Genomic DNA, 576,716 nt, shown 5'->3' with positions numbered 1-576,716 from the left:
TTTCTCCCACCATGAGATGTTTATTGAAGTACATATTTACGTCATTCACGACGGCAAACAATGATTCTCTCTCCCTTCATTTTTCGGTTGGCCCTACTTACAATTCTTTGGATCTGCCCCTGCTGAGACGATCTCGGGGCAGGCTTTGAACTGGCCGGGATCGAACCCGAGGCCTTCGTGTAAGATAGGTTAGACCGCGCAGTTCACGTGAAGAAAGAAAATGTGCAATAATAATTATACCCGATACCGTAAAAAATGGTACAAGGACTGTACGTACAAGTCTGATCAATCGTAAAATGTGAGGAACATAAAATATCATATGCTCATTTTAATACTTTATTAGTGATATTAGTGCCTCATCTACGATTTACTAGGCATATTTAAAAACGTAATTCATGGCTATAGAAATGATAAACATGATATACTGTGTAGTAATGACGGGCTGTCTGAGACGAGATCTTGGCATTTCTCGAGACTAGCGCAGGCAGTATTTCTCGCAAGAGATCTCGAGAGCGTTGTCTCCGCATTGTGTGGCGAGCTGCGTGTCGTAAGCTTACAGGTAGACGAAGCTCAATGTTGTTGTGCCGAGTATGCGAATAGCCAACCACGGGCCTTCTCCATTCCGTAAATACGTGTCAACAAGCGACTAGGTCTTTCATTTCTACCGAGGTCATTTTGACATGGACGGCTACTGTAGGTATCGCTGAGGCGTACATTATTCAAACTCGAGACGGGGAAAGATATGCCTTGGTGTATATGCAATCACCATTACGCATCAATTTAACGTGTAATCTAAAATGCCTGAGTTTGCTACATCGTTATCAGACCCGACATTCAATATCACACTGAACCCTTAACTTACCATTCCATCGTTGGTCGGCCACAGCTGCTGCAGTAGAGCAATATTGAACTCTTAAGTCCTGGGGTCGTTGCGGGAATAATTCGGTCACGACCTTAACCAAACGATGGGGTTCAGAAGAGAGCATAACTACTTGAAATGAGGAGCAAATATGTGCTTACTAACTTTTATTGAATCCATTAATTGTACACAAAAAATGTATTTATACAAATCCTTGACCAAAATTTAATTCTTAATTATTAAATGTTTCAAGCGCAGTCACACTGCATAGCGTTATTTTATTTATTACAATATCGAAGAATTTTCTTCGGAGAAAGTAGGCATCGCATATATTAGTGAACAGCGAAACTGAAAAATAAAGTCTGAAAAATCGGGCACCTATTAATCCAAACGATAACTGAGAATTAATCGACACGATCCGTGTAAAATCTTACCTTCAACAAGTACAACGCCGGATTTCCTCTTAATTAAGGTTATCCACCAGTCAAATAACCTTTCGGATACGGAACACCCGCCGAATGGACCCTTAATCGAACCAAATTGACTATCAGTTGCTTTGGATAGGTTGCGAAATATTATTGGAAAGCATGGTGTTCACTACCAGTTAACAGCAGCATTCACAATTGAAACAAAAATTCCACCATGGATTGTCATTTCATGACACCCTTAAGTTATACAATAATCCCGATGCTAAAACGTGCATCACCCAAACAGCTGTTCAGAAGGAACCAACAACACCACGATTCGCGAGGATCTTACGTTACGTCGTTCTGAAGGAACCAAAACTGTGAAATGCAGGAACACTTATTCATCACGCATTTAGAAGAAATGCCAAACACTGAAGTTGATTAAAGAGTGGTAAATCACTTGAAAAATATCATTATAAAACCGACTTTCAGGTCATAAATGGTTACGTTACGCTTAATAAAATTACAAGTGAAAAATGAAAACCTACAACCTGTTTTCCAGTCAATGGCCGGGTCAGGGATGTAATGAATGAAGCAGATATAGGCTATTAGTAGATGGGGTCGACACTCCCAAAGTTGATTTATTAATGAGTGATAAATGCTATGAAATAAGAATGGAGAGTGTTGCTGGAATGAAAGATGACAGGGAAAACCGGAGTACCAGGAGAAAAACCTGTCCCACCCCCGCTTTGTCCAGCACAAATCTCACATGGAGTGACCGGGATTCGAACCACGGCATCCAGCGGTGAGAGGTCGACGCGCTGCCGTCTGAGCCACGGAGGCTCCAAAATTACAAGTCCACATGGTAAATAAAATAAAATTACGGAATTCTTTCCTTTTTAACAATGACTACCATCACAGATCCATCTACTTATTGTTTGTCCCAACACACTACCTACAAGTTATCAATTGACCACACTCAACTACGTAAAAATGATAGAACGACAAAAATTGAAATAAAATATATTACCGGCTGACGAATCGAACCCACATTCGTAACTCAAGTCTCACACAAATACACTGAGTGTCAGCACACACACTATCAAAGCAAACGGACGTCAGAACGACAAAACAATTAAGTCCGTAAATTAAAATAAAAATACTGAAGTTCATTGAACTCAAACACGCATGGCGAACTGCAGTAAATATTCAATCACTATTAACTCAGTACCCAATATTGGACAGCCCTCGTATGCCGTTAGTGGTTCCATAATGTTAGGTAAACACCTTCCAGCTGGTAAAGGACTGCACGCAAGCTGGCATCAATCTTACTGAGCTAACACTCTTCGCATTGCATACACTACTGTAGACACTACCATCACTCAAGTCACTTCGCAAAAACATCTAATCTAAGACTTGAGTATGTACAGCTGACATCCCAGACCTATCGTCGGGCTTACCTAACGTCTGCACACCATAACACTAACCTCTATGTACACATACCTTCCTAACCCTATCGTTGAGCGTGAACTAGGACGTCTCATCATCAGTATACTCCTAGGATAACATGTGACGTCCTAAATCTATTGTCGAGCGGAAATTGGGTCCTATACGCTTCCTCTAGCATATCAGGCGAAATCGTAACTTCAAACACACTCTTAGATATTTTAGCCGTAAACCTTGTCGAAAATAATAGCACACAATGAACGAATCTTGCCACAAAATGAACGCAAGTTGGGAAATGCAACTAAGTCCCTAACTTGTTACTAAAAACGTGATATTGAAAATAAGTGACGCGTGGCGCGCAATACACAACTCAAACACGATCTCAGCATGCGCAATGAAGTTTGGAAAATTAATAATGACTTCCAACACACGTCTGACACTACTTGACTATCGCCCAACAATAATCATCACCGCCGCAAAAATCCGCACTGTAGTTTTAGGGTGAAGCCCTCAAATCGCCTACCGTCATTTTTCCAAATATTCATATCCATGACTATCCAGTGAAACGAAATTCAATAAATTTACACAGCCAAACATATCGCATTAATAACGTCCAATACCTTATCCCACAATGTTTCCGATTTAATGATAAATTACCGCCTTGTAATTTATGAACTTTACTGATTGGAAACTCATCATTACAGTCAAACAACACCAACCGTGTTTTCAGAATGCTCTTCTATCCTTGAGGTCATATTACTCTAATATTCATTATACTGACTTTACGTAACTAGTCACTTGGATTTTTACTACCAAAAATCGTTTTTTCACTTGGGATCTTAACTTGAAATTTTACTGTGCCTCACACAATAGTCATCTTGAACCAACCTTCTCCAGGTCTCAGTTTTCGGATTGTTATCGGAATATACTACAGCCTGCCACATAAATATCACATTTAATATACAGCTTGTCTCAAAAATTCTTCGCCATCAGCAAATATAGCCTGTCTCAAAAATTAATTCACATCGCCTTCTCACGGCGGCTTTACATAAAATCCATGCTCCCTTTGCCTTCAACATCTATACAACTCTTATCTCAACATATATAAATTCTTCGCCCTCAATCCCTTTTCTCATATTTCAAGACTTTTCAAATCTCAATCCTCTCGTGACAAACAACCTTTATAAAAATATACCTTTTTTAATTTTTACTACAACTTTCGGACCTCAAGAATACAACAACACACCGTGATTTTCCATATCACCGACATACACGATGTCACAAAATTTTACTTCCCATGAATAAAACATAACTTTATCGGATTTCACTGGAATTTTCTAGACACACGCCAACCTTATAGAACATACCTGTTAAATGCACTTCTAACATAGAAAAATTTTATCCCGCAGTAAACATTATTGTCATTATTATTATTATTATTATTATTATATTATTATTATTATTTCGACAAAAAAATTCTGAATTCAAACGATATTCGAAATTAAGACAATCACCACGACTACGTTATCGTTATCACCTTCCCAATTTTACTCAATTTGGACAATATCTCAAAGAAAATTAACACAATATTTAAACTTCGCATTTTATAATTTCTTGACGTGAATTTTACAGCACTGAAGAGTTTCACACGACGACCAGAAATGTAATACCTTCGCCTGATCATTATTAAATACCAACCCGACACACGCATTGAAAATTGGTTGGGACAAACAATGTTCTAACTACAACATTGATACAAAATATTCACAGACCTGCAAATGTAGTCACCATCCTGGATTCTGGCTGCATCTATCCAGCAGATTTCTTTGTCTAGCCTTCCATGGCTAGCTTAGACATCTTCTTATAGATAGATATATAACTTAAATTACACAACACTTTATAACGCACTTTCAAAACGTTTAACAGGCGACGAGCACTCTGCTCAAATGACCACGTCCACTGCGTTCGCAAAACTCTGTTCCCTCTCGCCCTACTAAGGGCCAGGTGTTCCAAGAGATAAGAAACCAGACCTCTCAGCTAACATCCAGACTCTAACAAATATTATACGCACACACGGAATACAGAGAGAAACTCAATTACTTATTCACCCAAATATCTAAATCTTCAAAGTTCCCATTAGCGGCAGTTCAGAAAATTTCCATCATCTTCTACTTTAACAGTATATTGGAACCATAGACACGAATATGTAATAAGTTACTGGGAGAAGAAATCTCCGCACTTTTCTGCTGACGAGTGACGTGGGCTTCGCTGCTCCAACAACCAGACAGAGAATATGAAATATACGAAGGGAGATTTATTTTATACCCTATGGGAGGACGCTACTCACACCATGAAGCTTGATTGCACAATCTGCTAATTCCGCATCCAATAGACCAATTTTCCTGAAATTTGTTCCATAACTTCGGACAGACTTACGATTTATTACCGTGTTAATTTCATATATTTCCCATACTCTCAACAGGCGAAATGAATTATTTCTGCCCGGGCGTTTCGCGGGTTTTCTTCATCCATCGGCCTTGGCACGTGTCGCTAGTTCGGGAGCCGGACGCAAATTCTTCTCTAGGCTTAACTGCATTTATTTTTACCCTGGGGGTTCTGTCTTCACATAGGGTTTAAGAATAATTTAGATTCTTTATTCCTGGATTTACCACGTCGCCAAAAGCTCTCGTTATGAAGAATTTCTTAAATTTGAAAAATTATTCAATGTTCGAAGTCCACCGAAGTGTCCCGGTATTTCACGAGCTTGCGGCTTGCTCGACACGGGGGAGCTCGTTCCCACGAGACAGCCAGACTCTTGGAATAAAACATGGCTGCTCTCAAAAGGTAGTTTGTAGCTGAAATAAATATTTGAAATTAAAATATAATTTTTTCATCGTAGAATTATGGGTTCAATACGACCACTGTTTGTGTTTACAGATATTTTGGTGGCGGAGGAAATCATTCCTTACAATGTTATAGAATATTCGCGTCATACTTACGTACTTCGCTTTTATGACTGTGCAATCAAGCAACAGATAGGGAATCTGCCACCTGGGCGATTGCCCTAAATGCAGATCAGTATTGATTGATTGATTGAATGTTTGTGTGTGTAATTGTACTTTAAGCCTATGTCCGGAACGCAACGTAAGTCGTGGATGTCGGTTATTTTGAAGAGATGCCACATAGCACAGCGGGCTGTGCTGTTCATTCAAAAGGACTAAAATACGTCAGCAAAAATACTTCTGGGGTGATCCGGCACTTAAAGACGCATTACATCAATGAAGGGGAATCGTCACAGGGAATCGTCACAGAACACCTCCGGCCCGGTCTGTATCACAAGAAGCTACCCTGCCAACAATTGAGGTGTACATCCTATCTACAGTTATTAATAAATTATAAAGGTTATTCGGCTAAGATGTCCACCTGAATAACTCGTGAACCATTCAATATACTGACATTCTAATTCTACTTTCTTTAATGGTATTAAGGAGTTCATAGTTCAACATGCAGTACTTTCCTAGGCTTTCGACAAAATTTATCGGCACCCATGATATGCTATCAAGCTTACGCTCGTAGTTACTGGGACGTCGCCCAGATCACAGCACAGGTGAATATGTTTCGAGACCAACCTGTTGTCGGAATTGGAGGAAACCCGTGCATTTTAGATATTGGCAAACACAAGAAGTGGTCATGTGATAATGAATGTGTGGTCTGATAACGATAACGTACACCTACTTGTCGAAAGATTGGAGTGAACTCTGGCATTTTAGATTACATGTTTCACTCACACGTAATGGTGGTTGCATATGCAGCAAGGCACATTCTGCCCAGTCTCATGTTCGAATAATGCACGCCTCTAGTATCCACGTAGGTGTACATCCTATTTACAATTATTCACAAATTGTGCAGGGTAATTCAGCTGAGATGTCTGGCTCAAATAAACCCTGAACTGTTTAAGATACTGACATTCTGGTTTCTCTTTCCTTAATGGTATTAAGAGGTTCATAGTTTAACATGCAGTACTTTTCAAGAATTTTAAGGAATTTAAACACATTTAATAGTGGTGGTAATTGAAACACGGGGTAAAAATTCAGGACACATAAAAACGCCAATTGGATACGAAATATCCAATTCAAGTCTTTCTTGTTGTTACCATATAGATACCGCAAAGGAGGAAAAGTGCAACAGCTAGGCAACTCTCAAAGTTATGGCTTCTGAATCTTCTACGAGAAAGGCTACTATGTAATATAATACCAATTTTAGCACGACGAAAGTCAAGAGTAAACGCACAGATGTTATGGACTAACGTTGGGTACAAAATTCGTCTTCACAGAAAAGCAAGAGGCTGAAATTGAGCGGCATGTTCTACTTCTTGCTAAACTGTACTTCAGCATCCCAACGCGAACAGACAGCTTTTGAAAACGCAAAACTGTAATGATTAAGAGAGGGGTTCCACAGGTCAGTATTATTGGATCTGTATTTTTATTATATATCCAGTATATAAATGATGATTAAGAATTGGAATAACAGATAAGGCTATTTGCAGATGATGTTATGCTGTATAGAATAGTGATGGTCAGTCTGAGACGAGACCACGAGATTTCCAGAGACTAGCGCAGGCACTATTTCTTGCCAGAAACGTCGAGAAATCTCGAGAGCGTTGTCTCCGCATTGTGCGGCGAGCAGCGTGTCGTAAGCCTACAGGTAGACGGAGCTGAATGTTGTTTCTGCCGAGTATGCGAACAGGCAACCACGAGCCTTCTCCATTCCGTATGTGCGTGTCAACAAGCGAGTAGGGCGTTCATTTCTATCGAGGTCTATTTTGACGCACTATAACAATTATAAAGGATACGCATTATGGCATTGTATGCAGCGGTAAGTGCACGAATGAATAAGCAAAGTACAGAAAATGATGACTACTGTACTGTAGGTACCCCTACCTGGATACTAGTGGTGTGCATTATTCAAACTCGAGGCGGGGCATGATGCGTCGTGCTGCATATGCAACCACCATTACGCATCAGTGAAACATGTAATCTAAAATGCCAGAGTTCACTCCAATCTTTCGACAAGTACATCGTTATCAGACCCCACATTCATTATCATATGACCACTTCTTGTGTTTGCCAATATCTTGGTGACGAAGGAAACAATTCCTTACAATGTTATAGACTGTCGGGCTGAGTGGCTCAGACCGTTGAGGCGCGGGCCTTCTGACTCCAACTTGGCAGGTTCGAACCTGGCTCAGTCCGTTGGTATTTGAAGGTGCTCAAACACGTCTGCCTCGTGTCGATAGATTTATCGGCACGTAAAAGAACTCCTGCGGGACAAAATTGCGGCATCGGCGTCTCAGAAAACCTTAAAAGTAGTTAGTGGGACATAAAGCAATTATTATTATTATTATTATTATTATTATTATTATTATTATTATTATTATTATTATTATCATTATTCCGGGGTTATCTGTGGAACACAGATGTGAAAGAAGGTGCGGGCTGGAGTGGGTCTATCTACGAGAGTCAAAGATTAACTTAAAACTTTAAAATAAAGGTTATATTTCTTTTCAGAAATCAAATTTTAACAAACAACACTTCAGGTACAGGTACTGTAGTTACCCGTACAAAATATAAAAGACAAGAAAAACTCAGAAAAGACTACTTACAATTTGAGCTTCAAGCTCATAATTTACCAAGGTTCCAACATCACAATTGTTGCGTTAGACAGGTAGAAAAGGAGAGATATATCCTCAAACACAATTTATTGGAGCACTTTGCTCCAACGGTTACAAGTTACGGCCTTCCAAAGGCACCACACAAATATCTATTACGTACCAGAAAAGAGCTTACCTGCTCTACAAATTCAACCAAAGAGAATGTGCTCCCAACCCTTATAGCCTGATTAAGGCAACCTTTAAATTTACATTAGAGATTAGAGCTTCTTTGCTCAATGGAATTACATGTCTAGGCCTCTCTAGGCACAACCTACAATTTACAACGCATATTAATTACCTTTTAGATTACACAGGGGTATCTAGTACCCGTACTATCTGGAATTCGTGAAGAAGAACAGATTGCATTACTGGCCCAAACACAAACTGTATGGAGGCGTACAGTTGCGCTCCTCGAAATCAGAAAATAAAACCCTACTTCGGCTTGCAGCCCGACGATGCAGAGGCTAATCCCACACTATTGAGGTGAACTAGAAGGACAAATTAATTTATGATTTACAAGAGAAAAACCGTTACAAAATCGTAGTCACCTTAAGATTAACTGAAAGGGAATTCAAGAGGGTGACGCACTCTTTCTTCTCGATTTACAGATCAAGTCCTTAGGACTTACATGAAATTATACATGAGAAAGAAGAAAGTTTACATTTTAGGAATTGACTGTTACATAGTTAAAGATTGGAACTTTCCCCTCGTGTCAGCATGCGGAGATAATTACTTAGATGGAAAAACTGTCGGCCATTAAATTAGCTGATGTTCTGCCTGCCGAAGATTGAGGCCCCCACTTCCTGTCTTAAAACACACATTCACTAAGACGACGATCAGAAAGACAAGTTCATTCGAAAAGGCGTCACTTTTTATACCCGTGAGGAGAGTTCGAGAAGGTTATGGACTAAAACCGGACACACCCACTCATTTTTATTGGTGGATAAAATAGGTACAAGAAGCGTATGATTGGCTGAAAAATAAATACATGAAATTTATGATTGGTTTGAATCCCACGTTGGTGGGATGATTAAGAAGTGTTGAAAACCTTGATCGGGAATTTTAACCTTAATTGGTTAATTTCGCCGGCACGGAAAGTAAGTGTATGTGTCGTCTTCATAATCATTTCATCCTCATCATGACGCGAAGGTCGCCTACGGGAGTCAAATCAAAATACCTGCATCTGGCGAGCCGAACTTGTCCTCGGACACTCCCGACACTAAAAGCCATACGCCATTTCATTTCGTTGAAAACCTTGAAATATCAAAAACGAAGAAAGTCCATTCAGATAAGAAAACCCATAAACACGAAATTTCTTTCAATTACTAGTTGACCCACTTTGCACCTAAGTGCATGACATTAGCTTTTAATAGAGACATGTATGGAAAAAAAGTCCAAAAACTCTTGAAATAGTTGTGGTAAACACCCAAAAACAAAAGAAATCCAGTCAGTTTAGGCAACTTAGAAGTATCATATTAATCTATCACTTTCGTAGTGACATCTGTTGATCAATGTCCCAACTTTCTGTACTAGCTGTCTCAAGTTTTGTATGATAGATAAAGTTCTTCAAGGCGCTTGTTTTAAATACGCGGAGTTAAGGTGTACATTCCGGTACAAATTATTATTATTATTATTATTATTATTATTATTATTATTATTATTATTATTATTATTATTATTATTATTATTCCGAGGTTTTGGTGGATCAGCAGAGGTGAAAGAAGGTGCGGGTTGGAATGGGTCTATCTACAAGTCCGAAAGATGAATTTCAAAATTTAAATAAAGGTTATATTTTCAGCAGATAACAAGATTTAACAATTTTTACCAGGTGAAATAACAAGGAAAATCAGGTACAATGCAACTTTACAAACGAAAGCACAAGTTAAGAGGATATTACAAATTCTGGGCTATGAGCCCCAAAGTCTGAGCTTTCAGCTCACAACCACAAATTACCAAAGGGCAGAAAACCCCTCATTACATGGAACACTTGCTACCAACTTCATATCTCAAGCCTCTCTAAGGCACTTTTACCACAACACCATAAAGAGCTGACCCGCTGTCGATCTTTCGAGCCTATAAAGGCAATAACATACTATTACACTAAACTGACATCAAGGCACAACTTATAAAGAAACAGGGGTATATCGTACCCAATCTACTAAGCCTTAGTGGACAAATACTAGGTTAAATGGCCCAAAACGCAAAAGGGATGGAGGCGTGAATTAGCACTCCTAAATACACATTTTAAAACCAAAGTGGCGTTAGGCCGATTACACAGGGGATAATCCCAAGCTAGGGAGGTGACTCATATGAGAAAACTTTAATACATTAAGGAAGAGAAGAAACGGTTATGAAAACGTAGTCACCTCAACTTCAAAATGAAGGGGAACTCGAGAGGGTAAAGCACTCTCTATCCCCGCTTTACAGTTAAAGAGATTTGTAGTTTTTACATAGACAGAAATGGGATTTACATTTAAAAAGGTTGGTTACATATTAAAGGTTTCGAACCTTCCCCGTGAGTTAAACTGCTGAGCTAGCAAGAAAAGATGTTATATGGCCATTACATTGTTGAAGATCTGTTGCCCGAAGAAAGAGGCGCTTCCCGCCTCCTGCTACATATCCACACGCGAAGCTATATGTTATTGAAGTGGCCCGGAGACAAGAAAATCAACAGTTTTTATACACTCGCGGAAAATTCGAGACCTCTCATGAATGATTAAGACCCGCCCACAAACTTTTATTGGCTAACAGCAAAGGTTACACACAAATCGATGTAGAAACACCTTATTGGTGGGAAATTAATTACAGAAATTTAGAATTGGTTAAATTCAAAACAGGCGGAAAGAAAGCTTAATATTGCCAACACTCAAATGAAAGAACAAAATTTAGTAAAGACAAAACTTATGAATACAAAATATCTCCAAGAAAGTTCATTCCTTCGCACCAGAGTGCATTATCATAGTTCTTTAGTAGAGACATCTGTTAGAGAATGTCCACACTTCTTGATCAACAAAAGCAATTCAAACACACCCAGTGACATCTTCTGATAAACAGTTGAGTTGATTCCGTTTTTAAAGTTCAGAGTTTCTCCTGTAGAGGAGTTTCAATTGGCGCAAGATTTGAACTTGCGTCGTAGAGGTGTACCGCCCGGTACAGCCCTCCCCCCCCCCCCCAAAAGTCCTTCCAAGGGGTGACACAGAGGAATGTTTAAAAAAAATTCCAAAACAAAAGTCCAGGTTTGTTGCTGATTAGTTGAAGAAGAATTTAGAAGAGAAAATACAATTTTTCAGTAGTCGGAGGTCTCTTAAGTCGTTTGATATAGATGGGTGGGACTAGTTTAAGTCCAGCTTTAGAGTTTCTTTGTTGTAGTAGAATTGCGAAACCAAAACCATTAATTAATGGGGGTAATATTTTTCTAAGTCCACCAAAGGTTGATTTGAAGCAAAAATGTATTAATTGCAGATATAGAGTGTCCATGTAACTGTTGAAGTACATTAGCTGCCGATTAATTATGACGGCAAGACCTGCCGCCGCTGCCTGTATCCAGTGGAGGCCGCTCGGACCCCTCAACTACCCTGAGATACCTCTCTCCCGCACTATGAGAGGAGTAGTCGTGAAGCACGCCGCAAATGCAAGGTTTGTTTACAGACCAGAGATGAGCTGGCGTATGGTGCGCCGCACATCAGCCTGTGCCGGGAGGTAGCCTCCGGCGCGCCGTACCCAGAAGAACATCACGGGAGTGGAGTGGGCCCATACCCCACCACAGTGGGGGTAGGGCGACGAACGGCTGCGGGGCGCTGAAACATTAAAAATCTCGGCGGCAGAATTGTTGTTGGAATAAATGCTTTAGGGTACTGTCTTGGTGGTGAGGCTGAGGGGCCAGCGGCGTGGAAACTTTTATTTTTATTGCCACTGGTGTGGTTTAGTAGGAGACGGGAGCTTGGTAATGGCCTTACAGTACAGGGCAGCAGAATAACTCATGGGTAAGGTTTTACATCAAATATTGATTACCATAACAATTAAACAATATTGGGGCAGAAGGCCTCAGAAAAAACCAAAATATAACCTTTACGCCACTGCAACAAATAGATGACAAAGTTAACAATGACCCTACAGGGGTTTAATTTTAGATATATGTACCCTAAAGATCCTCTCGGTGGCTGGATTGCTTACTGACAATGTTACTGGAGTAAGGAAATCCAAAAGTATGCACGGCCCATGAAATCTGGGGGCAAGCTTGCCCGCGGGAACAAAATTATTGACCATAACTTGGTCTCCTACATTTAAATTGGTGGGGCTCCGTCCACGATCATATCTTTCCCTAACCTTTCCATGAGAAATTTTAAGGTTGGCCTTAGCCTTCTTCCAAAGATCTCTAATATTATCTGGATCTATTGTCTCAGGTAGAATATCACTAAGAGACCAAAGGTTAGAGAGCGGCGTGTTGGGAACAAACTTAAACATCAAAGAAGCTGGAGTAAACTTATGGGATTCATGAACCGCCGAATTTAAAGCGAAAGCTAACCAATGCAAGGACGTGTCCCACCTAGAATGATCATCATGATGATAGGCAATAAGGGCCGACCTCAGATTACGATTGACCCGTTCAGCCAGAGATGGTTGAGGATAGTATGCAGAAGTTGTTTCATGTGAGATGGATAGATCAAAACATAATTTACGGAAAAGATTGGAGGTAAAGGCTTTAGCATTATCAGAAACGATATATTGACACGGACCAAAAGAAGCGAAGATGGAATTTAAACAAGAAATAGTGGACTGAGCGGTAGCTTGCTTAGTCGGAAATAACCATAAGAATCTAGTGAAGCCATCTACACACACAAGGATGAACTTGCTGGCATTCCCCCGTTGATTGGGGGAAGGGTCCTACGTAGTCGATGTAAAGGCGTTCCATGGGGCGCGACGCTTGCTGAGAAGACAATAGGCCTAGCTTAGTGGACATGGTGGGTTTCCTAAGCCAACACGATTTACAAGCTTTTACTAATTCACGAATTTCGCCGTCCATACCTTTCCAAATGAACCTCTCTCTGATCTTTTCTCGAGCTTGAAAGATGCCTAAATGCTCCCCTAATGGCGTCTCATGATAGTACTTGAAGATCATGGGCACGAGAACAGCTGGAACCACAACTTTCATCTTCTTATCATGCCCCGACGGGCAACATAAAACACCATTCCTCAATACATAAGGGACGACAAGTTCCCCAGAAGAAAGGGTTTCCATAATAGGAGCCAGCACTGGATCTTGACGTTGATATTTTTCAATATCCCTAAATAACATGGGAGCATCAGTTAGAATGGCATTTACACCAGGCGAGATTGACTCGGGAAGTGAAGAACTGTCTTCCTGTTCAGAGGTCTCTACATCATTGGAAAACATACGGCTTAGTCCGTCCGCTACAACATTTTAAGTACCTCTTATATGCCTAACGTCAAATTGGAAGGCAGAAATTCTGATGGCCCAGCGGGCCATACGACCCGTACGACGCGGCCTAGCTAAGACCCACCGTAAGGCTTGGTTATCTGTTTCCAAGTCAAACTTGACATGTTCCAGATAGAGGCGGAACTTCTCTAATGCAAATAAGACAACCAAACCCTCAAGTTCAAATATGGAATACTTGGCTTCTTGAGCCGATAATGTCCTAGACACATAGGCGATAGGTCGCCTCCCTAGTTCAGTCTCTTGAAGAAGAACTGCAGCCACCGCCGACGATGACGCGTCGGTTTGGGCGATGAATTTCTTCGAGAAATCCTGCATAACAAGGACGGGTGCGTTACAGAGAGCTAATTTGCGGTTTTCGAAAGCGGCTTGTTGAGACGGCCCCCACTCAAATTTGACGCCTTTCCTACGAAGAAAGTTCAAGGGCGCCGCTCTATTAGCGAAGTTAGGAATAAATTTCCTGAAGAAATTCACCATGCCAATGAACCTGGCGATACCATTTATGTCCTTGGGAGGTTTGAAATCACGGATGGCCTGTGTTCTAGAATGATCCACTGCGACACCATCGGGTGACACAATATGCCCTAGGAATGACATGGTAGGTTTAGCGAAGGCAACCTTAGATAACTTCACAGTTAGCCCTGCCTTACGAAGGCGATTAAGGACCTCTTTCAGATGGTCTAGATGTTCTTCAAAGGTCTCCGAAAATACGACGACATCATCCAGATAATGATATAAGTACTCGAATTTGATGTCGGAAAAGACCCTATCTAGCAGTCTCGTAAGCAGAGCTGCTCCCGTGGGAGCCCGAAAGGCACGCGGTTGTACTCATACAAGTTCCAATCCCTGGCAAACGCTGTAAGATGTTTAGATTCTTCCGCTAGAGGTATCTGATTATAAGCCTGATTGAGGTCTCAGATGTTGAAGAACTTAGCTTTCCGAAACCACGAGAAACAAGAATGAAGGTCGGGAAGGGGCACAGATTGTAACACCACCTTCCGATTGAGAGCCCTGTAATCAATCACAGGCCTGAAGCCACCTTGGGGTTTCGGAACTAGAAAAATATGCGAAGAATATGCCGACTTAGAGGGGCGAATAATGCCATCTTTTAGCATCTTATCTATGATTTATTTCAGAGCCTTCATTTTAGGTGGAGATAGACTATAAGGTGGAAAGCGGACAGGAATCGAATCCGTAACCTCGATCTTGTATTCAATAAGGTCAGTAACACCAAGAGTATCAGAGAAAACATCTGGAAACGACTGACACAACTTACGAATACTCTCTGCCTGCTCCTCAGGTAGATGTCTAAGGTATAACAACATCTCATCCTGGGTAGGCGAAACAGATGAACATGATACAGAACTACATCTAAGTGGGGGGATTTTGAAATTACTAGCAAATTTGAAAGTGCACGACTTGCTCTGAAGGTCGAGCACTAGACCAGTGTGGGACATGAAGTCCGCTCCCAATATAATGGGGCAAGACAAGTGCTTAGCCACCAACAGTTTTATTTTCCAAGTGAATTTCAAAATGCGGATTTTGGCATACAGGAAACCTAAAATTACTAATGGAGAGGAGTTTGCCGAAACGCATTGAACCAAAGACGAACAATAACCAGGAAGTTTACAAACAGATTTCAATTTGGAGTACCACTCGGCCGAAATAATGGAACACACACTGCCAGAATCTAATAGAGCTGTTACAGGTTCATCATTCAATTCAATTTTGAGAAATGGGACCGGTGCGGGAGTATCCGCCGCAATCCTAAGACATTCCTTGGGACCTTCAAATGATAAATTAGAGGACGGAGTTTTCCCTAAGATTTGGTCGGATTTAACCGGGGCCGAGCCTGAAGAAGGTGGGTGCGCCGACTCAGCCGATGCCACTAGTCACTTTTGATTATTGGTGATGTTGGAATGTGCACGAGAAGTTGAGCAGGAGGGAGTGCTATTCGAATTTGGGCAATTTTTGGCAATATGGGAGAAAGCGCCGCATTTAAAACAGCCTTGGGGTGACCCTGCTCCATTCCATGTCCCGCTAGATTTAATCAACGGACACTTGTTCCGAAGATGGTCAGGCGACCCGCAAGCATAATATTTACGGGGTGTGACGGGTCGGCGAGGTGGAGGCCGAAAATTACTAGAGGATGGAGGGGGCTCCTTTGCGACCCGTAATGTGTCAGCATATCTAACCCCTTCGGCGGATACAGGCATAGCCTCTAACTCGACAAAAGTATGAGGACGCGACGCAAAGCACAAATATGATATGTATGATGGTGAAATGCCTTCCACAATGGCTTGTACAATTTGATCTTCAGGGAAGTGAAGAGCAAATACCCTAGTATAGAATTTGATATCTTGAATGAAGTCGGCAAGGTTTTCATCCAGACGCTGTACTCGGTAGTAGTACTTTTGAATTAGCGATGACCTAGCTCGGGCCGGAATAAAATTAGCTAACAGATGGGCATGGAAGTCTTCTATGGATGATTGTTCAGCAATTGCCCAAACTATCTTGTCTGAGAGGACACCAATGGAATAAGGGTAAATAATTTGGAGGATTTGACACGGAGAAAGAGAAAAACAAGAGCATGATCCTGAAACTCAACGAAAAATCTTAGAAAGGCAATAACATCACTGGTGGAATTGACGGAGAACTTAGAAATACCTCTGAGCAACATTGCTAAAGGATGGGGCAAACTGCTGAAGCCAGGTGACATAGTAGGTGGAGGCCTAAGTGGCTGAGAAGCTGTTTCAGAAGGTGCATTATTCAACGAGGTACGACGTTCAGATTCGTTTTCTAATTGGGCAGAAGTTTGTTGAACTCCTACAGATTTCCTACTTTCTATTCCCATGGGAGAATGCTCCTCGCTAACTACGTTTACCGTAGCGGGTTGGTCGGTTTTGGGAGGGACTGCCCCAGTTAACAATAGGCTAACCTTACTGGACAATTTGGAAAGGTTTTCGAGAAGAGCACTAGCCTCTTTCCCTTGAATGTCACTCAACTTAAGAGAGAATAGATCACTAACTCTATTGGAAAAATGGTACAATCTAGCTTGTACACGTCTGAGTTGATTAGGTGATGGAACACCCCCTTCAAAAAACTAACTACAGATGCTAGCTAAGTAGCATTATCAGTAATCTTGGAGAGAGCATCGTCAATAACTTTCTCTCCCAAAGTTGGGATGGTAATAGGCAAATCAAGGGAATCTTTAATCTTATTGGTATCTACCGCAAACGTGCCTCCAGATTGAACATTTCTAATTGTTAATTCATAGATCTATTCCTCCTTGCGCAAATAGCCGGGATGGAGGACATCGCGAGGGCCGGACATGATAAAAGAATTTTACAAATTTAGAAAAATCGAAAAATTCCAGCGACGGAGAAAATTGTTAGAATTCGAATTAAAAGCAATGTTTAGCAGTCAAAAGGGGCTAAATTGAGACCCATTCAACCACGCTCTGCTACCACTTGTTCCGAGGTTTTGGTGGATCAGCAGAAGTGAAAGAAGGTGGGAGTTGGAATGGGTCTATCTACAAGTCCGAAAGATGAATTTCAAAATTTAAATAAAGGTTATATTTTCAACAGATAACAAGATTTAACAATTTTTACCAGGTGAAATAACAAGGAAAATCAGGTACAATGCAACTTTACAAACGAAAGCACAAGTTAAGAGAATATTACAAATTCTGGGTTACGAGCTCCAAAGTCTGAGCTCTCAGCTCACAACCACAAATTACCAAAGGGCAGAAAACCCCTCATTACATGGAGCACTTGCTCCCAACTTCACATCACAAGCCTCTCTAAGGCTTTTTTTACCACAACACCATAAAGAGCTGACCCGCTGTCGATCTTTCGAACCTATAAAGGCAACAACAGACTATTACACTAAACTGCCATCAAGGCACAACCTATAAAGAAACAGGGGTAGCTCGTACCCAATCTACTGGGCCTTAGTGGGCAAATACTAGGTTAATTTAAATAGCCCAAAACGCAAAAGGGATGGAGGCGTGAATTAGCACTCCTAAATACACATTTTAAAACCTAAGTGGCGCTATGCCGATTACACAGGGGATAATCCCAAGCTAGGGAGGTGACACATATGAGAAAACTTTAATACATTAAGGAAGAGAAGAAACGGTTATGAAAACGTAGTCACCTCAACTTCAAAATGAAGGGGAACTCGAGAGGGTAAAGCACTCTCTATCCCCGCTTTACAGTTAAAGAGATTTGTAGTTTTTACATAGACAGAAATGGGATTTACATTTTAAAAAGGTTGGTTACATATTAAAGGTTTCGAACCTTCCCCGCGAGTTAAACTGCTGAGCTAGCAAGAAAAGATGTTAAATGGTCATTACCTTGTTGAATATCTGTTGCCACACGCGAAGCTAGATGTTAATGAAGTGGCCCGGAGACAAGAAAATCAACAGTTTTTATACCCTCGCGGAAAATTCGAGACTTTTCATGAATGATTAAAACCCGCCCACAAACTTTTATTGGCTAACAGCAAAGGTTACACACAAATCGATGAAGAAACACCTTATTGGTGGGAAATTAATTACAGAAATTTAGGATTGGTTAAATTCAAAACAGGCGGAAAGAAAGCTTAATATTGCCAACACTCAAATGAAAGAACAAAATTTAGTAAAGACAAAACTTATGAATACAAAATATCTCCAATAAAGTTCATTCCTTCGCACCAGAGTGCATTATCATAGTTCTTTAGTAGAGGCATCTGTTAGAGAATGTCCACACTTCTTGATCAACAAAAGCAATTCAAACACACCCAGTGACATCTTCTGGTAAACAGTTGAGTTGATTCCGTTTTTAAAGTTCAGAGTTTCTCCTGTAGAGGAGTTTCAATTGGCGCAAGATTTGAACTTGCGTCGTAGAGGTTATTATTATTATTATTATTATTATTATTATTATTATTATAGAGTATTCGCATCGTAATTAGATACTTTGGTTTATGACGGTGCAATGTGTAAGTGTGTTTAAATGTACGCGACAATTTTAAGACGATGTTCGAAACGAAACTTAAGTTGTGGATGTCTCTCGTTTTGAGGAGATGCCACATAGCACAGCCCGCTGTGTTGTTTGTTCAAAAGAAGCAAGATACGTCGGCAGAAATACTTCTGGTGTGGTCCGGCACTTAAAAACACATAACATCAATGAAATGGAATCCTCACAAAACACCTCCGGCTCGGCATGTATCACAAGAAGCTAACCTGTCGACAACAATTGCGAGGCATCTAGATAGGTGTACATCTGTACTGTTATTAACAAATTATAAAGCTGCCTCTGTGGACCACTGGTAGAGTGTCGGCCTCCGGATCCCAAGATAGCGGGTTTAAACATGACAGAGGTAGTCGGATTTTTGAAGGGAGGAAAAAACTCCATTCGACACACCATGTCGTACGATGTCGGCATGTAATAGCTATCTGGTGATACATTTGGTGTTTAACCGAAAAAAATAATTAAATCTCAGCCATAGACACAAAAGAGAGTTTCGGTTTACTCGGACTGCCATCTAGTGGACCTAGAGAAAAACGGAACGTCGAAATTGACGAGCAGACAGCCAGATGGCGTCAAATTGAAATGTCTGCACATGGTAGCTGAGGCCATACGATTATTATTATTATTAACAAATTGCAACTTACCAAGAAGTACACAAAACAACACAATGGAATTGCACAAACATCACAAAGAAAACGAACACAATACTTACCGTAAGGGCAGTAGCACAAAATATGAAGCGTGGAGGGCAAAAACATGAAGGGAAAAGGGCAGGATCTTACATTAACGTTGACAGGTTGCCAGATCAATATTACTAAGTACTAAATAACAAACAAGATCAAATTTAAAATAAGGAATATTTACTTAGTAAATAAAATTTGAATATCGGTATAATATAAGAACAGCTAAATATATATTCCTTTTTAAAAAACCGCAGTTAAGACAAAAGGGAGAAACAGTACTTTATAATGAAATTAAATTAAGATGAAACGAAGCTACATTAACATACACTGACTGACAGAGCAAATGCAACACCAAGAAGGAGTGGTCAGAACTTTATGCCAATTGCAGGGTAGACTGACGTCACTGAGGTATGCTCATGATGTGAAATGCGCCGCTGTGCTGCGCACGTAGCGAACGATAAATGGGACACGGCGTTGGCGAATGGCCCACTTCGTACCGTGATTTCTCAGCCGACAGTCATTGTAGAACGTGTTGTCGTGTGCCACAGGACACGTGTATAGCTAAGAATGCCAGACCGAACTCGATAGCTGCAGTCGCTTAAGTGCGGCCAGTATCCAGTAATCGGGAGATAGTGGGTTCGAGCCCCACTGTCGGCAGCCCTGAAGATGGTTTTCCGTGGTTTCCCATTTTCACACCAGGCAAATGCCGGGGCTGTACCTTAATTAAGGCCACGGCCGCTTCCTTCCAATTCCTAGGCCTTTCCTATCCCATCGTCGCCATAAGACATATCTGTGTCGGTGCGACGTAAAACAAATAGCAAAAAAAAAAAAAAAAAAGAATGCCAGGCCGCCGTCAACGGAGGCATTTCCAGCAGACAGACGACTTTACGAGGGGTATGGTGATCGGGCTGAGAAGGGCAGGTTGGTCGCTTCGTCAAATCGCAGCCGATACCCATAGGGATGTGTCCACGGTGCAGCGCCTGTGGCGAAGATGGTTGGCGCAGGGACATGTGGCACGTGCGAGGGGTCCAGGCGCACCCCGAGTGACGTCAGCACGCGAGGATCGGCGCATCCGCCGCCAAGCGGTGGCAGTCCCGCACGCCACGTCAACCGCCATTCTTCACCATGTGCAAGACATCCTGGCTGTTGCAATATCGACCAGAACAATTTCCCGTCGATTGGTTGAAGGAGGCCTGCACTCCCGGCGTCCGCTCAGAAGACTACCATTGACTCCACAGCATAGACGTGCACGCCTGGCATGGTGCCGGGCTAGAGCGACTTGGATGAGGGAATGGCGGAACGTCGTGTTCTCCGATGAGTCACGCTTCTGTTCTGTCAGTGATAGTCACCACAGACGAGTGTGGCGTCGGCGTGGAGAAAGGTCAAATCCGGCAGTAACTGTGGAGCGCCCTACCGCTAGACAACGCGGCATCATGGTTTGAAGCGCTATTGCGTATGATTCCACGTCACCTCTAGTGCGTATTCAAGGCACGTTAAATGCCCACCGCTACGTGCAGCATGTGCTGCGGCCGGTGGCACTCCCGTACCTTCAGGGGCTGCCCAATGCTCTGTTTCAGCAGGATAATGCCCGCCCACACACTGCTCGCATCTCCGAACAGGCTCTACGAGGTGTACAGATGCTTCCGTGGCCAGCGTACTCTCCGGATCTCTCACCAATCGAACACGTGTGGGATCTCATTGAACGCCGTTTGCAAACTCTGCCCCAGCCTCGTACGGACGACCAACTGTGGCAAATGGTTGACAGAGAATGGAGAACCATCCCTCAGGACACCATCCGCACTCTTATTGACTCTGTACCTCGACGTGTTTCTGCGTGCATCGCCGCTCGCGGTGGTCCTACATCCTACTGAGTCGATGCCGTGCGCATTGTGTAACCTGCATATCGGTTTGAAATAAACATCAATTATTCGTCCGTGCCGACTCTGTTTTTTCCCCAACTTTCATCCCTTTCGAACCACTCGTCCTTGGTATTGCATTGTCACTGTCAGTCAGTGTACATACATACATACATACATACATACATACATACATACATACATACATACATACATTATCATTATAGACTGTTATGCCTTTCAGCGTTCAGTCTGCAAGCCTCTGGGAATTTACTAAACGTCGCCACAATCCTCGATTTGCAACTAGTGTCGTGGCCTCATTTAGTTGTATACCTCTTATCTTTCAATCGTTAGAAACAGAGTCTAACCATCGTCGTCTTGGTCTCCCTCTACTTCTCTTAACCTCCATAACAGAGTCCATTATTCTCCTAGGTAACCTATCCTCCTCCATTCGCCTCACATGACCCCACCACCGAAGCCGGTTTATGCGTACAGCTTCATCCATCGAGTTCATTCCTAAATTAGCCTGTATCTCCTCATTCCGAGTTCCCTCCTGCCATTGTTCCCACATGTTTGTACCAGCAATCATTCTTGCTACTTTCATGTCTGTTACTTCTAACTTATGAATAAGATATCCTGAGTCCACCGCTTTCGCTCCCGTAAAGCAGAGTTGGTCTGAAAACAGACCGATGTAAAGATAGTTTCGTCTGGGAGCTGACTTCCTTCTTACAGAATACTGCTGATCACAACTGCGAGCTCACTGCATTAGCTTTGAAAAGAAATGGCGTATGGCTTTTAGTGCCGGGAGTGTCCGAGGACATGTTCGGCTCGCCAGGTGCAGGTCTTTTGATTTAACACCCGTAGGTGACCTGCGCGTCGTGATGAGGATGAAATGATGATGAAGACGACACATACACCCAGCCCTCGTGCCAGCGAAATTAACCAATTAAGGTTAAAATTCCCGACCCTACCAGGAATCGAACCCGGGACCCCTGTGACCAAAAGCCAGCACGCTAACCATTTAGCCATGGAGCCGGAATGCATTAGCTTTACTACACCTTGATTCAATCTCACCTACTATATTTCCATCCTGGGAAAACACACAACCTAAATACTTGAAATTATCGACCTGTTCTAGCTTTGTATCACCAATCTGACATTCAATTCTGTTGAATTTCTTACCTACTGACATCAATTTAGTCTTCGAGAAGCTAATTTTCATACCATGCTCATTGCATCTATTTTCAAGTTCCAAGATGTTAGACTGCAGGCTTTCGGCACAGTCTGCCATTAAGACCAAGTCATCAGCATAGGCCAAACTGCTTACTTCATTTCCACCTAACTGACTCCCTCCCTGCCATTTTATACCTTTCAGCATATGATCCATGTAAACTACAAACAGCAAAGGTGAAAGATTACAGCCTTGTCTAACTCCTGTAAGTACCCTGAACCAAGAACTGATTCTACCATCAATTCTCACTGAAGCCCAATTGTCAACATAAATGCCTTTGATTGATTTTAATAATCTACCTGTAATTCCATAGTCCCCCAGTATAGCGAACATCTTTTCCCTTGGTACCCTGTCATATGCTTTCACTAGATCTACGAAACATAAACACAACTGCCTATTCATCTCGTAGCATTTTTCAATTACCTGGCGCATACTGAAAATCTGATCCTGACAGCCTCTCTGTGGTCTGAAACCACACTGGTTTTCATCCAACTTCCTCTCAACGACTGATCGCACCCTCCCTTCCAAGATGCCAGTGAATACTTTGCCTGGTATACTGATCAATGAGATACCTCGATAGTTGTTGCAGTCCTTCCTGTCCCCTTTCTTATAGATAGGTGCAATTACTGATTTTGTCCAATCTGAAGGTACCTTACCAACACTCCACGCTAATTTTACTACTCTATGAAGCCATTTCATCCCTGCCTTCCCACTATACTTCACCATTTCAGGTCTAATTTCATCTATTCCTGCTGCCTTATGACAATGGAGTTTATTTACTATCCTTTCTACTTCCTCAAGCATAATTTCACCAACATCAATTTCCTCCTCCCCATGAGCTTGGCTGTTTGCAACTCCACCATGATGATTTCCTTTTACATTGAGAAGATGTTCAAAATATTCCCTCCACCTCTCCAGTGATTCCCTGAGATCTTATGAGTTCACCTGAATTACTCAAAACACTGTTCATTTCCTTTTTCTCTCCCTTCCTAAGATTCTTTATTACTGTCCAGAAAGGTTTCCCTGCTGCTTGACCTAGGCTTTCCAGGTTATTACCAAAATCTTCCCATGACTTCTTTTTGGATTCAACAACTATTTGTTTCGCTCTGTTTCTTTCATCTACGTACCAATCCCTGTCTGCCTCGCCCCTTGTTTGGAGCCTTTTCTGATAAGCCTTCTTTTTACGTTTACAGGCTGCTCTCACTTCATCATTCTACCAAGATATTCGCCTTTTCCCATCTTTACACACAGTTGTTCCTAGGCATTCCCTTGCTGTTGCTACTACAGTATCCCTGAATGCCACCCATTCACTTTCTATATCCTGACCCTGCTTACTGTCTACTGTTCGAAACTTCTCACTAATCATATCCACATACTTCTGTCTAATTTCCTCGTCCTGGAGATTTTCTACCCTTATTCGTTTGCAGACAGATTTCACTTTCTCTACCCTGGGCCTAGAGATACTTAGTTCACTACAGATCAGATAGTGGTCTGTATCATCGAAAAATCCCCGAAAAACTCGTACATTTCTAAAAGATTTCCTGAATTCAAAGTCTGTTAAGATATAGTCTGTTATGGATCTGGTACCCCTAGCCTCCCATGTGTAGCGGTGAATAGCCTTATGCTTGAAGAATGTATTCGTAACAGCTAAACCCATACTAGCACAGAAGTCCAGCAAACGCTTCCCATTCCCATTAGCTTCCATATCTTCCCCACATTTACCAATCACCCTTTCGTATCCTTCAGTTCTATTCCCAACTCTCGCATTGAAATCGCCCATTAGCACTATTCTATCCTTGCTGTTGACCCTGACCACGATGTCACTCAATGCTTCATAAAACTTGTCAACTTCATCCTCATCTGCACCCTCACATGGTGAATTCACGGACACAATTCTTGTCCTAATTCCTCCCACTGACAAATCTACCCACATCATTCGCTCATTTACGTGCCTAACCGAAACTATGTTTCGTGCAATGGTATTCCTGATAATGAGCCCTACCCCAGACTCTGCCCTTCCCTTTCTAACACCCGTCAAGTACACTTTATAATCTTCTATCTCTTCCTCCTTATCTCCCCTTACCCGAATATCACTTACTCCTAGCACATCCAGATGCATCCTCTTTGCTGACTCAGCCAGTTCTACCTTCTTTCTTCCATAAGCCCCATTAATATTGATAGCTCCCCATCGAATTCCATTTCGTTCGCCAAGTTGTTTCCAAGGAGTCCCTCGCCTGTCAAATGGGAGTGGGACTCCATTTACATTAACATGGCTTCCTCAAAAATTAAAGTTGGAAAACTCATACCGTAGCAGTTATCCTACCCCCCCCCCCCACCTACAGGGACACACACACACAAGATGGCGGCTATAAGATTTAATACGTATGCTTTCTCCATACGGGCATAACATTGGAAAGCGACTTAAGGGAGCTTGGAGCTGAAATTTGAACAACATGGCGGCTATAAGGCTCAATACTATGATTTATTCATAGGGGCGTAATATCGAAAGGTGACTTCGGGGGCTCAGAGCTGAACTAGGAACAAGACGGTGGCTGCACGAGGGACTAGGGAGATGGTGTAAGGCTTAATACATGTAATTTTTCCATAGGGGGCGTAACATTTAGGAAGCATCTTTGGGGCTGCACCACTATGACTAAACCGAAAAAAGGTCGCGCAGAAAATCGAAAACTAGATTTTTTCTTGGACCGACGGCTAGTGTAACCTAACAACTTAATCCGCTACAGAAAAAAAGGAATGCTGAAAAAGTATTATGAAGCGAACAATATCACGTCTCTGCAGAATTGTTTCTGCAAGCAGCAGAGGTTACTGACCAAGCAAAAATTTTGCAATGTATTTCAACTTTGGCTGTTTGCCCTTCCCTACACCAGCTCGGACATAATTTTACACAATAGGCTTAACCGCATGCTAACCATGCGTTTACCTAACGGTTGCCCATTCCTACACAAGCTTAGCGACTACACATTTTATTAACAGGACTAGAGAGATGGTGTAAGACCTAATGCATATTCTTATAATAGGAACATAACTTTGGAAGGCAAGGACTGCTGGGCAAGATGGCTGCTATACTCTATTCTTACATACCTAACTCTACAGCGCTATCACAGGGCCTCACAACTTGTAATTTACGACCTATTTGTTTTATCAGCTTAACATTCGAGGACGAAGGCAAGGATTCTCAGGCTAGATAGCTGTTATAATGTATTCATATAGATCTACGTAGAGAGCTACATCAGGGGCTTAAACGTTGTAACGTATGACCTATTAGTTTTATCAACCTAGCTTTCGAGAACCGCGGCGAGGACTGCTAGGCAAAATAGATGCTACACTCTAGTAGTAGGGCAGGGCTGGTTCTGGGACAAAGGGTGCTGCGTCAGAATTTCCCAAGAGGTCAGTGACCCCTAGTAGTGCACCTATGCGGGTTCTTACCCGAGGTCATTGACCCCTTGTATAGTAGTTGTGCAATGCCGATTCGCGGATTTTGAATAAGAGTGCGAGCATAACCTCGCAGACGCCAGCTTGGATAGCCTAATATCATTTTTACGACTAGGTGTACTTCCCGGCGTGGATTTTGCATAAGAGAGCATGTCTGACTTCACAGTCGCCATCTTGGAGGGTCCTAACATCAGTTTACGTGCAGATGTCCTTCCCGACGTGGACAGTCACCTTGGAGGGGCCTAAACTCACACGGGCGCGCGGCTGTGAGCTCGCATCCGGGAGATAGGGGGTTCGAATCCCACTGTCGGCAGCCTTGAAGATGGTTTTCCGTGGTTTCCCATTTTCACACCAGGCAAATGCTGGGGCTGTACCTTAATTAAGGCCACGGCCGCTTCCTTCCAACTCCTAGGCCTTTCCTATCCCATCGTCGCCGTAAGACCTATCTGTGTCGGTGCGACGTAAAGCCCTTAGCAAAGATGCCCTTCCCGGCGTCAACAGTCGCCACCTTGGATGGGCCTAACTTAACGATAACGGCTAGGTGACCTCGCCGACGCCATCATGAGTCGTAGGGCAATGGGGATTCACGCGACGCCATTTTAGTAGTAGGGCATTGCGGTTTCGCGTAACAGTGCAAGCCTAACCTCATAGAGGAGCCTCGCCTCACTTTTTAAGCTAGATATCCTTCCCGACGTAATCTTGAGTAGTAGGGCAATGGGGATTCTCGCGACTCCATCTTAAGTAGTAGGACAATGTGGATTCGCGTAAGAGAGCAAGCCTAACCTCACGGAGGAGCCTAACCTCACTTTTACGGCTAGATGCCCTTCCCCACGTCATCTTGAGTATTAGGGCAATGGGGATTCTCGCGACGCCATCTTAAGTAGTTGGGCAATGTGGATTCACGTAAAATAGCAAGCCTAACCTCAAGGAGGCTAACTTCACTTTTACGGCTAGATGCCCTTCCCGACGCCATCTTGCGTAGTAGAGCACTGGGGATTCTCGCGACGCCAACTTGAGTAGTAACGCAATGGGGATTCGTATACGAGAGCACACCTAACCACATTGATGTATCTATCCTCACTTTAACGGCTAGATGCCCTTCCCGACGCCTTTCTGTAAGGGGTCTAACTACACAGGGCACAGTTTTATGGTCAGATGACCTTCCCGTCACTATTTTTGTTGTATGTCCGGCGCTCACTTCTCGCTCCACCAGCCAGCTGCACGCGCGCCTGTGTATCATTCTGCTAGCTTCGACGCGCAGCCCTCAGTGCGCGTGCCTGACCATCGAGTGTACTATAAATAGGAGCTCCCTGTCTGCTCACTCGCCCACTTGCCCCGGTGTCCAGCTCCAGAATACACCCTACGTCGAGCACGGAGGCTACTCCTCTTGAAAATGTGCTTCGACCAGGTGGACTGAATTTCTGGCAGTACGAGGTTTCACCTCTGGTCACCGTTCCCTTACCTGTTTCCGCTGCCTATGTTCCGTAATTCTTTTACAAGCCATTCTCATTCCCTAATTTATGCAAGCTCCCTTAGTTTCGCTAGGTGGAATTTCTTCAATCAATTGAACTTGCTTTTTAGGAATTCAGGCACTTCCACAAACAAGGACTCTCATGAACATTTATGTTAGTGTGCCAGATAGTTCTCGACTATCAAAGTGTCAATTCACAAAGACTATCTTTTCAAGATAGAAGTGTATATAAAGACTGCAAACCTGTACATATTGTATAAAGACAGACTTTTCTCAAGATTCAATATTCCTTTTTGCTTCAAAATAAATTTCAGTTATTTGTGTAAATATTATAAAGTGAAGCAATAAAAGTTGTGTTCTGTAAACTTCAACCTTGGTTACAACACAACTCTATGGCGACGAGGTAAAAACGCAACCACCTACCATTCTTCGACCCCAGTTGCCAACTCTATGGCGACGAGGTAAAACAGCAACTAACTACAACTCTTCAGCCCAGTTGCCAACTCTATAGCGACGAGGTACACACGAAACCAACACTACAATTCAACGGGCCCAGTTGTCAACTCTACGGCGACGTGCTAAACAACAACGACACTCCAACCAGTTCTGACACACAGCTTACCTTACTCTTTCTTGCACGCATCTCGCAATGGCTACTGCGGAACAACTCGCTACGATCTTCCAAGCCTTACAGCAGCAACAACAACAGTTTATGCAACAACAACAGGCAGCATTACTTCAGGCTATTCAAGCTATTTCTGTCTCTACACAGCCATCAGCTATTCCTCCGTTCTCTGCTTTTGACCCGGCTAAGGAAGAATGGTCAGTTTATTTAGCCCGCTTGCAACAGCATTTCATCTGCCATTCTGTCACAGATGATCAACGCCGCCGCGCACTATTTCTTAGTTCGGTTGGCAATGCTACGTGTGACTTACTACGTAAATTAAGTCCAGAAGAACACTTATCTGAGGTACCCTTCACGCAGCTCTTGGCCCGTCTCACGGAACACTATGCCAAAGCTCCTCACATAGTGGCTGCTCGCTATAAATTTTTTCAGAGCAGAAAGCAACCCCATCAGACACATACTGAATGGATAACTGAATTGCGTGGTCTAGCTAAACACTGCCCGTTCATCTGCTCCAAGGACGGTTGTGGTTCATCCTACACTGATTCTCTCATTCGGGACATGATAACTTTACATACTCCTGAAGACAAAATACGTTTTGACGCTGTCAAGCAGAGTAACCCTTCTTTAGAAGACGTCCAGCGTATTGCTACGGTTTATGAGCTTACTACCAAGACTGCCGCAGCCATAGCTTCTCCACACGACGTTGCACAAGTCTCGCCTCAGGCCCGCAAGTCCTCTGCTACAGTGAATCGTACGGATAAGGCGCTCTCCACCAAGCATTCTCGCCAGGTTCCCTCTCGTAATGCTACACGGAAGCCCACTTCTAAAAGCACCTCGAAACTCCTGCCTTCCTGCCGAGGTTGTTTCAAGCCTCATGAACGTCGTGACTGTCGTTTTTTCCAAGCTACTTGTCAACGATGTAATAAAATTGGACACATTCAGACTGTCTGTCAAAGTTCGCTCCGCCCTGCGAAGACTACTGCAGCGCGCCGGAAGCATATACCGCCCCGCCAAGACATGGAAGTTGATCAGATCAATCTTATTATTCCCACAAAGGATTCTCACAAAATCATCATTCCTCTCTCATTCGCTGATCGATCTGTCGATTTTCAATTAGACACTGGATCACCTGTCTCTATTATTAACCTGACTACCTACCACGACTTAGGTTCACCTTCATGCTCTCCAGCTGACATCCAGCTCGTGACATTCAACAAGAAGAAAATTGACATCAAAGGTCAAATTAAGCTTCAGGCTAGTTATAAAGGAATTCAGAAGGCCATTCCTCTTCTCGTAGTTAACAACTACACTGCATCAAACATTATGGGCATGGATCTATTTAACTTATTTGGTTTCCAGATACATGACAACATTAACGTCGTATCTACATTGCATCCTACTTCTGACGTTACCGCTCTCCTAGAGCAGTTTCCTGAAGTCTTCGACTCTCAGCTCGGAACAGCAAAAGACTATACAGCTCACATACAGCTGAAATCCGGAGCTAAGCCTCGCTTCCTCAAAGCACGTCCAGTACCCCTAGCACTTCAAGACCAGGTCACGAAAGAATTAGAAAGATGGATACAAACTGGAATTGTAGTACCAGTTACTTCTAGTCAATGGGCTACTCCACTCGTGATAATCAAGAAACCTGATGGTAATGTTCGACTTTGTGGCGATTTTCGATCTACAGTCAACGCACAACTCGACACCGATATCTTTCCTATTCCACGTCCAGAAGACTTATTCCGTCGTCTCTCTGGTGGACAATTCTTCTCTCGAGTTGATCTTAAAGAAGCATATCTCCAGCTACTTTTAGACGAAGAATCTAAGAAATTTCTCACACTTACCACTCCTCTCGGACTGCTCCAGCTCCAGCGGCTCCCATTCGGTGTTTCATCCTCAGCGGCTATTTTTCAGCGCTATTTGGCTCAACTCACCGCCTCAATTCCCGGTTGTGCTAACTACCTGGATGATATTATTGTTACTGGAAAAGATCATCAGGAACATCTAACCAATCTCCGCCTTCTTCTCCAGAAATTGAAAGACAATGGCCTACGAGCGAATCTCGCTAAATGTACCTTCTTTCAGCCTCAAGTTCACTACCTCGGACATATACTTGATAAGAATGGAATTCGTCCTAGTCTACAGAATGTCTCCGCGATAGTAAACATGCCAGCACCTCAGAACCTCAAGCAGCTTCAGTCCTTCATAGGAAAAGCGAACTATTATAATAAGTTCATTCCACGCTTCGCTACAGTAGCAGCTCCATTAAACGCTCTACGTAAAAAAGGTGTTAAATTTCAGTGGACTCCGCAATGCCAACAGGCATGGAAAACAATCAACAACGCCTTAGTTCAAGCTATACAACTCACTCATTTTCAGCCCGACAAGATCATCACGCTAGCTACTGACGCTTCAGACTACGGTGTCGGTGCAGTTCTCTCCCAGAAGGATCGTCATGGACAAGAACGCCCCATCGCCTTCGCTTCGAAAACACTTAATGACCATCAACGTCGATACTCGCAGATAGAGAAAGAAGCTTTAGCCATCATCTTTGGTATTCGCCGTTTCAATGAATATCTTTATGGCAACCATTTCCTGATCATTACCGATCATAAGCCTCTCGTACACTTATTCCATCCGGGTAATAAGATCCCAGAGAATTCCCTCAGAAAGCTTCAAAGATGGTCCCTGTTCCTTTCTGATTATTCCTATCAGATTGTATATCGAGCCACATCCCAGCATTGTAATGCTGATGCCCTCGCCCGCTTACCCGTTGGTCCTGATACTGCCTTCGATTCTCAAGAATCTGAATGTCTTCAGTTGGACATAGAACTTGAAGATACTGTATCCAATTTTCCTATTGATGCTACCTGCATAGCTAAAGCTACGGATAAGGACAGTACACTTGCTACTGTACGTACTTCCATCCGCAACGGTTGGCCTCTTCAGAGCAAACTTCCTGCCCACCTGGCACCTTATCATCGTATGCAGCATCGTCTCACGACTCGTGCCGGAGTTGTACTACTAGAAGCAGGCACCATCTTCCGAGTGGTTATCCCACTTAGCCTACAGAAACAAGTTCTCGAATTATTACACCAAAGCCATTGGGGTATATCCAGAACAAAGCAACTCGCCCGTCAACACTGCTACTGGCCCGGTATTGATGCCGCCATCGAAAAGCTAATACGTCATTGTGAGCAATGTCAAACGAATCAGAACGCCCCGTCTTCTGATCTTGCTTCATGGCCTCCTGCTACTACTCCATGGGAACGAGTTCACATCGATTTCGCAGGTCCTTTCCTCAATTCCATGTGGTTAATAGTCATCGATTCACTGTCAAACTTTCCATATGTCGTGGATATGCATTCGACTACTACAACCGAAGCTACCATTCGTGCTCTCCAGAAAATCTTTACTACAGAAGGTTTACCACAAGTACTCATTTCAGACAACGGACCTCAATTTACAGCTACTGCTTTTCAGAACTTTTGTACACATAATGGCATTCGTCATATCCTAGCACCACCTTTTCACCCTCAATCTAATGGTGAAGCTGAACGCTTCGTACAAACATTTAAAAGAAGTATGAAGAAAGCTGTCTCTTCAGGCTTAACTAAAGACCAAGCCTTGCTCCAACTCTTAAACAACTACAGAACTCTACCCGGCGCTGATAATATCACTCCTGCACAGAAGCTCCATGGACGCCCTCACAGAACTTTACTTTCTCTGTTACAGCCTCTTCCGGCCCAGCATAAGACCTCACCAACGAAGTTCTCCCTCAACGACAAGGTCTACACCAGGACATTCAAATCCAACCCACTCTGGATACCTGGAGTCATCTGCAGATCTTTGGGTCATCGTCTCTACGAGATACAGACTACGGAGAAACGTATCTGCCGCCATCAAGATCAGATACGTCTGCGCTACCGCCCCTGTCCAGCTATTGATGCTATTGCTAAACCTGATAAATCTATTGCTGAAAGAGCTTTAGATCATTTAATAACAATGGGTTCCTTTCAGGACGAGACAGCGCCACTCCGCCCAGTTCCAGCTCCGGACAATACAACAGAAACATCAGCCGCGCCGCCCCAGCATCGCAGTCGCCGCCAGCGCCGCCGCCGTTTCACGCCGTACCGGCGCATTTAGGAGGGGAGGGTGTTGTATGTCCGGCGCTCACTTCTCGCTCCACCAGCCAGCTGCACGCGCGCCTGTGTATCATTCTGCTAGCTTCGACGCGCAGCCCTCAGTGCGCGTGCCTGACCATCGAGTGTACTATAAATAGGAGCTCCCTGTCTGCTCACTCGCCCACTTGCCCCGGTGTCCAGCTCCAGAATACACCCTACGTCGAGCACGGAGGCTACTCCTCTTGAAAATGTGCTTCGACCAGGTGGACTGAATTTCTGGCAGTACGAGGTTTCACCTCTGGTCACCGTTCCCTTACCTGTTTCCGCTGCCTATGTTCCGTAATTCTTTTACAAGCCATTCTCATTCCCTAATTTATGCAAGCTCCCTTAGTTTCGCTAGGTGGAATTTCTTCAATCAATTGAACTTGCTTTTTAGGAATTCAGGCACTTCCACAAACAAGGACTCTCATGAACATTTATGTTAGTGTGCCAGATAGTTCTCGACTATCAAAGTGTCAATTCACAAAGACTATCTTTTCAAGATAGAAGTGTATATAAAGACTGCAAACCTGTACATATTGTATAAAGACAGACTTTTCTCAAGATTCAATATTCCTTTTTGCTTCAAAATAAATTTCAGTTATTTGTGTAAATATTATAAAGTGAAGCAATAAAAGTTGTGTTCTGTAAACTTCAACCTTGGTTACAACACTTTTGATCTTCCATCTAGAGGGGGAAATAACTTTATGTCTCCATCCGATAGTGACGAACAAGTCTAAACATGCGTAACTAAGACGACGTGATCTTATGCTTAAGGCCTTGCGCCTCCATCCGACAGACTGTCGCCGACGGGACTGAGCATGTGCCATACTAAGATTATTCTGTTTGTATCATGCAGCGATGACGTCGACACGGTTACGCATGTTTAGACTTGTTCGATATCAAGTTTACTCTTTGGTAAACTCAAGCCTTTATGGATGATATGAGTGAGAATTTTTCTTTAGTCTCTGAGATACTGTGATAGAGAGTAAAGTGCTTCATTCTATCATGACAATAACATTAATAGTTGATGTACAAGGCTTCAAATAAACGGCAACAAATTTGTGTTCAAGGAGTAGGCTGTGTTGGATTGGACTGTGTTGTGAGCGCCGAAACTCGTCAGTTTAGTATTTAGCCCACCTTTCCCTTCCTGTTTGCAAACAGACTAAGACGAAAAACAGACTCAATGGATTGAAAAAATTTACGTCTGCAGTGGGAAAAAAGGGAATACCTTATCGCTTTCCATCTTTAATAATGAAAGCACATTTGTCAAGAGCAGATCTTATTTTTGAAAGGGTTGTGAAAAGAAGGAATTGTTGCGTGAGTATCTACCATCATCGTGTGAAATTATCGACATGCATGAATTATGATGTCCATTATTTAAAACTATTTACTAGGAGCATTGTGGAGAAACAATTAAACACTCTTTATGACAGGTGTGCATGCTCTTTGATTGGTTGTGTTGCAGTGCATGCCGGGAGGTGAACAACATATGTAAATTGCAGTGTCGAAATGACGTTAGTGCGAAAGAAATATTTGTAAAGACATCATGTCATTTCTATCTGATACTAAGTGTAACGCAGTTGAAAAGGCAATCATGCATGCATGCAAAAAACTAAACACTTTTACTGAAGAAGAGTTGAATGTATTACCAAAGGCATTTTTGTAAATGTAGCAGCGAATGTTATAAAGAAGATCTGGGATTAGGTGCCTCGTGAGTGGACACAAGATCCTGTTTTGTCAGAGCTTCAAACGTGTAGTTTATATCATGAACAAGTGAGTTTAGCTACGAGACCTTCAGTAAGACAGTGTCGTATATGTCAACTCATTAAACTGTATCACGGACCTAAAACTAACGAGTTGTTATTGCTTATAAACACTTATCATGGCTGCGAAAATAGTAAAAAAGTTATCTCATAAAAAGGTGAAGAAACGTGCCAGGGAAAAGTGGGGAAGCATGCCGGGCATGGGCTCAAAATAAGGTGATTGATCTTCTTCCCTTTGAGCTTTATCCTCCTAGTTACCAGTTCTGCAGCCCTGGAACACGACTTGACGTCCGCTTGGCAAGTGGTGATCCTGGTATTAATATGTTATACGCTGTCTGAAAAGAGTATGACATTGCTTATCGACAAAACAAGCCTGAACTAATACGTGTAGCTGATAAAAATCTGCTTCGTAAAGCTACGCAGCGTGTGTCGTCACCTAGTGCTTCAGTTGCTGAGAAGATAGCAGCATTTGTCGTTGCCGCTGCAATGAAAGGAAAACTGTTAATATGTAGTGGCATTAAACAGTGAAGACAGCAAAATAATCTATGTAAGAAAGAACAAAACAGATTTACTTAAAATAAAATGTATATATACTAAAATAAATACTAATTGCCAAACATATTGCAGGTGTTGATGATTTTTTAAATATTATTCCCATCCTACAGCATGTCCTAAATTATCTAGTAGAAATAATGTTGTCTTGCAAGTTTAATGTTGTCTTATGACGTATAAGAAAGGAGAGGTGGAGGTTCGAGAATAAAAACATATTATTTAAAACACATTCTCTTTATTAATCCATGAATTGAAGTAGTTATAAAACAAAGCCACTTCACGTACAGTTTATTTCCACAACGTCGAATAACACGTTCGATTAAATACTGATCAAGACATTTTGTTTTCTGCAGTTCTTCGATGTAGAATCCTCCTTCAATAGGCTCTCCTATGAGATCGCGAATCAATACGTAACTGGATTAGTAAGCTTAACACTCCTGATACGAAAATGTTCAGTGCTCCAGTTAGAGGTGTATCCTTTTGCAAAGATGGACTTGTGTTTGCTGATGCGAACGAAGTCACCTTTTTTAATGCGATGGTGCCGCGGATCAGCCATTTTGAGTACAAGGTGAATAGCATCTAGGCGTGGTGTATTCCTTGTAACAAGTCGTGGCTTTGTCCCGATAGTGCGGTGTGGTGTATCGTTGTAGGTAGACACAAGTCTAGGTAGATCAATCCAACTATATGAACCTTGTGCTGTAAATTCTCGCCACAATTTTTTTAGTGTACGATTAAAGCGTTCTACAATACTTGAGGTAAGAAGAAAAATCTTTGTTGTAAAACTCTTTACCTTGAACGGTTCAAGAAGCTTTGGGCAGTGTTTCAATTACCCAACAATATGCTTAAATGCGTCTTTGACTTGAGCTGCTGTCTTAGAACGCACAGATTGTGCAAAAGCAAACTTAAGAGTACACATCGATGACAGTAAGTAGATACTTATACCCCTTTTTGCTAGAGGCATATGGAATGATTTCTACTAAGTATGTTTGCCAGAGATCATATTTTCCACGTGTAATAACGCATCTGCGACAGTAGGTGCGACAGGTGGTTTATGTAAATCGTGTGCGATGCTTATCTATACAGGCGAGGTCTTATCTTGACGAGCCATTACGGAATAATACCCACATGTCGTAATTCTCTCCCTACTTGTAGATTTCTTATTCGTGATCTGTTTGACCAGAATCTTGCAATGCTCTTAGAAGTTGTAATCGTTCTACGTGTAAGGGTCATTCCAGTATCTTGTGCCTACATACTGCAACAAAGGCTTGTAGATAACATTAAGACCACGTTCAATTGGATATGACGCAAAACAGCTTAGAAACAAACTCACGATACTTGTGACTCTTATTTGCATTTGCAGCTTCTGTTTTCTTGTAATTACGTCATGTTGCGTTAGTATCAAAATCATTGCGTTATATTTTTAAGATCTTGTAAAATTATATCCTTGTCAGGTGTTCGTGACTAAAGAAGTTCTAAGAGTCCTTTCGTAGGTTTGTAGGTAACACCTTTTACGATAAGTCTGTTGCTATTAATCTTAACATTTGCATTTCCTATCCAGAAACAGTCGTCTTCATAGCGAGTACCGTAGGTTGTGTCAGCTTGTCCTTTAAAGAGTTTTTCTATATAAGCAGAAAACGGATTGCGATACTCAGGCGTGATCATAACCTCTGACAAGGTAGGTAGATCTTGTGTTGATGTAGTACGTGTTTCAGCAATAACAAACAAAGTTACAAACTCAACACGCTTAGATGAAGTATCGTTAAATTATTCTTCCTTATTCTCTTCTTCATCCATATCCTGCTTCTCCTCTTCCTCATCGTGCTTCTCCTCTTCCTCACCCTGCTTCTCTTTTCTTTATGCGTTTCTTGTTTATGCTTCTGTTCTTCATCATCATGCTTTGCACGTTCATGCTTCTCTTTATCATATGATGTTTGCATAGAAACAAAACTTGTAGTAGACTGCGACAATGAAGTAGAATTGAAATGTCCTTCAGTGGTGTAACTAGTTGCGTTTTCAAAAATAAATCAGTGTCGGCTTGAAACGTTAAAGCTCTTTAAATTTCCGTCGAATATTGTTTCGAGCACGGATTATGTTTTGTAATCTCCTTGCCAGATGTTAACATGATGGTGGTTTTTGATTAAGTGGTGACTGTAATTCTGTGTTAATGCATATAGAATTATCGAAAACCATGCGATATCATCCATACTGAACATCACTTTCTTTATCAATAACTAAAAAGCCGTAACAACGTGATGACCAATATGTAGCGTACATACATTTAAAGTCATTGAACGTCAAATCAGTGTTAACACGATCATCATACACAGGGGCATGTTGCGATCATCTTGCCGAGAAAGCACAATAATATTTGCGTTGTCACGTATCAACTGCTTAGGCAAACGAGAATACGATTGACATAAATGGATGCTGTGCCGTAACTCTACCGGCAGGACAACTCAAAGGAGAGTGGGCCAGGGATCTGGATTACTAAACGCAAGGACCAACCCAGAGGTATAATGTCAAGACAAAGTTTCGAACAGTTTGACCAGAACATTTATTTTACACATAATTAAGAACAAACATATTCGGAAGCGTTTGAGTTCTAACATGGTTTAAAGGAAGGTTTTGACCCGTTTCCATCATTCATCCTAGGTAAAACTGAAAGGTAATCCTCTGCTCCCACAAGAGGGCTAACGTGAACACAAACTATTCGACTTGGTACCAGATAAACTTCAAACTTCAAACATATCACTACCAGGCTGCTATGTATACACAGTTCACCAGCTACCTCGGGTACTATAGCAAACGTAAAACATCGCTTCTCGAACTAAACACCCAGAACATTCTGGAACCTTCATATCATTTGCGTGAGCTCTTTCCTTGGCTCCTACCTTGATTAAAAACTAATATCGATAACGTAGGCTCTAGTGGCCACCGATAGCTTATGATACAAGAAACATAGAAATTAAGGGCCATAACACTTCAAGTTCGTTACTCAATAATATCTCTGCTGTGCTCTGTTGTGAGTTCACAAACTAAAGTCGCCAGATACATGGCTTTACGTATCCGTATCCTAGTTCCTAGTTCCTCCCATCATCCTACCAAACATTTAGAAAACCTGAAGATCTTACCTCTCATGCCCCCCCTCACGGTCCTTGGTTCAATGCAAGAGAAGTGCTCTGCACCAAGAGCAGCAGGCGAGTAATTCTGTCCACCGCCCGGGGAGCCGCACAGGCCCGCTGGGAGGGGAAGGACTCAAGACCAACGTCAGCACGCCCCCTCTCTCGGAGAAGCCGGGAGGGGATAAGCGCACGCGAGGGGCATGACAGAAGATCGAGATACCAAAAGAAATCCAAGAACCGGAGAGACGCCCCAGGACGGAACGAATTCCTTGCCCATGGAGCCATAAGTGAGGAACAGGGAGCGAACACATTTATTACAACATCTCAATGGCCAAGACAGACAGAAACACGCACAATTAATTACAATAAATTTCAATGAGCTCACTAGGAGCGCCGCACATTTCAAGTTCGTTAAGGCGGGAGGGAGATGAAACTCACGGTTCAGATGCAATCAACATATTCATGTCACCCCATACTAAAGTATGTTCTGTTGCGACATCGTCAAAGATCATAAGAGAATTGGGAAGCATATCAACCGGTAATGGTACTTGCTTACCATTAATTAAATTAAAAATATTTTATTCCATCTTTAACCAGATCGTTCATTACAATTTGTAGAATAGTATATAGGACTACGAATTTCATTGCATCGGACTAAACCTAACACTTCCCCCACCCCCCAGATTTCACATAATTTTAAGAACCGAACTACGAACGACTGTTCATTAGGCTTAGAGACACGAATTGGAACTCTCTCTATGAATGCACTGAAGTTAATGCTACAGTGGACTACCGAGCTCGATAGCTGCAGTCGCTTAAGTGCGGCCAGTATCCAGTAATCGGGAGATATTAGGTTCGAATCCCACTGTCGGCAGCCCTGAATATGGTTTTCCGTGGTTTCCCATTTTCACACCAGGCAAATGCTGGGGCTGTACCTTAATTAAGGCCACGGCCGCTTCCTTCCCACTCTTAGCCCTTCCCCGTCCCATCGTCGCCATAAGACCTGTCTGTGTCGGTGCGACGTAAAGCAACTAGCTACAGTGGACTGTTTTAGGCAACCTTTGTTCGGCTATAAACGAATCGGTCCCCACGAAAAAACCAGGTAACGGCATAACATACCCCATTTGGCTTACAGATAGCATAATTCGAAAATTGACAGAAAAATAATATTACAGAAAGCGGAAGCACATTATGGAACATTATGATAGTCAATATAAAATTCTGAGCGCTCAAATTAAATCTGAAATTAAGTCCACACACAGAAGATACATTGAGACAGTGGAACAAGGTATCAACAATAACGCTAGATCTTTCTGAGCATACGTTAAAATAGGAGAAAGAATAGTAGGTATTGCAACTGTGCCAACCTATGGCAAGCGTAAGAAAAGAGAAGGAAGTGGTGGACCTATGGGGCTGGACAGAGAAGCACTCGAATTATAGTGTCGACATTTTATTATATAACTGGTTTAAATTTGCCTTGTTTTGATGACAATATTTGCTTCGCACGTTAATCATAAACTCTGTCAGACTCTTTATCCAATATATAATAAGAACACACTCGTATAATATATAATTTACAAATGTCACAGAAAGTAACCTAGGGAACCAGCCCAGGTAATTTAAAAATATAGTTAATACAAGCTTAAAGAGGAGGGTATCCCACTTCATATAATTGCCAATTACCAACAGGTAATTCTAGAAAGAAACGTGTCCAACAATCTAATAAACTATTACACTTTAGGTGAGCACGACATTAAAATAACATCTAAACAGCTCTTTGAACTGCGAAGAAACTCTTCTAGTTTCCAACCGATGCAACTCAATACATACTTTACTTGGCATTACACGAAGGTGCGTAAAACCCTGATATCTCATCAGAGTCCGGCTCCATGGCTAAATGGTTAGCGTGCTGGCCTTTGATCACAGGGGTCCCGGGTTCGATTTCCGGCAGGGTCGGGAATTTTAACCATCACTGGTTAATTTCGCTGGCACGGGTCTGGGTGTATGTGTCGTCTTCATCATCATTTCATTCTCATCATGACGCGCAGGTCGCCTACGGGAGTCAAATCATAAGACCTGCACCTGACGAGCCAAACTTGTCCTCGGACACTCCCGGAACTAAAAGACATACGCCATTTCATTTACCTCATCAGAAGGAACCTCAAATAACATTACCCGTGGCTTTACAATTCATAATCAAGGACTTTACAATTTAAACATCCCCATGCAAGGGGTACAACATGCCTCATCAAACAAACTGCCACGGCAGAAGTGGAAAACAATACAAGAAATAGCGAGCATTAGCTCTACGTAAACGCACCAACTAGACTTTTACAAATGAATGTTACAAATGAGTTTTGCGCAAACCTAACACCTTGATTTCATTCCTTTACTAAAAGGGGTCCAACCACCTCATACCCTTTCTTACTTGGTAAGACATCGGGGTACAAATAAATTTCAACCCCTACCTCCATGTCAGTGGAACCTAGTTCGACCTCCACACGGCACCGGCTCGTAGTGTGTCGCCTTCAAGCACAAGAAGCAGAATTTCTCTCTCAGTTCGGTCAACCGTGTCCTTGCCCAAGGGGCGATGTCACGTGCCAAACGAGTCAACAAAGATTGGATCCCCCGAGAAGGACAGGGGAAGTAGCCTAAAGACATGGAGGCATGAGAAGAGGGGAAACGCTTCCAGAGTGGGAAATATCCACTTCCCCCTGGAGCCATAGTCAATAATCAAAGAATAACACTTTATTAAGGGAAGGAGGGCAGGCTGAAAATGAATACATAAACATGTATACATATACAAGAAAACAGTTACAAATATAAAGTTACACACAACATTAGAGCCTGGTCAAGCTGAATAAAATACAAGGGGCTGGGGAAGACTTCCCACGGCACAGCGACGAAAATAACGTACTAGATACTAAGGATGAAATTGTAGAAAGTTTTGCAGACTACTTCCAATCAGTATATTCCCCGCATAAGGCACAATATCGCACACTTACCGCTCCATCTCCCATTAAAGATACGTTGCATATTAAAAACTTCGCATTAGAAGAGGTTGGAGTAGCACTTAAAAAGCTGAAACCTAAAGCATCTGCAGGACCAGACCAAGTACCACCGTATGTAATAAAAGGTTGTTCAGATGTTCTTAAGCATCCACTTCTATTTATTTATAATTTGATTATTAAAACATCTGTATTTCCATCCGTCTGGAAGTTATCACGAGTGTGCCCCATACTTAAATCAGGGTATCCCACACTAATAAACAACTACCGGTCTATTTCTATTTTATCTGCGATAGCAAAAGTTTTCGAATTTATGTTATTTAATCGACTAACAACATATTTAAGACCTCTTATATCAGACAAACAACATGGTTTCCTTTCACGACATTCCACAGTCACAAACTTGGTTAACTTCACGCAGTGGGTGTCCACAGAACGTGACACGGGTGGACACATGGACGTAGTATTTACAGATTTCGCAAAAGCATTCGATAAAATTAATCACGATGCCCTACTAAGTAAGTTAAACCTGTTCGGTTTCTCGAAACAAGTGTCGCATTTTTCATTTCCTATCTGGGTGATAGGAAGCAGTTCGTTTCTTTCCAGAAACATTCTTCACGGGAATACCCTGCAAATTCAGAAATAATTCAGGGGTCAAATTTAGGCCTTCAGTTTTTCTCGCATTCATCAATGACTTGCCTGAACAAGTGAAATATTCCAGCTGTCTGCTATACGTCGACGATTTCAAAGTGTTCAAAGCCATTGAAAACATAAACAACTGTAAACAGCTTCAGCTAGACATGAAAAGTGTATTGGAGTGGGCGACGGAAAATAAACTGTACTTAAATATAGAAGAATGTATATCTATGTCGTTCACCAGAAGGAAAACTCCCGTCCACTACACTTACAAGCTAGGTGACAGTGATTTACGATCGGTTTGCGAAATGAAAGACCTCGGGATTTTATTCGACCACGAGCTTACATTCAATTCGCATATACTGAAAGTGGTAGCTAAGTCGTACAAGACCCTAGGATTCATTATCAGGAATATAAAACCCTTCAAAAACACACAAACTTGCATTCATCTGTTCAGTACCATAGTAAGACCAAAAGTAGATTATGCCAGCATCGTTTGGAGCCCTAGGTGTCAATCATATGTCTATCGGATTGAAAAATTACAAAAAAGATATTTTAAATACTTAAAATATAAAAAACTGGCTGCTACCCTTTTAAATTTCGGAGTGGAGAGCTTAGAAATTCGCAGACGGAAGGATGCAGTAAAATTTATTTTTAAAGTTGTAAACTATGCTACTGATAATCCTGAATTACTGTCTGTCCTAAATTTCCACGTACCTCACTTCAATTCCAGAAAAAATGAAAAACCAGGACGTGTGCCCATGATAACTCGTCGGTAAACAGGCTCTGTATTATCATCAACAGTGCAATTCAGAAAAATAATGGCCTTGACTTCAGTCTGCCATTGCGTGAGTTTGTAACTGAACTTCATAGCGCAATTGTATGAAGTCCTCAAAATAGGGGAAATTGTAAGGTGAAGTTCTATAATATTATGCTTGTACGTGTAAATGTTTCATTTATTTTATCATTTTACTTTGTCATGTGTTCTTCCACCACATTAACATAAGGTTCTTTAGTTTTTAGAAAATACTTTGATATTTTATTTCAATATTATAGGAGATAATATAAAATTGTACAATATAGTTTAGATGTAAGTTTCACCATGTTAATTGTAGCTTAACTGCAGTAGTTGGCACTGTAATTGGGACACTAAGTCCTGTAGTGTGCAATAAATAAATAAATTAATTAATTAATTAATTGAGTGGCTTTAGGAAAAGGTAAATATTCTCGAAGCGTATAGCATTTAAAAAAGTAATGAGTTTGAGTAAAAGATTTGTCCTCCCACATCCCGATGGGCCAGATATAATACATCGAATAGTGAAGGGAACAACGTTCCATGACGCCCTTTTGTAGATGTACTAGAACTAGGTAAGAGATGTGGCACAATGTCACTAACATTGTGCTTTATAATCTTCATGGTAACTGAATAAAAAAGTAGGCAATAGTAACATATATATATCAAACGAAACAACTGGTAACCGACGGTTTATAATTTGCTCTTGACGAGTCAAGTCGTGTACAGAATGGTGAAGCAACGATATCCAATCGATATGAAGAATAAATCTAAAACTGATGGATGGGAAGATGTTGTAAAGGCTGCACAAAAAGTTATTCGAGGGGAATACAATCCACGGGTAGCTATTACGAAGGCACTGCGCGCAGCAAGAGCGAGAATTTCTCCAAAGTGCAGAGCAAGTTTTTGTAAACGTGCACGAATTATTCCTGTACCAAAACGAGGATTTCTTCTTGCGCTGTTTGCTGGACTAGCAGCTTTAGGGTCTTTGCTGGGTGGTGCTAGGGCTGTAGCAAGAACTGTTAAGGCGGTAGAAGAAGCGAAACAACATTTGAAAGAGAGTAAACTTCATAACAAGACAATAGAGGCATTTGCATTATGAGGCAAAGATGTATACATGAAAGAAACGCCATACAAAAACGGGCTTGGAATCTACATATCTACAAAAAAAGTCTACTGAATGCATTGCCACATAGAGCTCTAACACATTAAGAAGATTTTACGTTTGCTAAACAACTAGGGATTCATTATTTTCGAATTTTGTATATGCGCGATCAACTATCTGCGTGCCCACGTGAACGTGAGAGTGCTGTAATTAACTTAGACAAGAGTCGCGCACCTGGAACTGATTACGTTGCCTACGTAAAACGTAAATCTAAAGTACGGTATTTCGATAGCTATGGAGACTTACCTCCTCCATTTGGGCTCATACGTAATTTCGGAAGCAGTTCAGACATTGTTTACAATAAAACCATCTGCAAAAATTCAATACATGCATCTGCGGACGATTATACCTTACGTTCTTATATCAAACCCCGACAGTAGACAAAAAGCATTAGTGTGCACGTGATGACTAACGGTGAAAGAACATTCTCTGTACGCGGAGAAGGACCTGAAACAACCGTCTAATTTAATCCACCGATCAAACGCGGTTATCAGCCACATAGTCTTGGACTAGTGTCGTTTGAAACCTACAGTAAAATCTATAATATGCGCGGTGGTGTAAACAAGTTCTATTACGATGAGTATGTTCTAACCCTACCATCAGGCAGTCATTCAGTAGACGATATTCATGACTACGTTGAATGTAAGTTAATTGGACATTTTAGAGAAGAGAGTGTTAGTAATCATAATTACAATTTCTCAATTACTGTAAGCAACATCACACATAAAAGTGTTATTGAATCATCATTTAAGATTGACTTCAAATAACAAGCCGATTCGATTGGACTATTGCTTGGATTTTCAGCAAAGGAGGTCGTACCGAACGTACGTTACGAGTCTGCTCAACTTACAACACTCTTCGATGATCATCATGTAAACATCACTTGTAATATTATTACAGATTTGAATAGTAATCAACAACCTTCGCACGACCTGCACGACTTTATTATTACAGAGGAACGTGGATATACTATTCGTGAGAAACCGTCAGTAATTCTTGTGTCTGTAAAACACATTAGTAACATCACTCTTAGGCTTGTAAATAAACATCATCAGCTTATTAATTTATATTGGCACACGTACGTAGCTTACAAACTTCATCTTAAACCAATATGAAAAACATCTATAAAACACGGTGTACATTTTGAAGACATACTACATGTTTGCGAAGACTCATCGAGTTAACAGATAACCATAAGCAGACACTCCAAGATTTAGCATATAAGCTACTACAACAGAATGGAAGAAATGGTAGACATTATGAACACAGTAGAAACTCATAAAGGTGTAGTACGAAGTAAGCTTCATTTTTATCAACCTTTTACGTTTGGATTAAATAACAATGATGAAATTCGCTTTATCATTAATCACCAAGATGTGTACACACTACCACACGAATGTTACCTCTATATAGAAGGACGCCTGGATGATATATATGGAAGTGGACCAAGCAATCTCAACTAGATAATCATGGTCTATCTTTTCTCTTTTCTGAAGCGCGTTATGAAGTAAATAATGTAGAAATAGATCGAAGAATGCTGGTATTACAAGTGCAGATGATCCTTCTTATAGTGATGAAGAAAGTAATCTTTTACGGATGGCAGGATGGCGTCCGAAAGCTAATAACAACTGGATCATCAATCAGGACGGTACTTTTTTGGTATGTTATCATTAAAACATTTCCTCGGCCTTGATGATGACTTTAGACGTATTAAAATCAACGCAAAACAAGAGCCAATTCTGATCCGTGATCGAAGTGATTACAATTCTCTTAAAGCAGCAGAAGCACCAGTCGACTCAAAAATTACTCTTCATCATATATTGTGGAGGATTCCACATGCAACATTATCTGATCGAGAAAATCTTCGATTGTTCAAGACTGTCGAAAATGATACATCATTACCTATTCTTTTTCGAGGTTGGGAGCTGCATGAATATTCTGTTACCACCTAATGCAAACATAGCCGAGCTGTTAAAACATCACGTTTTTCTGAAAAGCCTTTGTATATCATTTGTGGATTTCAAACACAACGTAAATTCAACCATGAAAAAGATAGCTCACAGTATAATCACGGTAAATTAAGAAATATTAGACTATATCTCAACGGAATTACATATCCCTATGAAAACATGGGACATTCATTTTGTGAAAATTACATTTAAGTTGCTCTATGACATTTTGTAAATTCCAATCATCGTATTATCGGAAAGAAGATCGTCCTCTATTTTCGCTTGAAGAATTAAAAAATAAAGCATGGATTGTAGTTATAGACTGCTTTTATCATAAAGAATCTATAAAAGAATCTCCTGTGGGTATTCGTTTAGAATCTAAAACATCTGAAAATATTCCTGCTTACACAACAGCCTATTGTCTCATTATTCATATGAGTGATGTCACTTACCATCCACTAAGGAATATTGTTACAAGACTTTAAATAAGGATAGCCCTTCATCATGATCATTAGTGTGTGCTTCTAAACCGTACACTATGGAACGGAAAGAAGAAAAAGCTACACGGTTACAGATAATCGTTTTGATAACAAACAAAACTGCCAATGTGCACGCTGTTCGCATGTTAATACGCAACATATTTATCTCACACAAGTAAGTGAGGCTATTAAAATGTTCTATAAACATTGAACCTTATATCAGATGCCAAAACATCTGATTCTGTGTTTACCACCAGGACTTTTATCTACGCATGCTGCTCCTTTCGTAAATGCTTTTTGGAAAACCCTACCTCTCCACAGTAAGACGTCAATCGATGTACCTTCATGCAGATGCTGTCGACGATATTACAAGTATCTAAGTGAAAATCACACCGAATGCGGTTGCGATAGACCTAATCCGAAGATTGTAAACTGTACACAGTGTATAGATGAACTTCTCCCCTTCTTTACAGTACCTGATAATGATTCAGAAAGGAACTAAACACCTGGATGGTATCAAGGTAAGAATTGCATCAACTTCTTTACGAAACATAACATGCATAGTATAATATATTTTGAAAAATTAATTTTATAAACAACAAATATATTGTTTAATTTGAATGTTGCAGGGGGCATTGCAATTTTGGAAGCATTTTACCTCTTTATAGTAATATGTTGAGGAGTACAGCAACCTTGTGGGCAGCATAACGAAGACTGTAGTATAACCTGTAGTAGTTTGTTTAATTTTGTAAATAATGGCACAATGCATATTTCATTAACATTAAAATGTTCTTATTGCATTCCCTTTGCCTCCTCGCACCTATCAAATATTTTCATAGTCGTCGCCATTTTATTTTTATGAAAATGTAGGCTGAAGACCTTCTAGTTCTCTTTTTATCACAACCATTGTTCGTCTCTTACCACGCTCCTATCTAACTTCCCTTAGTCATCTCTTGTTCTTTTCGATGTCGACCGCACAGTATCGCCTTGCTTCTGACCACGTACATACAAAAGTTTAAAATTAGCGCCTATGTCATCCGTCAGCAATACATGCATGCATGTGACACCTATCCGAAGGATGGATAACTGATTTTCATTTCTTTAGATAGATAGCGCCCCCCCGCAATCCTACTTTCTCCCACGGCTAATAGACTGCTTGAATAATCCGTTTTACAGTAACTTGCAAACACGTCGTCAGAGTGTACCTCAAGTTTATGTACATGCGCACAAACGATTACTTGTAACATGCTATAACTTGCATAAGAAAGGTAGATTTTAAAGTAAATGCGTTAACATACGTATCCACGTGACACTCACTTCTACTTTTAACAGAGGATCACTTGTGTTATTTTACTACCTCAGTAAGTCGTCGTAAGAGCACACTGTTATGTCTCTAGCGGTATACTTGTTCACAGTAACTCACGAAGACGCCGCGAGAGTGCGCTGACATGTCTCCCCTCCACCCTCTCACACAACTGAGCCAGGATCGAACCAGCAAAGTTTACGACGGAAGGCCAGTGTCTCAACCGTCTGAACCTTTCAGCCTGGCAGAGTAAGGTAGGTGGTGGTATACAATTTCTAATTACTAGATTGTGTGCCCAAAAAGCCTTGATTTAATTCCAATCCTCTCCGCAGTACTCATGCGGCGAGAGGACGAGCTTGGCAGTCACAGCGAGAGGGCGTATGTGCTTCCCGCTGACTCACCATTCCTCGCCAGGCGATCTGTATTTTCCCAGTACTAGTCAGGCAGCTGTACTTGTTGGTACACATTAGAAAGAGCTTTGTCTGAGCTTCAGCACTTCTCAGTGCTCGCTTTCTCTTTCAGGAGTTCTAATATAGGAGGGCCAGGATGACTACGGCGAACAACGGTCCAGGTGAAGACGATGACGCCACAAGAAACTGTGATGGAGTGCGGGTGTTTACTCCGAAGCCTCTTTCTGGGACCTACACCATCGACGGAAGACCTCACGGGACCGGAGACACCGCTGCCCGTGGCGGAGCCGGAGAAGGAGGCGCCGGAGATCGAGGTGGAGAGGGAGCCATACAGGGACGGGTGTGACCCCCCCCAACGGCTTCTTCTTCTCCGAGGGCTACACGGAGCCGGAGTACGACGCGCTGCTCGTCTACTACAGGCCGGAGCACCCTGTACCTTCTGAACAGGGCCTCGTCCTGGACAGAATACGGCGCCCTCTCCACGGATGCAAGAAGATCTCGATGAACATGGCCATGGAGAGCCTTTTACCGGGAGGCCTCATCATCAAGCATAACGACCAGGAGCTGATGCACGGCGTGGAGAACAATCTCTCTTCTCTGTTTCAGGTCGTCCAACTACTAGGGAGGGACGGCGTGGCAGGGACGAACGCCGGCGCCCTCAGGAGGAGGGCCGAGGCGGAGAACAGCTCAGCTACCACTCAGACGGCCAGGAAGGGCCGATGGACGAGGAATAAGGCGGTTAATACCGACTTAGTCCTCCCGTCCACGCTGGAGACCAGGGATGCCACCACGGAGGTGGAGCATGCCGCCCCCTGGCGCCGTGACTGTGCGACCCAGGCCGATCGGCTCAGCACTGCGAAGTGAACGCATGCCGTTCCTACATGGACCCCCTCTGTGAAGTGGACGCAGATCAAGGCCTACCAGGAAGGGCCTGTTACCCGGGCGCAATTTAGGAAAGCGCCCCAGACGGCGGACGGCAGCACAGCAGTGGAGGATGATGCCCCCTGGCGTTCGGAGGCTGCTACCCAGGCCCAGCCTGCCAGCGTATCAGTCGAGGTGCAGACATCGGCGTGCACCCCACAGGACAGGGAACGCAATCGGGTGTCGGCACATACCGACGCCACCGCCGACAGCCAGGAGGAGGAAGACGCCGTCTCTACAACGGGACCACCAGCAACTCCAGGGCTACCAGGCGGGGAAGAGTGCCACCAGGACGAGACATCCTCTCCTGCCGAGAAGATACCCCCACCCCCGGAAAGAAGACGCCGAGCCCGGACCAGGAGGGAGAAGACGACGCCGACCCACCAGAGGAGGACCACCCTGCCGCAACCCTGGACTGCTCCCAGGATAGCAGCTGACCGACGAGCCAATCAGGAGAGGACCTCAGAATGAAGCGGCAATCAGGTGAGACCGAAACGTCACCCTCGGCAGCTCTTGCAGTCTTTCCGCTGCCTCAAGTGGGGCCACCGGCAGGAGAGATGTGGGCTCTTAGTGAAGTGCAACTGTTGAGGGGGTGATCACCACTACATGGCCTGAGTAGTAATTAAAGAGGCGCCGGTGTGCGCCAAATGCGCAGGGGGGCCACCCGCCATTCATCGCAGTTGCCCTGTGTTTCGGGCCATGGCGCGGGCAGAGAGGAAGGGGGCCTGGCGCCATGACCCACCCCCATCCAGGAGGCCCCCACCCCGGTGAGCTTGGCCTCATTCTCCGGGATGGGAGACTGGGTACGAAGAACCCCAAGGAGGTGGCACTGTGCGACAGCCCCTAGTGGTACTTGACGCATGGTTCAGCAACCGGCAAGGCCCACGCTAGTCACGGCAGTGCACAGACGGACTGATCCCCTGATTACTGGAATGGCGAGGTTATGGTTCATGGTTGGTGCATGATGCCCTTTTCTCAACTAATACAAACACCTGGACATATCCAGAAACCACATCCTTTTGCATGTGCTATCAAAATTTGTCAGGTTTTACATGTAGGCTCTTTCACTTTTCTGCCGATGTGGTTTTCCCTGACCTTTAATACCATGCCTTAACACCACCTTACCAACACAAACCTTGCCTGGTAACGCGTCTAACGTGCAAACAGGCAGGTACTCCCGTAGTAACTTTCCCACTCTTCCCCGCTATCCCTTTTCTTCTTAGAAATTAATAGCATGTCGGAAGCAATGAAGATTGTGTCGATTGCCACGCGGGGGAAAGGGCTTCGGCGGCCCCCAGAAAAAAAGTAGTACCCATATCAAGTGATGGCATATAACGCTGTTGATGGTTATTTGCCCCTTGGATGAAGACGTAAGGCCTTGAGCAGACCTCTCGATGCTATTCGACAGGAGAAGGCTATGTGCCACTACCAGGTTTTACCCTCTCCCTTCCTACTATCATATATCAGGTCATTTATTTCATATTACTAACTTCCCTGATGAGGTTGACTCAGGAAAGGTATCCGGTTATAAAAAATCGATCTTGATAGATTCATCTCACCACAAACCCGACACCGTAGAGAAACGAGACAAGGAATGGACATACGTCAGGTTATAACATCATGCACACTTCGCCAACAGTCCGCATTTCAAATTCCCCACGCTGCGACGTCACAACTCTGTCAGGAGAAGGCCTGTGCGTTCGACTATAAAAGATAAGAATTAATTTTAAATCACCCGCGCTTATTACAACACAGCTCGTCACTCCTCCAAGGGGAGATGGGCAAAAAGCCTGTGTATGAGGTTAAGTTGCCGTTCGTGCCTAAGGCTAGGTTAACATACGTGTTAACCACACTTACAAGTCACCTAACAAGTTCGGCTCCTCCAAGGGGAGCCCGCAAATAGCCTTTATGAGGTTCGGTTGGCGTTCCTCGTAGTGAGGTTAGATCAACACGTCTTCATGGCGTCATAACCTCAACTACCAGTCACCTAACAGATTAGACTCCTCCAAGGGGAGCCGATAAAGAGCCTGTGTAAGGCTGGGTTAGCATTCGTGCGCAAGGTTAGGTTAACACGTCATAATGACGTCTTAACTTCATTTTCAGGTCACCTAACCTATTTGTGGCTCCTCCATTGGCGCCCGATCGATTCGGCTTCTCCAAAGGGGTGCGTGACCTTTCCGATTCGGCTCCTCCAAAGTGGCACGTGAGTTTAGCATTGCCCTCGTACGTAAGAGTATGACGTCATAACCTTAACCGGTGGTCAAAACCACTACAGGTTGGCCAGTGAGGTTAGCATTGCCCTTGTTCGTATACGTATGGCGTCATAACATCACCTAGGGGCCAATAGCACCCCAGATCATTCCATGAACAATTAAGCCCCTCCAATGGAGTCTGTGATGTCAGGCTTGCTCTCGTAAGCAATTTTATTACGTTATTCCGCGTCTTAACCTCAATGGTCTGCAACCTAAATAGCCTACTACTCAACTAGGTTTCAATGACCTCGTTCTAGTATCTTTTTTTTATTTGCTTTACGTCGCACCGACACGGATATGTCTTATGGCGGCGATGAGGGAGGAAGGGGCTAGGAGTGGGAAGGAAGCGGCCGTAGCCTTAATTAGGGTACAGCCCCAGCATTTGCCTGGTGTGAAAATGGGAAACCATGGAAAACCATCTTCAGGGCTGCCGACAGTGGGGTTGCAACCCACGATCTCCCGAATACTGGATACTGACCGCACTTAAGCGACTGCAGCTATCGAGCTCGGTGTTCTAGAATCTACATAGGCTTACTACTCAACTAGGGGTCAATTATCTCGTGGGAAAATGCTGACTCAGCACTCATTGTTTTAGAACATACATTGCTCATACTACTGCGAACTCCTGCTGAACTTAATTCTTGCCTCTGTGGTAGCTCTGTAGTTAGGTCTATACGAATAGAGTACAGCAGCCATCTTGCCTAGCAGTCCTTGCCTCGGTTCTCGAAGGTTAGGCTGATAAAACTAATAGGTCATCAGTTACAAGTTGTGGGCCCCTGTGGTTGCTCAATAGTTAGGTCTGTACGAATAGAGTATAGCAGCTATCTTACCTAGCAGTCCATGCCTCGATTCTCGAAAGTTAGGCTGATAAAGCGAATAGGCCATGAGTTACAAGTTGTGAGTCCCTGTGGTAGCTCTGTAGAGTTAGGACTGTGCGAACAGAGTATAGCAGCCATCTTGCCTAGCAGTCCTTGTCTTCCAATGTTACGTCCCTATAAATAAAGTACATGCGTTAGGTTTACACCATCTCCCTAGTCCTATAAGTACAACGTGTAGGCGCTAAGCTCGTGTAGGGATGGGCAACCGTTAGGTTAACGCATGGTCAGCATGTGGTTAAGCCTAGGGTGTAAAGTTATGTACGAGCTGGTGTAGAAAAGGACAATCAGCCAAAGTCGAACTACATTCGCAAAGTTTTGCTTGGTTAATAACCCCTGCTGCTTGCAGAAACAATTCTGCTCAGACGTGACATTGTTCGCTTCATAATACCTTTTCAGCATTCTTTTTTTTCTGTAGTGGATTAAGCTGTTAGGTTACACTAGTCTTCAGTCCGAGAAAAAATCTAGTTTTCGATTTCCTGCGCGACCTTTTTTCGGTTGTCATAGGGGTGCAGCCCCAAAGATGCTTCCTAAATGTTACGCCCCCCCCCCCCAATGAATAAAGTACATGTATTAAGCCTTACACCATCTCCCTAGTTCCACGTGTAGCCCCATCTTGTTCCTAGTTCAGCTCTGAGCCCCAGAAGTCACCTTTCGATATTACGCCCCTATGAATAAAGCATACGTATTGAGCCATATTCGCCATCTTGTTCAAAGTTCAGCTCTAAGCTCCCTTAAGTCGCTTTCCAATGTACGCCCCTATGAATAAAGCATTTGTATTGTCTTATAGCCACCATCTTGTGTGTGTGTGTCCCTGTGGGTGGGGGCGGTAGAATAATTCTTACGGTGATCACCAGATCACCGAACCTTTAGCTGAGTCCTGGCATTCCTTCCACTTACTTGTGTCAGACTCCTCACTTTCATCTATCCTATCCGACCTTCCTTGGTCAACTCTTGTTCTTTTCCGGCCCCGACGCTGTTAGGTTTACGTTTACTGCTGTTTGTGAAACGTATGCAGCTTTTATTGTAGATGTCAGTTGCATTGGTATTAAAACTAGGCTAAACTTCATAATGGACAATTTTCAAGGTTACCTTTCAGCTAGTAATCCCAGTATGATATTATAATGGGAAAAAATGATGCCCCCTATATTATTATAACATATAATTACATTAAATTATTATAGTGGTACAGTACTCATGGGCCGTCTCTGTGGTGTAATGCTTAGCGCGAGTAGCTGCCACCCCCGGAAAGCCGGGTTCGATTTCTGACTCTGCCACGAAATTTGAAAAGTGTAACGAGGGCTGGAACGAGGTCCACTCAGTCTCTGGAGTTCACTAAGTAGAGGAGGGTTCGACTCCCACCTCAGCCATCCTCGAAGTGGTTTTCCGTGTTTTTCCACTTCTCCAGGCAAATGCCGGGATGGTACCTAACTTAAGGCCACGGCTCCTTCGTTCCCTCTTCCTTGCCTATCCCTTCCAACCTTTCCATCCTCCCATGTGCTCCCTGTTCAGCATAGCAGGTGCGGCCACCTGGGCGAGCTACTAGTCCTCCTCCTCAGTTGTATCCCCTAAACCAAAGTCTCGCGCCCTTGAGGCGGTAGAAGTGGGATCCCTTGCTGAGTCCATGGGAAAAACCAACCCTGGAGGGTAAACAGATTAAGAAAGAAAGACAGTAGTCATGTGGGTGCAATGCTTTTAAAAATATGAACAGAATGTGTTTGTAACTTTCTGTAGGTCCCTATCATTTAAAGCATTTCTATCATAAATATTTATGTCCATGGTTTTTATTGTGATTTACGCTTAACCACAACAGCCAAGCAGGGTAACGCTCTCGTTCCGATTTCGAGGCCTATTCGCATGTCACTGTGCGACGATTTCGAACTAACCTACAATCAAATGATCGTGATGCTGGCCTCGTGCCGCAACATGATGAATTGGCGGTATTCGCAGTCTGTGTTTTTTAATGTTTTAAACTTTCGACTAACGGTTTTTAATTCTGCCCCAGTGATTCTAATATTCGTATTTTCTATACTTCAAGAGCCACGCCTTCTTGTTTGTGTGACCGCAGGAAATATGGCGGATGTTCGTTATATTAGCTTCACCCAGGCAGCGCTTCCGCCTCTCTGTTATTCTAGCTCGTTGATACCACTAGTTTAACACAGGAAGGCGCAAATACCAATATTTCTTAAAGTCGCCATAAGAGTGCAGTAGTAGATGCACAATATTCACGGTCAGTGTGGGTGTTGCAATTTTTTATTGATGCTTGTTTGTATACAAAAAACTGAGTTATTTCGTACAACGAGTAAACGTGCCTGTCAACTTCCGTTTGTACAAGTGATATTTTGTATAGAACTGTGAAATAGCCAACGGCCGTAGCCGTGTTGAAACACCGGATCCCGTGAGATCTCCGAAGTTAAGCAACATTGGGCATGGTCAGGAGTTGGATGGGTTGCCACGCGCTGTTGGTGGGGGGTAAGGGAATGGAGGAGCGGAAAGGAACTGGCCACCCTACCGCACGTAAACTCCGGCTTAGGAACACCTCTGCGGAGGTTCGGACCTGCCTTCGGGCAGAATAACCCTTACCTTACCTGTGAAATAAATTAACCATATTATGCTTATAGACATTTTCAAAGTTCTTTTAAAGTGTACTCGTTTTCTTTCGTTTGTGCAAGTCCGTTTTTGTAGAACTGAAACTTCAGATTTTTTCCTCGAAATATTCTATTGTTGTGTACCATTTTGCAAATCTCGTCAAAGTGGTTTACAACCCGTCGAAATACGATTCCATAAAATACCGTCTAGAGGGGAATTGAGAGAAAAGTGGCTCTCGGCTATATCTAGTCAGGGCAGGCAAGCAGGGCCGATGACCTTAGATGTTTGGCCCCTTTAAACAACAAGCATGTATCTAGGGAAGGTCCTAATAAATGATGTACCGAGCTCGATAGCTGCAGTCACTTAAGTGCGGCCAGTATCCATTATTCGGGAGATAGTAGGTTCGAACACCACTGTCGGCAGCCCTGAAAATGGTTTCCCATTTTCACACCAGGCAAATGCTGGGGCTGTACCTTAATCAAGGCAACGGCCGCTTTCTTCCCACTCCTAGCCCTTTACTGTCCCATCGTCGCCATAAGACCTATCTGTGTCGGTGCGACGTAAAGCAACTAGCAAAAAAAAAAGGATGTAGTTTGATATCCCCGGATTACTCTCGCTTCTGTAGCCTTTACACCTTATTTCAGAAAGTGATTAAAGCCGTGGAGGATAGTGGATATCCTATGATAAGAACTGTGGACAATCACCAGAAAAAAAAGGCCTTCATGTTGACATTTTGGACAACCTCAAATATCCAAATGATAATGTTCCAGTCAATCTAGAAACAAAAAATCAAACTCAAATTCGCGGGTTCTTGGGTCGAATTGTTGAAGAGAGGATGGAGTGTGACATTTCTGTGAACAACATCTCCCTACCTAGATCTTCGACACCAATAAATGGAACTGATTATGCATCAGGATAGAGGAAGACTTCGATACCCAAAATCTTGTTTTGTTGCTCTGATGAAGCATCTGCAGGAGGTTGTAGTAGCTGCTGTGCCCTATTGTCAGAAGTTCTTCAAATTTACGACCGTAATACGAGGACTTGCTACTTCTTCCCTTTCAGAATGCATTGCCTGTTCGATCTGCATCCAATGGCTGCTTATACTGCCTACTCATTACAATAGTTTAACATGGCACTGAATGAAACAGTGCGTTTACAAATACCAACGGAAGGCGGCAGCACCAAATGGTACCCGTGCTGTCAGAATGAAATAGCGGAAAATAGGCTAGTACTGTGCCGGCCCCGCGGTGTAGGAGTAGCGTGCGTGCCTCTTACCCGGAAGCCCCGGGTTCGATTCCCGCCCAGGTCAGAGACCTTTACCTGCATCTGAGGGCTGCTTCGAGGTCCACTCAGCCTACGCGATTACAACTGAGGAACTGTACTTCTTTTGAGTGAAAATGATGTATCATACGGACTTGTATTTGTTAGCGGATTGCTTCTCTGAAATATTACGAATATGGACAGAGATCAAAATTAATATAGTCACTTTCACGTAGTACATTAGATAGGTCTACAGGAGCGATGAAGTTTGGAGCAGGTATTTCACCGTTAATAAAGGAAATATTGCAAGCAGAATAATCTGAAGGAAGTTTGCTCTCATATTTGCGACGAAATAGCAGTTTAAGAGCGGCTGCTCTATAATAACGAGAAGGACAGATTCTATGGACTTGTCGAAGCAGAGGGAGTCTATAAAGAAGAAAATGGAATAAACCCTCAAGTCGCCAACAAATTGCTGTGCTTTGTAATTCATGGATTGACGAAGAAATGGACGATTTCGCCTGCCTACTTCATGGTGAAGGCATTACAAGGAAATTAATTTTTCTCCTGGTTCAGCAGGTTTTGAAGGCCGAATTCTACGCTATTCGTCTTGTGACGGACAACCATAGAACAAATACTCCCATGTTCAAAAATATTGGTGACGGAGAATTAAGCCATGTGTGATTCAGCCATGCAACACCATGCAACAGTTTCTGCCAATATGTTGAAGAGATACAAGAAGCTCCAAAGTTCTCAATAATTAAAAAAAAAAAAACTTGCCGAAGAAACACATCAAGCTATTATCCTGTCCGACTCCCTGGCCGAAATGGTCGACGTGTTACTCGTTCGAGTATGGAATGAGCAGGTAGTATAAGCAGCCATCGGGTGCGTGTCGAGCAGGCAGTGCAAAATGTATTATGTTACAGTGTGAGGTATAAGAATATCAGCAAACTAAGTTCTTAAAACATCTATTAACTGATATTGTGTTGGCAAGAATACAAAATGTTAACCGCCCGGTGTATCACTCCGAACCTTGGTCCAGGAAAATTTTTAAATTGTGACATAATGTGGCCAATTGCGACTTCATGCAGGTAATTTTACCGATATTTGATACTACTGATGTAATTTACGAGCTTCAGTGAACATATGACTATAATGTATAGTGTTCTGTAGGCTATCGTCATAACAATGCATTGAGGAACTTTGTGCGTCTATGCCTGTCATCTAGCGGAGAATTTTTGTGCCAGCCTATTCGCAAAAAAGCCTACCATAGAGCAGGCAGTATAGGAGGATCTTTTTTTTGCTAGGGGCTTTACGTCGCACCGACACAGATAGGTCTTATGGCGACGATGGGACAGGAAAGGCCTAGGAGTTGGAAGGAAGCGGCCGTGGCCTTAATTAAGGTACAGCCCCAGCATTTGCCTGGTGTGAAACAGGGAAACTACGGAAAACCATCTTCAGGGCTGCCGATAGTGGGATTCGAACCTACTATCTCCCGGATGCAAGCTCACAGCCGCGCGCCTCTACGCGCACGGCCAACTCGCCCGGCATAGGAGGATCAAGATAGCGGTGAACATGACTGACTCCAACTCTCCGAAAACCTTTGAAGTGTGCTAAACTGATTTTCCATCCCAAGTATTTGAAATCAAAGTTAATTGAACTGCGAGTAACTTTAAGTTATCAGACGTGACGTTACGTTACGCACAGTTAAACGTTCAAAAGCAATGCCGTTGTTCACATTCAACTATTTATTTATTGACTTATTTTATATGGCGTGGCTCAGGCTATGAAGCCCGCTGTTATGACAAACCATCTTACATCTGCCACATTGTACAAACTACAGAGAATTAGTATTCCTAATTACATATAATTAGTTACGAAATTATACTTAAATAATAGTTATAAATAAAAGGCAAATTTCTGAGATTTACTATTAAAAATACTCATTTCTATGTACCATTTATAACATATTTTTAAATACATTCCTACTATGTATGTCTCTTATTACAGCCGGAAGGAAATTCCAGGAGCGTATGATTGCAGGTATAAATGAGTTGCAGTAACCTGTCGTGCGGTAAATTGGGAAGCTCAGTAGGGAAGAGGTTTCTGACCTTGTAGGTATACTGTTTGGGGATGACAAGTATGTAAGATCCACTCCCAGATAACTGTCTGTCTGCACAGACGATGTTGTGGACAAGCGAAACAGAGTGAAGGTTTCTTCTCTCCGCCAACTATAACGATGACAGCTGTTCAAGACAGGGTGATATACGGCAATATCTGGGCATATTTAATACAAAACGGACGCATGTGTTATAAGCACGCTGTTTTTAACCTTACCGTTAAATGTGGTGTTTAAAGTTGTTGTATATTACGTCACCATAATCGAAGATGGGTAGAATTAAGCCTTGAACAAGAAACGTCCTCATATTTAGTGGAAGGAGATCCCGTAAAACGTTTAAGGGAGTGCAAAGAAAAGCATACTCGTTGGAAAAGCTTTGTCGTGTGCTCCGTCCAGTTTAAGTACTTGTAGGCCGCCCCTAGTGGACTTTTAGTGAACTAAAAGCCGTAGATAACTCTTCTTTGCCGAGAGAAAAGCGGCAGAAAAAAATAAAGATGGAGTGAGCTGTTTTTGTACATTTGTGTAGCGATAATTGTGGTGTAAAATAAAAGTGTAGCTAAAGCGGATTCAGTGTGTTGTGTACTTCACTACATAATTGGTGACCCCGACGTGATTAAGTGACGGAAGTGCGCAATAAACATCGCGCAGTGCTTAAGTATAGTGTAAGCGTGAAGAACAATGGATGAAAACAACACAACGGGTACGCCGACGGCAAACGAATCTCATTCAGGACACATGGTGAGTGAAGCTAACAAGGTAAGCATCAAGATCCCGCCTTTCTGGATAGAAAAACCTGAAATATGGGTCTTTCAAGTGGAAGCTCAGTTTTCTATCTCAAGAATTACCCAAGAGGACACTAAATTTAACTACCTCGTGTCTCAGCTCGAACCTAAATATCTCGAAAATATTTGGGACATTATCAAAAGTTCGGAACTGAATAAATATTCCGCGGCTAAAGAACGCCTTCTAAATATCTTCAAGGAAAGCGAAGAAAAACAAATAAAACGGTTGGTAACAGGCCTAGAATTAGGCGATCTGAAACTTAGTCAGCTTTTAAGGAAAATGCAGTCCTTAGCAGGCGTGAATGTTTCCGAAAAAGTGCTTCGTACCTTGTGGCTTGAGAAATTACGGGACTCTATGAAACATGTTCTAATCGTATCTGAAGAAAACTTGGAAAAAAATCGCAATTATGGCCGACAAAATCATTGAAATGAATCCCTGCAGTAAACTTTACAGTGTGGAAAATAGCGGTACTGATGCGTCCGTAAGTAACGACGCTATCACGAAACTCTCGGCACAGATAGCCGCCCTAGAGCAACAGATAGCTTCAATACGCACTTTTAGGCCCCGCAGTCGAAGTTCGAGCCGAAACCAAAGCAAAAAGAAGTACGATCCAAACGGAAAGTACTGTTACTACCACTTCAGATTTGGTAATAAATGCTTCCCTGACAAATGCAAGCCTCCATGCTCGTGGAAAAATTTGGAAAACACCAAACAGTAGTAGAGTTGGCAGCAAGCTCCACTACTGAAAGTAGTAAGAATTGCTGTAAACTCCGTTTATTTGTACGTGACAAAAACACGGGTTTGCACTTCCTAGTGGATAGTGGAGCCGATGTTTCAATAATCCCGTCACTTCCAGTAACAGAAACTGTGACCCAGATTTTAAATTATTTGCAGCTAATGGCACAGATATCCCAACTTATGGACTTATAACACTAAATATTGATTTGGGACTCCGTCGAGAATTCCAATGGCCTTTCATAGTAGCTAAAATTGGCAAGGGCATATTAGGTGCTGATTTTCTGAAGAAGTTCGACTTACTAATAGACCTAAAAAAAAGGAGTTAATTGATGGCGAGACTAAACTCTCTGTCATGGGTGAACTAACAGCCATCACAGCTGATAATGTTGTTAGCACAACGTCAAATGCGCAAAAGTTTGCCATCTCTTATCCAGTTACCCAGATTTAACGAAACCAAATTTACTACCTACTCTAATCAAACACGACATTCAACACTTCATCCCAACTGAAGGCCAACCAGTATATTGCAAGCCCAGGCAGCTGGATCCTCGGAAGCTACACATTGCTAAACAGGAATTCCAGTTTATGCAAAACAGTGGAATTATTCGACCATCAAAGTCGCAATGGGCTAGTCCTCTCCAACTGGTCCTCAAAAAGGATGGAACTTTTCGACCATGCGATGATTACAGACGACTGAACGCACAAACTATCCCAGACCGATATCCGATTCCTCGGATTGAAGATTTTCAACATATTTTGAGGGGTAAGAAAATATTTAGCAAGCTCGACCTCTTCAAGGCATATTTCCAAATCTCTGTAGCAGAGGAAGACAAACCTAAAACCGCTATTATCACTCCGTTTGGGTTGTATGAATTTAACGTGATGCCGTTTGGACTCCGTAATGCACTAAGCACCTTCCAATGTTTCATTAATGAGGTATTTAGAGGCCTAGACTGTATTTTTCCATATCTTGATGACTGCCTAATTGCTTCAGAATCAGTAGAGGAACATCGTGAGCATCTTAAGATTGTGTTTGAGGAGCTACATGAATTTGGCCTCCGAATCAATGTCTCAAAGTCTGTACTTGGTGTAGAGCAAGTGGAATTCTTGGGACACTTAATCACCACGGAAGGCTCCAGACCCTTACCAGATAAAGTGAAAGCGATTGTTGACTACAAACTACCGCAGACAGTTCATGACCTTCGTGTATTCTTAGGTACCGTTAATTTCTACAGACGCTACCTCAAGGATGCAGCAGAAACGCAGTCTCTTGTGCATGCTTATCTGAAAGGTTCTAAGGAGAAAGATAAGCGACATTCAACTGGACACCAGAAGCTATCACAAAATTTGAAAAATGTAAGCAGAACTTGGCAAATGCAGCACTGCTTACATTTCCAGACCCAACATACCAGCTGGCCCTGGCAGTAGATGCAAGTGATTTTGCAGTAGGAAGTGTCCTACAACAGTATGAAGGAAAAGGATGGAAACCTATTGGATTCTTTTCGAAGAAGTTAAGCGATACACAGAGAGCGTATAGCACCTATGACCGTGAACTGTTAGGAATCTACCTCTCTGTCAAGCAGTTCAAACATTTTCTCGAAGGAAGAGACTTCATAATATATACGGACCACAAACCACTCACTTTTGCATTTAATCAGAAAAATGAGAAGGCATCTCCACGGCAGTTGCGACATCTTCAGTATATCTCCCAGTTTACAACAAACATCCAACACATTAGTGGCAAGGACAATATCGTTGCGGATAACCTGTCACGGATTGAATCTATGACTGTCATCGATTACGACACAGTCGCTGAAAGCCAACGTCAAGACAGTGAACTTAAACAACTTCAAGAGGAAAGTCAGTCACTCGTGTTCAAGAGCTACCCACTGCCTTCTGGAAAGTTAGTGGTGTGATCCCTCCACAAACAACATAAGGCCATACATTCCAAAAGAATTTCGCAAACAATTCTTTCTTCAGATCCGCAACATGGCGCATCCAGGGAAAAAGACTATTGTTAGGCTGATGACTTCCAAGTTTATCCGGCCTGGTATCAAGAATGACGTCAGAAAATGGACGCAAGCTTGCATGGGATGTCAAAAAAGCAAAATAACAAGACAAACCAAATCGCCAGTCAGCCATTCTCAAGAACCTGATGAGAGGTTCACATAGACATTGTTGGCCCTCTTTCACCTTCTGATGGCTATTTCTACTGCCTTACATGTATAGATCGCTTCACCAACTGGATGGAAGCAATACCATTGCAAAATATATCAGCAGAGACGGTAGCAAAATCATTTTATGATCATTGGGTGACGAGGTTTGGAGTCCCAGCAAATCTAGTTACTGACCAAGGCCGAGAGTTCGGAAGTCAGCTCTTTAGGAATCTTTCCGAATTGTGTGGTGTGAAGCTTAAACGTACGACACCCTATCATCCGCAGAGCAATGGTAAAGTTGAACGTCTGCATCGAACAATAAAAACTGCTATCAAAGCCCACAACTCTATAAAGTGGACAGACGCCCTTCCGACTGTGTTGCTAGGTCTACGCGCATCGCTCCGGGAGGACTCGACCAGTTCAGTTGCACAAATGGTGTATGGCACGCATATTAGGCGTCCAGGTGAATTTTTTGATAACCCTCCATTTCATACCGAACCAGAAACTTTTGTCTCCAAACTTCAGCAGCACATGCAGCAACTCAGGCGTGTGGAAGTTAAGCACAAAACTTCCCTAACTGTGTTCATCCATAAAGACTTGAGTAAATGTACTCATGTATTTCTGATAATTGATAGAGTGAAAAAACCTTTGCAACCCCCATATGAAGGTCCTTTCCTGGTAACTGCCAAAACTGATAAATATTTCACGGTTACCATAAAAAATAAATATGTGAATGTCTCCATTGATCGCCTGACACCAGCCTACTTCATAGCAGCAGATGATGAAACTTCTACAGCTCGTCATGAAGAACGACCAGGTGTCTTGCAAGGACTCTGCCCCCCTGATGGATCAACCACGGATTCCCAGAACAAACCCGGCAAGGAGAAAGTGGTAACAAAATCACGTAGTGGAAGGACTGTCAGGTTTCCCACTCGCTATTTAGAGGATGTTGTATATATTTAATATTCTTGTGATTATGGTATATTTTGTTTATATTGTCTTTGTGTCGTAACTTGGTTACTGGAGGGGTAGCGGTGTAGGCCGCCCCTAGTGGACTTTGAGTGAACTAAAAACCGTAGATAACTCATATTTGCCGAGAGAAAAGCGGCAGAAAAAAGTAAAGATGGAGTGAGCTGTTTTTGTACATTTGTGTGGCGATAATTGTGGTGTGAAATAAAGTGTAGCTAAAGCGGATTCAGTGTGTTGTGTACTTCACTACATACTTATAAAAAATGAGGCCAAGTAGTGGCGGTGGGTTCTCAGGAGCACATGAGCACGTGAACACCCAGTTTTAATACATCTTTAAGTATTCATGGAATATTTAAAACTTTCCCTCCTTTCGACAATCGATAGAAAGCATTCGACTTATATCGAAGCTCCGTCACACCGACAGTTGTTCGTTTATACTGACCAATACCTCCACAACCGTTCTGGGAATATACTGTGACGTCAGCATCGGGAGGCAAGCTTGAACCTTTTCAGTAATAACACAGCAATGAGTTTGGCCATGTAACGCTGAAATTAGAAGAGTTTTAATTCGTTTAATGGTGCCAATTTCTAATACCGTTGTACGTAATGGTACTAATGTGTTGCGTACTTAACTGTAAGGAGAATTGCGACAGTGATAACGAAGTGCATGCATTAAGTTTTCGAAACGCGAAGTTATGCGGCAGATATGTTTACGTGCAATTCCAAGACAAGACTACAGATTTACTAATAACTCAATGGTGAGTAACTATTATTATTACGTTCTCACACAATCATAATGAGTATAAGCCTATGACGTATTTAAAAGCTGGTGATCTATAGACATATTTACTCTTCAATGATATAAAGTTATGTTAGCTCACAATCATGGGATAAATTATTTCAGCAGTATTATTATTTTTATTACTATACGCATTAAAACAGACCTACCACTTACAAGAGCTGGTGGTGTAGGCCGATTCACTCTGTAAATGCACGAATTTCGCTCACGGTACAGGTATGCCACAGGCATTTCAAAGTCAGTGATATTTTATGGGAAGTAACTGGTACTGATCCTCAGGAAAAACTTAACTACTTCTCTTCCAAGACCATGACTGTCAGAGACTGCAGTGCCGTATATCTTTCCCAACTGCCCATCATATTTATCGTCACATTCTGGCAGGTGAAGAGAAGAACCAGGCAAAAAAGTAGAATAGAAAGAGGAGCAATAAACAGAGCCATTGAAGATAGTACATATCTCATACACAGAATTTCAATCCACAATCTTACACAGCTGAAAAGTACAATAAACATGTTGTTACCTGATGGCTGTTGTACTGTGATGAAGGGAACATAAGTAATTTTTCTGTACGTCGATACATCAAGGCAACCATACTGCATAGCATATGCAACCATCTAATAGGACATGGCCTTTATTCTAAACGGGTTTTATTAAAGTATAAAATATTTCTAATATTTATATGGACAAAATTACTAATACAAATGCGGTATATTCATTACCTACAAAATATCATAGCTGCATTACAACGAATGAGTGTAACAATGTGTAGAAAGATTCAAGAAATAAGTTAATTATAGTCCTAGTTGGTGAACTGAACACCGAGGATGATGTCCCCACAGTTAATTTAATAGTCACAGTTAAAACATTTCTTAGTTCATAAAGGAGTATGTGTATGATTTTCTTGTTATTTGTTCAACCTTCTGTCTGATATCTCCTCATGTTGATAAATTTATGGCCGACCCCGTGGTGAAGGGATATAATGCCTGCCTCTTACCCGGAGGCCCCAGGTTAGATTCCCGGCCAAGTCAGGGATTTTTACCTAGTTCTGAGGGCTAGTTCGAAGTCCACTCAGCCTACGTGATTACATTTGCGAGGTATCTGACGGTGAGATAGAGGCCCCGGTCTAGAAAGCCAAGAATAACGGCCGAGGGGATTTCGTCCTGCCGAACACAAGACACCTTGTAATCTACAGGTCTTCGGGCTGAGCAGGGCCAAGGCCAAGCCCTTCAGGGCTGTTGCGCCGTGCGATTTTTACAAATTTATGAGACAAAGTAGCAATTTAATGTTGCCACATGTCAATACTTTTTTAAAAGAGTAGGGTCCAGTCTGAACGGTAGTCCCATATTAGGACAGAAACTTACATACTTCCTGGAATACATAAAACAAAGTTCAAGGTTTCGAACAGAATGACAAATTGGTAACATCGATGGTAGGTGAAATTCTCATTAAACCACACATCAACTTCAAGGGAGGCTCATGTGCAAATACTACCAGTGATGCTACATCAGCTTAAATGTTAGGCCTATGCTAATATTATACGTACTAGTTTTCTTTTAAGGTCATGCAATGCCTATTTAAATTGAAATATGTTTGTAACATCCTGTTGTGCTGTTAGCAATTCGGCAAAATGCTGTCGTGTTTTACAACTGTTTGCTGTTCATCTTTAATGGCAGAGTCACTAAAATGTAGCAATAACGACAGTATAATTCAATATCATTTAACATTTAAACGCTATTTGTTAGTAAATAAATTATTCCATTGGCAAAACAATATTAAAATCATGTCTGTGTTTAACCATGTTCCGCGTTTCTCTGCATTGCCATCGCCTCCTTAGCGTGACGTCACCACGCTGTTGTTAGGCCTTATTATCTAGGAGGTGTTGGACTGAGACTGCAGCGAACACACTGGATAATGCGCTATTGTGCTGGAGACTGTACGCATGCGCAAAGCAGATGACATGGTTTATGCACTGATATTCACGTTAGCGAGGAGCACGGTAAGGTACGTGCCTTGCCGTCTAGAGCCACCCTCAAACCAGTGGCAGTATTACAGCTGACCACAAGGGTCCGCCACCTCCCCTATTGCGGTTAGCCGCAGCCTTCCAGGAGCTAATATTGCATTACATTACCGGCAGATTTCGCTAGTAATTCTGAATAGGCATTTTCTAGCTCGTTGTGTACAGTTGTTCGTAATCGTGGGAAGAAGTTTGCTTTACCTTGTGATTGGAAAATCTTTTCAAGTGAAATTTATTTGAGTTTTGTGTTCTGCTTCTCGATTTGTATGGTTTGTAACCATGGTATTCTTTGTGTAAGAGGAAATTAATTCAGTTCAGGTAATTTTAACCAGCGAAATATTAACCTATCAGGACCAGACAGACGAGATTTGATTATCGAAAAAAGTTACAAAAACTGACAAACGCGAGTATAAGAGAGAAGTGTACGAAACACGCAAGTGGCTCTGTGGATGTAGATCCAGGAATGCGCTTTTTTGTTTGCCCTGTTTATTGTTCAACAAAGAAGTGTATGGAATTCAGTTGGCTGCACAGACCTTGCTCATTTGAGTACAAAAATAAATAAACATGAAAATTCTCACTCACACAAAAACGCGAGTATTGAATTACCTAGGCTAGTGTTATCTATAATTTCCAAGACGAGAATAATTAACATGTGATACAGTAGAACCCTGATTAACCGAGATAATGTGGAGACTATTGGGGTCAATTCGGAAACAATTGTTTTAAAAAATCGACCGGTAAATGCGGTATACATTATTTCTACGCTCCTCGTCATACCCAGGTGAACTTCGTGCTATTTTAAAACAAAGAATAGTGCTCGCATCCTTCAATGTTCGCAGTGCAGTAAATGTATTATGAATTTTACTTTTGTTCTACACTAGCACGGCGGGCCCCGTGGTGTAGGAGTAGCGCGCCTGCCTCTTACTGCGATACCCCCGGTTCGATTCCCGACCAGGTCAGGGTTTTTACCTGGATTTGAGGGCTGGTTCGAGGTCCACTCAGCCTGCGTGATTACAATTGAGGAGCTGTCTGACGGTGAGATGGCAGCCCCGGTCTAGAAAGCCAAGAATAACGGCTGACGAGATCATCGTGCTGACCATACGACCCCTCATAATCTGCAAGCCACCGGGCTGACTAGCGGTCGCTTGGTAGGCCATGGGGTTTGGTTTTTTTCCTACACTAACACCCAGTTTAACTTCTTTCTATTTAAAAACCAAGAATAATGCTCGCATCCTTCAATATTCGCAGTGCAGGAAAGTTATTATGAATTTTCCTTTTGTTCTACACTAACAGATTAGTCTAGTATACAATTTATCCTCGGTTACAAGGGTTCTAGCATATTATTTGTGAAGAAGGAACCGTACAAGGAACTTTTAGTGAAGTGATTTATGTACCTGTTATGCTGATTTTAGACATGAACAAAAATGTTGTTGTGAACCCCGTAAACTTTTGTCACGAGCCGCCATTGAGGTCAAGGTTCTTTACACTTTCGTTTATTTGTATTGGTGTTGCGTGGAATAGGATTGGAGGACTTTTAACACTTTTCAGTTTAGTATGATTATTTTTGGATTGTCCGACTCGTTGGCTGAATGGTCAGCATACTATCCTTCGGTTCGGAGGGTCCTGGGTTCGATTCCCAGCCGCGTCGGGGATTTTAACCTTCATTGGTTAATTCCAAGTGGCCCGGGGGCTGTGGGTTTGTGCTGTCCCCAACATCCCTGCAATACACATAACACTATCCTCCACCACAATAACACGCAGTTACCCACACATCGCAGATGACGCCCATCCTCATCGGAGGGTCTGCCTTACAAGGATGCACTCGGCTAGAAATAGCCACATGAAATTTAAAAAATTTGGATCCTATTGTGATCGCTTGTGATTTGAATGGATTGACTTTAAGATAATTACTTTCAGTCCAGTCTTTTATATTTTCCAGGTCATCGTTTAGTTTGTTAATGTCTTGTTGGAAGTCTTTCGGCTCGTATATACACTGACTGACAGAGCAAATGCAACACCAAGAAGGAGTGGTCAGAACTTTATGCCAATTGCAGGGTAGACTGACGTCACTGAGGTATGCTCATGATGTGAAATGCGCCGCTGTGCTGCGCACGTAGCGAACGATAAATGGGACACGGCGTTGGCGAATGGGCCACTTCGTACCGTGATTTCTCAGCCGACAGTCATTGTAGAACGTGTTGTCGTGTGCCACAGGACACGTGTATAGCTAAGAATGCCAGGCCGCCGTCAACGGAGGCATTTCCAGCAGACAGACGACTTTACGAGGGGTATGGTGATCGGGCTGAGAAGGGCAGGTTGGTCGCTTCGTCAAATCGCAGCCGATACCCATAGGGATGTGTCCACGGTGCAGCGCCTGTGGCGAAGATGGTTGGCGCAGGGACATGTGGCACGTGCGAGGGGTCCAGGCGCACCCCGAGTGACGTCAGCACGCGAGGATCGGCGCATCCGCCGCCAAGCGGTGGCAGCCCCGCACGCCACGTCAACCGCCATTCTTCAGCATGTGCAAGACACCCTGGCTGTTCCAATATCGACCAGAACAATTTCCCGTCGATTGGTTGAAGGAGGCCTGCACTCCCGGCGTCCGCTCAGAAGACTACCATTGACTCCACAGCATAGACGTGCACGCCTGGCATGGTGCCGGGCTAGAGCGACTTGGATGAGGGAATGGCGGAACGTCGTGTTCTCCGATGAGTCACGCTTCTGTTCTGTCAGTGATAGTCACCGCAGACGAGTGTGGCGTCGGCGTGGAGAAAGGTCAAATCCGGCAGTAACTGTGGAGCGCCCTACCGCTAGACAACGCGGCATCATGGTTTGGGGCGCTATTGCGTATGATTCCACGTCACCTCTAGTGCGTATTCAAGGCACGTTAAATGCCCACCGCTACGTGCAGCATGTGCTGCGGCCGGTGGCACTCCCGTACCTTCAGGGGCTGCCCAATGCTCTGTTCCAGCAGGATAATGCCCGCCCACACACTGCTCGCATCTCCCAACAGGCTCTACGAGGTGTACAGATGCTTCCGTGGCCAGCGTACTCTCCGGATCTCTCACCAATCGAACACGTGTGGGATCTCATTGGACGCCGTTTGCAAACTCTGCCCCAGCCTCGTACGGACGACCAACTGTAGCAAATGGTTGACAGAGAATGGAGAACCATCCCTCAGGACACCATCCGCACTCTTATTGACTCTGTACCTCGACGTGTTTCTGCGTGCATCGCCGCTCGCGGTGGTCCTACATCCTACTGAGTCGATGCCGTGCGCATTGTGTAACCTGCATATCGGTTTGAAATAAACATCAATTATTCTTCCGTGCCGACTCTTTTTTCCCCAACTTTCATCCCTTTCGAACCACTCCTCCTTGGTGTTGCATTTGCTCAGTCAGTCAGTGTATGTACTGTCCGCACACTTTATCTTGATGCATTTGTGTACGGGGTGAGGAGTAAGGAGCGAGCTGTCCCGGTGTCGATAGTGCTGCCTGGTGCTGCCAACTGAATGAAAATGAAATTTGAATTGAATCGAGAATATGATCTATCGATATGAATTTTCTAAACCGTTATCATCTTAAGCCAACAACTATGCCACATACACATTATATAACATTATAAAACATATCTCTCGATGCGAATCTTGTTCCTAGCATGAATTCTATACTTTGACTTTGATGTGTAAACAACAACAGTACTAGTACGTAAAGTTTACGCCAGATGTCGCACAATGATGCTTAAGCGATTCATAGTTTGTGTTGCAAAGGTTGCCAGTATGAATCTCGAAGATCGCCGAGGTCGACCGATTCAGCACTAGGATGTAAATGCACCAAGATAAAGTGTGCGGACAGTATACAGTTGCTCAAAGCGAAACTCGTACAGTGATATAATAACATGTATAATAGTAAATAAAGGAAAACGACATGCATTACATCAACGAAATGAATATTTGATAATACTAGAGAGTATTACCTTCATACAACCCATACTTAGCAATTCATAATTTAGAACAATGCAACAGAAAATTACATTTTGTCGCGATAGAACCATTTTTGTCTCAAAATAAAACTCTTACACTTTCTAACTAAAACATAATCATTGTTTTTTACAGTGGATGTTGGAAATAGAATACGAATCGAAATCATTACTTTATAGGAAACCCTTTATTGTTTATAACGTCCCTCAATCTCCTGGGTATTGATTTCACCAGCTTTTCACAGGCAAGACACGGGAATCTTGTTCCAGTCTTCTAAAATTGCTTTCTTCAAGCCATTCTTGCTTTAGTAGAGTGCTGCTGTACTCTAACTTTAAGGTGAGACCGTAGATGTTCTATTACATTAATATCCGGTAATTGGGGTAGGGTTTTTAATACCTTTTTGGCACTTATAAAGAAGCCAGGTGCGAACTTTCAGAGCCTGGTGTTTGGGATCATTATCCTGATAAACTTTGAATATACTACCAACGCCAGGAGTTTGAGCACAGAGTTGCACATTCTTCTGTAAGATGTTTAAATATACATGTTGGTCCATAAGGTCCATAATGTCCTCTAAATTACCCACCCCACTAGCAGTCATACAGCCCCATATTATGACAGATCCACCACCATGTTTCATAGATGGTCGTAGATTCTTCTCTTGAAGTTCGGTATGTGGCTTACGCCATACATAAGCCTTCCCATCAGACCCAATTTTATATTCGTCAGTGAAAAGAAATGTTTCCCAAAATTCAAAATCCTTTTGGTATCAAATCAAAATCTCTTTATTTGCAAATGTGGTGTCTACCTCGGTGGTAAATGGTACACTAAAATACATTATTGTCAAGCACTAAATTTTAAATTAACAAGAGAAGAAATTTTTTTTCTAGAATACAATAATATACATTTTATGCTAACAATTTTTTTCTATTAAACAAACAGATCACCCTTAATAAATTTATATTGTTTACAAAATTCTACTTATAATATCTCCTATACTTACAAACATAGTCAACTCATATACAGTATGTGGAATTACTTCAAATAAAACTATGCAGCTGGTATAAGATTAAAATTTACATTGCATTTACTTCTTTTTTAACCCATTCTGGAACCTAAATGTGACTCTCTTCCTTCTGTTGACTTCACTAACGAAAGGTTTCTTCCTAGCTACTCAGCCGTTATAATTATGTTTCCGTAACACATTTCTCACTGTTTCAAGATTACATGTCTTTCATAACCACTTTTCAGCCTCTAAAGTCTACTTAGAATCAGATTACTTCGGATTCTTTCTCACCTCATTAAGTATCTGGCGTTCATCCCTATGACTAAAGATTTTTCTGGAACTCTCTCTTGACTTGTTGACGAATACTTTTCGTTCTTTGAAAGGTTTTATGATGTCCTGTACAAGGGAATGCGATATATTTACGACTATAGCTATTTCTTTTACAGATTTACCTTGTCTATGATGGTGGATGATACGTTGACGTTCCTCCAGTGAAGTTTGTTCATTCTGACGTCCCATTGCATTTGTACTGTATCTCGGAATGAAGCACGTCTAACCTGGGCGCAAATCAGATAGGAATAAGGGAGCGAATAGGCTGTGTACTGTTTGTACTGATATCAGCAATGTACTGTACGGGTTTCATTTTGACCTGTTATGCCAACTCACACAAAATATTTATTTAATATTTAATGAATAGTTCCACGTGATCGGTATTTTCAGTACATAATCTGTAATGTCTATGGCATTAGACAATGCATATTTCGTTTCACTTTTCATCATAGTTACCTCAGTGTACAAGTTTCACTTTAAGCCACTGTAGTTGAATGTCATCTGCGTAGAAATGGTATTTTGGTAGGTCATTTAAGTACAGTGAAAATTGCAGTGGCGCTAGAACACTGCCCCGAACTACGCCAACTTCAGTTTGTTGCCAGTGTGATACTTTCGTACCTGCTGACACGCACTGCTGCCGCCCAATTAAATAGGAGTGCAGCCACGCCAGTGCGCTTGAAAAAAAATGTACTCATAGCTTAACTAATAATATTTCCCTGTCCACACAGTCAACTGCTTTACTTACGTCTAAAAGTATAAGGATAGTCACTTGTCCGTTGTCCTTTTCTACTTGAATGTCATTTGTAACCTTTAGTAGTGCTGTGTCCACTATCTCCCGGATTCAAGCTCACAGCTGCGCGCCCCTAACCGCGCCGGTTCCAATGTTTCGAAGAATTGACCAAACATTGGAAGAATTTTTATTTTTTAAGATGTCATGTGTATGGCGTATCTTAGCATTACTCATGGTCTGAGTTGTTGTGTTACGCAATTTTTGTACCTTTCGAATTGTCTGCGCTTGGTTTTTTTATATAATATTTGTGAGCTGCATTTCTTTCCTCCATTTTTGCCCGTATGTCTTGCGTCAGCCAAGGTGATGGTTTTCTTTTCACTGGTGCTGTCCGTATGGGGGCATATTTGTCATAGTCCTAAAAGTAGCTCGTTAAACAAGGTTATTTTGTCGTCAGTGCCATGTACGAGCTGTACGTTGTGCCACGGTGTTATGAGTGCATCCTCAATGAACGACTCTTCGTTTAGGCTTTTGAAGTCTCGATAAGAAATTAATTTAGGCTCATATTTGGGGCATTTCAGTGAGTATGTTGCGTAAAAAAAGTTATGCTCGGAAAGTCCGGGAGCTGGCTATTGTCCATGAATCTGCATATTGCCGAACTGAAGTAAAATACAGTGGCTCACATAATTGAACGTACAACAATCGGGTAGGGATATATTAACGCAAAATATATACTTCTTTCACATTATGTATTGTGAAAAATAAATACATTGCACGACCATCTGGCTACAAAATATAATAACTGTTCAACTCATATACTCACTGGCTATACAGAAACAAACGAAAATGTTTTCCATCGGTCACACAAAATTGAACGTACACCAAAACATTAGTGTGTATAATGATATAATTTCTGCAGATGTCCACATATTCAGTACTTCGTTACACGTCTTTAGATCGCAGCACTGCTTCCAGTCGGTTTGGCACAGACTCCCACGAGTTTCTTCGTAAACGACGGCGAAATCTTGCTCCATTCCTCCTGTAGGACCCCCTTGAGTTGTTCCTTGCTGGTCACTTTACGTGCTTGCACTTTTTTCTCCAAGTGCCACTACAAATTGACAATTAGATTGGGGTCTGGTGATTGTGGGTGTGTTTCCAGTATTTTCGGTACGTTATATATCAACCATAACCGCACATTGTGAGCGGTGTGGTTGAGGTCGTTATCCTGCTGGAAATAGTAGGGGACACCCAGTCCCAGTTTGGCTGCACTTCGTTTGACGTTCTTGTTCACTATAGAAATGTACACAAATGTACAGATCACCCACTCCAGAGGCAGTCATGCAGTCCCATACCATTACCGAACCACCACCATATTTCACTGTCGGACGTACCTTGCCTTCTTCATATGTTGTAATAGGTTGCCGCCACACGTACCGACGGCCATCTGATCCGAAGATGTTAAATTTACTCATCCTTAAAAAGTACAGAGTTCCAGAAGTCATCTGAACAATTCCTGCATTCTTTAGCGAACCTCAGATTTTTCCGCCGTCTCATCTCACGAATCCATGGCTTCTTCCCTGACACTCGTCCATAGAAATTTGCTGATCTTAGTGTCCTTCTAACGGATTCACATGAGACCGATCGATTAATCGTGGACACTACGTCAGATGTCAGTTTCGGGATACTTGCTTGTGGGTCTTTGCGGAGATGTCGGATATCATACGTTTGTCTCTGGCCTGTAACACTGGTTTCCCGTCCTCTTCCTACTTTGTGTATCCGTTCTTCGCGTTTATAGCTGTCTACAATATCTCGGATTGTTGATCGCGGTCTTCCTATTGCATGCGCAATTTCGGCTAAAGATTTACCCTCCTACGTCCATTTCACTATTAGGTGCCGTTCTTGAGAACATCGGGCCAGGTAGGAAGACATCTGGGAGCGCGTGCGCACTTTGGACTATCTCGCGTAGCGTATCCCCTCCTAACAGAGCTCCTGCTACAAGGACAGTGCAGTGCATAAGTTTACACTCAGCTGCCGCGCTCTGCTTTCTAATTTTCCATTGAGTAGTAACTGTGGTTAGTGGTGGTGTACGTTAGGCCTATCTGTGACACTATGGAAGGCGTTAAAAGTAGCTTGCATCGTAAGGTGCTAAAGAGTCAGACTCGTGCAGCAATCTTGAACGTTATAGACTTTATTGGAAAGGGAGGCAATGGAAGAAAAGTTCGTGATAGATGGTAAAAAAAAAAAAGTGCAGGAAAGAGTAGTAGCAGCAGCTGTTGGAGTGTCAGAAAGTGATTTGGTACGGATTAAGAGCGAAAAACGAAAGAATTAGGAAACCCTATGGATAGTCAAACAAAAACAGAATGCGCACAAAGAATATTACTGGACTGGACGACTTTGACGAAGGTGCCGTATGTCGTATTGTTAGCAAATTTAATTCAGATGAAAAATGTTTACCTACAGTTTCAAAAATTCGTGCAAAGTTAGGTAAAGTCTTAAAGTTCAAAGGATCCAATACTAGTGTCAAGCGAATTCTTCGATCATTAGGATATCATCAGAAAAAAAGACTAAGACTAACAAGCGCATCCTAATGGAAATGGAAAAACATGACATAAAATACAAAAGGTTTGTTTATTAAAAAAATGCCCAGTATCGGGCGGAGGATAGTTGTACATGCTGGCGGTGAAATGGGTTTCATCGAGAACTGTCTGCTAATCTGGAAGTCAGGCAGCAGGAGTGGCGACTACCACGATGACATGAATAGTGACTTTTTTTTAAGAGTATGAAATATAACTTCCACCTCGCAGTGTTCTCGTAATTGACTACGCGTCGTATCACAAGAAAGTAGATCGTGCTTCAACCTCCAGCTCACGGAAAGTGACGATGATCTCCTGGCTAGTGAATAGGAACCTTCCACGCCGTGAGACGATGTACAAACACGAGCTTTATGAGCTTATCAAATTGCACAAGCCGGCACACAAAACCTACGTCCTAGCTGAACTCATGGAACAGTACGGACACTCTGTAATTCCACTGCCCCCATATCGCCCTGAATTAAACAGTATTGAAATAATGTGGGCAAAAGTGAAGAACTGGGTAGCTTCTCACAACGTCACCTTCACTATTGACGACGTAGAGAAACTCACTTGACAGAAATTCGTGTCAATATCCGCCGAAGACTGGAACATAAGGGATGGGGAACATTTTAAAGATATTATGGAGTCCTTAGCGGTCCAGCTGGGAGCCGACGACACGTCATCCGGTGAGGACAGAAGTGATGACGGAGGACTCAGTGGAATTGAAGAGATGTAGTGGACATAATAAAACAAGAATGTGCTCATTTTGTGAATAATTATAGTGTCATTATTTTATTACTTATTACTTCTAGTACCATTAAGTTATCTTCGTATACATACGTTGTTACTCAGCATATGTAGTAGACCCTTTATGGTGTTTCCTTTTATGAATTATATTTTGTTTCTGTACCTGAGAACAATTATATAATTATATATGTCATATCGTTAAGTCACATTTCTTATTTTACAACAAAACATTGGCATTAAGGAGCTAGGGACAAACGATCATATAGTCTAACACTGCTTTCTCGCCTTAAAGCAAAAGTACTTATTATTATTATTTCTTTCTTAATCTGCTTACCCTCCAGGGTTTTTCCCTCGGACTCAGCGAGGGATCCCACCTCTACCGCCTCAAGGGCAGTGTCCTGTAGCGTGTGACATTGGGTCGGGGATACAACTGGGGAGAATGACCGGTACCTCGCCCAGGCGGCCTCACCTGCTATGCTGAACAGGGGCCTTGGTGGGGGATGGGAAGGAAGCAGCCCTTGCCTTAAGTTAGGTACCATCCCGGCATTTGTCTGGAGGAGAAGTGGGAAACCACGGAAAACCACTTCCAGGATGGCTGGGGTGGGAATCTAACCCACCTCTACTCAGTTGACCTCCAGGCTGAGTGGACCCCGTTCCAGCCCTCGTACCACTTTTCAAATTTCGTGGCAGAGCCGGGAATCGAACCCCGGCCTCCGGGGGTGGCACCTAATCACGCTAACCACTACACCACAGAGGCGGACATTATTATTATTATTATTATTATTTCGTTTCACCCTCTTTGGGGTATGCCCAGTATTTCTTCATTCTTTCTGATCTTCGTTTCTTCTCGTCTTCCGAGATAATAGATGTGCCTTTTAATGTAGATTTGTTTTGGAACGTTATGTTTTCTTCTTTAGTTATTACTTTAGCTGTTCGACAGAATAGTGATTTTTCTGAAATTTTTAATTCTAACAAGTCTTTTTCAGTTTCTTTAAACCAGTTCGGTTTTGTTTTGAGTGACGGAAGAAGTCAAGATTTGTTCGGTTAATCATAGAGTTCATTCCGAGGAGAAGATGACCGTAAAAATTCATCCTCTTTCTTCGCATAGTATCTGAGAGTTTTCAATTTTCTTGTAGCTTATTATTATTATTATTATAGAGTTATTTTACATGACGTGGCTTAGGTTATGAAGCCTGGTGTTATAGCAAACCATATTCTACACTGTACATTTACAGCGTCGTAAAGTTAATTTTAAATCAAATTATAGTTTAAAAATAAGGACTACGCAGATTGATATACGGAAAGGATTTTGACAGCTAATGTAATAAGAGGTTAAATTATGTTCTAACTCCTTCAATCTATCTGTCATCTGTAACACTTCTAAATGCATTCATTTCGGCTAGGTATGTCTGTTATTTTCAGCCGGAAGGGAATTCCACTAACTGAAAATCTGTGGTGTGTTACATGTCAGTTAATACAAATATTTCGGGTCAACTGTACGTCGCCACAACACTGTGCGAGAAGGGGAAGTCAGCGTTCTCGCTCCCACGGCTCTGCTTTCTCACTCGCACACTTCCCCTCACCGGATGTCTTCCTAGCTGGCCCGATCTCTAGGGCCCCTTCCCGACAGACGCGCAGGTCACCAACACGGCGTCAACTCGAAAGATCTGCACCAGACAATTATTATTATTTGTCAACACAGTAATTTCAAGTGGGGAAACAACTGTTCCTAAAAGCACACTTGTATAAAACTCATCTGCATCAGGTTTCTCTTCCTGCGGAACCTGTTCTTACAAGATGGCGACTGGTCTAGTTAATCTAGATAAAAGTATTGATGATAGCCATGCTGCGTGTGTTCGTAAAGCAAAGTGCACATTTGAACCTAAAACTGTATTATAGTGATCAGTTTCGTCCATGTGCATTATTCATCACTTTCGAAGGCGATTAAGGGCCTAGAAACTCGCGGTGCATCCCTACACGAATCCCTTCAGTTAATTCAAAACACCACTAGTTCTTTAAGGGCCTGTACTACGACAGTCAGATAAAAGTGCGGTATAAATTTATTTGGCAGTTTGGACATTTATTTGGAAGTTCTGTTGAAAACGCGTACTACGACTTTCGTTTATGTGCAATCTGGATAAATATTCTAGAGTATAGCTATGCCGAAGTTGGAGAAGCTGTTAACGCTCTTATCTGGGACGCTACTGTAAAGAATCAAGATGGCTACACATCAAGATGAATCTACATCTGAATGATGCTGTGCGAAATTAAGTTGTTACAATGTAATGTGTGTATATATTTTTAACGTATGTCATGCTTCCTGTCCAGCTATCACAGAATTCTTAAAGATTTCCCAAACTAGCAAGTTGTTGCTACTGACTATATGAGTAGCACACAAGCTGTCAGCAGGAAGCTTCATGGGTAGCCGTGGTCCTTAGGGCGACATAGTTTGCTGCTATGCAGCTTTTTGTGGGTTCGAGTCCCAATAGACTAACATTTTTTTTTTTTACCTTCTAAATGATAGTCGGTAGGGTACTAGAGGTGATAGTACACATTTCCGAATCATTAACATGCGTGTCAAAAGCGTGGACTCTGTTCCAAATCTATCCGCGACGCACATATGGAGTAAAGGTATACGTTGTTCATGGTGATTCGTCCGTCGAACGAGAATGTTAAGGAGGTTATATTTCTTTTACTTCATAACAATTTGCTACAAAAGTATTTACGCTAAAGTGAGATAAATGCTTGCCAGTTACTATTCTCACATTGTATTGGAAAGGAAATAACTACTTATTCAATGAGCAAGTAATAAATTGAATTAATAATAAAATTAATGATCCTACGCTGGACCAGTGGCATTAATCATGAATGGTTTACCTGAACGATGTTGATCCACAAAATATCACTGTAATATTTGTCACAAACGAAAGGTAATGATTGATTTACTCAAATAAAGTCTCAAATCCAAGGTTGATTAAGAAATACCGTCGTTACTAGCAAGAAATATGTATACGTATTTACTGGCTGATTTTTTTTTTTTTTTTTTTTTTGCTAGTTGTTTTGCGTCGCGCCGACACAGATAGGTCCTATGGCGACGATGGGGCAGGGAAGGGCTAGGAGTGGGAAGGAAGCGGCCGTGGCCTTAATTAAGGTACAGCCCCAGCATTTGCCTGGTGTGAAAATGGGAAACCACGGAAAACCATCTTCAGGGCTGCCGACAGTGGGGTTCGATTAAGGTACAGCCCCAGCATTTGCCTGGTGTGCAAATGGGAAACCACGGAAAACCATCTTCAGGGCTGCCGACAGTGGGGTTCGAACCTACTACCTCCCGAATACTGACCGCAATTTACTGGCTGTAAATAGGAGTCCATGGTGTTGCATTCCGCTGCTTGCGCCGTCTTTTGTTTCTTTCTTGAGGTCCAGGGCTGGGAGTGCTATGTCTGCGATTTTTGTTATCTTTGGCCATATGTCTTGCATTCCGCGGCTCGCGCCGTCGTTTTTTTATTTTTTTTTATTTTTCTTGAGGTCCAGAGCTGGCACCAACGAGCTCTCTTTCTAGCGAATGGGAGTGCGGGTAATTTGTTGAAAAATAGCATGATCCCTGGACCAATACATACATATATATGTATGTATATTTTAAAAGGGAAATACCATTATCCCTGGACCAATAAATCGTTTAATGAGTCAGTTAATGCACATGAAGTGACAACCCACCAAATTACATCGAATGAGAAAAATCAATAAAACGACACCAAAGAACTTCCAGTGAGCAAAGACATAACAGACGAGAGTGTTGGACAAACAAAACACTTACGGAAGCGCTGCGACGTAGCAGAAATAGTTGTTGTAAGGCAATAACGTATGTATTCTCTAAAATAAAATATTTCGTATTATTTCTTAATTAACCTGGGATTTGAGACTTTGAGTAAAAGCAATTACTATCTTCCATTTGTGACAAATATTACGGTGATATTTCGTGGATCAACATCATTCACGTAACCATCACGAATATAAACTTTACATTCGCCGTAACGCGCATCCTCGTAAATAGTACTAGAGAAAGAAAGATACATAACCTGAATCTCAACTTTTGCGTCCAGGTTACATTTTCAGTCTTTTCATTTTCTATAAGTTTCAGTTTCGTTATACAGTTAATTAATTTTAACATTTCTTCCTATGTGTATTTTTCAGTCCTAATTCTGCTTTTGACCTGAACTTCCACATTATAACTTAATTAAGTCTGATATTGGATTCTAGTAATACAATTTCAAAAGGAATAGAGCTAAACAAACGAACACACCAGGGAACACGAATACCACCGCGCTAAATTTCACTATATTTTCAGTAACCTTATTACCAACCCAATAAAAGTGTTACAACATCTTTCGCATCACAATACCGTCGTTATAATCCGTTGGTAGTACGCAAGAAAATATTTAACTTCTAGTTTGCAAAACTGCAGGCTACGTATCTGGCTGTTTACCTGACAGTCGTAGTACAGGCCCTAAATAGTGTCCCTGGTGAAACTGGAGGAAAAGTTAGGAGGAAACCCAGTGCGGCATTGGATTGAAACAAAGGACTAAGGAAGATTCAATCCATAAGCAACATAAATGGAATCACGCAGTCTGTGCCAATGCACAAGTATTGCCCAGTTACGTAGGTCGACTTAGAACAATCATTTTCGGCGTATAAATTAATTCTGTCCGACAACAGAAAGTCATTGATCCCTGAAAACTTTGAAAAAAAATCTATGGATAATCTACTGCCATGAATCATTTTGCAAGGAATGAAATGTGTCTTATCAATTTAACACCGAGTTCAAACGAAATAATGCGTTTGGTAAGTGTATTTTGTTTTACTTTTAGTGCATATTTTCAACACTTTTAGTGCATATATGAATGCATATTTTTCGAGTTTTTAGTGCATACAGCTGCTCGCATTCGTCCACGTACGTCGTGTGAGGGCAATGGCCAATAGCAGCAATATCATAAAGAAGTTAACGATAAACAGATAATAGTAGGTTTTATTTGCCATCTGCACATCTGAGAACATAATGTATAGCACTTTAAGCATTGGCATTTGGAAAAAATAAAAGCAATCGCACTGCTTGCAGAAAAGTCACGTTGCGAAAGTATTCGTCCACAGTAAGAACTCAAGGAATGTACGGTCCTTTTCTAAGAATCAGCAGCGCGTCGAACGTCCTTTGGAAGCAATCGCGGCTTGAAGGCTTTTTGGCATGGATGTCACCAGCTTTTCCATCACTTACGGGCCTATTTTGTGCCATTCTTCCATGAAGTATTGCTTCAAAGCTTCCTTATTTATAATACGCTGCTTGCTCAGTTTACATTTTAATTCCGCTCATAAATGCTCTATGTGGTTTAAGTCTGGGGACTGGAGTGGTGTCTGCAGCCATTCCCTAACAACACGAGCAGTGTGCTTAGAGTCATGATCTTGCTGGAAGAAGTACCCACTATGAAGACCTAATTTTGCTACGCTGGGTGATGTGTGTTGCTTTAAAATATTCAAATAGAGCATCTTATCAATCCGTTCAGGTATTATATGGCAGTTACTTACCCCAGCCGCCGACATACACCCCCATACCGTAATGGAACCTCCTCCATATTTTACGGTTGGTTGCAGACTTTGATTTTCGAGCTCAGAGTTCTTCTTTCTCCATACACGTCGCATTCCAGAGCAATCATATAAACAGAATTTGCTCTTCTCAGCACACAACACGTGTTTCCAAAACACCGTAGGCTTCCTAACGTACTCTTTGGCGAATGCCAGCCTCTTCTTACAGTTCACTTCACTCATCCAGGAGCTGCTTCTGTCTTTTACGGCCCTGCAAAACAGGTCTGTAACACACGTCGTACGGTGTTTGTGCTGATGTTCTTCCCATGGAAGGTTTGTACATCTGTTCGAAGCACAGGTCCAGACACATGGGAATTTTGCTGGACGATGCGTATAATGCTTCGCTCTTCTCGTGCTGTCAGCTTTCTTGGCCGCCCAGTTCTTGTTCTGTTGAGTACAATTACACTGGTCCTATATCGCTGAATGAAACTTGCAACTGTATTTTGCGGTATTCCTGTTTTGTCAGCAATTACTCTCTAGTAATCATCAATTTGGTGGAGTTGGATAATTCGTTCGTGCCCAGTAACAGTTGGTTTCCTTATCTTAACCATTGTACTCGGGGCATGCACGAGATGTTCACTCACTGACATTGTCCACAACACTGATTGGCTGAGGTTGGTGATGTGACCGACTTCGTCAATGATGTGATCGTTATACAAGACAGTGCACAAGGTGGACGAATGCGTTGCCATTTCCTACCCCCAACCACACTATTTTTTATTGAACAGTAGTGACCTGCAAGAGGGTATATTCTGCCGTTATTATTTTAAGTATATATTGCATATCCACTGCTTCTTTCTTAACGTACTTTAAGCTTTGCAATGTATTCTTGGTGTTCAATACATAAAAAGGGCAGACGGACGAATACTTATGCGAGCGGCTGTATGAATCCGGGCCCTAACCATCAGTAACAGCGAAGGCATAGTTTCGCTCCTTGAATACAACTTACATTATTATTCCGGACTCCTTGAATTATCATTGCTGACCAAAATTTGGAAATTTATGCATACCTGCCAACTTTTCAAAAGGGCTATCAGTAAAACTCACGCGCGACGAAAATCTAAGGATTTTCGACATACCCCGGCTTGACGAAAATATTAATACTTCTGGGCTACACAATGCAATAATTCATGCTTTAAACAGAATATTTCAATAAAGCCAAATCTACTTAAATCATAGGCCAATGATTTGTAGATGAAAATAACAATCAAGAAGATTAATCAGGTGGCAAATGCAACCTATGACGGCAATACCTGGTTGAACTTACTTCAGAACTGCTGAAACCCCATTTTTGTGTCCTATCATAACAGGAGCATTGTCGGAGCAGAAAGCCACACAGTTTTCAATTGGTATGTTATGAGAATTCAGCTGTGCTAACATCAGGTTACCTATGTTTCGTCCTGTTGAGTCCCCCTCTAACACTGGTATGGATAGCACAGTGCTCACTTTTCCCGCGGAATATCGTAGAATGTAACAACAATAGGATACAACTTGGCATTCGTATCATTGCTTCCACCTGTTGCCAAAAAAAAAAAAAAAAAAAAAAAAAAAAAAAAAAAAAATCAAAAAATAAATAAATAAATAAATAAATAAATAAATAAATAAAAGGTCCATTGTGAAGGCACTTAACAACTTCAGATGATGTTTTTACCATTTTATTTACAATGCATGCCGCTTTTGTGCGACCACAACTGTCTTTCTTTGTAACTTCTGATGTGGGAAACATCATCTTAAATAAAGCACCAGCATGATCAGCCGCATTTAAAGGCACATTGTGTTCCAACAAAAAGGAAGTAAACAGACACTCAGCCCTAATGACGTCACTGTCAACGTTTCCAGACTTGGAATAAAAGGTGTTGATTTTCCTGTTGTCTTCCTTCAATTTAACGTAACTTACGTGTTTACCGCACTTCACACGATTACTTAAATCGTTTCTTCCACCATGTGCAATATTAATATCACACCCACATACCGTACAAAAGGCAATATTTTCTCCTTTTCTTGATTTTAGCATGCACAGAAAATCAACAGAATATGATTCTTTAAATGTCTGGAAGTACTGTTTCTTGTTGGATTTATTCAGATAACTTATAATAGGAATATAGCGTATGAAAATGTCCGAGAGAAAAATGTCTCTAGACCCACTCAAACATCGCAAGGAACCTGGATCACTAAACGTCACATAAAATTACAACAAACACTCAAGGCAGTCAAACACTTTCTTAAAACATGGCAAAACACACAAAGCCTTAAAAGATTAAATGAACACGACGCCAACCTCGTGAATGAAGAATGTGTACAGGGTAAAAAACATACACACGTGGAACGAAAGTAATTGTTGTTCTTTTTCATTTAAGGGGCTTCGCTAATAGCGGTATACCCAATCGTTGGAACGAGTGTAATTAGTCCAAGGAACACAGGAAACTGCGAAGCACGAAGTTATAACACACAACCTCGAACCCCTCATCAAAATATGTCAACCTCAAAAGGCCACCAAAGAACAACAATCACGTGGTCAAATAATACAGGTTAAATCACAAGCGAACGGAGCAGCATAATACTTTGTACAGAAAATTATTAAGGAAAGGGAAAGAGCAGCCTAAATTCTCAGAAATTTCACTTCACAATCCAACGAACGGAGCGGAACAAAGAATTTGCGGAGCAGAGCCTGTCGACACCTAAGATTCACACGGAAGCACTGTTATCCCGGCTTTAAATTCAATTCCAACAACGACACAAACATCACACGATTAAAAATACCAATCATATCAAAGAATGAGTTATCGACTATCGTGGACTTGCCTTCGACCAAGACAGACTATGATATATTGTAGTCGGTCTTGCCAAGACCGAGCGTGCTTCGACCCACGCAAACAATCGATTGTACGGAAGTGGAGCAATTATCTAATGCTAACGTTTCAAATTTTAGTCCGCGAAGTCGTAACATGACACCGTCCATCCGTAAAATGCTGCAATTTCCGTAAATCTTACGGGCAAACCGTATAAGTTGGCAGGTATGTTTATGCTATACAGAGATGTTCATTTACATCACTTGATCAAGTGTCAAAAATAGATTGGGATTTTTACACAAATGCTAAATCCTTTCTATTAATTCATATTTTCTGTTCAATGTAAAGTAGGCCTACAAAGCCCGCCTGGTGGCCATGATCGTTAAAGCGCTGAAGTCTAAACGGTCTGACACCGAGGTTAGCCGGTTCGAGTCCCGTTGGTCGAAAAAAATTTCACTATCAGAATGTCGGCCGGCAGGGTAAGGGAGGTATACAATTTCTAATCACTAGGTTGCGTGCCAAAAGCCTGGATTAAATTCCAAACCTCGCCGCAGTGCTCATACGGAGTGAGAGCATGACGCTGTTGCTTCGTCCGTCGGATGGAGACGTTAAGCCTTGACCAGACCTCTTGGTGCTATTCGACAGGAGTAGGCTATGTGCCGGCACCGGGTTTTACCTTCTCCCTACTATCATATATCACGTCATTCATTTCAACTCATTAACTCCTTTGATGAGATTGACGTCAGGAAGAACATCCGGTCATAAAAACCCGCCACGACAGATTCATCTCGCCTCATACCCGACCCCCGTAGGGAAACGGGACAAGGGTTGGAACACCGTAAAGTAAGCCTACAAAATGAACATGAATTTTCTCGTTAATATTATTTAAAATGTACGATCGTAAAATAGATCATACATAAATCAATGGAAGGACTGATCTACACAATGCCAGATATAATAGCGGCATTCCTACTGACGTTGTAATAGTCCGGATTTTTATGCATTAATAGGTCAATGCAAACTTACTGAAGCGAGCAGCAACAATTATGCTATGGGGTTTGCATAAATATTAGGGGTACAGCCCATCAGAAACCCTTCGTTCCTCTTGCTATATTATGGAAGATCGAGTGGCCGACACTTTCTACTAACCATATTGGTTTGCAATGTAACCACTTGCTGCATTAAGTCCGGGCTTTAGAAAAACCTATGTTGAATTCGGTTGGAGAATCCACTAAGAAAGTCTTTCTGAGGATGTAAACAGGCAGGTGAAGAGTGAGCGCTTCCCATTATAACGAAAACTTCCATTACAAGAAAAATTCCAGTCTCTACATGAGCAAAGACTCCCCGTCACGTTTCTAGGGAAACGTGAAGAGCTATGCAGTTTAATACAATCTTACAACGTGTACACAACCTAACGTAGAATTCCGTAGCGAAGCACGTGTACATTAGCAAGTTTGTAGTATTGTACACACAGCACCGGCTACTTAGCAAGGGCAATGTTTCATTGAAGTGTGTGCTTCTGGTATGCAATTTGATACCAGGTCTCACTCCAGCAATGAAGCGGACAACACTTCAAAGTATCCGAAAATGGTTTAAAAATCAACCCTTGTTTAAAATATTTGGCTCCTTGAACAAGAAAAAATAATGTAATTACTTTCTGTAGAAATGTTTATGTTGGTGACATTATTATTATATCCTTATCCGGTGACGTGTCCCATAGACTACAAAGAAACATAAATCAGGGCTTACTTAAAAATCTTGCAGGAAGCTGTAGTTTGATACCTTCTTATCTGCATCACCACACTTCACACCCTGGGTCAGGGTTAGTTCGGTACCTACGATTAAAAGCAGTGTTTATGATATGAAATTTCGATCAAGTGGGAAAAAAAAATTCTCACTTTCAACGAACGGTACTACGCTGCCGATGTAACAGTCCAAAGTTCCAGAGCTGGAATGACCAGGCCGCAGACAGCTGTGAACCAGTAGGATCAGAAAATTTGTGAATCAGAGGAATGGCAAGGTAAAAAGAAAGTTATCTTACTTCCCTACAATATTCAGGCAGGCTGTCATATTCCGAGCATCACAACAAACAAGGGTCGATGTAAAGTTCAATAGTTTGTTTCAGAAACGACACTTCTCCAACGTACCAAATTGTTCAGAAAACAGGAAAAACTGTCTGTATTGTGTAATGTCATTTCTATCCTTCCGATACTTATTATGCTTATTCTACTGTTGAAATGACTATGACAGATAGGTTGTTTGTATAAATTAGTCCAATACGTTCGTTTACAGACTTTGTTGAAAGTGGTGGAGACGTGCTGTTTCTGCAACAAACACCATTAATGAGAATATAAGGAAGTGTAACATTGATTTTAACGTCATTTCAATTTCAAAAGGAACTTTATTTAATAAAGTACAAATTTTGTACTGAGGAAATACAGTGTTTAAACCCATTATTTAATAGTTATTTGTAAGACTTACTTATTTGCACATATTATGCAGACCACATTGTATAGAAAAATAAACAGAAGAATACTCTTTATGTCCCTTTCCAATGTTCAAAATATATATAAAACGAAACAACACAATATAATACAAGTAACATGTAAGTCTCTTATCTTTGAACAATGCTTCTCATTTCTATTACACCGGGCGAGTTAACCGTGCGCGTAGAGGCGCGCGGCTGTGAGCTTGCATCCGGGAGATAGTAGGTTCGAATCCCACTATCGGCAGCCCTGAAATGGTTTTCCGTGGTTTCCCATTTTCACACCAGGCAAATGTACGTTAATTAAGGCCACGGCCGTTTCCTTCCAACTCCTAGGCCATTCCTATCCCATCGTCGCCATAAGACCTATCTGTGTCGGTGGGACGTAAAGCCCCTAGCAAAAAAAAAAAAGTATGACCACTTCTATTGCACTGATGTTGTCCATGCAAACAGTTCATTATAAAACTCATGGTGTTCTTCTGGTATGTAAGATTCCAACTTATTTATGCAAACAGTTCATTATAAAACTCATGGTGTTCTTCTGGTATGTAAGATTCCAACTTATTTATGTCTACTAATTTCTTTCCATTTAATGGAACACAGCCTTGTGGATAAACACGTCTAGTTGGTAACACAGGGAGACGGGTAGCAGAAATAAGCAACTTGAAAGTATGAACGCACAGTCCATCAATACAGAATTTTCCTAAGACATGATTTGCCTCATACTGAAACTGCATAAATTTATATGAAACGCGACTTTTTTCATCTATTTTCACACCTCTTCCTAGCGACTCAAGTGAAGGAAAAACAACACCTCTCCAGGATAAGTGTTCTTTCTGCACAAAACGGAAACTTTCATTCGCGACTGACAGGCAGAGATATATGGTAGAAGTGTTTTTTCTGCACAGAATGGTAGCCCTTCGTGCATTAATCATGGCAGTATTAATAACTCATATAGTGTCAAAAAGTGGAGAAGTGCTGTTTCTGCAACAAACGATTCTGTTGTTGATCAATTTTATGAGCTTTCGATACAGCAGGCCTTCACGTTTAGTTTTCTTCCGACACTCTTGCCTTAGCCGGTACAGTAAAAATGCATACGGCATAAATTATCGGGAATTTAAGTCTATACAACTTTAGTTATATACCGAGCTCGATAGCTGCAGTCGCTTAAGTGCGTCCAGTATTAGGGAGATAGTGGGTCCGACCGCCCATTGTCGGCAGCCCTGAAGATGGTATTCCGTGGTTTCCCATTTTCATCAGGAAAATGCTGGGGCTGTACTGTAACTAAGGCCACGGCCACTTCCTTCTCTGCCCCATCATCGCCATAAGACCAGTGTCGGTGCGACGTAAAACCACAAGCAAGACCAATAATAACGTAAACGCATGAAAATTACATTTTAGGCCTTCCCCTAAACTACCCTTTCACTCGGCGCGTATACAATTTTTTTAGAGCCTAGATTGAAGTGGCTCATTCCCCGACTTGAAATTCCTTTCAGACATCATCTCATGATGCGCTTACAGACAAGAGATGACGGAAAAGTAAAAAAAGTCCTGTTGCTCTGGACACGACCGATACAGAAATAACATTATTTTTACATTCTGAGCTATGTGCAGACAAGACTTATGTTATATATGGGCTATAGATGAAATGATATCGACTGCGTGTAGGTAACTATTTGACATAACCGCATCCAATTACTTGGCTTAAGAGCATTTTTACTGACGATGGGCCGTATAAAACTGCCAGAAATCTTGTTACCGTTACATTTTACGTTAGGTTTGCATTAATTTGCTAAAAGTTTGTTTGTTCTGGAGAGTGTTTGTTTTTTGAGTTCTATAAGTACCGAGCTCGATAGCTGCAGTCGCTTAATTGCGGCCGGTATTCGGGAGATAGTGGTTCCTTTTTTACACCATGCAAATGCTGGGGCTGTACCTGATTAAGGCAACGGCCGCTTCCTTCCCACTCCTAGCTCCTTCCTGTCCTACCGTTGCCATAAGACCTATCTGTGTCGGTGCGACGTAATGAAACTAGCAAGAAAAGAACAAAAATGTTCTATAAGCATACCGATATTGATATTTACGACAATCTTTTCATTTCCGTAGCTTTGCCAGTTTTTTCGTCACTTTCAAGTTGGAATTTTTCTTACCCAACTTCCCTATAGTATGGGAATCGGCGTATTTGTTTATAATACAGAACATCCAAATTCAAAATTATTTCCCTAGTGTGGAAGAACATTGTGAAAGATAGGTCACTCTTCTCCCCACATTTATGCTGTATATTCACTGGCAACTCTGGACAGGAGTCATTTTGAGTGCCGTTTTACTATACTTTTGCATGTAGGGCGTGCTATTAGTAGTACAGTCGGCGGATTGCGCCTGGTGGTACCTGAGCTGAGGGTTGCACCTAAATTTTCAATGTTGCATTTTTGTTTTCAAAATATGCATTTTGAAATAATCCGGGCTCTACTGATGATCAAAGAAGCGTGGGAAAAGTAACTAAACCCGGAAGACCATTTACTTGCCTTTAATAAACTTATATTTCCGTTGTGGCTATACACGTGAAATTTTTGAAATTGGCAATTGCCGTATCATAATCTTGTGCATGTTTGTAACAGTCATGTTTTAATCACTTACTAGCTACAATTCACTGTAAATGATTGCATTCGACTGCCCTATTCTTTGACTAATTTTAATATTTCATTGTAAACCATGTTTCAATTTTAACACCCTTCGAACCTTAAGCTCTGCTAAATGTTACATAACTGACCATGGCTGAAAAGGCACCGCGATAGGTAAATATTTAGTCAAAACTTTGACCCTGCGCTCTGTTAAGTTATTGCGAAAGCAAGACTTATAGCCCTTTCAATCCTTGACCACACTATTGTGTAGGTACGTTATGTTTCTTTTTTAGTAAAGATCGCTTTTAGGCCCCAGACCGGTTCGCATCGATTGTGTGGATGACTGGCTACATGGAACTCTAATATGAAACACTCTTTCTATTCCATGAAGTTGTCAGATATTAGCGCTGTGAAGAGGAGGCAGACCTCCTGTTGATTGAATCGGATAATACGATTACAGCGCTCCTCCGGAGACCTCCGGTAGTCCTCCGATTGAATTCACTGGCGGAAAATTCAAATGCTTAGATGTGGGCAATGTTGCAACGGTGATCTTAGGAGGAATTACAATTTAGATTTTAGTACTAATTCCACAGATGCATGTGTTCCCCTACGTTTGTCATTCAAATGATGTAGTCGTTTCAAGATCGCCGCATTATTTGTTACGTTATGAATAACAGATTTTGATCTGCTGACGTTCAGTTTGCAATAGGTGCAGGTGGATAGAATACTGTAGATTGAATATTGGCATATATTATACTGTTGCAAATGCGTTAACAATATTATTAATACTGGTAGTAAAATAGTTTAAGTGGTAATTATATTCCATTGCATGTAAACATGTATTATATACGATGTTCTTACATTAATTATACTCGTAGCTCATTTATTACGGAACAATACATCCGGCTCCATGGCTAAATGGTTAGCGTGCTGGCCTTTGGTCACAGGGGTCCCGGGTTCGATTCCCGGCAGGTTCGGGAATTTTGACCTTAATTGGCTAATTTCGCTGGCGCTGGAACTGGGTGTATGTGTCATCTTCATCATCATTTCATCCACATCACAACGCGCAGATCGCCTAAAGACGTCAAATCAAAGGACCTGCATCTAGTGAGCCGAACTTGTCCTCAGACACTCTCGGCACTAAAAGTCATACGCCATTTCAGTTTTTACTGAAGAGTACGAACTGATTGAAACTGGTTATATGCTGTACCGGACTGAGTAGTTCAGACGGTAAAGCGCTGGCCTTCTGAGCTCAAGCTTGCGGTTTCAATTCCGACTTTGCTCGGCGGTACCTGAAGGTGGTCAGGTGTACCGGCAGTAGCGACGATTGGGAATTAGAAGTAGGGGGGAAAAATGTAAAGACAACAAAGTACCCCAGTTTGTGGGATATAGCGGGAGGGGGGGGGGATATATACGTTATACATTAAAACTGAAATAAAAGCTACTAAATGGAATTTCGACAGAGAGGTAAAGATTCTCAGCCTACCAACTTGCCTGTGTTGATAATATTTATTTGAGATTTTGATTCAACACTATACAATAAAACTTTCACGAGAGGAACAATATTACACATGTATTACAATTAAATAGACGTACGGCGTGATTATATAACTAAAATCATTTAGTATTTGACTACAAACTAAAAAGAAACTAACTGACACTAAATAGACTGCCAGACTAACGAATGCACGCGTACCCTTCCTCACAGCACATACAAAGTCTCCACTACAGTACTCGCTGTGGCGCTATACAAATCGGTTAACCGCATGAACGACTTTGTTGCGTATTGCCGCTAATAATTTCGTTATTAATTAAAGCAAATAATTAGCTGATAAGACAACAGGGCTTGTACAAATTGCTCGTTTTAATAATTCCTATAATACCTTGTTTCATCCAGCTAAAATGGAATACAAATGCAAAGTTTTCTCCACAAAGTAGGGGGGCGACTGTCCCCTCTCGCCCCCCCTAATCGCCGTGACTGTACCGGCACATGAAAGAACTCCTGTTGGACAAAATGTCGGCACCTTAACGTCACAGAAAACCACAGAAGTGGTTATGGGAGTACAATAATAATAATAATAATAATAATAATAATAATAATAATAATAATCCTTCCATCAATTTACCCTCCCGGGTTGGGTGTTCCCTCGGATCTATACCGCCTCAAGGACAGTGTCCTGGAGCGTGAGACTTTGGGTTTTGTTTTATGTCGCACCGACACAGATAAGTCTTATGGCGACGATGGGATAGGGAAGGTTTGGGAGTGGGAACGAAGCGGCCGTGGCCTTCAGTTAGGTACCATCCCGGCATTTTCCTGGAGGGGAAGTGGGAAACCACGGAAAACCATCTTCAAGGCTGCCGACAGTGGGATTCTATCCCACTATCTTCCGGATGAAAATGGGTTCGAACCCCACTGTCGGCAGCTCTGAAGATGGTTTTACGTCGTTTTCCATTTTCACGCCTAGAAATTACTCTCCTTAGCCGTTCCTATCACATCGTCGTCATAAGACGGCATGACGTAAAGCAAATTTTTACAAAAGTAATCGACAAATGAAACACGAACGATAAATGAGAATTTATATATTTCCTATATTCTCCTTCGTCATACTTATAAAGCAGTATTTACTATGTCGCTAACACATCCGTTGCGCACCACGGATGGAACGGCAAGCGAGGCACACATTCAGTACTGTTGCTCCGTCCTCCGCTCGCCCTCCGCTCGCGTGCCGAAGCACCGATTGGTTTCCCAGCAACAGTTTACTACCGGAGAATACCGGAGGGAGCGCTCACTCGCACTACCGATTGCAATCATAGGAGCAACTGCTCCGTTCCCAGCTCTATTCGCAACAGTAGCTCCGAGTGTAAGGACTTAGTGGGCTGTAATTTCAAACTTACGTCCATGAATGTAGGTGCCCTATAAAAATCGTTACCTACATAAACAAAAATTGATATATATCACCGATATTCCATACAATACCGCTTAACAAAGAACGTATAGTCGTTCAGAGTAATTAATGCCTCCTCTCATTTGTTATCAAGAAAATGCAATTATATCGACATATAATACATACCCCATATACCTGTAGGTATAAACCCTGTAGATACAACAAACAATATATCTTAATAGGTTCAGTTGTTCCTCAGAAAAGGACAGGCCCTACCTGTGCAGAACTTACACAGTGGTTCGTTCATTATTATTATTATTATCATTATTATGGAAATATTCCCATTATATTGGTGCTAGAATACAGTAATTTCAAGTTAAATTTGAATTCGTTTTTAATTTCTGGACATATGTAAAACACGTGAAAGACGTGGCAGAAGTAAGGGATGATTATTTACGAGCGGAGGGAGGAGTTCAAGTGGTTCAAATCTGTAAATGCTGCTGTGTAAAACATGGCACAAACGACTCCTAACCATTGGTTTTGCGGTGTAGGTGGCAACGCGTCCGCCTGTCACCCCGCGGCCCCGGGTTCGATTCCCGGCCAGGTCAGTTTTTTAAATTGTAAATTATTAATATCCCTGGCCTGGGGACTGGGTGTTTGTGTCATCCTTAACGTTCCTTTCCTCGCATTCAACACTTTACCCTACCGCCATTTACATAATACACGCAGGTTTCCTCATATATGGTGCAAATAGGGGCAAAGGATCTTCATAGGTCGACGCCCCGAACAAATAGCATTAAAAAAAGTTAAAGGAGGAGTGTAGTTTCGCGCAAAAACAGCGACGTCATGAATTCCTGTGAAAATGCTCGTTCATTCCTCCCGTATGAAGTTCACACTACGCGCTTGTCATTCAATGTTTTTTTTTTTTTCTTTGCTAGTTGTTTTACGTCGCAGCGACACAGATAGGTCTTATGCGACGATGGGATAGGTCTAGGAAGTGGCTTTAATTAAGGTACAGTCGCGGCATTTGCCTGGAGTGAAAATGGGAAACCACGGAGAACCATCGTCAGGGCTGCCGACAGTGGGGCTCGAACCCATCATCTCCCGAATACCATCTTCAGGGTTGCCGGCAGTGGGGTTCGAATCCACTATCTCCCGGATGCAATCTCACAGCTGCGCGCCCCTAACCACACGGCCAACTCGCTTGGTCGTACCGACTGTAACAGCCTGCCTGTATATTGGTGGGAAGTAGCTGGGGTGTAAGATAACTTTCTTCTTTAGCATGCCATTCCTCTGGTTCATACATTTTCTGATATATCTGGTACGTAACACACTGGTTCATCATTGTATTCGAGCTATAAAATCCCTACTCTGAGCCACTGATTGGAATGAGTAATGTGCATATTTAACGAAATAATGACAGAGGAGTGGTCACGGCAGTCTGCGACCTGGTTATTCCAGTTCTGGAACTTTGGACTCTTAGATCGGCACCGTAGTACTGTTCGTTGAAAGTGAGAAAGTGTGCGGTTTTTCATTTGATCGAGTATTTTATATGATAACATTGCTTTCAATCGCTACATTCCTACTGACGTTTTTGTAATTACCTATGTTGAATTCAGTTAGGAAAACCACCAAGTCAGTCTTTCTGAGAATCCCGTAGCGAAGCACGGGTACATCAGCTAGTAATAATAATAATAATAATAATAATAATAATACTAATAATAATAATAATATTGGCTTTACGTCCCACTAACTACTTATAAGGTTTTCGGGGACGCCGTGATGCCAGAATTTGGTTACGCAGGAGTTCTTTTACGTGTAATTAAATCTACCAACACGAGGCAGACGAATTTGAGCATCTTCAAATATCACCGGACTGAGCCAGAATCGAACCTGCGAGTCAGAAAGCCAATGCCTCAAACGTCCGAGCCACTCAGCCCGGCATGCAATGATAATAGTATTAATTATTTCATAACGAAGTAATTTACAGTCACGGACAAGGCCTAAATTATAACATGTTTATATTTAAGAAAATACATAATTATGTTTGTACGTAAGAATGCTATGTGTAATATCGATAAATAGTTAAGGTATTAACTGAGGGGCCTAGTTTCGCACAATAGTAGCGACAAGTTTTAAATTCCTGAGAAAATGCTCTTCCATTTCTCCCGTACCAAGTTCACACTACGCGCTTGTCATTCAATCGGAGGTTCTGTTACATAATTATTATGTCCGTACGTAAGAATGCTAGGCCTATTTGTAATATCGCCAAATAACTGAAGTATTAACGGAGGGGCGTAGTTTTTCACATTAATAGCGACAAGTTATAAATTCCTGTACAAATGCTCGTTCATTTCTCCCGTGCCAAGTTCAAACTACGCGCTTGCAATTCAATCGGAGGTTCTCCGGAGGCAAACGATTGAAAGCGCCCGGAGCCTCCGCTCCGTAAACAACCGCTCCGTTAACAGCGCTATCAGATATGTTAACTTTTCATCCAAGGACAACATGGCTGCAAGCAACCACTTACCTCGAGGTAAATATTAATTATTTGATTCTAAATTACTGTAGCAGCAAGTTAACAGCTATATTACAATATAAATACATTAATATATGATTGTAATTTGTTACTTCACATATAATGCTCAGATAATCCTATTTAGTTATAAATATTTACCCACACTACTGTGTGGGTTAGCATTCCATTTAGGCTACAAACCTGTACACAACCTATTCTAGTCAAATATGTTGGCATTGTCGTTAACAGTTTAATATACGATATCATTTGTATTGTTTGTTTGCGTTAAACACCTTCATTTCTAGGTGTAAACTGTCCTGATGACGAAATTGCTCGATTACTACAAGATTTTGATTCAGACCAGTCAGTCAATCGGAAATTGATGATAATACGAGCAGCCTTCAGACATTTAGGCCTACTGCACAAGATTAATATCTTACCACAAACACTAGTTCTCGCAAGAGGTCTGATGTTTGGAAAGCAGCCATTTCCTCAAATTGCAGTTTCAAAACCACGCCAACAACTGCAGGCGAGATATTAAATCATTAAGAATTATGTTTCAAGCAGCTGTCCATTAAATTCATTGTTCTGATGACTAAATATTTCCTTTGTAATTTCAATTATAGAAAACTTGTGTGCTTGGTACACCCCTGGAGTAGTATGAACAGTACCTCCCTCGCCAATTATTTGACTCAGCTGTTGACTACACCAACCGCTACCGTCTGGCAAAAAAAGGGCAAAGAATTGTGCACCTCTGCTGTTGAAATTAAAGAATTGTTTGGGATGCATTTGATCATAGGTTGCCTTCCAAACACAAGGTTTATGTACTGAAAGAATGGAATTAAATTAGAACTGACAATGCTATGTCTAGGGTTAGATTCTTTTTACTGAGGACATGTCTACATTGGGTAAATAGGCCTACTGCACTGCCACCTACAGATGAAAATGGCAATAAACTTTGGAACGGTCATTCACTGTGAGAGATGCCTTCAACTGTCGAGTTGAAAGTTCGAACTAAATAATATCTGAACAAATGGTCCCTTTTACTGGTAGGTGCAAGTTGAAACAGTATGTCAAAAGCAAACCCTGACCCAGAGGACTGAAAGATTTTGTAATCACAAACGGCCACCTATGGCTTAGTCATTGGTTTTGAATTTTATCAGGAGAGTACGCCGTTGTCAGACACACGATTAGGATTAGGTCCTGTAGGAGTAAAGGTGGGAACGGAGCGAGTAATACCGATGAGTAATCCGGTTGTAGCGGTAGAGCGCACTACCAATCCCCTCCGATTACAACTGCAAGTACTCGCGAAGGATCAGAGCACATTGTAGCGCACGACACATGTTTACCAAGGGGAGACCACGACGTTGAGATCACGGATCATCTTCAAATTTTGTACTTTTAGTAGTCTATTAGGACAAGATAATGTGCAAATAGTAAAGCGCACTATTAAGGCGTTTTCAAGAAAATCGCAAGAGAATTTTCGCACCGAATATGTATCGGTGCGTTGCGGTCTCGAGCACGAGGTGGCGACGCGACGGGCGAGTGGTTAGCGTTCAAGCTCCGTAATCGCTGGATCAGTGGATCGAGTCTCGCTTTTCACTTTTTGTTTTTCAACACTGGTCATATTCTTTCATATATATTGCAGATCAGAGCGTCCAAGTGCAAAGCAGTTCTGGTTACCTTACTCGATTTCACTGTCAGGTATGAGGGATTTCACAAATCACGTCAGGCATACATTTTCAGGAATACTTTATGCATTGGGCCGTTTACTTGTTAATAATTATAAATGATTTTTTTTTTTTAATGTAGTCTACCTCTGCCGTTGAGTGGTTAGTGTGATTGGCTGCCACCCCCAGATGCCCGGGTTTGATTCCTGGCTCTGCCACGAAATTTGAAAAGTGGTAAAAGGGCAGGAACGGGGTCCACTCAGCCTTGGGAGGTCAACTGAGTAGATGGGGGTTCGATTCCCTCCTCGAAGTGGTTTTCCGTAGATTCCCATTTCTTTCTCCTCCGGGTAAATGTCGGGATGTAGGCCCCTACCTAATGTAAGACCACGGTCACTTCCTTGCCTATCCCTTCCAATCTTCCCATCTCTCCACAAGGCTCCTGTTCAGCATAGCAGGTGAGGTCGCCTGAGCGAGGTACTGGTCATCCTACCCAGTTGTATACCCGACCCAAACTCTCGCGCTTCAGTACACCGCCCCTGAGGCGGTAGAGGTGGGATTCCTCGCTGAGTCCGAGGGAAAAACCGACCCTGGAGGGTAAACAGATTAAGAAAAAAAAAAGATATTTTTGTAATGATAAACATTAGTGAAGCGCCAAATAACATTGGAAATCCAATAAAAGTTCGTGCAAATATACCTTTTTTCAGTAAATTATCTTTGAATTGTAATGTATATGAAAGAATTTGACCAGTGTTGAAAAACAAAACGACAAGCGGGACTCGATCCAGCAAGCCAGCGACTATGGAGCTTGAACGCTAACCACTCGATCACCACCGTTTCGCGCTCATGATCGCAACGCACCGGTACATATTCGACGCGAAAACTTCTCTTGAGATTTTCTCGAGAACGTCTTTCCTCCGCTTGTTGTTTTGTAGATAATGCAAAGCATAGTAGATAATAATTGTGGCATTAGTTTGAGATGGCATTCATGTTTTAGAAGATTTTTACAGAACTTTGTACCACAAATGCCACGAAAACCGTCTGATGCATGGCATTTCTCTGAAATTACTGGTGATAAAAATAAGCAAAATGCAAATTTTGCGGCCGCATTTACGCGACGGCTGGTGACGTATCAAATTTGTGGGATTATATCAAGAGGCATCATAAGAATGAAATGAACAGGTCTGCTTCTCCAGTAGAAAGCAACATTGCTGTATTCAGCAAAATGGTTGTTGTGAGAAAAGGGCATTGAATTTACGTTGCCATACCAATAAAGTATTTAAACATGCCACCACATTACATTCACTCGGTAGTTTACTCTGTACTACCGGGTGATTACGTCACAACTGCTCCGCTCCGCCCCACCCCACCTCTATGTAGTAGTAATTTGACTTGCGGCCACTGTGCCAGAGAGGAGCTGTCTATTTTTATCGGTACTTCAACACAATACCAATCCTGGATAGGCTCAGAGAGCTTAAGTTACATGTAACTGATCCCATAATGACCGACAGAACTAAGAACGTGCATCTCAGTCCTGACAAAATGAAGCGAGGAGACATTCCGTCATATGTAGAACGTGATGAACAGGTGGTCGCCGTTAAATGGCGTGATTCAAAGTGCGTAACAATGGATTCAACATGTCATGGAGCAGATCAAGTGGTGTGAAGTGCTGGAACAAAAATATGATAATGATGTGGATTGTCCTTGTACGGCAAGTACGATCAAAGCATGGGGGGTGTCAATATCCGTGACCAGTTGTTGGAGTACTATCATGCTTGGATAAAAACAAGAAAAATGGACCCTTAAGGTATCATTGCATTTAAATGATGGGGCAGTTACAAATGCGTGGCTGGAATATAGGGATGCCTGTAGAAAGAATTATATTCCGAGAAACAAAATCATGGATTTGCTAGAATTCAGAATGCAAGTCGGAGAATCGTTGCTTTCTCTTGGTCCACTTGGATAGAATGACTAGTACGCTAAAGAGGAGCCTTCCCAGAAGAAAGTCAAGTACTCGGCACTACCACCAATAGCTAAGCAGATGGAAAAGTATGACCAATGATAATAATAATAATAATAATAATAATAATAATAATAATAATAGGACCTGAAGCCAAACAGAATGTGTCGGCTGAAGGAGTGCGCAAGTCATCGTGAGAAGTGCAATGTTTACTTACGTCTAAGTAAGGAAAAACAGTTTCAGAATGTTCCATACTCGGAGGTAAAATCGAACACCAATTATTTGAATCAGCTGTTGACTACACCAACCGCTATTATCTGCCAAAAAAGGGCAAAGACTGAGTTTTAGTTAGTCTACCCTAATTTCAAGAAATGTATTTTTATTCCGAGAGAACGGTAGTCATGAGAATGTTTTTTAACCATTTTTTTCTTAGCTATTTGATCATATTAAACAAATAATCCACGTGATCGATTTACTTTCTCTGAAAAAAAAATGTTCGGGATTGAAAGGGATAGGGAACTATCTCATTTTAAATCTGTAAGGCAGGATGCTGTCAGTACATACGAAATTGATCCTAGGTAGGTAAATTACCTGATTCTTGGAAGCACCTGTAATAACTTCTAATTTTATCATACATTTCTCTATCACAGACACTTCGTTTACTAAACCGAAGTGTTTGGCAACTGATCAGATGAAATGACATATCAAAGAAGAATGATAAATGGGCGAGTTCCCAGAGAGATACGTGCAGGAATATGAAACATTTTGCTCGCAAGACTCTGCGCCGATACGCAAGAAAACCTGATAAAACAATCTAGCCGTACATGCCCAGCATCCTTAAAGAGTAGAACAGCACGTGTGTGTTTAAGTGGGAGTTGCCGATCTGTCGGCAGTCTACTAAAAAAACCCTAACAGGTGCAACGAGGACCAATGAATATCACACCATCAGTGCAGAACTTCAGTGACGGAATGATTGGTTACAAGGCGTGGGATCGGTAAAAATTTATCTGTTTAGTAATTGCTGTGTATTTGTATAATTTTAGTGATAACGGTCAAGGTGAAAATTAAGACTCTGCGTACTGTGAAAAAGAAAAAATTCTCATTTTTGCATCATTAGATCTTACATATATTCATATTGCGAGATTTTATTACATCCTGAATCAGATTGATTGAGATGACTGTGTACGTGTTTGCAACCAGTTTTCATTACAGAAAACTTCTGCTAATGAAAGCAACTAGATAGTACCAAAATAACACTAAAAACATTTGCGTAAGAGGCATTTATTAGATGAGAGATATTAACATGATAGCTGTACTGTTTATTGCCAGGGTTTATAAATCTGGATCTAAGTTTTGGGAAATTCATTAGTTAACAGCGAAGGTAACTGGTGTACCAGAAATCGGCCATAAGTGTAGTAGTATTCAAGGACGATATTGGATTACTGGGTGAAAAAAAGCTTCGCCAGTAGAGGAGAGAGGTGCAATGCGACGCACCCTTTTAATTCCCCTCCCTTAGTAGGAAGCATGCTGTAATCTGCTTCAATCTAGGGGAGAGTTATAGGTCCGACAAGAAAAGCTTGCCGAAACTCAAAATGTGCGCAGAGACCAATATATGTAGCTCGGTCGAGCGGCCGGTGGTGCGAAGCTACCATCCGTGGGATTAAGCCTGAACGCCTCTAAGGCCAAAACCCTTCTAGCCAATGTTGGCAACGATACCTCTCGGGAGTCCCGTGAGTCGAAAGGCTCCAAACAATGACTTTACTAGGCGCGTCTCGTCAGTGACCTTGCCGAATGGAGCAAATCGGGCGGTCGTGTCGGGATTTATCCCTTCCGTCCGCCTGCTCCTGTGTGTCCTCCAAATGCTGATTGCTGGGTTCATAGTTATTTCAACCGCTCACTGAGGCGCACAGTGTGCAGCTCTTTTTTTTTTTTTTTTCTTTTCTTGTGGTTTTACGTCGCACCGACACAAGATAGGTCTCATGGCGACGATGGGATAGGAAAGGCCTAGAGTTGGAAAGAAGGGGCCGTGGCCTTAAGGTACAACCCCAACATTTACCTGCCGTGAAAATGGGAAACCACGGAAAACCATGTTCAGGGCTGCCGACAGAGGGATTCGAATTAATTATCTCCCGGATGTCCGGCTCCATGGTTAAATGGTTAGCGTGCTGGTTTTTGATCACAGCGGTCCCGGGTTCGAATCCCGGCAGGGTCAGGAATTTAACCATAATTTGGTTCATTCCTCAGGTACAGGGAGTGTCGTCTTAATCATCATTTCATCCTAATCACGACGCGCAGGTCGCCTAGGTGTCGAATCAAAAGACGTAGACCTGGCGAGCCGAAGTCCTCGGACACATCCCGGCACTAAAAGCCCACGCGTAATTTCATTTATCTCCCGGATGCAAGCCCACGGCCACGCGCTCCTAACCGCATGGCCAACTCGCCCGGTATGTAAAGCTCTTTTATAAAGAGCGTATTGAAAAGCAAGAAGCGTGTGCGTGTATTATTATTTCATTTATATTTCGTAGCTGAAGGTGAATTTGTTGTATGATATTCAGTATACGTAGCGATGCCCCCGTTTCGTTCGAAATTAGAGAATGCTAAAACTTTACACAGTTAAACTAGACAGGTTATTTATAATGTGTATAAATTCATGAAAAACTAAACAAACACACACACACACACCCCGGAAACTTATGTGCTATTCAAAATTCAGTGGCCGAAGCAACGGGCGTGTCGGAAAGGTCCGTGCGGAATGTAATACGAGACGCAAAAACGATCGAAAGGGGTGAAGTGGATTCGTTCTCAATGCCTAGAAAAAGACTAGTGTCTGTCAACAAGTGTGAATTAGACGATTTTTGAGAAATGCGCGGTCAGGCGCACGGTTCACAATACCGAAGGTGAGAGACCACGCTTGAAAAGATCCGTAAGAAACTGGTTGAGGATATACAGTTTAACACGTTGAGTGCCGAGCCGATTGTAGCACACTATTCCACTGGTGCCAGGCATATTTTTGAATTGCATTCCGCTGGTGCCAAAGCAATTGTACGCCTTGTAGTCTGTTTATATAATCTTGGGATGTATTTATATGATGTACTAAGTAAATATTATCTCACCATACCATGGTCATGTGTGACGCCATATGGCGTCACATCAATTTTTTTAGGAAAGATAAAATATAGCGTGACGCCATATGGTGTCACAGAATTTTTTGACATGGAATGTGCAATACGAATTTCAAATACGGGATATTTATTTGCTAATTCAAATTAACGCAATATTTATGAAAACCTAGTAAAATGCAAAACAAGTACACTTATTACATTACATATTGTTGCAAACAGTTTTCTGATAACTCTAAACAATGAAAATATGCGTCTTGGCACGCCCGAGTTCTTGTTACTCGTAATTTTTCACAACTTATTGGCATCGTTGTTCAAACATCGTCCTTTGCACACTTGTTTCATGTGCTATTTTTATATTTACGTTTTTTACATCTGATCGGGAAGTTAAGGGGAACGCGCTAACTATACGCTACCTGGCTGCTAGCGCAGCCCGACGCAGCGCGGTTGGTTCAATTCCGCTGCTTCGCTCCTCCCTACCTCTCCGCCACACTCCGATACTCCCGCGGCACTTCTAATTTTATGACTATTTATTTGTTCAATGTTGGCGTTTAAATTTGCGCTGCGTACATGCAGTTTTCACCTTGGCATTCTACTGCCTGCCACGAATATTCCTACCAAATTTCAACCGAATCCGAGTGTAACACATGTATGTGTTCCCTCGTAAGACTATTACCAATATCTTCCATTTTTTTAAAAATATATTTTTGCACAACTATATAAACCGAGTGATAATACGTACGTAAACGAGGAATAAACAATGCCTGGCGCGCTTTCACCTGTGTCAATGACCTCTGGCCAGTCAGTGGCTTCGGAAGAATACTGTGGCGCCACATGGTGACAGAGTAAAAATACATAGCTGGAATAGACCCTGAAGTTCGCCCTTCACGTAGTACCAATTTTACGCGCATAGATGTCACAGCTGATTATCTACGGTGCATCGCCTGAAACTCAACTGTGCCGCCATATGGCGTCACGCCAACTCTGATTTCAAGAACGGTGTGCCGCCATATGGCGGCACGTGGCACCCAACGTGTTAAAGGTTGCGTAAGAACACTAAGCAAGGTAGTGTGAGGCCTAGTTTGTCGATGGAGGAAGACGGAAGACATGCGTAGAATATCTATGGAGAAACCGGACACAAGGCGCCTACGTGTGCAGTACATACAAAGCATAAAAGCAGTACCGACAACAGGACAGGCTTATTGTTTATACTGATGAGACAGATTTGCATAGTTCGCACACCAAGTGCCTGGAGTGACAGTACTCTTCATGGACTGAAGTCACCTATCTCGAAAGGGCAAGGATCAATAGGGGTACATGCCGGTTCCGTTCCAAATGCTTTGTTGGTTTTCAAATCCAACCAACCAACGGGGGATTATCACGATGGGATGAACTATAGAAACTAGGAGAAATAAATTCCTAATTTGCGCCCAACTCTGTAGTCGTGATTGATAATGCCCCGAACCATAATGTCCGATGTGAGCGTTCACTAACATCATTATCCCATTGACTGATACGGGTATTCCGCTTTCTACAGAGATGATAAAACCCCAACGTTGTGATTTCCATTATTCCTTCGTCGGTTATAAAATTGCAGGACAGGTGTCTAGATTGGTATAACAAACGCGCCTCTCAACAAAATGGGTAGAGATTTATGTGAATGATACGTGTACTCACCATTAGCGAAGTATATGCTCATACAATTAAAAGAATTGTGATTTCAGATGATTCGGAATTGCAAGAGGCTTACACAGAAAGCCTCTTGGTCTGAAGAAACCATAGTTGCGGCTGTGAGAAAGGGACGTAAAGAGCGTGAAGCATAGCTGCCAACTTTTAGAAATCAAAAATAGAAATATTTTTTTAATTCTTGGATTTCATCACATATATTGCGCCAAGGTCTAAGTGAAAAAAAGGATAGGATAAAAGGGACGCATACATACAGTTACAATGTGATTTGATCATTAAAATTAAAACCTTGAACTAAAAAAAACATTAAAATGGTTACAAGAAAATGTACCTAATCACTCTCATTTCTGACACATGCATACGAATAATAATATAGTCGAACCTCGAAACACCATTACTCGAACTAACTTAGATTTTCCGGCCGTTTGTCCTATTCTTCACGCGTTTTTATTTCTCTACTCTCTATTCGGTTATAGGAATTTCTAGATTTCTCGAAACAAACAGTTCCTCCCTTCAAGCAAAAAATTCACTGCAATTCGAATGTTGTGCAACATTAACTGTGTAATACGGCATTTGCGGTTTGTGAGGAACAGTTAGCAAGTAAAGAAAGGGTTCCAGTGGAGCAGGAAACTAATATGACAGGAACCGAAAAACTTGACCTTCTAGTGATCGGCAAATCGGCCAAGCCTCGCAGTTTCTCGCGTGTGAATTACCGGTCACGTACGAAAGCAAGCTCAGAAGTCGCGGATGACAAGCTTCATTTACGAAACTCGGCTGCGTGGTATTGACGAAAAGTTTCAACGTGAAGGGATGAAAGGTTAACCGCATCAAACAGAAGAGACTAACGGATTTTTTCCAAACGTGTTAACGGAGCTGTTTCTTATTTCACTACTGTGTGTACTGTATCCTGTCTCTTAAAAAAACTACTATAATAAGGGTTATAATTTATAATTAAAATGATGCCGTAAAAAAGAGTTTCCCCTGTATATTTTTAAGTATCGGCACCGTTCAAAATTGTGCTAAACGTGCTGAAAAACTGTATTCTCTATATATCGAAATTTCGATAACTCGAAATAAAATTTATCTCCCGAGGTGATTCGCGTAACAGTTTCCTTTATTAGACCGTAAAATGAACGGAAATTTAATTTTATAGGTATCTCTGAACACTTGGAAGTGACGTTTGTTATGTTTTTTTGGCCATAACATGAAGAGAAAATACCAGAAACTGTCACCGACACAACTCTCTGAAATACATTCAACTCATTAAAATTATGAAGTAAGAATAAGCAAAAATGCAGAGAAATACGCAAAACAAGCACATACAAAACAGATAGGTATGTCTCATACATTATTAACATACGATTCTGACACGGAGAAAAGCACAGAACCGCGAGAAAGAACACGTGGCATATAATTCCAACGAAATTACGCACAGAAACGATGTCAGTGCGCGAACCACAAAATTAGAAACTTTCTTTCGTCCCGATTTACTGAGTCGCTAGCCTCTCTTGCTTGTAGGACGATTGCCGTCCCGATTCCCCAGCCGTAAAGCACATATGCTGAGGCAGCGCGCAGGAAACGCTATACACGAAGGTGACGGGCGATATACTCGCGAAATAAACATGAAATAAAAACGCTTGAAAATGAGCTTGGGTAAATTACACAAGCACATAAGAATTTATCGTTTATCCTAGGGGAAGAGTATTGACTGTACTGGAGGTTATATTGGTAAAAACACCAAATTGCAAGGATAAGTCTTACGCAGGATTAACATTTAGACCACAAGGCCACTATTCTGCAAGGTGACGGGAGCATAAAAATGAAATCCAAACAAAAGAGACAGGGGATACCTAATTATAATTCTGATTATAAACTTACATATAAACTAAAAACACCAATCCCATAATTAAATTCAAAGTTACAAATAATGCACGAACAGATTTTAACACTGGATATTAAAGAAAAATCACTATCACTTACACTCTCTTTGTCACTATGAGTAGTAATAGTGTACGTCTCATTCGAAACAAGGATCAATGGTACAACTGAGTGGGTTCTGGAAGCCTGACTCGCCAGCCGGAAAACTGTCCAACATGAGCAAAAACTGAAACATGACGATAAATCTCTAATGGGATTTTATAAATGTCTGATACGATCAGAAGCGCCAGTGTTTGTTGTGTGTTGACGTTTCATCTAAAAAGTGTTCTTGCAAGCTGCTTTACGTCACAACGGCACAGATAGGTCTAACGGCGACGATGGGAAAGGACTAGGAGTGGGAAGCAAGCGTCCGTGAACTTAATTGAAACGATTATTTCAGAAACCAGTCGAGTTCCAAGTCTGTCATTTTCGGAAAAATGAAAAAGTCTAACATAAAATGTTATGGTAGGGGTTTTAATATATTAACTTGAAAGTATTACATCTTTTAATACCCTCTATCTAAAGAAAAATATTTTGAGCTTATTAATTTTGCTGTAAAAAAAATCCTAAAGACCCTATAGAACGTTCCAACCTTAAATTGCAGTACAGCGTAGATGGAGCGCGCTGGTGCGAAATCGACTCGTGAAGATCTACACTACAGAGACAGAATGTGCTGTGGAGTTTGAGGATTGATTACCTCTTGTCATGATGAGCAGGTATTGCTGATTTCATCCTTTTAATAATTATATTTGTATCAGCAATGTAGTGTAATCCGGCCCCGTGGTGTAGGGGTAGCGTGCCTGCCTTTTAACTGGAAGCCCCGGGTTCGATTACCGGCCAGGTCAGGGAATTTTACCTGGATCTGAGGGCTGGTTTCGAGGTCCACTCAGCCTACGTTATTAGAATTGAGGAGGTAACTGGTGGTGAGATAGCAGCCCCGGTCCAAAAAGCCAAGGATAACGGTCGAGAGGATGCGTCGTGCTGACAACACGACACCTCGCAATCTGCAGGCCTTCGGGCTGAGCAGCGGTCGCTTGGTATGCCAAGGGCTGTAGTGCCATTGGGTTTGTTCAATGTAGTCTAAACCTATTAAAATATTTTCTATTTCCACAAATACGGGTTTTATGACAAAATCCTTTTATAATTCAAGAATTACCCCATAAAAATATGTTTGCAACACTCGCTTATTTCAGAAACCAGTCAAGTGGAAATTTTCTTTGTATAATTTTAAGCTTTTTTCTGAAACTGTATTCAATTTAAACTCCAAACCCTTGTGAAAAAGGCAATTTCATGAAAATAAATTGACATTGCAATTACTTTTCTTTATTGCAATTTTAAAAAAAGCATTTCAGCACACATGGGATAATAATATGAGGAAAAACATCAGAAAGCTGAGGAGAATACAAAATAGGATTCCTCTCACTAAAAGTTCGTAGTTCACTTAGATCTTGAACTTAGTAAAAGAGAATGATCAGCAATAATAGTAACTTATATTAATAGAATCATTATTAAGATAGGTACTGGTCACACATGCCAAGTAATAGTTGTTTTAAGCCTTCAATTTGCTTTTATTTATAATACAATATCAGGCACTTCACGTGGACTATTGATGCAGACTTCAGAGACGGTGTTGGAACCCTCATGACCAGTGAAAACTGTTTTACTTGCTTACTGTAGTTTTATAAAATTGCAGTGATGGACGATCTTGCCATGTTGAGCCAAAGTGGCTCTTCAGGAGATTTTTTGTCTTCTGTTCTAGACAGGAAGAGTAATACCTTTGATCACTGTGTGAGGTGTCATCTGAGCCAGCGATTTTCCTCTTTTACAGATTTCGGTACTTCAAGTTCATTATTGTAAAATATCTCACCATTTACATGAGCAGAATTTTGTGCAAGAAACTTTGGTAATTTTTAGTAAAATAAAATATTATTCTTAGCACTCTTGCTTTTGTTGTTGCGACGTCAACTGTGATGTATCTCTTAATCTATTGATGTTTCCATTATGTAGGACAAGGTATGAAAATACATTTTTAAGTTCACCAGTCGGAAAAATATACACGTTATACTACACAATAATGACAAAATACGACGCACAGGAAATAGGATTGCTTTTGCGCAAATGCCGCTAGAAGCCTACGAATACGTAAATCAGTGTTGCAAACGAACAAAATACGAAATATGACTTCAAAGAATACACTGTACAATAAGGAACGATTTTGTCTGATACTATCACATTGTTGCGTAATATAAGAACACAAGATTCCAGACAATAATGTTGCAACATGACATGGCCGGTTTTGAATTCACTGCCTGCATGACTTGGCCCATTCTGTTGCACGACCAAGAATTCAGTGCTCTATAACGTGAAGACATGGACGATTTCAAAGCATATTCTTGTTTCACCTGATACTACTATATTCTACTTCACGTTAATAACTAACTCACTTTCGTAGATTTTGTGACTTCACCGGTTTTGATACTAAGACGCCTCAAATGTTAAAAGCGCATGTTTGGGAGATTACTACCGGTACTTCAGCCAGCCAGCCAGACGAGTCACGCGCGAAACCAAAATTCAAGAAGATATTCTTCCTGTCACAAATTAATAACTAAGAAAGATAGGAACTTCGGGATTGTTTTAAAAATAACTTCCATATTTGAAGACCATTTGCCTCGCTTTGACCCCTCATGCAAACTCAGTAGGAAGGACGCTGGCCAGAGACTGACTTTTTCGTGCCTACACATAAAATTCCCCGAACATGACTAAAAATAAACGCATATACTGCATTTTGTTATCATTTAAATTTAAAAATAAACTTATCTACATCGAGCTTAAATGTTTCTTTACCAGCAGTGAAAAAAATAGGAAAATAATGAATATAAAATAGGAGTTATGGCATGATAAGTTCTATGCAATGAAGATTTTGCACTTGGCGAAACTTTCCATTATATTACCATTTTCACTAAATATATATATTTTTTAACGGCATCAAATGCGCCTTGAAATACTGTACATAACACGATATTCACCCATTTTAACCGATAACATTCTGATTCACGGATATTTCGCAAACCCGCTGCATTAGAGTAGGACAGCGCTACCAGCAAAACATGGGAGAAGGAAAGAGACGGAATTATTCCATTACTGCTGTACTGCAATTTAAGGTTGGAACGCTCTATAGCGACTCAAGGTATTCAAATCGAAGTTATACTCAATGTGTAGGCGTAGCCATGCATTAAACTATCAGGTGACCCCCCCCCCCAAAAAAAAAGTGAATAGTGGTGCATCCGTGTGTCGTTGTGAGGTACATAGACTGAGGTCATTTGAACACGTACGTAAACCAGCATATCCCACGAGACATCTTAACGAGGCTCAAGTCGCAATGGCCGTCAGTTTGATCCAGGAAGGATGGACTTTTCGTTGTGTTCATGTGGATCTCAATGTCCCCCATCAGTTATTCAGCACTTGTGGAATCTGTAGGAGGCAGGCCAGTTCGCAAGGAGGGTTGGGCAAGGTCGTGGATGACCGATATCTGACCATCTGTGCGTTGCGGCGGCGTCGTCCAGCAACTGCCAGAACTGCAACAAGACCTCAGGAGGCTCACTGGAGTCAGAGTCTGACCAGACACTACGGAACAAGTTAAGAGAAGTGTCCTTACGATCCAGACGTCCTGTTCGAGTGTCTCGTTTAACGCAGCAACATCGCGCAGCTCGCCTTCTGTTTGCCCGAACCCACGTCAACTGGCAACTTCGCCAATCGAGACCTGTATTGTTCACAGACGAGTCCAGATTTCCCCCAATACAGCGTCATGGACGTCAACGTCTATGGAAACGCCGTGGTGAGCAGTGCATGCCAAATGTTGTTCAGGAGGGCGACCGATTCGGACAAGGTTCTGGGATGGTGAGAGGTGGCATCAGTATTGATGGGCGTATGGATCTTGTCGTCCTCGTCCGTGGTAATCTTACCGCTCCTAGATACATCGAGCAAATACTGCTGCAGCATGTGTTGGCCCTGAATTCGTGCTCGTGCACGACAATGCCAAGGCTCATGTAGCGCGTATCACCAGAGCTGTCTTGCAAGAACTGCACATTCAAGGGATGCAATGGCCAGCAGTGAATCCCAACCTTAATCCCATGGAGCATGTGTGGGATAGGCTTGACAGAAATGTTCGTGGGTGTCCTGTTCCATCAGACTCTCCAAGACCTCGAAATGGTTCTCATTGAACAATGGGACCTGATACCGCAACGTGACTTCCGTCGACGTATACGGTGCATGCCACGTAGGTGCCAAAGTGTGATAAATGCTCCTGGAAGACGTACACCAACCATAATGAAGCTCTCCAACAGTGATAAAAATCCACCTTTGAGGACTGCTATCACTTTGTTTTCACCCCTATTTGGACATTTCCGTTCGTGTTCTGAAAATGAAGGCGAATCCTTCGATGTTCTAACGTATACTTCAACGGTAAAGAATAAAGGTTGGTTGTAATATGCCTGGGTGTGAGGTATTGTGTAGCATGGCATATGTTGGAAAACATGTTCCAACAATTTTTTATAATCTTTGTATCTTGGAACTAGAAAATAGGTGCAACAAGTACGGTATGAAAATTAGCCTTTCGAAGATTAAATTGACCAGTACATAAGAAATTCAACAGAAGTGAATGTCGGAGTGTGGCTACAAAGTTTGAACAGGTAATGATTTTAAGTAGTTTGTATGTTCTCTCAGGATGGTAATATAGTGAGATTGAATCAAGGTGTAGTAAAGGTAATGCAGTGAGCTGGCAGTTGCAATCAAGAGTATTCTGTAAGAAGGGAGTCAACCCCGGACGAAACTATCTTTACAGCGGTCTTTTTTCATACCAACTTCGCTTTACGGGAGCAAAAGCTGGGTGGACTCGGGACATCTTATTCATAAGTTAGAAGTAACAGAGAGAGTAACAGAACTATTGCTGGTACAATCAGGTGGGATCAATGGCAGGAGGGTACTCGGAATGAGCAGAAAAATTCTAAGTTAGGAAAGAACTCGGATGAAACTGTATGCTTAAACCGGCCTCGGTGATGGGGGCATGCGAGACGAAAGTTGGAGGATAGCTTAGTTAGGAAAATGATGGACTCTGTTATGGTGGGTAGAAGAATTAGAGGGAGGCCGAGACGACGATGGTTAGAGCCAGTTTCTAACATTTTACACATATGAGGTATAGAACCACATAAGGCAACAGCACTAGTTGCAAATAGAGGATTGTTGCAAAGTTTAGTAAATTCACAGAGGCTTGCACACTGAAAGGCATAACGGTCTATAATGATGTTTGTAAATTCTGCATTAAATGTCTTTCATTACAACATACCTGTTGTGCTCTCACAGAATGAAACCGAAGTAGGAAAACAGAGCTAATGCAGAGACTGATCTTCGGTTTGAGTGATTACACTGGTAAGATGCTTGGTCTTTGGAAAACAGCACCACCTGTCCTCCACATCCCTACTTGTAATTATTAGCCAAGTGTTGCATTGCTCTACATTTTCTAGGCATATATAAAGCATCTTCATGTAAATGATGGTACATCAAACTTATTTCCTTTTCTGAATTCAGTACTCTGCTCTGTAGCCAGGAGGTCCCTTGACATGCATGCAATATGCTAAGGCGACCTCAGACATAAAAAAAGAAACCCTGCCCCACAGGTTCCACTGTTTCTGAGAAAAGTGTGTGTGCGAGGAACATACACCAATATCATGCATTCATTCTTCTTTTGAGGAACTGTAGATGTGAAGGATTGTTCCTACATTGCTTACTTTTTTTCTGTGCACTAAGTAACTGTTGTGCTTGACAGCTAAACCAACAGCAGTTTTGGAGTTACCCAAGTAGGACTTTTATCCATGTGACTGACATTTTTCTGCCAATCAAAATTATGCAAGCCTTGAGTACTAAGGATTTATCCAGTCCAAGCAAGTGCCACTGTAAAGTATGGGAGTGGATAACTAACTTACCTGCACACTGTACTGTTTTTCAGCAATACTTACCTGTATTTTAAGATGTTCCACAACTGCAGATTTATGGACTTACCTGCTCTGTTAGGGCTGCAGCCTTATCCACGAAACTCCAGTCATGTTCAGACATTCTGTCTTCTCCAAAACCAGGGTATAAGCAGCAGGTACCAAAAGCATCTCCTTCAACTGATCACAGACTTACCGTTCAGAGTGAAGAGACTGAATTGCAATTAATGTATTAAGTCCTCAATTGGAACAGCTAGTGGCTGTATTTTAGGTGGTATTTCTATTGTAATCGTAGAGAATTATGCCAAATATCTACATTCATTTGTAAAGCATTTAATTTAGGACAGCCTGAAGTACATGGCAAGTGTGAGGTCTGAAATCTGTAGAGTAATTCCAATTAGTTAGCACCAGATGTGGAAATTAGCATATTTGTGAAGTATTATTCCAGCATTTGACGAAAACAATTTTGGGACACGCCATGCAGTATCCTCAAATTAGTCTCACTGAGAACACTGTAATAGAGATGACCATTAAGACATTATCTACTGAACTAAGTTCCATCGAAATGCCTTCAACAGCAGAAAAGCTAGGGCAAATAAGAGCTATATCAAATAAGTTTTTACAGAAACCGATCACTTCTTGCCATGCAGCTCAATACTTTTAATACCATACACATTATGGCCGTTCAGAGATCAAAGAGTGCAAATTTCATTACCAAAACTGATTGCTCTAGTTAGGTTCAGACACACATGTAGGAAAGAGAAAAAAATCCTAAGGTAGAAATAAGAAGTAGGACAGTTGCACAAGTAATTAAGATGAATGCAATGATGTTGGTATCCATTAAGTGAAACTTCTCTAAAAATTACTCCAGACCATAAATTCTAATGAATGTAACAAATACTGACCGGTACACACCTGGGCAGTTAGGAGAAAACTGGTCATATGTCAAACGGAATGAGCCCTCTTCAAACAAGTACTGAATTTTCTCACATAATTAATGCACTTTGGTGACGAAAAATACAGTAGAAAAATTCGGATGCATAAATTATTCAAGGAATTCAGATATTTAAAACAAAGATTTACTATTCATATACATTTAAAATGTGCATAAAATATAATATATGAAATTGGTTCAACTCATTTGCGGTTAATCGTTATTTGGTATAAAATTCCAGTGCAAGATTTCTTCTGGAAAGTCAAATAGGGTACATCAGGTAAGCTGGACACATGGGTTTGAAGTACCAACATTAGAAAAGAGAGAGAATCCACAAGGGATAGCGGCCCTAGAAGAAGGGGTAGCGTACGGTAACAGCATAAAACAGAATTTTCGCACTTAGAATAAAATGAGCATATATATATATTTTTAATTTAAAATTTTTGAACTTCCCCTCCTGTAGGCCTACAGCTATCCTCAATCAGGAAAACTTTCATACCCATTACGAGCTGATAATATGACCTGAAATGAAATGAACATGTGCTAATAAAAGTACAATTCATGCAAGTACATAATGACATACCAGCAAAAAAAAAAAAAAAAAAAAAAAAAAAAAAAAAAAAAAAAAAAAAAAAAAAAAAAAAAAAGGAAAACTGTCCAACACGAGAAGGGCCGGGCATCGACGGAGGGACCTCTGCTATATTTACCCAAACCGTTCGTATCCAATCTTGTACGGGTGACTTGTCCATCCAACCTTTTTCTTGGATACGAAGGTGGATACCTCGTGGAAGTTTTACTTTAGGCATTGTTTTTAGTTTTAGAACATAATGTGCAAGCTCCCTGCCAGCAAGCATCGCAGTATATAGTTCTTTTTAGCTTCTGGTAAAGCGTACAATAACACTCGATGTCCCTTTATTATTGATTTTTTTGACTTTGTGGCACACAGAAACTGATTGACATTAATCTGTAGTTTCAATTGGGAGAGCATATATTCGTTCACTTTATGCATCTCAAACACAAAGCGATGAAAATCAATTACTTTTCGTGGCATAAAGTTTTTTTATCGTTGAAGAGAAAATCCATTTCTCTTCATCAAGCCTTGGCTAACCTTCAAATCCGAGACACTGATTCTATGTGTGGTAGCTAATTCTCACCCTTTAAAATACAGCATTTAGTGAGAAACTGCATATCCAACATTGCATAGCGAAATCATATTTAAACAGATCCTTCTACACTTTTGGAACTTGATGCTTTCTGGTCCGTGAAATGCACTGCTAGACTTATTGGTTACTTGAATTGCACCTCTCCGTTTGCGTGGTAGCACACGCCACATTCGGCCACTTAATACTTGCGGCCTACTGCCGTATTCGTTTCGGCGTAACTGATCACCGCGAGTTTATATGATGCACTTTACTCGAATACTTGCTCACTAGACTAAAAACCAATTTAGAGATCTTGCAGTGGTATTCTCTACAGTTGATAACAGCACGCTGCCCGGTATTTGGAATGCCTGGTTTCGCAATAGGAAAGCTGCTACCCGAGTAGTTGACATCTTTATTTCGAAATGCATCTGGAACTGCAGGATGGATATTCTAAGAAGTGAAAATTTCTTTTTCTTCACTATGGATCTATATTGGGATGCGTAAATTATGCAAGGACTTTAATTATGTGAGAAAATACAGTATTTGCTTTTTTTTTTAAAGAGAAAATGTATCCTTTCGTTGCATCTCTTAATATTATATAGAAGTAACATTATAAGAATTCCAATGACAGATGTTATTTCCAGCTTATTGTGTCAGCATGTCGTTAGATAATGTTCAAATGGGCTTCATTTGATATTACAGTATTAGTCTTGTTTATGAGTTACAATCAATTAATTAATTACTTTTCATTACCATTCAAGCTAAACATATAATATGAAAGCTATATTCTCTTATATTTGCATTGAAAACTATAAAATTGTATTTAGATCAATTTGGATAAAACACGACAGCCAGAAGTGCAGTCACCTGGACATTGGCTTTGTTTATGACAAGTTACCATTAATTTTGTTGTAAATAATTACAACTGGAATAACAAATGGGTACAGAGCACCTTTTACTAAAACATGCATGACCAACGTAAAGTGGATAAAACGGCATTACAATCCTTGCTATTCACTAACCCCTTGGTTTGGCATGAACCATCAAATTAGCAACTCTATTAGCAACAAAGCTATTTCTAGTGACCTTTGTAAATCCCAAGGCGAGACCAGTCAGTCCCCAAATAGTCAAGCTCAACTAATTCCAGTTTCTCAAAAGTGATTTGGTGTACTAGGTTATGAGAATAATGGTCCTGATAACCCAGTTAACCCCTCAGCGTCGCAGCCGTTTAAAGAGCTTCCTACCCCGCAGCCGGATGAGATTTCAACTACGCGCGACTGAAATACATCGATTCACTTAAAGCGTTACTACTAGTATAAGAGTAGCCCGATATTCACGAAATTTGGAATTCCTTATGGTAGAACTATGTACATGAAGATAATTACATAATTGTTTCACATTTCCTAAGTCATTTAGTTCCGTGTGATAGAGTTTGAAGCACTCTTCGAGACAGAGACACAAGACACACTCCTGGCAGCAGTACACCGATGTCTTCTTTTCACCGTGTTTTGAACACGCGATACGTCTCTGAGGTTTGGATTTCTCACTCTTGGGTGCTATTTTCCTGATAAAACGTATTTCCTGCAACCTTGGAACTGTATTATCTGATGCGCGCCGGCCTTGAATATTTCGTTTCCCGCCCGAGAAGCGTATTTTGTACTACGTAAACAAACCTTCCATCAGCTGAAACTGATAACTGCTCAATGTTTGTCCCTGTGACTTGTCTAAATATTATTGGAGAATCTAGGGATCATAATTCACTGTTGAAAACTTCCCTTCGACCTGTGTGCGTATCTATAGTCTCCTACACGAAATTTCCAAGTACTGGTTCCTCCTCATTGTCACTCATCATTTACCATTCAATCGGCCACAGGCACATCATCTATTTCATTATCACTACTGCTAATACTGCCACTACTACTTCCGAATAAACTTTCATTTGAATTATACAACATTTCAAGCACATTACTCTCAGCAGGAGCTAGCCATTGAGCGCGGTGCATCACACAAGCTGATGAAGCTGCAGCGGGACCGAAAGCGGCAGGACGAAACTGAATGAGGGGAATAACATTTATGACGAATCAAACCAACTCGATACATTTTTCAGATTAAAAGGTCGATACATCGTCTTTCAAGTGAGATATATACCACGCACAACTGCTTTTCGTGTCGTATGACAGAAAGCAGCACTAACTGATGCCTACACAGAGCACTCGTGGAGAGTTACGAAAAGACTACAAGCTGAGAAATAAAGACAAATATAATAAATAAACTGCACTCTTAATACAAAATTAGGAACAAAGAACATCACACGAAAAGACAAACTTCTCAGATCATCATTTCTTTATTTTATTCTGTGGGAAAGAATGAAGCAAACGGACTATTAAAAAAGCAGGGATTGGTGCTCAGACATAATTGACAAATACTTATCCTTGCAAAAGCAACTATACTTTAACGATTTTCAATTCTTATTTAGAACATTGATAAACCTGAAAATGTCTTTCTTGTGCACTACTTACAGTAGTTATGAAACAGAACTTAAATTTCTGTGATTGGAGCTTATGGCACTGGACTTCATAAATTCCTGTAAAGTAATATATACGAAATAGCACGGCATTATAAACTTACTAATTGAAAGACTATCTTATTGCGCTAATGTTAAGGGCCTGAAGACTGAAAAGAATCCTTCTGACAAGTAGTGATTCTTTACATACTCCTCAGAATCAGGTACATAATTGTGTTCCATTGTGGAGTTCCCCCAATTCATGTTACAGACTTGGTTACATTACATTTTATGAATTCATGCTATAGACTTAATTACATTTCTCTAGCAAAACCCAGGAAAGGGGTCCTGTCTCAATTTACCATAACTCAGGTTAATGTACCAGATCTGATGCGTGCATGTCCATGCCAAGGCCCCTGAGAAAAATGTAAGAGAGCAAAGTCATGCAAGGGCAAAAAAGCAGGTTCCCAATGCTTTAAATTGAGGATCCTTCAGCCAAGAGAGAAAATCCTAACAGTAAGCATCAGTCCTGCAGGATTGCTTGTGGAGGGCTGCCCATCTAACCCTATAAAACACTTTTCGAAATCCAAAAAATTAGCCGGCCCAAGTTCTCTACAATGTGGCAAATATTTACTGGGCCTGAGAATTGTATCGGGGAATGTTTAGTGTCAGGACATCAGGATCCTGGGAACAAGGAACGGGAGGAGCACGGCACCGAACAGAACTGGCACGGTGAAGGCATGCGAAGGGCTGTTGAGCCGAAGATGATAACCGGGGTTATTGAAGCACCAATTAGAAAGCTGTCCTTACCCATTTATAACTCTTCCCAGTGTATATTGGAAATAGCAAAAAATTATTAAACTCTTCATAATTTAAAATAATCTGGAAGGTTTGAGGTGGAGCGTGATCTATGCAACAAGGAAACTTTCGAAGTTCATTGAAAAACCCATAATCCCTATGTACTCTACAGACATTTAGCTAATACCAAGGTACGACAAGAGAACAGAACAGCAAAAACTACCTCAGAGCTTTTCTCCTGAACTGGAAACAATGATAAAGCATGAATACATTAAGACGGTTGCCCAGTTGAACTTCTTCTTAAAACAATCACCACCACCTGCATCACTCTGCATTCGATTCCTCAATCTATGTACCAAAGCTGAAACAGCAAGATAGACAACCTTCTGTCGGTCGTGTCCCACGAGAGATATGAGGGACTTTTATCATATTTCTTGACCCACGCGTTTCAGTAGCTGCTTATCACCGTTCTCGGAATTAGTCTTTCTTTCCCTATTAGTCTTGTCTTAGCATCTGTCAAATACAGAGTAACCGATAGTGACGCGGCGTGGCATCTTTTGAGTGCGTGTTAGCAGCTCTAAACACGAGCGCTTCCACCCAGAAAACACAAATTGTACCAAATTAAATCGTCCAATTCTATGAAAGTGACGGTAATAACGAGTGTAAGTGACGAGGGATCCAAGAGCGATTATATCGGTGAGGAAAAAGAAAATTTAAATGAAAAGATGGTAGTGAAATGGAGAAAGTTGCAATGTTCCAAGTACATTGGAGGTCTCAATATACCTGGCGTCATTGGTGAAGCAAAAAGCACGAAGAGTCCATTGGAATCGTGGACCTGTTTAAATGACCTAAGAGTTGTTTAGCAGGATGATTTAGTTCAGTATAGAAATTAGTAAACACGAGATGTTCAAGCCAATTTGAGGGGAGAAAGGGATGGAAAGTTTACAGACAAGGTAGAAATAGAAGCGTTTATTTGTTTACTCTATCTGGCAGGTGCAGTAAGAGACCGTAAGCAGAAACTAGAGGAATTGTGGGGTACAGATGGCAATTGTGGTAACAAGTTCAGACTTGTGATGCCATTACTACGTTTTAAATTCCTATGCATTTGGTTCAAAAACCAGATGAGTACTGATGGAAAAAAAAAAAGAAAGAAAGAAAGAAAAAAAAAATGATCGCCTTCTTCCCGTTCCGGACTTATTACAAAATTTGTGAATAAATGTAAAACGTTTTACTCATTCTGACAGAATGTCACTTTATGAGAAGCTTTCAGAGGAAGATGCTGGTTTAGGCAATACATTCCTTCTAAACAAAACAAAAAAATACAGCATGAAAGTATACGCTTGTGAGTGCAAAAGAACTCTACTCTTACAATCCACTATGTTGGTAAAGAACCTGAAGGTGTTTTTAAGTAGAGCCCTGCACGGATCCGGATATACGTGTAGTTGGTGTCTTGGCGGATGCAAACTGTATCGCAGTGCGGATAATTTTGATTGTGATCTGTGAATAATGAATTTCATTTATATTCACTCAGGTTCGGCTTGTGGTTAGGTGACCCTTTACAGAGGTACGGAAGAATGGTGGTGCATAAAGAGCCTCAAGACAATAAAGCCGTACATCTGACCTAAGCCCAACTGGTTCCTGCCCGCAATTACTGGTAAGAAGGTGCCAAGGTCAATACGTCGACTATTCGTGGATGTGGATAGCCATTATGAACATTAAAATAAGAATAATAGTTAACACCACCCTTCCAATACTTATTTTTCCTTATATTTAGGATATAAACATTACAAGAGACGTAAGATGGGACATGTTTTGTTTAACTGTCGTAAGCATCATCAGCCGAAATAAATCTTAGCCTAAAGTTAGGTCAGGGCCCTGAACCTAGTGTCCCTAAAATAAATGGCATCCTAAGAATCAACATTTACATTTAGAAAATCAAATAGGCTTAAAACTAGTGTGGAAAAAACATAGAATGTTACAATATGGCTAAGAGAAAAAAACAACACAATCGTGTTGAAACAGAGGTTAAAAACAGAAAGTACAATACAGAGCTGATAGTGAAATAATTAAAATCAGGATATCATTGCTACCAGTTAGTCAATCAGGCACCTTGGGGGAGCGAACAAGAAGCAACTTCCCAGTAAAATTAGGCCAGAGGGGTAGAGGGTGTTTGGCTTGAGGGAAAAGGAGACTATTCTTTACGTACCCAAGAAATACAAGATGATTGTTTTGATATAGTCGTTACGATGCTATAGATTTGACGACATGCCCACAGGACAAACGAGAAATTGTGACATTTACAATGAAAGAAAATGAGCAGTCCCTGATAAAATGCCTGCCACTTAGAATGTAGTGCGTGCTTCACAGCAATAGCCATTGGTAGTTCTTTATGCAATGCTCAATATCTGTGGAATAAATTCTCCAGTAATCTACACAGGAAATTTAAAAAATCAGACCTTTTCTTAAGAGATTATGTGGTGACCTGGTACCTGAACATCGTCAAGAGGAGGGAGACCACACAGGGGTCGTATAAGCCAGCAGAAGAAAATTCTGTTAGGAAACAAGAAAGCAGAACAGGGAAAACTGAAGTGATGTTCGAGGTGCCAGAATGAGTCGAAGGGGACAAGGTTGACAAAGTACATATGCGTGAAGAATCTGAGAACGAATAAAACCCATCAACAATTTTGCAACATCACAATAATTAAACTTGTATAATTATAATCAAACATTCCCTAAAACAAAGCAAACTACATATTACAAGGTGACGCATGGTCAGCCTAACCAATCCTCTCTGCCGTTATTCTTTGTTATCTAGATCGGGATAGTCATCTCACTGTTAAATAGCTCTTCAACGGTAATTACGCAAGCAGATGGACCCAGAACCAGCCCCTGCAGGCAAGCTAGACCGCGCGGCCGGTTTCAAACAATTACCGGTACACGAGTTACAAATCTCGACATTTTACGTTCCCTTTTACCACGGAAACTTTGTCAATTTCCCATGAAAACTTACTTTATGTCAGCGACTTTTATCAGCCAAGTTCATCAAAATATCTAATAAATAATGCCAAGCCGAACAACAATCGATCGCAAGTAGTTTTCAATTCTCTAATGTAATCAAATAAAGCACATCACATACAAAAGCGCCGAACATAATGGCAAAATCCCTTTTTTTTTAATCCTTCTATTGCAATTTCGTCACCGGTATACCTTTTGTAGTTAGTTTTTGGAAATCTTGTACCGTGTAAATTAGGCCTACGTTAACTTTTAGAGGTTATGTTGAACTCAGATATGGTTTTGAATGTAAGTACCGATTCTCGAAAGTTCCAATATAAATGCTCCGTTATTGGACATTATAAATTTTCCAACCAACTCATCCCTGGTTGCCAGCGTTTTGCCCCCGTGTGTTAAGTCGGGCTCATCAGTTTGTAAATAGCACACCCACCAAGACGCATGATTAGTGCATACCATGGAGGCCACTGTGTAGGATGCATGGAGCTAATTCTGCCCGTCAATCACAAGCACACTGGAGAGGGGAAAAAAAAAAGCCCCATCAAACTCCAGAAATTTAGGTTTATTTGGGACGTAAATCTCAGCTGGAAAGCGTGCTCGCTGCACAAGCCAGAGCGAGTGGGGAAACAATACAAACTTTTTAAACGTTACACTTGCACAAATAAAACTAATACTGTATTAAGAAAGACATTTTAACATAAAAAGGTAAGCATAAAAATCTCTGTCTTCTATTAGGGCCAAAAAGTAATGGCTTTAAATATGTAACGTGCAACATCTCTTTTGGTCTTGAGCATGTAATTGTATCCGATCATATAATAGATTCATGGAAGGAAGGAGCAATTACAATTACTCTTTGAAAGCCCAGTGTCTATAGTATATAGGGCCCATGAAAAGCCTTATGGCAATACGATTAAAAAAAAAAAAGAGGCAAAAATAAACATCCAACCCTGGAAATAATGTAGATGTTTTAGAACTATGCACAAATTTAAGAAACTCTTTCCGTCTTGAAGTAGAGCTGTCGAAATACGCTCTGCCTCCTTCCAATTGTTGTAGCCACTCCGCTTTATGATTTCAGAGAATTCCTTAAATAATACCATCTGAATACAATTCTAAGACAGTCCCTTAAGCATGTTCACCACCGATCACTTTCCCTGTTTAGTACTTACTCCAATTATCGCAACAACGGGACGTTAACGTCAAAATCCATAGATATGTCATAGCCGCCCTTTCGTGAGACATTTTCTTGAAAAATCTTGATCGAAGATTTAGCGTTGATGGGAGAAATCTATGGATAGTTGATCCGGGAAATCATTTCTTCAAGGAACGTATAACGCGGGATTTTTACCACACGATTTAATTAGGATGTTCGCGGGAACATAAAATTCCAATGAATAATCTGGGAAAACATAGTTTCCAGGAACGGATAATCGAGGTTCCAGAGTGATTGCTAGTGAACATGACAAGAAGACATGTAAAGAGACTAATATCACTAATTGCATGCTCTTCTAATACATGTATTTGTGCGTATTATCAAGTTTGCTGTATAGCAGGTTGTGTACTGTTTGTGTGCATTTTTACATAAACCGGTTGTTTACTGGAAGCTTAATATCTTCTTTGTAAAATATGTACGTATCTCAATGATGGACATTTGAGCTGCAATGTTCATAGCCGTTCTGTATGTTAACGAATATTTTGTAAGTTGTACAGATATAACAAGTACGTCGAGTCAACAGGGACAGTTCTGCCAGTTCACGACCAAAATGACCGAACAGACTTAAAGAGTTTATTTAACATTATTGTTGCAACAGCATTTGGCAATTACATATTTCTGTAACTGGTATACTTTTAATTGTTCTATCTATGATTATATACATACCGGTACGCGTTTAAAATTCAGTAATTCACTTTTTCCTTTAGACTGATTGAGAAGGGAGCTGTTGGAAAATGCTTGGACACCTGGTTGAAATTTTAATTTCCCTTCATCAGGTCCAAGGAATCTCAAATTCCAGTTGAAGTAATTATTAGAGTGAAAATGGCTGATTTATTATCCTGAAAAGAACAGAGCCTTTTGCAAATATTGTTCACTGTTTTCAAAACTTGTTGGAAAACAATCTCCATTGCCAGGTAAATTAATCAAAAAGGCAACGGATAATTTCAGAAAGCTCAAGGAAAGTCATCTCAACGCATGCACGGAAAGGGTTGCAAGCTTTTTCATAACATACATGGGTAAAAAACCTGCAATTGAAGGAAGCAGATATCGGAGCATTAAATAAAACATACAACACAGACTCTCTCATATCTATAACATTCAAGATGTTATTCTCCTTGCTTGATTGGGCATTGCTTTTCTGGTCACAGGGACTCACCACCTATAAATTTGAATGAGAGATTCAGGAGATGGGAGGGAAATTTCAGATCTTTACAAGTTTTGAACAGAAGCTGGTGATGTGGTTTTGAAACAAAATTTGACAGATTCAAAATGAAATGTTTTCATCTCAGAACGACACTGTGTTTAAAACGTTACTCCATAGAATCAATAAGGCTAAATATTCTTCTGTACTTACATGGCACAGGGACGTGGCGACCCCATCGCCCACAGCGGATAACCACTGCAATTAGCCTCCCGAGTACTGGCGGGTAAACCATAAACCTTACTGACATGAGGAAATGCATGTTAGGCACCAACCAGCTAGTGCATAACAAAGTATTAACGCAAAGATCCATGTTAGGCCTAGGAGCCAGTGGTAGCTTACTATATCACTTTGAATGATCAAACGAGCGTCAGATAGAATGTAAAACAAATATCAAAAGTGACAAAAGCGTTTGTGCAAATCTGTCAGATATGACAGTCAAAATGGCTCCGATGATAGACAAATCTGTATTTTTTTAAATGTAAGAATCAGGACTATTAATGTAGTATTAGTAGCAAAGGATGCAAGAATTCAAGAAATTACACGGAAAATGACAGAGAAACATACCGATCATGGGACTAACTGAAATAAGAAAAAGAGGAGTGGTTGTAAGGTGCTGGAGAGGAGATACACAATGTGGTGGTCAGGAAGAGACAAAAGAAGAAATGGTGTTGCAATAATAGTGGCTAAAGAACTGGCCAACAAAGTACTCAATGTGGTTATGTCTGCAACAGAATAATTGAAGCTCAGTTAATGATGGAAGAAAATATCCTTGATATAATCCAGGTTTATGCTGCTCAAATAGGTTGTGAAACAGATGAAAAGGAAGATTTTATCACTAAACTGGAGGATGCTGTAACATTTAACAAGACCGATTATAAGAGGCTTCAATGCTAGAGCTAGGAATGATAGGAGGATATGAAACAGTTACAGGAAGCCACAGAGAAGATCACAGAAAATATGAAGGGGAAGTGTTATTAGACATGTATCTGAGAAATAAATGGATGGTATAAGAAAAGAGATAGTGACAAGTTTACCGGATACAGCTGGAACTTGCAACAGAAATCCAGAATTGATTATATAATAACGGAAGATATCAGAAGATGCTTGCCAGATGTGACAGTGATATCAAGCATTAATCTTGACGCTGACCACAGACTATTGATGGGAACATTGGTGAAATTCAGAAAGGGTAAATATGGGTGGAAAACAGTCAAAAATCAAAATGCAGGAAACCAAAAGATACAGAAAAATCCAACAGATATATAGGGAAAAGATTAAAACTTAACTACCTACAGATGAGAGGAAGGATGCTGAGGAAGAATGGAAAAGGTTCAAACAGGCTTTAGTCAAAACAGCAGAAGAAACCTGTGAAAGGACATCAACAAATGCCAGGCACCACAAAGAAACTCCAGGGTGGAATGCAGTGAAGAAGAACAATAATGCGTGGGGAGAATGGTTCAGAAACAGAACGGAACATAATAGACACAAATGGAAACAAATAAGCAGAGCAGCAAGGAAAATGATAGCATTACAGAAGAGATAGAAGAGAATTATAAGAATGACAAGAAAATATTGAACCGCATATTAGGTAACAGAAGGAAGCAAAAAGAAAATACATCAAAAGTCATCAACAAAAATGGAAAACCTGTGTGGGAAGAGAAATAAGTTTTGAAAGCATGGAAATAATACTTCCAAAATCTAAATGAAGGACAAAATGAAACAAATGAAGCCAAGGAAATAGACGAAAATAAAATAAATATCACAATATCACCATTACAGTGGAAGGGGCGAATAAACGATCAGAAGAAACAGGAACAGAAGATCTACAAATGTCGTAGGCAGAAAAAGCTGTATTAGAAATGAAAAATGGCAAAGCTCCTGGAATAGAGGGCATCACAGTGGAAATGATTAAAGCTGCAGGACTTATGGGAATGCAGTGGCTGTACAGAATAATGAAGATAGTATGGAGTGACAGAGATTCCTGATGATTGGACAAGGGCTATTATTGTGCCTATTTCAACTTTGTGATAACTACTAAGGAATAGCATTACTATATCTTTGCATGAAGAATTATGAAAAGATAATCTTACAAAAATCAAGAATAAGATAGATCCACAATTAAGAGAACAACAAGGATTTAGACCTGGAAAATCAACTTTTGATGCCAAATAGTAGAAAAGAAATGAGAATTTAGAAACATGTCGCAGTTGCATTCATAGATATACAAAAGGCTTATGACATGGTTAGGAAAGAGGAGAAATGGCAAGGACTGAATAGAATGGAATTGTCAAGAGAGATGCTATTCATAATTAGAAACATGTACAACAAATGCCTGAACTGTGTTATAATAGATGGCAAAAAAGTAAGAATGGTTTAGGACAGAGGAGTTCGACAAGTGTACTTTCACCAGTGCTCTTTAATATAGTGAACATTATGAGGAAAGTTCACAAAGGGTCAACAGCAAATGATATGAAAGGCATAGCATATACAGATGATGTAATGATATGGGAAGAAAATGAACAAAAATTGGAAGAACTAAATACCTGGTGGAGGGCAATTGAAGAAGCAAGCATGGAAAAAAAGTTTAACAAAAAGTGAGGTAATGAAAATCAGTAGAGAAAAAAAAAAAAAATAGGATGTTGGATATAACGGAAAAATTCTTAACGAAGTAGATGCTTTTAAATACCTAGGAAGTAAGCTAACTGGGAAAGGAAACATTAAGGAAGAAATTTCAGAGATGTTAGGAAATTTAGGAAATTGCTCAAAATTTTATTGCAGTGTATCAGACATAATTAGAAACTGGAAAAGTACCTACCAAAGCAATAATCATGATATATAAATATTATTTGCCAATACTGACCTATGGATCAGAATGTTTGACTTCAACAAAAAATTATCCGAGTAGATTACAAGCGACAGATGCACTTTCTGCGATGGATCTTGGATAAAACAAGGAGAGACAAGGTAAGAAATGAAACCATACGAAACACACTACAGATCAACCCTCAAAAGAAACGGAGAGAAATGGGCTGAAATGGTTCAGCCACGTCAAAAGAATGGGACAAGAAAGATTACCAAGCGCTCTGGAATGGTCAGAATCTGGAAGACCAATTGAAAGACCACGAACAAGATGGAGGGATCAGGTGGAGGATGACGTAAATCGGAGAGGACTACAGTGGCAGACGGTGATGAACGATAGAATCTGAGAATAAAGAGAAGATTGGAAGAGGCTTTGTGAACGACCTGCACAAGCAGGAAAGTATCAGGAAGAAGAAGTCTTGCCAACAAAACGACACGACATCGGCAATGTACAGTAAATGTCATTGTGTACCAGTCTTATTGAAGAAAATTTAGTACACGAGTTTGTGCATTTACTCCTGTCATTGGTACTTCTCGGTTATGCTCTGAAAATAGTATTTTGTCTGGTTTGAAAGATGTAGGACTGAATAACGTCTCGCAGACCAAAGATTCTGAGGGGGAAGTGAAGTGAGTGGATCCTACTCAAGTCATTGTACGAAAACAGTTTCCTAAAGACAAGGATGGACACTTCAGTGTCTTAACTCGGCTATTTCAGAAGTGGGGTAGTGTTGCAGAGATTGGAAGTTGTATGGCAGTACCTAAAAGGATCAAAAATCTTCATTTTAATCTAAGTCTTCAGTCTGCAAAGTACTATGGATGAACTAAATACACAATATTTATTATAAACATGTATGCTTGCACATTATTCTGTTGTTTAATGGGTGAGCTAATGGTGAAAAGAACCATAACACTTTGGCTGGGAGAAAAAAAGAAAAAAAAGGGGGCGTTTTCTTAATATGCTTCAAACTGAATTACGCATGTTTTTCTAAGGTATTCTAATTCAGTAGATGTATCTTATTTTAACTCAACTTCCTAAGCAGCGATATCTTTCGAGACCTCTTCAGCAAAAAAAATTCTCGGCATATTCTTAAATCTGTGATAACAGTCCAAAATTCAAATTCCAAGTATTCTAGCAGACGAACAGTATTTGTAATTGGTAAAGTTCGTTAACCTTCAATTCAACTCTCAGAACTGATTCAAATATTTTGCCAGTTTGCAGGAACAAGTAATGAACAGGTGTTCACTCAACCGTCATAATAGCATCAACTGATGCTATGAAGTGTGCAGTGCTTCAATATATCCTACACACTACATAGTAAATAACAGAAGTAAAGCATGTTACAAATGGAAAACCAAATGATAAGGTGATATTTTGTAAGTAGAATCAATGGAGAACTACAACTGAGTGAAGAAACCAAAGACCCTGTACACACTTATTTCACTGAGAGAGAGAGACAGAGAGAGAGGGCATCTAGGTATTTATTTACTATGCAACCAATTCATTATCCAGGAATATAAAAAATGAATACTTGAAACAAGTACATCCAGCTCAGTCAGCTTAATGCCGTTTCACAGCACATTCGAGACCAAAAGCGTGCAATGAAAATCACATGACTCAAGACTGATTAAAACGACATACAATTAAAATGGCAAATTTCTAAGTTCTGATCTTCCGTTGTATGACAATCACGTTATTATACCACTTTACATGATCTTCTAATAATTACAATATGTTTTTCCCATCAACACCCATTTACATTGTACTGCTATTGCATTAACCCTTTTCTTGATCAAGAATCTATTAAAGCATAAAATTTTAACAAGAAATGCCGATTCATCTATGCTGCAAAGATTTCACCCCATTAAGAATACGGTTTTAACGGAATTAAAGGCATGTTTTTCTGATATACTTACCAACATACTAATAATAATAATAATAAATCCCATAATATCAAGAACTCGCAAATAAAATTAATTTGTGTGTAAATAACTGATAACAATGTAAAACTCCAAATTTTATTCTCAGCAATAATTTTTATATATACATACCAAATTAAAGAACCAAACCAACCCTCGATATTGAAATAATTTTACTCTTGTCTAAAAGTAATTCCCAAAATTTAAGGCAGCTGAGGAAATTGAATAAAAAATAGTTAAAAATAAAATACTCGTTAGGATTTTTATGAAAATACATTGTACTGCAAAAGAAAATTGTTCTGTCTGATGTAAGAAATTCACTGCATATAATAAATGCAGTAACAGAACAACAACATGCATACATTTACCATATTAATCCAAAGAAAATATAACACATTATGAGAGACTCAGAACATAACATTTGTAACTATTAAGGAAAATAACAAGAGTAGTGCCTACTGCAGGATGTTCCGCTGAAAAGTCACAGTTCTTCTACTATCTTAAGATTTCCTTGCCTATCCCTCCTGCAATGATAGGTAGCAAATCAAAACAACCAAAAAATGTTAAGCTTGTAAATATCACAAGAGTCATGAGATCACACATCATAAACCCAAAACAAGGTACATTGTATCAAGATCTGACTAACGAGGAATAAGCACTTAGCATGTAACAACCAAACTATATATTGTTACTGCAAGAATTATATACAGTCAGGTATATCATTGAACGGGTGTCATCTTGCGAATTAAGGTCTCAGAGAGATACCACAAGTAATGACAAGTGTTTACTTATTCACAATTTAGAAGAAACGCTTAAAGCTGGTTGCAATATACGAACGAAATAACTTACGTGGAGATGGATGGGTCGTTGGTTGTCCTGCACAAAGGATTTGTTTCTTTTCTATACGGAGGAAAGATAACCAGATGCCTCTCTTGAAGGACAATTCTTCCTCTGACAGCACGGTATAGATCAATTGTTTGCCAAACCATAGCTCCTTTACCCAGAACAAGGGTGAAAATAACGATCAAATAATGTTACACCACAGAATGAAAACCATCTGAGAAACCCAACCATGAATGGTCATCGAGAATCAAAACAAAACAATGTATACTGAAAACATGAATCCCATCATTTATCAACTTAACATACAGCACTAGATCTATTCTCCAAGCACTTAATTAGTATACTGACATACATAGAAGTTGACAAGATAGCACGTGTTATAAAAGATACGAAAATTAAAGGACCGAAAATAATTACCGGATCAGTACTTCAAAATAAAAGTCTATTAAGTCTAGTAAGAACGTGATTAAAATACCGAAGCTATACAAAAACCAACTGAGGATCAGAGACATCCAAATATCACATTCATAATTAGACCACAATTTTATAAAAAGAATGACACATTCCCTTACCAGGCATATAAAATGCAGAGCAACCCCAAAGAATACATTTGTGACAGCAATGCATTTTTAACACACACTAAGAATCATAGTATTAAACGCAATTCTGATTGTCAGATACACAATGGTCAGAAGTGGGCGGGAAGGAAAGTTCACAGATCTAACTTACTTTGTACAGGGTTCATAGCACATATCATTTCAGGTAACTTCATATGAATGTTAGAATTCAGTCTACATTTTTTAAGAGTACATGACAGGCTCGATATGCAGAATCTTTTCCAGCATCACAATGCACTAAATAGGATACCCTAACAAAATTCTCGGATCTACAGAATATTAAAAATAATTCAGTGACACAACAGCCAAAAATAACTACTGCCAGCACGCGGATGACCGGCGTTCAGTCTTAAATCATCCTTCGTCTGCCAAGACAGAGGTAACTAAACAAAAACAAAACAGAACTATACAATACAGTAGAAACTATCAATGTTAAATACAGGCCCTCCTATTAATCTACTCAAACTAACAACATGTAAAAATCAACACAAAAGATGTCACTCAGGCAAGTACCATCAGTTTGGAATGACCTGAAAAAGTACACTCTTCGAACTATTTGCCATTTAGAACTACTCATGTGTAACAGGGGTTTAAACAAGTGTAAGAAAAGTGGTAACAAAGGGGGTGGGAATGAATCTCTGTAGGTCAGGTATGTTGAATTCATAGATTTACTGAATACAGGACACCAAATTCAAATGTGGCAACAAAACAAACAGTATGAAACAAGGGATGAAAGATGGCACTGCTGCCATTTTAAAGTAGGTGGAATAACACACAAAAGTAGAATTATTGGAAATCATTTATAGAAATACAGAAAGAAAAATCACGCAATTCTCTCAGGCATGAATTCAATATTGATACTTGGTAACATCTGAGATCACCATAGCTAGCGATGAATATCAAAACAGTTTTTTATAAGTGAGAGTTCCATTGTATACAAAATACTTCATAAAAAGAATCAGAAAAGGATATGGGTCCTCCATTAAAAGTCATTCCTAACAACCAGTTTCACCAACTGCCCATACTTTCTCCATTTTGAAGAAGAGTGTGGACCACAATGTTACTTATGTTACTTTCTGATGGTTTTAAGAGTAAGTACAACTGGGCAATCTGAGTTCATTTGTACATATGCCACTGTAATATTAGCACTATTGTCAACCACCACTATAGGGAGAACTTCCTGTTGTCTTCTTTTATAAAAATCAGTGGAAGGTTCCATGACAATCCATATAGGCCTACAGAAAAAAAGTTTCCTGCACATTGGCTAGGATTAATAAAAATAGTATTTGTGTGTGGATCATGTCCATACCAACAAAATGCAAGTTTTCAATTACAGTTGTGTTAGTGTCAGTAGGTATGTGTGCGTATAGAATACATACATCACCAGGAAACAACTAAGAATTAAAGTGATACTTGTCCAGATCAACCATATTTTTGACCTCTAACCAAATGGTAATTCAAGAGCAATGCATTTTCACCCGCTTTACGATAAACCCTTTCCCTGACCAACCACTAATTTTACAGCTGAACTGTCTGATTAAGCTTCTTTAACCCTTTCACACTCTGCCTATATCCAGGGACTTGCTCGAGGCAGCTCAAACTAATTTCTGCGATTTTCCAAACAAATTAGAAAAAAATCAATACGTAAACAGTTTAATGCATATTAAAATAAATCACACTAATATAAGAAATAATGAGCATTCAGAAATGAATATACCTTGGATGTATTATTACCGGTAAAGCCCAATTTTTTTAAATTAAAATATGAAAATTTTTGAAAAATAAATAATGGTTTTCAATGACAGAAAGATCAGACATCGAGTCTTTCTTCTCTACTCTTAAACCTGAATGAAAGAAGATTTAATTCTGAATAACTTGATATTGGTATGATGTGCGTGCTGCAATTCACTCAAAGTATGACAAAGTTATTCACTGTCAATGCGACGGTCATAGATGTCAGGTTCATCACGGTCCAATACACGGTAAGCAGCTGTGACTGTGTGAAAATCTGGAAGAACAGTCTACTTTTTAATTTCTTTGTTCATGAATGAGACATTTCTGATTAGTGAGCAATTGTAATGAAAAGACTTACCTTCAATGTCATACTCGAGATGAATGAATGAAGGATACATGATGACATAACTGATTAAGCGAGTACCCGCACTATGTGTCGCGCTTGCCATGTTTGCATTCTGGCGATATTACATTGCATTGCGAGTAAAATGTTTTTGGCACTAACATTGCCCCTGAGGACAAAGTATGAATAATCGTGTCTGCACTGTCTCCAACATTCCTGCAACTCATAATACCCACAACACTATCTTCTACCACAAACATATAGCATCATATACACCTCATTGGAGTTCAACGGTTGACTTAATTTACAAAAACAGAAGGAAACTCTTTAGCACTAGGCTTGCAACAGCCACATACAGTAGAACCTCGATAATTCGAAATCGGTTAATTCAAAATCTCGCCTAATTCGAAGCAGTTCTCGTTCCCGGAAACATAAGGTACGGTTATACACGTTATTTAAATCGTTTAATTCGAAATACGGATAATTACTCATTCGAAGAACAATGTCAGTCCCGTTACCGAAATTCAGACTTTTAAATCCAAACTGCCTTTAGATTCTGAAAAAATTACAGAGTAACTTAAATTCAAAATTTCTCTGCGGTCATGACAGAACGCATCTTCCGGAACATGAAGAGGTAACTTTGTGCTCTTTCACCTACTGCAGCGTGTCTACCGTGTGCTTCGCATGTGCTATGTTCGAGCGGAATCGTAATAATTTTTTAGGAATGCCACAACTCACAATATCACGTAGCAGGCAGTGTGTGGAGATGTAGAATCTGCGAACACTGGCGATCCAGACAGTTGGCAAAAAAGCGTGGCTTATAGCCTGTAATCAATTCGTACGCACCAAACAACATTGTCAATACGAAACTGCAATGTTTGTTTTTTTAAATGCTGAAACCAAACGGATTTATGGTTTTAAAGGAGAGAATTGCCAGCCGGCAAATGTAGTGTTGCTATGCAGTGCACACAAAAGCGACAGACTTCCTTCCCGCCAAAGGAAAGTTCGATATGCCACTATGTTTTAAGGGCATCGGGTACATTCCGTGCAAGCACAAGGCATCTAAAATGCATACAGTACAGTAATACAATGAATAAAGCACTTGCACAGAGGAGCCAGTATAGATTTCTCCTCATCTTTGAAACAGGTTTTCTTTCTTTTGATTTCATTGCGTGAGGTTATCTGGGTCCATGGCGAAATGATCAGCAGGCTGGCCTTTGGTCCAGAGGGTCCCGAGTTCGATTCCTGGCCGGGTCGGGGATTTTAACCTTAATTGGTTAGATAGGAGAATATAAAGTGTACTTGACGGGTATTAGAAAGGGAAGGGCAGAGTCTGGAGTAGGGCTCTTTATCAGGAATACCATTGCACGCAACATAGTTTTTGTTAGGCGCATAAATGAGCGAATGATGTGGGTAGATTTGTCAGTTGGAGGAATTAGAACAAGAACTGTGTCCGTAAATTCCCCATGTGAGGGTGTAGATGAGGATGAAGTTGACAAGTTTTATGAAGCACTGAGTGACATCGTGGTCAGGGTCAACAGCAAGGATAGAATAGTACTAATGGGCGATTTCAATGCAAGAGTTGGAACTGAAGGATACGAAAGGGTGATTGGTAAATGTAGGGAAGATATGGAAGCTAATGGGAATGGGAAGCGATTGCTGGACTTTGAATTCAGGAAATCTGTTAGGAATGTACGAGTTTTTCGCAGATTTTTCGATGACACAGACCACTATCTGATCTGTAGTATCTCTAGGCCTAGGGTAGAGAAAGTGAAATCTGTCTGCAAACGAGTAAGGGTAGAAAATCTCCAGGACGAGGAAATTAGACAGAAGTACATGGATATGATTAGTGAGAAGTTTCGAACAGTAGACAGTAAGCAGGTTCAGGATATGGAAAGTGAATGGGTGGCATACAGGGATGCTGTAGTAGAAACAGCAAGGGAATGCCTAGGAACAACTGTGTATAAAGATGGGAAAAGGCGAACATTTTGGTGGAATGATTAAGTGAGAGCAGCCTGTAAACGTAAAAAGAAGGCTTATTAGAAATGGCTCCAAACAAGGGCTGAGGCAGACAGGGATTTTTACGTAGATGAAAGAAACAGAGCGAAACAAATAGTTGTTGAATCCAAAAAGAAGTCGTGGGAAGATTTTGGTAATAACCTGAAAAGGCTAGGTCCAGCAGCAGGGAAACCTTTCTGGACAGTAATAAAGAAAGGAAGGGAGGGAAAAAGGAAATGAACAGTGTTTTGAGTAATTCAGGTGAACTCATAATAGATCCCAGGGATTCACCGGAGAGGTGGAGGGTATATTTTGAACATCTTCTCAATGTAAAAGGAAATCATCCTGGTGGTGTTGCAAACAGCCAAGCTCATGGGGAGGAGGAAAATGATGATGGTGAAATTATGCTTGAGGAGTTAGGGGTTACACAAGGCTGTAATCTTTCACCTTTGCTGTTCGTAGTTTACATGGATCATCTACTGAAAGGTGTAACATGGCAGGGAGGGATTCACGTAGGTGGAAATGTAGTAAGCAGTTTGGCCTATGCTGATGACTTGGTCTTAATGGCAATGGCAGACTGTGCCGAAAGCTAATATCTTGGAACTTGAATGGTAAAAAAAGAAAAACTCCATTGTCATAAGGCAGCAGGAATAGATGAAATTAGACCTGAAAAGGTGAAGTATAGTGGGAAGGCAGGGATGAAATGGCTTCAGAGTAGTAAAATTAGCGTGGAGTGTTGGTAAGGTACATTCAGATGGACAAAAGCAGTAATTGTACCTATCTATAAGCAAGGGAACAGGAAGGATTGCAACAACTATCAAGGTATCTCATTGATTAGTATACCAGGCAAAGTATTCACTGGCATTTTGGAAGGGAGGGTGCGATCAGTCATTGAGAGGAAGTTGGATGAAAACCAGTGTGGTTTCAGACCACAGAGAGGCTGTCAGGATCAGTATGCGCCAGGTAATTGAAAAATGCTACGAGGAATAGGCAGTTGTGTTTATGTTTCGTAGATCTAGAGAAAGCATATAACAGGGTACCGAGAGAAAAGATGTTCACTATACTGGAGGACTATAAAATTAAAGGTAGATTATTAAAATCAATCAAAGGCATTTATGTTGACAATTGGGCTTCAGTGAGAATTGATGGTAGAATGAGTTCTTGGTTCAGGGTACTTACAGGGGTTAGACAAGGCTGTAATCTTTCACCTGCATTGTTCATAGTTTACATGGATCATCTACTGAAAGGTATAACATGGCAGGGAAGGATTCAGTTAGGTGGAAATGTAGTAAGCAGTCTTGCCTAAGCTGATGACTTGGTCTTAATGGCAGACTGTGCTGAAAGCCTACAGTCTAATATCTTGGAACTTGAAAATAGGTGCAATGAGTATGGTATGAAAATTAGCCTCTCTCTGAAACTAAATTGATGTCAGTAGGTAAGAAATTCAATATAACTGAATGTCAGATTGGTGATACAAAACTAGAACAGGCCGATAATTTCAAGTATTTAGGTTGTGTGTTCTCTCAGGATGGTAATATAGTGAGATTGAATCAAGGTGTAGTAAAGCTAATACAGTGAGCTCGCAGTTGCGATCAGCAGTATTCTGTAAGAAGGAAGTCAGCTCCCAGACGAAACTATCTTTACAACGGTCTGTTTTCAGACCAACTTTGCTTTACGGGAGCGAAAGCTGGGTGGACTCAGGATATCTTATTCATAAGTTAGAAGTAACAGACATGAAGTAGCAAGAATGATTGCTGGTACAAACAGGTGGGAACAATGGCAGGAGGCTACTCGGAATGAGGAGGTAAAGGCTAATTTAGGAATGAACTCGATGGATGAAGCTGTACGCATAAACCGGCTTCGGTGGTGGGGTCTTGTGATGCGAATGGAGGAGGATACGTTACCTAGGAGAATAATGGACTCTGCTATGGAGGTTAAGAGAAGTAGAGGGAGACCAAGATGACGGTGGTTAGACTCGGTTTCTAACGATTTAAAGATAAGAGGTATAGAACTGAATGAGGCCACAGCACTAGTTGCAAATCGAGGATTATGGTGACGTTTAGTTAATTCTCAGAGGATTGCGGACTGAACGCTGAAAGGCATAACAGTCTATAATGATATGTATGTATGTACGTACTTGAGGCAAAGTAAAGCACAAGGCCGTATATAAGCGTGTTCCAGTACCCATCGGTGCAAGTTTTACCACAGGAGTGCCAAATGGCGACATTTGTCACGCCACCACACAGACAACACACCTTTCTCAAAATCTTATGTGATACGACACCATAGGGCACAGTACTGCTTTTCGGGATGTGCTGTAGGTCAGTTATGCCATCTACAAGAATCACATTGGTACTCTGCGAAGAGCAAAGTACATGGCACATTCCAGCTGTGTATGTCTACTGTGACAGCATATGGCACCACTATATTCTTTGAAAGTCACTGATGGGCCAGTACTCGACCTCACAACTGAAAGCAGGTCTGTGTTAATATTCACGTGCAAATTATCACGTTATACGTATAGTTATGCTACAATATCAGGAAATAAAAAATATAGATGATTGTGTGGATAAAGAACGTATGATGAATAAATGATTCCCATTACAACCATTTATGACTCTTAATGCCACAAATATGATGATAAAGAATTTAACCTGTACAACGACATGATACGAACTACACCTACATGACAAAAGGGTATGCTGGTAATGTTCCTTCAACAATCCACTGTAATGGAACTTACAGCCAGTGGTCACTTTCTTTGCACCAATAATCACTAAACAACTGAGCTACTTGAGGTGATATTTGACCACAGGACACTTTCTTGGCATAATGAGGGGAAACTGAAAAGGCATGCCACGGGGTATTATAAATGCAAAGCTCGAACTGGTTGATGTAAGGTGTCTGAAAATATTTTGAAACTTTTTTTTTAAACATTTAGTTAAAGTACAAGTGTGTGTTTCTAACCCCCGCCTATTTTCTCTATGGGGTCAGGTATGGAGTGTGAAGAATCTTCCTAGCAAATCTTTACGACCAGACGCCATTCCTGGTGTCGACCTCGTCACAAAAGCTAATGAGATGAAATTAGTAATTTAAAGTTATAAACTTCGTAATTGTTCCATATGGAACTTGTTGTAACATAAATTTGTGAAACTTTATATCAGTGCTATTGAAAAGGTGGAACCTCTTTAACTCTCTTTTTAACATTGTGATGAAATGAATCCTGCAATATGTGATAGTAGCAAGAGAGAGGTTGAAACCTGGTGCCAGCAAATACCCTATTACTGTCTATTAGCACCACAGGGTCTGCTGGTCGTACGTAACATCCCCATACAAAACCCCAATCTCCGTCAAGAGAGCCATATGCCCTCTCTACCTATGAACACTGTAGGGGTTTGGAATTGAATCTGGGTTTTTGGCACGCATTCTAGTAATCAGAAACAGAAGATTCCGCCCCAATATTGAACCAAGCAATTAGTCCCCGTAAAGTGTTACTTAGCGAATACAAAATTTCCCACATGACTTCAAGGAGAAGGAATTGTAAGAAACAGGAAAGGGAATGGGATATTGAGAGCAGAACATGCGTTAATTTTTAAAAAGAAGATTGCTCAAGGTGAAGAATTTCATTCTTCAGAGATAGTATCATTGGATATTATTAACACATTCACTCCCATATCCGACCATGATTGGATTAGGTTTTACGTGTGTAAAATACTACATCTGACCTTAGTCTCATCTGAATTTCCACCAACGTTTTATGTTCAAATGTACGTTAGATGACTCAGTATATCAGTTTGCCGGTAGATAGCAGGGCAGATGAACAATTTACTACAGCATAGGGTAATTTCTTGCATTTTGTGACATGTGATTGAAATAAAATGTGCCAGTCAAGAGGTCTCTGGAGTTTGCGGAGTTTTCCATTTGGAACTTGCGTGCCGCTGGATATGACAGATAGTCCTGGCAAGTGAAGTATCATACTAGATATCTTGTGACAGTATGTACAGTTTTTCAGATTTTTAGGATTTATAATATTGGAGTGATACCAAGGTAAAGCAGTGTGTTACATGTTAGCTAGCTAGTCTGTGTGGCATCTAAAAATTACTGGGCTGCATGATTAAATACCCATGGAGGGAGCTGGGAGTGAATGTGTCAAATACATTTTTGAATCACCATCTACCGAACGTTATATTCTAACCAGAAAATAACTCCTTAGTTTCATCATTCAAAAGATAATGTTCAAGCACTTATGGAGTGTCCGGCTCCATGGCAAAGTGGTTAGCGTGCTGGCCTTTGGCCACAGGGATCCTGGGTGGGCCAGGAATTTTAACCATCAGTGGTTAATTTCTCTGGCATGGGGGCTGGGTGTGTGTGTTGTTTTCATCATTTCATCCTCATCATGACGCGTAGGTCGCCTACGGCTGTCAAATCGAAAGACCTGCAGCTGGCAAGCCGAACATGTACTCCGACACTCCTGGCATTAAAAGCCATACGCTATTTCATTTTTACTTATGGAGTAACTACAGAGAAAGTAGTTATTCAGCCGGTTGAACTTACCAAGCAACCATTACCAAAATATCTATAATACCTGCACTGAAAGGGAAGAAATCAGGACAGCTCACATTACCTGGGAAAAGCAACTTGGCAATAGCTGAAGTTTGATCAACTGCTGTTACTTGAGGAAATAAATCAGAGTTTGAGTTGGGGCCATAATCACCAACCACATCCCATTCTGGGTGCTTCTTGATACAAATATTTCCCATGTCATTCTCAACCAACTAAAAATTGAACATTTCTAACCATAGCCAACTAGGCGACTTTCAGAAAGAGACCAGTTTCCTTAAAACACCAACCAGTTGCAAACCATGAGTATGAAACTGTAACTTCGATGCTCCGAAGCTCAAATCAACTCTCAATTTGCCAGACAGCAATAGAGTGGGCAGGTGGTGCTGGCAGTCAGCTCAAGAGACCAAAATACCGACAAGAGATTCAGAGAACAGGGCTGACAGATGTGATGAAACGAATGATGATTCAAGTGGAAACAGGATGGCCATGTTGCAAAAGGTGACAGCAAATGGAACAAGTCTGCTGTATAGTGAAGACCCAGTGATTCATGAAGGCGAGTTAGCCGGCCCGAAGCAAGGTGGCAAGACTATATCCAGCGCAATAGGGAGAAAACTGGATTGCAACTGCTCAACATCGAATAGCATGAAAATACTTGTCAGAAACCTACATTTAGGACTAGACAATGAAAGGCTAGAGAAGCCAAAGACAAAAAGAGTTTAGTTAATATATTAACTGAAAGAAGTGACAACAGTGTTAATGAGGACGATTATGCACAGCTTGAAAGCAATTATAAAGTGAACGATGCTGATTAACACGGCCCAGATTTCGAGCACTAGTCATCTTTTAACTGGTGCAACATACACATTGCTAACTGGTACATAAATCCTGATTATGGACCCCTGATTACAGAAATGCATATTTATTTAGTAATTTCTTAGTAATTTACTGCAATTTTTACTGTAGGGTTTTTATCAATTTTACCTCATTTTTGTCATTTTCAGCAATTTGTTGCAGAATTTTTTTTTTATTTATCCCTAAATGTTACATTGCCGGACGCGTGGTGAATTTCGCTCACCGTTCATTTTTCTTAGTCTTAGCAACTGGTAAAACAGTAACTAACTCTTACACGACTGATATTATTACTCCTTATGTGCTTTATAGTCCTTAGACATAATAATTACAAACGATAGTACATACATGCAACAATAAAAGGAAAAATGTTCATGGGTTGAAGACAAAATAAAATTGAAACAGATGAATGGTTAACTCAGGAAAATTTAAAATGAAACACTTTTAACAATCTTCATTAATCATTATCCTCACAGCTTACACATCTAATTCATCTTTTACACAGTGTGCTTTACAGAACAAGTTATGACACTGATTACACATCATTGTGGTGACTTTTGTTTCCACTCACAGTGAATGCACCGTCCTCTCTTCGCTGGTACTTTTACTACTTCTGATGTTTCTCCCTGATGGTATGGGGATAACACTGCTCAGATATCCGGAGGCAGTGTTCCTATCTTAGCTCGTTCAACCAACCACTTATTCATGAGCTGAAACGAAAGATTCTTCAAAAACATGCGTCTCTTTACTGGTTGGTTCTTCAGATTCCCTCTGTAAAGTACCTGACTATTGATTCCGGCAATGTTTAGTAGAGAAGAAAGACACACATGGTCCACTGTGGGGTTTTCCGGGCTACTGAGTACCTTCCTTCCATTTGGTCGGAAGTATTGACTCCGCCTTTAGTTATATAATCCAATATATATTGGGGTTTTGAACTGTTGGGATCTGCAGAGGGTTCGTTGTGCATTGAAGAAAGTAAGCTAACGGCTTTATTCCTTTTAGGAACATGCGAAATGAACATGATTTCATACTGAAACCCAAACGTTGTTGAACCAACTGGCCTATCTTTATGAGGAAGAAACTGCTGTGGAATTTCTTTTATTTTTAAGGAGAGTGCCTATACACGTTACTTTATCTTCTAAAAGATCAAGGACTAGGTCACAGCTGGTATACCAGTTGTCGATTGTCAGATTACGATGATTTCCCTTCACGTGGTCTATTAGACGTTTCACTATATCATATGGTTCATTAGAGAGTTCATAGGGGCCAGGAGGTTGTTTGCTAGAGTATAACTCAAGGGATGAAATATAAAAAGTTTTAGCATCATTCAGGGCGTAGAATTTTAACTCATACTTTGCTGGCTTATTTGACATAAACTGTATAAATGCACATCTCTCTCGAAAAGGCACTAGCTTTTCATCTATCGTTACCAATTCAATTGGTGTGTAGCTCTTTTTACAGTTTACTACAATGGAATCTACGAATGTGCGAACTGCTGCTAGTTTATCTGTTCGCAGGCGATCGTTACGAGTAGTTTTGTCATCAAAAGGAAGATTCCGTAACAAAAATAGAAACCTCGTTGACGACATGCAGGCTCTTGCTATTCCCATTCGAGTTCCATCTTTCGCACAGACTTCATGCACAGATGTGTACGGTACAACTTTCAAACCAGTGAGGAACAATAAGCCAATCAAAGCAATTGTTTCTTCATGGCAAGTAGGTTCAGCATGGCGCTCACAGCTGCAAGTCACTACTTCGGAATGGCTTGCAATATAAATGTTAGTAAAAGAAACTATTTCATCAATCCTTTCAGAATCATTTATGTGTAAGAAAAAATCCATTTCATACGACACTATTTTCGCATCTCCTTTTGGACACGGGAATATTTTTATTACATTTTTTATTTAATCCTAGACGTAGCCCTGGAAAAGCTATTGGTGCACCACATTGTTTAGTCCTTCCCAAAGAAAAAAATCCCTCTCTAGTTCGTCGTGTTCATAGCTATCAACTACGCCTACATCACCTTCTTGTTCACTCCGTCATGATCAATGTCTGAATAATTTACCACTTCATCTTCACCATCAGAAAAATCACAAACTTCAGCTCTCTCAGATCCTTCCTCCTGATCTGATAATTCCTGTAACAGGGTTTGTATGTCTTCATCCTTCACAAACTTTGCCCTACAATAAAAATAGTTACTTTTGTTTCCTCTATAGTCTACATTTTAAAATACTGAAACTCCAAGAACGTGTAAGGTACAATTCTATTTACATTTCCGGGCACGTGCTGAAGAAAGTTCACGAAATGATGGCACGTGCGAGTTAAGGTCGAATAGCGACACGAACAACTTCCTGAACAGATACTGCTACACAGAGTATCAATAAGTCTTCGCCGGAAGGTATTAGCAGCACAATGGCTGTAGTGCTTAGGAACTAAAAACTACAGATGAAATACGCACGTTGGTGAACGAAATTCACCAGCGCGCCCGGTTTATGGTTAAGTATCCTTCCTGTGTTCAGTATTGTTAGTCATTTTTACACAATAATAATGTTAATGGCTTTACGTCCCACCAACTACTTTTACGGTTTTCGGAGATGCCGAGGTGCCCGAATTTAGTCCCGCAGGAGTGCTTTTACGTGCCAGTAAATCTACCGACATATTTCAGCCCCCTCAAATATCACAGGTCTGAGCCACGTTCGAACCTGCCAAGTTGGGGTCAGGGGCCAGCGCATCAACCGTCTAAGCCACACAACCCGGCTTTTTACACAATTACATTGGGTAATTAACGTATCTCAATCATCTGAGCTTCGAATAAATGAGAACAATTTTACATCAAAAGGTTCAGTACTCAGTTTGAAAAATGAAATAAAATAGCTGCAATAACACATCCCTACAAATGCGATATTACTTCTAACTGGATGGGCTTGCAATGAGACGGGGAAGTATTTCTAGCTTGGGGGGGGGGGGGTAAAAGGATCAGCAACACTTGAGTACATGAACTACAGGTCTTCATAGAGAAGTTCATGTTGATTAGTAAGCAATATGGCATGTAAAATGAACAGAAGAAAGAAGTGATGGTTGTACACAAAGAGAAGCTAACTAATCCAGTGTGAGGGAGATAGCTGGTTTCAAGGTCGTCCAGAAATTGGTCTATTTGGGCTCCACGATTCTTAATACAGGACGGTGTTCCGATGAAATCAAGAGATTAACAACCATGGCCACGGCAGCCACCACAAAACTAAAAAACTATAGTTGAGTCTCAACGAAGCTAGCAGAAAATTGAGGGATCTGAAGGGTGGGTTTACCAAAGCATTTCTTGGACTGAACACCTAAGAAATACATCTTGTGCTGGAAGAATGACGCACCCACACTATGCTTCTCGAGTGGATCAGTCAACCCTACCTCCAGTACTTCGGACACAGCCAGAAAAACAGGTGCCCTGGGGAAATTTGTGGTGGAGGGAAAGATCAATAGCAAGAGACTGCAGGGAAGACATCCAATCAGATGGGTGGACCAGCTGCAGCCTCTGGTAAGGAAATCTTGCTACAAGGCTACCCTTAAAGAGAAAGACCCCCATATTTGGAGAAAACAGCAATATAATGAATACCGCTATGCACTGTCAAGGGGAGAGGATCGAGGGGAGGTGCAAATTCATATTTCAGTACGGTGTAAGTATCTTTAGTACTAACACACGCATAAGTGCTGATTTTCATTTTACATTGTGCACGTTTTATTTATTTGTGTGTGACTCACTTCAAATGTTAGACTGCCAACAAGGATAAAGCCATCTAAAACTGTCCACTGAAGGAGAATTATTTCACAATTTGGCGAAGATATATTTTCAGTGGATGGTCAAGTACCTTTCAGAGAAATAAGCACAGTGAAGAGGGTAGCAAATTATTTCACAATTTGGCGAAGATATATTTTCAGTGGATGGTCAAGTGCCTTTCAGAGCAATAAGCGAAGTGAAGAGGTTATCGGACAAAATATTTGCCAGTCAACAACATGCTGATTGTGGTATCCGAAATATCAGTGGATTGCTCAATATCCTAATAATTAGATTTTTGCAGAGAAAATAATGTCAATGATGATGCTTGTTGTTTAAAGGGGCCTAACATCGAGGTCATCGGCCCCTAATGGTACGAAATGAAATAACAAAAATTCAAATTCATCCAATGACCAAAATAAAATAATAAATGTCATGAATGAACGGATGGACATGAACCCTACAAAAAAAAAAAAAAACAGTGGATCAGACTCAAAAAGAAGGTAGTTAATTAGAGTATTACTGACCAAGGGACCATTTATAAAGCACAATGATGCTTGATGTCTGAAGGGGTGCTAAATTCACGTCTAAGGCCCCACAGAATGGTACATGTCGCGAGTAAAGTAGAACCATGGTATCTGTCATTCTGGGGCACTGATCAAAAGTAGCGAAGACTCACGGTGGTCCACACAAGATGGTACTACTCACAAGTATTGCAATTCGTACAGGGAACGCAGACCTATGGTGTTTCTCACACAATGGCGCCACTCATAGCCAAAGCAAACCGGTAAGGTTCCTCACCTAGGTGTACTAGTCACAGGCGCCGGTATTCCCATGCTGTTCCTCACATTGTGGGTACCCATCACAGGCAACGCTGACCCACGGTGCCGCTCATATAGCAGTACAACTCACAGGCTACGCCCAGACCTGCGGTGTTGCCCACATGGGTACAACGCACGGGTACTGGAATCCACCAGGCCAGGCTTTTTACTGCAACTAATCACAAACCTATTTCCTACCAATTTAGTGATACTACTCAAGTACATGCAACCCATGGTGTTCCCCGAATGATGGTACGAATCAAGAGGAGTTTCATGGTTCTGATTCAATCATCCCTTGGTCGCCTCTTACGACAGGCAGGGGATACCGCGGGTGTATTCTCCATGTGCGTCCCCCACCCGCAGGGGGTAAATAATGTCAAAAACAAAGTGTGGAGATAAACTGACAATGTTTGAAGATGTATTTAGTTGTTAATTCATGATCAAAAGACAGACAAAATGCAGATAAAGAGCGAATCATACATTAGACCACCTCTCAGTATACAACCATTCAACCCACTACAAATTCACTGCACTTGTGCCCACATTCAAGATCGACTCAAAATTCTACATACAGAAGGTATTGGGGGGGGGGGGGGTGTGGTATATTAGAGGACAATGATACCAGAAACTGATGACAGCACACCTTCAAGCTAGCTCACGAAACTGGGACAATGAGGTTGCTGATGAACACAAAAAAATTGAAGACAATGAAGGCAGTAATTTAATTTGAGCACTGAAAGGTTGGAAAACTGAAGCTTGAACGAATTAATATTTTTTTGTAAAATTTAACAAGGAGTACAGAAAAATAATAAATCTAGACTAAGAATAAATTGAGATAGATACAATGAAAACTGAATAAACAAGATCATTTCACATGACAATACAGGGAATTCCAACAAATTTCCGGTACGACGAAAGGAATGACGTTACACTGAAATAAGGGTGCAATTTAACATACAAATCGTGGATGAACTGAACCTCAGGAATATAGAAAGCAAACATACCAACTGGTATAAATGAAATTAATCACAAAAACTTGAGCCAAAGAAGTCATTTATTTCCTTCCATAGTGCTAACCAAGAGAAAGGTTTGAACCAATTCAAGCCACAATGGAGAGATGTTAAGTACAGCACACTGAGGTTATGAATACAAGGCATTTGCTTAAGTTGTTGCTTGCCCTGTTACAATTTCTGCCAAAGCATCCAGTTATCAATGTGAATAGGTACTCCTAGACTGTCTTCAGTACAATCACCCACTTTCCTAAGGTACAGAAAATCACATAGGACATACTCATGTAGATTCATACCTAGAACTATTGAGGAAAGAGTTTACCAGCTTGGCCACACCATGATCAGAACAATGATCAATTTTTAATTTTTAGAATAACAATAAACAGTTATACAGTACAAGTGGTTCTAAAATTAACTCTTGTAATAAAATGGATTAAGTAAAATCACAACTGTACACAATATTGTTACCTACTTTCTATACTTTGCTTATAGTATCGGAAATGCATCAAATACACCTTTGCTTTATGAGGATCCAGTTCTAACCTGAAATATAGGAAGTGTGTCCCGTCCCGAGATGAAACTCTCTTCAGGCAAACCCCAATGGCAGCAAATTGCATGCAAGTTTTTAACCTCATAAAAACCCTCCTCTAAACCGTAAATTTCTGACACTATTAGGTATCGAACCCAGGCCTCCAACAATGGTAACTAACAGAGCTATTATACTATAGAGGAGATTAATGATTATGTAACACCAATGGCCATTACAGAACTGCAAGTTGCGTGTATAAGAAAATTACCTCCTCACCATTCAGGATAAATGTGCCTAATGCAACCAGTAGCAACACAAGGTTATCACTACATTTAAAAGGAGTGGACATGCAAAGCAGGATGTGGATATTTAAGGATAAGAAAATTGCAAAAATTTTAAACGGGGACTATACAAAGGGGAAACTGCCACCATTGGTACAGGAGCTTCTATTGGGTTAATTGATAATTTACAATTACCAAAAGCATCAATATTGAATTCATGTGTTTTAATGTATGGGAAAAAGAAATCTACTACAAAAGCAACACAAACAGCACGGCAGAAGATAAAAAGAATCACCACTCAATATCAGTTAATATTTCATCGTATTTGAGAAAAGGGCATTCATATACATTCATATATGAAGTAGCCAAATACTTCAAACTAGACAACCCAACAATAGCAACTACTACAAAGTTTCTGTATATATAAATATTTTTTTTAAAAGAACATTTTATCAAATGATATGAACAATGCCACAACAGGTTAAACTGATATTGAATGGCAGGAAGCAATTTCATCATTGAATGCACTGCAAATGGAGAGGGCAGACTTATATGCAACTCGTAGAGCAAAGAGAAAAAATATATTTACACACATCTCATGGAAGTATGCAGGAAGCACACTGTTTATATCATATTAAAAAATCTTAATTATTTCTAATTATTATGTTTACCTATACTTTCAAATGAGATCACCATAGTATGAAAACAATGTATCTGGCATGTGGATCGATTGACCAAATTATCAAAAAGGTTCCATTTTCTTTGTACTCTTCTGAAATGTGTTATGCATTGTGATATTTACACACTTCAACATGCAACTTAAAGCATTTACTGCTGGAGCTTCAAAGAAATTTAACACTTCATCCTGGCTCAAGGCGAAAGACACACTGAAATACACCAGGAATGAGAATAGATGGGTACATCTCTTAGCTGGAAAAACAGTTCCAAAACAAATGCAAATAAGAATGCATGAAAAATTAAAAACATTGAAGGGTCTTTAACAGAAAGATCATGCACCAAGGTTGACACACACACGTGAGAGAAACTGAATTTTAATAATTTCCTAAATCACAAAGACAGAAATAATGTGTCAAACACTTACGACCACATTTTCCACAAACTTGTAATAGTTCAAGTGCATGTACATAATGAGGTACTAATAACCCTACCAAGCAAACAAAACTGATACAGCAAGTAACTACCAATCACAAGCCATGATCCAGCTATGCACGGTGCAGTTTTGCTGGCTTCTGTGGAGCTTACCTTGACGTGAACAACTTGTCGGGGAATACAGAGGACTAGAGAATTGCTTAGCATACTACATAAAATACAATAGGATAATAAACCAACAGGAGAAATGCCACTGACATTAACAGCAATTGTTCTTGTATCTCGTGAGGTAATTTTCACTTACCTCTGCCTAAGAAATTAGGCAAACCTGAAGTACACCGGACACAAAATATTTAGAGTTAACTACACAAAATTTGTATACTTCAGGCAATAGAACATTTTTACCTACCTATTTTCTTTCCGTGAATAGTGTGCAAGTATTCTACTATATGCAGTTTAGAAGACTCCAACACAAGACCACCCTCTGCCACCTACGAAATTTGGTAGTATTAAATTAAAAGGCAAACGGAAAAAAAAAACACGTTAAGAAGTCCAGTTCACGAATGAATATGAAACAGATATTGGGTCCATGTGCAGCACCAAGGAAGTGAAAACAGCTGATCACAATGCCTACCAGAGGACTAGTCTATTAGAGAGGATTAAAATGAACTACTAGAAGACCTGCATACTGCTCCGCAGCATTACTTATGAATAGGTCAGATAACTCGCCTAGATCTGCCTGCCATCGTCGTATTGTTTGGCCTGAACATTTAATAAGACGTGCGTTATGGTACGTCGCAGTTCGTAGTCAGAATTCATCCATTCTGACGACATTGTGCCGTCTGGTAAAAAATCTTTTATCCGGATGTTCTTAATATAAAGCTTGGTACTGTCATAGAAGGTAATGATATTTGTAATTGCAGTTCTTCTAAATAGAATGGCTGTCTTGCAAGCGCATAGGTCAGTCTTGAAGGAGCATTTTTTTGCCAGGCAGAAAACTAAGATAAATAACCTCCACTCTTTCAAATATAGTTAGGTTATTGTTCCATAGCTGTTCCCAGATGTCAAAGGCATATGTCATGATGGTTTCTGTTTGTACGTAGAGTACCTAGCAGGAAATAGTATTATTTCGTGATCAGAGGAAGTGTATACTCTCTGGTTTGACAGATAGTAATCAAACATGGCTGCGTTCAATAACATTAAGGATTAAAATCACATATCAGAATATCAATGAAAGTGTCAGTCGCCTATCAGCATGCTAAATACAGAATGTATTGCGGGTTAGGGTAAGCCTTCACCTGCAGTTACTGTAGTATTCATTTAATGGTTTGATTTTATGATTACTCAAAGTTGGCTGAACTTATGAGACCTATCAATGTCTCATGATTCACCAGCAGGTAATTCCGCAGAGAATAAGTGAAGCAAATCGGCCCAGTAGAATGGGTGGACTTGCCAAAGCTCTTTTTAGTGAACTCTTAACACATTCACGCCCGTATCAGAGTTATTGCCTATAGGGCGTGACCATGCTGTGGACCGTATCCGAGTTAGCCCGGATAAACGCAACCTTGAACTGGAGCCGTTCCCACGTAGCTGGGATCTATTTTGGTCACAAATATATGCGAGAGAGATGAAGGTAATATCCTTCTGAATGCTTGTACTCACCAGAAACCACATGGCCACGGCGATTTTCCCTCCCAATGCACTTCTTTTGTTTTGTTTCTGAAGGTAGCCTAGCGCTGACCCAACTAGCTGCGTAGTTTGTTATTGCACAAGCGTGTATAATCACGTTCTGAATTGTAACCATGGCGCGTAGGAACGATATAAATGATATAAGTGGTGCGAATTTAGAAAGCATAGTTTTTCAGCTGCTTGAAAATTATCTTCGCCAGGGTTATACAGTCCATTATGGGTAATTATTACAATAGCGTTGAACTCGCGGAACATTACAGGAATAGAACACTGCCGTATGTGGAACAATACGGTCAAATAGGGGTGTACCAAAAGATCTAAAGAAACACAAGGGAATTCTCAAACGGGGGGGGGGGGGGAAGGTGAACCCGACATACAAGTACAGTTACCTCTGGCCAACATCTCAGCTCCATCTACATCAGCTCCAAGTCAACGTCCCACGATTTTGCCACCAAAACGGGCACGGGCCAAGGATCGCCATATAGGTTAGATGGGAAGAGAAAAAAGCATATTCTCTTGAAGATTCCACCATCAAAAAAAGTAACGTTCTCCTCAAGAAGGTGCAAAGTGTGCTTCAAAAATAAAATTATTAGTGAAACATGCTACTTTTGTGGAAAGTGTGGTGTTCCATTCACCCAGGAAAGTGTAAAATTACCTACTACACCCTACAGAGATACTAGAGGACTTTATTAAGGTACGTTGAAAATTTTGTTTTTATATCTTGTTTAGTTTAGAACGCATTGCACAAAGAATTCGTCGTCGTTTGCTCTTGCCAATAACAGGTGGAATAGCTGGGCCAGCCCTTTAAATAGCCCGCTCAGATGATGGTCGTGAATGTGTTAATATATAGATTATGGATGTCAAAACCGTAAGTGTTTTCGTCTTTTATACTATCCTACCATTGACAAACTGGAAGTCTGCTGCATTTCCCACTTGAAACAAGAATTCAATTATATCATCCCTGCTGCAAAAAATTGATGATTTAACAGGGAGTGGAAAGCTATGACTATAGAGAATAGTTTTACAGGGGGACTAGTAAAATTCTTGCTTAAAAAAATATATTCAGTAGTTTCTAACATAGCCAGTTTGATAACTGGACATGAATATTAAGAAGTCCACAAGACTCATATTAAATCTCATCACCATTATGAGATTCACAAATAAGTGTTGTTACATCTTTCCTCCGGTCCTTCAGTTTGGTCTGTTTCACCATCCTAGTTGATAGGGACTGCTATCAGAAATAATACAATTTTCTGGAAAATGATGTTTGTTCATGCCACTAAGAAAAAGTACAAGCACTGGTAACAGGCGAAGGAAGTGATGTCACACACTCTTGAAAAATATTTTCTTCTCTATTAATATTTTTAAAACATGCTCCAGTGAAAAATACAAAATAAAACTATTTCTACTAGTCAAATTCTCAAAGCTAAAGCATGCAGCATAAATAAATCCACCACGTCACGTAGTGTGAAAAGATCAAGGAGTCAAACTTGACATGAAGACCAATATTGGATTAAGGTATGTTGCGTTGAATATTGTATGATAATTTGCACTGCATACTGCTTGATGCAGTTGCTTTAAGTAGAGTAATATTTGTTACGATTTGCACGCTAAGTACAAGAAAGCATGTGTGAAGTGAATTTTGCAATAAAATGAAAGTGAAAATGAACCTAAGCTTCAATTAATTCAAGCATAAAACAAACATCATTATGTACCATGAAGATTTTTCAGTCTAGCTAAATTAGTATATGATTACATAAAATTTACAAAAAAAATTTAAAACCGATTACAGCTGGAAAAGAAACTATTTAAGATAGCGATGTATTATGTCCTTGAAAGAATATCCACAGATTCTTTTAATTTTTAGAAATGAATTGTTGTTTTAATTACTACTACTATGTAAGTGTAAAACTCCCTCCTGACCGACCATTGAAGGGAGAAGGACCACATGATGAGTACTTGATATCAGTTATATGCTTTCAACAATAATTATTAAAACAGTGTACACAGGTTTTCATATAAATGTGTGTACACTTCTTAATGATAATTAGTTCATTCAAAATTGAAAGTGTCATTTCATAGAATCTGATTGTGTTCTTTAAAGAACAAAACCTGTCATTCTATTTCTAATTAAATTCTTAGTTTTTCTTCAGGTACAATCTGCTGTTAAAGGTTTTCTCTTTCATGTATCATCTGAATTTTAATCATAAATTAGTTTCAACATACTGAAGAGCCTAACGGTTATAGATAAGTCGAAACCAAAAAGAAATATCTTCCATTACAACAAAATATTGTGTATGTATACTGTAGTAACATTAACATATATTTTACCTCAAATATTAAGTAGTTCAGCAAAAATTATTCACAAGAAGATGATTATGAGACTAGGAGTCACACGTTTATAAGGAACCCTGAAAGAAGGAAGGATGCCTTATTGAGAATTTTAAATTACGCACTTTTTTGACAGTTCGTTCTACCTTAGGGTTGTGATATCAGCCAATAGATGTCTGAAGTGTATACACAGGGCCCATTATTAGGCAAAATACTCCGAAGGGTGATTTCAATGGTAATGTTCTTCTTAGAAGTTTGTTGAAATTCTGAGCATTGTGTTTTTACGCTTTTGTACATTGTTTCACAGCTGTTTTTAAAACTCTTGGGACATGGTCATAATTACTAAGCAGCCATGACGAACACTCAGAAATTGGGGATAATGAAAGAGCGAGTGAAACTGATGCAAGTGTGAAACCAACGTGACAGGACAGATTCAGATGAGGAGCTACCTATTAATGGAGCGATTAATAAATCAGAGTAAGGGCGACGGACAGTGATTACGAAAGAATGGAATGGTATGAGGTCTCAAATCACAATACAGGGCTACAAGTAAATTCGTTTAGAACATAAATAAAAGTATCAATCTGCCTTACCATTTTGGGACATACTGCAATGTATATATCTCTAAATGAATTTGATAATTTCAGTAATTATACAGCCAAGTTATACCCATGCAAAATAGAAATAATGGACACTATGGTGTACCTCGCGCCATTTTCGCACTAAAACAGGCAGTTGATTTATTCCTTAATGGATACCTGCAATCTGTTCTCATGAAACTATGTATGAATGACATTATGCTGAACTACTTACATTTTTGGGATGTTCATGGGAGTTGAAAAATTCACAAAAAAAATTTTGCCTGTAAGAGGAAAGAATCATCCACTTGAGAAGGGTCAGTTTTTAAATTTATCTTTGTACTTATGCCACATTTGAAGAACAAAGAAAAATCACTGCTTTACAAGGATTAAATGTTAATCATATCATTGATCTCCTTCGATGTGTTACTTATATGATTAAAGGACATGCTGAGGCAACTTTCCACACTTGCATCGTGTATGCAACCAGAGAACCTAGCAGGACAGAGCACAATACTGAAGAAGCTATTGGCTATTGCTCAAACTGCAGGAGTATACGCCTACACATCTTTTCACTGCAAATGAAACCGTATCTCAAGAGTACCTGACATGATTACGAGACTACTTTTCCTGATAATACTCTTTGTCTTGTAACTGTAAGCATATACCAGCTATCCCTGCTTGTAAACCTGACATGGTTTCAAATTTCAATGGGGTAACCGAACTGAACATTTGGTATAGGCAGCTCTCAACAGGCTAAATAATAATAATAAATAAAACAGAATTTTACATGTACTATCTCTCTCTCAACTCTCACCACCTACACAGTCTACAACATTTAACACAAAACTGGACGCAAGATAATATAACGTATGCAAAATAACACACCTGCATATACATTGCTTAGAATAAATATGTCGGTTGAATAACAGATGCATTTGATTCAGTTTCTTGTCCTTTCACAAAAAGCAAATCACATTATTCCAATGATCGCTGCTGTGTTATTTCTGGCATACTACCTGTAAATGCAATTTTGGATAGTTACAGATCATGTAGTGTCAAGGTATATAAAAATAGCTCATTTTAATCACTTGCAGACACATTCAACGAGTTTTGTATCCGATGAACATTGGTGCCACATCAGTCAACAGATACTTATAAAGCCGAAGGACGCATGATTTGTTGTCCATGCAGAAGATTCCTAAAATGGCGATATGGTTTCATTACGAGCTGGAGGGTGTCTTCCATCTCTAGGGTTTATACAGAAATATTATATTACATTAGCCTAAATAAGCAAAGACCCTTCCATCTGAGAAGTGTAGCACTTCCAGATTCTTCCCAGCATGTTGATGCAAATTGTCTGAAACAAAACATGCATGAGCAAGCAAAGTTCTAAAAAACATTTCTCGTATCAATGCTAACGATAGTAATTGTAAAGCCTCAACAAGCATTATTATTATCATTATTATTAGACTTCATTTAGTCCACTTTCATGTGAATTTCTACATCCTGTTTTACTCCTCGCTACAGTTACACAGAGAAATCAGAACTGTGTTGGGCAACATAAGGCTTAATTTTGTCGGGTAAATACATGCCGATCTTACAAGATATGGTGTACAGAATAGACTCTTTACAGCCCTTCAAACAAACGCTCCCATGATGAGACTAAACAGTCCATCTTACATGATCTGAGTCTTCTACCTTTATCATGCCCTATGACATAAGAGCCAAGTTAGCGTGAAGCAATCTACTGCAAACAGCAAACTGTCTACGTAATGAGACCTCTTGTGGCGAACACAAAATCACTACTCGGTACAACAGCATCGGCCCGACGGCACAGCAAATTCCAATCATAGATTGCAGTTGCAGTCTGTGGGGAAACCATACCAGCAATACCACCTGTATTCATGCAAAATATCTGTATGTGAACTGTCATTTCAATTCACTCAACGTATTCGGCAACTCCTGTTATCAATTGTTCTCTTATGTATATACGAGCATGATTAGACATTACTTCCATAGTGCTCAAAACAGGATGATAATGCTTCTTCGAGAAGGTACAACATCAAATTACATGCAGCCATTCATTCAGCTGTTAAGCATATGAAATGCAGGAGTATGAAAAAGTTTATGTTTACAGAGAGATTAATTAATTAAACGCTCAGACTACTAACGAGAGAAGACGTTACAAATTTCACGGTGATCCGTACTCTAAGTTATCAGTTACAACCTAATCAGTAAGGTTTTATGTTGTACAGATTATCTTTTCTTCACAAGCTGCTGACCTCCGTGCTTCATTTTATTTTAGCTAGTTGAGTTATCAAGATGAAAATTTTCTCTCTTTAAAGCTGAAGATATCTGCCTTCGTTCTATGCAAGAATCAGCAAAAAAAAGTTTATTTTTCTATGGAGATTGATTTCATTTTACGATTTGCTTTACGCTGCACCAAGGCAGGTAGGTGTTATGACAACTGTGAGATAGGAAAGGGCTAGGAGTGGGAAAGAAGCAGCCATGGCCTTATATTAAGGTACAGCCTAGTGTGAAAATGGGAAATCACATACAATCATCTTCAGGGCTGCTGATGGTGGGGTTCGAACCCACTGTCTCCTAGATGCCAGCTCACAGCTGTGCAACCGTAACTGCATGCTCACTTGCTCGGAGATTGAATTAGTCTGATATCTTTCCTCTACAGAACATACAGACCTAAATTTGTTGGATTCTAGCAGATGTTTCATTACAGGATGCTTCCTTACGTGAACTGATAGTATAAATTAAAACCTTTCCTTTGATATGCACGTTGACATGACTTTCCTGTGAATATTTCCTCTTTTCTCGTGATTGAATTTTTCCAAATCTATATCACCACAGGAACATTCCAAGCTCTTAGTGTTTTAGTGGATCTGTAACTACTCAAAATTTCAAGTCAGTCAGTCTGTATGTATTTCATCTTTATTTAAGGATTCTATCATTCCTTCCATGCCTTGAAACCTCTTCATCTCCCTTTATCTACCTTGAGCCGGGTAGGGGCAAATATGGTTCTTCTCCACTTTCTGCGGTCTTTCCACCACTCCTCTAACACTGTGTCCCACTCCAGGTTCGTTACTCTAATACTGTGTTGGAGTGTGTCCTTCCATCTCAATCGTGGTCGTCCATGGCCTCTCGTTCCTTAAATTTGCATTTCCATCACCTTTTTTTTTTGCATTCTTTCATCATTCTTTTTATGTGCCCAAACCATCTTAATCGGCCCTTCTCGATTATGTCATTCAATTTTCCACTCCAATTTCTTCCCGGACTTTCTCATTCCTTATTTTGTCTCTTCTACTCTTCTGTATCATACACCTCAAGAACTTCATTTCGGCTGCCTGTATCTGACCCTCATCCTTCTTTGTCATTTTTCAAGTTTCTGCTCCCTAAGTTGTTATGGGTACATAATAAATCTTGTACACAGTTTCCTCTGCTTCCACTGGCAGCCCATGATATGTTTTCTTACACTATGATAGAAACAGCTTCCAGTTTGAATCCTCTTACTAATTTCAGCATCAAGTCTAGCATTCTCCATTAATTCACTCCCCAGGTATTCAAACATCTCCACTACTTCCAGGGGCTTGTCTGCAGACCTAATCTGACCTTCCCCTCCTTTCTCCCCTCCAGTCAAGAGTTTTATGTGGCCTACGACTTTAACAAAAGTACACACAGAAATTATGTTAAAGGGCGCGAACCAGACAGTAACGAACTCATTCTTTCATCCCGATTAACAGAGTCAATAGCCTCCATCTCTTGTACGATTGCCATCCCGAATCCCCAGCTGCAAAGCACGCACGCTGTTGCAGCGAGCGGGAAACACTATACACAAAGGCCACGTACAATACACTTGCCAAATAAAGCATCAAATATGCTCGCGAATGAGGTTGCATAAATTACACAGCACATAAAAATTTATCCTAGGGAATAGTATTCACCGTATTGGAGGTACCCTGTTCAAAAATAGGAAGAAGTAAAAATAAATCAGCAAATCTGAAGAGTTTAAAAAACGGAAAGTTTCTGTGTAAATGGGAAAGGTTGGCACATAAGCAAAAGGTTAACATTTTTTACTGTAAGTTTATTTTGCATTTATAAGCACCACCATACATAGGTCTTATGGCGACGAGATAGGAAGGGGCTAGTAGTGTGAAGGAAGTGGCTGTGGCCTCAAATAAGGTACATCCCCAGCATTTGCCTGGTAGGAAAATCTGAAACTATGGAAAACCATCTTCAATGGCTGCTGGCAGTGGGGTTCAAGCTCAACTATCTTCCGAATGCAAGCTCACAAGTGCACACCCTTAACTGCACAGCAAACTCGCTTGGTGCTCACATTAATACTGCCTAATTTACTGTTGTATTAGACCCCCTCCCCCCGGCTTCTCGAGACAAAGAAATTGAAAAAGACGAACAAAGGTTCAGCTTCGAAGTGGGTAGAAGCCTTAACGCAGCTCTGATGACATCGTACACAATGAAAACACTCAAAGTCATGCGGTATATCAGTGTTTCGTATTTTTAAAATGTCCACCTCTTTAGCGTAGGCACACTGTGGCTCTACCAGCGTCACACAAATAGGTTGATAGTTTTGTGGCAGACCCGAGCATTGCAAGCAGGCATCATTCATGTAGATATGTCCGTTTTGTCGTTAAGAATGTCAGCCAGCATAATGATTAGCACAGTCAGCTGACGTTCGCGGGAGCCCAAGTTCGATTTCCGGTACTGTACCGCCAGAGATTTACGAATGGCAGGAAGATTGACATGCAGTAAAAATGGTACGTGCAACTCCCTTCCACTGAAGGCCTGTCTAGAAACAGCTGCACCACCTTGGGATGAGGAAAGGGTTTACTTTAGTAAAGAAATATTCACGGTCGCTGCTATTAACATTAACAAAGTGATTGTTTAATATCTCTGAACTTGGGCCAATGTAGGATTTTTTTGTTAGAAGTAGGTTTAAAACTTAATAAAATAAACCAATCCAATCATAACTATTCTCACAAATAATGATAATGATAATTATAATTTGACGCTCCTACTTAATTGTTAGACGCCAAACAATACATTGTGTTAATACAAAAATGGAGAAAGCGATCTTACGAAATTAAACATTATGATAATAAAGCGTATCACTGCCACACCTGTAGATATCCATAAATGCGGTCAACTCTCCTGTTATTTATTTTTAATCTTCTGGCACTTGATAGCATACCTAACCTAAAAATAGCGATCTCTCTTATCTCATTTACAGCTGTTTAGGAAAATCCTGATGTGATAAATGTGGAAAACAAGCATGAAATATATTAAAAATTAGGGTTTGGCCTTCAATAGCCGCAGTTATGGAAAGAACGCTTCCAGTCACTATGTATTATATTAGCAAGTACAACATATGCTAGTTATCAGCTGGTGGTTTGGAACGCTTTCTGCAGCACGTCTTTGTTCGGAAGGAGTGGCTGCTGCTACATATACATAAACTCTCCAGAAACCGTTTGGAAATAGATTCTCACTTTTGGACTCCATAGTTGGGAACAAAACTATTTTTTAAATGTTTGGAAAAGACAGGACGTCGAATCCTCTCGATGCATGGATGACGAGATACCAGTGAAGATGTCATTCAGAGAGACGAGGTGTCGGTAGCAGGGAAGTTTGAAAAACAAGATAATTCAAATGAAAACAACGATTTGATTTACTCAGGTTTACTGTGCGGTACGCCTACTGCACAACTGACACAGACAAATGACTGGCCATTAAGTTCCTTTCTATCTATATTGCATAATATACGATACGCTTATCCCTTTTCCTACGGGGTCAAGTATGAGGCGAGACAAATTTTCGTAGCGAGTTTTTACGATCGTATGCCTTTCCTGACATGAATCTAATAAGAGGAATTAATGAGATAAAACTAATGACGTGATGTAACTAAAATCGACTGTGTTTACTTTATATCCTAAAAGTCCCCTTCACCATTTATTGTCTTTTTTTTACATTAGAAATACTGCCTTCCAATGAAAAAAGCTAGTATAACTCAAATACATTCATAAGTTTGTTAAAGAATAGTGAAGAACGTTTACACGTGTTAATTTATAGCTCCTTATAGCCTTGAAGCCATGTGTTCACTGCACAGAATTTGAGGTTATCGCATATTGGGGACCCCCATTTACCTTTTTTTTTTTTTTGCTGTAAAAGTGGAAGAAAAAAAGGGCCGATTGCAGAAACGGTGTGTAGACGATGTCTACGGTTAAACAATGCCTAAGTATGGCTGCCGCACTGCAGAGACGTTATTTATCACTTAGACGTCTATAACCGATGTTCAACCAGTCAGGTTTGAATACTGCCGAGAGCACCAGTCAGGTTTGAATACTGCCGAGAGCACTGTTTAACCTCAAATGAGAGGAGTGAATAAGAAGTGGAGGTTATGTAACATGTGATAACATGTTGAGACGATTCTGCGAAGAAAAGTTGGTCCGACGGCTTCTCTGTGGGTCGCCCACTGCTAAATCGCAGCAATTCATTTGACATGTACGGAGAGATAGATCTTAAAATGTTTCGCTTTTCAAGAGACTTGTTTCTCGAGACTGACGAAGTGAAAGTCCGGTAACTGTCAACTTGAATACAATTATTGGCAACCGATATATTTTTATTATATACATGGGATAATTTCCATGGAATTATATGTCACTTTGACTACATGATTATCAGAATTAAATGTCCCAATTGTCAGAGGGCTGTCACATACATCAACTGGGAGGAATTCACTTATATTTTACTGCCAAGTAAACACACGTAATAGTGATAACTAAAACGTAGGTTGTACGTGGTTTTTAAATATATATAATCGTATAAGTTTTCGGCAACTATCAGATACGAAAAGGCAAGTAGTGATTATTGCTTAAAGAGGAGGACTGGGGAAGAAGAGCCGTGGCCATAATAAAATCCCTGGTATTTGCCTGGAGTAAAAAGAGGGAAACTACGGAAAACAATCTTCAGGGCTGCCGATGATGCGTTTCGAACCAACGACCTCAAGAATGCAAGCTATATGGCACGTACAACACATTCTTACATATTACTATTGCTTCATCTTCCCTTCGTCAAAGCTACTGTATATACGAGTAGATTACACTAACTGTAACAACGCTATACTCAAAGCTACACTCCCCCGTATGGTGGCATGTCGCTTTAAGTGTCGAAAATAATGAGATTTAATTTACACCGAAAGCGATACTCTTATCAGTGGGCAAGTCATGCTCATGCTTAGCCATTTTTTAGAAATGTGTAGGGAGAAAAACAGCAGACTGGTGTTCGGCGCACGCACCGACGAATTTCATTGGTTGCGACAAGCAAAGAATTGCATGAAAGATACTTATATCTCCATTTTCAACCAATACTGAAACTTGAAACAATGTCTAGTTAAACATCGGCTGAACACCGTTTATGCAATGGAAGATCGTGCTTTATTTAGACGTCTTTTAGATAGGCGTTGTCTAAGGCTTAAAACTAGTCATCGTTTCTGCAATCGGCCCAAAGGGTCTAATACGCGAGTAAATATGGTATATTCTCAGCAATTATTCAAGAGATACGAAGGAGCACAGATTTGCCCAGATCATAAAACTACTACGCCTGCAATACGCAGGAATTCAAATTTTATTATGTAATGTATCAACCTTACAACATGCACGTAGTTTAAAGTTAAAAACTTCATTATTGTTCCGTAGTTTTTTATAACGCATCTGGATGTATTTGATGTTTGCTGAGATTCAAAATTCCAGTACACGGGATTTGTTTCCTACAAATTTTCCGAGACGATGATGCTTGTTGTTTAAGGGGCCTAACATCTAAGGTCATCGGCCCACATTTTCAGAGATGCCAATCTTCAAAGGCGGTTGTCCCCACTGACATGGCCCACTAACGGAACGTTACATTCAACCTAGGAATGTGCGACATAACGTTACCATGTTCCACTAGGATAGTCACCCTTGTAGTAAACGAAGACAGTGTCTAAGCATTGCCCATCGATGCAGGTTGGTCTTTTGCTTCAGATGGTGATGCTAGACTATGCATCCTGCATGTTTAACTGGAAGATCACTCTGGCATGGCTTGGTCCTAGGCACAAAAACTCTTTCTGTATAATGCTTTCGGTAATACCGACTTCCTGCAAATTTGTATCTGTCCACGGTCACTCTGCTCTTCATTACTTTTACATTTATGTGACGCATCTCCTGTGTTTTTTTTAAATTTTATGTTCTTCATTTCACTGAAATAGACTCCTGCTGTAGATGTCACTTCACAACAAAAGTAAGTAAATATCACAGGAGACAACTCATTATTATATCAGAGGTAACAGATCGCAAATTTAGCACATATGCGGAGAATTTTTATTCAGCAAAGAATATCAATGCTGATGATAAAAGACTGTAGAAAAACTTTACACTACCTAGCATTTTTTTTCAACAACTATTTTCTAACAGCCAATCTTCAAAAGTATGGATTCTTTTTCTTTGCGGGAGAAATATAGAGGATTTATAAAGAGCACTTTGAATTCATCAAATCCGTGATAATCAGTGCCGCTTTCCTATTGCCCTAGTATATGCGAGAAAACCACAGAAACTATGGAAAATCAGCAGTTGCTTGCATCTATGCATTTTAACTTTCTAACCACACAACAGATGTTAAGACTGCAGCCCAACTAAAGGTCTCAGTATGCCCCCACCATGTAACGAAAGAGCAGACTGCACAGGTCGGCGCTTACTTCAACAAAACAGGCAGTCTAACAGACGGCCTACTTCTTTATCATGTAAACTCAATCACCAGTCCTGTCAAAAGTTCTCATATCTCCACATATGTATTCTGATTTACTCCTTTTATCTTGGATGCTTTTATCGGTATTGTTCATGCACGTCCTGAAACGACATAATACTGGTATAAACAATATACTGTTTCCCGTAGAGGTACTGGCAAATATCAAAATAATCTCTGTATTTTATGAATATTTTCTGTAGCAATAGGTCTCTGGCCGCCAACTAAGTATGCATATCTCCTGCAACACTACTTTTTTGTAAGTGATCAATTTCACCTGACCTAATCGTGCGTATCATTTACGCAGGACACAAAGCTGGACAGTTTGCAATTTCAAACAAGTCAAATGCCATACGTATTCTATGAATAATTATAAACAATAAAAGCCTGTGCGAAACTGAAGAAGTGATCCGAACAAGACCCAAGCAGAGAAACTACAAATTCAAAACAGTATGCAGTACACCATGTACGTTAAAAACAATATGTAGTGCAATAAGCAGAATATTAGTTTGTTAATCATTGAGTGCCATCCTATCTTAACGAGCAATATCCGAGATTACATTTGGTTCCAAAAGATGCACGATTGACTAGAAACAGTACAGTAATTTTAATACAGATTCAATCAATAGTATTTTACATGCACTCAAGTAAGTTGCTGAACACCTGAGGTCTAGACTGTGTGTTCCCAATACCAGATCAATCCGCTTTTGCTTATAGCAAATATATAAAGAAAAAAGAAAATCATACTGTGTCCAACACTGTCTGAAAGAGAATATGCAGCAGCTGTTCAGTATTTGAAAACTACAAATGTGGCATGGACAGTGAAGGCAGTTCCCTCTTACCTCAGTCTGATGCATTCACTTTCATGCTGTACGTCTACTGCCCAGGGCTAAAATAAAATTCTGTAACTGTAAGAATGCATTAACCAGCTTGATGCAAAAGAAAAAAAAAAAAAAAAAAGATAAAGCAGACAAAGAAAGAACAGGCATACAATCATTGGAGAACAGGAGTACTGCATTAATCTTCAGGAATGTTAACTGTGCATGCAATGTTTCAGGAATGTTGTTCCTGCTTCAATGCTACGTTTCTGCATTTATTTACGTTTCTTTGCAGTATGTCTATTCCTGAAAGGTTTTAGAATTCTTTTGAAGTACCATTTATTGTACACGCATGTCAATATCATATCGCATACATTTAAAAAGTATGAATATTTAAATTATTCTACAACTATGACTGATGAACAACCTCAAATTTTTTATATTGTTTACCATTTTAATCTAATTCTAGCACACATGCACAGTCATAAATGGAATTAGCAGTCTTAGTTGATGTAAGAAATGGTTGACCCAAGATAAACTCTAGTTTCATATACATCTATAGAAAAGAAAAACTTGTTAATTTTGCAATTACATACTAAAAACTGTGGCGGGAGCTTTATTCCACTGATATCCTTATTGACCACACTCTTAGAAGATGCAGTTTCTAAAAACAGACTTTCCCCCATAATCAAATTTACTGTGAGGTGCCCAATAAGGTATCTGTTTTTCATCATGCAAAATGGAATATTAAATCACCTCCCTGAGTAACAAAAATATTCCTGTATAAAAAACTTGAAGCAATGGACTGAACATAGTACAGTCGAACCTCCCTTCCGTGAACACCGTCGGTTCCGAGGAAAAATGTCCGTTACGAGAGGTCTCCACTAAAAGAAGTTTGTAAAAATAATCTAACATTTTAACAGCAAAGAACATCCACCTTAAATATAAGCATACATATCTTTATTATTCTAAGTCATTTCTGTGTTAGTATTTAATAGAGAATTATTATAAGTTATTTTACATCATTTACAAACATTACAGCTTCCTGAAGTAATCGTGAAGCTTCGTCTGTGTAAATTTAGCACGTTTTCTTAACTGCAATATTCTCGAAAACGGAATAAAGTCTGTTAAATGGTTTCATAGTGTTCTTGCCATACTCACAGTCCAGCGTGAGAGACAAATTCTCAAGTCCCTTGTCGCTTTCTATAATTACATTTCTTCTTGCCTCGAGATCTAAACACAATCATCCCTTGTTACTCATGTTTAACAGACAACTACGGTATTTCTGTCTCACTAATTAGTGCCTGTACTGTCTTTTCTTTCTCAAGTTGACTACCCGAGCTCGACCTTATCAGCGACAATCCGAGTTATGAATAGAATGATGCAGGAAGGGAGGAAAATCCCCAGGTAACTTGCAAGTCAACAGTCTCTGGCAGAATTTCAGGGCAATTTAGAATTCTCGGAATAGGCCTATATACCACTAGGTAGAACTGCATTCCAATGTACTTTCCCCTTGCACTCAAAATAGTACCAACATTCAAAAGGGATTTCCTTATGTCTGAAGAATGGTTTCAAAAGAAAGGATGACATGAGGTCCGGCGTAATAAATTGTCCTGCAACATGTAAAGTGTCCGCTTAAGTGGACAGGACACGTCCGCTGTCCGGAGTTCAAGGTGTACGCTTAAATGAGACCAATTTAACACTTGTCTTACGTAAAATAAAGTCGGTTCCCAGGAAGATTGTCTGTATAGGGAGGTATCCGCTGAATAAGGGTGTCCGTTAGGGCAGGTTCGACTGTATTACACTTTTGGCCAACTACAAGGAAGTGCATTTTTAGAAGTCAAAATGCTATCCAAAGTCAGAATACAGCATTTCCTATAACTCTCAAATTTTCGAGCACTTCATAAAAAAAAAATGTTAAGACATACCTCGTAGTATTAACCAAACGAGAGTTCTACATGGTGCTCTACCCACAAACAACACTGTTGTAAGCCATTGCTCCCAAGTCAAAGCAATGGCAGTACTTGACTGACGAGCAAACAAAACGCCAAGAAATTTATTTTCAGAATAGGATTTCAGACATATCTTCTGAAGATTACTACGTGGGAGTCTCAAAGCTTTCATTACAGTTGACCTAACTCCAATTTTATTAGGTCTAAAAAATAAAGCAATTAGGAAATTAAAACCTCAAATGCAAGCAGAGAAAAGTATAAGGTTGCAACAATCCTCATGAAGGTTTGTGATTTGTGACAGAATGCACACAGTGTATTCAGAATAATAAATCTGCCCTCAACCACAGCCCACGCGAAGAGGTACTCAAATCATTCCTTATGAGAAAATAAATCTATACATGAAAACAATTCTATCCTCCAATATCAGAACCAGAGATATCCAGCTGTGATTACCACACTCGCCCAGTCTGGAAGATGAATTTCAATATAAACACACTCGCAGAAGTTTTATATCTATGATTCTCATTGTATAACACACAAGTGCCTTCATTAAGTAGACAGGTATTGGAATGGGATACAGGCAGGGGAATGAAGGCAAAATTGACTTATTAGGCCAAGCAATTACACTATTCAAATGAAAAGGTATCGCCCCCTCCAAACAAAAAATCCCTCTTTCCAACATCAGAAATATTAATGACATTTTACTACAATACATAATACAATTTGTACTGGTAAAACATTAAAATGCATATTCTTGTAAAGGTGGGAGTAATTTTTTTAAAAAATCACATGCACAAATACCTGATGTGGACATATTTTAATTTAAATAAAAAAATCCGAACAGTAACATTATACACTAATTTGTTTAGTAGAGGTGAAATTCCTGTCAATGCAAATGGAGTCAGTTCTAACTTCAATGCATAGTAACATCTGATAACATTGTACCTTATTTAAATTATGATCATTTGCACCAGCTTGTTGAGTAACATTGCTATCAAGACAGCACTGATGACAACATTCAAGTTATTTTAATAAGAGTGCAGCAAACCAACTTGCAATCACAGAATTGTTGGTTTCAATGATAGTCCAAGAAACCAGTAATGTGAAACAGAAACCACCATCATTACACAGCAATACATAAAACTAAGGAATGCTTAATTTTCTTTACAAATACATAGGGTAGGCTATTATTGAGGGAAGTACAATGTTTGTTGACTGGTACTCAAGAGTAAGAATAACTCAGAACAGAGCTGATGCAAATGATCTCTACGAACTAAACTAGAACTAATTTACCTTGCTAAATAGGTGTGCTGATTTTTCGTAATTTATGTTTTTCTTCTATCACTTCATACAGAGGACGAACATTAAATGGAATATTGCAGCTGGCCGTACTTCCATCCTCTTGATAAAAATGATGCTTCTATACATCCTGGGGCATACGATGCAGCTAATCCTCGACAACTTCATGTGGCATCATTATACGCTCACACAAACAATACTGCCTCTGGCGTTTATCAAATTTGCTCTCGACCAATGAAATATACATACACAAACACAAGATAGAATCTCAAGTTACACCCCGAAGATAAAAAGATTCATTAGACATCCTAGGAAAATAATTCCTTTGCCTTTCTTTTGTCACAAAAGGAATAACAGCCAGCCCCATAAATCATAAAGAACTACGACTCATTAAGGAGAAATCACTTATAAAAAAAAGTTCAACATACAGGGGCACTGTTTTATAATACCTTAAGCTATACACAAACACATGTCCAGAGAAATCATAGTCAATGGAGTAGACTCGATTAGATGAGCATAGTATCTGTCGCGATAGATTACCATGACAGCATCAACAGAAAAACAAAATAGGAATATAGAGATAAAATAGGGGCAACAAGTAACTCTTCCGCATAATTTTACACATCAAAAATGTACGCTTCGTCACAGATCGTTATATTTCCCCAGACACAAGGTTATGTAAAATCACTACAACCACATGTTTGCCTTTCTGTAAAGTTACTTTTCTGGATACGGTCATTCATATCAACCACATCGAAGATGATATTATCTGAAAGGAAATGCAAAACACACAACATATATGGAACATCCTTTACAAAGAATCATAAATCCTGAAAGTGAATTACAATAATTATTTATGTTGACATTAGGCAGTAAGGCCAATATAAAATGAGCAAAGTTAACACTGTCATAAGAGTTCTTCAAAAACAAATTCACTATCGACTAGTCACAAAATTATCAATTCGAACTAAACAGGATGTGAAAGAGGCTACCATATTAAAAGAAATATTACTTTTAAAAGTCTTTAAGATTAAGTTTCTTCATAAAATTTGGAGAAATTTACCGTATTTACCCGAATAATCCCCGCCGTCGAATAATGCCCACACCCTCATTTTAGAAAGGCTCATTTTCAAAAAATGAAATGAACTAAAACGTCGAAAGTCAACGAACGAGTTTATTGCAGGTCCCGGCTAGCGATGTGTATTAAAGAGGCGGTTGTACAGTGACTTGTGTGTTTCTCAAATCTGCAGAATGGCATCAAAACAAGCGACCCTTCGAATTCTTAGAAAAGCCATGGCTACTCAGTGGCAGAGTTATAACGCGTCTATTGTACTTGACGCTTAGTGAAATTAAGGTTTATAGACAGCAGGAATATTTTCGTGATGGATAGTCATATTGTAAAGATACGTGGAAAAGGTATTGCCGGCAAATTTTCAACGGATTCTAGTCGACATTATGATGCCAAGTTTAAGTTAATGTCTATTAAACATTTGGAAATGTAGAATAATTGTGCAGCTGCAAGAAAATATGGCATAGGCCTAATTAAAGCTAACATTTGGCGTTAGCGTGAAGACAAAGAACTAAAAAAATGCGTACTGTACAAAATATGCATTCAGTGGTCCGCAACAAGGACGCTTTAAAGAAGTCGAAGATGAAATTGTGAGGTATGTGCACGAAAAAACGCAAGGGCGGAATGGCCATACCATGGGCAATAAACATTTTCAGGGCTAGGAAAAATGTAATCGTACTAAGCGGTAATAGCGAAAATTCGTGACGTGGTAAGCGAGGTAATTTTATACAGATTTAATACAATTAGAATCGGGACTTGAATTTACGACCTGTTAACCCATTCCAGTCTGGGCCTTAATATCCCTAACAAACGTTAAGGGCGGAAAGGCCATACCATGGGCAATAAACTCGTTCGTTGACTTTCGACGTTCGCGATTAGGCCTATACATCGCTAGCAGCTGAATTTGACCGATCTCGACAAGCGAGACGTGCGAGCAGCGGTAGCCGGTTATATCTGACGCTGAGTAAAAGCAACAGTTTTATAGACAGCAAGAATAATTTCCTTATGGATGGTTGGATTGTAGAGATGCATGGATAAAGTATTGCCGGAAAATTTTCAATGAGTTCCATTCACTATTATGATGCCAGTGTGAACTTAATGGTCCTTTAACCCGCGGAAATAAAGAATAATTGTGCAGCATTAAAAAAAAAAAAAGAAATACGCGTGACGAGTCAATTTTCAGCGCCTAAAAATAGTCTATAAATTCATAGACCTACTATACAACAAGGCATTCATAAGATTTTACAAACTTCTTTTATATATAAATTTTTTGAAGGAAAAAGTGGGGTTCATCTTGGATTCGGAGAAATACGGTACTATATTTTTTTACAGAATGAAATTAAACATATACTTTTGCGTAGTATCGGATTACAAAAAATAACAAACAAGTAAGCCGTAGTGTGGTTATCATCTGCGGAAACGCAAGTTTTGAACGAACTGATTGCCGTTCCATACAGATTTTAATGTGCATGAAGGGTTTTCCGACTTTTATACAAAAATCGGACATAACAACAATCCGTTATAGCGAGTAAATTTTTCGCTGTTATGAATTCTCGCTATAACAGACTTCTACTGTATTTCCTAACCCTGAAAATGTTATTTGTCATCCCCTGTGAAAGAAAGGTAATTTTGTCGCGTGATACGGTAACCTATATCTGGACCAGGAACATAACCGTGTGAAATTGACCAGCGGGGTGCATATTTGTCTTGTAATATTTTAGTTATGGATACGGTAAAGGTCATGAAATTTTTTACTAATGAAGGCAAAATTAAAATCTTTCAGAAAGTGGACAGGCATCCGCATCTAAGCGCGCAGAGGTCGCGAAATAATGAACCCGCACCTTCGAGTTTCACTTCATCATTACACTTAGTCCTTGGTCGAACTTTTTCGAAATGGCAGTCGATGGCCTGATTGATTCCTCCGTCGCAAATATGCGAGTTTAACGTGCAATTCATTGACTAAGAGTGTAACCAGAAAATAATGTTTAATAACCCACTGTTCTGAAATAATAGGCTTCTACTAACATTTGTTTAGAGAAAGAGTTTGATCTGCAATAACACTGGATATTTTTAATGGTTCCCCATGCACATGTTTTCAAATTTGTTCTTTAGTGTTCTTCAGACCTTTCACTGCATTTGTTATTTCGTAAGCCCCAGCAGAAAAGGTTTTCATATTTTTTATCTAGTGTCAAAACTTTTAATACTTTCATCTTTAGAAACGGTAGATATAGTTTTTACTGTAACCGCAGATACACAACATAGAATGCCCTCATGTTGGGAAAAAATCGTACCTGGTGTTTCCATATCCTTGTTGGATAGTTTTTAGTGCGTTTTCTCGCTTAACACATTCATTTTTGTTGTCCCCCGCAGCAATGTCTTAACGAGGTTTTTAACTGTATATGTATTTTAAGAAATGCAAAAAAAAAAAAAAAAAAAACACAACATTTCATAGCTCAATAAATATTGAATTTTTACGACCACATTGCAATCGAAATAGACCCCCAATCTACTAGTTCGTGTTACATACATGTAGTACGTGTTGAGGTTGCTTGTACAACCTATACCTTTCCTGTGGGGTAAGACATCTTTGCATGTCTCTTTATAGTTGGAGGGTAAAATGTTACATGAAACACTAAAAATTTAGTTTATGACTTTAGCAATATAATTTCCAGAAATACTGGTCCAGTCATATGTTTTAGTAAGTTCAGAACCTTTAATTTTATACATCATTAGTCTAACAGGAAAATATTTCTCATAGGTGTAGTAAGAAATTGTGTTCATGATATACAATTGGAAATATTGCATATTCCATACTACCTACTCTTACCTTGTTGGCCAACATCCCGCTCACAAAATATATTTTTTTTTACTAACAGGACTTGACCGAGCTAAGTACATGAATTTGTAACGCAGCAAAACCTCGACGCATTGTTTCTCAAGGGGAGGAGGAAAATGACAATGGACGGGGGAGAACTATAGATGCAGGTAATATAAAATACAGGAGCACTATTCTCCCTACTATCAGAATGTTAAATCTTATAATGCGGATTTATTAATAGCTTTATCAAGCCCTGCTGTTTTTAGAGACCACCCGGCTAACATAACATGGACATATGCTAGTTACCTAATATTAATACAGATTTGAGCCAAATTAACATTTAAAAACTATCAAGTTATTCGTTTAAATAATATCATCAGCATAATGAATACGAGAAAACAACAGTTCCAGAAACGATGCACCACGGTTCAACGCATATAGTAACGCAGTAAATTAATTCACAGCAGTCTACACTACACGGGGCAACTATATTTTCTTCCTGCAGGTTCTACGACACCTATATTCCAGGAGCTAGCATTTAATGAAATTTAAAGCATGTAGTATTAAAATAGGGTAAAACCTTTGTTTTCAACGATACCTAAAATGATCGAAAAAACCTTTTATATAGCCATAATTTACCATCAATGACTTTATTGAAAAGGGAAAGTTCCCAGGTAACAAAACCATTTAAGTAACTCAATCACTGCCCAAAATTTGTACGCATTAAGGGGGTTCATTTACATGGAAGGATACTTTCATGCATGTAACGATTGAATCTCTGCATTTGTTAACAAATTGTATAGATGAACAATAAGCCCCACAATTACTATGTGACATAACAGCTGCTTAGTATACAATCAAAACCAATTACAGTTTCACTGAAAGGTGACTAATATATATATTCATTATTTATGTGCACGAAAGAAGTACCCACTAGAAAATCTTAGTTGTCAGACTACTTCATTTCTTAAACAACCAAATTGGTCCTATCAACTTTTCTAACAGGCTTATACGGCAACAAGGAGTCGGGTTATGAAATGCCTAGTTTTTATGTAACAATGGCACTAAAGCCAAAAGGACTTTAAAAAAAAAATGTTTACCGAAAATGCTTAAGCCAAGTTGAATGGAATATTTTATTTCAGATAAACTTCCTAGAAATAGTTCATTAAAGGTAAATAAATTTTTATGAACTCCTTCAGTGGTTGATAACATTGCTCATTTTATGGAATATAACTATACAACTTACCTGGAAAGTAAATTACTCACCCCTGCCACAGACTGGAATGACAGAAGCTCAGGGTTACCAACCTAAACCTATGACACTGCACAAGTATAAAGGGGACACGATAAATAGTACATCATGAGCATATGCCATTAAGTTACTTCAAGGTAGGAAAACATGCGATATTAGCGAAGCATAAAACTAGAGATAGTACTGCAAACGAAGTCCTGTGTCGTCAAGATGTTTACCTCCTCTATACCAACTTCTGAAAAATTAAACTATTAACATATCCCATAGAATAGCTATCCCTTATAGATTAACTCAAAAGCAAGTTTGCACAAGTCAAACAGATAAAACGTGGTTAACAAAAATAACAGACCACTGAGAAGACTGTTGAAATGTTTCCTGATCATGGGTACACTTACAAAGGAAGAGTACACATGAAATTTATTTAGCTGGAGAGTGTGCCATACTCAACCTACTAGATCCATGCTACATGTGTTTTTATGTTAGTGCCAATCTTAAATAATAATAATAATAATAATAATAATAATAATAATAATAATAATAATAATAATAATAATACACACTACATCGAATATAAAACTCAAGTCGCTGAGAAAACCAGTAACATACTGTATTAAGACCAGAGACTACAGCTGGCATTCAAGATAAATGACATGATGAATACCACATAGGGCATACTTTTATTCTCCATGGGAAAAAACTAAACATGAAAAGAAAAAAAAGGTAAAACATAATAATGTTAGGACTAGCAAGTACACCACTATTATAGTACCATTAAGAACTCAAAATGAGCTTCAATAAGGAGTTAAATCCATTAATTAAAGCAACATAATGATTAAAATAAGCATGATAGAATGACAACTATGGATTCTAATGACTGCTCCTGCACCATGTAGTAGCAATCAGAAGATGTCTTTGAGAAGGTTGTTTGCATACATTTTTATAGGAATACTTCAGGGAAAACATATAGCCACTCATGAAAGTGAGGATAGTGCGAAAGGTAAACTCATTTTTGAATGAAGGAATCACCAGCAACCTCACCTTGTACAGTGTAAGCTAGTTCCTTCTAATTTACTTTCTGCAATCCTGGGTAAACCAGTAGATGTCAAATTGAAAATTCCCAATCATAACTAAATGGCATATGGTAATGAATATATTTTAAATTATACTGATTCCTTAAGCTATATGGGAAAGGTTGTGTATCAATAGGAATTCATTTCCTCAAAGAAACCAGTCTGACTAAGTTACAGCAAACTTGAGACTAAAACTTCAAAATGACTAGTTCACAAAGACATCTTGTTCCATGTACAAGGCTAGAAAGTAAGAAGTTGCAAATAGGACAAGGATATTTATACGAGTTTAACATAGCAGACACTGCAATATTTAAGTCAAACTGGTAACTTGTAACTGCACATCTACTCCCACACATGCATCTCCAAATTGTTCCAGAAGAATCTACGCGGTTCGTTCACAAAAGCACTTACACCTGCCTTCACATTTGCGAAGCAGTTAATCACAAAATAGTACTTACTACGAAAGCGTTACTGTGTTTCTGGTCCACCAGGTTGAGCTCCATATCCTCCATAATTGGGATAGCTATATGGCTGCGTCTGGGCAGGACCAGGTGGTTGTGTAGGTTGTGGGGCTCCTATGGGCTGTGGTGCAGCTACATTAAATAACAATCTCTGATTAGAACCTCAAGAAGTTCACTGCAGAATCAAACAGCTTATAAAACTTGAATGCAGTGAATAGCATTACTGTACCATAAAGTCCAATGACATAGAAAAATTATAATTAGTAGGCCCACATGTATTACTGTACTCATGGCGGTAAAGAAAATGGTTTTACAGAGAGAGGAAACTACAAAGTTAATTCAGAAAAAATTGCATCTTAAAATTTGGTACATCTGATCATAAATTTTGAACAAGACCTGTTTGCACATTTGTCTGTCTCTTATCATATTTTGTCTGCATGCCCACATGAATGTACAGCAGCATGTGAATAATAACAGTGAAAAGAGTTAAAGGGTTCAGAATACCAAAATGATTTACAAGTACATTATGATACTGGTATTAACATCGTTGAACAAGTGTATTTCAGATATGTAAAATTTTCAACACCTTTAAAGCCAAAGAGTATTCTAAGAATGTTTAATCAAACAACAGTTCGCTTGAAGGGGACAATCATGCTTACAGCTGCATCTCAAATCTTAGCCAGTTCTTAGCATCACTATACTGCAATCAACCACAAATTAATTAGACTAGATTACTGCTCCGGTACCCTTGAATCACTTGTAAACCTGTTAACTACCCTGCAAAAAACTGCAATCCAACAGGGTGGAGTACTTTTCAACTACAGTAAAACCTCGTTAATTCAAAGTGGTTGGGAAGCAAAAATTGGACTTTGAATTATGTGATTTTGAATGAACCGCCCACTCGTAATTCAGATATGCTAACCCTTGCCGCGTCACAAAATATTCTTAAGACCTGTTCCTGCATGCATTTAACACTGATGAACAGTTTAAACCTTTCAAATGCCATAGGAGAAAAAAAAAAACACCTATTTTGAACTGTATCGAACAAGGAGCATTTACAGCATTCAAATAATGCACTTTTGACAATTCACTGACAAACATAACCTCGCGCAACGAAAGAAAAAAATGCACGATTCAAAGACAAGAAGAAATCTATGCTGGCTACCCTGTGCAAGTCCTCTATTCATTGAATTACTTTACTGTATGCATTTTAATGTCCTGTACTTGCACGGAAAGTACGTACCCGATGTCCGCAAAACATCGTGGCTCATCGATCTTCTCTATGACAAGAGCAGAAAGTCTCTCGCTTCAGTCTGCATTGCAAGTTTAAAACACAGTATAGCGACTATCCTCAGATTTCCAGCTATGGTACTTCTCCTGAAAGTCTCCTCATAATTGCCAGATCACAAAGTATTTCAAGACCCATTAATGCATGCAATCACTTTGATTCACAGTTTAAAACTTTCAAATGCCATGGAAAAAGATATTTCCAAAAATTATCCAACAAGGTGCATTTACATTATTCAAATAATGCATGCACTTGGATAAATCACTGGCAAACATAACCTTATACAACAAAGGAAAAACACATGATTCAAAGACGAGGACAAATTATGCTAGCTCAGTTGTGCATATGCTTTATTTTTGGTTCACTGTACTGTTTGCATTTTTTTTAGATGCCTTGTACTAGTGCAGGAAGTGCCCGACCCCCTTAAAACATCGTAGCTAGCCCAACTTTGCTAAGATGAGGGAAGAAAGTCTCGTTTCCATGTGCGTTGCAACACAGTATAATGACCCCCACCCTTGTGCGATTTCCCGGCTGACATTCTCTCCTTTAAAAGCAAGTCCTTTTGGGCTCAACATTTAAAAAATGTTGTTTCAGTGGCATTTACAATATTGTTTGGTGCATGTGAACTAATTATAAGCACTCTTTCTCGCCAACTGTCAGCATCGCCAGTGTTCGTGGCTTCTACTTCTCTGCACACTGCCTGCTACGTGATATTGTGGTGTTCCTCAAAACGCTGAATACAAAAGAATTATGATTTTACTTGAACAGAGCAAATATGAAGTACACTGTAGGCGCACAGAAGTGAGTGAAAGTACGGAAAACTACCCCAGCAGGTTCCGGCAGATGCATTATATCATGACCCGGATAAATTATGAATTTAAATTAATCTTGAGAATATTCAACTTTTTAAAATGTTGACGCAGTTTTGAATTAAAAGTCTGAATTTTGGTAATGGGGACCGACACTGTTCTTCAAATTATGAATTATCTGTATTTCGAATTAAACCGTTTAAGTAACATGCAAAACCGTACCTAATGTTCCGGGAATGGGAGCTGCTTCGAATAAGGCGGGACTTTGAATTAACCGAATCTGAATTATCAAGATTCTACGGTATATAAACTACAACCTGTCCCAGGCTAATACCTAATATTTAGGCTACAAAGATGGGCTTCACCCCTATCAGACAAATTCAGGTGTTTCCATAATCATAGTCTCGAAAACCACACGTATGAATGAACTCAGAGTGCATTATATTCAACTTAAATACTGTGGCATCTCATGAGTGTTCCTCATAAACACATTTTCCTGCTTGGCATGTTGTGAATTTGAAGTCCCAATTCTCATCGTATTAAATCCACACAAAAATACCTCATCGTATCATGAACTTTTGCTTTTACCTCTTAGTACAATCACATTCTTCCTAGCCCTAAAAATGTTTGTTATCCCTTATGAACTAATGTCATTACAGAAAAAGGCCTTAAATTCTAGAACTTCACAAGATTTGCACACTTTTGCTTGCTGGTTAGCAGCAAGGTGGCTGAATAACTCAGCGTTGATTTGTGCTTGTATTTCCCCATTCCATTCAGAAGCTAGAAATTTATTTTGTGTTGAGTAGTACCGTGAAGTGTAGCAAATATTCGTTGCGTGATACGGTAGCCTATATCTGGATCAGGAACATATTAACATATGGTACGTATCACATCACAAACTTTCGCCATTACTGCTTACGAGTACATATTTTTCCTAGCCCGGAAAATATTATTTGTCATCCCTTGTGAAAGAAACGTGATTTACAACTCAGGTAAGAGCTGTAGCGACAGTTGCGTGATAACGGAAAAGTGAGACTACTACTGCTTGTATTTTGCACACCATTCAGAAGTTAGAAATTTATTTTGTATTGAGTGGTACAGTGAAGTTTTGTCACGTGATACGGTAGCCATTATCTGGATTACGAACATAATCGCGTGAAATTGACTACCTTGATGCACATTAGTCTTGAGATAGCCTAGTTATGGATACGGATAGTCATGAAATTCCTTACTAATGAAGACAAAGTTAAAATCTTTCACAAAGTGGACTGGCATCCGCATCTTAAGCACACGAAGATTACGAATGTCGAAACTGACACAAATGAGTTTTGACTTTGATCACTCGACTTGGTCGAGGTTTCTTCCAATTCAAAAAAGCGGAAAAAGTCATTCCTGGCAGCCTCACATCGTCAAGTGAAACCTCTAACTCGTCAAAGGATGGAACCAGAAAATGTTTAATGACCCACTGGTCTGAAATAAAAGGCTTCTACTAACACTTGTGTAAGAAAGAGTGAGATCTGCAATACTACTGTGATATTTTTATTGGCCCCATGCACGTTTTCATACTTGTTGTCAGAGCACTGCTGTAATTTTATAAGTTTGAGCAGAAAAGGTTCAATATTTGTTCTCTCATGTTTTTCACACCTTTTATTCCCGTTATCTTTCGAAATGGTAGATATAGTTTTCATTGTACCCACGGGTACATTACATAAAATGCCATCATGTCGGAAAAAATCATATCTATTGCCATTAATGCTTTCACGGCCCGTACTTAGACATGACGCTGTATAGACTTTCGGGCTTAGGCCGTGTCAAGAAAATAAGGTGAAATTCTTAACGTTTCGCAGAAAACTGTGCTCTGCGTCCTCAGAAGAAATCTCGACTGACCATGAGAAAGGCTTCTCAAACAATGACCCTTTGAAATTTTGAACGTTATACTAGAAGTGGAAATGATACGTTCATTCACCACCAGATGGCCCCCAGGACGTGGCACAATGCTAGTGTTCGAAGCGGAAGCTGACTGAACCCTCACAATCAGACTAAGCGGTTCGCATAACGTGTTTTGTGTAATATATGACTAGGGGCCTTATTTTGTGGTGAAATAAAACTGTTGATTTCGGTGTTAAAACGACACTATTTCGGTAGGTATTTCGTGAAATAAATTGTTACAGCCTACTGATTGATGTTTCCTGCGAAATCTTCCTTGTAGCGTATGGGGTAAATGTAACTAACTTTGTGATAAGGGGTTTTAAAGTAAACTCTTGTAATGTATCATTGTTATTAAATCTTAGAAAAACCAAATATGCAAATTGTTATAGAAATAAATATATAAATCACTGATACTTCGAAATGAAGTTAGGTTATCTGCCCTGTGATATACATTTATACATAGCCTACATTTTTAGACGTTGAATTACTTGTCTCAAAGTACAAACTAAGCATGGTTTCAACATGATCAGGATAAGAGTTGTGCAACAGTCAGAAAGTGTCTTTGTGTAAGCAGAGAAGCTCCTCTCGCTGACCACAGACGTCGGAAACCATAAAGCTTGAAAACACTTGGATGCAAATTCACTGGTCAAAACCTCCTAAAACTTTGCCTACACTGTCTTCTTTCACTTCCTCAACGAGATGTGCTTACATTGCATTTTGCAAAGTCATATAGCTCAGGAAGATGTTCATGGATATACTCTTTTTCGACAGTCGGGGATGAGTAGGTCGGATGGTTAAAGCACTGGCTTTCTGACCTCAATTTGGCAGGTTCGATCCAGGCTCAGTCCGGTGGTATTTGAAGGACATACCTGCCAACTTTTGGAAACCAAAAACAGGAAGATTTTTAATTCTTGGATTTCACCACATATATTCCACCACAGTCTACATGAAAAAAAAAAGGCCAGGATAAAAGGCATGCATATCTATAGTTACAATGTGAATTGACCATTAAATTTAAAATCTTAAAGTAAGAAAACATGAAAATGGTTACAGGGTAGTTCCCCTGAACGTCTTCAGCCACTCTATGTATGGCATGTGCAAGACATGTTACATGCACCATTTTTATGATACAGAAATTGAAGACTTCTATGACACTTTCATGACACCTGCAATCATGCGAATAATATTATTTGTGTCACACCGGCACACACAACAAAATGCACAATACCGTATTTTCTCGCGTAATTAACGCACTTTTTTGACGAAAAATACAGGTTTGCTTTTGGCATTGTTCTTCGTTTTAGAACGATGTAAGGTGCAAGCTTTCTGCCATCAGCTGTTACAGCAAGCACTGCAGTACCGGTACATCGTTGTTTTTTGCTTCCGGTAGCACGTACGATAACACTATGTTCCTTTTTTATCGATTGTTCGACTTTGTGGCATATGGGAACTAACTGGCGCCTGACCTGTGGGAGATCAACCATTTTCTTCGCTTTGTGATTGAGAGGCGTAAAGTGAAGGGCACTTCTGTTAACGTGGTAGCACACGTTTCATGTGGACACTGAACACTTGCTGCCCGCTGCCCTATTCCCGTATGTTACGGCGTAACTGATCACCGTGAGTTTGTATGATGCAGTATTACTCCATTACTGTGGACTGACAAACAATTTTGAGATCACAGAATGTCCCGTACCTGAAACACTCGTAAAACGAGTGCAGTGGGATTTCCTGACGGCTAATAACAGCCCGTTGCCCTGTGTTTGGAATGCCCGCTTTCTCAATAGGAAGCCTGCTACTTGAGTAGTTGACATCTCTATTTCGAAACTCAACCGGAGCTGAGTGATGGATGTTCGAAGTTGTGGGTGCGTCAAATACGTGACCATTTCTTTTTATCCACTTTGGACCCAAAAATATTGGGATGCGTAAATTATGCAAGTGCGTTAATTACGCGAGAAAATACGGTAGTTTCCTTTATCAGACGGTAAAATGAACGGAAATTTATAGGTATCTCTGAACACTTGGAGATAATGTTTGTAATATTTTTGGGCCATAACGAGAAAAGAAAATGCCAGAAACTGGCACTGACACAACCCCCTTAAAAACATTCAACTCATTAAAATTATGCACTTAAATACGCGAAACTATCACATACAAAAGTATTCAATATGTCCCATACATTATTAACATACGACTTTGACAGAGGGGGAAAGCATAGAAAAAACACGTGGCCTACAACTCCGACGAAACTACGCACAGAAACAATGTTAAGAGCGCGCGAACAACACAAAAAAACCTCATTCTTACGTGCCGATTAACTGAGTCGTTGGAGCACGCTAGCCTCTTGCTTACAGGACGATTGCCGTCCCGAATCCCCAACTATATCAAGCGCACACGCTGCTGTGGTGAGTGGGAAACGATACACGAAGGCAACGGACGAAACACTCACGAAATAAAGCATCAAATAAATACGCTTGAAAATGAAGTTTCGTAAATTACACAAACACATAAGAATTTATCCTTTATCGTAGGGGAAGAGTATTGGCCACACTAGAGGTTATATTGGTAAAAAATCAGAAGTAAAAATAAATCGGAAAATCGGAAAACGAGTTAAAACCGGAAAGTTTCCGGGTAAATCGGAAGGGTTGGCAGGTATGGAAGGAGTTCTAAAAAGGTCAGCCTCGTGTCACTAGTTTACTGGCACGTAAAAGAACTCCTGCGGGACAACATTCCGGTATCTCGGCGTCTCCGGAAAACGTAAAAGTGGTTAGTGGGACATAAAAACAATAACATTACTACTACTCAAACAGGCGATTTATTTACAATAGGCCTACCAATACCGTCATATTTTACAGTAAAGACAATATTATTTATCTTTCCTTTTATATTCATTCTCTTCCTTATGCCAGGATTATCCTATTTTTCTAGAGGCACGTTGGCTTGCATGAATGCCTTTTCTGTGCCTATTACAAATTGCTCTGTATAATATTTCAACCCACCTTTACGATCTGTAAAGTATCGCCGATTGTTATTTACTGCTTAGAATTATGTTCATTCGCTTAATTCTGATTCTCTGCAGTGTATATCGCACGTTTCAACTTTACGAATATTACCGGTACACTATTGATACATTAGAATATTGAAAAACCTGTTGAGACTTCAGTTTTCGGCATTTTTATACTTAAATGTTGCACATTTGCCGATAAACGTTCGTATGTAACAAACTCCCATTGCGCACTGCTGTATCTATGACCGGTCTTGTATCATGTTACGACCACAACGGTATTTGCTGTAATCGATGACATATTGATTTTTATCGACTGCCTTAGAGATCGCGTAACTGAATGCACATACTTTCGATACAAAGTGCGTAGCGCTTTGTGTGCATTTGTGTGCAGAATATACAGCGCTATCAGGCAAATGAGAAGGAAACTACGATAGTCCTTACGGTACCATTTCGCATTTTCCGCACTAAGTTGTATATAATTCGCGATTATTTGCGCAATTAATCAAATTTCGCGAGTTCATTTTGCTAAAATACGGTATTTTTAGTACCTGGGAAGTCATATACAGACGAAAGAAGATATAAAAAAACTTGTGCATATCGTTATTACCAAAAAATACGGCCCCTACATATGACAGACAGGTGTACGATTTAGACACAAGTGTGGAATGAAACATCTGGCTACGAGGAACGTACGAATTTGGAAAGAAAAATAAACACCGAGATGAAATAACAATAGTGAAGGGGGCAGGGAAGGGAACTACCTAGATAAATGTTTGATGGCTGGCAACCAGGTATTACTTATGATAGTCGGTGTCCCTGTTGAAATTGTTAGGATTTCTACGTATTTCCACAGCTTCCCGTATAATCCTGGACCTGTAGTGTCTAGTGTGGGTAAGAACTCAAGCATCTTGGAACATGACATCATGGCCCAATGATAAGAGCATGCTCAGCTATTGCCGATTTGTCTGGTTGGTTGAGACGAATATTACGTTCGTGTTCTTTGATACGGGTACCAATGGACCGGCATGTTTGGCCGATCTATACCTTACCACACATACAGGGAATTTCGTGCACCCCAGGATGTAAAAGGGGGGACAATATGTCCTCGCACTGTGAGCAATTTTAGTGGCGGTGCCATACACGGTTTTTATATTGTGCTTGCGGAGAACCTCGGCAATTCGATCTGTGGTGGTGTGAACGTAAGGCAAGTAGGCAGTTCCCTTCACTTCTTCCTTCTGTGAGCTTTGCTTGATAGTTTCTCTGGGATGTAGGGCTCTATGAATCTGCAAATTGCTGTAACCATTACCCTTGAATGCGACTCTGAAGCGTGTCCATCTCCACCTGGGTATTGATGGCTCACAAATTTGTCTCTTCCTCTTGGCGAGTGTCGTGAGAATGCCTTGTGTTTGTGCTGGATGGTGGTGAGAATCTGCAGGAAGATAGCGATTTGTGTGGGTAGGCTTACGATAGATGGTATGTCCTACGGAGCCGTCCGGTTTCTTTCTTACCAGAACATCCAAGTTAGGAAGGCATCCGTCCGACTCCCATAGTGAATTTTATTGACGGATGTTGCTGATTTAGGTGGTTCAGAAATAGATGAAGTTTCTCAGGACCTTCTGTCCAGACCACAAATACACCATCAAAGTACCTCCACCATATCATAGGCTTGACATGCGCCGAAGCAATAGCCTCTTCCTCAATACGCTCCATAAAGAAATTAGCCACTGCGGGTGAAAGTGGACTTCCCATGGCCACTCCTTCCGTCTGTTCGTAAAAATTCCCACCCCCACAAGAAATAGCTGGACGCCATACAGTGGTAAAATAGTAATGACCTCAGGGAAGAGGTGTTCAATGAGAGGCACGACCGAGTCAATTGGCACTTTAGTACACAAGGACTCCACATCGAAACTTACCAGAAGTGCATTAGGTCGAATGGTTATGTTTGACAGCTTGTTGGCGAAATACCGCAAGTCCCTGACGTATGATTCAGTACGTCCTATGTGTAGCTGAAGCAATTTGCTTAGGTACTTAGCCAAAGCATACGCAGGAGAATCTATCGCACTAACAATAGGTCTGACGGAGACATCCTTTTTATGAATCTTAGGCGGTCCATATAATCTAGGTGGCACTGCATCCCTTGGGGACAGATGTTTAGCCACCTCTTTTGGAATTGAAGATCGCCTTAAGAGCTTCACGGTGGCGTTTGACACAAGAGTGGTGGGGTCAAGTGAGCTCAGTCTGTAAACAGGCTCTGACAATATAGCCAAGATCTTATACTCGTCAGTGTCCATAACCACTGTCACATTACCCTTATCAGCTGAGAGAATGGTCAGTTCAGAATCATCTCTAAGTTCCTTCAGAGCTCTCCATTCGCCTCTTGTTAAATTGGGCGCGGGTATGACAGCGCACCTTACGAGTCTCACACATTTCTGTCTTAACTACTAAGCCTCATCCGTAGGTAGTTTGTGGATGGCTGCCTCAAAGGAAGTAATTATCTCCTCAGTGGGAATTTTAGAGGGAGCAACAGCGAAATTAAGACCCCTAGCTAGAACTGCCATTTGGTTCTCGTCCAAGGATTTCTTGGAAAGATTGACGACAGTTTTACTAGCATCCGGATTCGTGCGAGAGACCGCCTGTTTCCGAGCTAGACGGAGGAACTTTGATTTCTGTCTGAATGATACCTGGTTGAGTTTTCGTTCAGCCTGTATAGCAGTAATGCGATCATACGTCAACCGCAATTCCCGCGACTGAGTGTTGCTTAACAGCAGGTGTAAACAAAACTCTCAGGAGACTGAATCCGCTCCCTACGAGTGTTATGCACACTCAATCACAAGCGCCTTGCTAGTGCGTTGGTATACTCTCCTGGCTTTTGGTGTATTTAACGTATGCTTCAGCTTCACATGGGAATAATGGTATGGTCCCTGCATCTCAGTAGAAAGCACAAGGAAGGAAGAAGAATAGATTTCTTTCTCCTTAATTTGCTGAACTTTGAAGCCTTCTTGAAAATATCCTCCCCATAGAGGATTTTATTATCTAGCATTTCCATATCCTTGCTGGATAGTTTTTATTTGTATATTCTGTAGTACGCTTTCACGCTAAACACATTTTATCTTGTTTCTTGCAGAAAAGTCTTAACGAGGTTTTACCGTACATAATTATGAAATGAACATTGCTAACGGAAGGACTAGTGGTGAATTAAAATTTTATCTTACTAGGAGGTCCACCATAGTACCCTGTTGCTGCTTGGTACCCATAAGGCTGGCCATAAGGAGCCTGCGGCTGCTGCTGAGGTGCACCTGGACCGGGTTGTTGAGGGGCTGCCCCAGGCTGTTGAGGTTGTTGAGTTGGCTGTGGCTGTTGGGGACCACCCGCTCCACCTTGTCCAGCCTGTAAAACATAACACACACCATTAGATCCCTTCTTTCTGACCTACAACAAGATGAACAATATACATACGTACTGTATTTTAGAAGAACAATGATTAAAGAGGCAAACTAAACCTAAAATTCAGAAAAATTCTTTGAGGAGGAATGCATAGTATTAATTCCTCTCCTATAAGCTTCAAGAACAAGTAGCTAGCTGCCAACATGTACAGACTTCGAGAGATTCAAACCTACGCTTCACATCTGTTCAACCAGTGTTAACTAGTGTAATAACTGTACCCTAATTCTAACCCCCTAATGCGTGAATTATTTTTTGTTTGAGTTTCCACTGATCAGTGTGAGTGATGTCACCACAGTACTTAGATGCATTAGTAGGGAGATAGTGCCAGGAAAGTTCATTTTTGTAAGTCACTGCAGATTTTTTTTAAATATGTATTTTTAGTATCAACATATTATTGCTGTACATAAAAGTTACGTATTGTTAGTATGTAACAGGTTCTTGGAAGTTATCATATGGGTGCTTATTCCGGATGGTTGCTGTATAGTTTTTAGGCCAGTGCCTTTCCAGGACACAACGGATGAATGGAGGGAGAAATAGAAGTAGTTCATCTGACGTACACTTGACTTGCTGAAAGCAGATGTGAGGAAGAGAACCATTTAGAAACAATCTGAACACGACGACTTCAACATGATCCAAACTATTCAACCAGTGACGATTGTTCTGAAGATAATCTTCACAGTGATCCAGATTTATGAGCATCTGTGAAAATTCTGCAAATTGAGCGGCCACTAACAGAGAAATCTCCAAAGGTACTAGGAAGAGAATAATAAAAGTGACTACTTCAAACACCTGAGGTTCCACCTCTCAACCCCTAGCAAGAACTTCCTTGACAGTGAGATAGATGAACTCTCAGTTAAGGGTGGGCATGCATACAAGGAAAATAACTGATTCAAACAAAGGAATATGGCCAAAAATGAAGTTCATACCCAACCCGGACCTACATCGTACGTAGAAGCTCATCCACTTACATGTTTTGAATGATTCTTTAGTAAAAAGATAATTCGAACTATTCATATATGAATAGATGCTTCAGTGATATGACTTGCTATAAGCGATTAAGCATGCAATCGATCCACTTTGGTACAGTTTCCTCGCTATGTGAACTTGTGAGCTCTCTTGTTGACATTCGAAGGCAATGTCGGAGTCGATTAGTAATACCTATCAAATGAAAGAGAACAGGTTTTAGTCATTTAAAAAAAAAAAAACCACATAAATAGCACGGTCGATAGCAGTTGTTAATTACATACTATCCACTTCATTCTGTATCAATATTGCAATCGAAGAAGAATGAAGTAAACACTTTTCCACCTGATCAATACTTTTATTATTTAAAATTAGGCTAAATTATGCCATTAAAAACTGCAGTACATGTTTCAATTGATTGGCAATCTTCATCAGCTGCTTATCTTATAGCTTAGGCAAAAGAACATAAAACATTTGATAATTAAAATTTGTTGGTAAAGGACACTTAATGGTGAGGAAGGGTGGGTGGGTGTGTGTGTGTGTGTGTGTGTGTGTGTGTGTGTGTGTGTGGGGGGGGGGGGGGTGTTAAAATTAGATATACAAATTAAAAAGCCATTTCTAAACTAAAACTTCCTAAAATTCCTTCTATGGCACTACACTAGTTCTTCATTAGGTTCAGCTGTGTTTCACTCAATGCTCAGTTCACTTGTCTTGATTATGTGTTGTCCATTTTTCTAGATCATTCTTATTGTCCGCTAGAAGAATTTATGCTAACTATGGTCGAATTTGTTCAGTATTTCATTTAGACGGATAGTTTGAAGTACGACCTGTAACCGGCAGGAAAGATATAATTAATTTAAAAAAAAAAAATTGTTTGAGATTCTGTTGTCCAAATGAATTGTACGTATTTGAAAAGAATTGTAAAGGCTGGAAAAAATGAATGATAGAATAGAGAAGAGCCGACTAAGATGGTTTGGGCACATAAAGCGAATGAGCGACGAAAGAATGCCAAAAAAGGTGATGGAAATGCAAATCCAAGGAAGGAGAGGCCGTGGACGACCATGATTGAGATGGAAGGATACCATCCAACGCAGCATTATAGAAAGAAACCTGGACTGGGACACAGTGTTGGAGGAGGTGGTGGAAAGACCGAAGAAAGTGGAGAGGAACCATATTTGCCCCTACCCGGCTACAGCTGGATAAAGGGAAAATGATGATGATGTAAAGGCTGAAACTTACCCCTATTTAATTGTTCGTTGTGTAAATTTATTCTAAATCTTTAAAAGATAGGCACATTTGGTGTGACCTGAAACCGGCAGAAGAACGTGTTGGTTATTTAAGAGAATCTGGAAACATGTTTCTTGCACGGAGTTATTATAACGTATAGAAACTATTTTTAAAACTTACCCCTGTCCAATTTATTCTGGTTACGGAGTTTACTTGTTTGTTTCTGTCTCTACCGTCTTCGACCTAGTGTAATAGCTGTGCGACAAGTGCGTTTTACTGGCTTGGTTTGGAGGGGGAGGGGGAAGTGAATATTGCCATTTGTTGTAGAGTTTTAACTCTTGTCTTGTGCCGACTTCGACTGCTTCAATCATACCAATATAAATGGTCCGTTATTGGACATTATAAATTTTCCAGCTAACTCATTCCTGGTTGCCAGCGTTTCGCCCCCGTGTGCTAGGCTGGGCTCTTCAGTTGGTACCTAGCACACCTACCAAGACGCTGGCTAGTGCATACCGTGGAGGCCACTGCGTAGGCCAATTGTAGCCACCGGTAGTGCCAATGCACATGAGAGACTTTGTCTCATTATTAAAAATTGATGCCTGCTTGGCCACCATGACCTGAATTTTTTCATTTTAAAAATAGCGCACTGTGCATATATGTTTTCATTTGTTTTTCAGATATTGCGCTCTTTACTATATTTTTTTCAAGTCAACTGTTTTCCAAGAATTCAGCAGTAACACAATTACTCATTCAATTATACTGAATTGCGTTGTATGTATCTATATATACGTACTTCATTTCCCGCAACCGAGGCAAATACTGGATCTTAAGGCTATTCTCCATTCTACTTTGGCGTTCGAGACTACAGCGCATGACCTTGAGTGTGCCGCACTGATCACCTGGAACTGGCAGTTTGCTTCTATAAATCTATTCGTCTTCGACTTCAACATATTGATAGATCTTCATATGTTGTTCGATAGTGTTGTGACTGTGCCTGACGGTGTGTAAAAACTGACCCATTTGACCGTTCTCCGCTGTTCATAAACATTGTGAGACTTTACCTATCATTGTGTGTGCCGTACCACCATTCATAAAATTACGCACTGTTTTCTTTTAAGTGACTCACAGTTTCTACCAACCATCATCATTTTATACTGCCTCTTATACCGATCCAGAGTTCACTTCAGCTTTTTCTTTTTCATATGCATTGTTTTTCATGTTTATGTTTTCTTCGGCTGACGATGACCTGGACTATGGTCGAAACCGGTCCCAATTCTAATTACTATTAAATAAGAATGTAATCACTACATTTCTTTCTCTTATGTATTGAATAGGTTGAACCTCTTTTTCAATTATTCAATTTTACCGAAATTTATAGTGAGAATGGTAACATTTCTTTACTGGCACTTGGAATATGTTTCTTCCTGAAGGTTCAGAACACACATATCCATTATTTTGATTACTTTTTCGTAAAGATGAAATGATAAACTGAAACAAAGAAACAATTTTTTTATGTTTCCTGGATCCATCTTTATTCCCCCCACCCCCTCCGCCTCAAATTTCACAAGGGCTATGTCGAATTTTTTTAGCAGAGCATGAGAAGAAGAAAATATTTGCAAAATAAAATAACACGTATACATTTTTCCAGAGTCTGAAAACACTTTGAAAACATCTCAGTCCTAACTGCTTTCGGGATGTCACTTGGCGCACTCTCTTATGCTGCAATGGCCTCTTTTATCGGATGAAAATTCGCTGCCCATGAAATTTCCTTGGTCCTAGGGAACAGAAGTCACATGGAGCCACATTAGGTAAAGAGGGGGTATGAAGTAACACACTCAATTTTCCCTTTTCCAAAAAGTCTATTGTTATGACAGCCCTGTGCGCAGATGCACTGTCGTGATGCGGCAGAAGGTGCTCACTCTTGGACTTCGGGTGCTGTGACCTCCATGTGGCGAGGACTTAGAGAACGATCATTCACATACCTTTCAGCATTGACGGTACGACGTGTCGAAACTCAGGTAAGACGCCCCACTTTCATAAAAAGAAAAGTTGCCACCATCTTCTTTCCAGAGCTCTGACTTGAAACTTTTGTCAGTGATTGATTCCCTGGGAAACACCACACAGGAGCATGTCTCTTCGTTTGAAGGTCATAAGGGTAGACCCAGGGTTCATCGCCTGTGACGATATTGTAAGTGTCTTGGGACTGCCCTACATTGAATTTTTCTGAGACGACACCAGTCACTCTGCCTCCTTTTGGATTTCTGTCAGGGAATGTGGCAACCCAACGGGCACATCTCTTGGTAAGGCCTAAATAATTGTAAACAATGATCTGGGTCACTTCTATGTCACAAAATGTAAGATGTGGATTTTCTTTGATCATTCTCCTCCCAGCATTAATGATTTCCTAAGTCATAGCTGTTGCTGGGCGATTGGGTTGAGATTCAATTGACTGCCGACCCCTTGAAAACTCACTAAACCAATTTCCAACTGTGGCCCTAGAAGTGGAAGCCTCACCTAGCCCTGAAAATGTTATTTGCCATCGCTTGTGAAACAAACGATTTAAGTCAGGTAAGTGCCCTCGCCACAGTTGCATGAGAACGGGAAAAGGCCTCGAATTCTTGAACTTCACAGGATTAGTTGCACCTTCCGGGTGCAAACAATTAACATCGGGAATGCTGTTTTGCTCGCTGGTTAGCAGTGAGACTGTTTGTGCTTGTGTATCGCAGTCCATTCACAAGTAAGAAGTGAAGGGTAGCGAATATTTGTCGCATGATAGCGAACACAGGATTAGGAACGTAATCCTGTTAAGTTCACCAGAGTGGTGCATATTTATCTTCCGATAGGCTAGTTATGGATAAGAAAGAAGATGTGGAATTCTTTCCTAATAAAGAGAAAATTAATGTTAAAAAGTGAGCTGGATTCCCAACCTAAAAGTGTGCAGAGGTGGCGCGAATGTTGAAACTCGCACCATTCGAGTGGGTTGAAGTTTTGTCGGATTCAAAATGGCGGCCAAAGTCATTCTCTTGCAGTTGCATACCCGGGAGCTTTGATACAAAAACGAAACATGCCCATGTTAAGACAGGTACCAAGAACATACAACTGACACCGAAGAGGATATGAGAAAAGGAAAAACCGAATTTGTGATCATTCCCGGAGGACTCGCTTCTCTTCTACAGCCGCTCAATGTGTGCGTGAACCGGCGTTAAAAAACTGCAATGAAACAGTTGTACACCGAATGGATGTCTGATGGTGATCAAGCGTTAACACCAAACAGACAAGTGAAGAGGCCTGAAGGGGGACTAATATGCAGTTTGATCAAGACCGCATGGGCACGCATTCCAATGATATAGTGTCCAACAGCTTTCAGAAATGTGGAATTTCAAATTCAGTGGACGGTAGTCAGGATCACTATTCGTGGAAAGATGCCATAGACGGAAGTTCCTATGGTGAACTTCAGATGACGACTGAATTGTGAATGATCTGAGTATTGGACAGATTTAATTTATGATTTATGTGATGATTTTATGAATTGTAAGCTGTCTGAATTTATATTTGCGGTATGTTTGAAGAAAATTAAATAGGTATGGAAGTTATTTGATTTTTTTTGTTGCAGTCTTAAATTTAGGGTGCGGGTCTAATTCGGTGGCGGGCGGTATTCGGCATTATACAGTATATTATAAATCCTAGCAGAAAAGGTTTTTGTTCTCTTGCATTGTCCACATATTTTTAACACACTCTTCTCATTTTTAGAAATGATATAGTTTTTACTGCACCCATAGAAAAAAAGACAATGTGCTCTCATTTCGGAAGAAATCGTCATCTAGTGTTTCCACATCCTAATTCGATGTTTTTATTTGTGTACTGAGTACTACATTTTCTTGCTTAACAGAAATTTTTTTCCTTATACCCTGCAGAAAGGCCTTAACACTTTCAACACCCTGCCCGTACGGGATACGGGTGTGCCGCTTTCCTGCTTTTGGACGGCGCCCGTATTACATACGGGCGTGATTTTCTCGTGTGTTTATATCCAGCTGCACGCATCACGTACGGTTCCCGTCCCTTGGTTGGAGGTAATAGTTCATCTAGTGACCACTAGAATGCAGCAGTTATCGGGAATTTTGAACTGAAACGATAAACAGGGCATTTTCTCCTTGCCGTGACCTCTACCGAAGCACTCTGTGAGCCGTGTGCTGCGCGCACCAAATCTGTCACGCTGTCAGCTGTGTTACTGTGTACACGTCTTCACACCGGCTCAATGATAGTGATATTTTATCGCAAGAAGCGGGTTGAGGCATAGAAGAAAGTGATGACGACCCATCTTACGAACCGGATAACGTATCAAGCAATGGTTCAGGTATGTCACTTAGGAACGTAAGTGTTTAGCTGTATTATTTTACTCCGAATACAAATGATAGAAATAATTCGCCTGCAGAAATTTGGGTAATTTTTTTTTGTTTAGACAAAGAGACGCAGGCTGATGATTCACCTGTACCGGGAACATCTGCTAGATCATCTGAACCTGATGATGGTCAGAAACAGATGACCAACCACAGCTACCTGTCTTCCAGTCGGCATCTGACTCTGCTCAGTTTTGCGCGGGGAGTGACGAAATGGTTTGTTTCCGTAATTTTTTCAGTGACAATGTGATCAAAAAATATAAAAACAGAAACTAACAGATATCCAGGATGACAATTGCGACAATAAAATGTCAGGGCAAACTGAAGGAAAATTCCATGTGGCACCGGTGGTCTGCAGTAAAACTTCACGAAATTTATTGGTTTTTTGCAACAATTTTGCATATGTGTGTGGTGAAGCTACAGAGCGTTCCAACCTTAAATTGCAGTACAGCAGTAATGGGAAAATTCCGTCTCTTTCATTCTCCCATGTTTTGCGGGTAGCGCTGTCCTACTCTAAGGCAGCGGGTTTGCCAAATATCCGTGAATCAGAATGTTATCGGTTAAAATGGGTGAATATCGTGTTATGTACAGAATTTCAAGGCGCATTAGATGCCGTTAACAAAAAAATGTAAAAAAAATAATGTAGTGTAAAAATGGTAATATAATGGAAAGTTTCGCCAAATGCAAAATCTTCATTGCATAGAACTTATCATGCCACAACTCCTATTTTATATTAATTATTTTCCTAATTTTTTCATTGCTGGTAAATAAACATTTCAACTCGATTTAGATAAGTTTATTTTTAAATTTAAATGATAACAAAATGCAGTATATGCGTTTATTTTCAGTCATGTTCAGGGAATTGTATGTGTAGGCACGAAAAAGTCAGTCGCTGGCCAGTGTCTTTCCTATTGAATTTGCATGGGGGGTCAAAGCGAGGCAAATGGTCTTCAGATATGGAAGTTATTTTTAAAACAATCCCGAAGTCCCTAACTTGCTTAGTTATTAATTTGTGACAGGAAGAATATCTCCTTGAATTTTGGTTTCGCGCGACTTGGCTGGCTGGCCGAAGTACCGGTAGTGATCTCCCAAACATGCGCTTTTAACATTTCCAGACAGTCGCATGCAGTGCAGTGCTCATTTCGTCAGTAGTATGTATAATAGTGATTAAATACATATCAGTGACGTATGTACAATTCTTGAGGGAAAGTGTATTTCGTTTGTGTGGTTCGTGAGTTCGTGCTCGTGCGTGGGGATCTAATTTCGAAGGAAATGTGCAGAAGGATCATGGCGTGGTTAAAGCAAAGCAAACGCTCTTCGAATATGGAAGTTACTTTGAAATCGTACCTCAAGTCCCTATCTTGTTATCTCTCTACTTTATGGCAGGGAGAAAGTCTCGTTTGTTTACGTTTCAAGAGTGAGTCGGCTGCTGAGCTTTTCAATATACTGACAGCCATGTGCAGTGGTGTTCATTTAATCAGTATTATAAGATTGATTAAACAAAGATCAGTGATATGGCCTGAGGCCTCTGAAGAGGCCGAGTGCAGGTCTTTCCAGTGTTGACGCCGCATAGGCGACCTGCGCGTCTATAAGAATGAATAATAATGAATAATAATGCTGAAGACAGCACACACACACCCAGCCTCCGAGCCATTGGAATTAACCAATGAAGGTCAAAATCCCCCACCCAGCCGGGAATCAAACCCGGGGCCCTCTGGACCAAAGACCAGCACGCTAACCATTTAACCATGGAGCCGGACAGGATCAATGATAAATGTATAGTTCTTGAGGACAAGTGGATTGTGTTTGTGTAGTCTGTGTAGTTGTCAGTTTGTGCTCGTGCGGGGTTTCTTAGTTCGAAGAAAAAGTGCAGAAGGATGTATAGTGGATCGTCAAATTAAAAAGATACTTTCCGTAGGTAAACTCAGGGGAAAAGAACGCAATATTATAATGTGTCCTTGATTATTTTTTAAAGACTATGAATATGAGCAGCGCAATCAGTGAAACAGCTAAAGCTACAGGTTGTTCCGAAAGAACAATCTATGCTATAAGAAAGGAACACACACATGGTCCTTTGCGAACTCTCGCAAAAAAAAAAGAGAGAAGGACGACAGAAAAATTCAAATATGATGAAATTGTTAGACGTGGAGTGCGTCGGGTAGTTCACTCTCTTTTATTTGCTAAATACCACCGACATTGAATGTGATTTTGAGTCGCGTAAATGGAGAAGGTTCTTTGCCACGATTTTCCAAAACTACGTTGTATCGCTTCTTACATAATATAGGCTTCCGTTATTTAAGACGGGGTAATAAAGCAGCTTTCAATGAAACCGATGAAATTATTAATTGGAGGCACAGATATCTCAGGGAGATAAAACGTTTGAGGGCACAAAATAAAGCTATAATTTACACAGATGAATCGTGGGTAAATATTGGGCAGACAGCGACAAAAGAATGGAAGGATACGACAGTGAAAAGTGCACGGCAGACCGCCATTGAAAGGGTGAGTTCGGGACTTAGGCCACCGAAAAGCCGAGGACCCTGATTTGCCTTAGTCCACGCAGGTAATGAACATGGTTTTGTTCCAAATGCTGAACTAAAATTTTTATGCCATAAAAACATAAGACAATTGGGGAAATTACGTGAACGAAGTAAAGAAAAATGAAAGAGTTTTGTGGAAAGCAGACGAATTACAGGACGATGAGAAGTTTTTAATTCGACTTTCTTCATCATCCGGATCACTCTCAAGTTCATTTCCCGAACCTGTTTCATCCAAAGCGGGAACATCAGGCCTTGCAGATATGTTAGAATGTGTACGTCCAATGTCTGAGAGCAACGTCAGTGATTAAGGTATGTTGTATTTATTTTACCATCCTACAAATATTAATTTATGAATGAATGAACGTAAAATTACAAACGAAAAATGTGGAACTGTGACGCCGTTTGAGTCACACTCGAGCATGATCTTCACGAGTCGATTTCGCAACAGCGCACTCCATCTACGCTGTACTGCAATTTAAGGTTGGAACGCTCTATACCAAACTTAGTGATTATTGGTCTACTGATCCTTTTTATCCGACAGGATTTGCCAGTCTATTGTTGAGTCGTGACAGATTTTCCGGAATTTTATTTATGTTGCACCTAAATGACAATCATGACCCACTACATAAACTCAGGCTTTTTTTTTTTTTTTTTTTTTTTCCACAAATACATTGCCAGTTTTCAGCCATATGAGAACCTAACAATAGATGAGGCTATATGTCCCTTCCATGGTCGAGTAGGGTTTAGGGTTTATATGAAGAATAAGCCCAGTAAGTACGGTATGAAAATGTATGTTCTTTGCGATGTGGCAACAGGCTACGTACTGAATTGTGAAATATATAAGGGATCCGCAGGGAACGTTGACAACAGCATTCCGGCTCTTGCAGATAGATTACGTTCCCAGTTTTTCAGTAGGGGCCACTGTATTTATATGAAAAGGTACCATACTAGCCCCTCCCTACGGAATTTGCTGTGGCAAAAGAAAACCCTGGCTGTTGGAACAGTTATGGAATAGAAGGGTTTACCACCAACGTTCAAGACAAAGAAATTGAAGAAGGACGAGATTATATTTTTGAGGAAAGGGCACCTTCTTGCTGTGAAGTGGAAGAGCAAGCGGCATGTTTTATGCCTTTCAACAAAACATAAGGCTTCCACTACACTTGTTTCAGGTAGATCGAAGGGTGGTGTCGTATAGAAACTAAAGCCTGACGTAGTCATTGATTACAATATAAATAAAACTGTTGATAGAGCAGGTCAACTGAACAGTTATTACCCAATTGCAAGGAAGACAATGAAATGGTAGAAAAAGCTCTTCTTCCATTTGTTCCTTATATCTGTTGTGAATGGTTTCATTCTATATAAAGAGAACTCAAATACATCTCTTGTAGATTACATGAGAGTGATCAGTTCGCAGTTAGCAGCTAAAGGAGGAGGAGACATCTCAAGGCTGGAACCTACTCCCTTCCCCAGTGTTGACAGGACTTCTGCTTGCCATTTTCCACAAAAGGTTCCTTCAACGAACAATAAAGTGAATACTACTCGTTATTGCAAGGTACGATAAAACAGGGGCAAGAAGGAAAGTGGTAAGCGCGTAAGAAAAGAGAGTAGATGGAGGCGCAAGGAGTGCAAAATAGGGCTGTGTATAGTCCAATGTTTTCAGGACTACCATATGAAAACGAACTATTCCTAAATAGGTAAATATTATATTCCACTGCATTTGTGTTTACGGTAGAACCTCGATAATTCGAAATCGGTTAATTCAAAATCCCGCCTAATTCGAAGAAGCTCTCGTTCCCGGAAATATGAGATACAGTTTTGCATGTTGTTTCAATTGTTTAATTCGAAATACGGATAATTCGTAATTCGAAGTACAATATCGGCCCCATTACCGAAATTCAGACTTTTAATTCGAAACTGCCTTTACATTTTAAAACAATACTACCGTATGTTACAGACTAATTTCTACTCGAAATTTATCTGCTCCGCGTCATAATAGAACGCGCGTTCCGGAACGTGGAGTGGTAGCTTTCCGCACTTACACTCACTTCGGTGGGTCTACAGTGCGCTTCATGATTGCTAAGTTGAATGAAATCGGAACTCTTGTGTGTTCAACCTTTTAAGGAACGCCGTAATATCACGCAACATGCAGTGTGCGGGAAAACAGAATCCGCTAACACTGGCGATGCCGACAGTTGACGAAAAAACGTGGCAAATATAATAAATTCGTAGGCACCGAACAATACCGGTACTGACATTGCCGGTGAAACTGCATTGCTTTATTTTAATTCGAGCCCAAACGGTCTTATGGTTTTAAAGGAGAAATTGCCAGCCGGGAAATCGTACAGTGTGAGGGATGGGGGTCATATTAGTGCGTTGCAATGCACATGGAAGCGAGATACTTTATTCCCTCGTCATAGGAAACTTCGATAAGCCACAATGTTTTAAGAGCGCCGGGCACTTTCCATGCCAGTACAAAGCATCTATAATAAAAATGCAAACAGTAAAGAAATCCAAAAAATAATGCATTTGCACAGGGGAACTGGCATAATTTATTCTCGTCTTTGAATTGTGCGATTTTTTTCTTTCGTTGCGTGAGGTTATGTTTGTCAGTGATTTATTCAGGTGCATTATTTGAACATTGTAAATGCACCTTGTTGGATACATTTTGCAAATAGCTTTTTCCATGGCATTTGAAAGGTTTAAACTGTGAATCGAGGTGATTGCATGTATTAATGGTTCTTAGAATACTTCGTGGCGCGGCAAGTGTTTACATTTCTGAAGTACGAGAGAAGTGCCATGGCGGGAAATCGTACAAGGATAGAGTCATAGGAAAGTTCGATTTTAAGGGCATCGGGTACTTCCTGTGTAAATACAAGGCATCTAAAATGCACACAGTATAGTAATCCAATTAATAAAGCACTTGCACATGGGAGCGAGCATAGATGTCTCGTCTTTTTTTTTCTTTCTTTCGTTGCGTGAGGTTATGTTTACCAGTGAGATATCCGAGTGTATTATTTGAATACTGTAAAAGGACCTTCCTGGATACACTTTGGAAATAGTTCTTTCTTGATGGCATTTGAAAGGTATAAACTCTGAATCAAGGTTAAATGCATGCAGTAACGGGCCTTAGAATATTTTGTAACACGGCATGCGTTGGTACTTCTGAATTGCGAATTGGTGGTTAATTCAAAATCATGTAATTCGAAGTCCGATTTTTGAGTCCCAACGACTTCGAATTAACGAGGTTTTACTGTATTTGTGGCCTAAGTAGCCGCATTAAATGATTATTTTTTGTTTGACCAAGCTTATTGGTATATCCTCAATGTAAACATTTTTTCCGTACTATTCTTTTCATGTTTTTCATAAGACTAGTATAATTAAATTACTTCAGATATTCACTTGTTGATTAATATCTTCATTTTGGATGGTTGACACCTTCATACGGTACAAAAATCAGGCATGTAATATGTTTCGGTGTTCTATAACGACGTGTTAAAAATTAGCAAAAAGACCCAGTTCACAGCCAGGAACCATGTTAAAATATGGTAGTGTTGAAAGTGTTAATGAGGTTCCATTCCACAGCCAAAATAGTTTTTTTTTTTCTATGCTACTGCATAAAATATGTTGTAAAATTGCTTGCAATGGTCATACATGATCAAAAATTGAGCAGTAGCAACTGCAGAATGTGTACCACTATTGTCGCAGCCACCAAATTAGGCAGGTCAGAGAAATTACGCTGTTGCCAGGGTTATGTAGCAAATGACGAAATGTCTAACTGAACACATCCTTCCGGAGCGCGAGGCAAGTTGTTCCCTCTCTCTCAAGATCCTGAAGTTACTTCATACAATGTTTCAAAACAATTCATACTACAAGCTTCAGAAAAGACTGCTGATTTCAATGGTATAACTATTTTCCACATAAACCACTTCAGATAATTATTAAAAATATAATCTTCAACGAGTAATTTTAAATCCACAGAATCATGTCTTGAAAATTTCAGTAAGCGGCCAAATTGATTTCTTCAGCCAATAAAATTTTGTCTGCACGAAAAATATAAAAAATAGCCTCTCTTATATTTTTTAACTGAAACATTTCCGTGAGTCTTGCAATTTTCCTGGAAAATGGCCCAGAAAGCGATCGCTAGATGAGGCAGTTCGGGGCGCACATGCCAGCACAGGCTGCAGGACGCCGTAAAAAATTTCGGATTACATATTAATCTGTATCAGTTTGATTAGATTATAACTTTAAATATTTGAATACTGTATATTGTACTGAGTAATATAGAAAAAGAACTACTTTAAAGAATTGGTTTACATTAATTTACAGTGAATGAAGAATCTGTTTCTAGCTTCACGGCAGTCTAAGATTTATCAGTCACTGTCATCACTCATCTCACTGTTGAGTTGTCATTTACAATGAGGGTGAATGGTTCCATTCCTTCGTCCCTTACTAATTACTTGGCCCAATTGTCTGTTCGAAGATTTTCCGCGCGATTGACGCACTTTTCCCAATCAACAGCAGTCACACGGTTGATGGCTTTTGACGAGAGTTTTTCTACGTCCTTTATTTTGAATGTCTTGCTCCTCTCTGCCACTTCTCTCTTCACTTGAGCCCAAATCAATTCACATTTGCTATCCATCTATAGCTGCACTTACCGTGCGAGCTCAACAGCTACACGACACGGAATGACTCTGGTGAGGTGGCCTGGAGCGGATGGGCTTCAACTAGACAGCTCTGTACCATCAGCGTTGCCAATCCGTGCTCGGAGGTAAGCGACTCTCAACCATCTGTCGCTTCGCCGTCCCCATATCTGACGACAGCACAGTTTTCCACACCCGCCGAATTTGGTGGCCGCGACAATACGTTCCACCCCGTGAATATCTATCCCCATCAAGTTACCACAGGCTTCAGGAGTACCTTTTACTCAACCTCAAAGACATTTACTGACCTACGGTCGTGAAAGTGTACTTGTGCCTTGATACGGGTGTTAAGGTATTAGCTTCAGTTATTGGAACACATAAGACCATATGCAGTAGAGGGTTAACAATCGCCACTGACACCTTCAAATATCAGCGAGAGCTCTCTCATACACGTAGCAAGAAACCGCTTATGAACAAAAGAGGACCGATTGTATTCAACATAAATGCTGGAGTGCATAAATATCAATAATTGAAAATGTAATGCATCCTAATTTGTTTGTAATAACGGATAGATTGAAAGGTTCTCGCTACAACTGAACCATATTACTAGGGCCCGGATTATTTTTAAATGTGCATGCGCATATGCAACTGTATATTTTGAATGTTGGAGCATATTTTGAGCGTTAGTGCATATACAGACATTTTTCTCATGTGTGATCAATTAAGGTTTCTCAACGAAATTAAAAATCTAATAAACTCTGTATGTGTACGCCTCTGTGATGTAGTGATTAGTGTGTTTAGCTGCCACCCCCTGATGCCCAGGTTCGATTCCCGGCACTGCCATGAAATTTGAAGAAGTGGTACGAGGTCTGGAATGGGGTCCACTCAGCCTCAGGTCAAATGAGTAAAGGTGGGTTTGATTCACACCTCAGCCATCGTGGAAGTAGTTTTATGTGGTTTCCCACTTCTCCTCCAGGAAAATGCTGAGATGGTACCTAAACAAGGCCATAGCCGCTTCCTTCCCTCTCCCTTGGCTATACATTCCAATCCCCCCCCCCACCTTCCGCCCCAAGGCCCCTGTTCAGCGTAACAGGTGAGACTGCCTGGGCAAGGTACTGGCCATCATCCCGAGTTGTATCCCTGACCCAGTCTGAAGCTCCAGGACACTGCCCTTGAGGTGGTAGAGGTGGGATCCCTCGCTGAGGGAAAAACAGACCCTGGAGGAAAAACAGATAAGAACTCTGCATGTTGTATATCCCTTGGCAACATAAGCAGCATTCCTTACTGAAGGAAAAACGTTTCATTCTCATGATACAAGCAGGTACACAACAGCTATTTCCTTCTCTCTGATATTCCTTCCTCCTTCCAGTAGCTTCCCCGTGTTTGCTTGAACAAGTGCGTTTATCCGTTAACATGCTCTCCGTCTATTGCAGTGTTTCACCAGAGTAAACTATAAAAATGACTACAGCCCTTGCCAGAAGAATGTTGCGAACAGTAGTCACAGCCAGTTGACAAGTATTGCCCAGTTACGTCCGTCGACGTAGGATGATCATTTTCAGCTTACAAATTAATTCTGGCCGACAACAGTGTCATTGACCCCTAAAAGCATTGAAAAACTGTTGAAACCTACTGCCACTCATTTTGCAAGTAATTATTTCACGTTTATCAATTTAACAGCGAGTTAAAATTAAATAAGGCTTGATTTATTTTAGTGCTTATTAACAACATTTTTTGTGCACATGTGCATGCATATTTTCGGATTTTTTAGTGCATATGAATCCAGGCCCTACATATTACGAACATTAATATAGGAATTCTTGAGGGACCTTACAAAAACTGCCAAAACTAACTCTTGCACTACAGAAACTGTCATGCAATCTTATATATGTGACATGATGGGCAAACAGGAAGTGTGTAGTTGCAACGACAATGGATTGCTGCTTAGGTATATGTATTGAACATGAACTTTTTGTAATGAATACAGAGGTTTACCTACCTAATCGCTTCAAGACACCGTGGATGCACCCAGACTAAGCAATGACATCCTTGATTACGTAATTATTCAACAATGGTACAAGAAGCAGGTCCTTATCACAAGGATAGCTCAAAACGACTAGTGCAGGACGGATCACAAGCTGCTAGTCTGTCAATTCAGGATTAGTCTTTGCAGTAATCGACCAAGCCACCTTCAAATACCGCCCACACAAGTCACATACATGTTAACTTGTAGATGGTTCCACTACAGTATGGTCTCTGACATGCTGGCAAATACTCCGGCCAATACAAAAATGTTGAGCAGGAATGGGCAACTCTGCAGAAAGTAATCAGACTCAGCAGAGAAACCATTGTTTTGAAAAAACAATAACACAAGACTGGTTTGATGACAAAGAAGTGTGTGAGCGATTGTCAGTGACATACGAGAAGCTCATACATTCCTTTAAGATTAATCTTCAGACAAAAAGAAAGTGCATTCGTTGGAGCTCAAGTGGAAATGTCAAGGGTAAATAAGAGAGATAGCGAGAGAGAGAGAACAGCTGGCGGCACCTATGTACACAGCGCTTTAACACTGACTGTCCTCAGCATTTTGTATATCTGGTCAAGGCTCTGCATGATTTACCCACCTGGGCAAATCATTCATCAAAATATTATCTCTGATCCATTTCTTATACCCCATGGATTGAAACAAGGATGTATGCTTCCTCAAACACTCTTCACGTTTTTTCTGGCTGCCATACTACATAGAACATCTACAGGCAACTAAGGTGTAATGATCACAAATTGCTTTCATGGAGGACTGCTCAAAATGGCTCGAGTTTGCTCCCAAAGATTACCTCCATCACTGAATTGCAATAGGCAGGTAACACAGCAACATCTGCTCTCACACCTGAAGAGCTGCAACAGTCAGTCAATAGTTTCAGGAGTGCTAGAGGTGGCCTTGGTCTCACTATGAATATTCAGGAAAGTACTTGCGCAGCCTGCACCTAGATTAAACCTTCCACATTTCAATGTATCTATTGCAGATAATACACTGCAGCAGATTGACCCAGTTGTCTTTTATGTAGGCAGTATCCTGTCAACAAATGCCGGCTGCTAACAAGATGTAGATAGGAGAATTGGTACTGCCGACTCTGCATTTGGAAATTTAATCCCTCGTGTCTTCATGAATAGGTCCTGACAGTGCATACTAAGATGATGGTTTACCATGCTATTGTCATATCAACACCGCTTCCATTTGCAAAAATTTGGTTGATCTGAACATCAAATGCGAGGACCATGTCACCAACATCGTGGTTCTTGACAAAGCACTTGCTATAAGCATTGAGACTACTATCATTTCCCATAATCTCAAAATGACAAGCCAAGTCCGTCGCATGAGTGATACCAGGCTTCCTCGTCAACTCTTGTGGTGAGCTATACTATGGAACCAGACTACATGGAGCCCCGTTGAGGGGTTTCAAGGACCAACTAAAGCATACAATGAATACAGCTTGAATCAACACTCAAACCTGTGATACACTTGCTGAGAATCATACGCTTTGGCACAATGCCGTGTTTGAAGAACAATGCAGACAGAAAGAGGTTAAATGACATGCAATGAAGCACTGTCAAGCTCAGCACCACCCTACCTCAGACACTCCATGCAATTTGTGTGGATGTATGTTTCGTGCCAAGATTGGTCACAAGAAACATATTCATAAAGCACTAAGTGTGAAAATGTGAAATGCTGAAGAATAAGTAAACTCTCATACACAGTTTAACTGAACACATCAGCAACAATCCCAATTTCTTCCCATGAAATTACCTACTAAATTAATGTTCTAAAACTTCTGCCAGAGGATTACATTCTTAACTAGTCCACCTACAAACATAACACCAACTTGCCTGTCAGTAAAGCCAAGACAAATTTAAAGTCTCTGAGAGGTTATCGTGTTTGGATAACATCTTATATGAAGGCGTCAATGCTCCACCATGCTGGTTTTATAACCGGGTTGAAACTTTTGAACTTGCTTTTATGTTCGTCCCAAATAATGGTGATTATGGTTGTAAAAGGAAGTACATTTGGATAATCGTCCTGATGCACAATCCAAAGAAGAAAACATTTTACTCTCACCTTCCCAGCTTTCATCTGCGCTTCTATCGCTTCTGCTTCTTTAACTTTACCAATGGACCGATAATATTCTGCCCACTGAGCACTGTAGTCTGGTTGCCCATTCTGTGCAGCAGCAGTTGGCTGAGGAGCTTGCTGAGGAGCTGGCTGAGCTGCTGGTTGAGGCTGAAGACCCTGTACATATTCATTCAGCTGTAAAATTGGTAAAATAAAGCAGAAACAAATAATAATAATAATAATAATAATAATAATAATAATAGAAATAATCAAAATAATAATAATGACAATAATAATAAAGAACACAACACGACTTCAAACTAAATGGTACCTTATTGGCCTTAGCTTGCTGTTCAATCATTTCAGCTTCTCGAATCATTCCCATTGACCGGTAATACTCTGCCCACTGAATGCTATAATCTGGCTGGCCAGTGGCAGGGTTCACTTGAACTGGAGCAGCTGCAGCTGAAAATTATCACAGTTTATTACTACAGGTATGTGATTTAATAAATAGCAAATTATAAAGAGATATCTAGAAAACAATTGTAAGCATGAGACCAATCAATCACTCTCTAGAAAAACCTCCTGTAGATAAACATAACTGCCAACAACTATAGAAGAAGGACCATCAAAAACTATGCCGAGACAAAGACTGATGAATACCCCATACAGTTTCTACAGGCGATTAACAATATTTAAATTGCACATTTATAAATGTTGGTCAGATGAGTGCTCCAAAATGACAACATCTATCCAGCCACACTACGCACTTAAGTTTTACAGTGGAACCTCGATTATCCGTTCCCGGAAACTAAGTTTTCCCGGATTATGCGTTCAAATTATGCGGACCCGCGAGCATAGTAATATATATATATAAGTAATATATATAATATATATAAATGATATGAGTAAAGGAGTGGAATCGGAGGTAAGGCTTTTTGCGGATGATGTTATTCTCTATAGAGTGATAAGTTACAAGATTGTGAGCAACTGCAACGTGACCTCGAAAATGTTGTGAGATGGACAGCAGGCAATGGTATGTTGATAAATGGGGTTAAAAGTCAGGTTGTGAGTTTCACATATAGGAAAAGTCCTCTCAGTTTTAATTACTGCGTTGATGGGGTGAAAGTTCCCTTTGGGGATCATTGTAAGTATCTAGGTGTTAATGTAAGGAAAGATCTTCATTGGGGTAATCACATAAATGGGATTGTAAATAAAGGGTACCGATCTCTGCACATGGTTATGAGGGTGTTTAGGGGTTGTAGTAAGGATGTAAAGGAGAGGGCATACAAGTCTCTGGTAAGACCCCAACTAGAGTATGGTTCCAGTGTATGGGACCCTCACCAGGATTACCTGATTCAAGAACTGGAAAAAATCTAAAGAAAAGCAGCTCGATTTGTTCTGGGTGATTTCCGACAAAGGAGTAGCGTCACAAAAATGTTGCAATGTTTGGGTTGGGAAGAAATGAAAGAAGAAGAGCTGCTCGACTAAGTGGTATGTCAGATCAAAAATTAGATGTATGGCTTTTCAGGCGTTTGCTCTATTAACCAGCATTTCGTCTTAGGCCTGACACTAGACTCGTCAGAGTGGGATGTGTCAGACCCTACCCACTTATGCTGGGGTGGGAATTTAGAATTACCATTTTGATATGCTCTATTGGTGAAAAATATCTAATTCCCTCCATGGGAATTTAGAATTACTAAGTGGTATGTTCCGAGCTGTCAGCGGAGAGATGGCGTGGAATGACATTAGTAGACAAATAAGTTTGAATGGCGTTTATAAAAGTAGGAATGATCACAATATGAAGATAAAGTTGGAATTCAAGAGGACAAACTGGGGCAAATATTCATTTATAGGAAGGGGAGTGAGGGACTGGAAAACTTACCAAGGGAGATGGTCAATAATTTTCCAATTTCTTTGAAATCATTTAGGAAAAGGCTAGGAAAACAACAAATAGGGAATCTGCCACCTAGGCGACTGCCCTAAATGCAGATCAGTATTGATTGATTTGATTGATTGATTGTAATTAAAACACGTAAAAATCCTGCATTATCTGTTCCTCGAAGAAACAATTTCCTGGATCAAGTGTCCTGATATTTCAGTCACAACGCTAAAACCCCGATCAAGCGTTTTTCAATAAACTGTGTCTCACAAGAGGATGACTATGGCATACTTATGGATCTTGGCATTAACGCCCCGTCGTCGTGATAACTAGAGCAAGTACTGTGCTGGAGAAGCAATTGGTGGTGACCTTGCATAAGGGACCATCTTATCGCATTCGGGTGGCATTGTTTAGAGAATCTTGGAAATCATAAAACAGAGAGTGGCCACAACAACTGTAAGGAGACGCAGCACATATCGACAGCTCTACTTTAAGCCGGAACAAGCCGTCAGATGTTTGCACTTTTTTCTATTGTATTGCCAAACAGGTTTTCGGCACTTTCTTCAGCGCACTGGGCTTTCAGGCAGGAATCTAAACTGCTCCTCCTTAACACAAGTCTAGTGTTTTAATATTCATCATCATCATTTCCCTTTATCCAGCTGTAGCCGGGTAGGGGCAAATATGGTTCCTCTCCACTTTCTTCAGTCTTCCCACCACTCCTCCTCCAACGCTGTGTCCCAGTCCAGGTTTCTTTCTATAATGCTGTGTTGGATGGTATCCTTCCATCTCAATCGTGGTCGTCCACAGCCTCTCCTTTCTTGGATTTGCATTTCCATCACCTTTTTTGGCATTCTTTAAGTCAAAAGGACAAAAAGTGTATTGGTCATACTACAGGAAACGTAAAAAAGTGTTACAGTGATGTGTGTACTTGCAGGTGGAAGGAAGATGCCAATGTATGTCATTCCTGCCCAGAAAATATGCCAAAAGGGCAGGAATAATTTTTCAATGCCATGAAAGGGAACGGATAGTAAAGGGACTTTCAGTTGTTTGCAAACAGCGTAGAACAGAAGGCGAGTTTTTCTAACACAACTTGGCATGTTAGTTCTAGATTAGAGGTGCTCAGATGGGCACCCGTAGAGACTGGCCCAATGCGGCTGGGCTGGCCTGACGTAAATTGGGCAGCTTACGCAGCAAGCATACGCCACAGCAAAGCAAGAGTGTACATTCTCTGCAGAGAAGGGAACGAAGTTCGATTGTGATTATAAAGCTCTCCTCCACTACTCAGCGAAATGCTGATTGGGGTAAGTATTTACAAAAAACGCTATAATCATAGGAAAACCAACTTTCTCTCGATATTCCGGTGTGATTTATATAGCGCTTGATATACACAGTCAGATTTCTTTTCTTATATTTATACATACCCTGTTTATGTGGTGTAGAGTTTAGTGTGATCAGCTGCCACCCGCGGAAGCTCGGGCCCGATTCCCAGCCCAGCCATGAAATTCGAAAAGTGGTACAAAAATTAGAAAGGGGTCCAATAAGCCCCAGGTGATAACACTAGAGCAGGATTGACTCCCATCCCAGCCACCCTTGAAGGGGTTTTCCGTGGTTTCCCAGATCTGCAGGAAAATGCTGGGACTGTACCTAACTGGAGGCCATGGAAGATTCCTTCCCTCTCTCTGCCCCCCACCGACCCCTCATCAGCAGACAGGTGAGGTGGCTTGGATGAAGTACTAGAAGTTTGGAAAAAAAGCCAGACAGAAAGAGAAGATTACAGTGTGTTTTTGTGTTTTAGTGGACAATAGAAGCTGACAAGTGAGTATCTGTAATGGAAAGAGACTTGACAGATGGCAGTCTCAACTGCAGGAAATTTAGACCAATAAATGCAGACATCACTACTGAAAAAAGAAAAAGTACATGCAACACTGTCGTAAGTCTAAGGCTGCAAGTATAGCCACAAACAGGCTCATACCTGTGGAGAGCTTACAATTTCTTTATGCCTAGTTGAAAACAACAATGCTTAAATGAACAGCATTATGTCAAGCACCAGGCAAAATTATTACAAGAAATCAATTGCTAGTTGTTGAAAGGTGTATTTTGATATATTTTACATATGAAGAATATAAATAAACTGGGTTAATAAAATTTGCATTCTTGAATCCCAGAAGTTCAGGTTCACACAAATTTGTTATTTCCTAAAATTGGAAACATTTGGACTTAATTCTACTGACCAAGCCAGATGCTTTGCACCGTTTTTCAATATAAAATACCATATTTCCTTGAATATTAGACCCCCTTTTTTACCCTGCTTTTATAGCTGCAAAAGTGTAGGAAGGAGGGTCCAATATCCAAGTCTTCCATTTTGTCCAGCGACTTCTGGGTACAAAAAAACAAATTGTACATGTATGTATTCTACACTATTCTTTAACAAGTTTGTGACTGTATTCTGAGTCTTACTGGTTACATACTTCGTAAGTGACAATTTTTCCAGGGCTTTTGAAAAATATTGCAGAAAACAGAAATGGAGGGGGGTAACAGTTTCCTAGCAGATGTCGCTGTTATTTAAAGGGGCCTAACATCATTGGGCCAAACAACATGTTATCTGACATTTTTACCTACGCAACTTATTAGTGCAATGCCTGTGTGACCAGAAAACCACCACTTGCCGGAGATGTCCTACATTTAGCCCTCTGTCCACCATCGAAGAGGAATTTCTATCCTATCATTGGCCATGGCTACTCCCCATCCCCCTTCAACCCCAGATTTTAAAATCCCGTTCCAGTTTCCAAGTTTCAAATTCCACGCAGCCACAAGTAGTGTGTAATTAGGGAGCATCCAGTACAATAGCAGGAGTGAAAATGAACAAGAGAACAAGTTTTAAGTCATCCCCCAAGGTGAATGTGTTAGAATGTGCTGCAAAAAATTGAGGAAGAAAGGCAATAAACTTAACCATAATAGATATTTATTTGACCCTGCATTAACTTGTCTGAATCTATTAAAGAAACTATTTAAAATAGGAATTGACATCACTGATGAAGGGAATGGATATTTTTCCTGAAACTATGAAAAAATATATAATTTTCAATCATTAAAAGTGTATTGACAACAAGGCCGCACTAGATAGACAGGCCACAAGGCTCAGACCGTGACATCACGCGAGTGGCTGGCGTTCAGCATGGCAGTGTATGGCCCGCTCTCAGTTCCACCATGATATTGTTCATGTATTCAACCTTAATGATAAAATTGAACACTCCTTCAATTGTGGCTTTACTTAGGCGTGTATACTACAAGAGTTTTATGCGGGGAGAAAACTGGCAGGGCAGTATATGTACATTTCTTTATGTAAAATTATGCTGACATCTGTCACTTGTAACTCAACACGGTGTCTTGTAAAAGATCAGAACGCATAATAGTATGCAAAACGTTTTAATCTTACTAGAAAAATGCATGATGGCAATTCACAACAATAGTCTGAAACCGTTCTTAGAAATTAAGCTGCAATTTAAAACTTGCATAACAATTCCTAAGGGGTCAGTTGATACATTTTTATTTTCCTGAGGATTTCTTCTTCTCAGCCATGAGTTTGTCTACGGTAACTTTTCTATTGTTATTCAATAATATATTACAAAAGATTTATATACATTTATCAACAAAATGTTTAAAACTATTTATTTAAACACTGCATGTTTAAACATGTTTTCGTTTTCCAGAACATTGTTGACAAGCGAAATCAGAATTTTTCTCTGAGAATCCTCGTGTAAAAACATTAGTGTACAGGTTTACATTTTGTAGCTCTAAATGTGTCTGGTACAATACCTTTTGGTCCAGGGCAGGTGCAAGCCAAGGCCGCATTAGATAGACTCAGATAGACATTTTTTTGTCTGACTCAGAGTTGTCAAAGTCAGGATAAGTTGTCAGCTTGATTAAGCCAGTTATTTATTAAGATTTTAAATAAATGACCAGTATCAAACAACTTTTTGTGTGTGTGTGTTTCGTCAAATGGATTTTGGAAAGTGGTTTGTAAATTGCTTTTGCACAGCTTTTCAAACATTTTCCTAGTAACACAGTTATTATCAGAAATTATGCATGCTACCTTATAAGCTATAGGCCTATCTGTTAATACTTTCAAGACTTGCAAAGTTAGTTCTTCTAAGAAATGTCACGTTAGGTTCTTACGTGGAAACAAATCAACAAAGTCTTTATTTTTTTAACAGGATGACAACATAAAAGTTTGTGCAGTTGTAGCCAATGTAGTGTTATTTTCTCTCCTTTTACTACTAAAAGCAACTCCCTCTACCTTTCTTCCTAGCGGGCGATCTGGCCGTCCGGTTAGGGGCGTGCGGCTGTGAACGTGCATCGGGAGATAGTGGGTTCGAATCCCACTGTCGGCAGCCCTGAAGATGGTTTTCCGTAGTTTCCCATTTTCACACTAGGCAAATGGTGGGGTTGTACCTTAATTAAGGCCACGGCCGCTTCCTTCCAGCTGTTAGGCCTCTCCTATCCCATCGTCGCCGTAAGACCTATCTGAGTCGGTGCAACGTAAAGCCACTAGCAAAAACAAAAATAAAACCTTTCGTCCTTTATAGTTCAGCTCACGTTTTATGTAGACTCCATCCAACAAGTTACAAAATATTTCATGCTCCTTTAACAATTTTAGTTTCTTTTTCAAGTAATGCCAATGTGAATCATCAATACCCGAATTTCCCGTGCCTAGTTTTGCAGTAAAAGACTGAATATCCGGGTGAGGCATTGTAAGAAACGTTGACTGTCTTATCTTCTTTTACGCCCCAGGAAATGCGAAAAATATTGAAGTGAACCATGTTATTAGTATACAGGAATAAAATACTTTCTTTGCAAAGGCTATATTTAACTGTTCCTTACAAAATTATAATTTACCAGTAATGATACACTCATCAACTTCACTTTCAATTTCATCGATTATTTTGTGTACAGATTCTATTTTGTCGTGGACAGTCACTTTTGAGTTACAAGCAGGTCTAAACAGGAAGTTACAAATACTTTTCTAATTTGACCATTTTAATATCTTGCCCCCGTCACCTAATGCACGTATATCAGGGTTATCACTCATGAAAATATCATGTTTAATGGATTTAAAATCAAGAGCCTCGTTTAATGTTAAGTACCAATTTTCGGAATATTTTCCTCAGTCATATACATTTTGAAAATACAGACTTTGGCTGTTAAAGTTGACGGAAGGGCCGATGACCTTCGATGTTAGGCCCCTTAAAACAACAAGCATCATCATCATCAAAGTTGACTGAAACTTTGTCCAAATCTAATTTGCGTTTAATACTGAAATTACCCTGAACGTCATCGAAGTCCTTGATCCTGTCATATTCTTCCTCAGCTTTCTTTCTTTCCTTCTTCCCGTTTTTCAATTTTTTCTTGTCTTTGAATAGGATTTTTGCTCGGTGTTGGAAGATTTTTAGACAGATAGGCAGGCACATTTTCAAACTTGGGAATAGCATCGTTTTGAGAGTTTTAAATGGTTAGGTTTTACAGTTACAAGAGACTCATCAGGTCTTTTAACAGAATCGTCCCCAATTACGAAACTTCGTCAAAGTGTTTTATGCACACAACTGAGCTTGCTGAAGGGACGAATTCGGTTCGATGGATGGCTATGATCCACTTTTGTTTCCGAAACAAGCCAGTAAGAAATTTAAACACTGAAATATTAGGCTGTTTTGAACTGTAGTTGATTCTACAACCAGGTGTACAATACGACGTGGCCTTAATTCACAATGTTCACACGCGTTTAAATCATTCAACACCATCGATAGCCTCACTGCTACGAGGTTCAGATCAGCCTACAAGTCACTGGCGAGAAGTGAAGCGGCTGGCGGCTCGTGTGACATAGCGCCCGAAGTGGAGGGGGAGCCTCATGGCCTGTTTATCTAATTGGCCTTGATTGACAAGGTGGACCCAACATAAACTATTTTAAACAGTTTCTTTGATAGATTAAGAGAGGCGAGTTGTAAATATGAAGTTCAGTCCTGTATGATTCGTTGCTGATGTAACCAGAGACAAATTATTAGGAGTAAAGATTTATCATCTAGTTCCTTTTGGAGTGTGTGTGGAGAAATATGGAAATATGGACAAATTCTGCAGTGCATAAAACAAGCAAAGGAACAGACACACTGTAAATCAGGAGATGATGCAGTTTCAAATGCGTGAAATTACACAAAGTCTTGGTATTGCAGTTAAGAATTTTATATAATGAGGTTGCTCAGACCAGTCTATGCCCCACAGCGGACTAAGTTTGTAGAGGACATAGCTGTGCCAGTGGATTTCATCAAGTTATATTGATAAAGTGAACAAATGTCTCCGCTTTGCCACGACTTCGGAAAATACATCAGTTTCTCTGATCTCAAATTGGCAATGCCGATGAGGTGGCACAGTTCTTTGATAAGCCATTAAATGCCAGATTCAATGCTGCCGGAACATCAAATGATTAGTTAAATTTAATGGAAATGAAAAATTACAATGAGCTGTGATGTCTGCAGATGGCAAAGACCTTCTGCCACAATGCAAGCTGTCAAAAAGCAGCTGAAGATTAAGCCATTCATCATCCTAGGAGGCCTTACTTTACTGGCGTTGGACACCTCCATAAATAGGCCATTCAAAAACCATGCTGGGGCAAAATCAAGCAACAGTCCTTTAGTGTAATCTGAGAGTGGGGTGGGGACTTACCACTTCTAGCTTCATTGAAAAGGTTTAAAGGAAACAGGAATTTCTTTTACTCTGAATGGAACTGAAGACAACGGTAATATGCCGAATAGCAGCCGCCTTCGAATAAAACCCGCACCCTAAATTGGGGACGGCAAAATACGGAATAAAATAAAATCAAATAACTTGCATATCTATTTATTTTTCTTCTAATATACCACAAATATAAATCCAAAACAGCTTACAATTAATAAAATCATCACAAAAACTTGAATAAAATCGGTCCAATACTCAGATCAATCAAAATTCACCATAGTCATCTGAAGTTTCACCATAGGAACTTTCGTCGCCGGCATCTTTCCACAAATAGTGGTCCTCACTACCCTCCAATGAATTTGAAATTCCACATTTCCTAAAGCTTTTGGACACTAGATCGTTGGGAATAAGTGCCCATGCTGTCTTGATCCAGCTGCATATTAGTCCCACTTGAGGCCTCTTCGCTCATCCAGTTGGTGTTAAAATGTGATCGCTATCAGACAGCCATTCGGTGAACAACCGTTTCATTGCAGCTTTGAAAGGCCGGTTCATGCACACATCAAACAGCTGTAGAATAGAAGCGAGTCCTCCGGGAATTGTCCAAAGATCGGTTTTTACTTTCCTCCTCATATCTTTTACGGCATCACACAAGCATGTTTCGTTTTTTGTAACTAAGCTCCCGCGCGACGCTGCCAAACGCACTGTCCCTGCAGCCGGACTCGTGTTCTAGCAATAACACCGGTTGGCAAGTTTCCATTCAGAAGTGTTTTCCTTCTCAGAACCACATATCGAGGGAGTTTGGTTTCATTTGCTAACATCAGAGGTACCAACCTTTGAAGTGTATTATCAGTAATCGCCCCCCTGCCCCCCGAGAAAAATTACGAGTTAAGTCCAAAGCATGCTCCTTCCTTCTCAACGACACCCCTTTTGCCCTTTGCTCTAGCAATCTATTCGAAAGTATATCATGTTACAGAAAAACAGTTCCACACAACCTGTTAGTTCTCTGATAAAACATTCCTTGTAGCTTGTTTCACACGCAGCAGCTGCTTTTCAGTGTAGTTTTTCTTGAAGCACCCTTCCTACTGTAATGACATTTTCGTTTGAACCATACGCGATTCCAATGCAGTTGTGCTTAATGTAGGCCTCACTTCTTTCTCAATATTTCTGTTAACTGCCAGCTACACTTAGCGCAGCAAATACAACATTACTTAAGGATTTATAGTGGAGAAGAGCAGCGCTTGGGATCCTTCGTACACTATGAATTTTAAAATGCTTATGGGTAGCGAAAGGAAGTCACGACCTAATTTATACAATAGGAACATATGTTTTATGCATATCCTTTTCTTCAAATCTGCTTGGTGGTGAACAGGACAATAACATTGACTTTCACCAAAAATTAAAAGAAGAGGATCATTTCAATTCCAGGCGAATGCCGATATATATATTTTTAGACAATATTGTAAAAAATGTACTACAATAGTTTTAACTTGTGTTTGTAACATTCGCATCAAACTTTCTAATCATGATAGTGAAAATAACTTTCAACATCACAACATCTCATTCCAATTTTATATGATCAATAATTGTAAACGTTCTTAGTTGTAATTATTTGTTTTAAGGTTATCCATTGCGCTGATAATGCCCATTAAGAAGGGCGAAACATGTTCACAACCTTTCTATCATTTATAAATATTTAACCACAAAATATGGTATTGTAAGTATTGACTAGGTTAACACTAAATGTATATTTTGTGAATTGTATGTAAACAGATATGGAACTCAAATGTGAGCGAGGTAGACTTCCATAACCAAATTCTTGATTCTCGCAAAGTACAATATCCCGCGAGATCAGCTATTCGTGCACCTAGCATGCCAGCAACACTAATGAAAAAATGACGATCGAGCATCCACCGCAGTGGCTTTCATATTTACCGCATATTACCATTATTCTTAGATATACAGTATTTCATTGCCTTACATTTCGCGTTTACATGTGACAGTAACCGTAGAGAAAAAAATCGACCTTTTTTGCTAGAACACAAGTAAAACACAATTAAGACCTGAATGCACATTTACACGTGATATATTGAGTACGGTAACCGTATTCAAATATTTCAATACTCCATGTAAACGTAGTAAATATTTACGAGAATGAATGGCCTGAATATGACCCGCACCCAAGATTTAAAACCAATATTTTGGGGAAGAAAGTGCAGGTGGTATTCGGGATTATACGGTATCTTCTCTGGGAAAGGAAGAGCGAAAATGAGGATTCAGACTGTGCCCGTTCGCATCTCGTAGACCGTCTGCAAAATGGCGGCGTAGGAAGGTATGGCCCATGCGATCTATGAGATACTATGAATTTCTAGATAGTGCGATGTCATAGAAGGCCACACGTCTCGGAATGAACCAATTTGGAAGGCACTAGGGACAGTAGACAGTCAAGGTGATTGTTTTTTTCTTCTTTTTTTTAAATATAGCAGCGAAGGGGTTGTTAAAAAAACTTCACTTAAAAATTTGCATCGCAAGAGGGAAGACGCATCTGACAAACGAGCTTCATATTGGAAGAATATATAAGAATCGAGAAGAAAATATCGAAGAATAAGGATTGTCGTTCAAAAACTGACGGAATAATTCACCAGCGGACGTTATAAGAAGAGCCGAGAAATAAAAAAATAAGTAAAATACGGTGATCTAGATCTAGCAGTTTCCCGTGAGCAATCGTCTTACGTTTGGTAAAGAAGGACCAACTGTAACAGAGGAGAAATAACTTCAAACACGAAGAAGACTATCCTAGCTCAAGGAGGAGGAGAGTAAATTTCGAGTTCTACAGAAAAAGCTGATATATAAATTCTTATATACGGAGAACTTAATGCCAACCAAAGAAAAATTTACATCCCAAAGAACAAGGAAAAGAATATCAACTGAGGAGATATCCGTAAAAATGGAAAATGTAATGACAGATTCCTTCTCCAAAATGAATATCTTTGCTGCCTACAGTACTGAAATGATGTGTGCCTGCTAAAAATGCAAGATGGACCAAACTGGGGAAAGGTACATCCCAACCAAATGACCAGCACAAGATAAGGAAGGCGATGTCCAACCTGATGTCCAGACCATGATGAGGGAGAATCTCAACCCACCAGAAGGCGGTTCTGAATGGGAGGACGGAGGATGACCAGACCCGGATTCCAACCGCGGGTCTAACCACATCCGAGCACTGGAGCGACAACTGGACCAGGTATAACATCAAACGAGCTAAGTCTTCACATTTTTTTTAGTTGCGTAGTTTTTCTTGATCTGCATGCGCACTCTAAGTTCGGCATGTGCTGATTAGTTGGTAATATTAACCGTTTAACTAAGAATGCAAGTGAATTATACAAGTGAAGTGCGAGATATTTAAGGCTATAATATAATATGGCAGTATAGAATAGATTTTTATTACATTATATACGCGCTACCGCACTTGGTCAGAATAAGCAGAATGTGGCATGAGTAAATGAATGAAGTGTCTGTATTAAGAGCTGATAGCAATGAGTTAACAGATATTGTGGAACTTCGATAGATCTCGTATTAATTTGCACAATGTTTACGTCACGTTTGGCACGCACGTCAGATATGAATGTATTTGAGTTACGTACTCGCTCTGTAACATGAGGGCATTGAACTCTGTTTTGGGTTTGAATATACATGGTTATTGAAATGCATTTAATAGAAAAGCAATTCTGAGATACTTAGCATAGCATTATAAGAGTAATCGGCGGTATGTTTGTGGTAGAGATTAATGCAAATGAAGTGATAGTTGTGTATTGAAATGTTGTAATATGGTTATTCGACGGAATGTATTTATGAATATTGAAATGTACTTCGGTGTGGATAAGAATGCTATTTGCTGAGGAAACGCTATGTCACATTTATATGAGGTGAGATTTCGTGTCAAACGAAGAGAGTATGTGAAAGAGAGCACATCGCGTGGATGACCTAATTGAGGTAAGATTGATATGTACTATAATAGAATTGAGAGTTGCGACAGAATCATATGACAGTTGTAGATGCTGTATGTTAAATACGAGAGTATGTTGATATATTATTTAACTATGTTCATGGCCAAATGTAATCATGATATTCTTTAATGCGGTAACACATTTCCAAACATGAATGCGTATTATTTTCATTCTGACTGACCATATGAACTCAGTAGCTTGCAAGGATGAGAAATACTATGTAATATGAGAAAGGGAAAGCACATTGAGCCGGAAATAGATGTGTGTGTGGATCAGAAACTGCGTACATAGATAATTTGTTTCTTTCGACACAGAGATTTGAATTGACGTTTCTTGAAAAATATAATGAATAGGTAAATGGTAGGCTGGGAGCCAGATGTCACAGGCACTAGGGAAGTATTGCCTTAGCCCCAAAGCTGTTATTTAAGTATATTTAAGAAGGACCAAACAATGAGTTCAAATTTATGAATGCAGAGTTATGAGATCAGATTTATGAGTTAAAAGTTAAGCTAGGGTTTATTTTCAGACATATATCCAAAGATATACTCGAATTTTTATTTACATTCTGACTTTTAATCTATTTAGTTATTTTTGCGCTTCATTCTGGTAAACTAAACGTTTTATTAAGACGTAATTGATTTGAATGCGATGAGAATAAGTAATATAATTAACATGACAGTATTTACGTCAACCTAATGAAGTATTTCAATGGAGGCTTGTGATTGCTCAGTGATCAATTGTGAATAGTAAGATTCATTTTGATCTCATTTCGGAATGTGAATGTTAACATGAACTGGGATATAAATCTCAACATGAATATGAACATGAATATGAATATGTGTAAATAGCTTAACGTTGCAATTACTTTTCTTTTATTTGAGCCAGCGCTGACTGAACTATTATTCAGGTATAATAAAAATACTACCCAAATTCACACTACTTTTTCGTAGGTCGATATTTTATTTAAATAAATATTATTATTTTTCTAGAACGAATGTGTTATGAATTCTTTCTCTTACGCTTAGTTTATAAGTTAGTTGTTAAGTTGAGTTGAATTGATGCATGGTAAGAATTTTTAGAGGTTTTCGGTAGTCGGTACATTCTTAGGTGTATTAATTCTTCGGTGATACGTCTTCGGTGGACCGGTATTCTTCTGAACTCACGTAAAACGCAACTTAATGTAAAATCTCAGATTTTACTTAACTGATGGATACGCTGAAAAGAAATTGAGCCGCTGGGAAAATAATTTGCTGACCGTGCTACCACGGGGCACAAGACCATTGATGTAACTAGGAAAATTGTGATAAAAGCAGAACTCGCAGAGTGATCTAATGGACACTTCCACAATAGTTAAGAAGGAAAAAGTTTTTAATAATTATATTAAAATGTAAACTTAAATTTACAAGATACATACTTGGGTCACTTGGATGCTGTTGGCCTTGCCAAGGTTGGTAACCAGCACCCCAACCCTGAGGAGCAAAGTGCTGCGGAGGACCTTGCCTGAAAAGGACCAAACTGTATTGTCTTACTAGAATTTCTCCTCACGTTAAGTAATATAACATTAATTTAGTCTTACGTTTATAGTGACCACTATGCCAAAAATATGAATGAAGAGAATTAACTTGGTACTTACCCTCCTGGAGCACCTTGACTAAGAGGGTATTGTGTAGCAGGTGGTCCAGTTGGACCAGGAGGCTGGAAAAAAGAAAAACATATTCAACCTCAGAATATTTTTAAAAACAGGAAAGAGAAGTTTAGCATATTTAGTGAGGACACATGCTTAGCATTCATATTTACAGCCAGATAGCTAAATATCGAAGAGGAAGATTACTGCATGTAATAGAGGTTAATACAGGGAGAATAATTTAAGTGTTCAGACTTCTCCTCGCATGCCGTGAGAAGTACCGAGCTAGCGCCATATGGCTTCTGTCAACACTGACAAGAAGTGTTTAGCTGTTTAGCACTGTGTCCCTCAGGTCGCTGGGACTTAGGTGTGTTGTGAGGTAATTATCATGATGGTTAAATACACTATAGAGCTAAGAATATTTCCGGTCGAGTATTATTTGCACAAGAAGAAGAAACCAGTTAATAGGTGCCTTCGAAAATTCCGTAGACAATTTCCCGGTGCGGCAGTACCATCAAAACGTTACGTGCATCAGCTCTTTTACAAGTGGCGTAGTTCTGGTCATAAGCAATAAGAAAAAGAAGCGAAGAGGAACAGCTCTCACACGGGAGAGGTTAGAAGATATACAGGCAAGACCCCAGATCAGTCCCCAGAAGTCGCTTCGGAGAGTAGCTCAGAAAAGTGGTGTTTCACCTTCTACAGCACGTAATGCAACAAAATTGTTACATTTATGATCTTATCGGACTCATTCAGAACATACTGCCTACAGAATTCAATGCAATACGATTTTGCAATTGGCTAATGAATAGTGTCCACTACAGTATTGTGGATCCGAACTTTCTTTTTATGAGCGACGCAGCCTGGTTTCATTTGAGTGGATATGTCAATTAACAGAACAATAGAATCTGGGATACAGACAACCCCCACATTTTACAGCCGAGACCTCTGCACGATGTAAAGGTCCAATATTTTTTCAGGACAAGATTACTTCTGACAGTTATATTCACAACATTCTGGAACCATTTTTTGCTGAACTGAGTTAAGAAGGGAAAAGGTACAGCTATTCCCAGCAGGATAGTGCAACGGTCCATACAGCACGTAGCTCTATGCGACAGTTACGGGAAATGTTCGATGATCAGATCAGTAAAGGCTTATGGCCCCCTCGTTCGCCTGATTTAAGCACATGTGATTTTGATCTATGGGGAAATCTTAAAGGAAAAGTTTACAGAAATAATCCTCCAAATGCAGAAAAATTTAAAATTCAAAAATTTAAAATTTAAAAAATTTAAAGTTTACTTATTTGTCCAGAGCATCAATGTAACCGGCGAGTTTAGTTTCATTTGGTTTCTATAGGCGTAATCATGCCGCTCCTTTGAGCCGACTAAGCCTGCTTGTCATTGCGGGCACTGTGCTCGCTGTCTCCGCTTCCCAGCACGCCTAGTCCTCGGCACTCTGCTCTGAACTTTCAAATTAATCACCCTGCAGAATGTCATGTGCATGGCCTGAGAAGGAACTTAAATTTTTCACAATGTCATGAGATCAGGCATGCACACTGGGACAAAATGAAACGTATTGAAACCAGTCGGCAATATAGAACAACTGCTACAAAAAGTGTCCAAAAATAGACCAAATGGATTTCAGTATGCCAGGAATTGGCAAGACCATTCAGAAACAGGATATTTTGTACAATGGGTGACCTAAATGCCTGCGACTGATTCTCGCCAACAAATTAAATTGAAATCATCAAACAAGTAAGGGTGCAGTGTAACTCATTGATATATTTATTTAGCAGTGGTGTTTGTATAGTCCATGGCCCTCCCTTATACCAAACCACAAACTGCAAGATAGTATCTATCAAAAAAGTGTGAAGCATAGTAATAAAAACGTAATGAGAAACCCTATGTCTTAATGTACACAACCATGAAATTCTATAATGAAGTGCTACAACTCTGAAGGCCGTGAATGAATGTCTGACAGTTTCAAACTCACTTGCAACAAGCCATGGCAGTTAGCACAGCAAGTGCAATCAAACCTGGCAACCTCCAAATATTCTTGCATCCGACTTCCAGAAAATCACAACTACGGATTTAGGAGAGACGGAGGAGGTAGGAAACCTACACGACACAGATTAAGACATTCCACTCAACAAGGCAGAACAATACAACAGACGAAACTTCTTCCTACACAGTTTAAAAACCTCTGGTGAGGATAATTATTCTATGGTACCATGAACTTTGAAGAGTAAGCTGAACATTGCAAGTGTCAATAGACTAGACTGAACAGATCGTGATCTCGGACTGGACCATATGAATTGCAGTGGCTACGGTGGTCTCCACAGGAAATGGCCCAATTATTAAATTCCCAAGTTACCATGAACTACAGTAGACTGCAGCTGGCTTGCCAAGCAAGCTTTTAAAGGTGTAAAGCTCCTCACCACAGGATCCCTGCTGTCTACAAGCTAGGATAATAAAGCATGGGATTCCTGGGGTATAGGTACTGTTTCAACAAAGAATGGCTGCATTACTTCTCTCCTACATGGGGTGAAGAAACTGCACATTGGCATTGGCAATATGCCATCAAAATATCATTTATATTAGGTTTATGCAAGTGACGTCTTAACCAGCCAGCGGTCTAATTCACCAAGAAATTGAGGTAAGATTTCTACCCTAATTAAAACAGGGTCCATTACCCCAACAACTACAATATCTCCCCTGACGACTGAAGCTCAAAGAACACACACATCTCAATTCCAGCTCACTGATGCCACCAGAATTTTGAAACAAGAACCTTCACTGAATCCTCTCACCCTACAGTCATGTCATTTGAACAAATCTGAAATAACAATTAGAGAAAATTGAATCTACACATTAGGAATCTCTCTTCCTCTCTCAATTCCCAACAGCACAATTCACCTTGATTGCTATGATCTCCATCATCATGACCAGACAAATAACAGGGCCCATCTTGTTCTTTACGACAAAGAGTGCCTCAAGAGCAGCATAATTTGAACCTCAGCGACCAGAGATGTTGGTGACGTAGTACATATTTGTTTAAGCAATTGTGAATGAACCTAAAAATATTAACTAACGTAGTTCATTGATTACAATTACAATGAAAAAGAATGTCCAGTTAATCAATATACATTTTATTTGTGATTATACAAATATCTCACTGTGTTACTTGTTTTGACCATAATCCAGATCATCTTCAGCCATGAATGATAAAAACTGACAAATGCATTTAACTTATTGTGTCCTTAAAACAATTATCAAACTTCTAAAAATCTAACGGTACATTATTAAACCATTATAATAAAAATATGGAGAACACAAGTTAAAATTCTATTATTTCGTAAAATTAAGTCCAAGTGACGTCACAGAATGTGTTACATTTCTTAATGAAGGATGTAATTCATTTCATCAGATATCGTTTGACTACTTCTTACTTCAAGTCTATTATTTTTCACAATTCACTATTGTTATGCAACTGGGATGCCTAGAAGGTTGAAGAAAGGATGTAATAAGACTTATGAACCAATGATACGAAGAATTTATTCCAGCAAAACTTGTGATTCATGTTCGAGCATGGTTACATTGGTTGTTGGTGTTCTACAAGGCATGCACTCGTCTCTTAACGAGACGATTTAGTGAACAGAAACTATAATGTAATACATTTCTCAAGATCCTCCAAAACGCTACCCAATACAGCGGAACCTCAATTCTCCGCTTTTGGAGGGACCATTAAAATAAAACGAACCTGGGAAAACTGAAAATCAGAGAATGAAAACAATCAACAATTTGGCTAAATATCACAAAGATGAAATATGCATAATTATAATCTTACAACACTCCTAAACAGAGCCAAACTACACCCCCAATGGGCCTTCGCCTGCCAAGCGACCGCTGCTCAGCTCGAAGGCCTACAGATTACAAGGTGACAAGGCAGTGTGACTAATCCTCTCGGCTGTTATTCCTGGCTCTCTAAACCGGGGTCGCCACCTCACCATTAGATAGCTCCTCAGTTAAAGAGAATCACACAGGCTGAGTGGACGTGGAACCACCTCTTATATCCAGGTAAAAATGCCTGACCGGCCGGGAATCGAACCGAGGCCCTCCGGATGAGAGTTAGGCCAAGTTAGACCGTGAAACCGGCACCACACTATTACAGGTACGAGAGTTCAAGCTTTGTCTGACCCTGTAATAGTTGAGAGGGGAGTTCCTCAGGGCAGTGTTATCGGACCTTTATGTTTTCTTATATATATATAAATGATTTGAGTAAAGGAGTGGAATCGGAGGTAAGGCTTTTTGCAGATGATGTTATTCTCTATAGAGTGATAAATAAGTTACAAGATTGTGAGCAACTGCAACATGACCTCGAAAATATTGTGAGATGGACAGCAGGCAATGGTATGTTGATAAACGGGGCTAAAAGTCAGGTTGTGAGTTTCACAAATAGGAAAAGTCCTCTCAGTTTTAATTACTGCGTTGAGGGGGTGAAAGTTCCTTTTGGGGATCATTGTAAGTATCTAGGTGTTAATATAAGAAAAGATCTTCACTGGGGTAATCACATAAATGGGATTGTAAATAAAGGGTACCAATCTCTGCACATGGTTATGAGGGTGTTTAGGGGTTGTAGTAAGGATGTAAAGGAGAGTGCATATAAGTCTCTGGTAAGACCCCAACTACAGTATGGTTCCAGTGTATGGGACCCTCACCAGGATTACCTGATTCAAGGACTGGGAAAAATCCAAAGAAAAGCAGCTCGATTTGTTCTGGGTGATTTCCGACAAAAGAGTAGCTTTACAAAAATGTTACAATGTTTGGGTTGGGAAGAATTGAGAGAAAGAAGAAGAGCTGCTCGACTAAGTGGTATGTTCCGAGCTGTCAGCGGAGAGATGGCGTGGAATGACATTAGTAGACGAATAGGTTTGAATGGCGTCTATAAAAGTAGGAAAGATCACAATATGAAGATAAAGTTGGAATTCAAGAGGACAAACTGGGGAAAATATTCATTTATAGGAAGGGGAGTTAGGGATTGGAATAACTTACCAAGGGAGATGTTCAATAAATTTCCAATTTCTTTGAAATCATTTCGGAAAAGGCTAGGAAAGCAACAGATAGGGAATCTGCCACCTGGGCGACTGCCCTAAATGCAGATCAGTATTGATTGATTGATTGATACTTTATATTCAGCTTTACAGGGGTAACTTTGTCAGTTTTCCGTGAAAAGTTCTTTCAGTTCAGCAGCTTTGATTAGCCAAACACTTTGAAAATCTAATAACACCAAGCCAAACGACAATCGACCACAAGTAGTTTTTAATTATCTCATCTAATAAAATAAAGCTCATTAGATACAAAAGCATCCAGCATGATGGCAAAAATCCCTTCTCTTAATCTTCCATTGTAATTTGGTCTCTGGTTCGTAGTCAGTTTCTGGAAATCTTGTACCGCGAACATTTGGCCTACATCGACTTTTAAAGGTTACGTTGAACTCGAGAACATGGTTTCGAAGGTAAGTATCGATTCTCAGAAGTTCTCAAATGCATTATATTCAATTCTGCCTGTCACTAATCCAATCAAATAGGAAAGAGGAAAAAAAAAAATCATAAACATCAGAAATTATGGTTATTTGTGACCTTGGACTCAGCTGGAAAGCACGCTCACTACACATGCCAGTACAAGTTGGAAATTATACAAACCCTTTACATGTAAGGTGCACAAATAAAATGACTGCAGTTTTTACTTTTAACACGAAAACGTAAAATTCCCAGTCTTATAGAAGGACCAAAGGAGTAGCAGGCAATCCCAAGACCTCCCATGGCTTTTTGCATGTAAGGTTCAACATCTGTTCTGGTCTCCATAACATAGTCGTACCAGTATACTGTGCCATATCATACAGTATATGCCCCTTGAATATAATGTGCAATACTGCATAATACTGTGGACTCATTGCAAGAGGGATGGCTTGGTATAGGAGGAAGTAAACAACGCAAGCTTGCTGGATTGCAGAGTTGGAGACCAGTCGATATCTTGCATAGCAACAGCATGCAATTTAGATACTTCATATAAGTTAGCTGGGAGTATTACGAGATTGCCTGAGTGCGGTACATTTGAAAAAGAACAATCACGAGCTTGGAGGCGTAGTTTCTGACTGCAGGAATCCACAGAACAAATGAACTCAGAACTGCCAACTTCGATTTCTAGTGTTGTACCATCATTTTATCTAGGAGATTTGTTATTAAGCCATACTCCACGGTTTTTGATATACACAAGAAGTTAATTATGAATTTATAACTACCTACAGACAGGAATATTAAATTAATTTTGATCCAGCAAAGAAACAACATTTTAATGAATCAGTCTTTTGACACCCGGTAGGCAGCTGGACCACCGAGTTGTCGTATCACTGGAATTCTGAGCCATGCCTAATGGCATGTTCATAAATGTGACTTTTTTTTTTTCAATATGTAAATGGCTTTCTATGGCCTCAATTCGAAAAGCTTATGTGTTTCTGACTATGTACAGGAGAGGGCAGCACTCTGTTATATAAACACGGAAGATCGTTCCCTTTTGCGAGACGAGATGTATTATCTCTCTAAAGGATATGCTTTGTTTATGGGAGACAAATTAACAATGGAGCCCACACAGATCAGAGCTGCATTCCTATCTCATAAATGGGTGTTTAATATATTCAAACCTTGCCCATAGTAACATGCATCTTATTATTTTGATTATTTATATCGCAGATACGTTAATTCTTGTTTAACTTTGGTTCTAGAGTTCTTTAGTATTACTATTGGCCCTATTGATTATGGCTGATCGTTATGCGTCTTCCGCCCCAAACAGCACGAATGGGACGTGTTTGTTAGTCTGTTCGTGACTATGCCATGATAACCGAGTCTCTTAATTGATTCCATTTATGTGCACTGCATCATATGGTATTTCGCCATCAAATATGTCTGTGCTCCCCGTGTCGACTGGAAGCTCCATTCTCGTCGTACGGGGCACGTGACATGGTGGTTTGGAGTACGGGATTCTTCTGATCTCATTATATTGTTTGCATCGTGCACACTGATGTCTGGTGTACGAGAGACCTGCAGTTCATGACCAGGTGAGTCACCCTATATGGATTGGTGTTTGACTTTATTAATTGGAGCGACCGCTCGTACTGCCTGCCGTGCTGGCATATGTGTGCGAGTTCGGGAGAGTGTGCGTGAGTGAGGGGAGCGGAAAGATGATGTACCGGTCAGTTCTATTTTTGTTTTTAATTCAGTTTCTGTACCTTATTTTTGTTCTCGGTACAGTATCACTTATTTTGCCTTGGTCCCTGTCTCGGGTGCTTGCAGGCCCGTGAGGCAGCGATACTTGTTTACTTTCATTCTTGTGGGCAAAGCACTTGCCTGTGTTTTCCTTTGATTTTAATGCACTTCTTTGGTCCAGAGACAGTCCTCTCTCTGGCGTGATATTGTCTTTCATATTTGTTTTACCTGCCTTTTCTTCTCCACGATGCGGAGAGATTTTTTCGTAGAGATATGGCTATTGTGTGGATAATGAGCAAAGAGAATATATATGCTCGAAAGAAGTCATTCTCGTAAAAAGAACGAGCTAACTGGGCCGTGTGAGCTGTATTAATACCTGCACATGATGTAACAAGGTTATATTTGAGGCGGCGAGCTTCTGATAATAGTTATCTGTATCTTGGAGTGTAATAACGCCGCGCTCACGTTATGTTTTGACCAAAGACTTTAATATTACTTATCTAGACTCACAGAGCGCGCTGATGCTAAGCGGAATATTGAATACTTTCGCGCATCGCCATGTTGCGGGCGCTTCAGCTTCGAATGCATGGCTAGCATGTGGTAACGTTTACAGACCCTTGCATGTTTTCGATTTGAATCATGCCTGTTAGTGGATCTGGTTAGGTATTATATGTGACGGAGTGATAATATATTGTTAAATATTTTCAAGGAATGTGGGAGCAAATACATTACGTTAGTTAAATTGATCGACAATATTAGACCTAAAGTTAGGCATTACCTGTGGAATGGAAAGATATTCACGAGGGTGAATTCGTGTGCAGCCTTCATTTGTACAGACTGCTATCAGAAGGGATCTGGTATTTTTCACATGTGAGTAGAAATTGAACTGTTAACAAATAACTTCCATTTACCATAATCGAGAACTAAACAGGTTATAGGGTGGTTGATTCAGAGAACGCTTGGACATGAAATTTAGAATATTTAGGCTTCTTTTTCTTGTTTGCCTTTTTTCCAATTCATCGGAGATTGAACCCGGAGCCTCCGGGTAAGAAGTAGACACGCTACCCCTACGCCGCAGAGCCGGGATTTCATATTCAGAAAATGAAATAAACATGTATCTGATTGTTTTAGAAAGATTTCAGCAGTCATGTACTTTTTAAACAATCTGTTCAGATAATTGGGTAAAATTTGCTGTAATTACTTATCTGAGAGGAATCATAAGCTATGTACCTTTCATAGAAATATTTTATTTCACAGGTTTTCTTTCTTGTTGATATTGAAGATTATTGTTATCGGTACAGGAGTTTGTAAATATTTAATTTATGTGTTCTCCAGTCTGCTAAGAGACAGGTAATTTTTATCTCACGATATGTAATCATACTTAAGTTGTAGACCGCTTTTTGAACATGTCTTCATATTTTCAATAAAGCTAAATAATTGTTGATCCTGGGTTTCTCAAGAGACAGATTACCACGTTGATTCTCGTCCTTTGAGTCTGGCCTTCTTGCCATACGTACAATGTTCAAACACATCAGTTACAAACATGATCCTTATATTAAAGTGAGCGACATGATCATTTTCGAGGTACCGCTAGTGTATTTTTGTAGTAGTGTATTTTTCAGTCTTCTTATTCAGTCTGCTAAAGGTTTTTTTTTTAGGTGCGCCACCTATAGGCTATCTAAAGGATTTGTGTAAATTGTTCAGTTTTTATACAGATATATATTTTAATATTACCACAGTCTTGATATTATGTATATTTATTGCGTGTGTACACGGTAGTCGGTGCAGGCTGTCATTAATTTTATAAAGCGAATGTTTTCATGTGTGCGAAATGTAAGTTAAAGCCTGAATTCCATACAATCTCCGCGTCAAGCTGAGGAGCGCCCGTAACATGGCGGTACGCGCATGGACATGTGTTCCCCAGTCATACGCTTCTGCGCAGCCAGCGGTGTGGGGCCTTGGTTTTGACATCCATTGAACGAGGTATGCTTATGTTACAATCCCTTTTCTTTTCTAAGTTATTGACATCACTATTTTGCGTATCTGTTTCAAATTTACTTTACCAATAAACCACCATTTAAGTTTTATTCGGATTTTATTGCTGCAGAATTAGATTGATATCCTTATTCATCAATAATGAGGGACGTTTTCAGTTCAAGGCTGTGTTCTCCTGGCCTTTCCTAGCCGTGGACCACGCCTCGTTTTCCCCCTACGTGCGTATCGTTTTACGTCTCACGTCATCGGTCGGGAAGGGGGTGGTGCAATTCCCGCGTCTGTTCAAGGACAGGAAGTCTTGAGAAACCATGGAGCGTGGGACCCGATCTCACACTCACTCTGCTCTGGATTCTTGAACGTGCTGGTGGTGGTGATTGTTTTAAGGAGCTACAACCAGGCAACCATCCTCTATATACCACTAATCAGAGAGAAAAAAATGGAAGGAATCAGACACTTAGACAAGGGCCACGACGGGCGTGAAAACGAAAGACACTCTAGGCCTCCGTACGTAATACCGTTGGGGTCGGAAAAGAACAACAGTTGACCAAGGCAGCTTGGATAGGATAGATGAAAGTGAGGAGCCTGGCAGAAGTGGAAGCAATGCCAGGACTCAGCTAAGGGTCCCACGATTGCCAACCCACGCTCCAAAGTTCAGAGCCCCTGGGGCCCCTTTTGGTCACCTCTTACAACTGGCAAGGAATACTGCGGGTGTTATTCTACTGCCCCCACCCACGGGGGGAACTGGTCGATAGTCGATGTACCAGTCACTAACAATAACAATAATAATAATAATAATAATAATAATGTTATTAGCTTTACACCCCACTAACTACTTTTACGGTCTTCGGAGGAGCCGAGGTGCCAGAATTTAGTCCCGCTGGAGTTATTTCACGTGCCAGTAAATCCACGTACACGAGGCTGTCGTATTTGAGCACCTTCAAATACCACTGAGCTGAGCCAGGATCGAACCTGCAAGTTAGGTTTAACACGTTGAGTGCCGAGCCGATTGTAGCACACTATTCCACTGGTGCCAAGCATGTTTTTGAATTGCATTCCGCTGGTGCCAAAGCAATTGTACGCGTTGCAGTCTGTTTATATAATCTTGGGATGTATTTATATGATGTACTAAGTTAATTTTATCTCACCATACCATGGTCATGTGTGACGCCATATGGTGTCACATCAATTTTTAGGAAAGATAAAATATAGCGTGATGGCGTCACAGAATTTTTGGTCATGGAATGTGCAATACGAATTTCAAATACGGGATATTTATTTGCTAATTCAAATTAACGCAATATTTATTAAAACCTAGTAAAATGCAAAACAAGTACTTATATTACATTACATATTGTTGTGAACAGTTTTCTGATAACTCTAAACAATGAAAATATGCGTCTCGGCACGCCCGAGTTCTTGTTACTCGTTGTAATTTTTCAAACCTTATTGGCATCGTTGTTCTAACATCGTCCATTGTACACTTGTTTCACGTGCTATTTTCATATTTACGTTTTGCACATCTGATCGGGAAGTTAAGGGGAACGCGCTAACTATACGCTACCTGGCTGCTAGCGCAGCTTGACGCAGCCCGGTTGGTTCATGTCCGCTGCTACGTTCCTCCCTACCTCTCCGCCATACCCCGATACTCCCGCGGCACTTCTAATTTTATGACTTTATTTGTTCAATTTTGTCGTTTAAACTTGCGCTGGGTACATGCAGTTTTCACCTTAGCATTCTACTGCCTCCCACGAACATTCTTACCAAATTTCAACCGAATCCGAGTGTAACACATGTATGTGTTCCCTCGTAAGATTATTACCAATATCTTCCATTTTTTATATTTTTGCACAACTATATAAAGTGAGTGATAATACGTACGTAAACGAGGAATAAACAATGCCTGGCGCGCTTTCACCTGTGACAATGACCACTGGCCAGTCAGTGGCTTCGGAAGAATACTGTGGCGCCACATGGTAGCATAGAGTAAAAATACATAGGTGGAATAGAACCTGAAGTTCGCCCTTTCACGTAGCACCAATTTTACGCGCATAGATGTCACAGGTGATTATCTATGGTGGATCGCCTGAAACTCAACTGTGCCGCCATATGGCGTCACGCCAACTCTGTTTTCAAGAACGGTGTGCCGCCATATGGCGTCACGCCATCTCAAATTTGAAGACCACCGTGACGCCATATGGCGGCACGTGGCACCCAACGTGTTAAAAGGCCATCGACTCAACTGTACCATAGATTCACAATTAAGTTCAGAGCCCCTGGGGCTCCTTTTGGTCACCTCTTACAACTGGCAGGGAATACTGCGGGTGTTCTACTGCCTCCTCAGTCTTATGACACATCAAGCCCATCAATGATGTTGAAAATACGTTTAATGTGATCGTACTTCACTTCTCAATACAAATGGAAGCTGGAGCTGCAATAGAAAACTGAAACTATATAACTCAAGGACACGAGCGATTTGCAAGGTAGAAAACTGCTGTAAAAATAAACATTTTTCCGAATTTCGGCAATCTTTAGAGCACGTGCCCGACAGGAAGAAATGAACCTATTCTGTTTCTTTTTTTACTCATGTTTGTGGGTTACTGTAGTCCTAGTTCGTGAACCATGGGCAACAGCTGAGTGACCTAGTAAGTGGTCCTGTACCATTCACATGTTGAACTTTTGTACTATTAGGCTTTCGTCAAAGTGTGAAGAATTATGTCTCGTGAATTGCGAGACATTTCAACTAATAATATGCACTATCCCTGTTCAAGTGACTAATTAAATAGGGGAGTGCACGCTGCGGTATGCCGAAGTGTGAGCTTGGCACTGGACTATTAACTGAATAACACGGTATATGTTATGGGAATTACAAAACCTGTGGACTCCGTTTGCATTCGCGTAATGCAAAACTATAATCTGTTCGCGGACCGTGGTCGCGAAAATTGAGTCAGTTTCATTATTTACCGCTCTGTATAATGCTATGCTTGGGACTCGAACCCTGAATTCACGGTGTGAACGGGAGCACCATGTTTCAAAGACTGTGATAGCAGCCACCAGGACCAGTAGTGTATTTTGTAACACCATGCAGTGTGTCACAATGATGGTGTAAATTACGAGGGCGTAGCGGTCTTGGGACCGCTATGGAAACAGTGATCAACACCAAGTTAATTTAATCATGAAAATTATATGTATGCCTTAGAAGAAATAGCCTATTTCGATCCTAATATTAAATTAATTTTAAATTTCAAGTCTTTGTGTGACTGAGCTGTGTTTCTATTTAATGTAAAGTTATGATTGATTCCAGGGGATTTGAATGTTCGAACCCTTGATTTTTCATCTTATTTTTCCTTTTTATTTGATGGGAAAGAGGAAAATTATTAGATATAGTTAGGAGTGTGTGTCTGTTACGATACTGCTGTGTATTCCAATATGTTTTACAAGATGAAGGATAGAACCTTTTATTGAGGATTCTCCGCAGCCCTAAGATTGAATGGGAACTGAGTAGAAGTCTGCTATAGTGAGCACTGCATATAGCGAAAAGCTCGTTATACCGATATCTTTTGTCCGTCCCTTCAAAACTCCAATATTAAACTGCGTATTGTCCTTCGGTTACAACGAGAGCCCTATCACTGACGCAACCGTTATTACGAGCTATTATGCGCGCTCGACTCTTGCAATTGCCGATATTTATGCACCCACTCATTATACTGCATGCAATCGATCATCTTCGGTACTGTATAGTTTCCTCGCTATGACAACCAGCGAACTCTCGGCATTCGAAGGCAATGTCGAAGTCGATTAGTAGTAGCCGTCGACTGCTCATCCAGAAGCAAAAACAAAATGATAAAGAATATGTTTTCGCAATAAATGCGTAAATAACGTGTCTGATAACCGTTGTTGACGCTTTAAAGATAAATGCTGAATAAACGATCGCGTAATTTTAATGCTAAATACTGCAATTAAGTAAGAATGAGATAGGCCTACACCTCAAGATATAGCAGGGTACGTCATTGATTACAAGGTTAGTTTATATTTTCTCGCGTCCGTTAAATTACGGAAAGGCTATTATCATGCAAATTTATAGCGACAGATTATAATTTTTCTCCTGGCGCTTGAAGTATGTTTTCATCATAAATACAGTACGAACAGGATAGATGACGCTATTTGAATAACAAAACTGAAACGTTTGCCACAAAATGCGATCGATCATCATCTGTACGGTATAGTTTTCGCGCTATGTGCATTTGCGAGCTCTCTCATGAACATTCAAAGGCAATATTGGAGTAGATTAGTAATTCCCATCGAATGCTGACCTCTAATGAAAATTCAAAATGAGATGACAACACATTTTCGTAATAAATGCATAAATAACGTGGCCGATAGCAGTTAACTCGTTAAAAATGAAGGCTGAAGTAAACGATATCTTAATTTTAATGGTATACCATATTGAATTGGGAATATTCCTTTGTAACACAGCAAGATTTCAATATATCACAAGATATGTCGAACAGTTTTATCAACATTTAACCTCTGTTGTGGATTTATTGGACATTACGCAAAATAATTCCCTCTGCGCCAATGTTGAACTTCATATCTTCTAGAACTCAACAGAAACATTGGACATTGTTGAAAATCCAGCATAACCCAAATTTTTAAATGCGCAACCTAAGACTATTCGTCAAATAGAGCTTATATTATTCAATTTTGAGATAATTGTTGATATGTAATTTTATGAGACACATATCAAAAGATTTTATTTGTCAATGATCAACATAACATTGCTACATCTACAACAGTTCATATATTCACCATTTTATATGTATATCATTCCACCACATCCCCAGTCCATTCTTTCATCTTTCATCTCACCGCACAACTCTCTTTTAGGAGTATGGTATACACGTATGTATCTTGGCTAGGCTGATGATGGCCCTATTAGGACCGAAACTAGTACCTTGTAATAGTATATTGTAATGTTTTTATAAACATTGCATGATTATCAAGTATTGATAAGATGGATTCAATTTGGTATTTATTTTATGTGTATACCGTATACTGAAATTAAGTCAGAATGTGATACACCTCAAGATATGGCAGGGTACATCACTGATTTCAGAGGATAATTTATATTTTCTCGCATCTAGTTAAATTTCGGAAAGCTATTCCCATGTCAATTTTTCGCGAAGAGGTTATTTCTTTACATGGGTTTTCATGATGCATATACGGTTAGGTTAGGTGATTACAAGTAAAAACTCATTGTAGACCGTATTGGACATCAGATATGAACATTAAAACAAGAGTAATAGTTAACACCACCCTTCCAATACTTATCTTTCCTATATTTAGGAAATAAACATTACAACAGGGCCCTGAACCTAGTGTCCTTAACACATATGGTACCCTATAAATGTTGATTCTTAGGGTGCCATATATGTTAAGGACACTAGGTTCAGGGCCCTGACCTAACTTTAGGCTAAGATTATTTTTGGCTGATTATGCTTACGACTGTTAAGCGAAACATGTCCCATCTTACAACACCTGTTGTAACGTTTATTTCCTAAATATAGGAAAGATAAGTATTGGAAAGGTGGTGTTAACTATTATTCTTGTTTTAATGTTCATAGGTTAGGTGATGCCGTTTGAAGAAAGAAACTGAAATGTTTGGCACAAAAGCCTCTGGAGTGATGCCGTATTTTTCCGAATCCAAGACATTTTTGCTCGGAATCTCATGTGAAAAATCAAGGGTCGTTTTGCATTCGCGGCCTGATAGTAATGAACAACACTGGCAACTATCACAGTAACCACGCTGTTTCTTTCCACTCAAGCGTGCACGCACAAAACTCGTTGACAAACGACAGCCTCTCTATCATACATTCGCTAGCCGCAGGGACCGGTTGTACAGTGCCTATGTGCAACGTCACTGGATCTCGGGAAATAGTGAAGAAAGAATGACATTCTATTATCCTCTACAATAACGTTTCTCAAATCTGCAGAATGACATTTGAAGAAGTAGAATTAAAACTGACATCTGCTCTTGAACTAGCTGTCTACTATGATGAGAATCACCTGAAACCCAATCCAAAGAAAACTTGGGTATGTGCATTCTATCTGCGCAACAAGGAAGCAAAAAAGGAGTTGAATGTAACCTGGAAAGGACACAAATTAAACCATTGTGATCAACCCAAATATGTAGGGGTAAAGTTTGGAGCGTGCCCTAACTTATAAACAGCTCTGTCATCATCATCATCATCATGTTTTCCACTCCAGTTGCCCGGGTGTGGTTTACGAGCACTCTCCACTTCTGTCTGTCCATGTACCACTCTTCTCTCAAGACGACATCCCAGCTGATTCCTCTTGTTCCTATGTCCTCTTTCACTTGGTCCAGCCACCTCTTCCTAGGTCTTCCTACCGGTCGTTTTCCGGCCACGACTGTGTGTAGCCATTGTTTTGCTGTCCTTCCATCGTCCATTCGTTTGACATGGCCAAACCATTTCAAACGGGCCCTTGTCACTTTTTCATTCAGGGATGGGTACACACCAGCTTGCTCCCTTATTCTTTCATTCCTTACCCTGTCCCTTTTTGTCTTCTGTACCATAGTTCGTAGGAACTTTATTTCTGCGGCTTGTAGTTTGCTGTCCACTTGTTGGGTTGTTGTGCAGGTTTCTAGGCTATATGTTATTATGGGGGTGAAGTATGATTGGAATAGAATCTGCTTTGATCTTAAGGGAACTTGTTCGTTCCAGAGAAGATTCCGAACTTGATGGTAAAACTGAGCTGATTTTTGAATGTGGTTGTTAATTTCATGCTCTATTCTGTTATCACTTGAAATGATGCACCCAAGATATTTATATTGGTCTACTGTTTCCAGTTGTGTACCTTCCAGCATTATTTTTCCTTTCTTCTTCTGCCTGTTGACAGACATAGTAACAGTTTTCGATTTATTTATTGTTAATCCGTGTGCTTTCAAATGTTCATTCCAGGTGTTCAGCCTCTCTTGGACTTCCTTCTCTGTATTTCCCCAAATTACTACATCATCTGCAAATGCAAATGCATTGATGTCCATATTGTTCTTCTGCTTAATTTCTTTCATGACTTCATCCATGACAGTGATAAAAAGTAATGGTGAAAGGGTACTGCCTTGTTGCACTCCTTTAGTGGTTTAGAACCAATCAGAATTACCGTTTCCTATCTGTACGCAACTGCAGCAGTCTTCGTAAAGCATTTTAACTTTCTGGATAAGCCCTTTGGGTACATTCTTCTTTCTTAAACATTCCCATATAGTCGTCCTTGGAACACTATCAAATGCTTTTTCGAGATCCAAAAACACTAGTGTTAAGTCTTTGCCCTTCTCCCAATGCTTTTTTAACAGTATTCTAAGTGCAAATATGAGATCGGTAGTTGATCGGTGTTCTCTGAATCCATATTGTTCTTCCTGTAGTTGTGGTTCTATTATTTTCCTTAGCCTTTTTTCAAGTATTTTCTCAAATATTTTCAAACCATGAGACAATAAAGTGATCCCCCTATAATTGCTACATTTCTTCCGGCTTCCTTTTTTGAAGAGAGGTATTATTATTCCCTTTTTCCAATCATCTGGGACTTTCCTATCCTTCCATATTGCATTAATTACTCTATGAAGCCACTGTATTCCTACTGCACCAGTTGCTTTGATCATATCTGCACTGACTTCATCAAATCCTGTAGATCTTTCTTTGGGCATACTATTAAGGGCCATCTCTACTTCCTTCCATGTTGGCGGACTCTCTTGGTCAGGCTCATCATTGCAGCTTAAACTGACCTGCGTGGTTACATCATTGAAGTCTTTCCCAGTACTGTTGTATAAATTATCAAAATAGGATTTCATTATCTTCCTTATTTCTGTCTCCTCCCTAACTATGTTACCATCTGGTTCCTCTATTGCTGTTATGTATTCATTGTCTCTTCTTATATTTCGTATTGTTCGGTAAAGTAGTTTAGAATTAGCTTTGCTGTCTTGCTCTAGTTTATCTGTGAAATCAGTCCAAGCTTTCTGTTTTTCTTCGGCCACAATTTTCTTTACTTGTAACTTCTGATCTCTGTATTTCTGCTGCAGTTCGTTTACTCTAGATTCGTTCCTTTGACTTCCTTTTTGCATTTCTTTGTCTCTGGCTTTCCTGGTTTCATTTTTTACTTTCACAGCAATCTTCACCCGATCGTTCCACCAAGGAGTTTCTTTTCCCTTCATTTTGCTATTAGTTTTACCACAAACTTCTAATGCAGCTCCGACAATGCTTTCTTTGAATCTAGTCCACTCGATGTTGCCTTCTTGTAATGCATCTGATGGTAATTTATTGGTCACTTTAATTTGTGTATTCAACTTGTTTTTCTGTCTTTTTTAGCTCCCATGTCTTAATTTTTGGTTTCCTGTATTCCTGAGGCCTATAAATTTCAATGTGCTTTATTGTTACGAGGAGAAGTCTGTGGTCACTGTCCAGGCTTTCACTTGGTATAACTCTGACATCACATATGGTCTTTCCTGCTTCAATATCAGATATAAAATAATCTATCAGAGTTTTAGTATCTCCATTCCAACTGTATCTTGTTAGTTTATGACTTAGCTGCTTCTGAAACCAACTGTTGTTTATTCTCAAGCCATTCCTTACACATAGATCTAGAAGACTTTCTCCTTCTGAGTTCCTGCCTCCAAGGTATGCTGCAGGAATGATCTCATTCGCAAACTCACACGCACAACATGGGGAGCATAGCCTAATGTCCTCCGTACATCCACCCTTGCCCCGTGTTTCTCTGCTATAGAGTATGCTGCTCCAGTCTGGAGGAATTCCGCTCATACAAATCAAGTGGATGTTGCCCTCTGTGAGAGAGGTTGCATTGTTACAGGCTGCTTACGACCAACTGCTGTTAGTAAGATCTTTCCACTTATGGGAGTAGCACCTCCAGATGTTAGGAGACAAGTTGCAGCAGAGATTGAGAATACATCCAAGACGTCCAATGTTTGGACTTCAAGCCCACCCATCGAGATTGAAATAGGGGAAGAGCTTCCTACAAACAAAAACGTCAATCCCATCATCAGCTGATTCTGTGAAAAATGCAGTTAAAAATAATATGTCCCAATGTGATTCTCCTTCCCAACATTATAAACATTCCCATGGCCAATTGATTTTGAAAACTATGAACTAATTAGGGCTGTTCCTCATCTTCCCGTCATGCGGCTCTAAATATTAGTTCCTAATTAGCGTTGACCTCTTAAGATTTTTGCTAGCATGTTCTTCCTTCAATCCCACCTAGATATACCTGCTCCCTTCACAAAGCTGCAGATTGTTCTTAAAGGGGTTCTTGGATTTTTTTTCTCTCTCTCTTCACGTGGTAGTCCTAGAGTGGAGAGTCTGGTATCATGTCTCACAAATCAGATCAAAAATTAGATGGATGGCTTTTCCGGCATTTGCTCTATTAACCAGCGTTTCGTCTTAGGTCTGACACTAGACTCTTCAGAGTGGGATGTGTCAGACCCTACCCACTGACGCTGGGGTGTATGCAGATGAACTTATCAGAAGCTTATTTATGAAGCACAGTCTGATAACTGCATACGGGAGATAAAACTCCACAATGGAATTAATGCCCGCCTAGCAATTCCAAATGGAAATTCTCCCGTATGCAGTTATCAGACTGTGCTTCATAAATAAGCTTCTGATAAGTTCATCTGCATACACCCCAGCGTCAGTGGGTAGGGTCTGACACATCCCACTCTGAAGAGTCTAGTGTCAGACCTAAGACGAAACGCTGGTTAATAGAGCAAATGCCGGAAAAGCCATCCATCTAATTTTTGATCTGATTTTTTATATGCTCTATTGGTGGAAAAGAATCTAATTCCCTCCATGGGAACTTAGAATTTCCATCATGTCTCACATTCGAAAAGTATGTGTTCAGCTTCTGCTTCATTGCATTTCCGACATATATTGTCTTTTATTCCAATTCTACGAAGGTGTTTCTTCAGATGGCTGCGTCATGTCAACAGTCCTACTACCAACCTTACATTTTCTCTGCCGAGTTTCAACAGTTCTTTAGTATACTTCTTGTTTGGTCCTTTTATCAGTTCCTTTGCAAGCCTGCATCCTGGAGTATTTTTCCAATTCTCCATTTGTTTCTTTTGTATCCATTTTCCTATGTAGTATCGGGCTTGTTGATAGAAAATACCACATACAGGTTTTGGGCCTACAAAATGTGTCTCTGCCCCCTCTTCCTGGCCAGTTTACCTGCCTTTTCATTTCCTTCTATACCTGCATGCCTTAGTACCCATATTATTTTGATAATGTTGCACTTTAAGAGCTTCAGAAGTGAATGGCAATACCAGACACTTGTAGATATTATCTGGACTGCTTCTGGTGCCTTAATGGCCGCTTGGCCGTCCGTAAAATGAAAATGTTCTTATTCCTATAGTTCATTTTCAGATTTTCTTCAAGACACGTTGTGATAGCTATCACTTCCGCTTGAAAGACTGTAGTGTGTTAGCTCAGACTCATATGAATTGATCTCTCAGGTATTCCCCCATTATCCCTCCTCCTGCGCCATACACCTAATTAGGCATAAAATGAAGTGGTCTTAAACCGAAATTTATTCACGAATCAGCAAGTAACCTAAGTAAGTCTAGCACCTGTAGGCATCTCCAAATAATAAGCATAGGTGAAACACCAGAACAACTCCAGGTATCCTACATCCAACTTCATTTATACGCTTATTTCGAGAGTTCAATCTCCTTCGCTTAACCGATTTTGTTAAAATATGTGCAATATACTCACTGCTAATATACTAAACTAAATTTCAGTCATAGGTCACAGATCATTAATATTCATAATAGGAGACAATTCATATAAGAATATGTATGTGAGATGTAGGGATAATGTGCGAGCATTTCAAACTACTCCTCGTTCATAGGAATTGGTCACAGGTTAGTGAAACTCTTGCAATTGATTGTTGGTATACCGAAATATCTGTATATTAAGGAAGTTCTTGCCCATTGTTCACCTGGCTTTCTGAGATGTACATTGGAGGTCAGGAGGAGTTCAGACACATTCATCTGTGTCACTACATCTCATATGAACACAAAAGCCTGTTCTGGGTATGCAATGAAATACGTAGGATCAAGAGAACACAGTGTACGGCATGCTTGTACCATGATGGCTGACAAGTGTACTACAGGCATGGTCAAAAGAGGAATTAAATCTAACTTTTAATGTCCCAGGACTACATTAGGTTTTTGCAGTAATACCTATTCATCTGGTACAAATATCTTCCCTATCAAAATAAATATGAATTAATACTAACCATACCAATCTTCTCACTGATAATCCTTTTTGCAGATTCTATTTGATCAGGTGTACCCCTAATGACAAAAACTTTTTCTGCAGGATTAGGAGGCGGCCTCCTATCCAATTCACAGTGAGCTCCAGTCTGTTGGTTGATTTGTTTTATAGTTTCTCCTCCTACAAAAACAAGAAGTATCAACAATAATACATGAACCATTTAGAAGGATACAATTTACCATTATGCAAGGAAGGAGGGCTTAATGATCACAATGAACCGTAATTCAAATACTGTATACAACATATGGCTCACCTCTACCAATAACAATGCCACATTTTGCAGCCGGAATGGTGAAGGTTGCTTCTTGCTTATCCATTTGCCCCCCTTGCTGCATACCTCCAGGTCGCCGATCCCAACCACCAGTGCCATTCCCATATTCTCCACCTCCACGGTTTCCCATTCGGTCGAACGGTGGGCCCCCACCTCCAGGGCCACCTCTCCCTCGACCTCTGCCCATTTCATTATCTCGACGCTGAAATACAAAAAAGATAGGAAATATTTTGACACCAGTCTCTCTAAAGCGCTAGCATTAAACCAGCAAGAACTAGGGACCTTTAGGATATCCAACATCAGAAGGAAGTTTCCAACATTAAAAAAAGGTAATATATATATATATATTAAGTAAATAAATGGAGTTCTATTACACCATCAGATCAAATAACCGATTCCCTTCTCCAGAAGTTAAGTTCCTCAATTTAAAAAAAAATACATGACAGTAATGGGCAGTATTGTTTTGCTGCTACAACCAATCACGTAGAGATTGAATACCATGCATAGCTGCCAACTTTTAGAAATCAAAAATAGGAAGATTTTTTATTCTTGGATTTCATCACCCATATTGCATCACGGTCTAAGTGAAAAAAGGACAGAATAGAAAGCATACATATCTACAGTTACAATGTGAATTGACCATTAAATTTAAAATCTTTCTCGAAATTCGGTTATACGAATTTCTCGATTTCTCGAAGCAAACATTTCCTCTCTTGAAGCAAAAATTACTCTGTAACTCGAACTGTGTGCAGCATTAACTGTACAATACGGCATTCGCGGTTTGTGAGGAACAGTTAACAAGTAAAGAAAGGGTTCCAGTGAAGCCGGAAGATAATATGACGGCAATCAAAAACGCGAACTTCTAGTGATCGGCAAATCCTCGCCATGTCTCGGGTGTCAATTAATTACCGGTCACGCACGAAAGCAAGCCCAGAAGTCGCGGATGACAAGCTCCATTTACGAAACTCGGCTGCGTGTATTAACAAGAAGTTTCAACATGAAGGGAGGAAAGGTTAACCGCAACAAACAGATGAGACTAACGGATTTTTTTCCAAATGTGTTAACGGAACTATGTTTCTTGTTTCACTACGGCGCCTACTGTATGTACTGTGTCCTGTCTTCTAAAAAGTTACTATAATAAGTGTTATAATTAAAGTGAAGCCGTAAAATAGAGTTGCTTTGTATCTTTTAAGTACCGTTAAACATAATACATTCAGTAAAAGCCCGTACATACATGATTCAATTATGTGCTATACATGCTCAAAAACGGCAAGTTATTCTCTATATCTCGAAATTTCAAAAACTTGAAATAAAATTTATCTCCCAAGGCGATTCGCATAATAGTTTCCTTTATTAGACTGTAAAATAACGGAAATTTAATTTTATAGGTATCCCTGAAGTCTTGGAGGTAACGTTTGTTACGGTATGTTTTTTGGCGATAACGTGAAGAGAAAATACCATAGACTGTCACCGACACAACTCCCTGAAATACATTCAACTCATTAAAATAATGAAGAAAGAATAAAAAAATGCACTGAAATACGCTAAATTACCACATACAAAACAGATCGCTATGTCTTATACATTATTAACATACGACTTTGACACGGCAAAAAAGCATAGAACCGCTAGAAAAAACACGCGGCATACAATTCCAACGAAATTTCGCACAGAAACGATGTTAATAGTGCGCGAACCACACAATATGAAACTCATTCCTTCGTCCCGATAAACTGAGTCGATAGCGCTCGCTAGCATCTCTTGCTTGTAGGACGATTGCCGTCCCGAATCCCCAGCCGTAAAGCACACATGCTGCTGTAGCGAGCAGGAAACACGAACACGAAGGCGACGGACGATAAACTCGCGAAATAAATCATCAAATAAAAACGCCTGAAAATGAAGGTGGGTAAATTACACAAGCACATAAGAATTTATCCTTTATCCTAGGGTACGAGTATTGACGGTACTGGAGGTTATATTGGTAAAAAATAGGAAGAATTAAAAATAAATCGGAAGAAGAGTAAAAAAACGGAAAGTTTCCGGGTAAATCAGAAGGGTTGGCACGTATGACCATGTAAGGTAACAAAGCTGGACAACTCCCTGAAAAACAGGACATTCATATGAATCTTTCAAATGCATCCATTCTGAATGGGACAGAACTCTTTTCCAACCTGCTGTCCCAGTGTCACAATAGATTTTGTATCTTTATCCCATTTCATCAACATAATAGATTATTATAGATACTAGAATCTATGGCGAGGTGACTATTTTTATGTCCTCAACAACCAATCTAAGGGAATATAAGATGCTGCGACAATATTCATTACGAGCAACAACCAATATGACAACAACGCTACCGTGCCTGCATTTGTTTTCCTCGCTTCGAGCGAGTCACTGATTCATTCTCTCAGCAACAGTAGTTGGAGTGTAGTATGATGCAAGATTAACCCTGCTGTTCTGTTCACTTTTATCTGATGAATATACTGTTTGGGTCAATATGATCCGACATACCAAAATGCCGTAGAAATCTTGTAAAAATCTGCATTTTTGCACAGTTGTTAGCTATCAACATTGTTGTTCTAGTCCAATACCTTGTTGATAATAATAATAATAATAATAATAATAATAATAATAATAATAATAATAATACACAAAAAACTTTATTAAAGAACATTTTCTATTTTAATATTCACATAAATTTGAGATAACAGACAGTTTTCAATACAATACACTACAGTTCTTTCCTTACTTTTCTGCGTTGTGCAAATATGTTTACTACATTTACCACACAACTTGTTTCTTTTACCGTCATTGCTGGATGGGCAGAACATACAGCATGCACGTTTCGTAGATTTTCTTGTTGTTACCGACTCTTGCACACCAGTCAGCTTTTGGAGCTTCTGATTATTCTCAAAGAATCTTCTGTTCTTGGAAAATGCATTCTTGATGCAATGTGTTCTCTTATCAGTGACTTTCCAAGTTCCCCCAAGAATATTCTCCTTCTAGTGAATTTATTCATATTCCATTTAGGTTCAATCCCAAGTCCACAAGATTTGCACTATAAGCAGAAACATCAAGAAAATTGTACAAAACTATCGCTGTCCACCTTTTGGTTTTTTACATGCATGTAGATGTACCTGATAGCTGATCAAGCATGTCTACACAGCCCCTTAGGTTGAATTATAGTCCAGAATCCTTTTTGCCTACTTAACAGCCGTGTTACTGATTTCCTCGTCATGGTAGAGATTGCTCATGCAGTATGTACAACATTCTTATTTCTCTTAGCAATATAATTCACCACAATAGTGCCATTTGTGAAGCAAAAGAACTAGTACATCGTCGTTGGTACTTTTATGCGGAAACTCCGGCTTATTTTTGCGTATAGTTCCCAACATAGTAAATTTCCTTTTCAGAAGCATCTGTCCAAAATTGTACGACGTAAAAAAGTTGTCACACATGATATTCCGACCATGTAACTTAAAAGTGAGATCAGATACTATCCTCATTCTCAGATTTCTTTCTGGTGCCAGTCCGATTGCCTGCTAATTCCAGGAGTACTCTTGACGATGTCCGAAGCTGGTAAGTGGAGCTGTTGTGGTGGTGGATGAAACTGCCATTTTATATTCCCATTGTTAGATAGAAAAGTCTCTACACTATTTTGTACAGGCCGTAGACTGTTGTAATTGTCATCAGAACACACTATTTCAGATACATTACTGACAAGATCTTCGAACTCAGAAAGTGATTCTTCATCCGCCTAGGCACTTGCTAATTCTTCCAACTCATCATCAGTCGATGTAATCGCCATAGTGTCACAGTTCAAACTGAGCAGAAACAAAGCATTCAGATTGTTGAGAGCTGCTAATTATGATTTCCTAGGAAGAGCAAGAAACAAGCCCAAGCCCATTGTTGTAAATGCATGGAGGCTTAGCTGACTGTTCAGAGTAAGTTGGATTGATAAAAATCAATCTCATAAAATATAACAAAAACAAAGTTCAACATTTCCATTCTTTAAAAATAAATCCAAATAACAGTAATCATATTTGTGTCAGGTCACAATGACCCAAACGTTATATATGTAACTATTACTGTTTATGCCAAAACTACTTAAACCATTTAAAAACCTTTTTAAACATGTGCTGCTCTTCTATTTTCAAGGTCGCTAACTTTCATAAACATTTATTGGTATTTAAAATATGAAAAATGATGTGTATATTCATTTTGGGTCATATAGACCCGAACAGAAATGCAGAGTTAAAGATGCTGAAAGGAAAAGGTATGTTCACTACTGAGTTTCAAGAAAGGTGCTATATTACTTAGAATTTATAGTGAATTTAATGCAATTCAACTCCCAGTAATTATCTATAGATCAACAGATATTTTCTTTCGCAGGTACACATTCATAAAGAAAACCCTGACCGATTGTGATGTTCGTTGCTACATGTATTCGTAACACCGAATCCGAAATTGTAAATGCATTTTTAAGTCCAACTTCTGCAACTACACTCGGCAACAATTGAAGGAGCCTGGACTTATCCTATGGTTGAAGAAAATCATGGCTTTTGCTGTAATGACTATGCTTTGAAACGAATAAGAAATTAATTTGAACAGAAATTCTCCTGTGGTCGTACGAAGAGTGAAGCCATTGGTGTGAACATACTTGTATCTCATTCTTAAGAAATGTTAGACAAGGAATTGAATGAAGTCCAGTCAGAGGCCGGCACGCTGCCGCCTGAGCCACAGAGATTACTATTTCTCATTAATAAACGTCGATATTTCATTTGAAAGCGGCCAATAAGCAAAGGATTTCTGGCCACTTGTGTACAAAGCTGAAATGGCGGGATTTAAATCGGGAGTCTCCCGCCTAAATTGGGAAAATTGGCAGGTATGTATATTATTGTTCGTTAAAAAAGCTATGTTGATAGGTTTCTTGAATAGATTAGCGAGTGCCTAAATTGTAGGATTATTTCACGTGGACTTTACGTACTTTTTTGTTTTGTCCGACTATTCTATCAGGTTTATTTATTGTTTATATTTACGTTTGGTGATTATTTTATTGATGACTAAGGCTAAGGCCGCTGAACAAGGCTTATTTATGAACGTAAGCAAGCTCTTTATTCCCCTTTTTCGATCATTGGTATTTCAAACCCTCTATCGACAAAACTATGACACGCGGATTTATTGTGTGAATCAGGATGTAGAAAACTTTTTAATTGTAGTTTGCGTAAATGTAGGTTTCCTGTGTATTCCAAACTGAAATTGGTTTGCTGTCAGTTGTTTTAATGTCCAAAAATTTTTAAGTGAACATCCTTCGACCGTGTACTTCATGTTTGGGTAAAGATTGTTCAGTACATTCAAAATATTTCGACTATTATCAAGATCTTCGTTTAATATTGCATATGAATCATCAACATAGCATAACCAAAAGTCAAGCCCTTTGATATGGCCTACAATCCGAGAATGTTCTAGGTCTTGTAATTATATGTTGGCAGGGATGCCTGCAGCGGGAGCTCCCATGGGGAGACCATCCTGTTTTTTGTTGTAAAAGGAGAAATAGTTGCGATTAAGTACACATTTAAGAACAATCATAAAGTCTTGTATCTCTGGGGCACTAATACGCTTGTGTACAGATTTGTTTTTATGACCGTGATAGTTTCTTCGATGAGGACGTTAGCGAACATGTCTTCTGATACCAACAAAAATAGTCCGTTATTGGATGTCTTTTGATGTCGAACGAGCATGTGACATGATATGAAGCGAGTCTGAAATCCTTGATCGCCTAACAAAAATCACTAGACGCTTTTATGAAAGTTTTGGTGTAAAAAACAGAATTGTACGCTAAGAACTTCTGTATAAATGGGAAGTTTTATAAGTGGGGCTCTTACGAAAATTAATTATGGGTCTAATAGGCACGTCTTTTTTGTGTAGTTTGGCCATAGCTCTTGCTTTTGGGAGTCCTGGGTTCATGGTTATAAGTTTCTTGCTCACATAAAAGGAAGGACGTTTGCAGTCCTCATCAGCTGTATTAGTAAAAGATTAAGTGATAATACATCATCGGTGCGACGTAAAGCCACTACCAAAAGAAGCATTTTACAAAATTCGGGAGCCTCTGTGGCTCAGGCGCCAGTATGCTGACCCCACTACTGGATACCGTGGTTCAAATCCTGGTCACTCCATGTGAGATTTGTGTTGGACAAAGCAGAGGCTGGACAGTTTTTTCCCTGGGTACTCCAGTTTTCCCTGTCATAGCAAGCCTCTTCACTATCATTTCATTTGTCAGTCATCATTGCCCCAGAGAAGTGTGACAGGCCTCGGCAGCCGGCACAATTCCTATCTTCGCCGCCAGTTGGAGGCTACATTCATCCCGTCCCTGACCCGGTCACTGACTGGAGAACAGGTTATAGGTATTTCAATCTTTAAAAAGAATTGCCGTATAAACTTATAACTAACAAATAAGCATCTAATTTGAAGGAAATACTTCAAAAGTCGGATGCACCCTTAAGTGATTTCAACAATCCATCTTAAATTTCCAAAGAAAACTCAAATCTCTTAATGCTGGCACGGAGGTTGTTCCACAGCCTAGCAAAAACGGCTACAAAGGAACAAAATTAGCCGCTGTTCACGGGAGCCTGAGGTAGATTTCCAGTACTACCAGAGATTTAAGAATGGCAGGAAGGATTATATGTAGTAAAATTGTACATGCAGATCAGATACATTGAGCGCGTGCCTTGAGCTGCACCACCTTGTAATGACACAGGATTACTTCAGATAAGAAATATTCACAGTTGTTGCTATTACCATACTGCAGCAGGCGAGATCATTAACAAAGTGATCACTTAATATCTCAAAACTCAGGCCAACGCGGGTCATTTTTGGAAGAAAGTACTTTTAAATCTTAACCATTGTTTAACTTGTCAACGTACCTAATAATAGTAATAATAATATTGGTTTTACGTCCTAAAAAAACTTTTCCGGAGGCGCTAAACAAAACATACTAGGCGATAGTAAACAATGGAGACAATGAACGTACGAAATTAATCATTATGATAAAACGTAATACCTCCATAAATGTAGCAAGATTTTCTATTTACATTTTTTTTGGCACCTGACAGAATACCTAACCTAAAAAAAAAGCCCAGTCTATTTTTCCAGTCACAGCTGTCTACATAAATTTTGATGTGACAAATGTAGAGAACAAGCAAGAAATATACAGTGAAACCTTGTTAGTGCATTCGTCATTAACAAGTTTTCCCGCTTCACAAATCGTAAATTCAAAATTCCCAAGGCTCAACTTACTAAATAATACTTCGCTTATCGAGTCACAAATTTCCGCTATTGCAGCTTAGTATGATCACATTCTTCCTAGACCTGAAAAACCTTGTGAAGGAAACGTAATTTCCAACTCGCCACAGTTGTATAAAAATGGGCAAAAGCCTTGAATTCCTGAAACTTTACAGCGTAAGAAGCACCTTCGGAGAAAAAGCTTCAGGAATGTTCAGTTTTACTTGCCCGGACAAAGTGAATAGATTCTCACTGAACTCTACAATTAGGAACAAAACTATTGCCAACATAACAAGATCTCGAACGCTCGGTAGTGAAGACTAACTCATTTTGGACGACAACTCCGGTAACAGGGAAGTTGGTGGTACAAGACTGTAATTCAAATGAAAGCAGTGATTAGGTTTACTGCACGATAGGCCTACTGCCAAACTGACCGATAAATGACTGGCCATTAAGTTTTTTGTATTATCATAATATAATAAATACAAATGTTCGTCCAACACTTATCCCTTCTCTCAGCAGGGCCGAGTACGAAGTGGGACGAGTCTTCATAGGAAGTGCTTTATGAATGGATGCCCTTCCTGACGTCAACCTTATCAGAGGAGTTGAGATGAAACTAATGACGTGATTCAAGTCTAATTAAAATTGACTATATTTACTGTATATGTAAGCCTAAGCCATGTGTTCACCGTTTGTCTTTTTTTTTTTTTTTTTAATTTAGAAATGGTGCCTTCCAACGAAGGTAGCCAGTAAGACTCAGAATACAATCACAAATTTATTACGGAATAGTGTTGAGTACATACATGTACAAGTCTTAGTTCTTTATACCCAGAAGTCACCAGACAAAACAGGAGGCTATCGCATTTTGACCCCTACCCCTACTTTTTTGGCTGTAAAACTGAAAAAAAAAAAGGGGGGGGGCTCTTAATACACAAGTAAATACGGTAAGTATAAATGCTGCTTTAACTCCAATCGAGCACTTTATTACTGTCTTGAGATATGTCTAAGTATAGTATCACAAAGTTGAACACAGATTAGACATTGTACCAGTTGTATTTTAAGATATTTTGAAAATATAGTACAGTATTGTTTGAGAGGAAAACAGAATTCGTAAGTTTACGCCAGAATTTGTCACATGTTCAGTCAAATTTGATCTCGGCCATCATAAAACTCAAATTTCTTACTGAAGTACAATAGAGCAAGACAATGTTACTTAACGTAATTGGGGTGGTATCTACTTTTTGAAGAGTTAGGGTTTCGTCAAAGTTTCTACTGGTACCAAATATTTTTCATTAGGATTCATTAACAGACCATTATTTTCTGCGATTACCGAGTCAGCTAACGAGGGCAAAACGCTGGCAACCAGGAATGAGTTAACTGGAAAATTTATTTTGTCCAATAACGGACCATTTATATTGGTATTATCAGAAGAAATCTCGACTTTCCACAAGAAAGGCTTCTTAAACAATGACTCTTTAGATTTAGACGTTATAATAGAAGTGGAAAGGGTGCGCTCATAACGTCTTAGACCCATTCTGAGGGTTCAGTCAGCCTCCGCTTCAAATGCTAGCGCTGTGCCACATCCTGTGAGCCGTCTGGTGGCGAATGAACATTGTTTAAGAAGCCTTTCTCGTGGACAGTCAAGATTTCGTCTGATGACGCAGAGCATAGTTCTCTGCGAAACAAAGAATTTCACCTTATTTTCTTGACACGGCTTAAGTCCAAAAGCCTATACAGTATCATGTCTAGAAGTACGAGTGGTGAAAGCATTAATGGCAACAAACACACAATTGTTTGCATTAACTGAAATAATTTTACTGGAATACAACCACTTTTTAAGTGTACAGTGGAACCTTGGATTACCATCATAATTCGTTCCAGCAACATGCTTGTAATTGAATGCCCTCATAAATCAAAGCAAATTCTCCCACAAGAAACTATTGAAACGCAGATGGTTTGCTTAACATTTGTCAAACAAAATATAACATGAAACAAATTGAACTGCACTTTCTACCTCACACCACTATGGGTGCCACTTCTATTGAAGTTGTCAAACCATCTCCCATTGACCTTGAAGCTTTCGATTTCTGTTGACGTACGTATACTACATGGTAATTTAGTTACGAGTCTTTGCCTTCTGGCAGATTAAATTCTCGGTCACAGTATTGCCTGCTAGTTGCTTATTTATCCAAACGAGAAGCAACTTCTCTACATCTTCCAGAACATGTGGCCGTTTCTTTGGTACTCTAGTGACTCCTTTTGCTGCATCTACTCCTTTTATCTCTTCTCTCTTCTTTAACATTATGCGAATCGTTGACGAAGACTTGTTAGAAGATCTCGCAATATCAGCCACTTGCTTACCTCGTTAGTGCTTTTCAATCATTTCCTTCTTCCTTCGTAATCATCTCCTTCCTGCGACAAAATTCCTTTTCAGCCTTCTTTTCATTCACAGGGCCCATCTTTGCAGTACAGTTAAAACACCAATGAAAGAAACAACACGTGCACTCGTATGGTACTGTATGCGAGCGAGGCATGGCAACTGAAGTTCAGTGCAGGAGATGATTACACAGACTGCCAGGAAAGAGAGAGGCAGAGGGGAGGGGAAAACAAAGAACAGGCGAGGGGATAATGTAGGCACACAGGACGCTCATATTACGGAACCTCACAGGCTTATCAAGTTACAATTTATTTTAAATGTTTGCTCGTCTTGCAAAACACTCGTAGACCAAGTTACTCACATTCTGAGGTTTCACTGTATTTAATTATGAGCAGAGGACTAACAAGCAACAGCATGATTTTTCTCAGCAGAACTAGAACCCAATTTCATACTAATATTGCAGGTGATTTTAGCTCAAATATTGAACTACTACTTGCTGTGACCTGCTAAAGTGCTGCCAACCTTCTGAATAATAAATCCCCCCGGCTTACTTAAATAAACCACACCCGGGAGACTGGAGTGGGACACTGATGATGATGATGATCACTTCAAGTCCTATTCCTCCATCTCATCATGCATCAAGGTTCATTTTATCTTGCGTAACTATTGTTACAAAGAAATACAGTAGAAGTCCGTTATAGCGAGAATTCACAACAGCGAAAAAATCACTCGCTATAGCGGATTGTCGTTATATCCGATTTATGTATAAAAGTCGGAAAACCCTTCATGCACATTAAAATCTGTATGAAACGGCAATAAGTTTGTTCATAACTTGTGTTTCCGCAGATGATATCCACACTACGGCCTACGTGTTTGTTATTTTTCGTAATCCGATACTAGGTGAATGTGTATGTTTAATTTATTTCTGAAAAAATATAGTAGCGTATTTCTCCAAATCCAAGATGAACCCCACTTTTCCATTCAAAAAATTTAAATGAGGCTCAAAAAGAAGTGTGTAAAATCATATGAATGCCTTGTTGTACAGTAGGCCTACGCATTTTTAGACTTTTAAATGCCGAACATTGACTTTCATCACGCCGTATTTCCTTTTTTTGCGGCTGCACAATTATTCTTTATTTCTGCGGGTTTGAGGACCATTAACTTAACATTGGCATCATAATACCGAAGAGAACTCGTTGAAAATTTTCCGGCAATACCTATTCCATGCATCTGTACAATACAACGACCCATCAAGAAATTATTCTTGCTGTCTATAAAACTGTTACTTTTACGCAGCGTCAGATATCACCGGCTAACGCTACACGCACGTCTCGCTTGTCAGGTTCGGCCAAATTCAGCGGCTAGCGATGTATAGGCCTAATCGCGAACGTTGAAAGTCAACGAACAAGTTTATTGCGCCACGGTATGGCCATTCCGCCCTTACGTTTTTCGAGCACATAGCTCACAATTTCACCTTCGACTTCTTTAAAGCGTCCATGTTGCGGGACCACTGAATGCATTTTTTGTGCAGTACGAATTTTTTTAGCTCTTTGCCTTCACGCTAACGCCAAATATTGGCTTTAGTTAGAACCTATGCCATATGTTCTTGCGGCTGCACAATTATTCTACATTTCCGAGTGTTTAATAATCATTAACTTAAAATTGGCACGATAATATCGACTAGAACCCGTTGAAAATTTGCCGGCAATACCTTTTCCAAGTATCTTTACAATATGACTATCCATCACGAAAATATTCCTGCTGTGTATAAACCTTAATTTTACTAAGCATCGAGTACAATAGACGCATTATGACCCTGCCACTGAGTAGCCATGGCTTTTCTAAGAATTCGAAGGGTCGCATGTTTTGATGCCATTCTGCAGATTTGAGAAACACACAGGCACTGCACAACCGGTTGTCGCGGCTAGCGATGTGTAGTAAAGAGGCGGTCGTTTATTGTGAACGAGTTCTGTGCGCGTGTGAAAAGAAGCAGCGTGGTTAGCGCGGTAGTTGCTAGTGGTATCCATTAACTTATTGTTAGGTCGCGAATGCAACAACCCTTGAGTTTTCACACGAGATTCTGAGAAAAGTCTTGGATTCGGAAAAATACGGTATCACTCCAGAGATTTATGTGGCAAACACCTCAGCTTTCTTCTTCTAACGGCGTCACTTAATATAACCGTATAATTAGCCTATCATAAAAGTATATTTGAAATGCATGTAGAGAAATAACCACCTCGCGAAAAATTTACATGTAAATAGCCGTAACTAGACGTGAGAAGATATGAAATATCCTCTGAAATCAGTGATGTACTCTGCCATATCTTGAGGTGTATCACATTCTTACTTAATTTCCGTGCCGGTATATAACATTAAAATTAAGATATCGTTTACTTCAGTCTTTATTTTTAATGAGTTAACAACTGCTATCGGCCACGTTATTTACGCATTTATTACGAAAACATGTTGTCCTCTTTCATTTCGAGTTTTCTTTAGAGAACAGCAGTCGATGGGTATTACTGATCAAATTCAACATCGCCTTCGAATGTCAACGAGAGCGCTCGCAAATACACATAGTGACAAAACTCTACCGTACCGAAAATCATCGATCGCATTTTGTTGCAAACGTTTCAGTTTTCTTATTCAAACAGCGTCACGTATCCTAACTTAACCGTACTATACGTATGATGAAAACACACTTCAAGCGCCAGTAGAGAAATGAAAACTTTCTCGCTATAAATTTTCATAATAGCCTTTCCGTAATTTAACCAGACGCGACAAAATATAAACTAACCTCTGAAGTCAATTAAGCACTCTGCCATATCTCGAGATGTATCCCATTCTTACTTAAGTGCAGTATTTAGCCTCAAAATTAAGCGGTCGTTTAGTCAGCCTTAATTTTTAACGAGTTAACAACCGTTATCGGACACGTTATTTGCGCATTTATTACGAAAATATGTTCTCTTTCATTTCAAATTTTCTTTACGGAACAGCTGTCGACGGGTGTTACTAATCGACTCCGACATCGCCTTCGAATGTCGACGAGAGAAATCTCTGGTGCACATAGCGAGGAAACGATGCCGAAGGTAATCGATCACATGCAATATCCAATTAAAAATAGGAAAGAATTTCCACCAATCAATACTTGTTTTTTTATTGCTTATATTAAACTAATATAAGCAATAAAAAACAAGTATTGATTAAGCAATAAAAAACAAGTATTGATTAAGCAATAAAAAACAAGTATTGATTGGTGGAAATTCTTTCCTTTTTTTAATTGTGTAATTCGTCAATACGGAAATGAAGATTATAGATTACGACACATGCAATATCATCGCTGGGGTGCATAAATATCATTAACTGAAAACGCGCGCACGCTTAATCGCTCGTAATAACGGATGCGCCAGTGATAGGGTTCTCGCTGTAACCGAAGGATGATACACAGTTTAATATAGGAATTTTGAAGGGACAGAAAAAAGTCGCCGCTATAACGGAGTTCTTGTTATATGCCGTAATCGCTATAGCGGACTTCTACTGTATTTATCATGTGCCAGATTTGTCGTACCATGCAGTGTTGTGTTACATACAATTCCTGCAACGTTCTGAATCACTGTCGAGAGGTTCCGAGCCTAGGAGTATTATCGCAATGCCCCAATTGTCTGTCAACCAACTTTCGACGGTCAGTTATATCAGGTTGTACTTGCATTTCAGGAGAGGGGATCGACTGCTTCTCAGATTTTAGCATTATTTCCCAACACAACCTTGTTTGTGTCATGGTCTACTTCTGGGATCTACAATAGCCTGCAATACATCCACATATGAAAAGAACATTGCCAGTTCAATAAAGAAGCTTTATATGCCCAGCGTTCAACACACAGTAAATGGCAACCATAAACACAACACAACAAGGTGTCGAATCTGAAATCTAAGTTGTGACACCAACATCCCATCTTAGTTTCAGGCAGCGCCCCACGTACTTTATAAATTATATCCTTACAAATGGAGTCTTCACGCACAGATTTTTCTTTCTTTTTCCTTCTTTCTGAATTAAAATAATGAATTTTGTTTTCTGGACTTTAAGGCTAAAACTTCTTCCTTACTTTGCTGATCCTGTTGAAGAACTGCAAGTATTTAAATTGTTGGCTAGAATCATGGGTCTTCTGCTTAGAAGGGAGTTTTATTTGCTTCCACCGATCTTGATTCTTAAATCAACATCAAGGAATCCATCAATAGAATCAAACTATGAAGTGAAAAGGGGAGTAATAAAGCCTCCATAAGTTCGAAGAAAATGGTACCTTAGATAAGGGTTTTGTTGTTAGGAAGTGAAGCAAGTGCAGTTCAGTCATCCACAGACCAAAAGACTTCATACTGTAGGTCACTACATTTCCAAAACCCATTTCACGATTAGGAACAACATTAGGGTGTTCATCATGAAGGATAAAAGCAAATAATCATTATAGATTGTGTGTATAACAAGTATTTTCAACATAGTTTCAGTTAATATACTAGAAACCCTATTTAACGTTTTAACAGGGACGTGATATTTTCTACCCTAAATGGTTTCAGAAGAAAGCACAACTTTTCCAGAGGTATTTCCCTCTATTTACATAAAATGTACTATCATAACATAATCTACACAGTGAATAAATCGACGAGATAAATCGCGTAGGGCTTCTAGTGCCGTGAGTGTTCAAGGACGTGTTAGGCTTGCCAGATGCAATCTTTTGTTTGACGACCGTAGGCGACCTGCGCGTCGTGGTGAAGATGAAATGATGAAGACTACACATACACCCAGCCCCTGTGCAGCGAAATAAACCAATTAGGGTTAAAATTCCCGACCCTGCCGAGAATCAAACATAGGACCGCTATGACCAAAGGCCAAAACGCTAACCATTTAGCCATGAAGCCGGACAATAAAGAGATATCTACCCTACACACTGTACTGTAGTTGCAACTTTGTATGGTTTGAGCTAAAGACTACCCTTGTGTTAAACTGCCCCCTGCTATCTAAGCAAGAAACCTATAATGCAGTATAACTAGCTTTGGCTCAGATTGCTCTTTGAAAATAAATAAATTTAATCAAATAAACAAATAAGTAAATAACCCCTTTGACAGATTATTTTCGGTGAATGCAAAGCTGCTTCGGTTTAAGATTGTTCTTATTAAGTTATAGGTGGTGGTGATTATTGTTTCAAGAGGAAGTACAACTAGGAAACCATCCTCTATATAACACTAATCAGAGCGAAAAAATGGAAGGGGTCCGACACTTCGAAAAATGAAGTTATCAGACAAGGGAAGACAAGGGCCACGAAGGGCATGAAAATGAGACTCCCTAGGCCTCCATACGTAATACCGTCGGGGTCGCGAATGAACAAGAGTTGACCAAGGGAGGTCAGATAGGATAGATGAAAGTGAGGAGCCTGGCACAAGTAAATAGAATCAATGCCAGGACTGAGCTGAGGGTCCCATGGTCGCAAAGCCACGCTCCAAAGTTCAGAACCCCTGAGGCCCCTTTTAGTCGCTTCGTACGACAGGCAAAGTATACTGTGGGTGTTATTCTACCGCCTTTACCCACAGGGGGTTACGTTATAGGGCCTACATGATTTTCCATAAAAATCGGGAAAGATACCACCACTGGACAAACAGGTTAAAATCGGTATGAAGCAGCAACTGGTTTGTTTAAACAAATTTCCGGATGTTTTTCAAGCAGCGGCTTACTCATTAGCATATTCAGTTTCATTCTTGAAAATTGCAACAGCAACACTCCAGAGGCTTGTGGCAAAACATTTCCATTTTATTACCTAACCTAGGTTCACCGTGCATGTATTCTGAAAACATACCTTAAGCTCCCAGTAGAATAATGATAAAACTTTTTACTATAAATTTACACAGGCACAGCCTTTTTGAAATTTAACAAGACACAAAAGTACATAACCTAATCTCTGAAATTAGTTATACATACCACTGCATCTTGAGAAGAATATCATGTTCTTATTTTATTTCAGTACACAGAATTAAAATTAAGCAATTGTTTACTCCAGCCATTATTGCTAGGGAGTTAACAACTGCAGTCATTGCACTTATTGCAAAAACATGTTTTCCTGATCTTTGTTCACACCAGTCACAGTTGCGAGGAGATACCTGGCTCACTCAAGATAGACTCACTCGTGCACAGCGAGGAATTGACATGGAAGATCATTCATTGCATTCAATATAATCGCTGGAGTACGAATATTGATAACAGATAAAAACTAACACGCACGTAATAACGGATGAATAAGTGAACGAGTTCCCACTGTAACCGAAGAATATTGCAGATATATATAGCAATTTTCGAAGGGCATAATAACAATGTCACTAAAATGGGGGTTCTATCCTGTACTACAATTGCCGTGCTCGGATGTGTGTCTTAAAATTTGCCTCAAAATATGAAGATTGTTTCCATTGCCATCTCACTTTAGCCATACATGCCTGCACTCTAAACTCCTCTTCCGCCTTGAAATCATCCTTAGCAAGCTTATGTTTTTTTTCATAGGTTCTTAATGTCAAATAATCGAAACAAATAGAAGTAAATTTCTGAGAATTGAAACATTTCCTTAAACAAGCTCATATGAGATTGAATACTGTTTAAATATACAAGCGACAATTTATCATGCAATGCTTGAAGGCACTAGAATTTCTAAAGCTTTAGTTGATAGAATTGTAAAGAAGGAAACCTAGTATTTCGTACAGAAGAAGAATGTCAAGTTATTCACAACTTCTACGAAATATGCCAGTTTGCTGTTCTTTCAGGTGCAACAGATACAAAGTATAGATAAGAAGTGTTTTTCCACCAATCAATACACAATTTATTTTATTTTAAATAGATTAAACTAGTACCGGTTTCGGCTCTTTAACGGCCATCATCAGCTAGTACATGATTTGTTTCAACCATTAGACAATTCACAAGTTGTTATTGTATTAGACATCCAGATGTCTAATGGAGGATGGAAATGTATACAGTAGCATGTAATTAAAATATCAGTAGTCAAGGTAAAAAGTTACAAGTTAGAACACGAGTATGTAGGACATATTAAAACATATGGGTCATAATATAAAACACTTAAAAAGTTTTAACACATTAAAATTTGGTAAGTATAGGTAGACACTTGTTGAAAATTTTTAGTTCATGTTGCATAGGTTCCATTCTTCTATCTTCTGTGTAGTTCCATTGCTTTTATGTTATGTTGATTTTAGCTGTGTATGGTAATCTTCGAGAAATTTCTGAAGCTGGTATGCGTCATATTGATAAGAACCTTATTCCAATTTGTGATGTACTCTGGTAAGTTTTAATATAGTAAACAGCAGGTCTTGAGTTTGAATTAGTAGTAGTTGGTGGCAACACCTCTCTCGTCTATGTTTGTGGTTGTAGTTTTAGTTGTTGTGGAAGTCTTGTGCCGATGTGTTTGAAGGCTTGTTTATTTCTTCAAATTTTGAAAGTACTGCTCATTGGGTTCAAGCATGATTGGATTACATGTTCTAAAAGCAGGTAAGAGCATTTGATGTGTTAAGAGCGACTTAATGTAACGAACAAGTACCAGTGACTCACTTGGACCATAAAAATAAAGGACTAATCTGTTACAGTAGAAGTCCGTTATAGCGAGTACGGCATATAACGAGAACTCCGTTGCAGTGACGAACATTTTATGTCCCTTCAAAATTCCTACATTTAACTGTGTATCATCCTTCGGTCACAGCAAGAGCCCTATCACTGAGGCATCCGTTATCAGGAGCGAGAAAGCGTGCAAGATTTTTTCGTTACCGATATTTTTACACCCCAGCGATGATATTGAATGCGATCGATTACCTTCAGCATCGTTTCCTCGCTATGTGCACTAGTGAGTTCTCAAGTCGACATTCGAAGGTGATGTCCGAGTCTACTAGTAATATCCGTGGACTGCTGTCCCATAAAGAAAATTTGAAATGAAAGAACATATTTTCGTAATAAATGCGTTAAAAAAACTTGTCCAGTAACGGTTAACTTGTTAAAAATTAAGGCTGACTAAACGACCACTTAATTTTAAGGCTAAATACTGCAATTAAGTAAGAATGGGATACATCGAGATATAGCAGAAGGCTTAACTGATATCAGATGATAGTCTGTATTTTCTCGTGTCTGGTTAAATTACGGAAAGGCTATTATATTTCTCTACAGGCGCTTGAAGTGTGTTTTCATCATACGTATAGTACGGTTAAGTTAGAATAGGTGACGCTGTATTAATAAGAAAAGTGAAATGTTTGCTACAAAATGCGATCGATCAACTTAAGTATGGTACCTCACTTTGTAAATTTGCGAACTTTCTCATTGACGTTCAAAGGCAATGTTGGAGTTGATTAGTAATACCGTCGACTGCTGTTCTTTAAACAAAATTCAAAATGAAAGAGGATAACACGTTTTCATAATAAATACATAAAGAAGAGGCAGATAGCAGTTAAGTCATTAAAATTAAAGACTGAAGTAAACAATATCATAATTTTAATGTTGTATATGGAAATTAAGTAAGAATGTGATACACCTCAAGATACGGCACAGTACGTTACTGATTTCAGATGACATTTCATATCTCAATAAGAGCCACATTGTGATAACTGGATTTCTTCATTTCGACAATTACTTATAAATTGTATCATTTTTAATTTATAAATTGATCTTTTTTCATGAATTAAGAAAAGAATATTCATTAGGACATATTCTCTATGGAACATTGTACAAAGAGTTTCCTTCACGACTGCTTTCAATTGTAGAAATAATTTATATATTTTCTCTTGAGATTTTTGTTTGTATTAATGTTGTCAATCTTATGTTAAGTTTAAGGACACTTCCTCTAGAGCATTACTTTGTCAATTTATGTACTTTTTCATCTAAACAGTGTTATGTGGCTGAAGATGTTGATAATATATGAAACATGTACCACTTTTAACCATTAAATTGCCTTAGGCAATCATTGTATCGACTAGGTGGAAAATAAAAAAATACTTAGTTGTGAATCTATTGAAGTGCGATACAGACCATGTAATTTCATACGAAAATCGAATATAACGACAATCCGCTATAGCGAGTAAATTTTTCGCCGTTATGAATTCTCGCTGTAACAGACTTCTACTCTATTTGGACAAAACCTGGATATAGGCTATACTGGGCTTAATGTACCAAAACTCAGGAAGATTAGCATAGTAGTAAGCAAATGGAACTCTCAGTCAGCATACCATTGTCACTGAGTGTCAATGAAAAGTGTCAGGAGTTAACCAGGGTGAGGAAGACCTACAAGTGGCAGATGAACATTTTCCTCAGTTTTTGATCGACTTTCAGAATAACACATAAATGATAAGTTAATCTCCTACCATACCATCTTATCCAATGTCAACCAAGGAATGTTAACCCTCCGTTACACGCGCCGCGGAGTGAGAGTCCGCACTTTATTATTCTTTGGTATCATAGGCCGAAAATACAAGGCAGAACGGGCTGCCTTCTTGTAGCTTCCTTCTGCAACAATACAAAGGCCGTGACGGCCCGAGAATGTCTGAGTAATCGCCGAGCTGTCAATTACAGAAGTTTATATTGTCAACTGCAGACTTGCGGAGTCTGAGTCTGCAAGCGTGTATTGGTGAGTTGTTAATCTTACTCACTCTTTTGGTAAGTCATCCATTCTTTCCTTACTATTTATTATAAAATTATATACTTTTACTACCTATAAGTGTAGTAGTGGGCTCATTTTGATATATTTTCTACTTGTAATCATTTACAGTGGGACAAACATGATAATACAAATGACCTATGAATAACGATTTTGCGTCGTCTTTCCAAGGAGTTGATTCCGAGAGTTATGGATCAAATCGAGCAGTGGTTGGACGACGATGAAGTTGGTGCGAGTGGTGACAGTGATCGAGACGTCGTAAACGATAGTGATCATAATTCTTAGAGCGAACAGTCCACATGTGAAGAGGACATGACTGAAAGTGAGCAGCATGAAATATATGTTGGAAAGGAAGGGACCGAGTGGAATCATCGGCCTGCCAATAGAAAGGCCAGGCAACCTGAACATATTATTACAAAACACTTGCCTGGAGTAGTAGGAGTTGCAAAGAATGCTAAGCACTGCATGTTCTTTACCGACGAAATGCTACAAGAAATCGTAACATGCACAAATGGCTATATATACACTTGTGTCATACATGTCAAGAAAAGACAAAGTTGTATTGGTTCTATCTACTTTCCTTGAATACTATTCTGTTGATGAAGATTCAAATGGATGAAAACCCTCAATGATTACCTTCTACGACACGAAGTCGGGCGTTGATAAGGTGGATGAAATGAAATGCACTTACTCCATGGCAAGAACATCACGACGTCGTGACTTCTTCCGTGCGATATATATCAATTTATAGAATGCAACGATTACAATTTGATTCCAAGAAGCAAATTAAGAACCAATTATTGTTAATTTACAACTAGTTTCCTTAAGTCCCGTGATTTGCGGTTGATAACTTCTAATTTATCCTAAAGGACTGAAACGTTACTGTAAATGTAGATTATCAATATAAATAAAATCAAAATAAAGTAATTACGGTGTAAGACAGATTGAAAAAAGAGAGAAATAAGGAATTCTTGGAAACAGAATTGAAATGAAAGGAATGAAAGCTTACAAACAGTCTCGGACTGTTAGTCCGCGCGCGTGTAGTGGTGTTACAACAGAGCGCGCGTTTAACGGAGGGTTAAATACACATATTACTTCACTTTCAATAGTCTTTTATTTTGAGTAGCGATTTTGGAATTAGTGACAGAAGATCCTGATAATCCTACATTCATGGGCCTTCAGATTAGTTCTGCCTATATCGGAAATTATGAACCATTGTAAAAAAACAAGAAAGGTCTCATTTGTCATGAAATATACAGGCAAATCAGAAGGAAATTGGGTTGTGATTAGCAATTTGCACTGCATCTGAATCATTTTATACTAGCTGATGTACCCATACCTCACTATGGAAATCTATACTATATACAGAATTCTAGGTAAAGTTGTGTACAGATACGATTGTATTAAATTGCATAGATATTAACGTTACCCCAGAAACGAGACTGGGAAGTCACCATAAATCTTTTCTCATGTGAAGACTGGGTTAAGACTTGTCGAAATGGACGGACGACCATGTGTGTTTACAGCTCAAGACAATCATGACAAAATTCATGCCAGTTAACACGATTGAACATTTCCATACCAGCAATGCTTGGTATCGATATGTACTAAATGACTAAAGTCTAAATTCATTTAAATTCATAAATTCTCTCATTATGGTCATCCCCATGTGGATGAGGGCGGTAAAATAACACCCACGATATCCCCTGCCCGGCATAAGATGCGACTATATGGACTTGGGAAGGGGGGTTTGCAACCACGAAACCCTTCGCTTAGTCCTGGCATTGTTTCCACTTGTGCCAGGCTCCATGCTTTCATCTGACCTCCCTCCGTCCACACTTGGCCGTTTCTGACTCCGACAGTATTACGTATGGGAGCCTAGAGTGTCTCATTTCACGCCCTTAGTGATTGTCTAGTTATACTTCCTCTTAAAACAATCACCACAACCACTTTTACAGTCAGTACTGTTAAGACTGAAGACATAAATGATCAGAAATTGTATGCTCTATTAAACTTTCGTTATGTAGTACTTTGATAGAACCAGTAACACAGGTAATTAAAAAAATTTTGGGTGCCTTCCCTTAAACTACAGTGCTATTTCAACCAGAGTAAATGAAATTATAGCATATAGACTGCAGTTCCTTACGCCTCACTCTACACACCAATTTTCATTCAATTCTCGTCACCCGTTTTCTCGCGATGTTACAGGACATTAAGAAGGGCATTTCTTTCTTACTGTCAATACAACCGAAACAGAAATACCATTCTTTTTAAATTCTGAGCAATGTTCAAACAAAACTCTTATTTTTATATATATGTTTGAGGGTGACAGGAGGAGACTGAAAAGACAGAAATATTCAACGAATAAATAACAAGGGGGAAATGTGCTTATATCGCTCCAAAGGATGAACATGTTTATGGAACAAGCATATATGAAGTAGACCTAATTGAGAAATGCTGACTGTTTCACATTTAAAGAACTAGGCATGACTAGGTGATGTTTCAATGTAGGTGATTTAAAAGAAATGCTGACCTGTAGACCTTCCAACTAACAGATAAATGGATGACAGATGCTAAGATTAATTCTGTACAATTCCAGTGCTATACTATCCAAGTTTTAAGAATGCCCCTTATGGTTTTCGCTATGAGTACTAATCAGCCATGTAGACCAAATTCCTATATATTGCTATGATGATAAGAGAATACCAAAGATATTGTTTCTGTTTAATCAGAAGAAACTGAAAAGTAGCTCTGAACCATTACATTGGCATTACTAGAGAATAGCAAGCTGCTTCACAACAAAACCATAGTAAAAAAGGAATTAACTTTAAAAATTACAGAAAATTAATGTGCATGAAGGAATAAGTTTGACAGGTCAGAGATGGGCTTACATGCATGTGTGTGAGATTAAGTTAAATAATATCTTCAATAAGAGAAAAGATTGAACGATATTCCAGAATGGAAGTCACTACTAAGAACTTCAACAAACTACATATTGTGGTTCTTCGCTATTTCAAAATAAATGCCAGGAACAGGATTTAAAGCCAGAAAACAAACAAGCAAGCATTATTACATGACTAGGTAACATGTGGGAAAGCCAATTTCATGTGGAATCGTTACCAAAGAGGCACAATATTTGTATTTAAAAAATCCCACTGACATTGGCTGCGATTTGAACCGGTCACACTGAGAAGCCAGCGACTATGCCACATGATTATCACACTCAATTTAACATTTTGAAAGTTATTGTGCCTAAACCATAGTGAATGCAATATATACATTATAAAATGAAATTCACATTTCCTTACTTAGAATGTAGGCAGCAAAAAAATCACAGCCTTGGAAATTACTCTTGTATTGCTATAAACACAGTTTGTAATAATTGATAGAATTCTTCTATATCTGCACAGAGGCTGGGTGGAAGTATTTATGGCTTGAGCGTTTCAGCCCCTTATGTGGAGCAGAATAGAACATTGTATTCCTCTGCACACTTACTAATATTGTGCCATTCTTCATCTAGAACTAACTGTACACTGATATCTGGTCAAATTTTGGAACACCATCGGGGAGCACTCACTGGCAGTACATACAAAGCTTTCATTCACTCACACACTCATGTGCAGCAAAGCATTTCATTTTACAGGAAAAATTCTCTGGAATATATCCTAGTGTGGTAATTTCAAATCAGTTTTATTTGATTGTGTTTCTTCCTATTGTACAAATTGAATACTATCCTAGGAAGGTCAATTCCAATTTAATTCATGCATCTCTGGTGCAGTCACTCTTGTCCGTTTTTAATTCTTAACACTAACCGCTCCGTGGATTAGACAATGTAGAAAAGGGGAGTGGACAAACTAAGGTTCGTGCAGAACATTCAAAATTTCAGCCAAATCTATTTCCACTCAGAGACCAACACATAAAAGCAAGATTTGATGAACATAGCACGGATGGAAGAATTTCAGTCACTGCTGTTTGGAAGCAAAGATGTCTCCAGCAGTGACCATCTATGTCAACAATGATTAAGGTACCACAGGTTAACAGATACAACCAAGAGGAAGGTTGGGGTCATTAGACACAGAAGGGTTGAGATATCAAGGAGAAAGTTCTCAAAATAGGACTGGAGTTTTTAAGGATATAGAAACTTAAAATGTAACAAATAAGATTGGAATTCATATCATTGCAACACACAACAGTCACCAGGAAGACAGAAACATCAGTAGCAATTACGTAGGACCAGGAGAAAGGAGAGAAGACAAGGAATTGACGAAACAGGATCTGAGGTATCAATTGCTGAGCTGTTAAAATAACCAAAGTAAAAATTAAACAAAAAGCTGCTCACCATAACGCTCTCAATAAGTTCCTCTATCCTCCGGCGAGCTTGGTCAACTTGGTTTGGTTTGCCTGTCAACAGACAACGTCTCTCTCCAGGGCCATCGTCACGTCCTTGTTGAAACTGCACACGGGCCCCTGTTTCATTCTGAATTTTTTTAATCATGTCTCCTCCTTTCCCTATAACAACACCTACTGCAGCTCTTGGGACAGCCACCTGAGCAAAAGAGATGACTATCTTATAGGACAAATTTTACTGGAAAAACACTACTATTTGCAATGACTTGAAGCCCATCCTTAAAGCATGTTTAAGTCAAAGAAGGAACTGACAGGTGGGAGGAAGCAAAGTGTGTGGTACACACAAAAATAATAATCCAACTGAGCAAGAGACCTACTCTCCGAAATTCTAGTCACTTGACACATGCATCTAATGACCAGGAACTGGGAACAAATGGAGAATTCTTGTGGGAGAGAGGGAAAAGAAGATAACAAAAATGATAAAAGTACTGAACTCTAAAATTAGTTTTCTTGGAAGATATGAGATCTGTACAAACAGTTAAGGAACAATAATTAGAGCATTTGTAAGCTACATGATCTGTCCCAATAGCAAGTTAATATACAAATAGCAACCAATTAGTATGTAATTTGTTACAAAGGATTATCAACAAAAGAACGTTCTCTTTGTTGCAGAAAAAATGTGTTCCATGTTAATGGCCAATGCTTCTCTGAATATGTGCCCAGTACCAAAAATCTTCCACACCAATTTTATCAAAAGAAATACCTAGATATCATGTCGCATTCTATGCAGTGTGTGTCACTTATTAAGAAAATTAGGTAATGCTTTATCAGCTTGCACAAACTCCAGTACAACAAAGCAAATGTTTGCATTAAAAGGTTGCCTGATAAAAAGGCTGTATGCTGCATCTACTAAAGGAGAAACACAAGACTGCGTTATGACAATTCATGAAAGATGCTGAAGACAGGCACAATAGAAATCCGAGTCATTGCTGCAATGAAGTAAAGTGCAAGGGCATGAATTTGATAGCAGAAGTAACCATACCAAGCAATAATCACCATTTAGCAAAGTAATTAGGGGAGAGAATGAGATCTTTGCAATACACGAACTATACAAGTAATAGGGCACCCCAAGTCAAACATAACATGCTCTGAAACTGAAGTAATCATGAGCAATGCACATTAGCATTTTCTGCTACATGTAGAGGAATGTTGCAGCGGGTTTTTTTTTTTTTTTTTTTTTTTTTTTTGCGTTCACTCCCAGTTACTTTAACGAGATTTGAATTCTGACCTGACTGAAAATTGGGATGAATATCTACTTATAGAAGAATGAATGTGGTTCAGATCAATGGAAACATCCATCAACCCTCAGAAACCTATAAACACATTCTTCAATTTTATATGGAAATTTTCAACTACCTTTCTGGACACCTAAAGGCACTCGGCACTGTCAAATACTAAAACTAAAAATGGAAATATGAAGCGAGAAAAAAGCAAAGGTAAGGAAGAATTTGAAAAGGAACCCTGAGTTGAAAGCAAAATATTTTTAACAAGACTTTAAGACAAGCTCTTGGAGAAGAAAGGTAGAGTATGATACTTCTGAACCTGAGGGATTCAATAATATGGAAAAGTAATACCACCATATCTGTTTTCAGATACTGAAGTATTCCATACAAGGCAAATGTGCATCTATGTTTCGTTTTCGTCAAAACAAAATACTAACACTGTGAAATATTTATACACTGCTCTGAGTGGAGATCTGCTAACCAAAAGATAGTGATTCCATCTGAATACGGCTCAGTAAAGAAAGCAGCATAAAATCTACACCGAACAATAGAGCGTGCTAACAAAATTAAGGGAAGAACCAGTAATGCAAATGTTAAGGATGTTTTAAAAGTTCACAATTTACAAATATTGAGACACTTTCCTGATTTGTCCAAATATCAAAGAAAGTGGCAAGGGTCTAAAATCAACAAAATTACTGTATTTCTTGCTTTGTCAGTCAGCTCTCTCTACAGTATGTTAGTAATGGAAAGCAGCAAACACGTGATAAATAGAGCCAACATGAATAGGAACACAATAGGATAAACAATGACACATCAGCAACGGAAAAGGGAGGATTAGAAGAGAGTAGGATAAACGTAAACACAAGAAAGGACACTGGCAATCTCTGTATCTTCACAGACTGCCTACAGATAGGCACTCTCCTTATCAAGCCCAATTCTTTTACAGTAGAAGCCCATTATTTAGTTGCAATAGCAGATTTTTCATACAAGTGCAAAAAGATACTACATAAGTATTAAAACCAGTATGACAAAATTTTCCTTACAAGTTATATTTTCACAGACGATTCCTATACTGCAGCTTACTCATTAGTTGTGAATTACATGTGAATTCAAGTGATCAATTCCATTCATAAAAGAGGCTTTTGGGGCAAACATTTCAGTTTATTTAACTCAAACAGCATCATCAAATCTAACTTAACTGTGCATGTATCCTGAAAACAAAATTCAAACCCCACTAAAGTAACCATAACCTTTTTGCTACAGATTTACGGCCTTACTGTAATTTAACCACATGTAAGCTAACCTCTTAAATCTGAAGCACATCGTGTAACTTATTAAGAATCCATTTCTTCATTTCGGTATCTGACATTACAATCAAGTAATTATATACACCAATCTTTATTTCTAACATGTTAACAACCGTCATCAGCTACATTATTTCTGCACCTAATAAGAAAATATGTTCTTCCCTTTTGCTTCAAATTTGAATGTTTGTTTACACCAGTCAACTGGCGTCACTAACACATTCCTGGCCTTATGTGCGCTAGTCTTGGCCATATTTGGCAGTTTAAACAAATACTAAACTACTACTTCTTCTTTGACCACATAGGATTACTTTAGTCAGTCCGTCGTTCAGGTCTCTTTGAAGGGATTGTTCGGGCTTTGTGATCCTCCCAGTACTTCTTCATACGCTCCGTTCTTCGTGCCCTTTCCTCAGTTGAAAATATGCGTGTTGTTGGTTTGTTTCGTGTAAGGGTAAAGCGAAGGTTTGTATTCTTGAGTTTTGTATTCAATTTTATCTTATTTGTGGTGTCTTCTGTTGTAAGGCCTATTTCCTTCAGATCCTCTCTTCTCTGATCCATTTACATCCTGTTGTGGTATTTTTTTAGACTAAACTATACTACTAAACTAAAATTTTGAAATTTCTCCTCACCACAAGGAATTTCTAAAACAAAATTAAAAACTGGAATTATTTTGTAAAATAGCTTTTTAAAAAATACTCTGCATATGCCAAAACATAAACCTAAACAAAATATCCTAATTTCTTACCTTTATATTTCATTACTTATTTTGCAGTCCAAACATAATATTAAAGAGAAGGCTCAAATACCTATCTAAAGTATGAGATAGTTTAAATTATAAATAATATAACATTTCAATTATTTATTTTTTCAGTTCCTTGTCACTTATCCTACACAACAGATGAGAGAAAATTCTAGGAAAAAACTTGGCAAGAAATCCTGCTTGGATAATTGCACTTTTTAATTAGTTTAGTTATTCATTTATTTAGTTCTACATTTTAGAACCATCTATTAAGTTCTCAAATAAAAAAATTGGGCTTAATATTAGCATTAAAAATGAACAAATGCAAACTTTTCAGTCTGTCAAACACACAGCAATTACAATATAAATTATAACACTATAAACATACCTGCAAAGTACACACTAATATACAATGTATTTTACAGGTATGTTTATTGTGTTATTACAATAAATAAATATAACAATTACAATATAAATTATAAACACTATAAACATACCTGCAAAATACACACTAATATACAATGTATACAATCAGTTCAATGCACACAAATATACAATGTATTTTACAGGTATGTTTATTGCGTTATAATTTATATTGTAATTGCTGTGTGTTTGATGAACAGAAAAGTTTTTATTGCATTTAACTAAGTCGACACCGGAAAATGGCTTCAATCTTAACAAATTAAAAATGACACTTCCACATATTATTACACTACCTGTGTGGCAGTGGATAGAATTTCCAACTGTCCTGACCTTTGTGAAAAATTTCATACGGGTCTCATTCTCCTTTTCCTATGAAGACTGTTAACTGGTCAAAAAGCAATCTCAAATTGGCATTTAATGCAAAAGTAACCCTACCAGAATCCATTACCACCCAATACAAACAACTTGTTTTGGACAGATAATACTACCTCTGCCACAGTGTAGCTGTATGTAATAAATGAATTATAGATCACCTTAATTCAATCAGTTCAATGCCAGGTATTTATTCCTTGGTACACAGCTTCAGTGTCTGTGCTCTTAACCAGTAACTCTAGTACCTCAAGTTTTTTTGGTGAAATGAAGGAGAATACCATTTTCTGTAAGTGTTCATGGCCTAATTATCTAAAACCTTGTACACTACTTGACAAAAAAAGTCAAGCACCCAGGAGTGTTCGAAAGTAAAGGAAACTATATATTCTCAAAGGTCATGTGCCTTTACTGAACTGATTACAATATGGGATGAAAGAGACAAGGCAGTTACAGATGGAATGTGTGCGCAAGGTCAGTAGGGTGCCGCACCCAGTGACCGCAATGCATGCCCTTACGCGGTTCAGACTGGTGTCAGCCTTAGGATCCTCTCCTGGGGCAAGTTTGTCCATAGTTGAAAATGTTCTGCACATACCGCAGGTTAGTAGTGGGACGGAGTCCCCCTTCCGAAGTCATCCCGTGAGAGTTCAAAGATGGAGAGGTCCGGGGATCTTGCTGGCCACGGGAGGACCCAAACATGCCCGAGGCAGTCCACAGACACACGTGCTATATGTGGACGTGCATTACCTTGTTGGAACACTGTTCCAGAGTACTGTGCCATAACTGGTAGGATGTGTGAACACAGAACGTCTGACCAATTTCTGTGCCACCAAAGTCTGCCGAAGCACTATTAGAAGTTACCTTTTCGCACATCCTACGGCCAGGGATGCAAGGGATTACGCCTGTGAGTCTTTCCACAATATGGGCAGGATCTATCCTCTGCCCTCGACGACGCCAAACCCACACACGATGGTCACCTGAGGTTCTGGAGAGGTGGGACTCATCACTGAACATGATGCAACACCAGTCATCCTGTGTACATGCTTCCCGGGCAAGGCGCCACTTCAAGTGCAGGCTTTGGTGTTTTGGTGTCAATGGAAACAGGCTTATGGGGCGGCATAACCCCAATCCAGCGGATGCGAATTGTCTAGACACTGTGTGGGAATTGTCAATGTTTTAGAGTCTCCAGTACATGTTTGCGGATGGCGGGTGCCAAAAAAGTTATGGGATCCCGCAATGCTTGGTGCACCATAGAACGGTCCTCCCTCAGGATGGTGTTTCCTGGTCGACCTGAACATGCACGCGATTGGAAGCCCTCATGAACCCAGCTAGTCCAACATCCGGCCACTGTGATATCTCAACGGCACCCATGCCTGGCAATTGCGCAATACGACCAACCGGCCTCACACAATCAAACTATGCGACCTGTGTCAAATGCGATCAATTGGTTGATAGGCTGTGCAACGTCTGAGACATCGCGGGTGGTTAGTACTGTACGTAGTCCTCTGCACGTCTTGCATAACCATGTGACTGACAGCAGTTGGCAGGTAACAACAGGATGGTGACGTCAAGAATGCACTCTGGTGGGCGTTCTACACATTACAGATCCTTGTAAATCTAATGATTTACTCACACATCAATGGTATGAATGTATACCAAAATGGGATAATATTGGAGTGCTCCTGAGCGCTTAACTTCAAATTATCAGGCAGTGTATATCTACGGACTAGAAATTTAACTCTTCCGATAACCACAAAATGTTTCACGAATGAAAGTTAAACTTTTTTACAGTGATAAGGTGTGGCGACACATTCTTAACACAATTTAAAATTTGAATTTTAACTCAAAATGTGAATGTAGCAAATGCATGCCAAATTTTATGTAATCCATTATAAATCCACCATTTTATTTGTAAGAACTCTACTTTCTAACCACTATTAATTGGTATTAACTGTATTTTTTAAAATGCTATTTGTTCGGGGCATCGACCTACAGAGATTTTTTTTTCCGTACTTGCACCCTGTGATATGAACCTGCATGTAATTGGAATGGAGGAAGTGTAGTGTGCTGAATGTAAGGAACGGAACATTAAGGATGACACAAACACCCAGGCCAGGGATATCAATCATTTACAATTAAAAACCCCTGACCCAGCCGAGAATCAAACCCAGAGACGTCGGGCGACAGGAGTACGCGTCCCCTACACCGCGGGGCCGGACTATTAATTGAATTAATCAATTTACAGACCTATCTATACAATGCAATTTTTAATTGATTATCACAAAGTGATATCTACAAAACTCAAAACTTGTATTACGCCCTTCATTTCAGGTTACATGCGAGTTGTAATTGATTATTACTGGGAAACTAAAGGGGGGATCAGCAGAAGACAAGACAAGACAAGCTGTGCATTTCCTTTCACCTTGATTCGTGTTTGAACATCGAGCGCAAGGTGAAAAGAATAAATCTGCGTTAATCGTTGAGGTTACGAGGCACAGAGCTACAAATGCTCACGAGTGGGCTCTGCAATTTTCATATGAAGGTTTACATATCACAGATTCTTTCAGAGTGCTTTCTCCCTCTGTGGATCAATGGTAGTGTTGGACTCCAGATCCCAATATAGCAGGTTCCGACCCAGGAAAGTTAGTCTGATTTTTGAAAGGCAAAAGGACCTAACTTCTTCCTCAAGTACGGAACATATTATGGGGCAAGGAAATCAGAGGGCTAAACATACCCTGCCTAAATCGCATCTCCTGCCCATCATGATATAGTCTGGACACTTGCATCATCCAGTGGTTTTTTTTAACAAGCTGTTTTCATCGCACCAATATAGACAGGTCTTACGGCGAATATGGGAGAGGAAAGGTGCCTGTGAGAATGAGAAACCATGGAAAATCACTTTCACAGCTTCCGACAATGGGGTTCGAACCCACTATCTCCCAAATACTGGACACTGGCCGCACTTAAGCGACTGCAGCTATCGAGCTCTGTCTTCATACATAAAAAAGAAGTGTCTATTGTAAGCTTGTGAAATGAAGTTCCTTAGATGGGCTGTACAGAAAACAAGGACAGACAGACATAGGAATGATCAGATACAAAGAGACCAGCAGGTCTGCCTGACCATGCAAGAAAGGCTGAGTGTTGCAAGGCTTTAGTGGATGCAGGCAACTCAAATTTCAAGGTAGTATTTTGAAAAAATCGTTCCGGGACGAAGACTGATTGGACACCCTAGAAAAAGGTGGTTAAATCAGACAAGAGGAGTACTTGTGCAATTCTTAATCATACACTCCATCTTTACAATATAAATTGTTCAGTCGACAAATAAACGTACAGACCTTAAAATTGTAACAAGGATACTAAACATGTTGAGTATAAAAATTCAATGACAATTACGTCCAGTTAAATTGTGACGTATGAATTGTCATGTCATAACATTCATTCTTGGCCTTAAGTTACCATGGTGGTGAATGATTGTCTTTAGGAGTGGTTGCATAGGCTGGTGGAAATGAGACGGGATTAGAAACAAGAGTTAACCCCCCTTCTATTGAAAACACCTACAGTTTTATTTTATATCTTCCTTATGGTGCAGTGTTGTCATGTGACACCACTTCCATTGCCTCAGTGAGGTGCCATTCTCTAGTGATGATTTTTGGAACTAATGAAATCTGATATGTATAAAAATGCCACGGAGATATTTTGTGCTTGAAGTATTGTGTAGCACTTGTTTTGAAAGCACAATTTTCTTTGGAATAATTTTATTTGATTGTTTGTATTTCAGGTACGTTTATTGTAGTGATATCTAAGAAACTAATTGAGAATAAAACAGAGGATAGTTATAAGTTTAGAAAGTTTGCGGAAATGTGGAATGGTTCCAACTGAAACCACTGCAGCATACCGCATGTCGAATAATATAACCTTACATTTTTTTGCAGAACATAATATTGAGAAGTTGGACAAGAAGGAAATAATTGAACTGTTGGAAGGTATTACATAAGATGGTGAATCAGAAGACGATGACAGGGAACCGGTGCGTGATATGAAGACAGTGAAATATATGCTGACGAGAGTGATGGTGACGTGTGAACAAGAACACCAGTCGTAACCGATGGCTTAGAAAATAACAGTTACCACATCTATTTCGTCAATTATTTCACAAGCTTAGTACTAGTCAAGAAACTAAGGTCAAAGGGACTCCCTTCCTGTGGAACAGAAAGGAGTAACCGGAAAGGGATTCCAGCTCTGAAACATGACAAAGAACTCGAGAGGGGTGAATGACTGGCAAGTTAGATTTGATGGTATAGCTTGTGTGAAATGGATGGGCAAGCGTACAGTGATGTTCTTGCCAACTATTGAATCGCCTACCGAAGTAACCACATTAGCCATACAAACTCAGATGGTAGTGTTAAAGAAGTAACTCGCCCAAAAATAGTACAATCTCACACAGGAAATATGAGATGTGTAAACAAGGCAGACATGCTAAAATCCTTCTGTGCTTTTGATAGAAAGTCAAAAAGAGCATGGTTGCGATTATTTCGGCATTTCATTGACGTTTCAGTTGTGAATGGTTATATTATGTACCAGTTATGTAATGCAAATAATGTGTGTCTGAAGGATTTCCGTAGAAATGTTGTGTCTGGCCTAGTAGCAAGTAAGAGTTTCGAAGAATCTCCTGGCCTATCTACCACTCCTAAACTGATGAGTTTTAAACCTCAAGTGGCAGCAGAGAAAAGAAAGTCTAAAACAAAACACATGCCAACAGATAGCTCTTCAAAACGCTGTGGATACTGCAGTACGAAGAAGGCACCTCACAGGACAAGATGCTCATGTACGACATGTGGGATCAGTTTGTGCCTTTCATCTGACAGGAACTGTTTCGTCCCTTTCCAACAGTGGTTGTTTATTTAATGAAGACTGAACAATACTTTGCGTTTATGTAAAAGTTAAAGTCTGTGTAATTTGAGTAAAAGACTCGTACTGTTAAGCAGTAACCTAGAGGCACAGTGGTCTCAAATAAAACCACCCCATAATTTGTACATTTTACTGATTTTTTTTTTTTTTTTTTTAGAAATATTACTCTGATTTGATGACTTGCATATGAAATTGCCGATTTTCCTTTCAAAATTTGAAAGAAAAAAAGGGGTTCTGTGCCTTAAAGCGTCATGAGCAGAAACACAATACTCAAGTCAGATAATTAGGAGAAAATATTTCTTTAGCAAAAGGAATGTACCAGGCTATGCAACCGTTTCTAAAGCCAGTCATTCACGCACGCCCCCGGCAATTTAAGGCAAAGAATAAATAGAAATGAGAAACAAGAGTTAACTTCCTTGCCTCAGTACGTAACTCAAATAATTCTGTGCAGGAAAAATGCCAAAAGAGGAACGAGCAGAGTGTGTATTTTTAATTATTCTGGTGAATGGATTTGAAAAATATGTGCTTATAACAGCTGAGCATGTGTTTTGTAAACTGTGCAGTGATGAAGTGAATGCAGAAAAGAGGTTCATTGGACAACAGCATATTAGACGAAAAAATCGGATAGCTATAACGATAGCGAAGTATAACAGGTGTTCCCAAAGTGCAAAGTGCATCCAGCAAATCATTACGTATTTATATTCATTTCCAAGTTTTTTAAAAAATTATATAAAAGAAAAATCTATGTTCAGTGAATAGAGTGCCGACTATTAAGCTAAGCCTGTATTGCTTGAATTTTCCCTGCATTAAATTTAGTTGTACATGGTACTACCTGTGTCCAATAAGAAGTCGTGTCAACTAGTAGGCACGGCACAGATCCTACATTCCTAGCTACAAACATTAGTTGTGACAACGCAAGCTCCTGCATATTCCTTATTAAACTGTTCATATGCAGTACTTATCAATTATAAATTTCCATGTTCCTTGAAATCATTTAAGAAAAGAGTAGGAAAACAATTGATAGGGAATCTCCCACCTGGGCAACAGCTCTAAATGCAGATCACTGATGATTGTGTGTACAGATATTTTTTATCCAATTCTATATACTTCTTTAACCCTTTCGCTTTAGAGCTCTCAACTGATGGATGTGAGAAAACTGTCAGCCATAATATACCCCACTATGCACACTTTCATTTTTAAACTTGCATGGAAGGCACACCGATAAAGATATCAACACGAAAGTTTGTAAACTCAGAGTATACATCACTTGTCATTGCTTGTAACTCATGTCCCTAAACCAGAAAGGTTCAATTTTTAAAAAAATATCAAATGCATAAACAAAGTTAAAAGTTTCTGATTTTTATACTTCTGAATTAATTCCGAAAAACGGTGTTCAATGCACAAATTTGTAATTGGTGTTATTAGAAAGGTCATTTTTTCTACTAGCATGGTAAATATCAAGATTCTATGTGCATTGGATCCAAGGAGAGATTAAATTGTGTAAAGTAATGTATCAATTACAAAGTCATTTTGTATAAAAAAAACACATTTCTTACTGGAGGTGCTAGATTACCGTACAATCCTGAATATCACCCGCCACCAAATAAGACTCGCACCCTAAATCTGAGACTGCAAAATAAGGGGGAAAACATGAAAATTAAAAAAAAAACTTGCATACCTACTAATTTTCTTCATATATACCAGAAATATAAATTCAAACAGCTTACAATTAATAAAATCACAAAAATCGTAAATAAAATCGGCCCAATACTCGCATCATTCACAATTCATAGTCTTCTGAAGTTTCACCATATGAACGTTCGTCGCTGGCATCTTTGCATAGTCGTCCTCACTACAATCCACTGAATTTGAAATTCCACATTTCTTAAGCTTTTGGACACTCGAACGTTGGGAATGCGTGCCCATGCGGTCTTTATCCAATTGCATAGAAGTCCCACTTCAGAACTCTTCACTTCTTCGGCTGGTGTTAATGCATGATCATCACACATCCATTCGGTGTTCAACTGTTTCATTTCAGTTTTGAAAGGCCGGTTCACGCATGCATCGAACAGCTGGGACTTATCGCAAAATCGGTTTTCCTTTCCACATCATATCTTTTACGGCGTCAGTAGTACGTCCTCTGTAACTGTCCAACACAAGCACGTTTCGTTTTTTGTAACGAAGCTCCCGGGTGTCGTTTCCAAATGCACTTCACCCAGTCCTCAACTAACGCACTGTCCATCCAGCCGGACGCGTGTTCTAACAATAACACCGGACGGCAAGTTTCCTTTCAGAAATGCTTTCCTTTTCAGAACCATATACGGAGGGAGTTCGGTTCCATCTGCTAATACGCACAACATTACAGTGCATCATTGCTTTTTGTTACCACATGTTTGGTTACACTTTTAGAAGCCTTCGTATCCACTATATTTTCCAACGGCATTTCAAAATAGACAGGCGTCTGGTCAGCATTCCCAATTTGCTTCCTGAAATTAATATGACGCTGAAAGGCCGTTAAATTTTCTTCATACGCCCCAGGGAGACGTTGAGAAATAGACGTATGTCTCCAAATGCACAGACCCTTTGTCCGACAAAAGTTTTGGATCCATCCACGGCTTGCAGTAAAACCCTGGGTTTTTTAGTTCTTTTGAGATCTCTACTGCTTTCAATTGACACATTTCACTAGAAACACCATATCCTAACTCACGTTTTCCTATCACAAATTTGAAGAGTTGTTCTTCAATTTCCAGAAACACTGCACTCCGCCGGTGGAATGCTCTGTGATCGCCGTTACTTTTTAGAAGTTTTTCCTTCTTCTACCGCCATTCACGTATACACGATTAACACATTGGAGACTGTGTCTTAAGACGGCATCCGGGCAGGCAGACCACCATATTTTTAAGGTTGTTAAAAAATTGTGGAAAATAGTTAGGTTGCAATTGTAACGTATATATCATCAAAAAATTAAAAGGGCCTATTCTACAGATTAAAAAGGTGCAATAAGATCTATTGAATACTTTTCACATTACACATTTTCCAACGGTATGCCTTTTGAAACAAGAAAAAGTCTGACCAAGTCTTACACATTATGAGCTTTAGTGTGGAATAGTTTGAAGCATTCAGGTACATAAAGTGCTTCAGAAAACATTGGATACCACCAGCATCTCCTTTGTCATTACTTTCCCATTTTACGCTTTTCCTTCATCCGCACAGGCTTTACAAGTTTATCCAAGTCATCAAAAGTACCCGGCGAATGGGAATCAGTCCCTGCCTTTGAATTATCATCGCTTGCGTCACTTCGTTCTAAAAGAATCTCCAGTCATACGAAGATCACGAGACATTAGCTAAATAAACTACAAAGTGCAGTCAACACCAAGTTCGAAATCGGGGTCTAGGTCTGAATCATCTAACTCTTCTTTTGAACCACTGTCATCAAAATTCTCTTCTAAAATCTCTATAATTCCACTTTCATTCAATAATCCAATCAAGATAGCAGAAACAAAACACGGTCTAAACACTTCATACGATGTAAACAAAACTCATAAAGCGTGTGCCTTGAGCAGCTGGAAGCATGGAATGTAGAAGCGAACTCAAGCAAAAATAAGCTGCTATAAGTTCGAGAAAAAAGACTTCAGACGACGCGAACGCACGGTAGAGCTCTTATAAAAGTTCTTTAATAGGGTATGTATAGTTTCCGCTCGGTTCTCGTCCTGGCTGTGTTGACAATATAAGGAATACGTGGGCCCGAGTTAGCCTCGGGCACAGCCAATTTGCGCTGTTACCCCACCCCGATGTACACTCGGGTTCGGTCTCCATTGTGTTAATATCGTACACTCTGCCAACGGCACAATTTCTATACATTTCAGCTTTGCTTACAACTTTAAGTTTGTCACAGACAGTAAATGACCGCAGACGCCGTTTTAAATCCATCGCTTACTATTGAGACAGCACTTTCACGGGACAGATACGGAACTCGAATGTGAGCAAGGTAGACTTCCATAACCAACAGTCTCCACTCTCGAAAGTACAATATCCCGCGAGATCAGCTATTCGTGCAACCACCACGCCAGCCACACTTGTGAAACAAATGACGATCAAGCATCTGCAGCAGCGGCTTGCACATTTAGCCATATTCTTTGAATTATGGTATTTCATTATCATACATTTCACGTTTACATACCACTGTAACCGTATTGAGAAAAAATCAATCAAGGCCCCTTTACATGTGGTATTTATAGTACGGTACCGTATTCAAATCTATTTCAGTACTCCATGTAAACGTAGTAAATATTTATGAGAATGGGCGGCTTGAATACGACCCGCACCCAAGATTTAGAACCAATATTTTGGGGGAAACGTGCGGGTGGTATTCGGGATTATACGGCATTATCATTGTCATCTACACTTTCTGATTCTGACAAAGAAACATCACCACATGAATAATTGGCAAAATATTCAGTGATATCGTCAGCTAAATGAACTGTCTTCGCCATGTCGAACCCGATAAATAACTGGGCCTAATCTAAATGAACTGTATCAGACTAGGGTATATCTAACACTTCTCTTACAATATGCAGCTAATTACCTAAGAAGACTAATTAATGAACTAGCAAGTAAACTAAATACAGTAGAAGTCCGCTATAGCGAGTACGGCATATAACGAGAACCCCGTTATAACGATAACTTTTGTCCTTCCCTTCAAAATTCCTACATTAAACTGTGTATTATCCTTCGGTTAGAGCGAGAATCCTATCAGTGAAGCACCCGTTATTACGAGCTATTATGCGCGCTCGATTTTTGCCGTTGCCGATATTTATGCACCCAATCATACTGCACGAGATCGATCATCTTCGGTACGTATCGTTTTCTCGCTATGCCCACGAGCGAGCTCTCTCGTCAAAATTCGAAGGCAATGTCGGATTCGATTAGTAATACCCATCGACTGCTCTTCCGCGAGGAAAATGAGAGAACATGTTTCCATAATAAATGCGTAAACAACGTGTCCGATAGCCGTTTTTAACTCATTAACGATAAATGCTGAATAAACGATCGCTTATTTTTAATGCTAAATACCGCAATTAAGTAAGAATAAGATGAGCCTACACCTCAAGATATGGCAAAGCGAGTCATTGATTACGAGGTTAGTTTATATTTTCTCGCGTCCGTTAAATTACGGATAGGATATTATCATGTAATTTATAGCGAGGTCATAATTTCTCTAATTCCGCTTGAAGTAGGTTTTCATCATACATATAGTACAGATAAGTTAGGATATGTGACGCTATTTTTTTCAAAATGGCGCCCGGTAATGACGACGTAGTGTTTTATTCTCCGGGTAAATTAACCGTAAAATGTGACGAAAAGTGCGGAAAATGTCGAAAATTAGTGAAAAATGGAATGTTGTGTGATTCATGTGATCGATGGTGGCATTATAAGTGCGGAAATTGCCCTAGAGACGTAAAAACTAATGAAAATGTTGACTGGATTTGTGAGCAGTGTGTTCGGAATGTTGTTGTTGGGGACGGCGTTGACGAAGCACCGAAAACAGTCGATGAGGAATATAAAAGTGCATTAGAAATTATAAACATTCTAAAAAAGGACAATGAGACTCAAAGTTGAACATCAAGAATTAAAAGAAAGACAGCGATCGCTAGAATTTGGGACTGACCATTCTTCGAGTGATATACCGGTACAAGTAACAAACTCGAGCACGTGGTGTCAAGTAGTTCGTGGACGGCCGGCTGCGAAGAAATCTACAACTGAATTTCCGGAAATAAACATCAGAAATAGGTTTTCTGCCCTAAATAATTTAATTCTGGAAGAAAGTGATTGCGCGCGTGAAACCAAATCATCGCGATCCGTTGCCGTGCCGAGTTTAAAATTTAGGCCTAGAATTCAGATTCAAGACCCAGTTAGGCCTAAATCAGCGAAGGTAGCTGTGTTTGGAGATAGCCAAGGAAGGGGAATTGCGGGAGTGATTAACAACATTATAGCAGCAACCGGAGAAATATATCCAGGAGCTTCTATCAGCAGTGTTGTGGAAAACGTAGACGCAGCAACTAGGAACTTCGGGAGCAGCGATGCAGTGCTTATCATCGGTGGGACGAACGACGTAGCTCGCGACGACGCCAAGAATGTAAGATCACAACTTAAACATACACTAGGGAAGCTGACCCACACTAACGTTTTTGTAGTGAACGTGCCCCACAGGCATGATTTGAGTAGAGACTCGTGTGTGAACATTGAAGTGGACAAGGTCAATACAGATATTGTTAAAATTTGTAAACATTTTCGGAATACTCAGGTTATTGAATGCAGCAGTTTTGAGAGATACTGTTATACAAAACATGGCCTCCATCTAAACAATTCAGGTAAACGAAAGATAGCAAATATTGTTCTAGATTTTATTAATCTTAAGATATGTACTGTAAAACAGGCAACTCCCTTGAGTTATAATACTGACCAGGAAAACTAGTAGAAAGAGCCAGCTGTACTTCAAGCTGGCTCAGTCAACTAGAAAAAGAAACTCAGGATAGTAAGGAATTTCAAGTTACCCAATTGCAACAGTCAAGTTTTAGGGAGGAAGGGGGTCTGAGATTGCTCTTGGTAAACTGTCAAAGTGTAGTAAATAAACAATTAAAATTCGGTACACTGATGGAATCTTATGAGACTGTTGTGGTGATAGGAGTGGAATCATGGTTGAAAGAAGGGGTGGGTAATAGAGAAGTATTTCCAGAAGGGTACACAGTCTATCGTAGAGACCGATGAGATAAAAAGGGAGGGGGTGTGTTTATTCTGGTGAAGGAAACTTACTGTTCACATGAATGGTTTACCGATGAAAGGGATGAAATATTAGGGATAAAATTAGTTCGTGATAATATGAAGGAGGTGGGAATTATAGGAACATACAGGCCTGGAAGAGAGGAAAGAGACGTGGAAATCTTTGAAAAAATAATAGATTATACTCGTAAAAACAATAATGATCTGGTAATAATTGGGGGAGATCTAAATTTGCCTGAAGTTGAATGGAAAGGAGCTGCAAATGAAGCCCATGAACAGAAACTGGCAAATAAGTTAATTTGGGAGGGAGGATTTACACAAGTAGTACAAGAACCGACTCGTCTCAATAACTTACTAGATGTATTCTTGGTTAAACCATGGGAAATTGTTGATAAAACTGAGGTAATTGAAGGAATAGGAGACCATAAGGCTGTAATAATGGATGTAGGACTCGTACCAAAAAGGCTTAATAAGAGGGTTACACAAGACAAGAAATTGTACAGAAAAACTAAAGTTGATGAATTTGGGACTTACCTTAAATCACAATTCAGTTGTTGGATAAGTGAAGGGAGTAACGTGGATACACTTTGGGCTAAATTTAAAGGAATTATTTGGGAAGGAAAGAAGAGATTTTTACCTGTTAAGAAGGGTAAAATGACGTCAGACCCTGTTTATTATACAAGGGAAATAAGAAAATTAAAAAGAAAATGTAGAATAGTAAACAGGAAAATCAAAGAGGGTAGGGAGAGTAGAGAAACTAGAAAACAGCTAATGAGGGAACTGAATAGAGTGAAAAAGGAAGCAAAACAGAATTATATGAATGGCATACTTCAAGAGGGTAATGACCACAAAGGGAAATGGAAAAAGCTGTATTCATATATCAGGAATCAAAAAGGAAAAGGAATTCAAATTCCTACAATGGTGAGAGAAGGGGGTTAACACTATTTAACAGATACTGAGAAAGCAAACCTATTTAGCAGGGAATTTAGAGATTCAGTAGATGATTGTCAAGAGTTGGAAACCGAAACAGAAGATAGAGAGGGAGAGAGACATAGGGAAACAAGAAGCTTCTCATTCACAAACGAAGATATTTTCAGAGAAATCCAACTGCTTCAGCAAGGAAAAGCAGCAGGAAGTGATCAAATTACTGGGGAGGTATTAAAGACAATGGGGTGGTACACAGTGCCTTATTTAAAATTTCTCTTTGACTATGTCATAAATAATAGTGTAATACCAAAGGAATGGAAGGAATCTATAATAATACCAATTTATAAAGGAAAGAGTGATAAACGGAAACCAGAGAACTACAGACCAATCAGTCTGACCAGTATAGTTTGTAAAATTCTGGAGAGTTTAATATCGAAGTACATCAGAGGGATATGTGATGATAAAAATTGGTTTGTGAGGAGCCAGTATGGATTTAGAAAGAAATTTTCTTGTGAGGCACAACTGGTGGGATTTCAGCAGGACATATCAGATCAGTTGGATTCAGGAGGTCAGTTAGATTGCATAGCCATACATCTTTCCAAAGCCTTTGATAGAGTGGAACATGGAATATTATTAAAGAAATTGGAGGGAATAGGATTGGACGTAAGAGTTACACGTTGGATAAAAGCATTTCTAAATTCAAGGGTTCAGAAAGTCAAAGTAGGAAATAATGTATCTCAGGAAGAGCAAGTTTGGAAGGGAATTGCACAGGGTAGTATAATCGGTCCGTTACTTTTCTTAATATACGCAAATGATTTAGGGAACAATATAACATCAAAAATAAGATTGTATGCAGATGACATAATTGTTTATAGGGAAATAAACAACATTGAGGAATGTTCAGAATTACAAAGGGACCTTCAAAGTATCCAAACAATGGATTGAAGAAAATAATATGAAGGTTAATGGAGGGAAAGCAACTGTTACAACTTTTACAAACAGGAGCTTTAAAACTGAATTTGAATATATTTTGGATGAGGTAGTTATCCCAAAAGATGGCAAGTGCAAATACTTAGGTGTGAGATTTGAAAGTAATTTGCACTGGAAGGGTCATATTGATGACATTGTTGGGAAAGCATACAGATCATTACATGTCATAATGAGGCTACTTGAAGGATGCAACAAAGAATTAAAAGAAAAAAGTTACTTGAGTATGGTTCGTCCGTTATTGGAATATGCAAACAGTGTTTGGGATCCTCACCAAGAATACCTAATAAAAAATAGATAGTGTGCAGAGGAAAGCAGCAAGATTTGTAACAGGGGATTTCAGGAGAAAGAGTAGTGTATCAGAAATGTTAAAGGAACTTGGGTGGGAAACTTTAAGTAAGAGAAGGGAAAAAACTAGACTTATAGGATTATATAGAGCCTATACAGGAGGAGAAGCATGGGGAGATATCCGTGAGAGGCTTCAGTTGGAAAATAATTATATCGCCAGGACTGACCACAAATATAAAGTTAGAAGGAATTTTAGCAGAAGCGATTGGGGTAAATTTTCATTCATTGGGAAGGGTGTGAAGGAGTGGAACAGTTTACCAGGGGTAGTGTTTGATCCTTTTCCAAAATCTGTACAGATATTCAAGAAGAGAATAAACAGCAACAGAGAAAATAAATGAAGTGTTAGAGGGCATTCGACCAGTGCAGGTTATTGTAATAAAAAAATGTGTGTGAATAAATTAATTCCATCCCCTGGTCTAAGGAGTTTGGACAGCCAAAGTAGGGGACTGCCTGTAGGGGTGAAGTACAGTGGGGACTTCGAGGGCCCTGGGACCGCTACGGTAGCTGTGAAGGCCCTTCAGGAACCCTGAAAAGTGGTGGCAAAAGGGGCTCTGGTTAAGACGCAGCAGGTCGTTATGCTACTTAGGATCCAGAACGGGTAAAAAAAAAATATAGTAAATAAATAAATGCAATGTAAATATTAATGTTATACCAGTTGTATAGTATCATTTGAAGTAATTCCACATACTGTATATCAGTTGACTATATTTGTAAGTAGTACAGGAGATATTATAAGTAGAATTTTGTAAACAATATAAATTTATTAAGGATGAGCTGTGTGTTTAATAGAAAACATTGTTAGCATATATTGTATAATATTGTATTATAGGAAAAATTTTCTTCTCTTGTAAATTTAATATTTAGTGCTTGACAATGTATTTTAGTGTACCATTTGCCACCAAGGTAGACACCTCATTTGCAAATAAAGAGATTTTGATTTGATTTTTTGATTTGATTTGAATAACAAAACTGAAACGTTTGCCACAAAATGCGATCGATCATCTTCGGTACAGTAAGTTTTCGCGCTATGTACATTTGCGAGCTCTCTTGTCAACATTCGAAGGCAATGTTGGAGTCGATCAGTAATACCCGTCAACTGCTGTTCTCAAAAGCAAATTCGATATGAAAGAGGATAAGATGTTTTCGTAATAAATGCGTAAATAACGTGGCGGATAGCAGTTGTTAACTAGAAATAAATAAAGGCTGAAGTAAGCGATCCCTTAATTTTAATGGTGTACCGTATACTGAAATTAAGTAAGAAAGTGATACACCTCAAGATATGGCACTGATTTCAGAGGATAGTCTATTTTCTTGCGTCTAGTTAAATTTCGGAAAGCTATTCCCACGTCAAATTTTAGCGAGGATGTTATTTCTCTACATATGTTTCAAATAGACTTCCATGAAACAAATATACGGTTAGATTAGGTGACGCCGGTTGAAAAAGAAAACTGAATGTTTGCCACAGCAGCCTCTGGAATAATACCATATTTCTTGAAATCCAAGACTTTTTTCCCTCAGAATATCGTGCGAAAAATCAAGGGTCGTTTTGCATTCGCTGGCCTGATAGTAATGAACACCACTGGCAACTACCGCAGTAACCAAACCACACTGTTGATTTTCAACCCTCCCCCGCCGCCGCCGCGCGCTCACACACAAAACTCGTTGACAAATGACCGCCCCTTTAACATAGGCCTAGGCCTACACGGCTAGCGAAGGCAACCGGTCGTGCAGTGCCTATGTGTAACGTCACTGGATCTCGGAAAATGGTGAAGAGAGAATGACAGTCTATTATCCCCTACAAAAACTTATCTGAAATCTGCAGTATGGCATCAAAACATGCGAGCCTACGAATTCTTAGAAAGGCCACGGCTATCAGTAGCAATGTTATAACGCGTCTGCTGTACCCGACGCTTAGTAAAATTAAGTTTTATAGACAGCAGGAATATTTTCGTGATGGATCGTCGTATCCTATCTTCTATTGTAAAGATACGCAGAACAGGTATTGCCGGGTTGACGGGTTCTCGTCGATATTATGATGCCAATTTTAAGTTAATGGCTAAACACCCGAAAATATATAATAATTGTGCAACCGCAAGACAATACGGCATAGACCTAATTAAAGCCCATATTCAGCGTTACCGTGAAGACAAAGATAGCTTTAAAATGTGTACTGCACAAAAAATGCAATCAGTGGCCCGCAACACGGACACTTTAAAGTTGAAGTTAAAATTGTGAGGTATGTGCACAAAAATGCATTGGCGAAATTGCCATACCGTGGCGCAATAAACTCGTTCGTTGACTTTCAAAGTCCACGACTAAGACCTATACTTTACAAGTTATAAATATTATAAAACCGTATTGGATTTCAGAATAAGAAATTATTATATTAATAAAACCATCTTTCCAATACACAATGTCCTTTATATTTAGGATAAAACGTTAATTACAAGTAGGACATGTTTCGCTCAATCTTAGCGAGCATCATCAGCTATAGATAACATAATCCATGGTGGGTCAGGGCCCTGATCCTGATATATATAACGAAAAAACTTGTAATATACATTGATGAAATACGAATTTTAACAATTTAAAAATCAATAAAATTAAATTATGTCTATTACAACAAATACTGATCATTAAAATTGCTTAAAATGTAAACTGGAATGAATGACATGAAATGTTACTATAGTATGTAGTGATTAAATGTTTGTATAAATCAATGACCATTATATTCGCTCAATTGCATTGGACTGTTTAAGATTAAAAACAGTTATTCACATAAGGGTGCTCTTGTAATGAACTATGATGATTGTTTTTTAAAATAAACATGAGGAATGCTAAAATCACATATATTGGTTGAAAAACGAACTGCACTGATGATAAAACGTCATCTGGATCGGCGTAAATAACCTTATGGGACTTCCTCGCGTTGTGTTTCAAACATTATTTTAAGTAGTAGTGTGTTAATATTGGGCTTCTAATGGAGAACTACTGATCTCGTAGGTGAAATAATATAAATTGGGTGTATCCCGTAAAAAGAAGAATAGTATGTGTGTCAGCTGCTGGAATTTAAAGGCTGTACTACTGTAAGGAAATAACAGAAGGCACTTACCCGTGTGTGAATTGAGGGGAGAGTAGTCCCTTGGTTGTTTACTGAGGTTTGCTGGTCACTGACTTGCTGCTACGCGTTATACGAATGCGATCGTAGAGACGGGGAAGGTAGTGGGAAGGGGAAGGGAGGCGGGACGTTACGCGAGTTGTCGGCCAATGGAGGGGATGCAGTGCTAGGAGGCATTGTAGGTGTGGCTACTGTTGCTGTTGTTACTACAGGAGGATTGAAAGCATGTTTATAATGGAAAATCTTCATGAAATTATTAGCATTAATTCCAAAGTTAGCACTTAGATTGGGGATCCGGGCCCTGACCCACCATGGATTATGTTATCTATAGTTGATGATGCTCACTAAGATTGAGCGAAACATGTCCTACTTTTAATTAAGTCATTTTATCCTAAATATAAAGGACATTGTGTATTGGAAAGGTGGTTTTTATTAATATAATAAATTCTTCTTAAGACCTATACATCGCTGGCCGCTGAAGTTGGCCGAATCTGGCAAGCAAAACGTGTGTGTAGCGGCAGCCAGTTATATCTGACGCTGAGTGAAAGTACCGGTAGCAGTTTTATAGTAAGCAAGAATATTTTCCTGGTGGATCGTCGTATTGTAGAGACGCGTGGAATGTGTACCGCCGGCAAATTTTCAACGAGTTCCCTTCGATATTATGATGCCAATTTTAAGGTAATAGTTATTAAACCCGCTGAAATAAAGAAAGCATAATTGTACAGCCGCAAAAAATACGGCATAACTAAAGCCAATGTTCGGTGTCTACAGTCTAAAAAGCGTACTGTATAAGAAAAGACAATATGATTTTTAAAAAACACATTTTAAGCCTGATTAATTTTTTTGAAGGAAAAAGTGGGAGTCTTCTTGGATTCAGAGAAATACGGTAACACATATTTTTCAGAATGAAATTAAACACACAATTTCACGTAGTATCGGATTTCGAAAAAGAAACAAGTAAGCCGCAGTGTGGATATCCGTGAAAACTTTCCCCGACTTTTACAAAAAAATCTGATATAACGACAATCCGTTATAGCGAGTAAATTTTTCGCCATTATGAATTCTCGTTATAACACCTTAATTTCACTATATAATCAGTAACATCAACAAAAATAGAGAGAAATGCTCGCATCTTTACCAAAAACCATGACGTAAACAAGACACCGACCTCCAGTGAGCACACTAAGAATATCGATAAATACCGATAGTCGGCAATTCCCGTGAAGTATAACTTGAGTTAAAACTGTGCTCTTCCTATTCAATGCAAAATCGCTGCTATCTGGCGTGTAAACAATGAAATAATAATAATGGCGGGTAACGATGGATCGTTACCGTGACAGTTTTCACATGACCAGACGGTTACATAAAATCAGCTTCATGGTCCGTACTGCACTTAAAAAGATTCACAACTATTATCTATTTTCCACCTTGTCGATACACTATAAATTGCTTAGGACAACTTATTGGTTAAAAGTGGTACATGTTTCTTATATCATCAACATCTTCAGCTACATAACACTGTTTAGATGAAACATATATAAACAAAAAAAAATAGTTGTGAATGACCTGAGGGTGACAGATCGTTACCTTGAGTACCAAAGGGTTAATGGAATTGTCACCATGGAAGAAAGGCTTTGTAATATCAAAATTTGATGCCAAGAGGTGGCTGCCAGGAGAAACCTGAATCTGAAAGGTAGATGACTCGTAGGAAAGCAGTACATAGAATGAAGACCACATGGCAGCAGCAAACTTTGAATGTTGTTGCTGCTGTCTTATCAGTAGATACTACACCAATGTAAGAGGAACAGTGAATATCAAGCTGTGAATCTGATCACTGCATCAATTCAGTAACGAGAACGGAATCAAATTAATCTATTCAGTAAAATGAATCTAATATCCGATCACTATTATGTTGTGCAACATCTTACAAAGAAAACCGGGTGAGTTGGCCGTGCGGTTAGGAGAGTGCAGCTGCGAGATCGCATCCGGGAGATGGTGCAATCGAACCCTTGAAGATGTTTTTCCGTGGTTTCAAATTTTCATAACAGGCAAATGTTGGTGCTGTACCTTAAGTAAGGCCACGGCCGCTTCCTTCCCATTCCTTGGCCTTTCCTGTCCCATTGTCGCCGTAAGACATCTGTGTCTGTGCAACGCAAAACAAATAGCAAAAAAAAAAAACCTTAGAAACATGCATGTGTTGACAACATTACTTAAAATGTCTCTTACAGGATATACCAGGTTTATCAAACTTACATGGGTGTAAGAAGGTCTTCAATATACAGCATAACTTTGATGGATCGTTCCCGGAACTGTCATTTCACGTTCAATTTGTTCGGTCACAAAAATGTTTAATATAAACCAATGTTAAATTTCCTCCCATCTGTCATTCCTCAAACTATCATTTGATCGCATCGATCATTAAAAAAAAAAATTTCCTCTGCCACAATTTTCCTGCAATCATACATTGTTCATAAGAAAATATTGCACTGCACAAGTGATTTCTTAATTTAAAGCGACAGGTTAATACTCTAGCATAGAATAGCACACACCTGTTACACAAGAATGTACGAGCGATTCAGAGTTGCTAGTTTTGAGCAAGGATCTTTTAGTGTAATGCAGTGCGCAGGTTGTTCACATGTAACCACACTATCCACGCCTCGCGCCAATAAATCTTCTGGACCCACGAACCGACCCCCTACAAGTCTGTTTGTTTATTTATTTTAAAAGAATTATTAAAAGTGAGGCACTATAAAACTCAGATTTGCCACCATTTACTGTGTTGCTATTGGCAAGTGTTGTGTTAGACTGGAGAAAATGGTAAAAGAGAAGCGGTTAAGAAGTTTGGTGAATATTAATAATGGATTTTAATTAAAGATGCACTTTAAGCCAGTCACAGAACCAAGAGGCATTTCGTGGGAACAACATGCCATATCTAAGAGTGGAAAATTAACGGAGTATGCACGTAAAACATGAGCAGACGGAGTTTCTATTTAAGTTGAAGTGCTGCAGGTTAGGACGATAAAATAGCTGGAAAATCAATTTAAAGAAAGGAACGGCACGACACGAGGTGGTGATCTGCAGAAGAACGTCAATGGTTCAGCAGCTACCCGAAACGTACAAGGAGAAACTGCTGGTATTTCAGTGGCATGCCTTAAATTTACGGAAGAAGCATGATTACAGCACGGGAGCAAAAGGCAATTCCCATAAAACTCCTGTATTTTTTGAAATGCCAGGGAAAACTACGGTCAAAGCAGGCAGAAAGAAACGTTCAAGTTCAAACTGCAGGGGCGGAAAAACAGTGTTGTACTGTAACTGCTGAAGGGGAGAAAATATAGTCTCACGACTTTTAAACGAAAGACAATGCCAAATGGAAAGCTTCCCCCAATGATGCAAGTCAGAGTGCAGGAAAAGCAGTGGATGAACGAAGATTAGTACTTGGTTTTTCCTAATAGAACGGTTTCGTTGTCTTGGTGCTCTGCAACGATGGCCATCCATGTTTGCGATTGACAGCTTCAGTGGTCACTTGACAAAAAAAGTGGAAAATAATGCTCAGAAAACACCAACCTGTTTCCTTTAACCAACCTCTAAAGGCACATTTCCGGTGTTTATACCATGAATGGAAGTGCAAGTCTAAGGAAATTACACGGAACTCATGACTCAAGAAACCTTCCAATTTCTAAAATGTATAAATGGATCCTGGATGCGTGGAAATTATACCCAGCAATGATGGTAGCCATGAAGTTCAAAATGACAATTTCCAACGCAATGGACATGACCAAAGACGATTCAGCATGGGAAGCATCATCTAACAGCGGTGGCTGCGGTGAAAACTCGCACAGTTTCATATCGTCACCGCAGGCATCAGGTACTTCTTAATTAATCACAGGGTGATTAACCGCATTGTACCTTGTCGAGTGTGTGGCATGCTAGAGGCCTGTTGACAGCTTTGTTACCCCCTGCCGAATCATCTGGTCACAATCCGGACCTAACCGATCCAGACCAATGGCCTGTATACTAACCTGATCAGTAACAACATACACTGCTGCGACATCAGAGACATGCTGTTTTCAACTGCTTATCTCCACGACAGAGACTTGCTGTGTTGGATCTCTAACCTATCACCCATAAATGGTCTATGGAATCCTAAATGCAGGTTACTGCCATAATATCCACATTAATTTGCAATAAGACAACTGGTCTTTTAAAGTCTTACAATTATCACGAGATAAAGAAAAGTGAAATGCAACTACATACAAGTCACTCCTTGCATTTTCATGTATATCATACTTGCAATATTTTGATGCCGTCCTGATAGGGTTGGGAATTTTAACCTTCCCCTTAATGCAATGGTTCGGGGGTTGGGCATGTATGCCATCTTAGAATTCATCATAGGTAGGACCGCATTTTTATACATGCGCAGGTCACCAATCAGCCAGCGACTCTGAAGACCTGCACCAGGCCTCTCTTTAGATTATTTCGACCCATAAAGGAACACATAAGTAAATCATTTGTTATTTTTCTTGTTCTTCTAAACTTCTTTCATAATGTCGCTTTGTTTAGCTTAAAGTTCGTCAGCCCGTTTTCTCCTCGACCTGCTGGTCTTATCTTCTGAAGCAACTTACCAAGTGTAGATCTCATGTCTGAAAGTTTTGTGGTCTTCGATATACGTAGGTGTGATGTTGGCGTTATTGAAATCAGTTTGAACTTGCATACCGTTGTCTTTAATGTTTGGGAGTACATCAATATTTTCATTGTCTGTTGGTTGTTATCAAGCCCAATGTGTCCATAAAATTTCAGTCGTTTACAAAAATCTGTATCAATGTTCGAATATTTTCCTGTGAACTTGTGCAATTGTAAACATCCTTCAGCTGTAAGTTTTGGGCGAAACATTTTTCGGATGATTTTCCTTTCAGTTTTCTTGATATTATCGAGATCCCCTTTATAATCGAGGTTTAAGATCTCAATGGCAGAATGCTTCAGGTTCGACGACCATTGTGTAATGTCGAAATTTTGTACTCGTGCATTTACAGTTTTCCCGCATCTGTCGTCATTTTCCCCCTGCCACCTGAAATACGATGCATCAAGGTTTAATTGTATATGTTATGATCACTCTTGAAATTAAATACACAAAGTTACATCTTGATGAGTGCTCATCTGTTTTCACTTAACACTGGGAACACTTTCCGTGACCGTACAAAACCAGGAAATTAAGCAGAATATGCCTCCCAAAAGGACTGATAATATAGTTTCTTAGTTAAATTCATTACAAACACCGCTAAAAATAGTAAATATCTTAGAAATTCGTCACACAATTCCACGAGTTTCCGAACTACCACCAATGTTACACCCGCACATAAACAAAGCCTTTCAGCTTCTACGAACCACGACGCAAAGTTGTTGTTTAATATAAATTAAAGAGCCTGCTACATTTCACGGATTTCATTTCTTCAAAATCGCAGCCTGCTACTTGTTTGGGAACATCTCATTGACTGAAGTAGCAGTTGGGGTAGAACAGGTTACAAAAGCACTATGATAATTGATATGATATGATTATCAATACATTTACCGGTCGAATTTGTATCTCGTATTACCAGCTACTATCGAACAGCGTACAAATCCAATTTGAACACAGAAAGTGAAACCATGCGTGGATATTCAAAATCCGTACAACATTGTTCAGCCATACAATACACTCAATATCCGTACACTTTACGGGGAAAAACGGAATACTCGGCAGGTATGCATTAATGTCCAAGAAGTTTAATGATCTATCCTTTTCATCATCTTGAGTAAATTTTATGCAACGGTCTGCATTGCTTTAAAATTCTAACATTTTTTTCACAGTTATTTTTCCGGTTATCTATCATCACGAACATGCCGTCTACAAATCTTAGCCAAAGGCAGAGTAGTTCTATATTTGGTTTTATTTACCTATGCTTCATATTATCCCAGTAAATATCAACCAATATACCTGAGCTGGGGTCTCCCATAGCCAAACTTGATTGGTGGTGTAGATATAGTTATTGAAGGTGAAGTAGTTTTTATTTAACACAAATTTAAGTAGTTTACAATCACAAATTATTGCAGCAAGCATCAAATTAATACGAGACATAGAACATTTCTCACTAATTCAACACGTACATTAAGACTAAGTCTTAGATACTATTGGATTTTAACAATGTTTATGGCTCAAATTTTAAACAGCACAATACAATAGCTCATTAACTATTGAGTTAGTAAAAACGAAGAAATTTATCAGATTTTTAGCCAAATCTTTTTATTGTTGTTGGGATTTACCATGTTTTGGACATCAGTGTTAATAGAATTAATGTCTATTCGAATTTTAACACTTATTTTAAATGTTAATCTGGTCACTGTGTTCACAAATGTCTTTCTGTTATGTATTTTACTACTCAATATTAAGATTATAATTAAGTAAAAATTAGTTATAAGTTAATAATGGTACGTCTTAAAACTTGAGAAAAGTTAAAGGCCGAGGATGCTCGGAAGTCAAGCGAAACATGTCCCTGTTAATATAGTATTGTAGTAAAATGATTATCCAGCTATCAAAAAAAACAATTGTGTATTGAATAGGTGGGAAACAAAAATAAAAATCGTATGCAAATTATAGCATATTGAATAGGTGGGAAACAAAAATAAAAATCGTATGCAAATTATAGCAAGTTTCAACACAGGTCTAAACATGAGAACAGTTACATGCAAGAGTATTTGATATCACACATTCAACAACTGATCCACCCAGACATTTACAAGTGTCTGCCTTGCTTCAGGATGAAGTCCGCTACTTCTCAACAACTCGTGGGTCAACTATCTGCAGCAAAAGTTGAGCCTTTTCATGCCTTTCTTCACACGGTAATTGACTAGGCAGGTCCTCTACACATCAAGACTTGATCTTTCAGAAGCCGGACCAATATGAAGAGCTATGTAGCACTACTTGCTTAACAACGAAGGCAATTCATCTAGAATACATCAGCTCGCTAACTTAAGATTCACTTATATCTGCTCTCAAACGGTTCATCGCCAGAAGAATCAACGTTCTCAATTTGTACAGAGATTACGGTACCAACTTTGTTGCAGCTGATAACCCTTTCAGACCGTGAACGCACAATTGTGAGGGTTCGTATTTTATTTATGTCTGAGCTGATTTGACGTTTTCTTAGCACTAGACCAGACTGCAGTGTTTGGGCGGGAAACTTAGAATGTATTTTAGCCGTTTTTATTTAGTGCTTGACCACCAGGGGGCAGGAAGAAGAGTTTAAAAATACAGTTCATCAGCATGATGACGGGAAGCAGTAATGCCTAAAGCAAGTTATTTATTTACTTCATATTAATCTAGAAGCTTTACTGAATATCAGAATATAATCAATAAAGTGTGTAAATTGTTTAGTGAACGTAAATTGTAAACTTACAACATCGTACGTAATACAATGAGGTTTTGAATGTTGGTACGAACAAATTTGCGGGCTAGGTTTCCCTACAGGCAATTCAATGCAGGAGTGCTGGGTGCTGCAAAAAAAGACTGTGGAAGCAGAACTCGTACTCTACGTGAGAAATGTAATGTATAAAATATTAAGTGTTTAAAATCGTTCCACACTTTAAAAAAGAACATTTGATCATGTACATGTGTATATTCACTACTTAAGATTATAATGAAGTACAAATTAGTTATAGGTAGAGTTTGTGATTTTTAGCATTTGCGGTAAATGGGAAATACGTCGAAACTGTCAGTGTATGTGCCTTCATCTTATATGGCCCGTTCGAAGTTTTTTTTTTTTTTAGCAATTTAGGATCAGCGATAAAATGCGAAATTGGTTCGAACTGCAAAATTATGCAATTCATGCAAAATAGATGCGAAACTCTCACTTTTATACAAAATAAAAGTATCTTTTTAAAAACTATGCATTTTTCTTAAAAATAAGATATATGTTGTTATTTCAGGAGAAATAATTATTACGGCCCCCATTGCAATCATCATATACTTTGACAGACACTTCCGTCCTGGTGCACGGAACATTTATAAGTTCGTTATCACGGTTAGCTGTTCAGAGATATATATTCTGTTTGTTCTGCAGCCTAGCCGATTGATGTCAGATGATACCTGAAGCTATTTTCTCTGTGTACATAGTAACTCTGAGCTGAATTACGGAAAATAAAAAGCACCTCAGTTTGCCACTCGTAAACAATCATGGCGGCATCCAATGAATCCAACCACACCATTCAAGAAGAAGAAGAGTGGCATCCAAGCGCGGCATGGATGAGGTTATTCGTAACTGGCTTGAAAATAATTATGTTGAAAGTAGAAATGATGCTCTGGAGAGTGAAAATACATCTTCAACTGGCAGTGATGAAAGTGATTCTAATTTCAGTTTGGAGATGATAGTGTCAATTGCAACTATGTGACAAAACCAGAATGCAACAAGAGCGGATGAAAAGTCTAGTAAAATGATACTTGGAATTATGATCTTGTTGACAATAAGCCTGTTTCTGTAACATGCAAACCAGTTTCTGAAATTCACTCTATAGTGAGGAGAGGGTTGGGAAATAATCCGAAAGAAATGGACGTAGGGAATGAATTTCTAACTCCACAGCTCTGGGATCACATTACTAAGGAAACCAATGCCTATGCCTCTATATTTCTTGCTAATTTATAGCTTCCCTTGAAACCAGGAATACTTACGAACAAAAACATTAGTTTCCTGTTACTATAGACAAGCTAAAAGCTCACTTTGCTCTGTGTATTCTTATGTATGTGATTAGTCAAATTTATGTTACAGTGACGAAAAAATACATAAATGGTATGTAAGGGAATATTTCCTTTTATAAGTAATGGTGGGCCAAAGGGTTAAATCATTCAATGTGTGGAATATCTTTCACTGACCAAAGAGCACTGCAAAGAACAATCAAACAAACAGAAATAAACTTTCAAGCTCACACACATTCATTCTTTTTGTGTTGACCCTTGATCATAGTCCGTTAGTCTTGACATTGGTGTTGAGCACTAGTTACTGTTTTAATAAAGTACAGTAGCGATTTATTTTATTGTCTGGTAGCCATGGGTAGAAGCAAAGTGACGATCAAACAGCATGCCGAGAGTCACAAATCGGGGCATTTTTATGTAAGCAATACAGATAGGCCTATATTGATGTGCCGACTTTGCAATCAAAGACTTGAAGAAAAAATAATAATTTGCAGTACTTCCTTTGCCTCGGCAGCACTGCTGTGATTTTGGGCCTCCGCGAACAGTGTCGATGCAGAATTTTTTTAGCAAGTACAAGGTAATTGGAATAGATAGGCGGTCTCGAATGAAGGAGGACACCGTTTGAACAATTGGCATGTTGTACTTCAATCATCATTGAGATTCCTGTTGCTTGTAGGTGCGTTGTACTGTGATAAATACGTTCAGAATAGTATTTTTCAGTTTGAAATTGTGTTTGTAACTTTGTAAATAGGCATATTCATTTGTGTGCGTTAATACTTCTTGCGGTCTTAAGTTGATATTTGTCTTATTTTCTATAGTGGATTCAAAGGTTGTGGGCTCGAATCCCACTGGTGTCCAGCTGGCCATTTTTGTTCTGTACTAAACATCTCTTCAGCACGTGCTAAATGTACGCAACACGACCTGATAGATTGAAAGTCAGTTTCGATTAGCAAATTATGCCTATTTTTAACCAATTTGCTACAAAACACTAAATTTGAGAAATTTAGATGCTACAAAATGCTAAATTTGAAAACCAAAACGCTAAATCTCTGATTTTTAAATGCTATAAACCACAAACTCTAGTTATAAATAATGTCTTAAACGTGAGAAAAGTTTCAACTCGGTACATGAGAATATTCACATGTACTGAGTTGATTTTTTTTTAATTTTTTATTTTCTGTAAGTAGTGACTTAAGTCCTGACGTGCACAACTGTGTGGGTTCTGTTTTTTACCCATAGTACTACTTTTGTAAAATAAACTGTAAAAACATGTATTTGAGAGCATTATAGTAAGTTTTTGACATACAAACAAAAATTCACACCTCCAGCTTTCTTTCAGGTCTGACAAGGTGCTGCTGCCAAAAGGGCAGTAAAAGCAAAACTCGTCCTCAATGTAGAAAATGAAAAATCGAACATTTGATCATATATATACTCACATGTATTAAGGTAATTTTTCGTTTTTGAAAGTAGTGAAGTCCTGACACGCACAATCGTGCGGGTGTTTTTTTTTTTCCCTTCAGATGTTAATTTTTATTTTGTAGAATAAACTAAAAATAAATGTATTTTAGAGCATTTTAGTAAGTTGCTAACGTACAAACAAAAATTCACACTGCTTACATCTTACATTTTATGACACTGAAGGGACCATAAATACTGTCAACGGCAGCGCAGACCATCGTTCAAAAATAAGAGATGTGCCCGTCGGGTGCCACATTCCCTGACAGAACGCCAAAAGGGCGTGTGTGGACTGGTGGTGTTTCTTGCTAGAAAAATTCAATCGAGGGCAGAACCAAGACACTAACAATATCATCACAGGTGACGAAATATGGGTCTACCATTATGGCCCCAAAACGAAGACAGTCTTCTGTGTGGTGCTTTGCAGTGGAGGAACCACCCACAATAAGTCCAAGCTCGGGAAATATGGTAACAAAGTTTATTGAATTAGGCCGAAAAATTACTAACGAACCAAAGGAAACGTTCGTTCCCTGAGTAACAGTACACTTGTTATTTATATACCCTTGATTAACCTTTTCATTGCAGAGTTTTGATGACCAGCCGAGCCCTCTGGGCCGGTTTTCTTTTAAGGAAGAAGCACTTTGATAGATACATATTTACTGATATTATTAAAGGAATGCATATCGTCTGTTAGCCCTGCAGCCCAATACGGTGTCGGGGTTGAAGTGAGATATTTCACGCCGTATTTTTACGATCGGATGTCCTTCCCGACGCAAACGTCAGTTAAGGTAATGAATAAGAAATGAATTATGCTGAATGAAACTCGGTAAGGAAGTGGAAGGAATCGGCTGTGGCTTATGAATAGGAACTGTCCTAGCATTTGCTGGGGGGGTGCAAAAGGGAAACCACAAAAAAAACCACTATTCCCAGGACAGCTGACAGTGAGGTTCAAACCCACTTGCTTGACAAGTGCAGAGCTTGTCTCCATAGACATAGCGTGTCAATACGCGTGGTTACTCCGCTCTGCAATGCTATTACTACAATATCATATAAAATTTTTGATCCAAGAACTGGTATTACCAAAATCATTTACATTTGGGGAAAATTGGGGACAATTCCAAATGAGATTTATCGTTACTACTACGTCTTGCACTTTCTTGTAGTTCAATATTGCCACTTTGATATTCTCCAACTTCATCAAAATACAGCTCACCAGAATCGCTATTTATGAGAAAACATTCAATTTCTTCGTCAACATTAGCGGGAAAAACGCTCCACTCCAAAAAAGCTGAAATAACACCAGATCGTTTTCAAAACACATGAAAAGGAGTGGTATATCTGCAGTACAGAACTTTGAGCATTTCCACAGAATCTCAAACCATGACACTATATCACGTTCATTTGTGAGATTGGTGAAGTTCACTACGCATTCAACTGTTTCCTGCACACCGAGGCTCCATCTTAGGCCAGAGAGATCGGCGTACTCTGTGAGGATGCAGGCCAAGGTGAAGTCGGCACCACAAGAACACACTGGGGGGGGGGGTCTTCCCACTTTAGGAGATAAAGAGTGCGTAGATCGTAAATGACCTATCCTCAGCCTGCACAATACTATGGTCTCTCTCCGTGAAGGTCTGAAAAAGGACCCTCACACAGTAGTTGACTTAATTGATCTCAGTTTGGATAGCTAGCACTCCAATTCCCAGGATGCTAAGATGGTTCGATGTAGCTGAGAACAAATATCCTTAGCAGACACAATGACAGGTCATGGAGGTAAAAGAACTGGTTCATTTGCAGCTTCATCCGCAAGTTTGTTTCCCGCAATCCCAACGTGCCTTGGAAGCCATGCGAAAGTGATTCTGGTGCCAGCATCACTCAAACTGGCTAGAAAGTCATTAAGTCCTGGAAATACTTTCGTGTAAAAAAGGATTCCTCAAATTCTGAACATGAACATTATCTTCACCACGCTTCCAGTCAGTCCAATATTCAGGATACCATCAACTTGAATCTCTGCACACTAAAATGCAAACCCTATGTCAACATCTAAACCTAATCAACTCAATTACTAACTGAATACTTACCTGACTGAAATAATTTAAAATTAAATTTGAGAATACCCATACCCTGACATATGATAAAATAGTAGTACAACATGCATGGTTGTACATTATTTTGCTATATATGATTAAAACTACTTTCAGCAGAGTTACGTACCAATGGATATATTCAAGAGTTCGTTCTGGATATATTCAAGAGTTCGTTCTCAGGTCTTCCACTAAACAATACACCACTAAACTCCCACAGTCTTAGTAACTATACCGTCTTCTCTCATACAAGTTGTAGAGTTACTTTCAGTTCAAAGTTATATAACACATAATAGAAGTGAACGCTATATGCATTACTAGGCAAGAATGTATGGCTTAATAATTTCTTATTAGCACTTTAGCACGTTTCCCTCATTTACGCACTGAATGAAAATTTCAGCAGAACTTACCTCGACCGAGTCTCCTCCACCTCCAGCTCCACCGCCAACACCACCTCCACCGGCATTTCCATACTCATCAAAGTTATGGTTGCCAGCTCCACCTCCACCTCGCTGGCCACCTCCACCTCCACCTCTGTTGTATGCCTGCTGTAACAAAATTTAAATAATGCCAGCTCATAAAGTACAGCATATAGGGTTTGAATAAGCCTCACCTACAAAAGCCTACTAACTTCAAAAACAGATTCTTAGACATTAACAAGAAAATATACAATGTTACTACATTTCCCATATTTCCAGTTATAACCCCACCCCCAACCTCCAGCCCAAAAGATAAATGTATGCTTAAAAAAATACACTGAATTACAATGTTCAGTTGTGCTGTACAAAGGAAGCTAACTGACCAAGGTCTTTACATCAAAAAAAAAAAATTGTACTTAATGCAAAATCAACAAATATAGCAATCGATAAGAAAAAATACCTCAAGTTTTGAAATGCCACAATTGCAAATTCTGTTGACCATTATTTACACAACTAAAAAGCACCATACCTCAATTGTCAACACACTCCATTTTTCAAAGACAGGATTTCAGTTTCACTGAACTATGGCAAAAAACACTGTACGCCAGCATAGCAAGTTTGAAATGTGTGTAAGGAAGCACTCTGAGAAGATTCTAACTTCAAACAAATGAACAGTTCTCAGAATATTTAACATGCTTGCACATCTTAAATTTCCAGCAACTAATGTGTGACAGTGATCATCTTTGAGGTAATGATTTCTTTTACCATGCGAGTGCCACATCAGCAAGCAAGATGTTTTTGTCGTAGCCACCTATAAAACCTGCCAAATGTTACGTTGCAATAGTTTTTTTTTATTATTATTAAACTTGTTTCCAACCCATTATTTACAGGTATTGATCCAATCAAAATTTAGAACATAAGCTAAGAAGAGGTGTACACATTGGTTTCTTATTGTAGTTTGTCTAAAAAAAATTGCATGTAGCAAGTAGAATGCTGTATTAACCTAGTCACAGCACCTGTGAAACTGCAGAGAAGGAAGCTAAAATATTTACAGAAACTGATACACATTTTATTTATAATAAAAGCATTCCGTATGGCATTTAACATAAGTAGTGATTTCCAGTGATATGGCTGTGTAAATAAGAGAACTACAACCTGACAGGATTGAAGATGCACAGAGGTATCCAGCTACACCACAAATCTGAGGATGATATCCAGGATGACTTGAATGCATAAAGTCTATAATTTTGACGAAGTTAATGAGGTTGATTCAAGTTATGAAAGTACCAAGTTAAAGTTCTATTTCTAATTTCTTTAGGATGAGATATTTCATATAAACATAGATATTAATGCTTATGCTGTGCTTAAATATTATATTGTTGCATATTTTTGCCAGGACATCTTCGATTTAAATATGAGGATTGGGGCAAAAGTCACGGCAACTATTTTTTTCTTGTAGATATGTGAACAGATCACAAACGTATCTTTGTCGTGTGGAACAAAAGATTGTTCTGTGATAGCTGGTAGTAGCACAGCGAGGGCTATGAAATCAGCCATTTGGCGAGTGTCGTGTGAGATGGAAGTAACCCGTGTCGAGCAGAGCGCTTAAATCAAAATAGCCATTGTCCGAGGGGGAAATGCGATGGAATGTCACACTGAATCAGTGGAAGCCCTTGGGAATAACGCCCTACCATATCGTACAGTAGCACAGAGGGCAGGAAATTCAGCAAGGACGTGTGTCAACCAGTGATGAGCAACGTTCGGGACGACCTGTCAGTGTGCGGACCGACGTGGCACATACAGTCATTGAACAGCTCCTAGATGAAGACAGACGATGGACGCTACTGGAGTTAGAGAGGGCAAGTGGCATCGAGAAGCGCACTGTCCACAGGATATTGCGTAACGGGCTGCAACTGCGCAAAATCACATTGCGGTGGGTACAGCATGCACTGAAATGAAATGCCATATGGCTTTTAGTGCCGGGATATCCCAGGACGGGTTCAGCTCGCCAGATGCAGGTCTTTCTATTTGACGCCTGTAGGCGACCTGCGCGTCATGAGGATGAAATGATGATGAAGACAACACATACACCCAGCCCCCATGGCACTGGAATTAACCAATTAAGGTTTAAATCCCTGAAACGGACGGGAATCAAACCCGGGACCCTCTGAACTGAAGGCCAGTACATTGACCGTTCAGCCAATGAGTTGGACACCGCATGCACTGACGCAAGTTCAAAGGTGGGTCCGCAATGCAATATGCTCCGACCACCTTGCATGATGGCAACAGGACGGCGATGAATTCTAGTTACGAATTAATGCCATCGATGAATTTTGGGCCAGGGCATACGAACCAGAACTGAAATGTCAGTCCACAGAGTGGCAACATGCTGGATCACCAAGGAGGCAGAAAGTCTATCAGAATCCTTCCCCAGTCAAATTAACCCTCCGTTAAACGCGCACTCTGTTGCAACACCACTACACGCGCGCGGACAGACAGTCCGCGATTGTTTGTAAGCCTCCATTCGTTTCATTTCAATTCTTTTTTCAAGAATTCCTTATTTCTCTCTTTTTTCAATCTGTTTTACATCGTAATTACTTTATTTGATTTTATTTATATTGATAAATGTGTATACAATCTACATTTACCAGAACATTTCAGTCCTTTAGGATAAATTAGAAGTTAACTGCAAATCACAGGACTTGGCAAACCTAATAGTAAATTAACAATAAGTGGTTATTAATTTACTCCTTGGAATAAAATTGTAATCGTTACATTTTATTAGTTGATGTATATCGCACGGAAGAATTCTCGACGTGGTGATGTTCTTGCCATGGAGTAAGTGCATTTCATTTCATCCACCTTATCAACGCCCGACTTCGTGTCATTATAGAAGGTAATCGTTGAGGGTTTTGATCCATCTGAATCGTCAATAGAATGGTCTTCGTGGAAAGTAGATAGAACCAATACAACTTTGTCTTTCCTTGACTTGTATGACACAAGGGTGTATATAACAATTTGTGCACGTTACAATTTCTTGTACCATTTCGTCGGTAAAGAACAATTGCAGAGCTTCAACTGTCATCTCAGTATTCATGGCAACTCCTAATACTCCACACAAGTGTTTTATAATATTATGTTCAGGTTGCCTGACCCTTCTATTGCAGGGCGATGATTCCACTCGGCCCCGTCCTTTCCAACATATATTCCATGCTGTTCACTTTGAGTCACTTCCTCTTCGTACGTGGACTGTTTGCTCTCAGAATTATGATCACTATCGTTTACGACGTCCCGATCACTATCATCACTTGCACCAACTTCATCGTCGTCCAATGACTGCTCGATTTCATCCATAACTCTCGGAATGAATCGCACCAACTCCTTGGAAAGAGGACACAAAATAATTATTCATAGCTCATTTTGTAATATGTTTATCCCACTGTAAATAATCCCAAGTAGAAAATATATCAAAATGAGCCCACTGCTACACTTGTAGGTAATAAAAGTATATAATTTTATAATAAATAACGGAAGAATGGACGACTTAACAAAAGAGTGAGTAAGACTAACAACTCACCAATACACGCCTGCGGACTCAGACTCCGCAAGTCTGCAGATGACAATATAAACTTCCGTAACCAACAGCTCGGCGATTACTCAGACATTCTCACGCCGTCACAGCCTTTGTATTGTTGCAGAAGGAGACTACAAGAAGGCAGCTCGTTCTGCCTTGCATTTTCGGCCTATGATATCAAAGAATAATAAAGTGCGGACTCTCACTCCGCGGCGCGTGTAACGGAGGGTTAATGGTGATTGTCGTGTATGATGTCAGGGGTGTTATTGTTTGTCACTTTGTTCCACAATGCAGAACAGTGACCGCACAGTACTACAGGGACTTCCTGGTGCGACAGGTACGACGTGGCGTTCGGAAGAAACGTACAGATCTTGTGGACAGTGCAATAATCCTGCACAACAATGCAAAATCACAAAGCAGAGTGTGTACGGCAGCTACTGCGATGTTGGGTATGGAAAGAATTGGAACACCCACCGTACTCTCCCGACATTTCGCCCTGTGACTTTGATCTCATTCGAAAGATTAAGGAACCAATACATGGTAGGCGGTTTGCAACATGACAGGACATTGCCAATGCTGTGCGCCAACAGGTGACCCGATTCACACATGGTGCGGTAAATGCCGAGGCAGATGGTGTTCAACGCCTCCCACATCGTTGGCAGCGTGTGGTGTTAGTAGCAGGGGACTACTTTGAGGGTCTTTAGGCCCAGGTTTGTCATGTCAACTTTATGTGTACTGTGTTGTCATTCTTTTGCACTGGGAAGGCCATATTGCCCTGTATACTACCGTAATAAATTAGTGTGTTACGATATTTCAGTGCTACTCATTGTCCACACATGTAGTTAACAACTTGTCCTTTCGTCGGTATATGTCACATTTTCCAACCGGACTGGTATCTTCAAGAAAACACATAGTTGCCATGACTTTTGCCCCAACCCTCATACATTTGTATTTTACGACTAGAAAATGAATAATAGTTGTATCTTAAAATATTCAAGCAATCTACGCTAATATACATACACACATATCCCACGTCGTTCCATCTTAAGCGATGGGTCAGCGAACAACGCTTCTCCACCAGTTCCACTCTGAATTTCTCTCCTTCTTCGATGCTTTCCAAAGTATGTCCTCTCTGTTCAATGTTAATCTTCACCAAATCCTTGTACCCGAGTCTTGGTCGCCCGCTTGGTCTTTTATCTTCAAGTTTTAAATCATACATTTGTTTCAGTAATCTGTGATCTCCCATGCGTCGCATATGTCCATACCATCTAGTCGCTGTGCTGTTATTCTGTTTTGTAGTCTTACAACTTGAGTCTGCTTGCGGATTTCCTCATTATGGACCGGCCCTCCATGTTTTACCGATCATGCTACGGACTAATCTCATTTCTGCTGCCTGGATTCTACTAACATCTTTTATTTCTCATGGTCCATGTTTCACAACCATAGGTCAGGATTGGCATGTAATAGCTTTCATATATGACTTACGTTTTGTTGGCTTTTTCTTGTTCCTTATTATGTCTATTTTGTAGAAGTTGCTACCTGTCTGAATTCTGTGGTCTATAGAACCAGTATCAGAGATTACACTTCCAAGATGTTTGAATTGATGGTTCATCTACAGCGGTTTCCCTCCATTTTGATGTCTCCCGCTAGCTGTCCATTTCTTTCCATGACCATAACCTCACTTTTCTGTTGGCTGAAGAGTCCATATCCTTTGGCAGCTTCTCTCCAGCAGTTTATTTGCTCTTGAAGGTCTTCTCTGTTGGCTGAAGAGTCCATATCCTTTCGCAGCTTCTCTCCAGCAGTTTATTTGCTCTTGAAGGTCTTCTTTAGAGTCTCCCCACAAGCATATATCAGAACAGGATAACTTTCATTTTCTTACCTCCAATGGTTTGGTGAACTTTTCTCTGAATCTCATTCATCACAGTGATGAAAAGGAGACAAAACACCACTCTGTCTTAACACAGGTTTTATATCAAAGGTTTCAGTCATTCCTACAGGTGTTTTGACTTTACTGCAGGTATCCTCATACAAATTCTTGATCATGTGTATTATGTCATCTTGTATCCCAATTTTCATCAGCATTTCCCACACCTCTCTGTTCACAGCATCAAATGCTTTCTTGATATTAAGAACAGCTAACCACAAATCTCTGCTTTGTTCATAGTACCTTTCCACTAACTGACAGACGGTAAAGATTAAATCCGTTCTTGATCTCCCCTTCCTGAATCCATACAGTTCTTCGAAGAAGTTTTCTTCAATAAGGGGTCTGATTTTATGCTCTGTAATTCTTTCATAAAGTTTACCAAACTGAGATGTTAAAGTGATGCCTCTATAGTTGAATCATTTCTTTCCAGCTCCTTTCTTGAAAACTGGAATTATGATGCCCATTTTCCAATCAACTGGTATGTTCCCTTCTTTCCATATCTTACAAAAGAGTCTGTAGATCCAATGTTTTCCAGAAATGTTCATAGCCTTGTTCATTTCTCCATTAATTTCATCAGCACCAGCAGTTTTTCTGGTTTTGATGTATTTCCAGGCATATTCTACATCACTCCATGTTAAGTCCAACCCGTTGTCAGAAGCAGACTTGTATGAGATAGTACTGTTATTTAGTGTAGGCTGCATGCAATTCACAATTATCAATTCATCAAAGTTAAGTCCTCCAAGTCTCTGATCTTATCTTCAGTAATCAGATTTTCATTATTATCTCTTAGGTATTTGGAGTGTTCTTTATTTTTCATCATCCCATATAACATTTTCTTATTGACATTAACATTCTCTTTCAATTCATCACTCCACTTGTTCAAGAACTTCTCTCATTTTTCGGTTACGACTTGTTTTGCTTGTTTTTTAGCAACCCTGTGGTTCCTTATTATAGTCAGTCCAGTTCTTGAAATTTTTTCTAAACATGTTGTTCTTGTTCAGGACAGCAGTTCTTGTTCTGTCATTCCACCACAGTGTTTCCTTGCATCTTCTTGTGACTGGTTCGTCCACATACCTTCTCGCTTATCATTACTAGATTTTCTTTCAGATCCTTCCATACCGCTGGGCTGAGTGGCTCAGACAGTTAAGGCGCTGGCCTTCTGACCCCAACTTGGCGGGTTCGATAATGGCTCAGTCCGGTGGTATTTGAAGGTGGTCAAATACGTCAGCCTCGTGTCGGTAGACTTACTGGCACGTAAACGAACTCCTGCGGGACTAAATTCCGGCGTCTCCGAAAACCGTAAAAGAGTAGTTAGTGGGACATAACACAAGTAACATTATTATTATCCTTCCATACCTCCTCAACTGTTCTTTCATCTGTCTTTGGTAGTACTGGTTTAATGTTTTCTTGGAAATCTATTATTCTATCATATCCTTCAGTTTCCATGTCTTGAGTTTTTTTTTTCTTTACCTGTGAGGTTCTTACTTCTTTTAACTTGCTAAATTTGAAGTATCCAATGAGGATACTATCACTTTCCAGGGAGACACTAGGAATCGCCTTTATGTCTAACGGTCTATTTTGTAGTCATTTCTCGATCAAAATTAGTTTTTAAGAGATTCACTTCTTCCATCCCATCCATATATTGTGACCTTATGGCTTTTTGTTTTTCATACCACGAGTTCCCTATTACTCAGAGATCAAGGAGTCTAGTTCCTTCTGGGTTTCGCGGACCCAATCCATGTGCTCCTAGAATACTTTCATATCCATCCCTCACAGTCCCTACTTCAGCATTCATATCCCCTATGATAATTGTTCCATCGCCTCTTATACTTTCCTCTGTCTTCTTCAAAATAATTTTTTCTTCATCTTCACAACCAGTCCGTGGTGCATAGCACTGAATGATGTCTATGTTCTGGGGAGAATCTAATTTTAGCATTATGTGAAGAATCCGATCAGAAACATGTACTTCTACTACATGATCTTTCATTTGATGATCCATAACACCAACTCCATTTTTTGTTTGATCTCCCCCTGACCAGGATAGATTATATCCCCAAGTTCCTTCGATCCTTTTCCCTTCCTCATGGTTTCACCGAGTCCCAGTATGTTCCTTGATTTCATTAAGTCTACACATTCCTCTATTTTGCCACTTAGTGTCAGAATGTTTAGCGTGGTTATTTTGATTACAGTCTCATATTGAGTTTTGTGTGCTCTTTGGTTGTGATGCAGCATTGAACAGTCATTAACATCATTACCAAGGAGGGAACTATAGTCATTCTAATGATTACTATATTTCCATCCGAGGCCTCATTTAGTTTTGAAAGGAATTCCGAAATATTCAGAACTTGGCTTGCTGGGCCTATCACTTCCGAAGATTTTCCTATCTCCCTTAGTCTTTAATAGTCCCCTATCAACCTGCAGGGCAGCAGGCCGAGTCAGTTCTCATGCATCAGATAGTGCCTCTTCCGCCAGATCCACCGTACAGGTGATTTTCACTTCCGCCTTCACTGCCGTTGAGGTCTTCACCCATATTCCTGGGCAAGGGTTCCGTGTTATGACCCACGGGACTGCGTCCCCGACTGAACTCAGCAATCCTATCTCCCTTGAGCCAAGTTAATGGTTATGGTGCCACAACCAAATGCCTAATATATAGGATTTAATTTAGTCATATGATTGCTCACGTATGTTTAACAATTCAATCGCATAGACCTTCAAAATTCAGAATATCTCATGGTGCAATGTGATTGTCAGTCATCTTAAATATAACTCTCACGTTATGAATATTGGAGAGAGTGTATATATTCTAAAAAATAAACATATGATTTAATACTAAATCAGTAGAACCCCTTTTTAATGAAGCTCAGGGGGATTTGATATTTCTTCCTTAAGAGGGGTTCAAAGAAAACAAGAAATAATAATACATTTATATCTTAACTAATGTAATGTCAAGAAATATTAAATGAATGTGTTAGAAATACTGAGAAGTCATTAACACAAGAATGACAGAAAATATCTACAAAACAGCTAACAAATTCCTTACTGGACCATTGGGAGCACGATCTGCAGCAAGGAAAACAGAATTATGTATTACTGACTTGCAATTTGTTTTTGTGCAGTTCTGGTAGCTTTTCAGATTTTTTTGGAAAATCATGTAGGTAGGCCCTATAACATTATAAGAACCTTAAAGCGAAGTGGTTTAGCATTCGCTGACAAAAATCTGTCAAAAGGAAGGGTTAACCATGGGCTCACCATTATCACGAATAATAGTGAATATATTCCTTAATAACACTGAAAACAATTTCTTAACCAACCAAGAGACAAGACAATGTTGTAAGAGGTTGAAACTACACTGACAGGCAAAATTCATGGATCACTTCAACTTTCTAAGGAAAATGCATGTTAACAGGTGAACTGACACTAAGGATACGATGAAGACCCAGTGCAGTGGATTTGGTCGAAACTAGCAAAAAGAAAACTGCCAGGAACTCGACTCGGGCCTCTTATAGATAAAAGAAACATATAAGACACGCAAAGAAAATAAAACATAACAGTGACAAGGGTAAGAACTTAAATTTATTATGAAAAGAAAATCAAAAGAAAATGGTACAAGTAAAACAGGGGGCCGAAAATCAAATGGGTAATATTAAAAATATGTGGCCCGTGATTAAAATACAGACACGATGATGATGATAATACCTTCGCAAACGCTTACCTTCGTAAAGGACGTGAAGAAAAGTTTAGCATAAAGATATGGCATCTATATCAATTAACTGAAGCATATGAATTTAGACGGTACAAAACATATCTTTATAGCACGTCAGGTCAAGACAATCATAAGATTAGAGAGTAATGGCCTCGCATCATAACATACTCTCCTTTGATTCCACCGTCAAGGCATCAAGACTCTCAACAAGAATCCTCACATCCCCCGAGAATACAATAACATTAAGTAAAAAGAGCATAAATGGAGAAGAGGGAAGGGTGCACCGAGCTCTTAAAATTCAACCAGAGAGAAAAGGCAAAAGGGGCGATTTCCATACACGTTAACGTCGACGCGTACATTTGCTTTTTTTTTTTTTTTTTTTTTTTTTTCCCCTTGGTAAAATGCGGATACACGTTGTTGTGGGATTCGGATGTGCACAATTTCATTCGTAGATGCTAATCGAAGACATTGTGACGGCATTTTTACCTTTGTTGTTGTGGAACACCGTGCTCTGTGTTGTGAACTGTTGGTTTACGTGCCTTTCAATGAGTTCCTTGTAATTTACAGTTGTGACAAGAATTTAATTTATGTTATACGTGCTTCTGTTGAGTAAGCCATGATTACCGACAGAGAAGAACTTGAAAAGGATTCGAGTGCTGAATCAAGCGATTTCGACATTTCGGATTTGCAGTGCAATGCTACCTTTTCCGAGTCGGAACTGGACAGTAGTTTGTGTAGTGAGGACACTGGCAAAGATTCTGGTACTGCATCGTACGATGATTCAACCATATCACCTTCTTCTTCTTCTTCTTGTGCCATGTCCTCGCAGAACGTTGGCGATCAGTAGCATGATCTGTTGTTTGTTCATAGCTGTTCTGAACAGAGTAAGCTTTGTCACCCCAAACCACTGGCTCAAGTTGCCGAGCCATGATGTCCTACTTCTCCCCGGACCACGTTTTCCATTAATTTTCCCTTGGAGTATTACTTGCAGAAGGTGGTATTTAGAGTTCCGCATCATATGACCAAAGTATTCTAGTTTCCTTCTCTTGATGGTAGTGAGAATTTCTGGTTCTTTGTTCATACGGTGCAAAACGTCTATATTGGTCATTTTAGCTGTCCAAGGTATCTTAAGCAGTGCCAGTGGCAATTGATGGGGAACATTCTCAGGTTTCTAGACATTTTTTTTTCACACGTAGCCCAGGTTTAAAATTTCCTCCGAGTGCTAAACCTCAACCAGTTGACTTCTATCATGCTATAGTTAATGACGATATCATCAATATGATGGTGCATGAAAGCAATAAAAATGCAAGGAATATGTTGCAAGGGAAAGGTGAGAGTATGCGGAGTAGATTCACTCAGTGGACTGATATCAATTGTGCTGACATGAAAAAGTTCTTAGGCTTATTGATGTGGATGGGCTTAGCACAGTTTCCTAAACTACATAATTATTGGTCAAGAAAGAACAGACTGTATAAAAACTATGTTGAGGGTCATGTAATGAAGCGGGATAAGTTCTTACTGATTTTGCGCTTCTAGCATTTCAACATTGAAGTGAACCGAGGTCATGACAGGTTGTATAAAATCGCACCTCTTGTTCTAAAGCTCAATAACAATTCCATAGAACTAAATGAGTCACAAGGAACATGTCGTTGACGAATCTACGATCCCCTTCAGGGGAAGACTAATATTTTGCCAGTTTATTCCAAATAAGGCTCATAAATACGGGGTGAAGGTATTAAAACTATGTGATACAGACTTCTATACCTACACCACAAAAGAGTACTGCGGCAAAGGGACAACTGCTATCCCTGGACTACCACATGGTACAGCTGTAGTGATGGAACCTATGGATGCTTATTTAGACAGTGGATCAACTTTGTTCACAGACAATTTCTACACGTCAGTTGACCTGGCGAATAAACTAATAGCTAGATGCACTCATCTGGTTGGTACCTTGCGGAAGAATAGAGTTGGGCTTCCGCAGGTCTAAAAGAAAGAGTCAAGAAAGGAGATATGGTTGCTAAGGAATCACAGAATGGTATCCTAGCATTGAAATGGATGGACAAGCGAGAGGTTTATATGATCTCAACTCGGCACCAGTTAGAATTTTGTAACTTCAGGAAAACATAAGAGTAACATGGAAATTTTCAAACCATCCGTAGTTATTGACTGTAACAAAGAAAAGCCTGCCATTGATGTACCTGATCAGCTATCATCCTATAATACATTGTTCGGAAAACTGTCAGATGGTATCACAAGGTAGCGACGGAACTACTAATTGGAACAAGCTTGGTTAATTCATGGATTGCATACAGAAACTATCAAACTGTGCCAAAGCTACAGAAAATGTCCACCACTACCTTCAAGGAGAAATGTGCTCTTGAACTGATGTGCTTGTCGGATGAAGTAGGAACACCTCGTCACAATCATGGTACCCATCTCCTAGTAGAGACGGAAGAAACTGAAAAAGCTGGAAATTCCACACGGAAGAGAAGGAAATACTGCAGCATATGCTACAAAGAGGCTAATGAAACTGGAGGTCGACAGGCTGCAAGGAAAGCGAAGAAAGTAACAACATATTGTAAACATTGTCCAGACAAATCATTCTTATGCAAACCTCACTATGAGTTGGTTCACAAGTGATTGTATCTTGTACAAACTGTTATCCTATCATATCATTTATACTGTGGCATAAATTCAATGACTTGCATGATATATCATCAACTGTGTTTTTTCTTTTGTAATTTTAACTTTCCTTAGAACAATGAAGCTCCATCGATCCAATATTAACCATTTCTGAAGATATGTAACAATATTATGTAAGAATAAAGCAATAATAGGTTGCAATCCACACCATTTTCTTGCCATTAATAATTCATGGGCAGGTGGGTAAAGAGAGTTAAGTCAAGAAATTATGAAAATTGAGTTATTTCGTATGCCCCCGGGAGAAAAATGATCTCTACGCGTGGGTATAGAGAGTCAAGTCGTGTCTCGCATAGAACGCTGGGTAGGACTCTGGGTAATTTAGGGTAGATCATAAATTGTGAAATGTTGGGTGGGAACAGTGGGTTATGTCAACTTACCCCTCTCTACATGTATTACAACAATGTATTTCGGCGTGCAGAGAGGGTTATGTCACTTTCAGACTAACTTACCTCTCCATGCACATTGATTTCATGCAGGCAATAATTCAGAATCTAGTTCAGACACATACCTCTTTTTGTCCCACCTTGTTCATTCTACTCGATGCTACAGTACTCTTAGAATAGTCCACTTTGTTATTGAGTTAATGATCAGTGGTGAATCATGACAGTAATGTACCCTTCTACAGAACAGCGAATGGTTGCACTGGTGTATGAACAGGGCCTGCAAGCAGACTCAGGTAAGAGATACCTTGCCACTTATATGTTTGTGTAACGTGTATTATTTGGAGACCATGTGTCTTGTATTAATACAACTTCTTTCTCAGATTCAAGCGAAGCCCCATCCTTGCCGGATGATCAAGATTTATTGACTTCAGATGACTGCACTGATGATCCACATTATTTTCCTGACATACAGCAGAGCTCAGATTCTGATGGGAGCGAAATTCCTCAATTGGTACCAAGAAAGAAGTTAAAAACTACCAATGGGACCCATTCTTCCCCGAGCACTGTTTCGGAAGCGACTCAAGAAATGGACCTGATTGACGAAAATATAATAGAGGACAGCCTTGCGGCAGTTTTGAAACAAAGTAGTAAAAAGGAACGCAGTGAAACATTAGTGCAAATTGCGACAGAGTAAGGAAGGGGTAGATAGGGAAGTAAGCGACAAAGCACATGGTCAGAAACTAAATGTTAACAAAAAACAAAAGAAAGTGACCGTTCCTGGAAAAACAGGGGCGTACTTGGGATTCGTGGTGTTAAAGGCGAAACGAGAAAAGTGAGACAGGAAAGAAAAATTGCCAGGCATCTAGGACTGGAGTACATAACAAGTAAGGGAAAGCCTGTTCTTGAGAGAAAATTGAAGCCTCTACAGAAATGCAGAAAGAAGTGTTCTGAGACATTTACGTATGGCAATAGGGAGGCGATTTTTAACGATTATTGGGGCCTAAGTCATTACAATCGTCGTCTTGCGTATATAGCTAGTTTGATTGAAATAGAAAATAAGAAATTGAGTAGGGTAAGACAGGAAAGCCTTGATAAACAGCATTTCAGGCAAATAACTGTGCAGTATCATTTGGATGTCAATGGTCAAAAAGAAGCCTATTTGTGAAACTAGTTTTCTTAAAACATTATGTGAAAAACAGATTTATTCACAAAGTTGTTAGAAAGAAGCGTTATTCCATCGGATTTACGTATCATTATTTCATGAATTAAAATTAACTATCAAGAAAATCCAAGCTGATACAAGTCAGACATGCCACAGACTTTCTTTGCAACTCAGAATGGCAGAAAAATAGCAAGAAATCTAAGCACAATTTGAAGACCATCATCTACAAGCTGATCAGGCATACATAGCTAAATCTACAGATAAAGAGATGTCAAGAGACGATCTTCATAAGAAAATGATCACCTCTGACATGCAGCAGTGTCTTCCTACACCAGTGTTTCGAAGTTCATTGGCATTTTATAAGCACCAGTTGTGGACCTTCAATATGACTGTCCACGACTGTTTTTTTTTTTTTGCTACGGGCTTTACGTCGCACCGACACAGATAGGTCTTATGGCGACGATGGGATAGGAAAGGCCTAGGAGTTGGAAGGAAGCGGCCATGGCCTTAATTAAGGTACAGCCCCAGCATTTGCCTGGCGTGAAAATGGGAAACCACGGAAAACCATCTTCAGGGCTGCCGATAGTGGGATTCGAACCTACTATCTCCCGGATGCAAGCTCACAGCCGCGCGCCTCTACACGCACGGCCAACTCGCCCAGTGTCCACGACTGTGAAGAAGATCAAGCGCATTGCTTATGTGGAATGAGAGCATCGCTGGGAGAGGTGCCAATGATGTGGCTTCATGTATGTACAAGTTCTTTAACCACTTTCTGCTCCACGGGTATCCCCGTAACAAGTGGTAGCAGAGCGTGGTTGAATGGGTCTAAAGTAAGCCCTTTTGTCAGCTAGAATACAAACCTATCAGAACTTAAGCATCTAACCATGTACTCTGACACATGTGAAGGCCAAATTAAAAACAGTCACATGTCTTGTGATGTGCATGACTATACTTCACAATTCACCCAACCTAGAAACTATTGATCACAAATTTCTTCTTTCAGGTCACACAGGCATGGAGTGTGATGGCGACCACAGATGAATAGGAAAGAAGAAATTCCAAGGACCCACTAAACATAGACATAACTGGGTAATGCTGGTTCAACAGACTGGAAAAAGCAAACCGTTCCAAGTGACGGAAATGGCTTGGAATTATTTTAGGAGCTATTCTGTTGAAAGGGCCTCTCCAACTACGAAAGATTAATATCAGTGGAGAAAAGCTGAACGGGAGGGATATCAAATTGGTGCATTACGAGAAAAGCAATCCTGGAATGGTCATGTACAAATCAGCTGTTGACTTTAAAGTAGTCAGTTTCAGAAGCGGGGAACGCAAATCAAGTTTTGCGCCCACTTTTAAGCTATAACAGACCACAGCCGATCTCAGTGGAAAAGATATTTTGTCTCTCCTCTACATTTCACCCGTGTTTCATAACTTTAACAGGAATTCAAAAACCAGCACTCAAGTACGCAATATCCTGCAGGATACAATGAACTCTGATGACGACAGTGATGTCTGACAACCTGCTCTGAAGAACTGTCCGAGTAGCCCATTATTATTATTATTATTATTATTATCATCATTAAAGTGTATTCGGATTATTATTTAGTGACAAATTCTGAGTTATATCAACATATTCAGATAACGTCTTAGTGAAAATCATTTTCTGTTACTTTGAGTAATAATATAATCCAAATTTAGTCATGTAGTACCATTTAATAGTCATAGTGTGTTTAGACTAGGACCAGGCTCACTTAAGTACGTAATGGTGGTGGTGTTTTGTGCCATGATCTTGCAAAAGTGTTCAAACATAAAACTCGTGTTTTCTCAAAGCCAACATTTGTTGACTTAAATCTCTTTACCCACCCACCCATGAATTTAATTCTGATGGTTGCATATGTCATGTCACCCCGCGGGGTGACAAATGCCAGAGAAATTCCACTGTCTGTTGCTTAATGCAAAGCGTGCTGAGAAAGGAATGGGCACCGTGCTGCACTCTACCCGAACACATTACGTGAACAAGCAATGCAATACAACAACAAATGGTAGCGCTAGTTTTGGGCGACAGCCTAAAGTTGAGAGTCCTGGACACACTGCCGTGTCACCCCATGAGGGGTGACATACAATATTTTGTATGAGTGACAGTCTTCAAAGTGTTAAATTGTAACACATTTGTCTTATTTACACTGATCATTTTCATGAAAACAATTATGCTATCCTGTTTGTTAAACCTTTGTCCCGTTTCTCTACGGTGTTGGGTATGAGGCGATACGAATCTGTCGTATGTCATAAAAAGAAAGAGATCCACCTTATCAATACTAAATTTAATGTTTTTTAAAACAGGACCAGTTTCGACTTATCACAAGTCATCCTCAGCTGTCATTTACATACACATTAGAATACATGTTTTAACAGTTGTATCTTACAAATAAACATGTCATGTTTGATAGACATTAGGTAGTATGTCTAGAAGTGAAATTCTGCTTCTTACGTCTAAGTTTAGAGGATATTTATCTTTAATACATTAGAAGAATTATAACACATGATAAAATTTGTTGTTTACACCTGACCTTGAATATAGCATTAACGTTCAAATTTTACTAGTAATAGTTCTGTAAAAGGGCTTCCATATTGCGTTGTTTTTAGTCTACTAAATATGCTTAAATGTAAACACGTGCTTATACAGTATACTTTTTATTAGGCTTAGACTTTGTCAAAATGAGTAATGTGAATTCGAAGTTGAAATTACAATAACAAAGTGAAATGCGTTTGAAATAATAGTAAGCTAGGTAATTGTAACCTCTGTTGAATGACTCCTGCAATTATACGCTATTTAAAATACATTTCATGCAAAGAAGACATTAGCACACTTCAATATATAAAAGTTGAAAGGTATAAGACAATCATATACGTCATGTGAAATTCATGTGAAGTATTGTTCTTTCTTCATGCGTATGTGTCAATTTCAAATGGGGTAGTATACTTTATATAAACTTTGTCAAATTAAGTAATGTGAATCTGAATTTGAGATTGCGTTGAGAAATGAAATGCCAGGTAATTAAAACCTGTGTTGAATTGGACTTTAGCAATTGTGGCCAATAGTGCCCCATTTGAACTTGGCATGTACACGTGAAGAACAGTACTTCATATGAAGATTTACAAATTTGCATGACTGCCTCTTACCTTTTAACTTGCATATTGAAATGTACTATTGTCTTATGTTTTTAATGTATTTTACACAGTATATATTTGAAGAGGTCATAGCACAATCGTATGCGCTACTCCAGTGTCTCGGGCCAGCTCACGAATTGAATTGCGTTGATCAGTGTCCAGTAACGTGGCCAAGAGCATGCACCACTTCTTGAATGACTCTAGGAAGACATGGCCGACACTTCTCTGCCCCATTTTGATGATCTCGCTGAAGGCTTTTACCCACCATGCCTCTGTTCTGTAAGGCAATTCAGATTTCAGCAAGCCTCTTGAAGACCTTGATGATACTGCCGTGCTGTACAACCACAGGCTCATTTAATCTTTATCCAACTCCATTGTTTCTGTTTCAAAACCATCCTGACAACACCACCACCTTAGACCGCTGACACAATGCTCTGTTTCTCTCACCAGTTCCCATTTGCATGATGCGGGGGAATGAGAGTCCATGTGATCTGGGCTGAGGTAGGTATGTAACTAACTTGTGCTATCACCGACATTATTAGGTCTGTTGCATGGCTACTACAGCAGTGTTGCCACTATTGAATTTCCAACCTTCATATATTGAGGACAACTGCTGAACATTTCCTCGGTTCTGATGCATCATTGAACAAAACTTCAACCATCGAATCACGAGATCACCACTTGAACCTGGACAGATATTTTTACATCTAATTGTGGATAACTTACTTCCTTAATGAATTGCTATGTATCAAAACTTGATGCGAAGTAAAAACATGAATCTGAAGGCTTGGATGACATGCACTTTATAGAAAAAGACCAGATGGGAGCAGTGAACAATGAATATTGTATCAAATATTGATTTTAATGAATATTGTTTTTGCTGCTATCTAAAAGTACACACCGATGTAACGGGAACGGTAACTGATGTGCTGCATCTTCTTTTTCTACCGCTTTTCCCAAACCCATGGGGTCACAGGGGCGAACTGTGTCGCACATGTGGATTTGGCCCTGTTTTACGGCCTTCCAGACACCAACCCTATATGGAGGGATGTAATCACTATTGCACGTTTCTGTGGTGGTTGGTAGTGTAGTGTGTTGTGTGAATATGAAGAGAGAAAGTGTTGGGACAAACACAAACACCCAGTCCCCGAACCAGAAGAATTAATCCGAGGCGATTAAAATCGCCGACCCGGCCGGTAATCGAACCCGGGACCCTCTGAACCGAAGGCCTCAACAATGGCCATTCAGCCAACGAGTCGGACAGACTAATGTGCCGTATATGGATCACTTTATCAATTCAGAAACATGAACGGAACCGAATGAATCCATTAATGGAAACAAATAAATCAATGAAATAAAATGAATATAACGTCCCAACACTGTAACGCACGTGGCTGGAGTTGACTCCGAGGTTCAACGATATAGTGTTTAGCTGCTGGTAAACCAGCCCAGTGGGCCACAGAATTTAGAATGTGGCATAGGGTAAATTTCAGTTCACGTTTCTCATACAATAGTTTTAAAACCTCAAAATTTAAACATGAACCAAGAACATGCACTAATCAACACTTCTGCCAAGCATTATATTGCACAAGAAAGACAACGTAAAGTACACCTCCATGCAAACTTACAGGTATAACAATAATTCTGCACAATTCAATGTGCTTAGGGAAAGAAAGTTCAAAGAGATTCTCTAACTGTAAATGTTCTCTGTTAACCTCTTACGCAACGTCTGACCATTTGATGTATTACTGTGACAATTTCCTTACCTGCATTTCCTTCTCCGCAATGAGCTCGTACACCAACTGCTTAGCATACTGGAAAGTAAGAAAAACATTTTTAGTGTAAAAATAAGAACAAGGTGGTCTGTAAATGGTTAATTAAATGAGAGAAAATGGTAATACACAAAAGAATACCAGTATACAACAGGATGAAGCATTTCCTTCAAAAAAAAAATTATTTTCAATGGAAAATTGATTTCTTTTGTAGTGTACAATAGCAAACACTGAACGGGAACCACAAAAATGTCACTACCTGCTTACCTAAAAATACGCCATAATATCTAGCATAATCATCACAATTGGATATAATGAGAAACCACTTTTACTGCTGGATATTGCATTATTATGCCAACAAAATAATGTTATTCATCATATTACATACGCAAGCAGGTAGGAATTTAAAACTGCTCCAAATAAAACCTATCAGCAGATGTGATACATAACTTTTAAGGAATTCAAATTCAGAATTAATCTTACTGCACACAAATTACCAGCAACTACCACTTATACCAGTTATTTACTGGTCTCTTAAGACCACTTTTCTTGTAACATCCCCATTAATTTTCGAAAGGCATAAGAAAAAAGTAGTATTTCTTAACTTCAAGTGAGAGTGGTTGGAAGTACAAGTGTCCATTATATCTGTGAAGCAGCATGGTCACAGTTAACAGTGTTTCTCCTCTCAACCTATCCTTTCATCACAGACACATGCCAGCAAACACAATATGGAAACAGCCCATACAGTTCAGAACAGAGGTTTGAAAACCACCCAGTTCATTCGCTCATGCTCATCGACCCTCAAATGGTCAACCATCTCAGTCATCTTGCACAGGCTTGCTAGCAGTATGTAGTCCGAGGTAACGCCGCTAGTACGCACAGGGACAGCATCAATGAAGGTATGCATAATCACCTTGAAAAAGAAAATGAGGTAATGAGAGCGACAGCCTTATGTTCGATATGTGCAAATATTACAATGAAATATGTATTCAGCATTACACTTGGAAGTACACTAAAACCTCGTTAATTCCAAGTCCTTGGGATGCAAAAATCGGACGTCGAAGTATGTGATTTCGAATTAACCCCAACTCGAAATTAAGAAATGCCTACACTTGCCGCGTCAAAAAATATTCTAAGACCCGTACTGCAAAATTAACCTTGATTCAGAGTTTAAACCTTTGAAATACCATGGAAAAAAAATGATTTCCAAAATGTATCCAACAAGGTGCATTTACAGTATTCAAATTCACAATACAGTATTCACTTGGATAACTCATCGACAACGAAAAAAGAAAAAAGCACGATTCAAAAACTAGAACAAATTATGCTGGCTCCCTTATGCATGTCCATTATTCATTGGATTACTGTACTGAATGCATTTTAGATGTCGTGTACTTCCATGGAATGAGCCCGACGCCCTTGAAACACAGTGGCTTATCGAACTTCCCTATGATGACGGGAAGAAGGATCTCGCTTCCATATGCATTGCAACACAGTGCAATGAACCCCTCGTACGATTTTCCAGCTAACGCTTCCCTCCTATAAAATCGTGTCCCTTTGGGCTTGGCATTTAAAAAAATAATACAGTTTCGTCAGCATTGGCAATATTATTCAGTGTGTCCCAATTTATTATATGTCGGCATCGCAGGTGTTGCTGATTCTTCTCCGCACACTGCCTGTTACGTGATAATATGGCGTTCCCTGAAATCCCGAATAAAAAAGGAATACAAATATGAAGCACGCTGTAGACACCCTGAAATGAGTGACAGTACTCAAATCTACCCCAGCACATTCCGGAAGTTTTCTGTCACAACGTAGATAAATTTTGAATTTAAATTACTCTTTAAAAAATATTTTTTAATGTAAAGGCAGTTTTGAATTATAAATCTGAATTTCGGTAATGGGATATTGTTCTTCAATATACAAATTATCCGCATTTCAAATAAAAACACATTATCACAAATTAAACATTCAAAACCGTACCTCATGTTTCCAGGAACAGCAACTTTTTGAATTTTGAATTAACCGATTTTGAATTATTGAGGTTCTACTGTAATTTTATTATAAACTTAAATTACTACAATACCGAGATTAACTTGTCACATTAATAGAGACGAAACCTCAACTTGGACAGTCCATCACAAACATTCATTAGTAATTTGTTTTCATGCAGAATTAATGAAGAATGTCATTGACCCTATCTGGCATACACAAGTTCCCCCTATAAATTAGTTTACACATGAAAACTTCATGGTCTGAATATTTGGCGTGGGGATGTGGCGACCCCATCGCTCAGTGGGAAACCACTGCAATCAGCTACCCGAATATTGGCGGGAAAACCATAACGTTTGCGGGGTATGGAGGAAATGCCTACTCCCAGTCGTGAACAGCTAGGATGAACTTGTAGCGTTTCATTTATCACCAATTCATACTTCATTAATCACCTTTCCAGATCACATCTGCAATTGTAAAGCCTGACCTCGGTCAGAAATGTTTCGATCGAAAGATCAATCAACAACGACGAGTCTTCTAATGAATAAATCCACCGGTGTGGACAAACAACAAGGGTCTGCACAGAAGACGCCACTCGGAATCGGTGGGGTGGTAGAAGACCTAGGCGAGTCGGAGCGCCTAGAAGCCCAACAGACAAGACAGTGGACAAACCCAACAATGTAAGAAGAGACTTAAGTTCAACAAATCAGGAAAATTTCCATATTTTGCAACATTAAACATTAATTCAATAAGTAAGGTAGGCAAGTTGAAACATTTAACTGATTTGATGGACCAACATAGGATTTTAATAATGGCTTTACAAGAACTTAGGAACACAGACCAGGACCGAATTGAATCAGGAGGTTATCGTCTCTACAAAGGACCTCCAGGACAAAGAGTAATGAAGAATGTCCCCCAATTTGGTGTAGGTTTTCTTGTTCATAGTAGCATAATAGATTTAATTGAAGATTTTTCTTCAAACTCTTCGAGAATAGCACTTCTAACAGTTAAAGTGGGAAATAAAACTTATACTTTAATAAATGTCCATGCACCAACAAATGACCAAAACAATAGAGAAGGAGTTGAAAACCTTTGGGAAGAACTTGATTACATACTATCGAAGATCCCTGATGAGCATATGAATATCTTACTTGGAGATTTTTTTTTTTTTTTTTTGCTAGGGGCTATACGTCGCACCGACACAGATAGGTCTTATGGCGACGATGGGATAGGAAAGGCCTAGGAGTTGGAAGGAAGCGGCCGGGGCCTTAATTAAGGTACAGCCCCAGCATTTGCCTGGTGTGAAAATGGGAAACCACGGAAAACCATCTTCAGGGCTGGCGATAGTGGGATTCGAACCTACTATCTCCCGGATGCAAGCTTACAGACGCGCGCCTCTACGCGCACGGCCAACTCGCCCGGAACTTGGAGATTTCAATGCTAAAATAGGCAGAGAAAAGAAGCATCGCACAGTTGTAGGAAAATGGCCAGCTCATAAATTAATGAACAAAAATGGCCAAAGATTAATTGAACTTTGTGCAGATCGACTCATTTTGGAAACCGCCAGATTCATGAGGCTACCACAAACTTATGACATGGAAATGCCCTAATGTAAAATTGGGAGAGTTTCAGATTGATCATGTTGGTAAGGATAAAGATCATCACAAAGAAATTTATAATGTCAGAGTCCTCCGTGGGACAGACTGACTCAGATCATTATATCTCAAAAACAAAAATGAAGTTAACACCAAAAAGGAAACGCAAACTTAATCATCTCAAAGCAAGGAGAAATTATGATCCCAGTTAATAAATGATAAAATATATTTAGAGATATCCAAAACACGTTTAAATGACAAATTAGAGACGATCAACAAACGTAAAACCACACCTGAAGAAATCGCTCCAATTAAAAGGAGAAAGAAACATAAGTGGTGGAACGGGGAATGTGACGAAGCAATTCAAGAAAGGCACAAGGCAAGGTTAAATGATAACAGAGGAAAACAGAAAAATTTCGAGAAGAACCAATTAATGCCAAAAGACGATCAGCTAAAGAAATTAGGACAATTTAAAAGGAATTATCAAAAGGAAATGCTTTAACACTATAGAGGAAACATTCAATCAGCATAAAACAAGAGACTATTACAAAACATTCAAGCAATATCAATCTAAGTGTACCCCTCCCACACTTATGTTAAGAAATAAAAATGGAAAAATGGCACACAACAATCAAGATAATGCTAACATCCTTGCAGAATACTTTACCTAAAGAGTTACTTAATTGTGAGGATCCTGTGGAACATTTAGAATTTGACCCTAATCCAAAAAATAAAACTCCATTACAAAAGATTATACCACCAGTTTACAATAAAGTGAAAAGAGCAATTAATGCACTTAAAAACTACAAAGCAGCAGGAGAGAATCAAATAGTAGCAGAAATATGGAAGAATGCTAATGATCAGACTATTCAAAACCTACATAAATACATCATTGATATTTGGAACACGGAGAAGCTTCCCGAGGAATGGAATACAGCAATAATCCACCCGCTGTATAAGAAAGGTGATCGCTCCGATCCAAATAATTATCAGGGGGATATCCTTGCTTGATATTACATACAAGATTTTATCCAAGATTAAATACACAAGAATCCAAGAACAACTTGACCAAGAACTTGGAGAATATCAGGGAGGATTTCAACCAGGTAGAAGCTGTCCAGATCAAGTCAGTTTAAAATGGATAATGAAGCGCCAAAGAGCTCGAAGTAAGGGTCTAGTTATCACGTTTGTAGATTTTCAACAAGCATACGACAGTATTCATCGGGAATCATTATTAAAAAGCCGTAAAGAATTTGGTTTACACCAAAAACTTGTTAATCTCATTAGTATGACTTTTAAAAATACGAAGGCAAAAGTTAAATTTTAGAGGTGAATTATCAGAATCGTTCACTATAAGAACTGGACTTCGACAAGGAGACGGACTTTCACCATTGTTATTTAACTGTGCATTGGAGAATTATGCGTGAATGGAACAAGAAATGCCAATGAACTATCAAGATCGGTAGAAACATTGAACTCAACTGCCTTGCTTTTGCGGACGATTTAGCATTACTTGCAAATACAATATAAGAGGTTAAATTTCCAAATTGAACAACTAGAAATTACAGCAAAAAAATAATAATGGGATTACAAATTTCATTTGAAAAAAACAGAAATGATGCCAACTTTTAAAGTTGATTTACCAGTTATTCAACTGAACAGTAATAAAGAGATTAAAATTGTTCAGAAATTCAAATATCTTGCGGAAATAATAACATGGAACACAAATGAAAAAGAAGCAATAGAACAAAGAACAACTAAATTTAAACAAGCATAAAGACTTATCCGGCCAACCAAAAAAAAAAAAAAGAAAAATCTTTCGATAAACGCTAAGCTGAAACACTGCAATTCCATAGTTAAACCAGAGGCAACGTATGCTAGTGAAACTTTATTCAAATTAAATGTGAAATCTACAACAGACAAATTACAGAAAACTGATAGAATTCTTAGAACAATTATTAACCTCTTAACATACCAATTATTTACAAAATTGTGATCTTTTTTCACCTAATTTTTTATTGTTAAAATGGGCTATTTATTGAAAACTAAAGACAGTGGTAACAATGAAAATATATTTTTCGAACTTAACAATGAAATATAAGCCACCGAAAAGTTCTTGTTTTAAAATCCTGAGTATACTCTTTTTCTTACGGGTTCTAAAATAAATAACTCAGCACTAAACAGATGGTAAGTAATACAACATGACACTCAATACTGTTCATATGTTTGTGGCTGTGTGAAATGCCCTAAAACAAGGATCAACACACAATGCTACATCGGGAGGGAAAGTCGCGAGAACGAACTGCCTGAGTCACCGACATCCACTACGGTTGTGTCAGACACATCTGTTTGCAAAAATAGGCCCCTGAAGTAATAATTTCATGAACATTTGGCGGAAATATTGAGAAACAAAAAGAAACGAGTATATTCGGGCTTTTAAATTAAGTACCGATCAATGAGCGACATTCCGAAGTATACTCGGGATTTCATTTTATATAAATATATAAAACCCCGAGTATACTCGGGCTTTCATGTTAAGAGGTTAATAAAAAACACCAAGTTGATTGACAGTGGAGATCGTTGCCTAACAACATTGTCTATTGTGAATGTGAATCAATAATATCTACAATGCATAAAAGAAGAATTTCCTTTTTCTGTCACATATCAAGATTACCAGACACCAGGATATTGAAACAACTACAGTGAAACTCTGTTAAGTTTGTCAAGGGACTGCAAAAAAAAAAACTTAAGCAGGATACTTCTTAAAAGGGGTAATGCCCAAAAACGTATTCTGTACTTTGAAATAATGTGAAACACACCGCCAACAGATCTCCTTGTTATATATAAGAGCTGCTAACAGTAAGCCACAATATAAAAATTCGATTATCATGACAATATCTTTAGAAATAAAGTAAAATAATTGAACATATCATAATAAATATATTTTATTTGATTTTACCCCGTGGCAAGATTCTCCATTCAAAACTAGAGACAGATCATGAATAAGCAGGTAAAAAGTGCAAATTCATCGAGATTAAAAACTTTGCAATGTTTGCTTATTTTAGCAAGCAGGACCATTTCCTTCCACGCTTCCCTTTCCTCTGCACACACACTCTCTGCTTCCCCACAAATTGTTTTGTAAACTATGCCGGCTCGATTTTTAAAGAGGTCCAACCACCTGTTCGACACAGTAAAGGGTACCCTTAATTTGCATGCAATTTTTCGGCTTTCTCCTTCACAATAGTCCCACTAAAAGGTATGTTTAAACTTTGCTGCTGTTTAAACCATATTAGCAGAGCTTGTTCTATTTCATAATATTTTTCAGATTTAATTTCCTTGCAATTTGCTAAAATATTCCCTGCAGAAGCAAAGATTTCTTCTTTCTTCGCTATAATGCCATTCAAAGTAGACGGCGGCATCCCCAGCTACTTTGCCAAAGCAACACGGGAAAGTGTAGACGACTCCACTTTCCTTATAATCTCCACTTTGTCTTTTATTGTTAGTGCCTTTCGCTTCATCTCTTTCCTCTGAGTTCCACTCATTTTCAAATCAAAATCTCTCTTTTTGCAAATGACGTATCTACCTCGGTGGCAAATGGTACACTAAAATACATCATTGTCAAGCACTAAATATTAAATTACCAAGAAGAAAATTTTCCTGTAATACAATATTATGCAATTTACGCTAACAATTTTTCCTATTAAACACACAGCTCATCCGTAATAAATTTATATTGTTTACAAAATTCTACTTATAATATCTCCTATACTTACATAGTCAACTCATATACAGTATGTGGAATTACATCAAATAATACTATGCAACTGGTATAAGACTAATTGCATTTATTTACTTTTTTTTTTACCCATTTCGGAACTTAAGTAGCATAACGACCTGCTGTGTCTTAACCAGAGCCCCTTTTGCCACCACTTTTGAGAGTTCCTGAAGGGCCTTCACAGCTACCGTAGCTGTCCCAGGGCCCTCGAAGTCCCCACTGTACTTCACCCCTACAGGCAGTCCCCTACTTTGGCTGTCCAACTCCTTAGACCAGGGGATGGAATTATTCACAAACATTTTTATTTACAATAACCTGCACTGGTCGAATGCTCTCTAAAACTTCATTTATTTTCTCTGTTGCTGTTTATTCTCTTCTTGAATACCTGCACAGATTTTGGAAAAGGATCAAACACTACCCCTGGTAAACTGTTCCACTCTTTCACATCCTTCCCAATGAATGAAAATTTACCCCAATCGCTTCTGCTAAAATTCCTTCTAACTTTATATTTGTGGTCTGCCCTGCGATATGATTACTTTCCAAATGAAGCCTCTCATTGATTTCTCCCCATGCTTCTCCTGTATAGGCTCTATATAATCCTATAAGTCTAGTTTTTTCCCTTCTCTTACTTAAAGTTTCCCACCCAAGTTCCTTTAACATTTCTGATACACTACTCTTTCTCCTGAAATCCCCTGTTACAAATCTTGCTGCTTTCCTCTGAACACTATCTATTTCTTTTATTAGGTATTCTTGGTGAGGATCCCAAACACTGTTTGCATATTCCAATAATGGACGAACCATACTTAAGTAACTTTGTTTCTTTTAATTCTTTATTGCATTCTTTAAGTAGCCTCATTATGACATGTAATGATCTGTATGCTTTCCCAACAATGTCATCAACACGACCCTTCCAGTGCACATTACTTTCAAATCTCATGCCTAAGTATTTGCACTTGCCATCTTTTGGGATAACTACCTCATCCAAAGTATATTCAAATTCAGTTTTAAAGCTCCTGTTTGTAAAAGTTGTAACAGTTGATTTGCCTCCATTAACCTTCATATTATTGTCTTCAACCCATTCTTGGATACTTTCAAGGTCCCTTTGTAATTCTGAACAATCCTCAGTGTTATTTATTTCCCTATAAACAATTATGTCATCTGCTTACAATCTTGTTTTTGATGTTATATTGTTCCCTATAGGTGGGCCGGCACAAGGTTGCACTTGACAGTTGTAAGTCATGTTGGCACAACTACAAAAATGAAATGAAGAACGTCACCCGTCAATCAGAATCACCAATCTACTACTTTTTATATGTCAGATACAGTTACGCATTTTATTCATGTTAATTCGTATTTAATTCCGTATAGTGCTTATAATCTTTTATTTGCTTACACAAATATGAGCATTTAATAAATGTTATAAGGTTTAAGTGAGCTACAAAATAAATACGAACTATTGTCAGTTGATTGTTGTTGGCAATATGGGTAGTATAGTGGTGCCACCTATAACTAGCTTGACTACCGCATTGAAGTGTTGCCGTTATGTCTGTCGTCGCTAGCACGTGGTCAGGTGTGATTCGCACGTTTATGAAAGTTTTGTTTTCATTGTGAGATAATTGTGAAGGTTCATTTTAACGAATGCAGTGCGGTGTCTCGGAAACGATAACAGTCATGAAACGCAAAGTGATAATTCTTTGAGCTGTGGCGGTGTGTCCCTTAATAGTCAGGCATTAGAATTAGTGCGGAGAACTCGCGAGTTTTATGATAGGGAGAGGAAATTCATATGCTTCTACAGCCGTCTCTCTGTTCCTGAAGATCAAGTTGTGGAACGCATACGTCAAACATTAGGGCTTTCAAAGCGTACTGTTATTCAGAGAGGTGTTCGCCTCCAAGAACAGAAGTAAAAAGGGACTGGGGTACATAGCAGTAGCGGAAACGGGGCTGATAGCAGGGACTTATTTCACAGCACTTCGGGAAGAAACGAATTAAGCTATCTCCTGTAATAGGAATTAATTATTTCCAGGCTGATGCAATAGGAAAAGACGGTACCATACGATGATTACAGCTCAAAGTCCCTTCTGTCATTGTTTATGGACAATGTACCTCACCACTCCGTAATAATGAACAAGACCCCTACTTCGAGCATCAGTAAAGAACTGTTAGTGGAATGGCTGCAGTAAAGAAATATCCCAGCGCATATGTGTATGACTAGATTAGTCGACGAGGTAGCGAAGGAGAAAGGGCACGAGGTTATTAGGTTGTTGCCATACCACTGTCACTTCGACCTCAATGAATTGGTACAGTATGGGGTGAAGTAAAACATTAAGTACGCACTAATACCAAGTCCTTCACAATTACTGAAGTGGAAGTACGGTTTCAGGAGAGTATTGCTCGAATGGATGCGGCTTTGTGGATGAAGAAAGTTAGCCATGTCACAACATTCATTAACTCGACAATGGCAATACATGGCATCATCAGTTACTGTCAGGAGTTTATGATCTGCCTAGACGATGATGACAATGACAACGAAGGCGACGGTAGTGATAGCAGTGATCTGGAGGGTATCGAGCCTCTACGTGTATGAATCAGGTATGAAAATAAGGATTCTGAATTTTCGTAAATTTTATAGATTTTACTTGAAATCTTTTGTGTTAGTACCGGTATACAGTATATTATTCTAACATTTATTGGTGTATTTAAAGTGAGATTCGTGTCGGCCGATTTCTTCAGTATTTTCTAACATCGCGATAAGAACTTTGTAGTATATCTCGTATCATTTTGTGTGATAAATAATCAGGGAGTTGAAAGTTCTATTTTTGTCGACTGATTTCATTTGTTTTGTGTATCATCGCGATGATATTAAAAACATTTCTTCCATATTTTTAAAAACTCGCGTGTCTTGCAATCAGCTGTTGTTGCGGAGGCAACATCGCTTCGTGCGCCATTGCAGTGTGACCAACATTGTGCGCAGCTGTCATGTGCAACCTTACGCCGACCCACCTATAAATCATTTGCGTATATTAAGAAAAGTAACGGAGCGATTATACTACCCTGTGCAATTCCCTTCCAAACTTTCACTTCCTGCGATACATTATTTCCTACTTTGACTTTCTGAACCCTTGAATTTAGAAATGTTTTTACCCAATCCCTTATGTCCAATCCTATTCCCTCCAATTTCTTTAATAATATTCCGTGTTCCGCTCTATCAAAGGCTTTGGAAAGATCTATGGCTATGCAATCTAAGTCATCTGAATCCAATTGATCTGATATGTCCTGCTGAAATCCCACCAGTTGTGCCTCAAAAGAAAATTTCTTTCTAAATCCATACTGGCTACTCATGAACCAATTTTTATCATCATATATCCCTCTGGTGTTCTTTGATATTACTCTCCAGTATTTTACAAACTATACTGGTCAGGCTGATTGGTCTGTAGTTCTCTGGTTTCCTTTTATCACCCTTTCCTTTATAAATTTCACTTAAATCGTTTGTACATTGATATTACAAGTACAACTAACTTTGCGACTCCTATTAATGCTAATTACGACGCTGCACTATGCTTGGCAATCCGTAGCTTAGGCTTACAAGACGCAAAGACAAGACATGTACTACAGTTTGTTAGCATGTGCTTTCTATCTTCCTCACACCCCCGACACCTGCTTCAAGGATAACAGCAAATGGGATATCTGGCAACTTATTCTTAGAAATTCTTAGAATCTAGGCCTATATCGTCCCTGCATTCCTACTGGTTGTCATGGCAACGGGCGTAGTTTCTGGCTGTTTCGCAAGTACTGCATGACCAAGCCAGTATTGAGTTTATTTTCCCGCTTCAATCCTCTTCATGCTATAGCTAATGAAGGAAAGAAACACTGGTTCAAAGTTGCAGAAATTAGTGCATGGAAAGTATCTGGGGTATTACGTGGGAGTGATAAAGGAAGGCGCAGTAGCAACTCTAGCACATCTAAACGAAAACAGTTTCTTTCCCTGCAAGAATTTTATTTAATGTCTCCTCATCCTTCTGCTACGTTCTAATAATGTGATGTAATAATTACGAGTGACACGATAATACAATGTTTGGCTTGTATAAAGGTAAAATTAAAAATAACTTTCAATTTCATGCCAACACATGGTAATTGCAATGCCTCTGTGTGCCTCCCACCAACACCCAGTTGGCTACCTACATTCGTTCAACTTGGTAGACGATCAGGATCTTTCGGCTGGCTGTCTGGCAGCATGTGTATCAGCTGGCTGCTGGCAATTCAGCTGTTTCCTGCATAGAGTCGGGAAGTTGATTTTCTTCACCTCACTAATAATGGACACGGAAAATCTTTAATCAGTTTAGTTCAAAAACGTAATTTTCTCTATGAGAAGACCCATAAGTATTATTGCAACAACGTAAGAGAGAATGCCTAGAAGGAAATAAGCAAGGAAAAGAAAAATCAAACAGGTTAGAATATTCAATTTTGTGGTAGATTAACAGTAATGTTGTGGACAAATACACTTTACGGTTTTTAATTAATGTTTAGGCCATCTCGGTTAACGACTTCACGCTGTCGCGGCCCGCAAATTACTGCAATAAAGTTTTATCAAACATCCATTGCGTGCTTTATGTTTCCCCCGTAGAATCCCGTTCGATTCTGTTAATTTCGATTCCACAGGGTGAGAAGAGCATCAGGTGTCCGTGTTGTCATAGCACGACGTCGTATGGCCTTGGCAAGCCCGCACAGGTTCCGTGACACCAGAGACACCACGAGCGCGCGAACGGTCTAACATAGGGTGCACTTTGCGCGGAGACTGGAGGGTTCTAACCATCGGCTGCTTTGAGCAGACGTTTTCTATCTCAAGGGGCTCTAAAATCTGAACTGTTGAACCGGGAAATATATTTATAACAGAACACTTTAAACTGGAAAAATATACATATATCTTAATGCAACTGATCAAGAGACTAAGAACATCACATCACACTTCTTAGGCGGGAAAACTTTTTATGCGGGAACTTCTTATGCGAGTTTCACGGTATTTGATTACTTCTTGAAAAATAAAATCAATAATTGGTTCAAAGCAGTTCAGGATGATTTGGAAGAATTGGGTATAATGTAATAGACAATAGATTGTGAAGAACAAAAGCATAAGTCTCAAACTAAAAACAGCTGAACAGAAACAATACACTATATCTGACACACGAAGGGCTTCCAGGTCAGAGAGGATGAGAAAGTTCTGGGAGAAGAAAAAGAAGAAATTAACTCAAATGTATTGATATAAGTGCTCCAATGTGGACGTAAAATATGTAAATATTTTGGATGTTAATATTACATAATATGACTTTGGTGCATATATAGTTGTTAAATTGCATGATAGTGCCTATAATGAATGTTGGTGTGCAGCATTTGGGACTATTTTTCCATGTTATACAGTATGTCTATTACCGACGGAGAGGATGTATTCCTGGCATCCTATGTTACTACCAAAGGTAGTACATAAGGTAGAGGTCCTCCAATCCAATTAACCTAGCACTTTCTTATCTGCTGCTTGAGCAAACATTGACATGAGCCGTAAGTCTCCACATCGATCTCTGTAATTCTTAGGAATAAGGTGCCCCAGTTATACCTTAAAATGTGCATTACTTATTGACGCTCATTTGTTAGTCTGTTATACAAACAAAACAAAACTTTTATCACACTTAAGTGACGAGGCATTGGCGAACAATATAAAACTATCACACCTATGTGACACCGCGTTGCTGAGATAGCAGCTTACAAACCTTGGGTTTGCACTGAACCCTCTTCCATTGTCATCCTGGAATTTACTACCCAAAAATATCACGTCACGCGTTTGTTATCGCACCAGGCAATCATTATCAGTTATTAAAGACATTGTCATCTGCAATCATCACAGAGGGATGTAACTGCAGCAGAGCTAGAAATATGTCGAAAAAAGTGATGCATTTAAATCCTGATTTGGAATTTGTCAAACTTTTATAACCACAAGTATAAAGATTGCAACTTTCCACCTATTTATTATAACATACTTAAAATATTTTTACATTGCAGTATTGGCTTCGACCGTATGTACTGGTCACCTTCAGCAGCTGAAGAACCTTGGTCTTAAATAAAATAATATAAAACCATTCCTAAATGACTAATTCTAAATTACAATGAAGAGTTGAAATATTAAAATATGCTTGGAAGAGAAATTTAAAAGTGTAAAATTTTTCACCAGTACGCTATGTCACTGCTCTTGTCAGTCACACATTCATTTGATTCTGAGTGCCCCCCCTGTAAGCATATGGCTAGGATTTTTTTTTACTGGCTTTACGTCACACCGACACACATACGTTTTATGGCGACGATGGGATAGGAAAGGCTTGGGAATGGGAAGGAAGCGGCCGTGGCCTTAATTAAGGCGTGAAAATGGAAAACCACGAAAACCATTCACAGGGCTTCCGACAGTGGAGCTCGAAGATACTATCTCCTGGATGCAAGCTCACATCTGCACGCTCCTAACCGCATGGCCAACTCGCCTGGTGCTAGGAGTTTCACATCACACCACAAGTCACTACCCTTTGGACAGAATTCATTAATTGGCATATTATCTGTGGAGACATTTGGCATGGGTGTGGCACATGATACACCATTTTTAAATGGCCAATGAAAGGTATTACAGGCATTGAAACACCAAAAAACCATATATATATATTTGGATTCAGAAAACATTAGAAAATTTAAGGGAACAATTTTTTTTGTCATATAAGAGTACCTGATGTACTTACAGATGCGGACGCTAGTCCACTTTCTGACTGATTTCGAGTTAATTAGACAAATATGCACCACGATAGTTCCACACGATTATGTTACTAATCCACATAATAACTTCACTGTACCACTCAACGCAAATTTAATTCGTAACTTCTGAATGCAAAATAAAGGCATAAACAAGTCCACTGTGTTATTCAGCAATCACAGAGATGAGTTATTTATAAGGTTCAACCTATTCAATACTAATTATGTGTTGTATATGTTATTCACAACATTTAACACGGGACCGGTTTCGACATTTAAATGTCATCACCCATAAAACAAATCACAAATGAGCAAGGACATATAAATTAAAACTGGTGTAGTTACACAATGAAATATGTACATTAAAAGTCTTTATACGTTCATTCACACCACGTGTCAAACCGTCAAAACAAAAGAGCAACGGCATAATAAAGCTCCCACTAATCCAAGATTAAAAGAAGGTTCCTTGATATGTAGTCAAAGCACAAATAAATCTTTGTACGCCCATTCACATCTAGTGTTAATTAAACAACAATAATCAGAACCAGTGTAGTGAGACACTGAGACAATTACTTGGTCCTCTCACCAATCCAAGTCAATAGAAGGCTCGGACATACTTTCAAAGTTAAGTCATTAAAACGCCCATACACGTTGTGTATAAACGTTGGTATCACTTGGTACACAATTTTCTACTTATGTATATGAAATTATAGGAGACAGTCAGTGGTAATAGGTTGTCCATCAGTATTTTTCTTACAGTACATATGATCAAAAATTTCTCAGTTCAATTTTGAAGGTTTTTATAAGCTTTGGAACAGCATGTTGGGGCGTTAACCTTGTGAGGAGGTACAGACTGTTATGTGCGGTAGGTCAGGAGTGGAGAAGGTGGAGGAGAGGGAAGGTTGGGGGGGGGGGAGAGGGAAAGGATCGTGTTGGGTGAGTAGTGAGTTTAAGATGGGTCTTGTGAACAGTGAGGTCGGGGCCTTTTAATTAAAGTCTTTAGGTATGCTGATCTTCCGAGTAGACGATCAATATTTAGCGTGATACACAATATCCTATCACGTTACACATAATCCAAGTCAGAAAAAGAGAAACCCTAATCTGAGTAGGAAATGGTCTACCTTCAGCCTAGTTTAAGCAAAACAAAATTTCTAAATGCTATTAGTTTTACAAACTTTCCTTTTCACTGAGAATGACTAGAATATATACTAACCTCCACCTTCTGAGGATCACCACTGATTCGTAATGGCTTCTCTTGTTCCTGAGCGGGACCATCTTGAATCACCACCATCTTAGCGCCAGATTTTTCCTGGAGCTGTTTGATTGTCTCACCACCTTTGCCGATGATCAGACCCACTTTTGGACCAGGAACCATGATTTCTACCTGCTGTTAAAATCAGACCCAGTTAATAAGGATATACCTAGAGAGAATCCTAAGGCAAAAACTTGTTTTACTGGCAGTTAACTATGAGGTATAGTTCAATAAGAAGTTTAAAGGCAAATAATCACATAGTAAATGACAATTTATCACTATCCAGCCTTCAGGCTGAGTATTGAACATAAGTATCCATGAATTTCCCAACACAAACATTCAATACAGAACTTTTGAATTACTGTATTTTACAGTCAGTCTGCAATTTAATGCAGATTCCACAGCAAGGGACCGTAGACACACAGGAATTCTAATAATGCAAAAAGTATCGCTACTCTGAATCGTCAGCGCACGTCACCAGCGGGCAATACAAAAGCCGCGTCAAGGGGCAGGTATGTAAAAGCAGCCCCATTTTCACTTACCAGCAAATTCACTAAACACAAATGCTGGATGTTGCTTTTGATGTCCAACAAATTACTAGCAGTACCATGAGAATGAAAGAGGAATACCCTTATAGCAATCTTACCTTCAGTAGCAGTCAACTGCCAACATACTGTAATCCTCAGCTATATTGAAAAAGAATATCTGAAGACCTCTGCCAGTATGATAAATGTCATTACCATGGCTTTTCAGGTAGCTTCAATATATTCAATACCATCTAATGGGATAACTTTGGACATTTTTCAGTCTTCATTACAATACTAAACCACTCACTCCACAGGGAGAAAAATATTGTTGTATTACCTGCATCATTATCTTAACTTACTGTTAATGTCATCTTCAACAAATTAGTTCAATGAAATTACAAAGAACTTTTTTATTAGTGTCCAGGACATTGGTATAAAACACAAGCTGTCTGCATACAGTCTCTGGGATAATTTTGGACATACTAATACAGAGAAAGACGTCAGCAAAGTTAACTACAAAACAAATTTTAAATGACCACACGATAAATCAAGGTAAAGTTCGCTGAAGGATGTTTTCAGGGTGAATGTATGAGCATCTTTGCTAGCAGTACTTGCTGGAGGTGTCAATCTCCTCCTGGCAGGCTTACTGGTGATAGCATTTCTCACTAGTAATACTTTTTCCAGGCTGGACATTAATTTTCTTTCTACCATTCCTCCTTGTTAGAGTCTTAGAACGTATCTTTTCAAGAATGTTTACCATAGCCAAGGAAACAGAACTTAGAAGCTCAGTGGTACAAAAGCACCTTTTGTCCTGATGACCCACAAACCAAAGAAACAAAAACAAAACCCTGCATTGTGTCCAGTCACCCCGCTTGACAATCACGTCTTGTCCAGTTCATTCCTCATTGGGGCTAAAATGGTACTTCTCCACCCTCTCAGTTGTTTCCCAACTATTCAAATAGTATTGTAGACCACAGACCATTTTTTTTAAGACTGTCGTTGTCAAATCAATCAATCAATCCATCCATCGTTCTTGGTCTTCCTCGATATCTCTTCCCGTCCAGCAGCAGTTACAAACCCTGTTTTCCCATTCCTTTAGTGCTCATGTCTGGTTTGTCCAGACCATCTCAATCTCTTCCTCTACCCATCATTCAACTTCACACTCTGCCCATCATTTAACTTCACACTAACTGCTCCTCTTTGCACTTAACTTTGCACGAACTCAGTTAGGTCCTTTTGTGATGGTGTGATGGGCCAGGATGTGGCCATGGCCCCAACATATCAGTTCTAAAAGTGGGAAAACTAAGATAACCATCTTCAGCGCTACTGAGTGGGATTCAAAAATTGTTTCTCTTTCGAGGTTGCCATAATTTGAAGCCGTTCCTCTCTGACTCCAAGGTACTTTCCTGAAACCTTATGGAACAGGAAATTTGTCTCGTCTGCATTGAAGATCCTGACTGGGTCTTCCATAATTGATGTTGCATCCTCAGATTCCAGGTAGCACGACAATCCAGCAAACAAACCACCTATTCACTCCTCCGAGACAGCAGCCCTGCCCTTGCTAATGGTTGCAGCCTTCTTCTGAGACAGGGAAGGATGCCATCCCACAAAACATTTGAACCAGATTTTACCAGATCTTCCACACCTAAAACTGTGTGCTCCTTCCTGATGACCGCACAATTTGCTGAACAATTTTCCTCAATGGAAATCCTCTCTTAGTCATGTTGATTACCCATTCACTAATGCCCTCCTCTTCTCGTGGACTCGGGAACGCCTTCTGCCCAAGGGCAGTCTGAATCTTCTGACGTCCAGATAGCCTGTCGTGTAACGTTGTTAAAGAGACCTGGTATGTTTTAGGTGCCTGCCTTTGCAACATGATACCGGAGTTAAACCTGTTGAACAGCTTCAGTCAAGGCAGATAATGAATACTGACACCGTTTCATTTTTCCAACAGGTTTAACTTTGGCTTTTGGTACAATTCCCCCCGTTGGGCGTCTTAATTTTGACCATAGTCAATCTCTGAGCACTAGTTAAGGAAATAAGCAAGAACTGCAGAAACAATTATTTTCTGCTTTCTAGTTTTAAATGGCTAAAATATATATTTTTTTTTTCAAAGAGTGCAGGATAACTGCCCTCACACACCCCCTTTGGCGATGCCACTTTATTTGCCGACGACGAGAAACCTTGGATAGTGGCAGGATTGTTAAAGTGATTAGAACAACGTACGGCATCAGGCAGACACACGACATTGTAAAGGAAATCTAACTATATACGATTAGGTTCAAATCCAGGACCTCTCAAGTTACAGATAGACTTCTCAGCAGTCACGACCACAGAAATTGCGACTTCGGTGCCAAATAAAACAATACTACAAATTAAAATCATAAACATCCCATTAATTTTCAGAGGTGTTCAATATTAAGGGTTGTTTTTGTATTAAATTAACTTTTTTTTTGCGTCCCACCAACACAGATAGGTCTTATGGCGACGAACCTCATTTATTGAACGTCGTTTCGATATTATAAAATGGGAGTCAAATATCGAACAGTATTTTATTTTAGAAATAAACCTGAAGATAGGTGAAAACTCACAATACAAGAAATTAATATGTATGTTAACACAACCTGTTATTTAAAGGATACCTTCTGAACACACTATTTTACCAGCAAGAACAGATAATCACAGGGACACTGCACCTTAGTAACAATACAACAATCTCATAAAAATCCCGCCAACCCTAAAGTTCTGAGACTTTCCCGCGCTCGCCAACATTATAACGACTTCGACCTATTGATTAAAGCTAAGTTTGGAAGGGTGAATTTAGATATCTCACATATTATGTAAACTTCTCGATATCCTTATTTTGCAACGAGATGTGTGAACTGTTCGATATATAGTGCCATTACCCTATATAGCTGATTTTCTTCAGTTGTTTATGACACTGTACAACACTGTTAATTGTTTATGACAACTTAGTATTGTGCATTGTTGGTTTTATTGCAATATTACTCTCACTGTTATGTACCAATGTTGATGGGAAAAGAGTGGAAAATACTTATTTCTTAAGCTCAGGTTTCCTCCCTGTTCCCATTATTGCCTTATGTTTACTGTAGCCGATGTCACTGTTAGTAACATTCACGGATTATTGAGTGACTAGTGTGCTTCTTGCTGTGATCTGAAGAAGTCTCATTTTGGTGTGTGAGTGAACATTTCAACTTATCTGTCCTTTCAGTGAAGAATGACTCCTAGGCCCAAGAAACAGATTGATTGGTCACCATCTAAACGTAGTAGAGCTGTAACTTTACGCGAGGAACGGTATACGTTGGAAGAGATTGCAGCAAGACTGGGTGGTGGTGCTACTAAGTCAGGTGTAAGGAAGGTGTGTGAATGTTATAAGATAACCAACAGTACTAAAACTGCTTGTAGAACTGGACGAAAACCTGTGCTTTCTCGAGATAAAGAAGAATTTGCTGCCTTGCCTGGAATCATCTGGAGTCACCATTACTGACAGAACCGTCTGAAGAAAATTGTGTGCAAATGGTTTGCCAGCCAGGAGGCGAAGAAAAAGCCTTATCGTAATGCAAAACAAAGGGAGAAACGCCTGAAGTGAAGTGTTCTGGAACACACAACATGGATGATGTGGACTGGAGCAAGGTAATTTAGAGTGATGACACACGTGTTTCAATATTTGGAACTGATGGTATCAAATACATGAGTCGTCGACCTGGCGAAGATTTGTTACCAGAATGCTGAACTGCTACTATGAAACATCCAGTCAGTGCGATGGTGTGGGGATGCATGACAAGTCCATGGTGTTGGTCGACTACATGTGATAGATGGTACACTAAATGCCCAAAGATGCCAGACTGAGATCTTGGAACAAAATCTGCTACTTTCAACCAACGATTTGTTTCCTTATCAGGGACAGTGCTTCTTTCAACAAGATGGCGCACCATGCCACACTGCAGAACTGAGCATGAAAATGGTTGAATGATAATCGCATTAATGTTTTGCCATGGCTGACCTAAACCCAATCGAAAACTTGTGTGCCAGACTGAAAGTACTCGTTTCGCGCCAAAATCCAAGGAATAAAATGGAACTTGTTGAAACCATCATCCAGGCTTGGCCCAAGGTCATAACTACAGACGATCTTCAAAGGTTGGTTGGCTCCATGCCTCGCAGAGACCGCTTTATACTGTGGAATTAATGGCATCCTCACATAACTCGCGTGATGTTTATTTCAAATTTCAACCTTAAATACAATTGCATGCCACAACATTACTTATGCATTACATTGCTTATAACACCATCACTCGCCAAGTAAATAGGTCAGTAACATACAAACACATTGCATTATGAAAAGCGCCCAGAATTATGTCCACTAGGGTACATTCACAAATGACAGGAAGACATTTTGTGAAAAATATCGATATGTATCGATACATACAGTTGGCTTTTTAAAGAAGTTGATATAGTGAACCTTTCCATATGTATACCAATACTGATGGAACATCACATTGAAGCGTTCTAGTGGTGGTCACCTCGAACAACTACGACTGCCAGAAAAAGCGGTAAATTCACAATTTTTCACAACATGTTAAAATATCAAAAAGTATTGACATTTGAAAAAAAACTAGCGGCATATTCGGATTCAGCACGTTGGTTTTATACAATAAACACAAAGAAATAATTTTTTTAAATGTATTGTAACTGCCAATACATATTAATGGAATGATACAAAAGTATGGTAAGAGCCCATTGTCCAATCTAGTTGCCTGCTCAAAGTGCTAAGTTGTAGCACTGACCATCTGTGTAGGCTCTCATATTGCACTCCTCAATGTCATTGTTTGGTATGGTGCTCTATAATCACAGATTGGGATTGACAGCATACACCTCTTGTGCAGGCTGTACGCACGTACTGAGAAATGTTCACGACTGCCATTAGTGGACTTATCTCCTCCTGCACCCCAAACCAGCGCATTGTAACAGGAACATTGGTGTATCCAGGTCATCCCTGCTACAGTAATAAGATCATACAATCAGAGACCCTACTCTGTATTGGAATCAAATTTGCAGTAAATTAACTACTACTTACGAATATCAGCACCAGCAGGTAAATTACCCTCTTTAGGTTGATGAAGATGATGGTACCATGAGTGGAAGAAATGCTATCATGAACAATGGTGCAGTGCCTGTTCTCCATATTAGGGACAGCTGCAAAACGCACCTATTCTCCAAGTCAGGAGATGCCTAGCTTATACTGGCAGTAGGTATGAAATGCCTATGTGAGTGGCAAAACCCATCATTGAAAGAGCCAAAGTCTAAAAAGTCTAATTCATTATGTGAATGTTACAACACCAGTAAACCACCTTAAAATTGCATTTGCACTCTAACCAGTGGTTCGTAATGAACAAACCAACAACTTTGTGTGGTCATTGCTAACCATCACTTAGCAATAATATATTTAAGGCGATTTATCAAAACTGCTCGCTACTGCTCTAAGGTACGTTATCAAAACAAGTTGCCCTACAAAAACCAAAAATGCAATGTTATGAAAATGCTATTAACTTATCAGAAACTATAATACATATTGACTCTGTAGCAACAGAACAACTGAATAAATGAGGCGTTCAAATGTAAACCCTGACAGTTTCCACTTGTGCAAATTTCTCAGGATAGTTTATTAGATGCTGGAAATGCAGCCATTTGAAAGTAACCCAAATCCTAAAGATTTGCTGGCCTATGCCCATTAATGACACGTCTACAGGAAGATTGCAATGCAGAGACAGAGAACACAAGATTTGAACAGTAGTTTGATATGGATTTTCATGTGGATGGGGGTTTTCCCAACATTTACAAAAAATCTGATATGACAATCTGCTATAGTGAGTCAACATTTTGTTATGAATTCTTTCTATAGCAGACTTCTACTATATAACAAAAAAATAAAATAAACTTCATCAAAATTGCAACAGCAAATGTCCTCACACTGACAGGAAAGACAGAGGAACTGGTTGACTATATGCAAAAAAAAGATATAGCCATACTTGGACTGTGGGAGACCAAGAAGAGGGGCACGGGAGAGATTCCTCTGAAAGAAGGATACAGGCTGTATTACAGCAGAGGACCTGCAGCAAAAAATGGAGTGGCCATCATACTTAGAAAAGAAATCCAAGAATATGTGGAATATACAAAATCCGTCAGCAATAGGATGACGGCGATGAGACTCCACTTAGAAAATGGTGTGAAAGATCTATTTCAGTTGTATGCCCCACAAACGGGTTGCATAGATGAACATTTGGAGGACTTTTTAGAAGAAGTGGAGAGACAGAAGATACGGAAGCAATATTGATGGGAGATCTAAATGCACAAGTTGGAATGGAAAGACAAGGAAAGGAAGATGTTGTAGGGCCCTTTGGATATGGAAAGGTAAACCCAGAAAGCAAGGTGTTGGTGGATTTTTGCATGAGGAATCAAATGATTGTTGGAAACACCTGGTTTAGGAAGAACAGTCAGAAGATTACAAGGTATGGTTGGGGATACAGAAGAACAAAGACCATGATTGATTATATAATCATAGAGAAAGAACACCGGAAGAACCTTTTAGATGTTACAGCTATGCCTGAAGAAGCCGTTGGTGGAGATCATAGAGTTGTGGTAGGAAAATTTAAAGTGGGAAAGATTGAAAAACCCCCATTAAGAGAGAAAAGAATTAAAGTATGGAAGTTGAAGGAGAAAAGCATACAAGAAGAATTTCAAAGGGAAGTAATACCCTTGGTACCCAGGACGGAGGTGGGGAGTGTTGAAGATGAATGGAAAAGATTTAACCCTCAAATGGTTAAACGACGATGCATCGCCCTTTTTGTACACGTTGTTGTGGTCAACGACGATACATCGACTGTTTTGCAGCCGTTCATTTGACACGCTCTCGTTATGCGTAGTGACACACAAATGTGCTCTATTTAGTATTATTTTAAACAGCAGATTACAGTCTCTCTTTTTACTCTAGTTGCTAGGTTGTAGACTGCCGTTTAAATGTACTGCACAGTCTTAAAATTCAGTCGTTAGGCTCGCTACCTTAACTGCGCAGTACAATATGGCGCCCTGCCGCGTCACGGTGTCGTTCTGTTGTACGCCCTGTTTTTATCAGTTTTGCGGAAATGGCGAGTAATTTAGTTTCAAGACCCAAGAAATTTTCTGTTCAAGTCCCATTCGGAAGATGTTGGATGAAATAATGAGTGACGCGAGTGATATGAGTGATAATGACAGTGACATTGACAGACCTCCTGAAAAGCTGGAACGTTTATGCGTAATCTGTGGACCAACAAAAACGGGGAAGGACCTGTTATTTGTGCCCTGGTTGTAACTGTGCAGTTCAAAGGGAGTTTCACCACAATTTGCAGCACTTCCGGAGGCCTGAAAGGAGAGGAAGAAAAAGGAGAGCACAGTCTAGTTCTGGTAGCTCCTCTGAGTGACGTTGCGGGGGCGTTCTAGTGCTTGTGTATATATGTATATCTCTCTTTATTTTCGTATATAACATCTAAAGTGTTTATATTTTTTTGAAGTGCATAAAATTGTGCACAATATTGTGATTTGACTTTCTAGGGTAAGTCGAATATTTTAGTGTCTGGTATGGGCGCAAACATTTTGATAATATAATTTTGGAACACTTTTTTGGAAACTCAGGATGGCTGTAAAGATATAATGAAAGGTACAAAACAAAAATATATTTATTTCAATAGCCTATGATATTAAGATTTAATAAAATGTATTACACTGCATGATTTCCTTTTAAAACCTATTTTTAAGAATTTTTAGTGAAAGTATACAAAAATCCTGAAAATAGTGTGACAGTAACAGTAGTTTATATGGACCATTTGAGGGTTAAGGAAGCACTGGTTGGATGTGGTAGAACATCAGGAAATGTGAAGGACAAAGAGACACTGGTGGAATGATAGGATAAGAATTAAAGTGAAGGAAAAGAAAACTGCGTGGAAAGCAAGGAAAACATGTAAGACTGAAGAAAGTAGAAGAAAATATGTGGAGGCAAAGAATTTGACCAAGTAGTGCAGGAAGAAAAGAGGAAGAGCTGGGATTTATTCACACAGAAATTGAGAGATGATATGCAGGGCAGCAAGAAATTGCTGTATGGTATCTTAAGAAACAAAAAGACCAATCAAGTAAACACCAGATTTGTGAAGAATGAAGACAGCTTAATATTAACAAAGTCAGAAGAAATAAGGAATAGATGGAGAGTATTTTCAGAAGTTGCTGAATGTAAGAACTGATGACAGTCATTCAATGGACGACGAGGAAAGGCAATTAATTAGTTGAAGAAATGGACAAAGAAATTACAATGAATGAAATTGAAATGGCAGTACGAAAGATGAAGAATGAAAAAACTGCTGGAAAAGATGAAATTTCAGTGGAGATGATAAAGGCAGCTGGAGCCGTAGGCCTGCAGTGGACATATCGAGTTCTCAGGATAGTCTGGGAGAATAAGGAGGTCCCTGATGATTGGCAAAAAGGAATAATCATCCCAATTTTCAAGAAAGGTGATAAAGTTTTGAAGAACTACAGGGGAATTACTATAACATCCCACGTTGCTAAGATAATGGAAAGTAAGTTAAGGTTGAGGGTTGAGAATCAGATACTGGGAAATCAGTTTGATTTCAGTAGTGGAAGGCCAACAATAGAGCCCATTTTCATTATGAGACAGCTAATGGAAAAGCAATGGGAGTACAGGAATGATATGATATTCATTGACATTGAAAAGGCATATGACAGTGTCCCCAGGACTAAAGTTTGGGACAGTCTGGTGCAAAAAGGAATTGGACAGGAATTAATAAAAATTAGCAGTTTCCCGCTGGCTCCGCCCGCAATGTACAAAGTAAGGTGTTGTTCGTTATTATCCTCGCGGATGTATTTTCAAAGTTTCAAGTTAATGAAATAAAGCACATGATCTGTGGTGGTAATATTATGTCAACAAAACACTAAAATACATCACACAAAGAAACTGAATTAAACGTTCCTTGGAACACTACGCAAGAGAATCTACCAATTTAAGTAGTTATTACCTCAAAAGAAAGCTCTGACCCACTGAGTGTTTTTAGACCAAAACGAACTGCATACCTTAATTAGAACGAAAGATAGGGTTGCTTCAATGAGAAAAAATGTTGAAGAAATGAGATGTCAAATTGAATGTGCACTCATAACTTTCCTCAGAATCAACCGATTTGAATAATTAAGAGCTGAAAAGAAAGAGCTTGATCCACTGCGTGTTCTTAGGCCAAAACGAACTCTGTACCTCAATTGTAGCCTACGATATGATTGCTTCAAATAGACAAAAAATTGAAAAAAAGAAATAATTTGAGGAAAGCGGAAGTTAAGTGATTTATAGTACCTGATGACAAATCTGTGCACGAATACCTTTCAGCTAAAAGAAGAATGAAGGAAATCGACCGGACAGAATGGCCCGACTGACTTTAGTTTCCATACATTTTTTTAATATATAGAAGATGATCATGGCAATGTACAAGGAATGTTGTTGTTGCGTACAAACACAAGTTGACAGGACAAGTTGGTTCAAAATAACTAGTGGGCTGAGGCAGGGAAGTGTTCTATCACCAATCCTGTTTACAATAGTAATCAATGACATCATGAGAACAGGAAAAACAGCATATGGAGGTAGAGAAAAGAACATGGTGTTATTTGCAGATGATATTGTGATTTGGGGAGAAGACGACAGGAAGGTTCAAGAACAGTTGAATGTGGTGAATGGGAAGATCGAAGAATGTGGATTGAAAATAAGTGTAGAAAAAGAGTAAAACTCTTGTTATGACTAGAGAGGGGAAAGAAGGGAAAGGTCAGATTAGACTTGCAGACAAGCCCCTGGAAGTAGTGGAAACATTTAAATACCTGGGGAGTGAATTAATGGAGAATGTTCGACTGGATGCTGAGATTAGCAAGAGGATTCAAGCTGGAAGTTCTTTCTATCATAGTGTAAGAAACATGTTATGGGACAAAGATGTGCCAATGGAAGCAAAGGAAACTATGTACAAGATGTATTACGTACCCATAACTACTTACGAGGCAGAAACTTGGACAATGACAAAGATGGATGAGAGTCGAATACAGGCAGCCGAAATGAAGTTCTTGAGGAGTATGAGTATGATACAGAAGAGTAGAAGAGACAAAATAAGGAATGAGAAAATCCGGGAAGAATAGATGATAGAATAGAGAAGAGCTAACTAAGATGGTTTGGGCACATAAATTCCTCACTGTCCTACAAGAGGGCATTAGTTGTCACTTAACTGAAAACCTAAGTGACATAGCGGGAATCAGTTTAACTGTAAAATGCATCAGTAGACTATGCAACGTTCTATTTTGCATCATTAGATCAAGCACCTCATTCCTCACAGTATGTCATGGATGACATCAAGTACTACCAAAAGTAAGAAGGAGAATGCTACTAATGCAGCTTGCTAAAATGGTTATGTCGGAGAATCATTCTAGAAGAACTTTCTAAGGCTAGTATCAAAATGAGATTGTTGGACGGCATCTAATATGGTAGTCTGCAATGTAAGTAATATTTTTGTATCGATATATTTATTTGAAGCAGCTGCGAAGGCTTCACTGTAAGTGTTAACATGATATGCTAGGTAATACGCGCCAAATCAGTGAATTCCTGATCAGAATAATGAATGCAGTGACTGCAGATATTTAGCGTGCCCTCAAATTCCATCAGCCTTTATACACTGCAGAGGACTACAAAACGTGATGAGAAACTGCAGGCAGAAAAACCCCATTCTTGTTCGCCAGATGGAAGACACGTCATCCTTCAGTTCAGCAGAACTTGAAAAAGTGATAGTGAATCGGGAAACAGATGTGCATGGTTGCAAGATAAACTAGCAAAAACTAAAAGTAATGCAGTTCTTGAAATCAGTATGTCCGTCAAAACTAAATTTGATGGTAAATATATGGCAGAAAATCTACATACGTCAAGACTGGGACGACCACGGGAAACTAGAATTCCCCTTAATCAGGCATTAATACCTTTGTGGCCAAATGGAAAACCTATCTCTGAAGCCAAACCTGGAGACCTTAAGTAGCTGATGCACATAATACTTGCAGATACCAAACAATTTTACCAGAATACAAAATACGGTATAATAAAATTAAAACATTTTTTGTTCCTTCTGCTTCCGAGCCTTGTAGAACAGGAAATAATTGTTGATAAGCCCTGAAGTTTCTTCTGAGCTTGTGCTTCTTCAGCGATTCTTGTAGCTGTTGGCGGCATACAGAGGTAACTGGACGGGTGTCATCTTCCTTCTGGTTGCATGTATTTCCCTTTCCTTTCTTTTAAAACCCTCACTGTCCTTTTATGTTCTCACGATACCGTTTACAACGTTCCTTGTGAGTAAGCAGCATTATTAAAAATCACATCGGTCTGGACACAGATTGCTGTTCTAAAATATTTTCTTTGCAAGTGAGTGTAGCATAGAAACTGAATTCTGTGGGCAGCGTGTTAATTCATTATGCATTCCCGCACTCGTGGCTCCTAGCGACAGGAAACTCCCTGGTCGCCTCCTTGTGAGAGCATTGTTAACACGCGGCGTATTTTAAAATCAGCTTCGTATTAATCCTTTAAAAATTTTAAAGGAATGATATAGCAGATCGAAAAGGAGTACAGTGTATCAGTATAGGTTTTGCTTACGAGGTTTCATTCAAATCGAGCCACGCACTTTTCGTCTACAGAAACTTTTATACCTTTTTCGTCACATGTTGAAGTGGCCTGAAGCAATAAATTTGTCGCCTTCTTAAACCGTATATAAATTATTTGCCCAAGTAAGTATATTACTGCAAAGAGAAAGAGCCTTAGAATTATTTTTATACCTTTCCATCATAATAAACAGTAATTCCTAAAACTATTGAGAAATATCAAATTAATTTAGACCGTACATGAAGGTTCAATTAACCACACAATTAAAAACTGAAGGATATCAATAAATGAATACGTACAATAACATTAATAAAATTTCATTTTTTATCTGCCATAAAAACAAATTTTTGGGTTTTATTTTAAAATTTACATTTTCCTACTTGGGTGAACTATTCTCTCTGGAATAAGCCCAAAAATATCCTGATGAGCTTATATTAACTCTGAGTGCCAATGTTGATTACATCAACGCTTGGGAATTATGCGAGAAGTGCCGATCAACGCTTCATTTAAATTGACATCGTTCCTTCTGTAATCGCTAAATGGCACTAACATCATGCTTTCTCAATAGCAGGGTCCTTTAGCTTCCTCATTTGGCGACTTGGAAGAGTCTGTAGTTATTTTATTTTGAAACATTAAATTTTCTTTGGAATGAGTGAGAGTTGACCAACATAAAAGATGGCAGCATCCAGCAGTAAATATGCTCGGCTAGAAGATCAAGAAATTAGCGCTGTTTTAAGTTAATCCTCGGAGGAAGGGGAGGTTTCCCGGACTTTGAAGAAAGTGAAAGCGAGTTTGATATTAGTGAAAGTGATAGTGACTCAAACATCATATAAGGAAAATGATAATGGTGCAAACGGTCATAGCAGTGATAGTGATGACGAAAACACTGATGATCGGAAGGAAACAAAGGTAGGTGAGGACAATCCACCTCAATTTACAAACACTTCATGGAAGTAAAGGTTCCGAAGCATTGTCCCCCACCAGATTCAAAGCAATCATCATATTTTTCCTTGTTTTTTACTACTTCGTTCAATATTCTTGTGACAGAAACAAACCGCTATGCTGAACAGTTCCTCATTTCCCATCGCAATCTTACGCCGAAATCCAGAGGAAAACTGTGGAAACCAGTAACATTGCAGGAGATGAAAACATTTGTGATCTGTACACTAGAACCTCGATAATTCGAAACGGCTCATTCAAAATCTTGCATAATTCGAAGCAGCTTTCGCTCCCAGAAACATGAGGTACGATTTAGCATGTTATTTAAATCGTTTAATTCAAAATACGGACAATTCGTAATCCGAAGAACGATGTCTCCGTTACCGAAATTCAGACTTAATTCGAAACTGCCTTTACATTTTGAAAAAAAAAATTAGTATTTTACAGGGTAATTTAAATTCAAAATTTCTCTGCGTCATGAAAGAACACGCCTTCCGCAATGTGAAAGTGTAACTTTGCGCACTTTCACCTACTTTGGTGTGTCTACAGTGTGCTTCATATCTGCTAAGTTGCGTGAGGTTATGTTTGTCATTGTTTTATACAAGTGCACAACGTGAATAATGTAAATGCACTTTTGTTGGATAAATTTCTGAAATTGTATTTTACATGGCATTTGAAAAGCCTCAGCTGAGAATCAAGGCGATTGCATGCATTAATGGGTCTTAGAAGTGTCATGGCAGGAAATCGTACAAGTAGTCACTGCATATACTGTTTTCATGAGGACAGAAGCGGGAGACTCTCTCCTCGTCATAGGAAAGTTTGATAAGCCGCGATGTTGTAAGGGCATCGTGTACATTCCATACACGCACGAGGCATCTAAAATGCATACAGTACAGTAATCCAATGAATAACGCACTTGCACAGGGGAGCCAGTACAGATTTCTACTCGTCTTTGAATCAGGTTTTTTCTTTCTTTTGATTTCATTGCGTGAGGTTATGTTTGCGGGCGAGTTACCCACGTGCATAATTTGAATACTGTAAATGCACCTTGCTGGATATATTGTCGAAATAGTTTTTTCCATGGCATTTGAGAGATTTAAACTGTGAATCAAGGTTAATTGCACGCAGTAACGGGTCTTAGAATATTTTGACTCCACAAGGTTTGGCATTCCGAAGTACGTGTTGGCGTTTAATTCGAAATCACGTAATTCGAAGTCTGATTTTTGCATCCCAACGACTTTGAATTAACGAGGTTTTCCTGTATTTTGAACATGGGAATAATTCGCAAACCATCCACATTTAACTACTGGTCAGTAAAAGGTTCCATGCTAACACCATGGTTCTGACAAATGTATTCTCGCAAATAGATTTCAACCTCTCCAGATTTTTCACATGGTAGATAATTCGAAAGTTTCTCCACATGGTGACCCATCGTATGATCCATGTGCGAAATTTCCGCCCCTAGTAGACCATGCAAATCTGACCTTCAGGCACTTATACACTCCGCATCAGCAGCTTAGTATCGATGAGTCTTTGGAACTAAATCACTAACCCAGTTATTAAAGTATCTCCCAAATAATCACTGATGGGGAATCAAATTCTGGACAATACGCGATTCTCTTGTGGGTTACTGTCTTGGTTTCATTCCATATCGAGGTGCAAATTGTGTAAAAGACAAAGAAAAGATTAGAAAAGATGGTCTTGCATTCACTGTTGTAAAAAGTCATCTCTCTACATGCAACTACTTGAACATAGGGTACCATGTTTTACTGTGATAATTTCTTCACATCCATTCCGCTAGCTGAGAATTTATACCCAGTTGCAACCTACGTAACTGGCACAACCAGATAAAACAGAATATCTCCACCTCCTCAGATTCTGCAGAAATTCAACGTTGGGGACATTCGTTTCTTTCAGAAGGCCTCTCTGCTTCCCTGTGGCTTCAGAGAAAAGAAAACACAGAAAAATCAAGTTCTGCTCCTTTCTAGGGCTTCCTCAGCTGCAATTTCTGAAACTCCGTCGAGAAGAAATCGTCAGATAGTGATGAAACCAGACGTGTTAAACTATAAGTATATGGTGGCCATTGATTAATCAGACCAGATGCTGTATAATTATTTGGACGAAAGTAGGACTCAAATATTGGGAAAGGTAACTTTCAATAGAGTAGCAAGAATATTACTAAATTCTTACATTTTGTACAAACATAATCATACCGTAGGTGTTAAGAGAATGTTAAGATTACTCTTCAACAATTCTGCAATTCAAGAATTTGCAAATGAATGGTTTGATGTACAGAGGGAAAGTAACTGTGCAAATGCTTTCTCGTTGAACAAATACAAGCCCTTCATTGTCTTTTGGTGTCAAAACTTCCCAACAGGCAAATAAGGCTGTGTAAAGTTTGCTCCAATGACAAAACCAAGAAAAGGAATGTTACTGTGTGTGTACAATGCCAAAAAAGGATTGCATTCAACCTGCATCGAAGGGCATAAATGTAAATTTTGAAAACTTTTGTGTAATGTGAATGTTGGAATGTGATATGCTGATTTGTTTCATTCTCTTCTTGTAGTTAGTAATTTGTCTTTTTTTCAGAGTGCTTTTTCATGTAATGTAGTACTTTGCTAATTTATTTGCCAATTCTAACACACTTATCCAAACCTCTCCATATTTAGGAAACTGGGCCTGGCACTTTTAGCACTGTACTAAGCAATTTCAGCCAGCACTCAAAGGGTTAAAACTGCTAGAACTCCATTTTTCTGCCCAATCTTAACAGGAGCATTGTCAGAACAGGATACAAGGCAATTCTTGATTGGCACTTGAATTCCAAATGCAACAATAGCAGCTTTCTATGTTGCGCCCTGTCGAATCCCCTTCCAATGTTGGTACTAACAAAACAGTACTTATAACACTTTCTCAAACAGCATCATAAAAAGTAACCACTATGCGATACAACTTGGAATCTGTATCATAGCTTCCAAGTGTCGACAAAGAAAATGGACTACACTGTAAACAAGTAACAACATCCAGGTTTGCAGTACACGCCATTTTATTTACAACACGTTTTTGTGTGACCAACACAATATTTTTGAAATTCCAACGAAACGAACATCTCTCTGAACAAAGCTCCTGCTACATCAACTGCACTCAATGGCATGTGTTCCACTAAAAAAAGAAGTAAACCAACTGTCGTGTGTCTTCGCACTCCTCACTCTGCGCCGCCTGCTCCGCGCACACAACAGCCTGGATTGTTCTCGACTCTACGAGACGTCTGCACTGCGCTTGCCTGTTACATCAGCCAGCTATATAAAGGCGCTGCCTTCCAGCCACAGGAGAGGACTTGCCAGTGCCCAGCACCAGATTACGCCGAATGTCGAACATGGAGGCTATCCCTCTTAAAAAGGTGTCTCGAATAGGTGGACTGATTCCGAGTGTTTGAGGTTTCACCTCGGGTTACTGCCTCCGCTCCCGTTTCCTGTAGCCACGTCGAGCCCGATGACAGTATTCCCTCAGTACCACCTAGGCTCAATCACATCAATTAGTATTCTACTAATTATGCATTTCAATGTCAGTTCCTGACAAGTTACAGAAGCAACTAATATTCTATTAGTGCAAGCTTTCGCTACCGATTACACTTGTGACGGTATAGAACAGATAGTTTTCAACTATAAAGAACTCTAGCTTTTCAATGGACTTTCGCATCAAGATAGATTCATGTATATATGTATATAAAGTGTACATTCTTTTTGAACTTCAGTCTACAAGCAACGTTAACTGTTTATAATTTTCATACTGCTTCGAGGAAAGTTTTATTTGAATGTATGTTGTTCAGACTGAAGCAATAAAATATAGTTGTGTTCCTGTATACCTGTTCTTGTATACAACACCAACACTCGACCTTTATTACATCGTAACTATTATCTCCAGCTTTGGCAGAAAAAAAATTTTCTGATTTTCTTCCTTAGATTTCAAAAAGACCAAGATATATAACACACTTTTACATGATCAGTCAGATAGCTTTTGCCGTCATGTGTTATGTTTATATCACTGGAGCAAACAGTGAAAAATGCAAAAATGTCACCCTTTCTCAATTTCAGTACAGATAGGAAACTCAAAGAACAGATTTCCCTAAACATCTGTCTTTTTTCATATATTTATTCATAATTAGCGATAAACGACTACCAGAAGACAAAAATAACTAACACAATTCACGTTACCCCAGAACTACATAACCACAGCTTAGTAATATGTGGCAATGAATATCAAACAAATTAAGCTACGAACATAATTCACATCTTTTCATTTTCATAACTACAACATTAACTAGGCTTTGTAATTTGTCGTGAAGAATAAAAACTATTTTTTTTATAGAGGAATCCATGCAAAGAACATGTGCACGGTTATCCAAGAGTCAGTCTCTACAAATCAATATCGATCGACTGGGATGCAGGACGCATCCCGTTTTCCCAGTCGAAAACTGTAACGATCGGATGAATATAAATCAGAGCGAAATATCGAATATTCGCTGGTCACACAGCGGGTACCGGCGGTATCCTGAAACTTGTTCTGGCGCGAATTTTGGTACGTATATTCTTAAAATATTATAGTTCATCCATGAAACCATAAAACACATTGTCTTTCCGTAAATTTTATGGACAAACCATAAAAGTTCGCAGGTGTGTACAATATGCATATGTCAGGTTATAATGGGCTTGGTATGTGCATAATTTCATTCCTAGATGATAAACTAAACTATGAATCTTCAAAGTTGACAATTGTGTGTTCCGCTATTGGGGTGACATACGGTTATTAGGTTGGCAGTGGGCATATTTTTCTTTGTTGGGGCAGAATGTCATTGCTATTAAGCGCTTGGTTTATGCACCATTCGAAGCTTTCCTTGTAGTTTACAGTTGTAGAATAAGAAATGAATTCAAGTTACATGTATTTCTGTGCCGAGTGAGCCATGGACAACACAATAGGTCCTTTATAATACTTTCTGAAGTGACGTAACCATAACATGTAGCAATAATGGACTCCAATTCACATTATTTTCCTAGCCACTAATAATTGAATTCTGAGGGTTGCATAAATATCAGCGAAATTCCACTGTCCGTTGGTCAGACCAGAATGGGCACCGCTCTGCATTCTAAGAACACCATACGAGAACACACAATACAATGCAACACCGGACTGTAGCAGTAGTTTTGCACGATATCTTAAAGTTGAGAAGCCTGGGCGCATTACCATGTTGCCCTATGAACAACATGCAACATTTTGTACACGCGTTTGTCACCGTCACGTCTTCAAAGTGTTAGATATCAGAAGCTACTCTGTAGAAGGAAGCTCTGGAAAGCCAGTGTGCTATTCCAAGCAGAAGAACTAGAACTACTTACATGTGAATGACTGCCTCCTCCTCCACCACCGCCGCCACCTCCACCACCCATATTCATATCGCCCATTCCACCTCCACCGCCACCAGTACTACCGCCGCCACCACCAGCTCCTTCCGTTCGACTCCGCTGCTGAACGATGTTCATGATCAGTTCTTTTGCTCGGCTAAACAGAAAGATTGAAAAACAGGAACTACAGTATCTTCAATAACAAATTGCATAAAATATAATTACAGAGCAAAAAAATCATACTTTAAGACAATATTAAACACCTTCCATTCTTTTAAAAGAGGTTGTGGCTACTCTTACCACTACTCTTATACTTACATCTCCTTCACACAATATACATAACATTTGTTTGAGCGCCAGTTGCTTTTTTAAGAAAAACAACAAAATTCGGTAGAGCATACCTCTTATATCAATTATCTCAAGGCGTGAGGTGATAAACTCACATATCTGGCAATATACAGGGATATGGATCAGGAAAATATTAAATTACTGTTGCATTTCCACAATTGAGGATTGTACATGGAACTGGAATCACTTATTATAATTAAAAATAAAACTGAGTTTATGACTAAATTTACGTCACAATGAACAATCATTGACGTCTTTTAATTTAACAAAAGAAATATATCGTGAGATTTGCGGTACTAAATAAAAGGAAAATTTAATCTAAAAAAAAAAAACTATTGGCATGAACTTGAAGTGAGATGTGATATCGCCGCTGATTACACTCTTCTTCATGTTATGAATGCATAACATGTCTGATGCATTAATTACCTGTTGTCTGCATACACCGCTGTTGAACTTGAAATTCTTGGGAAAACCTGTGAGCTGAAGTCGGGAGCCGTCTGTTGTAATCTTCTTATGTCACAAGGAGTTGGCCTACATACCATGTACGCGTGTAGGGAGCTCCAATGTAATTACGTCCACTCAATATATTATAAGAAATTGTAAAATATTCTTGAAGCACCTTGTGAAGTCCATCCTCACAAGAAGATGATGTTTCTTTATCAGCATAGTACCCGTCTCTGCTCGGATACAAGCACCACTTGTAGACTTCCTCGATGATTACCTCTTCAAACACAACTCTTCGCTCTGACCATCACACTAAGACCACTTCTTCCATTTGATACATCTGACTGTTACATATGCTCTGCACGATATCAACTGAATACCATGAACTGAGTACTATCAACTGATTGATATCATCTGAGTCTCTCACTACCGTAGCATCATCTTATATCACCTTGCGATGACGACTCATCTCCCCACTCACTGTTCATCCCTTCCACTTCAACATACAGTAGCTGGCGAATACTGACACTTGGTTGCAATCACGTGTCCACGCACTGATGTCATCAGTCATGTGTCGTCTAAGCGTACCCAAGCGGTCCGAGAATGACTATACCGAATGCGTCACCGGGAAATCTCCTTGTACACAACATTCCCAGTTAAACATAGCCTTGACTGCAAAATACTATGCCAGCTCATCTAGCCAAAGTTACAAGCCACAGCATGACAATATGAAACCAACAAATCTCACGTACTACAATACAGAATAATTACAAACATATTCACTTAACCTATGATGAAATACAATAATATACTTGACACCTAATTATAACAGTCTAAATGATGAGAAACAGAATATATAAAATCTAATGAATCAGGTTAATAATAATAATAATAATAATAATAATAATAATAATAATAATAAATACAGAATGGAGTCTGTAACCCTGTTGTACGGTTACAAGGTCTTCAAATACAACCAGTCTGAGCCAGAATCTAACCTGCCAAGTTGGGGTCAGAAGGCCGGCCAGCGCCTCAACCGTCTAGGCCATACAGTCCGGCGAGAAAAAATCTCGTGTCATCAGCTCGTAGAAAATAGGCGTAGTGAACAAGCTAATATGAGAAATATAGCGTCCTAATTTCGGTTTCTGCACGATCTCTTGCGGCAACAGTATGGCAATAAGAAATTTTATTTCGTCCTTATGTCTGCGGACACAGTCTTGATCTCGACTCAGTTTCATCTTACTAAACTGGGTTTTATGTGCGTTTTCCTGTTGGGCATCTTGTCTGTTCAGCTATGTTCTGGCATATGTCATAAAAAAGTAATTAAGATATTTTGCTCAGTTTTCTTCTCCTTAAAAACTCTCCCTTTACTTTTCGGTTGAATTTTGCATCAAAGCAGGACAGTCTTTGTCCATTTACAGTGCAAATTGACGAAGACCTTGCACTGGTTGAATTGGAATCAGTATTATCGTCACCACTGTCATAATCCCTACTTGAACTGGAATCGAAAACGTGCCGATTCTTTTGCAACTGCTGAACATTCGTATCAGCTGAGCCTGAACCCTGTACATTCAAGCCTGCAGTACTTATTCCAGGTATGTTTCTGTCACTTACGAATTCCCCTTCGGCAGAACTTCACTAATATCACTATTCCCCCAACTAAATTCCAACATTTCGTTTATCATGACCAGTAAATGGTCTTCCTCTAAGGTGGGGGCCGGAATTCATTTTAGACATTTTAGCGGACAAAATGTAAGAAAATGGATCCAATAGAACCCTTTTCTCTGCAGTTTGGAAGGAAATCGTGAAATGTGCCTGTATTACGGATGCGTACGATAATAAATGTGTAACTCACGGTAAACACACACTCCAGTTGTGAAGGAAGAACTCAAGACAGGGGATAATAAATCAAATTACAGTTCTAAAATGTCAGGTCTGTTCAGTAGCCATCTCTAAAAATCCCTTCTACAGGAATAGTATTACATCTGAGGTACGATTAGGAGATGAGCTGAAGCTTCAGCATGAAGCTATTAGGCCTTGGTCTTTCTTGCCCAGACATAAGCTGCATTCTTTATGTTGCAACTTGTGGATGACACACTGGTATTGGGAGAACATAGTTGAAAAAATTCATGTCGGAAGACAGACTCGTCCAGAATACACTGCTGAAAAGAAAATAAACCTCTGCAGGCAGGCAACTGAGAAAAAAATGCAATTTTAATCGGCGGGTATATCCGCGTTCCCCGCCGAGTAAGCGTCTTGCAGCCGTGGATCTCACCTCATCGCCCAATGAAATGTTTAAAAGTGAAACATTCATCAAAACAGGGTTTGATGAAAAGATTGAGTATGAAGAGGGATAGCAAGATCCACGACTTTGGGTTTTGCGCATACTTCGCTTTATTCTCCACCGATGAAGGCAGCAAGTAAAAATAATAGACACCTGTTTTGTGTGCGCTTACGTGTAGAGCTCTGCATGGATGCGGATACCCGTGAAGTTAGTGCCTTGGAGGATGCGAACTGCATGGCAGTGCGGATATCGCTGATAATTTCTAAATAATGAAGGTTATTGATTTTCACTCTGGTACACTCTAGCCTAACTGGCTATTGCCCTTATTTAATGGAAGGGAGGAACAAAGGTCAATACGTCTGTAGCTATCGCAAGAGAAAATCCCTCATGAACCTGAGACTGTAGGGGTTCTAGTGCCAGCTATCTGACCTTTTGTAGTATGTTAACATCTATCCATTTCAATACCCTGGATGTAATATATTGTCGTTCAACTATTACAATATGTGCAGACAATGTTTTGCGGATGAAGGAAATTCAGATATTTTGTGTACCTGCGCAGGGCTCTACTTATCTGGTAAGTTTACAGTGCATATATCGCCTGCCCTCATCATTACTACCTGATCACTACTATCATACGTTGCGTCAGAACACCTGCCAAACTAGTTCACAGCCGATCAGTGGTAGAGTACCACCTACATAGTCCAAGATTAGGGTGGTTCACACCAAACACATGTAACGAGATACAGTAAAACCTTGTTAATTCAAAGTCGTTGGAACGCAAAAATCGGACTTAAAACTACGTGATTTTGAATAAACCACTTATTAGTAATTCACAAATGCCAACCCTTGCTGCATCACAAAATATTCTATAACCTGTTACTGCATGCAATTAACCTTGATTCACAGTTCAAAACCTTTCAAATGCCATGGAAAAAATCTATTTCAAAAATGTAGCCAACAAGGTGCATTTACATCATTCAAATAATGCACATGGATAAATCAATGGGAAACTCACGCAACGAAAGAACAAACTCTAGATTCAAAGACAAGGACAAATTATGCTGGCGTCCGTGCGCAAGTGCTTTACTTCCTGGATTAGTCTGCTGTTTACATTTTTTAGATGTCTTGCACTTGCACGGAAAGTGCCCAATACCCTTAAAACACTGTGGCATATTGAACTTTCCTGTGACGAGGGGAGGAAGTCTCTCACTTCTGTGTGCACTGTACATGGCAACAGCAACACACAAACACAGCATGATGACCCCCACCCTGGCACTTCTCTCCTCTAAAACCGAGTCCGTTCGGGCAGGGCATTAAAAAATGCAATTTCATCAGCATTGACAATATTATTCGGTGTGCACAAATTTATTATATAAGCCACGCTTTTTCCCCAATTGTCAGCATCGCAAGTGTTCGCAGATTATGCTTCCCCACACACTGCCTGTTACGTGATATGGCGTTCCTTAAAACCCCGAATACAAAAGAATTACGATTTTACTCGAACTTAGCAAATGTGAAGCACACTGTGGACACACCAAAGTGAGCGAAAATACGGAAAGGAACCCCAGCAAGTTCCAGAAGACACTTCCTATGATGCAGATAAATTTTGAATTTAAATTACTCTGTAAAATATCTTTTTAAGATGTAAAGGAAGTTTTGAATTTTAAATTCAGTAATGGGACCGACATTGTTCTTCAATTTACAAATTATCCGTATTTTGAATTAAACACTTTAAATAACATGCAAAACCGTTCCTCATGTTTCCGGAAACTACAGCTTCTAAGAGCATTATCTGAATACAGTTGGGTACATTTTGGAAATAGTTTTTTTCCATGGGATTTGAAAGGTTTAAACTGTTAATAATGGTTAACTGCATGTGGTAACGGTCTTAGAATATTTTGTGACACGGTAAGAGTTGACATTTCTGAATTACGAGTTCAAGGGTTACAAACTTCATGTTACTGGTCCGTATTGAACTGAGATTACATATAAAATATAAAAATTTTCCACCTATTCAATACATAGTTTTATTTACACTGCTGTGTATTTACATATCAACATAGCTTGCTTACCGAAAACAAGAAGTTCAAAATTTCTGCTTAAGCTATACAGTGTATAATCAATTCCTCAAAGTCTTCTAGAGAGAATCATGTACATATTTGTTGCTCAAACATTTAACATGTATAATTTTAACTATACGTGTCACGTTATATTGTGTTCATTCTTAGTACCATAGCACTCGGTCCAAAACCGTAATGTATTGCCAGGATCTACTGAATTCTATCTGAAATCCCATGTGTCCAAAAAATTTGTCTAGTCAATCAACAACACAGAACACCTCATTTGCACTTCTATACCCAGACTTTTTAACGTATTTGTGTACTCGTATTATATATGGCTCACCTATTGTCACACGTAATATTTCACTTTCATATGCAGCATTTTTAGCAACACCTAATTCAACCACACATCATAGTGTTAATTGTATATTTGTTTCATAGTGTTTTTACTCCTCATTAGAAACATGTTTTTGGATTTCATCAAATATTTGTTGTATTGTTTTAATACGGCTGATGATGACCCCAAGTAGGGTTGAAATTAGTCCCAAGCAACCCACGTAATGTAAATACACGCAGTGTAAATAAAACAATGTACTGAGAAGGTGGAAAAATTTTCGAGTTGGCGGTTAATTCGAAATTACGTGATTCCAAGTTCAGGTGTTGCGTCAAATTAAATTCAAATTAACACGGTTTTACTGTAGTCTGATAAATGGGAAGTGTTTTGGCCTCTAGAGACTACTCAGAATAGCAAAAGTGTGGCTGCTATCCGGTCACCTAATGAATGCATTGCGAATTGCAGAAAATTTCACATTGTGAAACATGACTACCACCAGACTACAATATTCTTGCACCATAAAAAAGACATCCCTTCTGACACACGAGCTATACCATTGATATGGCACTTGATCTCCTTTAGGATGACTTAAGGCAAAAATACAAGATTAGGTACGAGGTTAATAGCTGATAGCTTGATGTGAAAATTATATGAAAAAATGGACAGTCAGAATAAACCACTGAGATGGAATGTACCATCTGTTAGCACTGAATACGGAAATATTTAGATAACCATAGATTAACAGCATAGAAAAATTACAATACTTCATTGCTGCTTTGCCCTTTGTTTCTGCCTTCAAAAACAAGTAGTCCTGGACTGGCCCTACTACAAGCAACTTCTCACTTTGAAGGATTATAGTTTGCAATTCACCACGATACATTTCATTAAGGTATATACCAGATGATCATGAATCTTTTTTTTTTTGCTAGGGGCTTTACGTCGCACCGACACAGATAGGTCTTATGGTGATGATGGGATAGGAAAGGCCTAGGAGTTGGAAGGAAGCGGCCGTGGCCTTAATTAAGGTACAGCCCCAGCATTTGCCTGGTGTGAAAATGGGAAACCACGGAAAACCATTCTCAGGGCTGCCGATAGTGGGCATGAATCTCTTAAGCAACGAACAGCAGTGGCAGCAACAGCAATCTGCTATCTATATTGGTCACCCTCTAAATAGTGATGTAAAAAAAAACTGAAGAATATCTTTAGAGACCATTAGAATAACTAGAAGGATAAGATAGAGAACTGGAGCATGAGTCAGATTGTGAAACTTGGAAAAGATGTTTTACCTATGAAAATTATATTTTAAAATACAGTAGAATACCATTACTCCCTTTTAACACAAATCCCCAGTCAAAATGAACAAATTTAGAGCAATAACAAAACAAAATGCGGGTTAAGAAATCTTGCACGGTAATCAGAGAGCTAAAGCTACCATACAATAAACGTTTTAGAAAATAAACTCATTCATACCTGCCAACTTAACAAAACCAAAAATCAGGAGATTTTGATATGAAAATCAGGAGATACATTATTGGTCAAAATTGCTTATTCTACGTCTAGCACAGTACAGTACTATTATATACAGGTAGACCTCGTTATACGCGATAGTTGCATTCCGCGAAATTGCCGCGCATACCGAATTCGCGCAAATCGAGTCATTTCATATGTAAAATTTAGGATTAGGTTTCCGTTTACACACATGTGAAGTTTAAAATAGGAGAGATGATTAGTATTTTTACAAAAAAAATAACCATTGTTATGTTTCTGAAACGCATTAAAATGCAAACTTTATAGACATACAAATTTAACACAAACACAATAATAAATTAAAATCTGCAGGGCAGCTTCAGAGAGACATGTTTTGTTGGTTGTGATTCTCAATCCAATCCATTCTTTCCATCCCTTCCAAGCGAGTTTTCGTCACTAGTCACACTTCAGTTAGAAGATTGAGCAGTTTTTCGAATTGATTCTGCATTGTCATGAATACTTCTCATAATGTATTCACGAAGCCCCCAAGCACGCTGAAAGTTAACAATACGCTCACCTTTCTCATAGCGATCGAAAACTTATAACTTTGTTTCTTCTTTCCTTTGACACTTTCTTTAATTTTACCCGGCATTTTAAATACGAGACCTCTCAAGTGAAACTTCACAGCTCTACTGATCGGAACTCAAGATTCACGTCTCGACAAATACAACAGAAGATGCGCGTAGAGATGAGCTTGCCCCGTTTAACTTTAGCGTGCGCGTACTGTACGCTACAGAGTTTGGCACGCATGTCTGTACCCGCCTTTATATCAGCTTCCATGCACTGTTAACAGATAACAGCACGAATCTTAGAACCAAAATCGCACATATGCGAAATCGCAGATACGAATCTGCGTATAACAGGGTTTACCTGTATTTATAACATATTCTCTCGAAGCCCGACTGTTGCTATACGAGGCTACAACGCTAAAAATTAAACATCTCTATTTCCTCACAGGAAGTATGTGAGTGAGATGATCGGTCTCTGATGATATTTCCAAAAATAGCATGACTTCATGCTCCACACGTGTGAATCAGTCGTGCACTTAGATGCATTACTTAGCAACTGCATAGATTAATATATTGCATCAAGCTTCCGTGAGATCATGCGAAGCGCAATGCTATCTGTATCAAATAGCTAGCTGATGTACTCGTGCTTTGCTACGGAATTCTCAGAAAGACTGTCCTTAAAGTTTTCCCAAATGTAGTGTCAACATAGGTCATTACAATGACGTCAGTACGAATGTTGCAATTAAAAGCAACGCTGTCATATGAAATATTCGAAAAAATGAAAAACAGCACATTTTCTTACTTTTAACAAAAATAATACGGTGTCGACCTATTAGTTCAAAGTTCCAGAGCTAGAATGACCAGGACGCAGACAGCCGTGAACACTCCTGTGTAATTATTCCGTTTAAGTGTGCACACTGCTCATTCCAATCACTGCCCCAGAGTAGAGATCGAACAGCTGGAACACTACGATGATCCTGTATTACGTACCAGTAGTATCAGAAAATTTATGAACCAGAGGAATAGCATGCTAAAGAAGAGCGAGATCTAACTTCCCCGTTACTTTCCACCAATATTCAGGCAGGGTGTTATACTCAATACCGGTACGCAGCAGTAATCCCATCTATCGGAGATAAATGACAAAAGAATTCACAAAGCACATCACATCAAACAATGGCCAATGTAATGTTATTGTTGATCAATTTTATGAGCTTTATATACTGCAGGCTTTCACATTTAGTTTTCTTCCGACTCTGTGACATTAGAGCATGTAATGTAAAATGAGTCGTCCTTTCTTTCACGACTCCGTCTTGTGTTATTATTCCAGCGATCGTTCCTTCATGACTTTTTTCTCATTCTTATGATCATCTTCACAATTTAATTTACTTTTAGTCAGTACACTAAAACTGAATAAGACGTAAATAATCGGAAATTGTATTCTCTATTACTTTAGTTATGTAGTAATTTTCGATATGACCAAATACATAGGTAATCAAAAATTAAATTTCTGGCACCTTCCCCTAAACTACCATTTCGAACAGGGTGAATAACATTATGTATAGCATAGACTGTAGTTCCTTATTCCTCGACATAACATACCGTAGCATAGACTGTAGTTCCTTATTCCCCGACATAACATACCGATTTTCATTAAATTCTGTTCTCTCATTTTCTCGTACCTCAGCGCCTATATGGACTTAGGCACAAAAATCCAATTCATGAATACCTCTTAACATAGCCGGTACGGTAAAAATGTATAAGACATAAAATATACGAAATTTAATAATATATAACTTTAGTTATATAGTATTTATCAACAGGGCAATAAAAATATAAATATTTGAGAATTACATCTTAGGCCTTCCCTTAAACTACCATTTCATTCAGCGTGAATAAAATTATTTATGACCTAGATTGTAGCGACCTATTCCCCGACTATATATCGATTTTCATTAAATTCTCTTCGGCCGTTTTCTCGTGATGGGCATACATATGTACATACATACATAAATTACGGAAAATTAAAACTTGCATTTCCCCTTGTTACTGTGGTCACGGCCGGTACGGAAATATGCTCTCTCAATTCTGAGCAATGTGCAGACAAAACTCTTATATTCTATTTATATAGAGATAAAATTAGTCAGAATTTTCTCCAAATGGTTCCTAAAATCTCTAGTCGTTATCACTGAAATTCAGTCACTAAATTACTAAAATAAAAAAGACTCCGTATATAACAACTAGTTTCTAGAATCGTCTAGACTGATGTGAACGAACACGAAAATAGCACGCGAGAACGAGATTGACAATCGATATACGCGTTTCAACAAACATCGCACATTCGCGCACATTAATAAACATCGATATTTCATTTGAATGCGGCCAATGAGCGAAGGACTTCTGGCCACTGGTGTAAAAAAGCTGAAACAGTGGGATTTGAAAACAAATGTCTGAAGTTCACCAAAAATAACCTAAAACTGGGAGAAATAATAGAATATAATTGGGAGACGGGACAAACTCGAAAATCGGGAGTCTTCCGCCGAAATCGGGAAAGTTGGCAGGTATGCTTATTTAATGTGAAAATTACAGGCAGAGTTTTTGCTTGATTGGCACAAACAATCGTACTGTCAAAAAAAAAAAAAAAAAACTCTTTCAACAACGTCTAGCCTAAGTATTTATGGACATATTTCACAAGATTGACAGCTGCTCCGATACTGTTGATAACATTTAGAAGTTGTTTGAAAGTAGGCAGTGACAGAGGTTACAGGACAATTAATGACAATCCTTGCGTACTCTTTATCAAAAAAGACACAAAAACCAGCGAGAAAACATGACAAAATTAACAGCAGTTAGGGGCAGAGACAATACTAGTCAAGCTTTTCATCTAAAGGACATGCGATCGTGTGGTACGCAAGTGGAACTCCAAAGTGACGCGCCAGAAACTGAACTGGTTCTTTTCCAAAAAGTAACTATTTTTAAAGACACGTTTGTTATGTGTGCTAGTCAGCTTGTACTCTGTAAAGTTTTCCAACGAGCCTTGTTCAATACAACAGAAAAGAAACTATGTAGTTTTGTTGCCTTACTGCTTTTTTTCACACTCCTGATTTCAGTTTTCCTGCATCAGCTCCAGTCACAATTGATCTCACGTAAATGTGTTATACCACAATGAAATTATGCAACGAATTAATGATATTGGCTTGTAAATCTCCCTAACCACTTGTTTTGAAAGTGTTTTTGGAGGCAAAAGTTCTTCCAAATGCCCGTGAAGTTTAATGTAGCGATGCTACCTCATTTGAAAAATTTTAAATCCAAACGACTTGGGCTCAAAAGGCCAACTCTAACATCCAAGCCCCTCACAGCCTGGCAAGAATGAAGAGTACCGTATAATCTCCGTAACCTACCCCGCCCCCCCCCCCCCGTACTGTTTTATCAAAAATATCGCTCCCAAGCTTGGATGCGGGCCTTATTCGAAATTTTGGGAAATTTATATTTCCGAATGCGTGTAAATCAGGCATCACAGCCTTGGCAACAATTCTCACTCCGCTCTCAGTGTACCCTACTTCCGCGCTACGCGCCAGTATCACGCACGTTCTCTGTGTATCAACATGAATTCCACAAAGCGTTTCCTTTTACTGCGAGTGAGAAGTTGAGAGTAGTTCGGTAAGCCAAAATTATTGAAAATCGAGCCGCCAGTAGGAAATACGATATTGACGAGTCCTGTATTCGCAATTGGAGAAAGAAAAAAATGTGGTATTAACATGTAGTGGTGATCATAGAGCTTTTCTTGGACTGAGTTTATAGTTTCCAGAAACTGAAGAACACTTTATAAATATATGAAGAAACATGAAGGATGGGAAAACCGACCAAGCAGTCATTCCGGGCGGGATGACTTCTATGCTACAGCCGCTGGAGGCCTGCGTAATCCGTCATTACAAGCAGCCTTGAAACACCTCCATACAGAATGGATGGCGGCTGATAATCACACAGCGACGCCAACTGATCACATTCAGCGCTCGGAAGTTCAGCTGCTGTGTTCGTGGATTTTGACGGCATGCAATTGTATCCCTGGAGACCTCATACAGAAGAGCTTCAGGAAATATAGCATTTCTAAAGCTATGGATGACTGCAATGAAGACATTTTGTGGGAATGTGATGATGAAAGTTCCAAAGTTGGCACACTGATGATGATGAAGTATGAACTCGTTGGATATCGTTCTGGAAAGGTTTGTTTATTTTTATTTGTATTTTCTAATCATTTGCTGTGTGCCAGTAAAGATTGTAAATAACTTTGACTTCACTTTTTTTTAATTTTGTTCTTTCAAAATAAGGGTGCAAATCTTATTCGGTGCCGCATGGTATTCGAGATTATACGATATTTAGCCTGATCACAAGCTTCAAATAGTCTACGCAGTGGCCTCCACGGTATGCACTAGCCATGCGTCTTGGTAGTGTGCTAGGTACCAACTGACAAGCCCAACCTAGCACACGAGGGCGGAACGCTAGCAATCAGGAATGAGTTCGCTGGAAAATGCATACGTTGATAAACTCCTAATTTATAGTGAATCATGAACGAGCGAACTACAACCATAACCCATCACCAAGGCAGATTTCCACACCGACATCAACTGACTAGTTACTTTTAGTAACGCTGTTTGGCTTTTTATTTTAAATTAAAGTTGCCTTACGTTACACTGGCACAAAAAGGTCTCTTGGCGATGACGGGATAGGAAAGGGCCGGGAGTGGGAAGGAAGAAGCCGTGACCTTAATTAAGTTACAGCCCCAGCAATTGCCCGGTGTGAAAATGGGAAACCACCGAATACCATACCCAGGGCTGCCGACAGTGAGGTTCGAACCCACTATCTGCCGAATACTGGACATGGGCCTCACTTAGGGCCTGTACTACGACTGTCAGGTAAACAGCCAGATACGTAGGCTGCAGTTTTGCAAACTAGAAGTTAAATATTTTCTTGCGTATTACCAACAGATTTTAACGACGGTAATGTAATGCGGAAGATGTAGTAACATTTTTATTGGGTTGGTAATAAGGTTACTGAAAATATAGTGAAATTTAGCGTGGTGGTATACGTGTTCCCTGGTGTTTTCGTTTGTTTAGCACTATTCTTTTTGAAATTGTATTACTAGAATCCAATATCAGAATCTTATTAAGCTGTAATGTGGAAGTTCAGGTCAAAAACAGAATTAGGACTGAAATATACACATACGAAGGAATGTTAAAATGAATTAACTGTATAACGAAACTGAAATTGTTATAGAAAATTTAAAAAAATGAAAATGTAACCTGGACGCGAAAGTTAAGATTCAGGTTATGGAACATTTTTTGTCTAGTACTATATACAAGGATGCATGTTACGGCGAAAGTAAAGTTTTTATTCGTAATTAACCTCTTAAAATACCACTTATTTACAAAATTGTGATCTTTTTTACCTAATTTTTTTATTGTTAAAATGGGCTATTTATTGAAAACTAATGACAGTGGTAACAATAAAAATACATTTTTTGAACTTAACAATGAAATATAAGCCACCGAAAAGTTCCTGCTTTAAAATCCCGAGTATGCTCGTGATATTTTTTACGGGTTCTAAAATAAATAACACAGCACTAAACAGATGGCAAGTAATACAACATTACACTCAATACTGTTCATATGTTTGTGGCTGTGTGAAATGTCCTAAAACAAGGATCTACACACAATGCTACATCGCTGGAAAGCCGCGAAAACGAACTGCCTGAGTCACCGACATCCACTATGGTTGAGTCAGAGACATCTGTTGGCAAAAATAGGACCCTAAAGTAATAATTTCATAAACATCTGTCGGAAATATTGAGAAACAACAAGAAACGAGTATATTCGGGCTTTTAAATTAGGTACCGACCAATGAGCGACATACCCGAGTATACTCGGGATTTTATTTTATATAAATATATAAAAACCCGAGTATACTCAGGCTTTCATGTTAAGAGGTTAATGCCACTGATGCAGCGTAGGATCATTAATTTTATTATTAATTCAATTTATTGTTTGCTCATTGAATAAGTAGTTTCTTTCTTTTCAATACAATGTGAGAATAGTAACTGGCAAGCATTTATCCCACTTTAGCATAAATACTTTAAAAGCAAGTTGTTATGAAGTAAAAGAAATTTAACCTTAACATCTCATTCGATGGACGAATCGCCATGAACGTCGTATACCTTTAGTCCATATGTGCATCGCGGATGGATTAGGAATAGAACCCACGCTTTTGACACTCATTTCAATTAGGAAATGTGTACTATCACCTCTAGTACCCTACCAAATAACATTTAGAAGATAAAAAAATGTTTTTACTCTTGGGACTCGAACCCGCAAAAAACTGCATAGCAGCAAACGGTGATGCCCTAACGACCACGCCCACCCACGAAACTTGCTGTTAATTGCTTGTGTGCAACTGATATAGTCAATAGCAACAACTTACTAGCTTGGGAAATCTTTAAAGAATTCTGTGATAGCTGGACAGGAAGCATGACATACTTTATAAATATGTACATAGATTACATTGTAACAACTTAATTTCACACAGCATCATGCAGATGTAGATTCATCTTGATTCTTTACAGTAGCGTCCATGATAGGATCGAAGTCCCAGATAAGAGCGTTAACTGCCTCTACAACTTCGGCATAGCTACCTCTACAACTTTGGCATAGCTAACCTCGAGAATATTCTCCCAGATTGCACATAAACGGAAGTCGTAGTACGCGTTTCCAACCGAACTTCCAGATAAATGTGCAAACAGCAACATAAATTTAAACCGCACTTTTATCTGGCTGTCATAGTACAGGCCCTTAAGAGACTGCAGCTATCGAGTTCTGTAACACTGATGTAACAGGGACACTCTCCAGGTGCCTATAGCTAAGACTCACCTGTGGCACTTGAAGCTATCGCAAAGTTAGTGTTTAACACCATCACTGATGTTTTTTTTTCAAAAAAAAAAAAAAAACACACACACACACGGACAGTAGTACAATGTTCTTGTAACAGCCAATATCTTGTATGACAGTCTCTTTCACCCTTATCAACTGCAGCTACACCAAGAGATCCATAGAGTAGATTTCGGAGGTCAGGTCAACGCTGGTGAATGTATACCGAGGAAAGTGGCAAATTACAGGGCATTCGTTTCAAAAATCTTGTATTCAGACAAATCACAGTTTCATAACAATGGTAACGTGCATTGCCACTGGGGCACTGATGATCCTCACCGGATAAGAAAAGCAGATTTTAGGTACAACTGGGAGTAAATTATTGGTGTGATACTTTGTGTAACCACCTGATTGGCACTAGGAATAGGGAAATGGAGGAGACTGACAACATCCAGACAAATACGGCTAACTCTGGTGGTTGAAAAGACCCAAGCTCAGCATAGGCCAAGGAAAGATAAGGGGCATTGTTGAATAGGAGGTTAATCAATATACCGTCCGACTCAGTTGGCTGAATGGTCAGCGTACTGGCCTTTGGTTCAGAGGGTCCCGGGTTCGATTCCCGGCCGGGTCGGGATTTTAACCTTAATTGGTTGATTCCAATGGCACGGGGGCTGGGTGTGTGTGTTGTCTTCATCATCATTTCATCCTCATCACGACGCGCAGGTCACCTACGGGAGTCAAATAGAAAGACCTGCAACTGGCGAGCCGAACCCGTCCTGGGATATCCCGGCACTAAAAGCCATACGACATTTCCTTTCATCAATATACCCACACTACGACTGATTCCCACAGAACCAGCATTTGTGGGTTTCAAACATGTCAATGCTGAAGGTGCCACATTGTAGGTTTCACTGCAGCTAAAAGGCATCCATCGCATTGTATAAACATCTATGCAAACCACTATGATATCCCTGCAACAAATTTTGCACCGATGTGTTTCACCTGTGTCTTCCCCCCCCCAAATTGCCCTAAATGAGTTCACAAATATCTTATGCACCCCATTCAAGGGTCAACAAAATGTTAAATTGAATTATAATTAGGTGTAACAAGTCTGAAAACCATTCAGATTCATACCTGTAAAGCAACACTAAGTACATATCCCATCTCCGTTCACCACTATAGAGACATTACATGTATAAAATATCCCAACCATGTTAAGATCACTGAAAAGAATGTAAACAAGAAATATAAAAGGAATGAGATACCTACTTGATAGCTTCACGTGTTCCTGTAAGAGTACACGTTCTTTCTGGTAAACCTGCGCTGTCAGGTGCCATCTGGATCTTGCAACGAGATTCATTCTGCAACCTACTGATCTGCTCACCACCTCTTCCAATTACTGCAAAAAATAAAAATACACTATAACCAGGTAATGAAAGTGACAAATTAGCTCAATGTTAGTAAACAAAAGCAAGATAGTACAGGTACATTTACACCATAGAGAAATGTTAACAAGTAACTAAATCAAGTCGCATATAGGCAGAACATGAACAAAAATGTAACGGGGAAAACAATAACCGCCCTAAGGAAAACAGCAAATGAATAACGATAAATATAAAAACAATAATATAGACATCTTTCCATGTTAAGAAAACAGTAGTGATCTAATAATGTTATTTGCTTTATGTACCATAACTACTTTGTTTTATCATCGCCATAAGACTTATCTGTGCCGGTGCGATGTAAAGCCAATTGCAAAAAAAATACTTTGTTTTATGATTTTCAGAGACACTAAGGTGTCTGAATTTAGTCCCACAGGTTTCTTTTACGTGTCACTACAACTACTGACAAGAGGCTGATGTATTTTAGCAACTTCAAATATCACCGGAGTGAGTCAGAAACGAATCTGCCTAGTTGGGGTCAAAAGGCCAGCGCCTAAACCGTCTGCGCTACCCAGCCCGACTATTGCTCTAACGGACCCGAAAGGGGTGAATGCACCCCCCCCTCTTCAACACCCATAATTTCTCATGATATGGGAATGTTATGTACTTTACATAGCACTAGCTGCAGCATATGTCGGTGGGACAATCACTTAACACATGCAAGATCACCTTATTTGCCCAAATACAGACAGACAGATATACGGAGACTTTAATACTTTGCCAGAACAATCTCCGTAGCAACTCTCTTTACAATCTGCACTTACCGGCTCTTGGAATTTCATATGCCTGCCATTCATAATTCTTTACCATCGGGGAAAGGTCCAGACAAAAATTCATAATATTTTCATGAGCTATTTTCAAGGAAAAAATAACCAGAAGAGAGATGCATCGAATTTTATGCTTTAGGCTTCATCTGAAGAACACCCTCCTACCAAAATTCTCTGAACTCATAGTGAAGAACCTACTCGACCTTATTCTAAATTGAAATACCAAGTTTCATAAAATCCACCCACATTCTCCCATCGTGCTGTAACAGACACAGAAAAATAATCAACTGAACTCGACATGGCCATAACAATGACATCTTTTTCTTGTGCTATACAATATTAACCCTACAATGCATGTATTTTTATTTCTGAATTTAAAAATTTATATAGATTGGGACATGTAAACAAAACCAAGGAAAAATACTACAAAAAATCCCTCGCATTTTTTTGATACGAGGGCTATTTTTTTTTCAAGGTCCGATTGGTCACGATATGAAACAGCAGTACAAATTTGACACTTTTCTGTTAGTAACACTTACTGATACATCACAGCTATTTTTCAACACAGTCGCCTCGCAGATTGAGACATTTGTTGTAGCGTGGTACCGACTTGTCAATGCCCTCTTGATAGAACGTCGCCGCCTGCGCCTGTAACCATCTTTGTACGCCGGTCTGCAGCGCCTCGTCGGTGTCAAAACGCTGTCCTCCTAGCCAGCGTTTCATGTGAGCAAAGAGGTGAAAATCTGATGGAGCCAGGTCCGGACTGTATGCTGGGTGATCGAAAACGTCCCACTGGAAACGCTGCAGGAGGTTCGTGGTGGCAGCTGCAGTGTGCGGCCGAGCATTGTCATGGAGGAGGACAATGCCTGATGACAACATCCCTCTCTGCTTATTCTGAATTGCCCGTCGTAGACGTTGAATAGTCGCACAGTATGCGGCTGCAGTGATGGTGGAACCACGTTCTATGAATTCCACCAACAGAACTCCTTTCCGGTCCCAGAACACAGTAGCCATACACTTTCTGTTGGAGAATGTTCGCTTGAATTTCTTTGGCTTACTCGGGGAGTGCGAATGCATCCACTGTTTGGATTGCTCTTTTGTTTCTTCAGTTTCAAAATGAACACATGTCTCGTCCCCTGTGACGATTTTGTTCAAAAAATCCAGTCCATCATGGTAGCGCTGGAGAAACGCTAAAGCGGCGCCCATTCGCTGTGTTTTGTGACGGTCAGACAGCATCTTCGGAACCCATCTCGCACAAAGTTTGCGGTACTGAAGTGTCTCGCTCACAATTGTGTAGAGAGCTCACCTGGAAATTTCAGGAAACGAAGCACTCAACACAGAAATTGTGAACCGACGATTTTCTCGAATTGCCTGATCCACACGCTGAACAAGATCATCGGTTGACACACGCTTCCTTCCCTGGCTGCCTGCATCACGGACGTCTGTACGCCCTGCTGTAAAGTTCCTGCACCATTTTCGCACTTTGCTGTCGCTCATGCACGTTTCACCATACACACGACTTATTCGGCGATGAATTTCGGCTGCATTGCACCCCTCAGCCTGAAGAAATCGAATTACACCGCGCACTTCACACTTGGCGGGCGAAGCGATCGTTGTAGTCATGTTTACGAGCGCGCTGTACTTTCACTACTGACGGGACTGAGGTGAGGCGCATAACGGTCATTTCAGAGACGCTGTGCAACACATCTGCGCAGCGGTTCATCATATATTCGCGGGCGTTTGACTGTCGAGACCGATCGGACCTTGGAAAAAAAAAAAAAAAAAAAAAAAAAACGTCGTATTTTTTATCCTTACCTAAAATGTGCCAAAAGGCTACACTATGCATTGAGCTATATTTAAAATGAATACATATGCAGTGTTAAATTATAAATAAAGATGTTCGAGTGCATTTGCTTAAATAATATTGAATCAGCCGGGCTGAGTGGCTCAGACGGTTGAGGTGCTGGCTTTCTGACCCCAACTTGGCAGGTTCGATCCTGGCTCAGTCCGGTGGTATTTGAAGGTGCTCAAATACGTCAGCCTCGTGTCGGTAGATTTACTGGCACGTAAAAGAACTCCCGCGGGACTAAATTCCAGCACCTCGGCGTCTCCGAAGTGGTTTAAATAGTAGTTAGTGGGACATAAAGCAAATAACATTATTATTAATATTGAATCAGACTGTTAAAACACTTTTCTTTCTAATTAATGCAATGTGCAATGTGATGAAACGACATACATGGTGAATCACATGTATCTACTATACTTGGATCTTTTTGAAAAATTTGCTCACTTTCTTCAAAGGCACTTGGCATTTTTCACACTGGTTGTTAATCCCCTGCCGGAAGGCTATTTACTCCGCTGCTTGGTTTCGATGACACCCGGCCAATGATCAACGGAGTCCTTGAGAACATGAGGATTCCTAGCCACCCAACCCTTTCTCACTTTGGGAGGCAAAAGTGGTTCGTGAGATTTATTGCTTGGACGACCTCTTCTTTTACAATTTTAATATCCCAAATTGGCATCAAGTTTTTTTTCAGCTCAATCCTGAATTCTGGGAGTTTGATACATTTCTCCTTAGCATGCACACGGCAAAACAATGATGCATTGACGACAGCAAGATCGAGAATATGGTAGGAGAGGCGGAAGTACCACTTTCTACTTCTAATTACATGATAACTCCCTAGCAAGCTATTGAGGACATCTACCCCTCCCACATGTTGGCTAAATTCAGAGATAAAGAACGGGATATGGTACTAATTCATGTTTCCTTTCGATTAAACCTTTTCACTTGACTCATTGGTTCACTTCCAGCAAATATTGAAAGCAGCGTGAGACACTTAGGATCGAAGAAGGAGGTGTTTAAATTTCGGTCAGTGAGTAACATAGTAATAGCACCTGCTAAAACAGGTAAGGAGAGGAGGAGAAGAAGAGCGGTAATAGCTACAGCCCATACAAATAAAGGTGTTTGGTCTAGTGATATTCCAGGGGCTCGTATATTGATAGTTGTAATCCTTCCACATAGTGTTGGACAGTTTAGTACCATCTTCTAAACTGGTCACATATTCACACGTACCCCGGGTTCTTTCTTTACGTCTGACTCAGATGGTAGCTTAAACCCTGGTATCCCGTTTCGGCTTACTGTTCCTAGAGCGAGTATGCCTTCTCCCGACATATTATTGCTCTCTTCAGTAGGCCAGCTCCTCTCCCATCCACAGGATCTCCTGGCAGACATATTTTCAATGAAATAATAGAAACAGTTCTTCTCAGAACTCATTAACGAGAAACATTGGACCATCTATCAGACTACTACAACTAAATGTCGAGAGCATTAGCAAGCCAAAGTGTGACAATCTGTCGAAATTCCTATTGGACAATAACATAGACATTGTCGCCATTCAGGTAACTCGTGTTTCCAACGAAGAAGCATTCCGAAACAGAGGTCGAATTCCTGGATATACTGCTCTTGGTGCAACTTATCACGAGGTATATGGTATTGCTACGTATGTTCGGAACAACCTAAAGGAGGCTTCACTAATTTCTATTAATGCGAAGGAAGGTATACATACGGTTGTCATAAAAGTGCATGATATCACTATAATAAATGTTTATAAGCCACCTTAGACACCCTGGCCCAATATTGTCTTACAAACTGCAGAACATCCTGCAATTTATATAGGGGACTTCAATAGTCACCATGAATTTTGGAAATACCCTGACAATGATGAAAATGGAAGTATGCTTGCAGAATGGGCTGAAGTTAACAAACTTCCTTTAGTGTTCGGTGCCAAAGATCAAGGTACTTTAAGGTCAACAGCTAAAGGCAAGGATTCTAATCCTAACTTATGTTTTGTTACCCACAATGAAAGAGGTTTCCCGATCAATGCCACAATAAAAGCTGGATCCCTCCATCTCATAAGAACTACTATCGGTTCAGTAACAACAACAGCTAAAAAGTGTCTGCCAAGAGGATATCGAAAAGAATATATCCCAGGATGGAGTGATGAAAGTGAAACACTGTACCAACATTTCCAGCAAAGTAGCGACCAAGAGATAGTTACAAAACTTTTGACCAGCTTAGACTTATCTTGAAGGCAGAAATGGATAGACAACAGTTGAAAGTATGGACTTTACCCACTCAAGCAGGCAAGCATGGAGCCTTCTGAGGAGATTGGAAGTGTATCTGTATGCAGAAAACCTTCAGGAGTAACATCTGCCCAAATAGCTTCCCACATCATTACCACATCAAAAGTGCCTCCCGACAAGAAACATACCAACATATTAGACGACAGCTTCGTGATTTGAAAAAGACAACATCTCCATCTGAATACGCATGTCCCTTCACAGTTTGACATTGACATGGGACTGAAGGACCTCACCTGGTTTCGATGGCATCCATCCAGAATTCCTGATTCATTTGGGAGGGTATGCTAAGAAATGGTTAGCAGAGTTCTTTACTGACATCCTGCTGACCGTTCAACTTCCATTGGAGTTCAAGAAGGCGAAGAATTTCTATTCCGAAACCTGACAAACCCAGCAACAAGGTAGAAAGCTATCGACCCATCGCCCTTCTTAGCTGCTGCTACAAACTTTTGAAAGGTTGATATACAACAGAATAAGTAGCGCAATCCTAGAGCATATTCCAGTTGAACAGGCAGGCTTCAGACCAGGACGTAGCTGCTGTGACCAAGTATTGTCTCTTACATTCTTCATTGAGGCAGGATATCAAATGAAGCTGAAAACATCTGCAGCATTTCTTGATCTTACTGCTGCCTTTGACACTGTATGGAGGGAAGCCCTTATCTACAAATTTCTTCGTATCATACCATGCAGAACGATGGCTCAGCTGATTAACAACATGTTAAGTGATCGGAAGTTCCAAGTAATCACTGGAAGCAAGATAAGGAGAGGAAGCTAAACAACGGATTGCCCCAAGGATCAGTTCTCTCACCATTCTTGTTCTACTTATCTCTCTCTGATCTTCCTGACACTTCATCCAGACAATTCTGCTATGCCAACGACTTGGCTCTAGCTGTACAAGATCAAGTAATGGAGACGACTGCAGAGATTCTGACCACAGACCTGTCTTTACTGGAAAATTACTTCAAAATCTAGAGACTTCAACCCAGTGTGAGTAAAACAGTGTCCTGCTTCCATTTAAATAATAGTTTGCCGAGCGTGAAACTGAAATGTTAATTTCAGAGGGAGAATTCTTCGTCATAACTGGAACCCAAAATACCTTGGTGTCATCTTGGACCATACACTATCCTTCAAACAACACCTCCAGAACTTAGCACAAAAGTTGAAGTCTCGAAATAACATCCTTCATAAACTGTGTGGAACTACCTGGCGATTTTCAGCCCTGGGTTTGGTGTATTCAAGTGCTGAGTACTGTGCATCCGTTTGGCTGAACAGTCATCATACAAGGTTTGTTCACACCCAGCTTAACCCTTTCGCACTCAGCGCACCGATCTATCGGCGCGAGAGGTTATGGCGAGAAAGCTCACCGCGCCGATACATCGGCTGTCCTATTTAGGGATTTTCATCATTTGCGTGGCTGTTAAATCGTAACAGTTGATCGTGAAGGTACCTTAAAGCACTGAATTTGCATTTTACTCTACAGATATATCCACCAGCCATACAAAATATTTTTATTTTTGACGAATGAAATCTGTTGACCCTGAATGTTTATGTTGTGGTTATTTGAAGTTGTTATTGCGTGAATCTGTTTTGGTTGGCTTATGAATACAACAATTTGATCTTTATATGAGTTCAGTTTAGAGTATATTTCATTTCTTTGGTATATCGTGTGTTCGCTGTACTTCGCAAACTATAATTTTAGTCCATTTCATAGGTCCATTGTTGCACGTGCTTGCATCATCTTTTTATCGTTATGGCTAGGCCATATCATCATCATCATCTTCCTTCCAAGTATTGGGCCATGTGACCCGTTACGGTCTTGCATTTTACTTTTTGCAAGACTTGAAAGCAATCAAATGTCCTTCCGACGGGTTGCTAGCCTGAAGGAAGTAAGACCATTGGTGGGGCTGCCACCTCTCAGCTAATGGACTAGCTGAAATCACAGCATTTCCTCCATAATGGATGTAACGGTTATACCGCCGTGACTCTGTCAACAGGGCTGGGAACAGGTTTTTTCATCTCAGGAATGTGAGGTTGGCGTTTGGGCAGGAGAGGTTATGTCATAATCATCATCATCATCATCCTTCCAAGTACTGGGCCATGTGGCCTGTTACGGTCTTGCATTTTCTTTCCATCGCTTCATTGGACGTCCTATAGATCTCTGTCCTCTTGGTTGATAGCGTAGGATCTCCTTTGGTAGTCTTCCAGATTCCATCCTTTGAACATGACGTTTCCAGTTTTCTTGGTAATCATAGATGTAATTCATTACTGATTTTACATTCAGTCCCTTAAGCACATCTTCATATCTTATACGATCCCATTTCGTATAGCCTGCTGTTCTGCGCATGAATGTCATTTCACGTGCTGTAATTCTGGAAATGTCTTGAGTTCTTATTGTCCATGCCTCACTGCCGTAGCAAAACGTTGGTCTGGCTAAAGTGTTATAAAGACGTAAGCGAGTGTTTTTGGACAAGAGATGGCTTCATGATATGATTTATGATTCCTGTTGTTCTGGTAAATTTGGTTATTTTTGCAGAGATATCAATTTCCGCTTGGTAAGATAAATTGTATCCCAGATAATTGAATTCGTTGACTCTTTCCAAAATTTTATTATCTAAACAGATTTTACTTGGGATAGGGTCCTTCCCCTTAAAGGCCATTATTTTGCTCTTTTGTGGTGAAATGATCATGTCGAATTTTGAAGAGACTTTTTGGAGATTAAATACTGACCACTGAAGATCATCATCTGATGATGCTACCAACGCAACATCATCAGCAAAGAGTATGGCATCTAGATGTGTGAGATATCTGCTGACTGGGATTGATCCATGCCTTTCATGCCTCCATTCCTGTATTATGTTGTTCATATAGATTATGAACAACAAAGGAGAAAGTCCACAACCTTGTCTCACACCTCTGCTGATCAGTATCCATTCAGTCTGATGATTACCTAACTTTATTGCAATAAGGTTGTCACTGTACATGTTGTGTATGTTACCTATTAACTGTTGTGGGACATTATCTTCTGCTAAGATATTAAGAAGTCTGTTCCTATTAACTAGGTCAAAGGCTTTCTTAAAATCAACAAATGCTATGTGAGTCTCCAAGTTAAATTCCCTGCGTTTTTCGACTAAGATTTTCAAGGTAAAGTAAGCATCAGCACACGAGCGTCCCTTTCGAAATCCATGTTGTTCATTTCCAATCACATTTTCATAATACCTGAATAATTTTTCTCTGACAATATTTGAGTAAATTTTGTAACCTGAGTTGAGTATACTTATCCCTCTGTAATTTCCACAATCTTTCACACTGCCCTTCTTATGAAGAGGAATAACTATAGCTTTTTGCCAATTCTCTGGTGGTCTGTTGCCATTCCAAATTAAATTGATGAATTTGAGAAATCTTTGCTTGAAGATGTCACTGGAATACTTGAATAATTCTGCATTTATTGAATCTTCTCCAGATGCTTTTCCATTTCTAAGTTTTCTGAGTATTAGCTCCAGTTCTTCGAGTGTAATGATTTCCGAAGACTTGTTAAGAGATGTTGGCAGAAGAAATGGCTCAATATTTGAACCTCTCCAAAGGTTCCAAAAATAAATGAGCCACTCCGTTAGAGGTATTGCATTAATGCGTATGTCTTCTTTTACATCATTATTTAGTTTCTTGAGTATTTTATAGGTCTGTGGTTGTGGTCTTGTTATATCAGTCTCCAGTCTCCCACTCTTTGTGCTTTTTCCGCACTTCCCTTTTTGCTATTGCTCTCTTGTGGTGATACTCTATTTTATCTTCTAATTTGCCAGTTGACAAAAAATTTTTATAAGCATTTCTTTTGTCTGAAATAACCTTTTCAATCTCTTCATCCCAGATTCTTAAACCCTTTTTCCTCTGCCATTTTTTCTTAACTCCCAAACTCTCAAAAGCAGGCTGCTTTAAAATTGAACACAAATTAGACCACTCCATTTCCACATCGTCACTAACTGGTGTCATTTGTGTAAGTTCGTTAAGTCTGTTCTGGTACAGCCATTTTATACTGGGGTCTCTTAATAGGTTAACCTTATAAGAAGTTTTAATTTCTTGTGTTGTTTGTGTGTTTCTTTTATACCATCTAGGCCTCAGACGAATAGGTGCTACTAATAGGTAGTGATCAGTTTCCAATTCAGGGCCTCGATAGAATCTTGTATCCAAGACTAAGTCTGCCAATTTACTATTACAAATTATATAATCTATAATCGATTTCTGATTTCGTGCAGACCACGTATACTTGTGGGTGTCCTTGTGTGGGAACATTGTGTTCATAATCTTTAACTGATTGAAGACAGTGAAATCTATTAATTTCGTTCCATTGTTATTACGGGTTGTTTCTCCGTGGATTCCGATGTGATTCTGAATTTTCTCATTACCAACGCTGGCACTGAAGTCTCCCAGTAATAGTAGCATATCTTGTTTGTTAATTTTATTGACCATCTTTTGCAGATCATTATAGAACCCATCACTTTCGTTTGAATTGCCCTCCACTGGAGCGTATACCCCTATAATTGTAAGATAACCCCTGAATAGTTTTAGTCTTAATTGGATAATCCTTTCATTCCAGAAAGTGTAGTTATCAATTGTTGATCTTAATCTTTTGTGTACCATGAGCAGTACACCCGCCTGTGCTCTAGTATCTCTGTCAACCCCACTGTAAAACTGTAAATAATTTACTGTCTTTTGATCCCTAAAGCTTTCTTTTTGTTTCTGAAATTGCCGCAATTAAAATGTCTTTTTTTGCGAGAATGTCGTCCAGCTGGTCATCTTTGTGTGAGATACCTTGTACATTCCAGGTAGTACATCTAAAAGTATTTTTCTTCTTCCAATCTTTGTCCATTTCACTGTCCTTTGCAATGCCAGGAGAGGTTATGTATTCCACATAAAGTTAATTTTAGATAATATACAGGACAATAACAAATAGGTAATATGCCAAGTTCTTCATGATATAGATAAAATACATATAAAGTGTATAAAATATCATAATTTTAAAATATTCACCGTATAAGGAAACTTCAATCTTCAAAGAAGATATCCTTGAATTTTCAGATGTTTTAGACAGTAATTATGACCTTTTGCCTAAAGTAATTCGCATTATGTGGGAAATGACAGTCACAGCTGTTCACCGTGCATCTGACCACGAGGACCTGACATCGATGACCGTTACATGTACAGTGAATAACTTTGTACCATACTTCATGAATGAATTGCAGCACACACATCATATATCAAATTATTCAGAATTAAATGTTCTTTCTTTCATGTCTAAGAGTAAAGAAGACACAATAATGTTTGATTTTTCAGTCATTGAAAACAAAAATTATTTTTTTAAATTTATTTTCAAAATTTAACGTCCTGAAATGAACTCTGAAATGCTCATAGTTTCTTGTATTAGTGTGATTTATTTTATTTTAATCTTCCTTCAGGCTAGCAACCCGTCGGAAGGACATTTGATTGCTTTCAAGTCTTGCAAAAAGTAAAATACAAGACCGTAACGGGTCACATGGCCCAATACTTGGAAGGAAGATGATGATGATGATTTTATTTTAATGCGTGTTAAAAACTCTTTAAGTGTTGATTTTTTTGTAATTTGGTTCGGAAAATGACAGAAATTAGTCTGTCTTCGAGCAAACTCCTGCATATAGGCTGAGTGCCAAAGGGTTAATACCACAATGCGCAAAATATCTACTCCAGTTCATTGGCTTCCGCTGCTAACTGCTATAATGCCACCTGATCTACGCCGATCTAATGCCCTTATGAAGGAATTCCACAAGATCTCAAGAAATCCTAGTCTACTCGTGAATAGTGACCTGACACTTCTGAATCTTAATAGACTAAAATCGCGCCATCCAACTCTGCGTGATGCTGCTAACATGGATGCTAAGTGTTTAAATCTCTAGATGAGTGGAAAAGTATGGGAAGCAGCAACGAATGTGCGCCTTCATACCTTCTTCTCAGGTCCCAGACTTCCAAGTGGATCCCACCTACCACGCAAGACCTGGACTACCCTGAATATAATCAGAACAGGACATGGCCAGTGCAGAGCCACTCTCCATAAGTGGAAGAAGCTACCTAACCCAGACTGTGACTGCAGAGCTCCACATCAGACTATTCATCATATCGTCAGGGAATGTAAGATTCAAGCCTATCACGGTGATGAAGACAACTTCCTGCTGGTATCTCCACATGCTGTATGTTGGATTGAAAAACTTGATAGTCAATTGTGAAGCACAAATTACTTTGTTTCTCAGCTGTACATATATTACTGATATTGTCTGTATAAACAATACGCTAAATAAATAAAGTACATTTATATCACGCCTAATTTGTCTTTCAATCTTTTCGTCCGGTGTCCACGTTTCCATACTGAACTGGGAATCATAATGTTAATTCAAATTATGACCTTCATATGACAACGTTGGCTTCGGAACCACATGAATTAAGCCTGTTAATTACCGAAACTTAAGAGAACGAGGTTTATTCTTCCCACTGATAACACAGGTTACCTTACTTATGCCAGGCTCCTCACATTAATCTATCCTATCCAACCTCCCTTGGTCAACTCTTGTTGTTTTCCGACCCCGACGGTATTAGGTTTGCGAAAGGCTAGGGAGTCTTTCATTTTCACGCCCTTCGTGGCCCTTGTCTCCTTTTGGCCGATATCTTCATTATGAAGTGTCAGATCCCTTCCATGTTTCCCTCTGATTAATGTTATATAGAGGATGGTTGCCTAGTTGTCCTTCCTCTTAAAACAATAATCACCACCACCACCACTAACACAGGTTACCTTATGATCTATGCACCTCAAGCTGGGCTATTCTCTTGTGTATCAAGACTCAACAACTGCGATACCTTCTCAAATTTTATACTTTACGGTCAGATGCACCTCATCATTTTAACTTGTTATAATCTGACAGTGACATAGGTACTGCCGTGTTTTAGATGGTCATACGCACCATACTCTCATCAATTTAATGTTACATTTAAAAGTTATCTTAGTAGGTGCAGTCATGTGTTACACACCTTATGTTCTATACACCAAGCTGGACTACTTTCTCATGTATCATACTTTAACAACGTTTTAACTTGTTACAATATAACTTAACATTTGTCAGGTGTTTTATATTTTATATTTTAACTAGTCATAATTTACCATTTTCCTTGTAAGTGCTATCATGTGTTTGATATTGTTTGATAAGTTGTGTTTTGCTCAATTGATTCATTGGCTGATGACGTGCAATGACCATCGAAACTAGTACCAATCTTCTTTAAAAGACATGTGATATATACTCACATCAATAAATATTCACTCTATTGGAAAGGCGGACCCTTAACATTTTCATTTTACTGATATAACGTGAATCGGGGTATAAAATTTGATAAATTAACCTTATGGTACTGGTTTCCAGGCACTTTCCTTGTCAACCAAATTACTTCGTTGTCACTAGCAACAATATCAGGTTCTGAAAGTGGACGTTTGGAGGGGTCATTTTTTTTATAACAAAAAAGTGAACTGATTTCGACTCTAGATAAAAATTTGTAACCGTACTCATGCGGTTTATCAAGCATATACCGTTTCAAATGATGTCTTCCTTTACTAGCACAGGTCTGTTCATCAACACTCAATCTCTTCCACAGGTATTGAACTGATCAACTTCAGGGTATCCTAAACAGGACGTATTTTATGAAGTTTGTCATAGTTTGGCTGGTCACGAGGTATTTCTGCAGCATTGCCATTAAAATGCAAATACCGTTTGAGTCTCATACATTATTAACATACAACTTTGGCAGGGGGGGAAAGCATAGAAATTCAAGAAAAAACAAGTGGCCTACAACTCCGACGAAACTACGCATAGAAACGAAGTTAACAGTGAACGAACAACAATCGTCCTGTAGGCAAGACAGGATGGAAAGTGCAACCAGAGAACAATAACAAACTCACTTTCATCCCGATTAATCGCCCCGAATTCCCAGCTGTATAAGCCACACTCACTGCTGTGGCGAGCGGGAAGCACGATGCATGAAGGCGCCGGATGAAACACTCACGAAATGAAGCATCAAATAAATACGCTTGAAAATGAGGTTTCGTAAACTACACAAGCAGATAAGAATTTATCCTAGAGGAAGAGTATTGGCCGTACTAGCCGTTATACTGGTCAAAAATAGGAAGAAGTAAAAATAAATAGGAAAATCGGAAGACAAGTAAAAAACCGGAAAGTTTCCAGGTAAATCGGAAGGGTTGGCAGGTATGCTGTGGACTAACAATTTTGAAATTACAGAAAACGCATGTCCCATACCGGAAACACTCGTAAAATACGGTTGTACCAGCCTGGAATAGAGCGTAACTAGTAACATCTGCGCTGATTCACCGAATTAGTGCAGTGGTAATTTCCTATCGACTGATAACACGTTGCCCAGCATTTGGAATGCCCGATTTCAAATTAGGAAGGCTGCTACGTGAGCAGTTGAAGCGAGATGGACGTTGGAAGTAGGGCGTGCGTCAAACACATGAACATTTCTTTTTCTCCACATTGGACACAAAAATAATGGGATGCGTAAATTATGCAAGGGCGTTGATTATGCGAGAAAATACGGTATGTGGTATTTAGGCAAGTGACTAATCAGAGAAATTCAAGCAGAATTTAATGAGAGAGAGTAATGCACAGGACCGGAAAGGTAGCTGTAGACTCAAATACAGCCAAAACTGGTTGTCCTAAAGAGGGCACATGTTGAAAAATGAAAAACTACGCTATTAAAATTTCAGGTTACGTTATCACACAAAAATAATTATACAAGAACCTAATTTTTCCGACCCTCATTAATCCAGACCGAAAATAATAAAGTTTTTTTTACTTAAATGTCTTAAATGTCAAGGATAGTTTAGGACGGGAATTGGAAGTAATTCGACCACGGTCTATCAAAGGAACCATCCTGGCATTCGCCTGGAATTGAGAATGGGAAACCGTGGACTCTTCTGATTTCCTTAACACATTTGCGGGCATTCCCAGATTCTCGGGCGTAGATGTGAATGACGTAAATGACTGGTTGAAAAATGACTATTACAGCCTATGGCATAATGACAGATGAATAAATTATTGCCTCTTGTTCCTCGGCAGATAATGACGAGAATGATGAATTCTAAAATGAAACTGGCACTCCATCAGAAAAAACAATGACTCATGGGAGGGGCAACAATGCAACGGGAGAAACTGATAGCCTATTTAGGATCCCAGACTGAAACCACACCGGAAGAACTGATGTTAGAAAAATGTCTTAGTAATCATCCTGTGTGCAAACACTATACATCTGTAAAACAGAAAAACCTCGCACATTATTTTAGTGCATAAAACAGTCGTAAATGCAAGAAAAGTGTTCTTATATTTTTTGTACAATTGAAAAAAGGTATTTACAATTTATGTTAATATATGATATAACATGTACCGTATTTGCTTCTTGTTTTCTTTCAGGATTATCCAGATTTTCGATAATCCGGATCACTTACGGTCCCACTTAATCCGGATAAATGAGGTTCTTGTGTACGATGAAAAAGAAATTAAACATGTTTAGAATTATAATTTATGAAATAAATAATACATTTTAAGAACACCAACATAGCAAATCAAGGAAAAATGTTCGAGACGCAACTATACACATCGCTTACAATTATGTTTCAAGTCACTGCAGGAATGTTCATCTGGGCGATTTGCACATATTTCATGTGTGGATTCGCATCCGCTTTCTCATTAAACCTTAATTTTTCATCATTTGTAAACTGTCTACCTTCTTTCTTCCCCACAAATGAATGTCCTGCAAACCACTATATGCGTAAGAACAGCAGGCCTAATGTATGTTGTTGCACAATTCACTTTCTATGTCTCGTCATCAGCCGTTGAGGCTGGTTGGCAGTTTGGCAGCAGCCCTCTGTTCTGCTTTCCTTTTAGGTTCGTAGTAAGAGGAACATCTCACGTCTTTGAATATTTGAGTCATGTACTCTGATCTTGGCCGTCCTCTATAATGCTTTCCCTCTATGGAACCCTGTATTATTTCCGTCAATAACTCGTCATGTCTAAGTGTATGGCCTATTACGTGGGTGCTTTGAAAAGTTCCTGGAATGAACTAGAATTATGTACCTTACCTCGGTGGAACTGCTTTTATTTTTCAACAGTCTCCCTGTAGGCTATTGCATTTGGTCCAGCAATGTTCCAATGCCTTGATCCCATCTCGAAAATGAGATTCCTCTAGGCCTGCAAGATACCTCTCCAATTCGGCTGTCGGTTCTTCCCTTGTAGAGAATCTCCGTCCACCGAGGAAAATTTTCAGCTTGGGGAATAGATGAAAGTCTGATGGCGCCAAATCAGGTGAATAAGGTGAATGTGGCAACAATTCGTACCCCAGTTCATGAAGTTCACAACACTTGTGTGCGGTGGAGCGTCCTGATGAAAGATGACCTTTTCCCTTGCCAAACCAGGCCTTGTTTTGCGTATCTTTTCCTGTAGTTGGTCTAGGTGGTTTGCATAGTATTGCCCCGTAATTGTTTGGCCAGTAGGAAGATAATCTATCAGCTGAATGCCTTTTGCATCCCAGAAAACTGAGGCCATGACATTTCTGGCTGAACGCAGTGCCATTGCTTTCTCTGGTGGTGGTGAATCGGCATGTTTCCACTGCTTTGACTGCTGTTTCGTCTCTGGGGTATAGTAGTGGACCCAAATTTCTTCCATAGTCACAAACCGGCGCAAAAAAAAATGTTGGTTGCGCTGAAAACTTTGTTCGGACATTTCAAATCTGGTGCGTTTATTGTCCAATGTCAAGAGCCACGGCACCCATCTTGCGGATATATTTTCATACCCAATTCTTCGGTTAAAATATAATATACCCGTTCGGAAGACATCCCTACAGCTTCAGCAATCTCCCGCACTTTCAGTCGACGATCTTCCATGACCATTTTATGCACATTTGCGATAAATTCTGGGGTCGTAACACTTTTTGGCCATCCACTACGCGGATCATCATCCAAGCTCTCCCGACCAAATTTAAACTCGCTGGTCCACTTGGCAACAGTTGAAAGTCAAGGAGCAGAGTCCCCCAGTGTACTGAAAGTCGGCATGAATTTCCTTTGCTTTCATACCTTTCTTTACAAAGTATTTGATCACTGCTCGAATCTCAGTTTTTTTCCATTGTCACAAATCACTACGCGGGAACAACAACAGTCGTCACTACCACACTCCTGCAGCTAGAGCACTGACGCGCCACATGTTCACTCACAAAGGATGTGTGATTATTGTGCGAGAACCTCGTTGCTCTAGCACTGACATCTAGCGGCGGTTCCGAGAACTTTTCAAACCGTCCTCGTAGATGATCCCACTGTGTTTTTGTGTCAATAAAACACCTCTTCATTAGTGACCAACGCTCCCTGCAGCTGTAGTCCGACATGCTAGGGCCATAAAATTAAGTTCTTTACCAAATCCTCACCCAAGCCAGTCGTCGCTGTAGTGATGGGTCGAATCAGTTCATTCGTATGAACTCCATTTATTTACGCTCTTTACTGTGAATCTTTCAAATGTAGCAAGTGCATTCATGATCTATTGGGGCCTGACGAAGCTGCTCACTATGTCATTCAGCAGAGACTTCGATCACAGAGTCTCGCTCAATAATCTTTCATAGTACTGTACTTAATATTATTACCAACGGATGGCAGAGCTATGTAATTATGGACACCCAATAACTTATCGCTTACAGCATGTAGATGATGGTTGATAGGGACATGGAAATGAAGAGAGAAACCTGTCTCATATAAAAAGGAAATGTGTTAGAACACAGCTGACAGGTAGGATGGGCCTGGGAGTTAAGACGTAATATCACTGAGAAAGGGAAGAGCGAGAGTGAGCAAGAGACAGACAAATCGAATGATATGAATATTACGTACTGTAAAGTGTTTGAACTACTAGTTCATGGAAATTGAGTGGTTAGTTCGTACTTCATAGGGAATGTGCTATCCAGGTTTCCTTAACATGTAGTTAATAGGACATGGACTGGGACTGTAAAATAACAACGTACTTTTCTGTGTCCCGTATTGGGCTAGAACATTCAAATGAGTAATATGTAGTAAAATATTAGTAGTGAATAACCCACCGCATATACCGTAAAACTAGATATTTTGGAAACTCGACACCCTATTTTATATTCATTTTATATTCAACACTGAACATATTTTAAATTCTTTCTACTATGTATTAGCTTGTCCATTTCGTTTAACATCAAGCACTGACCACAGCTTAAAGCCATCAATTAAGTTACCTACAATCAAATGACGTACTGTTCATTAAGTGAACTACGTTCAAATTTATTATTGTATTAAGAGTTTTAATTATTTCAGAAACATTTATATGATGAACTGTAAAGTTTATCTTCAATGCATCATCTTCCAACGTATTTTAGAATAACCTTCAACCAAGTACCTGGTAAATAGTAAGGTTCTGATATTGACTGAGGATGCCTCATAACTTGGCAAAACATGTCTCATATTTTAGCAATGTTTTAACTCATATGTTAACATTTTGCATTGTATTGAATATGTGGCAAAATAATAAATATTTTCTTGTATAAATTATAACTCTACACCCTCTCGGTCCACATTAGGTAAAGTTTGCAAGACACTAATCTATCAAAGTTAAATAGTAATAATTTCACACTTGCACTCCAATGCAACTGTAGTGAACTGATTTTTTTAAATTCCCCATTTTGATCTAAATCACCCCAGTTTAAGTTGCGTATGATTACTCGAATTTCAGAGCAATGCAGCCTTGTTAAAATCTTCAATTTGGCACTTAATTTATTCCAGCCTAGGTTTCTATGTGCAATATGCAATATATACTCACTCAATCCAACCATTTTATCAGGAACACGTATATCTTCAATCTGCACGGCGCCCGGCACCCCAAGCCCCTGAAGGCCGGCTGCCGCTGCCGCCGCCACTCGGGCTGCCACGGCTGCAGCTTGAACGGCTGCTGCTGCAGCTGCACTGTTCACAGCAGACCCAGTTGGAGAAGTGGCCTGCTGAGCGCGCAAAGCCGCCAGCTGGGGATCATTCACTGCCGCCACCTTCTTAGCGTCAGGCTCTGCAATAAAAAGACCGAACATAGTAGATATGTCTTCTCACAAATACATCAATTTCCATAACAGAATGAAGTTTCCAAGAGCCTGCAGGGATGCCGATGACTAATTCCTTCATCTCTGTATTTGCAGTGAGCACCTTTCACAGATATATACGACAACACAACATGACCTAACAAAGGTAACTTGAAAATGCTTAAAAATGAGAACAAGATAAAATGAACGTTCACAGGTCTTATCAAAATTAGTCATGTTCATTTCATCACTAGTCACATGAAAATGACAACTGCACAACCACGTTTATTCTGAAAAGAGATTTTTTAAATTAGACAATACACACGACCAGGACAGTGGTTCTCAATGGGTGTGCTACTAACTTTCCAAACCTTTGTGATATTGCTGGTGTCTTGATCCATTTGATTGTAGTTCCGAATGATAAGTTGGCAAATCAACTGAATCTACAAACCTGCCTTTTGGCGTACTTTAGTGTTTAATGTAGGCCAATGCTCAGATTGTGCTCCCCATGATTGAAGGAATGTCAAATTTTAGGCTGTTCAGTTGCAGGTCTATCAATCTTCTGCACCTATTAGAGACAGGTAAACTGTTTGCTATTTCCCATACTAAGTGTGGATGAAAGTGGTGGGACATTAAGAGAGAAGATGGCAAGATTGATGCAGCTAAAATGTTTTGCTGAAGACGAATGTTGAGAACTGCATAGACTGATCATTGCACGTTAAAGAGCAGTAAATTGAAAAGAGAATCTCAGGCCAAATTCGATACTGATGATTGTTGTTTAAAGGGGCCTAACATCAAGGTCATCGGCCCCTAATGGTACGAAATGAAATAACAAAAAGTACAAATTCACGCAGTGACCAAAATAAAATAAAAAATGCCATGAAGAATGAATAGATGGACATGAACGCAACAAAAAACAAACAAAAACAGTGGATCAGACATAAAAAAAGATCGTAAATAATAGTATTACTGACCAAGGGACCACTTATAAAGCACAATGATGCTCGATGTCTAAAGGGGTGCAAAATCCATGTCTAAGGCCCCACAGAATGGTACATGTCACGAGTAAAGTAGAACCATGGTATTTGTCATGTTGGGGTACTGATCAAAATTAGCGAAGACTCGCTGTGTTCCACACAAGATGGTACTACTCACAAGTATTGTACTTCGTACAGGGAACGCAGACCTATGGTGTTTCTCACACAATGGCGCCACTCACAGCCAACGCAAACCGATGAGGCTCCTAATCACGGGCGCCGGTATTCCCATGTGTTCCTCACATGGTGGGCACCAATCACCGGCAACGCAGACCGACGGTGTCGCTCATATGGCGGTACAACACACAGGCTACGTCCAGACCCGCGGTGTTGCTCACATTGGTACGACACACGGGTACTGGAAACCCCCACGCCAGCCTCTTTACTACGAATCACGAATACTGCTCGCAAGTACAGGCAACCCATGTGGTTACCCACAAGATGGTACGAAACAAAAGTAGTTTCATGGTTCTAATTCAATCATCACTTGGTCGCCTCTTACGACAGGCAGGCAATAACGTGGGTGTGTTCTACATGTGCGTCCCCCACCCGCAGGGGTAGTATGTTTTGTCCGCTAGAGCTATTTTATTTCCCTCAAGTCCGCCGGCAAGCCGGTTAGGACCCCGCTATCTGCCACCTAGGACGGGCCACGTGGGAGTATCCCCCCCCCCCCCAGGCCAAGTTCAGCTTCGTCAGCTGAAATACTTTGTCCTTACAATGAGGAGAGGACAAGAAATTATTTCGAGCTTATCAGGGAAAAACCAAGCGGCAGAGGCCACGAGGTAGGTTCGAACACACAAATTTTGGCTATCACAACACACAACTGTATCCTTGATTGTCCCTTTTTTTTTCAATTTATTTTTATTTCCTTTTACATACTGCATAGCAAAGGAAAACATTCGACACTCAACTATGCAGCAATCAAAGAAACGTTAACACACCTCAGATATTCAGTTATTTTTACTATAGTATCCCTGCATGCCATCCATTCCTGTAGCAACCTTGTACTAGTGATTACCTTTAATGCTTCAAGAATGAATTAGCAACTGCTAATCACCAACGTCCAATAAATATTTAACTAGTACAAATTTAAAGAACTTTTCATACACAACATACGTTGAGTATTCAGCACGAAAGCTGGTTTGATCCTCCACAGCTCCACCAACAGCTGTCATAGATAGCCTAGGTGTCACTGAAAAGGCACAATATAAACCAATAAAAGAAATGTTTGGTGATAGATGCATGTAGAAACCTTATTTCCCATAAACATGTTGCTGTTATAATTGTATTAAGGAGAAGACATGATTAGCTCAGTAGCTTAACGGCTTGCTTTCCACGCAGAAGACAGGTTCAAATCCCAGTCATCTGGGGTTGAGAATTTCATCCCAAAAATGACAAGGCTTAAGGAAGGGTAGCCGACCTTAAACAAATGGCCATGCTTGTTTAAACGGACATAACATCTAGGTCATCGGCCCCTAATGGTATGAGTGACTGCCATTCTACTTAGCAACTAATGCGTGTGTGTAAAGCAGAACAAAACTTGCCCACGGGCTTGAAAATATCACGTCAGTACTGTACTCTCAGAACATAATAGTCCTATCGTGAAGGAAAATCCAAAAATATGCATTGCAAAAACTGCAATGGCTAATTTCTTACCATTCGTATTTGACTCAGATTAGTAAGTGGTTATAGCAGTGACATTTGGGAATAGCTCCCCCTCTAGAGTTTCTCCATGTAAAACTGGAATGTGCCGGAGTTGTGGCGCGGCTCACGGTGGTTCAAGCACTTAGCGCGCCTGTTCAGTCAGTAGGAGATTCGGGTTTTAATCATGACTGTGGTCACAATTTTTGAAGTACACTCAGTAGATACACAATAGTAAGGGGTTAAAAGCGTAGCATTGTGATTCATTATTCGCACATGAGAAACACCTTAAATTGCATCAGTAGACTAAGAGCCATTCTTTCAAGAAAATCTATGTACTCCAAGTATAAAAATGTTGAAATTTGGTGAGAAGGTACAATCTATTATCCTACATCACCAGGAATACCATGTTTAGCAAAATTATGTTTGCTCAAATTTACACATAAACTTAAACGCGAATATCTCAAAACCGACTTTTCGCGCTTGGTCTAACGATGCATAACGGCATCCAACTGGTTCCAGCGACCCCACGAGTAACTGGGATAAGTTGAAGAAAATTCATTACAGAAGTAAGGCATGAAACAGTATTGCATTTTTCTTTACAAGTTGCTTTATGCCACACCGACACAGATAGGTCTTAAGGGGACGATGGGATAGGACAGGGCTATGGGTGGCAAGGAAGTGGCCTTAGGCACGGTATAGCCCCAGCATTTCCCTGGTGTGAAAATGGGAAACCACAGGAAACCATCTTCAGGGCTGCCGACAGTCGGCTTCGAAGTCTCCCGAACGCAAGCTCACAGCAGCTGGGGCGCCCTAACTGCACAGCCAACTCACTCGGTAAACAGCGCTGATGTAGCCATGAGAGGGAGTTAGAACTTATTTAGCAGCTCATTAAGCATTACATCAAATGATCGTAGAAAACCAGAGGATTAAATGCAAGCTCAAATTTGGAATTTGTGACTCAACCAACAAATACAAATCATTCAACAAAATATGATCAACATGAATATACACTAGGGAGCTGCATACAAGAAAACCAAATGTGTAAACATGTGGTAAATAAACCAGAAGAAATTATGCATACAATTGAAGGCATGCTCGCAAAAACGGTCTACCCTCAAAATTTTAAAAAATGTGAGTTACGTGCTGCTATCTATTGAGCAACATGAATAGTAACTATTCCTACATGCGCAAATATCAGCAGGGATCATTTAGGAAAATACAGTGGGTGAAAATTAGTGTTTATCCTGAGAGCCTTTGTCAGAATGCAAAAATGGGCTAACTCCTAGCCTATAGAGCAGAAATTAAGTGTACGAAACATTGCAGGCTTAGCACTAACATTGTGGTGTAGTGTGGTGGTGAACCGATGATTAAAACAACGAATTTGCCGAGAGCGGCTAACATAATGAACATTACATAAGAATTTTAATGTAATTTATTAATACAATCATTACTGAGAACACGATGTCTGATATGTGAATATGTACCTAGCTTTTGGATGTTTTTAGTCCAGACTGGAAGATTTAATATAAAAGAACAAATATTTAGTGCTAGGTCACACGTATTTGCCATGTGACAGACTTTGGCCTTATAGGCTCTGTGCGTATAGCACTGTGCTGCTGCGGGTGGACACTACAAGAACTACTTAGGTGCATCTTCATCAACAGTTCACCATAAGCTAGAATATGTGTGACGTTTACTTGCATTTATTCAATTATTTTACAGTGCTGTATTCAGATGATTATTTTTTAATGTCGCAACGTTCCAACAGAATGATGTGCTTGTTCTTGGCTGCATTAATACGTACTGTAATACAGAGCTCAACAGTTACAAACAAATTATTATAGCAAGGTTAAATTTCAAAGTAAGCTAGAATAGGCCATATGTTTTAAAGCACACACATCATACTGTAACAGATACATTGTATTCTATTATCATAGTCTTAATGATAGCCATAATAATAATAATAATAATAATAATAATAATAATAATAATAATAATTTCGTGTGGCTATTACTAGCCGATTGCAGCCCTTGTAAGGCAGACCCTCCGATGAGGGTGGGCGGCATCTGCCATGTATAGGTAACTGCGTGTTATTGTGGTGGAGGATAGTGTTATGTGTGGTGTGTGAGTTGCAGGGATGTTGGGGACATCACAAACACCCAGCCCCCGGGCCATTGGAATTAACCAATTAAGGTTAAAATCCTCGACCCGGCCGGGGATCGAACCCGGGACCCTCTGAACCGAAGGCCAGTACGCTGACCATTCAGCCAACGAGTCGGACATAATAATAATAATAATAATAATAATAATAATAATAATGAAGTTGGATGTCAACACCAACATCTACAAGCCCATGCAGAAGACAGTGGTCATTGCCACGACTGGAATTGTACGGAAATTTATGGGTTCAAATTCTACGTAAAACTGTAGTGTTAAGGTTTATAGTGCTTTGATTTCCTAAAATCTGTACAACTGCTTGAATATCATTACCATGAAAGTGTGCAAAATAAATAAGAACAACATACCCTCCTTTACTACAGACCACAATGTGAAATTTTATAGTATTCTGTAACAACCTCACGAAATGGTTTTAAAAAGGCAGCAGACAGATATAGGATAATTATAGAAATAGGCCTCCATTGCACAATATCAATAGTTCACAGAATTGCCGCATTTTACATACGTAAGGTTCTGTCCTCGCCCCGAGGTGGTGCAACTCTTTTCAAGCAACCCCTAATGAACATGAGCTGCACATACCCCCTCATGTCAATCTTAAATTTCTGTCGGTATCGGGGATCAAGCCGGGCCCCCGACGAAGGAAACTAGTAGCACTAACCGTTACATTACACAGGTGGTCGCTATCATATTATAAATACAGACACAATATTTTTTTAAATTACAATTTGTTTTACGTCGCACCGAAACAGATAGGTCTTATGGCGACTGTGGGATATGCAAGGTCTAGGAGTGGGAAGGAAGTGGCCGTGGCCTTAATTAAGGTACAAGCATTTTAGAATTAACGGTTATTCCAATTTTAGTATAGTCATTCATATTGTTAAACTATTAATGTGTTCATAAATTCCTATGTTTATATATTTTATTACTTTATTGTTAGAATTATAATTAAGCACAAATTTGTCAAAACTAATCAAATACGACAGGCCTTAACCTTGAGATGATTATATAGGCTGAGGATGCTTGAAATTCAAGCGAAACATGTCCCTATAAAACGTGTTGTAGCATTATGATCTAACAACATAAAACCAATTGTATTGAAAAGCATATTAAAGCTAATTCAATACGGGTCTAACCATGAGACTGGTTACATGTAACTGGTATGTTCTGAGCTGTCAGTGGAGAGATGGCGTGGAATGACATCATTAGACGAGCAAGTTTGAGTGGTGTCTTTAAAAGTAGGAAAGATCACAATATGAAGATAAAGTTGGAATTCAAGAGGACAAATTGGGGCATATATTCGTTTATAGGAAGGGGAGTTAGGGATTGGAATAACTTAAGGGAATTCTTCAGTAAATTTCCACTTTCTTTGCAATCATTTAAGAAAAAGCTAGAGAAACAACAGCTATAAGGAATCTGCCACCTGGGAGACTGCCCTAAACGCAGATCAGTAGTGATTGATTGATTAACTATAAATAGCAGCAAGAATATGATTACATTTCATAGGACTATTTGTTCTTTTACCAAGGCCTACCTCGCAACATTAACCTACGCTAACATGATATCGTATTAGAGATAGGGCAAATATATTTTTCTGAAGACAGCATTGTTGAATGTGTACATGAAAATTAATCTCGTTATCACCACAAATAATACATAAATTACTATGCTGCCTCTATCGTGAAACTGTAGTATCATATTTGCAGTTATTCGCTGTGTTGCTATTTCCTGGGAACAGTTTTTCTTGTAAATTTAATACTTGACCACTTTCCAGAAGTTCGGAATAATTTGGCCGATTGTTGTCGCATAAAATACTCTGAAATCCGACTTATTATTTAGTCGGTCAATGGAAACGCTGTGAAACGAGAGATATGTGCACGGTGATCGCATTAACTTACAATGTTCGCCACTCGCAGTGCAATGGTGCATTTTTTCCAGCAGCGCACGGAGCCTATAGAGAAGAAAGGGGCAAGTGTCATCATTTTACATTCCAGATCAACGGATGGAACATGTTAGGAAGACTAGGGTAAGGAGCCGTTTGCAGTGGTAAAGATGAAATATTTATCGCTGCTTCGCCTTCACTGGATAAAATAATGGAAAGAACAGTCTCTGATTTGAAGCAAAAGGTATTATTAAGCAAGATTACATGTTGTAAAATCAGTAAAGAGGACCCATTTAGGTTACTTTTTAAGTACATGTACTCTTCTATTGGAGAGTATGATCCTGTAGATCTCAAAAAGAAAGTACCTGGTAGACCATCATTCGGGTTTTTTTAACACCTACCATGCAAGTATGACAGATCCAGGCCTCTACTTCCAGCCAAAATCAAGGATATTTTAGACCTATCATATTACATACCCCCTGTGTATCAAGCATACTACAGAAATCTTGCTTCCAATGAATGTAGTCCTGTGCAAGAAGAGGATCCACTTTTACATTCCCGATTATGACTAGATCAAGGAACAGGATTAAGTCCAACCTCATTGCATTTGTTCATGAAGTATTATTTGTTTGTAACAACACTTTCCTTATCTTGTATAATGTATTGCCAGAATTATTTGTATTTCCTTTCCATTTATCACAAAGTCAGGTAGGTATGTTATAAAACTAACACATGTAAATTGAGTATACAACTTACCTTAAGTTCATTTAGCTACTGCATGGCTAGTCTGCAATCATGTGATACATATATTGATTCCCATAGGGAACCTGAAATATTTGTCCGAATGAGTAAATTTATAATACCAATACCAATAACACCAATAATAATGATGTCCAATAAAGGACCATTTACGTTCGTATTATAGTCTGCAATCAAGCAACTTAAAATTTCTATGAAAAGATTTTCCTGAATCTAAACTTTGATATGATGTGCAATACACCAGGTAAAATTAATGCAGTATGTTTCTTTTTGTTCCATTTACCAAATTTAAATTTTCTCCTTTCAAGCAAAGGGAGGGTTATGGCCGGTTTCTGGAATGACAGTTATCTGTAGATGCGTAGTCATCAGCGACTTAACATGGCGATACGTTTAGAACGAGTTTCCAAAACAGTTATCGGCTTCTTCACAGTTATCTGCGCAACGACTGGTAACTGCAGCTAGTGCTGTAGTTACCTCTATGTTAGAACTGATTCCATCATATACCGCTATGAGGAGCCACTCGTACTAGGTCTTATATTAGTTTCGTAAACATTAATAAGTGATAATGAACTGGTTATAATATATTTACAGTCATTCATTGTAGTTCTAACGTGCTTGGGTGTGCTGGAGTCGACATTATTTTGGTCAGTACATTTACTTCCACGTTATCACTGGCTTTTAGTCACTGATTCCACTTAAAAGGTGTCATCTGTTTAGGTTATAGTCTTCTCGGAGCATAACGCCTCTAATGTAGATGTATCTTGCAATACGTGAAATGAATCGTCAAATAAAATAGAACTCTAATCAAATGGATTTTCATCAAGCTGAAGTTGATCTTTCTGTGTACAGAAGAATTAATGTTAAGATCTCTTTCGTCAGGCTTTGATTCATGTGTCCCACCAACAGTTAGTTAACACCCAGTCTGAAATTATGGAATATTTACATTGGTATTAAATAATAAATATCTTAGGTACCGGTATGCATTTAATATTAGCCTGCTGAATAATAATAAATATCGATTTTTCATTGCTTTTATACGTTATGTTATTATATTCCTTAACCGGTGACGTGAAGTCTCATAGACTCCCAGTAAACATAAAACATCTGGACTTAATTAAAAATCTTGCAGGGAGCTGTAGGTTGTCTTATCTGTGTCAACACACTTCACACCCTAGGTCGGGGTTAGCTCGCTAGGGTCGATTGAAATTCTCAAGTGGACTTCACGTCAGCAGTTACGAGAGTATTTTTGTCAATGCATGTTGCGTGCTCAGTGTAAGTAAAATATCTCAAAATACTAATCCGTTGCAGTTATTATGAACTACAAATTCTCAATTCGAGGAGTACATTAGGGAACTACAGTAGTGATGAAAAATTGAGTGATATGGCTATTTCCTTTTGGCTGTTGGAGATCGCAGATTGTAATGCTTTCGTGTTCTCCAAGTTGTGCCACGAAAGCCAGGGAAAAAAATGGAATTCTTGAAGGGTTTGGTATCTGATCAGGTGAAATTACATGTCAAAGAAGAATGATAAATGAGCGAGTTCCCAGAGAAATACGAACGGGAATAAGCAACATTTTGTACGTAAGACTCGGCGTCGAGATACGGAAGAAAAACTGAAGAAACGGCAATCTTACCGTACATATCCAGCATCCTTGAAGAGAAAAACGGCATATGCGTGTTTTAAGCAGGAGTTTTCGGTTTGATTGCAATCAACAAAAAAATTCTGCAACAGTTGCAGCGGGAACAAATGGATATCGCACCAATCATGTACAGAACTTCAGTGCCGGAATGATAGGTTCCAAAGTGTGCTGCACGTTTTCATTTATGGATTTTTTCCGTTTACACTTGTGTTCTGGATCAGTGAAAAGTGATCTGTTTGCAAATTGCTGTGCATTTTTATAATTTTACTGACGACAACGATCAAGGTGCAATTTAGATGATGACTGCGTACTGCGAATAAGAAAGTTTTTTTTTTTGCTAGGGGCTTTACGTCGCACCGACACAGATAGGTCTTATGGCGATGATGGGATAGGAAAGGCCTAGGAATTGGAAGGAAGCGGCCGTGGCCTTAATTAAGGTACAGCCCCAGCATTTGCCTGGTGTGAAAATGTGAAACCACGGAAAACCATCTTCAGGGCTGCCGATAGTGGGATTCGAACCTACTATCTACCGGATGCAAGCTCACAGCCGAGCGCCTCTACGAATAAGAAAGAATGGGAAATATATATGTTTGCATTATTTGATCGTACATACTATATACAGTAGAACCTCGATAATTCGAAATCTGTTAATTCACAATCCCGCCTAATTCGAAGTAGCTCTTGTTCCCGGAAACATGAGATACAGTTTTGCATGTTATTTCAATTGTTTAATTCGAAATATGGATAATTCGTAATTCGAAGTACAATGTCGGCCCCATTACCGAAATTCAGACTTTTAATTCGAAACTGCCTTTACATTTGAAAACAATAGTATGTTACAGAGTAATTTCAACTCGAAATTTATCCGCTCCTCGTCATAGTAGAACGCACGTTCCGGAACGTGGAGGCGTAGCTTTCCGCACTTACACTCACTTCGGAGGGTCTACAGTGCGCTTCATGATTGCTAACTTGAATTAAATATGAATTGACGCCGTAATATCACGCAACATGCAGTGTGCGGGGAAAACAGAATCCGCGAACACTGGCGATGCCGACAGTTGACGAAAAACGTGACAAATATAATAAATTCGTAGGCACCAAACAATATTGGCATTGCCGGTGAAACTGCATTGGTTTATTTTAATTCGAGCCCAAACGGTCTTATGGTTTTAAAGGAGAAATTGCCAGCCGGGAAATCGTACAGTGTGAGGGATGGGGGTCATAGTAGTGCATTGCAATGCACATGGAAGCGAGATACTTTATCCCCTCGTCATAGGAAACTTCGATAAGCCACAATGTTTTAAGAGCGTCGGGCACTTTCCATGCCAGTACAAAGCATCTATAATAAAAATGCAAACAGTAAAGAAATCCAAAAAATAATGCATTTGCACAGGGGAACCGGCATAATTTATCCTCGTCTTTGAATTGTGTGATTTTTTTCTTTCGTTGCGTGAGGTTATGTTTGTCAGTGATTTATCGAAGTGAATTATTTGAACATTGTAAATGCACCTTGTTGGATACATTTCGGAAATAGATTTTTTCCATGGCATTTGAAAGGTTTAAACTATAAATCGAGGTGATTGCAGGTATTAATAGGTCTTAGAATACTTCGTGACGCGGCAAGTGTTTACATTTCTGAAGTACGAGAGAAGTGCCATGGCGGGAAATCGTACAAGGATAGTCATAGGAAAGTTCGATTTTAAGGGCATCGGGTACTTTCTGTGTAAATACAACGCATCTAAAATGCATACACTATAGTAATCCAATTAATAAAGCACTTGCACATGGGAGCGAGCATAGATTTCTCCTCGTCTTTGAATCGTGCTTTTTTTTCTTTCTTTCGTTGCGTGAGGTTATGTTTACCAGTGAGATATCCGAGTGCATTATTTGAATACTGTAAATGCACCTTCTTGAGTACATTTTGGAAATAGTTCTTTTTTCATGGCATTTGAAAGGTATAAACTGTGAATCAAGGTTAAATGCATGCAGTAACGGGCCTTAGAAAATTTTGTTAACGCGGCAAGGATTGGTACTTCTGAATTGCGAATTGGCGGTTAATTCGAAATCACGTAATTCGAAGTCCGATTTTTTAGTCCCAACGACTTCGAATTAACGAGGTTTTACTGTATTCATATTATGAGAGATTATTACATGCTAATCAGATTGAGATGACTGTACATATATGCTAACCATTTTTCATTGCAGAACACTTCTGCTAGTGAAAGTAACTAGATATTACCAAAATAACCCTAAAATCATTTGCGTAGAAACATCTATTGGAGGACAACAGATACTAAACATGACGATAACTGCACTGTTTATTACCAGGGCTTATAAATCTGGATTTAAGTTTCCAGAAACTCATTAAAGTTAACAGCGCAGTTAAAGTTACAAGCGCATTTAGGTAACTCGCAGGTAACTGTGGTGTACCAGAAACCGGCCATTAGACCGTTTTTGCGAGCATGTCTTCAATTATACGACATGAGCCTAACATTTGCCTGATTTGGAAAGAAGGAAATAATGGGACACCATTCACGAGGGAGTGATGTAGATTCCACCCTTCATCGAGGTGTGTTAACCCGTATGCACCCACACGCCCTGTGCACTGACATTGTTAGGAATCCAACTTTTTAGTATGCAACCTTGGTGTTATAAGCTTTCGGTTAAAACAGTATAGTGGGTGATCGACTGCACGTATTAACACAGGACCTGTTTTATATTCCACACTATTGCTCACAACACAAAAAACAGAATACAGAAATATAACATAAAATATCCCTTTGAAAATTTAAATTTTTCATTAACACTTTCAGCCCCATGTGTATCAAATTGATACACCATTAAACCCAGCCAGAAAGTCAGTAAATTAACCCACAGCCCAAAGCTTACTATTGCATGAACTCTTTATTCTGGTGGCCTACGGATGTTTTAAAACAAAAACATTTTCCCATCTTCAACTCTCCTGAATAAGGTGAGAGTCAATAAGATGCATATGGGCTATGAGTAAGTTATGTATACATTTGTGTGCATCAGTTTGATACACACACAAATACGTTTAAAAATATTATTTGCTTATTTCTTGTTATTTCAAACACTTTCATACAGTTTTGGACATTGTTTTATGTTACTAGGGTCAGATTAAGTTAACATTAGAATAGGCTAGATTAGAAGACGTGAATTTGAAATTTTATAAGTGAACACAGGAATCAGCTGATTTATTTTACATTTTACTAAAAGCAACTTTTTACTTTGAGCTACTTTGTTACATATCTGTTTCTTGAAAACAACAGTCCATTCACAAATATTTAATAAATTCTGGGCAACCAAAGCACATTGTTCTTACTTGACAGCATCCCTTAGCAGCTAGTTTCCTCCCCTTACATGCTGATAAAAGTTGGTAGCAAGAAGTGCATCTACCTCTCGGCCTATCTTCAATGGTTCTGAGTTTGTGGTTCTTCAGTAGGTCGTCTTTCTCATAGTCGTGAAGGCGTTCCAAAAGCAGGTAAGTTACAAGGTCTTCTCGGAATGATACAAAGACTTCTGGTGCAAAAACAGTAGACTTATAAACTGCATGTGCATGAACAAGAGCTGTATTAGTCAAGAGCTCAACCATAATTTTTCTGTACCATTTTACACCTCGACGTACAGATGTACCATAAGATGCTAGCTGATCTGAAACTGAATGATTTTCCTCCATTGTATTGCAAAATTGTGAATGGTTTCCTTGTAACACCTTGTTTGGTAGTACTTTCAGACAGTTCAGGAACATGTTTTGTTGTTAAGAACCACATTACTTTTGTCTTTCCATTTTCCCATTATTACTCATATGCTGCTTTCCTTGACAATCATCTGTCCTCTGTGAAGTGTTTTTTTCTCAACTGTTTTAGAGTTCATTTTTCTTTTCTCACGAAGTGTTCCAACTAGATACGCCTGTTAATCATTTAGCTGGTGGGCCAGTGGGACACTCGTATAAAAATTGTCACTGTATAAAGTACGTCCTTCTCCTAATATTAGATGCAGTAATTCCATCAGTGTATTAGCAGAAGCTAACTGACCACGTGGGAAGTTTCCTTTTCCAGCATGTAATTTCAAGTGCCAGGTGTACCCACCTTTCAAAGATAAATTGTGTAACTTCATCCCATACGGATGAATTTTGTTTGGGATGTATTGGCGAAATTTGACCCTACCACGGAAGGGAATCATTGACTCATGAATACACATTTCCTCCTGTGGGTTCATAGCATTTTGAAATTTAGCATTTAGTGCACTGACCAGCGGTCTTATTTTTGTCAATCGGTCATTTGGTAGGGCAATCTCGTTGTTGGAAATGTGTAAGTAACTACGAATCATAGCTTTGGATAATATACTGGTGTAAATTGCATTTTTGGTCCAATAGTTCCTAGTTTAGGTTTCTTATCTAGACCCATCCATAACACTAAACCTAAAAAAGTTAGCATGTCATGCCTTGTACCATCATACCACTTTTCTAAAACAGAACTTTTTTTCTCCTCAACAATACTTAGCTCAGCATACCTATTAGTTTCATTGATCAACAGATCTAAAATGTCGATATCAACAAACAGAGATTAAATTCAGAAGGCGAATTTGTGGACAGTTCATTATTAGCAGTCTCTGATACACCTTCTGGCTTTCTAGGAGCTATTCAAGTTACCTTCAACATTCTGCCAAATTATGACTTCACTTCTTTTGTTATCAATATTTTGTCATCATTTTTCAAAAGGAAACTCTTGGTTCTATTCCTCCTCTTGTAATACATCCACGTCATTGAGGTTAGGTTGGTCCATCACAAAATTATCACCGTCACTACTGTCGAAATCAAGGTCTGCCAAGTGCACTGTCGGATCTTCCGAGTCACTCATTTCTACTACCGCTACTGTCTGAATCCATTTTTATTTAGTCTCATATCTCATCGGAATCCATATTCCTGCAATAACACAGCAGCACTGGAGTAAACAATATAATGGAGGCAAGACTGGCAGACAAGAAAAGGCTATGCAGTGCTGCCAACCCTCGACCAATATATGACCCAGCACTGTCCTGTGGTCCCAGAGCCCCAGGGAGAAGAAGACACTATGCTATTTCAATATACATGTGAATCTGAAAGCCTCACACTTTGACGAATAAGGCCATGTCATGGGTGTCAATATGATGCATATGGGGCTGAGCACCTAACTTGGTGTGTATCAGAATTATTCACGTGGGGCTGAGCACGCGCTAATTAAAACATCGTGGGCTGGGAGGAAATGTGCTTTCCATACCTGTGGGGCTGAAAGTGTTCTCTTTCCTCAGAAGTTCTTTAGTGTGTGGTATGGCTTTAATTATACGACATGAGCCTAACATTTTCCTGATTTGGAAATAAGTAAATAATAGGAAACCATTCAAGAGATTCAAATGATGAGATTCGAGCCTACTGTCTCCTAAATTCGAACTTACAGCCGTATGTCTCGCTCTGTATGTTATTATTGTTATGAAGATTCAGTCTGAAGATCAGTGGTAAAGTGTTCGCATCTAGGTATCAAGATCATAGGTTCAAATCCGGCAGTCTTAATCCAATCTTGAGGGGCGGTAGGAAGTCCATTCGGAATTCCATGTTGTACGATATTACTACGGGAAAGATCTCTGGTGATACATTTAGTGTTCATTCATGCACAGGATCACTAATAACTCCTTTCTCACTGTCACTGCTGAAATCAGAGCCTAAAACATCAAGTAAGCTTTGAATTTCGCTATTACTAAGCATTTCGCACAAGCAAGCAACTTCCTTCTCAGCCATCTGGTCAAAAACAGAATCGAGATTTCTCGATCGATATTTTAATCAATTCTCTTTGCCAAAGAAGCATACCAGAGCACTCTGGTGACACTTTGAGACATCAACAACAGATTTCAATTATAAATGTTTCCAGAAAAAGCCAACAGATATCACAAACATCTCCAATATGCAACATTGCACCCCGGCTTATCAAGCAGCTTGTGAAGTGCTGGTCCAGCCGCTCAAGCGCGCATCAGTCCTCTGTTTCTCCCCACAATTACTAAAAACATATGAACTTCCAGTATTAAACTGGCATAATTCGGTTTTAAAAATAGCTCACCCACTCCCAACACATGGTACAGTGGCAACCACACAAAATGCTGCACATCATCGTACAATCCACTGGTCATATTGCATAGCATGGAAAACCATTCTGAACACCTGATAAGCAGCAATAAACTAACACTGACTAGTTAACTTATCAAGAAGAGATAACAAATTGAGATTATTCATAACCAATGAAAAGGAACAGATAAGATAAACTAAATATCGACAAAGAAATCAGCACAATTTATCTAAGATGGGTTTTTAACATACAAGGAGTTGTCTGAAATATGAAAATTACCATGCTTACAATAGGCCATTTGAACTGCCCTGGATTTAAAAATGCAGAGGTTGACAAACTCTCTTTCAGAGAAAGAATAAGTGTGCCAATAAAAAATAAACTTGACTTTTAGATTTAAGCACCACTGAATGTTAGTTGACCACCCTAGTATTTTATCTCTCAAAACTCTACCATTTAATCAACAAGGTTATGCCATAATTCACGTACCGTATTTCACCCCATATCCGCCGCACTTTTCATACCAAAATTTTATGATAGATTGTAGGGTGCGACCATTATGCAAAGAATTTTTAATATCAATTTTTGTACCACTCAAAAAGCAATTTTGTAACAAAATTGCATTTGATACAAGTGTAATGTGCAGGTAATACATATACACATCGAAATAATTAATATAGTCCAAATCAAACGTATAAATAAAGAGATATACTCGTATACGTACGAAGCATCAGTATGATTCGAGAACTGGAAAAACATTCCAAAGAAAAGTAGCACGATTTGTAGTTTGACAACGGGGTCACGAGACAACGCACAATTTATTCAACAGTGATGAGTTCTCATTTGAAATACATAAGGCTGTAAGTTATCGCTCGTCAGCACGTCGCTGGGAAATGCCAGCACTGCACCACACCACACACTTGTCTACTAGTACAGCCCTCATAGCCTTGCAACCAGGTGTACCCTAGTATCAGAATGCGCAGGCAAACAGCGGCAAAATGAGTCACTGAGAATCTAATTCAAGAAAAAAAAATCATTTGTTCTTGTCACTGGTAAAATTGAAATGTGTGTTCATTTTTCATTAACTGTCATGTAATCACCTGCCATGGGCCACATTCTTGTGGTCTGCTATAGTACATAACCTTGGGAAATTTACGAGTACGTACACCTCTGCTTGCAACTCTTGTAGTTCACCACAAGTAGGCCTCTCGATGTCCTGACGGTTTATTAGCTATTCCCATGGAAGTATCAAATGATCTGGAATGTACAGACGTATGTGTTCGTGAGATACGCGATTACTGTACTGTAGAACTGCGTGGGTGAAAATCTAAGTTTCATCTTGTCTTTCGGCCTGTTCATAGAAATATTTAGTTGATTAATGCAATAATTCTGAACAGTTACCGGCAGTAATTTACACAGCAACACATTAATGTGTGAAGCATTTATTTGTGATCATGGACAATTACCATAACTATTCTGCAGTCTTCAATCTAAACTTGATTTTCTTCACTGAACAGTACGGAAACAGATCTCGAAAAACATTTTTTTTTCGCGAATGACAAGTTGGTGCATAACTGGCAGAAATTAAAAGTCAAGCTAATCTATACACACATTGGTCAGCTGGAGCGGGAGCTCCATCTTACGACGTCCAGTGATCACAGCTGATCAACATGGCGGGATCCCGATCCTCTGACGTATCTGCATTGTCAATGGCAATGTATTCAATTTACTTCAGAGTTGTTTCCAAAGAGTTCCTGACCAGTCAAATGGAAGCAGGATTTACATCATCACACGTTTACAAGGCTTTCTAAACTGCAAGCCACATTTTGAGCAGACAGAACCAGAAGATCGGGTGTAGGCCATGGGAATACGGAGGTAAGAGGGGCTGCGTCTCCGAGGTAGACTTCATATGTAACAATATGGCAACTTTTTACTCCCAACTCAAAAGACTGTCCAAATCATTCAATATGGGTCTAGTATGCGATGGGTTGCAACGATAATTACCTGAACTATCCGTACCTGACCCTTCTTCCAAAGGTCTCTTTTGTCCGACACTTTCAGTAGATCCAGTAGGGTTGATCTTGGCTGCGATCTGGAAGGAATAAGAAAACATACAATTCAGACTGGAATCAAAACTGAAGATATCCATGCCTTGAAATAATTTTATCATTCAGAGAAATCTGACGAAGACAAATTTGTTTGAAATGGCACCCCGTATACACTGGTTTTCAACAAGATGTCTCAAGAATACTCCATTAAGTCATCTAAGCATAATTTAAGCTGCAGAAAAAATAAGCAGTGGAATGGGCAATCAAAACAATCATTCAGAATACGCTTGATTATAGACAATAGATCATGTATGTTCAGTCCGTCAGCGATTCCGCTGGTGGGATCCTCAACAGCTCTGCCATCAGCTGTCATAGATGGCCTAGGCATCACTGAAGAGGCGCACTAGGGAAATGAGGAGTGAGGTAGTTTCCCGTTGCTTTCCTCACCGAGCCAGATTTGCTATTACCAGGGGTCGAAAAATACCGGGCGCCCAGTCGCCATGGCGCCTGAAACTTTATCTGGCGCATGAATTTTGAAATTTGGTTTTGAAAAATTATTTTCCGAAATCCGGAGTTCCTTTACATGTACGTCCCCACCACTTCGTAAAGTAAAAAGTTGTAACATGGTGTTTCTCGTGTTTACTGTAGCTCATATATTCTAATATCTGCAATAAACATTTTCACTGCTTTTGGCAGTCTTAGAATTCTGTAATTGGCGCTTCGTACTTTGGAACTTGACGTTTCAGTTCTGCGCGAGAGCTGCCTCGCGATCATGAGAGACATCGCTGTAACCCGTCAAACAAGTAGCTTTTGATGTGGACATATCGAGAAAGGCAGAGAACTACTACATTGAATAATTCCACGAACATCACATTACCGCCATCGTTCCCGTGACTAGCCGACTTCCGTCTAGCGACACACTCAGGAGCCGTCTCGGCTATATTCGTTGTTACTCGGCTCATAGAGCCGAAAGCATCGTGTCGTCACTAGTTCCGCTCACCTTTGATTATTTGAGAATCTGTATCATTGAATTATAAAAGAGCCATGAATAACTTCGTTGCCCAGTATGTTCTACCGGTACATCCTTTAATTATTGACAGACTAGACTTTCTTTCCTTTCTTGTAGTGTATGCTTTCCCGAAGATCCCGCGCAACAATATGCTTTCTCTCAACTAGCTTGCGGCAGTCAGATGAATTTTGTTAAAACGAGGACTTTATTTCATTTTTGAGAATTCTTGAGTGAAATTATTAATGAAGCTAGTGTATTATTTAATTCCAAAGTAGTCATGAATAACTTGGTGTGCTCAACATGTGTTGTACATGCTTTAATTATAGAAAATTGAATCGTCATTTTAAGATGAAACATTCAAGTGAAGCAGTGATATTTACATGTAACTTCTGCATCTACAATATTATATGGGCTTCCACCATAACGATATGATAATGTGAATATTTGTAACATTTATAATAATATTAGCCACTTATTTTCTGTTTAGGATGTTAGAAATGATGCATGTGTACGAAGTAGCATTAAAACTGATAATAAACTGGGCACGCAGTAACATTGTCAACGTGAGCCTACAGTATAGTAGCATTGTCAGCGTGAAAATACAGTATATTATGTTCACAATACTCCTTAATATTCTGAGCTCGAGGAAAGTTAAAAACCTTAGTTTCGAAAAGGGCAAGCAAAGGGAGGGTGTGTGTAAATATCCTGCCACGACGACAATGCGCGATTTTAGCCGATGGCGGCTCCTGAATGTCAGGCGCTAGAACAAAAGTGACTAGAATAGCCAACCTAGCCGTTCCTAAATTATTGCCGCCAAAGCAGTGCTGATAAATTTCCATGGAATTCATTCTTTGCATTTAAAACATACAGAATGAAGATTTATCAATTCTTGTATTTTCACTGAACATTATTTTCACTTTTAATTTAATTACAGCATATTTGTATTGAACAGTTTGCACTTTAGAAAATAATACGGTTGTTTTCATTCCTGTGTGGCGGTGAAAAATTGGCAGCGTTGCATCAGACATCGAAGCCCGCGAACTCATAAGCCATTTAACTCTGGTGATTTATTGTAGTCTATTACGTGTGTTGCATTTCTGTGTTATATTTCAGAAAATTGGCAAAATGAAACGAACAAAGCCGCACAAATTCACTGATGCGAGTAAAAAACAGTGTACTCTTTCAGATTTCAAATGTAACACAAAGTGATACAGAAGCGAGTAAATGTGAGAAAACACTTCATGGAAGTGCCAAAAACATGATAAGTCAAACATTAAAAATAAGTCGAAATTTCAGTCAGGCAAACGGAAATTTCAGCAATCGTGGCTTGAATTACTACCGTGGCTGCACTATGAAGAAGGAATTGCGAAGTGTGAATTATGCAGTAAATTTCCTAGAATTGCCGACCAAAATTCTAAAGTTGTATCCGGATTTTCAGGACCATTTAAACTGGAAACTTAAAAAACACAAAAAATCCTATCCTCACTCGAAGTGTCAGGAGGCTGAAAGTTTCAAGAAAAATACCGAATGTGCACCTTTAGCTAAGTGTGTAATGAAAAGAGTTGGCCGTGCGCGTAGAGGCGCGCGGCTGTGAACTTGCATCCGGGAGATAGTAGGTTCGAATCCCACTATCGGCAGCCCTGAAAATGGTTTTCCGTGGTTTCCCATTTTCACACCAGGCAAATGCTGGGGCTGTACCTTAATTAAGGCCACGGCCGCTTCCTTCCAACTCCTAGGCCTTCCTATCCCATCGTCGCCATAAGACCTATCTGTGTCGGTGCGACGTAAAGCCCCTAGCAAAAAAGGATGCTAATATGTAACAGCATATGAACGCATTGTTCATGGCATCTTACCATATTGCAAAAAATAACAGACCCTACACTGATTTTGAAAGTTTGGTTTCATTGTTGAGCAAGTTGAATGTTACTGATTCTGAGAAGTATGTGAATGATAAACAATGCAGAGAATTTATTTCATACATTGCCTCAGATCTTCGTGAAGATTTGGTATGTGAAATTAAGGAAAGTTCATATGTCACTATCTTACTCGATGGATCAACAGATAAATGTGATGATGAGCTCATACTTTACGTTCGTTTTTAAAAGAAAATAAGGTGAAGGAGCCATTTCTTTCTATTGTGTCATTGGAGGATGCAACAAGTGATGGCTATATGGAAGCTCTGGAAAGAGAATTGCTTCAGTTAGGGCTTGGAGAACTCTTCACACGTACAAAACTAATCGGCATAGGAACTGATGGAGCACCATGTATGATTGGTGTTCGTAATGGTTTGGTAACAAAAATATCTCAAAAACTTGAGAACTTGGTAAACGTTCATTGTGTTGCACATCAACTCCAACTCACCGTTCTTCACTCACTGAAAAATGTGAAACTTAAAATCATTGATGAAATTGATTATATACTCAGGAAACTATACACGTTTTATCGGCATTCGCCGAAACGACTTCGCGAACTGAAGAAAATTTCGGAGTTACTGGAGTGTGAAATATCTAAATTGCAGTACTTACACCAAGTTAGAAGTGTAGCAAGCAAATTAAATGCTTTGCATGCAGCTGTCAAAGACTGGGAATGCCTAGTGGTGCATTTAGAGAATATTTCTGAAAGGAAAGGTGAAGAAGGAATCACGGCTAAAGGTCTTCTAAAGAAGATCAAGGACTTCAAATTTGTCATCACAATTCACTTCTTGTATGATTATCCGATTATATTCAAAAGACTTTCACTTGTATTTCAGAGCCATGATCTGATTTTAAGTCAGATAAGAGTGCATGTAAATAATGCAATTAATTCATTGCAGCAACTTCAGAACACCAAGGGCCCAATGTAAGAAAAATTTGTTTCTGCTACAACACTTTCAGGTGTTTTCAATGGAATACAGTTATCAGGTGTGTCGGATAAGAATTTCACGACAGACAAGGAACATATTTTGGCAAGTGGGATTAACTTTCTGAAAGACACATTTTTTTCAAAATGAAGATATTCAAAGTGCCACTGGTGTTTTTGACACATATTCCTGGCCTTCAGGAAAACAACTGGAAAATTATGGCAACAGTGAAATACAGCTTCTTGCCACTCATTTTTCAAAACACCTTCAAATTGAGGAGAACGTAGAAGACATACTGAGCAAGTGGTACGAGTTCAAAATAGTCGGGAAAGATCTTCCACTGAGTGATCTACTTGAAAAATCGCGGACTATGAAAGGACGATTTCTGATTTTAGGAAAGCTCCTCAGTATAGTGGCAACAGTTCCTGTATCGACCTCATCGTGTGAGCGAGGGTTCAGTACAATGAATATAATTAAACACAAACTGCGAACCAAGCTTGCTGTGAAGAACTTAAGTGATCTCATGATGATATCTTTGAATGGACCATCTATAACGGACTTTGATGCAACAAAATGTATTGATCGTTGGTATTTTGGTGGGAAATCAAACAGGCACATGTAGTATAATTTCAAAAGATGCTGACCTTGAAGGCGACTGGTGACTATTTGGGTTAGTATTTCTTAAAATATAAACTGTTTCTATTCCATTCTTAAATGAATAAATAGACTAGACTACTTACGGACACACTTCAAAAATAATACATAGCTTAATCCTAGTCTAACCTGTGGTTTTTGTAATGTTTATTTGCAAAAAATGTGCTGGCTCCTGATAGAAAGGTGCTGGCTACTGAATTATTTCTACTTTTTTCTACCCCTGGCTATCACATATCAGTCTGCCAAGCCCACTGAAATGCATACACCAACTGACCTTATTAGCAACATTTTCACACCATTCATAGCAGGGACTGGCCGCATAAGGATTGGCATTACTAGCATCGCTCATACCTTGGTCACTTTCATATTGTAAAAGCTAAGGGTAACACAGAGACAGATTTATGAAAGTAACAAAATTGCTCTAGCCTATACCAGAAGACACAGTGCACTGTAAACGCTAAGTCCTGCCAGCAAAGGCATAGACAATAGATCAACTGGAAATATTCAATCTTTAGGTTTTGGCTCCACACAATTCAGGTGAAATTTCCATCTATGGATAACATCAAGGTTTGAGTCTTGGCCATCTGCATTGAACACCATGCCACCCACTCATTGGCTAAATTCTTGATAATTCCCCTGCCATTATGTACTACAACTCAATCCAGCAATAGCTACAATCGGCCTCACCAATATGAATATCAAAAGTCCAGCTGGGCAAGTTTTAACAACTGATACAACCAGAAGCAATAAATCAACTTAAAACTGCATTTTGTCAATGCTCATTACAAATTTAGCCTCTTGTTCAAATATCTGCCTTTGTTTCAATCCACATGGGAATCTGGTATCATTTTCACTACTGTCGTGCTACCACCACCTTATACTTATCACAACTCCAACCACATATAAAATCCAAACAGCAAAGTCAGCTGGAAAACAGCGATGAAAAATCTAATTTAAACAGCATACTTTCTCCCACCTAATGTCCGTCAATATTTTAGTAGGTATCCTGCACTATCATACAGGATGAATAAAGACCAAATGACGAAGTCGAACTGCTCCAATTACGCATTACCCACCTGGCATTGAATGTTTTAGGTTTCTTCTCAGTAGGCTAGTCTAACATGGTATTATCCATAACACACTGAATTCCCAATCAAATTTTCAGCAACTACATTGTGATGCTGAAACCAATCATTGAGAAAGGATATCAGTAACACTGTTTGAGGCAAGTTATTTTGAGATTTGAAAGAAAGACAAGACACTGACCGTCAGCCACAAACAACGCTCTAGCACGCCAAGGGCTCATCAACATGAACATTTTTATAGTCTCAGTCATTCATGAGTAAGACCAACTGATAAGTGATGCAAACCCTATGTCCACACTGCTGTCTTGACAAGGATCACTATGGATGAAGTACAAGATCTGGCCAGGTGATCCTGCTATGGCAATGGAGACCATAGAGAGCAACTGATAAGGACAGAGGAGCCCTCTTAGAAGGGTGATGGACCCTCAGGAGGAAATACCTCTTCTCCGCAATCAATCAGTATAATATGTACCCCAGGTGGAGGTTGCTATTGTTCTCGAGGTTAGGAGCAGCCTTTTAGGTTCCATGGAGGGTTGGTGCCAGCTAGGGCACGTGGGCGTTAAACTTTCCTCCAGAATCAACAGACTAAGTCAAAGGCAGCAAACTGTTCAACATGATCATGGATGAAGTACCATTAACTTCCCTGTGTGTCTTTTAAGGCGGCTACACACACGTTTTGCTCGACGATTGTCATGCACAAATCTAAGTCGCAGTGTAAGACTGAATGTGTGTTCTTGTAAGTCATGCGCTGTAGTAGGCATGGCATGGGAGAAAAGTCTGGAGCTGCTCGAAATATTACCGTGTGTACAAGTAAGATGACGTGCAAACTGAAGCGCGTGCAGCACAGTTTCAACCCGAGTTAAAACTGCATATGGAAAGGTGATATTTTACGTCTGTTACAGGGTGTCTACTAATTTCCATTTTCAAAATTCCAGTATCTTTCCAGGATATTCAGTAACTTTCCAGTATCTAATACTATGATTCTTTTAAGTTCTTTAGGAAGAATTACACCCTTGATTTCAGGTTTACAATTTTTTGCCAACAAATGCATATTTTGTTTTCAATAAATTTGGTTGCCCTTGATGTTTTTACATACAATTTTCTAACATTTTTTACAGGGCTCCCAACTTCCCCACAGCCCTTCACTCCACCCATTGCCTTTAAATATCTCTAATTAGAAAATGTATACAACTGTTTCTTTGGAAAAAAAAAAATACAATCCCTATGAATAAAAAATAGTTTGTAAAACTATTAAAACAATTACAAGACCAAAAGTTGCCAAATTGCCAGTTTTATATAAAAGAAAAAAGCCTTGTTTATAGCTTCATACTATATAACTGTTCGTTTTCATGCTACATTACACACACACAAAATATATTTGAAAAGTCTTATCCAAAATCACTGCTTCTTAAGTAACAATGCACTTTAGTCTATTTGGATCACTTCGTTAACACTACATCCAATAAACACAGCCAAAGAAAGAGTATCACATAACACACACTGTGGAAGTAAACCGTTCTTGAATAGATTCTGTACCACGCTAATTCTAGTTCTAGATAATACATCACAAGAAAGACATACATGAAATCAATCACTTTTAAATGTAATGCAGAAATATATATATATATATTCCTGTATATACAGTAGCTTTTATGCTTTATATGTAATGTATAAAAAGTTGTGTGCTACACTATATAGTTTACACATGTTATAACAAATTTGTGAATTACAGTAGAACCTTGATAATTCAAAATCTATTCATTCAAAATCACCTAATTCGAAGCACTCGTTCCCGGAAACGAGGTACAGTTTTGCACGTTATTTAAATTGTTTAATTTGAAATACGGATAATTCGTCACTTAAATTCAAAATTTATCCACGTCGTGATAGAACGCGTCTTCCGAAACGTACAGGGGTAGCTAACCGCACTTTCACTCACTTCGGTGTGTCTACAGGTGTACTTCATATTTGATAAGTTCAAGTGAAATCTTAAGTCTTTTGTATTCAACATTTTAAGGAACGCCATATCATCACGAAGCAGACAGTGAGCAGAGAAGCAGAATCCGCTATCTCTGGCTATGCCGACAACTGGCAAAAAAGAGTGGCTCATGTAATCAATCCGTACGCACCGAAAATATTTTCATTTTCAACGAAACTGCATCGGTTTTCTAATGCCGAGCCTAAACAGACTAAGGTTTTAAACGAGAGAAGTGCCAGCCAGGATATCGTACACGGGTGGGGGTCATTGTACTGTGTTGAAACTTATAATGCACACAGAAGCAAGAGACTTCCTCCCCTTGTCATAGGAAAATTCGATAAGCCACGATATTTTAAGGGCGTCGGGCACTTTCTGTGCAAGTACAAGGCATCTAAAAAATTCAGACAGTACAGTAATATAAAAGGCATTTGCACAGGAGAGCCAGCAATATTTGCCTTCGTTTCTGAATCGTTTGGATTTTTTCGTTGCGTGAGGTTATGTTTGCCAGTGATTTATCCAAGTGCATTATTTGGCATTAGTACAGCCCGTAGACCGGCGTAATTTGTAATGTTACAAGTGAGTGGAATTAGTGAAATCTTACTTGGAGAGCGTCTCAGAGGAGAGGCGTGTTCTTTGCGATGTCCAGGAACCCACCATCCCGCCCCAAGAAGTATATTTACTTTTATAACCTAATAAAGATTATTACACGCCATGCTCATTTCTGAAGTAGGTACTTGTATTCTTATTGGCCAATGTAAAGTGGCACGTGATCTCCTTCCCGTCAAGTATGTTGATAATCCGTTACCGACCGCAGCACAATAAAAGCGCAAGTCGTACACGAAACTAGGGGCCTAACGCCGCTTCTAACCGTCCAGACCAACGGTCTTGTCCACGGCAAGAATCCTAACCGTCCAGACCAACGGTCTTGTCCACGGCAAGAATCCTAACCGTCCAGACCAATGGTCTTGCCTAGATCCTATCCTAACCGTATACGAAACTAGGGGCCTAACGCCGCAGCTTCTAACCGCCCAGACCAATGGTTTTGTCCATGGCAAGAATCCTAACCGTCCAGACCAATGGTCTTGCATTGATCCTATCCTAACCGTATACGAAACTAGGGGCCTAATGCGGCTTCGCGGCTTCTAACCGCCCAGACCAATGGTCTTGTCCACGGCAAGAATCCTAACCGTCCAGACCAATCGTCTTGCCTAGATCCTGTCCTAAATGTATTCAATTTGAAGCATAGTTCCTAAGTACAGAGGTTGGCAGCACTGAGCACTGGTGCAGAACATCCTTTCCAAGGCGGCCGCGAGCGAGAAAACAAACAACAGTCGTTACGCGTCTGTGAATAGCGGTCCACGGGCTGGACTAATGATCATTATTTGAATAGGACTAATGTCAATGCACTTTGTTGGATACATTTCGGAAATAGTTTTCTCCATGGCACTTGAAAGGTTCAAACTGTGAATCGAAGCGATTGGATGCATTAATGGGTCTTAGCATACTTTGTGACACGGCAAGGGCTGGCATTTCTGAATCTCAAGAGAGGTGCAGTGGCAGGAATTTGAAGAATGTTTTAGAGCAGGCGGAAGCAAGAGACTTTCTTCCCTCGTCGGATACTTTCCGTGCTAGTATAGGGCATTAAAATGCATACAGTACATTAGTCCAATGAATACAGCACGTGCACAGAGGTGCCAGCATACATTTATCCTCCTGTGTGTATCATGCTTTTTACTTTTGTTGCATGAGGTTATGTGTGTCAGTAAGTTATCCACGTGCATTTTTTGAATACTGTAATAGCACCTTGTTGGATACATTTTGGAAATAGATTATTGCCATGGTATTTGGAAGGTTTTAACTGTGAATCAAGGTTAATTGCATTCAGTAACAGGTCTTAGAATATTTTGATGCAGCAAGGGTTGGCATTTCTGAATTAGGAGTTGGTGGTTAATTCGAAATCACGTTTTTCGAAGTCCTATTTTTGCGTCCCAGCGACTTCAAATTAACAAGGTTTTACTGCATTATCATATGTATTATCAATTCACAATGACTGTAGCTTATACTCAAAAGGTATACAGACTACACACGACAGTACTTTTTTCAGTCTTTTCACCTCTTTCCCCAGTTCTTCTGTCTCTTCCTTAGCACTCTGTATAATACAGTTTCTTCAAATCTATTTCTTCCGCTGCTAACTTTCTTTTGGCAGCATGGATCATCTTTTTCAAAACACTGACAGCTAATACCCCACCAGCTGCAGATACTGGATCATACACAAGACACTGTGCAATCAAGCTATTCTCATGAAGATTCTCTACTAGGCATTCTTTGTTTATTGAAAAACCTCTCTCTACAATAGCGTTGCCATGAAACAAGTATATTTTATGTGAAGTGGATCAGTTCTTTTGAAACATTGTGTTGAAAATAGGCAGTGCTAAGAAAATCGTCCAATCAATCTGTTTTGGTATCATACTTCGAGATAATTCACTACTTCCTTTGATGAGAAATCTAAGTAGTCTCGTTTTTCAACATCAGATTCCATAGGAGATAATTGTTTCGTCTCAATAAGAACTTCAAATGCAGCAGTTACCCTGCCGGTCCTAATAGACAAATTAGTATTAATTGCAGGACTGAAGCAGCTGGCACCTCTAACAAACTTGAAAGCAGAGGGCTTTTGACAAAAATCATACAAATATCAACAAGAAATTTTCTGCAGTCTCCATAGAACTGAGAACTTCCACATCTTTTATTCCCTTACCTTTTAAATCTGCTGAGGCTGAAAATCCAATGTCAACAGCACAGAAGAGCTTGAGGTGTTCTGTTTTCTTCAAATCAATCGAGGAGTATCTTACTAGTATTTGCTGACTCTAAAACCTGGTTCTTTACAATTCTACTCAACAGATGTTCAAGCATAGTACTCAGATCAGAGAACATAACAGGCAAAAAAGGATCATTACTGTGATACTATGAGAGATACTGTTCTAGTTCAAGGGAAACAGAACACATGAATCCTAACTGTGCTGGGAGCAGATCATTTCTCATCACACAACTTTTTATAATTTCAAAGTCTTCTGATGCAGAAGGTTTTTCCTCAAAAGCATCAACATACTTCTTAATATTTGGCAGCATTTCCACAGCTCTCAAATAACTTTTGAGTTCAGAACTTCAGAGGAAAGAGATGTGATCCTGTTATGCATCTGTAAACTGCACGATTACTTGGAAAGTCCTTGAAGTAATATAGAGAGCGCAAAAATCTGTGAATGTTCCAATCAGAGTTGTTGTATGCTGTTTTATATGCACCATGAATAGTATGCAAGGAGCAGGTACCAAAATCCTACAGCTCTCGATCTGAAAGTGAATTGTCCAAGTATTTCTTTAGATCTTTCAAAAACTTCAGGTTTACACTGATATTTGCAGCATCTTTTTCACATCCAAACCAGTGTTTTGCAAAAACGTATCAGGAGGTCCTCAGCAGTAGCATGACCTAAAAATGCAGACGTAAGATATCTTGTTGGAACAAGTTTCCTTCCCAGAATCTAACAGCCATATCCACTTGACTGTTCTGAGTAACAGAATTTAAGCTTTTATCAAAAGAAATACAAAAGAAAGGACACTCTTTAACAAAGTTTGTCAATTCTTTTTCGAAGTATGAACTCAGTCCATATGTAACTAGGTAGCCAAGTTTATCTGCAACTTTAACTGCCTTGCAATTTTGCTGTCAGGAAACATTATTTTAAAAAGATCAGTACAAATGCCAAAACTTCTAGCAGAAGAATGGTTCACAACTTGAGTCGTAGCCCACAATATTTCTGCAGTAATAACTTCCTCCTTGATGATAAAATTGTTAAGTGCTTCAAGGCACGACACAAAGTATGCTTATCATTAACAACCGAAGTTAGCACTTCACAAAGTTCAGCTTTCACTGGAAAAGAGTTTGTAGTTGATGGAGCAGCATTCATAGGAACAGGTATTATGTGAAAGTTTTTTGCTGGAACTTGAAGCGTTTACTCTTTCAGTGTGCCTTTTGTCTTTGGCATGAGATCAAACTGAAGATGCCCCTATGTTGCTAATATCAAAACTAGTCCTACACAAAGAGCAATACCCTTTATAGTTATTACTTTCCACTCTCTGAAGCCAATTCCATTCTGGATTTATTGTTCTGTCCGACCAGTCATATTTGAAAGAAGTCTTTCCTCTTAGTTTACATTGTCTCTGAAAAATTAGTGCATCACCAATGTAAGTAAATAACAATGGATGAATTATATGAATAATATAGGCTACTTGAAGTATTGCAAGAAAGGATGAAGGAAAAGAGAAAGGAAACTGAAAACAGTATTAGTAGAAAAGGGGAAGTTAAATGTGTCTACGACACCAAGAGAGATGCTGGGCGATGAGGGCGTCACATCCCAATTTTAAATATTTTCCTATATATTTTACATCCCAATGTGTTATTAGGGAAAATCACAAGTTATTATTCCAGTAACTGTACTGTTACTACTGTACTACATAAGTATGACTTTTAAATAAAATCACTTTTAAGTTATAATGCCAACCTAAACAATTATTCTTATTACCTGGACTTCTGGAGTGCAAATATCCAGGGTAGATTATAAAGAATTATATTTGTTCTGGTATATATTTTAATTTTTCCAGTATATGATTCAAAATCCCAGTATATTTCCAGTACCTGTATTAAATTCCAGTACTTCCAGTATCAGTAGACACCTTGTGTTACCACGTACATTCTTAACAGGGTTCATTTATATCTACAGCCAAAATACGTGTCTGTGGAAAAGTAAATCAAAAGAATATTCAGACTCAAATAAAAATAATGGTGGTCACAACATTGATCCAGAAGTACAAAGATACAGTTATTAAAAAATTTAAGTCTCTTCGAACTTGCTTCCGGAAGCATCTAAAGAGAGAAAATGGAACTGATGGATGAATTTTCATCATCCTAAGCTATGGTAGTTTAACTTATTTCTGGCAGATCAAGAAGCCCCAAGTTTCTACAATGCACAAATCAATGCAAGAGGATGGTATTTAGTAAATAAGGTAATGTGAAAAACATATTTAAAGTCCCTCAGCAAAGCGAATAAACCATTTAAGATTAAAAATCCCCAACCCTGTTGGTAATCTAACCCAAAGCCCTTTTGAACCCAAGACCATTTGGTTTGATTTTTAAAATGTAATCTACATATAGAGGCAATATGGAAAGCCCTCATCTCACTAAAAGACACTGTTGCATCGTAAACTGCCACAATTCAGAAGGTTATAGCGATCCTGGAGTAAAGTTTTGCATGTTCAATACGAAAAAGGTGACAAAAATGGATATTGGTAGTGAACCAAATCAAGTATTCTAAAACAAGCACAGAAGCATGAAGCATAATTCACAATTGACACTTCAAGAATGACAGTGGTGCAAGTCATTATTAAAGCAGACAGTAACGTCTCAGAAGTTCCTTGTCTGATTATTACAAAACGCTAAATTCATAATTGAATGCCGATTTCAGGTTGCACTCTTCCTGTAAATATATCAGAATTCCTTCCTGCAAAAAAAGATTAAGGGGAGTAACAAATGAATTTTGAAACTTCAATTTTGATTCTATTTTTACCAAATGCACATTTCACATTTGGGTACAAATAAACATATTTGACCAAATTTGAGATATGTAGATATATTGGTTCAAATTCTTTTTCAGTTTTCTATACTATACAGTAGAAACTCATTGATCTGGACTAAATGACTCAAAGTTAACCAAATTCATTAAAGTCCGGATTAAACGAAATAACTTATGAAATAAGCCAAGGTACATATTTAAACATTCTGTTCAGTAAAAAGAACGTGAACAGTACAGTATTTTAAATTTAATAAATACAATGATTATTTAGTATACAAAATATAATGTAATACATTATTTGGCCACACAAAAAACAATAACTGGTGCAGTACAGAATTAGAACATGGCACTCAAGGCACACCTTCACTGATCACACTTGACATGCTTACTGGTTTGAATAAACTGCTGATCTTTCGTAGTCTTCCTTGGCATTCATTCCTTTAACAATGAACTTACCCAGAAGCCTCTAATATTCATAATGTGCAGATATGTTTTCAAACATTTTTTCTTCAATACATTTAATGACAATATTCAGATGGTATTTCCTGCCAAGTGCCAAGGTTATGGACAGTGGAAGCCTTTACCTTCCACCCCTCCAAGGGCCTTCATGGAGATTGCTCTGCTTTTTTCTTCTTCCAGGTGGCCTTTAATTTCACTATGTTTTGGCCAAGGGTTTATAATATCACTTGCTTATCCTGGTCATATCCATCCATTTCAGAGCTTTCTGCACTCGTAACTCAGCTTTGTACTGTACTGGAATTGCATCTATGTATTATTACGCAGCTGCGCGGATTATGCGAAGTCCGGACTAATGTGGTCCAGATAAATGAGATTCTATAGTAGTAAGATTTAGAGGGTGGAATTTAACATATTAAAACTCTTAACAGGTTGCCCACCAGCAGAATTTAATATTGTAAATGGTTGGAGATACAATGTCACCAGCGCACGTATTAATTTTTTTAAAATCAACAAATGGCAGTAAACGACACACAGACCTGGTTGAAAGGGGAATCCTTGAATAGTTTCATTATCTCCCTGCTAGCTTTTTACAAGCTGTGACAGGCTATCACGTTAAGTAAAGAGAGTCGCGAGTTTAGGGACCAGCTTTTTGTGACATTTACCTATTTCGCAATGCGGTTAGTAAGAAGAGGGACTGTAAACAAACTGAAGAAAGTGATTTTTCATTAGAAGAGTCCAAAGACTGAAATTCAAGTAGTGAGTCTTTTCAATACAATAGAGACTCAAGTGCCCCAATTAACGAAACGACTGGCATGAGTAACTTGGACCCAGGACCAAGTATCATTCCGATATGTAATATTAATCAAGGACCAATTTTACATTCATATTTTAACATGGCAACAGAGCCTATAGAGTACTTTTCACTATTTATGAACCGAAATGTTGACAAAATTCACCAGGAAATAGTCCAGGAAAAACAAATGGAAACAACAGGCAACACCTTCACTAGAACATCTAGAATCAAAGACTGGTCATCATCAGCAACACTGAGATAATGACTTTTATTGACATATAACTTATTTGAGGAATGACATGCCTATTTTGAATCAACATGCTGCCGCAAAAAAAAAAGTTATATCCTACGGACCTCTGCCATGGAGAAGATCTAACATTCAAGCAATTAATATTAAGAGCATATACATTTTTATAGCTAGTGTTCGATAACTCTGGGCGTGTTTTAGTTTGCCAAATTTTCAGTCCTCGTACAGACAAAATTCTTTCACCCGCGCAGGGTTAAATTGAAAATTATCTCTGAAATGTTTAAATTTTGGATATTCCACTGCCAGCTAGCCTATAAAATATACCCCCAGTTCGGTGTTGGAGGAAGATTATTTTTTGATCTAACGCTCATTTGAACACCATACAAATGGAATGATTTAAAACCCTATGTTATTTGACATCCAGGGCATACATGCGACCAACCTGTGAAATTTTGACTTTACGTCAAACGGTAACAGAGGAATGAATGTTTTGTTTTAGGGGTAGAATGTTTTAAAAAATTCTTATTTAAAATCTAGGACACTCAAAACCAAACTTCATGCATTTGTTTTAAGTTCATATAGGCTCCGTGCATATAGCAATGTGCTGCTGCGGGTGGAAATTACGATTACTTACGTGCACCTTTATCAACGGTAAGAAGCTGGAATGTGTGTGATGTTTACATATATTCAACCATTTTACAATGGCCCTCTATCGCTGAATCCCTTTCTATGTTTTTGTCTAAAGCCATTTACATTCTCTTGAACCGGTCATGTTTGTGATGTAGATAGCCACCGTGATGGATCACACAGGCGTGAAGAGTAGAACCTTGTGTCCCTGTACATTCTCCATCCCAGTTTTGTTTTGGACACAGTATATCCCTTTCAGACCGTGTACGCACAATTGTGCGGGTTCGTATTTTATTTATGTCTGAGCTTATTTGACGTTTTCTTGGCGCTAGACCGGACTGCAGTGCTTGTGCGGGACACATAGCATGTACTTCAGCTGTTTTCATTTAGTACTTGACCACCAAGGGGAAGGAAGAGGAGTTTAAAAATACAGTTCATTAGCAATATGGCGGGAAGCAGTAATGCCTAAAGTAAGTATTTATTTATTTATTGCATTCTTATTAATGTAGACGCTCTACTGAATATCAGAATATAATCTATGAAGTGTGTAGATTGTGTAGCAAACGTACATTGTGAACTTTCAACAACGTACGTAATACCATGAGGTTTTGAATGTTGATACGCACATATGTGCGGGCTAGGTTTCCTTACAGCCAATGTATGCATGAGTGCTGGGTGCTGTCGCAAAAAGGACCGAGAAAGAAAAACTCTTACTCTACATGAGAAATGTAATGTATAAGATTTTAACTGTTTAAAATCGTTCCACACTGTAAAATAGAACATCTGATCATGTACATGTGCATATTCACATGTACTGAGATGAATTTTTTTAATTTTTAATTTTTTGCAAGTAGTGAATGAAGTCCTGACACGCACAATTGTGCGGGTGCTTTTTTTCAGATGTTAATTTTTATTTTGTAGAATAAACTAAAAATATATGTATTTAAGAGCATTTTAGTCAGTTTTTGACATACAAACAAAAATTCACACCGCCAGTTTTCTTTCAGGTCTGAAAGGGATATGATACCTACGTTATGTTTTTTCAGCTATTTCCTATCTTCCCCCCCACTTTACAATTAATATATCATCCTTGAGAGTTTTGGGTTTACTCGATGAAACTACGTCTGGCTGAATATAACGCGAAAGCAGAACCCAATAAATAAAGGACAATAAGTGAAAGAAGAATTTTACAATGCTGCCTTCAGATGATTATTTTTTTAATGTCATAACTTTCAGGCAAAACTATATGCTTGCTGTGGGCTGCATTAATAGATACCACAATAGAAAGGTTTTCTTCACCACCTCATGAAATGCATTTGAAATGACGGTGGATCATAGCAGTAAATCGCAAGAAGTAATTCGGGATCTATACATTTTATTAATACAAAATAACTCTTTACAATGTATTTCAACCACTTTACAAATAGGTTAACAATTAGAAACAAATTATTATAGCAATGTTATATTTGTAAAGGAAGATACAGTACGCCATCTTTAGTGCACACACATCTTAATAGATGCACACTGTATTGCCATAGTCTTAATCACAGCCATAATAATAATAATAATAATAATAATAATAATAATAATAATAATATACCAAGGGTGGCCACCAACCTTAATTTTGGGAGCCGCAAATTTAGGAGAAAAAACTGGGAGCATGTTTAGAAAATGGTTTATAAAATGAAGAGACTTTTTGGTTTTATAACAAATGAAGGAACCTTTATTTTCTACACTACACAGAACATTATTGTTCAGGTACACATGAAGGAATGAAATTTTACTTGTGAGAAGTGCTTTTTTTGAGTGTTCATTTTTGCTGTTAGTTTTGTTAAAATCTGGCTGATAATTGGTAAGCCCAGTTCGCACAAGTTAACTTAAAGGTTCCGTTAAGATCAATATTTAATGAATTTAAGCGTTGAGTACAGTGATTCACACACACATGTAGTCCCAAAGATTGAGATAAGTCTCTTAGCACAATCTTTTGTTAGTGCGTATTTTTCTTCTGGAGCATTGTTCCAAAAGTCTATGGTAGAAACGTCACTTCGTTTGAGTCCTTTTACTCCTTCGTCCTCTTGCATTTCTAGTAGCTCCAACTCTACAGCTGCTGTATCCTTTGTTATTGGTGATTAAACAGAACAGCCATTGCCCACAACATTAACAGCAAAAGGATTTTTCAGGAATGAAAATGAAGGCGTAAGTGATCTCAAATCATTAAATAACGTTATGCCGCACATCGCTGCTACTGACTGCCGCCGGCCGCGAGACAATATTAGTTTCCATTAATTATATAAATTAATTTTTACTCTAAGCTTGGTGTCAAGAGCCGCACGAGACTGACTCGCGAGCCTCGTGGCCAGCCCTGTAATATACCATACTGTACTACAGACCAAAGTGTGAAATTTTATAGCATTCCGTTACAACCTAACAAAATGGATTTGGAAAGGCAGTAGACAAATATAATTACACAAATAGGCCTCCATTAACCTCTTCAGTGGCACGCCCGAGAAATTCTCGGGTGGCACTCGCCTGCCCATAACGTCACCGTCCGAGAAATTCTCGTTTAGCTGCAGTGTTAATTTCGCAATCGCCCAATAATTTCTCGGGTAATGTAGTCTCGTTGGAATATGTTTTCAGCATTCTCAACAGATGGCGGGAGGATTTCCAGCTGTATTCATGAAGCCTCTGGCCTAAAATATCCCTTATCTTCCCTACTTTACATATACAATCTCTGGGGGACACGAGAGAAACCTCCTAGTAGGGTGTATTTGCATGTGATATTGTTATACATCCGGGTGTCTCCTGGGCAACGGACTAGGACTTTTCCTAGACGGCTGATTCTCTCACTCCAGAAGTACCAAGATCAATTTCAATGGTTAATAAACACCACAAATGGTCCTTTTCAGGACCAAAGCTGACAGTTGTATCAGTTAACATAGAAGGCATAACATCAAACAAGGAAACCCAGTTACAACAACTTTGCCAAAAACACAGGTGTGACGTTCTGTGTTCAAGAAACTCCCAGAAGTAGCAACCAAAGACGACCAAGAGTATTAGGAATGCGTTTGGTAGCCGAGAGACCACATGAAAACTATGGTAGTGCTATATTCACAAGGCCAGAGCTGAACATAATATCTACCTCATTTACAGACGACATAGAAATCTTAACAGTAGAGCTATCGAACTGTATCATAACATCTGTCTATAAACCACCGAGCGTTCCATTCCACTTTACTGATTCAGCTGTAGGGCTAGAGGAGAAGGTTCGTGTCATCGTGGGAGATTTCAACAGTCATAGCTGCTTATGGGGATATAGAGAAGACAATGAAGACTGCGAAGCTGTGATTACGTGGTCAGAATCTAGTCAACTGTCTTTAATACACGACAGTAAACTTCCCGCTTCTTTCAACAATCGTCGATGGAGACGTGGATACAACCCAGATCTCATCTTTGTCAGCGGTGCTGTATCACAGCAGTGTGTGGAAGTCTGTCTGCAAACCTATACCCAACACACAACATAGACCCATTATGTGCCAAGTTCTCTCAGCAGTTCATCCACAATCTGTGCCATTCAGAAGGCGGTACAACTTTAAGAAAGCTGACTGGTTGAAGTACACAAAGCGCTTAGATGAAATGGTAGCAGACATCGAACCTGTTCCAGAGGTATACGATGTGTTCATCGATGCCGTGCAAGAATGCTCTCGCACATCAATCCCAAGAGGCTGTAGGTCTCGGTACATACAAGGTCTAGACGCCAGTACAGTAGATAAATTAAATGAGTACCTACTGCTCTATGAAGGAAATCCCTTCAGTGAGGACACTATTCAGGCTGGTCAACAACTAATCCAGTCCATGGGCGAAATAAAGAGAGAACATTGGGTTAAGCTGATGGAAGAACTAGACATGGCAAGAAACAGCAGAGAAGCTTGGAAGCTAATTAGACGTCTGAACAATGACCCCACGAAAAGTCCTCTACATAGCAACATTACTTCCAACCAGATAGCTCATCAGCTCCTAATAAATGGCAAAACAGATAAGTGAAAAAGACCACCAAAACTTCAAAGAAATATCGAACAAGAAACATCCAGTCTGTCCAATCCCTTCACTATGAACGAGCTGGAAAACGCCATAAAAATGAGCAAAACTGGCAATGCAGCCGGTCTAGATGACATGCGTATGGAGCAGCCTACTGCACTTTGGGAATACTACCAAACAATGGATCCTACAGCTTTTCAATAACTGTCTGGAACGATGTCAAATCCCTAAAATCTGGAGGAAGACTAAGGTGGTTGCAATCCTGAAACCTGGTAAGCAGCCTACGGATCCGAAGAATTTCAGACCAATATCGCTCCTGCGCCATCTATATAAAATTTTTGAAAGAATACTTCTGAACCGTATAACACCAGTGGTCGAACCTTTTCTAATCCCAGAGCAGGCTGGATTTAGACCAGGAAGGAACTGCTGTACACAGATCCTTAATCTGACACAGCACATAGAAGATGGATTTCAACGTGGTGATATTACTGGAGTGGCTTTTGTTGATCTCTCTTCAGCATATGATACTGTACAACACCAGATAGTACTAAGGAAGTTTTACCATCTTACTACGGATTACAGGCTCACAACAATTATTGCCACGTTGTTGCAGAACCGACGCTTCTTCGTTGAATTTCAAGGACAGTGGAGTAGATGGAGAATACAGAAGAACGGTCTCCCACAAGGCAGTGTCCTAGCACCAATGCTATTTAACATATATACCAACGACCAACCTCTTCCACCTCACACAAGGAGCTTTCTGTACGCAGATGACCTGGCCCTGGCAACTCAGAGTAAAAACTTTGAGCAAGTGGAACAAAACCTTACTGCTGCTTTGAAGATGCTCTCAGATTATTATGAGAAAAATCACCTCAAGCCAAACCCATCGAAAACTAGTGTATGCGCCTTTCATTTAAAGAACAAAGAAGCCCTGCGGAAGCTGCGTGTGAAATGGAAAGGAATGGAGTTGGAACATAGCAATACTCCAGTTTACCTTGGTGTTACCCTGGATCGTTCGCTGACCTTCACCACACACTGCACCAAACTCAAGGCAAAAGTTTCATCACGAAACTGCCTATTGCGTAAGGTAACTGGTTCTGGATGGGGTGCCCACCCCCAGACAGTAAGGACAACTGCCCTAGCACTCTGCTGCTGAATATGCTAGTCCTGTGTGGTATAAATCAGCTCACGCAAAGAAAGTCGACACTGCCTTGAATGAAACCTGCAGGCTAATTACAGGCTGTTTAAAACCAACACCCACACAGAAGTTGTATTCACTTGCAGGTATAGCCCCACCTGATATTAGACGTGAGGTGGCCGCTAATATCGAGACAAAAGGTTTGCAGCATCTCAGCCCACCCCCTTCATGAACATCAGCCACCTCCAGCTCGACTGAAATCCAGGAAGAGTTTTCTAGTCTTCTGCTCCACTTGATTCTGACCCAAAAAAGGCCAGGGTTAAGCTATGGAAACAAAGGTACCCAGATCATCCGGAACGTGTTGAAATTGAAGAGAAGTTGCCACCTGGTCACGAAGAGGGATGGTGTATATGGAAGTCATTAAACAGACCGCGGACCGGCGTTGCAAGGTCTAAGGACAATCTTGTGAAATGGGGCATCGTGCATTGTGGGGACTCATGCGAATGTGGAGAGGAACAGACTTCTACGCACCTCTTGCACTGTCGTCTATGCCCAGATTCATGTACAGGGTTGGAATTGGCACTGGCCGGAAACAATGCCATCAATGTAGCCAAATACTGGTCACAACTTGTGTAAATAATGTATATATAGTGTAGATATTTTCATGTACTTCCTTTCTCCTTTTTCTTATTTTTTTTACAATTAATTTGTTCATATGTCTTTCATTTTGTGTGATTAACATACTTCATATTTTTATTATTTAATTTTTTTGAATTGTATTTGAATTGATTTCTTATATATTGGTACCTCTGACACGAATAAATAATAAATATACAATCTCTGGCCAGCTGACGAGGTAAACAGAAATGGCGAGCATGAAATAGAAGAGAAGTTGGTCTGAAGACAAAATAAGGAACTACATCAAAGATGAATCTCTAAGTAACATTAGTATTTCTGATAGTAGTGGTAATGATTCTATTGATTCTTCAGATGGTGACCTCCTTAGTAATTATAGGGCAAGTGAAGAAAAAATTACGTCAGAAGCTAGGGCGATGGTAGATGTTGAATATACATTTGTGTGGAAAAAGAGCGAGCCTGGGATAGTGTGCGACCGAATATAATTCCATTTACAGGAAATCCTGGTGTGAGGGTTGGATTATTACCAGAGATGAGTACGATCGACCGTTTTGAACTGGTTATAACGTATAACGGTTTAACCCCTTAAGCGGGGAGCTTGGTACACACTAGCTGACTCTCAGGTGGGGAGCAATTTCCCTGATTGAAGATAATATTTAATTACTTGATTAAAAACAATCTTAGACTAAAATGAACTATTGAAGGGCCAAAAGAGAAATATTTACTTGAATATAATGTATTTAATTCTTGAAAAATTCAAATATTTTAATTTTTCAATGCTTTGTGCAAAAACATACTAAGTGCTTTCACACTGTGATATCGAGATTGCTTCTTCCTAACAGCAAAGCTCTGGTTTTTGTTTATACAATAACTTTCACCTGAATATTTCAGGCAGTTTACTATCAATCTCTGCCTGGAAATAAATGTTTCTGTACATCGTCGTTGCCGGGACAAAACCTCCTATGTGATAATATGTTTGAAATATACTGACCCGCAGCACATACATTATGAAGAGCGAGAATGCCTTGACAATATGCACACGATATTGCACCTTAGATGACAGAACCTTACCAGCGAAAGTTCTAAGCTAAAATTATTTCACATAGGAGGTTTTGTCCCGGCAGCAACGATATGTAAATTGTATATTTACAAAGTTTACATATACTTAAAAGATGTGCAATGGAATAAATTATAATACTCACGAAATTTTCCGTTATGTTGGTTTGCGCTTTCGAGGGATAAAGTTTATATAGCCTCCCTACAATTACTAAGTGACAAACAGACTACATTGCACTACAATACAGGTAATATTTACAGTATTTACTGTCTTCACAGTGTTATGTCTTTTACAACTGTTCATTATGATACACACGGAAGCAGGTCATGTTATATAACCTGTCTCGCCTTCGCATAATTTATATAATTCCATTCCGAAACATGATCGTTTTCTTGTTATGTAATCTTTACACCCTAGCCATCCTTTCCATAGCAAGAGGTTCTGATCAATTGATATTTTGCCATCAGGGTACAAGCTTCCGAAAATTTTGCTAACAGGTGGTCAAATACTGGATTTATCTCGTATATTTTTGGAGGATGTTTTGCATTATTCACCTCATTGTCAGAGATATGTATAAAGCTGTGGAGGAAAATCTAATAATAATCTTCTTCTTGAGGCGCCTTCTCCTAGCGGAGGTTGGCGGTCCACATAGCCAGTTCTGGACGTGATGTTGCAGCATGGAAAGCATCTTCTGAAGTGCAGTTGTGCCATCTTCGGATGTCCTTCAGCCATGAATTCTTCCTCCTGCCAACAGACCTTTTCCCCTGTATTTTACCTTCAATGATGAGTTGTAATAGCTGGTACTTCTCGCCTCTCATAATGTGACCTAGACATTGGGTTTTTCTCTTTTTAACAGTAAGTAATAATAATAATAATAATACTGGCTTCATGTCCCACTAACTACTTTTACGGTTTTCGGAGACACTGAGGTGCCGGAATTTAGTCTCGCAGGAGTTCTTTTGCATGCCAGTAAATCTGCTTACAAGAGGCCGACGTATTTGAGCACCTTCAAATACCACCGGTCTGAGCCAGACTCGAACCTGCCAAGTTGGTGTCAGGAGGCCAATCTGGCGAGAAAAAATCTCTTCTGTGTCATCAGCTCATAGAAAATAGGCATAGTGAACAAGCGATTGCGAGAAATAATGTCCTAATTTAGGTTTCTGTACAATCACCTGCGGCAACAGTATGGCCATAAGAAGCTTTATTTCGTCCTTATTTGTTCGGACAAGGTCTTGATCTCGTTTCCTACCTTTCGTCTTACTAAACTGGGTTTTATGAGCGATTTCCTGCTCGGCATCTTTTGTCTGTTCAGCTATGTTCTGCCATATCTCGTCATAAAATAGTAATTAAAATATTTCGCTCAGTTTTGTATTCCCTAAAAACACTCTCTTTACATCACGATGGAAATTTGGATCAAAGCGGGAATTTCTTTGTCCATTTTCAGTATAAGTCGAAGAACTTGCAATGGTTGGATTGTAATCAGTATTATCGTCACAACTGTCACTGTCATGATAGCTACTTGAACTGGAATCGAACATGTGTCGTCTCTTTTGCGACTGCTGAACATTTGCATCAACTACGAGCCTGCAGTACTTATTCCAGGTAATTTCCTGTCACTTACAAATTCCCCTTCGGCAAAACTTACTTCACCACCACAATTCTCCCCACCAAATTAAAACATTTCGTTTATCATGACCCGTAAATCATCTTCCTCTAACAGTGGGGGCCGGTAATTCGTTACAGATATTTTAGCAGGAAAAAATGTAAGAGAAAGGATCGAATAGAACCCTGGTCTCAGCAGTTTGGACGGAAATCATAAAATATTACGGATGCATACGATAATAAAATGTCGTGTAACTCGCGATAAACAGACACTCCAGTCGTGAAGGAAGGGGATAATAAATCAGGTCACAGTTTTAAAATGTCATCAGAGATGTCTTTTCAGTGTCAATCACACGTGTGATCACTGCTGTAGGGCAGCATTTCTGTGTACGGCAGGTATAGACTAAAGTGTTGTGATCGTAAAAGATGTCTGAGCGTTTCAAGAAAATAATTGAAATTGTTGAAACAGCAAAGGAAAGAGAAACTAAAATGTTACCAGGTATGGAAGGGACCGCCATGATAGTCAAAAAATGTTCCACTGGGGACAGCAATCCCAGTAGCTATTTGCATCCCCATTGGTTAATGTGAAGTGCAACGTGATGTCGTTGGCAATCAATTATGTCAATCATAATCCGTTACCAACCCCAGCATAATAAAAGCACAGGAAAATGTCTTGACCAGATCCTATTCTTAACCGTCCGCACAGCAAGAACTTTCTTGAGGTCCAGGGCTAGCACCGACGAATAGGAGTGTATGCCTGAATTCTTATTATCTTTGTCAATATGACTAGTTCCTAAGTACGGAGGTTGTCAGCACTGAGCACCATTTGACAACATCCTTCCCTAGAAAGCCACGAGCGTGTAAACAAACGGCAATCGTTATGCGGGTTTGAATGTCAAAATACAGTCATTGCGCGGGTGTTAAAATCTTGACAGCCGGGTTAAAGTATTAATCTTGTTCCTAGAATGAATTCTATATTTTAGCTTTGCTGTGTAAACAGTACTACTACATAAAGTGTACACCAGATGTCTCACGGGGATTCATAGTTTGTGTGTCAAAGGTTGCCAATATGCATCTCTAAGGTAACCGAGGTCTACCGAATCAGCACTCGGGAGCTCAGGCATCACGAAAAGGTTCGCGTACTGTACGTGTAGATTTCATTACCAACCACCATACAATGAAAATCCCTAACAATGAGAGCTAATGACACTCCTTTCGAGAGGATTTGTTAAATACCAGACATGTTAGACTGATGGCTATCAGCATCCAGAAAACGTGCAGACCAATAAAGAAAGAAAAGCTGTAAAGAAAACAATGGCCATGTTGACATACTGCAACTCCATATCATGATTACAGACTTGTGCAGTTAACACCAGTTCGTTGGAGTGCAAGCGCTGCAGGTGGTGCATGTATATATTACTCCCGTGGGTCCTAACTGAATTAATGCCAGTAATACAACTCCCAAGACAGGACTGGTATACCAGATATTAGATACAAACAAAATACGGTAATATTCCTTCGAGATTTACTGTCAAGTTTTCGAGCTAAGAGAACTCTAAAAATAACTATAATGCATATGACAGCAACCAATAAATGAAATCAGACTTAACAGTAATACGAACTTTGCAAATGAAGGACCAATAAAGGAAAAAATAGGACCTACACTGGGGGAAAAGTTATCTGCATTTAATATTTTTAAAAAATCATGCAAAGCCATCAGACAGAAAAATTATGCCAACATATAATAAGCATTCCCTGGAACCACATTAGAGATCATCCCCTACACCCAAGGCATATTTTTCAAGTAAACATTACGTAGAATATTCAAAACACGATACAAAGCAAGAAGCATATGATTCCGATGTCTAAAGCTACAATCGCAGAACGAATCCCTGGTGCTTTGAAACATACCTATAACCTCAGGATAGCATTACCGCAGCCAAAACACCGCACGACGGACGAAAATGTATACAACCTCAAGGTTGTCGTAGTAAACATTTAACCAACTAACATAGCTCTAAAACAACAGGAATAGTGTAAGCATTTAATTCCAGGACTACTTCGTCGTAGTGTTGCGGGTATGAATTAAATGGAGGTTGCCACCATATCTGTTCAAGGCCGGTCATATCAAAAGGGACGGTCACACTAAACATAGAGAGCTTCCTCCGGAAGATATACTTATTAGAAATGAACAACAGAAACGATACACCCCAAAATAACGTTGACCTTAAGATTTACAAAGCCTTAAGGCCTGCTATTCCTTCTAAAAGAACAAAGACAACGGAGATTACAAGGCATGGCGCCAACTGACACACACGGCTTGGGGAGACCGAATGCAGGCACAATTACTTCACTGATCATCACGAAACAACACAATAAAAAGTAAATATACATATATCAAAATTACCTGCCGGGCACGCTGAAGGGCGGCGGCAAAAGCTGAACTTTGACTGAAATTCGTAGGCGGAGCAACCGCTGAATAATCACTCATGTTGAACCATGAAGCAGAGTAGAGAAAATGGCGCCGCCTTCAATGGACGATTAGGAGAATGTCCCTGTAGGAGCGCTTCGATGACGCTCCGGAAGTGGGTAATAAAAGAACATCACAATGCGACAATATTAACTAAACCGAAAGAAGAAAATCTTGAATTCACGACAGAATAAAAATTATCCTCATTTAGCATAGAATTGACACCTACAATTTGACATAGTCACGCGTTATTATTTCGAGATCAAATTGTTCATTAAATATTAACATTTCATGAACCAAAATATTAAATTAAAGGGTTAATTCGATTTTCTGCATCAGTGTCCTCGGGAAATGTAACGATTGTGCAAAGCATACCTGAAGCGTATAAACATCGTTGGTACAAAAGTTTAACACTTAATACGAAATATTTACTATTATCTATAACAATACAAGAAAGCTTGCGGTTTCCAGCGAGAACGCCAATAGTGCTGCTACCTATACGGCAAGGTTCTTAAACACTACTAAAGGTTGGGCAACTACCTACGTAATATCAAATACAGTAGAGACTCGGTAATATACAGGCCGTACTGTAGAAAGCGCGCCAAGCCAATCAGCTAATCAATTGAGGCGAGCTAAGCGAATGTTACAAATTGTACTTCTGAATGTAATCCATAAGGATTGGGGGCATTCTTAGGATAATTGTGACCGTTGAGAACCAACAATTTATATTTACGTATATTGCATGTATTTTCTTTAAATTTATCACATCAGGATTTACGTAGACAACTGTTATTAAGATAATGAGACCTCGTAGTTTAGCTTAGGCATAGTATCTTCACGTGGTGAGTCACGTAAATTGAAGGAACGTAATACTTCTCGTGTAATTTATTCATTTAATTGTTACCGTATAACACGTTTGTTGAGGAAATATAATGTGCTACAAATTTAAATACAGTGTGTGGAAGTTCGCATTTGCCACAAAGCTAAGAAATTGTGCGTGCCACGGCGAAAAAACAACTATACAAGTAAATAGACATTAATATTTTCATTTTCTTCGTATGAGGGCAGGTTACCTTTATGAAAAACGAAAATCCCAACCGAGGAAATGCCTGTTAACGAAGAATAAAGGTGTATGTCTCACTCATTTTCCAGAACTGATGATGAGTTCTGCTTTTGACTTTCTTGTTACCCAGATTTACGGCAGACCGTTTTATTGTTGTTACAGAAGAAGTATAAAAGTGGACAGTGACCAATGGAACCTGCATAACGTTATTTCTTGGGTTCGTAATGTTGAGTACGCGGTGCCTTTTCTTCCCAAATTAATGCGAGTAAAAATCATTCCTCGGCAATTCAGTGAATGTGGGAAGTAACTAAAAAACATAGATCTGGGTGATCAATGCATTAATATTTGGGAAAATGGGCTACTCCTAAACAAAAAATTATACAAATGTTTGTACGGAAGAAAGGGTCTCAAGAAAGTCCTCGAAGTACAGTGCCAGAAGTGTCAACAACAAAAAGACCAAGGAAGCTAGTGTATTTTTGGCCCTCTTGAGGTAGGGAAATAAAGTTTATTATTGCACGTTTGTTTTCTCCGTATTTATATTAATCCATAATAATTATTTGGTGGGTATATTGGCGAGTAAAACACTGAAGTTTTGACCGCGTAGAACGCACTTCATACTTACTTCTCCTAAAATTACATAGAACTGACATACGAGTTATCAGTCGTCTGTGAGACAGTGAGCTGAGCGGATGTGCTGAGTGGAGCGCGGAGCAATGGATATCACGTTGACACAATATAGGATAGCGATCGGCAGATGGAACTGTAAAAAGGGAAGCAGAATGGAAACAAGAATGGAGTTAAAGGATGAAAAAAGGAAGATGGTGGCTACGTTACTGGTGGCGGCGGTGGTGATGGTGTTGCTGATAATAGGAGGAGTAGAAATTAATCCCGGCCCAGGTCCAGTAGGTTCCATTGGATGGGAAGAGTACGAAGCGATCAGAGAGATGATAAGAGAGGCTTGTCAGACGGAGCAAATAAAAGAAATGTTCCGAGAGTTATCCAGGGAATTTATGGACCTAAAATTGAGTGTCAAAGAAGATGTAAAGAAGATATTGGAAGAGGAAGGGTGTAATAAAGATGAATTAGACCTATTGAAGCAGAAGGTAAGAAGCCTGGAGTGGGACCTAAGAGAAACGAAGACAGCAGTCGAGAAGAGTTTACAAGATAACGTAAGAAAAAATATCTTCATATACGGTGTCCAAGAAGAAGAAAGAGAGTCTAAAGTTGAACTAGTGTACAAAGTGGTAGAAGTGATCCAGAACAGGATGAAGATCAACTTCAGTGAAGTTGATATTGATGATGTACAGCGTGTGGGGAGAGTGAAAGGAAAGAGACCAATTAGAGTGAAATTACTATCGACACTGATGGCGGACATTGTAATAAGAAATTCGAGTAATCTAAAAGGAGAGAAAGTGTGGATAAAACGGGAGATGGACAGGGAAGCCATAGAGAAGAACAGAATTCTGAATAGACATTTAAGAGAGGCAAGAAAACAAGGTCTTGAGGCATATATTAGAGGGCAGCAGCTGGTGGTTGGAAACGGAAGGTGGAATCGAGTGTGGGGGGCGGGAAGGCTGAAAAAACTTGATGAACACCAACAGCAGCAGAATGTGTCCTTGGCAACAGTGGAAGTAGCAAGGAAGGTCAGTGACGAAGAAAGGAGTGATATTACGGAAGTGAGCGAAGTCCACATCACATCAGGTGCGGGAAGTAGGGATGTGCTGAACAGCAGTGCCAGCAACCAGGTGGGCGGAAATGGAGAGTCCTTGAAGAGTCATCACAACACAGAGATGGAGGAAGCAAGTAATGTGCCACAACTGGTGAGGAGTACAGTGAGAATTGTGAATGAAGGTAACAGTAGGCAGGGTAAGAATGCATCCTCTCCGAGTAAAAGGAACACAGAAAATAAAATTTAAAAAAGGCGCTAAATAAGGAAAGATCATTAAGTTTGAAAGATCTGTGGGGAAAGAAAAAAGGCGTAGATATGGATAAAGGGAAGGATGACGGGAGAAAAGAGGACGAGGAGAGGTCTAGAGAGGACTCACAGGGAAGAGTGACAAGGAGTAGAGGTGGAAATGGAGAAGCACAGGTGCAAAGAGTGGGAGGGAATAAATAACTAGAGATGGCGATAGGATTGTGGAATATTGAGGGGTTGATGGGGAAGATAGGGAATAAAGAATTGGAGAAATCAGTAAAGGAGTATGAGATTATTGCCCTAGTAGAGACGTGGTTAGGGAAAGGGATAGAAATTGAATGGGATGGGTATAGAGTAGTCACCGTGATAAAAGAAAAAAGGGGGAGAATGGGAAGAAATCCGGGTGGGATAACAGTTTTAATAAAAAATGAGATAGCAGAGAGAGTAGAGAGAATACAGAATGAGGTAGAAGGGGTGGTATGGCTGAGAATTAAAATGGGAAATGATGCGAAGGAGGCAATTTGCCTGGCTTTATTATACAACCATCCTAAAGACTCAAAGTATGCGAATAAAACCTTTTTTTGAAGAACTGATTGAAGAAATAAACAAAATTAAAGGATTATATGTGGAAGATGGAATGATATTATTAGGGGATTGGAATGCAAGAGTGAGTAATAGGGTACCCGATTATGGGAGAGAGGATAATGAAGTGAGTGAGTACAGAAGAAACAGTAAAGACAAAGATATAAATAGCTATGGGGTAAGATTATTAGAGTTATGTGCTATAGAAAAATTATATATTTTAAATGGATGGATGAAGGGAGATAGTAATGGTGAACTGACATTCATCACATCTAAGGGCGGGAGTGTAGTAGATATAGGAGTTAGCACGGAAATAGCTCTAAAGAAGATAATAAGTTTTGAGGTGACAGAATGTGTGATAACAGAACATACGCCCATCAAGATAAAATTAAGAGGGGAGTGTGATGGAGTGAAGAGAAGGGTAGGAAAAAGAGACAGGTATAAGGAGGGATGGAAGTACATTTGGAATGATACTACGATCGAGAGATTGAGAACAGAGTTAAAAGAGAGTGAAGAAAGTATAATGGTTGAAAGTGAAAGGATGTTGGAAGGAGGGGATGTGGATGAAGTTTTAAAACTAATAGAACGCCCAGTATGGACGGTGGGTAAGAAAGTGAGAATAAGGGAAGAGATAAACAGAAACATAGGCACCGGGTGGTTTGATGAAGAGTGTAAGAGGAAACGAGTGGTTGTAATGGCAGCTCTAGCGGACTTCAAGAAAGGAGGGGAACAAGGGAAAAGAGAGGAATATTGTAAATTAAGAAGAGATAACAAGAAGTTACTAAATGAGAAAAAAAGTGCTGGAAAGAGGTGGAAGCTGAGAGAGTGAACAGGTATTGCAAAGAGAAAAGGTTTGATAGGGTTTGGGAAACTATTAATAAGATAAAGAGAACTAGATCGACAGGGGGAGGAACAATGATAACAGAAAATGAGTGGATAGGATATTTTGCAGAGCTTTTGGGTGGGAGGGGAGAAGGTCAGGGGGGTATGGAAAAGACGTATATTGTAAAGGAAGTACAAACAGGAGTACAGTTACTAGATGAGGAGATAACAAGTCAGGAAATAGTTAGGGTGTTAAGTAAAGTAAAAACCAAAACAGCGGGTGGGGCAAATGGTATTACTAACAGGATATGGAAGGAAGTAGGAGCAAATGAAGAAATGCTGAGAGTGATGGTGAAATTTTTTAACAAGATATGGGAAACGAATAAATTCCCTAGCGAGTGGAGAAAAGGAGTACTTTGTCCTATATATAAGAACAAACGAAGTCGAAGTGATCCAAACAACTATAGAGGAATAACACTCCTGGACTCGCTGTCGAAGGTATATACAGGAATTTTAGCTAATAGGATTATAAATTGGGCAGAGAAATATGGAAGGATTTCGGACTATCAAAATGGATTTCGAAAAGAGAAAAATACTGTGGATAATATATGGATTTTGGATACTTTAATTACGAAGTGTGTGAAAATAGCAGGGAAGAGATTATATGTAGCAGCAGTAGATTTAGAGAAAGCCTTCGATGCAGTGAATAGAGAGGCGTTATTTACTCGATTAAGAGAGGTTGGGTTATCGGAAAAAATGAGGCTGGCAATAGAAGGAATATATGAGAAAGTATTGGTGATGATTAAACTAAAAGGGGGTGGGTTGAGTAAGTGTATGGAATCGAAAAGGGGTGTGAGGCAGGGTTGTAAGCTATCACCGATATTATTTCTACTGTTTATAAATAATATTATGGATAGACATGGAGGCGAGAGATGGCAATGCCCTTGGATTGGGAAGAGGGGGATACCGGGGCTGCTATTTGCAGACGATTTATTGATCTTGGCATTAACAGCAAAGGGGTTGCAAGAAGGGCTTAATGAGGTAGTGGAATATACTAGAAGATGGGCACTCAAGATAAATGTACGGAAGACGCAGATTATGATATGTAGGAGGAGGAAAGCCAAAAAAGAAAAGAAATTCTGGACAGTCGAGCAGCAAGAAATCAGACCAGAAAAAATGGAGTATTTAGGAGTTATAATTAGTAGTAACGGCACGTGGGAAAATCAGATTAGAAGAGCCAGATATAAAGGGAGGGGAGCACTGGCAGTAGTGGGGATATTAGAAAATAAATTTCCGGATATAAAGTACAAAATACAGAGATTGGTGTCCGACTCGTTGGCTGAACGGTCAACGTACTGGCCTTCGGTTCAGAGTGTCCCGGGTTCGATTCCCGGCCGGTTCGGGGATTTTAACCTTAATTGGTTAATACCAATGGCACGGGGGCTGGGTGTATGTGATGTCTTCATCATCATTTCATTCTCATCACGACGCGCAGGTCGCCTACGGGAGTCAAATAGAAAGATCTGCATCTGGCGAGCCGAACCCGTCCAGAGATATCCCGGCACTAAAAGCCATACGACATTCCTACAGAGATTAGTGTTACAATCAATGGTCAAAGGAAAAATGTTATATGGGGTAGAAATATGGGGATTAGAGGAAAATAAAAAAGAACTAAATCAGGTGGTGGCGAAATTTAGTAAGATTATTATGGGAGTCCCAAATTGTACTGCAAATGTGGGGGCTAGATTAGTATGTAAAGAATCGATAGACACTACTATAGCCAAGAGGGTGATGAAGTATTGGATGAGATTGGAAGAAGGGAAGGGAGGGGATTTAGTACAAGACACATATAGGTTCCAGAAAAATATGGAGAACGAGAGGTATTGGGTAAATAAGTGCAAAAATAAATTACGAAAACTGGGGTTAGGAGATATAGGAGATGAGAGGTGGAGAGAGAAGAAAGAATGGGTATGGAGAAGGGTTATAAGGAGAGTCGCCGATATAGAGAGACAGAGTTTAATAATGGAATGTAGAGAAAGAGCCTCACCATCAGTATTAAACAAATTGTTAGAAATCATGAACCCGAAAATCGAAGTTGAGGACCGGAAGGGCAAAAGAGGTCTATACTGGTGGATTTTTGGAACTCCTAGAAACAGAGGGTGGATAGGTACAGAAAATGCAGGTAGATGTATTCTGTGTGGAGAAAGATGGTCGGACCTACATATATTCATAGAATGTAGGGAGTTAGAAGAGTTGAAAAAGAAAGCGTTGAGTAAAAAAGAGATAGAAAAAATAGAAAAAACTGAAAAGATGACGGTATGGCTGGCCAGAGAATGGGGAAGAGGAACAAATATTTCGAAATATTTAAATATGGTTAGAATGAGATTTATAAAGAAATTAAGAGAATAAGGGGTAAAAGAGGGTTACAGAGGAAGGAGAGGAAGGAGGTAGACGAAACTGCTAGGTTATATAAAAATTTATGACAATAAGAGGAGTTCGGAGTACAATCTGATTGTATGATGAAAAGAAGATTTGTATATATTTGGAGAGGATAGCATGTGTGAGAGAACGGAGGTGGTAGTGAATGTTAGAAAAAAAATGGGATAATAAAGAAACGAGGGCTGTGAGTAAGAGGAACTGTTGGACTGTTTAGAAACGGAAATAAGCGGAAGAAAGAGAAGGAATTAGGGAAAGCCAGGTTTGATTGTTGGCAATTCGATTGTTTAAGATGTAAGTTCAAAAAAAATTAGAGAGTAGTTTTTAGTTTTAGTCTAAGAGTCGTAGGAGCTAGAGAATTGTCAACAAATACATTTGTAAACAGTGTTTGAATATTAACGATAGGGTTAGTGGACAAGAAAAGGTGTTTGGATAACATAATAGTAGATAATTTTAAACACTGGTTTAAAATTTTAATAAGTAATGAGTGGCCGTGAGGAAGAGAAACTGTTGGACTATTTAGAGATGGAAAGGATTGATAAGTGATGTGAGGAAACAAGGAAAAGACAGATTTGATTTGTGGCAATTCGGTGGTTTAATATGTAAGTTAAACTATTAAAAAAAATGCAATTAGGAAGTAGCTTTAGTCTAAGAGACGCAAGAATAAGAAAGAAAAGCGATGAACAAGGAACTGGAAATTGTTAACAAGTACGTTAGTATATAGTGTATAAATATTAACTATACGGTATAGTGGATGATTATCTGTAAAAGTTAGCAAATAAGTATTATAAGAGAGATGGACAGAGGCAAGGAAGAGTAAGAGGGGAAGATTGGTGATGGAAGGGGGGAGGGGTATAAGAGACAGACGGGTGGGATGGTACAGTCCCATCCCTAGGTGAAAGAGGAAACATGTCCGCTCACAGAATTACAAATGAATCAAGATGGTGGCAGGAATTGAAGTAAGACGACACGATTATAGGCGGAGCAGTAGATAAATGCGTGACGGGTCGTATGATGGACCGGCATCCGCCTCTACGATTCGCCACGTAAAATGAGGAGAGAATTACGAGTTATAGGTGGGGGTAATATCTAACCCGGGAGGAGTGGCTGATAGCGGCCAGGGTGGGATGGTTCTCTCCTCACAGGGAATGCCGCATGCAGCCAAGGTTTCTTTTTCTTTATGTTTAGTTAGCTGTATAGAGTAGATATGGGTTAGTACATTAGAATTAAGGTAGGGGATGCCCTTACATGCGGAGGAGTTCCTCGCATACCAGAGGCATCTCAATAGTTTTAGACAAGTTGGTGCAGTGCTGGGCTGGTTTCCGCAGGCATGGACACCACAAAATAAGTAGAGTAGTTAGTAAATTGTTTTGTTTGGTTTATATTATTTTGTGTGTTTTTTTTTTGGGTTCATAGTTAATAGTTTTAGTGTAGATAGTTAGAGCTTTACATTATATATAATAGTATGTTAGTTTATATTGTTTTGTTTGGTTTATATTGTTTTGTTTGGTTTTTTGAGTTCATGTGTATTTATGTTCTTTATTGCCTGTAACCGATGGTGCAAACTAGGGTGGCAATAAAGAGTTATCTATCTCACATACGAGTTATGATGCTATTACAGGTTTTAGTGATCTCACTAATACAACATTTGTGAATATTTCATTAATACAAAAGATACAGACGCATCACGTCCTTGCATTACACGGGTCGGACGGAGGAAACAGTTCGCCTCTTTGTGTGACTTCATTGGAGGTACAGTACGGCCTGTATATCACGAAGGCAGTGTTTGGGCCCAACGCGAGCCGAGCTGCTATTGGTTTACGAAATGACGTCACAGTAGGAGCAAAGCAGCCGAGCTCAGAGCGCGCAAATCAGTAGGAATCTCATAATATCAGCAAACATTAGGGATGGCGAAATTTTTATAAATACCGATATATTGATATTGCGATGTATTGAAAAATTATTTTCAATAATCGATATTTATTGCACATCATATATCGGTATATAAAAAACGATATCGATATATCGCTAAGGATAACCCAAGAGTCCAAGACCAACTACAATATCATCAGACCTCAATGCATATTCTGCAGGCGACTGGTTAGTTGAGTTTATCTTGCTACTGGAATTCGCGGATTAATTATCCATCGAATATATCCATCAACGGCTGCTAATTTCAGATGACCACAGCCTGGACGGTTGCTAGGGTTATACAAATTTTCATTGACCCCCAGCCACAAGACATATTTATGTCAATAGGCGCCAGCAGTCGAGGCATAGGTTCTGATTAAACAGTTTTTGAAAGAAGTAAGTAGGCTGCACCTGTAAAAGAGAGTGAAAAAATAGTGTCAATAATGCTTGATGAAGTTCATATAAACCTCGTAAATTACTAGGGATGGCTGAAAATAGTTAAGAATAGAATGCAGCATCTACCGTGTAAGTATTTATGGCTTTATCATTGCAATTTTGGGAATAAATATGTCATAGGTCTTCTCTCTGGTGAATAACATTAACTCAGACACTTAAGGTGTTGGAATTCATGGTTGAATTTGGTTCGGTAATTTCTACTTTACTGCTGATACCATTTTACGCAAAATATTTAGGTAATTATATTTGATTCTCTTACTTATCTTATTATTCTTGGAACTGCCGTGATCCCCGTTTTATAGAACTTCAATATAGTTTCAAATCCTTGTATTTTGGAAAAAAATATAATTTGATATCGAGATATAACGATAATTTGTTTTGTTAATAGGATAATATCAACATGTCGATATCGAAGGAAATATCGATACTTTAGTATATCGGAGTGTCCCTAGATGTTATCGCTGCCTACGAGATAAGTAAAGGCCTCTGCATATACGGTCTCTTCAAGTACTAAATTGACAGAGTAGCAGCATTTCAAATAGCGCCATTGGTTGTCCGGTTTTCCCTCCATTCCTCAGCATGATTCCAATTGGCGTTACGAGAATAACTTGCACATAAAAGCACATTGCAAATATAAAACATTGCGTTTTAATTAGGAAAGTGATATTTCCATGATGTTTAATTAAGAAAAATAAATTTATCAACCAGTAATTCAAGATGAGCCCATACGAATCAGGTAGTATAATTGCAACAGGAAAGTTCACGTCCTAATAAAAATGGAAATACTCCATAGTATATTTTAAAACTGCAGTATTCACAGAGAGAGTCTCGGTCCACAAGTAGCCATGGCAGGTCTGTGGTCACACAGCTCTGCATTCCGACCGGCCAACCGAGCAGAGAAGGGGTGGTCTCGGCACACAGCTGGTCCCCACTGTCGACTGTCCTGAAAATCCTTTTCCGAGGTTTTCCATTCTCCTGCACTAAGGCGAATGCCGGGACAATTCCTAGTATAGGCCACGGCCGCCAAGCCCCTCAAATTTTCCGAGCATCTCCTTCACCGCAACAAATCTCCCGGCCTGAGAGACGGCGTCACCATGTAGAAGGCCCGCCTCCTCCTTCGGGTGAGGAATTAAAACGTTTTAAAGGTATTACATAGCCTAGACTTGCCATGAAAATGCGATGGATAATCTGAAAAACATGTTGGCATTGATTGCGGCTAGTTTTAGTAGAAATGCTAAAGCACGTGCTTTCAAAATATTCACTACATTCTACAGACTTTGAGGAAGGTTACCATATGCTATTTTTCTCGTCACCCCGACATGATATAATTTTGATCCATTTTTCTCGTAATTCTACATTTGCTCGTGGAAAGAAATGCCACTACCTTTCTGAAGTTTACTTTGACAGAATGGTACTCAGCAGTAAACCATTGTTTATCACGCGTAATAAACATCCTGTGAATAGAATGTTTACAATAAATACTCTCTCGGCTCTTGTATATTTATCAGTATGCGCAAAACAGCTTCTTAATGTAAATCTAGAGCTTGTTTAGTCATTTTACCGGGTCAGGAATAGAACGAATGACGCTCCATCTAGCGGCGAGGATGGGAACTTTGCCGGCTGCCGAAGCCTGTCGCACTTCTCTGTGGCAATGATTAATGATCGACAGATTAAATGAAATGATATTGGGGAGTGTTGCTGGAATGAAAGATGACAGAGAAAACCGGAGTACCCGGAGAAAATCCTGTCCGAGGATAACAGAAGTAAAAATACATTTCAGAAGGTGAGGCCCATGCTGAATTTTGTGAGAGAAGGATGTCTGAAAAATTCCAGAAGTGCAACTGTTTCTGTGGATGAACAGATCGTACCATTTCATGGGCATGTTAGCATGAGGCAATATGTTCGTGGCAAACCAAGTCCTTATAGATGAAAAGTTTTCCTTGCTTGTTCTCCAGATGGAATGCCGTTAGACCTTTTCTTGTACGAGGGTAAAGGTGATTCAGTTCTTAATGATGATCCTTTAGAAAGAGAAACACTTGGAATAGGTGAAAAAGCTGTGATGTGTCCCACAACAACTCTCAGTGAAGGATCTACAGTCTACATGGATCGCTATTGTACATCAATTCCGCTTCTAAACCTTCTCCATTCAGAAAGAAAACTGCAAGCAACGGGAACAATTCAGAACATCCGAATTCCCGAAGGAGCTCGTCTAAAGACAGATAAGCAATGAAACAGGAAGTTAGAGGAACAACAGATCAAGTGGTATGGAGCGATGGACAAGTGGCAATTGTGAAGTGGTTTGACAATAAATCTGTTACCTTAGCGTCCTCAAGAAAAGCTTCGGAACCATCTGATAAGTGTCTCCGCTGGTATAAAAAAGAAAAAAGGTATATCAAAGTCAACCGACCATTGATTGTGAAGAATTATAAATGTCTAATGGGTGGTGTTGACCTCTTCGACAGAATAATTGCATTCTATAGGATTATGAACAGGACACGAAAGTGGACTGTTAGACTTATTATGCATATGTTGGACTTCGCAGTTGCAGCAGGGTGGATTGAAATGAGAAGGAATGAAACAGCCATGGAAACTCCTAAGAAGAACAAATATGGATTTTTGGACTTCAAGAAGTACGTTGCTGATAGCCTTCTGCATTGTGAAAATGAGTCACAAATTGTTTCGAAGGACACCAGTGAGGAAGAGAGAAACCAGGAAATGAACAGCAAAAGAAGAAAAGTTGTTCCACAACCATCCCCTCAACTGCGAAGGAAAAGTGTGCTGCATATGCCCGAAATCGGGGACACTAAAGAACACAGATGATGCCTGCCAACTTGCCAGAGCAAGAAAGCGAGGATAATGTGTGCTTCTTGCAAGGTGCATTTGTGTTTGGTTACAGGACGAAACTGCTTCAAGCAGCATCATGAAATGCAGTGAAAGACCAGTGTGATTGTTAGATAAAACGTAACAATGTAACAATCTTTAGGAAGAAAATGGTGATTATTGATTAACACTTGGAATTCATAGCTTAAAGCCCAATGTCCCCTATAGAGGATATGCCAATTTTCTGTCAAAATATTTCAGACATCCATAATACATGTTTGGTTGTTGTTTCATACACTAACTGGAATTAAATATCGAATAATTAAATTTAATTATGTTTTCAATTTTCTGTGGGTCTGAGGAAGTTAAATCTTGCATATCGCGATACAGTTCAGGAAATAATGTCATTGACAACTGAAGTAATGAAACGAAAGCAAAAAACTTCAGTGAACATAGATATCACACATGAAATTGTTGAAAGTGTAAGACAAACAAAAGACATACGTGTGTTGCTGTGAGCGTAGCACCTAAAGTACTTGTAAAGTAGTAACGTAGGTATACACAATATTCCCCAAAAATAAAATATTTCTTAATTTACCGCAGATTTTAGACATTCCATTTGTGACAAATTTTAGTCAAACCGCGAATTCTTTTCTCAAACATCCAAGTTTAACAGAACTTAACGTCAAGGCTTACATACCAAGCTCTCATGTGCTGAGAGTTGGTATCATACGTGGAGTTGAAAAAACCTTATCTGATTCAGACATTCTTAAACATCTAAAATCCACAGTGCCCATAAAATCTATTCAGCACCTTAATCGTAAATTGTGAGTCAAGAAGGTACCCAGTATGTTCCCACGGGGTCAATAAAAGTCGTATTTCGAACACAGAACTTACCACAATTCGTTTCTCTATATCAAGTATATTTCGAAGTGGAATCCTTTATATTTGCCCCACTCATCTGTTAAAAGTGTCAAAGATATGGTCATATACAGTAGATAAACATTGCCCAGGGGTGGACGTTGTGCATTGCATTATTCCACAACGGACTGCACGGAATTGTACCTCCAATGTGTTCACTGCAATGGGCCGCATTTAACTGGAAAACCAGAATGCCCTGCACAGCAACAACAAGTGCTCATTAAAAAGATTATGAGTACGGACAATGTAACTTTCCAAGAAACAGCTAAAAAAGTGCAGCCTGCTGAATTTAATCCTGTTTTACAATCACAACAATTTCCCCCATGACGCCCCCTGTATCAGAGAACCCTCGAAAACGGAAATTTACTCAAGTCATCTTGCAGGAACGGAGGCCTGCGCCCTCCACTGAGTATGAGAGGGAAGGGTATTATAATTTGATAAGGACGCCGACTAGCACAGGAAAGAATTCTCAATGTCCTGCGAATTCATCCTCCCCTCTCCCCATTCAACTACCAGTGTCTACAGTGGACGCATGTGATATGTCTAGTAGTGTCCCAACGGCAGCACCGATTACTTCTTTTCAGCGCCAAAGAGATCAGCTTCAAAGTGGCATCATACAATCATACAGCTCATTCAATTATTGGGTGACAACCCATCGTTAACTCACGCTATTTATCAGTTAAAGACAGACTTCATAATATACTGCATCTATGATCAAAATAACCCAATGGTATCCTAGGAGTATTGTGAATAAAAGGCATGAACTACAAACATTTATTAATGAAACGGCACCACATCTTATTGCCTTACAAGAAACCTGGTTCGAACCTTCTCAACGCATCTCTTATCCAGATTACAATGTCGTACGCAATGATGGGCCAGGATATGGGGGAGAAGCTTTTCTGGTGCACTGTACAATTACCTATAGACCTTTGCCTACCCTTCATTCAATACCCCATACATATGCCATAGGTATTTACTATGAACACATATTATTTGTGAATATTTATTGTCCTCCAGACATGTCCCTTACAGAAAGAAAATGGGACCAATTTTTCCAACAATTTGACACAGAGCAATATATTTTTCTTCTAGGGAATTATAATTTGCACCGTACATTGTGGTGCGGGAGCTCTGATATTCTTAAAGGTACTTATCTTCTAAATGCTGCCAATAAGCATGCCCTCTATATCTTGAATTTCGATCCCCTACTTGCCTTACTGCACCCAATGCCCCGCCTAGTGCAGTTGATCTCGCACTGTGCCGTAGGAGTCTGGTGTCCATTACCACCTGGCATACATTAGCAGACACGCATTCGAATGATCATTTTCCAATTGCAATCTCATACGGTATAGGCAGACCTAGCACATCTATTCCTAAACTACCTTACGTAACTAATGTCCTTTCATTTCGGCAATTTAACAAGCAATTATACAATACATACCTTGAGGACCGCTTACGTCAAATACCCGCTAACATGTTCAATCAATCAATCAATCAATCAATCAATCAATCAATCAATCAATCAATCAATCAATCAATCAATCAATCAATCAATCAATCAATCACTACTGATCTGCATTTAGAGCAGACGACCAGGTGTCAGATTCCCTATCTGTTGTTTTCTTAGACTTTTCTTAAATGATTGCAAAGAAATTGGAAATATATTGAACATCTCAGTTGGTAAGTTATTCCAATCCCTAACTCCCCTTCCTATAAACGAATATTTGCCCCAATTTCCCTCTTGAATTCCAACTTTATATTCATATTGTGATCTTTCCTACTTTTAAAGACACCATCCAAACTTATTCGTCTACTGATGTCCTCCCACGCTATCTCTCCACTGACAGCTCAGAACATACCACTTAGTCGAGCAGTTCGTCTTCTTTATCCCAAGTCCTCCCAGCCCAAACTTTGCAACATATTTGTAACGCTACTTTTTGTCGGAAATCGCCCGGAACAAATCGAGCTGCTTGTCTTTGGATTTTTCCAGTTCCTGATTCAAGTAATCCTGGTAAGGGTCTCATACACTGAAACCATACTCTAGTTGGGGTCTCACCAGAGACAAATATGCTCTCTCCTTTAAATCCTTACTACAACCCCTAAATACTCTCTCAACCATGTGCAGAGATCTGTACCCTTTATTAACAATTATGTGATTACCCCAATGAAGATTTTTTCCTTATATTAATACCTAGGTATTTACAATAATCTTTAAAGGGAACTTTCACCCCAATCAACGCAGTAATTAAAACTGAAACGACTTTTCCTACTTGTGAAACTCACAACCTCACTTTTATTCCCGTTTATCATCATACCATTGCTTACTGTCCATCTCACAACATTATCGATGTCATTTTGCACTTGCTCACAATCGTGTAACTTATTTATTACTCTGTACAGAATAACATCATCTGCAAAAAGCCGTATCTCTGATTCCACTTCTTTACACATATCATTGAGATATATATAAAAAACATAAAGGTCGAATAATACTGCCTTGAGGAATTCCACTCTTAATTTTACAGGGACAGACAAAGCTTCACCTACTCTAATTTTCTGAGTTCTATTTTATAGAAACAGAGCCACCCATTCAGTCACTTTTTTTCAAGTCCAATTGCAATCATTTTTGCCAGTATTCTCCCATGATCTACCCTATCAAATGCCTTAGACAGGTCAATCGCGATACAGTCCAATTGTCCTGCTGAATCCTGGATATCTGCTATATCTTACTGGAATCTTACAGTTGGGCTTCAGTGGAATAACCTTTACTAAACGCAAACTGCCTTCTATCAAACCAGTTATTAATTTTGTAAACATGTCTAATATAATCTGGAAGAATCCTTTCCCAAAGCTTAAATACAATGCATGTCAAACTGACTGGCCTGTAATTTTCAGCTTTATGTCTATCACCCTTTCCTTTATATACAGGGGCTACTATAGAAACTCTCCATTCATTTGGCAAAGTTCCTTCATGCAAGCAATAATCAAACAAGTACTTCAGATATGGTACTATATCCCAACCCATTGTCTTTAGTATATCCCCAGAAATCTTATCAATTCCAACTGATTTCCTAGTTTTCAACTTTTGTATCTTACTGTAAATGTCATTGCTGTCATAGGTAAATTGTAATACTTATTTAGTATTAGTCACCTCCTCTAACTGGACATTATCCTTGTAACCAACAATCTTTGCATACTGTTGAATGAATAGAATAGAATAGAATAGAACATCACTTTATCGCCCACCCTAGTTTACACCATCGGCTTACAGGCAATGAAGACAGCGAAACACACAGACACAAAAAATGTATACAAAAACTATATCTACTATCTATCTCTTAAAACTACTTAACTACATACCCTAAGTAATTAAATTGGTGGCGCCGCCCAGGCGGATTACCTGACCATGGGCTGCGCCACCCTTTACTAACAAACAATATCTACTATATATCTCTTAAAAGTACTTAACTACATACTCTAACTAATTTGGTGTCGCCGCACAGGCGGAACGCCAGACCATGAGCTGCGGCACCCTTCACTAAAACTATTATTCTACTAACTACAACTAACTAACAAAACAAGAAAAAAAGACAACTGGCTGTTCGCGGTATCCTCTGGTAAAGAGGGAGCCCCTTCTGCCCAAGATACCACTATCAGCCACACCCGTGGGTCAGATGTCATCACCACCAAACCTCGTTGGCAATGTGCTTCCCTCCCATTCTTTGCGTGGCCAATCGCAGAGGCGGAAAGCAGACCGTCATGCGACTCGTCATGCTCTTTTCTACTGACCCACCTACTAATCGGAGTCGTCTTAAATACACATTGCCTGCTCCCATCGTTGAATCTCCAGTATCTCTGTGTGCGGACATGATTGTTCTCTTCACCTTGGGATGGGTCTATCACACCCCATCCTGCCATCTTTTATCTCCCACCCCCCTCCCTTTCCCAAATCTTTCCATCTCTCTTCCTCACTTACACCTTTTCAACTACCTTATATTAACTTATCCACTTTAGTTTACACACTGCTTGCTTATTTCAACACTGTGTCTTAGAGTTAATATTATATACACCATTTACAAAATTGATCTTGTCAACAGTTCTGCAGTTCCCTTACTCATCGCCGTTCTTTGCTCTTATTTACATCTCTTAGTCTGAAAAACCGCTCACTATTGTACATTTCTTTACATTACCAATTCAATTATTATTTCCACCTTATGCTGGGTCTATCACACCCCATCCTTCCACCTCTTATACCCCCCTCCCTTTTCCAATTTTCCTCACTTAAACCTGTTCAACTACCTTATAATAACTTATCCACTATAGTTTACACACTGCTTACTTATTTTCAACACTATGACCTAAAATTAATATTTTAAACACCTTTCAACAACACTGCCATTGTCAACAGTTCTACATTTCCTTTTTCATCTATTTACATCTCTTAATCTAAACAACCACTAACTAATTGGACATTTCTTTCATTACCCATTTCTATATACCTTGTCATCTACTTTATTGTAACTTCTCCACTGTCGTTTACATACTGCTTGCTTATTTTCAACCACTATGCCCTAGAATGAATCTTTTAAACAAGCTACAGCGTACTTACCAATAGTTCTAAATTTCCCTTACTCCTCACAGTTCATTCATCTTATTTACGTTTCTTAGTCTTAAAAACCACTCACTAATTGCACATTTCTTCGACCCTTCACTTCACTCTGCACCACTCGTAACACATTACTTGCTTCCTCCACCTCTACGCTGCGCTGACTCTTCAAGGTCTCTGCATTCCCGACCATCTGGTTGCTGGCGCTGCTGTTCAGCAGTTATCTACTTTCTGCACCTGATATGATGTGAACTTCGCTCACTTCCGTAATATCACTCTCCTCTAAGTCACTGCCACTTCTTCTTGTGCCCTTCCTTGCTACTTCCTCTGCCGTCAAGGACTCCTTCTGCTGTTGTTGGTGTTCCTAATCAAGTTCTTTTAGCTGGTCAACCCCCCATATACGATTCCATGTGCCGTATCCAACCACCAATTGTTGCCCTCTAATATATGCTTTAAGGCCTTGTTTTTTTGCGTCTCTTAAATGTCTGTTCAGGATCCTGTTCTTCTCGATAGCTTCCCTGTTTATCTCCCTTCTTATCCACACTTTCTCTCCTTTTAAATTGCTCGAATTTCTTATCACAATATCAGCCATCAATGTGGATAATAATTTCACTCTGATGGGCCTATTTCCCTTAACTTTCCCCACACGATGCACATCGTCAATATCAACTTCACTAAAGTTGATCTTCATCCTATTCTGGACCTCTTCCACCACTTTGTATACTAGTTCCACTTTTGTCTCTTTTCCTCTTCTTGGGCACCATATACAAAAATATTCTTTCTCACACTATCTTGAACACCCCTCTCTACTAATCTCTTAGTTTCTCTTAGGTCCCGCTCCAAGCTTCTTACTTTCTGTTTCAACAAGTCCAGCTCATCTTTATTACATCCTTCCTCTTCTAATATCTTCTTTACGTCTTCCTTAATACTCAACTTCAAATCCATAAATTCCTTGGATAGCTCTCGAAACATTTCCCTTATTTGCTCCGTCTGACAAGCCTCTCTTACAACCTCTTTTATCGCTTCAAACTATTCCCATCCAATGGAACACACTGGACCTGGGCCAGGATTAACTTCCACTACTCCTATTATCAACAGCACCATCACCACCACCGCCACCAGTAGAGTAGCCACCATACTCCTTTTTCACTTTTCAGCTCCATTCTTGTCTCCATTCTGCTTCCCTTTTTACGGTTCCATCTACCAATCGCTATCCTGTACTGTGGCAACGTAGTACCCATTGCTCCGCGCTCCACTCAGCACATCCGCACTCCTTGCTGACTCAAAGACGACTCGAGCTGATTGAATACTTCTGCCTTTTGAAGATCCTCGCATACACACTCCCCTTGTTCATTAATGATTCCTGGAATGGCCTTCTTGGAACATACCGATCCCTGTATCAGATTGCACCATATTGCGTTACCCTTAATCATCCCCTAAAAGAATCCCATTCCCCTACCTATAGGAGACATACAACCAATTAAGTGGTGGGGCGAAGAATGTCATACATTAATTCAAACTCGTAGAAGGTTGTTCCAACAATATCGTAAGCAACTCACTCCTCAAAATTATTTTCGCTTAAACGTCATATTGCATAAATCCGAAGTATTTCATAAAAAACGCCGCTTAGCCAGGAAAGATTTCATCTCTTCATTAAATCGACAAGCCTCCGCCGCAAAATTGTGGAGTGCTATACGGGCATTAACACGTGTTTCACAACATATACCTCCGGCGAAAATCCCTCGACAAGTTTTAACTGACATTCTTGCTCAATTAATTCCGGACTACGTAGTAGTAGTTGTGTCTTCACAAAATGCCATTGATCATGCTATTCTGTTTTATTACAGCCATGTGATTAACAGGAATTGGAGGCGGTCCTTAATTCTTGTGCTAATTCTTCCGCGGGCCCTGATGAAATCACATACCAGAAGATCAAGCTCTTATCTATTCGAGCAAAGAAAGTATTAATAGACAACTCTAACTATATTTTCCGAACTATCACTACGCCTTCCAACTGGAATGAATTTTTCCTGGTACCAATTCTTAAAAATCGACAGCTACCTTCTGACACTAACAATTACCGAGGCATTGCGTTAGGATCTTGCATCCGAAAAATCTTTTAAAAAATTTTACTTCAGCGCTTTACATGGGCATTGGAGTATTACAACCTTACACCTCAATACCAATATGCTTTCTTCAAAGGAAGAAGCTCACACGATGCCTTCAACACTTTTGTCATTGATTTGTTACTAGCTCGATATAGGAAACAACGCACAATTGCTGTTTTTCTAGGCATTAAACAAGCCTATGACTCTGTCCCTCTAAACATACTATGGGATAAACTCGTATTCCTCAAAATTCCTGCGAGGTTTATTACCATCATACGGCAATTGCTTACATATCGAACAAACGTCACAATACAGAATATTTTCCCGCCAGACGAGTATTCGGCTCCCTCAGGGGGATATCATGAGTGGTTTACTTTTCGCCCTCTACATGAGTGAGTTTGAAAAGGTCTTTTTACGTCCCGGGCGTCTACATGCATACGCAGATGATTTCCTCATTTATTATTCACACGATAATTTACAAGAATGTAAACAACATATAACATCCAATCTACGAGAGGCAATTATGTGGTTTGATGCACATGGTCTTCACCTTTCCATTTCTAAATGTCGTGCGATGATTTTTACACATCACCGTTCATATGATCGCTTTCCGATCTCCTTTGATACATACGAAATTCCAATTGATAATCAATATAAATACTTGCTATTAATTTTAGACAATAAACTCACATGGAGGAAGCATTTTCAATATAACTGATTATTACATCCAAATACTTAAATCCATTACTCGTAGACACTGGGGCGCCGAAACTTGCGTGGCTATATCTTTGTATAAATCCACTATACGAGCGTACTTAATGGTTCAATGTATATGATATGGCATCGATTTCTAATCTGATACAACTTAATACATGTCAACATAAAGCTTTAAGTATATGTATAGGGGCTCTTAACTCTCTTGGAGCCAGGCGGTACTGCGAGCGTCCGCCCTTTAAATTGCCAGAGCCGATGAGATCGGCCTTTAAATATCCGTGCGGAAGTTGCCAGAGCTGATTACATCAGCCGGCGGGAAATTCTGTGATATACATACTTTTTTGGCAGTCTATAGTGACGTGCATACATTTGTGACAACCTGTAGTAAAGGGGCTACAAGTTATCGTGTGCCTGACCTTGCTTTGGAATTTCTAAGAGGGTGTTCTAGCTTTCACAAGAGTTGTTTCCTGTGTTTAGAAATACCGCTAACCGGTCAGTACAAGATTGCTCCTTGCAGTGAGTGGATTCTTGACAGCAGAATGGCAAGTGGATCACGTGATATATTTTCAGCAGGTATTGATGACGATAAATTAATGGAATATTTGGAACAATGCGAAGTGAACGCGGATGATTTATCGGATAGCGATAGTGAATTTAGTTCAGAGAGTTGTGATGAAATTATACCAGACACGCCCCCGGGATCACCACAGCTAAAGAAGAGGCGTTTATTTGTTTTTAATGGCAGTAAGGCTACTGTGAATACTGTTGTTGATGAAACTAGTGATGACGAAGATGATGATGACGTCTCTGGAGAACATTTTGTGGAAATTTCTCCCAATGAAACTGACAACGTTCCTCAGTCTCCTGTTTCGTTCATGGAACTTCCTGGACCTAAACATGGCCCTGCGCCTGATTCTCCGCCCATATCATACTTCAATTTATTTTTCACTTTTTCTCTGCTAAACCTTATAGTCACCGAGACCAATCGCTACGCTGACCAACTCCTTACTTGTAATGAAGTGTCACCTAATTCCCGCTCTCGATGTTGGAGGCGCATTACAATTGACGAAATAAGGGCGTTCATAGCTGTCATCATGATTATGGGACTAATAAGAAAACCTACCATTGTTTCGTACTGGAGTACTGTAGACCATTTCATTACCCCTTGGTTTGGTGAAATGTTCTCAAGGAATAGGTTTCAGATTATTTTGAAATTTTTTCATTTAGTTGACAACAGTAAGCTTTCTCCTCCTGGCTCTCCAAACTACGATCCCTGTGCTCGATTCCAGCCTCTTGTAGATCATGCTAATAGGCTATTTAGACATCATTATACTCCTCAACAGCAACTTTCCATAGACGAAAGTTTAGTTGGAACTAAATGCCATACACAACTACTCCAATACATGCCGAATAAGCACCATCACAAGTGGGGGATAACATTTTGGATGTTGTGTGATGCAGTTAGTTAGTATTGTGTTGGTTTTTATACCTACCGAGGAGCAAGATCCACTGAAGACAGAAACGAAATCAGAATTAATGGACTGGCCTACACTGTAGTGACCAAACTCATGCCCCTAGGGAATTATTTTATGAAAGGTTTTCACGTTTACGCAGATAATTATTTTCCGTCAATCCCCCTTGCAAAACATTTATACTCACTTGGAACATTTATTACCTGCACTATACGAAGAAACAGGAAGGGACTACCAGATGCTGTGAAAAAGCCATTTAAATTAGTTTGTAATAAATATTTCATACAGGGGCCAATTTTACTAGTGGGATCCAAACAGAAAAAATCTCAGAAAAATCAGGTGGTGCTTATAAGTACACGCGGAGCTGCAATAGAAACAGAAGTGCCTGCAACTGCTAGAAACATTAATCAACCCAAGAGGAAACCTAACGTGATCTTAAGACTATAATCGTTATATGGGTGGCATTGATACAAATGACATGATGGTGTATTTTATTTAGATGAACGTAGAATTTTGAAATTCTGGAAAAAAAGTTGCATTCAATATAATTTCGAGAATGGTCTTAAATGCTTATTTGATGTATTTAGAAAACTGTAACGGAAAGAAAAGGACTAGGCTCCAGTTCTACTCCAGTATAATTGAATCTCTCAGTACTGAATGGTTTGAGAATAGACAAAAGATTATCACGAATATTCCCGTGTGTGGCGTAAAAATTTTGTCAGGTACATTAGAAAGACGGTGCATTATATGTAGCTCTCCGCAACAGAGAAAGAGGTCGCGAACTGTGTGCATCAAGTGCGATAAAGGCCTGCATACTAAATGTGCAGCTCTTCATAAATGCCCTAAATAAACAAAATGTATTTAAAGTTCTACTTGAACAAAAAACAGAGATTTTATATGACGTTGCGTTAGGCTTTTTATTGTTCCTATTAGTGTTAGTGATAAGTGATTAGTGTTCGTGTAAATAACCTTAAGTGCTTCAACAGTGGTCTCAAACTTTGAACAACATTATACAGCGGTGACGAGTCTTCTTCTCAAAAATTTTCGGTGAGTAAATTTATTTTGTCATTTTCCTTCTTTTTTACTAGTGACATAGTAAATTTGTGTTTGCATTTTTTGTTTTTCTTTTTCTCGTTCAGAGCAATTATTCTGTTCATAAATGAATTCTCTATCATTACGTAAATGCCGGTCAACACGGGTCAAGTGTAGTGTGCCTGCCTCTCACTCGGAGGTCATGGGTTCGATTCCCGGACATGTGAACGATTTTTACCTGGGTCTGAGTGTTGGTTCGAGGTCCACTCAAACTAAGTGATGGCAATCGAGGAGAGATCTTAGGCTAAGAGAGCTACCTTGGTCTAGAAAACCATGAATAATGAACGAGGGAATTCGTCTCACTGACCATGCGTCACCTCGTAAACTGCAGGTCTTCGGACTGAGCAGTGGTCGCTTAGTAGACCAAGGCTCATCAGGGCTTTAGTGCCATAGATGTTTTAATTACGCATATTGTATTTTATTGTATTGTAAGATGTTTTTAAAAATAGATACTGAAACAGAAAACTAGAAAAGGGGATTTCCGATTTAAAAAACTATAATCTCAACTATTATTTTTTACTTGTTAATAACTCAGAACTATTTTTATACAATCTACACTACATACTGTATATAAAATTTATCTTAAGTGTTTGCCATACATCGATATATACATGAATTTTATCGGTGAGTAAAATTGTCTTATTTTCATTAGTGACATACGTTTGAATTTTAATTTTTTATATTTTTATTTTTTGCGTTCAAAATAATTATTTTATAGAATTATATTTAGAAATAAATTCTGCATTTAGACGTATATTCTTTTGTATCGCAGATGATATTTTCAAAGTAGATGTTGAGAGAGAAAGTGCAAAAATGTTTTTCTCTTCCTAAAAGTAAACGTTATCGACAACCATAATATCAACAATAATACTTTTTAATTACTTATATCACTCTAAATCAGTTGTTTATTTTATGTAGTCGACGTGTAGAAAATTTCTTGCCGGTATTTGACATACACCGGTAGATACACGCGAATGTTAAAATGCACGTAATTCTACTAAAACCGACCTGGCACTTTACAGTAGTAGAGTGCAGGCGGAGCTCTGGCCTCTTCCAGCTACTAGTGAGCGGCCGACCAGATCGGCTCCTGGCTCCAAGAGGGTTAAGACTACGCCCACAAATGCACATCTCGTGGAATCTGGAGAACCTCTCTTGCATATTCGCCAACAAATACTTGCCACTCAATATTTGCTTTAAAAAATTGCCCTTAATAGCCACCCATTAATTCCTAAGTTACAACTCCTCTCCGAATACTTTCCCATCCAGCGTCAAAGATACCGGCGCATGCCTGCTTTATACTACGCTTACGAAACACTCAAGTCGTATAGAGATTCTTTATTGCAAAGTGTATCATTAATTCCCTACACCTTTTCTTATCCTGTACTTTTTAGAAGCCCCATATGATAATCCCGCATACTAGTAGGTACACTGAGTCAATATGCGCTCACAGACACCTTCAATTGTCGGTTAAAAAGCTGAGGCTTTCCCGTCCTTCTAATACCATCGATATATATACTGATGGTGCTAAGAATGACACTGAAGTCGGAGCAGCATAGTTTATACCAGCCATAAATATCACGGAGCAATTTAGACTACCCACTGATTGTCCAATATTTACTGCAGAACTAGTTGCTATACAACAAGCACTTCTTTTTATTCAACAATATAATTACACACGAGTTACTCTATATACGGATGCTCTGAGCGTTTTGCAATCCTTGGCCTCATATTCTCTATCAACTAATTGGTACATATATAATGTTAAATATCTCATACCATTGACAAATCTGGAATTTACTTAACATTAGTCTGGCTGCCGGGACGTATAGGGATTCCGGGCAATGAGAAAGCCGATTGTTTAGCAAAACAAGCTTCTCAACTCACCGCTCCTATTTCTAATAATGTAGTTCCTCCGCCAGATTATATTTCCAAGATTAAAGATATTGCTTATAATGCGTGGCAGGAGGGCTGGCAACATACAACCCAAGTCAAAGGTAATTTTTATTATCAATTACAACCTGACATTCCACAGAAACCTTGGTATTTGAGAGCGACATATTTCCGAAGACATATCACAAATATCATTCGCTTAAGGTTTAATCATGTCCTTAGGCTTCAATAAAAATTTCGTTTCCATTTGACTCAAACACCTAACTGCTCGTGTGGTACTAGTGATGGAGAAGGGAATCATTTAATTTTTCAGTGTCCCTTAACTGTGCTTCCATGTTCAACGCCTCTTCGTAGTCTTGTGCGTCTTAAACGTGTTTTCCCAACCAGTGTTTCTTGTTTGTTATATAATCCTTCTGCTGATACGATCAATGTCATAAACAGGTTTCTTGATTATGCAAATATTATATCATAATACTATGTGTAGTCATTCTCATGGCTTGTTCTAATATACCCTAGCTTCCATTGGTGTTAATGGCAATATACGTCAAATGAACTGCGATTTCGTATTTTAGCCCAGAGGTGTGTGAATTGCTAGGTTGACAAGTGTTTCATAGATTGGTGTGCTGCTGTTTTACAAGTGTTATTCCTCAAATAAGGGATTTCGGACTGGGCAAAAATTTCAAATTTCATAAACATCACCCAGAAGAAGAAGAAGTATGACTCCTCGTACACTGGTGTGTTGCTCACAATTTATCAGCGCGTTTAACTATGTAGTCTTATATGCTAAACGTAAACATCTCATAGTTTCTATAGTATTATTAAAGGGTTGATTAAAGAGCAAAGTCAATCAAAAGTTTTTGTACGAACGCTTTCAGTCCCGAATTATCTCCGGCGTCGAAAAGGATATTTGCTGTCTAGCAGGCCCCTTGAGGTTCTTCCAAGCCATATTAGGACAAAACATTTTGGTTGCTATTGCTTCAAAAATATTATCTTGTCCAATATATTGGACACTGGGTCTAGAAGGTTGTAAGGCCATGAAATCTTCGGTAACTAAAGTGCAGGTTTAAAAATAGTTTTTATTGCAGAATATGACCAATGCAGTGTTTATGTCAACGATATGTATATATAAATCGTAAAATAATTTAGAATGACTTTATTATTCGAAAGAAATACTCCTGAGAAAGAAAATAATTTGCATTGACTTCAAATTTTTACATTTCTTCCTAGAAATGAAGGGGGGATGTAACCCAAAAAGCATGAATACATTAAAATAATTCCTGTGATATCAGTTTTAATCATAACTCTTTCATGTTGTATGTGCATAACAAGTATATAATACACTATTTTAAAATAAATGTAAAAGAAAAATATTGCATAGGATTATCAGATTTTTACTTTGTATGTAATTTGAAAAACATATGCCTATTCCTCTATAACTAATGGAGCAATTCCTTTGGTTTTCATATTGTTATCTTATGTCCCCTTGATAAGTTATGACCACTAATCCCTTTGATGTAAGATGTATATATTTTAAATCATTATTTTTTCAAATTCGGACTGTTTTTGCACTCGATTTTAGAGTGGGTTATGAACCATACATCAGCTGGTAAGATTCTTTTTTAATCGATTTTAGAGGACATTCAAGAGGCATGCATTATAATGATGCCCTGAAAATGTCATGCATTTGCATTGGGTAGTTTCTGAGAAAAAGGAACATGAAACCTTCACAATATAAGTAATGGAAGAAAGCATTTGAAGTTGTCTCTTACTTCTAAAACACAATCATCTTTCTACAGATGGTAGAAAGCTGCAGTGTCCGCCACATGCACTTTACTAGTTGTCTTCCTGGCTCTTCCTTTTACATCTCCTGACCTGTCTTGCTTTCTGTTGCAGTTTCTGTATGTTTGACTCTGCTTTCGCTATCCACCTTCTAACCGGCACCACCCTCTAGGTCCCCGGTACAACCTAGGGATGATGGGTCAATAACCTTACCCACCAGAGTGAGAGGAGAAGAGAAAGGAAAAAGGACAGAGAGAGAGAAAGAGAGAGAGAGAGATAGAGATAGATAGATATAAAGAGAGAGGTAGAGACCCTGGTGAGAAGGTTGCTAGCGTGTCCGCCCCAAAATAGGAGTTTAAGCGAATACGAGGGAGAAAGATGGGCACAAGAAAACGACAACAAAGGTCCGAGCACAATAAAACAACAAGAAACCATAGAAAATAACCAAAGGATGAAGTTACCACACTTACCGGAAGCAGCGGAGGAAGACGACTTAAGGCCGTGGAAGCAAATACTCAAGAAAATCGGTGACAGTGCTCCACCGAACGTGGCGAATGAAAACCAACACTTAAATGAAATTAAAGAACTTTAATTGAAAGGTAAATTGGAGGTAACAAATTAAATCTTTAAGTTGATAAAACCTATGTTTATTTTAGGAAGTAAAACCAAAATCAGTAAATAAATTCAACGTAAAGTTAAAAAGGGGAAAAGTAAATAACAATTAATAAAATGAATCAGAAAATACCAGGTATAGTTTGAAAAATAATTAATTCATTAGTAATTAACAATTAAGGAAAATAGATATTCTTTAACAGATAATAAATTATAATTATTATGAAAACAGCCGAAGAAAAGAAAAGGATGACCTCCGTACCTATTGTGATTTGAAAACAACGGAAAACAAATTGACCACCTTACATAAATACTACCTTGAATAAGATTAAAATAAAGTGTGATCGATCACGGATAATTAATTAATTAAAATACCATACTCAGTTAACAAGGTTTTCAGTTAAATTGATTTTCAACGCGCCCGGTTCTCATGATTACCATCATTAAATCGTTCAGTTTCCACCGAGGACAGTTTCCGACATATAGAAATTTTTCGTAGAAAAACACAACCACCCGGGCAAAGCAAAGGTAACACAACATTAAAGGGTGGCCAAAATTAATTAATTTACTATTAAAACAGTAAACGATACACTCAACTCAGAAATATATAATTCAAGATCCACACAGGCTCCATGCGCCAGACTACATCAAAATCCCGACAACAATACCCACACCGAACCGTTGCCAAGGTAACAACCAAACAAAAGCAACGCCTCCAAAAAACAAGGAGGAAAACAGGCTAGAGAAAATTTAATTCATAGAAAACCCCAGAAGGGGGAGGGGAGAAGAAAACATACCTAACAAAGGGGAAAACAAATCACAGGAAGGCAAACAGAAACCCCAAAGAAAGTTAAGCCCGCTATCTTGGAGACTGTACCTTGGTTCACAAGGAAAGTTACAAATTAAGGTGCCAAAAAACTCATTTTAATTTTAAATTAAATATCCCAATTCAGTTCACTGTGGACCTTCCACATTAATGTGATTAGTTGCCGAAACTGTTTTTCAGATTTTCATAACCGCACACGCCAATAAGTACCAATTTAACGACGAAGTTTAAATCATTATTATTATTATTATTATTATTATTATTATTATTTCTCCTGAAATCGCCGAAAATATCAAAATCCTCTTCTGGACGACGCTTAAGATGTTTCAAACACTGGTACATACCTTTGGTGGTGAAGGAATTGTGAGAAATCCAAACCTGGCCATTGTTGAAAAAGAATGCAGTCACGCGGCCAGCAACAGCAACAAGACCTTGTTAGCAAGTATCCAGGAGAAATATAGTTGCAAAAGTATGATCAGAGGAAATGGTAGGAGGTCTCCAACTAGTTCTACGGGGGAATATCCCCGTTAATGTAATAGTTACGGCGGTTTGAAGGTAATCCACCACTGCATAGCGTAGCACACAATCACACTCACGTTCATGATGGCTGCCCCAAGCGAACTGAGTCTCGCGTCAGCAGCGAGGTGGAGGCAAGTCTACCCGGTAGCAGGCCGGCGCATGCGCAGATATGCGCAATCATACACAAAGCCAGACGCTGGCGCGCTGTATACAGTAACTTAAAAAATGGTATGCTGGCGAAAAGCCGATTGACACAAATTTTCCATGGCACAAGACCAGTCCAAAAAGGTTATAAAGGGAGGCTCACACTACTTAATATTGTCTCAGCCCTCCCGCCCCGAAACTACAACAAAATCTCATGCATATGCTATCAATGATGTGGTGGTCACACATATACTAAATTTGGGTGAAGTAGTCCAATAGAAAACGACCACCAGGATAAATTAGTTTTAGTTAGGAGTTCACATGACCAGGTTAATAGTTTAAGACACAGTTCCATATCACGTTGTTTTTAGAAATAATTGGCGGGGTGCGATCAACATCAGTGTCCAGAAACGTTAACCGAGCACTCAGAAAATCACCAGAGTAATGTTTTTCATCAAATAGAGAGCACAATGACCAGAGTTCACCAAATATTCAGGTCCACCCGATACACTTTGGTTCAATGCATCACACAATGATATAGTTTTTGACACATGACCCAGTTCACCTTTGAGGTTTGGCAATTCTTACACTAATCACAGATATACTGACCAAAATTAAACGAAAACAACATGATTATTAGTCCACGCATCCAGGTTACTTTCTAAAGCACGGTGGTAAATTAATTTTAATGCACGAATACCTTTACAAGTCTCCTTTGATATTAAGGAAATGCATGATCTCGTGTTGCAAAAAGGTGACAACAGGGGAATGAAACGCACCGGAAGACCCGGATGGGGCAACACTACAAGAAGAGGGAGGAAAAAAGGGGGAACCAGGAAATTTAAAGTAGGTGAGTTTTCAGTTACAAGGATCGATAGATCCGTCAATTAACTTTACATTATGCTAGTTACCAACAGACTAGCTGAAGCCCAGAGCTTTCCACTTGGTCCGATTTAGCCCCGAAGGAAAAGAAGGGTCCAAACAACGACAATAAAGAAATCAACGGGAAACCACATAAAATATACAGAGTTACTCTACCACGAAGGATACTTAGCAATGACACGTAGAGAAACAATTAACAAGAACACATAGAAACATAGGGTACAAACCAACACTTAATACCAACCAGGACTAAGACAGATATCCCGAATAGATCTTGAAAATAACGGAAGGGAAAGCAGTAATATTACTCAAGCACAAATCACCCCATGAAAAATATATAAATAAAGGTACAGGACCACTCCAAATAATAGACGTCCTTGGAATATTTGGTTTAGAATAGCAGGAGTTAAACTAAGAGGACACATCAATGACCTATCAAATTACACTTATAGATACAGGAGTGACACACACACACAAAACCACGGAGTGGCGAACTCGTCAATCGGTCCAAGGGTCAAGAACGAGGTGTTGAGCAAAATATAAACCACACTGGGATCGGCAACTTATCCTAGTTCACCAACAAAACACAGGGAAGGACTCAAGCATAGAAAACTAATATTTGAACAGACCAACGGAAAACCATCAGAGAGAAGGGACGCAGAAACCACTCGAGTTACAGAGAGGTAAGAGAGGCAACAGTAGAATCGATGGGCAATCAGGAGACTCCTATAGGTTACCAGATGGAAAAAATCGCGATCAGTCAGTCATCCATAACGGCCACATCAAAGTACAACTACAAGAAATAAATGCACGGGGCAACGTGGTACAGAATAGTAACCACAAACCTAATTCTGCGTGAGGAAGAACAAGTCGAAAATCCCAGAGCCAACAGATAACTAAGAATTGCCCACCCGAAGGTGTACCTCCAAGGAGTAGTGGATACAAAACCAACAGCCCAATCTACCGTGACACAGAGGTAAATTAAAGGACAAATCACATCCCAACCAAGGTGTCTTGACAGCCAAACAACGTAATCCAAACACGATTACATAAATAATGACAAGCTAGCAACACGGGTCACTCGTAGAAAGATAAAGGATAGCTATCCTCAACGCGTGCTCACAGACCAATAAACAAAAACAGCACAATACTAAGCAGAAATTACAATAGCAAACCCGGTACAGATTAAGGACTAGGTCCATCCCACAGAAACACAATAGGAGAAATATCCTCAGGAAGGAAGTCCGACAGTACCACCGAAAACTCCACACGCCAACCGGTAGATAAGGAAAATTACACAACGTTACTAACTGTCCACAATTCAAAAGGATCCAACAACTCACAACAACATTACCAAGTTACAACACAGGAGATACAACCACAATGCTGGCAGAAGTGCACAAACCGAACGCCCACAGAAAAATCGGAAACAGATTTTCTACATAACCCCAAAACGACCCCCAAAATCAAAAGGTTAGGAAGATAAATTCAGCCCAAAAACCCGTTACAGGAAAAATAATGTGAGGGTTCACGCATAGAATACCACTTTTAGAACAGCCGCGAAGAGTGCCAAAAGGAGGAGTGTCAGATCACTCAATTATGGATGAATACAAACATCAGTATCCGGAAAAGAAACACCTTTAAGACACGCGGTCCATGCAGAAGGCAAGCAGGGAACCTTTCCGACACCAATAGATCGTAACACACCACAATCAGAAATCGTACAATACTAAAATGGCACAAATAGCAACCCAATCATGACTAAGCACCACACATCTTCAGATACACCCACACAATGAAAGGATGACAAAATGGTAAACACTCAAGCACCAGACACACTCCCTTACATTCCATCCCAAGCACACCATACCTCAGCAATGATTAAGTCACAAGATGATCGAAGGGTTCAGCGGAAGGAATCCGACGCGGAGCCACAGAAGAAATAAATCTTTGAAATTACATACTAAACTCCTAGAGAAAACAGAGGGACAACAAAGTACAATTTAAGTTAGACATCATTAGATTTCCCCAATGGAACTTCGGTAGCGCACCACATAAGCATAAGGATTGATAACGAGGATATCTAACCCAAGGTATTAATACCACCATCACAAGACAATAAAGGAAAGACAATTTCTAACTACAAGGATCCACGCCGAGAAACAGTAATATCTCAGGGGCACTAAATTAGAATCACCAACACAAGGCACAGAAAGGACCAGATTGACTCGCTCGCCATCCCACAGCGTGTGCTAAGTTCACTAACGATACAGGTCAGTTACCAAAGGTGCATCCATCCAGCGGAAGATGCGGTACAAATTGCCAGATCAACCAGGTTTAATTTGAGAAACATGACCGCGCCTAATTCGTTTTGCTACAGGGTCACTTACCAAAATTGAAACGGAAGACAAGAACTCCAACACAGTGCACGGACCTTGGTACCTAGGGGCAAGTTTTGCCGAAAACTTATTCACGGCCTTACTTATTGGGTAGCACTTAACATACACCAGATCACCAACATTGAATTTTGACGGTTTCCTACCTTTATCGTACTGCCTTTTGACCTTTTCGTATGAAACGGCTAGATTCCTTTTCGCTTCGTTCCAGATCTTTTGAAAATCATTAGGCCTAGATAGGTCCGGGAGAAGATCCTCAAAACATAGCAGGTTAGACATAGGGGAGTACGGGGTATAGCCAAACATTAAAGACATAGGCGTCTTACCATGAGACTCATGAGTAGCGGAATTAAAAGCATGGGCCAACCAATGCAGACAGGAGTCCCATTTGGACTGGTTGTCATGATGATACGCTATCAACGCAGACTTTAAGTTCCGATTCAACCTCTCTGCATAAGAAGGATTTGGGTAGTAAGGAATAGTGGTGACATGGGAAATGCCCAACTCAAACAGATACCTTTTGAAAGAGTTACTGGTGAAGAAACTAGCGTTGTCAGATACTAAGAACTTAGGTGGGCCAAATGATGCGAAGATGGAATTTAGACAGGAGGTAGAGGTACGTGAATTAGTGGACCTGGTGGGGAAGATCCAACAGAACCGGGAGAAGGCATCTATACAGACAAAAATGAGGGTGTTTCCCAAGGAAGATCGGGGGAGGGGACCTACGAAATCGATGAACAGTCGTTCCATGGGGCGCGAAGCTTGTGATGAAGATAATAATCCCACCCGATTATTCAAATTAGGTTTGTTGATGGCGCAAGATTTACAAGATTTGACCATGTTCCTGATATCACTATCCATTTTCTTCCAAACAAAGAATTGCCTGATTTTCAGACGAGTTTTGAAATTTCCTAGATGACCGCCAAGGGGTGAACAGTGGTAATATTTGAAAATGACAGGTACCAGAACTTTTGGAACGACAATTTTGTAATTATGGTCCTTGCGACCCTTACAACAGAGAACACCCTTAGATAAGGAGTAAGGTTTTACTTCGATCCCGCTACTGATTGTGTCAATGATCCTTTTCAGATCCGGATCAGTTTTTTGATGATCTCCAATTTCTTGGTACAGCAACGGGGAATCGGTGAGGATGGCACTAACTCCAACGGTATTGACAGCAAGCTCATCGACACACGGGTTGGCTTCCGCACAAGGATTACCTTCAAACATCCTGCTCAAGCCATCGGCAATGACGTTCTCTGACCCACGAATGTGGCGAACATTGAAATTAAAGGATGAGATCCGTAACGCCCATCTAGTTATCCTACCGGTCCTTTTTGGTCGGTTCAACACCCAAGAAAGAGCCTGATTATCGGTCTCCAGATCAAAGTTGACGTGTTCAATGAATGATCGAAATTTTTCCAGTGCAAACAGCACAGCTAGACACTCTAGTTCATAAATGGAGTACTTAGACTCCAGATCATTGAGGACCCTGGATACGTAGGCCACCGGCCTACGCCCATCTTCATGTTCTTGTAACAGAACGCCAGCAATAGCGCGCCCGGAGGCGTCAGTTTGCACAATGAAACGCTTCTCAAAATCAGGAATAGCTAACAAAGGTGCATTAGTCAATGCGACCTTCAATGAATTGAAAGCTTCCTCCTGGGCTTTACCCCAAGTAAATTTTACATTCTTTCTCCTAAGGTCGTTCAACGGGGCAGCCACCTCAGCAAAGTTAGGGATGAATTTTCTAAAGAAATTGACCATACCAATGAATCGAGCAACGCCCTTGACATCTTTGGGAGGTGGAAAATCCCTAATGGCTTGAGTTCTGGAATGATCTATGGAAACGCCTTTTGAAGAAACTACATGTCCCAAGAAAGACATGCTGGGTCTGGCGAAAGCTACCTTTGATAACTTCACTGTAAGGCCGGTTTTACTTAACCGTAGCAATACCTCCCTGACGTGCACCATATGTTCCTCGAATGTATTCGAATAAATTACCAAATCGTCCAGGTAATTAAAGACATAGTTGAACTTAATGTCAGAGAGAATGGAATTTAGCAACCACGACAATACGGCTGCTCCACAACTGAGCCCGAACGGAAGTCTGAGGAACTCATACAAGTTCCAGTCGGTGATGAAGGCAGTGAGGGGAATTGATCTCTTCGATAAAGGCACTTGGTAATATGCCTGGTTCAAATCCAGGACAGTGAAAAATTTCGCACCCGAGAACCATCCAAAACAAGTATGAAGGTCGGGTAGAGGAATAGATTGGAGTACAATCCTACTATTTAGGACCCTATAGTCAATTACAGCACGATAACCACCAGAAGGTTTGGGTACCAAGAACACAGGGGACGCGTACGAAGAAGTGGAAGGTCTGATCACTCCGTCTCTCTCCATTTGCTCAACAATTTTCTTTAGTTCCAACATACGGGGTGGGGAAAGGCGGTAAGGAGGGGATCGAACAGGCTGCAGGTCAGACAACTCAATATCATACTCGAGTACATCGGTCAAGCCTAACTTGCTAGTGAACACATCGGGAAATTCCTTGCAAAGATCACGAACTTGCCATGCTTCGGCATCTCCTAAATGATTTAGGTCAAGCCGATCGATGTCACTAGACTCATCTGACCCAGGGTAAGCCGCACACAAAACTTTAGGCATTTTCAAGGGAACGTTAATCAATTCAAATTTCAGGTCAGGAGAAAATTTAAAAAAGAAATTTCGACACTGCGGATCCAAAACAACACCGGCCCAAGATAAAAAATTGGTACCCAGAAAAATGTTACATGATAAATTGGATGTCACCAAGCACTTGATCTTCCAAGTGAAATTCCCAATCCTCAACTTGACCTTCACAGTACACAAAATATTTAAAAACTGACAATTAGCCGAAACACATCTTAGATTAGTGGGTTTTATTTCCGGAAGTTTACACGAGGATTTCTTTTGACAATACCAGGCATAATTCATCAAACATACTACGCTTCCTGTATCGAGAAGGGCATCAACGGGTTCATTATTGACCTCGACAAACGTGCATGTGCCAGAGGAGGGGGCATGAGCAGAAATACTATTGCACATAGGAGGACACACAGGTTTTTTACGAGATTCAGGATTTACAATTTTAGTATGGGCAGACCTTGCCCTTTCCCTTTCTAGTCATTGAGTACCATTTCTGTCTACCAAGGGGCAATATTTTTTAACATGCTCTCTAGAGCCACAGGAATAGCAAGCGCCTGGACCACGTCTAACGTCAGGACAGGCATTTCTTAGATGATTTCGGGATCCACAGTTGTAACATTTACGGGCATTCACTACTTTAGGTGTTGACGGAAGGACGGGACAATTGGTAGTAGTAGGGGGAGGGAAATTCACAGGTCTAGAGGCATCCTCATGTTTGACATCTTCAGCAAAGGAACAGGCCTCTTCCAATTCTTGAAAGGTAGTAGGGCAACGGGTTAAGGAAAGATAGGAGCGATACGCAGGAGATATTCCCTTTAAAATTCTAGAGACCATTTCACTTTCTGGCACAGAAATTCTAAAAACCTTGCAAAAGAATCGCAGATCTAGCACATAAGTTAGCAGGTTCTCATGCAGGAACTGGGTTCGGAAACAGTGTTGGGGCACAAGACTTTGGAGAGCAAGAGAGGGAATAAATTTGGAAAGGACAAGTTCATGAAAGGTGCTAATCGATAAATTTTTAGAGATAGCTTCAGAAATTTCTCTCTTTAGGATCCCTTCACAATGAGGGAAGAGGGCGCGGAAAATCCCCAAATCATCGACTGAGTACACATTACCAGTCTCAGTCAACTCCACCAGAAACCGTAGGAATCTAATACACTCGTCGATAGAATTTACAGAAAAGCACTTCACTCCGCGAAAAACTTACTTTAAACAGTTAGGCGATGACGCCGAATTTAGCTTAGAGACTAAGCTTTCCAGTAAAGGAGCTGTCACACAACACGGACCTTGGGCATGGGACGAGGACGCAATTTGGTGGGAAGGGACACTCAGGGTAGGTACAGTAGGGTTAAGACCAGTAGAAATAGAACAATTCTCCATATCTCTGTTAATTAACAGTAGATCTAAATCAGAGGTGATGTCAGAAACCACCGTTAACAATCTAGCACATTCTGACACAAAAACAGAATCAGGCTTAATGGATAATATGTCCTGAATTCGGCCCGAGTAGTGGTCAGCTCTGGCCCTCAGCCGGTTTACTTGGGCTTTCGACGGAGGCAATTCAATAAATTCTTCACGAATAATGTTAATTTCGTTAAGATTCTCACAGATTAAGTTAAGGTACTCACCCACTCGACTCCTGTCAATAGAAAATAAGTTAATGGGGACCTGGGAGTTGGCTGATAGCAAGGCAGCGCACTCAGCGACAGTACGGGTAGGTTCAAGGCCACGAATGGATAACTCGTACTCCAGTTCGGCACGACGCAGGAAGGAGGGGTTCGTAATGGCACGCGCCATGGTAGCAAACATGGAACAAAATAATTAAAAACATTACACAAGATCCTTGCACTCCCTTTCACAATAGTTATTGACAATAATACTTTTAGTTTCTTAGTCTTTGATTTCCATCCACCAACATTCGCTACAGCACTGCACCAAGCAAGGGTAGGAGGGGAGGAAAGTTAGGCTGCACAAGGCAGAAACAACAGAGATTAGGCAGCAGAGCAACAACAACAACAACAGGTCGGCTACAACTCTCACCGGGTTCAGAACAACAGTGGAACAACAAAACAACCACCGCTCTGATACCACTCTAACCGGCACCACCCTCTAGGTCCCCGGTACAACCTAGGGATGATGGGTCAATAACCTTACCCACCAGAGTGAGAGGAGAAGAGAAAGGAAAAAGGACAGAGAGAGAGAGAAAGAGAGAGAGAGATAGAGATAGATAGATATAAAGAGAGAGGTAGAGACCCTGGTGAGAAGGTTGCTAGCGTGTCCGCCCCAAAATAGGAGTTTAAGCGAATACGAGGGAGAAAGATGGGCACAAGAAAACGACAACAAAGGTCCGAGCACAATAAAACAACAAGAAACCATAGAAAATAACCAAAGGATGAAGTTACCACACTTACCGGAAGCAGCGGAGGAAGACGACTTAAGGCCGTGGAAGCAAATACTCAAGAAAATCGGTGACAGTGCTCCACCGAACGTGGCGAATGAAAACCAACACTTAAATGAAATTAAAGAACTTTAATTGAAAGGTAAATTGGAGGTAACAAATTAAATCTTTAAGTTGATAAAACCTATGTTTATTTTAGGAAGTAAAACCAAAATCAGTAAATAAATTCAACGTAAAGTTAAAAAGGGGAAAAGTAAATAACAATTAATAAAATGAATCAGAAAATACCAGGTATAGTTTGAAAAATAATTAATTCATTAGTAATTAACAATTAAGGAAAATAGATATTCTTTAACAGATAATAAATTATAATTATTATGAAAACAGCCGAAGAAAAGAAAAGGATGACCTCCGTACCTATTGTGATTTGAAAACAACGGAAAACAAATTGACCACCTTACATAAATACTACCTTGAATAAGATTAAAATAAAGTGTGATCGATCACGGATAATTAATTAATTAAAATACCATACTCAGTTAACAAGGTTTTCAGTTAAATTGATTTTCAACGCGCCCGCTTCTCATGATTACCATCATTAAATCGTTCAGTTTCCACCGAGGACAGTTTCCGACATATAGAAATTTTTCGTAGAAAAACACAACCACCCGGGCAAAGCAAAGGTAACACAACATTAAAGGGTGGCCAAAATTAATTAATTTACTATTAAAACAGTAAACGATACACTCAACTCAGAAATATATAATTCAAGATCCACACAGGCTCCATGCGCCAGACTACATCAAAATCCCGACAACAATACCCACACCGAACCGTTGCCAAGGTAACAACCAAACAAAAGCAACGCCTCCAAAAAACAAGGAGGAAAACAGGCTAGAGAAAATTTAATTCATAGAAAACCCCAGAAGGGGGAGGGGAGAAGAAAACATACCTAACAAAGGGGAAAACAAATCACAGGAAGGCAAACAGAAACCCCAAAGAAAGTTAAGCCCGCTATCTTGGAGACTGTACCTTGGTTCACAAGGAAAGTTACAAATTAAGGTGCCAAAAAACTCATTTTAATTTTAAATTAAATATCCCAATTCAGTTCACTGTGGACCTTCCACATTAATGTGATTAGTTGCCGAAACTGTTTTTCAGATTTTCATAACAGCACACGCCAATAAGTACCAATTTAACGACGAAGTTTAAATCATTATTATTATTATTATTATTATTATTATTATTATTATTATTATTATTATTATTATTATTATTATTATTATTATTATTATTATTATTATTATTATTATTATTCCTGAAATCGCCGAAAATATCAAAATCCTCTTCTGGACGACGCTTAAGATGTTTCAAACACTGGTACATACCTTTGGTGGTGAAGAAATTGTGAGAAATCCAAACCTGGCCATTGTTGAAAAAGAATGCAGTCACGCGGCCTTCAACAAGACCTTGTTAGCAAGTATCCAGGATAAATATAGTTGCAAAAATATGATCAGAGGAAATGGTAGGAGGTCTCCAACTAGTTCTATGGGGAATATCCCCGTTAATGTAATAGTTACGGCGGTTTGAAGGTAATCCACCACTGCATAGCGTAGCACACAATCATACTCACGTTCATGATGGCTGCCCCAAGCGAACTGAGTCTCGCGTCAGCAGCGAGGTGGAGGCAAGTCTACCTGGTAGCAGGCCAGCGCATGTGCAGATATGCGCAACCATACACAAAGCCAGACGCTGGCGCGCTGTATACAGTAACTTAAAAAAATGGTATGCTGGCGAAAAGCCGATTGACACAAATTTTCCATGGCACAAGACCAGTCCAAAAAGGTTATAAAGGGAGGCTCACACTACTTAATATTGTCTCAACCTTTGATCAATGTCGTGCAAGATTTTTATTGCCTGTACTCCTGGCTCTAGTCCAGCCTTCTGCAACATCTGAATCCTACCATGATTCCCTTCATTATACCAGAGTACAGCATCATACACAGAAATGTTCAACACATTTAAGCCACAAAATGTGGTTTTAGGAAATCTGATCCATACTAAATTGTTGACATTTTCATTAGTATTTTGCGTTTTGCGCTCTTTTGTCATATTTTGCCATGTTTTGTGATACTAGAGCCATCTGGGGATAAGAAAGTGTACTTCAGAACATAGAGAATGAAACTTTGGAGTAAGATAGACCATGGGACTGGTTCAATAAGTGATAGGATTGTATATATTCATTACATGAAGCGCCGAATCTTGTTTGACATAAAAGGTGGCGTGGAAGTATCAACGCACTGATACATTATTTATTTTCATTAGCTTTCAGTTCCTATATCTTTTTCAAATATTCACTCATTAAAGGAAACGTAATAAGCGACGTAAACCAACACCAAAAAACAATTTTCTAAAATTTTGACCTCAACCGGCTACATCTCCCCTTAAACCAGTTTGCAGTCGGTACCCCTGTAAAAAGTACCGATATTTCTCTTTGGGAAAATTAAATGATCATAAATAATATGTCTTTCAATAAAATGTGTATTGAAATATTACCTAGCAACCGTGCAGGCCGTGATGTGAAGTATTGACGGATGGCCATGGCATACGGATCTACGGACTGTGCAGCTTCCTTTACACAGATCCATGGCTTATTTCCTACACTTATGTGTAGGCAAATCAATGTTTCATTTTACTGGCATTGGTACTTTTGAAATTTGTTTTACCAGACTGCAGGCATAAATATTTGTGTATTTTGCAGAATTTTCAAAATCATCATCTGTGATAAACTTGAAGAAATCAATAGAATACTCTTCAAAACCTTGAATATCACCGAAACCTTGCTGGTAACGAACAAAATAAGAAGATAAAGAACGACGTCATTAAACTTCAGTTTTTTCTTTTCAGTGAGATAATCCTACAGGTGCCCAGTGTTTGTTACAGCTGCCTCAACCGTCCCTAACTGTGCAAGTAAACCAACAGCTTCTTGCCTACCTACTGACATTAGCTGATCTGTCACAACACGTTCGCATCCAATACCATCTGCCAGACCTGTGAATCCCATTTGAGTTTCATGTCTTCCGTGACCAAAAATCTTTGTACGTCCTATCCCGACGCCTCGGCCAACAGCAGTCGGAATATCTTCAAAATCATCCTTTTCATCTGAAATATCAATATCAAACAGATCTCCAGCTTCGAGCATGTCCAGGATCCCCTTGGCATGAATTTCATCCGAACACTGATTTTTTTGCATCCTAGAAGTAAAACAAAATATCACAATTTTATTAAAAATAAAATCATATTTTTATAATTGAAGGGCAAAACCCAATTATTATATATTTTGGAAGAATTATTGTGTTATTTAAGCCAGCAATACGTTTAAAACATTCACAAGACGCGAACTCTCATCAGCATCCATGTCATGCACATCAGAAGAAGTATTACCGAAAGCACTTCCGTCCTCCATGTCGATGTGGTTCACGGCGTCATCTTCTTCATCAACTTCCATTCCTTCCGCCGGATCAGAGTTTTCCTCGTCATCCGGTACCTTTGTGACTTGATGTCCAATATTTTGGACATTGAGTTACATCGCTTAGGCCGCTCAAGTAAACTTGTTTAATCAGTTATCGTATTATAAAACTGATACTTTCGTTACTCTCTTTGGCACACATAATTTCCTGAAGCCACATGAAGCATATTGCTCAAGTGATTAATACAGAAATCTGACTTACCGGATGGTCCTGGCAATGAGCCTGCCATCTTGTTTTATTTTGATGTTTGCTTCATAACTCTATCAATAGAGGAAAGAGATATTCGATGCCTTGCACCAGCCAAACATCCAGAATAATGGTCACAAGGTTTGAAAAGTAGTTGAGCAAGTTTAATGCGTTTAAAATAGGATAAAAGTTAGTGGCCAAAATATTGGACACCAGGTCTGAAAGGGTTAAAAAAAGGAATGCGCACAATGTGCATTATGTTTGCTTAGCACAATAACACAATGATTTTGATCTCCTTTTGCAACATTGCAAGTGGTATCTTCCACAAAACTCACCACACAGTACACACAAGGTTCATGAAGTGCCTTACTGACGCAGACTGCATAATGCAAACCAGGACATGAAAACATTTCAATCCTTCAACCTTAGTGGTGCTCGAACTATTCAGCCTCCTATAGTTTCGGTAGGTACCTTCGAGGAAGGCTGAGGTGAATTCTTGACACCACCTTGATGAGCCACATTCTTTCTTAAGTCTTCAGCCGAAGTAGTCAGTTCCAAATGGAACATCCGTTTTACAGGTCTAATGAGTTCTCCTGCAGCACTCTTAACTCTGACAACACTGGTTTTGCCATCTCTGTCGTTGGACACTACAATAACCTTTGCCAGGGACCTAAAGATTCTCCCCAATCCTTATTTCGTTCTTAACCTTCCCAGGTGGTTGCAATAGCTGATTTAAATATTCTCCTCGTAATCTGTCTTTCAAGTCTTCTCTTAATATCTGCTGGTAACGTATCCTTTTATTAAGGTCCACCTTACCCAAGTGATCCAGATCAGGAACTACCAACATGGAAGTTTTTTGAAGGAGCATTGCTGGGTTAATGGTTGTAAGTCTCGTGGATATTCCGATACAAATGTCAATGGTCTTGAGTTCACTATTGTTCACACGCATACACCACTGTCAATAGTTCTTTATAATGGAGAGAAGCCTGTCCAGACAGCCGCTTCACCATTTGTATTAACCGTTCCTGCAAATCTCCCACCATGCAGCAGTGGGAGGGTTAAATTTAATTCTTGATACAGGAGTCTCGTATTCAATCCCTTTTTAAGTTAGTGCCATCCAAAAGGTTGTTCATTCCCACAAAATTTGTCCCACTGTCGCTGTACATCACCTTGGGTCTCTTTCTGTGAGAGATAAACCTTCTCAGATCAAGCAAAATACTCTTGTAGATAAATTGGCGACGAATTCTAAACAAATGACTCAAATAATTGCAGTGGTATACAGGACTATCCAACATTTCCTGCCATCCTTGAACAAAAGAGGTACAGCCAGGTCGACCCGTGATATCTCGAACACAGCAGCATCCTTCACTCTATCTTCTGGGAGCGGTACAGAAACACTTTGAATTCCCTTTGCTTCATGCCGTTTCCAAGAAATGCATTTTGATATCACTCTTTTGATAACCCGTCGTTCCTTCAATAAAAATAACCTTCTTCTCAATCTTATCAGAAACGTAGCAAATCATGCATGATTCAAATGTGCTCTTCTTGAATATTGGCATCAACTAACTTGTGCTTCATTGGGAACAACATTGGATGCAGAAAATCTTAATCTACACGCAGAGATATTTTCTTTTCACTCTCAAAACTCCTTCTCCATACTCCAGAATGTATCAGGTAGCAGTGTTACTACGTTGTCTTCTTTTTTCATATTTACTTCCTTTTCATTCACTGAAGTGTCTGATTTTGACAAAGTAGCCTTTTCTTTCTTTAGCCACTCTGGCCCCTCCCACCATCTAGATTCTTCACTGAACATCCACGAGAGAGTAAATCTGCTAGGTTTTCTTGTCCTGGGATATGACACCAAGCTTCACTTATAGTCTGAGAAAGAATATTTTTCACCCTATTATTAACACATATTCCCGAACATTCTGCTTTTTTGCATCCAATTCAACGATGTTGTAGAGTCAGACCAGTAGTATTGTTTATGAACTTCTAAATTCAATGCACTCATTACTGACGTAGCCAACCGTGGTCAAGTAAAGCACGCCAAATTTCAAGTCGGGGTATCGTTAAATATTTAAGGGGTTTAACTCTCACTTTCCCTTGAAGTAGTTGTACAGTAAATCTCTCATTGTTGAAATCTCAAAAGACTGCAGCTGCATAAGCTAAACCTGAAGCACCACAATAACATGTAGGTCATATGCTTTGGAGTTATGAAGTGCCAAATACATTAGAAGTTTACTTCACTCAGTCGAGGTAATTCTTATAAACAATTTCAAAACCTCTTCCCGGTTTCATCAGGTATTTTTGCGTCCTAACTAATATTACTCCTCCAAATTTCATGTAGTAGGATCATAGGAAAAAAGAAACTGGACAACTGAATCCTATCTGATCAAACACCTGTTGTGCAATTGAGAGTAATATCCTCCTGGTGTGTATCCCTGACTATATGTTGACATCACGACTACCACAGAACAGAACATCAGCTTGTTTGTCCCATTTCAAACCGAGAACTGAAGTAGGTTTAAAAGTGATTTCCACCATTTTACGCGTAGCATATTCCCAACTTCTCAACTCAAATCTTGCATTTGCCATCAGTTTTGTTGCTTCCTCTAGGAAGTAGTGTAGCCCTTCTTTGTAATCTAAGAGATGTTGGGCACTTGACAACATAAAGGGGAAACTTGAGTTTCTCTGCCAAGGGTGGTACTGATGAATTGCATTCTGTCAAATTGTGATTAAATAGGGCTTCAAAAAAAGCGGACTGCACTTAACTTCGAACACAACTCTGCAATGTTTAAATACTACCAACTTCATATCACTGTAGTTTTGAAAAAATAAGAAATTTAGACGACTCTATGAGGTAGGTAGTGACAATTAGAACATTCAATCATTTGCTCAAGAATGTCCTCAATGATGCACTCTTGCTTCCATTTTTGTAACCCGGCGTGATGGTTATGAAAGCTAAATTAATAAATTTTGTAGATGTAGAAATCAATATTTTCTCTGCAATACACTTTAAGTCAGGTAAGTCCACTCGGTTGTCTTTCCATGAGAGTTTCACAAGATAACGAATCTTCAGGGTCTTCTGAAAATCTCTAATAATAACAACTTCTTCTTGGCATAGTGCTTTACCTTCATCGGGATCAGAAATTCCTAGAACATCAAGTTTCCATAAGTCAGAAATATAATTTACATGTGTCAGCGAAGTCGTCATAGCAAGCAGATTACTGGTACTTAGTTCCCCAACGATTGTGCTCATCAAGACCCATCCAAGGAACGCGTGACCTGCTACTAAACCAAATGATAATTCCTCCTGAATACAACATTCCTACAACACCAGCACCTACAATTTCTGTTGGCGGTTCATCTTCCTCAACATCAGTGACGACTATATTATACCTTTCAAACTCTTAGAGATGCCGACTTATTGATTCTAGTTACGTTCCTCAAATGACCGGCTGAATCAGCACTTCAACATTACAAGAATAATTACCCTTCAGACTTTTCAGCTGTATATCATAATAAGAGTTTTGTTTTATTTTCCTTGAAGTAATTCCGCCAAACAAAGCATGTACAAGCGTACCAGATCCTGCCCATCACTTTGATAGTAATATCTAGGATATATGATCTCTGTGGACCACAATCCATAATTGCTCCCAAAACTCTTTTATTCTTGCTATTTTCAAGCTTGATCAGTAACACCTGTAGTAAAACCTTTCCTTTCTGACAGTGACTGGATAAAATAGAATTCTGTGTCTCATCCTTGTAATGTTCTTCTGCTTCAATTGATGTCTGTTTCTCTTGATATATTGACAGGTGTAGTTGGACTTAGGTTATGTGAACGAATCCGAACCACGAAACGTCACTGTAATATTTGTCCCAAATGGAAGAAAATAATTGCTTTTACTCAAATGAATTGTAAAATCAGGGGTAAATTAAGAATACCACCATTACTAGAGAAACATGTATACGTACTTACGGACTGTACACAAGACTCCCTTATGTTGCATTCCACTGCGCGTGCCGTCTTTTGTTTCTTTCTTCAGGTCCAGGGCTAGGACCGACGAATGAGAATACTATGTATGTGAATTCTCATTATATGTGTCCATATAACTAGCGCGGGCATATCAAACAGCACAATATTATGACCCATAGACCAATAAATATATTACATTTTTGTTGAAAGGAAAATAGCATGATCCATGGACCAATAAATATATCACTTAATGAAAGAGTTAGGGCACAAAACGAATGAGCAACATGAAGAAAAGTCACCTAATTAATTTAAAAAATTTCAGTGAGCGAAGACATCACACACGAAAGTGTTAGACAAACAAAACACATACGGAAGTGCTGCGACGTAGCAGAAAAATAGTTATAAGGTGAAAAAGTACTTGTATGTATCCAAATTAATCTGTACAAGTAAAATATTTCGTACTATTTCTTAATTTACCGTAGATTTTACACTTTATTTGAGTAAAAAATTGTTATCTTCCATTTGAGACAAATATTACAGTGACATTTCGTGAATCCAATTCGTTCACGTAAACTGAACTGTATTTGATTCAATCATTTGATCAGGAACTTCATCAATTATGCCCTCTTGCTTCCAGTCTGCAACACCGCGTCATGGTCATGGAAGCGAAAATAACCAATAACAACATTACTATATGGATGTGAAACCTACACATCTTGCGGTCAGCAGAAACTTATATCCTTCATGAACATCAAATGGGATGACTACATACGCAGTGCGGCAGTTCTTGACAAGGTGCATATGAACAGCATACAAGCATTCATCGGCTTAGATGGGTTGGTTACATCCAGCGTATGAATCAAATACAAACACAATGAAAGTCAAGGTGTCGCGGAAGAAGCTAACGATGACTTGCCCAAAGTCCATAAGATCGTTGCGTGATTGCCAACTTACTGGTAAAACTACATAATGATAACCCCGAATTAATTTTAAAAATATAATAAATGCTCAATATAAATATAAAAGTAATTCAAGTTTTAAAAACAATACCAAAGATGGTTAGTTAGGCCTAAATTAAATTATGATTGTATATTATAATACAATTATTCTTCGTTAATTCAATTCAAATTAAACTCGGTATTTAAAGGAGATCGGTTTTGCGCATATAAAGGATCAAAACCAGGGAGAAAAATGTGTTAGCGATACCTGTTGATTGAATTTAGTAATAAAATTAAAGGACACAGAATTACTAGATGTACAACAAGAATGCAGAGTGAGACATAGACATCTCAACTCTTAAGAAATAGTGTTGATAAAAGAATATTAACCACCGAGCTCGATACCTGCAGTCGCTAAGTGCGGCCAGTATCCAGTATTCGGGAGATAGTGGGTTCGAACCCCACTGTCGGCAGCCCTGAAAAGTGAAATCATCTCAACTAAAACATAAAAGTTGATTGTAGAAATATAACCAGTAAGTCAGTCATTACATTTTTAAAAAATAAAGATCAATCAATTTACGACAAGCATTGAAATGAAAAAGAAAGAAGCGTTACACTTGATAAACAACGAATTTTAAAAAAAGTTAACGGTTGATTACATTATATGTACCCAAAAGGGACAAATCTGGGGCAAAAACCCCAATATAAAACTGATAGTGCATAACGAGTCTGTAGAGGAGACTGTCTCAAGCGTTGCTTACGCTATTATACAAGGCTGAGAAAGGGAGCCATGAGAAGTGGGGTCACCGAATTTAGTTTTCAGTTCTCCTGCTATTATTGCCTTCCTTAGACACAAGTTTTTAATGTCTTCCTATGTTTAGCATGAATTTTGTGACAAGTGCTTGTGGAAATTCGCTAATATATAGCCAATTATGATACGGAGAAACCACGTGTTTTGAATGTTGCTCGTGATCCATTTTTGTTGTAGTGCAAATAATCCCGTCAATATGATATTAATGTGTCCTGTTGGAAACGTATTTACATCAGTATCTTGAGGTTATGAGTCGTCGTATTATGGTCCCACAGTCAACACGAATTTATACATCTTTACATGGATGTTTTAAAGTGTTTGAGAAATATATAGTCAGTTTATACTCACGTAAAAGCTATTACTTAAAATGTAGTATTTGTAATGGGTCTCCAGTTCAGAGTCACCTTTTGAATCTTACATCACTGCCTAGTCTAACTTAACTTTAACACTTCTCTGTTCAAAGGTTTTTGGTCCAGATTCGGAATATTTTGGCACTTTGATGAAATATTCCTTGCAATATTGTCCAACAAAGGCTTGAGTAATTTCTGCAGCAACAATAGTGGCAATGTTTCATTATTGCAGGTCCTGCGCGTGAGTTCCCTTAAAAACCTGTCTTTCAGGTAGTGAGTACAGGTCGGTACATAGTGTTTTGTTGGGAGATAGTGTACTGCTTCAATAACAAAATCGTAACACATTTGTATCAAAACCCTGAAGAAAGCGTTAGGGTACCTTAACCCTCCCCTGTCTTGAAGACGTATTAAGCATACTGCAGGACTATCAGTTGCAGGTAAGGATATTATCTGTAGACAACTGTCAGTGTTAGTTTCTTCTTCTGCTACATGTATCAAATATCCAGCTATCATTGCGAGTCAAATTAATGACAGAATAACTACCGATTGTGAAAGCAGAAAAATTAATTATCACTGCTGAGTTAAGGATCAAATCATTTGTAAGCACTTTTAAAAATGTTTGTTAAATTAGCCTGTAGATGACCTGCTGGACAGTAATATGCAGACCTTTATAGTGTTCTCTCTGAATTTACACTTTTATTTACCAAAAGACTGAATCTGCTCAATCAAGAAATTTGCTTTCAAATCACCTTGTTCAGCTAGTCCTGTAATTTTATTTAGTTGACTGTGAAGTGCATGTTTATTTTTATCATTTTTGAGTTGATGCACCCTTTCTTTTAAAGTTGTAATAATAATGTTTCTGCTTTGCTCTAAGTGCCCTTTGTTTCCTACATTTCCTGGCTATTCTTTTCAGTTTCAAACCTAATTTATTGCAATATACTTTATGTTTAATAGAACACTGAGTGCCTGTGGTTTTATATAATGGTTCACTGATAAGTACAGGTGGAGGGCCATTCTCTTCACTGGCTGTAGAGGTGCTTGGTTCCACATGGAGTTTAATGTTCTTCTGGTTTTAGCTTCATTTCCCATTTCATGGCAGAATGATTGGACTGTTATGTTTTCTTAAGTGGTCTTCCTGTATGTGATTGTGTTTGTTTGTGTCCGGGAAAGTCTTGAAATACGGATGGAATGACGTTTGGAAGTAGGATTTTTAGTGCTGTGCTCACACTGTAATGAGTCTTTAAAATGCATACTGCAAACAGTGGAATGTACACTATGTTTCCACAGAGATCCCAGTCTATTCCCCTGAAGAAAAAATGCCAAACACCATTTAGTTTTAAGTTCCTCGTCTTTCGGAAATCTATGAAATGAAATACCACACCCTTTAGAGATATTTGATTTCCAATACGGAACACTACAGTACACCATGTTTTTTAAGTTTATCCGATGTTCACATTAAGTAAATACGGTCATTAATTTCAATCACTCAATTATAATCACCTGCACTAGCACAAGAAAGCTCACAAAATACAAAAATACGTCTTGAAACGCTCGTGAAGGTTTGAATGAGTATCTCGCCCGCGCAATTTTATGTCTAAGAAGCGCGTACCTAGCGGCAAAACGATTAGTTTCGCAAGCCCGAGCAGGAACCAGTTTCATGACCAGCGAGGCCTTGTATTTCCCAGCCTTGTATAATAGTGTAAGCAACGGTCTCAAGCAATACTGACTAACATGGCAGAGGACACATGGCACGGCCCCTCACAAATATACACAGCGAGTCAAACATCCGCCTCAAGGATGAGCATCAGAAAAGGAAGAAAGGAACACGTACAGGCTTAGGGACTCTTTAAATCCGAAACAAAACCCCTGAATCCATCTGAATTGGAAGCCATCTTCTTCACGACTACAAAATTCACTTGTCTTTTATTTGTATCCAATTATTTTCCGCATTGTCGCAGTGATATATAGTGGCCACTTGATGCGCCACCAATTGAATGAACGTTTAGTTAATAGTCACCCCAACAGATAGCGTTCAAATTCACACCAGCAGCATTACCCCGCAACTTAAGGAAATGAAACTTTAAGGTGTAAAAACACCAATGACACAAATTTCCAAATCGTTCCAAATAAAATTAAATGCCGTAGTAACGTCACATACTCCTCTCGCGAAACTCGAACACGAGAAACACTAGGGAACTGACATGAGTAATTTAACAGTTACTCCTGAAGCGAGGAGAATAGTGGTATTAAGAAGGGGAATTTGGAGAGGATTAAACGGTTGAATTCCTAAAGGAGGTCAAAGTCTCCCTAATTCAATACTAGGTGAAAGACTTCTATGAAAAAAGCTCAGAAAAAGGAGATGAAGGAAAATACTTCAGAGATAATAAATAAAATTATACCTCATCGTAATCCCTTACTTACTGGTAAAGTATGAAGAGTAGTTTAAAGTTTTCGAGTAAACTGTTCGAAACCTTGCACCATAATAGGCAAAAGGCTCTCCAATATAAAATTTCTCCATCAAGAGATATGAAAGATAAAAACTCAAGGAAAGAATGTTCACAAAATAGCACAGTAATCAGTAGAGAACAGTCACCAACCAGAAAAACAATCCTGAAGCATGCGTCTTACTTTAAGTAATCACAAGTTACAAAATGGTATGTCGATATGGTAGACGGCACAGGTTCTCCATGAAGATATGGCCAATGAGGTCATCACATTGCCAAATCTATTCTTATTTCTTTCAATATACCACAGAAAGAGTACATGACAATTTAAACAATGCACCACCAGATCTTCGAAAGCTTCTTCAGCAGTGATGATGTTATTTGGACGCCTATATAGCTTCAACATAATCAGAAGACAAAATCGAAGAGCCAGAGGAGATTACAGCGCCATAAAACTGATCAAAAATTTCTAGAATAAATTTAGAAATATACTAATTGTTTGCTGGACCTAGGGCCGGTTTTACTAACCGCTGTTAAATATCCTCTAACGTTGCGTTACTTAATATTTGATTAACATTTTAACGTGGCGTTATTGAAATCGCGTTTCATAGAACATCTTAACAGGTTGGTTAACTAACGTGGCCTTAGGAGATCTTGCCGTTATCTATCAAGTCAGCAGTGTATAGCATTAACCTTATTTCGCTCTTCTGAACGGCGCCGGGAACAGCGTTATTCGTTTGTTACCTTTCTGTTTACCCTGTTCTGCGCGGAATAAGAAGTCCCATTTGAAATTGTACTTGACAGTTCGTTTCGCACAGTGGTAGAGTGCGGTCCTCCTATCTTGATTGCGTCGTGTGCGACAGATTCAGTGGATTATAGTGCAAGTTCTGAGCTCGCCGTGAAGCACGAAGGTCGTTTTGTGTGTTACGTCGTGAACAGCGAGTTAGTTACCTACTTGTGTTCTCTCGTGTGTACGGTGGTGCTACGAGTGAAGAATGGCCGCCTCCAGCGGGGTGAACAGGCTAATTGCGGGTGAACAGTTAGTAGTACGAAAAGAGATTGAGGTTCCTAATGACGATGAATCCATGGATAACTATTCTCTAGAACATGCTAATAAGGATCAATCACAAGTTCAACAGAGTGACCAACTTGATCGAACGCCTCAGGATAAGGAACTTCCGCCAGTTCAACAAGGTGGTCAACACGGTAAAGTGGCTCAAGCGACAAACGTGCAGGAGTATTACAATTAGTTTCATTATGGCCCATACATAATGTTCGCAGAATCTTCTAATGACAAAAATATCGGTCAATTGCATCCCATGGCATTAAGAAGACATTTCTACGAGAATGACTTATGTGTAAAATCCATATCACGTAAGGGCAGAAATCGTATACAGGTGTCTTTTCAATCAGTCGCACAGACAAATGCCTCCCTGCGCAATGAAACTCTTAAAGTGAAGGCTTATATTCCATCCTCCAATGTCTTACGTGTCGGACTAATACGGGGAGTTGATAAGAATTTGAAAAACGAAGAAAAACTCCAACACCTCGAATCGACTGTCCCGATTAAGGCAGTTCAAAGGCTAAATCGAAAAGTAGTACAAAATGAAAAATCGAATACCTCCCCACTGGATCTATCAAAGTAATTTCTCGTGCGCAGAACTTGCCAAAACTAGTGTCCCTGTATAGAGTTTATTTAGATGTTGATCCTTATATTTTTGCCCCTATTATGTGTCGGAAATGCCAGAGATATGGCCACACCGAAAGACATTGCAAGGCACAGGTCTACAAATGTGGTAAATGTGCTCAACAAAATGCTACTTACCAATGTACCGAACATTTTAAAAAGTGCCTGCATTGCAAACGGGACCATTTGACTGGTTCTCCAGAGGGTCCAGAACACAGATATCAGTTGCAATTGAAAAAAGTAATGAGGACTGAATATTTCTCTTTCGACGAAGCGAAATGTAAAGTAGCACTTCCCGTATATTATCCTCAACAAAACCCAAAACACCCTTCCCCCTTTGTCTCAAGAAAATACCCCTCCTCCTCCTCCTGAAAATCCCAGGAATAGAAAATTCACATAAGTTATCATGGACTCCCCTAAGCCTACTCCTGCCTCAGGTTACGATAGAGCAGGGTATATGGCTCTCCTACTTAATGAAAACATTCCTCTGGAAAGACCCGTTTATCTGTCGGCTACTGTATCTGCCCCTTCAACACCACAACCTTCGACATCTGCTACGCAAAATGTGTTCAATAGTGATGTGTCATCACATCAGGAACACCAGCTACAAAGTAAAAAGTATCATCTCCAAAAAGAAATTCACCAAATTTTAATATTATTATTACAATCACTTGGCAATGAGCTGCAACTTACTCATATCGTTTATCAATTACGGGTCCGTATAGCTAATATCCTTGAGTTTTATGTTAACGTCCTACAGTGGAATGCAAGGAGTGTAATTCCAAAAAACATGAACTACAATTACTTCTTCAAGAAACCTTTGCTCATATTCTTATAATTCAAAAAACGTGGTTTACCGCTCAAACCACCTTCTCTCTTCCGGGATATAATATCGAGCGACAAGATGGGCCAGGCTGTGGTGGTGTAGTGTTATGTATACATAATTCTATTTTATATCAACCCGTACCCATCTTTCGTAAGATCCCGCAAACTTACGTTGTTGGTATTACACATAATAATTTACATTTAGTTAACATATAGTGTCCCCCTAATATATATATATATCGACAACACAATGATCGTCCTTCTTTACTCAATTTGATTCTTTATCACATGTTATTGTGTTTGGGGAGTTAAACTGCCACCATACTGCATGGGGAAGTATAAATTATACCCCGAAAGGTTCACATCTCATTTTCGCTTCACAACAGCATCATTTTACGGTCCTTAAAGATGCATCCCCCACGAGACTCTCCCCTCATGGATCTCCTCCCAGCGCTGTGGATTTAACTTTGTGTCGTGCATACATGGTCCCCATGATTACTTGGAATACTTTATCAGACACTTATTCTAGCGACCACTACTGAAACATGCTCGTTTAGCATGTTCATAACATGTAGGTTTATCTGTGTTTGCTAAGAGCTTGCATTAGCTCTCGTTTGACTTCACTAAACTGGCTATTAACTATTTCCCAAACTGTACCGCAGAGGGCAGCGCCCCTGCTTTGTAAACGGATGGTCCTTCCTTCCGCGAGTCTTTGACTTTTATCTCCTTGACATGATGTCTTTGTTGTTGTTATGACCTAAAAGAAAGAAATATGGAGTCGCCTCTACTCGGAGTAGCATTTTTGAATTATCGATGGGTTTTTATCAGGTTTAAACTCTGCCTGTATTCATATTCAGATTTTTAATTGATCAGCTTCAACCTTAGGCAATGTGAGCTGGTTTTTTTTTTTTACTTTTATCTTATGTTTATCTTGTGGCTGTTTCAAGTGCCTTGTAATCGCGACTGACTGATATACGTCTTTGCGCCGCGATATGAATGGGTGTGTGTTTGCGGGCACTATTGTGGTGGTGGTGACGAGGTAACTGGGTCTCTACGAGAATTGGCATTATGTGAACGACATTATACTTCTTTATTGCCACCAAATGTTAGTAGGCTCTAGGTGTCGACACGGAGATACGTCGTACCCAGCGCCTGTGTTGGTGGGCTTGTACGTGGGCCGTGGGTCCATATCGTCCTGCTTATAACATATTTGCAGTGTGCACGTTTCTACGTCGTGTGTGGGAACTTACTTATGGCCAGGTGAGTCATACTACATGTGTTTACGATCTGTTTTGAAAAGAGGTTATTGACCCTATTGTTGCCCGATATCGACAATGCCTGAATGTTTGTGTGTATGTGTGAGAGCGAGCGAGGGGCTAAAAGGATGTCGTATCGGTCAGTTAATTTATGTTCCTTTTTATTTATTCCTCGTACACTTGTTTTTTCACTTCGAGTGCGGTGTTTATTATTTTTGTCTTGGTCTATTTTATGACCGTTTTGCTCGTTCTTATGGTCGCCATTTTTGTTTCATTTTAATTCGGGTGATGCGCACACCCGCTTTATTTTCTTTGCCTTTTGTGTGCTCTTTGGTACAGAGATGCTGCACCCCTGGCCATCTCGATACCTTCATTGCCTTCATGTAATTATTGTTCGCTCTACTCCGGGAGGCTGCGTAACCTTTTATCCTTGTGATGGTCATTGTTGAAGCTGTAATAATGATGGAGGCTTGAGTAACGTTTGGTAAATAAAATGTGAACTATTTCGCGGAAAGCAATGACCAATATAATAATAATAATTTCGTGTGGCTATTTCTAGCCGGGTGCAGCCCTTGTAAGGCAGACCCCCCGATGAGGGTGGGCGGCATCTGCCATGTGTAGGTAACTGCGTGTTATTGTGGTGGAGGTAGTGTTATGTGTGGTGTGTGAGTTGCAGGAATGTTGGGGACAGCACAAACGCCCAGCCCCCGAGCCATTGGAATTAACCAATGATGGTTAAAATCCCCGACCCGGCCGGGAATCGAACCCGGGACCCTCTGAACCGAAGGTCAGTACGCTGACTATTCAGCCAACGAGTCGGACAATGACCAATATAAGTACGTGAGGATCTTTTCTGTCAATGATTTTTCAATATGTTGTGAATATATATATTAAGCAATGAGCACGTCGTAAGGTATTGTTTATCCATATGTTTATGGTATGTTGTGCTCGAACGGTTATGATGCTAGCTTCTACTAACCTGAAGGACAAAAGCACGTATGTAATTTTTTTTAAATTTTTTCTTTGGTGGCTTCTTTTCTTGCATTTACGTTTTATCTTAATAAACCCTCATTTAATTGTATTTGATTTTTATTGCTGGTAGTTAGTTTCCTTTTCCTTGTCATGAAATATTATTATTAATCAACGTCTTCAGTTCGAGGCTGTTATCTGTCTCTCCTGATCGGAGTCCACGTCCTCGAATCTCCCGTCGTGTTTTTACGTGTTGGGTACGGTGCACTAACCACTTATCATTACATACGGTATTGATAGACGACGTACTTCTATGCAATTAGCTGAACAAGCCAGTAATATACGATCTTTTAGAAACTTTGATAACAATACTTACGTCGCATACCGTACCTAAACAATAATTCTAATAGTCTTCACGGACGTACAATAACATATTCGATGCTGCTTACAGTCCTTAATAATTATATTACTACTTTCCTTCCATATAAAACCATAATCCTGTCTTCCCCGGCCCTTTCAAATACATTGGTGGGACAAAGAGTGTCATGATCTGATTAGACAACGTAAAATCTTATTTAAAACTTGTCGTCAATCATTAACGCAAGCGAATTATTTGAATATAAAGCGTCATATCGCTCGAACTAAAATTACATTTAATAATAAAAGAAGAGCTGTTTGGAGAGCATTCATATCCTCCTTAACCACTCATGTCCCGACGTCCCATTTGTGGAATGCTGTACGAATGCTTACAAGAGCCTCACAAAATCAAAAACAGCAACCTATATCTCGAGATATACTCTGTGCGTTTCTTAACTCCCTTACTCCTGATTATACAGTACCACAACTCTCGTTTCCCTCCTACATGACTCACCCCCCAATTTTCTACTTTACTAAAAACCAAACCAAACCCCATGGCACTACAGCCCTTGAAGGGCCTTGCCTACCAAGCGACCGCTGCTCAGCCCGAAGGCCTGCAGATTACGAGGTGTCGTGTGGTCAGCACGACGAATCCTCTCGGCCGTTATTCTTGGCTTTCTAGTCCGGGGCCGCTATCTCACCGTCAGATAGCTCCTCAATTCTAATCACGTAGGCTGAGTGGACCTCGAACCAGCCCTCAGGTCCAGGTAAAAATCCCTGACCTGGCCGGGAATCGAACCCAGGGCCTCCGGGTGAGAGGCAGGCACGCTACTCCTACACCACGGGGCCGGCTTTTCTACTTTACTACAACCTATAAAATTAGCTGAATTAAGAGTCGTATTGTCTACTGCTAACAGTTTCTCCGCAGGTCCGGATTCAATAACGTACAAAATGGTTCGGTTAGTCCCTCCTCAAGCACAACTTGTACTATTTAACTATTATAACAATAATTTGCAAATCGTGCACACCCCCTGAGTGGAATGATTTTCACTTAAAACCAATATTAAAACCATATACAATTCCCAACGAGCCCAGGAATTACCGTGGAATAGCCATGGGTTCTTGCTTACATAAAACATTTTGTAAGATTCTATTACGCCGACTAGTATGGTCTTTGGACTATTACAATCTATTTCCAAAACTTTAATATGCCTCTTTAAAAGGTCGTAGTACCCAGGATCAGATCAATATTCTTCTAATTGATATTCTATTAGCCCGTTGGAGAAAACACAGCACTATTGCTATATTTCTAGACATAAAGGGTGCGTATGATTCAGTTCCTTTACACCTCCTGTGGAAAAAGTTGGCTTCAAAGGGAATGCCTTTTAAATTTTATCTATGCTGCATCAACTGATTTCTTAACGTACATTAATGATTAAATCGCCACACCACCATATTACTAGACGACAGGCATCGAATGGGTTACCACGAGGAGCTATATTAAGTGGCATATTATTTGCCCTCTATACGTGTGATCTAGAACAGTTCATAACACCATTTGCTCGCGTTTTAGCATTTGCGGATGATTTCGTCATTTACGCCTCATACACTAGCATAGCTGAATGCCGACACTCCATAGCAACTGTTATGAGTAGTGTATTAACATGGTTCAACATACATGGCTTACAACTTTCTATTTCAAAGTGTGCTGCAATGATTTTTACACACAAATGCTCATTTGATCATACGCCTATCAACTTTGATGGATTCAGTATTCCTTTCACTACTCAATATACCCATTTGGGCATACTTATAGATCGTGACCTTAATTGGAAACAACATATTAAGACATTTCGACATAAAGCAGATGGATATCTCAAAATCCTTAAAACAATCACGAGGCGCCATAGGGGAGCAGAGCCCTGAATAGCGTTATCGGTATATCGGGCAACTATCCGTTCATATATGGATTACAGTGCTAATTTCATAGATACGACGTTCGAAGCCACTTTAACTCAACGTAATACAATTCAACATCAAGCCTTACGAATCTGTATCGGCGCTCTTAAAACTTCCCCACCAATGATCTACTCGTAGAAACAAGTGAATGTCCCCTTTTCATTAGACGCCAAATGCTCGCGAAAAATTATATTCGTAACAATTCGCCCTATCCCGTTCCACACTAATACCAAAGCTACAAATTCTACACGAATACTATAGCCAACACCCCCAAAATATGGACGAACTCCCGCACTATATCAGGCTTACGTTGAGATGAGTTTTCTTCGCAATTCATTACTACCCACCCCTCAGCTACCTATGCATTCCTTTTCCTATGATAGCTTACATTTTACTGCCCATATTATAATTACCTCCACATCGATTTCACCAGATCAGTCAAAAGGTGCCTCCTTCCCTACTTCAGCGAACAAGAAAGTTAAAATTTCTCCATTCGACTGTAGCGTTAATATCCATACTGACGGATCGAAATATCATCGGAGTGTAGGTGCTGCCTTCTTCGTTTCCAATACGAACACAACCGAGCGATTCCATTTACCAACTAACTTTTCCATCTATTCAGCAGAAATCTTTGCGATTCGACAAGCGCTTCTATAAGTTAAACACCATTCCCTAAAAAGGCAACCATATATACCGATGCCCAAATGTTTTATCACTCAATCAATCACTACTGATCTGCATTTAGAGCAGTCGCCCAGGTGGCAGATACCCTATATGTTGTTTTCCTAGCCTTTTCTTAAATGATCGCAAAGAAAATGGAAAATTATTGAACACTTCCCTTGGTAAGTTATTCCAATCCCTAACTCCCCTTCCTATAAACAATCATTTGCCCCAATTTGTCCTCTTGAATCCCAACTTTATCTTCATATTGCGATCTTTCCTACTTTAAAGACACCACTCAAACTTATTCGTCTACTGATGTCCTCCCACGCCATCTCTCCACTGACATCTCGGAACATACCACTTAGTCGAGCAGCTCGTCTCCTTTCTCCCAAGTCTTCTCAGCCCAAACTTTGCAACATTTTTGTAACGCTACTCTTTTGTCGGAAATCACCCAGATCAAATCGAGCTGCCTTTCTTTGGATTTTTCCAGTTCTTGAATCAAGTAATCCTGGTGGGGGACCCATTCACTGGAACCATACTCTAGTTGGGGTCTTACCAGAGATATGCCCTCTCCTTTACATCCTTACTACAGCCCCTAAATACCCTCATAACCATGTGCGGAGATCTATACCCTTTATTAACAATCATATTTATGTGATCACCCCAATGAAGGTCTTTTCTTATATTAACACCTAGGTACTTTCATTTATCCCCAAAAGGAACTTTCATCCCATCAACACAGTAATAAAAACGGAGAGGACTTTTCCTATTTGTGAAACTCGCAACCTGACCTTTAACCCCGTTTATCATCATACCATTGCCTACCGTCCATCTCACAACACTATCGAGGTCACCCTGCATCCGCTCACAAACTTGTAACTTATTTATTACTCTGTACAAAATAACATCATCTGCAAACAGCCTTATCTCTGATTTCACTTCTTTACACATATCATTGATATATATAAGAAAACGTAAAGGTCTAATAATACTGCCTTGAGGAATTCCCCACTTAATTATTACAGGGTCAGATAAAGCTTTGCTTACTCTAATTCTCTGAGTTTCATTTGCTATAAATATAGCCACCCATTCAGTCACTCCTTTTCCTTGTCCAATAGCACTCATTTTTGCCAGTAGTCTTCCATGATCTACCCTATCAAATGCCTTTGATAGGTCAATCGCAATGCAGTCCATTTGGCCTCCTGAATCCAGGATATCTGCTATATCTTGCTGAAATCCTACAAGCTGAGATTCAGTGGGATAACCTTTCCTAAACGTAAACTGCCTTCTGTCAAACCAGTTATTAATTTCAGCCTCTCAGCCGACTGACGTAGACAATGAGAAAAAGGATATCTATAATCCAACCATCCCTTTCTTTCTTGAGTCGTATAACCTTAAAAAATTATGGTGACTGGATTTTCTTTGGTGCGAGGGGAACAATTCCCAAATCTTTCGTCACATGGCGACAAAAATATAAACTAGCGAGAAGCCTACAAGATGAGAGAGTCGTCTCACTCATCAAATACTCCGTTTCGATTCTTCGTTACCATTTATACGGAGTTCATGCCATTTAACATGGTTAATTGTAACCTATCATTTTTTAAACATTAATCTTTTTTATCTTCTCTCAAAATTGTTATTGTGTATTATTCTGTGTCTTGTGGCAAATCTAGGGTGTCCTGGATCAGACTAAATATATAAAATCAGTTCGAACACGCAGTCGTACTACTGGTATTTATATAATGTTAAATATTTACTTTATCAACTTGAAATTTCGGGTGTTTATTTAATTTTAATATGGATCCAAGGACATTCTGCAAATTCGGGAAATGACAAATCTGATCTTGCTGCTTAAGAAGCGAGTAAAACACCCTCTGAGCCTATTAGAGTAGCTACCCCCTCTCTCAGATTATTATCCTCTTATTAAAGATGCCGCATTTCAATCTTGTCAGGAAGTGTGGCAATGCTCCGCTCACACGAATGGTCAATTTTATTATCAGCTACAACCATACATTCCACAGAAACCTTGGTATCTTAACGGTTCATATACACGGTGGCATATTATTAACATTATTTTAATGTTCAATCATGCACTCACTCCTCAATATAGATATCGTTTTAATATTACTATCCTCCCCCACTGAATATGTGATAATCCAGAAGGCGACAGTAATCATCTGCTCTTCCAATGTCCTGTGTATTCTTCCTCGCGCCACACACTATTAAAGCAACTGGTACAATTATCCATCCCTTGACAAACTAGTTTTTCTTGTTTATTATTTGAACCATCCTCCAACATTCTTAAAATTCTAAACCAGTTTTTTGATGACTCTAAAATAATTTTGTAAGCAAATGATCCTCTTTTGTTTTACAAATTTTCGTACTCCTACGTTCCATTGCCATATGAACACAGAAACTGTTCAGTTTGATTCATACGTGTGTATAGCATAGTGTTTTTGTGAATGAGTGCTTCGTTATTATGTGTGTGTTTATGTGGATTCTTGTTATAAAAAATAAGTAAAGTTCTACTCCTGATTTGTGACTGGGTAACATTAAGAGAGCCCATACCCCGCCCCCATCAACAATAACAACAAGAACAAGACTATAGTGCAAGCCTTACATTACATGTATGGATGTTTTCAATAGTCGGGGGGGGGGGGCAGTACTAACCGTTCACCGGACATGGACGTTTCCAGTAATATTGACCATGAGAGAAGTATTTCCAGAAGGGTATACAGTCTATCGTAGAGACCGAGGAGATAAAAAGGGTGGGGGGTGTTTATTCTGGTGAAGGAAACTTATTGTTCACATGAATGGTTTACAGATGAAAGGGGTGAAATATTAGGGATAAAATTAGTTTGTGATAATATGAAGGAGGTGGGAATTATAGGAACATATAGGCCTGGAAGAGAGGAAAGAGACTTGGAAATATTTGAGAGAATAATAAATTATACTCATAAAAACAATAATAATGATATGGTAATAATTGGGGGAGATCTGGACTTGCCTGAATTTGAATGGATTGGAGCTTTAAGTGAAGCCCATGAACAGAAACTGGCAAATAAGTTAATTTGGGAGGGAGGATTTACACAAATAGTACAAGAACTTAGTCGTCTCAACAACTTGCTAGATGTATTCTTGGTTAAACCATGGGAAATTGTTGATAAAACTGAGGTAATTGAAGGAATAGGTGACCATAAGGCTGTAATAATGGATGTAGGACTTTTACAAAAAATGCTTAATAAGAGGGTCACACAAGACAAGAAATTATACAGAAAAACTAAAGTTGATGAATTTGGGACTTACCTTAAATCACAGTTCAGTTGTTGGATAAGTGAAGGGAGTAATGTGGATACACTTTGGGCTAAATTTAAAGGAATCATTTGGGAAGGAGAGAAGAGATTTTTACCTGTTAAGAAGGGTAACATGACCTCAGACCCTGTTTATTATACAAGGGAAATAAGGAAATTGAAAAGAAAATGTAGAATAGTAAACAGGAAAATCAAAGAGGGTAGGGAGAATAGAGAAACTAGAAAACAGCTAATGAGGGAATTGAATAGAGTGAAAAAGGAAGCAAAAGAGAAATATATGAATGGCATACTTTAAGAGGGTAATGACCACAAAGGGAAATGGGAAAAGCTGTATTCTTATATTAGGAATCAAAAAGGAAAAGGAATCCAAATTCCTACAATGGTTGGAGAAGGGGTGAACACTATTCAACAGATACTGAGAAAGCAAATCTATTTAGTAGGGAATTCAAAGATTCAGTAGAAGATTGTCTGGAGTTGGAAACAGAAACAGAAGACAGAGAGGGATAGACACATAGGGAAACAAGAAGCTTCTCATTCACAAATGAAGATATTTTCAGAGAAATCCAACTGCTTCAGCAAGGAAAAGCAGCAGGAAGTGATCAAATTACTGGGGAGGTATTAAAGACAATGGGGTGGTACATAGTGCCTTATTTAAAATTTCACTTTGACTATGTCAGAAATAATAGTGTAATACCAAAAGAATAGAAGGAATCTATAATAATACCAATTTATAAAGGAAAGGGTGATAAAAGGAAACCAGAGAACTACAGACAAATCAGCCTGACCAGTACTGTTTGTAAAATACTGGAGAGTTTAATAGCAAAGTACATCAGAGGGATATGTGATGATAAAAATTGGTTCATGAGGAGCCAGTATGGATTAAGAAAGAAATTTTCTTGTGAGGCACAACTGGTGGGATTTCAGCAGGACATATCAGATCAGTTGGATTCAGGAGGCCAGTTAGATTGCATAGCCATAGATTTTTCCAAAGCCTTTGATAGAGTGGAACATGGAATATTATTAAAGAAATTTGAGGGAATTGGATTGGACTTAAGGGTTATACGTTGGATAAGAACATTTCTAAATTCAAGGGTTCAGAAAGTCAAAGTAGGAAATAATACATCACAGGAAGGGAAAGTTTGGAAGGGAATCGCACAGGGTAGTATAATCGGTCCGTTACTTTTCTTAATATACACAAATGATTTAGGGAACAATATAACATCAAAAATAAGATTGTATGCAGATGATATAATTGTTTAGAAGGAAATAAATAACATTGAAGATTGTTCAGAATTACAAAGGGAACTTGAAAGTATCCAACAGTGGGTTGAAGAAAATAATATGAAGGTTAATGGAGGCAAATCAACTGTAACAACATTTACAAACAGGAGCTTTAAAACTGAATTTGAATATACTTTGAATGAGGTAGTTATGCCAAAAGATGGCAAGTGCAAATACTTAGGTGTGAGATTTGAAAGTAATTTGCACTGGAAGGGTCATGTTGATGACATTGTTGGGAAAGCATACAGATCGTTACATGTCATAATGAGGCTACTTAAAGGATGCAACAAAGAATTTTTAAAAAAAGTTACTTAAGTATGGTTCGCTCATTATTGGAATATGCAAACAGTGTTTGGGATCCTCACCAAGAATACCTAATAAAAGAAATAGATAGTGTGCAGAGGAAAGTAGCAAGATTTGTAACAGGGGATTTCAGGAGAAACAGTAGTGTATCAGAAATGTTAGAGGAACTTGGGTGGGAAACTTTAAGTAAGAGAAGGGAGATAACTAGACTTATAGGATTATATAGAGCCTATACAGGAGAAGAAGCATGGGGAGAAATCAATGAGAGGCTTCATTTGGAAAGTAATCATATCGGCAGGGCAGACCACAAATATATTCTCAGAAGGAATTTTAGCAGAAGCGATTGGGGTAAATTTTCATTCATTGGGAAGGATGTGAAAGAGTGGAACAGTTTACCAGGGGTAGTGTCTGATCCTTTTCCAAAATCTGTGCAGGTATTCAAGAAGAGAATAAACAGCAACAGAGAAAATAAATGAAGTTTTAGAGAGCATTCGACCAGTGCAGGTTATTGTAAATAAAAATGTGTGTGAATAAGTTAATTCCATCCCCTGGTCTAAGGAGTTGGACAGCCAAAGTAGGGGACTGCCTGTAGGGGTGAAGTACAGTGGGGACTTCGAGGGCCCTGGGACAGCTACGATAGCTGTGAAGACCCTTCAGGAACTCTCAAAAGTGGTGGCAAAAGTGGCTCTGGTTAAGACGCAGCAGGTCGTTATGCTACTTAGGTTCCAAAATGGGTAAAAAAAAGTAAATAAATGCAATGTAAATTTTAATCTTATACCAGTTGCATAGTATTATTTGATGTAATTCCACATACTGTATATGAGTTGACTATGTTTGTAAGTATAGGAGATATTATAAGTAGAATTTTGTAAACAATATAAATTTATTAAGGATGATCTGTTTGTTTAATAGATAAAAATTGTTAGCATAAATTGTATATTATTGTATTCTAGAAAAAAATTCTTCTCTTGTTAATTTAAAATTTAGTGCTTGACAATAATGTATTTTAGTGTACCATTTGCACAGAGGTAGACACCTCATTTGCAAATAAAGAGATTTTGATTTGATGAAGAAACAGTACATTCAACCAATAATAATGACATCACACCAGCACTCGGTGGTGAACAACCTTCATCCAATATACAATCTGACAAGACCGTTCTACGCAATCCGCTTTACTACTATACAGGACATCGCGGTCCGTATGCAATCTATGTGGAGTCGCCTGATGAGAAAAATACCGGAAATATTCACCCTATGGCTCTTGGTAGGCTCTTCTACGATAATCACATTGTGGGTATAACATCTATCAAACCGAAAGGTGCAAAGCACATTCAAATTCTATTTAACTCGGCTGCCAATGCCAACACTTTTCTAACACACCCCATTTTGAATTCTCATCATCTTAAAGCTTTCATCCCGGAATCCGGCTTGTTTCGCATTGGATCGATTCGGGGAGTCGATAAGAATTCATCCGAGGAGGACATTATCAAATACATTGAATCCCCTGTTTTTATAGTTAAGCAGACGTGTGTCTGTTGATGTACAAACTACAGTAACTTTGTTCCACGGGAACGAAAAAATTAACCTGAAATTGCCAAACTCTACCAGAATTCGTTGCTATCTTCCACGTAATGCTAGAGGTCTAGACATTCATTTTTCGTCATTTTGTTAATTATCTGTGGTAAGTGTCAATGCTATGGGCACACAGCCAAAAACTACCGAGATGCAGTAACTGCTCTATGTCTCACGAAGCTCACACATGCTCCGATGTAATTCGTAAATACCTACATTGTGGGCTGAATCACAGTGTAGCATCCCATAGATGTGAAGTCCATCAGCAACAAATTGCAATCAAACGCATGATGTGTGTGGACAATATTTCCTTCCCGGAAGCCCAAGACAAACTCCAACCGACAGTGTTTTTTCCGCCTTAGCGTTCCACATCACTTTCCACAGCTTAGTGCAAGCAATTCGCCGTCCCCAAGTGAGACTCCACGCAAACGAAAATTCACTGAAAAGATCCACAGATCAATTCGAACAACTCCCCTGCAAGGATTTGATAGAGCAGGCTATCATGCGATATTACGAAATCCTATCTTGGATCATGCTCCACGGGTATCTAGTTCACAGCCCCAACAGCCAAAGGTGCAAGTGGAACAGTCAACTGGCACAGCCTCCCCTTCAGATTGTCATCAGACTCCATTCGATCGCCTTACACCACCGCGATTAACAAAGAGTGTTCAAGCAGAAATACAGCACGATTCCAAGTGATTAGCAGTAGTCATAGGTGAACAAACTAAATGGGATCATTTATTAAAAATCCTCTTTACCAAGGTTAGTCAGTTTCTCGTAGAGGAGGCTGCGAATACTGCAATGGAACAGTAGGAGTATTACTCCGAGAAAACATGAATGAATACTCCTCATTCAAGAATATAGTCCCCATATTATTATATTACAAGAGTCATGGCTAAAATCTTGAATCAACTTTTTCACTAAAGGGTTACAATGTTGAGCGACTGGATGATTGTGGGTATGGAGGGGTACTCACTTAAATTGCATCGAATATACCATATACTACTGTCTTTCTATTTTATGAGATTCCTAACACACACTCCTTTGCTGTGAGTGTACAACATTTCATTATCGTGAACCTCTACTGTCCACCTTCCATACAAGGCAACGCCCTTGAATGGCTTCAATATTTTTCACAATTTTCACTCCCAAGTCCGTTTAAAAATAGCAGTTGATCTCAACGGACATCACACTGACTGATGATGCGTCTATACCACAACAAAAGGTCGTAATATTTTAATGCAGTCTTAAATAACCACCTGTTTATTTTAAATGATGGCTCCCCTACACGGCTATCACCACCCGGGCACCCTAATAGTGCAGTAGATCTATCAATTTGTTCCAAAGATATCGTCTATAAATCAATGTGGTATGCGCACAAAGTCACTAATCTAAGTGATCATGTTTCGATCATTATCGACATTACTATACAACAAGTTCATCAGCAGAATATAGCTTTCAAAACTCAGCGTAGAACACGCAATCTGGAAGATTTTGATTTTGGCCTATTTTAAGATTATATTTTAAACCACATTAAATTCGCATCACAAACATATTCCGCCTACATTGCTTTATACCAGCATATTCAAAACTAACTAGATATTCCGCCTACATTGCTTTATACCAGCATATTCAAAACTAACTAGATATATATCACCCTTTTCATTTTCGCACCTATAGCAATACTACTAGCGTCTTAACATTAACTGGTGGTTTAAGCAATGCGCCGCTATGATGAAACGAAGACGCAGCCTGCTCAAAAGTTTAAATCAAAATTTCACACCTGCCAACTATGTGCAATATAAAAGTACGCTGCCCACCTGAGAACATTCTTCAACGATAGACGAATAGAATCTTGGAAATGTTTTATTAAACCCCTCAATAGAAACACCTGTATAAAGGATATTTGGGCCGCTATCAAAAAACTTGCCCATACGGGTGCAATAAACTCGACCAACCACACTTCGAAAGCATATCCCAATTTTACGACACCTTAACACTGGATTTTGTTGTCCAAGAATATAGGCAGTATCCTGCAGTGCCTCTTCGTGATAAATTTCTCACGCTCTCCCAACCTTATCTTATCTAGAATTCTTTAACATACTCCACAAGGAACCTACTTCTGCTCCTGGAACAGACGATATTATCTATACATTGCTCACCCATCTTCCTTACCATGCACATGCAATAATCATAGCGTATTACAATCAAATACTAAACTCAGCTGTCCCTCCTTCTGCATGGAATACATTTACGCTCGTACCCATACAAAAAACAAAAAACTCGACCACAAATCGCATCGAATATAGAGAAATCTGTAAGGATCATGTTTAAGGAAGGTCATCCTCAGTATTATGTTGGGAAAGCTTATATGGTGTCTCGCTTATTATAATTTGCTATAATATGCCTTTATCAAAGGCGGAAGAACAGCGGACCCCATTAATATATATTATTGACGGATCTCTAGCTAACAAAACAACGCAAACACGGAACAATTGCTGCTTTTCTTGGAAGTCTGCAGAAGTAATATCACTAGAGCATTAACTAATAAGGCATGGTTCATCGTCGCCATAAGACCTATCTGTGTCGGTGCGACGTAAAGCAACTAGCAAAAAAAGGCATGGTTAAATGATCACGACTTGGAATAATCCTCTACCAAAAATATGGCAATGATTTTTACGCATAAATGCAACTATAATACAGACTCTTTCAGAATCGCAAATATTACACTTCCGATCTTAAGGATACATAAATATTTAGGTATTTATTTAAATAATAAACTGTCCTGGAGACCCCATTTTGAATACCTTTCGAAGAAGACTCAAAAATTTGACAATCTCTTGAAAATGACAGTTCGACGGAACTGGGATGCTGTCCGTAACAGCTTTATTACTTTACCGGCATACAATACGCTCGCTTTTAGATTTTGGATCCCTTTATTTTGGTATTGCTTCCTCCACTCTTATTCTCAAACTAAACGTAATTCAACGTCGAGCACTACGATCATGTATAGACGCTTTAACCTCTACCTCGACTAATGCGTTACTTGTTGAAACATATGAAATGCTTCTACACTATCGCCGCTTGTATTTAGCTTCTAAATTTTTACTGAAAAGAAAAGCTACAATTACTGGCGGAATATCGGCAACGTTCTCACCAGCAATCACGAACACCTGCTTTGTTAGACGCTTTCCACTTGACGTGACAATATCACACTAGCATTCAACAAAATATTTCGCTTCCACACAATGTAAATGCCATAAAATATTATGCACTACAAACCTAATATTATAGCGTCTCAGAACATTTCCTTTAATAACAGCACAATGAAAATTTCCGACCTACCTAACCCAACACTTCAAATGGCAATAAATGATCTCAACCCTAATCTCATAATATATACAGATGGATCCAAACACAATGTAGGCACGGGGGCCGCATATTATATTCCGCAGTTCAACGTCAGTGAGCAATTATATTCTTCCAAACCATGCCTCAATATTTACTGCTGAGGCTTTCGCTATCCGATAAGCTTTGCTATACCTAAAACATCACGACATCATCAAAGCGTTCATTTTTACAGATTCCTTAAGTGTGCTTCAAAGCTTAATGCCACACAAGTCCTATAAAAATAGGTACATCTGAAACATTCGACGCCTATTATTTGAACTCGATGAAACTGGATCTGATATAACTTTAATATGGATAAAGGGACTTCCGAACAACGATGGTAATGACCAGGCTGATAAAATGGCAAAACAAGCTGCATCCGGAACAGGCATCAACGCTCAATATTTACTGCTGAGGTTTTCGCTATCCGATAAGCTTTGCTATACCTAAAACGAATTTAGTGTCCCTACACAGATTTCGCCAAGATTATTAAACTTGCTATTCAACACGAATGGCGGCACAACTGGACATAATCAGCTGCAAACGAGCATTGCTAGTCACCCATGGTTTTCAAAAACAAAATATTCACGGAGACATATTACTACAATTAACAGATTACGCTTTGATCACGCTTTGACTCCGGCTTTTAAATTCAAATTAAATTTTATGGCTTGACCCATGCGTTCATGTAGTCATAACATGGCCGACGGTAATCATATTATCTTTCAATGTTCCCATTTCACCCTACATAGAAAACGGGTTTTTTCAAACTTTACACTAGCAAAAAATCCAAGTACCCACAAGAGTACCTCGCCTTGTTCAACAACCTATACCTTCAATTGTTCTTGCTATTCAAGAATTCTTGGATAACTGTAACATTACACTCTAAATTCGTTTGACTAGTGAGTCTTATGCGCTTCTTAACTCGCATCCTCCTCTACATAACTGCAACCTACGACATCGTCAAGTTCTCGTCCGGTAACCCTAGTGTTTCTACAAGTGTTGAACAACTCCACCCATCGCGTGCAAATTTCAAAGTCTATTGCTCTTGAGCATACGCGATAACAAGTGTCGTGCCTGGGCACTGCCTACGAGATATACAAGGCCGGGACCTACTAATATGCCGCTGAAAAGACGGTCCGACCGTGTACACGGTTTGGCCGATAGATGTCAGGTTTATGTTCTGCTCTTGGTGGACTTCAACGTTGTGATGTACGGAGTAATTGTGATGTTGTGTTGATTCTATGCAATTTATTGTGAGTATTGTTTCTGTCGGCGATTGTCCGTGAGGTTGAAAAGCACGGTGCACTGTTGGGTACCTCTACGTAGTTCGGATACCGCTAAAAAGCAAGAAAATGTGACGTTCCATAATTTTCCTTCGGCGTGCTGTTTAAGAGAGAAATAGAGGCAAGATATTTCGAGGCACGGGTATGTAGCTTGCATTTCAACTCATCAGATGTCAGTGTAGGCATATAAATCAAGCGAATTATCCCCAACGAAGTTCCTTTCGTTTTTAGTGTACATCCTGTTCACAGCAGAAAAGTGTCAAACGAAGGAAGGCTGCAGCTCCAAAAAACTACGTATTTTCATCAAAATTTAGTAAAACTTCTTATTCAGATAACGATGAACATACCATATCTTCAGCAAAAACAAAAACGAAGTACCTACAAGTCTCGTTTCTATGTCAAGAAAAGGCTACGACTGTGTTAAATCTAAATATACACTGACTGACAGAGCAAATGCAACACCAAGAAGGAGTGGTCAGAACTTTATGCCAATTGCAGGGTAGACTGACGTCACTGAGGTATGCTCAAGATGTGAAATGCGCCGCTGTGCTGCGCACGTAGCGAACGATAAATGGGGCAAGGCGTTGGCGAATGGCCCACTTCGTACCGTGATTTCTCAGCCGACAGTCATTGTAGAACGTGTTGTCGTGTGCCACAGGACACGTGTATAGCTAAGAATGCCAGGCCGCCGTCAACGGAGGCATTTCCAGCAGACAGACGACTTTACGAGGGGTATGGTGATCGGGCTGAGAAGGGCAGGTTGGTCGCTTCGTCAAATCGCAGCCGATACCCATAGGGATGTGTCCACGGTGCAGCGCCTGTGGCGAAGATGGTTGGCGCAGGGACATGTGGCACGTGCGAGGGGTCCAGGCGCAGCCCGAGTGACGTCAGCACGCGAGGATCGGCGCATCCGCCGCCAAGCGGTGGCAGCCCTGCACGCCACGTCAACCGCCATTCTTCAGCATGTGCAAGACACCCTGGCTGTTCCAATATCGACCAGAACAATTTCCCGTCGATTGGTTGAAGGAGGCCTGCACTCCCGGCGTCCGCTCAGAAGACTACCATTGACTCCACAGCATAGACGTGCACGCCTGGCATGGTGCCGGGCTAGAGTGACTTGGATGAGGGAATGGCGGAACGTCGTGTTCTCCGATGAGTCACGCTTCTGTTCTGTCAGTGATAGTCACCGCAGACGAGTGTGGCGTCGGCGTGGAGAAAGGTCAAATCCGGCAGTAACTGTGGAGCGCCCTACCGCTAGACAACGCGGCATCATGGTTTGGGGCGCTATTGCGTATGATTCCACGTCACCTCTAGTGCGTATTCAAGGCACGTTAAATGCCCACCGCTACGTGCAGCATGTGCTGCGTTCGGTGGCACTCCCGTACCTTCAGGGGCTGCCCACTGCTCTGTTTCAGCAGGATAATGCCCGCCCACACACTGCTCGCATCTCCCAACAGGCTCTACGAGGTGTAGGCTACAGATGCTTCCGTGGCCAGCGTACTCTCCGGATCTCTCACCAATCGAACACGTGTGGGATCTCATTGGACGCCGTTTGCAAACTCTGCCCCAGCCTCGTACGGACGACCAACTGTGGCAAATGGTTGACAGAGAATGGAGAACCATCCCTCAGGACACCATCCGCACTCTTATTGACTCTGTACCTCGACGTATTTCTGCGTGCATCGCCGCTCGCGTAGGTCCTACATCCTACTGAGTCGATGCCGTGCGCATTGTGTAACCTGCATATCGGTTTGAAATAAACATCAATTATTCGTCCGTGCCGACTCTGTTTTTTCCCCAACTTTCATCCCTTTCGAACCACTCCTCCTTGGTGTTGCATTTGCTCTGTCAGTCAGTGTAGATTGATGAGATTTCAATGCCAGATTACGGAAAACAATCTTTATATTGATAAGTAGGATACTGTAATGAAATCAGAAAAATGATTTAAGGTATCTGAACTTGACCAAAAAGTAAACCAAATTGAAAATAATGGTATAAATGATCATTTAGAAGCTTTATTTCTGTTACAACAAACTGAATCTTGCGGGAAGGAAAAGTGAAATAGGGAAAAACGACGCTAAAAATTTGGGTCCTCTGGCATAGGAAAACACCTACCGACTAGAGATTTGAGATCCTTGCACTGCCTAACTGTACCACATCAGGAGATGCTGAAAAATTATATAGGATTTTCTAATGGGGAAACGGACATAAAATCGCTCTTCAAACAGGGGCTTCAATACGAATGTCGCAACATCAGATGTGTGGAGGAAAAGGTAGGATTGCCCTTTACAATCACAGCTTGGAAGCTTTTAGTTTCAGTTAACAGATAAGGCATAGACCTACAACAAGGAATGTTGTGATTAAACCCAAAGTTATTTATGACCGCAATCTCGATCTGTTTATCGGATACACTGAGGCAGAATTAGAGACAACGGGAAGAAGTGTTAAACTCGCTAATAGACTTCTCTTCTTATTTCGTGTAAGAAATGCGTTGTAGAAAGTAAGTCATACAACTGCCCTACGTTATTTATTTATTTATTTTATTTATTTATTTATTTATTTATTTATTTATTTATTTATTTATTTATTTATTTATTTATTTATTTATTTATTTATTTATTTACTATAGAATGTCCCAAAAGCTAGTGGCTCAAGGAGGGATTGCCCTTTACAATCACAGCTTGGAAGCTTTTAGTTTCAGTTAACAGATAAGGCATAGGCCTACATATATAACAATGAATGTTTTACAAATATTGATTTACATCATAATATCATTATTTTACATGGAAAATGAAGATATTCAAAATAAACTAAACGTAGGTGGAAAAATAGGTACACAGTTGTTATCGATTTATACTCCAACATACTGTTCAAGGAAGTACCTGCGTACTTCCTTTTTTAATCTGTACAACTTATTGATTTGCCGGGCTGAGTGGCTCAGACGGTTAAGGCGTTGGTCTTCTAACCCCAACTTGGCAGGTTCGATCCTGGCTCAGTCCGGTGGTATTTGAAGGTGCTCAAATACGACAGCCCCGTGTCGGTAGATTTACTGGCACGTAAAAGAACTCCTGCGGGACTAAATCCCGGCACCTCGGCGTCTCCAAAGACCTTAAAAAGTAGTTAGTGGGACGTAAAACAAATATTATTATTATTATTATTATTATTTATTGATTTGTTTCAATTTTGGAGGTAGATTGTTAAAGGTTGTCTTGCTGAATAAAAATGCTTTTAACACCATATTTGGTAGTGTTTGTTAAATCTTTGTAAAACTGGTTTGCTGATCTTGTATTATGGGTGTGAATATCTTTGCTGTATCGTAGTTTTGTATTAACAGAAATCATATTATTTTTATACCTGAAAATAAATAAAGCTTGAGAGTATTTAATCTGGCATTGTACTGGTAATATGATTGTTTCCTGAAAACTTCCACAGAAGCACCGTGATGAAATTACACTAATAAGGCGATAAAGGTGCGTGTCCTTGGGTTTAGGTCTGAACAAAGTGAGCTTAAAAAGTTTCGTACAACAGCTGTGACTTCATTAGGCATGTCCCCTTTCAAGACTCAGCTTACACCATTACATTTATTCTCTCTGAAATACATCTCAGCAAGTTTGCACACATGAACAACATCTTTCGTAGGAATATCCAGATTATCTTTATTCTTGAAAGAAATTAATGGATGAGGATGTTCTTTTATGTACAACTACTTTCTTACAAGTGTCACATTGTAGAGAATTGACTAACATCTTCACCACAAATTCTGTCCTACTTGTTGGCTGAATGGTTCAGAGGGTCCCGGGTTCGATTCCCGGCCGGGTCGGGGAATTTGACCTTTATAGGTTAACTCCAGTGGCTCGGGGGCTGAGTGTTTGTGCTGTCCCCAACATCCATGCAACGCACATAACACTACCCTCCACCACTAACACGCAGTTACCTACACATGGCAGATGCCGCCACACCCTTATCGGAAGGCCTGCCTTACAAGGTTTGCACCCAGCTAGAAATAGCCGTACGAAATTATTATACCACATATCCTGAGACATATTTAATAATAATCTGTGATAATCCTTCCACTCTAATGTTATCAGTAAGTTTGTCATCCTTACAAGTCTTTAAAAATTAGAAGAGATCGAGGCCATTATTATTATTATTATTATTATTATTATTATTATTATTATTATTATTATTATTATTATTATTATTATTATTATCATCTTCTTTCTTAATCTGTTTACCCTCCAGGGTTGATTTTCTCTCAGACTCAGCGAAGTATCCTGCCTTTGATCGGGGGATACAACAGGGAAGGAGGACCAGTACTTCGCGGAGGCCGCCTCATCCACTATGTAGGGGATGGGGAGATTAGAAGGGATAGACAAGAAAGCGGCCGTGGCGTTAAATTAGGTACCATCTCAGCATTTTCCTGGAGGAGAAGTGCGAAACCACGGAAAACTACTTCGAGGATGATTGAGGTGGGAATCGAACCCCCTCTACTCAGTTGACCTCTCGAGGCTGAGTGAACCCCATTCCCATCCTCGTACAACTTTTCGAGTTTCGTGGCAGAGCCGGGAATCGAACCCGGGCCTCACGGGGTGGCAGCTAATCGCACTAACCACTACACCACGGAGGAGGACATTGTTATTATTATTATTATTATTATTATTATTATTATTATTATTATTATTATTATTATTATTATTATTATTATTATTATTAGTGTTACCGTGTTTTGGTGGATCAGCAGAGGTGAAAGAAGGTGCGGGCTGGAGGTGAAAGAAGGTGCGGGCTGGAATGGGTCTAACTACAAGTCCGGAAGAATATTTAAAAAATTTAAATAAAGGTTATATTTTCAACAGACAACAAAAATTTAACAACTTTTCACTAGGTGAAATAACAACGAAAATTCAGGTACAATGCAACTTTACAAACGAAAGCACAAGTTAAGGGGTTTTTACAATTCTGGGCTACGAGCCCCCAAGTTTAACCATTCCTGAGCTCTCAGCTCACAACCACAAATTACCAAAGGGCAGAAAACCCCTAATTACATGGAGCATTTGCTCCCACCTCGTAATGTCAAGCCTCCTAGAGGCACCTTTCAAAATACCAGAAGGAGCTGACCGCTCTCAATCAAGCCTATTAAAAGGCCATGAACGGACTTTACTACAAACTGCCCTCAAGGCACACTTACAAAGAAACAGGGGTATCTTGTACCCATTCTACTGGGCCTTAGTGGACAAATACTAGGTTAATAAAAACGGCCCAAAACGCAAAAGGAATGGAGGCGTGAATTAGCACTCCTAAATACACATCTTAAAACCTAAGTGGCGCTAGGCCGATACACAGGGGCTATTCCCACACTATATAGGTGACTTGTATAAGAAAATTTTAACATATTAGGAAAGATTAGAAAATCAGTCACGAAAACATAGTCACCTGAAGTCGAAATGAAGGGGAGCTCGAGAGAGTAAAGCACTCTCTATCCCCGATTTACATTTAAAGTAATAAGAAAATGTTTACATAAGCCGGCACTAAGTTACATTTTAAACAGGTAGGATACTTGAAAAGGTTTCGAACCTTCCCCGGGGGTTAAACTGCTGACCAAGAAAGAAATAAAGATGTTACGAGACCATTACCTTTACTGAAGAGCTGCTGCCTGAAGAAAGAGGCGCTTCCCGCCCCCGGCTACATATCCACACACTGAGCTAGATGTTGTTCGAGTGGCCAAGAGCCAAGAAAATCAGCAGTTTTTAAACCCTCGTGGAAGCTTCGAGACCTTTCATGAATAATTAAGACACACTCACTCAACTTTATTGGGTAGCTAAAAGTTATACATCAACATCGAAGAAGAAAGACACTATTGGTCAAAAATTAATTAAAGAAATTCGGGATTGGCTGAGTTCAAAACTGGCGGAAAGAAAGATTAATATTGCCAACCCAAAAAATGAAAGAACAAAATGTAGTAAAGACGAAATTTCGAATAAAAAATTTCTTCAAAAAGTTCCTTCCCTTCGCACCAGGGTGCATGATCATAGTTTTTTAGTAGGGACATCTGTCAGAGAAGGTCCACACTTCTTGATCAACCAAAAAAAAAAAAAAAACAAATCGAAATACACACAGTGGCATCTTCTGAGGAACTCTTGGATTAATTCAGTTGTTAAAGTTCAGAGTTTCTCCGATAGAAAGTAATTTAAGGCGGAAAATTCAAATGTGCGGCGTATAGGTGTACAAACCGGTACTATTATTATTATTATTATTATTATTATTATTATTATTATTATTATTATTATTATTATTTATTTATTTATTTATTTATTTATTTATTTTAGTCTGATCCAGGACACCCTAGATTTGCCATAAGACACAGAATAATACACAATAACAATTTTGAGGGAAGATAAAAAGATTAATGTTTAAAAAATGATAGGTTACAATTAACCATGTTAAATGGCATGAACTCCATATAAATGGTGACGAAGAATCGAAACGGAGTACTTGATGAGTGAGACGACTATCTCATCTTGTAGGCTTCTCGCTAGTTTATATTTTTGTCGCCATGTGACGAAAGATTTGGGAATTGTTCCCCTCGCGCCAAAGAAAAGTCCTGTCACCGTAATTTTTTTTAGGTTATACGACTCAAGAAAGAAAGGGATGTTTGGATTATAGATATCCTTTTTCTCATTGTCTACGTCAGTCGGCTGAGAGGCTGAAGATTCAAAGCGTACCGCAGGATCAATAATTTCTGCTTCGTTCCTCCGTCTGTCAATCGCTATAATATCAATCCTGCGAGTGCTGCCTCCTTCGGCGAGGCAGTGGACTTCTTCGTACACTTCTAGATTTTTGAGACGAAGAGCATTAGCAATCAGGTTTCTGATGATGTTATGGCATTTGATCCTAAGCAGTTCTCCTTGAGGGCAACTCCCCAGCACATGTGGTAAGGTTTCATACTCACTGCAGAGTACGTACTGGTGCAACCATCGCTGTCATCTTCAACATCTCCCTCCATTCCGAACAAGTTAAACCATCTCTTCTGGTAACCCAAGAATTAGCAGCAGGAACTTGAGCAAATAACTCAACACCTCTTCCTTTTTGTGGATATGCACACCAAGCTTCAAATTCGCGTGTTCTAAGTATATCGCGCAGTTGTCTAACAGATTTCGTTGATGTCTCTTCGTTGAGTTGAAGTTCAGATAGGCAGCGAGTTTTTATTGCTGTGAAATTTCGAACAGCATTTACGTGCGAATCATTCACAGCTTCTAGCTTAAGATTGATGTTCAGCTGTTGAAGGTACGCTTCCCAAGTAGCGCGCATTAGTGCTAACCCTTTACATTTGTGGCTCGAATATATCATACTTGTCGGTGTGTCACTCGGAAGTTGTAGAATTTCTTTAAGTGCGCTTCTGATCATGTTGTCGGCTTTTAACAGACTTGATTTGGGAATTTTCTCAACCGAAACAGTCTGGAAGGGGTATATCAGTGTAGGGCCAATAAACTGATTTATTACAGTCAATTTTTGATGCGGTTGGAGTAAGTGAGTCCTGGTAATCTGATCTAAGTTAGCTTTCAATTTTTCAAGTATCTGATGTTCATTGAAGACTAAAGTCTGTCTGAAAGTTGCCCCTAAATATTTTATTTCTTCACTATCATTTATACTTCTAATGTTTCCAGAGACCGGCACGATATCGTCAGAATGAAGTTTACCATTTTCTATAATAATGGCATTTGATTTGTCTGCATTTATATGCAAACCTATTTCTTGAAGCAGATTTATGACAGAAGTGACTAGGATTGAAGCTGCTGCTTGATCTTTAGCTATAATCACCAGATCGTCGGTAAAGCATAGGGATTGAAAACCATACATTTCTGATACTTTGATGTCTGTGAGTTCATCAAGGATGTGGTTTATACCCCAGTTAAATAAGAAAGGTGAAATGGGATCTCCTTGCATCACTCCACATTTGATGTTTATCTTATCTGTATGACCACGAGCAGTTTGAACTTGTGTTGTGTTTTCTGTGAGAAGGTTGACTAGTAACTTCTTAATGGATCTGAGTAGTATAGAGTTCTCTATTGTCACCTTTAAGTGATTGTGTCCAATACTTTCGAACGCTTTGCTGATGTCGAGGAATACTACGCAGCCTGAAATCTTTTTCATTACAGCTGTTCGTAAAATGCCATCAACAATATTCACGTTAATGAAAGAGCCAGGGATCATGACAAAACCTCTTTGGAACTGGTTCAAAGGGATGTATTCCCTTACAATTTTATCAAGGATCTTACTTAATATGCGCCGAATAATGGAGCAAATACTAATCGGTCTCCATTTGGACAGATCATTCTCTTCACCGCCTTTATGTATAAGAACAGTTCTCGCTGCCTTAAGAACCTCAGGAATGAACCCACTTTCAAATATTCTTCTGATGATATAGGCTAAAATATTAGCAGCAAGTGGATCATAAACATATTTCAATAAAACCTTATCCGGACCTGGGCTAGTGTCAATTGCTATGCTCTTGATAATAGAGAAAACTAACTCTTGAGATATTGAAATTGAATCATCTAAGGTTTCATTCGTATAATCGATATAGGAGTCTCTCATGCAATCATTAGGAGTTTCAAATCTGTTCCTAAAATATCCTTCAACAACATCTTTCTCTAGTTTCAAATTATTAGTTCTTTTGCCACTTAAACTTTTTCTAATTGCTTTCCTCCTTTGGTAAAAATATTCATATTGAGTCACTTCATACTCGAATTTAGCCTTCCGACGTTCACGATCATTCTTAGAGGATCTCTGTGGGTTACTGGAGGTTTTATACTGTCGGTTGTTATTTTTGTAAGTGCCACGTTTACGAGCTTCAATATATCTAGTAACTGGACTCTTTGGACCTGGCAGTAGGTCTGTAGCTGTGGCAAGGAAGTTTACAAAATTAGTGACTTGTTCATTGAATTCAGCATCACTCAGTTCATGCTGAAGAATATCTAACCATTTACTCAGTTCGTCGTGGTAAGGTTTATTTTTTTGCTCTCTTTGATCAGAGGTTATTTCCAACATCGTTGACTGACCATTTTTACTAGAAATAGGAATAGGATCTGAAGGTGGAATTTTAGACTGGCTAGGTGTAGTCATAGATGGATTCAACAAGCAGGCTCTGTATTGCTCTGGGTGTGATTTACGTATATGTATCTTAAGGCCTTTATACATTTGCCCGCAAAATTGACATTGTGTTTTGTTATCAGTGGTACTCTTATTGGTGTCATTTGCAGCCATAGTACAGGATGTATAACCTCGATAATATAGTTACAGATTATATTTGTCAATGATGATAATTTATTAGGCCCATAGACATTATTACTATGAAACTGTAGAATATATCAGAAAGTAGGGATGTGCAAATTATTTCGTCTTGTAAATGCAAACCATGAATTGAACGTATTATAGTGGGATATTTAAAGAGAGTTAAAGATGGCAAGAAGAGAGAAACAAAAATACGAAGACCTTTCGTACCTTTACCGAATTTATCGCAGATAGGACAGTTTAATTAATTCGCACGATGAACACAACCACGAGTCAGCAGCGCTAGTAAGAACTTAAACTTCCACATCAGAAATGCCAGCGTAAACTCCGTGAATCCTCAAATGACATATCTCACAGAGAAGTAATTCAATGAATATAACGTCACCTTATTTCCCACACAGATGCCAGGCAATTGTTTTCTGTCTGACACGCACAATAACAAAGAATAACTTAAATGTTGAATATCATACTGGAAATACACGACATATGAATACTAACAAAACATGGCTACCGTTCCTTAGTTGGTGTAAGGTACACCTAGGTGGTGTTAACTAATATAGTATACTTTTCGAAAAGGTCAAGGAGAAATTTTACAATCAACACAAACAAGAAACTATAACAAGATGGCTGCCGTCTTGTTCATAACTAAACTTAAGAATTTAGTGGAAACATCATATTTTAAAAAAACTCAGCCACGGAAGACAACACTATCACGTATGTAAAACACACTAACAAACTTTGCAGTCAGTCGATGAACCCCAGACAAAGCATCATTTGGTTGATTTCAATACAGAAATTGCGTGTCTGAAATCAATGGTCAAATCCACAGCCTCTTATTATTATTATTATTATTATTATTATTATTATTATTATTATTATTATTATTATTATTATTATTATTATTCCCTGTGCCACACTCCCTCACAAGGGGGATAACGCCAACAAATATATATCGGAAGGAAGTGCTCTCTGTCTCCTACATAATTCGGCATCTTTAATAGTGAATTTAATTGCATTAATAAGTAGACAAGAAGTGTACATGAGCACACGTAAGCCACTTACCAGTGTATTGAAACACTTATTCCTTCCTTTTTCTTTCGTCGTGAATAGGAAAAACTACGCCCAAACATTACGCGGGTATTCACCAGTCTGCCACACAGTAGTTTGCCGAAAAATTAATGTGAAATGTACATAAAAACAAGAAAACCAAAACTGCACGTAGCACAGTAACATGTGTTGAGAAAAGTGCTTATAATGTCACGTTAACACAGTTTAACACAAATGCTCCAATTTATTTACATAAAACAAGTTCACAATTCACTGCACTGACCAAGAGATACATTGTACGCCATGATCTACACCACAACCAAAGATTACGCAAGCAAGATAAACAGTGTTGTGTCACTTGTAATGTTCATAGATATGCCAGTAAGATATGACACGGCAGTCCATGGAATAAATGTGGTTCCGTAACAACATGTATGTTTACAGTGGATGAGTAGTGACGTAAGATGGTGGCTGCTGCAAGTTTCTGACTTCACTAGCGCCAATCTTATGAGATACAGCGCTACCAGTCTATTTACTATATGTCTGGGACGGGAAGAAATGTGTTCGGGGAAGTATATAATTTTACTTTACTGGAGAAAGAAATAATTGTGAATTTACTTTCGAAATATGGGAGCGTAATAGAATCTAAAAGGAGAGATGGAATATCGTTGAAAGAAAAGGAAAAGGCTTGGAATGAATTGGCGGCTGAATTTAATAGCCACTCGAACGTGACCAGGCGGTCAGTGAAGGAGATCAAATACTTGTACGAGAATGAAAAATGGAGTGCGAAAAAAGATTATTTGACGGACAAGTTGGGGCGGTACAAGACTGGAGGTGGAAAATTTGTTCCTTTATCACGGAGACGTCATCCAAGATCACCGCTTTAAACGGCGATCAAGTTGAGCCTCTTCACAATGATGACGACTGTGATGCAGGATATCACAGTAGGCCACCATAATTCGTTTAGCGTGAGTTATTAGAGTTTATGTCGTTGTTACTGGGTGAGATATCTCTTTCCTCTTATCACTGAGGTATTTAAGCTGAACCTTATTAACTTTACAGATCATTAATAATTTGCAGATTCAATGCTAGAAAAATTTGGTTTACAATGTTATAGATGGTGTAGGCCACATCTGATGTAGCTCTCTTCCTTTGAATGTAGATTTCAATACATATGTTTCTTCCATAGTAATGAGTTAATGGAATTTAGTTTACATATCTGTTCTACAATTTAGAATGTTGGTATGGTTTATAATTTCAGGAGATATTGGTCCAATGATAAACATAACTTTAGGTGAGATTTTGCCTCCAGTGTCCATAGCTGAACTACAGGATAGCAAACTTAAAATCTACGATCCCAGTTAAATCTGTTAAACGCATTAACCGTTGAGTCACGCAACAAGGTAGTACAGAATATCTACCCACGGGCTCTGTTAAAGTAGTCTTTCGTGGTCAGGCGCTACCTCAACATGTTTACCTATACAGTGTTTATATGGAGGTTGAACCGTTTATTTTTGTTCCTATTCTTTGCCGCAAGTGCCAAAGGTATGGTTATAGAGACAAGAATTGTAGGGCAAATACTACCAGATGTGGTCGATGTTCCCTTTCCCATTCTACTGAAGACTGTCTAGAAACATTCTTTAAATGTGTTCACTGTCAAGGACCCCATCTGACTGATTCTGCCTCCTGTCCCGAACAACAACTCCAAAATTAAGGAAATCATGAGCACTGAAAAATCTCCTTTAATGACGCCTTGTCTAAGCTACATCCCCCAAATTATTCTCCTGATCGTCATCAGCAACAATTTCCCCCTCTATCTCAGGCTACATCTCCTACGCCTGCCGAACAACCAAAAAAGCGCAAATTCACCCAAATTTTTACTCATCAATCTCTGCCTGTACCTATACCAGGATATGACCGAGAAGGTTATCTAAATCTCATACGTGCTCTTCCGGCACCAGTTTCTCAACTCCTTTCATTGCCATCCACTTCAACCACCCAATCTGTACCCTCCGCTTTCGGAGCTCGTCCTGTATCCGGAAGTGTGCCACACCCACCGTTGATAGACAATATCCAACGCCAACGTATACATTTACGACATGATATTACCAATAAACTAGCACAATTAATCCAACTTCTGGGAGATAATCATCAAGTATCTCATGCTCTTCACATGTTAAAAATAGTGTACACTCTATGTTTTCTGTTTATGATCAGACTCACGCAATGGAACGCCAGAGCATCCTAACTGAACAGCATGAATTAAAAGTACTTATCCAACAAACACACCCTCAGATTGTAGCTTTACAAGAAACATGGTTTTTGCCGAGTCATTTTTTCTGTCCCAGGTTATAATATTGAATGATATGATGGGCGAGGATTTGGTGGCGTGGCACTCCTCGTTCAAAATGATATTTCATATCAACCATTACACATTACTACTCAACTTCCTTCCACCTTCAGTATCGGCATACTTTATCGAGATATATACATTATCAATATCGATTGCCCACGGATATTTACCTTTCAGAAGAACAATGGTCGAACTATTTCGCTCAATTTGATCATGCCCCAAAGATTCTCATCCGCGGAGATATTGTCACCATACAGTGTGGGGTAGTGACTCTGACTCGGCAAAAGGTACCCATCTATTAGATGCGTCATATCAACATAATCTCATAATACTCAACGATGGCTCTCCTACAAGACCGACTCCCCCAAGCGCCCCACCCAGCGCGGTAGATCTTACTCTATGTCTTAGTTCTATGGTACCACTCACAACGTGGCATACTTTGGTGGGTATCTTTACAAGCGATCACTTTCCCATCATTATTACGTAAGGCCTCAGTAGACCGAACCCGTCTCTGTTTGACAGCAGACATATTCCTACTGTACGATCGCATAAGAACATTAACGCGAACACCTTCGGCCACTTTAGCGCGACTCAGTTTTCTCTTATGCCTTCTCATATGCTAACATATGACTCACTCCTAGAGAACGTCTTTCACTACATCAATATCTACCACCCTTTTAAAGTCGTTCAAACTCCTCAATCACGGCAACATTGTCGTCTGCGTTGGTGGGATGATGAGTGCCACAACATTATACGAAAACGTAAAAGATTATTTCGCCTTTATTGAAAAAACTTATCGCCTCACAACTATTTTGCTTTAAAACAACATATTGCTTATTCCCGCCGAGTTTTTAATGCCAAACGCCGGGAAGCGTGGAGGAACTTTATTTCATCACTTACAACATCCACACCAGCTACGCAACTCTGGAATGCTGTTCGAATACTGACTCGTGTTTCTCAACATGCCACAAGTGCGATAATCCCGACTGATGTGCTTGAGCAATTTCTTCATTCTCTCACTCTGGACTATGTCGTCCCTGCCAGTACCTTTTCACAAGCCGATTCCAGTCGTTATTCTTCCGTTTTATTTCAACCTATTACACTATATGAATTCGAAGCAGTTATCCCTACATCCTTTCAGTCAGCACCTGGCCCTGATTACATTACCTACAGTATGCTGCACTTGTTGCCTAACGCAGCTATGCAAGTCATTCTTAAATACTATAATACCATATTATCTACATTTAAAGTGCCCTGTCAATGGAATGACTTCTTTCTTGTGCCAATCCTTAAAAGGAATAAGATAGCCTCTGATTTTCACAGTTACCGTGGAATTGTTCTCAGTTCGTGTATGAGGAAAACATTTCTTAAAATACTACTCCAGAGATTTCTTTGGGTACTCGAATATTATAACCTGGTCCCAAAAATCAATATGCGTTTCCTAAGGGTCGTAGCACTCACGATACTATAAATACCTTTGTAATCGACCTAATATAGGCCAAGGCACGTCGCCACAGTACCGGTACCATAGCTACGTTGCTTGATATTCAAGGCGCCTATGACTCTATTCCGTTACATATGTTAGGGGATTGCCTTTCTGCTAAGAACTTCCCACCTGGTTTTATTTCCCTCTTACAGCAATTATTTATATACCGTAATCTTATAATCAAATCGTCTCAACATACTATTTCTAGTCGGCAGATGTCAAATGGCTTACCCCAGGGGGACATTTTCAGCGGGATACACTTTGCTCTTTATATGAGCGATTTTGACAGGTCAGTAACACGCTCCGCCCGCATAATAGCGTACGCTGACGATATCGTTATTTACCTGTCTCACATCAACATTTATACATGCCGCGCGCGAATGTCGCAACTTATGAGTAAGGCTACCTCGTGGTTGGATTCCCATGGTCTTCAGCTTGCAATATCCACATGCTCAACGATGATCTTCACCCCTCGCCGTAAATATGACCGGACCCTCTTCTATTTGATACGTATTCTATCCCTATCTGTAACCATTATAAATACCTTGGACTACATTTAGACCATGAACTAACCTGGACTCACCATATTAAACATTTACGTAACAAAACTTCTTCTTATATAAATGTCCTTCGAACTGTTACGCGCAGAAATTGGGGACGGAACCCGGCCACCGCTCTTTATTTTTATAAGGCCACTCTCCATTTGTTTATGGACTATGGTGCCCATCTCCTAGATATGGCTTCTAATACTACTTTGGCACATCTAAATGCGCTACAATTCAGTGCTCTCCGCATTTGTCTCGGTGCTCTTCACACAACGCCTACTAACGCATTACTTGTAGAAGCTGGCGATCCCCCTCAAAAATAAGACGACTTATGTTAACAAAATACCTCCTCAAGAAATGTTGCCATCATCTCTACTCCCCTCATACCAAAATTACAACTATTGTTCGAACTATACTCTCTTCCCCGTCACCGTCTTCAAAAAATGCCTGCACTATATCATGCATATAGTTATTTACATGGATATCGAGATGCTCTTTTGCGTATGCATACACTGCCGTATTACTCTTTTTGTTATGAATGTTTCATTCATCGTCCTTACATTAATCTCCCTACTGCTTCTAACTATTGCCGCGATGCAAATCAGAACTGCACACAGGCACAGCTTCACAAAAAATTACGTGTCTTCCCCTTTAAAAGTACTGTCGATATATACGCAGATGGCTCTAAGTCAGTGTCTGGCGTTTGAGCGGAATTTTTTGCTGTTCAACCTCAGTTGGTCCAACAATTTAGATTACCTAATCACTTTTCCATTTATTCTGCTGAACTTTTTGCCATACGCCAAGCTCTCCTTTATGCTACACAACATAATTATGCAAAAGCAACCATCCACACCAATTCTATGAGCGTATTACAATCACTCTCCTCCACCTCCTTCTCATACAATTGGTACCTATATAACGTAAAACATCTTACTTACACACTCTATCACTCAAACGGCTACCTCACTTTCGTCTGGGTGCCAGCGCATATTGGAATTTTTGGAAATGAACGAGCTGATAATTATGCAAAGCAAGCAGCACGTCTTCCGCTTCCCGCGTCTACTATAGCCCTTTCCTCCCACTGATTATTTTATACATGTCAAAAACAGAGCTCACTCTGAATGGCAATCAGAATGGCATGATACAGCCATGTATAAAGGTAGATCGTACTACCAACTGCAACCTCTTATTCCCCTACAACCGTGGTTCGTAACAGGCCAGTACTCTAGACAACATATAACTACTATCATCTGTCTAAGATTTAATCATGTCCTTACTCCGCTCTATAAATATCGTTTTCATCTGACAACTCACCCCTCTTTTGAATGCGGTTACCCCGACGGAGATGCTAATCATATCTTTTACAATGTCATTTATAACGTTCAGCTCGCCGACGTTTTTACAGCGCCTTATCCAGCACAAATTTTCATTGACTACCAGTATTTCTTGTTTACTCTGTAATCTGACACCCATTGCAATATCAATAATTACTACATTTCTTGATGACTCCAACCTCACTTTATAACTTGATATCATATTACTTTTTCATTTATACTTGTCGGTATGCTCCTGGCTTCCTTTGTGTATATAACCCGATCGTTTGTTTTGTGGTGACTCTTTCTTCATTCTCAGTTTTCTTCTATTTTGTTACTGGAACTGCTTACTACCTTCTCTAAGAAGCTTATCACTTGCATATTATACCGTTACCGCTCTATGAGTTAATCAAGTCTATCGTGCGCACCTCTTTTTCCAAAGCCCCTGTGTTTTCTGTCGTGCGTATGATGCTGTGCTCCCATTTGTTTATTTATATTTATATAGATATCTATATGGTGTTTTATAACTCTCATAAGTATATTGATTGGATGAAAATCACAAGGAGCCCAACACAACATTTTATGAAGAAGAAGAACTGTACTTCCACGTTCAACGCTCTTTCGAAGTCTTGTGCGTCTTAAAAATGTCAATCAATCAATCAATCAATCAATCAATCAATCAATCAATCAATCAATCAATCAATCAATCAATCAATCAATCAATAAAATAAATCAATCAATCAATCAATCAATCAATGAATCAATCAATACTGGTCTACATTTAGGGGAGACGCCCAGGTGGCAGATTCCCTATCTGTTGCTTTCCTAGCCTTTTCCTAAATGATTTCAAAGAAATTGGATATTTATTGAACATCTCCCTCGGTAAGTTATTCCAATCCCTAACTCCCCTTCCTATAAATGAATATTTGCCCAAGTTTGTCCTCTTGAATTCCAACTTTATCTTCATATTGTGATCTTTCCTACTTTTATAAACGCCATTCAAACTTATTCGTCTACTAATGTCATTCCACGCCATCTCTCCGCTGACAGCTCGGAACATACCACTTAGTCGAGCAGCTCTTCTTCTTTCTCTCAGTTCTTCCCAACACAAATATTGCAACATTTTTGTAACGCTACTCTTTTGTCGGAAATCACCCAGAACAAATCGAGCTGCTTTTCTTTTGATTTTTTCCAGTTCTTGAATCAGGTAATCCTGGTGAGGGTCCCATACACTGGAACCATACTGTAGTTGGGGTCTTACCAGAGACTTATATGCACTCTCCTTTACATCCTTACTACAACCCCTAAACACCCTCATAACCATGTGCAGAGATCTGTACCCTTTATCTACAATCCCATTTATGTGATTACCCCAATGAAGATCTTTCCTTATATTAACACCTAGATACTTACAAAGATCCCCAAAAGGAACTTTCACCCCATCAACACAGTAATTAAAACTGAGAGGACTTTTCCTATTTGTGAAACTCACAACCTGACTTTTAACCCCGTTTATCAACATACCTTTGCCTGCTGTCCATCTCACAACATTTTCGAGGTCACGTTGCAGTTGCTCACAATCTTGTAACTTATTTATCACTCTATAGAGAATAACATCATCCGCAAAAAGCCTTACCTCCGATATCACTCCTTTACTCATATCATTTATATATATATATAAGAAAACATAAAGGTCCGATAATACTGCCTTGAGGAATTCCCCTCTTAATTATTATAATATAGCAACCCATTCAGTCACTCTTTGTCTAGTCCAATTGCACTCATTTTTGCCAGTAGTCTCCCATGATCCACCCTATCAAATTCTTTAGACAGGTCAATCGCGATACAGCCCATTTGCCCTCCAGAATTCAAGATATCTGCTATATCTTGCTGGAATCCTACAAGTTGAGCTTCAGTGGAATAACCTTGCCTAAAACCGAATTGCCTTCTATCGAACTAGTTATTAATTTCACAAACGTGTCTAATATAATCAGAAAGAATGCCTTCCCAAAGCTTACATACAATGCATGTCAAACTTACTGGCCTGTAATTTTCAGCTTTATGTCTATCAGCCTTTCCTTTATACACAGGGGCTACTATAGCAACTCTCCATTCATCTGGTATAGCTCCTCCGACCAAACAATCATCAAATAAGTGCTTCAGATATGGTACTATGTCCGAACCCATTGTCTTTAGTATATTCCTAGAAATCTGATCAATTCTAGTTTTCAACTTTTGTATCTTATTGTAAATGTCATTGTTATCATATGTAAATTTTATTACTTCTTTGGCCTTAGTCTCCTCCTCTATCTCGACATCATCTTTGTAACCAATCTTTACATACTGCTGACTGAATACTTCTGCCTTTTGAAGATCCTCACATACACACTCCCCTTGTTCATTAATTATTCCTGGAATGTCCTTCTTGGAACTTGATTCTGCCTTAAAATACCTATACATACCCTTCCATTTTTCACTAAAATTTGTATGACTGCGAATTATGCTTGCCATCATTTTATCCTTAGCTGCCTTCTTTGCTAGATTCAATTTTCTAGTAAGTTCCTTCAATTTCTCCTTACTTCCACAGCCATTTCTAACTCTATTTCTTTCCAGTCTGCACCTCCTTCTTAGTCTCTTTATTTCTCTATTATAATAAGGTGGGTCTTTACCATTCCTTACCACCCTTAAAGGTACAAACCTGTTTTCGCATTCCTCAATAATTTCTTTAAACCCATCCCATAGTCTGTTTACATTTTTATGTACCGTTTTCCACCGATCATAGTTACTTTTTAGAAACTGCCTCATGCCTGCTTTATCAGCCATATGGTACTGCCTAACAGTCCTACTTTTAAGACCTTCCTTTCTATCGCATTTATTTTTAACTACCACCAAAACAGCTTCATGATCAATAATAATATCTATTACTTCAGTTTCCCTATAGAGCTTATCTGGTTTTATCAGCACGACAACCAGTATATTTTTCCCTCTGGTTGGTTCCATCACTTTCTGAATCAGCTGTCCTTCCCATATGAACTTATTTGCCATTTGTTGGTCATGCTTCCTGTCGTTCGCGTTTCCTTCCCAATTGACATCTGGCAAATTCAGATCTCCCGCTACAATCACATTTCTTTCCATGTCGTTTCCCACATAGCTGACTATCCTATCGAATAATTCCGAATCCGCGTCAGTGCTACCCTTTCCCGATCTGTAAACTCCAAATATATCAAGTTGCCTATTATCTATAGAAATGAGCCTTACACCTAGAATTTCATATGTCTCATCTTTAACTTTTTCGTAGCTTACAAATTCTTCTTTCACCAGAATGAACACTCCCCCTCCCACCATTCCTATCCTATCTCTACGATACACACTCCAGTGCCGTGAGAAAATTTCTGCATCCATTATATCATTTCTCAGCCATGATTCAACTCCTATTACAATTTCTGGTAAATATATGTCTATTAAATTACTTCATTCTATTCCTTTCTTTACAATACTTCTACAGTTCAACACTAACAATTTTATGTCATCCCTACTTGATTTCCAGTTCCCTGTTCCCTTATCACCGCTCCCTAGGCCATCTCGTTTCCCTGAATGTACCTCCGTATTACCCTTCCAAACAAATTTCCTAACTTATACGTACCACTGCGGTTTAAATGAAGGCCATCCTAGCGCAGATCCCTATCTCCTACCCACCCATTAGGATCTAGAAATTTCACTCCCAGTTTCCCACTTACCCACTCCATAGTCTCATTTAAATCCCTAATCACCCTCCAGTCAGTATCCCTCCTACACAGTATTCCACTAATAACAATCTCCGCTTTCTTAAACTTCACCCGTGCTGCATTTACCAGATCCCACACATCTCCAACTATGTTGGTACTTATATCAGCTTGCCTTACGTTGTTGGTACCAACGTGAAACACTACCACCTTCTCCTTCCCCTCCTCCCTCTCTTCTACTTTCCTCAACATCAGCCTCCACCTAATTCCTGGATAACATCCTACCCTGGTTCCCTTTCCTCCACACATTTTCCCCACGTGTCTAACGATGGAATCCCCCATGACCTGAGCCTCAACCCTACCCACCTCATTTGATCCCCTCCCCTTCTGGTCAGCCCTATCTTTCCTGATAGCTGCAGAAGCTACTTCCTCCTCCCTTTCCTCCTTCCCATGACCATGTTCCACCTGTCTTTTCCTATCCTCTACTCTACATTTCCCTTTCCTACCTTTTCCCTTCCTCCTACTTCCACACATCTCAGCAACATTTCCCTGTCTCTCATCTTCCCTCTGTTGTTCTACCTGGAGTGACTCGTAACGATTTCGCACAGACACCTGTCCTGAAATCTGATCCTGAATAGAGCCCTTAGCCTGCAATCTCCTTCCCCTTAGAACATTAGACCACCTCTCTTCTACAACTCCTCCCTTTCCTTCCCCTCCCTCTTGTACACCTACTTTAACCTGTACATTTTTGAGGGAGTCCTATTTTCCTTCCTGTCTTCTGTGAGAATCCTAATTATCTTCCTCAAACTTTCCAACTCCTCCCTCATACCCCTCAATGCCTCGCCACACCCACAGTAAGTACACTCGCGCTCCTTAGCCATTCTTTACGGGGGAAAAAATGAAATTAAAAATAAAATAACTTATTTGCCAAAAATAAATGAACGGAGGGATATGTTGTCTGGGATAGTACACAACAATAAGTTAATTAATATACGACTACACTACAATACAACTTAGTCGTGCTCTATTTTTTTATCCTACAACCCCTAACAGGATAAAAACTGCTGTTAATTACTGAATATCGAAAGTAATACACAAGAACTACACAATTCCAAACTGCAATTATGCCTATCCTAATTACAACAACAGTATTTTAGTAAGAGTTTCTGTGGATACCTCTACTACACCAGTACTACAAAAATATTTTACAATAATAAAATAAGCACACTAAATTCTAATAGAATATTACTCGTATACTACTGTACAGTACACTACAGTAATTTTAAACTACTTTCAGACGTATCCTAATTACGATACCGGTACCGTACCGTATGTCATTACTAAGCACAACAGAAATGAAATTTGCAACATGTTTTCCCAACCAGTGTTTCTTGCTTGTTATATAATCCTTCTGCTGATATAATCAATGTCATAAACAAGTTTCTTGATGATGCAAATATTGTATTATAATGCCTTGTGTAGTGCTGCTGATAGAGTGTTATAATATACCGCTGCTTCCATTGGTGTTGTTGCCAATATACGTTGAGTGAACTAAAATTTTATATATTTTAGCCTATAGTGGTGTGATATGCTAGGTTAACAAGTGTTTCATAGATTAGTGTGCTACTGTTTTACAAGTGTTATTCCTCAAATAAGGGATTTTGGACTGGGCAAAATGTTAAGAGCCCATAAACATCACAAAGAAGAAGAAAAGTTGTTTACGAATATTGAAAACTGAATAAGTTGTTACAAAAATAATGTGTATTTACGACCTAATCAACATATGGCGACCGCGACGGGACTTAACGTTGACTTTGTTGAATGATAATGTGATGATAGGGGGTATAACTGTGTCTGTATATCCAGTATACCGTATCCTGTTGTTTACATTCGTACATCGTAATTATGGCGTCTTCACAAGTAACTAAGAAAAGAGCGGTTATCAACACATTGTTCACAAAAGATTGCATTGCTATAGACGAACTAGTGACGCAGAGGGATGCAGATTTACAGTTAGTAAGTGCGCGTTTACTAGTGCTCGAGGAGAGAAGAAACGAGTTATCGGAACTGGACAGTCAGATTTGTGAAAACATCTGTGATGAGGAAGAGGAGACTGAAGAAGTGCTGATGGCAGAAATGGAGAAAGCAGAGGAGTATACCTTACGTTACCACAGCATTAAAGGTAAGGTCTCCGATTTGATCACAATGAACGGCGCTGCCCATACTTCATCTAGTTATGTTGGTGATCGGTCGGGGAACTAAATATCTCTTCGTCTACCGAAATTGGAATTAAATAAGTACAACGGTGAAATGGCCGTTTGGATATCATTATGGTCCAAGTTCTCACAAATTGACGAGAGTCAGTCGTTAAGTAGGGAGGGAAAGTTTCAGTATTTGATTCAAGCCACGAAAGAAAATTCACGAGTACGTGCGGTTGTTATGAGTTTTCCTACCTCAGGTGAAAATTACGGAGGGGCCATTCAAGCACTTAAGGATACATTTTGGCGTAATTACCTCCTTATTGAGTATTATGTTCGGGAGCTACTGAGTATGGTTCTGGAAAAGAAGACAGTCATCAGCATTTTGTATGGCAAACTAGAAACTCAGTTACGGGCACTAGATGCATTAAATTTCTTCCCGAATAATTATGCAGCATTATTGTTTCCGTTAATATAATCGTGTCTGCCCACAGACATATTGAAAGTGTGACAACGTTCCAATGAACCCAATGGGACACTGCAGGAGCAAATGGATAACTTAATTTTTTTTCGAAAATAGAAGTAGAAGGGGAGGAGAGAGTCGCAATGGCAAATATCAGTCCCTTTCCACAAGCCAGGCTAAGAATTCGGGGATATCACATGATACGGACAAAGTTCATTTTGCCTCTGCGATCGATCTTGCTACTCTCGGAATTGAATCTGACTCTCAGAAGTGTGTATTTTGTAAAGGGGCGAATCATTATTCAACAGAATGCCTCAATGCACAAAAATGTCACTTGAAGACAGAAAAGGGGTTCTGTTTAAAGTTAAGCGCTGTTTTTTTGTACGAAAACAGGCCATTCTGCTCAGCAATGTCGAGTACGGTGTGTTGTTTGACGTGGACGGCATGTGCCATTATTATGCCCATCTGTTGAGAAGAACCAAGCGGAAGAGAAAGGATGTTTTGATGGGAGGCATCCTGAGAGCAAACGAGAAGAGGTTTCCTTGTTCAATCAATACTTCAACTGTTGATAGCAATTTGTCAGTTAGCTCCCAAACGGAGGTCTATCTACAGACTCTGCTAGTTTGTGTAAAGAATGGTGACAAAATCAGGAAGGCCAGGTTACTGATAGACAGTGAATCCCAACGTTCGTACATTTCTAGTAGTTTGGCCGAAGAAATGAACTACTTTCCAATTGGTGAAGAAAACATTATCCACTCTCTTTTTGATGGTAAGTTAACAGGAGTAGTCAAACACAGATGCTATAAAGTGTACTTACTCAGCTATGTAATGGCTTTGCATGCAACTTCATAGCGTTAGCCCAGAGAACAATTACAGCTGCGATTCCATCAGTCGAAGTCAGGGAGGAAGTGAGGGAAGAATTACTGAGAGAACACATTCCGATGTACAGATATTCTAGGGCTCCGATTGACATCTTTATAGGTTCTGACATCGCGGGAAATTTGTGGACGGGCAAAATGAAGACTCCACCTTCTGGACTGGTAGCCATTGAAACCGGTTTAGGATGGACGGTATCGGGGAAGAAAAAGGAAGTATGCACCATAGGGAAAAGCGATCTAGCCAAGCATGCAAGATTTATGAATATAGTCACTCCACTCACTATTACTCAGCTACCTGTATCTGATCTATGGAAAATGGAGACCACTGGGATAAGCGATCCAGTAGAGAATGCAACAAAGGAGGAGAAGAGGATGTCAGCACTCAGATATTCAAAAATTTAATTTTGTAGATGGCAGGTATGAGGTACGTCTTTCATGGAGGAGAGACGCTCCAGATCTTCCAACCAATAAAGAGATTACAGAAGGCAGATTAATTCGAATGACCCGAAAATTAAAGGCAAAGCGTGGACTCTACGAAGAATATAATACCATCTTACAAGACTGGGTGAAAGAAGGCATTGTCGAAGGTGCAATGGATCTATTTGCAGGACACTATCTTCCACGCCGCCCGGTATTGGAGGAAACTAGTGCAACTACGAAAGTGCGTCCCGTGTTCGATGCGTCGGAGAAAGAGAGTGGTTTCCCATCATTGAATGGCTGTCTTGAAGAAGGAGCGAACCTTGTTGAAATCATACCATAATTGGTCTTGAGATTTCGGCAACGGAGGATAGGTATCACAGCTGATATAAAAAGGCATTTTTGCAGATAAGATTACACCCACAGGAGAGAGACTACCTGGATTTCTGCTGCTGCTGATGATGATGTTTTTTGTTTTAAGGGGCTTAACATCGAAGGTCATCGGCCCCACCTGAAGTTCTTGTGGTATGAAGATATTGAGAAAGAGCTGCGAGTCCTTCGTCATGACAGAGTGGTGTTCGATGTTACCAGTAGTCCGTTTCTTCTTGGAGCAGTTATTGGGTACCACCAAGAAAAATTTATGGAATCAACTGATACAAAGGAGGCTAAAATCGCGGCATCATTAAAGAATGATTTTATGTTTTCAATCTAGCGACAAGCCTAGACCGAGCAGAAGAAGTAGAGTAATTCGTTTATCTTTCGAAGACCATCATGGTGAGGGCCGGATTCGACCTTCGCGGATGGGAGTGGATCGGAGACAACTTTTCCCATGAGTCTACACTGCTCGGCATTGGGGGGATCATCGAGATGACACTTTAAAGATCAATATGGATTGGTGGGAAAAATCGAGGGAAATGGAAAATCTGACAAAAAGGGCTGTTCTTTCAATAGTTCGCCGCAATTTTGATCCAATTGGACTAACCGTTCCAGTGACGGTAAGGTTGAAAATGTTAATTCAAGTGTTATGGGCCAGAAAGTTAGGATAGGATGACCCTATTGACAAAGATATTCGACGACATTTTGAGAGATGTTTGAAGGACTTGCCTCACTTGAGAGAAATCGGGATGATGCGCCACCTCGGCAGCAAGGAGGATATCTCACTACAAGTATTCTGTGATGGAAGTCAGAATGCATATGCAGGTGTCGTCTTGATCAGGAGCGGTTACCAGGGAGAGGTACACATTCGGTTAGCGGTAGCTAAAGCAAGAGTAACACCGCTTAAGCGCCTGACCATTCCTCAAGTGGAATTATTAGGAACTCTCATTGGAGCTCGTCTACTGAAATCAGTTCAAGAAAGCCTAGATTGGAAAGAAGTCCCTGTTCATTGTTGGACCGACTCAGGCACCGTGCTAGCCTGGATCCTTGGCAATGAAGACAAGACTGTGTTTGTTAGGAATCGAGTGAAGGAAATAAGGGAACTCACTGATGTACCGAGCTGGAGACACACACTCGGCGATTTGAACCCCGCAGACCTACCCTCAAGAGGATGTACCGTAGCGCAACTTCTCGAATCCGAATTGTGGAAAGGGCCTAAGGAGAAGGAGAAGAAAACTGGCCTGAATCTCACATAATCTATGAAGTGGCAAACGAATATAATCTTATTGCAGTCGCTCACAATACTACGTAGCTGTATCACCGGTTCAGCAAATATGAACAAATTGTGCGGATGGTGGGATGGATCTTCAGATTTCTCAACAACTGTCGACGCACTGAAATTAAAAGAAGAGGTCCGTTATCGAGAAGTGAGGTAGCTTCAGCTGAATATAAAATTGTTCTGCTCATTCAGGCAGAGTCCTTCGAATTCCCAGACGATCAGAGACTTAAGAATTTTCAAGCATTCCAAGATCAAAAGGGCATAATCAGACTCCAGACACGGATAGTCGAACGTATGGACAAGGGCCCCTTCAGACTACCAGCCTTGCTGCCTCCTGAACGTCCGGTGATCAAAAGGTATGCGGAAGAAGTGCATCGTAAAAATGATCACCCCGGTCCAGCAACTCTCCTAGGTTTGTTACGCGAGAGATTCCGGATCATTAAAGGGCGCCAGTTCGCGAGAGGAATCGTCAAGAAATGAATTATTTGCCGGCGTTTTCAAGCAAGAAAACTTTGACATTCAGTCCCCTCCTTTTACTGATCTTCGAGTTAAGGACGCAGCCAATTCGAAGTCATCGAGTTATATTTTGCAGGACCTTTGTATCTTCGTGATTCGTCAAAGACATGGCTTGCCCTATTCACGTGTGCTTGCTACCGGCTGTCCATCTGGAACTAGTTCCGTCTCTGTCAACCGAAGCATTCATAAGAGCACTGAGGCGTTTCATCGCACGGCGTTGTCGACCTAAAGTGATCCTCTTTGACAATGGCACAAATTTTCCAGGAACATGAAATGCTCTGGAAAAGTTCGATTGGGATCAAATTGTTACATACAGCACAGGAGAACGTATAATTTGGAGGTTAAAACCGCCTACGGCTTCGTGGTGTGGAGGCTTCTGGGAACGATTAGTGAGCCTGGTGAAGCAAATTTTACGGAAGACACTGGGGAAGGCTGTATTGTCTTGGTATGAACTTCAGACTGTACTTATTGACTGCGAAGCAGTGATCAGTGCAAGACCATTGACTTATACGGCGGAAGATAATAAAGATCCTGTTTCATTGATTCCATCCATGCTACTACAAGAAGTACGAGAGACAGGAGTGCCTGACTTGGACTGCATTGATTCGGCAAGCATCACTCGGAAAATTCGGTATCTGCAAAGACTGAGAGAAGACTTAAGAAGACGTTTCCGTTCAGAGTATCTGGGACAGTTGGACAAAACGACGTGAAACTCGGAAGCCTATAGTTGGTGAGGTGGTAATAATAGGATCGGACAATCGAAAGAGGATGGATTGGCCTTTGACAAGAATTGAGCATCTCATTCCAGATGAGATGGAAGAGTCCGGATGGTTCAACTAAAGACTAGCAGTGGTACCATTGTACGTCCTCTACAGAGAGTGTACCCCTTGGAGGTCCAGTCTACCGCCGAGAGTTGTCAAACAAAAACCCAGCTCAAGGATGAGGATGTGTCTAAATCCCATGAAGAATTATGAACAAGAGCAGAAAGAAATGTGGTTCCTCCTAAAAGACTAAATCTTTGATTTCATGAGGCAGAGAGAAATAATCCACTTGGCATCCCTTATTCAGTTACTCTCAATGCCTTGATAATTTCCAATTTTGAGAAAATTGTAAATTAGGTGGGAGTATGTCGAGATATTTGTAGATGTTAAAGTTGGCAATGTTTGCTCCTTTATTCATTGGGTTTTAGTATTCTGTGGACTGGTGTTAACGTGTTTTTGATTGTGAATAAAAGTTGTTTATGAATATTGAAAACTGAATAAGTTGTTACAAAAATAATGCGTATACATGACTTAATCTACAATCATCATGTAAACATTACCTGTCATATTATTACATACTTGAATAGTAATGAACAACCTTCATACGTCCTGCACGATTTTATTATTACACAGGAAAGTGGTTACGTATACTATTCGTGGGAAATCTTCAGTAGCTCTTTGTCATCCTGTGTCTGTAAAACACATTAGTAACATCACTCTTAGGCTTGTAAATAAACATCATCAGCTTATTAATTTAGATCAGCACACGCACGTAGCTTACAAACTTCATCTTAAACAAGTATGAAAACATTTCTAAAACGCGGTGTACATCCCGGAGACATACTACATGTTTGCGAAGACTCGACGAGTTGACAGATGTCCATAAGCAGATACTCCAAGATTTAGGTTATACGCTACTACAACAAAATGGAAGAAATGCCAGACATTATGAACACAGTAGAAACTCATTCTTATCAATCTTTTAGGTTTGGACTGAATAACGATGATGAAATTCGCTTTTCCATTAATCAGCAAGAAGTATACACCCTACCACATGAAAGCTACGTCTACATTGAAGGACGAATAGAAAAGTCAGATGGAAGTGGACCAAGCATATCTCAACTGAACAACCATGGTCTAGCTTGTCTCTTTTCTGAAACGCGATATGAAGTAAATAATGCGGAAATAAATAGGTCGAAGAATGGTGTTGTTACAAGTGCAATTAAACTCTAGGTACGCTTCTTTTAGTGTTGAAGAAAGTAATCTTTTACGGATGGCAGGATGGTGTCCAAAAGCTACTAACAACTGGATGATTAATGAGGACGGAACTTTTACAGGTATGTTATCATTGAAACATATTCCTCGCTTGGCAGAAGACTTTAGACTTATTGTAATCAACGCAAAACAAGGGCTAATTCTGATCCATGATCGAAGTGATTACATTTCTCTTAAATCAGCAGAAACAACAATAGACTAGAAAATTACAATTCATTGTATATTGTGGAGGATTCCACATGTAACAATATCTGATCGAGGAAAACTTCGATTGCTCAAGATTGTAGAAAATGATACACCATTACCTATACGTTTTCGAAGTTGGGAGTTGCATGAATATCCAGTGTTACCACCTTAGAACAAGCATAGCTGGGGTTTTAAAACGTCACGTTTTACTGAAAATCCTTTACATAATTTTTGGATTTCAAACCCATCGTAAATTCAACCGTGAAAAAGAAAATTCACTGTTTGATCACTGTATTAAGAAATATTAGACTCTATCTCAACGGAATTACGTATCCATACGAAATCATAGACATTAATCTTGAGAAAAATAAATTTGGATTACTCTATGACATTTTTTTGTAAATTTCAATAATCGTTTTATCAGAAAGAAGATCGCCCGCTATTTTCGCCTCAAGAATTTAAAAATAAAGCACCGATTGTAGTTATACTGTAGACTGCTCTTATTATGAAAAAATCTATATGAGAATCTCCTGTCGATATTCGTTTGGAATTTGAAACATCTGAAAACATTCCGGCTATCACAACAGCCTATTGTCCTATTATTCACATGAGTGATGTCACCGTTCGCTTACGAATATTGTTACAAGACTATAAATGTGGATATCCCTTTATCATGAACATTATTGTGCGCTTCTACACCGTACACTATGGAACAGAAAGAAGAAAAATATTTCACTGTTACAGACAATCGTCTTGATAACAACTAACTAATACGAACTAATACGAACACTAGTATGTAAAGTGTTCTACAGTCCGTCATTGTACAACATAAGACATGAAACAATATTTTACAAAAGTACATCTTGGTCTCTTCTACAAGTGAGTGAGGCTATTAAGATGTTCTATAAACATAGAACCTTATATCAGATGCCAAAATATCTGATTCAGTGTTTACCACTAGGATTTTTTATCTAGGTAGATGCTTTTTGGGACATCCTTCCTCTCCACAGTAAGATGTCAACCGATGTAAAATGAATCACCTTAATATTCGGACACCGGATGGCATGTGACAATCTGAACATTATATTTGTATTTTCTTGAGCATACAGAAAGGAAAGTTTGACAATACAAAACACCAATGTTCCAAATATGATTGCATAATAATACAAAAATGACTTGTAGATAAAAAATCAGTCGTCACCTTATCACATAACAAAACCAATTTAATATTCGGACACAAGGATCATAATGACCGAAACTGTAGCGTAACACGCACGTTAAACCAATCTAGTACTTGGTGGCATTGCCACGTTATTTTATGACGGCTTTCAGTCGTTGTGGCATAGAACAAACTAACTTTCCCGTGTCCTTAGGGCTAACATTAGCCCATTCTCGTATCAGCCTTCGTTGCAGTTCCTTCTTTGACGTTATTTTGGACTTCCTCACTCTCTTGTGAAGTTCACTCCATAAATTCTCAATCGGATTAAGATCCGGGCTCTGGGGTGGAGTTTCAAGCACCTTTGGGCAGTTGAACAATAGCCACATTCGGACATTCCACGCTTTATGCTTAGGATCATTATCTTGATAGAAATGAAATGTGTCCCTGATCCCAAGCTTTGTAGCACTTTGGCGTAAATTCTGCTTCAGGATGGCTAGATACTGTTTATGGTCCATTGTATGTTCATTAAACGACATTTCACCCACTCCAGCAGACGAAACGCACGCCCATACCATTGCATTCCCGCCTCCATGTTTGACAGTTGGTTGCAAATGTTTCGGTTTTAATTCGTCATTTGGTTTGCGCTAAACCATTCTCCTCCCATCCGATCCATAAATATTAAATTTGCTCTCATCACAAAATAACACACGTTTCCACCATTCTGTGCCCTTGTGTACATATTGCAAGGTAAACTTCAATCTTTTCCTTCGGTTCACTTCACTGATAAATGGCTTTTTCCTCGACACCCTCCCGTTAAATCCGGCCTTTCGAAGAGTCCTGCGCCAGTTTCAGGGTTTCCTCTTCTAACTCCCGTGCAAGTTGTGGCGCACTCAGTTTAGGATCGTTTCCTATTTTTCTTAAGAGAAGTCTTTCTTCACGATCAGTAAGCTTTTTCGGTTGACCCGTTTGCGGTATAGACTCAATCCTGTCCTCTTCTTTAAATCGCCGTACAATGTCATTGACAGTACTCTTACTCATACACAACATTCGCGCAATATCTCTGCAAATGCGTCCCTTTTCATTGTGGAAAATAACCAGTTGGCGCTGTTCAAACGTTATTTTTCTGCCTTTGCGCCCCATTGTACGTACAGACTAATCCCTGTCGTTCTGTACAGCGCTGCTCACTGCAGTGAAGTTCAGGGATACGTATTCTACTCCTTACGTTTCTCCCTTGCCGCAATTGGGTCAGGTAGTCACGTGAAAATGGAGTGACGATGACGTGTCCGAATATTAAAATGATGTTATTTCCTTTTCTGTCACTATCAGAACACTTCACCAATTCGCCTGACATTTAATCTTGTTGTGATACGTGCGCTAAATACTCACGAATTGTTGGACGTATGTTTGTTGTATACACATTTGTTTGCGAACAAATTATGTCAGGAAACATTCCATTATCTATGTTGTCCGAATATTAAAGTGACCCACTGTAGCTTTATGCAGACCTTGTCGACGACATTACAAGCATCAAGGTAAAAATGGTTCGGATGATTGGGATTGACATAATCCGAAGATTGTAAACTGTACACAGTGTATGGATAAACTTTTCTCCTTCATTACAGTACACGATAATGATACAGAAAGGAACAAAACACATGTATAACAACAAGGTAAGAACTGCACTAACTTCATTGTAAATAGTATAATATATTAAAAAATAATTTCATAAACAATAAATGCTTTGTTTAATTTGAATGTTGCTGGGGCATTACAATTTTGGAAGCATGCTACCTCTTCGCAGTAAGCTGATAAGTAGTACAGCAAAGTTGTGGGCAGCATAACCAAGACTTTGTATAACCGGTAGTATAATCGATAGTTTGTTTAATTTTGTACACAGTAAATTTCATTAAATTCAACATGTTCTACTTATTGCATTCCCTTTGTCTCCTCACACCTATTGAAAATATTTACACTCATACCATCTATAAAGGCTTGAGTTTACTAGAGTGTAACCAAATACAGTAGAGACAGTCTCTACTGTATTTGGTGTAACCTTGATAACGAACAAGTCTAGACATGCATAACCATGTTGACGTCTTCGCTGCAGGTTAAAACAGAATGATCATAGTATGGCACGTGCTCAGTTTGATTTCGTTGGTTCGAAAACCGATGAAGTAGATTTACATTATTCTTCATTACATTAGATGATTGGTCAACGTTTAAGCCTTCGGTTTACAAAGTAACGGGTTTCATCCCTGTTTAGATAGTATCAAATCAAAATCAAAAATCAAAATCTCTTTATTTGCAAATGAGGTGTCTACCTCGGTGGCAAATGGTACACTAAAATACATTATTGTCAAGCACTAAATTTTAAATTAACAAGAGACGAAGAAAATTTTCCTAGAATACAATATTATACAATTTACGTTAATAATCATCCTTAATAAATTTATATTGTTTACAAAATTCTACTCATATAATATCTTACAAACATAGACAACTCATATACAGTATGTGAAATTACTTCTAATAATAATATACAACTGGTATAAGATTAAAATTATTTACATATTTATATTTTACCCATTTTGGAACCTAAGTAGCACAACGACCTGCTGCGTCTTAACCAGAGCCCCTTTTGCCACCACTTTTCAGAGTTCCTGAAGGGCCTTCACAGCTACCGTAGCGGTCCCAGGGCCCTCGAAGTCCCCACTGTACTTCACCCCTACAGGCAGTCCCCTACTTGGGCTGTCCAAACTCCATAGACAAGGGGATGGAATTAATTTAATCACACACATTTTTTATTTACAATATCCTGCACTGGTCGAATGCCCTCTAACATTTCATTTATTTTCTCTGTTGTTGTTTATTCTCTTCTTGAATATCTGTACAGATTTTGGAAAAGGATCAAACACTACCCCTGGTAAACTGTTCCACTCCTTCACGACCTTCCCGTCCGACTCGTTGGCTGAATGGTCAGCGTACTGGCCTTCGGTTCAGAGGGTCCCGGGTTCAATTCCCGGCAGGGTCGGGGATTTTAACCTGAATTGGTTAATTCCAATGGCCCGAGGGCTGGGTGTTTGTGCTGTCCCCAACATCCCTGCAACTCACACACCACACATAACACTATCCTCCACCACAATAACACGCAGTTACCTACACATGGCAGATGCCGCCCACCCTCGTCGGAGGGTCTGCCTTACAAGGGCTGCACTCGGCTAGAAATAGCCACACGAAATTATATATTACGACCTTCCCAATGAATGAAAATTTACCCCAATCACTTCTGCTAAAATTCCTTCTAATTTTGTACTTGTGGTCAGTTCTACCAATATAATTATTTTCCAACTGAAGCCTCTCACGGATATCTCTCCATGCTTCTTCTCCTGTATAGGCTCTATATAATCCTATAAGTCTAGTTTTCTCCCTTCTCTTACTTAAAGTTTCCCAACCAAGTTCCTTTAACATTTCTGATACACTACTCTTTCTCCTGAAATCCCCTGTAGGGAGGGATTTTATTCGTATGTGATTATTACTTCGACTCGGGGACTGTCTGTTTTCATTGATAGCAACTGTGAGGTTAGGCTTGCTCTTTTATTCAATATCTACGTCTGACACGTGCGTATGTTGATAAAACAAGAGCACGTGGTCTTGTTCGTAAGCAAAAAGCACGAGGAGTGAGGTTTCAAAACCCCTCCAAGATGATGTTTGTGAGGTTAGGCTTGTTCTCTTATTTAAATTCAGGGCCTCACACCTGTCAAACAAAATCACATGGTTTTAATAGTAAACAAAAAGCACGTGAAGTGAGGTTATATCCCTCCAAGATGACATCTGTGATGTTAGTTGTTCTCTTTCTCAAAATCCCCGCCTCACACGTGCTTATGTTGTGCACTCTTATTCAAATTCCGCGCCTCACACCTGTCAAACAAGAGCACGTTGTCGTGTTCCAGATGAGTAGCAGTGAAGGACATCTGACGGTAAAACTGGGCCCAAGATTGCGACTGTGTAGTTAGGCCCTCCAAAATGGCGACACTAAGGGCATCTATCCGTAAAACTGCTCCCAAGATGGCGACAGTGTAGTTGGGCCCCTCCAAAATGGTGACGGGAAGGGCATCTGACCGTAAAACTTGGTCCTGTGTAGTTAGGCCCCTCCATGAGGTTAGGCATGCTCTCTTATGCAAATCCTCCATTGCCTTATTACATAAGATGGTGTCGGGCAGTGCATCTAACTGAAAAAGTGAGGTTAGACCCCTCCATGAGGTTAGGCTTGCTCTCTTACTTGATTCCACATTGCCCTAATACTCAAGATGGGGTGGAGAAGGGCATTTAGTGGTAAAAGTGAGGTTATTCCCCTCCAAGGTGGCGACTGTTTGCTGTCGGGAAGGGCATATGCCCCTAAAACTAGGCCCTGTGAGGTTAGGCCCCTCCAAGATGGCAACTGTGATGTATGGCTTGCTCTCTTATGCAAAAATCCCCATTGGGAAGGGCATCTGGTTGTAAAAGTGAGGTTAGGCTCCTCGTGAGAAAATGCTGATTCAGCACCCATTGTTTTATAATATACATTACCCTATTACTTGGATTCACAGATCCATTTAGACAACTACAGTACAAATACATCTTACCTAATAAAGACCTGAACAGCTGTGGCAACCGGAGAACACACAATTTTATTCGCGAACCGAGCTCGATAGCTGCAGTCGCTCAAGTGCGGCCAGTATCCAGTATTTGGGAGACAGTAGGTTCGAACCCCACTGTTGGCAGCCCTGAAGATGGTTTTCCGTGGTTTCCCATTTTCACACCAGGCACATGCTGGGGCTGTACCTTAATTATGACTACAGCCGCTTCCTTCCCAGTCCTAGCCCTTTCCTATCTCATCGTCGCCGTAAGACCTATCTGTGTCGGTGCGACGTAAAGCCAATAGCAATTTTATTTGCCTTTCTCTCAATAATAAAAAATGCAAAATTTTTAAAATTGTTTGCCAGTACAACATGTTCCCAAGCATTTACAGCCTTAACCTGTAACTTAAGGAAAGCTGCGTTATTAGTTATGTTCATGTTTCATTTCATATCATAATTACAGACTTAAAAACTGGGTAAACAAGCATTTAACTACTTGGTTTACCAATATTATAACAAAAATCACACCCCATGGCGCAACAGCCCCGAAGATCCATGGCCTACCAAGCGACCGCTGCTCAGCCTGAAGGGCGTGCAGATTATGAGGTGCCTTGTGGTCAGCACAACAAATCCTCTTGGTCGTTATCTTGGCTTTCTACACCGGGGCCGCGATCTCACCGTCTCTTAAATAGTATATACATTGAATGCTTCAGAATTTAATGTCAGCTTGAGGCCATGGTGGTAAAGCTCTTTGTAGTGATGAATATTATATTGTTCCTTATTATTGGCCCCGATGTGTGGAGGACTCACTTCTACTGAGGTAAGAGTGTATCTGATTCAAAACAAGTACTGAGTACTTTTTTCCAGTTCTCAAATCAAGTAATCCTGGTTGAGGATCCCATACACTGGAACCATACCCTATTTAGGGTCTTACCAAAGACTTACATGACCTCTATTTTACATCCTTACTGCAACCCCTAAATACACTCATATCAATGGAGATATCTGTACCCATTATTTACAATCCCATTTATATTATTACCCCAATGAAGCTCTTTCGTTATATTAACACCTGTATACCGTACTTACAGTGATCCCTATAAGGAACTTTCACTTCAGTATGAAGTCTTTGCTGCTCCCTCGTAATTTTGTCAATAGGAAACTCCAAAAGAAATAAACATACCATGAATACAGTTTTTTCTCTTTATTTCAATTGCTTTATAATTATTCCATATTGCAGCACTGCAGGATTACATTGGTACAGTGAAACCTTGGAATGCAAGCATAATTCGTTCCGGCAACATGCTCGTAATCCAAATCGCTCGTATATCAAAGCAAATTTTCCCATAAGAAACTATTGAAACTCGGATGATTCGTCCACAACACAAAAACATTTATTCGCATAACATTTCTAAAACAAAATATAACGCAAAACAATTAAACTGCACTTTACCTTACAATAGAATCATTGTTGGTGTGAGGGAGACGAGAGATGACATGAGAAGAGTTACTATGTAGCACGAATTTCACTAACGGAATCACTGCTGTCGGTTGGCTTATTGGAAGTGTATTCTTTTCGTGCAACTTTAACGAGGAACCTGTCCAATGACTGTTGCTTTTGCCTCTTTTTGAGGATTTCACGAAAATGTGACATTGCATTGTCATTGAACAGATTCATCCACTGTAATCATCTCCTTCTTCCGACTGAATTCCTTTTTAGCCTTCTTTTCGTTCACAGGGCCCATCGTTGCAGAATAGTTATATCATAGATGACAGAAACAAAACATGTACACTCGTACGGTGTTGACTATGCGAGTGAGGCACGCCAACTGAAGTCCAGCACGGGAAATGATTACACACACTTTCCCAGGAAAGAGAGTGGCAGGGGGAGGGGAAAACAAAGGCACAGGGGAGGTGAAAACGTACGTAATCGTGACGCTCATATTGCGAAACCTCACTCGCTTATCAAGTCACAATTTATTTAAAATATTTGCTCGTCTTGCAAAACACTCGTAGACCAAGTTACTCGCAATCCGAGGTTCCACTGTATATTGAAGTATAGATTTGTTTGCTTGTAAATAAATTTCAGGTTATATTTTTACAGTAAACGTTAACTTACAATACATACCTCTGCCCTACAAATGAAGTCATTACCAATAGAATTCATGTCCAAAGAGTTGGACTAATCATGATCAACATCCACTATTACAAGATGGTTTAGATGCTGTTGACCTCTTTTCAGACTCAATTTAAATTTTTTTTAGCTAGGGGCTTTATGTCGCACCGACACAGATAGGTCTTATGGCGACGATAGACTCAAAAATGCTTCAGCTGTAGAAATTGATGTGGAGATTGTTCGTAGTAGAGCTGTGCGAAACAGCATGTAGACTTGCTCAAACTCATTTGTAAGAAATGGGTCTTGCTCAATATTTTGAAGCACTGGGCTGAGTGGCTCAGACGGTTGAGGGACTGGCCTTCTGACCCCAACTTGGCAGTTTTGATCCTGGCTCAGTCCGGTGGTATTTGAAGGTGGTCAAATACATCAGCCTCATGTTGGTAGATTTACTGGCACATAAAAGAACTCCTGTGGGACAAAATTCCGGCACCTTCACTGTCTCCAAAAACCATAAAAGTAGTTTGTTGGATGTAAAGCAAATAATATTTATTAATATTTCAAAGTCTAGACTTGTTCAAAGCTTCCTGTTAACACCCTGGTTAACGAGTGTTTGAAAGAACCAAACTTGAAAATCAGCTCAACTTCATGGAACAAATAAGTCTACCAAACTGTCAATGTTTTCTGATCACAATGAGCAGAATGAGTCTGGGCAAATCACGGAGCCTGGAAACTCTGAATTTCAAGTACCTAACTCATTGATACAGTATTGCCGCTGCATTGGTACCAGCACATCTTTATTGTACAGCTGCCTTCTTTGTGCCATCACTGCATATTAACACTTGTCGTATATGGGCTAAGCAAAAACAAGGCAACAACTTGCACTTTGATCACCTATTAATGACTGAACAACCGAGTGGACTGGTATACCAAACCTGTAGGCCTAAATCAAGTTTCAAGTTTAGGTTGATTCATACAGCTGACTGCGACTAAGCAGCAACAAGTATGTCTAGACTCGTTCATTTATGAATCTCTCTTTGTTTGTTCTAGTAGTAGGCTTATTCTCTGATCCAACTAGCTGATAAGTAGAAGTAGAAAGGTACAAACTGATGAAATGAGCTCCGACTAGAGCATGGCTCTAGTTCAAAGGGGTCAAACAAACTTCAATAACGTAGGAAGCATGGTCTTCGTTTTCTTAATTGCCTATTTTAGAAGGGGGGGGGGGGTGGCATGACTCCACCCAGATCTTTTTATGGGATGGAGGGTTTGGGGGGCAAAGGGACCTGAGCCTTATAGAGTTGGTGCCCTTGACTGTGCATCAAGTTTTCTAGTCTGTATGCTTTTGTCTATATTTTGTATATAGCTGCTTGTGTTCTCTATCTTCCTGTATGGCTGCGAACCTTGGTCCATAAAAGCTAAAGACAGGAACCAAATCAACGCCTTTGGGGTGTTGGAGAAGGATGTTGCGAATGCCGTGGGCAGCCAGGCGAATAAATAATTCTGTCATCTGGGAAATTGGAATACAAGAAAGTCTATGTCAAATTGTGTACCAGAGAATCGTGCAATTCTTTGGACACATTGTGAGAAGAGAGGATGACAACCTGGAAAAATTAATTGTCTGAGGAAAAATTTCTGGCACAAGAACACGGGGACAGGTCGCAAAAAGATGAATTGATCAAGTAAGAGACATCATGGACTTACCATGGAGAGTTACTATCCGGAAAACGCAAGTACGTACAGAATGGTATCAGCTTATAAAAGAAACAACAAAGTCCTTGGGTCATGATACTCAGTCATGCGTGAAACAACTGGAGAGAGAGCTATACAATAAATACACGAAGGGAAACTGGGTAACTAATGCAGACATATTTCATTTCAGTTTGTTTAATAATCAGGAGTCTGAAATGTTAAAACAATTGTTTACATTTGAACAGTTGTACATTTGAGTAATAAAGAACTTACAGTCACAATGATAAGTTTACATTGTACACTTATTTGATTATCAACAGATTTTTAAAAAAAGGAAAAGGAAGAATGGATGCTAAACTCGCAGACAATTTTGACATACAGAATCTATCACTATACATCAAAATGAAATATTATTTAGCACTGTAATCATCCATACCAGATGGCATGATTCATTGACAAGAATATGACCATAATATTCTACGTATATACAAACAAAATATTACCATATACGTCAATCTTAAATTAGTTTATCATACTTCATTAATACACAGTCTTTTAAAATGACAAGGATAAAAAAATGCATACTAAGAGAAAGTTTTGAAACTAGTTTTATAATGTAGAAGTTGACACTCCAGTCTACAATATATTAAATAAAATGCCAATAGAATATTCTAGTCCTCTTGGAATGGAAATGCAATGGTTTAAATGTAGATAGATTTAATTGGGGTGTGAAACTTACAGTCCATGAAACTTTTAGTGATACTTCGTTTCACAGGGGTGAGGAGTAAGGAGGGAACTATCCCGGTTCTGGTAATACTGCCAACTGAATGGAAATGAAGTCTGAATGAATCGATAGTATGATCGATTGATATGAATTTTCTAAACTGTTGTTTCCGTGTAGGAGTTCTAGGTTGTTCCTGTGATGTATGGTACTTTGATTTTCCTCACTTATGTTCAAGCTTAACCAATATTTTGACTTTGTTGTGTAAATAACAGTATTTAAAGTGTTGCAATTATACCACCAGATGTCTCACGGTGATGCATAATCGATTCATATTTTTTGTGTTAGAGGTTGCCAATACGAATATCAAAGATAACCAAGGTCTTCCGATTCAGCACTAGGGACCCAAAGTATTACTAAAAGTTTCGCGTACTGTACTTATTAAGATCAACTCAGTTTCAAATATCATCTGGAGCAAAAAGTGGTAACTATTCAAATCTGTGAGAGTCAACAAAATATATTTTAAGAAGGAAAACCAAAGTGATACATGATAATTTGGCACTTCAAGTGAAAGTTATATCAAACATCTGTACTTGGCTGCAGCCTAAATAAAATAAGAAATGAGATAATTTAGCTTTATATAAATTCTGAGAACATAAAACTAAATGAAAATTTCTTCTTAAAAAGCAGATCAATATGATTTTGTGACAACAGAAAGTTTGCTGTTTGAATCAACTGTTCCTCTTTATTCACATGAATACAGCCCAAGAATTACAGCCTAACATTTATCTGCCAATTTTTTTTCACATGTACTGAAAGAGTTGGCTAAGTGTTCGAGGCATGTAGCTGTTTGCTTGCACTTAGGAGGTACCGTACTGTATTTCAAACCCACTGTTGGCAGCCCTGAAGATGGTTTTCTGTGATTTGCTGTTTTCACATCAGGCAAAATACTGGGACTGTACCTTAATTATGACTACAGTCACTTCCTTCACACTCCTAGCCCTGTCCTATCTCATCATCACCATTAAGATCTTGTCTGATTTTATGCCATGTAAAACAAATATAATTGATTTTTCTTTACATTTTTCTATAATACTTTTATTCATTTCTCACAATCATATCTAATGCTGGAATGTTGTATTACTGCAGGGAACTATGACCCAGGCTACGATATGAACAGTGGCATAATTTTAGGGTGGTTAGACTGACAAAAGTCTAGGGGCCCACCAGCTAAACAGGCCCACTGAGTTTAGTGGTCTCTCTCTTGTTCAAAACATTATATATATTTTATAGAATAATCATTGTATTAATTTTTATAAAATATAATATCATTGCAATGTTAAAACTGGATCATATTCACAATTTCTGAAAAGTAATAATGGAATAACATGTAAAGACATGTTGTATGGCGAATGTGACTGCATCAGAGATTCCTACTCCAACCTCCTCTCTGCTTATGTAGCTTGATAATGTTGGTAGTCTGGGCAAACGGTACGAAAACATGGCCAAAGCTTTGTAGTTCCATCGTACATCTGTACAATTGTTGACTCACATGACATGTTGCCGATTATCAGTTATGTCATGTTTTCTATAATACAGTACTTTTATTCATTTCTCACAATCATACCTCATGCTGGAATGTTGTATCAGAGCAGAGAAGTGTGACAAAGGCAATGGTATGAACATACAGTATAAGAAGTCAGTTTCTGTAGTGCCATCCCCTGGTTTAGATATGTATTGCGATTGTATAAGTTATATCCATTTAAAAACTATTATTGATATTCCTTTTTCTCTTAGGTAGGTACTTTTAAAATTGTTAGTCTTAGATTTTACATACATTGTCTACCATAAAGTATGCTAGTGGTAGTGGGAAGAGAAAAGAAAAAAATTTGCTAAACTCCTGAAAATAGCCAAACATATTTCTCCAGTTACAGCTTAACATGAAATAAAAGAAAATGAAACCAATGGAGAAACAAAATTGCTAGCACAGGAATTAAAGATGAACAAGTAGATATACACGCTTATAGTTCTAGTAGTGTTAATTCATAGTGAAAGAATCTACTGGTGTTTCGAGAGCTTGTGAACAGTGCTAGAAGTTTAATGAGAGTTTAAAATGTGTTGCAGGTCCATGTGAGATAGGCAAACAGAATTTAACCCTGGTGAGGGCACATCACAGTCTTTTCGATCGGGTTCAGAGATGAATGTTTATAGTTCTAAACATAATGGGCCGCTAGCTTCCATTTTCTCTGTACCTTGGATTGGACTCATCCACTATCAATGTACATAAACAATTCACCCCTCATGCTTCTCAGTTTCAGCCTAAGTGCCTTCCTTAACGGACCAGGTCTAAAACTCTTGGCGCGCCCCATGACGTAGATTCACAATTAAGTATTTATTTATTTTCCACCTAGTCGATACAACGATTGCTTAAGGCAATTTTTAATGGTCAAAAATGGTACATGTTTCGTATATTATCAACATCTTCAGCCACATAACACTGTTTAGATGAAAAATATATAAAATTGACAAAGTAATGCTTTAGAGGAAGTGTCCTTAAAATTAACATAAGATTGACAAGATTAAAACAAACAAATAACTCAAGAAAAAATATATAAATTATTTCTACATAGAAAGCAGTCGTCAAGGAAACACTTGTACAATATTCCATAGAGAAATTGTCCTAATAAATATTCTTTTCTTAATAAATTCATGAAAAAAGATCAATTTATAAATTAAAAATTATACCATTTATAAGTAATTATCGAAATGAAGAAATCCTGATATCACAGTGTGGCTCTTATTATTAATGTAGATGAAAATATAACTAATTCCTAGTTGTCAAATCTTATTAAGCCTGCTTTCCTTTGGAACAGTAACTCCTGTCATTCTTTCACAGTTTTGCACCGGGTGTAATATTGATGATGCGTTCTTCCTTGCTCTTGCACCTGAGGAGGTGGAGGAGCGCGGGATATAGGTGTGTCAAGAACTTCCTTGCTGTCACCTATAGCTTCAACTGAGGAGGAATAAGTTGTAGGGCTATCTGTAGGTGGAGAAATTCCAATTCTTTTTTCTTGATCCTTCTCAAGCATTTTCAAATATACTAGAATTTGATAATATAATGGATTCTTATATTCTACAGCCTCATTAAGGTTATCATTTTTCTTTACAAGTTGGTCTAGATGAATGTACAGGTCTTCATATGTGTTCATTAAGCTGCCCTTTTTTAACTTTTTTATGATGGTCCTCCTCAGTTGAAGCTATAGGTGACAGCAAGGAAGTTCTTGACACACCTATATCCCCCGCTCCTCCACCTCCTCAGGTGCAAGAGCAAGGAAGAACGCATCATCAATATTACACCCGGCGCAAAACTGTGAAAGAAAGACAGGAGTTACTGTTCCAAAGGAAAGCAGGCTTAATAAGATTTGACAACTAGGAATTAGTTATATTTTCATCTACATTAATAATAAGAGCCACACTGTGATATCAGGATTTCTTCATTTCGATAATTACTTATAAATGGTATAATTTTTAATTTATAAATTGATCTTTTTTCATGAATTTATTAAGAAAAGAATATTTATTAGGACAATTTCTCTATGGAATATTGTACAAGTGTTTCCTTGACGACTGCTTTCTATTGTAGAAATAATTTATATATTTTCTCTTGAGTTATTTGTTTGTTTTAATCTTGTCAATCTTATGTTAAGTTTAAGGACACTTCCTCTAAAGCATTACTTTGTCAATTTTATATATTTTTCATCTAAACAGTGTTATGTGGCTGAAGATGTTGATAATATACGAAACATGTACCATTTTTGACCATTAAAAATTGCCTTAAGCAATCATTGTATCGACTAGGTGGAAAATAAATAAATACTTAATTGTGAATCTATTGAAGTGCGATACGGACCATGAAGCTGATTTTATGTAACCCCATGACGTATGCGTGTTTATGAGTTAAATTTTACTTTATTTTATCAGTTAATATACCAAGAATGTGTCAGTTTTGTTTTATTTTTGTGTAAAATAGTGCCTTTGGGTACAGTGAAGTCCAGCGCATCATGGATAGAAACAGGGAAAGAGAAATCGAAAGACTTATAAAGAGCGTTACTCAGTTTCATGCACAAGCAACCGTTGGCCAATGATTTTGTTTTTTACTATCTTGAACATTACCAAAATTAATTTGTATATTATTTACAAGCATGTGAAAGGTAACTTTAACATTCATAAGCGTAATTATTTGAAAGAACTAAACCAACAGCTTTGCGCAAGATATTTGCAAGAACGGTATTCAAACTCTCCCAACAGGGCTAAAAAAGGAACATTCGCTAAATGTTAGGATTGTCGGAAGAAGAGCAGCCCTCTGGAGCTCTGCAAGAACTAGAGGGGCCTGAAAGACGTGCCTACTGCAACAGGAAAAAACGAAAAAAAACAATAGAAAAACCAAGGCTACAAGCCACGTATGCCAGCAACATATCTACAACACCCGGCATTGACGTATTCGGTGCAGTACAGAAAGTCAAGAATCTAGTGAAGATGCAGAATAAATGCCAATTGTCTATCATCCAATTTTTGTATTGTCAAAATACCTTTGAACATTATTTACAAGTTTGTGCAAAATTATTTACTAGTTCTGTAATATTGAAAATAGTTTTTGCTTAATTTGTGCTATTTTTTCATAAACACTGTCTAAAACACCATGCGCGACTCCTCACAGGATTATTTTTATGTGCCCTTTCCAGGGTTAAAGGAAGTGAATGATCAGGTTAGAAGATTTGTCTTAAAAAGGGACACTGTAAGCCTAAAGGTCCCTTTCATAAATGCAGTAGTAGAACAAGCTTTAAAAAAGTATGATTATACATCAAAATCGGAACTAAAATTTGAAAGAAATTGGTCATGTTATTTACTTGTTCTAAAGAAGTCTTACTGTAAATGTTGGTTGCTTCTTTTGGAGATAGAGTTTCAAAAATATTCCAGGACCTTTGGATAGATGATTACTATGGTGTTGGCTACTGTGTGTATGCTTCGAAGCAGTGTATTGATTCAGCCAACTGTTCAAGTGAATCAAATCACAGTAATGGCGAACTCAGGGCGAACAAGTCTGCAGACTCACAGCAGAATCAGTGCTGAGTGCTCACTTGTGGGTCAGTGAAACAAAACATACGGTTCATTACTAAAACACAGACCACTGACGGAAAGTTGGGCTTTTGCTGTGGGCAAGCCATAAAGAGTCATGGCTCACTAAAAGAATCGTACGCTTGTGTCTTTATAAAGGAACCTCTGTCTCAGCTCATTTGAAAATAATACACTTTGCTCTTGAATATACATCTGAAATAATTCCTGATATGCATTACCGTGCAGCCTGTTATTTCAGTACATGAAGTTTCTGAGAATTGTGGTAAATTACAAGTTAGTATATACATTTTATTGCCTCATTATTATTATTATTATTATTATTGTTATTATTATTGTTATTATCATCATCCATGTCATTTTTGTACTGTAACTTAAAGAAAGTATCGATGTACTAGACAAGTAATTTTCTCATGTTTAACATTTTTAAATGAACCCTCTCTTCTTCCTCCCAGTCTTGTTTTTCAAAATTTTTGGGGATCAGCACTTGATACAGATTTGGCCCAATTTTACAGACTGACGTTTTTTAATATTAATATGTACTTATTATGAATCCATGAACTTTTACATATAATTCTGAATATTTAATTGCGTTGTTACCATTGGCAAAAAGTTTTGAAATGTTGAAATTTCAAGAGGAGAGATGGCTGCAGGAGAAATCTGAAACCTACATTACATGCATAGGAAAGCAGTTCATAGAACAAAGACCAGTTGGCAGCAGTTTGCATAGAATGCTGTTAAGCAAACACAATAGGAATGGTGATTCTAATGTACTGAGTATTGGATCACTGTATCAGTCAGTAATGTGAATGGAATCAAATAAATCTAATATGTTGTTTCTGACAATTCCTGTCACAACTGCCAGTGCAGAGCACTTGTTTTTCAAGATTATTACTCTTGTAAACACAAATAAAGCAATAAATAACCACAAACAGTAAGAAGAGAAATGGATTTCTGTCTTGTGTATGGGCAGTGGCATTTTTACATAGAATACTGAATGAGGAACTTGAAACAATGGTAAAGAAGCACAAGTCATTTTTGCGTCGAGTATTATGCATGCCTAAGTGTTACTCTTACTCTTGTGATATGTAAGTCTACACAAATGTAGTGAAAAAAGTCTTCTTCTTCTCCTACCACTTTTTCCACATCGGTGGGGGGCACAGGTGTGAACTGTGACGCACTTGTTGATTTGGCCCAGTTTTACGACCAGTGCCTGATGCCAACCCTATATGAAGGGATGTAATCACTAATGCGTGTTTCTGTAGTGATTAGTAGTGTGGTGTATTATTTGAATATGAAGAGGACAGTGTTGGGACAAACACAACCTAGTCCCTGAGCCAGAAGAATTAGTCAGATGTGATCAAAATCCCCAACCCAGCTGGGAATTGAACCCAGGATCCTCTGAACTGAAGGCCTCAATGCTGACCATTCAGCCAAGGAGTCAGCCATAGTGAGGAAAGTAATAAATGGAAATTTCATTAGCATTATAGAACTGCTTGCCATATATGACCCAGTTTTACAAGAAATGCTCAATAAACCTAAAGCACAGATTAAATAAAAAGCAACTATGAAATATGAGAGGCTCTGTTCTTTATAATAATGGATATCTCCCAAGATCTAAGAGTGATCAGCTAAAAGAGATTTATCATTACTATATGATCCAAAAATATGAGAATGGGACGTCAAAAGCACTGGAATTTAAAGGATAATTTCTTGATTTTCATTTGGTGGAGGGCCAGTTTGCATCAGATTTAACCGATGAGATTAAGAAAGAAATAGAAAAGAAATTTAGCTATATTGCACTGCCCGTAATCTAAATCTTGTGATCAATGATGCAGTGACAGATTCTGAAGAAATGAGATATTTCTATTTTTCTTATGATCCATCATCAGCATGTATTTTTTGGTCAGAGTATCAGGTTGTGGAATATTCTTAGCAGTCCTTTATCAAACACAGATGAAACTTTAACTCTTAAGGAATTAATCCAATCAGATGGACCGAAAGATATGGCACTGTTTTTACTTTTAAAGTGAGATTCTGAGATGTTAAAAAGACACCTAGTAAGTTCATTCTATTAAACTCCAACAAATGAGATGAAAAAATGAAGTTGAATCACTGGAAGAAAAATAAATCATATTGAAAATTATTAATTTGTTTTGCTTGCTAGTTTTTCATTTCACAATATTGCAGACAATCAGTGTTGTGCCCAAAGCATTTCAATACAAAAGTATGGATTTATCAAAAACAACAGAGCTTTTATAAAAGTGCATTGAAGAACTGAAGAACTAACTTTGAGGATCTGAAAAAAGAGGCTAGCATAGCAGCAGGAAACTGGACCATTCAATCTGAATTTCTTCATAGTACTCAACCTAGGAAAGTGCAGCATCACTACAATGAGCTCTGTGGAGGTGAGTAATTAAAGGATCCTGAAAATCATTTTCAAGTAAGTTACCTAAAGATGTTTTTTTAACATACTGTACCAGTAAGTCATAGCAAATCAAATACAGTGCCGTTTCAGTGGCTTCAGTGGCGTGATATCATACTTCAGTGTAATGGAACCAAGATCTTTACAAAATTTAAGTAACGGTTATCTTCTAGACAAAGCACATGAGTTTGCAGATACATATAGCCAAGATATCTCATCAGCATTTTTACAAGAAATATTCAACATGTGATCAGCACTTAGCAGTGAAATATTGAAAGCGAGAACAATCAATGAGCTAACTTATCTTATTATTGTGAAAAACCACTTCCTTTGGTCGAGTTTCCCCTAAGTTTGTACAGCATTTATGTTCTTTCTGACAATTCCTGTCGCAACTGCCAGTGAAGAGCACCTGTTTTTAAAATTTAAAAGAAATAAAGAATTATCTGATGAATACAATAGGTCAAGAAAGTCTGAAAGGGTTGGGATTTGCTTCATTCAAACAGCTAGTGACTAGGAAGGTGGACTTTGAAGAAGTATTAGAGAATTTTACGGAGGTCAAAGCGAAATGAGGAGAATTTTAAAGTTATGAACAATGTTATATAAAATATGTGGTTCACTCACTCGCTCTCATGATCTGTGGTCTTTGTTAGTAGAAATGTGGGTGCAACTGTAGGCCAACTTATTAACACAAAAACAATGAAGTTATCAAGAAAATAGTTTACTAATACTTCAAAAAAAAAAATTTTTTCTCAGAAAAATGTAACTTGTTCCACATGATTATTTGCATAATCTCTACTAGAGTTGTATAGGTACTTAAAATATGCAGGGTATAAAAATAATTGTTACATATTATAAAAATAAATGATAGTGGCTATTAGAGAAATATAAAATGGGGGACCCAAAGTTAAAAATTTGCCAGGGGGGGCCTGCAAGTCTATAGTTATGCCACTGGATGTGAATTATTGTAGTAAGTATAGACGAAGAAGCTAAAAGATGCCAAAATATAAAGCTAAAACAGATCAAGATAAGTGTTGTCTATACCGGGCGAGTTGGCCGTGTGGTTAGGAGCGTGCGGCTGTGAGCTTCCATACCAATATAAATGGTCCGTTATTGGACATTATAAATTTTCCAGCTAACTCATTCTTGGTTGCCAGCGTTTCGCCCTCGTGTGCTAGGGTGGGCTCATCAGTTGGTACCTAGCACACCTACCAATACGCTGGCTAGTGCATACCGTGGAGGCCACTGCGTAGGCTAACTGGAGCCACCGGCAGTGCCAATGCACTAAGAGACTTTGTCTCATCAGCAAAAATTGATGCCTGCTTGGCCATCAGATTATATAGATATTGATTCCCATAGGGAATCTGAAATATTTGTCCTGAATGAGTAAATTTATAATACCAATATAAATGGTCCGGGGGAGTTAGCTGGAAAATTTATAATGTCCAATAACGGACCATTTATATTGGTATTATAAATTTACTCATTCAGGACAAATATTTCAGATTCCCTATGGGAATCAACATCTATATAATATGAGCTTCCATCCGGGAGATAGTGGGTTCGAATCCCACTGTCGGCTGCCCTGAAGATGATTTTCCATGGTTTCTCATTTTCACACCAGGCAAATGCTGGGACTGTACCTTAAGGCCACGGCCGCTTCCTTCCAACTCCTAGGCCTTTCCTATCCCATCGTCGCCATATGTCCTATCTCTTCTCCAGAAATGGCTTTAGAGAGTATTCTACAGTAAATAGGTACGAGTTGAAAGTATTGGATTCCGTAACAAACATCCTGACACTTGGAGTTTCCTTCTAAATGCATATTATGATTGGTATTTTATTACATGAGAATGTTCCATACTTCAAGAGTTAGTGGATTATGGATTATTTTTAAAAATGTCTTATGAATGCCCTGTATATGAATTAGGTTACTACACTGGTTCTGTATAAAAATTTTACTTAGATTCATATTGATTATTAGCGATTTAAAGCAAACTTAATTTATACTGATGTTTTAAGCTAAGTATTGCTATATAGATTTTTAAACATATCAGTTTCAATAAGGAACTAAAAAATATTTTGTGTTCAGTCATTTAAAGGTTGTGTCATTGCAGATAAACAAACAGTTTGGATTTAGGTGATAATTTTAAAATTTAAAAACATTATAAAAAGATTTGATAGTATCACAGGTTGATGGCATATCCTTACACTTTATAACATTTTGCTCATAAATTTTATGTACAGCAGTGTAGTTGACTTTCACTAGTTGCAAAAGGTACAACTTTTCAGTAAGTTACTTTGTATACTTTGTTTATACTACTGATAACACATCAGCTGCTGATAGGAATCAGAAACCTGCATGATGCTCCATTGCTGCCAATCTTTGGCAGAGGTTCATGCATTTTTATTGCCTTAACCTTTGCTGTGCGCCCCCCCCCCCCCAAAAAAATCCTCATCCTGACATAGGGAATATGACTTGTTTGTGCTATGAGTGCACATAGTCCTCAATTCACTGTAGAATTAGAGGAGCATACATTAATTGTTTTACTATTATGGTGTGCTAAAATTCTGTAGATTCTATTGAAAACACCTCAGTATTATTTCAACAAACTACAAAATGCAGTGATTAATGAGCAGAAACAATGGGTCAATATCTGGAAATCCTCAAGAACTCACATGGACTATAGCATAGGAATTACAGTTTGAAGACATCCTGAATGGAATTAAATATTTTTCCTTGAGACTTTGAAACTCATCCCTTCAGTATATTCTTTCCTGGATTTGGATTTTCTTATGCACTATTGTTTGTCCAATTGGAAGGTTAATGGTCTGGATTTCCTCTTCTGAGTCAACAATTATCTCTAATGATTGTTTCTTCAGTACCTTCTTAGAGCCACTACTGTACCACTATCTTAAAAAATGAAAGGAAAAGAAAATTGTACATTGAATTCCACTAAAAATCACCAGTGCAAATATGCCAATAAAAAGTTGAAAAGTAGTTGAGAAAGTTACATTAAACCAGTCTGACTCAAATATTTGCTGACTTGAATTTTGGAATTAAAGGGGAATAATGTAATATCCTATTCATTTTTTCATGAACATACAAAAAGTGTTTTCCTGTGTTCATAATCTAGCCCATGGATATTTGCACCCAGTGCATATTTCAGAGAGCAGCTATCAAAGAATTAACTGCTTGACAAATGTCTTGTACAGTACAGTATATCACTAGAAATGAAAATATATCCTTGAGGGTCAGAGGGAGAAGAAACAGTATTTTACATAGATATTTTGATAGTACTATTTCTTTTTACCAGCTGTTGTGCACAAAACAAAATATCCTAAAGACAAATGCAATATAATATTAAGTCTTTAAGCAAGTAACAGTCCTCCTTCAATATGCAAAAATGTAGTTAACTAGTTATATATGCTATTTTAAAAATAAGAAGTCAACATTAACAAAATAAAGCTTAAAGAACTTTTAAAAATCATAGCATTATAAGTTATAATTAAACACATAGACCACAGTATAAAATAAATGATTCACATTTCCACATCCAAAATTATAAGATTTGAAGCATCAACTTTGTAACTAGAAAAAATACATGACAAAAATGGTTTCCTTTATCAAAACAATGAATAAAATCATAATTATTATGTTATGTTAAACACTTGCCTAGAACTAATAACAAGTATGATAGTATTGGTAAAAGAAATTTTCAAAGAAAACTATTAGGGAACACATAAGACTGTTCTGGGGAGTAAGTGCTTAACTTTCAGAATAGTTTGTTACAGTTCAAAAGATATTTTGGAATTCAAGTTTCAGCACACTCTTGAAATGAGGTGAATTCGTATAGATTTCTTCAAGTAGGACATAGCAGTAGGACTAAGTGTACTCTAATGATGTTACTTCATATAAATAACTGAAAGACAAAAAACAAAATATAAATATACACAGTGATGAAATATAATATCACTTAGATAAAACAAAAAATTTAAGTAACGTACATAAAAGGAGCAATCAGTGTATAGCTGTAAAATGCATGCACAGTCTTAGTAACTATACATAAGTTTTTCATGTACAGTACTACAATTTATGAAAGTGTTTGGCATTGCTTTAGATAGGTATAAGAGTAAGTAGAAGGATAGTGTCAGCATTTCACAAATTTCAGACACTGGCTATTAATATTAATTTTAAAACCAGGAAATGAGAATTTTAGCCCTTATGGACATTGTAGAGCCTATCCCCTATCACATCACATTACTTCCTTTCCTCATGCATGTCTCTATTGTCACTAACTACACACAATCATTCAAAGTGAAAAAGAATTGTTGAGTGTTTATTTTGGAGTGAAAGTGATTGGAAAGATCATCAGTATAAATAGATACGCTGATGATACTGTTACTGTCATCTTAATGTGATAAAATTGAGGATCTCCAGTACTGACTGAACTGAGTGAATCAAGCATGAACACAGATGGGTATAAACATTAATTCATAAAATAAAATTATGGTTTTCAATCATCAGCAACACCTAAATCTTAGTCTGTACATCAACAGTCATCAAGTGAGTTAATTACAAATATTTGAGTTACTACCTCACCAACCAACTGGATTCTCATAAAGAAATTAAACAATCAACAGAGATAGCTAGAACAAATTTCACCAGTCATAATCATTCACCTCTGATCTACATTTAAGGCTGTCGCTCAGGTAGCAGAGTCTCAAGTCTGTTGTTTACCTAGCGTTATCTTAAATGATTTCAAAGAAGTTGGAAATTTATCGAACTTCTCCCTTGGTTAAATTATTCCAATCACTAATTCCTCTTCCTATAAACAAATGAACATTTGTACAAATTTGTCCTCTTACATTCCAACTTTATCTTAATTTCCTACTTTTTAAAAACTCCATCCAAGCTTTGTTCGTCTACTACTGTCATTCCACACTATGTCTGCACTGACCGCTCTAACACACTGCTTAGTCGAGCAGCTCATCTCCTTAATCCCAAGTCTTCCCAGCTCAATGTTTGCAACATTTTCATAACATTAATCTTTTTTACGAGTTATTATTTTCATATACATATTTATAGTATAACGGTTACAATTATAGATTGGGATTTTCCATATCAATACTAAATTATATTAGATAGTATCTTGCCTGTTATATTTGTGTTTTTCTTTGTATACGGCAATCCTTTCGATCCTCGAGTACGGTAGTTCTTGCAAATTTCAAACTTTAGGCCTAATTGAAATTTTCATTTCTACTTGTGCTTAATAATAACCTATTGTAATTAGGATATGTCTGAATGTAGTTTAAAAACTGTTGTAGTGTATTGTAGTGACTTATTAGAAATTAGAGTACTTATTCTATTATTTTCAGTAGTCTTGTGAATTTCAAACTTTAATTGTAATTTCCATTTCAGTTTGTGCTTAGTAATAACCTATTGTATTATAATTAGGATACGTCTGAACGTAGTTTAAAATCATTGTAATGTATTATAGTAGGTGTCTTATTATAAATTAGTGTGTTTATTCTATTACCGGTACTGTGAAATATTTGTGTAGTATTGTATCTATAGTATCTGTGGTATCTGTATTAACTCTCTTACTAGAATTCTGTTGCAGTAATTAGGGTAAACTTAACTGCAGTTAAGAATTGTGTACGCCTAATTCTTGTGTATTACTTTCGGTTTTCAGTAATTAACAGCAATTTTCATTCTGTTAGGGTGTTTTAGAAAAAAATTTGTTCAACTAAGTAGTATTGTAGTGTAGTGTCTGTTAGGTCATCAGCCCAGAGGCTGGTTGGATCCTCAAATAGCACCACCAAAGGTTATGCGGTTATAAGGAAACCCCAAAAACCAATGGCAGCACCAAAATGAGGCGGACTAGACAAGATGAGGAGTGATGTAGTTTGCCATTGCTTTCCTCACTGGGTCAGAAAGTACTATTGCAGCATGACTGACCCTATGAGCAGCACCTTTCATAACAGTCAGATGCACTAGTCATGCTTGAATGTCATTACTCAGCTCTACCCATACCCCAGCAACTTTCATATTGTCACAGCCATGGATGTTGACTGGGACTTCGGTGGAAGCTACACTTTACTCTGGCCTGCGCCAAGAGATGGATGCAAAAGTACTGTATCCATCAAGAGTTGACAGCAGGCAGGTAGTGTAGTAGTAGCTTATATTAATTACCTTGTTGTTGTGTGATCTTTGTGAACTATCCTAGACAACATTTCTTTCCTTTCATTTTTTAGAGGCACTATTTATTTCCTTTCATTTTTATTTTGTACAGAATAAGTTATTTTATTTTTCCTTTTCTTCCCATTATTCTGTAAATAATGGCTAAGGAGTTCAAGTGTAGGAACTGTGGGTGTGGCCAGGCATTAAGGAGTATGAGGGAGGAGTTGGAGAGTTTGAGGGAGATAATTAGGATTCTCTCAGAGGACAAGAAGGAAAGTAGGCCTCCCTCAGATAATGTACAGGATACAATAGGTGAACAGGAGGGATGGGAAGGAAAGGGAAGATGAGGAACAGGGAACTGTTGCTGAGATGTGTGGAAGTAGTAGGAAGGGAAAAGGTAGGAAAGGGAAATGTAGTGTAGTGGAAAGGAAAAGACAGGTGGAATAGGGTCATGGGAGGGAGAAAAGGGAGGAGGAAGTAGCTTCTACAGCAGTGAGAGAAGATAGGGCTGACCAGAAGGGGAGGGGACCAAATGAGGTGGGTAGGGTTGAGGTTCTGGTCATGGGGGATTTCATCGTTAGACATGTGGGGAAAGTGTGTGTAGGAAAGGGAACCAGGGTAGAATGTTATCCAGGAATTAAGTTGAGGCAGATGTTGAAGAAAGTAGAAGAGAAGGAAGAGGGAAAGGAGAAGGTGGTAGTGTTTATCGTTGGTACTAACAATGTAAGACAAGCAGGTATAAGTACCAACATAGTTGGGGATGTGTGGGATCTAGTAAATGCAGCACAGATGAAGTTTAAGGAAGCAGAGATTGTTATCAGTGGAATACTGTGTAGGAGGGATACTGAGTGGAAGGTGATAGGGGATTTAAATGTGACTATGGAGCGGGTATGTGGGAAACTGGGAGTGAGATTTCTAGATCCTAATGGGTGGGTAGGAGACAGGGATCTGCGCTCAGATGGCCTTCAATTAAACCGCAGTGGTACATATAAGTTAGGAAATTTGTTTAGAAGGGTTATAGGCAGGTACATTTAGGGAAACGGGGTGGCCTAGGGAGCGGTGTTAAGGTAACAGGGAACTGGAAATCAAGTAGGGATGACATAAAAATATTAGTGCTCAACTGTACAAGTATTGTAAACAAAGGAATCGAATTAAGTAATTTAATAGATATATACTTACCAGATATTGTAATAGGAGTTGAATCATGGCTGAGAAATGACATCATGGATGCAGAAATATTCTCACGGAACTGGAGTGTGTATCGTAGAGATAGGATAGGAATGGTAGGAGGGGGAGTATTCATTCTGGTGAAAGAAGAATTTGTAAGCTACGAAAAAGTTAAGGATGAAAAACATGAAATTCTGGGTGTAAGGCTCATCTCTAAAGATAATGGGCAACTTGACTTTTTTGGAGTGTACAGACCGGGAAAGGGTAGTGCTGACGCTGATTCAGAATTATTTTATAAGATAATCAGCTATGTTGGAAATTATATGGAAAAGAATGTGATAGTAGCAGGTGATTTTAATTTACCAAATGTCCACTGGGAAGCTAATGCGAGCAACAGGAAGCATGAACAACAAATGGCAAGTAAGTTAATATGGGAAGGCCAGCTGATTCAGAAAGTGATGGAACCAACTAGAGGGAAGAATATTTTGGATGTGGTGCTGGTAAATCCAGATGAGCTCTATAGAGAAATCGAAGTAATAGATGGTATTAGTGATCATGAAGCTGTTTTTGTTCTAGTTAAAAATAAATGTGAAAGAAAGGAAGGTATTAAAATTAGACTATTAGGCAGTACCATATGGCTGATGAAACAGGCATGAGGAAGTTCTAAAAAAGTAACTATGATCGCTGGAAAATGGTAAATAAAACTGTAAACAGATTCTGGGATGGGTATAAAGCAATTGTTGAGGAATGTGAAAATAGGTTTGTATCTTTAAAGGTGGTAAGGAATGGTAAAGATCCACTATATTATAACAGAGACGTAAAGAGACTAAGAAGGAGGTGCAGGTTGGAAAGAAAGAGTTAGAAATGGCTATGGAAGTAAGAAGAAATCAAAGGAACTTACCAGGAAATTGAATCTAGCAAAGAAGTCAGCTAAGGATAACATGATGGCAAGCATAATTGGTGGTCATACAAATTTTAGTGACCGGGCGAGTTGGCCGTGCGCGTAGAGGCGTGCGGCTGTGAGCTTGCATCCGGGAGATAGTAGGTTCGAATCCCACTATCGACAGCCCTGAAGATGTTTTTCCGTGGTTTCCCATTTTCACACCAGGCAAATGCTGGGGCTGTACCTTTATTAAGGCCACGGCCGATTCCTTCCAACTCCTAGGCCTTTCCTATCCCATCGTCGCCATGAGACCTGTCTGTGTCGGTGCGACGTAAAGCCCCTAGCAAAAAAAAAAAAAAAAAAATTAAAAAAAAAAAAAAAGAAAATTAGTGAAAAATTGAAGGGTATGTATAGGTACTTTGAGGCAAAAACAGGTTCAAAGAAGGACATTCCAGGAATCCTTAATGAGCAAGGGGAGTGTGTATGCGAGGATCTTCAAAAGGCAGAAGTATTCAGTCAGCAGTATATAAAGATTGTTGGTTACAAGGATAATGTCCAGATAGGGAAGGTGAGTAATACTAAAGAAGCATTAAAACTGACCTATGATAACAATGACATTTACAGTAAGATACAAAAGTTGAAAACTAGAAAAGCAGCTGGAATTGATAAGATTTCTGGGAACATACTAAAGGCAATGGGTTGGGATATAGTACCATATCTGAAATACTTATGTGATTATTGTTTGGTTGAAGGAGTTTTTCCAAAGGAATGGAGAGTTGCTATAGTAGCCCCTGTGTATACAGGAAAGGGTGATAGACATGAAGCTGAAAATTACAGGCCAGTCAGTTTGACATGCATTGCATGTCAGCTTTGGGAAAGCATTCTTTCTGATTATATTAGACATGTTTGTGAAATTAATAACTGGTTTGACAGAAGGCAGTTTGGGTTTAGGAAAGGTTATTCCACTGAAGCTCAGCTTGTAGGATTTCAGCAAGATATAGCAGATATCTTGGATTCAGGAGGTCAAATGGACTGTATCGCAATTGACCTATTTAAGGCATTTGATAAGGTAGATCATGGAAGACTACTGGCAAAAATGAGTGCAATTGGACTAGAAAAAAGAGTGACTGAACAGGTGGCTAAGCTTTATTATTTTTTTTTTTTTTTGCTAGTTGTTTTACGTCGCACCGACACAGATAGGTCTTATGGCGACAATGGGACAGGGAAGGGCTGGGAGTGGGAAGGAAGCAGCCGTGGCCTTAATTAAGGTACAGCCCTGGTGTGAAAATGGGAAACCACGGGAAACCATCTTCAGGGCTGCCGACAGTGGGGTTCGAACCCGCTATCTCCCGAATACTGGATACTGGCCGCACTTAAGCGACTGCAGCTATCGAGCTCGGTGAAGCTTTATGTGACCCTGTAATAATTAAGAGGGGAATTCCTTAAGGCAGTATTACTGGACCTCTATTTATTCTTATATATATCAATGATATGTGTAAAGAAGTGGAATCAGAGATAAGGCTGTTTGCAGATGATGTTATTCTGTACAGAGTAATAAATAAGTTACAAGATTGTGAGCAGCTGCAGGGTGACCTCGATAGTGTTGTGAGATGGACAGTAGGCAATGGTATGATGATAAACAAGGTTAAAGGTCAGGTTGTGAGTTTCACAAATAGGAAAAGTCCCCTCAGTTTTAAATACTACGTTGATGGGGTGAAAGTTCCTTTTGGGGATCATTGTAAGTACCTAGGTGTTAATATAAGAAAAGACCTTCATTGGGGTAATCACATAAATATGAGTGTTAATAAAGGGTACAGATCTCTGCACATGGTTATGAGGGTATTTGGGGTTGTAGTTGTAGTAAGGATGTAAAGGAGAGGGCATGTAAGAATTTCTATCAGTAAAATGTAAGAAAATGGCATTCTTTGAACATATACAAAGGTGTAATCAGTACCAACTTCCGAAGTTATGTTACAAGAGAAAATATAGTACACTCATCTCCAAAAGAAATTGAGCACCATCAACAAATCACGTAAGTACAGCAAATGTTGCTGCAGTATTGTCATGGGCTGACATGTGCCTCATTTGCATTTAATGCTGATTGCTTGAACAGAAGTGCCAGTAGGGGGCATAAATGTCCCTTCCTCATTCATAGATGCAAGGCATCAAACAAGGCCTTCATAGATGCAAGTCATAAAACAAGGTAGTAGTAGTAGTAGTAGTAGTAGTAGTAGTAGTAGCTACAGAGCTAAGTTGAGTGAACACGCAGCATGCCCTGAGAACACATTTGACAAGCCTTTGACCAGCTAGATGAGTTTGAGAGAGGCTGTATTGTTGGACTAAGAGAGGCAGGTTGGATGTGTTGTTGCATTGCTCACCACGTGAACTTTTCTGACTACACTGTGCGTTGGTATTGGATGCAATGGGAACGTAAGGGGTATATACACGCACACATCAAAAAGGTTTGGGTCAGACCACCCGGAGGGAGAATTGTTTCAATATGCAACAGGCTGTAATCATCCACAGGCATTGCTGTGTGCCTTCAAGAAATATTACACGGCAGCTGGGGATATGCCTGTGTCCAGCAGTACCGTATTCAGGCGGCTAACACAGCAGGATCTGTCTACCATCAAGACTGAACATCACCAAGCATGTTTGAACTTCTGACAGGCAAGGGCAGCATGGAAGGTTGCAGAGTGGTGATGAGTGGTGTTCAGCAATGAATCACAGTTCTGTCTGGATAAAGAAAACTGCTGAATTAGAGTCTGGAGACATCCCGGTCAGTACAGTGATCCAAGAAGTGACATGGTGTGGGGTGCCATTTCCCACAATTCATGGCTCCCCACTGATGGTGATTGAAAGAACCTTGATGGTGTGGAGATATATCCAGGAAATTCTATGACTGGATGCGTTTCCCTTCTTGGTATAACTCAATAATCCCATTTTCCAGCAGGGTAATGCCTGGCCTCACACAGCACAGGTATATCTGTCTTGCCTTTGTAGTATGAATATGCTTCCTTGGCCAGAAAGTTATCCAGACCTCTTGCCCATCAAGAATGCCTTGGACCAGACTGGATGACAACTTGAGCTAGAGACAACTACAGCAGATTTGGAGGGTCAGTTGCACTAGCTATGGAAGGCTATTTCTCAGGAGAACATCTGATGTCTGCATGCCACCGTACCTAACTATACTGCCGCCTGTTCGACAGACTGAAAAGCTCTTAAGTTTCATTTAACTGAGTCGACACTGGAAAGTTTGGCTTCTTTCTTGACAAAATGTGCCAGATTGATAGCCAACATCAGGATGACCCAAAACAGAATGTTCAAGAAGTAGTAGTAGTTTAATGCTTCTTATAATATTTTGAGTTAATGGGATAGACTGTAAACATATGGAATAAATTCAGAATGTATTTTAAAAGAAAGAATTAACTAAGCTGAATATCAAATACAGTAGAGTCTCGATTATCCGACTTAAACGGGACATGTAGTACGTCGGATCACCGAAAATGTCGGATAATACGGAATAACTTTGAAAATGAACTAAAACAAACAGGAAGGCTATACTGTACTATGTACAATGTTTTACGGGACTCGATGTATTGACTTATTAATTCAATTGTACAGTAGATGCAGTACTCTTTTCTTACTACGCCTGTAGCCAGGTGCAGACGTCTTGGCTTGGGCTGCAAGAGTTTTGATATCAGCATCTTGAAATTCTGCCCAGTCTCATCACAATTAAAAATCTGATCACCGGGTAATCCTTCAGCAAGAATTATTTCTTGAAATTGTCTTTTAAATTTCACAACCTCATCGGATTTAGCTGACAGTTTTTCTCCACAGATATTAAGCTGCCCAATGCCGTACCGTTTTTTCCACCGATCAAGCCACCCAGCACTGGCATTAAAATTAGGGTCCCTTTATTAAACTCCTTCTGGATATACACCGCCATTTCTTGCAGAATGGGGCCAGATATTGATAAGCCCTTTTCCTGGTTTTTAGTGAACCAAAAAAAATAGTGCTTCACTTACTTTTTCGTACTCACATTTTTCATTGTTTTTTTTCTAATTTTCAGTGCATCACTTGTTGCTCTGGTAGAGCACCACTTTTCAATTTTTTCCCTCGTATGTTTCCAGTCTCCCACTGTAACACGTCCAACAGCATAATCTGAAGCCATTTCTCGGAGAGTTTCCCCTTTGTCCAGTCTCTTTAACCCACTCTACTTGTCTTCCACAGAAACAATCACTTTCTTACGTTTACTCGCCATACTCACAGAGGATATGAAAACTATAACATCCGCACCCAACCAGTACTACATTGAACAATCCTACCGCATAACTGCCAGTGCTTGTCCGACAGTCGCACCCTCCACATCCCGTGCCCCAGAATTGCATCCACCTAAAGTTCAAATTAAGACTACCAGTGTCGGATAACACGGAGTGTCGGATAAGCGAAGGTCGGTTGAGCGAGACTCTACTGTACTGAGGTTTGCCAAGACTGTTGTAGCCGAGACAAAATCTAGACCATTTCCCTCTGAATATCTCAATTCCTGTTTGTGATACATGAATGGAACTTGTAAATCATACAAGTACAACTATTACAAAAGAAATCCATTTATGTGCTGCCAACAAATTGAGACACCACCCTTTTACTTATCTCCTGTATACAAAATTATATTGATCTCTGAACTCTGTCCTAATTGTAAATTTGTCTCCCATCTATTATTCAATTGAGGAATATACGTTTCATTGAACACCCTGTATTAATTTTAGAATATCAACTAATAAACAATTTAAAATGTCCATAACAATTTATACTATGACAAACTCTCATCCAGCAAATGGCCTATTACAAAACATTACAAAATTAGTTTGGAGGAAAGTTCCAGTAAACAAATGTAAAATAATGATAAATACTCATGAAGATTGTTTCTAACAAGTGGATTTCCTATTTTTCTTAGTAGGTTTGCATAACAGTGTTTGTCAGTGTTCTTACACAAGTTTCATACCTAGGAAACAAACACAGTTTAATGGAATTATAAATGGTTTTGTGGTAAATATGGTAATATTCTAAACTTATGCAAGAAGTAAGAAGTTACAGCAATAGGTAATTTCACTAAAATTTCAATCACTGCTGTCCTACTCAGGGTATATTTACCACATTTATACTGCACAAACTTTGCTTTTTATTTCAACATATAACATGGCATAATTGTGCACAAAACTTGATATCAAAATTATACTAGTTATGAAATACTTAATATACTAATTATGTTCACATTTACTGCCAGAACAACACATGTTGTTATTAATCAATTACAAAAATAGTAACACGTCTATGAACAGAATCACACACCATTTCACCGAGTACATTATCTCTCATAATGAATATCATTTCCATCTGAAATAATGAAAATATCAACAATGTTTCATTGAGGCAGCATATGCAGTGCATATTTGTGAAGATTCATGAAAAATAACATAATAATTCATTTATTATTTCCTCTCTGAAGTGCAAAAGAGATTTTCTAAACATTTACTCCCCAAGATATGACTTGGTCCATCCATTGAAACAAAGTATAGCTCACTGAGTCTTCTAATAAAGTTCAGTAAATTAAAATACAACAATGCTAGGTGCATCCGAGCAATCTTGCGTGCGTGGCTCCTGATGACAACGTAGCTGGATGACAGGAAGATTGGAGAGAGGGCAACAGCTATTAGTTGCTTCTTTTGTGGCATGGCAAGGGTTTCTTGATAAAGATGATTCTGCCCTTGCCTGTCACCTTTCCACACCTATCTCATCTCTCAGATCAAAGGTTTTGCCAGTATTTTCCTCATGCCCATAACACGGAACAACTGTTGCAGGCTCAAACCCAGGACCACGCATTTCAAGAGTGGTGATATGTGAACGACCACGAAGAGCAAGTACTACAGATCGACCACCGCTTGTTACTTCACAACATGTTACAGGACGATTAGGAGTATACACTGCCAACAGTTCACCTGTGAATGAAATATTAAATATATTGTTAGCTTTGTAGAACAGAAAAAAGGAGACACATTCCTACAAATAGATGTACAATATTTCTCAAATCTGCACTTTTAGACTAGAAGGTACTACATATTTCTTGAACAATCAAGTCGTTTAAAGAAAGACAGAACATGAACAGAAACATACAAGAAATACACAATACTACTTAGTGTGGGATGAGAGAGCAATAGAAGAGGAGGCGAGGACAAATACGGCATTGAATGGCAATCTGCCAAAAACCAGGTAACGATATTCCTCTTTCCTGTTACTCTGTTTATAAAGCATTTTTCTTATCCTACACTTCCTACATCAAGACTAAAATCTGACAAGATGGCTACTCAAGGAGTGCTGAAGTCCATTCACTTAACGAAGCTGGGAAGTAGGAATGAGCTTATGATGGTATTTAGTGTACCAAACCCCCTCAGAAAAACTTTTGGACTGATATTTGTGCCGTTAGAAATTCGTATCAATGAACCTTGTGAAAGAACATTATCGTTTCACATTTAATGTGAAATATCTTGCCATTCTTGTTCAAATTTATCATATCTAGTCGCACTATGAAGTGCTACGCTCTGGCGACTAGGCTTTGAACTTTCGAGTCCGCCTGGGGGATTCTGCGCGCGTGCGTGCAGCAACAAGGTAAGCAACGCTGCCTGGTGTGGGATGCGAGCAGTTGGAGTGGAATCACCATGAGAAGAAGTCGTGTGTGTTGGACTGGCGGTATGCTTCGGGGCAGTAGCTTCGATCCTGGTTAAAACCAGGACCCTGTGGGCATTTGGTGCCCTTATAACCTGTTAGTTGGCCTCGATTAATCTACAATTGGTGTACGAGCAATTAAACTGCATTTTTCTTCTACTTTGAGCCTGTTTGTGTAAGATAACATAATGTAGCTCTCGGCATCTCTTCGCTGTTCATGGATCGAAAACGAAGTTACATTTTAATCTTAATCTACTCATGGGAATTCTACCTTCAAACAAAGAACTGTGAAAAATTCCAAGAAATGATTTAGGTCAGTTGCTCCAAAAGTGATCTCTACCCGGGATAAGAATAACAACAATAATCTCCGAGTTGTGTAATGACTGCATGTTCGTTACATTATCATGTGTTCACCAAGAAGCTTCATCTTAGTGTTTTTAAAGGAAATCAGCAGTGTGGACTGATTATCAAAATTAATTTTAAGTTCAACTATGATTTTAGCTGGTAAATTTTTCTAGAACTTCATGTAAATGGAAAGCCAGCGTAAGGTTCTGTTGATTTTGGTTAAACTTCCTAAATTTTCTTCTTTTGGGCTGGCTTTTCGGGTTAATTTATTGTTATCTGTTCTGATTTTTCTGACTCTTGTAATTTGTTTTTCCTTTTGGGGCTATTTCTGTGTCGGTTTTGTCCTTGCGGACATGCCTTTGTTGTTGTTGCCTTAGAAACGTGTTGTTGATTGGATTGTTGGGCTAACTTGGTTTTTAATCGATTCTTGGCGGTTTAATTGTACCTTCAGTAACGTGGATGTGATTGATTTTCGTGTGCTCTAAGTGTAAAGTTATTCTAAATTTTATTTGCCATTTATTTTTCTTGGTTTGGTAATTTTTGAACTGTGGATTCGAGTGTTTTGGTGGGATAATATTCTATCCCTTGCATAGGCTCGCCATGATATAAAAGAGATTCCTTATTGGTGAATTCTACTGCACCCTAGGCCTAATAATTTTCTAAATTTTAAGTTTAATCAATTTTAGGGTAGGTGACTGGTCGTGTAGGTAAGCTTTAATCCTTCTTGTTTCATTAGTTTCCTTATCGAGGTCAGCACCTTATTACTTTTTTTCTTTAAAAATCAATTCTATTTGACTTATATTTTATTGTTCCTGTAAATTAATGTCAATTTAAGTAACTATTCATTTTAATTTAACTAAGTTAATGGGTTTTCCACTTGTTGGTTTTTGAGCATTCCAAAACAGAATGATTTTTCCATAGTTTACTGGAGTTATCCAGAGAGTTTTAATAACATTCAAGAATTTATAATTTCAAGCTGAATTTAAATTTTCTCTTTTAACTTATTGAAACATTTTTCTTAAGTGAATTAAAATCATTTGTATTTAGAAATCGTGGATTTTCATTTCACTAAATCAATGAAGCACTGTCACTGTTTCTTATTCAATTTCTGACGTCGGCCTTTTCTGTTTCCTGCCACCTTCTAAGCTAAGTGTGCCTTTTCCTCTTGTTTGGTGGATTCTTGTGTGTTGTCGTCTTGCTCGACTATTTTTGGCCTCTCTATGGTGTTCACTTTAACTCCCTTTTTGGGGCCGACACGCTACCAACCTTCTCACCTGGGGGCCTCACTCCCAGGTGGGTAAGGTTATAAACCCATCGTCCGAAGGTTGTTTCGGGGACTTTGAGGATGGTGTCGGTTTGAAGCTTGTTGGTAGCTTAGAAGAAAAGAATGTAGAAGAACTGGGACTGGTGAGGAGAGAGTCCATCTATGTGAAGACAGTAGCGTTTGAAGATGTATGTGTATTTTCATGCTTATCCTTGTCTCATATTTCTGTTACTCCCTCTCCTCACACTGACTTGTCAGTTTATACCATACAAATATGTATATGAAGGGCATACTATATTGTTTTACATTTCATTTTTATCTAATCAAATGAAGTATATTACATTAGTTGTTTTGTCCACCTTCTCAACATAATTTTCTTGTAACTGTATACACTTTTGCCACCGATGTGTCAGTCTCTTCAGACCTTCCTGAAACCATTCTTTCAGAGTGCTGCATACCCATGCCTTGACAGCTGTGTCCAGTTCTGCAAAATCCACAAAACAGCGACCACGCAGAGGTTTCTTCATGTTTCCGAACAGGTGACAATCACTCGGTGCCAAGTCGAGAGAGTTTGGCGGGTGTGGCAGCACCGTGAATCCCATTTGATCAATGGCAGCGGTGGTCATCACCAGTCGCAAACCTAGCCACGAAGTCAACTGGATCTTGCTCATGGTGTTGCAAAGGTTCTCTGCATACATCCACATGCCTCTGCTTTTCCCCTGCAGACAAGAGTCTAGGCACCCACATGGATGACACCTTCCCCAACTGTAAGTGGCCATACACGATCCGCTGCAGGGTGTTTTGGCTAACTCCCGTGGCTGCCTCCATTTTCGTAAATGTGATGAATTTGTTTCTTTGGATGGCCTGTTTGACCCGTGCAATGTTGGCTGGTGTTGACACTGTCACATTCCTTCTAGAACTGGTTCCCTTGTTCACTGATGTGCACCCTGTTTTCTAACTTTCCACCCAGTTGTAGACTGTTTTCCGTGACGGCGCATGTTCTCCACAGACTGCCACCAAGCGCCGATGAATTTCTGCAGTGGTCCCAAGTTCTTTCCATAGGAACGAAGTCGTATAGCGCTGTCCCTGACAGTTGTTTTCCATGTTGTCTGCTCCTACGCTGACAGTGCTACTGACAGAGGAGACAAGGATAAATGAAGATGTGTCAAGATGCTCTTGATGAAGCTGAGAAGCATTGGGGGCTGAGAAGAGATGGATGTAGAAGAATTGGGATTGAGGAAAATAGAGCCTATCTATTCAAAGGTGTGGAGATTGTCCTTGTCCTTTTGTGTTTTCATGTTTGTTCTTGTCTCCTCATTCAGTGCTCCCTCTTTCCACACTGACCTGTAAATGTGTCCATCCTATTATGTGTTCCTTTTCTTGTTCTTCTCTCTCTACATGTCTTGATTTAACACTTGTTTCTTTCCATACTTATAATATATTTTGTTGGTCTGCTGGGCTGAGTGGCTCAGACGGTTGATTACAAGCTATCAGTTTCATTTTTGTTTTGTACTGAAGTTCAATTATAAGAATAAATTGACATGAGGGTCCACCTTTGTAACACAATATATCAAGTAAATTATATTTCCGTAAATGTGATGCATTCGTTTCCTTGGATGGCCTGTTCGACCCGGGCATTGTTGGCTGGTGTTGACACTGTCATATTCCTTCCAGAACTGGTTCCCTGGTAAGTTATATTACTTGATATATTGTACTGAAAAGGTAGACCCTATTGTCAATTTATTCTTATAATCAGATGGTTGAGGCACTGGCCTTCTGACCCCAACTTGGCAGGTTCAATCTTGGTTCAGTTCGGTGGTATTTGAAGGTGCTTAAATACGTCGGCCTCGTGTTGGTAAACTTACTGGCACGTAAAAGAACTCCCGTGGGACTAAATTCCAGCACCTCGGCATCTCCAAAAACTGCAAAAGTAGTTAGTGGGACGTAAAGCAAATGACATTATTTTTTTTGGTCCTCTCAGATTTCCTATGCTCACAATGTATTAAAATTCTCAGATTTAATTTTGCAGCATTTTATGCTTCCCACCATTCACACCAATCAGGCTGTTCTAGAGAGGGAAAAATCAAGGTAGAATGGTGTTGCAAGTAACCTAGAATGCTTTGAGTAACCATGGTATGATCAAATCAAACCACCAGCACGTAACTTCCGTATTCCCTAATGTATTTGCTAGGCATGCGGTGGCACTTAACCCTTGCATGTTCATTCTTTGAGAAGCTAAAGTGGTGTACACTTGTGAAGTTATCAAGCAATTCAGCATTTGTCTTATGCAAGTTCATTATTTTCTGGTTGTTGTTTCACACTTGATTTTGTTGTTACAGTTGTTAAAGTTATTGTTGCTGATTCATCACATTTATTTTTGTCATGTTACATTTTTATTCTTGTTATCTGAGTCAGTAGCAACCCATACCACACGGTAAACTTGTTTGTTAGTAGCTGGCACTATTTGTGGTTCAATTCTTTAATTCAGTGAGAGGAACTCATCCTACATTTAAAATGAGATTGATGACATAAAAAAGAGCAAGGTAAAGATGTGCTGTTCCAAACAATGCCTTAGCAGGTAGAGCTCCAAGAGCAAACCTGAATGGAAGGACATGTCAAAGTCACTGAAGCCCGAGGAATATCTCGAGTTGGACTTGTTCACAAATATATGAGAGTTTAGTCAATAACAAAGCAATGGCAAGAAAGAATGTGAATAGAATAGCTTACCAAAAGATCTCTTTAGCCTTTTCTAAATCTACAACAAGTAGAATTGTTGGATGCCTAGTGGCAGGACAGAGTCCTTGCAACTATTTTTCTTGTTCATCAGTGCTTGTCCTGCCAAGTGAGTTCTTTCTCCATTTGTTTTGGGCATGGGACATGCCGAGGTATAGATTTATGCTCTTCGTGTTGTTTAGTAGTATTGGCTATTGAGTGTATTGACTCATTCAAATGTACAAGTGAAATGAATTGCAGAAACGGTGAGGACACGGCACAAGATTCAGTTGACTCGCAGCAGGCAGTGCTGAGTGCCGCACTCACGGATCAGTGAGACAACACACACATGGTTATTATCAGAACATTGGACATTGGTGGGGAGCCGAACTTACGTACCAGGTGAGTCATACAGAACCATGACTCACTGAAAGAATCATACGCTATAACAGACTCTCGCTCTCAGCTCATTTGAAAATAATACCAACTTGCACAAGTGATAATGAATTAATTATAATATATTTACAGTCATTCATTGTAGTGTTGTCGTATACGACCTCTCGGTCTAAGAAAACGGAGAAGAAACACACCTAGAGGCCCTTTTCAGGGTCCTCAAGTTCATAACATTGGCCCTTCAATGAAAATATGCCAGCTTAACATCGAGGGCATAAGCAGAGCAAAGTGTAAACACCTAGCAAAGGTTCTCAAAGAACACCAGACTCATTTCATCTTGCTTCAAGAAACCTACATGGAAAATAATCTCCAACTGCAATCCAGAGGGAAAATTTCAGGATTTAAATTAGTGCCCACAATTAATCATATGAAGTACGGGATTGGCACCTATGTGAGGAGTGATATCACCCATTATCAAGTCTTGCCATCCTCCTCAGATAATGAAATATTTACTACCTCAATCAAAGTCTGTGATTTGACAGTAGTCAATGTATATAAACCTCCTGGAACTCGCTGGCCATCTCTGCCAATTCCAACTCTGCAAAATCTAAGTATAATTGCAGGTGACTTCAACAACCATCAAACACTATGGGGATACAAGGAGAATGACAGTAATGGGGAAAAGCTCACTGACTGGATGGAAACTGGAAACCTTAAACTTATCTATGATGCCAAGGATAAGGTTTCCTTCTCTTCTGCACGATGGAACAAAGAATACACCCCAGATCTCTGTTTTGTAATGCAGTCATAAAACCCACTCAGCAACATACATTGCACAGTGCTCAATAAATTTCCTCACAGTCAGCACAGACCAATAACTCTCCAGTCTGGATTGCTTGTGCCTATTGTTCTCCTGCCCAAAACAGAGATGGAATTAAAAAACAGCCAATTGGGATGAATTTTCTAAACAGATTGACTCCAACCTGTGATGGATAAAACCTATCCATAGTAACTACAGCAGATTCATTGGTGTAGTTAAAAATGCAGCAAAATGATATGTCCCAAGAGGATATCATAAACAATACATCCTCAGCTGGAACGAGGAGAGTAGAAGGCTCTTCAAAGAATTTGAGGCCAATGGTTACCCAGATACAGGTACAATACAGATACAATCCCTAGATGAAAACAGGAAGAGATTTTGGCAAGAAACTATAGAGTCCCTCGACTTCACTCACTCCAGCAGGGAAGCTTGGAACCTGATCAGAAAATTCAACACACCAAACAGCAATATTACACAAAAAATAAACATCAGTCTAGATGACATGGCCAAGCGTATGATCTCTACCTCAAAGGTTTCAGTTGAAAAGCATCATAGAAAGCACGTAAAGCACCTCTTGATAGAAAAGAAATGTTTGGCTCTGCAACCCTCTGAGCCCCATTTCAACCACCCGAAACTAAGCAGGGCACAGAAAGTCTAAAACTTGGGAAAGCAGCAGGTGCTGATGGTATACGAGGTCATCTTGGACCAGCTACTGCTAAATGGCTTACTAACTTTTTCACAAACATACTAGAGACAGGTAAGCTACCTTCACTCTTCAAGAAAACAAATATAATAGCGGTATTAAAAACATCTAAGGACCCAACAAAAGTTGAGAGTTACCGGCCAATAATACTCCTCAGTGTTACAATGAAGCTTCTGGAAAGGGTGATACATTACACAATCTCTGCGACAATCAATCAGCATATTCTAGTTGAACAAGCTGGATTTAGACCTGGACGAGGATGTGACAAACAGGTTTTATCACTAGTTACCCATATTGAAATTGGCTTTGAGAAGAAAATGATAAGCACGGGTGTCTTCTTAGATCTGACAGTTGCATATGACTCGGTGTGGCAAGATAAGCTCCTTCTCACATTTATCAGCATCATCCCTTGTCTGAAACTCGTCGCATTACTCAGTAACATGCTGAGTAATAGGTACTTTTTTCAGAAGACTCCAGAAGTAAAGTACATAAGATAAAAGGTGGACTCCCTCAGGGCTCCGTATTGGACTTTCTACTATTCAACCTGTACTCATATGACCTCCTAGTAACCAAATCCAGAAAATTCATCTACGCAGATGACATCGCATTGGTCGCCCAACACTAATGCTTCGATGAGTCTGAGTCGATGCTTACATCAGATTTAAATATTCTAGACAGTTACTTTCAACAGAACAACCTTAGACCAAACCCTCAGAAAAATGTTGTGTCTACCTTCCACTTGGGGAATAGAAGTGCTGGGTACAAACCAACCATACCATTCAGAGAAGAGAATCTACAGTACTGGGAGTCAGCCTGGACAGGTCCTTGAACTACAAGAATCACCTCTGTAACGTGTCAGCCAAGATCTAGACCAGGAATAACATCCTTCAAAAGCTGGTGGGTACATCCTGGGGTGCTAATGCTCAAATCCTGAGATTCACTGCTCTTGCACTTTCTTATTCCGTCACTGAATATTCCTGCTCAACATGGCTTAACAGTGTTTTCACTGGACTAGTAGACACCCAGCTGAACCAAGCAATGCGCATCATTACAGGGTGCATCTGACCAACTAACACACATTGGCTTCCCACCCTAAGCCACATACCACCTCCATCCCTAAAAAGATCTCGGTCACTGCTTAACTTATGGAAGAAAATAGAAAACAATCCTCACTTCCCTATTCATTCTGATATAGCAGCTTCTCCAGCTAAACAACTGAAATCCAGACACCATTCTTGGTGTACTGCAATGAACCTACAGAACACCTCCTTTAATGTATCAGACACCTGGAAAGAACAATGGCAATAGCAATCCTCATTACCACATTATTACATCATTAAGAACCCCTACAAGTGCCCAGATGGATATTTCCTTCCCAGATGGCAGTGGAGGATGCTCAATCAAAATAGGACCGGCCAAGGTAGATGTGGAGCCACCCTCTTTAAATGGGGATGGAAGACATCACCGCAATGTGAATGCAGATTAGAGGAGCAGATAGTGGATCACATTGCATTTGAGTGTTCTTTGCATGCTTATAGAAGCTCTATAGAGGGCTTACACTGTGTCTCAAGTGAAGCTCTTTTCTGGCTCTCAACTTCTGATATGGGACTTTGGTTATAAACTTGAGATGGTTGTTATACATATTGTATATAATATTGTATTCATCATATGCTAAATAAATAGTAATTGTAGTGTTTACATGCTTTCTTTTCTTTGTAAAGTTGCGGTAAATATCATGCGTTTATAGTACTGTAGGTGGTATTACAATACCAGTTTATATCAGCAATATGGAATTGTGTTCAGGGCTTCAAAAAATCCATTCGATCACTTAAATGAAACCTAATTTCAGATGAGGCACAGGTTAAGAAAACAGATAGTGGTGAGGTACACATCAAATTGGTCAAAATATTAGACCTGAAACACACCAAAATCAATCTGTAAGTTCATTAAATCAAAGCCTGATTACCCTAAGGTTTCTGGCAACAGGAACTTTCCAAATTTTACTAGGTGATGACATTAACCTACATAAATCTACGACATGCCGCATATTGCAGAAGGTGCCCCCTCAAATTCCTGCTTTGCGGGAAGAATTTATTTACATACCGAGAAACCCAGTAGAACTTGCAGAAACAAAAAGAACCTTCCATGCCACTTCTGGGTTTACATCTGTAATAGGATGCATTGATGAGACACATGTGAAGATTTAGTCTCCGGGTGGTGAAAATGCAGAATGGTACAGAAATAGAAAATCCTACTTTTCTTATAATGTTCAAGCAGTCTGCGATAAAAATCTGTGCATCATGGATACTGTTGCGCGCTGGCCACATCTGCATTGAATCTCAGATTTGTTTGAGGAGAATTTCCAAACTCTTTTTTTTTTGCTTGCTCACAGTGCATACAAGCAGAAGAAATTCATTCTTACACCAATTCTAAGCCCCCTCAAAATAATGCGCAAGAATGATACAATTTAGCACATATATAAACAAGAAATTGCATTAAACGGTGCTTTGGAGTTTTTAAGAGACAATTCCCTATCCTGGCTATGGGATTGTGCTTTAAACGACAAACAACTTTAATAGCAATAGTGGCAGCTGCTATATTACACAACTTAGTGACAGAGGAAAAAGAGGATATGCCAGTTATGGAAATGAATGCGGATTAGGACGACCCAGTACCCACAGAAAACCTACCTGATAATGAGGATATTGCTGTGCATGCTACAATTGTGGAGCGCATTTTCAGATAACGTAAATATGAAACACTTATATTCTAATATAAATTGATGTATTATACTATAGATTATCACAAGTTATAATATATTAACAGAGGCTAATCTCCAGATTAATATGACACGAAAAAAAAAAAAAGGAAAAGAGTAATATTTGTTTTTGATTGTTTTTATATCATTTCAAATTGTTTTAATTTTATTTTGTGATCAAGTTCCTTAATTTTAAATTCATATTCTTGTTTTTCCAACTCCTTAAGAGCAATTTTCTTTCGAATGTCTAATATTTGACATTTTTTATTATGCTTTACTTCCTTCATATCAGATTCCTTCTCTTTAATTATCACCAGTTCTTCATCTATATCAGTTTCAGCTTTTTTCTATTCACAATGCTTTCACTGACGCTGTGGAAATAATTTGATTTTCTTTTAGGTGCTGGTTTAGGCCTAGGGTGTGCTGGAGTTGACAAAATTTCGTTCACTACATTTACTTCCATGTTATCACTGGCTTCAGTTACTGATTCCACTTGCATGGTGTTATATGCCCTTGCTGTTTCAGTTACAACCTCCTCGGAGCATGACACCTCTTATAACTGCATTACAATTGAGATGACTGTGTAGATTTTCATTTTCATTATAGAAAACTTCTGCTGGTAAAAGTAACTAGATATTACAAAAAAAAACACTAAAAAACATTTGCATAGAGACATCTACTTGGAGAATGAGAGATACTAAACATGATGATATCTGTACTGTTTATTGCCAGAGTTTATAAATCTGGATTTAAGTTTACAGAAACTCATTAAAGTTAACAGCACAGTTAAAGTTACAAGGCCATTTAGGTAACTCACAGATAACTGTGGTGTACCAGAAACCGGCCATTATTTCTCTCTCAGAGTTCTATTTTCTAGAAATGTAGCCACCCATTTAGGCACTCTTTTGTCTAGTACAATGGCCCTTACTTTTGTCAACAATCTGCTGTGATCTACACTATCAAAAATCTGGGATGGGTCAATAGTGATACAGCCCATTTGATCTCCTGAATGTAAAATATCTGCTTTATCTTGCGGGAAGCCTCACTGATTGATGTTCTGCCTCTTTCGCATTTGGCCGCCATTCACTTCATAATACTATAATAAACATTTATATAAAAGGAACAAAGTGCTATTTTTAATATATTTGAGATAAACTCGCATGTGAACACGTTAAATTCATTCAACATACATGTTTTAAATGTAGTACAAGAAGATGGACAATGGCATAATAGATGTAAGAATTGATGTGGTCTTTAATCTGGTGAACACAGGTGAAGACTATTATTGTTTTCATCCAGGTTTCATTAATCCTTGTGTTAACTTCATTGCTAAGTTTGTCACTGTAGCAACCATAGATTCAAGATATCTGAACTTTATCAGTCATGACAGGTCCATGAATTGTTCCATTTTCTTGTGGGTTTGATGTCATATTCAGTCCTCTTTTTGTTAAGTTGAAAGCTATACTATATTAAATGATCAGTCCATTTTTGTGTAATTTCTCTGGATGGGACAGTAAAATACATCCATGGTATTTCCTCTGCCTGTTGTAAAAAGGGGAACCCCCACAGGCTCTTAAATTGGAAGCATAGTTTGGCGACTACAGGCCCCTAGTTTAGTATTGCTATATTAAAATAGGCGAAAACCGGTACATGTAAAAAAAAAAAAAAATAAAAAAAAAATTGATTATTATATAATAATATATAATAATATAATATAATAATATATAATATATAATAATTGATTATTATTATTATTATTATTATTATTATTATTATTATTATTATTATTATTATTATTATTATTATTATTTAAATACGACAATATGATAGGTTTTAAAATTACATTAACTCAGTCAACACTGAAAAGTATGACTTTGTTCTTAACAAAATAAAAAGCTCACTCAAGAGCAGTGATTCTCTTCAAGAGAAGAGGTCTTTAAAGAAAGTACTAAAAATATGATGGCAAGTAACTTCAGAAAGTACACCCACCTTTATTTAGGTTCCACAGTCTTAGAGAACGGTCTCTGCAGTTTGAGTCTGCAGACATGAACGATCCACCCAGCGGATCCAGCCGCAAGAAGTTGACGGGTGCAGTATGTCCACAGAGACTCCACCTGCAGTTACCTAGGTCAGAGAAGAATAACGGAAAACAATATAACATTAGATATGATGAAGAGATATGAAGAGCAGGATCTTTTCACCTTAACCCATTCACCTCAGATGACTAGGCAGACCTGTTCCATCTTCCATGGCCTTCAATTTGGATGACTGATCTCACCTTCTGAGCATAGGCTGTTGCATTTCTGCTTGTAGTTTGGCTACCTCTGCAAGTACCTTTGATGTTTAAGGTTCTTCGAATAGCTAAGGAACGTGAATGTCTTACTCTTATGTTTGTTACTGACTGCAACATTCTCTTTTATTTACTTAGAACGTAGAAGCAATATTCCCATAGTTCACATACCTCTCAGTTCATTATTGCTAGGGGTAGTATATATATATCCAATTTGCTTTACATCGCACCAACGCAGATAGGTCTTATGGCGACAATGGGATAGGAAAGAGCTAGGAGTGGGAAGGAAGCGGCTGTGGCCTTAATTAAGGAACAGGCCCAGTACTTGCCTGGTGTGGAAATGGTAAATTATAGAAAATCACCTTCAGGACTGCTGACAGTGGCGTTCGAACTCACTATCAGAGTCTGTCTGAAAGTGTTTCATTTAGTGGATCAGAAGTAAGTAAAGGTGATAATGAAGACAGTACTCGTGATAATGATGATAATTTAAGTGAGTTGATATAATTCAACCACAATGAAACCATGCAGGAAAGGATGGAGGTGACTGGATATGAATGGCAGGGAACACAGTCCATTCATTCATTCATTCATTCATTCATTCATTCACCAGAAACTGTGAAGAGTCTCAAGTGCTTCAGGTTAAGTATCAATATTTTCCTCTGTTAGAACATACAGTGTTTTAAAATTATTTGATCCCAATAAAATATGAATAGACGGTAAGTGGTTTGACACTAACTGGGGTAAGATGAAGGCTTATTTTGCTCCCTGCAGTCTAATGTGACAAGTTCAAAAGCTCCATGATTTTTACCTTTGCTAGTGCTTTAATGTTGTACCAACTCAGACAGTTATTCATTTTGTGGCAATGTTACAGGAAAGGGTTAGGACTGGAGAAGAAGGAACTGTGGCCTTAATTAAGGTACAGCCCATCCATTTACCTGGTGTGAGAATAGGATATAACAGGAAACCGTCTTCAGAGCCAATTAAAGTGGGGTTCGAACTCATCTTCTTCCAACTGCAAGCTAACAGATACATGGCCCCAACTGTGCAGCCAACTTGCACAGTAGCCTTGTATGAATACTGAGTATTTTTCAAGTTTATCACACCAAACCCTCATTCTGAAACTTTGTTACTGGCGAGTACAAATCCTCTGCTTGCTAAATTAAAGAAATAGCATGAAAATATTCCTACTGTATGATTATCTGTGATTAATTTTGTTTTAATGTGCGCTGTAGTGCAGTGCAGAGCTTTAAATTTGTATTTTTTAAATTTTTATTTGCTTTACATTGCACCGACACAGATAGGTCTTATGGAGACGATGGGATAGGAAAGGGCTAGGAGTTGGGAGGAAGCAGTGTGGCCTTAATTAAGGTACAGCCCCAGCATTTGTCAGGTATGAAAATTGGAAACCATGGAAAACCAACTTCAGGACTGCCGACAGTGGGGTTCAAACCCACTATCTCCCGAATGCAAGCTCACAACTGAATGCCTCTAACTGCATAGCCAACTCTCTCACTAAAATTCATAAGTCATGAGATTTAAATCCAGTTTCTGAATAAACTCAGTGGCCTTTTTAAATAGAAGGTAAATGGGTTAAGTGTTATGAATTTGAGACAAGATGCATGAACTTGTAAAAGTAGATTCGATCTGGTTAAAAATGGTTCATTTTATAGATAAACTCATTAATTAATTACGAAATCCCAAACCAGAATATGAGTATCTTACCAACATTTTACAGATAAACATGTTACCTGTAATGAGATCCCAGACAAGAATACGAGCATCTTCTAATCCACTCAGAACACAACCATCTTTTGACGATATATCAAGTGATACGGTATTGACTCCAGGTTTCCACTTTTTAAACAATGTTCCACTTTGCAGGTCATAAACCACTATGAAATTTGGGCATGGTTCATCAACTTCCTACAAGAGAATATTGGAAGAATTAAGTACAATCTCCTTGAATGATATTGTTCAAATACTGTTAAAATAATCTTCTTACTTCATGAGGTATCAAACTTTAGTAATTTACCTTTGCAACACAACACACATAATGGCCTTCATGTGTGATTGCAGCTAGACTGGTGACAAAATCATGATGAGGTATACGAAGATCATAAAGCAATTTGCGAGAGGCTAGGTTCCATACCAGTAGAGGAAATGGTTTCTGTGTCTCATCTCCACAGACTAGTACTCTGCCAAAAGAAGGTATGACATTAAACAAACATTTCTATTTTACAAAATTTTAAAACAATAAAAATCACTAGAATTTGAAACTCTAAACCACTTTTGCATTTTAAATACTGAAATGTATTCAGTCCCATATGGATTTTAAGTCATTTTTATAAAAAAAATGATTAGCAATGTATGTTAATGTCAAAAACTGTAACAACTAAATGGTTCTAAAAGTTGATTTTCCATACCAATTATGGCAGAATAAAAGAATTCAGTTCAGTGAATGAAACTGGAAGCTAGAAATCTAGTTATCTTTTGTACACCTTCTGCAATACATTGCAAAAAATCGGAATACATTTAGGCATTAAAATTCTGTCTTAGGCAGCCAGCCTAAATAAGCATTAAAGGGTTAAAATATGCACCATCAAAATTTGAATAAAATGTATTAACTTCTAGTGTTTTTTCTTCCACTTTGTCCACACCCTGGTGGAGTTGTGGGTGCAAACATGCAAGCTTGGCCCTATTTTACAGCTGGATACCCTTACTGACACATACCCTACGTGGAGTGATTTGTTTGGTGTTTCTGAGATGGTTGGTAGTGCGGTTCATTGTGTGTATATTAAAGAGAGAGTGATGGGACAAATGTCAGTTCCTGAATTGAAGGAATTAACAAGATGTTAAATCCCTGACCCAACCAGGAAAAGAATCTGGGACCCACTCAACAGAATGTCTACATGCTGATGTTTCAGCTAAAGAGATGAACTTAATATTCACCCTTATACGACCAGCTGACAGTATATCGTCGGTGACAATCCTTGTGAGAAAGACCAACTGATGATATATTGTCAATGGTCGCACTGGCTAAAACGACCAGCTGGCGATATTTGGTCGATGGAATAAAACAAAAGCTGTAGGTCACATATTTTAACATAATGACCAATATGATGCTGTATTTAGTGATTTGAAGATCTTCTGGGACTGTTAGATTATGGTTTGATTGAGTATGAGAGTCAAAGCACCAAATAAACACCAAAAAGTAGAGTGCAGCACATCTAGTGCAAAGCGCCAGCTTACGCTATCCTTATCACTGAGCTGTCCATTCTGCTGTTGCTGTTTCAACATAAACCATGTGTGGCGGCAAGTATCCTAGTGCGCTCTTGTCAGTTTTATCATTTGTTTATTTATGGTATTTCCTTCCAAAGCAGATAATTATTTCAAGTGCTGATTTCCATTTCGAGAGATATAACCAATTGTTTTTATGGATAACAAGTGTTTCTTGTGAACGTATGACAAGTAGGGAATCGGAGGCAGATATCTAAGAGAACTCTGACGATTTGTTAGATGATTTATCAGATTTGTCTGATGACAGTGATCTAGACTCATGTTTTAATCCAAATCAGCTTTTAACATCTGGATTACAGCACAAGAATGCTGCTCGCAGTGAGTATGAAGACAGTGACAGTGCTGAAGTTAGATCTTTGCATGACTAATAACACTGACAGATATGTGCTGGGAGTGGCTCAGACAGTTCAAGGTCAGATGAAAGTGATGACCATGATAACTGGATAAAGATGTCTGAAGCTAGAAAGCCACAGCTTTCTTACAGTTTTATCTTAATGGAATTCCCAGAACCTAACACTGCCCTTCACATGATTCAAAACCTGTGACTTTTTATTTATTTATTTTTTTACAACTAGCCTCTTTCAACTTATGGTTACAGAGACAAATAGGTATGCAAAGAGCTTTATAGCATCTCAAAAAATCAGCCTTTCTCAATCCAGAAGATTTCACTCATGGATTCCTGTGACGATGGCAGAGATGAGGGCCTTCCTTTTGAATATGAACTTGAAGAGGAAACCGACAATCAAGTCATAATGGTGTGTCAATTCTTTGCTAAGTTCTCCCTGGTGTTGGCAAATATTCACTACAACTAGATTACTACTTACTACTTAATTCTTACTACTTAATTCTTCCATTTAGTTGACAATAGTAAGTTGGACAAGAAAAATGAACCAAATTATGACCCATGTACTAAATTTTAACCTTCGGTAAATCATGTGGACAATCCAATACTTTTACATCCCTCACCAGCAAATATCAGTTGATGAAAGATTGATGGGTAGCAAAATAATATGTGGCCATTGTTGAACAGTAGTGAACAGAAATCAGTGAAGCAACAGAAGTCCTTATTATGTAATGTTATGTAAATTTTGTATTGTCATCATTTTGGGTAAACAAAAACATTTAAAAAACTGAATAATTTATGCAAAGCAAATTATTGTATGTAGCTTTCTTATTTAAAAATTATAACATATTTAGGCCTATGAAGAAATTGACTATGAAGAAGATTTATTTTCAAAGAGATCTGGGTATTTACATTTCCTGTTTTAAATTGACTTATTCTGTAAATGATATAAAGGGATGTGGATTGTTATACATGACTTGTGAGGCAGGGTGTGCCACGTGTAAGTGGCCCTTTCCTGTCGTTTTGTTATATCCGCTAATATGCGGATTCAGCAGAAAGGATTATTCTAGAAGAATATTGTCATTGGCCAAAATACAAATGTTTTTTTATTGGCCAGTATATTAGGATTTTTAATTGGTGAATGTGGCAAACTAGAGTGTTGCTATTGGTTATTTGCAATCACTCGATTTCCTGTTTGCGGCTCCTCGCATGTGCGAGTTAATTTGTCCGCATCTTTGAATTTGGATCACTACAGCGGGTGGACGCGTTTTGCGTCCGTCCCACAATGGGTCTTCAGCCGGCAAGGGTAAGCGCTATGTTATTGCCTTATGTTCTTTAAATGCATTCTTGTGTTTCGGATTTCCCACTTAATGTAACTTCAGTAATTATGTAGAATTTCATCTTATGTGCCGGAGTTTCCTCTAGTTTTCCACATTTTCCAAAATAGAGCATTTGTATGACTTAGCTATTATGCTAGTCCGCAACGTGTTGTTTTCGGAGGCAGACCTTCTTTTGTAACTCTAGTTGTAATTGTAAGTAACTGCAACATTCTCTCTTGAATAGTGTAATTAAATTTTGATTCTTCCGAGGTTGCCTCCTTTCATTCCATAAATTTAACTTTACTGTGAATCTCTATGTCAAAGATTGTTCGTGACTGAAGAGCTTCATTGTTTCCCTTACGCATCTTTTGTTTTGTGTCTCAAGTATCAGTTAATCTGCAGTTCATTTATTTTTTCATTTATAATTGTATGTTCATTTTCTCAATAATTATTTGTCTGTTGGGTGTATTATTGTAAGTCTTTTCTCCCCCATAACGTCATATGTTCCCATGGACCTCATAGGTTTCCCGCACGTTCCACAATCCTTCTTAGTTGTCATTTTTAGGCCTGTAAGTGTTCCATTGTATATGATTTAATTTGGCATATGGAAAGTTATCCGTCACGTTTCCATGCTCTGTTGTGTATTCATTGCCACTGCGTCATTTTATTATTTCTTTATTCTCATTTATTTATGTCAACATTTATTTTTATTTTTGCATTATTATTATTTATTATTCTGTGGTTTTATTCATATTTTATTATTATATTTATGTCAATGCATTTATTATTATTATTATTATTATTATTATTATTATTATTATTATTATTATTATTATTATTATTATTATTATTATTATTATATGTAGGCGTAATTGTCCAGCAACGTTACATAATATATATTGCAACGCAATATAGGCCCTATTCCAAATAAACATCACCACAAGTAGAGTATCAAAATTCAGGTTTTTTGTGATTCACTTTCAGACTACTGTATGAATTCTAATTGTTATAAAGGAGCAAAATATACAGAAGATATACAAAAGAGTTAAAGAAAAGGCTTAGGTTACGCTGTGGTAGTGAAGCTGTTAAATTTGTACAGCCTCTTAAACAAGGGTTACCATATATTATTCATGGACCACTTTTTTTTCTTTTTTTCAAGTGTCCTCCTGCTAGTTACCTTCACAGATAAGGACAATTTTTACGTATACTCTGAAGCTTATTAGGAAAGGTACTCCAGAAGAATTGACACACAATCTAACGCAAGAAGGAAGATATATTATAGGTGTGTATCAGTGTTATTCAGAGGTTCTGGGTCTGTATCAACAAAGTGTAGGTAAACAATGTGTACTTGCTGCTATGCCAAGTTTTTGGAGAGGTCAGGGCAAGTTGATAACAGCAGCATTTTGTTAGTTACTTTCAATCCAAACTCCAACAAATTTTGTCATAATAAGAAAAAAAAATCACAAAGAAACCTTTATTACAACCTAAATTACAGATTTCTGAAAGGAGATGTGCAAAATATGCCTCAAACACCTTGGTCTTTTTTACCATACCACATGCTAAGCAATTGGTCTTCTTAGGCGTGCCCTCCTTTAATATACCCGGTCTTAAAAGTGTTCATTATTTAACCTTTTCACCAGTGTAGCAAGAGCGGAGACGTGGCCTTGAGGACAAAAGCCTAATGCGCAGGCTCTGCCCTCTGTAAAAGATATCCTTCCCACTCAAATTTGTTCTCCTTAAGACATGATAGGTTGACTTATATTTAAAAAGAAATCTAACTTGGTCAAATATCATTGCATATTTATTTTCATTCACACAAAGCTTCCCATCCTCCTTTTAAATCCATGGTGTTGGACACAGCACTGTTTGAGTTAAAATACTTTCCATCTTCATCTCTTTCAAAGTCGCGATGAAGTATAAGGGCAATAGCTTTCTCAGATGTCATGGGATATGGTACCAGAGTGGTTTGAAGCTACCTATATAAGTGCTAACACATTAGCAGTGAACAGAAACTATGCGGCAAAGTTATGACAGAGAAAGTCATCGAACCCTTCCATTTGAACTGATTGCCCCCAACATCTGGAGATTATGCTAGAAACTACACACTCTCAAGACATGACATGAAGGTATGTCATGAACTTCTCCAGCAGTCCACCATAGCGAAGCACAGAAAAGCCGAACGACTCAGGATTGCTACATTCACCAGCTGTGCGGCATCACTTTCATGTGACTGCTGGAACAGTCCACTAGCTACCAGAAAAGCCTCTCACCGGACTGCTACACCGGAGTGAAAAGGTTCATTAACCTTCCAGCGGGCGCGTGGGCGGCAATTTGGCCGCCTTTTGGGGAAAGTCACGAGATTGTGCCATTCATGGACAACTAGACAGGCGGGACCCCCGGTTATTCTTTAATTACTCATCGTTACACGAGACAGCGTTTTCGTACTTTTTCCAGTCTGCACCGATCAGCCGCTGTTCAGCTTCAAAGTGGTACCTGCCCTTGTCGTTCGAGTCAGGCGGCCAGTCTGCCGCCACGCGCCCGATTGTTTTCGTATTCTCTCATACCCAAATGAAACATATAAGTAAATATATTTCGTTCGTGTGTGCGCGCGCGCGTGAGAGAGGAATGTTTGCTCTTATGCAGAGTGTTCAAATATATTTATATTTTGATGTTTGCTTAGTTTTCTGTTCGATTCCCCCCTTTCTCCTATTGTTTCCCTTCAATAATATTGACGTAATTATGTCTTATTACGCGTTTCAGGGCACGATACAATGATCCTGTATTTTTCTCTTAATTCTTGATGAATTGGAAGAAGAAGAAACGAATGAAGGCGAAGATGTTTGGGACGATCCTTATGATATTGATTTCGAACCCGAAGTTATCGAAACGGACAGTAGTGACTTTGAAGTTGGGATGGACAGGGCTGATGATGTAAGCGATGACGACCGCGATGGCAGCCCCCTACGTATCTTCATTGGGGACATTATAGGCAAATAATCCCATAGGAAGGAGTACAAAAGAAAAGAACTTGATAAAAACAAGCTCGCCAGTGTAAAACTGAACTAGAATGCTTTTTCACCATAATAAATTCAAATATGGTCTAAGAAATTGTTAGACACACACATACGTTTATTGACAGGGTAAAGATGCAACATGCAGAAGGTCGAGAAAGAGATTTTGGAGAAACAACAAGATCAGAAATTTTAGCTCTTTTAGGTGCCTTGTTCATGATAGCCGTGAAAAGAGTAAACCGCACAAACTTATTGGAATTGTTTACTACCAACGGAACCGGAATGATAAAACTGCAGGCTAACTTCAGTGAACGTCACTTTCGATTACTGTTAAGAAGTCTTCGATTTGATGACGTAAAAGAAAGGGCGGCCATTTAGCCGCCACGCGCCCGCCTGGGAGATCCAGGTATGCGCGCCCGCTGGAAGGTTAATTCTCCTGAACAATGTTAGGGATTTTACTGTATTTAGAAGTGCCAGTTTGTTAATGATCTCAATTCTGTTAAGACAGAATGAAACTGCACTCACAGTACTGAAACAACTTACTCTCTACCTACATTACAGTTGACAATTGTGTATTTCTCAAGGTTTCTGGTGTACATTTATGCTTTGTTTCAGTCAGGATATTTCTAAATATAGAGGCTGTCTTCTGAACCTCATAGGAAGTGAACAACAAGTTTTATTAAAGTAAACAATGAAATTCAAAATAATTTAAGAGTTTAAATAGGGATTTATTAGTAAATTGATGCTAATGGTTAAACTAGGCATTTGTAAGTACTAACAAATCCCTTTTATTCATCATAATTTGACCTAAAGTGGATTTTTTATTTTACTCCACATGTTTAGCATTTTCAAGAATAAATGTGCATTTTGGGAAAAATCCTCAGCTTAATCCAACATAGCAACTGACAATAGTATTCCATCATTAAAAAAGTTAGTCAAGTTTCTCTGTAGCTTTTATGCTTTGGTAACATTTTTTGCCCTTCTCTATCACTAACATAAGTATGTTGAAAAATGTGAATTCAAAATAACATTTCTATGACATGAAACCCACACTTTTCTTTTTGTATACATATAGCAAGTTCTACAGACCTTATTCATTGTCAAGAGACTGTTTTACAAAGAAAGTCATGATGTGCAAAAAGGGAATCTTGTTATTTGTACAAATTAAAGAAGAGACTGTAGAAAATGGAAAGCAGTGGGCCAATATGATTAGTAAATTTTAATCTCTAGTCAGTACATAACAATATTAAATATGGAAAATAATTGTGTGTAAAGGTACTTATTTCCTTATAGAATAAAAACTTTCTTTGTTTATATCTTACCTTCCATCTCCTGATACTAGGAGCGAGTTAAGGAAGCGATCTTCTCCAGCCTTAAATGTTGTCACACAGTCACCACTTTCTAAATTCATCAAGTTTACATACATTCTGTTACGAGATAAAGCTACAAGATGACCATTATCGTGTAAACCATAATATGGCATCTTTTGATTCATTACTCCCTTGAGACGGGTCACGAACTGACCTAAATTGAGATCGTAGATACGCAACTCACGGCGACACAGAACAACACAACGTTGTTCATCTATAGGTTTAAGGTTTATGGGATGTGTCACTCCCAGTAGTGTTCTCACAGGAGTTGCCTTATGAATGTCCCAAACGGAAATCTCTTCTCTTTCTGTAGATACTGTCACTACAAAATCAGGGTTGTCACCAAGACGAGTTACAATGTTAAAACGAGATTGATCAAAAACTTCACCATCAGTTTCTGTTGTGCGTATGCTATCTGGAGTGGCTTCAGGTGCTTTCTCTTGACCGTCCAGCGGTGCAAGAGGAAGTAAGGAAGGAACAGGAGGATTTAAACATATTTCAAAAAGTTTTGACATAAACGTGTAACCGGCAGAAGACTCTGCAAAAACTTTGGCAAGATTTTGGTACATATGGGAATAAAACTGTCGTCCATCATAACTTAGGGCCAGTGCACTATCTTCTAGGCATTTTTTGAGTAGTGCTAGATCCTTGTCTTGAGCTGCTTTCTCCTCCAGTGCAATATCTTCCAGTACCTAGGAAGAGGAAAGAGATTAGAAAAATATCAATAATGAGACCTACACATGCTAAACCTGTTGAGGATGTGTGAATAAGTTCTAAATATCATTTGGAATTTAAGTTTGTGATTTGTCAAGTTTACAATGATAGCATTATATTGTATAATAATCATTATTCCACGACTACCTTTCTATAGAGTATATAACTATAATGCATTATACAGTTCAGATGCATTCCAAACATTCAATATTAAATTAACCGTAATGAAAATGTGAGGCGGTCCGTTCCAAAACTCGTCTTATCCATCATAAGTGATTTTTCAGGAAAAGCAAAAAACCTGTAATTTTTGTAATATAAGGCTCACTTGTTTAAATGTATTACGACGCGTTCAAGTCCAATGTCATAGGGTCGTCTTACTGAAGAATTATAAATATAATTAATAGAACGTCCATAAATTACATTTGTATTTTGGATAAGACGAGTTTTGGAGCACCCAAAAAATTCAAAATATATTACCTCACACAACTTATTTTTAAACAAGAAAAATGAAAGGATTGACAATATAATCTTGTAATAAAACTCACCAGTACACTCATGCACCTTTTTGCTATCAGTATAATGATATTCACAAATAAATTAAACACAGCAGTGTGATTTATCATACTCACATCCTATCCATAGTATTTGGAGAGAATTCTTCCTTTATAGGCTACACTGTACTCACAATATAAGTAACTTGAACAATAAAACATCACTTTGTTGTTAATCAAACTCTCAAATCTGTTCCCTCCTCTTGAGATCCATCACAAAGAACTTCTGTTTCTTCAACACGATTGTTTTCGTCTACAGAAATTATGGTGAACAGATTCTTATAAAAAGAAAGCAACTCATTCCTATCCCAATCCATTCCAAAATGCTTTTCAAGCAAACTTTTTACGTCCTTTACTTTGGCGGGATTCAAGTTTACTCCTGGCAATAATTCAGGTGGCATTAGCATATCTCGCAGGCGTTTTCCCTTTTTCATTACGAATTTTCCTAAACCGATGTCTGAGTTGTAATGAGGTTCTCCCCATAAGGGTGACATTTCCCAGTGAGTCTCTAATAACAAATCGTTTCACTGAAGAAAATTCAAAGTGCCAAGATGCAGGCATTTTCATCATATTTTCAGAAACCATTTTCCAATTGTTCACCGAGCAGTCTCTGTCAAACTTGAAGACTTCAGCATGTTTGCTAAAGATGCCTTCATATTCTGCTGGATTACAGGTTATAGGGCATTTCCGTATCTCTCTCTCTCTCTCGACTTGAGCAAATACCCTGTCAGAGGGCAGAAATGAGTGGCCTGTCATAGGAAAGACCAATTCAACAGTTTCTATATTAGGCAGAGCTGTGTGTGTCAAGAAATATGAGTACATTGCAATCATTGTAGATTTGCGGTTCTGTCCTCCGCAGCCATCCGCACGAATTCGTATAGTAGTGAAGTTTGACAAATCAGTTTGTGATAATCGATGGTAAACTGCAGATGACGTTTCATTAGACCCCTTGTTGAATTCATGATCCATCCATGTGTATGTAAAAACATTCTCCTTTGTCAACTTGGCATGTGAGGTACCCCTCACAATGGTAAAATTATAGGTGTACAATTGGCGACTGTAATATGCAATTTGATCTGGAACTTTTGGATTCACAAGATTCTTTTGGCAGTCAAATGAAAATATTGCCATGCTGTCCCTTTCTTCTTGGAGCTTTTTGAAAAAAAGCTGCAGCCCTTAGTTTGTGTACTCTAAGTTCCAAGATTAAATAATTCTTCAGTGATACGTTCGAACTTTCAAGTTTAATTTTCTCCTTGAGCTCTATGCACTTTGAGCAAGCGTCAGTAACTGGTGTTCCGAATCCTATGTTGTAGCAACGCGTAAAAATTTCACGGAAGAACCACAGCTTCACCCTCACTTCTTCAGGTGATTTTTTGTTATACATTTTGTAAAGCTTAGCGATGCTTAAATTTCTGGGTAGATACTGTCTGACCGGTGACTTTCCGCGGCAATAGTGACTTTCACAACACTGCAAACTTTCATTGAAACGTTTCAGGGAGTGCCTCTTTTCAGTGTACTCTGGTTTGATCCTAGCTCCTCCCCTCTTTTCTGTTGGAAGTTTCCCTGTCGTGAAGTGATTTCTGGCAAGCCTCTGAACCCGATCTTTGCTGACATGCAATACATTCAAGAATGTCTTTTGGCAGAACTGAATGTGAAACTGTTCTGTTTTAGCAACTTTTATATACCTTCCACAACAAGAGCAATACTTTCGTCATCTTAATACACTCTATTCACAGCACAAAACTGCATGAAAGACTAACACAGTTCAAGAGCAACTCAAAGAGTGGAAAGACTGGCATAAAACGCGGGTATATTGTAGCGTGAGTCACGTGCTGAAATTATCCATTCCTGTTGGTTGATTGTATATGGCGAGTTTTGGAACGACAAGCGCCGTGGATAAGGCGAGTTATGGAACAATACCCTAAGTTTGATGACAGATTTCTATGGGAAAAGGAGAGTTTTGGTGCTCAATTTTGTGTTAGAACTATGACAAACATCACCGAGAAGGCAATGCTACCTCTAACTCATTTTTTTTTTTAAATTGGATAAGACGAGTTTTGGAACGGGTCGCCTCATGTATTCACTACTAGTACAATTTTATGCTAAGTTTATACCAGTATACTATACCGTACTATATACAGTACTATACTATGAAGTTATATATATGTAAGTGAGTGAGTGAGTGAGTGAGTGAGTAATGAAGACATATTTGATAAAGTTATCTGCAGAAACATACTGGAAACTGTCCTCCAAGTTTTCCTTGGATAAACTACCTGTAAGCTGTAGTGTTAAGCATTGGAAATAAGTTATAAGTTATGTGTGAAACTGTATACGATGATGCTGGATTTAGAATGTTAAACTAGTAATATTTCTCTAACTAAATACATTATGACCTTTGCTGCCAGATGCAATTCACACTACTGCAAGAATGGTACTGAGAACTCCAAGAAGACTTGTCAAAATGTGAACAAGAGAGAATGTTGCTACTGTAGGTGGGTAGCTGTGTACAGGCCAGCTCAAACTAATTTCCAACACTGGGTTGCTTACGATATTGGTACCCCTATTTGGTTTTTCGAGGTCTGGTGTCTCTTAAATTCTTCTTCTTATTCTTCTTCTCCTCCTCCTCCAATTTTCTTCGAATACATAGGATCACTTTAGTCAGTCTGTTATCCAAGTCTTCAAAGGGACTGGACCTTGTGGTTCTACCAGCACCTTTTCATATGTTCCAATCTTCGTGCCCTTTCTAGTGTTGAAAATATTTGTGTTGTTTCTTGCAAGTGTGAAGTGGAGGATTTTTTATTTTATTTTATCTGTGGTGTCTTCTGGTGTAGGGCTAATTTCCTTTGGATCCTCTCTTATTTATCTGATACATCTGCAGCCTGTTGTGGTATTTTTTTTAGTTGAGATTATACTGTACCATTTGTTTCAGAAGTCTCGAATCCTGCACATTATGTGTCCAAAGAATCCCAGTCTGCTTTTATGCATAGCATCAGGGTTTTGTATGCAATTCTAGGGGTGAGATTCCCCTGTAGTTGTTAGGTACTGTTCTGTCAGCTTTTTTTTATATAGAGGGTGGATGATGGAAGTCAACCAGTGTTCTAGTAGTATTTCTTTAACACTAGAACGGCCACACCGGTCATTTTGACCGTTAGCGAATTTCAAGGTATTTCCACGCTCGTAATTTTTTACTCACGAGGTTGTTCTTTTGTGACTTTTCATCTTTTAGGGTTATGTACATTCACGCCAAAAATTACATCCGTAGATAATAAGGGAACACCGATATTGTCCCCTATACCTAGGAAGGCCATAAGCGGTCATCTTGACCGCTTCACTTCCTTGATACGGAGAGCTCTATTCTGCTCACTGCTTGCTTCCTGTGATATATTTACAAGTAGCGCTATAGGGGCGTATGCTATAACTAAATAGTATGCCTCTAGCAGTGGTTGCGAGTGGACGAGTTAGTGCCTGTCCCTTGTGTCGTATAGTGCGTAATAATGGCTCGGCGCCAAAAACTTACTCCTGTTCAATTATTAGCAGAACTTGAAAATCTAGGAGAAGACGAATCAGGTGACGAAGATACATTATCAGATATAGACGCAATGAGTGACGATGAGGATTTTATACCTCAACAGTGTGATAATATGTCGGATAGTGATGGTGATTCGGCTGATGAAAATATGTACACAGTGGACTTCGCACCTACGATAGACGCAGTTACTTCTTCAACCAGCCGTGATCAATCTTGCAGCAGAGGACGATCCCTTAGCAGCAGGCAACCTATTCGAAGAGGAAGGGGACGAGGTGGGAGAGGTCATGAACTGGTAAAGTCTTCTTCATTTGCACCAGGGGATCAGTTATGTGGTAATGATGGAACAACTATTTGGACTGTTGTCGACAGTAGTGGGAAAACCCCTGGAAGGATGGCTGCTCAGAATGTACTGAAAGAGGCAGCAGGGCCTACTTCTCACGCTAAGCGTAACGTAGAGACTAACAGCAAGGTTAGTGCCTGGCGTTTATTCATTGACGCATCCATGTTGAAGCATATAAAGATGTGCACAGAGTCCGAAGCTCGTAGACAGACAACGGATAATAATTGGTATATTTCTTTGGAAGAATTAGATGCTTTTATTGCTTTGTTATACGCCCGTGGAGCTTATAAACTTACTAGTCTAGCTGTAGATCATATGTGGTCTTCTTTATGGGGCCCCCCTGTGTTCACTAACACTATGGCAAGAAACAGGTTCAAAGAAATTCTAAGGTATTTGCGCTTTGATCTCCGTAAAACTAGATCCACTCATTTGCAGACAGATAAATTTGCTTTGGCTTCGGCTATTTGGAATAGATTTATTGAGAATTGTTATGTGTGCTAGAAACCAGGAGCTAATGTCACAGCTGATGAACAACTCTTCCCCAGCAAAGCTCGGTGCAGGTTCACGCACCAGATAAATTTGGCATAAAATTCTGGCTACTGGTAGACGTTGATTCTAAGTATGTGTGCAATGGGTTTCCTTATCTTGGGAAAGACGAAATGCGACCCGCCAATGAGTCACTGCCTGAAAATGTCATGAAACTTATGGACCCATACCTCATGAAAGGACGTAACGTGACCACTGATAACTTCTTTACATAGGTAAAGTTGGCTGAGAGACTGAAAGAGAAGAAAACTAGTATTGTTGGAACAATCAATCGAGTGAGGAAGGAAATCCCGGTGTCAATCAAATCATTACGTATGAATCTGTACGAGACTGTCGTACTTCAGAAGGAAGATCACACTACTCTCACAATATATCAAGGAAAAGTGAACAAGAATGTGCTTCTGCTAAGCACTCTACACCCAAGCGTTCAAGTCAGTGAAGATAACAAGAAGCTCCCTAGTACTACTGAATTTTATAACGGAACTAAGTATGGTATGGATGTAGTTGATCAAATGGCGCGTAATTACTCCACTATAGCTGGATGCCGAAGGTGGCCTGTACATGTATTTTACAACGTACTTGATCTAGCAGCAGTAAATTCATGGATAGTCTACAAGGAAGTTACGGGACAGAGAATCTCTCGACATGATTATATTCTTGAAGTAATACAAGAACTAAGATCTGATTTTGTGAAGACAAGATCCCGGTTGATTGAACTCCCTACACTTCAGCCTGAGCCTCAAATTCAGCTTCAACGTGCCAGTTGTAAGTGACGACAATGTCAAATGAACTCCAATTGTAAACAGAACAACACCTCTGAAACATGTTCTTCGTGCAACAAAGTAGTCTGTGGAAAATGTTCGTGTAAGGTAATAACTTGCATAAATTGCTTGTCAAGTGCCTAAAAAGGCTTGTAAACAAATAGAGACCGTTATTTTTATCATAATTTTTCGCAAAGGCATTCAATAGCAAGTCCGCCGAAATATTTCATTGTTACCTATTAGAAGTGAGAGAATATGAACAATTATTAATATTTAATAATGGATTGATCTGTATACAATACATCCTAATGGTTAACTGTTGTTTTAAAATAAATTATTGAACATTCTCATGTTTCCCAGGTCCTGGATCCTAGGTATATGTCAGTAAGCAGCAGCGGTCAAAATGACCGCCTGCGGCCTTTATGGGTATGAAGAATGTTCGGCCGTTCTAGTGTTAATCCATATTCTGACATGCTGCTGATGAAGGGCGAATTTTGCTGACCTTCCTGTATGTTTCCAGATCTCTACAAGGGTCTGATCTTCTCATGGCACTTTGTAGTTTTTCATCCCATCCAGTGCTTGGCAAACTTCTTTTATTTTGTGTGTGTGTGTGTGTGTGTGTGTGTGTGAGGGCAGGGGAGGGTGGGGGGTGATGTTTCCCAGAGGTGCTGTTATTGGAGTGATATGTTACATAACTTACTGAACTTGAAGGCTCCACCCAGTAACATGCATGATCAATGATATTGTATTTTAGTTCATCCAGCTTGATCACATATGTTGTAAATACTTTTATGGTGTTGCTTTCAAAACTTCACATTAACTTTTAATTTATGCAAAAATTGTCAAGAGATTTTTTAAAATAGACACTTCCAATTCACTAAAAAATGTTGAAATACAATATATATTCACACTCAATTTTCACACCTGGCTTTGCTGCTAAAGCCGACAAAGGGTCCTGGCTCATTGCAGAGTGTAGATATGTTTTGTAAAAGATACAGTGGAATCACAAGATCGCAATATTAGTTACAAATCCAAATAAAGATTAGAAATCCACAGGATAGCTTCATTGGATGCGAGATGAAGATCTGCCAAAGCACTTTCAAAGGCTCAAAAGTGGGCACTCAGAGGCTATATTGAACTATCTGCACACAATCGCAGTTTGGTAAGGTCCGGCATACTCCACTAGCGAGTGTGGTAACATGTCACCACATCTGCCAGCTGCTTCTGTGGATCAGTGGTAGAGTGTTGGCCTCTGGATCCCAAGATAGCAGGTTCAAACCCAGCACAGGTAGTCAGATTTTTGAAGGGAGGAAAAAAGCCCATTCGACACTCCATGTCGTACAATTACAAGTAACAACTCTCATTATTGTTCCATATTAAAGACTAGCAAGATACCCCTGCTTCGCTATGGTATTATACTGAAATTTATAATTGAATGCTTATTGTTTTATATATAAAATCCATCGAAATTCGTGATCTGACTCGTTTTCTAATAGATTACGGCAAGTTTCCTCCCATTTTTCAATCTTTCTTTCCAGCAATTGATTTTGTACTTCCCAGGCTAGGTCCAGGTATTCCACCCGGTCAGTTGGGTCCCTAAATCTTTGCCATCTTTTTCTATAAGCATTTTTAATATCGATCAAATCCTTGAGGAGATCCGGCGTGGTGTCGTCTTGGGTGCCTCGGCGGTACTGAACCCGCGGCCAAACTGCATTCTTAGTCATTACCTGTCCAGGACCCATTCCAGCACAGTCCGCACTTTTGACGATGGTCCAGAACATTATTATTATTATTATTATTATTATTATTATTATTATTATTATTATTATTATTAATTATTATTAGATGTTCTGGACCCCACAGCAAGATGCAAGACCGCTACTTGGCGGTAAATTACATCTGCTGCCATTGTCATTGTTGACAATGTGACCAGCCCCATTG

General features: G+C 39.3%; 2 protein-coding genes across 10 annotated transcripts in view; both read right to left on the bottom strand.

Annotated features, from left to right (window-relative positions):
- Window positions 1–119,903: 119,903 nt before the first annotated feature.
- On the bottom strand, window positions 119,904–418,719 carry Psi (P-element somatic inhibitor). Of its 9 annotated transcripts, none has more exons than XR_010860573.2 (19): window positions 418,583–418,719; window positions 392,355–392,442; window positions 374,852–375,091; window positions 356,876–357,005; window positions 341,181–341,343; window positions 322,567–322,740; window positions 307,209–307,256; window positions 288,814–288,951; window positions 254,958–255,164; window positions 231,269–231,488; window positions 230,978–231,135; window positions 210,421–210,482; window positions 210,202–210,302; window positions 196,510–196,643; window positions 196,185–196,373; window positions 178,075–178,249; window positions 167,830–167,964; window positions 126,076–126,220; window positions 119,904–120,085 (listed from the first exon to the last, which is right to left on the bottom strand). XR_010860573.2 is itself a non-coding variant. In XM_067150191.2 (18 exons), exons 1-17 carry the CDS (start codon window positions 418,664–418,666, stop codon window positions 167,840–167,842), a joined length of 2,436 nt encoding a protein of 811 aa, XP_067006292.1. In that variant the 5' UTR covers window positions 418,667–418,719; the 3' UTR covers window positions 124,847–126,220; window positions 167,830–167,839. The 9 variants fall into 9 exon arrangements, 7 of the variants coding, with proteins under 7 accessions (XP_067006292.1, XP_067006291.1, XP_067006293.1 ...); XR_010860574.2 differs by lacking the exon at window positions 119,904–120,085 and adding an exon at window positions 124,852–125,750; XM_067150191.2 differs by lacking the exon at window positions 119,904–120,085 and having other exon boundaries at window positions 124,847–126,220.
- Window positions 418,720–546,154: 127,435 nt separating this feature from the next.
- Window positions 546,155–576,716, bottom strand: part of LOC136876338 (NACHT and WD repeat domain-containing protein 2) — a 355,527-nt gene continuing 324,965 nt past the window's right edge. Inside the window, exons 21-25 of the mRNA XM_068228264.1 lie at window positions 568,287–569,026; window positions 561,027–561,189; window positions 560,743–560,917; window positions 558,694–558,828; window positions 546,155–546,985 (exon numbers count right to left, since the gene is read on the bottom strand). Coding sequence (XP_068084365.1) covers window positions 546,762–546,985; window positions 558,694–558,828; window positions 560,743–560,917; window positions 561,027–561,189; window positions 568,287–569,026 — 1,437 coding nt within the window. The 3' untranslated portion in view covers window positions 546,155–546,761. The remainder of the gene's footprint in view (window positions 546,986–558,693; window positions 558,829–560,742; window positions 560,918–561,026; window positions 561,190–568,286; window positions 569,027–576,716) is intronic.

Source organism: Anabrus simplex, chromosome 6 (assembly GCF_040414725.1).
Source record: "Anabrus simplex isolate iqAnaSimp1 chromosome 6, ASM4041472v1, whole genome shotgun sequence".
NCBI classification, from domain to species: domain Eukaryota; kingdom Metazoa; phylum Arthropoda; class Insecta; order Orthoptera; family Tettigoniidae; genus Anabrus; species Anabrus simplex.
The sequence above is the reverse complement of the archived record's forward strand: the minus strand, read 5'-3'. Positions and strand labels throughout refer to the sequence as shown.

Excerpts from the sequence above, each read along its gene's own strand:
- Psi (XM_067150191.2), bottom strand. The coding sequence starts at position 418,666 with ATGAGTGATTATTCAGCGGTTGCTCCGCCTACGAATTTCAGTCAAAGT. Across the intron at positions 231,136-231,268 it reads TGGCATTGTTATTGGTAGAG|GAGGAGAAACTATAAAACAA; the intron begins GTGAGCCATATG and ends TTGTTTTTGTAG. Across the intron at positions 196,374-196,509 it reads AGCAAGCTAAGGCCAATAAG|CTGAATGAATATGTACAGGG; the intron begins GTACCATTTAGT and ends CCAATTTTACAG.